This window comes from Haemaphysalis longicornis, unplaced genomic scaffold, assembly GCF_048455015.1.
Source record: "Haemaphysalis longicornis isolate Haplotype H1 unplaced genomic scaffold, Haemaphysalis longicornis Haplotype H1 scaffold_17, whole genome shotgun sequence".
NCBI lineage: Eukaryota > Metazoa > Arthropoda > Arachnida > Ixodida > Ixodidae > Haemaphysalis > Haemaphysalis longicornis.
The window spans coordinates 7,946,419-8,512,638 of record NW_027526276.1 but is presented as its reverse complement, the minus strand read 5'-3'; the positions used below and the strand labels follow the sequence as shown (position 1 = coordinate 8,512,638).

Below are 566,220 nucleotides of genomic sequence, written 5' to 3'. Positions count from 1 at the left end.
TTTTGAGGCTTGAGCAGGTTGCTTGCGAACTAAGAGCTTTGTGGGGAATTATTCGCAAAATGATGGGGTATGCGCGGTCTGCGGAAAAGAACATAGTGTTAGAATGTGTTAGAATGCGAGGGTACCCATCCAAATCTACATGAGGGAAATATTCGGCTTCCAGAAGCCCTAGGATTTAAGGGTAGCACAGAGGAAGTTAACTTCAAGGCTGTCGAGGCGACGAAAAGAAGACTAGAATGCTGGTGGACGAAATGCAGAGTGGGGAATATTGCCTAGGTCAGCTACCGCCTGTAAGAAGAAAAGAAAAAAGTATTTTGTGCCTAATACAATTCTTGTGCCGGCCCTAAGCAGCGCTAGTATTAAACCAAGAGCATAAAACATGGGTATATTAGTCCTTTGTGGTAAGATGACACGTCATAACCCCGCTACCAAAGGGACAGTAATAGCAATCATCATCATCAACAACAACACCTGTTGGCACATCATCCGCCCATAGCGGCTCCGTTGTTAGAATCGCCTCCTGTTTTTTTCTTCAATATTGACCGGATTCCGTGGAGATTTTTAAATAAAAACAATATCAGGATTGTTCAACTCAGACAAAGGTGAACTATGATGGCTGGAATAGTATTACGGGCCACTGGATTTATTTCAGGACAGAAAAAAAAAACACCCGTGGCAAAGCGCCTATTTCTCACGTGCCTGTCCCAAACACGCGGGTTAAAATGCCATCGGAGTGTACATGTTCTTTGATTTCCTCCTTTCGTCTGTGGCTGTTTTCTTGACAAGGCAATCAGAACAACAACGAAGTTTTTTAACTGAACGGTGCAGTTAATGCTTCACCCTAAAAACAGACAAGTTGTATATCAAAAAAAGCTAATCTTCCAAGGCTGCTGCGGTGGTATCTGTGCTAGATTTAGTTCATGAACAGGATGAACAGGATTCAGTTCAGCTTGCCTTCACCCGTTCTGTACCCTTGTCGTTATTTCATCCTTCTGACCTGTCTTGCCTTGGCTTCGAATACCTAAAAACACCGCAGAAAGACACAATTATTGTGAACTGGCACTGGTACTTGTAGTACAGTCAAACGAAATGGTGCAACCGCTGCCCTAGCGGGAGAGTGCTCGAAGCAACCAATGCGTGATTTTGCCAACACGCTAGCCACCCACGCACATTAACGCACGACGTAACACCTACATGAACCAATACTAAGATTCCTAATGCCCTGGTGGAACACGCGCTGGTCCCCAGAGTATAAGGGACACGAAACGATATAACGCATCCTTGTGTAACTAGCCGAAGAGGTCCCTAGGTTTCATGGGCTTCTAGCCGCCATACGACCATGAAGGACCATGGACACTCCCCTCGTCCCGTTCCCTCCCCAACGTCGCCAAAAATAAAGTTTCTTCATCTCAATCAGGTCTCATTCCCCTGCTTGCGGCAATCCCTACCCCTTTCCGGGGGATTACAATCCCAGGAACAAGTAACGACAAGAGTTGGGCGAGTGGGCTTTGCGTGGGACAATGGTGCTATCGCAAATAATGCTTCGGAAACTGAAAGTAGTTCGCAGCTCCCGCGTCTTCTATCTCCAGGCGCGGACCACACTTCGGTCGTTTTCAAGCGATCTCGGTCTGTTAAGCGCATCTTCAAGTTACACTACCAGCTCGGCTCGTGACGCCATCGGCCACTTTATTCTAATGTCGCCCGGCACAGTAACTTTGTGGGGTTTAACGCACCGACGCAACGCTGGCGATGAGGCGCGCCGTAGTGGAGGGCCCCGGATTAATTTTGACCACCGTGGATCTTTAACGTGCGCCGAAATCTCGTACACACCGGCGTTTTTGCTTTTCGCCTTCATCAGAAAAGCGGCCGCCACGGCTGGGAATCGAACCCGCGACCTCGTGCTCCGCAGCGCAACGCCTTAGCCACTGAGCCACCGCGGCGGGTGGCACAGTAACTTAGGTATTATAACCGGCTGCCGTTTATAATGCGGGTAACTTTTGTTCATCCAACATTTGTATGCCTTATCCTCTCGAACACATTTCTATCTATAAAAGTGGGATCGCAAACATACGCGGAGTCCATCTCAGGTAAAAACGGTTTGAACAGTGGCAACAAGTTGACGACCCTTATCTTGATTTTTCTACCGTATAACGTTTGCGGTCGTGACAGCGTTCGTAGAGCACTGGTCGAGCGCGTTCGCAGACACTAACCTTCGTACCCATTTTGGTGTAAGGGGCAAAAGGCTTTGTGCCAACGCAGCCACTGGAAACCACTAAAAGTTCACATTGTATCTAACCTGCGGTGACATGCAGGTTTATAGCTGCATATTGTTTCTCAAATCTGCGTGTCCCCTATTCATAAATTGGTTCGCCCTTCTGACCTCTTTACTTTTGTTCAATCGAATGCCTTTGAAAGGGCTCGCACATGATCATTTTCTGGTTTCGTGATATTAAGAAATCCCTAGGGTCAGGTTTTCCTTGTACTATGGAAAACAAGAATGAAGATTGAAAGAAAAAGAAAAAAAAACTGGGGTTGATTCCTCTGTCATAGGAATCGGTAAAACACGAAAGTAAAATGGGCAGCGAAATATGTAGTTCAGCATGATTGGCAAGTTGGCGGCTGTTTTGTGGGTGTGCTTGGCGAGCCACGTCCTGCTGGCAGGTCGCTTCGGCGAAGGTGTACTGGCGTCATTTCAGTGACGGATATGACATCAGTGAAATCTTGGGGTATCGCGGCATAAAACACTTTCGGGTTAAAATATAGAACCCGAAAACAAACAACCCTATGTTTAACGTACTCTTTAGTACAAAAGGTTGCTTCCCTGCAAGAAGACCCTGCGTGCAGGGGTGCACGCTTTACAGGCCGCTTGCTTCGTTGTACTCGGGTCACTTCCGTGACGGATAGGACGTCACAGATCTTTGTCTACCCGGGCATAAAACACTTTCGTGTTAAAAACTGAGACAGCCGCGAGTTGTTCGCTTTATCTCTAAGAATCGTAGCCGGCAGCGTTTGAGGGGCCTGTCCTGCAAACAGAGAAAGGCAGGTGAAGAGCCCATCTTTCTCTGTTAGATTTTCCGTTTCCTGTTTGTTGGAAGAACCTCTCCGAGTGTATCCCTTGCAGAAGCCAGAGCAAGCTTTGGACCAAACCGCGGAAACGATCAGGCGAACCGAGATAGTGCAGGAAGCCACAGGGCAGAATTTATTATTAACGGGTGTCAGGGAGGTTTGCAAAGGCCGAGAGAGATACGTCCCCTCTACCGGAAAGGCGTTCTCCCTTTGTCCGCCGTCCGCTATATGTCACATTTTCCTGAGACGGTAGGAGTGTTCGATACGTACTAAACACAAAAGCCCTGCCATAATTTCATGAAAGGATGACCCACTACGCCGATGCCTACAAGAAGTAAAAGAAACGTCCTCAAAGGCGTGATCATGTGGAGGCCGAAATGAACACGTCCATTTTCAAGAGGTTAGAGATGATCAGAGAGTGCGCGTAAGACTTTAGGCCTTCTAACCGAGGGGGCGTTTCTCGAACTCCCTGTCACCAGCCGAGCGAGAAAGATAAGGGCAGGTTTCCGAAGTCTTTGAGAAATGTCGAGTTGCTTCGAGAGAAGTTCTACAAATGTAGCAGCCATTCATGTCTGTACGTATCGGTTGTAGCCCACGACCATCGGAACAGTTCTTATGACACTGGGGGAGAAAAAAATACAGGTACAACCGTTATGAGGAGAAAGTAGTAAAGTGCATGAATTACGACACGAAACTTCCGCGTGTACGAGCGAGCAGACCAGGAACCGATAAATAACGTCGAGGGTTGTGCCTTCCCAGAATGTAACACGCCCCGTCTACAAATGGAGCGGGAGTGGTTGTACACAAATTTTTATTAATATGTAGAGGACACAACGCGTGGCCACTGCCCCGCCGCTGACGTCATTTTGATGCAATAACGTCGGATTTTGGATCTCTACCATGGCGTCTTCACGCCATGGTAAAGCGGAATTTCCAGTCCGCGACGTGGCTAAGGCGCAATTTTCAAGTTTCTATGCCTAAGCCACATCTTCAAGCCCCAGTGAGTTTTGTCAGTCGTTTTTGACAGCGAAGCAGTTGGTTGAACAAATCGTTAGTGTATGCTGTCCGCAGTTAAAAAGAACCAGAAAATGCCGAGCGTTCGTGTGTCCGCGCCTCGCGACCACAGCCCAGCGTCCCCAGCGCACGTTTGTCAAGCCAACCATACCCACTTAGGAAGATTGGCCGAGATTGCCCAAAACAAACAAACAAACAAACAAACAAACAAACAAGAAAACTGTGATTGATTCCTCTGTCATAGGAATAAGTAAAACACGAACGTGAAATCTGCAGCAAAATCTGCAGCTGAGTGTGATTTGCGGATCGGCGGCCGTTTTGTGGGTGTTGCTTGGCGAGCGACGTCCTTCCGGTGGGTCGCTTCGGCAAAGGTGTACTGGCGTAATTTCCGTGACGGATATGACGTCAGTGAAATCTTGGGGTATCGCGGCATAAAAAAAAAATCGTGTTAAAATATAAAACCGGGAAACGAACAACCCTAATTATAACGTACTCTTTAGTGCGAAAGGTTGCTTCCCCGCAAGAAGACCCTGTGTGCAGTTGTGCATCCTTTACAGGCCGCTTGCTTCGTATTACTATCGTCACTTGCGCGACGGATATGACGTCAGCGACATCTTCGTGTATCCGTGAATAAAACACTTTTGTGTTAAAAAAATCCAGCGTTCGCAGTAGTCCTGGTAACACTTGCTCTGAACAAAAAAGACACGCCACAGCGTACGCCCTTTCAAGATGATGTCAAATAATGATCGCTTCAAAAAAATGATGGAAGCTCAGTCCTATAGCAACAAAGGTTTAGTAAACGTGCTTACGGCGAAGAACAAGTAAATCCGCTGCAATCGTGGGTCCAAATCTTCGTGATGATCATGAACGTTGCGTTCAGCTTCGGCGTTCAAGTATTACGCGTTAGTGACAGCTTCCTCTATTTTTCTTCCGCGCTTTCCCGGGGCCATTAACGTAGCGTGTAGTTTCTACGCTGTGAAGCCCCACAACAAAGTGTCTAATTGAAGCCATACAGAGAAGTAAATAAGGCTCGCCACGCTGATTCTTAATAGCAACCACCGCATTGGCTCAGTGGCTAAGGCGTTGCGCTGCTGAGCACGAGGTCTCGGGTTCGATTCCCGGCCGCCGTGGCCGCTTTTCTGACAGAGGCGAAAAGCAAAAGAACTCCCGTGTGTAGGAGATTTCGGCGTGCGCTAAAGATCCCCAGGTGGTCAAAATTAATACGGAACCCTCCCCTACGGCGCGCCTCATCGCATGCGTTGCGTCGGCGCGTTAAACCCCACAATCAATTCTTACTAGCAATGCGTTAAGCGCACTCCTCTACCTGACAACTCAGCATTGACCGTTTTATATTACTATGGCACAACCAGCATGCCTTTACCGATTTACCTAAGGTTTCCGTTGGAAAAATGGCAGCGTCTCCACTCCGTGGATGATGGCGCGGGTGTTGACTCCTAATGACATCCAAGTTGCGCCCCGAGTGACATCCGATTTGCTCCCCGACCGTCATTCGATTTGAGCCGTGAGTTGTATCTTCATTATTCCCTAAATAAAACGGCAATTCATGGCACAAATCTTATTTCGGTTGATTTTCGCTTGATGGTGGTGTGCGCCCGGGTGGACGCGGACGGACATTGGGAGGTCCTAAGGTACTCCGCACCATTGCAGGCGAGAGAGTAAGCCGTTTGATTCTCGGGTACTAACTCACGGTCGTAGCCCAATCGGTCAGACGACTGACACTAACTCTGTGTGGTCTACCAGACACAGGCTCGAGTCCTGTCAGTGCCTGTGTGATTATGTGCGATTGTAACTGCTATGCGCACGGACGCGGACGTACATTGTGTGGTCCTAAGGTACTCTGCACCTAATAACTGACCTTTCTCGAGTTTGTAACAAAGCAGCAAACGTAGCACTAGCCTTGATAATGCCAACATGATTTTAATTTGCGAGAACGGCGGCAACAAAGAACTGCGTAGTTACCTTCCTACCCTCTTACTCTCGCCTAAATGGAGGTTGCGCAGTAACAAAAGAGTTACCTGCGAAAGTGACGCGATGGAGGCAAAAAACAAAACTGTCCGTGTGTCGAGATTTTGGCGCACGTTAAATATCCCCTGCAGGCGGTGGAAATTAAATCGGAACCCTCCACTACGGCTCGCCTCGTCGCCTGTTTAGCGTTGGCGCGTTAAACACGATATTCGATCGATCAATCAATCAATCAATCAATCAATCAATCAATCAATCAATCAATCAATCAATCAATCAATTAATCAATCAATCAATCAATCAATCAATCAATCAATCAATCAATCAATCAATCAAACAAACAATCAATCAATCAAACAAACAATTAGTAAATCAATCAATAAATCAATTTATCTATCTATCTATCTATCTATCTATCTATCTATCTATCTATCTATCTATCTATCTATCTATCTATCTATCTATCTATCTATCTATCTATCTATCTATCTATCTATCTATCTATCTATCTATCTATCATTCAATCTATAAATAATTCAATCAATCAATCAATCAATCAATCAATCAATCAATCAATCAAAAGTGACGCCTTGCCTTGGGTTTCGAGAACCAAGATGACCGAATGGATTTTGGGAAAACCGCAGAAAATAAAAAATAGATTCAATTCACGTAGTGAATGAGGTCGGGGAGCATTTTGCGTATTATAATACAAGCCCTTGTGTTGCATTCATATTGCCACGGCGCAACAATTGATGAAGGCCAGTAGGACAGAGGAAAAGTCGGTGTATTTAGGGAAACTTGTGCCTGATGCCTGGTAGTAGTCGCACCAAGAACTCGCGCTCACGAAGGGGCACGTCCTCGTCTTCCTCGCGGCTTAGGCGGTGATAATCATGCTTGTGATCTTCATGATGAGGATGAGGCTGATGGTGACACGCCATAACGGCGCACACTGGTTCCGGACGAGGGGCGTGGCCAACAGAGAACGCTGCGTCGCCGCCGTTTGCGGTCCCTCGCTTATCACACACGCAACAATATACAGTAGAATCTCGATAAACGCAAGTCGCTTAAAAGGAATTGCCGCTTAAACGGAATAGTAGTCTGTAAGTAAGTTGGTTTTGTATTCAGATAACGTAAAAAAACTCTCGTTAACCGGAACTGAAATTGCCGCGTTACCGTGTAAACGGAACCAGAAATGGAACTTCTTGTGACACCCATTGGCATGAGAGCCACCTTTTTACGGTTCCGGATGTTTCTTTTAGTTTTTTTTCTTCGTCCATGTTTTATTAGCCTCGTTGGCCTCGTAAGCCTCGTCTCGTTAGTGATCAGGCGTGTTAGCGCAACGAATGCAACTTAGCAGTTCTTGTTCCATTCATTCGGTCTCTATTCAAGACGCCGAGTTCACAGGGCTCAGCTCCTGTCGCCTGGTGCTTTCAGCTACTCACCTTCTAGTGCTTAGAGTCCCACGGAATTGTGTTAAGTCAATGTACGCAAATACATTTGCACTTTCACACATCTATCTCAGTAAACAGAAGTCCTGTTAAACGGAACTAATTTTTTCGGCCCCTTGAATATCTGTTTATCGAGAGTCTACTGCATTCAGAAAAGCCCATTGGTTCAGTGGGAACAGGTGCAGTGATTAAATCATTGAGAGAACAGCGTGCAGGGGATCCGTAAATTGGGTCATCCTTTGCTTCAGCAGCGCAACGTATACGTGAACAAACGAAGAAGACGTCACGGGTTAACATCTCTCTGAAAGAGAGATAGCACTCATCCTGACCAGCTGAGTTATGGAGCGTTTCCAATGTTTTTCCGCTGTTCGCGTTCTTATTACTAGTAATATTATTTTTTTCACCTGTTCACATGCGCCACGCACTGAGTATATGTGCAGTCACTGAAAAATGGAACGCCAACTCGAAAATAGGAACCCCAACACACAAATAGCGCGATTTCGTTATGTACAAGTGAAATTGCCGCGTGGCTTTATTACGAGAACAAAGATTCAAAATATGTTTTTCCAAATAAACCCCTACCGAGCCACTGTTTTATCTCCGCTATCCATATATTTTACGTGGTCTGGCTCATATTTCTGTATTCTCATTTCATTTGGTCGTTCTGTAGTTCTTTTTTTAAAAAAGAGATCACTGCAGAGTTGAAGTGTCATCTCCTTTTTTTGTGTGTGTGCTTGTCGAAGTTGTGCAGTTGAACCGAGTATATATTCGTGCAAACTCGCCGAACGCACCATAATCATGATCCGTAAATACGCCTCCTTGACGACATGTAAAAGCCAGGTGAGGAGAACCTGATCACTTGAAGGCAATGTGGTGCGTGGGTCGTGACCGGTCGGGTAAAGCATGATTTTAACAGCGATGCTGTTTAAAGGAACCCTGCAGAACTTGACAGTGACTATTCGGAATGTATTTTAGGGTAAAGTCTATCGTCCCAGCAATGTCCTCCCGCATTAACTATAAAAATTTGTTCAGTATCACCGAAGCTACGGGAGATGAAACATCGCGTATAATTATTCCCTCTAAACTCGACCGGGGACTACGCGACGAAACCTGCGCGCTCGTCTGGGTGCAACACAAAAGCAGGCATTGATGCCTGCTCGCAAGCGCGCTCAGGCTAGGGGGGCATTTTTGAAGCGATAAATATTTATTGTGGAGTGATCAGGTTGAAAGGGAAGCATTGGGGCCGTCACTAAAACGCCGTGCGCACTCAAAACAAAACAAAGAAACATCCCCCTCGCGAGGGGCACAATCAAATGCAGAGCATTTCCGGGGGCGCACGACGTTAGTAGTTTGCGTACACGTTAATGTTTTTGCACTTGTGGCAACTGCTGACGAGAGAGCGCTCGTCAGCAGTAATTTGAATGAGTCAACGATATAGGGCGCGTTCGTAGCGTCCCATTCTGTGTCGGCTTTGTGGCGCAGTGGGTAGAGCACCATGTACATTGCGTTCCGCCCGCAGGTTCGAGGGATCGAAACCGGGCGCCGGATATTATTTTTTTCTATATAGTAGGGAGGGGTGCGGTGCGGACTACGGACGTCAACGCGGGTGACATCGTGAGTTACTGAAATGTTCTGCATTTAATATACGAAATGCACGGCCATGATAGCTATTCATAAAAAAGTGGGACGTCCGCTATGACGGAGGAAGTCAGACGACGAGACAAAATCTCGCGGACATTATTTATGCATGTCTCGAGGGGACATGTACAATTAGCAGATGTAAACATTGAACCATTGATCCTATAGGGATTAGCGCGGGACATCGTCTTGTTAAATTATTAAAAAGAGAACGAGGAAACGATACCTCAGGAACTGAACTCCGAACGTAGTAGTAGAGCAATTCATATATGCGAATAAGCGCAAAAAGTACCTCCTTCAGCGTTACATTGATCCTCCCCCTGAGAAAGGGTCGATCATGGTGTTGTAAAGAAGATCTATCCTAGAAAGAGTGGATCAATATGAATACATATATAGTAAAAGTACATAATGAATACATGAATGCATAAATAGGCTCCTCGTGCGCGAGTGCATATGTGCGCGTGCGCGTGCGTACGTGTGTGTGTGTGTGTGTGTGTGTGTGTGTGTGTGTGTGTGTGTGTGTCTGTGTGTGTGATGTAGTATCTGTAAGCGTATAGTTATAACTTTCATAACCTTAATCTTAATGGTTCATTGTTATAACACGGGACGAAACTGAACGTGATTGGTTCAGGTTGCACCCTGCACTACATTTAATTCGATTCTTGCTTTGAAATTCGCAATAAAACTAAACCAAAATAGCCTTACAAACATTCTTTTTTTCAAATTGAAATTCAAATTCAGATTATTTTGCATTTTACGCATAGACAAAAATAACAAACTACGATATTGTGTTTATCCCAAACTATGCATGTCGTTGTTCCATTCATGCAATAATGCTTGTTCATCCATTATTTTTGTATATTGGAAGGTAATATGTCACACCTGCTAATGGAGTAAAAATTCCGTACAACATTTTACGTGGTTCTAAATTTCTTGTGATCGCACTGCAATACTAGGTAATTTATGCCGACATCGAAGGCTGTTAGTTTCTAGCGCGAAAAAGACTGAAGCCTAAACGACATGGTTAGTTGATGTAGTAAATAAGTTTCCTGTCCGTTTTGCTTGTTTTTCATTGGTGCAAGTTAGTTCTTAAAAAGTGAAGGCGATTCCGAATGAGCAGCGGAATTTCCATGTCATTGTAACTTAGTAACGATGGTCGGAGTAGCTTTGTTGGGTCTATATATGCACTTATTGGCATACTGGAAACCGCAGGGACTGTCTTGGATAATGTCAAATCGGTGCGCTTGCGCCGCTTGCTGCTCCCATGGGCCTGATCGGGGGACATGTCAAGCCAACGATTTTCCTCACAAAATTTGTAAACAACCCTCTTTCCGGTAGCGACGCATATGCATTGAAGTGCTCGAATACAGTCGCCGTGTTAGTGTCCGCGCGAGTAGCAAAGGTTGCAAGCACTGACTACGTTCACAGGGTTAGTCCCATCGGAATTATTACATGAAGGCTCTTAAGTGTTTTGGTTGCGGAGGCATTACTTTCCAATCGAAAGCTTAATACACATTGCTTCCTCCCCGAGTATGGCTCCATCTTCTTGTCGCTTGACACCATTGCTTCGCGATACGCTTCCGTCTTACGCTTTGGACTGACTTTCATCTGTACCGTACGCGTTTCGCCGCTACTTGCTGCATTTTGTCAATGCCCGCACGATGGATCCCTTCGCACTTCAACTTGGCCTAGGGAGTTTTGATGTCAGGAAATCGAACATTGCATGAAAATCTAGCCTAACACGGCCCCGCTGTAAATCTCTCCGCAAAACAGCGGCACCAGAATATAACGGGACGAGACACCTTAAAGATAGCCGTAATTGTGCTTTAAACTAATACATAATCTACCAAATCCGCTTTTCCATTCATATGAATCTGTAAATTGCCACAGCGGTGTGTTGAAAGTAACGCTTCTTTGTCGTCATCGCTCTCGCAAAGCCAAGGGTGCTGGCACAGAGAGGGAACAGCGCGAATAACGCGATATGTGAACTGGCGAGAAAGGGAAGCGGAAGTCAAGGCCAGTCGGGAGTCCAGATTTGGCAGCTTCCTGTTGGCGCTTCCGTTCTACTTCCGGTAGAATCGGTAGCGTCAAATTCTAAGCCTGCCTAAATGGACGCCGGGCGACACACCAGACGACGTGAGGCGTCGTTCGCCGACTATCTCTAACGCGTGTTCGGGCCACACAGCCAGGGTTTCAAAGGCAACTTCATTTTAACGTACTCGTTATTTGAAATCCGGTTATCATCGGAAAGGCGAGCTTGTTGCAGTGCTCATTTTATTTCCAGAGTGAGTCCCCACCTCTCACTGCTACAATGTCGACTTTGCTTGGACACCGCTGTCTTGATTGTCATTTGATTTGTCCTATGATTCAGACTGACAAATCATTTTTGTGCGCACTCACAATCTGAACGTTTGCATTAGTAAGGCTCAGTAATTTTGAAGCCAAGCTCAGTGCAACGAAACATTCATTGGGATTCGTTTTGTTTACATTGTGCTAACAGCGCGTGGCTACGCCCTGTTATCCAAGGTTTCAAGCGGAATGCTGGCTTGCTACTTCTGTGATATGATGCGCCGGGCAGCCTTGTCTGATGGGGGAAGGGTGTCACCTTGACTTCACTAACCTGACTGTTCTTGTTTCAGCGACAATGTTTGCGGCCTATAGAGTGGTTCTTGAAAAGAGAGCGTGCGGAATTCATAGAGCCCAAAAACGGCGCCATTCCATTCGCCGACGCACGACTTCAACGTTGGTGTCTCTGTTTGGGTGATTGCGGAGCACAGTACGCTCCGATAACAACCAGGCGTGGTTCTTGGCTACGTGGCAATCTCTTTGTAAAAACTGCACTGACGATTACTATACTCTCTAATGCGAAATTTGTGCGCAAGGCGAACTGCAGTCTTCTCTGTTCCGGCGCGTATCTGGTGCGTCTCGGGAGGTGATCACGTGATCACCGAACGCACGGCGGCGCGCGCTACTGTGCTGTTATCCAGCAGCGCGTCGCAATCGTTCTTGAACCTCCCCCGCAAATATCACGTGGTTCGGATGGGCAACGCACGGAGTAGTAGCGGCTGTCGAAAGTGTGAAAAGGAGGCAGTGAGGGAGATGGCGCCAGAGCAGCGCCCTCCTACTCACACTTTCGCAAGGGGCTCTGACGAGCGTCTCGTGCGAACTCACCATACTTCCCACCCCCGGACCGTTTCGCCACATTTCCCTCCGCCGTTTTCCTCCTGCCATCGCTCCGTTACGACCAAGGACGTTAAAAAAAAAAGCAATTTTTTTTAACCTCCTTGGTTACGACGCTGTCGCTGTTACCAAAGCCCAGTAGGCGCTGCCGGAGTGCTGGTGCTATAACAAATACCTTCTCCTAAATTATGAGTTGCATCTACTTGAAAAGCGCATGTTAGTCCCCGGTTTTAATTGTGCTGTTAGGCAGCGGAGTCTTTGACGTATACCCCGCCTTGCTTGTGCACCGTCGCGTCCGTGTCGTCCACGTTTAGCCAGTCAGGACCCTCGGCAATAAAACACTTACGAAACGGGCACAACTCTGAATTTATCCCTGGTAGACCTCTTGCGTAATATTTCCGGTGCCACTTTTGGGTCGCAAGCTTTCACAGTGACGCTGTGTCACGCTGGTCTGTGGCGGAAAATGCGTGCGTCTATCGGGTCGCGTCGACAAAGAATCGCGTGCGTTCGCTCCAAGGAACTAGTATAAAATACTCTGAAGCTCTCAGTCTCATGCACGTATCGCGAATTGAAATCACACAACAATTGGCCCCTAACACGGCTCCATCATTACGTCCGCTTTCACTTGTCGTAATTATGACCTGTATAGTGAACTCGGAAAACGTCGTTTGCGCAGGTGGTGTTAGATTTGACACCGCTCTAAAGTGTTACCTGCGTGCGACATTGATAATGGCATTTCTTGCATTGCCATGACCTTGTGACTGTCAAGTATTCGTTTTTTTATTCATAATTGTTGCTGCGTGCTGCTGCCCACTTCAATGCTTGATGAACGCTGTGACACGTTTTATAGAATGTCCATTTTTTATTTCGCTTTCCATCATGCTTTCCTGTTTTCTCTTTTTTTTTAGTTTTTTTTTGCCCTCGGTGCTGTTGTCGTTTGATGTTGTACAATGCTCTTTGCTGCAAGCTTTTAAAAGATGCCCCTGTTGATTTTTATTTTTGCATATTACGAGATTCATGACTCCGTTTCTGCGCTGAACACTTTTTATGTATCTGCTACAACAATGCCCTCTGGGCGAGTGTAGTAAGCTAAATAAATAACTAAATAAATAAATAAAAAACTTGTAAGCGTTGCGGAATCCCCGTCTGCTGCCACTAAATGCATTGCAGTCTACAATGGGAGTATGGTTAAAGAAAACAGCTGAAAGTGTTCCTTTATGGCAGGTATTGTAAAACGTAGTACACTGGAATTAATTGCAGTTATGTGTGCGTGTCCTTCTTTGATCGATAAAGTAAGCCACCATGCCTAACTCAGCCTATTTATCCACCAATACAGCTTCGCCAGCATTCCATGTTTATAGTATAGAGGGAGACCACTAAATTTATTTAAGGATGCTGTTATTTCCTAGCCTCTTTCTGTACAATTTCAGGTCATAGGGAGCATACCGTTCCAAATATGTAAGCTATAGGCCAACAACTTTTCAAAGTCCAAGGTCGGTCACACGGATCGATCGTGTTATCTTTGTTTTGCCCAAAGAATACCTTCGGCACTTTTAGGGGTAAAACACACATAACAAAGGATAAGAGTGTTAGCTAACTAGACAGGTGCTGAGTGGGGTTTACCAAAAACAACATGCACACACACTTTGTCTTCGCTAACTGGCTGTGAGAAAAAGAGGCCACAGTGTTGCACATCAGGATCTGCTTCATTCGCTGCAAATGACGTCGAATGAGGATGGCAGTGCGTGCTACGTAACACCCAATCTCCCCCCATCATACCCATCACGCTTTTTAATCCCACACTTCTGTCGTCCTCCTTCTCTCTGCGCCTCTACTCCTACATTCATTTTACTAACCGCTATACAACACTGCCCTCGCCGCCATCAATCAATCAATCAATCAATCAATCAATCAATCAATCAATCAATCAATCAATCAATCAATCAATCAATCAATCAATCAATCAATCAATCAATCAATCAATCAATCAATCAATCAATCAACCTTTATTCGGCATCACAGGTGTTGCAGATGTCCAGGCACACACAAAAAGCCTCACGGGAGTGAGCTTGAGGAGGGCCTGTGGCCCTTCGTTGGTTGTTTGATTGCAGTCAAGCAGACAAGGGTGCTTAGCAGCAGGAGTACGCTGCCGACTGGACAGGATGTCGCGGAAGAAGCCCTTCAAGCTGGACTGGGAAACAAAAATTAAAAACATCACATGAAGAGCCCTTTAACACAGGAACACAAAACACTAGCTCTTATGTGACAAACATTTCCGTTCTACGCGATTTATAGACGCAGGCTGTATTTGGAAACGGAGCCATAAGCAGCTTCGGTGTCAAATCACTTGTATAAACTCCCGAGACAGAACTGTAAGATGGTGTGGAAGCAATCTTTATAGGAGCTCATCTCCGCACTACGTATGCTTGGCTTGACGCCCTTGGTCCTAGAGGGTCTTTTATTAAATAAAGGGCTTCTAGTAATAAAATGCCTTGAAGCCTGATATTAAATACAGCATTGGGTCATGAGCACGTAGGAGCGCATCATGGCACGCGTTACGGACGGACGTACCGACGGACAGGCAGACAGACAAAGGACTTCTGGGGGCAGTTGACAAAGAATGCTTGCACATTAAGCCGCAGTGTGCGATGTTCGCACAAAACGCTGAACGTACCACCGTTACTGTTAAAAGAAGGTGACAAAAGAAAAATGTGTAGAAGAGAGCGCAAGGAGTTTCCAAGAGCACCCCACCGGCGAAGACCAATCCCTCTTTTACACGTGATGCCCCAAAAGAAACTTTCTGGAAGAAAAGCCTGCGGCTGAGAATTATTAGCAGGCCAACCAGCCTCTCCAAACTTTTTTTTTTTTCTGAAGGAGAACCCTTATGCGCAAAGCTGACATCCGCGCTTTGAGATGGCATACTTTTGGGGGATACCGCGGGCAGCTCGACAGCACTGACAAATTGGGTTGTCCGGTGCAACTTAGGCAAAAACGGGGAGAACGCGCGCTTGTTAATACGCTCAAGTGTCTCGTGCATACTCGACATACTCCGGCAAGTTTCGGTGCAATCCCTACGTCGGGTTATGTTTAGCGGCTGGCAGCGTTCCTCTCTTGGTCGACGGCCGCAATGCTCCATTGCTTAGCAGCTCTTTCCAGACCGGCGGTAAGCTACTGGCTCGGAGCAAGAAGAAGAGAGGAAGGGATACGAGGCTTCCTAGCGTGGCCAGGTAATGTCACAAGCGCTCGTATTAGGTTCTAAGCAAGCGGCATCTGCCGCGGTGAAGAAACTGCGCGGCCGCCGCGAGCGGCATCTCACTCACCATCCACGGAATGAATTGCGGCCGCTATCATTTCGCCCGCTAGCGCCTCTCCTTCGCTGTCGTAGCTACGAAGCTTTGCAGTCCGCTTTGGTTTTCATTGTGACATTATCTTGTCGCTCGCAGGCGCTTGCCGCAATGAAACGAGAGTATTACCAAAACAGTTATAAAAGAGGCTTGAAAACCAGTATATTACAGCCCAATTTTATTAAAAGCGCGAAACGTTGCCTTTCTTGCCCATTTGTAAGTGATTTTGCAGAGAGGTTTGTGTTTCTAAGTTCAGATTGGAAAACTTCGGTGAACATCAGCTGATATCACAATTATAAAAAAAGGCAATCTCCAAGTTTGTAATTGCTGCATTCGCGAGGGAATCGTGTGAAAGTTTTTCCGAGTAATCATAGATAGTGTGGTCAAAAGCCTTGATGGAATTGGATTCGGAAGACCATGTGGATCATACTTGAGGGATTACAGAAACAGATAATCATGCTTCGGTGGCGCAGGGTTTAACTGCGCCGAAAAAGATGGTTTACTTAAAACATTGTGACGAAGTTTCCAAACTGCGGGGGATGTCGCACATGTTAACAGCGCCGTTGTAACTCTCCATAAAATGTTTGTCATGTAACGCGGCAACTGTTTAATGGCCGCTGCTGAGCACGAGGTCGCGGGTTCGATTCCCGGCCGCGGCGGCCGCTTTTCTGATGGAGGCGAAAAGCAAAAACGCCCGTGTGTGCGAGATTTCGGCGCACGATAAAGATCCCCAGGTGGTCAAAATTAATCCGGAGCCCTCCACTACGGCGCGCCTCATCGCCTACGTTGCGTCGGCGCGTTAAACCCTACAATCAATCAATCAACTGTTTAATAGCACCAGACTATGTCCGGCGCACGTTGTCTTACATTTACCCCCCATTACAGAAACTCGTTTCTTATAGCACCGTGTTAGGATACTAGCGTTTACAGTGAAGCTGTTAATGTCTCGGTTAATCTCTCGGTTAATATCCGTCAGCACAATCGTGTACAAAACGGATTCTTCTCGTCGCAAGAGCTGATGTTTGCGTTGCTTCTAAGGGGCCTCAAAGAGTGTCGTTTTGACCGCTGTTTTTCTCGTCAATACCGGAGGGCTTTCAAGGGCTTCTAGTCCGACGTTTAAAACGGTAGCCTCCTCGTTTAGGCATGCGCACATCACCGGTTGAACCCTTGTCAGTGCACGGGTTGAGGGCGAAGATTGGGGGGACATGCACGCGCAGCCAGGCTTCACGCTCTCAACGATGACATGGCCGTTTGGCTGGTGTCAATTTCAAACGTGGATGTATCACGGTCCGATGTGAAATGGCGGCTGTCCTCCGAGGTCCACGGTTTGGGTTGGTGTGTTACACAGGCAGTAAGATGCCTACGACGGGGGGAGGAAAACGGACAGCCTCGTGTTTTCCCGCTAGAAAAAAAAAAAAGCTCGAGTTCATCTACGTTTTGTATGCTCAAAAGTATGCTCAATCCCGAAGTACAAAAGACATTGTTTTGTTTCGCGCACTCCTTGATATGCACCCAGCTTCGGTGCTAATCCTTCTTCACACAGTGAAATAAGAGGAGGAAGAATGAACGCTTGTTTTATAAACTTAAACCAGATGGTTCGCCGCATTAGTCTAGGTAGCCGCGCGCTTTCGATGATCGCAGGAACCGCTATAACAGGTTTCGCTGGGCTTGAAAGAAGAGCACTAAATTTTGAAAGAACAAAATCTCTTACGAATCACATTAGTATTGCATTAAAGAAGTGAAATTTCCAATCCAAATCAGATCACCCTAGCTCCTGCTGCTCATCATTTTGCATTCGCTATGTCTGAAAACGACTGGAAACGCAGTAAAATACCAACCAGAGACATGCAGCCCCGAGGACGTGCTGCTGGGGTACTAGCAAACAGGTGCTAAACGTTGCAACTTATGGACCCTCCTTCGCGGTGTATTGGTTTTGAATTACATTATTGTCCAATGATCTCCATATAGGGCCAGCTTCGGCGAAATGTTTTGTTTAAGAGCAACCACCCAACTGAGTTTTATCTTGGAAGTCGTCCTTGAACACATCACAATTTTCATTTTTACATCTCTCGCCATCACAACATGTATTATACTTTCGCTGCGTCCATGTAGGCAATGGCCGATAGGTGGCAGCGGAGTTGTGGAGCCGGGAAAGCGATTCTCGTATACCTTTTCGTTAAGCCCTGGCGCCCTCAAAATAGGCATTGTCCCCGACCTGGACTAGCGGATTTGGAGGAATGAGCGGATGAAGGCCATGATGCACAAATTAAATCGTGCGCTTTCTGCAAGCATTCAGAACGTCTGTTCGTTGTTCAGAAATGGTCTACATCCACATGCAGTAGAAAACCCATTTCATGACTGTTATGATGTTTAATAACAGTCACTGAAGTTGCGGCACTCTGCTTATAAACAAAACATTCAGTGCTCTTCCCCCGGGCGTTCCTCCATAGACGGAATGGTGGACTTGTTAAGCGAGAAAAAAGCAGCGGACGCCTTTCAGCAGCCCTCTTCCTTGACGTTAAGGGCGCCTATGTCAATGTCGGTCATGAGGCCATTCTAGACGCCCTTGAGCAGTTCGGACTTGGTAGGCGAGTTTACCCATGGGTAGATAGCTTCTTGTCCGTAAGATCTTTCTTTGTCATGACGGAGTACGTACGGCTCAGCATCACAGCACTTCATTCAACGTGGTGTTCCTCAAGGTTAGGTGCGAAGCCCAACGCTTTTCAACCTAGCTATCATCAAACTTGTGCCAGCTGTCCCCGAACGGGTCTGTGTCTCCATTTATACGGATGGCATTTGCTTCCGGACTTCGAGGGTCAACCCACCACAGCCACGGGCACGACTTCAAAAGGCGGCCAACGTAACCCCATCTAACACAGAAAGGCAAGGTCTGAGCACCTCGGGGGAGAAGTGCGCGGTTGATGCATCATTTACCCGCAGGCCCACTTCCCCGCATTTACCCGCAGGCCGATTCCACAGGCATCGCAAATTCCTATGTGTCATTATTGACCAGGACATGGAGGGCACATGGGCCTGCCATAAAAAAACTTACCACCGTTGCCCACATATTCAGATTTCTTGCTGGATAGTAGTGGGCGACATCAGCAAGAGGAATGCCACAGCTGTACTGTGCACTTTTTTAAGAGTGTTGCGTTACATCCTGCCAGAAATTTCCAACACTTGCTGCAATAACTTTGGGGTTAGACAGAGCATCCAAGCGCAGGCTTTGCGTACGTTCCTTAGCTTGCCGCAATGTGCATCAATATTGGGTACCATTTGCATTGCTCAAGAACACCCAGTAGCAATATGTGGCTACTGAGACACCACGCCTGTACATCCGTCTCTTCATGAGTCTGTCATCTCACCACCTGGCGCAGCTTCCTGAGAATCGACAACGATCTGCGTTTTCAGCCATTATCACAGCGCACAGGGCTTAAATACAGTCGAGGTACGCTCCTGCTGTTACACGTCCACCCCGTTTTGGTGCCTGCCCCAAAGTGAGATCCGTATCATCGTTCCAGAAATGCATTGAAAGAAAAGCCTACGTGCTCCCATTGGGCCTTCAACAGCTTACGGGGCTATTAGTGCATGAACGTTAGAGCGACCGGAAACATATACATGCGAGTGGTTCAGTAATGCCATCCACATCGGCAGGTACGGTAGTAGTACCAGAAGATTTAACCACAACTCAATTCCGTGGGGCCATGCCACGAGCTCGACAGCTACAGAACTTTCAGCCATTCGTGAGGATCTTCATCACGTTATTAGAGCTACTCCTGAAAAGTGGGCCATCTTCTCTGCCTCTAAGGCTGCCTTACAAAGCTAACGCGAAGCCCTGCGCTACTGCCCCATCCACCAACTGGTGACAGAGATTAGAGAGAAATTCTATAAAGCCATCACAGACGGCCGTGAAATAATATTTCAGTGGCTTCCAGGTGACTGCGTAATCATCGGCAACGTATTGGTGGGCGAAGTTGCTCGTACAGCTCACGAGAATTAAGGAAGGAAGGAAGGAATACATTTTTTCGTCCATCGGGATCAGGTATTGGGGGTTAAGGAGGCCCACAGGGCCGCCGCGACCACCAGGGCCCGGGAGGTGGTCAGGACTTGGCCTGATTCCCCCTGGTCAGGCAACATCTGCTCCCACAGGTGAGGGGAGGGAACGGGGGGGTACGGGTCTGCGGGGCATTCGCAGAGGGAATGGTAGCGAGTGTCGAGTGCCCCACAGCCTGGACAGGTAGGGTCAGTAAAGAGGTGTGGATGAAAAGCTTCCTAGCTAATCAGCTGAGTGAAAGTTGAGAGAACTACAGTTTCATTCCAGCGGGCAAACACGTGGCTGTCCGTTTCCCTCCCGCGGAGTAGGGATGTTACCGCCTGGCCTTATCAACCCAACCGCTCGACCACGGAGGACAGCAATTAGGTTGCATCTGGCCGTACGACCTCCACGTTGAAATATTTCGAAAGCAAACAGTCATGTCATCGGTGAGCACCTGAAGCCAGGCTGCTCGATCATGCCCCCTTGCACACCCCCTCCCCCACCCGTGCATACGTAAAGGGGCAACCGGTGATGCGCGCGCACTTAGACGTGATAAACACCAGCCGAAATGTCGCTCTGTAAAGCGTTCCAGCCGAAAAGAGGAAAAGTCGGCCAGAAAGTTACTCCACGAGCCCTTGAAGAAGAATACACAAAGCCCAGGGCCCATCAAGCGGCCGTGCCCTAGCTGTTGAGTGCGAAAAATTTCACTTCTACAAAGATTTTTTCATGCAGACGATATGCGAAGCTGAGGCATATTCAGCGTCGTTATTGAAATAAAATTGGATAAACGCTCTTTTATATTAAAGCGTTCTGCTGTGGTCGTAACAGTGCCCTTTAGCCAACTATTGAGTCATTTCACGAATGGACCCTCCGCAGCTGCGGTAACATTATTTGTACCGTGACACAGAAGGTTGACAGCGTGTCTCGCGTTATAGCAAATCGGGCAATGTTACGCGCTGGGCTCATTCTCTTTCGAGCAATATACCAACAACATCAATTGAGAAATGTGACTTCAGTGATACCAAATCTTTCCATAACCGTGTGGAGTAATCGTCAACCGATACGTATAAAAAAATTTCACAACCGCTCACATAATAAAATGTACAGGTGCCGTCAGAAGTAATTGGAGCACGGGAGCTGTGGCGGAGCCGCATAGGAGCGCCGTGTAGTGGCACCACAGGTAAACGAAAGCGGCGCGGAACACGCATGCGTGCTTTGAAACGGCGATAGCCCATATATACTTCTCAACTCACTTCTTTTAACGTGGCTTCGAGCAAATTATTCGCAGCATAATGGTCTCAGCGATGGCGCTGATAGCATACCCACCTAAAATATTAGAAAATAAAAATTGTCACTTCAGATCTCTGCGATTGCGACGCTTCTCCAGCGGCTCGCGTGTGCTGTAAGTGTGTGAGCGACGCTGCCAGGTACCGCCTCTACTACCCGCGCCATCGCTCAAACCAGTATGCTACGAATAATTTGAAGCCGCGGTAAAAGAAGTGGGTTGAAAAGTATAGATGGGCCATCTCCGTCGGCAGGCGCGCATACGTGTTCTGCTCCTTTCGTTTGCCGCCGGTGCAGCTACACGGCGCTCCTATGCGGTTCGGCCACAGCTCCCGTGCTCCAATTACTTCTGACGGCACCTGTACGCCCTTCGAACGTGGATGTGCAACGCAGCTGTTGTAAGCCACTTCACATGCAGATTGGGGAGGCTATGAAATGTTACTCGTTGCCCCGGCTACCTTGTGGCTTGCACTGGGCTTTTCTGGCGACAATTGCTGGGTCCTGACGCATGCGTTTGGCGTCTTGGGCGAGACCTGCTGAGAAGAGAGAGAAAAAGTAAAGGAAAGGCAGGAATGTTAACCAGGCTACGGCCTAGTATGCTATCCTGCACGGGGGAAAGGGGAACAATGAGGAAAAAGAGGAAAATAGAAAAAGAAGGGGAAAGGTACGGACAGAGCGTGGAGTGGTATGCCCAGCGGTAGGACACTATAGACATTGTCTAAAGTTCAGACAGTTCGTAGAGAGTAGTCTTGCGCTACAGTCTTTTGTGCAATTCCGTCGTTTTGAGGAAACGAGCGCTTTTGTCGCCTTGTCCGCAGACGACGGAGAAGGCCAGTGGCCCAGGATTGTCTCCTCAGAGAACGGGCGCCGAGAGTCTAACTGTCGTAGAGTCGCAGAGAGCTGGCTGCGTTCGGTTGAAAACCGTGGACAAACGCTGAGGACATGTCGTATGGTCTCTGGTGTTTCACAGACTTCGCACACCTCACTGGCTGCCATTCCAATCAAATAGGAGTAAGCATTTGTGAATGCGACTCCAAGCCAGAGGCGACAAAGAATGGTTGCATTAGATCGTGGGAGGCCTAATGGGAGGGGGCGCTGAAGATGGGGGTCCAGGGCATGGATACGAGCGCTCGTGAACTCTTGGTTGCTCCATTTCCATAGCGTGGCCTCCCGAGCAAGTTTTCGGAGAGTCCTAGCGGCGTCCTTCCTGAATAACGGAATAGATATGGTCTGCGTTTTTTGGTGTGCCAAGCGTGCGGCAGCGTCCGCACTTTCGTTTCCGACAATGCCACAATGACTGAATCCTGCCTAGACTGACGCATGCGCTAACCTTCAAATGGCGTCAACCCCCCTCCCCATTCTAGAGCAGCTGCAAACCTTGTCTTTACCAGAAAACAAGGGGGGGGGGGGGTCCCATTTTCACCGGCGCCTGATCATCCATCATGCAGTTTAGATGCTTGTTTTGTGATTTTCTTTATTTAAACGAACACTGAGCTCTATGCTGCACTATTTATTAGCCTGCCGCATGCGCTCGGCGTCTTGGGCGAGAACTACTACCGGGTCCTGCCTAAGTTCTTTTGTTTACGACTTTAAATTTACGACCAACGAGAGGCTCGCAGCTTCGCTTTAAACGAAAATGAACGGTGAGGTTTTGGTCTCCACAAGGCTGCTTTCATTACCTACCTCTGTCTCCGCAACTATTTTTGCGTCTCTGCATGTCTCGAATCATTTATCGCGTCTACGGCAGGGCGTCCTTCTGCGCTAACTATGCGCCTATTTTTTTGCGAAACCTTTGCACTCTTCATCGGCGGTCAGGCGTAACGTCTGCACGCATGACGACGTTCACTTCTTCTGGGGCCTTACAGGAGCGTTTCATATAAACTGTATAGAAAGAATTCTAGCCCGACGCAACCAGATAATATTCGACAACCAATGCTGGGTCACTATAGAGCCGTTACACCTTTTATAACTTGTGCCCTCACGTAACCAAACTGAGTTGGCTCTGGTGCATCGATACTAATTCCTAATGGACATTTAGTTCTAATGAAATTAGTTTTGTTGCCAATAACAGCATCAAAGTCAATACGTAGCCTGTATACCAAGTTTAAGTCGCAAAGCATTTCTTTTATCTATCAAACTGGAAAGCCTAAGGAAAGGCATTAAAATGGCACAAAATCTTACCCTGGCTTTGCGTTTGGGTGTGTGAGGGTCACACCATAAATGCTGCTCTTGCAGAGGCAGGCAGGCGAATACACCACCGTATTATGACATATGCGGTTAATTTGCAAATATAATATTACAGCTGTGAATCAAGCTTCTCATGATGGGAAACTTCATATTGTCGGAGCACAATGCCTTGATGCTTCAACCGCATGGTGCAATTATTACTCACATCTTTGTAATGGCCTCGTTCATGGTGTTCTGTAACTCCGAAGAACACACACGAATGGTTCCTGCACTTCATAGAACACGCTTTCGCGTTCGCTTGCTTTTGGGACTGGTAAAGCGTAAAACGCGGTATGTGCCTTCTATTGCTTAAGGTAGGGGTACTTTTATGAACAAATAGAGCTTCATGACAGTACCCGGTGGAATACTGCAGAGAAGCACATGTGAAAGAAAGCATGTCACCTTCACCAAAAGAATCGTCAGGTCGCATGAAAAGATCTCGCAATAGGATTAATGTTTCAATTACGGCCAGTAGACTGCTTAAAACAGTTATAATTCCTACTTCCTCCCACCAAACGTAAAAGCAGCTAACTAATATCACCACCTCCATAACCGCCAGCATCGTCATCACAAGTACAATATCAATCTACTTCCCAATGTATACCCGGCGTCAAATGTTTCCGGGGCGCGATTTCGAAAAATCGATGCCATGCTGTCTGATGGCTCAGCTCTTAATTTGCCTTCCTAAGCGAGGAATCACACATCAGAGGGTGATCACTTTACGCATAGCAGCAGGTTAGCAACCAGGCCGCAGATAAATTGACTTCGATTTTCAAAATCGCGCCCGGGAAACCTTTGACGCCGTGCGTACACTTATTGGTGGGTACTCTGTTTGCGGGCTTTTGTTTGTGCTAGCGACACGCGCATTGCACCTGAATAGGGTTAGTGGACTTTGAGAGTACAGTTCAACCTCGCCATGACGAACACTGATATAGCGAATTATCGGCTATAGCGACCTAAATACAGACTTTGGTTACTCACGCTTCATTTCAATGACACTAATCATGTACAGCTTTCCCGCTCATGGCAGTCTTTTCAACAGCGATTATCGTGTAGGTATTTAGCGTAATTGAAAGTTATTTTGCGCGGCTAATATTGGGCGAGAGAACTTGCTTTACGCACAGTTTCAAGTCTTGTACGTTTTGCGGCTAGGTTCCTGAGCCATGGAAACTATCCCATACAAATGCACGGGGAGTAAGATTTGACAGCGAATTGCATATAAAATATTCAGAATCCTGGAAAGGTGTTTTAGCGTTTTCATCTCCACGTTGACGTCTTGCTTTGTGGCAAATATCACTTTCCTGAAGTGGTTTCCCTAGGTTCCTGAGAGGTCGCAATTTTGAGCGAGAAAGCTGGGTATGTCTCTTATAACGAAGGGGAAACCGTGAGAGCCGCGTGATATCGGATATAGCGAAGAAATATCTGACCAGGAGGCTGAGAAGCTAATTGGAAAAACACCCCGTAGTCCAAAACTTCAGAAGTATAAAGGCCATTTTGTTCGTGGACACTTTGTAAACCTTCATCCTGCTCAGTGCTGTGAGTATCCGCCAGACGAAGGTCACATCCTTCATCAAAAAAATAAGGACGTAATCCTGTTTTGTCGAGTGAACTCTGCTGTGTTGTAATTTCACGTACTCATGTTCCGGTTCATTGAACTTAAAATGCCACAAAGAGAAAGGTAAGAGTTACCTTAATCGACCAGATTTAGGGGAAACCACAAAGGTGGAGTAAGTTTCTGTGAAGGAAAATTTGACATCCACCTCAATGCAGCCATACGGCTACAAAGAAAAGCTATACAGCTTTCTCAGAAACTCCGAAGTTTCTAAGAAAGCTGTATAATTGATTGACTGTAGGGTTTAACGCGCCGGCGCAACGCAGGCGATGAGGAGCGCCGTAGTGGAGGGCTCCGGATTAATTTAAACCACCTGGGGATCTTTAACGTGCACCGAAATCTCGGACACCGAAAGCTGTATTGGCTGCGAGCGGGACCACAGGCGGCGCTCCGAACCGAGCCTCCGTGACTTCGGCTTACTTTTTTGTAAACTGCTTCACTCGGGCTCGCCCCTCCTGCTGTTTCTTGGCGCTCGGTTGACGTCCGCGCTGGATTTCACGTGTGCGTAACTCTTTATCATAATAATAAACTTAAAATCGCATATACTAGCTCAAGGCTTGAGTTAAGTATAGTTTTGGATACCACTATGGAAGAAACATTGCCGGCGTCACCCCATCCCTTGCGAAGCCGGTCCTGTACGGACCCCGAAAAGTCAGAGCTAGGCGTCAGCTTCTGTATTAAGCAATCTTTCGAGCAAAGGGATCTTTCGAGTAAAGGGCACAGCCACCTGCTAGTAACTGACAACAGCGAGAATAGAAGACCAAAACAATTTCCGGGCATTCAAGGCCGTCGGCTTTGGCAGAAGTCATTACGATTCCCGGTAATCGTATGTAAGGTAAAACAGTTTTTGCTACCTTGGGGAACGCTCGAAAGTATTGTATCACATCACTTGACGTTGTCATGGCATGGATGTATGCCGGGATTCACTATGGGCAGCAAAAACTGCAGGTTCAGTTCCAAATCACCCACGGCGTGTATATGCGGGGGCTGGCTTTATACCAGGCTTCCAAACAGTATGGAGGTTTGCTGAGCAAAACGAGTCAGGTCAATGGTAAAAGTACAGTAACACTATGTCTGTTCACATCTGGAGGGGTATTTCTACGCGTATCCAACAGCCATATCTTCCCAATATTCAGATATGCGTTACTGGAAAACTTCACTCAAGAGGCGGAGGAGAGGGAGGATGAGGAGAAAACTTTAATAACAGTAAAACTGACCTGATTAGTAGGCCGCGTCTTCAGTCCAGGAAAAGAGAGTAAGAGTCATTTTCTTCAGTTAACAGAACGCCATCCCGAGTAGAGCGGGATTTGTTTTTTACGCCTTGAAGAGTTGCAAAACAATAAAGAGCTGCATGCTTGGACATCTTCATCGGTTTTGATTCTTGTATATATGCACCTATAGTTTTTATTGCGTTCGTTAGCGACTTTATCAAGCCTTCAACATCGTAATCATGCCGTAACTGTCCGGGTTTAGAGTCAATTCGTTATGATAGCAATACCCACCGCGGTAGCCCAGTGGCTAAAGGGTTGCGCTGCTGAGCCTAAGAACTCTGTTCGATCCCACGCGATTGGGGTCAGACGAAGGCGAAAATTGTGTGTCGAGATAGAAATTCGGAGCACGAAATCCACCTTCGAGTACTCTGAACAACGTTGCCTGAGGCGGATCGCGGTGGAGTAGCGCAAACCTTCTCATTGTATTTGCATTTGAATAAACAATGCACGCTGCGGATATGCACCTTCTGGCACGCAGCCATAAGGAAAGCCAATTTGTGAAGAAGATAATGTATGCCATACAGCCTGAACAAAATATCCACACGATCTTTTTTAGCCTCCCAAACATCTCCAAACCTACTATTAAGACGCTTGTGACGGCGCAGAAACGTTCACGCGATGCACAGAGAAAAAAAAAACCATTCATCTGATACAAGTCAACAACGATAGAAATAGAAGACAGCCGCTTTATTTCCTGCTTCGCGATGTGGGTGTAGGGGCCCACTGCTTGTTAACAACGTAGCGTTAGACTGTTGGGTCTTCTTAAGAGCATCTCAAAAATACTGTATGGAAGCCTGAGAAATGTGAATACTTATTGAGGAGTTCTGAGCGCTGAACCGCGCGAATAAGACAGAAAGGACAGGGGACACACGATCTCCTGACCGATGCTCTGAGAAAAGTTGTTCTCTCTCCCCTTATGTGTTGCAAACTTGTGGGAGATGCAGCTTCAAATCATTCAGATGCGTCAGAAGCTGGCGAAAAAACTATATTACTGTAAATACGCTTTTTAGTGCACTGAAGCATCCAAGCGGTCGATTTGTAGCACAGGCACTGCTGCCCCTCACAAGCGGAGTGTAGCAGACGACAACGGCGCGTGTCCCTAAGCCGACGTCAGAACCACGGGGCGCCACTCGAACATCTCACCGCCAATAGCTTTCCTTTGCAGCCGTATGGCTGCATTGAGGTGGATGTCAAATTTTCCTTAAGAGTTACCTTGTGTATAGTGGGTTCGAAGACTCAAAAAATGCATTTTTGTATCAAGCATTTTTGCGGGAGTCAGATTGTGAATTTGTTATAGCCGATTTTTACCTCGTCTGTACTGTTATAACGATTATCTGTTATAACTAACTAATCTGCGGTCCCGATACTTCTTCATTATAACGAGGTTCGACTCTATCGGGAAGTGTCTATCAGCTTGTTATGTCTCCGTTCGCCGGTTTCGCTTTAAAAATTCCCAACGTTAGTTGCAAGAATTTGCTAAAAAACTTACCACATGCAATAATGAAATGTACCCACCGCGGTAGCGCAGTGGCTAAGGCGTTGATCTGCTGAGCCCAAGGTCGCGGTTTGATACCACGCGATTGGGCTCAGACGAAGAAGGAAATCTTCTGTCGAGATTTCGGCCCACAAAAATAGATCGCCAGTTGATCTGAAGAAATTCGGAGCCCTCCTCTACGATGTCAGGTGTCATGACAGTTGTCAACAGGAAACAGGGCCACAGAAATGAAACTACATAACGCAGCTGTCCTCAAATTCAGGGCAATAGTAAGGGCCATTGTCTCGCAAGCGGCATGTCGCCAGTTCATTCATGACACGCTCAACTAAACTAAGGCACAGATAATATGGTGCTATAGTAGTTAGGAAGCATTTGTTGGCCATAGGGCAGCAGGCCCTTCTGTAAAAAAAAAAAAAAAAGATGGAGCAAGCTCGCACTAACGCCTAAGTCTTGATGGTAAAAAGGTGCATGCAACCTTAACGACCTTCACGGCGTCTTTAGGTCCACGATCGCAGCCGATTTGCTTCTTCGCTGCCGCAACGAAATTTACACCAACATGGTTGCTATAAGTGTGAGCTTCCTCTATTTCTTAGAAGTGGTAACCATTGGACATCACCTTGGAGGGGTACGCGCCTTTACGTTACGAGCAAGTGTGGCCACAATTACGGCGAATATGCTCAAGTTTGGATTGGATTTGATTGGATTGGATTTGGATTGTGTTGGATTGGATTTGACTGGAACAAATTAAATTGTGTCGGATTGTATTGGATTGGAAGCACCTTAGGACCACGCTTTGTGCGTGCCTTGGCGTACGTGTACAGTGTTGCGCATGCGCGAGCAGCATTCAATCGAATTGGATTGGATTGGATTGGATTTGATTTGGATTACATTGAATCGGATTGGCGGACGATTACGCCCATCACACACCAATACACAACTTGCGTCCCAGTGCTTCGCACCCTCGGAATCGTTCACGGCGTAGGGTTGGTGTGATTTTTTTGCCCAATCTCTCAAGTTTGGCTTTACAAACGTGCGCCGGGGACGCTGGGCGGTCGCCGGGAGGGACGCACACACGAGCGCTCGGCGTTTTCTTGGTTTATTTTACTGCCGGGTGATCGCCGCGAGGCACGCGGACACGTGCGCGCGCTCACGTGTGCTCGGCATTTTCTAGTATTTTTAACGGTGGACGCGAAACTAACGATTTGCTGAACAGCTTCGCTGTTGGAAAAGGTAGGCCAGAGAATGTCCCTGCTACGTTATCGCTCAATTGGAGATCAAAATATATCAAAAAATGCTATTGATGAAACTAACCATTGCTATGAGCGCATTGCCATGAGTGCACTCCGGGATCGTGTCCGCTTCCTTGGGATCAGCAGCACAATCTTCAAGCATAGCCACGCACAAACTTAACCGAAGCTAGAGTAAGCTAGATGCCCGTCAGCTTCGCTGTTTTCCCAGTCTTCGCACCGCAAGCTGCCTTAATTGTTTTCTGTAGAGGGCCTTCTGAAAAGCCGTAAACAGTAACTGGTGGATTTGGAGGTCCAGTGGCCTAATGTTCAGTATGGCGTAACGGCTATGGCGGTGCACAAACGGTTTCTACAGTCCTCCAGGTGTGTCCCCAAAGATAAAACTTCCTGATATTAGCCAATGCTTCAACCTACTGAAATTGTGGACTCGGTTTGAGCACCATACCGCTTTTAATTGCCAAGCTGCATGAAGGAACCCTGTATGAAAAATTTACCGCGCATCTTCTCGCTTGACTGCAAATGTCGTCTTCTGCTGCCCCGACACGTAAATAAATGCGTCTCTTCTCTCCCCCTCACGCTCTTCGGCTTCTATATCGCGCCTACCACCATAAACACGGTAGGCGTTTACTCACGTCAATTCAATTTTCCCGCGTACTGTCTATTAGAACCTTTCGTTACTGTTGGTCTTGGAATGCCGCCACAAGGTCTAGGCTCAGGGGGGAAATTCTTTGTGTATGTTTATGTCAAAATATTCTTTTCAACGCGTTATTTTAGATTGCTCTCTGGAAATCGAGCACACGTCAATTTTTATTAAAAAAAAAAAAAAACTTCGAGTGCCGCTTACACATTGAGCAGTCGTGGTGGCTCAGTGGCTGAGGTGGTGTGCGGATGAGCCCAGGGGCGCGGGTTCGATCCCGACAGCGGTGCTTTGTTTCTGATGTACGTGAAATGCAAAACGCCCGTGTGTCAAGGTTTAGGCGCGCGTTAAAGATCCCCGAGTGATCCTAGTTAATCCGGAGCTCTCCACTACGCCGCGACTTATAGCCCAGTTGTAGCTTGGGTGCGTTAAACCCAACAATCAATCAACCAGTTGTCCAATAATGTTTTGCTTCAAACGTACCTAACGAATCTTTTTTGCTCAACAATGTTAACAAGTGCGAACTATTGTACCAGATGAAAGTATTTAGGAAAGATTATGCCTTTATAAACTTCTTGATCAAGAACTGTGTTAAATTTTGGCCGGGCAGCTGAATCGGGGCGACAGACAGACAGACAGACAGACATACCAAAATTTTGGTTTTAAATAGTACAAGGAATACTATCGTCTATAAAAGCACGTCCCACTGGAGGCGTACTCTGGGCTCCAGGAGCCCAGAGTGCGAGCTTTTTCTCGGACATAATTTTCTGCTTGCGCACGCTTTCTTCAGTTCGTCGCTTCTTCCCGGGAGTTTCGGTTTTACTCCCTGTTCGCTTCCTCTCTGAGTCCAACGTGTTCCACCGCGCAGGCAGCAAGGCCAACCTCATTCTCACTGCTACTGTATTAGCGGCCGAAGAACGTCACAATAAAACCAAGATCGGGCCTCGCAGTGGAGAGAAACTAGCGAGCAAACGTAATAACCTAGTTCCAAGGAAGTCACGCTCCGTTGGCCACGTTCACTCTGCGCCGAGGAACCAACTTTCCATTTCCAGAACCACGACTTGCTTCTAGTCTCCCTCCTCTTTCTCTCTCTCTCTCTCTCTCTCTCTCTCTCTCTCTCTCTCTCTCTCTCTCTCTCTCTCTCTCTACACACGCACACTCGCTGTCCGGACGTGCGAGTGCGAATTTGGTCGTTCTGCGCTATCAAATATTCGCTGCTGAGTCGGGTAGAATTCTGTTTGCCGCCGCGACGGTACAATTCTCCACTTGGAGTGCTTTCTATTTGCACCGCCCTTCTTCTGACGTCTCGCTTTTCTTGGAGAAAAGAAAGGGAGGAAAATAGAAGAGAGGGAAGGAAAAAAAGCACGCCCCGTGTTTGCCTGCACCTTCGCTTCGCCCTGTTGACTTCAAGATATGGAACTTTGGCAACGCAACTGCTCTCACGGATTACGCCGAATGTTCTTTTTTTTTTGTTTTGTTTTTCGTGGCGTTACTTCTTTCATGTCCCTTTTGCTTTACGCTGCAGTGTCGAGGACGAAGTGGGTGTTGGAGCGCTTTGTGTTCTATCGGTGCCGGCGGCTAAGAACAGCTCGACATGTACTGAGCCGAGATGAAAATAATCTTAACCTGGAGTCGGGGCGAAATAATGTCGAACGCAGACTGCGCGCTGACATTTGTACCTTGGTGAAGGAGCAACGCGTGGGAAGAGCGGGGCACCGCCGGGAGAGATTGGGCGGGGAAACCACGCATGGAAGTGGCTCTCGTGGGTGACGTCTGTGGGTTTTTTTCCCCTCCGATTTCTCTATATTGAGGGCGAACAGCGTGTGACTCAAAAGAGGAGAACGTTCAGGAGGGAACATTATATGTTTTGCGTTATCAGCCAGAAATTGTTAAATTGCGTTTGTACGTTTGGAGGATGTCTGGTATTAGGGTCTTGTTACGCAAACACCCTCACAGGGCCATGCTGATTGCGACGAAAGTATGGCCAGGCAGGTACGGTTGAAAACAGGTAAGGTTGAACGTGAGGTTGAGGAGGCTGTGTAACCGTCATCGAGGAACGCGGATATAAATAAAACTGCTGAAGCAGCACTCAATAAATTTGTTGCGGTATACCTACATTCCTTAGCTCCACAGAATTTTGATTGATTGATTGATTGATTGATTGATTGATTGATTGATTGATTGATTGATTGATTGATTGATTGATTGATTGATTGATTGATTGATCGATTCATTGATTGTAAATCGACCGATCGATTGCGCTCATTCTGAAGATTGTCCAGCAAATTCGGGTAATGACACCCCTGCATGAAAAAATGTGTGTAGTGCAACTAAAACACCACGTTAACTTGGCCACGTGTGGTTCAACTGTACAACGCGTAGAATGTAATGGGTGTGCAAGCTCATTCATTAAACAAGCGTTCATTCCATTTAAAGGCGTTTGTTTTCAACGCCAGCCGGCACTAGAAGCCAAAGGAAAGTTCCATCCAGTTTTCTGCGTGGGCTCGCATGTTAAACGGCACCAGGAAATACAATAATACCACAAATTAATATAAATCACCAAAATTTCTGCTGTTGAATTTTGAAGCATGATTATAGGACATCTGTTTACAATTCGGGGACTTGAGACGGGCATCCAAAATGGCTATACCTATTTATAAATATCGAGGCTATGCGTACGAACTGAGCTATTCGCCCCTAAAAGCCGTCCTCCAGGAGAGATTCGCTTTCCACGTTATGCTATGCCCCTAAGGGTGAAGTGCATAAGGCTACAAGAATATCATTCAATTTCAGGGAAACGTACGATACATGGGTCCTTATGAGCAACTCAGGCCCCATACTTGTAGTAATAATTGCTACAGCCTTCGCAAAAAAACAAAAAAAACCACATGGGATGGATCATACCTTACGAAACTTAGGTAAATTTCATGCGGATTAAATACAGACACGTTACCATTAAAGAAACGTTGATGTAAATAACACAAGAGCCTAAATGAGAAGCCGCAAATATGTACAGGGGAGCATCCAATGGGCGAAGGGTCCGACGCATACATCGCCTACCGGCCTACTGCATGCATATAAGAGCACGCAACCACCTGACCCTGAGTCGTTGGAATTTGCGCAGTGCGGCCTTGGACGGTGCTTTCTACAGCTGACCATGGCTGTCATAGGCCCTGTAATAATGACCGGTGCACTACAACGAAAAAAAACTTGTACTGTTCAATGCCACAAACGTAAGGAAAGGGCAGACCTAGCACATGTCATATGGGCTTTCCCACAGGCGGCTACACCCGCGCGCAGAATCACTCAGGCGGAGCAAAGGGAGACCGCGTTGCTCGGCTCCGACCCAGCGGATCAAGTCTGGGCCATCCAGCTGGATGAGGACGCTGGTAGAGCCCAAGGGCCCTTGGCCGAAGCCTAGGATCACCAGCTTCTCCCAATAAAGTTCTCTCTCCCCCCCTCTCTCTCTCTGTTGACTCGGAAGTGGGGGGGTTTGTTAGCGAACGAGCAGCGTATACCGTAAAGTTCCCAAAGAACGCCAGCCCAAAGCACAGTGATATCAAGTAAAAAATACGAGATGGGTGAACTTTTGGGTCAGGAGCGAAAACGTAAAAATACGTGGCCACACAGCCAACCAAAACTGCGGTCATATCGAGAAAAAATACAAAATTGGCGAACTTTTAAGTCAAATGCGGAAGGCATCAACACTTCAACACACGAATCAACAACACATCAACACACCAACGCAGACAGCATCAACACATAAATAGATGATTCGCGTTTATTTTGTCCACTTATTGGTGCTATCGCCATCGCTTTTAGGTGGTTGGCGATCGTTGGGGTCTTTAGGCAAATTGAATATTTTATCCCTAAAGGGGGGTGGGTGGTGTTTCGGAGGAAGGCGTTCTCTCGAACATTGCGGTAGTTGGAAAATTAATGGCTGATGAGTTTTGTAGCTTGCGCTACACTGGCCGAGGTGGAGCAGTATCATGTGGACCTTGAAGGACCGTGCTGCGCAAGCGCTACGAGCATTGGATTGGATTGGACTGGATTGGATTAAATCGGGTTGAATTGGATTGGAGTACGGGTGTGTAGAGAATTGGGTTGGCACATTCGCCGGTTTTCGCATTCAAGAAGAGTGACGTCATAGCCGCGGTAGACGCCCCGGTGCCTGAGCATGCCCAGCTGTGCCCCTCCGTTGCGCAGTAGTCAAGTCTGGCGATGCGCCAGAGCCGCTTGAGAGCCGTTTCACGTGGCTCCTGTAGAGTCGTGTTGCGCATACGCGGGGAGCAGTGACTGGACCGGACTTGACTGAACTGGATTGAATTGGATTGGATTGCTGAACCTTAGCTCCCGCTACGTATATCCTGGCACAGCCGAGCTGAGCTACTGCTAACTTTTTGTTCCTCCGCGTGCCCCGCGCCCTTCTGTGGCAAGAGTAAGCCGGCTGTAGCGCATCAAACAGATTTCTGGTGTCGGAACAAATGAGAGCGCGCCGTCTTAACAACTGAACAGTCTGGATCAATTGTAAATATTATTGGCTTTCGACCTCCTGGCTCATACCCTAAAAGGAGACTTGTTTTCTCACCCAGCCCTCTTGCAAGAAGAATTCGCACTTTTAATGGGGCGCTACAACACTTCCGATAAACGATTTCCCTGTTTCCTTCGCGTCTGGAAGCATTCACAAAGATATATGAACAGCACGGAACGGCACAGCGTTATACGCTCGTCGCAGCAGAACTATGCGCCTTCCGTTCCTGCTTTGTTTTGTGGCTTTTTTTAAGTGCCTAATGCGTTTATTGCTGCAACAGAAAGGAAGAAGGCGAGAGGCGCTACATTGCTGCTATGACGTAATTCGAGCGCTCAGAGAACGGCAAGACTCGGGAAAGAGAGATGGACCTTTTGAACAAGTTTTCATGTTACCGACGGACATTGAGCAGCCATTTTTTACTAATTGTGATCCTGTGTTCTAAGTACTCGATGTGTTTGTTGACTACGTTCTGCCCGCATTTAGGACTTAGAAAAAAAATTGAGAAAAGTGTTGCAGGGTCCCTTTAAACATCATCTCTCTCTCTCTCTCTTTTTCTCTGCTCAGCAGACAAAGTCGGGGCCCGGTGCCGCTCCCTTGCGTCCTCCTCTCCCGCCAAGCGTCCACCACGAAGCCCCCCAGGTCTTCGGCCCAGCGCAGCGCTTCTTGGAAAAGTGCCTGCTGCTGCTTCCGCCGAGACCCGCCGAACCCCAACGACACCGGGTGAGCTACGCGCCGCTGGCCTGGTCCTTAGCTCCAACGCGCGCTTACCCACTCTCCGCTGTTTTTGGAAGGACGATTAAGTGGTGTGCGCAAAAATTAGCAGTGGCTTAGCCCGGCTATGCCAGGATATACGTAGCGTGAGCTAAGGTTCAGCTGGTTGTTCTTAGGTTTCCTGGTTGTCTAGGATTAGCTGATTATCATGCTTACTGCTGCTAAAACAATTTGCAATCCAACCCAATCCAGTCCAATCCAGTCGCAGCGGCGGCGCCGGCTCCAGCGCGCCAGCTGTGCGCCGTGAGACGGCACTGCTCCTTGAGCATGTGGAGCACGGCTCTCCAGGAGCCGCGCGAAACTGTTCAACCTCGGCCAGTGTAGCTCACGCTACAATAACCACCGGCACTGCCATATTTCAGGAATTGGAAGCAGTGGCGACATCGTTGCAAGAAAAAATAATTTCTTCGAGGCCACATAGGATTCAACAGCACCGCGAGTGGTTGGACACCCCGGCTCGCAGGCTTCGTCAGATGGAGAATGCACAGCGTATAATACGCGGAAAATGAAACGCGAACCCGAAAACATGAATCGGAACACGCAAATAGCGCCATGTATTTCCCTTGAAGTCAAAATGACGCGCGAGTTAATTGCAACAGCAAAGTTGGGAGTGTGGCTTTCTGAATATACCAATAGCGCGCCATTATTAGACCTCAACGAGCAGTATGTTTTCAATTTCCCAGGTTGTGATTCATATTTTCGTGTTTCCGTTTCATGTGCCGCGTATTGTACATTTGTTGTCCTCGTTATGCACAGCGACGTATCGATGCTCCCGCGATCAGTTTTAAAATAATCCCGACTGTACACCGAACGTCGGCGGCGACATCGCAGTTGCCGTCGACGAGTCGGACACTAACTTCAACAACGCCTGCACCCTGCTGTTTCTGCACACCGCGTCGGAAAAAGAAAGCAGGCTTAAAGGGGCACTGACACCAAAATTTTGCATCTTGTTTTTTTTGTTGCGGTGAGTAGCTAGTGACCTACTTATAACCTGTAGACACCTCATTTGCTTCAGCGTGCGACGGTTGTTTAATTAGAGGCATTTTCAATGCGGCCAGTCGCAGTTTCGGTTTCAGCGAGTGCCGCGAAACGATGGATTTTGTGGATTTTGTGTGAACAAAGCTGACCACGTGACCGTCGGAGGGATATCACAGAGCAGAGCCGCCGTAGCACTGTCGAATCCGCATCGACGGCAGTTTCTGCGAATGCCCCCACGTACTGATCTCGTGAGGCGCTTAATTAAAAAGCGACCGTGGATGTGACGCAGGCGCTGCGAGTGCAAATGCTACCGCGGCTAAAGAACGACGCGCGACGCTCGAGACGGTGGGTGGCAAGACGCGCGCTAGGAGCAGCCGGCCGGTCTGCCTACAGGTCCGCCTACAGATGTGTTCGGCTTAGCACTGCGGCGGATATTCGAGTGCCGCTCTCGTAAGCGGTGCAGATGACAGTTTTTAATGCAACCCGCCATCGCATCATTAACTCCTTTCTCATGTAAGCCACCGTGGTCGGGACTTGGGGACAATTTCGTGCAGCGGTAACAAGCTATCACTCGAGCTACCTGCGCCGGCCTGGGCCACTTCGCGGCCGTGGCCGCCGCCTGCACAGCGACCGTGCGGCTAGCTCAGTGGGCTTTTCGTGCCTCCGGCGCGTCGTTTTCGCATCCAATGGTAATAAACAGTAATAGAAACAGAGTGCCTGGAATCGCTGTAGAACTTTGGTCGCGGCCAGCTGCCCGATGAGCTGACGAAATCACGGCGCCTCCGCCGTCAACGATCGGGTCGTTCGTTCTCGAGAGCAGAAGCTCCGCCCTCCGGCCCTCCGATTCGAGCGGCGAGCCGGGCGAGCCGGCGAAAAACGCCGGCAGTGAGGAAGCGGCAAACACAAACTGGTGACGTGTTTAGATTTTGTTTATTTACACCATATCATCGGGATGTCGATTGCGCGTGGTCCTCTGCTGGCTGCTCGGTTGCGTTTCGCACACTTTAAAATTGATTTTAAATATGTTCTAGGCTGTATTCGCCGCTGATATTTTGCAGATGATGTATATGTGTTCCCTCCAATCTATCCCCGAAGTTATTTCGCCTTCAAAATTTTGTGTTAGTGCCCCTTTAACCCTTTGATTCCCAGTGTTACTCAGTAGCAACAACTCAAACAACATTTTTTTTTCTCCCGCACTTTACGGTTTTTTTGAATATTTACCACCATCTGTTGACAGACAAAATATTCCGGATCTTCAATAAATAAAGAAGAGACAGCAGCACGTTCTTTCATTTGCAAAAAAATATTGTTTACGCTTGTCAACTTGCATCTAGCCTGGGTGGCTCATGGGGCTAGCGACAGGTCAGCAGAATTGTGCAATTGCGTTGTTATTACAAATGATAGCAACACAAGCTTTACGTTATTCTCTTCACTACAACCATAAATCATGCTCATGAAGGTAGCGTTCTCGTTCAAGTGATATATGGGTAGCCAGTACCCAGTGTTGCCCAGTGTCCGTCCTAATGAACGAAAAATTTTTTCTGACTTCATATTTGGTATGTCGGAAGTTCTTCTAGATCATAAAAAAACTTCTCACACACTTAGGCAAAATAATAATGTTTTGGGCATCAAAGGCTTAATCATGTTGATAAAGGTTCGTCGATGACAAAGTGCCCGAGGCACTCTTCTATCCTGCGCACGAAGTTGCGAGCGCCGATAGCGCACGCATCAACAACAGCGTTCGCCCCGCGCTTCCGTCTCCTTTGGAGCAATCGATCGCCCTGTTCATTTATGTATCGCGTTGTTTGCTGCGAAGGCGTGTGGACCAACACCTCTCTGGTATTTTATTACAGCAGGCTAAGTTCATATCGCCCTTATAGGAAACGTCAAGCGTGCATGCGCGCGTTCATCGTTTACCTGACATTGTTTACGTCCTGGAAACCAAACTCGTGTGTATACTTTGCCTGCTCTTCCTTGGGGGATCAGCACAGGACATATTCGCTCGCGCTACCATTTTAGTATTCTAATTCTGATTTTAACGAGATTCAGGTCGCACATGGCGTTGCGTACAAGCAGATCCATGTAGCAACACCGACAACGGCTACCGTGCAAGAGCAGTACGTGTGTCGGCGAGTTTGGTTCTCATTTCGCACATGCGCAAACACGCATTGCGCATGCAGCGCCAAAATTAGTTGCAACGCGACTGTACTTCTCTTGTAATACGAAATCCCTCGTCTTCCAACCTTCGAAGGAACCCTGCAACACATTTTTCAGCTTTCTTTTCGGAATCTGAAATGCTTGCCGGACGTTGTCAAGCACCACAGCCAGAACTTTAATTACGAGGTAGCAACGTACCTCAGCCAGAAATTACTGCTCTATGCCCTTAAAGGGGCCCTGCAGCACTTACCATCCACTACTTAGAAATGTATGTTGGGGTAATGGGTAAACGCATGTCCCAGCAATCTCCTCCAGCAAGAATTATGAAAATCCGTTCACTACCACCGAAACTACGCGCGATTAGAAATCGCGTATGATTGTTACCTCTCACCCTACCGCGGGCAGCGCGACGAAAGATGCGACTCTCTCCCGGAGAAGGGGGCGGCTCGAGGTGTGCTCTTCGGCGGCCTTCGATATATCACGTGCTGGGGAGTTTTCTCCTCTCCACAATGTGGAGGGGTCTGTTTCCGGTGTGCGTGTGCTGTGCGCGGGATCCTGCGTCTGTCAGTTTGTGTGTGCTTATTTGTGTTTGTAGTGGCTGTATGAGTTTTTGTGCCTTCGCTTCATTACCTTTCGCACCTCTCGTGTTCATGTTGAGAAGCAAGCCAAGATCGCTGCCAGGCTGACTTCTCCTCATCATTAAACGCATTCCTCCTCCTCCTCCTTCTCCAGGCATGGCTGGCGCTCGCAAGCGCGAGCTCAGGCTGCTATGGCGTTTTTGAAGCCATAATCGTTTGTTGTCGAGTGGTGTCGTTGAAAGGGTAGTATTTAGTTCGTCATTCAAATTTCGCGCGCACTCAAAGCACAAAAGAAACGCCAAAACTGCGCGTACAGGTTCAGGCATAGAAGAGGTGGATACACAGCGGTAACAACGGCGGATCGTCACAGGAAATGCGAGAAATAGGCCGCAAAGTTGTCCAGCGGCAGCCGATACGGCAGCCATGGCCTCAATGACGTCGTTTAGGCCATGCCAGGGGTGCATAATGAGGAAAATTGAAGAAACCACGGTTGGTTTTTCCGCGTCTTTCACAGTGATTTGCGCGCTCACCGCTTCACATACACGTGTAATATTTGGCTAAGGCATTCCTGGCAGTGTAATCTCAACGTCGCACAGTTCTACTAGCGCTGCTCAAAGAGTGTTGGAGGGTCCCTTTTGAGACAACTTAAAAACTTGCTTGCAAGATTTTTCTCTCTTTCCCCCTCCTGGCATTCTTCAAGCGCTCAAAGTAGGTCATTACAGCAATGCAGGATCTATTGGCCGGCTTTGTTTCAGTTCCAGCAATAAATTCTTTCGACAGCAACTTCAGAAAAAATGCCACAAAAGCAAAGCAGAAACAGAATACGGGTCTGCTGCGACGAGCAAATCACGTAGTGCGGCTTCGTGCTGGCGATAACTATAGCTTTTACAGTGGTTCCTGACGCGAAGGAAAGGGTGCAGGAGTTTATCAAAAGTGTCAGAGAGTCCCTTTCCAAAACGGCTTTGTGTCAAACATCAGTGCTTTTTGCCTGTGTAGGCACGTTGCGCTGATGTTTGTCCCACAACCAGCAGCGCTTTTTGTCGTATCCTGGCGATTCAGCGCACCATTTCTATTGTGAAAGATGCCATGCTTAGCATAATGGTGATGATTTTGATTGTGGCGTTTACCGCGCCGACGCTACACAGGCGGTGAGGCGCGCCGTTGTGGAGGGCTCCGTGTTAATTTTGACCCACCTATCTCTGTACGACAGAAAGTGCTCCAGGTGGACGCGGTGGTAGATGTTCCTGGTGGGGCATACGAATCCAGTTACCGTTGCCTAGATAAGGACTTCTCGTGGAGGCGAGCTACAGCAATAAGACAGTGGCCGTGGTACGGAATACTGGAATGAAAGGATCTGTAGTGGTCCTAACCCCTCCAATGGGAGCCACAGGGCATCCCCCAGGCCGTACCTAAGCGGTGGATGCATGTTCCTTTGTGTATGCAACTGCTGAACTTTCTTGCTGACGCTGGTTACGCAGTACTCTCTAGTGCTGCTCTACTGCATGAAGCCGCCCGCTTTTTTTCCCTGTTTGGTTTCTCTTTCTTCTTTTATCTATATGTCAACTCGAGCCTGAAGCTTTCGATCGCTTTGATTCCGTGCGGCAAAACGGCGCAATGAAGAAAACTCTCGAGGCTCCCAAGCGTCACATAGCACGAAGCGTTCCACAGCACGCGTTTTAAATTGTCCTAAGCGAAAGGTGGCCGTGCACATCAGTGCGGCGCAGATGATGTAATGGAGCGGAAGTGCACAGCCAAGCGAGCGAACAGATAGGAAGCGAAATCCGCTGTTACCATCAACTCTCCAAAACATCGCAGCGCAAACGAGCCACGAGCCACCGAAGTTCGGAGCCATTCGAAAGCGTATGGCGGGAGCTAATCGCGGAACAAACAATGGCGAGTTGCCAACCGACGAAGCCCTTCAAGAACCCAGGGCTGAAGCAAACCGTCTCTGGCGTTCTATGGACATTGATGGGAGTAATTTCTGCGATACCTTTTATTCAATGGAATTCAACTTTGCTGTTTTAGCTCTGCTCGGGCGCCATCTAATGGGGTAGCGCGGTTCAATCACAGGTTTCTTTGGATGTCTCATAAACGCACTACTCTGCCACGCCCATCAAAGTAGACATTTTGTAGGCAAAACAGCGCAAAAAAAGACAAAGAGGCACCCGACAAGGGCCGAGCAGTACTTGTCGTGTGTCTCTCTGTCATTGTCTTTTTTTTGTGCTGTTTTGCCTAGATTGTGTACCAGCACGCCCAGTTTTTCACGTTAGACATTTTGTGAAGGCGCAAAGTTTGCACAGAGCATATTTGCTCTGGGGAACTAAACCTGCCTAACTAAACCTGCGCGCGCAATATTTCAGCTACGTCTTCTTCAATTTTAAGCGAAAGCATTATTAGCGGGAATGATGGCGTCCTTTCATATAACTAATGCATTTCCCCCTAGGCCGGTCGGGTGACCGAAAAGCTCTGATAAGATCTCTGGACGCATGCATCGTGCATGAAACTGGGCTTTCATTGTGTCGAAACGGCTACTTCAAAATCGCGAGAAAGGAGTGGTTCTACATGTAACAATGCATGCATCCATCATGAAGAAGGAGTACAATGGTATGCATTTATCACTTAAAGCACGTATTGGTATACATCTAGCTCGTTCCTAGATGAGTTTACTTAGTGCGCGAAAAATCGTCGCAAGGTTCGTTATTCGTTTGCGACATGCGTGGTTGAAGGTTTGACGATCGATTGATTCATTTTCAGCGAAGCTTGGATGCACTTTTAGCGAAGATTTTGGAGCACGTTTGACGCAGTTGTCATGGTAGAAAGCTTCCGCGCTTCTCTCGAGTTTATTTGAGAAGTAATGGCTCAGCTTTTTCACGGGAAACTCGCGAAGAAAATTTCTTTGCGTTTCTTTCATTTATTTCTCTTGAGTAGACGTTCTGTGCGCTCGAGCGAGCACAGCTTCGGAGCCGAAAGCATTGCGCTTCCCATTCTTAGGTTCCCATCAATGACCTCGGCACTGCCTCCCACAGAGCGCCTCCTTTATTGAGTTGGTGTGCTGGCTACTGGGCGACCTACCGAAAAAATACATGAGCCCTCTCTGGGCAATATCTCCCCAGTACTTCTCCATAACACACCCCCTTATCTCGAACACTCCACGGCGTTTGTAGAGTGTTTCTAACCCGAGGAACCCTTATCTCTCATTCCTAGCATAGTTACACGGACAGGTGTACAAACATAGAGTGGGTCAGGGGAGTCGAGTGGCCACGGACGTCATTAATTGACGTCATAGTATTATCGCACAGGAGTTTTTGTGTGGTTTGGGGAAGGAGGGGACATACTGTGGAGCCCGCCATGAATGTGCGCTCTTGGTCCAAAGCTTTTCTGATTCACCAGACAATTTCCCGTTTAGAATATTTAGTCTAGATGCATTGGGATTGCGGTGCGTCTCAGTAAGTTTCGGGCTTTATTTAGCTAACTGCGTTCATATCTGTTTTTTGTTTAACTAGATAGAATATTCAGTTTAGATGCCTTATGACTCCGGGGCACCTTAGTGATTTTATGCCTTACTTCGGCATAGTTTTCGACAGAGGCCTTTCTTGGAGCACTCATGTTAACGTTCTAAAAAAGAGGCTCTCTGCAGTGGTGCATGCGCTTAAACTCATCGCCGGCAAGACGTGGGGAACACCACTGAAGTCGATGTTACAGCTCTACAGCGCGCTGTTCTTGGGCTGTCTGCGATACAGTGCCACTGTCCTTTCTGGAGCGTGTCGCACAACTACTCGGTCACTTCAGGGTATACAAGCTCAGGCCCTGCGAACCTGTCGGCCTAACACGATGTACGTCCACAGCAGCGACCATTGCCCTGGCTCGAAATCACCCTTTGGCAATCTTTGTGGACGCTGAAATACTCAGGACACATATCAGGCACCTAGCCCGTCTACCTGATCATCACCTCGCGGGAATACCAGCGACCCGTCCCCGGGCGTCGTTCGCAAGGGTAGTAGCTGCCCACAACACCAGCGTTCCATCGAACTACACGCCGGCGATCAGACCGCTCGTTCCGCTGTGGTGTGTGATGCAGCCCCGAGTGTGCCTATATATCCCAGGAGTGACAAAAAAACGTGATCTTCCAATTCCGGCCCTGCAACAGCTCGCTTTGACGTACATGCACGAGACATACAGTGACCGAACCCATGTATACACTGATGGCTCGGTAACATCGTCGGGTTCTGCCGGAGCGGTTGTTATACCACGACTGTCACTGTGCAGCAAATTCAAGATAGCCAATCTTACGACATCCACGGCTACAGAACTTACGGCCATCCGTAGCGCTCTTCACACCATCGAGCAAAGTTCGTGCCGCAGATGGGCTATCTTCTGTGATTCGAAGCCTGCACTTCAGTCCCTCCAGTCAGCGCTGTGCCGGGTACCTCACGAACAGCTCCTGACAGAAATAATACTGGTATACGACCGTGCTGCCCAGGCGGGTCATGATGTCACCCTACAGTGGCTTCCTAGCCACTGCGGCATTGTCGGCAACGAAAGTGCGGACGCTGCCGCCCGGCTGACGCATCAAACAGCGACAACTGTACTCATCCCATTGTCTAGGATGGACGCAGCTAGGGCCCTCCGCATTCTTGCCCGGGAAACAGCTATCTCTCAATGGTCTCCAGAAGATTTCACATGTGCACGCATTCGTGCATTTGACCCGCACCTGCAACGTCCCCTTCCACTAGGCCTCCCACGGTCTGACGCAACTCTTCTTTTCCGTCTCTGGCTGGGGGTGGCATTCACAAATGCTTACTCGTACTTAATAGGAATGGCAGCAAGGGCGGAGTGCGAAACGTGCGGCACATCAGAGACAATACGCCACGTTTTATGCCAGTGCCCACGCTACTCGCCTGCAAGGAAGAAGCTGTCATCAGCAGCGAGGAACTTAGACTCTCGGCGGCCATTTTCGGATAAGAAGAGTCTGTGCCACTGGCCTTCTCAGTCATCCGCTTGGAAGGCGACTAAGGAACTATTACGTTTTCTACGGGCGACGAACTTGAACACTATGCTATAGACTGATAGCCTCCAGTGCCAATCACTGTCAGTGCCTCAGTGCTTGGCATACTTGTCTGGTCCAACTTTTCCTCCTCTCCCTTTTTTGCCCATTTCCCCTTTCCCACGTGCAGGATAGCAAACTAGGCTCTAGCCAGGTTAACTTTCCTGCCTTTCTTCTACATTCTTCCTTCCTTACTAACTGCGGGTGCATTTGATTCTTGATTTTGATTGTAGGGTTTAACGCGCCGACGCAACGCAGGCGATGAGGCGCGCCGTAGTGCAGGGCTCCGGATTAATTTTGACCACCTGGGGATCTTTAACGTGCGCCGAGATCTCGAACACACGGGCGTTTTTGCTTTTCGCCTCCATCAGAAAAGCGGCCGCCGCGGCCGGGAATCAAACCCGCGACCACCTCGTGCTTAGCAGCGCAACGCTTTAGCCACTGAGCAACCCGGCGGGTTGCATTTGATTCTACCAAACGCTCAAGCAGGAACGCAAGCGATGTTCCACCAACTCGTGTTGAAAATGACCGTCCTTAGCTGTGGTCATAACTCGGTCCTTTACGACACATAAGGCATCTGGCTGGCAATTCCAATGTGAAAACATTAAGTACCACATTGAGCAAAAAGCCTCTATCCCGCGGTTGTAACAGTTACAGAGAACGTAAACCCACGGTACTATAGCAGACTAAGCAAAGAGAATAATAGTAAAGTGATTGCAGTGAAATGAATATTAATTCGGTGTATTTTAGTTTGAATAAAAATTAAACCGAGGGCACCTGAAATGTGGGTCGGGCCCGCATCCCCAACACCACTTCGCAATGAGGTATCCTTAGCCTATACTCTGCTATAACGATTTTGATGTTCTACCGCCTAAACTTATTCCTCTCTAGTCCTTAAACATGTAGTATACAACGTAAACGTATAGTGCTTTCAATGGCAGTATCCAACACCAACCAGACCTTTTCGGGGCGAAGGGTACGGTCGACTTCCTTGGAAGCGTTGTATAGTACAGTTCACCCCGATTTACTTCTGAACTCGCCCGTATAAGGAGGAGTAGGAGGAGAAAAGCGAAAGGAAAGGCCGAGAGGTTATCCAGGCTTAGAGCTCGGATTGCTACTCGGCACTGGGGAAAGGGTGTTTAGGGGATAAAAGAGATGGCAGGCGAAAAGGGGGGATAGGAGCGGGGTCGCGCAAACACTTTAGTCCCTTCGTGGGCACTAGAGTCTCTCAGCTAAACCTGTGTCCTTCATAAAACGCAGAAGGGCTTTTGTTGCCTTCTGCGAAGTCGATTGTAGGGGTCTTTGCCCTAGAATGGGCTTCACACGCTTCCCAATTGTGAAATCAGCGTAACCGCCCTTGGTTAAAACGAAATTGATGAATGACGGATCTTTCACAGCAAACCTTCCGGCGTACAAGATATTGCTAAATGTAATGCGATCTTTAATGCGAGAGATGTATTTGTTTTTAATTTGCACGACACCTGATGTTCCCTGCGTTTGACTGTGGTTCGCGCGGACAGCTGTTAACACAGTTCACCTATGACCATATTTGCAAGTATCTCTTATGCCCGTTTATTATTACATGTTGTGGGAATCGTGGAGAACCGCGACCTGCGATCCGGAGCCAGCGCGCGCTTCGGGAGAGACGCTGGTGCGCTGAAACTGGTCCGGCGCTCCGCTGGTTCGTCGGCGTCCCCCGAGAGATGGCGCCACCGATGTGTGCGGGGATAGGCGCGCGGGCGCGGGCGGCGCGAACGTGCGCGCACGGGAGTCGAGGAGAGTCTCGTCGGAGACCCGGTCGGGGCGAGATCGGCGGAACGCGGCGGTGATGGATACATGCATCTCAGGTGGGAGCTTTGTTTGTCGCGCGCCGTGAGTGCCTACCTCCCGTTCGCGGTCACGACCCGGACGGCGTGATTCGTGAACGCCGTCGAGCCTTGTGCTCGCATGCTTTGGGATTCCCCAAATAAACGGCTGTGCTTCGGCACTACTGTCTACTGTGTTCTCGTATCGGCGAACCTCGCTGGGCTGCCGTAGGCATGGGAGCCCGCGTGGTTGACACGCCGGGAGCTAGCGTGGGGGCCTACCCCAGAGAGCTGGCAAGGCCCCCGAGGAACCCCACGTATATCCCACATGGCGCCCGAACGTGGGTCTCGTATTCAGACGAATTCTAGGTTGCTAGCTCCCCGAGAAATGCGTTGCTGCAGTCGTAGCCCGCTACCCTTTGTCCGGAAGACTTCGGACGAAACGCCTCGCGCCAGTCGGTTGCAGGCAGACAGTTATGACGCCCGATACAGCCGTGACGGCAAATGCGTAAACCTTCCTACACGCACCAGGCGGTGAGTCAGTAGGATACCTCCGAGCACCGCAGTCGCGGCCCGCTTGCGAGACGGGAGGTGCGTAGGCCTTGTTCCAACATGGCGGCGGGTCGCCTTCCTCGTAGCGCCGTCCCCGCGCAGTCGCGCCGGCGGCGCCGGTTGAAGTTTCCCCCAGGCGCGGCGGACACTACCGAGCGAGGGTGCGGTGTTTGGGAGTTCGCAAGCCGCACGATGAGCCCGCCGCTACTGCGCTTCGAGTCCGAGGCGGAGTGTTTGCCGATTTGACGCCTGACAAAGAGCGAGGGGATCGCTGAAGAATCAGTCTCCTCTCGCTGCGGGGGGAAGCGGGAGCAATGGGACCGTTGTCTCCGCGCTTCCGGAGTGCGTGCGTCTCGATGCCGTGAAGTCTCCGCTTGAGATTGCGTTTAGGCAGTAAGAGCTTCGCGCGGCTCGGCAGTGGGCTCGTTGGTCGCGAGAGATCGCCAGTCTTAGTAAGAGACGGACTCTCAGGCGACCTATACCGGTGATGTGCGCCCGAAGCCGCTGGTATTGCGGTTGGCGCTGGCTCTACGGCAGCTTGTATTGCTGCGAGTGAGTTGCAGGAGCCCGCCTGCTTGATGCTGACGCTGGTTTGCCGACCAACCCACCAGGCCGAAATAGCTCGGACGGGCGTTTCGATGCCGACAACCCGTAATAGACAGGCGAGCTGCCTCCAGGCGGGGGTGGCTGCTGGAGCACAGTTGCCGGACTCGTGATTCCGCGAGCAAGCGAACGTGCAAGGGGGCACCCTCGGGCATCTTTGTTACCCTATTTGGCGAGATCGTCGATAAGGTTTCCGGCCAGTCAGAGGAGATTGCGGAGTCCCGCTGCTCCCCACGTCAAGTTTGGGAATCGTTTAAACTGGACGGTGAGAGCGAGACCTGCAAACGGATACAACCGGGAGCCACGCCAGTCACCACTGCCACGGACAGCGAGGGTGGCCTGCTGGACCACCGGCGGGGCCGAGCGCGGTTCGTGGAGCTACCTCCAGTTGCTGCTCCGGCCTGCCGGGCGGCAGCCAACCGTTCGGGAGGACCTGCGGCTGAAGCGGCCACGGAACCCAGGAGGCGGCGGTATCTGGCGCCTACGCGAGCGGCGCGAGCCTTCGGGCAGCCGCAGCGGGCGCGGCCGTTCCTGTTGCCGCCTCGAGCTGGGAGTGGGGGTCGCATCATGGCGCGACCCCGGCGTTCGTCGGCTGCGGCTGCAGCTACCTCCGGGCCTGCCAAAATGCTGTGCTGCCCAACCGCGAGAGACTTGGAACCATTGCAATGTGTTTGCGGGTTTGTGAGGCGAGCATCGCGACGGCGGCATCGTGTGGCGAACTTTGGTGTGGAGTGGCGTTCGGTGGCTGTTTTGCTGACTTGAGACGTGACGAGTGTGGTGCACCGTGGCGTCACTCGAGCTCAAGTGGCGTCCAGTTTTAGGGGGGAGGAGAGTGGGAATCGTGGAGAACCGCGACCTGCGATCCCGAGCCAGCGCGCGCTTCGGGAGAGACGCTTGTGCGCTGAAACCGGTCCGGCGCTGCGTTGTTTCGTCGGCGTCCCCCGAGAGATGGCACCACCGTGGTACGGGCATAGGCGCACGGGAGTCGGGACTCGGGAGAGTCTCGTCGGAGACCCGGTCGGGGCGAGATCGACGGAACGCGGCGGTGATGGATACTTGTGTCTCAGGTGGGAGCTTTGTTTGTCGCGCGCCGTGAGTGCCTGCCTCCCGTTCGCGGTCACGACCCGGACGGCGTGATTCGTGAACGCCGTCGAGCCTTGTGCTCGCATGCTTTGGGATTCCCCAAATAAACGGCTGTGCTTCGGCACTACTGTCTACTGTGTTCTCGTATCGGCGAACCTCGCTGGGCTGCCGTAGCCATGGGAGCCAGCGTGGTTGACACGCCGGGAGCTAGCGTGGGGGCCTACCCCAGAGAGCTGGCAAGGCCCCCGAGGAACCCCTCACATATATCCCACAATGTTAACTGTCTAAACATAATTTTGGTAACGCCGGAGCATGCATCCATCACAGTTGTGCAATAAGTGAGACGGAAGCTGTAAATAGCCAGTTCACGAGGGTTTTCGACACTACGGAAGCCTCTTCGTTGAAAAAACTCAAACTCCACACACAAAAAAGAAAAACACCACAAAATAACCGCAAGCAACAGTTCACAGAAGCATGCTGTCATAGGTTTTATGACAGCAGGAGTGCTTGCCTTCCCACCACATGCTTACTCCGAAAACAGAAAACGCACCATTGCAAGCGAAACAACAGAATACTTAGCGAAAGCAGGGTCTTGTACTTATGTGTCCTTTTATTGCACATCATCTATCTGTGCCTGTAGCCATTACGGCGACTTTAGAGAAGAAAAATGTGACTTCATGGCACAAGTACGTACCTCGCACGAACGTGAGGTTCCGTTCGTTATCCGTTTGTGTTCGAGCTTTCCAGTGTGCCATCCACCACGACCACCCTTTTTAACACGAAAGTGTTTTATTCCCGAAGACACCAAGATTTCGGTGACGTCATATGCGTCCCGGAAGTGACTCCATTACAACGACGCAAGCGGCCTGTAAAGGGCGCACCCCTGCATACAGGGTCTTCTTGCGGGGAAACAACCTGTAGTATTAAAGAGTACGTTATAACTAGGGCTGTTCGTTTTCTGGTTTCATAATATTATGTTTTATGCCGGAATGCACCAAGATTTCACTGATGTCATATCCGTCACCGAAATGACGAAAGTACATCTTTGCCGATGCGACGCGCCAGCAGGACGTCGCTCGCCAAGCACACCCACAAGACAGCCGCCGACCTGAAAATCATGATCAGCTGCAGATTTCGCTGCACATTTTACTTTTGTTCCCGCCGCGGTGCCTCAGTGGCTAAGGCGTTGCGCTGCTAAGCACGAGGTCGCGGGTTCGATTTTCGGCCGCGGCGGCCCCTTTTCTGATGGAGGCGAAAAGGAAAAATGCCCGTGTGTACGAGATTTCGGTGCACGTTAAAAACCCCAAGGTGGTCAAAAATTAATCCGGACCTCTCTACTACAGCGCGCCTCATCGCCTGGGTTGCACCAGCTCGTTAAACCGTACAATCAAATAAAAATCATTTCACTTTCGTGTTTTACCGATTACTGTGACAGTGCAATGAACCGCAGTTTTTTTTTAACTGGCTTCGTGCAACCCTGCTGAGACAGCGAACCTAATGTCGATTTGTTAGGCCCCACACACTTGAAACCCCAGCCATGCTTGTCCCGTCCCAACTTGGCGTCCCGGGCTTCTGTTGCCAGCCTCTTTTGGCGTGGTTGCCCGACTTCCAGCACTATCATACGACCGCCGAATTCAGAAAATACATCTTTCTAGACCTGTATCATCCAGACTGTCAACCCGACACCCTACTTAGAGAGAGAGAGAGAGAAAGAAAGAGAGAGAGAGGGGGGGAGAGAGGGAGAGAGAGAGAGGGGGGAAGGGAGAGAGAGAGGGGAGAGAGGGAGAGATGATGAAACATTAATTGAGCTGCAAAGTCAGGACTGAATCCTCCCTTCAGGAAGCCAGGTGTCGACCGCGCCATCGTATATAGCCCGGGCTACAAGGAGTGCTTGGTCCTCCAGGCGACCGCTAGTCAACAGTATCTACCACTACTCACTGCATGTTCTATAACTGCAGGATACTCACTGAGCATCCTGCTAACCAATCTTGCCTGATCCGACGGTCTCTGTAAAATTAAGCGCAAACTTTCTACATCTGACGGCGCAAAACGCCATGCGAGGTGTATTAATTGTACTTATTTCCTTGGGAAAATATGTGGAAATCACGGTTTCTCAGCCCACCCATTCTGCATACGGAAACAAAGTGTTTGAAAAGATAAACGCTTTCCCGCCTTTCGGTGTGCCGCTATCGGCAATCAAAACATCACACCCCTTCCGCCTTCCCCACCACTTATGCATCCCAGATTCAAAACACAAGATGGTACTGAGAAATGGAAAGCGCCATACACAATGCTTTAACAGCTTCCGACGCCTGATTGTGGTGATGGCGCTTCCAGAGCCCGTGCAACACTGACACACGCAATTCCAGGAAACGAGAGGTCTGCCTCATACGGTTTCATAATAATATATACTAGAGGTATGGTCCCTAGAAATATGTCACATATTCTAGGGACCTTACTAGAGGCAAACCTTGCTCTTCAATTACGGGCCGTCGTGGGCGCCGCCCTTGACCCCAGCGGCTTCCTCGCATACTTGGCTTGGTTAGCCGCATGGCTTTTTGTTTGTCTCGAAGTCAAATTTAACCAAGAAGCTACCGTTTTTTTTTAAGCCTCTAAATATTCACTGCCAGATCTCAAGTTTTTCTTGGGCTTTATTTTTACAATAACAAAACAAATTTGAACCATTAACAATATTATTGTTGCTTTTTTGCAGTCAGAGGCAACTTTTCAGCCTGTTCATGAGCCACGCCAAGGACAAGTGGAACGTGCCTCCCCGGTACATGACAGAACGCTCGCTGAAGCGAGGCTCTGCCTAAATGGTGGCGCCAGATTTCCCTCTAGTATATATTAGTATGAAACTCTATGGTCTGTCTTTCGAAAAAGATGGTGAAGCATCGGGCGCTACCAGTAGAACACTACCAGTACTTCAGTATAAAATGTACGGTGTAAAAGAAAAGAACAAAATACAGGAAGCAATGTAAGAGGCACTTGAACCGGTTACCCTCCCTAAGCCCCGACCTCTCGAGATAACCGACGCCGATAACAGCACGCCTGAGGACGCTTTGGCGTGCTGCCGGGACCCACTTCTTTTGAGTGGCTGGCAGCAGCTTTGACGTTCTTTGCGACTTTGCTGCCTTTGATGACATGAAAAAGAGAAAACTTCTCCCCAAAAGTATAGTTTTTCTACACATAAACAGCAAGTAAAAGCGGCTCCAAGTGGTTCAGCTCTGATAACGGGCATCCGAATCTGGAGTGATCCTTCTTGCCCGCTTCCCTTGTCTGCGAGGTTTTAGCTCAAAAAGGGCACCCCCGCAAAGTTCGCTACGGGGAGAAGGCATACGCGCACCGCCGTCAGATTCAAAAGGCTTATATCGGGGCGTCGTTGGCGGTGCAGGGCTTATTTAGCGGATTTCTGTGGCAGCGCCCTCGTTTGTATGGGCGGAGATTATGTCGGGCTTTGCACGGCAGCGACTCCCCTGGTGTAGCAGCGGTTGCCGTCGGCAGGCAGAGTTAACGGCTCGCTTGCCGCCCAGCCCTGGGGCGAAAAGTACCGCCGTGTTTAGGATTAGCGCGCTTGTGATGGAGGCTGGCGCAATTTCTTCGTGGGCCCCCGAGGAACACTGGGGAGCCATATTGGGCGTTTTGCTGGCGTGTTTTCTGTATAACGTCCAAACCTGTGGGTGTAAAACCCCTGCTGCTTACTTCCATAGCCCTTTTCTTCCATCTGGTGTCTTTCCTGTAAAGGTACACGCTATGCGACATGTCGTTACTAGATAGGTACATGGTTCTAGGCGTCCATAGTATATGGGAAACAAGAATGGCTGTGCATCATTTCATTAAGGGTGTTGTGCAGCTGCGGGGTGTGTGTCGCACTCGGGTGGAACCACCTGGGTGGTTGCCAGTTCTCGTTGAGTTCGGTTCTCTAAAAAAATAATATAAACGCGTTGGTTGCAAAATCACTGATGTGTTATTTTGCTGTTTTTAGCACCTAATTGGTATCTAAGCATTCAATGGACAAAAACAGCGCTTCCTCCAGGCCCCCAGCCCCGCCTACTGGTTAGCTTACAACACTTCATCAGGTCATTTGAGTAACTGCTGAGTGGAGCCCCTCTTCCGAAATTCTTCCCCTGAAATATGCTAGACCAACTGGCCCAACATTGAACCTTGTTCGGCCTAGCTTTGAGCCGTGGGTTTCGAATCAAAGGGCCTGGGTTCGAGCCTCAGCAACGCTAAAATCTATTTGCAGACCAGTGATTTTTTCATAACTATAAAATGTACTGCTAATAAAAGTATACGCATTCATGTAATAATAAGTGCGGTTTGGTACCTTTTAGGTCGGTTTAGTCGGTTATGAATGACAGCCTACCATTGTCCCTTAAGAAGAAAGTGTATGATAGCTGCATATTACCGGTACTCACCTGCGGGGCAGAAAGTTGGAGGCTCACAAAAAGGGTTCAACTTAGGTTGAGGACGACTAAGCGAGCAATGGAAAGAAAGATGATGCGTGTAACATTAAGGAACAAGAAGAGATGTGAGTAGGTCAGGGAAAAAACGCATGTTAAGGACATATTAGTCGAAATTAAGAAGAAGAAATGTGCATGGGCAGGGCATGTATTGCGAAGGCAACGTAACCGTTGGTCATTAAGAGTAGCAGAGTGGATCCCTAGAGAAGGCAGGCGTGGCAGGGGGCAGCAGGAAGTTATATGGGCAGATGAGATCAAGAAGTTTGCGAGGATAAATTGGTCGCAGTTAGCACAGGACCGGAATAATTAGAGATCTATGGAAGAGGCCTTTGCCCTGCAATGGTCGTAGTCAGGCTGCTGCTGCTGCTGATGATGATGATTATGATGACGAGGATAGTTTTGGTGATGATGATGCAGTTGAGGAGGTGATCGGTTTAGGTTCAGGGCGCACCGGCTTTGTACCAAAAGTGCCGCCCTTGTACCTCATGCATGCGTTATATCAGCTGATGTTCGTTTTGATGCGCTTGGAAGTCACTTGCCTGATGTGCTTCGATGGCTGCTTTAAATCCTCAACTCTTTCGTAACGTTTGAGGCTTCTTGATTATGTGCGCAACTCAAATCACGCTTACCGTTGTACCTTTTGTCGCGTACTAGTTACTGCTCACTGTTAGAGTACTACAAGTACATTCCATAGGTTCGCACGAGTTGAACGTTGTATGACCAGTTTTTGGCTGCACGCCTCATGGGTTATGTTCCCATTCAAATTTTTTTCAACTTTCCTTAAAATCTGAAATAATTTAGAACGTGCCCAACGAGCGCGACCATCCACGGTGTAGCCAAGGCAAATATCCCCGCTCTACGTACACCTGACAGCTTCTACACTCACTCAAAAAAATTCCCCGCATTTCCCCGAGGGGAAGAATGTGAAAGTGCGAATGCACGAGTTGAATTTGCGCGGTTCGGTAATGTTCGCGAAAGAGAGATCACACACACACACACAACTACAAAGAAAGAAAGATGCATTTATTCACAGACACCTATTTGTGTTGTCGTTGTACTTGATTGCTAGAGCGGATCTCAGCTTTGAAATTTCGTGTCAGTACTCCTTTAAGCGGGTGCATTAGCCCTTCTCACGCCCGATTCTTGGCCAATCCCCCACGTGGGTATGTGCCATGTCAGCGGCCAGGCAGCGCGCGCCCATCTCCCCCCGTTGCCAAGGAAGACGAGGAGATTCCTGGCCAATCCCCCACGTGGGTATGTGCCATGTCAGCGGCCAGGCTGCCCGTTCGCACGAGCGCGGACATCGCCGGTGGACGCAGGTTCAGGGTCGCTTAAGAAGTGCATTCGCACTTAAAAGATTTTTCTCTGGTCCTCAATGTAAGCATTGTTGGCGGGATTGAGTGGCGTCACTCTAGCGATATCACGTCTATTGACCAACTTTCTTTCAGTTGCCGCAGCAAACTCATTCTATAGCTAATTGAAAGAACCTTGGTAAAAACTACGCAGAGACTACGAGGCGTGTCTGCTTCGATAAGCAAGTCACACAGTGCCGCCCTGGGCTGGCGAGATAGTTTTCGGAGTGCTTCTAGGCGTGAATAGAGAGGACAATAGTTTATCGGTGGTATTGCAGGAGACCTTTAAATCAAAGATAGGGGATAGAATGTCCGGCTGAGTTAGAAACTGAACCTTGTAACCGTCACCCATTTTTAAAAGCGTTCGCGTGGTTAGAGTAAAACGTCTGTTTAACTGCTAAATCCAGCGTCACCAAGAACCGTGTATTCAAGAACACAAACGTGCTATTCTACCGAAAGCGCCGTCAACAAGCACTATACCTGGCATTTTTTTAAAACCGTTGGTGTCTAATGAAATAGACGACATATTTACGACACCAGGGAGCTTAACCTCTTTAAACATACTTCGGCGCGAGCTAGTCGGTTTATATATACTATAAGCAAGTTAAGTGACGCGATCTGACAAGAGGAACGAGGGCTCCCTCGTACTTTTTACGCTGCTTACTGAAAGTAATTTCAATCCACGAGATTTAAAATTTCTGACTGTGTTTGCTTTACGTCCGATTCGCTGACACTTCGTTCGCATTTGAAGCCTCTAAGTGAATGACCCTTTTTTTTTGCTGCCTCCGTGTTTTGCTTTTTAACCCTCCATCCAGTGAAACTAACGCTTTCCGGCCAGCAAGATTGTTCTGCATGCATAATATGCGCGAGAACCATGTATGCGCTCTTATAACACGCATAGTTTGCCTGGCCAGTGGCCCGAAATGCAATGAGAATGCAATAAGGTCACACAAGCGAGGGCAACGTTCCTTCGTCGCTCGCAGCTAATTGGTTGCAAGGCGTCGGTCCACAGAACGACTGGAGCGGCAGAAAACAATACCTCCCGCGCATGCGCGCAATACCTTTGCCCCGGCAGAATGTGCTACCAATAGGCCCCGCCTGCGACCAGTCCTCTACGAGGGACGCGTCCTGCTTCTGGAAAGTTCTGGAGTGTAAGGTTTAAAGAAAAGGTGAATTCAAACGCCATAGCCATCAGTAAAAGAAGGTTAAGAAAAAGATAGGGGGCCCGGGGTTACAGAGGAAATAATAGATGTACAGCGTTTGTCCAACCTTTCTAGGCCATGCCGAAAGTTTCAGGGGCAAAAACAATTCGAATTCAAAGTCGAACGTTTAACTGTCTGCAAATTATTTCATGACAGTATTAAAGAAAGGTATTTTTCCAGCTTTCTGGCGAAATACGCTTCAGCCTTGCTTAACAGGCATGCTTGAATTTGGCCAATGCCCTTTTGGCATGGCGTAGAAAATTTTGACAAAGACGGTGCATACAAATAATAACCGAAGCTACTGTAAATGCACGACGAAATATAAGAATTTTTCAAAACAAACAAGGCGAAGTGAGGTGTACACCAAGACCCCGTTACGGTAGGAGAATCCAGTAAACATCATCATAATCATCTTCTTAGCGCCGGCATATTGCTTTTATCTTTCGCGTGGTTCCCGTAAATGCAGAAATAGTGTAGAAGCAACAAAAAAAAACCAACAACGGAACCGAAAAGAGTAATTCAGCCCTTGACCTTGGGCGAGGAGACTTCGTTCCAGTATAAGAAAGTGATGCCATCGATTGCAAGATACTGCACTTTGCGCCGCATTGAACAAAATAAGATTGGCTCTAGAATCGAAGAAAGGAAGGACGGTGCGGAAAATGTTTATTCGCGAGCTTTCTCCTTTTTTTCTTGCCGCCGAAGGCTCCACGAGGAAAATATCATTACGGGTTCACACTTCAGGACGAACTTTCCTAGACGCGGTAAGATGGCCAGGGTAAAAACGATGTGACGTTGACCGAACTGCGCCAAAGTGGGACCGACGCGCGCCACTTTTGCGCTCTGAAGGGCTTAGAACAGAAAATATGGGATACACTACGGGCCATAAACACCGCAATAAAAAAAGGTAACGTATCGGCACTGCCGCCTTTGATCGACAACCCTCTTGACAATACCGCGGACGTTGTACGTGATTGAAAACGTTCGAGTCTCTGTAATTAGATCACGACACTGATGTCAACGGTCGCGCTGAGTTCACGGCGAAAACATCCTCCCTCCATCCACGTGTTCCGCACTATCTGTGGGGCAGCGCACTAGTGCGTGTATTTAAATTAAATGAAGGATTGGTGATTAAACTGGATTATGGGACACATTGGTGTGGATGACATTTTAGTTCAATTTGAGCGAATAAAATACGCATGAGTGGGTGAAATCATGCGCATGAGGGCCACGGATGGGTCATCCGCTTAGTAGAGTTGCTAAAAATAGCCCATAAACGCAATAGTGGTAAAGCAAGGATTCAATTGGCATATTCATGGGAGGTGATGATTGGTGATAGGAGGAAGAATATAGGTGTGACATTAAGGGACAAGAAGAGAGCGGAGTGGGTCAGGGAACAAACAAGTGTTAAGGACATATTAGTAGAAATTAAGAAGATGAATTTGGCGTGGGCAGGGCATGTAATGCAAAGGCAAGATAACTGCGCTGTGCGTGAGACTGTCGATCACTTGCTGTGTGTCTGCCCTCGATTCGCTGCTGCGCGGAAAACTGCAGCCAGCTCCCTTTTCGTGTACGCCATCCAGGCAGTCTGTAACTTTGCCATTTTCTTGGGCCCTGGGCCAATGCTGCTGACAGTACCTTAGGTACAAAAGTTCTACTCCAGTTCCTACAAGACACTGAACTAGACAAATTTCTCTAGATAGCAGACAGAGCAAGTGTGTCGTGATATCTACTCTTTCGCACTGTGGCGTTCATCTCTTTACTTTGCTTGTGTTGGTGTCACTGTCGTTCATCTATTTATTTTTCTTAGGTTGGTGTTACTCTTTTTTTTCGTGTCGTTTACTTTTCGTTTTGTTTCAGTGTTTACATCAACGATTCTCTTTTCAATTGTATTTATATGTCCGGACTCTGCTGGCAGATATCTCTTGTTTTAACTTTCCTTTTTTTTTCAAGGCTTCCTGTTTGTCTTGTTCCTGCTGTAACCCTAATGTCTAATATTCACCACTCATCAACGTAGTCCCCCACCATCTGGTGTAGTGAGCCTTGTCCCTAGCAGAGCTGGCCTCACCAGTTTACATTAAGAAGCCTTCTCTCTCTCTCTCTCTGTTGGTGACTAAAGGCAACAGAGTGGATCCCTGGAGAAGGCAAGCGTGGCAGGAAGCGGCAGATGAGAACAAGAAGGTTTGCGGGGGCAAATCGGTCGCAGTTAGCACACGACTGAGATAATTGTAGATCTATAGGAAGGACGTCTGCCCTGCAGTAGGCGTCGGAGGTCTCGGTGGGTGAAGGCCTCGATGGAGGAATGAACTGCGGAAATTCTTAGGTCAAAGGTTGGACTAAGCTAGCACTCCATAGCCATGGGTGGAGAGCTTTGGAAGGGGACTTTGTTTTGCAGTTTACACAACCAGGCCTATGATGAAAATGATGATGATGACGATGATGATGATGATGATGGTGATGATAAACTCGCGCAAAAAAGTAGCGTGAAAGCGACATCGTCATCGCAGTAGTTCTGCGCGAGTGGATCTCGCCTTACTAAATCAGAAAGCTCGTGGGACTGACGAGATTCTGATGTGGTATGCACATACCTACTGTTCTGGCCAAATGAAGCTCGATAACAAAAATACGAACCAGAACTCGCAAATTCCGCAGTAACATTGCAAGCCAGAGAAGTTGTTTGAGATATTGAAGAAAATGCAAACGCAAATAAATGCAGAAAAAAATAATCAAGTATGATGTTCTTCTGTAGCGATCGGATAACTATCGATCAAGTGACTCCAAAATTAATTCAGTGTTGTTTTTTCGATATCGACTCACCGCTGTTTTAAACTGCCCCGCTCATATAGAAGAAATCACATGAAAAGCGGTACAGAAATATTGGCTCCAATCTACGCTGTGAAGGTGGTTGGGAAGCAAAGCTGTAAACGACACCCACAACAATTGCCCATTGCGACGTCACCTGAATTCACACACGTGGCTCTACAAAGAGTGAAACCAGAGATTCTACCTGCTGTTACCTGGAAATAGCAGGGGCGGCGTCCCGAACGCAGAAGCGTCGGCCACGGCCGGGCTCGAGAGGCGGACGCTTGCGCTGTAGCCCGGACGTGCGTCGGAAGAAAGAAAACGGCGAGGAGTGTCTTTCGAAGGGCGAAACAGCAGAACCTAGCCATACCGATGTTCTAGCTCGGGCCTACATCACCGCGCGACACAAGCGCGGACACCAAAACGATTCGGCATGTGAGCTTAGTGATTCCCATTTTTGCCGATTTAATCTAGTTAGTTTCGCAAGTTTGAGAATTGCGAGAAAGATGAGGGAACTCCTATAATCGCTATTTATCAGAACCAGTTGCTCCTTTCTACTTTTGTAATACCTGTTAAAACACAACTTAATAGGTCTTCACCAGTTTTGAAAACGGAGTCCCATTCGTGGCAAGCAGTGCGCAAAAGATTGTGTTTGTTTAGCCGCCAGGTGCCTGCATGTGGTCTCTACATTTTTATTTCGTATCCTGCAAAGCAATCTTTAACGTATCTTTGCCGTACGACCAGCTAATTCCGTCGTGTCCGGGTTACCCAGAAGGGGCTGTAGGAGAAGTTAATCAGGCCGTGCGAAGAAAGCGCGCAATGGACGCGAATCTGCGCCTAAACAGGCCCAAAACAACCGTAGCTAGAGCAGACGACAAATCCGGGTTGCGACAAATCCCCGCGCCCTCACGCCTGCCGGCGTGAGGGCGCGGGGAACGCTGGGTAAATTCGCCGTGCCATATACACTGCGCTCCATGATTGAAAACCGCCCTTCCCTCCGCAGCCATGTTCGGAGTTTCTTGTCCTACGCGCCACGAAAGAACCGTTGGCTTGTAGAGGTAGAAAGCCTTGATTTAAAAACTTTGATTACTCAAGCGTCACCTTCATCTTACTAATCCTGAAACGAATCTTCATGCGTACAATTCTCTGATTCGGCAAAGAATACGCAAGGAATATGGCAGCTCCATCAATTCATTATTGTCGCGATGATACCGGGACAATCGCCTTCTTGTGGCATGTACCACCTTTTGTAAACGTTATTAACCTTGTACACTGTTTCTTTTGGGGGTACGCACCATGTGCGACGGACATTCTTATAGAAAAACACGACGGCATTAAGTCGTTAAAGCTCCAGCTTCGGCGCTCACGTGTCGGAATCTATCTGCCATCTTCGGGTGCCGCCTTCCAAACTCCCGTCTTCCTGGTCTCTTCAATGATGCGCTTCGCCTAATAAATCGGTTCCGAAAACCTTTCATCGGTCTACGGTATACGCCTCCGCTTATCATGAGGTAGCACTACTGCTATCACGATTCAATCAGTGCGAAACAGATACGATCGTTTTATTATTCCGTCCAATCCCCCGCGGCGATGCCTCAGAGAGAGAGAAACATCTTTAGTGGGAAAGTGAGGTTAGCCAGGCTGGGCGCCCGACGTGCAACACCAGATGGGGGTGAAGGTGTGATTGAAATATATGAGAACTTTCACTTACACATGAATATTCAAAGACACATATGCACACAAAAAGCGCACACCCAATCACGCGATATAGTCATTTGTATGAGAGTTCATAGCTCACTCACAAGTCCAGTTTTCCGGAGGAACGTTAAGAGCACTTTTGCTGCGCGACTTGCCATGCCGGTTGTAAGCCAGGACCCAAGGAGGTGATTCGAAGAGATCTGGGCGGACGCGGGCAGGCCCAGAGAAAGCTTTGCCGTGGTACGCTCAAGTTCGTGCGTCTGGCGTTGCGCTGCTGAGAAGAAAGATGCGGGTTCGACTCCAAGCTGTGGTGGCTGGTATTCGGCGGGAAGCGAAAAGCGAAATGCCCGTGTCAAGATTTCGGCGGGTGTTAAATGTCCCCAGACGGTAAAAAATATTCCGGAGTCGCCGATTAAGGCGCGCCACATAGCCAGCTGTATGCCTCTTAAGGGTTCCCCAGACGGTAAAAATTATTCCGGAGTCGCCAATTAAGGCGCACCACATAGCACAGTTGTATGCCTCTTGCGCGTTAAACCTTCCAGCCATGACTTTTTTTTATTTCTAGAGAAAATTGCCTTTCGGCGTGTTTTCGTACAGCGTTGGATCTCAGAAAAACAGAAATTGAAAAAATTACGCTAATGCTGCGAGTAATAATTAATTAACAGGCACGATAAATAATCTACAAGACACACGTTCAAAACCTCAAGTTCCGGTGATTTCTTTTCGTTGTACTGTTATGCTGAGTTTTGCGAAACGCAGGAATCAAGAAATGGCTCAAAAGCTGCCCTGTTAAAAATCGAAGGTTGGCGCTGCTTACTCCAGTTGGCCTTGCGCCATTGAAATCTAACTATCATCATCACATAGAATTGCAGGCAATATGAAATTTAGTGGGGTGTAGTGGTAGGCCCCTAAAATAAGGAAGAGGGTCCTGAGGTTCGCGCAGAAGTCTCATAGCGGGAATCCGCGGTGAGATAAAATATATGGCATACGTGAGGGTGAGTACCCTGTCGGAAAACCCCGCGTTTTCTAGCATTAGGAGAGCGATGGAATACGCCGGAAAGAACGGAATACACTGGAAAACGCCGAGCCGGACGACAGTAAGGCGGGGACCGCATTTTCCAGCGTTAAGGCGAAACCACATGCAACGTTTTGATCGCACCTTGCGGCCGCCAGCGGCGCTTGGCGCCGACGCGGAACGGGCGTTGGAGAGTGCGAGCAACCACAAGAGACGCGCGAAGAGCGCTTCTCCGATCCAAGTTGCCAGACTTACTTTGGTAAAGGCAGCATCGTTCTGTTTAAGTCATCCCTAATAAACTGAAGGATAATCAAAACTTCAACAAACAAAACACGTTAAATTGATGTTCTATTAAATGAAGTGCTAAAGAGCCGTCAAATAAAGAGCCGCCATTTTGCGTGCGGAGGGGGACCGGAAATTGAGGATAGCAACATCCGACGCAGACGCCGAAAACGGACCGAAAATCTGGGATGCGCAGACACCGGCGCTCCGAGCGCGCTGCTGTGTATTTTGTGGCGCTCGCTGAACGCGCGTCGCCGCGGACGGTCTCCAAACGCGACCAAAACGTCGCATGTGGTTGCGCCTTTAGGAGAGCAATGGAATACGCCGGAAAGAACGGAAGCACTGGAAAACGCCGCGCTGGAAGACATCAACGCGGGGAGGTTGCTGGAAAGCATCGAATAAAACGGGGACGTTGCCTTTGGAGACTGGGATTCAGATAGGGCGAACGGGTCAGTACGTTCTCACGGCGCCGCTGCTTGGCTGGACACAGCAATGCCTCGCGCCGGTTACGTGGTCGACTGGTTGTAATCCAGCGCCGCGATCGACGCAGGTGCTCCGAAACTTGGCGTTTGCGGCCCGTGCGGTGCCACAAAATCCCACTTTTTTAGCCTGCGCTTCGCGGAAACAATGCTCCGTACGAGGGACGATCATGTCGTTCAATTGCATTGCAAGCGTCTGTCATAATGAAAGTTTGTTGTATTGCTGCCATTAGCATTCCGGTCGTGTTTGAAAAAAAACATTTGCTACAAATTTGCAGTTAACAACGCAACTTATCGCAGACACGGTAATGTTGGAACATCTAAGCGTAGCCCGCTAACCCAGGCAGCCCAGGACTGTTCGGCCTGAAACAGGCCGGTGTTCTTTGGCCGGTGACTTTCTGTCCGGCCGTTTTCCGGCAGCCATGTTCGGCCCATGTCCAAATGTGGGCCTTTTGGCCGTATACGGCCGTACTCCCATTGCTGTCCAACGGCCAGTGTCCGTCGGCCAGTCAACCGGCTTATGGTCATACGGCCAGATTCCAGCCGTAGGGCTCCGGCCATTCCAAAGCCACCCGTGTACGGCCGAAGTACGGCCGCCGGAGGACAGCCGAGATGCGGTCTTCGGACTCCAGCCGGACTAAAGCTACCGGAAATACGGCCGTGCTACGGGCATTGGAGTTCAGCCACAGTACGTTAACTGTACTGAGGCCGGTCACTGCATGTCGCGCAAGCAGATGACTCATTCGCGCAGTGCAGAAACAGCACAAACCCAGCATTTTGGGTCCAATGCAGCCACATCAAAGTGAGCTCGCCCGCAACCACCAGCCGTCAAGCTTTCAGCGCAGCCTTGCTTAATTTCCAGCCTCAGTTGACAGCAAAATTCATTTATTAAACAGTGCTCCCAAATTGTCGTTCATTTAATTGCTGTGCCTCTTTTACTGCCGAACACAGAAAATATTCAGTTCTTTGTAGAGCTTGAATAGATGTATTGTCCAGGTCCTGATATCCTCTGTGGGGCGGCTTACCTGTAATAAACGGGGAAAGAGGAGGGGGGGTGGGGCGGCGGATGGCGCATACTTTAGTGGGTTGAATTTCAGAGAGATATATTGTGCCGCTCTTAGCCAATTTCTTTTAGGGCAATATTCCGGAACACTTTCATGCTATGACTACATAAACTATTTTTATAACAGTTGCTTGACCAATTTTGATGTATATAAAACCGGCGTTAATGCCTTTACGAAGTGTTTTGGTTCTCAACAAAACACTCAGGAGCATTTAATATAACTCCTTTACAAAAAAGTATGTCCAGTTTTCGCCCATTTTTCTTGCAAAGACGTTTTCTACTCGATCAACTTTTCTGATGATCTTGCGCAGGGCTGACCCTAAGAAGGAGCGAACAGGTACTTTCATTTTCAATCTATTTTAATGTTGTTTTCATGAGTTACGTCCACACCACTTAATAGTCCAAAAGAACTTAATTTTCTTCTAATGTCATACTACGTTCAAAAAATTCTACACGCGTTGCGAATGACGCCCTGCTTCAGGTGCCTGCAGTTGTATCCCTCTGTGTTCACGCAAGGAAATGCGTAAAATTAGAGTTACATAATTTGTTTCAAACCAATAACATAGCAATGGTAGCATGCATGCAGGAAACCTTGTATACTGCAACGAATAGGGCAATAAATATTTTATTGGTCAAGGTTGAAAGCGTAGGGTTCTCAACCCGTCGGAGGCAAACTTGCGACTCTGGAAGTTTATTTATGTATTTATTTATTTGTTTATTTATTTATTTTTATTCATTTATTTATTCATTGTTTTATTTATTTATTTATTTATTTGATGCCTGCTTGCCTTTGCATGCATTACAGAAGGGAGATACATAACACTAAGCATTAAATATGAGACAAAATAACAAAATAATTCCACAAAGCGCGCTGAAAGTCGTCAATATAAACAGTTAATGCAATCATACGTGGAAGATAATTACACTGCAGTATTGATGAAAAAATAAAATGAATCGCGCAAGGCGTCACCTTTAAAGGAAAGTTAATAATTTGCTTTAAGCTAGCGGTCCCACTTTGCGATATGTAGAATGGCGCTTGGACATACTTCTCCCTTTCTACTCCAGTTTTCGAATGATAGATATTACGAAAAAAGTTCAACCTGTGGTTTCGTCTGTGATCTTTCACGTCCTGCCATTTCAGTTTACTGTTACTTTCTCTCATGCTAAGTTGAGCGTGCCAATTACCTAATACGAATCGCACTGACATATTCTGTACGTTTTCGAGCGTGTAAACCAGCTCTTTGGTGTAGGGATCCACGAAAACACATGCGTACTCCAAGATTGAGCGCACATGAGTGAAATACGGTTGTTCTTCTCAGTTAGATGGAGGTTCACTGAAATTTCGTCTCAGAAAGCCAAAAACATATGCAGCCGTAACTTTTATGGTGTGAACCTGCCTATGTAACCTCTAACCACTCCCTAAATAAACTCCTAGGTATTTATATTCCTCGGCCGTTGTCACAGCAGCTAAATTTACGGTATACGTATTCAATTGGAATGAAGGTTTTCTTGTAAAGGTGCCGTTAACACACTGTTTAACATCCAAAAACTTTTCTGAATCAGCACACCAGGATGTTATTAAATTCGAATAAAGCTGTGCAGGTATACGGAATCACGTTCATTCGCTATAGTCCGGTAAACTACAGCGTACTTTTTAACAAAGCCATAGGGCCAATAGTAATAACAATGCAAAAACCGATTCATTCAGTTCATAGGATGAAATGTACTACGCAGAAAGGTGATATGGAACACCATCATTTGCTTTTTTGGAGTCCAAGAATATACAGTCAACCACTTTAAGCTAATCTATTGCAAGAGCGAAATCGTGCGTGAACTCAACAATCTGCGTTGAGCAAGAAAATCCTGACAAAATCCGTGTTTGCTAGGATGCTGGCGATTATGTTTAACCAAATGAGTCATATCCCAAGAGTAGCTAAGCTCACCTTCAAACATCGACGCTAAATTAACAGCTAGGCTTTGTTAGTGACAAGGCTCTGTTGTTATCGCAAATTTAAAATTTTTTTTCTAAATAGGCAGTCGTAAAATCCCATGAAGTAACATAGTGCAGGGCATGAAGTTGATCCTACCAATGCACGAGCGAGTCTCTTCTACGTTTATCACCAACAACATACTGCAACATCGCTTGTCGCAGTTTAATTGTAAGCAGAATAACCTGCGCTTTTGCTCGCACTTGCCTTTCTTTGGCGGGGAGTCCTTGACATGGTGGCGGTTTAGCTCCTGCGTGGTGGCCGCTTGCTTGACGCCCTTGAAGGCCAGTTATTTTGGTGAACCATCTCCATCTCGGATCGGACATCTCTGCCGGGACGATGTCTCCAATGGTCTCCATTTCTTGAGGGGGCGAATAGCCTCAAGCTGATGCATCGACGAAGCCGACGGCAGAGGCGTGGTAGCGGCGATGACTGGCGAGGCTTAGCTCACCCTTCGGTGTGGCACAGTCTTTTTGTAGCAATAAATGACATTTCGATGGCCTAAAAGGTTCCCTGCTAATGTCCAGTGAGTCCTTGCACCTTGCCCGTTCACCGAGAACACTCATTACTGTTTGACAAACGATGTTCGTTCATTTAAAACGTAGAATCACGGAGCGGATGAAAAACGCGTCACCGTCGTTCGGCTCCCTAACGGCTTTTTCTCCCCCCAGGAAAAAAACGGTCAGTCTCCTTCCAAACACGTCTGTGCATGAATTCTCGGCGCCCAGGCGCGTGCCGTTGTTCGGCTGTATGCCGTTTGCCGAAAAAATGACGTATAACCAGATACCTTACGTAGGCCGGTCTCCTCTTGAACACCGGTTGCCAAATATTCTGTGGCCATTCGCTTGCCGTAATTCGGCCGAGGACAGCTAATCGAATGAAAAACGTATATTCTGGGGCCATAGGTCGGCCGGTATCCTTCACAACACTGGTTGCCCGAAGAAAACGAACATTCTACCGCCGGACGCGCGGTTCACCGTTGAAACAACGAATGCACGGCAGCCGCGCTCCAGCCGGTCTCCTTTCGAACACCAACTGCCGCAAGAATACGCATATTCTGTGGCCGGTCGCTTGCCGTGCTTCGGCCGATTACCGCTTCCCGAAGAAAAAACGGATGCCCTAAGGCCGTACTTCGGCCGCTCTCCTTCTCAACAGCGGCAGCCGTAAGAGAACTGAATATCTGGCAGCCGGTTAGCTGCCGTTGTGCGTCCGGACACGGGCGGACGGAAAAATACCGAAGCGCTGGTTGCCGAATGTTGGCCGTTCAACGCATGATCAGTGGCTGCCAGAACCTGGATGCTGGCCGGATATGCCAGAAAGCGGCCATAGACGGGCCGGTCTTGGGGCACACTTTCTGTGCCGCCTGGGAACCAAACTAATGGATAAATAAAGCCCTTCACAAATTCCTGGGGTTGTTTGAGTGAATTGCAATTGCATAGGACAACCTTTGATGAAAGAATCAGGCAATAAGGGTAGCCCGTTGGCAAAGCGGACGCATGAAGGGCAAGAAAGACTTGCTTTTTGAGGACGTGGTGTAATTATTGCAGTTCACATTGTGACATGTATTTTTGGGCCTTTGAGAGCCCCATTGTCTCCATCTGCGTGCTTTTGTATTATTTTTTTTAGCGAGCAACCTATTTTAACGCGAACCATGTGTCCAATCAAGCTTAAATAGTGAAAATAAGATTTTAGAACCAGCTAACCAGTTGCCGCTACCGGTGTTAAAAGAAAAAGAAATGGCGCCAGTGAACCCATTACAATACCAAGATGTGTTAAAAAATAATAAATGTAGAAAGAAAGAAAACGCCCGCCTTCGCTCCAGCCCGGCCGTTCGGAAGAAAGTCCGGGGATGCACAGTCACTACCGAAGGCCTGTCGCGCGACAGCACTCGCGGGGCGGGGGAGCCCACAATACGAAGAATCGAGAGAGATGAGGAGCGGTCGCGGCGCGGAACAAGCTCTCGTGATCGGCCGGGGAGCAGTCCATTCCTCCCTGCTTTTCGCCTTTCGGTCAAAATTCGTAGGTAGCTGCTTGGATGAGTGGCCCGTCCACATTTCACATCGGCGCTGTGCCTAGTTGAAGTTACGAGTAACGTTTTTGTAAAAACGTGCATCTTATGTCTCCGGGAAGTGTCAGCAGCAACATGTGAAGCTACGAAAGCTGTGGTAGAAGCAAGAACAGTGGTCCGGATTCCAATCATCTCGAAGTGACGACTGCTCTAGCGACGACACACCGTGGTGCTTGGGATTATTGGCACTTTGATGCGAGTGGATACGACGACTCTCGGAGGCAGCGTGATTTGGAATACGTGCGATGTGCTTCGACAATCGACTGAAATTGCAAAGACCCGTGCATGACTTGGGCAGGTATCGTGCGCGCGTACTTTTCTTGATAGTACTGCACCACGGAGACGTGCGCTTTTCGTCACAGGATACCCTTCCAGGCCTTGCTGTACGAATGCATTGTCAATGGATCAAGGTTCACCAAGGCAAGGAATCCAGCTAAGGATTGACTTTCTATTTTAATTCTCACGTTTTGCTGTTAAAATAAAAGAGGTTCAAGAAATATGTGTTTACTTGTGTTTTAATGGCCTTAAAAATATAAGGAACGAATTTTCGAACGGTTACGGTCGATGGTCATTTAATATTTTTTTTTTATCCGGGAGAATAAATTTGCTTTTATGAACAGATTGAGCGCTACTGACGGAACGCGATGATGAAACAATGCATTCAGCAGGGCGAAAGCAGCTGAAAAGTGCCCAAATGAGGCTAGCTAAATTTTGTAGCGCTACTTAGGTTTCCCAGAAGGAAGGAATTCTGTATTTCTTGTTAACAGCCATGCGGGTTTGTAATTACACGGCTATTAAAGAAAAAAGGCCTAGCGCGAGCACCGGCCACGCTGGAGACGGCGTGGTCTCCGGCGTGTTCCTGCGTCACGTGCCAGCGCGCGCCGGATCCACGCGTTTCCGCGTTCGGCGTGTTCCAGCGCCCACGGTCTGGCGCGCTCCAGCGTTTCTGCGTCCGGCGTATTTCAGCGTTAGATAGTCCCATAATCAGGCATTCGCTGGAAGCGGAGCTCCAGCGCCGCTGGGTTTTCCGATAGGGTAGTGGATTCATCCTAACCTTTATTACTGCCCTTTGTTCACATGTGAAAATATAGTGGGATGCTAATCTAAGTAGCAATGTTGCTCAAGCAGGGTTGCGATCTTGTAAAGTCCGCGCTTTTTCTGTTCTTTTTTTACTCCTGCAATCCCGCTGAAACAAGGCTTTCTTCATTTTGCCTTCATCAGAAGACCAGCATTCGTGGCAGAGCATTAAACTCATAGATTCCTGCTTTGAAAATTCAGTTCAATTTTTATTTTCTCAATAGGGTATTGGAAATCTTCAGGGAAAAACTGTAGACTACAACTTGACTGAGTCCGGGAAGCCATTACAAGACAACAACAACGGGGCCGTACAGAAACACAAAATAACAATGCATACAATACCAGAGAAAAACACGGCTACACAACATAATCTGACATTAGTAGCTTCGAAGGCAGGTTCTTATAAACACCTATGGTATATAAACTGAGTACGTAAACACAATCTTAATGATGTAAACACTAATAGCTGCTAATAAAAAGAAAAAAAGTAACACGGAAAAAGTGTCATTAACATACTGCATTAGCCACTACACGGCTGGAGAAAGTAAAGCCATGCCACAATGCAAAATACAGCGAAAGATCGAAGGAGCTACCAAATTGTCTCGATGTTTAAGACATTCTGGCAATTCCGGCGTCCAAGGAAGGAATACCGTATTTTCGCGCGTATGACCCGCACTAAATGCGAAAATTTCTGTACCAAATTAGGGTGCGGATAATACGCAGGGTTTTTGCTTTAGTGCAGCTTCACGGCAATGCTTTTTGTGCCGTGAAGTTCCTACGCCGTAACACTGACTAAGCCTTCGATAAATCTAGCGAGAGCAGTGACACTGAGTGAATTGTGACTTTCGCCTTGCAGTCAATGTATTCTACTTGCTAAACATACGCTCTTTTTGTCTACTTAATATGTGATGCATTGCTTGAGCAGTAGCTTTGGTACAGGCTTTCCTGCATCGAATGTGCCGGTAGTACGCGAGGAATTTGTTTTAAATGCAGAGCATTTCTTAGCCTTACCTCTTCCTGCGTCGGACGGCGTCCACAGCTCCGCGTCCGCAGCAGGCGCGCCTTTCCTCCTTGCCTCTACGACGCATGCGCCTCTCCGCGCGCATGCGTCGTAGTCAGCCCGTATGCTCCGTCGCGGTCTCGGCGTAACAGGTGCGTGATAGCAGCGCGGTGGGGCGTAGAAGGGCGCGCGCTGCTTGCGCATGCGCGCTCTCCCCCACGTACTGCTCTCCCTCAACTGCGCGCGCTGCAAATATAAAGCGGCTAGCGGTCGCTCGTGCTTCAGTCACTGCGTTGCTCCTTCCTTCCTTGGTTGACGCTCGCTCCGCCCTAACGCGACTTTACTCTCCGCTCTCTACCCCAAACCAACACCAATGCAACTACGACCCAACTACCCACCCTAACGCGACTTTACGCGGCGTTAACGACCCCCAATGCTCTGCATTTACTCGTGTTCCCCTCGCGGGAAGGCGCGGGAATTTTTTCCTCTCCGGCAGGCTGAAAGTGGGGGTGCGAATTATATGCAGGGGCGAGTTATGCGTGCGAAAATACGGTACGCTTAGCTGAGGGGTTGCAGCCTCTACGCAACTCTCGACAAGACCTCGAGACATTCACTGCACGTATTGCATGCAAAGCTACCGTGACACAGAAACAAAAATAATTTCGATTCGAACAGCTGCCAAAGTCGGAAAACTCAAGCCTAAAACACACTTCGCCATGCTTCAAAATTTCCAGACAACGGGGTCGTGGTTTAATAATAGTTACGGTATACATTAGCCACGCACTGCCAAACAAACTGTATAGTAAAGTTTGGTGCGAAGCTGCCTTATACGTACACCGACATATAAGGTTCTCTTAAGTTTTGAACACAGAAGACAAACAGGCGTAGACAAAAGGCACTCATAGTTCCCGGCCCTCTGGGGCTGTAACACCGTCCACTCTCGTAAATACGGAGTCTACTTGGACCGCAAAGACTTCGAATTAACACAATTGATTTGGTTGATTTGATTGGTTATAAGGTTTAACGCGCCAACGCTACACATGCGACGAGGCGCGCCGTAGTGGTGAGCCCCGGATTATTTTAGGTGCGGAGGACCTTGCGACCGGACAATGTTCGTCCGCGTCCGTGCGCACAACATTTACAATCCCAAAAAATCCGGCAGGCACCGGCAGGATTTGAGCCTGTGTATGGTAGACCAGACAGAGTCAGTCGTCTTCCCCATTTGGCTACGACCGTGAGTCAAATGGCTTATTCCCTCGCCTGTAACGGTGCGGAACACCTAAGGACCTCCCAATGTCCGTCCCCGTCCATCCGTGCGCACACCACCATCGAGCGAAAATCAAGCCAAATTCGATTTGAGCAGTGAGTTGCAGTTTCATTTAGGGAATAGTCCAGGTGCAACTCGCGGCTCAAATCGAATGACGCTCGGAGCGCAAATCGGACGTTACTCGGGGCGCACCTTGGAGGTTCATTTCGAGTCCCCGTACTCCGCACCCTCGCCATCATCCACGGAGTGGAGATGCTGCCATTTTTGACCATCTGGGGATGTTCAAATTGCGCTGAACTCTTGAACACACGAGCGTTTGCGCTTTTCGCCTCCGTCAGAAAAGCGGCCGCCGCGGTCGGGAATCGAACCCGCGTTCTCAATTAACAGGACTTACAATTACGCAAAAAGTACACTGCCGGCGTTGTGATTAGTCTGCAACATGTCTTCCTATTTGGTTTCGTTCAGAAGCTTGACTTTTGTGGCCCATTCAAGAGTATACGGCACTGGCTGCCATGATATTTGAGACTTAAGGCTAAAGTCAGAGCAAGAAGCGTCACCACAAAAACTGCTTACACGGAGATGTGCGAAACAAAGAAGGTTGGAGACCTCGAAAGAGAGATGCATGCGCTGTGGCCAGTACCAACTGGCCTGCCACTTCATCAACTGTGAGCTCACTCAGTTGCGATTGCGCCGATATCAGCATCATCACAGCACTGTTTTTTTTTTGCTGAAAAATTTGTAATTTTCTCGAGACAAGACGGTCATCTCAACGCTTTTTGTTCAAAATAACTTTCAATTAACCCAGATCACCTACGGGTACTCACCTATGGGACAGAAACACCAAGAGGGTTAAACTTAAATTGAGGACGACTCAGCGCGCAATGGAACGGAAGATGATAGGGGTAACTTTAAGGGACAAGAAGAGAGCGGAGGGGGTCAGGGAACAAACGCGTGTTAAGGACATATTAGTAGGAATTAAGAAGAAGAAATGGACGTGGCCAGGGCATGTAATGCGAAGGCAAGATAACCGTTGGTCATTAAGGGCAGCAGAGTGGATGTTTGGCAGAGGGTGGCTGAAAGTTACATGGGCAGATGAGATCAGGAAGTTTGCGGGGATAAATTGGGTGCAGTTAGCACAGGACCGGGATAATTGGAGATTAACTGGAGAGGCCTTCGCCGTGCAGTAGGTGTAGATGGGCTGGTGATGATGATGAACCGAGATCACCAGTTTTAGCGTCATTGTCAAATATCGTTTACATTGCATTGCATCTAAAGTTACCGAGACAAGACGATAACTTCTAATTAACACAAAATTCCAATTAGGCGCCCTCGAATTATCGAGAGTAGACGGTAGTTCACTGCTATCTAGAAACTGAGTACATCTGTTGCGTACCTACTCTGGCACTGTGGTCATGTTTTTTTTACCTGAACTGGTGCAGGATAGTTCAGTGTCGTGCAGACCAGTGTCGAGTGCTACCGGGGTTTTCAAATAGTAAAAAAAATGAACATAGGCTGCACTGCTTGCACCGGTGCAAACAGTTCAGGTAAAAAAAATGCCTCCACTATCTCCATCCGCCGGGCTTGGCGACCCATCTCGTCATGCTCGCACGGCGGGAACTCTAGGACTCTTCTCTTTCCTTCCCAACCTCCTGTGTGTTGGCCCTCGGGTCACCTCCCGTGTATTACAACTGCCACCACGCTGCGTACGCCGAGAGCTCGGGGGGCTGCTTCTTGCCCGCTCATATGTGCACTGCCTGTTGACGCAGCGACGTGTCCCTCCAGGCCCTCGCAATCTCGCGAGCACACTTTCTTCTACTCCTCTTGGTCTGTAGATGCTCGCCGCTCGCCGCGCAGTGTTTGTTCGCAGGCTTGGTTCGTTCCCCTTTGTTTTCCCTCGCTCACGTTCTCGCCTACCAAGTACTGTTTTTTTTTTTCGTTTCTTTCGCCGTTGTATCTTGTCTTACGCCGGCATCTGGGTTGTCCATGTGTCTACGGCCCTAACCAATCCATCCGGTCGATGATTCTGCCTGGTAAATCAATTGATTCAACCAGCAGCCTACTCGGTCTCATGAGTTAGCACGCAAGACAGCACGCAAGGCAGGAAAAGCCGAGAAATAAGAAAGGATTTGTTCGTTGCGTGCCTCTCGTAACCTGTTTCTTGTGCTGGTTATAGCACAGTGCACCACGTACCCGTCAGGATGCCTGCTAGGGGCGGGTGGAGAAGCAAGTTGACGAATTCTTGGAACTGGAAGAAGCGCCTTATCCCAATAGAAAAAAAAATGCTAGGGTCACTGAACAGTTGTTATCAGTTCGGAATACGGAAGATATAATGTGCATTTGTACACCCTTGGGGGTTGTTACGATTGTTAGGTTGTTACCCTGTGCGCGCGTGCTGCAAGTTTTGTGTAGAGCTCCTGTGCTTTGTAAGAAATCCTGCCCCGGACAGGTTACAACCTGCTGGAGAACGCTTTCGGTGACTCAACCTCGGCGGCGGCAAAACACGAAACAATCTGTTCATCGGGTTGAGGCGTGCACCTGCGAAGCGGGCGCCGCAGCCGAGATCTCCCCTCGCCCCCCCCCCCCCCCCCCTTCCCCCTCTCCCCCTACCCTTTCTCAGACTCAACGAGCGCCGTTACTGCCGGCCACCTAGCACAGGAGTGTTTGTGCGTGTCTGTACTGTGTTCAGGCCGCGTGAAAAAGTACTTGGGGAACTGTTTGACCGTTAGCACTTAGGGGATAAATACGCCATGCCTGCGAGCGCAGAAAGCATTCTTTTGACAGCATCAGGTCGTGCTGTCGCTCTGTTTGAGCCTTGCTGTAAAGCTCACCCGGAAGGGTGACGTTCCGGTATCGTCGCTGATCAATGCTCGCTATGCAGGGGATCAGTTAAGTTTTGCCTTCGGCTGTCTGTTGTTAACACCAAGGCAGCACTTTTGGAGGCCGCTCGTCCACGGCACCACCAGCACATTGACGGAGGCGATGCACGCCGGCACGGGAACGTCTTCCCGAATGTAACACGTCCCTTCCGAGCTTTGCGCTGCGTGTAACGTTTGGAAATTTCCATTGTGCTCTCAAGGTTGTAGTGAGGCCCGCTTTTTTGCTTTATAGGTTTAGCCAACGCTCATTGCATACGTTAAGTAACGGTAAAATTGCACTTCCAACATTTTCCAGTCTCCAAAACCTAATCTGGTGCTGTGCGAAATTCACGTGGTATGGAACATTCAAACCTCCTCCAAGTGCCTCCTCCTCGTATATCTGCCCATATACGTTGGAGCCCTTTAGATCTATGATTCTGCCCTCTTAAACACACACGGCCTCCCCCGTTTTGTCGAGGGGCTAACCCGTCACACTCTTAGAAATGACCACCTACAAGATTTCCGAGGCCACAATTGCACCCTACCTTCTACTCCCACTAGACCCAAAGTCACCCTGCCTGAATAAAAGCAATCTCGCTCCCTCTAGCATTTCACACGAAATTCTAACCCTCTTCTGCAACTGCTGACTGAGAAACTCTGGTTAATTTTTTTTGTCAGTGACCAACAAATATCCCCCTTTCCTTTCGTCCGATTTTCTCTGAAAAAACGTTTCTTCCTCCTTCTCGACATGATTCACAAATGATGTTAATTCTGCCCAAATCGGTCTATACCGCGGGAAAAATTATATAAAAGCGAACTAATACATAGTAACGAACAAATATTACAGAGTTCTGGGGGCTTTGCAACCTTGGCGGAGCCTTTAGTAGTGTACATGATATAAAGAAATCACATCATCCTTGAAAAACGTGAGTTCGGTAAACAAATACGATCTTACCGTAATGGCATGTTCCATGAAAATGTTCCCTCTAAAAAGCTGATTACAGCATCTCGTTGTTCATGCCTGACTTTAGAGTGCGGATGTCGCAAGCGAAGCGGGCGTTCCCTGACGTGCCGTTAGACACGCGCCCAGTAAAAAGAGTTTCAAACACCCGTTGATTTCTCGCTCTCTCTCTGCCTTTTATGCTTGGCAGGGCTACATTTATTTTTTTTGGACGTCGAACAACGCAGCACGGGATGAAACCTTTCTTTCCTGCGCCATTCTAGGGGCGCTGTTGTAAACAAGGCTGTAAGATAAATCAGCCGCCTCGTGCAATCTTTTCAGCGAAGGCAATAAGACGTTGACTCAACTCAAAACAGAAGCAATAATTGCGGCGCATAACCCTGTTAGTCGCCGTGGACCGGCGCCGGGCAATTTCTAACCCTGCTTTCTCCGCCGGTTCAGCGTTCCTGCCCCTCACTTCCATGGTGTTTTCGCTGCCGGAGGGCACTTAAGTTCGTTGAAACAAGAAATCAGTCAGACAATACGTTGAATTAAGAGCGAACGGTAAACTTTCGTGGGAAGAGGGGAACATCATTCTCATAATATTCATGCATGTACGTGTGTGGGTTTAAATGTATGTATATTGCAGGTATGTGTATGTGTGTGCATGTATTTATCCATGTATGTATGTATGTATGTATGTATGTATGTATGTATGTATGTATGTATGTATGTATGTATGTATGTATATATGTATGTACCTATGTATGTATGTATGTATGTATGTATGTATGTATGTATGTATGTATGTATGTATGTATGTATGTATGTATGTATGTATGTATGTATTCAGGAGGTCGTGGGTTCGGATCCCACCCGGCGGGCATTTTTTCACCACTTTCTGACTCAAAAAAATTCTTCATCTGTTTCTATGACCCACCACAACCTCCCCTTTGCTGTCCGAGGTTTTCTTGACTGCCAACCCTTACTTTCTGTATGCATGTATGCATGTACTTTCGTATGTATGTGTGTTTTGTATGCATGTCTAATGGATGTCTGTGTAAGAATGTATGAATGTGTGTGTGTACGTATGTGTGTAAAATAATGTGCGTACGTATATGTGTGTATACACAGAGGGATGAACCATCGAAGATAGTGTGCAAACAAGAGGCTATGAAGAAAGGAAGGATTAGAAGGAAGGCACGAAAGTTAACCTGGCTGGAGCCTAGTTGGCTATCCCGCACGTCGGAAAAGGAAAAGAGCCAGAAAAGAAAGCCAGCCACGTGTGACACCTGTTCTGGCATTTGGGTAGGTAAAATCGTTTCCCACTCATTAGGAAGCATAAGTTTGGGATCAAGTTCGTAATGTGATATGGTATCAAAGCCATAAATGTAACATGGAGAGTAATGTGGGAAATATCCTCCCATTGTTCTGAATCTGGCACCTACCCCCCAAAATCATTAAATATTATGAAGAAGGACATGCATGTGCGATAACTGGGAACTATCGCGCCAAAGGACCGTGATTTGGGCGTGCTGGTGAGCGTTCATGATTTAAAATCAGCGCGTAAAAAACCAGGCACAAAAAAAGAGCGAGAAGAAGACAGGACAGCTCTGTCCTGTCTGCTTCTCTTTCCTTTTTGTGCTTTGTTTTTTTCCGCGCTGTCGTGTCTATTTCTCGTTCATTTTTTGTTCTTCGTTTTTTTTCCGCGGTGTGCTGTCTGCTTCTCGTTCTTTTTTGTGCTTTGTTTTTTCCGCGCTTTCCTGTGTGCTTTCCGTTCCTATTTTGTGTTTTTCCGCGCTGTCCTGTCTACTTCTCGTTCCTTTTTTTGTGGTTTGTTTTTTCCGCCTTGATTTTCAATCACCACAACTGTGAACACCGATGCGGGGATTCATTTCAAACGAGGAGAAGCCCGAGGTCACATCGAGACCGTGTTCGAGTTTTAAAATTCCAGTAACTAATCGGCGCCCTACTAGCTCCTTGAACTTAAAAATAATATATGACGACCTCAGCCAGATTCGCTCGAGCTGCGGAAGCAAGCCCCACTTCAATGAGCGGCTTCAAATGGGTCTTGCTTCTTCGCCTCAAAGTGTGCCCACCAATTCCAGCGCACATTTCTGCCTATAAAAAGCTCTCAAACACACCTCTTCAGGTACGTCTTACTCTGTAGGTATGCAACACTGACGTAAACTTCATAGTACACTTATTATGATTGAACAGCGCAAACTTAACGGGCCGAGAGGAGGGCACAGCACGAGCGGTCAAACTGGGTCCATTTCTCGTCCATTTAAGTTTGCGCTATTCATTCATAACGAATACATACCAACTGTAGTCCAGATATAGACCTTCAACATTCAGAGGACACGTAGATTCTCCTAGTGTTCGCACCCTAATGAGTGCAGGCCAGCCACTTAAGTTCGCACAACGCTTTCTATGTGCCTCGTAACAAGCTCGCACTCTCAGTGACCTCCTTGTGAACGTGCACCCCCACACGACAGCTCCGAACCAGGCAGCCGAGGCGGGCGGCAAGGGAAAGCGACCTTGCGCGGTCCAGATCAAATCTTACCCGCTACGCATCGCGAGGTGTTGAAACACACACGCCGCAAACGCGGCCGGCCGCGCCACTAATTGGCTAATCGGACCATTCCTCGAGGGCAATCACCGCCCCTCCCGGGCTAATAACGGGCACGGCCGTAATCAGCGCGCGGTACCGATTAGCGCGAAGCGAGAAAAAGAGAGAGAGAGGTGATTGTGCGTAGGATGCAACGTCCTCGACAGTCAGCGGGGAAAGGTGTCAGCCCCACATATAGGCGAGTCTGCGCTGGACGGAACGGGTTTACGCGTGGCTGGAACGAGGCAGGCACGCGCTTGAGGTTAATCTCTTTGCGAAGCAGATAAGGTTTCCCGCGTACGGAGTCATGGTGGGATACGTGATCTAGAAAGTGTAACACGGTAGGAATACGCTGCGGGGTGCCCGCGAAGAAAGCAACGCAAAGCGGTGCCGTACTGGCGCTTGAGTGAAGCTTTGCTTTGCCGCTGGTTCACCGGCTACTCTCATCTGGTGCTGCGTATACTGTGTCGGCTTTTTTGGAGCATTCTTTAGATAACGCGTGCGCAGTACGAGCGAACGATGTGAAAAAAAAGAAAACGGGAGGTGTGTTATAACGCAACTGCGTCAAGCCGAATTCATCGCTAGTCAGAGTAATGCGGGTTAGCTAACGGTAACGGTGTAATGAATTTTGCGTGGGCTGTAACGAGGCAAACAGGGCAGTCTGGTTTCTCTATGCGACCCTTTATTTGATAGATATGTGTGTGCGTGTCGTATAACGCTCCCAGTACACATAGACACATAGTCGTGTATTAAGTTCAAAGAGAGATGAATGCGCGAGAGACGGGATATATTTATATATATATATATATATATCGCGAGCAGAATTTCGTAAGAACACGTCAAAGGAAAGATGATGCAGTGTCCTTATTGGCAGTGCTATTCGGAGCTACTCGAAGGCGCTTTGTAGCACCGAATAACTAATTGTCATGTTTTGTGGTACAGGAATACAGTAATCAAAGTCTAGAAGAAACAAATTCCGTCGTTATCGGAAGCGAGAATCGCACCCACAACCTCCGCATAACGTGTGCGGTGCCCTTATTACCTTATTCGGCGCTACGAAGCACCTTCAAGTAGCCGAATAACACTGGCAATGAGGACTGCATCTTTGATAGATGTATGTATGTATGTATGTATGTATGTATGTATGTATGTATGTATGTATGTATGTATGTGTGGATGTATGTATGTATGTATGTATGTATGTATGTATGTATGTATGTATGTATGTATGTATGTATGTATGTATGTATGTATGTATGTATGTATGTATGTATGTGTGTATGTATGCATGTATGTATGCATGTATGTATGTATAGAGAGAGAGAAAGAGGGAGAGAGAGAGTCTATATGTCGTATTAACACTTTGCATCTCTCAGCCCCCTCTGACATGAAGATGCAGATTCTTCCTTTGAAAGAAACGTTGCCGAGTTTTGTATACAAGTGACTTATCCCACTTGCACGTAGAGCATCTGAACCAGAACAGAAATAAACTTCTCGAACTGATAACTGTTCGGAAATTGCATCTGTGATTGGGTGTGCCTGCGGACAGGTGTGGCATTGGCTGTCGTTGTGTTAGGTTCAGGTCTACGTGGAGAGTTCTTCCACTGGTTCGTTTACTAAGTAATATCTGAACACGATCAATCAGGTGATAGAAACGTGCGCTGAGTATACCGAACCCCTATGTATAGCCTTCATAGATTATGAGAAAGCATTTGACTCGGTCGAAACCCTAGCAGTCACTCAGGCATTACGGAGCCAGGGGGTAGATGAGCATTATGTAAGAATACTAGAGGATATCTACAATGGGTTTACAGCTACTATCATCATCCACAGGGAGAGCAGTAAAATACCTATAAGGAAGGGTGTCAGACAAGGAGACACAATCTCTCCAATGTTATTCACAGCATGCTTACAAGAAGTATTCACAACGTTGGATTGGGAAGAGGTGGGAGTAAGGGTTAATGGAGAATACCTCAGTAACCTCAGATTTGCTGATGACGTTGCCTTGCTAAGTAACTCGGGGGACGAATTGCAAAGCATGCTTTCCGCACTGGGCGAACAGAGTAGGATCGTGGGCCTGAAAATTAATATGCAGAAAACTAAAGTAATGATCAATAACCTCGGGACAGCACAGCAGTTTGAGATAGGTGGCGAGGCAGTGGAAGTGGTGAGCGAATATATCTACTTAGGCCAAGTTGTGACCCCAGATCCCAACCACGAGGTAGAGATAATTAGAAGGATCAGAATGGGGTGGGGTGCATATGGCAGACATTCTCAGATAATGAATAGCAGCCTACCATTGTCGCTGAAGAAGAAAGTGTATGACAGCTGCATCTTACCGGTACTCACCTACGGGGCAGAAACTTGGAGGCTCACTAAGAGGGTTCAACTTAAATTGAGAACGACTCAGCGGGCAATGGAGCGAAAAATGATAGGTGTAACATTAAGGGACAAGAAGAGAGCGGAGTGGGTCAGGGAGCAAACTGGTGTGTAAGACATATTAGTAGAAATTAAGAAGAAGAAATGGACGTGGGCAGGACATGTAATGCGAAGGCAAGATAACCGCTGGTCATTAAGGGTAACAGAGTGGATCCCTAGAGAAGGCAAGGGTTGCAGGGGGCGGCAGAAAGTTAGATGGGCAGATGAGATCAAGAAGTTTGCGGGGATACATTTGTCACAGTTGGCACAGGACCGAGATAATTGGAGAATAATGGGAGAGGCCTTTGCTCTGCTGTGGGCGTAGATAGACTGGTGATGATGATGATGATGATGATCTGAACACATCAAGAATGTGGCGCCAACGATGTGTGTATGCTACCTGCGGACAGGTGGGGCATTGGCTGTCGTTGTGTTATGGTTCACGTCTGCGTGGAGAGTTCTTCCACTGGTTCGTTCACTAAGTATTATCTGAACACATCAGGAATGTTGCGCCAAAGATGTGCGTATGCTATGTGGTTAGTTGCCTCAAGCTTATACGCATGCAATACCGCAGAGAACTTCGATACATGCTAAAGTCGTTCAACGCGGGAATCTGAATCGCGCCGAACCTCGTGTTCGGGTATAGGAAAGCTAAAACGGCTGCCGTCGCTGCCGCTTATAGACTGCCGCCTTTGTCCAAGTACCCTCAATCTGCACGCTCTTCCCACTCTTTCACTCTTCTTGAAACGCCCATCTGATCTTAAAAACCATTCACAATTTCAAATAGCTAGATTGTCATTCCCCACCCATTTTCAGACCTTGGAACCCGGCGTGAACTAGAAAGCTGTGACTAATTCTTCTATCATAAGAATCAGCAAAATACGAGGGAAACGTGCTTCGAAATCTGCAGCTGAGCGTGATTTGCGGGTCGGTGGCCGTCTTCTTGGTGTGCTTGGCGAGCGACTTCCTTCAGGCGGGTCGCTTCGGCAAAGGTGTACTGGCGTCAATTCCGTGACGGATATGACGTAAGTTAAATCATGGTGTATCCCGGCATAAAACACTTCTATGGTAAAATATAAAACCCGAAAACGAACAACCCTTAAGTATAACGTACTTTTCAGTGCTAAAGGTTGCATCTCCGCAAGAAGACCGTGTGTGCAGGGGTGCACCCTTTAGAGGTCGCTTGCTTCGTTGTACTGGCGTCATTTTCGTGACGGATAGGACGTCAGTCAAAGCTGTGTGTATCTAGGAATAAAACACTTTCGTGTTAAAAAGCACCTGATTGTTCCGTCTTCGATTCCCATTAAGTCGTATAAGAAACGTTCCCTCCGAGAACCCTACTGGCATTAAGCTCGGCTCTTTCCAAGGTCTTCACAAGGCGCCGAAACCTTACATCTGCTTAGGCTTCCTTAACCCCGCGCAGTTCACGCGCTCGTAGAGGTTGCAGCCATTCTTCCTGCGCTCTCCCCGCCCAAATATACTTCACCCGCATTCCAAACAGAGCGCGGGGAACGGAGAACGGCACCGGCGTCAAGCACCACTCAATTTCTTCCGCATCCGTCGACGTCGGCGAGGTCGCGCGCCGACGTAACGACCCTGCAAATTGGCAGCGCCAATATTCTCGCGAAGAGATGGAGGGGGAGCGGGAGAGAGAGAACGTTCGCGCCATTATTGGCCTAATTCCCAGCCCGGCTGCAGATACGGCTGTATAGCGCGGCCGTTCGCTCCCTCCTGCAAACCCCGTTGTTTCTCCGGGGGTCTTGCCGTCGTTGCGTGCACCGGGGCGTACAGGGCGCAAGAAATAGACGGGGCGAAAAGCGGGGAAAGGGTGGGCGATTGATCCCTCCTTGAGTATATACGGAGGGCGAGGGGCGCTCCTTTTCTTCTCGCCGGGTTGAGTCCAACACAATTTCTCGCCGGTCGCGCTCGACGAGCCGGCCCGGCTGACAGGTCGATTCATCAGGGCCGCCGGTAGTGGAGTACAGGGCGGTAACGACCGTGTCTTTCGGCTTTGTTTTGCTCCATATCGACTGCGCGTTCTTTTCTCCATCCATCTCCGTCCCTCGTTTTTCTCCTCGTTATCCTTTTTCTACTTTCTCCGCGCGGCGCGTGGCGCGATGTAGATGGCCCGGTCATTACAAACCGGAGATCCAATCGAAGGCAGTGAACACTTGCAAACGAGGTATTGTTCGGGTTGCGCACGATGCGTTCGTTGCACGGCTGGTTTCTTTGCACGGTCGGGTGTCGCGCCGAATCGTCGCGACGTTTGCATGACGCAATTGTTTGTGGCAACCCAGCCATCCAAGATAAAATGTGGCGAGGAAAATAAGGTTTAATGACGAGCTGCTAGATAAACGTCGTGTATTATTCGTTAGGTGCTGCGACCCATGCGCAGAATGACGCACATTAACTAAGCTTATTTTCAAAGCGAAGCTTGAGATCACCATGTAAAAGAAAAATATGGCGGTCCCGTGTACGCGGAAAACTTCCCCCGCACAAGCCGCACACACAGTTCAGTACAGCAAACTAAAGGAACAGGAACAAAACGTGCCACACCGTACCTGACTGGGTTCCTTACCATAAGCATTCTTCATGACGGGGAAAGAAATAAGAGATGGGTACTGATAAATTGTGCTCATTAAATCCTTGCTTTTGTTTAAGAGGCTAGGAAAAAGCTCCTGTAAACTCTGAAAGCCATAATTGGTTCGATTTTCAGCGTTTGGTGCTACTTGTTGCTTACTACTAGTTATGTAGTTACTACTTCTAAAGTCGAAAAACTGATTTTTTTATGTTGGTTCAAAGACTTCCCGACTTTTCTTTGCCCATGCACCTGCGTAAAAACACCATATAGGAGAGGAATTGGAAGGGGAGAGAGTTTTACTGGGTTCATCTCAGTCGCAGCAAAGCGCGCGCAGCGAGCTACTGCGTGAAACACAGTTCAAACGACAGCGGCGGGCAGGGGTGGCGCCAGCGCGGGTGGAGGACACTTAACGTTGGGATGGCTAATATTGGCTGCACGTTACTTCGAAATATGTAGGCCACGCGTCGTGCGTACTTCCGAGAAGCAAGCACCTTAAGATCAGCGATGACAGCGGGCATGAACGGGAACGTAAGAGAATACCACAAACGCGCAACGCATAATGATAAAAAAATTAGCAGTGGCTTAGCTCGGCTACGCCAGGATATAATTAGCCAGAGCTAAGGTACAGCAATCCAATCCAGTCCAGTCCAGTCCAGTCAAGTCCATTCACTGCTCCTCGCGCATGCGCAGCACGACTCTCCAGGAGCCAGGCCAAACGGCTATCAAGCGGCTCCGGCGCATGCAGCGTCAGACTTGGCTACTGCGGAACGGAAAGGCACAGCTGGCCACGCACCGGCGCCTATGCGCCTGCCACGGCTATGACATCCCTCCTCCGGGATGCGCAGACTGGCGAATCTGCTGACCCAATTCTATACACACCCGAACTCCAATTCGATTGGATTTCCAATCCAATCCAATCCAATCTAATAGAAATCCAATCCGATCCAAAACCTATCTGATTCAATCCAATGCTCCTCGCGCTTGCGCAGCACGGCCCTTCAATGTCCACGCAAAAGTGCTCAACCTCGGCCACTGTAGCTTTAATGAACCCTACGGAGTTACACAAGGATAAACACCGGCTGCACGTTACAGTACCGCTGGTTAACCTTCTGTACGGACTGCAGGGGCGTTTTTTTTTTTTTTTTTTTTTGGTGCAGAGCACTTTAGGCGCTCGCCTTGTCATCCTAGCTCGCTCGCTCCACCCAAGCAAAAAATTAAAGACGTTCTACTCAATGTGAAAGCTGTCGGAAGTGCAGAGCAGTGATTCGCCGTAATGGGCTGTACCGCCGTCATCCTCTTACTGCTACCACCCCAGGCAATTCAAATTTCGCGCCTCCGCAGTGTTCGCGCGCACCCTGCCTAAACTGCGCCAGCGGGAGTTCTGTTCTCTTTGGGATTTTCTTCCGCACGTGCCGGCGTTACACTGCCGCGTTTTGCGTTTACTATAGTAAAAACCAACCCAACGGGCGTCCTTAACTAAAGGAACGCGGGCGCTGCCTATACTTTTGTACCTATACTTTTCTTTGCGCTAAACAACGGGAAAATGTCTCACATGCGCCACCGTTTCACGAGTCTCGAACACTTGTAACGCTGTTGTTCGCGGCGTTACCCAGAGGCTTTGATAGCCAAGCGGATGTCCAATGTCCATTCCAGATGGCCGTATTCTGCCAGTATAATTTTGCGGTAAATAAGTTTTAATCTTCTTAGAACGCTGCCTCTTCGTGCAGGACCTCACAATCCCGGGGTTTCAGTGGGCGTCAAAAGTCGGCGCTTACGAATTTTCCGCCTACGGTCAACGCCGCCGCCGACGCCGGCGTCTTGGCCATACGAGACGCTTAACGCCACGCGTTAAAATCCGGTCAAATTCCCGTCTTGGCATTCATCGGCAATGTGGATTCCTGCGCGAGCGTAAAAGTTATTAGCGGTTGTCAGGTGTGCTCGAGGCCTCTTCGCTGGCCATCACCGTCAACATCATTATCGCAATCTCCTTACTTTACGGCAGGCACGTACCCAGAGGGGAAGCCCGCAATGCCCGCCCTGCCCCCCCCCCCCCCCCCGAAATTTTAAATGCAGAGCATTTCAGTAACTCACGATGTCACCCGCGTTGACGTCCGTAGTCCGCACCGTCCCCTCCTTATTATATACAAAAAAAAATACTATCCGGCGCCCGGTTTCAATCCCTGGACTCTGCGGGCGGAACGCAATGTACATGGTGCTCTACCCACTGCGCCACAAAGCCCACACAGTCTGGGACGCTACGAACGCGCCTTATATCGTTGACTCATTCAGATTATGCTGACGAACGCTCTCTCGTCAGCAGTTGCCACAAGTGCAACAACATTAACGTAACGCAAACTACTTAACGTCGTGCGCCCCCGGAAATGCTCTGCATTTGATCGTGCCCCTCGCGAGGGGGATGTTTCACTGCGTCTTCTCTCGGTCGCGGGACCCATGGCGCCATCTGGCGGAGGCGCGGCACAACTCGTAGCACTTTTAAAAGATGCGGCGCCAGCCAGCTGTTTTTTTTTTCTTTTGGGCCATACCCCCCCTTCCCCGCGCCACCTCTCTTCTGCCCTCGCACACTTTCTAAGGCGCCGCTATACAAATCCTGGGCTTGATAACTGTTTGAGGCGTTTTTTTTCGAAATTTGCAAAATCCACCTAAGGAGAATTTGAGGGGATAAAAAACGAAAGTTTGGAACCGGACCTAAATGCAATGCTGTCAAAACTAATAAATGACATGTTTCACATGTGAGCTAGGAGAAATCTATAGTGACAAGTAATTAAGAATTATGCGGAGAATTTGAGAAATATTAGGACGAGTTCGGGTTTGGCTCGTACTAATTTTAAACAGACAAGTTGGTGTGGCATTCTTATGAAAACTTTATTGCAATTGACTTTCAAGAATGGTACGATAGAGCTTTAAGCATGAAATGCAATAAACATGCAACAGAGCTTCGAGAACAGTGAAACTATACTTGAAGAGCCGGTGAGTCCTCTTGGCATCATTAGCAGCTATTTTGGAATGGTTATGTAGGGTACTTTTTGGGGCACGCCTGAATTGCCTTGCCATAAATTTCCAAAACGCTTCACAAGGAGCCTGCTCATATCATCTTCCGTGGCTTGCAATGGCTTGTAGGCGGCAGATACTTTGTTAGGTGCATAAATAGGAAATATGGGAGCAATAACAATAATAATAACGAGGTTTACTCCGTATGAACGAGCGGGACGAGATAAAATGATACATCTCTCAGTTTTATTTCGTTCACTTCCGCTCACGTTATCGTAGATTTGTGGCGGCAGATCATTTGCCGATCTCCTCGTTGCTCTCTGAACTCATGATACGCCAGCTCTCAAAAGCAAAAAAAAAAAAAAAAGATGCTAAAACGCACAAAACAGCCCGAACAGTCACACCAAAAGCGAAATCCCATTGAGCATATGAATTTGGCTCATTTTGATCCGTGCCACAGCAGGGTCTGGCTCATTTTCCATATGAAGTAACATGTGCGTACACGTTTGCAGGGCAGGGTCTCAACTATTTCCTTGCCACATGTTTTCTTGGAGAAAGCTGCCGGGATTTTCTTGGCAGTGCAGTTTTATCTGACTTAGTTCTGGTTTGGGGATTAGGTTCATTTAGAAAAAAAAAGACTACTCATTTGGTGGTTAACGTGGAAAAAAATCACGCCATATCCACAAAATGAATGATGATAAGTGGGGCGAATCTCGAGAGGGGGAGATCATCGGTAACCGTAACTCTCCCGTGAAAGTTCGCCCATTACATCATTAAGAAAGACGTAAGACTGTGTGCGTACATTGTACAAATCAACTTTTATTTTCGGAGTCAATGCTCCCAGGCCCACACCTGGTGAAAGACCCCGCGCCATCGAGGACTACCCCGCACCTCTACCACGATTTGTCACGTAGGATGTGACACAACGGTAAAGAAAGAACTTTTATTTAGGGCGAACTTGTGCCCGAACAGGACGAGAGGAAACGAGCAAAGGTCCTTGCGTCTCGTTCGATCTCCGAGAACGACTGCCTTCGTTCGTGGCGTGATCTCGTGCTTGATCTCCCCCTCGCAGTGCACGTGCGCTCGCGCCTCCGTTGGCGAACACAGACAAGCTCGCGCTCCCGGTGCCGAGTTTGCGCTGTCGGTTGCAGCCGGTTCTTGCGCGTGCAACGCGGCCCACTTTGCGACATCTCCGAAAGCATGCGGCGGTCACGCACCACGAGACACAAGGGATGGACAGACCCATGACTTAAGGAGCTTCGACCCTAAAAAAAAACAGGCAAGGTTTGTTTGCTCTGTTTATACGGAAGCAAGTACTACTTTACTGTGGCCTCATGCTCTGCTGCCGGCCTGCCACTTGAAATTCGCTGCACCCCCTTTACACTGTTCGCCTGCAATGGGTGCTTCGGTTCTCTCGGGCAGCCGTAACTTATCGCTTGTTTCGCCAGGGTGGCGGTTTCAGCGGCTGGGGTCGCATATGCTTTTGTGGGGAAGAAAATTTTTGTCTCTAAACATTCAACAAATCCCTCCATCCTAGCCCGCCGTGGTATCGGCGGATACTGTCACCCATGCCTGGTGTTTGTGGCTCAACCGTTTCCTTCCCTGAGCCGAACTCACAGCGCGTTTTTCACTAGTTTTCGTGGAAATGGTGCTTTTGCGTTTGTCGGTAAGAAGTCTGCTTGCCGCAGAGAAACCCGCTGTAGGGTTTCTCCAGCGAGCCTTCCAACGTCCGGCTCGCGCACGTGTGCAGAGTCTGCCGAACAAGCCAAGGCGCCACAAGGGCTTGGAACCGGATGTCGACGAGCGGAGTGGCGCGAGGGGATGCTTGACCCAATCGCCCGGCGCCTCTAACGACTGTCACGCCCGCTTATGGAAAGCTACCGTGGGAGTACAAAAGCCCTGTTCCACAGTCGGCGTGTCCGTCTGGACAAGAAGGATCGCTCAGAAAGGATGCGCAAGAACGTTACCAAGCCCGACGACGACAGGGTGACAAAGTGAAGGCGCGCATCGCCGTTGTATGGCGGCAAAAGGCACCGGTGGCATTCCTTTGGACAACTAAAGCCAGTGACAGCGGCACTATTGATTGACAGCCATTGTGGTTAATGGCTGATATGCTCAACGGCGGGCTTACGGAACCCGAGCTGAATTCCGATGAACAGACCTCTAGAACACCAGGCTGGAGCGGGGAAGGGCACGGAGTCAAGGTGGCCAATGGTCATCGAGAGAGACGGCCGTGCAGCGGGTGATCGGTGAAAATGAACCGGGCGAGACGTCTCGACGGACACCAACCAGAATTCTGGCCGAGAGACATTCAGGCTTCAAAATTGGACTGCGAACTGTTTCCTTGTATTATAGAGGTCATGAAACCCCGGGTACAATGATGAAAATACGAGGCGCATTAAACTTAGCGTAGTCTCGCGAGGTCGGAGTATCGTCAAGGTGTCGGCAAATAACAGCGACGTTACTTCACCAACGGGCCGAACGAGAGGACAGAGGAGAAGCTCATTCCCGCCTTGCATCCTGAGCTGTTGCTATGGGCAAAGACAGCAGGACAAGCCACGCTGCGACGCCAAGGAAGCGACAAGGCGCATCCCTGGAAATAACAAGGTTCTTTACAAAACTTACATTGGTAAGCGCTGACACGCTGACGCGTGTCACTCCATTTTACGTACGTATACTGCAGTCCAGTGCGTCTCGATACTACAATTTCCGAGGCCTGGATCGTTGGCACTTTGAATGGCAGACCGTTAGACGTCGAATTGTGAGGGTGTTTCAGGGTAATAACACACGGGATTATGCGTATGACATCTCCGATTCACCTAGCATTTTGTTTCCTTCCTTCATAACTAGTAGCCCCAGGTCTTGTTTGGCGAAAAATATGGAAGCGCAAAAGGTTTGCCACGGAGATCTGAACTCTCGACTGCCTTATATGCACCACTTCCGTTTCTGCCGACTTCGGTTGCCTATAACGTGGGGCATGCTCCGGAAATATGCCTTAAAATAAAGAGGGAATGTATAATTACTGTGCAGTACTCTTATTTATTCCTGTGAATATTTTAAGTACTGCTGTTCTTTTTTTTTTAATTTTGCAAACTTCACGTAGGGATCTTTAACGGCGCCGAAATCTCTAACATACGAGTGTTTTTGCTTTTCAACTCCATCAAAAAAGCGCATACACTTAATTTCATTTCTCTGTGCAGGTTTACGCGCCTATATGGTAAAACGCTGGGCGTTGACCGTGTTTGTACTTGGAATGGCTGGTACCCTCGCCCTCTCCCCTAATTTGCATAGAAAAGCCTCATTACTAAACAGCGCAACAAAAACACAGATTTAGCTGAGGTACACAGGACGAGCGCTGTGTTTTTGTTGCGCTGTTTAGTAATGATGGATAACCAACTCGTCCAATACTGCACTTTGCATAGAAAAGTTACCTTGGGTTGCCCCCCCCCCCCCCCCGAAAAAAAATATTCTTGGTACCTGCCTGCTTTCGGTACAGACTAAGATGGCGTTAGGGCTCTCCATGATGGTTCGGCATCATAACGACGTGTTTTAAAACAGTTGTGCGCTTGTATGACCGCTTGGTGGCCGCTTGATGGCTCGGTTCCTCGCGTACTGTTGGTGCACGAAGGGTGCACCTTAAGCCAGTCGCTTGTTCTACTGGCTCTTTTAGACAGACAGACAGACAGACAGACAGACAGACAGACACGTTGGAACACGCACGAGCGCACACCACAACACCCTCCCTCACTCTTAGCACTAGTTCTGGTGTCCTTCACCTCTACCGCCGCGTTGTTAAACACATTCTTGTTTAATTCAAGCAGGACAGCGCGATAAATTGGGGTTCTCTGTTCGCCCTCTGGCGACGCCACGGCTGTACTTCTGCTCATTTCTCGCCAACATTTCACCGCCCCGGGCACGATGCCTTGGCAGTTCTAGCTGCACTCGCCTATTCACGACGCGGCGCGAATAAAGAACAAAAGAACTGGGACGCAATTTACGCGCGGTGGTTTCTCGCCGCCCCTATTTCCCTCCCTTTTGTTCTTTTTGTTCTTTTTGTGGCTGCCACGCCGGCCAGACCACTCTCCTCCCGACCACTCTCCTGTGTACCCCGGGGCACTCGTGGCAGTGGCCGCTAATGAATGGTCGTTCTTCACTTTCGGTTTTTTCGCCGTGGCGCAACTTCTTTGCCGTCTTGTTTGCAGGTTGTGTGGCTTTCGCCACGCGCCTTCCGAATAGCCGCTAACGCCGCTGCCGCAGCGTGTCGCTAGCGCATAGCCGCGTTTCCAGGAGCGAAGCTTTCCCGAAGCTTTAGGGGAGGGCAAAACAAGCTAAGCTTTTTCTAAGTTCGTTACTCGCTAAATCCATCAACACAAGGTCAGCCGGTGGAGTTCACGAGTTCCGCTACGAGGCTTCGCTCAGCCTTGAAGAAAATTTGCGCGATACAGCGAATGTGGAACTTGGGAGCATGTTTTCATCTTTACTGTTTGGTTTAATAAGTTAGTTAGTTGGCGTGTTTTAGGCGATGTTACCTTTCATTTTTAATTTCCGTGTTTGAAGTTTAAATGGGATAAGAAGCACGTGTTCTTTTAAGGGCGCCGTTCGACGACGGATATTTCTCCGCTTCGTGGAGCGTTTCGGAAGGTGCTGGAAATGTCACGCGCGAAGGCTTTCTTCGCATTTCTCCGTCCTTGAAAACCACAACTACGCGCTCATTAGCGCTCGCCGCGACAGTTTCTTGATTGATTGACAAAAGCTTGATCAGGGCTAGTTGGTTGAACATACCGAATTAATTTGAGGCGCTAAATAACGGGGACCAGAAGAAACACGTAGACACAGACAAGGCGCCTTGTCTGTGTCTACGTGTTTCTTCTGGTCCCCGTTGTTTAGCGCCTCAAATTTATTCAGCTTGATTGATTGATTGATTTATTGATTGATTGATTGATTGATTGATTAATTGATTTATTGATTGATTGTGGGGTTTAACGCGCCGACGCAACGCAGGCGATGAGGCGCGCCGTAGTGGAGGGCTCCGGATTAATTTTGATCACCTGGGGATCTTTATCGGCGACAGTTTCTTGAGGTGCGGCAAAGCGAATTGGTGACTCCTTGGTATTGCGACTACACTGTTTTATAGAAGTTCAACACAACGCGTTCTACCCCCCCAACAATGAGAAATTAGTGCGAAAAGGAGGTGTCCTGCAGCAGCAGCGTGCAACATTACGACATGGCGGGCAAAGGGTTTCGTTTCAAAGTGTCCACTTTGAGCGAACCCTGGCTGTCTGAAAGCAGGCGACCCGGAGTGAGGCGGAACAAGCGAGACGGTTCGTTTATGCGCATGTCATAGATCAGAGCCCTCGCAAGTCAATATGTGTCATCATCATCATCATCATCATCATCACCAGCCTGTCTACGCCCACTGCAGGGCAAAGGCCTCTCCCATTATTCTCCAATTACCTCGGTCCTGTGCCAACTGTGACCAATTTATCCCCGCAAACTTCTTGATCTCATCTGCCCATCTAACTTTCTGCCGCCCCCTGCAGCGCTTGCCTTCTCTAGGGATCCACTCTGTTACCCTTAATGACCAGCGGTTGTCTTGCCTTCGCATTACATGCCCTGCCCAAGTCCATTTCTTCTTCTTAATTTCTACTAATATGTCTTTAACACCAGTTTGCTCCCTGACCCACTCCGCTCTCTTCTTGTCCCTTAATGTTACACCTATCATTTTCCGCTCCATTGCCCGCTGAGTCGTTCTCAATTTAAGTTGAACCCTCTTAGTGAGCCTCCAAGTTTCTGCCCCGTAGGTGAGTACCGGTAAGATGCAGCTGTCATACACTTTCTTATTCAACGACAATGGTAGGCTGCTATTCATTATCTGATAATGTCTGCCATATGCACCCCACCCCATTCTGATCCTTCTAATTATCTCTGCCTCATGGTTGGGATCTGGGGTCACAACTTGGCCTAAGTATATATATTCGCTTACCACTTCCACTGTCTCGCTATCTATCTCAAACTGCTGTGCTGTCCCGAGGTTATTGATCATTACTTTAGTTTTCTGCATATTAATTTTCAGGCCCACGGTTCTACTCTGTTCGCCCAGTGCGGAAAGCATGCTTTGCAATTCGTCCCCCGAGTTACTTAGCAAGGCAACGTCATCAGCAAATCTGAGGTTACTGAGGTATTCTCCATTAACCCTTACTCCCACCTGTTCCCAATCCAACGTTCTGAATACTTCTTGTAAGCATGCTGTGAATAACATTGGAGAGATTGTGTCTCCTTGTCTGACACCCTTCCTTATAGGTATTTTACTGCTCTCCTTGTGGAGGATGATAGTAGCTGTAGACCCATTATAGATATCCTCTAGTATTCTTACATAATGCTCATCTACCCCCTGGTTCCGTAATGCCTGAATGACTGCTAGGGTTTCGACCGAGTCAAATGCTTTCTCATAATCTATGAAGGCTATATAGGGGGGTTGAGTATACTCAGCGCACTTCTTTATCACCTGATTGATCGTGTGAATATGGTCCATTGTTGAATAACCTTTACGGAACCCTGCTTGTTCTTTAGGTTGACTGAAATCTAAGGTTGCAGAGATTCGGTTAGCGATTACCTTGGTAAATACCTTGTAGACGACTGACAGTAAGCTGATCGGCCTGTAGTTTTTCAAGTCCTTCATGTCGCCTTTCTTATGGATTAGGATGATGTTCGCGTTCTTCCAAGATTCCGGTACCATTGCGGTCATTAGGCATTGCGTATACAGGTTTGCCAGTTTTTCAAGTACAATTTCTCCGCCATCCTTCAAGAGGTCTGCTGTTATCTGATCCTCACCAGGTGCTTTGCCCCCTTTCATTTCTTTCAAAGCCTTCCTTACTTCTTCGGTCGTGACTGGTGGGATGTCTATCTCCTCTGAACTACTGTCTCGTTCGGCATTATCCTGTATGTCCCGGCTACTGTACAGATCCCTATAGAACTCCTCGGCCACTGTGACTATTTTATCCCTATTTGTGATGACATTGCCTTGCTTATCCTTAAGTGCATACATCTGATTTTTCCCTACGCCAAGACGTCTCTTTATTGCTTTCAGGCTACCTCCGTTCTTTACAGCGTATTCGATCCTCTCCATATTATACTTCCGTATGTCAGCTGTCTTGCGCTTATTGATTAACTTCGAGAGCTCTGCTAGTTCTATTCTGTCAGCTGCGGTAGAGATTCTCATGGTTTGCCGTTTCCTGATTAGATCTTTCGTCTCATGTGAAAGTTTACCAGTATCCTGTCTAGCCATAGTGCCCCAGACTTCTACTGCACACTCCGTGAGAATGCGTGTAAGGTTGTCGCTGGCTTCCTGTGTCGTAAGCTCGGCTTCCTCGTTAAGGGCGGAATATCGGTTCTGCAGCGCGATCCTGAATTCTTCTACTTTACGTCTTACTGTTTGCTCATTTATCGGCTTCTTTCGTACTAGCTTGTTGCGGTCCCTCCTCAAATCTAGCCTAATTCGAGCTCTTACCATACGGTGGTCACTACACCTTACCCTTCCGAGCACTGTAACGATTCCGGGCACTGTAATATGTGTAACGATTGCGAAATACGCGAAGTGGACATTCTCGGGATGAACCCAACCAAGAATTTCGCCTTCGGCGACACTGCTGCGAGTTCATACCTGTGTTGTGCTAAGCCCAAGGGTGCGAGTTAAAGTCGCGGGCGCGGCGGGCGCTTTTAGAATGAAGGCGAAAAGCAAAAAAAAAAAAAAGGCAGTTTCTCCACTCAGTGGATGATGACTAGGGTGCGGAGTACGGGAACTCGAAATGACCTCCAAGTTGCGCCCCGAGTGACATCCGATTTGCGCCCCGACCGTCATTCGATTTGAGCCGTGAGTTGCACCTGGATTATTCTCTTATGAAACTGCAACTCACGGCTCTGATCGAATTTCGCTTGATTTTCGCTTGATGGTTGTGTGCGCACGGATGTACGTGGATGGACATTGGGAGATCCTAAAGTACTCCGCACCGTTGCAGGCAAGGGACTAAGCCTCTCGGGTACTAACTCACGGTCGTAGCCCAATGAGTAAGACGACTGACACTAACTCTGTCTGGTCTGCCAGACACAGGCTCGAGTGCTACCGGCGCCTGTGTGTTTTTTTGGTGATGTACATGCTATGCGCACGGACGCGGACGGACAATGTGCGGTTCTAAGGTACTTCGCACCTAAAAAAAGGAGACGGAGTTCACACTAACTCCTAAGAGTTGAATGTAGCGAAGCTGTACGCAACCTACACGACCATCACGGCCGTTTAAATCCACGATTGCAGAGAATTTGCTCCTTCTTCGCTGCCGCAGCGAACTTTAGCCATCGCTGTTGCCATAAGTGTGAAGTACTTTCATTTATTTCGAAGCGATAATGATCGACATCGCCTTGGAAGGGTGTACGCTATGGCGCCCTGTGGTGTGATAGCGTGCTCGTGACAAAGCGTTATTGCGACAAAACTTGCTCGTTCCGAGAAAGTGTTGCCACGATCACGGCGAACGCTGTAATTTCATTTTGGCAGGTCTTGGCCAATCTCCCTAAGTGGGTAGGCTTGGCTTGGAGGACGTCGCAGGGGACGCTGGACTGTCATCGCGAGGCAGGCACGCACGTGTGCACGCTCGGCAATTTCTTGGTATGTTAGATGCGACGCATCTCTTGCTCAGGGGTATGTCCCTCCTGCGTCGTCGGCGTCCGCACACCACCTGCGCATGTGCAACTCTCCCCCGTTCTTCCCTCTGACAGCTAGCCACTAGCTGGCGCAACACTCTCACTCCGTCGCATTAGCATAACAACAACAGCTGCGCGCGCGCTTCGCTCCGCTCGCGTCTGTTCCGGTGCGCAAGTGCGCGCATGCGCGACTCTCCTCCGCTGTCTCCTCTCCTTCAGGCGCTGTGAATATAAAGCGGGTAGCGCGCTGCGGCGGTTCAGTCAGCGCTCGCTCTCGTTCGACTCCGCGTGACTTGGGTGTACAGTCATACCGACCCAATGGAAACGCCAATTGAACCCCCCGATGCGTCGCATCACATCAGGGTTCTCTCGCGGGAAGATGGGCGTAATTTTTTAACCGCAAGCACGAAAAATTACGATTTGCTAAACAGTTTCCCTGTGAAAAGTGCCGCAGCTTGCACAAGGGTGCGAGGCTGGAGAAGCAGCCGAGCGGGGCTCGAGCTGGCTTCACCGCATATTGACAGCGGATCCCAGGAGGGAGCCAGCAGCCGAACACCAGCAGTGGAAAGCAGTTCAAAGATGTGGCTTTGCACTCTCCCCCCGCCCCCCCCCCCCTCCAACCTCACCCTCCACCCCCCCGTCTTAAGGACTCCGCCCCAGAATTCCCGAGCTCAAGCGACCAAAAACGTCCCGTGGGTTACACAATGGCATCCGTGTCTAGGGTAGGGGGAAGGGAAGGGGGGCTGTAGCGACCGGATCCACACCGAAGATGGCCGACACCGAAGGCGGGAGCCCCTCACGCGGAGCAAGCCCAAGCTCAAGCCTGGACGACGCCTGGCGCTCTTCTAGAGGCGCACGCTCACATGCGCTAGGTATTTTTATTTTTTCTAAACCACTGCGTGAGGTTCGTGCCTGGCGCATCGCAGTGAGGCAGTTATTTCTTGGTATTTTTTTGCTATCGTCCATACACTGATCTGAAGCTTAAACAACTCTTCCTGTTAAAACGCCAATGTGTAGAAATTTTAGCGCACACGAATGATTTCCAAGTAATCAGAATTAATCCGTAACCAAGCTCCACTTCAGAAATCATCACAGCGCAGCTTTAGATTCGGTGCGTCAAAGCCCCTACTTTAAAAAAAATGCGGTCTCTCTCAGCTGTTTCATCCGTGGTATCTGTTCGAAATAATGGCGGCCCTTTTCAGATAACCCAGTTTTTACAACTCTTTCAGAAGTGTACGTTCGCTGTGAATGGCGATATCACATGCTTTTCGAGCAACATTGTGAAAAAAAAAGTAAAAGACGTAGTGCTTTTTATTTATACCCGCTCGAAGCCCACCTCTGGGCGTTCGTCATAGCTTCCGCATAAGCCTGTCATCGTGAATAGCGGAGGAGATAGAGTTTTCCCCAAAACCACTCGATTCGCTGCTGCGCAGAAAACTGCAGCCAGCTCCCTCTCTCGTGTACGCAATGCAGGCAGTCTGGAACTTCGTCATTTTCTTGAGCCCTCGACCAATACTGCTGACAGTACCTTAGGTACAAAAGTTCTACATTTCCTACGAGACACTGAACTGGACAAATTTCTCTAGATCACAGACAGAGCAAGTGTGTCTCGATATCTACTCTTTCGCACTGTGGCGTTCATCTATTTACTTTGCTTGTGTTGGTGTCACTGGCGTTCATCTATTAATTTTTCTTGGTTGGTGCTGTTACTCTTTTTTTCTCGCGTCGTTCACTTTTCATTTTGTTTCAGTGTTTACATTAGCGATTCTTTTTTCAGTTGTATTTTTTTGTCCGGACTCTGCTGGCAGCACTCTGCGGTTTTTACTTTCCTTTTTTGTTCAACGTTTCTTGTTTGTCTTCTTCCTGCTGTAACCCTAATGTATAATATTGACTACTCATCACCCCCCATCTGGTCACCCCCCATCTGGAGTAGCAAACCTTGTCCCTAGCAGGGCTGACCTCACCAGTTCACATTAAAGCGCTTCTCTCTCTCTCTCTCACACACTCTCCTGAAAATTGACCGAAACATCGCCGTCGTGTAACTCAATTGGCCATACAAGAAGACCCACGAGAATGCGCTGAAAAAAAATGCTCAACATCTGGTTGATGGAAAACTACTCCGTGAGGTGTTATGTGACGAATATCACTTATCTTTCAAGTCACCTCACGATTGAGGAATCGCAGCTAATGCGCAGTTCTTGGAGGCTGTCATGATCTGAAATTTCCCGCGTATATACCTATCCAAACAAAGGCATGTGTACACACTCCATCATGAGAATGTAACAGCCTTGAAAACGTGTTAGAGAAATGAAGTGACGTAACCGAGCGCTTGTGTACTTCGCAGCTTTTCTGAATCGTTTTTTTTTCTTCTCACTATTACCCTCTAACATGTACAAACTCGGCCAACTACAACACCTGCTTGAATTTCAAAGTCGTTCGCATTTGTGGCCAACAAGCGCCAAAACTAGTTATGCGGTCAATCAGTTTGTTGTTTTTGTTTAAAATATATACGGAATGTTGGGAGCTCTGCGCCGCGGTATGTTAAGATGTGTCCCTTTCAAAAATGTCAGTTTCGCGTCCGTTACAATCGTGATGTAGTTTCAGTACGGGGTCACCGAAGCCATCCTTCTGCATGGGGTTTTGGCAGACAATGTAACAACTAATCACAGTAACATTTCATCCCCGTACTCAATAAAGGCACAAACAGTCTTGAGATAAAGCTGTCGGTTTAGAGCGAAAAAATTAGCAGTGGCTTTTCTCGTCTATGCCATGCTCACGTAGCGTGAGCTAAGGTTCAGCTAGTTATTCTTAGCTTTCCTGGTTGTCAGGGATTAGTTTGATTACCATGCTTACTATTGTTTCAATGACACAGACACGGTATACGCATTATGTGGCGCATTTATTTATCAAGCGGCTCAGGCGAAGCGTCCCCAGTCGCCCCAGAGCTGAGCTGGTTTCACAGGCGCACGCCGGTGTTGCCGCGACGCACGAGCCATCGGCTCCACACCCGGCCACCCCTCGCTTAATCATCAAGTGGACCGGGCTGCCACGTGTGGAACGGAGATCGGCGAAGACGCTGGGCGTGTGGGGTGTGTGAGAGACGCTGGGCAGCGAGCAATGTTCTGTGCGCCGTGTAACGTCACTGCTCCTCGCGCATGCGCAGCACAGCTCTCCAGGAGCCACGCGAGACTGCTCAACCACGGCCAGTGTAGCTCGCGCTACAATATCCGCCGGTATCTCTATTACGGACATCAAGCCTCGTGATCACGGCAGCTCTCTATTGCGTCTAGATCGCAGTTATCATTACTTTTATTGAGAAAAAAGAAGACAAGTTGATATTGTGACGGGGCAGTCCCTGTTCGCGCCAAACATGCGGTGGGCGCTGCGCCGCTGATAGAAGACGACGAGAACGACAACGCTTGGCCCCGGACTCACGCTGCTGCCTAATCCAGTGCTTCCCAGCTTGTTCGTACTTATAAATAGCTTCACCTTACGCGTCTTCGCCACGTAACATCCTTGGTGGAGGTTGCGGAGTTCGAGTGACCAACTCATCCCGTACCATCGCACGGGCGTGCTCCACCAGCTTCACCCATCACGGAGCTTCGTAGTGGACGCTCGGTTCCTCGTGTCACCATGCCGAACGATGGAGCGACCGCGTCGACAACACCCCTCGTCATCGTGTCTCATCCCCGGGAGCCTGGCCTGTTTACCGGAACAGACGACGTTGATGTCGACGACTGGCTCAGCCTCTATGAGCGTGTCAGCGCTCACAACAGGTGGGACCCTACCATCATGCTGGCGAATGCCATCTTCTACCTGAAAGAGGAAAGTCCCGCGCGCAAGTGGTTTGAGACGCACGAGACCGAAATGACCAGTTGGGAGGTGTTCAAAACGAAGCTGCGAGCGGTATTCGGAAAGCCTCTTGGCCGTCAGCTTGCTGCCCGAAAGGAGCTCGCATCGCGCGCCCAGACGTCGACCGAATCTTACGTCGCCTATATCCAGGACGTCTTGGCTCTTTGCTCGAAGGCTGACAGCACCATGACGGAGACCGATAAAGTAGGCCACATACTGAAGGGCATTGCGGATGACGCATTCCACCTTCTTATGTGCAAGGACTGTGCCACAGTGGAGTCCATCATTACGGAATGTCGCCGATTCGAAGAGGCCAAAGGACGCCGTATCGCCCATAACTTCACAAGGCTTCCGCACACAGCAGCTACATCTTCATGTGAAGATGGACGTCCACCAGCCTGTATTCCACGCCTTCAAGATCCCGTTTCGCCGTCGGCAGATATAACAAAAATCGTGCGCCGAGAACTGGAGGCTATGGCCCCTACTACTGCGGTGCCATACGGGCCGGATCGGAACGAGCTCCACACCGTTTCCGCCATCCAAGCCATTGTCCGCGACGAAATAGCCAACCTGGGCCTTCACCCTGTGTGCGCGATTGGCTCTACTTTACAACGACAGTTTAGGTCTCCCGGTCCCCACATCGACCATCTTCCTCCCCGCTACCCCCGCCGGAACCCTGCTGAGTGGCGTACACCAGACGACAAACCGATTTGTTTCAGTTGCTCTGGAGTCGGCCACATTGCTCGGTACTGTCGCAACCGCAGGCCCCCGTCCTTCCGCAACGGCTACACCAACTACAGTAATCGACCATCCTTTGGCTACCCCAATGACCGGCAAAACTGCTTCTCTTCCCGCACTGACTTCAACCCGCTCAACTCTACCAGTCCCAACACCCGAATGAACCGATCGCCGTCGCCGCAACGCCGCCAGTCCCGATCACCGCAGCCTCGCCGCCCCTCCCCCATGGCCGACTACTCTCGACCCCCTCCGGAAAACTAAGTCATGCAGCTCAAGGAGGTGACGCTGCATCAACGACCCGGCCCGTAAATCCTCTACTGACTTTGCCGACTATACACAATTTACTTGAAGTCCTTGTCGATGGAGTTGTAGTACGAGCTCTTATCGACACCGGTGCCCAGATTTCCGTCATGAGTTCGAGCCTTCGCCGCCGTCTCCACAAAGTCCTTACGCCGCCAACGTCCCGTGCAGTTCGAGTCGCCGACGGCAGCACGCCTCCGGTCGTCGGAATGTGCACAGCTCGTATACGCATCGCTGACCAAGAAACAGCCGTTCTGTTTACCGTACTCGAACACTGTCCTCATGACCTCATTCTGGGCCTCGATTTTCTCTCTGAGCATTCCGCTCTCATCGACTGCTCTACTGGACTCCTCCGCCTCCAATTTCCTCTCCCTCCTTTTTCCGACGCACCCCAGCTGCGCTGTTGCAACACCGAACACGTTCGTTTGCCCCAAATGCTGTCAGCTACATCTCCTTATCCCCGTCCTCCCCTGTTGCCAACGGCGACTACGTCGTTTCACCTCTTCTGGATGTGCTTTTGTCACGCAATGTTACTATGCCGCATACTATAGTCACAATTGTTGACAACAAGACCTGTCTCCCGTTCCTCAACTTCGGTTCCTTCCCTCAAGTTTTACCGAAAGGAATGGCACTTTCATCACTGTGCCCTTTGGAAGCACATACCGCTACTACCCCGCTAGAGCCCGTGACGCCTTGTTTGGGTTCCACTGAGCAGTCATCACTCCCAGCGAATGAAGTCGCAGCGATGATCGCACCCGATCTTTCGCAAATGGACGCCGACGCTCTTCGTTCTCTCTTGACGTCCTATAAAGACATCTTCGATTTAGGCAGCCGTCCACTGAGTACGACACACGCTGTGACTCACCGCATCATCACTGGAGATGCAGCACCGGTGCGAAGACGGCCATATCGCGTATCTCATTCTGAACGCCTCGTGATCCAACAAGAGGTCGAGAAAATGCTCAGCAAGGACATCATTGAACCGTCTTCTAGTCCGTGGGTATCCCCTGTCGTTTTAGTCAAGAAGAAAGACGGCACGTGGCGTTTTTGCGTGGATTATCGGCATTTAAACAAGATCACGAGAAAAGATGTCTATCCGCTTCCGCGCATAGACGACGCCCTCGACTGCCTGCATGGTGCCAGATACTTTTCGTCGATTGACCTGAGATCTGGTTACTGGCAGATAGCCGTTGATGAGCAAGACCGCGAAAAGACTGCATTCGTGACCCCTGATGGCCTTTACCAATTCCGGGTTATGCCATTTGGTCTGTGCAATGCTCCGGCCACATTCGAGAGAATGATGGACTCCCTTTTGCGCGGTTTTAAGTGGACCACGTGCTTATGTTATCTAGACGACGTCATCATCTTCTCACCCACATTTGAGACACACCTGGAGCGCCTGTCAGATATCCTCGAAATATTTCGACGCGCTGTTCTCCAACTAAATTCCAAGAAGTGTCGCTTTGGCCACCGCCAGATAACAATTCTTGGGCACCTGGTCGACGCCTCTGGAGTTCAGCCCGACCCCGACAAAGTTCGAGCCGTCACCGATTTCCCCGTGCCGCGCTCGACTCACGATGTCCGCAGCTTTGTCGGGCTTTGCTCCTATTTTCGCCGTTTTATAGAAAATTTTGCCCACATCGCTCGTCCTCTCACGGACCTTTTGAAGAACGGTGCCACTTTTACATGGGGACCCGATCAAGCCCAAGCATTCAGCACTTTGATTTCCCTCCTAACGTCACCACCAATTTTGGGTCACTTCGACGCTTCCGCTCCCACTGAAGTGCGTACCGACGCCAGCGGCCACGGGATCGGTGCCGTATTGGCCCAATCGCAAGCCGGCCAAAACCGTGTGATTGCGTACGCCAGCCGTTTGCTGTCAAAGTCCGAGCGCAATTATTCTATTACAGAGCGCGAGTGCCTTGCTCTTGTCTGGGCCCTCGCAAAATTTCGTCCCTACTTGTACGGCAGACATTTTAAAGTCATCACAGATCACCATGCGCTGTGCTGGCTTACCAACTTGAAAGACCCCACCGGAAGGCTTGGTCGCTGGGCATTACGTCTGCAGGAGTATACGTTTTCCGTCACCTATAAGTCGGGTCGCTTGCATAAAGACGCTGACAGCCTCTCACGTCACCCTGTTGAGCCCCCTGAGGCCACCCCATCTACTGATGTCGGTTGCGTGTTCGCAATATCTGACTTTCTCCACATCGGTGACGAGCAGCGCCGTGACCCGTCGCTCCGTTCCCTCATTCAACGACTTACCTCTTCATCACCCGATTCCTCCACGCGCAACTTCACCCTACGAAATGGCGTCTTATACCGCCATAACTTCCGTGCTGACGGTCCGGACCTCCTCCTCGTTGTGCCCAGCCACCTGTGTTCGACCGTTATGTACCAGCTACACGACGTACCCACCGCAGGCCACCTAGGGATAACCAGAACTTATGATCGAGTGCGGCGTAGGTTCTTCTGGCCTGGCCTTTACCGATCTGTACGCCGCTACGTTGCCTCGTGTGACAGCTGCCAGCGTCGGAAAAAGCCTTCCACACTTCCTTCTGGAGAACTTCAACCCATCGACATTCCCCATGAGCCGTTCTTCCGGGTGGGTCTCGATTTACTTGGTCCCTTCCCACTGTCGTCAGCGGGAAACCGGTGGGTCGCCGTTGCGACAGATTACACGACGCGGTACGCCATCACCCGTGCCCTTACAACAAGCTGCGCGACAGACGTCGCTGACTTTCTTCTCTACGACGTCCTTCTGCACCACGGCGCTCCCCGCCACCTTCTAACTGACCGCGGGAAAAACTTTCTGTCCAAAGTTATCGACAACATCCTCCGCTCTTGCTCGACGAAACACAAGCTTGCCACGGCCTATCACCCGCAAACTAATGGCCTCACCGAACGCTTGAACCGGACGCTGACCGACATGCTGTCTATGTACGTGTCTTCTGACCACCGAGACTGGGACCTTGCATTACCCTTCGTAACTTTCGCGTACAACACGTCCCGCCATGACACGTCCGGTTTCTCCCCATTTTATCTGCTGTTTGGCCGTGAACCGGCTTTGCCTTTGGACTCGCTCCTTCCTGCCTGCTCCTCTGAATACGCTCGCGATGCTGTCACTCGCGCCCATCAAGCTCGTCAACTGGCTCGCGACCAGCTTCTTGCTTCGCAAGTCTCACAAAAGACACGGTACGACGAACGTCACCGCGCGGTCCACTTTCCTCCGGGATCCCTCGTCCTGCTCTGGTCCCCTGCACGTCGTGTTGGCCTGTCCGAAAAACTGCTCCAACCCTATTCTGGTCCATACAAAGTGTTGCGTCGCGTCACAGATGTGACGTATGAGGTTGCTCCTACCGTCTCTACTTGGGCCTCGTCTTCTACTGTCCCGCCTACCAGTGTTGTCCATGTCGCCCGCCTCAAGCCATATCAGCCGCCGCTGACCGATTCTCCTTAGACAGCACCGAGACGGTGCCTCTTCCGCCGGGGGTCATGTGACGGGGCAGTCCCTGTTCGCGCCAAACATGCGGTGGGCGCTGCGCCGCTGATAGAAGACGACGAGAACGACAACGCTTGGCCCCGGACTCACGCTGCTGCCTAATCCAGTGCTTCCCAGCTTGTTCGTACTTATAAATAGCTTCACCTTACGCGTCTTCGCCACGTAACAATATTCACTTCGTAGCGGTGGTTGCGGTCCTCATTTCAGGACTCCGTTGGATCTGGCCACCTGGCGAGCACTTCAAGGAAATGAAGCAGCGGATCAGATCTCTCATTTGGTCTAGGGTTGCATGATCAATCTCGAGAAATAAAACCAAGCGCCCGTGTGCCGGTGCTTGGGATCGTATATCCTTCACGGAAGTCGATGCGTTTTCTGAAATCAAGCACGCAGCCCGGACTGCGTAAATGAATTACACCGACGCGAATAATCGAGCAGCCCACGTTCACCGGCGCGTACGCTCTACGGCTCGTGTATCCACCCTTGAGAGATGTGGCCACGCCGAAGGCCTTCTTCGGCAGCGCACGTCCTCGTCCTGGAGGTCGACGCGACTGCACAATGGCAAAACAGAACGCGCGGCGCCGTTGTATTGTTGACCGGCGTACATGTATGCGCACGCCTATACAACACAGTATAGCCGGTCGCCCCGGTGTGGTGGGCAGGCATACAAACTCTGACAAGAGGGCAACCTTGGAGTGGCGTTCCCACAGTGGCCTGTCGAACGAGGCGTTCGGGGCGTGGGAGACGCGAACGAGCGGCGAGCTGCTACGGGAAACACTGAAGGTTTGAAACAAAAGAAAAGCCGTATTGTCAAACAGCGAAAAGGTTTGACGGTGCAAGGTTAACGTTTGGGCGAGTACCTTGGTTAAGAGGTTCAGCACACAGTAAGAAAAAGAAGAGCAGGGCGCTAGAACGAAGACGAAGGTAGACACAAAAGACATGTACCTTCTTCCCTCGTCTACCTACGTCTTCGTCTGTTTAGCGCCATGTTTTTCTTTTTACTACAGCAATGAACCAACTAGCTCCACAAGTTTTGTTATTTCAGCATGAAGATAATAATAGCTGTTCTGGCAGAGAGTGTAACACTTTTATTGCCCTTCGCCGTGCTTTCGTCCAAGAAAACCGTTTCGATAACGAAGTTTCTAATGCGAACAAGGTGACCGAATTTACCCCCCCAGAATGGTGTAAAAAAAGTGATCTTCGGCTCGCAAGGCACTCTTGGGCCTAGGACATCGCGAACTTACAGTCAGTTGTTGCTGTAACGATTAATATGATCTCAATGTGGGCGCGGGCGTTCGAAGTCCTCCTGTGCTGCTAAGCTCAAAGACGCGGTGGCTGGCTTTCAGGTAAATGCGGATACGAAAGCAATAACGCCCATGTGTACGAGATTTTGCTGCACGTCAAACATGCCGGGCTGGTCGAAAGTAATCAGGACACCTCCACTACGGCGTTTTTCATATGGAAGGTCTAGCGTCGGCGCGTTAAAGCCACAAAATTGTTTTTGGAGAAGCCCTGCTCTGATGGAAATTCTCGGTAGCAGGCGGCATTACGTGACTTCCACTTCTACACGAGCTTATGCTATCATACGCCGTCGAGCTTTTGTCGAGTGATCGAAATACAATGTTTCGAAACCCGGCACCATTTCAGGCACCTGAATAAGAGAGAATACCGCCAGAGTTTTGTCGCACTCGCATTTTGCGTAAAACATCTTACTCGGTGATGGCTCTAACTGTGACGTCGGCATGTGAATTCAAGTTTTACAAATCCCTTCGAAGATAAAACAGTGGTACTCCTTTGCCGACCTAATGTGTATTTGGCATGAGTAACGTATAACGAAAACACCCTACAGTAGCGTTCGTTACACGCCTTGGGGTGGGAATGTATTCGCTATCAAGAAATCTGAATGAAATTCCTTAGTTTATTAACCTCCCAAAACTCATCGAAGGGAAGACCCAGCGGAACACTGCTTGAAGAGCCAGAGGTGGGCTAAACGATTAGGCCAAATTTGTTTTTGCACTCCTTGAAACGACATCACAATCTAGCTTGTATTTGCGGTGCTACATTTTTTTAAACGTTTTCTCGTGTGGCTCGCTCTTACCTGGCTTAGAGGGTGTTAGACGTATAGTTTGTTCCTGAAGTTTCGACAAAGCTAAAACGTTCGATGCCCTTTTATTACTCCCCCGGACTGGAGTGTCACTATGATGTTGCAGTGTTGTTTGACGCTATTGTTTTTTCTGCCAACTTGAGCGTTCATTACGCCATCGTGTTTGTTCAGGCAGGGTTTAAAGGAGATAAGCGTGCCCGAAATCCTCTACCAACCACCCTGCAAACCGAACAGAGGGCCGTCACTACTGACGTCAGCAAATCTGCCAGGATGAACGGGCGGTTATAACGGTGTTTTGAAGGCACCTGTGTGGAGGACAGGGCACTTGTTAGGTGGTCTGCAAAACCCAAATATAGACAAAAGTCCCACCAAACGGCTTTTTGTGTCGTTTTGAGGCGAGAAAGAAACTGAAGAATGGTTTTCTCTCAATCATGACGCCGCTTTGGCCCGGTTCCCAGGAGAGTAAGCTAACGAAAAAGCGAAGAATTTGACAGCAACGCCTCAAGCGAAATAAGATGCGGAATAAAGAGCGTCAGGCATGATCCAAACGTACCCTGGCAGAGCTTTTAATTCCCATACACTGATTTTGTCAAAGCTCATACTTCACTCCAAAATATAAAACCTCCTATTTCTTAAAAGCCCCTTCGCTTCTATTGCCCCCTTCTTCTCGTATATTCCCTTACAAGTGCCTTTTTGGTTCCATTTTTGTTGTGTAAATTTGCTCGCCTGTGCAGTTTTACTTTGTCTTGTTTTGAAAGTATGTCGACTGTGTGCTTCGTCATATGAAGTAACACCCCAAAACAGCGTTTGATTGTACTGGCTTTCCCCCTGCTGTTCTTCGGTTTTCGTAAATCCCGTCGTTCTGCAGAGGTCATCTTGCGTTGGACTGAAAAGCACATATCTCCTCACTACATAGGGCTCTTTCGCAAAGCCCGCGTTAGCCGCTTCCCAGCGAGCATGGTGAAGCTTCCTCTTTTCGACCTCCCGCTCCCCCCAAGATTTTGTTATATTTTCCCGCAACCATATTTCAAACAACATTTGATTGAATGGATGTGGTTGCAGATGAAAGAAATCAAGCCTAGTGAGCATAGGGCCGTACAAAATATACAATGAAGACTACAAAGATCAAAAGAGAATCGTCTCAGTCCGTCGGTCCCGACGAAGTCGACTGCCTTATCTATTGTCCTTAGAAATGCCCGCGCAGTCACTATAGTGGGATGCGGTAAGTTGAGCTCGACAAAGAGATAAAAAGGAAAAGCTTTCTTCTCGGTTACATCTTCGACAGAGCGACTTTGAATGAAGTAAGCGTTCACCGTAGGCCATAAAATCACAGCATAAAGCGGGTCCAGTTTACGTGCACGACAGAATAAAAGGGAAACAAAGGTGCCTGGAGCGAGTATTGCGAGAAACCGAGAGGAGATTGAAGCTGCGGATCCGACGTTTCGCCAGCCGTATACAGTTACCCCGCAATCAAGTTGTCTCTCCTCTGTATACGTCTAGTCTGTTGCGCGGTTTTTCGAAATAGCTTACGCGCGCTTGTTGTCGAAGGAACGGACCTACCGAGGCGGTAAGACGCCGTGAAGCACACGTCGGGAGTTGGGCTGAATACCTGACTTGCGTCATTCACCCTCCATAAAATAAACGTGCGTCGTAAAGTGCGCAGTCTTCGGAAATTTGTCTGCTGCAAGACTTCATTGCCTTTGTTGCAAACGCCGTCCGATTTCTTTGTTGCACTTTTGACTGCAGCTGTCCTCGTTGCGTGTGGTGCTTTTGGTGTTCGGGAAAATAGGGCTCCAGCAGAGCTGCGCACTGTACACTGTTAAGAGCTTGACAAGTGTGGAATCATATCACAGAATGCCGCATAGTTCTGCTACCGTGGATCCCCCAATGAAGTAAATAAATAAGTCACTTTAATCCAACGATTGATCTAATTCAGCCTCGACTTGCGGTGAAGCTAAAAAGAAACATCCCATCTTTTTGTGGTCGCGGAAGTTTTGTTTAGATTGTACCGCCACATGTCATCCAGCATCGCAGTACGCCACCTTGTATGTAGTAATATTTCCGTGAAACGTTTCTGCCATGGTACGTCGTCCCGATGTTTTAAAGAACTTGTACCACAAGGACTGCACGTCGTCTCAAAGCAAGATGAAAGGTGCACTTCAGGATTACAATGAGTAAAGGCGTAGAAGAGTACACTTCATTTATTTCAAAATATGCACCTCACTCCGCCTGCCTCTCTATCTGCTTACCTGGCTACATCACTACACGGTGGCATTGACGAGAGTAGAACACAAACACACCAAGCAAAAGTATGGGGAAACAGCGCTTAATTCATCGCACAATACAACGCAAAAATTCTAAAACGTAATAGAAGTGGTCGAACTAAATCGTCATTCATGCAGTTAATGTGGCAAAACCTCCAAGCATTAAGTAAAGAATTATTCGCTCGATATACCGCTTTCAACAGTGGCGCTTCTTTCTCAATGTCTCACTTATTATTCCCATCTTCAAGTGGCCTTTTACAGACTGAAGTTCGGCAAATTGCACGCTGGAAAAAATAAGATAGACTTTTAATACGATATGGGTACGGGCTAAACTCCTGCTTTTTGCGTTTTCTTTCCTCGCAAATTTCGAGATATCCTCCGTTCCTTTGTATGGCATCCAGCTTTCTGAGCCCGAAACATGCAAAGTTACGTCAGTGATGACGCTTCTTCCGGATTTGCTCAATGTACATCAGTTGAAAAACTCCCTATAGGCCCTGTTTTCACTTGGGTGGTCTAATCCTACCGCTGCCACCGGTTATTGGGACTTGGGTGGTTTCAGCACACCCTTGACGCCAGTTGTTGCGACTCCGGGGTTTGGGAATCCATCTTGGTAGCGTGACTGGTTACCGAAGACGTTGATCAAGACACCGAAGTTTGCTGATGAAGGATAAAAAAACTTTATATACGTATTTACATGATGCGTACAAGTTTGGATGCATTGCTCGGCCGCCAACAGCAACTGTAACTGCAAGAGCATTCCCAACCCCAACAGCAATCCCAAGAGCAACACTCGGCTGCTTGCAACACGCCTTTTTGTTCAAGCAAAAGTCCCTAAAGTTCTCCTTGGGAATTCAACTCCCAAAAGTCTGGTCCAATCACAGACCTACAATCTCACGCACATCGGCGCAGCAATCGCGGGAAACCGTTCCGGTTTCTTGCCCACGCTACCAGGAGGGAGAGGAGGCGATTGTACCGCCGGTGCGAGAATACCCTTTTTTTCCAAGACTGACGCGCTCCTGGGGGCTTGACTCTCGATGCTCGCCGATTACAGATTTCATGGCCTGCGCTTCCGATGTCGTCCTTGCTGATTTCATCAGAATCGCCCAAGCGGGAACGGCTCAGGGAGTCGCGTGCCCGGCCTCGCCTGCTCGTTTCTGCTGAAGTGACTCAGAGTTGAAGGGGTGCGGTTGACGCAAGGTTGATGAACCACCGTATTCAATGCGGATTGACACGTGGCACGAGCCGATACGACAAACGCGCGAAGTAGCGCCGAGGTCCGTGCTTGGGTGTGCCGGGTCAGCAGCTGGGTCTAAAAGAAGCCCCACGTATCAAACGCCGCTCCATGGTTGAACCCCCTGTTTTAGTAGCAACACAGGGGCATGCACGGGGCATCGCTTCCGCCCGTCTATCGTGCGTGCGGCCGGTTGTTTTCTTTCGGCGTTGCGCTCTCTAGTACCACACTCGTCATGTCTAGTCGCGGAAAGGGCCTCGGGATGTGAAGCGTGCTGCGCGGTCGTTGTCTGCTGTGTTTGCAGTGTTGTGTGTTCAACCTTTTCTTTCCAGCTCGGATACACCACGCCACAGCCATCCAGTGTCAGCCGTGAGGGTTCTTTGCTTGCCAGGCACGTGTTTTAGGTAGGAGTGAATTCTCTGTGCCTTCGCGTTCGCCTTGGAAGCTCAACATGCGCGGCTTAGGCCTTTCACATTATACGCTCGCCTGCCGAAAGGGGTCACGAACGTGGAGCTGAAGAAGACCCTTGTCCTAGTGTTCTCGAGGCAGGAGCTTGGAGGCGTGCAGGATTTTGGAGTGGACAGGTTTGAAATCTTTTCGAAAAGCAAGAGTGCAGTCGAACGTTTCCTGAACAACCCTGTCGTCACTGTTCGTGACCAGGAAGTTCAGTTCGGCTATCGCGGGTCGCAGTCAAAGGTGATCAGGGTGTTGCACTGCCCAAACGACCAGCCGGACAAGGCTTTGTGCCGTGCTCAAGGGTCGTTTGGGCAGGTCCACAGCTGCTCCAGGGAAAGTGTGTCGGGTTTCCCGGGTGTCTGATCAGGTGTGCGTAGGATGCGCGTAGATATGAGCAGGGGAATTTCGAACTTGGAAGCTGTAGGCAGATTCACAGTGAAGTGTGAGTACGAGGGTGTTCGCGCGTCTGCATCCGCTGTGGCCTTCCCGGCCACTACGCGGCTGCGTGCACGACGCCCAAGTGCAAATGCTGCGATCGGTTTGGCCACGAGCAGTGTGACGAGCCCTGCACTAAGTGTGCTGGCGACCACGCTGTCTCAGAATGCAATTTTCGCTCGTTTGCGATGGTGACTGAGCAGCAACCGCGTCCCGCAGGAGCGGCGGGCATTCCAGTAGCTTCTGTGCAGTCGGATAGCTCTAGCTCCATCCAAGGTAGTGGCGCAGGGAGCATGGAGTCCGAGGGGGGCGGCGTGTGTGCCGAACCTCTAAGGGCAGTGCGGGAAGAGCAGTTGGCAGCCACCCTTCTAGAACAATCGGTACCTGCTGTTGCTGCGGCGAAGAGGAGCAAGCCGAAGAGGTGGTGGCTGAGGTGATGCAATCCGTCGAAGAGGCGCCGCAACAGGCCACGCCACAAGAGGAAGTTGCACAACCTCGTGGTAGACACGAGTGCGAACGATGGCTCAGTATCTATCTCGAAGCTCGCGAGACACCCCCACGGAAAAACGAGCCGCTGTGGACGGCAACGAGTACTCGGCGGACGAGGACAGCAGCAGCTCTAGGGAGATGTCTGCTGACTCTTCCCCCTCGGAAAGCGAGGATGCAGTTAAGAATCCAGTGAAGCCTGAGTCCAGCTCACAAATCAGTATATACATCACTTTTCCAGCGGACTAAACATGAACCAGTGGTCAAACCGATGGCTCTCGATCTGCGCCGTGCCCCGCGGAGCAGAGATGACGGATGACTGACTTAAGCAGAACCTGACAAAATGACACTGACACTCCTACGTCCAGGAGAAAAAAAGGACCGTTGCTCTAAACCATACCTCCCCTCCCCCCCAACACCCCGGAGTACCTTACCTGAGCAACGTAGTTGGATGATGATGGTTGGATGGGTTTTTCTGGCTGCTCAGGGGCGAGCACCTCCATGCGACCCCCTTCCATCTGACAACAGTAAGGCCCTTAAGGGGCAAGTTGACGAGCCTGTCATCTTTCGGCAAAAGTTTAAAGTATTACTCAAGTGCTTGCAGCTGCTTTTATTACCCAAAAGGAAAGAAAACATGAGAACACTAATAAATATTATTCCACTTATGTTTTTTTGGAAAACCAAGTTTTAGTTTTAATTTGTGTTATTAACAAAGTGCGGCAATTAAGAAAGTTATTAACAAAGTACACAAAGTGTATTTTTGGTTCCCTAGGTGCGCGCTAGTAGGCTCGCCTTTCGGCTTCAGTGAAGCAAGCCCTACATCCTTCCCTGCAGTTACTTCGCCATAAGCGCGACAAGAGAAACCCCTGCATCGCTGTCAGCCCTTCAAGGGTACTTAACTGGCATTCCTCCCCTGCGACGAGCCGGTGAGGTATTTCTCAACAAGCTCCTATCAAAAACCGCCTACACCCGGCACATAATCCGAAAATGGCTCTCACCCAGTCTGCCTCGCAAATGTACATTCTGCAATACCCTCACTTATGCAGACCTCAACCATCTCCTTCGAGACTGCTCCTTCTTCTCGCAACATCGCTCACACATCATCACATCTTTCCACGCACCAACAGGCACTCCAGAGGACTATCCTACTATGGAGAAACCGCTACTGCACAAAATAGGGCTGTTTGCCATCAGAAGTGGCCCAGCACGGGCAGTGTAGCTTCGGTCGACTCTGGTCCCTGCAAGCCGCCCCGTCCCTGTAAAAGACACTTCATTTCCCTCCCCGACTCCGCTTACTCTTCTCTAAACCAGCCTTTGGCCCTCCTTACCAATAAAGGTGCTACCACTACCACTTCAAACCAGTGCATTGATCGACCTTTTCTTTTGCAAATTGTCATTTTTAATTTTGCGCTCTTTTCTTCGTTAAAATTTTAAATTTTACGATTTCTAGTTCTAAAAGATGAAACAGAAGTCACTGATCAGAGCGAAAATTCAACAAAAAAGGCGATTAAATTCGGACTTTCGGGAAACGGGCACATTATCCCCTGAACGCTACCGATGTCTTGTCAACCCCTGCAGTGGGTATCCGCCACAAAGGAAAAATGTGAAGTCTATGTTTATGCTTTGAGAACTGTTTGCTATACCGAAAGCGAGCTTTTGAGAATCGAAACACCTGTTTCGGAGGAGCATGGCAGTATGCCAGTACCCAGCAGAGACTGTGGTCGAACCAAGCACTAAAGACGGGGCGATCTCCCCAAACGGGAAATCTGGGGAGGGGCTAAGCATGCAATGTATAGGTGTATGATGCGATTTAGATGACAAGGTTTCGATTTATGATACGGGTTCGAAGTTACAATGAAGTGTATAATGACGTTTCGATTCTGAGCGCTCAGCGTCTTAGTCCTTGGCGCCGCGAGGTTCTTACCCACGGAGATGAGACCATGGGGGGTAGACGTATACAGCTTTGCTGTTAAAGTCTCGTGTTTGAAGCACGAAGCGTTGTAGTGCGAAACGTTGGAAAACGAGTGTGTCCCGGTGTGTCCTTCTAGCACGCGTTTTAAAGACGATAGTCTTTCTTGGGCTACTTAAACCCAGAAATTTTGGTCTGTCTGTATGTCTGTCCGTCTGTCTGTCTGTCTGCGACCCGATTCAGCCACCCGGCCAAAGCAAAACAATGACTGCGCAATAGTCTTATATAGTCACAGCTAAATCTACCCGTCTATGTCCGGTGGAATGTTCATACTTGTCAACATTGTTGAAGAAGAACAAGACATTACGCAAATATGAGACAACAAATCAATACAGAAGTGATATTTGCAGTGTTCCTTTATGAAAAAATCAAACATGCTTGAATTTGCGAAATTAAATACTTCATCAACTGCAGAAAAAGAATTCACTCCGCCGTCACCTGCTGTCGCCCGCGCCACTATAGCCTCTGGGGCCATTTTAAGAAATCAACCGGCAACAGTTAGGAAAGGTTCCACTAGATAGGTTTAACGTTCTGCTTGCAACGCACGTGGAGTAGGGAAACGCGGTTCTATAAACGTTGAAGTAGGGCGCCTCGATTCACGCGCGTCTTCGCCGTACGGCAGCGTTGCATCGAGACATTCGGTTTGGAGCAGTGGAACGCGGGAAATTTAAAATGATTTAAGCAAACCTTTGGTGTCTTTACCTTGGGAGGAGCGCGACGCAAGAGGAACAACATGAGAGGTGAGCGGTAAATCGAAGGGAGGCGTTTACTTGGCAAAAGTCGATAGAGACTATCGTCTTTTGACGACATTTGCAACGAAAGGAGCAGATACGCGGCCAATTTTTTTACCCACGGAGATGAAAAGTTTTAACGCGAAGCGTTGGAAAACGACAGTCCCGGTGTGTTAGTGCCCTGACCGCATGAGACGCCGACTGACGGAGTCTCTAACGGGCTTCGCCCCTAACAAAATGCTTCCTCTGGCGGGAATTGAGCCTGCGTCCCTCGCGTTGTGAAGCCGCCGTCTATCCGACTGCTCCATTTAGACATGGTCGAAGCTCTGCCCAAAATCAGACGACATCCAAAGAATCGGTCGAGAGGAAGATTCGCGTTCAACCATCGTCGTAGTTTGACGGAGGGGTGCATGCTTTTTTTTAAGTGCAGAGCATTTCAGTAACTAACGATGTCACCCGCGTTGACGTCCGTAGTCGTAGTCCGCACCCCTCCCCTTACAATATATATAAAAAATACTATCCGGCGCCTGGTTTGGATTCCTCGACCCTGCGGGCGGAACGCAATGTACATGGTGCTCTACCCACTGCGCCACAAAACCGACACAGAATGGGAGGCTACGAACGCGCCTTATATCCTTGACTCATTCAAACTACGTCAAGAAGCTGCTGATACAACGCATTCACTACCACCAACTCCCCAAACACTAAACGTTAACGCAATACACCCACCCCCTATGCGACGCATTTACTCGAGCCCCTCTCGCGGGGAGATGGGCCCAATTTTTTTTTCATTTACTTCGCGTTTTCACACCCACAGAGCTACTTCGAGTTCGCCGAAGAGGCCACGACAGCCACAAGTGCATGCTTCAGTCCTAATTATACAGCCATTCCAATTTCCAAACACTCAGCTCCGCCCGTATACGCCATTCTACACGTACACAAGCCGATCCATCTGCATCTGATCCATCCATCCATCTGAAGCATTGATGTTGCGTCATTAAAACAACATAGACAGTTTCTTTTTATGCTGATAAACTATTTTACGAAGTTGACATTTATGAATTATCTATATCACTGCCCCACAGGTCCCGCGGACCAATTACGGGGAATGTGATGCCAGCGTGATGGCCAGCCGCCATCACCCTCGTAGCACACAGCGCTGTCCAACGGTAGTTACATATTTTACGAACAAGAAACGACAGAATGCGCAGCATCACAGGCGCGCATTATCTTCCAGCAACCTGGGCTGTGTGGAACCATGGACGCGCACTATCGGGGCTTTTCTAGCGCCAACAGCGGTATTGGGCTGCGTTAGCGTCACTTAATAAAGGCTTTTAGAGTATGGGCACTCTTTTCTCTCATTGTTATCTGCCGCCAGGGTTTTCATTGGTCGGTCGGCACCACGTGATATTCGTTTACATATGGGCGCAGCCCTTTTGTTTCTGGGCGCCTCTTCTCTCTCTCTCTCTCTCTCTCTCTGCTGCGCGGACGCTGCGCTGGAGCAGCCGGTCACCCTCTGTCCGTCACAACCAGCGGCGGTTTCGTTGGGAGAGATGGCAACACTGAAAGCCAGAAAGAAAATGGCCCCCCCGACGCTTTCGGGTGCACGAAGTGACGGTACTCTAAGCGTAGCTTATTTAGTGACGCTAGGCTGCGTGTCAAGAATTGTACGTATGCATACGCGCATCTCCCTGTGCGGGTCCTCGCTTTCGGTGGAGCAGGGGGCGGAGTATAGATGGTGACGGTAGAGAGGAGCTGTGTGGCACGTCCATCCAGTACTCCACTGTACAGAAATTAAGTACAATGCCTCAAATGTCGCGTATACCTAAAGGATGCGGAGGTCTTCAATGGTTCAGTCAGCGAAAACCCGGCATCAGCATCAACGGCGTCGGAGGAAGAGAAAGGTTCCTGAACAAAACCCACGTGAGGGCCAAACGTTCCATCGCAGCTGCATCGCATTGATGAAACATTTTAATGAATTCCTCTGTTAAACAACGTCCGGGCATGCGCAGAGCTACGTTGAAAGCAAATACACAGTGCCGCGGTGGCTGCGACCGCTCACTTTGCGCAGCAGCAACACGTCATCAAAAGTATGTAACCGAGTGCTTTCATCATCGTCATCGGCCTATATACGCCCACTGCAGGGCAAGGGCCTCTCCCATGGACCCCCAATTATCCCGGTCCTGTGCTAACCGCGACCAATTTATCCGCGCAAACTTCTTGATCTCATCTGCCCATCTAACTTTCTGCCGCCCTCTGCAACGCTTGCCTTCTTTAAAGATCCACTCTGTTGCCCTTAATGACGAACGGTTATCTTGCCTTCGCATTACATGCCCTGGCCACGTCCATTTCTTCTTCTTAATATGTCCTTAACACGCGGTTGTTCCCTGACCCTTTCCACTCTCTTCTTGTCCCTTAAAGTTACACCCATCATCTTCCGTTCCATTGCTCGCTGAGACGTCCTCAATTTAGGTGCAACCCTCTTAGTGAGCCTCCAATTTTCTGCCCCGTAGGTTGAGTACCGGTAAGAAGCAGCTGTCATACACTTTCTTCTTCGGGACAATGGTAGGCTGCCATTCATTATCTGAGAAAGCCTGCCGAATGCACTCCACCCCATTCTTATCCTTCGAATTGTCTTTGCCGCCACTCTGAATTAGTGTTTAAACAGAGCGGATAGTGTCCGCTACGCTATAGCGGCGCCGGGTAGCGGGAACCGACTGCACATGCTCGCGCGGGCACGGCGCCGCAGGCCGTCCGACCGTGGAACAAACTCGAGCACGCGTAGTCAGGTCCCGGAACCTTCCACCGGAAGCGTAGCGCACGCTACTCCCTGCGTTTATACACGGTATTAGCCCGTTGTCAGCTGCAGAACCGCAGTTGGCGCGGTGCGTACGGCACTGACGTCCTGTGGGAGTTGATCGAGACGGCACGTGAATAAAATAAGTGGGCCCCAGCCGCGGGGAACCTGATGAGTAAAATGTCACCGTTCTGCTTGACGATGTAATTCGTCACAAAAGGCGAACTAAGGGAAGAGAAAAAAATGAAGACGCAAAACCCAATGTAGCAATAAAGAAGTCAAGATATGATATCCGCAGCGGAAGCCATAATGCTTTCTCCTTAAAAGAATTCCGCAGGGCACTTAAGTGTCCTGCGGAATTATTTTTCTTGTTACATAGAATGTAGTGCGCTGACCACTTAAGATTTAAAGACAACAAGAACGATCAAACGTCACACCACATCGCATCATCATTGTCAGCGGTACGGGAGTACAGAGACGGGCGGATGGACGGACGGACAGACATACAAAAATGCCCGCGTTTAGCCAGCCGTACAAGACCAATCATCTTCAAAGAGAGTGAACAATGAAATGACATTGCCTTTCATGTAAGACGCTGTCTGTACAACTTGAACGTGATACACAGTGCAGCTTCACCACATGTAGGACGCGCTGCTTTCGTGGGCGCCATTTTCTACTATGCAAACAAAACGGCCTGGAAATCACGCCCCGGGTGGAATTCTCAGTTTTGTCGCTGTCATCTCCTTTTCAATGTCTGTATTTCCAACGAGCACTGCATGGCTGAAATCAGACGACCGAGATGTGACGCAGCCCAAACATGGCGGGGCATCGGTTTGTGTGCATGCATGTCTTGGTGTGGTTGTTGTTAAGTGCAGAGCACTTTAGGCGCTCGCCTTGTCGTCCTAGCTCCCTCGCTCTACCCAAGTATAGAGAACACCAAGGCGGCGTCCCGGGGTAACGCTGTTGTTCGCGGCGTACCCCAGAGGCTTCGGAAGCCAAGCGGTTTATACAGTCATAAGCGTTCGAAACTCATGAAACGCTGGCGCTTGTCATACATATTCCCGTTGTTTAGCGCAAAGGAAACTATCGGTACATTTGAGGAAAAGTACACGTAATCAATCGGCAGCGCCCGCGTTCCTTTAGTTAAGGACGCCCGTTGGGTTGGTTTTTACGATAGTAAACGCAATTTTTTTTTCTTCATTGCCTGGATTCGACAATTCACAACGCATCATAGACCAACAGCGTAAATGATATACAACAACAACGTGGTGATAGTAAACGCAAAAATTGCGCCCACCTCCCCGCGAGGGGAACCCTGTGTATATGCGACGCATCGTGGGGTTCACTTGGTGTTTACGTTGGATTGATTCTGAAATCGCGTGAAACGTGTCGGGAACGCGTATGATTATTATGTTTTATGATTATTATTATGTTTTATTGGCCAAGCTTGGTCAATCTCTCTAAGTGGTATGCTTGGGGCTTTGCTGTCGCAACGACCTTTACTCCATCATTGTTGCTGTAAGTGGGAGCTTCTTTTCTTTTATTGCGAGTGTTAATCATTGCCCCATCATGCGTTGTATCAGTAGCTTCTTGACGTAGTTTGAATGAGTCAAGGATATAAGGCGCGTTCGTAGCATTTGATTCTGTCTCGGTTTTGTGGCGCAGTGGGAAGAGTACCATGCACCTCGGGTTCCGCCCACATGGTCGTGGGATGGAAACCGGGCGCCGCTAACTATTATTTTTTTTATAGTGTAGGGGGAGGGGTGTTGACGAGAGAGGGGCATCAGAGAGGAGAGGGGGTGAGCGGCGGAGAGCGCAGCTCGCGCGGCGAGGAGAATGGGGGAGGGGCGGACGACAACAACGCCGACGCTGCATGGACAAGGCGAGTGAATAAGATGCAGTCGCATCTAAAATGTGGCAGTGCAACGCCGGAACGTGCGGGGAGAAACGCACAAAGAGAACAGAACTCTCTGGCGGAGGGGGCGTGCGAGCACTGCGAAGGTTGTAAATTTGAATTGCATGGGCTGGTAGCAGTAAGCAGATAGCAGCGGCAGAGCCCATTATGGCGAATCACTGCTCTGCACCTCTGACAGCCTTTCACTTTGAGTGGAACGGCTTTATTTTTTTATTTTTGATAAACTTTATTGAGGCGTTGGTCGAAGGCTTTGCAAGTGGTGCTACGTCATGATTTAAATTGATACAAAACGAGCGTTTTCGGAACGTACACGGACATCTTCCCCAGGGACGCAGCTCAGCATTCCGTCGCTGGCGTACCCACGCCGCCTTGTCCGACGCCGATTTTTACGTATACAATCCCCGCAGCCGCGCGTGCTGGAAGCAAAGAGTGACCTCGGAAAATTTTCGGCCGGCCGGAAATGCGAAGGAGTGCCTCGTAAAGAACCGCCATGGCGTGTTGGGCACAAAGGCCGCGCTTCAATCCTTTGCTCAAATGCCTCCCTTTACGGCGTGCTTGCGTGGCTCAAGAGCTGACCTCGACCACGTAGGCTTGCAGCGCACTGAGTGTTTGGGAAGCACAACTCAGTTTTTATACGCCGAACGCTTCGAGGAAACGTCCGGTTTGGAGTACGTGAGCCGCAGTGACGGACTTAGAATTAATTTAGACCACCCGCGGTGCTGTATAAGTATCCGGCAGAAATGGAAATCAAGCCCGCTGCTGTGTCTAACAGCTGTTGTATGTGTGGTCTGAGCTGTTGTAACCCATCACGGAAGAACCGCCGCCGAAGGATTTACCTAGGGAGCAGTGGCTGCTAGTGGCGCAAAAGAAAAAAAGAACGCAAACCCGCGCTCTTTTCCAAGCTCTTCGGTGGTTCAAAGGGACCCTTCCCCAGCTCGAAACCAATAAAGTAGCCCAGTGAACGAATTATGGCAGCACGTGGCCGGACGCGACCTCCAAGGACTCAGGGACCTTCCGATTGCATGTATGTACCACACAAATAACCGTGATATCGAGTATGAACAACGAAACCAGTCGTCGCCGTTATCAGCCTTACACACATATACGTTCAGCGTCTTGGTGCGCAACACAGCCCAGACCGGATGCTACCCCCCTCCGCTACTCTTCGAAATCGACGTATATCAGGCTTAAGTAAGCGCAATACACCAGTTTAACTTGGGTTCACTGGTTTGAGACTGTCCTGCGAATGCCCTGGGCTGAAATACGGGTCAGAATGCGAGCCCAAGTAGAAGATTCGTTTTCCTTGTTCTTGTGCGTGCGCGTGTTTCTATGTCTGTACGTCTTTCTATGCCTGTGTGGGCGCGATTGAGTGCCTGCGTATGCTTCTCTGAATTATTTATTTCAACCTTCGGATGACTAGCTTACACAAAAAGCAATTTGCTGCATGCGTTGCAGTTCGCTGCAGACGTGCAGACATAATGATTGAAACTGGAAACCGCAAGGCCAGTTGCCATCGCTGCCTCTCTCCGAGTTATCCAATGCTACGCTATTTCCTATAAGTGAAGGTCCATTTACCTACAGGCTCCGCGATATCTTATTGTGCCCTACAAGGTTTCCCAATATTCCTCTCTATCGTTCTCAGCGTATACAGGGCATCGTAAGGCGCCGGCTTTTGGCCGCGCACTAATTGTTAATCACGCCAAACCACACCAGTCGATCGGGTGGCTAATTTCGTATCAACGACAAACTTCAACAAACAAAGAAATCAGCAGCGCATCCTCCGGACAGGAATACCTCGTGACAGGCACTGAATGAACGTGGTGATGAAAGCGAATAGATCACAAGCACCTCCAGGCAAAGGAGATAGCTCTATAGGTCCACATGACAGAGAGGACACTGACAAAGAGCACTTCTTGTAGCCCCTCTGGCAGCCCAACAGTGGCCGGCTAAACCTCAAAAGGGAGAAATTTATCCAAGCGTGGCGTCTAAACCGACACCCTTTTGTGCGGACCTTATTCCAGGAGCGCCCGGCCACAATAGCGGTTCATTGTCCGCGCTTCTGGCAAGAGCGATGACGCGCGAACGAGCCTACGCGAGGTGTACGCGAACGAGAAACCGCACCTCGGCCCTAATTAGGTCCGACCGCACAATGCTTAAACAAAGAAAGCTGGAGAGGCTCAAACAATGCCAAACAACCTTTTTGTCTCCTCGGCGGCTTGAGTATGAGTGGACAGAAGAGGAGCGCGCGGTGAGCGGGGGAATCGTTCGTGCGTACAACTGGCCGTTCTTTCCTGTTGTCCGAAACGCAAAAACAAAGACGCGCACCGTTTTCTTCCAAGAGAAAAAGCCAAAGCCCGCTTGGCGCGTATATAACAGCTCGTGTGAAGAGCCTTGTGCATAGCGTACCGTCGAGAAAGGGAGTGACAGAGAGTAATAAGGAGCACAAAAATAAAAAAACGGGGACAAGATGGGTCCGCGAATCACTCGCAAATATAATTAAGTCCAATCCGGGCTAATTACTCGCGCTTCTGACGCCTCGGCAATCTTGAGCGGCAGACCGGTAAGCGCACCCTCCCACCCACTTTTGAAAAGACGGGAAGAAGCAAGGCGAAAAACAAAAAAGGTGAGCGAGTAAGAAGAAAAAAGGCTAACGAGGCGCATTCCTGCCGTGGTACGCCAAGGCAGCTGCTGCTTTGGTGATGGCTGACCCTGGCGTGGCGAGCTGTCCGCTGCAATCTTCTGGGCCGTCATTAGGGCTTCCATGAGACGATGGGGCACGAGAGAGGAAGAGAAAGAGATTGCAAAGAAAAGAAGACGCTCTCGATGATGCCGTGGTGTGCGAACTAGCTGCGCCTGGAGGAACCGCGGTTGAACGTCGACGCGATAGTGTCACACTGTGACCTTCTGTTGTTTCTTAAGGGCCTGCCCAATCACTCGAGCATGTCTGCAACAAGTAGGCTAGAGGGCCGAGGGCGCAGTTAAAAACGTAGTGGCGGGATTCTTTTAGCATCCTTGCTTCTCTGCCCGCCACGTACAGGCATGGATAAATGAAACGCGACCGCGAAAATATCAACCGGAACGCACTATACTTGGGTACAACTTATAAACGGCAACGACGACGACGACGACGACGACGACGATGATGATGATGATGATTCCTATTGATTTCCCCTCTGCAGCGGGGTGATCACGTGTCATCTTGCAAAAAAGGAATAACATACCCATGTTTTATATACTTTTCTTTAATACCGATGCTGCTTAGGGCACGTACAAAAAAACTTATTAAGCACAAAATACTTTTTTTCTTTTCTGTTACAGGTGGCAACTGTCCCTGGCAATATTCCCCTCTATGCGTTTCATCCACCAACATTCTAATCTTCTTTTCGTTGTCTCGACAGCCTTGAAGTTAACTCCTTGTGTGCTACCCTTAAATGCTAGGGCTTCTGGAAGCCGAATATTTCCCTCATGTAGATTTGGATGGATACCCTCGCATTCTAACACTTTGTGCCGCATAGTTTCTGTTTCTTTCCCGCAGACCACGCGTACTGCATAATTTTGTGAGTACTTCCCCACAAAGCTCTTAGTTTCTAAAGCAACCTCCTCTAGCCTCAAAAAGCAAAGTACTTCTTTGGTTTTTGAGGCTAGAGTTAGTGAAGCTAGCTGGACGTCACTGTCTTCCATGCGTAATCATGCGAACGGCAATTAAACTTCGCAGTTTTATGTCTGGGAGTTCGGATGCGCTAGAAGACTTCTGCCAAATGAAACTGCGTAGAAACACGATTGTGTCCAACTTTCTATACAAACGTCTTCTTACTGAAACCACTAAAAAGTCAAACATTCAATTTTAGTGAATTAAGCTACCGACATCAATAATTACTACCTAATTATGTGTCCCCTTGAGTGTATAACCACATTGTAGTGGTGATATTCACGCAAATCTAAGCGCCTGATTAAAAAATTACGCCCACCTCCCCTCGCGGGAACCCTGGTGTGATGCGACGCTGAAGGGGGTTCCATTGGCGTCGCATCAAGCAATCGTCGGGTACGGCAAGAGAGCAAGGGCAAGCGCAAGCGCGGACGACCGTCGACTGAGAGACCAGCCGGAGCGCGGCACTCCGCTTCTATGCGCAGTGCGCCCAAAGGAGAGGAGACCGCGGAGGAAGAGAGAGTACTGCACATGCGCACAGTGCGCAGCCGCGCGCCGCGCGACCGCAGATGTTGGGAGAGAGTGTTCGCTATCGGAAAGAGGAGAGGAGGTGAGTGGAGGAGAGACGCAGCTGTGCGGACGCGGACGACGGACGCACGCAGGACAGGGCCGCCGGCAAGAGATGCTCCTCTCAGCGTCGCATCTAAAAAAAAACCTGTCGACCTAATTGTGATAACGATACTTATGGTGAGATACGGCTGGTTCTACGTACTCGTAAGGAGAATGGGCTAGGATTACACTCCCGGTACACAGGCGGGGTCGTCACGTACACACAGACGCGCAGCTTAGTCTTGACCTAGCCACTTCTTCACAGGAGCGGCGGAAATATGTGGAATTCCCACGAAAAAAAAGATGAATATTTTGCATCTACCTCACTGTATCTCGAAGGTGCCATAGACACCGATAACAATGCTATCACAAACTGCAAACAAATAGCGAAGATAATAATGAAAACATATGAAGCAGTGGCGACCTCCAACCAGTTTCCCGCGATTTGTCTGTGATTTCACAGACTGTTTGTGTGATTGCTGGCCGCTTAGCTAAGCCACCACCATTGAACATGATTGGGCGATTGTGGTTGGCCTTCCACTGAGTTTCGCTTGATCACATCACTTGAGCGCTAACGTGCAGGTAATACACCAATAAAAATGTTTCTGCTGGCCCGGAATATTTCACTCCTGCCCAAATTAATACAATGCAGCGCGAAATTTGGAACTTATCTTCCTTGCATTTTTGCTAGTCCTTTTAAATTCCTTTTGCTAGTCCTTTAAAATTGTACAATGTTGTACTTTTGTCTTCATGCCCCTGCTTAAATTCCTGTTTAAACTTTTGTTTAAACTCATTTTTCAACTGTTTAAACTCCTGTTCAAGCTCCTGTTTAAGCCACTTCTCCCCCCCCCCCCTCTCTCTCTCCCTCTCTATGCATTTCTGTGCTTTAAGTCACCAAAATCTCACGAGCTGGAGAACTGTAAAAGTAGTTGATTGCGACGCCATGTCAATAAAAACTAGCGGGAAAAACTGTGCGGAGGGTTTTCAGCGGTAAATAATATTGCCTGGATGCGAGTAAATTAGCCATTTGTGCTCTGAAATGAGCGTGTTTTAGAAGCTGAGAAGTATAATTAGAAAAAAAAGTATGGAGCTTTCCATCTGAGGCTACAGAAAGCATGACGTAATCAAATTCCTGTAGAATGGCTTTGGATACCGAAACCTTGCAGCGATTAACGTCAAAGAGTAAATTGGCGATATTTGTTTGCTGTTTGCTAAATAAAGTATTTCGTGCTAATCTTGACAGCACGCAGACGATAAAGTTTAGTTTTCACCATACTTTGCAGAGCAGTTAAATTTATTGGTTGTCATTTTGGGCGTACGTAGCCGCGGTATTGTGCGTCATTTTACCACATGAATTTCTCATTGTTGAATCACATTAGCTAATCCTCGGCTAAGCAAAAACTTTATCTTTAATGAGCGCAAACATGTTCCTCTTTTTAATCTATTTCATTTAAGTATGCCCTTAGAAATATTGAGTAAGTTTGTCAAGAAGCTGATGTTTCAAAGATTTTGCGATCTGTCGTAGCTGACGCTTTTCCAGGAGTGGTTCTGCTAGTTTTTTTCTTGCTTCCCTGTCACAAGCACCACAATCTCACAGCGCCACTGCGGAGCGTTTTGTCAAGAAGTTGCACGTATACGCAAACAGACTGCTTTACAAGGAAAGTGGCCAAATAAGTGCGCCGAAATAAACTGACCTGGCATTGTGCGTTCTGAGACTTTATTATTATTTTGCAGCGTTTTTCCTTCCGTATTTCATAGATTTTTGCATTGAAAGATTTTGTTAGAGTTTCTTAGCAAGAAAGGAACCAAAACTCTGCCTCGCCCGAGCAAACCGCCCTTATCGCCAGCCTCCACACTCACGCCGCCATTTCTCTTTCACTCCTGCCGCCGATTGAAAGTAATGGACGCGTAGTTTTGCAGCAGTGGACGTTTGCTTGCCTCTTCTAGAGAGACAAAGGGTGATAAAGATAGACCGACTCGGCCGAAGCCTCCAGTCTCAACGGGAGGAGGCGCTGGTATGTTGGCGATGCTTCTGGGAGACGTCCTCCTAGAGAGCCCCGTGTGGCATCACGGTCATCGATCGACTCACCGAACCGTGCGCAGCGTTCATCGAAGCAGCCTCCCGTCCATCCATCTGCCTTTTTTATCATCCCTTTCTTCGCCAATCAGGATTGCTGCCCAACTGGCTTCTCCCTTTTCCCGTTGTTCCGCTAGCACCTCCGATCATGGACCTCGGTCTAGCTTTTGTTAGTTACTTTTTTCTCACAATGCCCGCGCTGCGTCTCAACACACTTACACAACACAATGACGGCCGTCACCGAGGAGCTAATGACAGCGCCGGACGGCATCCTCTTCACCGTGTACCGTTGTATTTATTTGTCTTGGTGTAGGAAACTCTCCGAGCCGAGGTTCTCCGAGACACGGGTCAAAGCCGAGACCCATGCGGTGATGGTTCGTGACGAAGAGGGTGACCAGGAGGTCCTTATTCGGAAAGGGTGCGGGGTCCGTCTCACCTTTGAGGGCCTGCACTGCCCGTTCCGTTTATTGCCTTCAGTAAAAGTGTTGTTCTATCCTCGAAGAACTGCTAACTTTTTTAACACCATTAGTAAGCGACGACGGGCAAAACATGGTTTCAAGACACCCAATTCTTCACTAAACAACATTTTTAAAAACTGGGCGTGCTTTCGAAGTGCACTTATCTAAAACATCGTAGCGATTCTTTCTTCAAGTTGACCTTCACAATACTTGTCATGTCTACAAATTAGTGGCTACGTGAGGGTATGATTCTCTGATACTTTTCTTTTTCTCCCTGTTCTTCGTTTGAAACCACACGGTCTGTGCGAAAGAGCCCGTATGTGAAAGTTTACTCCAGCTAACCTATAGCTTTCGAAAAAGCGTGTTTCCGACCACTGCAAGTAGTAAGTTTAACGCTTATCTGAGAGATATTTCATTCTAAAGGAGCACTGTCGGTCGTTATCTGGAGTACAAGTAGACAATTTGCTTCATTATGTCTAGCGCACCGATGAAGCAGTTTCTCCTCCTAGACTAGTGCCATCGAGATGACACTTACGTCTCAGAGTATACGCTACCGGCGGTTGCGAACCGTTAGCTGGAACTGCGTGCTCGAGGAAGTTTTCATTTTCTGGATCCACGGAAAATGTGAGCGCTGTGATCGCAGATTTAGCGTAACGCATCGAACGCCATCCGGAGTCGCATTCACTGTCCCCTTTGGCTTACCACCGATGTAGTCCGGTAGTTTATAGTAAGGCGAGACAGCATTTATATTGCTCGTGTTATCGTTAATAACTTCTTCTCCTTCTTCTTCTCCTTCTTTACTTCTTCTTCTTCTTCTTCTTCTTATTATTATTATATCAATATTATAAATATTCATTTTATTAAGAATTTAAACAAAGGTATATGCTGCCTCGTCTTAAAAACAACTGCGGGACTACCTCGGTGATAAGCCAAAGGGGACAGTTAAAGACGTCTCCGGACAGCGTTTCATGCTAGATATAAATCTGCGATCACAGCGCTCACAGTTTCCTTAAATCGAAGAAAGGCCCACTTCTGTGTGCCGCAGACGGCGCTCAGCGATAACTTTTCAGTTGTATCATACTTGAGTTTTAGATATTGTTGTCGGTTGAGAGACCTCCTCGCGAATGTCGCTTCGCTAAGGACCTCTGGCACGAAGCAAGGTTCACCACTCCGCTGAATCAACGCCGGATTTGGTTTCCGAAAATCTGCAATTTTCGCATCCGTTATCAATATAGTGGATAAGATAAAATTCCCGCATGCGCTTGAAAAAATCGCGTAACGCCTGCTTCCACTGGCAATTACGTTACAGAATTCAATCTAAATTGCATTTCGGCGAGAGAGGATGAAATACCAAAATGTTTCACTGAAATGTGCGTATTGAAACCACTGCGCTAAACTGCGCCCAGTCTTATTTCGATGACGGCAAGTTGACTTACTTCGCCAGTTTAATGCGAAGCATTCTTTGTGTACTAATTCCAGTGTTACAAACAAGAAGGACGCGGGTAGATTAGATATTATTGGCATGGTTGTCAAATATTTTAAGCCTGATATAGGTACGGAAGCTCGGCGAATTATTTGGAAGAAGGGTTACGTGTCTCTTCTACTAGCTTCATCTAGCGTCACCAAATGAAGGCTTTTAGAGTATCAGCACTCTTTTCTCTCATTGTTATGTGCCGCCAGGATTTTCATTGTTCATATCACGTGGCTGGCACCACGTGATATTTGTTTACATATGAGCGCAGCCATTTTGTCTCTGGGAGCCCTCTCTCTCTCTATCTCTCTGCTGCGCGGACGCTGGAGCAGCCGGTCACCCTCTGCCCGTTACAACCGGCGGCGGTTTCGTTGGGAGAGATGGCAACACTGCAAGCCAGAAACAAAATTGCCCCCAGACGCTCCCGGGTGCACGAAGTCGCGGTACTCTTAAGGTTAGCTTATTTGTGATGCTAGCTTCATCCTTCCCTGTATTGCAGCCTTTTTCCCCTTTGTAGTGCTTTAACAACTGGTGAAGCTAGAGTCCTCGCGACTCCTATCTTAGCTATGTAAAATATTGTCGCGTTTGAATAGGGGCCTTCGCGACACAGCCGCCTTCCCCGTATTGTTAAGCGTAAGAACTGTGGCGCGGTGTAAAACCGACCACCGAAGACGAAGGCGAAGAAGCGCAGGTGCTTGTGCTTTGATCACCGTATTGGACACACCTTCGATTCTCGCCTGTGCTGACCACACCATTTAGGCGTATAGCCTAACAAAGTCCCCCTTCCTGTTATAGCCAACTTGCGTCTCGGCTTCGAAGGACGCAAAATATCATCGCATTTCCTTCAGTGGAAATCCGGAAATGTCACAGGGAAACGCGGAGGTGGCTTGGCAGACGGTCAACTGATCTCGTTGCGCTCAAAAAATTGCGCGCACCCTGCAATAGGATTGGCGTGAACCAGAAATAAATCAACTGTTTCGTGATATAAACGATGAACAAAACAAAAGAGGCCAACCTGGGATTTCGAAAGGGATTTCGGTGGCCATTAAACACGATAATCGACCAGAATACCAACGCAACAATATGGCGACACTTTAACGCAATCGCAAAATGTATATATATATATATATATATATATATATATATATATATATATATATATATATATATATATATATATATATATATATATATGCCCGCCAGGTGGGATCCGAACCCACGACCTCCAGAATACCGGTCTGGTGCGATACCGGTATTCTGGAGGTCGTGGGTTCGGATCCCACCTGGCGGGCATTTTTTCTTCACTTTCTTTCTTTCTTTCCAAATTCTTAATCTGTTTCAATGATCTACCACATCCTCCCCTTTGCTTTCCGAGGTTTTCTCGACTGCCAACCCTTATTTCTGTGTTATTTTCAACGAGCCCCTCATTTCCTATATATATATATATATATATATATATAACGGTTTCCGCAACAATCATACAACCGGATGTCCTAAGGCAAATTGCAGCAGATGAATGTTTTACAACAGGTAAATAAAGCTCTAACAGCGGGAAACATTCGGCGCCGTTAAAAAGATATACCATCCCTGCCTAATTAAAGTCGAGAGAAGCGCGAAAGCTTTCTATACTCGGTTACAACTCAAACTCAAGAACGGCACCACCTCATGTAGTGTATCAAAGCGCCAGACCCGTGACGTCAGTGCGCGCGTGTTTTGAAAGGGGTTTGTAGGGGTTTGCTATGAATGCGTGATATCGTCTGCCTTGTCTCACGCAGTTTGTTTGTCGTCACTGGAGTCGTTTATAAGCATATTAAGTCCACAAAATCACGGGATCGACTCACGCCACGTTCAAAATATTCCCAGTAACGCTCTACTTGCGCCGCGCGGAGAAACATCCGGCTACGGTGATAAGGCACAGCGACAACTTCCGGTGCCGTTCTTAAGTTGTCACCGAGTGTAGCATCAAAACTGCCTCAAAAGTGCGTCAAAACCTTCGCTAAAGTGCGTCCGCCCTTCTCTGAAAGTGCGTCCAATCGATCGTCAAACGTTCAAGGATCCAGGTTGCAAACGAAGAAGAAACACATTCGACGATGTACACCGATACGATCAAGGTATAGTATTGTACTCCTTCTGCATGATCGATGCGTGGGTTGCTTTACCTATCCCTTTCACCTGACGTAGCATGTCAGGCCCTTTGCTGGACAAACCTCGTCAGTGTCATTAAACCATTCTCTCTCTCTATTACCTAGAACCGTTATTTTTTTTCACGACATTCGGATAACCATTTTGACACAATACAAGCCCAGTTTCACGCACGCGACGTGTGTCCAGATATCTTATCAGAGCTTTTTAGTCAACCAAGTGGTCTACGGAGAAATGCGTTAGTTTTTTGACAGCACGCCACCGGTCTCAGTAAGAAAGCTTTCGCTTTATAAGTGTGTATCTTTCGCATATGCTTTATTGCGGAATGTGCATCTGAAATAGGTCCCGCCGGATATCTGTCGACGGAAAGCTATCGCAGGAATACCGCCACCAGGTTTCGTAACTTATCTCCGATGTGTCGGTGAATCACGGAAACGAGAATGGCACAACAAGGTGATTATAAATAGGAATTAAAGTAAAACCGAACTGCTGCTTGCACTGCTGGATATACACACCCACGATGCAAAACATCTAGGCGCGGAATAGTTTAACAGGCGTTTTGTTCCTTATATTTTGTTTTCGTGTCGACCCACCTTACGGCGGGCACAGACCCAATTAACGAGACACGCGTAGACAATGAAGGTACCGCTCTTATAACTAGAAAGAAGTTTTATCTTTTTAATTGCGTCTAAGAGATCCATGAGAAGGGCAAGTGAAAAAAAAAAACTTCAAACGAAAGCTTAGCAAATGCTCTGGGCTCAGCAAAAGTATAACAAAATGTCTTCTTCTCGGTATAGCTCCCGCCTTAAAGAGAAAAAGTTGAGTCTCGGTAATGCCATTTCGTTAGCGGTTGACAGCCTTAGTTTTAGTTAGGCACGGAGGGAATAGACAACATTACTGCGCCCTTCGCTTTAGCTCCATTTTCACGGAGGGTTTCTCCCGGCGTTTCCCTTTAATTAATGTTAAGCGCTCTTCCAACGGCTGCTGTAATCTCTCTTCGCGACAGCCTTACGTCAGCTGAGCAGGAACGGGCGACGGAAGCCTGCTTCAAGGCCATCCCAAGGTCAATAATTAGTTTCGTTTTTTTTTGTTGTTGTTTCTTTGGTTATTCTGAATTTTATTTCTGTCTGTTGGTTTCTGACGGCGCCACAAGAAACCGACATGCTGGGAAAGCTGGGGAAGATTCGTGGTTAGCGCCGCGCCAGAGGCACTTAGAAGTATGTGGGAAAATTGGGCAAGTAGTGGATGCGCGCGTTTTTACAGACGAAAGCGTTCAGATCCACATGAAAACTCCCATCCTCCCCCACCAGTCTCACCATCCCACTTTTCTAAGTGTTAATACTATACACGGGCCTATCCCTTGCCCGAGTTTTTCCTCGTCCTCACGATTCCTTGGAAGTAGGAATGTTTTTAACATGTTATTTTACGCTAAGCAAAGCAAACCAAGCAGTGAGCAAATCATCCCTAAAATTATATCATTACGAAAACTCGTCCCACGTTAATGAATCCGATTAAAGGTTACGTAACTATCATTTCGTGCGCTGCGGATTAAGAAAAAATATGACAAGCTGACGAAAAAAATTTGGCTCCAATCCACGCTGCGAAGGTGGTTGGAAAGCAAAGCTTTAAACGACACCCACAATAATTTCCCATGCGAGTTCACTTGAATTCCCTCACATGGCTCTACAAAGAGTGAAACCAGACATTCTGCCAGCCGTTACCTGAAATTCGCGGGGGCGCCGTCCCGAACGTAGCATCAGCGTCGGCCACGTCCGAAATATAGAGCGGCCGACGCCGCTGCTGTACCCCGGTCGTGAGTCGGGAGAAAGAAAACGGAGAAGAGCGTCTTTCGAACGGTGAGACCGCGGGACCTAGCCATCCTGATGTGCTAGCTTGGGGCTACGCCACCGCGCGACACAAGCGCAGACACCGTAACAATTCGGCATGCGAGCTTAGTGGTTCCCATTTATACCGATGTAAACTAGTTAGTTCACTGTGTTTGAGAATAGCGAGAAAGCTGAGGGAACTTTTATAATCGCTACCTATCAGATCGAATTGCTACTTTCGTCTTTTTTAACACGTCTTAAAGCACAACCGAATCGCTATACACCAATTGAGAAAACGGAGTCCCATTCCTGGCAAGCAGTGCGCAAAAAGTAGCGTTTCTCTACCGGCCAGATGTCGGTATGCGGTTTGTACATTTTGTTTTCCCGCCATGCAAACCAATCCTTAACGCATGATTGCCGTACGACCGCTTAATTCTGTCGGGGGCAGGTTACCCTGGAGGTGCTGTCGAACAAATCAATCAAGCCGTGCGATGGAAGCGCGCAATCGACGCGAAGCCGTGCCAAAACAGGCCCAACACAACCGTCGCCAAAGCAGACGAGAAAGCCGTACTGCCAACCCCGCCGCCGGCGAGCAGGCACTTCCGCGCGAGGAACGCTGGGTAAATTCGCCGCGCCATCGACAGTGCGCTCCGTGAGTGAAACCCTCCGCCCCCTGATCCCCCCCGCCGCCTCCTCCGTCGCGTGGGGAGTTTGTTGTCCCGCACGCCACGAAAGAACCGCCGGCTGGTAGAGGTAGAAAGCTTTGCTTTAAAATGGCTGTAGCCCAGCCAAATCTGCATATGCGAAGCGAAAGCTTGGCTCAACCGGGTTAAGTCTTGGTTTCACTCGCTAAGCATTTGACTAAGCTTTGATTCGTCCAAAGTCTGCCGTTGATACGGTTGTGGTCCCACTTCCGGAGTTTTTTCAGCCGAATGGCTCGCCGAGTGATATTCACAAGGTTGTCAAGCGCCGCTTGCCGACGACTTCTCAATGCCTCCAGCTCCCACGCGGCGCTCAGAGAAGGCGGCCCTGCACAGTTCTCATCCATGGCCAAGCTCGCATGCACACGGCGAGTCGCGTGGTCGGGCGCGAACCGGCTTCGGAAAGCGCATGCGCCAAGTCGGAAGGAGCGGCGGCTGCAGCGAACGCGGCTATTGGCGGAACTCGGCCCGGGAGAGTCACGTGATACGTTACCAAGTCACGGCGCAGCTGCTGTCTAGAGAAGGTCACAGTTACCGCGGCGACGAAATCACTCGATGAGATTAGCAAAGCTTTCCTGTGAAAACATTTGGGACGCTACTGGGCCTAACCAGCAGCCTTTGTTGCAGAATTCATTATTAATCAATTTATTGATTGTTTTATTTATAAAGTTATTTATTTATTTATTTACTTACTTACTTACTTACTTACAATACTTTCGTGGCCAAGAGGCACTGCAGAAAAGAGGAGGGGGGTACAGAACTATGACAACCAACAATGGTAGTACATAGGTGGGATTAAGTAGTATTACTACACAATGTAACAAATGATGTTTTGTAGGGAAGTCTTGAATTGGGAATATTCTGAGATGGCAGCAGTGGAGGCGGGAAGGTGGTTCGAGTCAACGCTGGTTCTGGGATTGAAAGAATCATTATAAAGGTTAGCCCGACAAGAAGAAACACGAACTTTGTTTACATGGCCCTTGCGGGATGAAATGTATGTAGCCGGAAGCATCAGCTGTTTTTTCAGGTCAATGATGTGGAGAAATATTTGTGTGGCGAACTGGGCTAGTTCGTACGGATACACGGCAATAACAACGCAAAATAAGACGAAACGCTTGTCTGTGTCCTCCCGTTGTTTGTGTTTTGCCTGTTTTGGTGCTCTTAACACCAGAAGCCCTTGTTCAATGTCCTAGTCATGGCCTTGACATGGCCGAACGTATTCGCTACGTCACCTTCAAAACTTAGGAGTCCCAAAGTCATTATGTATGGCCTACGTGGAAACGACATTTGGAAGGCCGCGAAAGCTTCGGAACCGAACAGCGCACATAAGAGCTGTCGTACTAAAACCGCAAGCGAAAATTGTTCGCCTTCGGCAGCACAGCTTTTTACTTAGGGATTCTCAACTCGCCATGGGTCAATGACCCTAGCTGTTGCGTAGAGCAGACCCCCGGAGTGACAAAAAGAGAACCTCTATTGCCGAGACCAGACGCTCTAATCCGGTCTAACTCATCCGGACGAGACCAACCACAGCTAAAATATTTCAGACGCATCCACAAAGTTTCTATGGCCGGACTATAGTCTGCTCTTTGGGTGTCGACAGAGGAAGGGAAGTTTCGAAAACAGGAAACCTTTAACGTCAGTCACGCCTGTCTAACAAAAAAAGAAAGCGGTTAGGGCGGAAAGAAGAGCAAAGAAATTCTAATCGGGGTACGGAGGCTAGGAGCGAAGCGCGGAGCTTCAGGAACATTGCACTCCGCAGAAAGAGCTTGAGACCAAAAGAGAGCAGGATTTCTGGCCGCTGACTTAAATCCCCAGAGTGACGTGGGAGAGTTTGGATGGCGCCCCACGTAGCTAACGGCGATGGACAGCAGGACACTTCGTCTTTTCGTCTTGAGTTCTCATTGAAGCGACTCATTAATTCCTACGTTACCCGATGCTCGGCGCTGCTGCGCTATGCCTTATACTGGGGATCATGACTATGGAGATGGTATAAGGCGCATAAAGGTGCTGTATTATTCAATCTTCTAGCGATCATACTCTTTTTTGCAGGGCGTGTGCGGGGCGTGAAATGACCCTCTGCCCAAGGGTCCCATGCCTCTATTCTCATCAACGAACGTACACGTCTACCCCCGGTTCCACACTATATACAGGTATTGATTGCGGTTGAGGTACGACTAGTCGCAGCAGGACTTCCGTCAAGACTGCGAACTTTTTTTTTTGTAGTATGGCCATCAGTTCAGCTTCGGTAGTCATCCACCTTAGCAAAGTGGAATGGCTGATGAAGTTTTTTATTACCGAGACTAATTGTTTCGACGTTTTGTCGAAATTGGCGTATTGTTATTCCAACGTGGCTACCTTTCGAATATGCCAAACTTATCTTTGTTATTCTGGTCCGTTTAGAGTTCATTCAGCTTCTTTGCGCGCAATCGTAGAGGAATGACATATGGCACCTTCTGACGTGCCGATGGCTTTCCCGCTTAGGGCCTGGACTCCCCCGCATTTAAACCCCTACCTTCACACGCTGGAGCATGGGGCTCAAATGGCGGAATTAAGCTGGCCTGTACATGCAGTGAAATCTGCTTAGTTCTGAAAGATCACTAGAGGGTCTCTACTTACGCTGTTTGGTTTCCCTTTTTGACAGTACACTCTACAAATGTGTCCTTGTGAACCAAGAATAAGCAGTTGCGGCAGATGACGTCCCTTGTCGGCCCCTATCTCTAACAACATTTCATAAGTGATGTTCGCTCCCAAAGAACTCAGTGAAGGTGTAAACCAGCAGTGTTCGAACATGGGGGTCAGCCCTGGACTACAGCAAGAAAACGCACCAAACGGCGTATTGAGGGAACACGTGAAGCAATCCATGGGGCGAGGAACATATATAAGTTGATTAGTTCGGGAGCCTCTCTACTGAACTTTGCCCCCCGAACTCCGGAGGATGCATGACGCGAGTCATGGCCGTGGAAAGATATAGTAACTTTAATTCTACAAACTCTTTTCTGTCTGGACTCATAGCGTGTATGCGCTCGCCATGGTGGCTCAGGGGATAAGGCATTTCTGCTGAACCGAAGGATGCGGGTTTGATCCCGGCAGCCTTTCTTCGGGTGGAGGTTAAGAGCGAAAACTCCCGTGTGTCGAGATTTCAGCCCGCGTGAAATATTCCCAATTGGTCAAAGTTAATCCTAAGCCCCTCCAAATCCAAAACTGTGTAGCTTGGGCGTGTTTAGCACCCAACAAGTTTTGTGATAGTTCGGAAGCAAATTCAAAGTGAATGGTCACGGCTCCTCACTTCGTGAACGGCACGTGAGCACATGAACGTCACACGTATGTACAGTCGCGCTCACTATGACCTACACCGCTCATTAGTATTCAGACGATTACATCGTCAAAACAATGACTATCGGCATATACGTTAGGATAAGGCTTGATTCATTAGGACGTTGTTCTCCTAACGCGCACTTGGTCTTTAACCCCGGGTGCCAGACAAAGGTCATATAAAGCTGTGAATGCTAATGAGCGGTGTAGGTCATAGTGAGCGCGACTGTACATACATACGAGGAAAACAAACTCAGTGGGCTGAATAGAGGCGTCTCACTTTTCAGGGACTAGCTGACGCCCGTGGGGTTGGAAAGGCTATTTGTTGAAACGAGTACAAAGACCACGAACAGTGAAGACTTCGTATACAGCGTCAACGCTCAGAACGACATACCTGTTCTGAAATTATGTTCAGCCTTCTACCGAGTACAACACATGCGTTCGCTCAAGGGGCCCCTTCATCGTCACGTGTACAGGTGGTTGTCGGGGAAATTTATTTCAGGCGACGCTTAACACGGAACGTAGCTCCGGGAGTATAGACGATTCTGAGCTGACAGTGGCTACCCGCTGAGCTAGCGGCGCGCGTGGGACCTCTTCCAGGATTTGAATATCCCGCGGAGAGAACACCATAACAGGAAAGGACGTATCCTCGCCGGCGCTGCCTTTTGCTCATACTAGCTCTACGAATGAGTGCCCGAGAAGTTTCTAAGATTAATACGGGCGTGTAGCCCCTCCCCCTATCCTCCCGTTGTCTGCGACAAACAGCGCTACCGTAATTACTTCCGGGTTCCTCCACACCAGTCCCCCGTCCGGACTGACCACGAAATTGCTTTCCTTCGCTTGCCCGTTTCCCGGACACTTTCATTTTGGCAGAAGCCACTGGCTAAATGCGGACACGTCGCGCGAGTTACACGGGTGGGTGAGAGGATGCAGAAATGAGCACCTCTTGGGGAAGTGTATCGCTCACGTGTCGTGACCGATCAGTCGTCAAGAGGGTGACGTGGAACCGGCGTAGGGAGGGTAGGGGGAATTGACAGGGTCGCAAACTCTTCCAATCATAAAATAAGCCCTACTGGTAATTGCATTCCTGTCGCGACCTACGCAACAACTTTACGTGCTTTCGATGTCCGCTCTCAGCACGACGATCAGACATTTTGCGTTGTCCCCGAAGGTCCAAGCACAAAGATGCACAAAACAGTCAAATGTCACGTAGAGTTTCCCTACGACAGACAGAACTATTCTGAGTCGTTGTGTCGAGTTTCTTTTGAGCGAAGGTTATAGAGCTATGGTCTCATATGCTTCTTTCGCGTCCGCGAACTAAAGCTCCCGTGGCTGGACGATCGTGTCTTCGAAGCGCGATTCGTTTGAAAGGGCGAGACGTTGCAAAACGAACGTCCCGCTATGCGTCCCGTCTTGTGTAATACGGCCTACGATTGAGATGGTGACTGCGAAGTTGTAGAACACACCGAGATGTTCTTCTTCCTCGCGAAAAGAGCTCGGGACTTGGGCTGGGCAAAAGCACACGCCCAAAACATTTCAAGAAAGCCTTTCTCTGTCCGTGATTCCATAGAGTTTCATACTAATATATACTAGAAAGAAATACAGCGCTGCTATCGCGGGCCGTCGAAGGCGCCGCCATTACAGCTATCGACGTTCCTCGCCTACTTGGCTTGGCTAATCACACGACTTTTTTTTTGTCTCGAAGCCAAAGCCAACAAAAATGGGTAACGTCTTTTTTGTTCATATTCCATAAAGATTCTAAGTAATCCCTGCTATATATTTTTTGTGGCTCAAATTTTAAGATTTTAAAAGAAATTCGATTAATTTTCCATAGTAATACTGTTGCTTTTTTTGCAACCAGAGGCAACTTTCCAGCCTGTTCACGAGCCATGCTAAAAACAGGTGGAACGTGCCTCCCCGGTACATGACAGAGCGCTAGGTCCGAGTTCCGTGCATATTTGTTCTACGCGTGCGCAAACGCCTCAGATCATAGCGAACTGAATCATCAATGATCAGGCAAAAAGGCTGTCTGTATGTGTCTTCTTCACGAATGCAAGGAGTCCTTGCGCCGAACTTCTGCGTCTCCTGTATGTGTGGCGCTAACAAGCTTCGCTGGTGGTCCACCTTTGCAGAGTAGAATGGCTCATGTTTTTTTAACACAACATTTTTTTATGCCGGGATACACCGATATTTCACTGACGTCATATACGTCATGGAAAGAACACACCTTTGCCGAAGCGACCCTCCAGCAGGACGCCGCTCGCCAAGCACGCCCACAAGACAGCCGCCAACCCGCAATTCATGCTCAGCAGCAGATTTTGCTGCACATTTCCCTTTCGTGTTCTACCGCTTCCTATGACAGAGGAATCAACCACACTTTTTTCCCCTTTCACATTCTCGCTCACCGTTTTAACACTGACCACTCCCCCCACAAAAATCAAATTCTGCTACTGCAGTCGTTGCGGAATACTCGTCCCAGCGCCTCCAATATAGCTTCGGAGATTCGGGCCACGTTCCTTTTAGAAAATTTGATTTGGCCCTTGCTCCAGGAAAACAGTTGTCCAAGCTTGCGTACGCTCCTAAAACGTTATTGTGGGCCTCAATCTCGTTCAATATACCCTCCAGCTGAGAGGCCCCGGTCAAGGTCGGAAAGCGTTCAAGAATGTTGAGGAGTTGTTTCGGGCGGAATTTGTTTTAGCAATGTCGCGTATGTTCGTCATTACACACGCCCTACCAGCCAGAAACGTTTCTCTTTTTTCACCACACCCCTTTCCCCCCACACACACAAACATGCGCGCGGACACACAAACATACCCATACCCACACACACAATCGCACCCGCAGACACAGACATTTTATATCTCACTGGCCCAAATGACGAAGACAAAATTCACGCATTTCCACGAAGCGTATCATGACGAGTGGGTGAAGCACTAGGGATCGTTCTTACCATAAATCACCAATGAGAGTGGTTACTGCCGCTAAAAAGATTTCCAATTCAATCTAATTCAATTCAATCCTATCCAATCCAATCAAATCCAATCCAATGGTTTGCGCGCACGCGCAGCACGCCTAAACCTTACAACAAATGATGCATCTCGTCGCGAAGGAATGCAAAGAGCGCTCGGCGCTAACAGAAACATCGTGAGTGGTCCAATTAGCCTATCGCTTCCAGTGTAGTACTGAAGATTTCACATTTCCTATTTTTTTCTCTCTTCAACTCAACACTGTCCTCCTGGAATGCACATAGTCCACTAGTTTATTTTAAGCGGTTCTGTGGCCGTTAAGTTCTGGAACCCAAGGCCTCCTACGAACACCTGTGCTGGCCCTGCGCATTCAGGCTAATCCTCCCGCCGGCAAGTAATTCTTAGGTTTATTCGGAAGACTTTATGTACCGAGCTTTTTTCTTTGTTAGGTTTATGGGAACCTTTTGAGCGACGCTTGGCGGGATGCCGCGGAGGCTGCTGAAGGGAAGCTTCTCGAGACATATCGTTTCTTGCGTGCGTGTGACGCAAGTGAGAGCAAAAACAACGTCGTAGAGTGGGACCGAAAGGTATTTCCCCCCTCCCCCGCAACCCGGGAGGATAATTCATGTCAAGGGCGAAAGCAACAGATGAATAGAACGAACTTCGCAACCTTCGTGGGCTAAATTGGCCACAACGACGGAGAGAGTGAGCGGCAAGAATATATTTTGTTGGAAGCGATCGTCGGCCGGCGTTTTTGTTTGTTACAGTTTGCGCCCGCCATGGGGTGCACGCTTTGTGTATTCGGGTTTATCAGTCGCCACTGCATTCGAATAGTTCAAAATCATAACACGTATTGTATTAGACTATATTGGACTTGTCCTGTGCGAGACAAATATTTTTGAAAATTTTGAATGCACAAGTTGCTAAATATTTCAAGGCTGCCAAATTGCAAATCGTAATAGGCGCCAAGAACGAAAAATGCTCACTGAAGCTACTGTATTATAATTTTGCTTCGTATACATTGGTGCAATTCAGTTATACTCTTTTTTAAAAAGGTGATATTATCCTTTTAATGTGCCTACATCACGTGGAAGAGAGGCGATTGGGAGGTGCGTTCAGCAGGCAAGTGGGCTTCCTTGCTTGTGCAGAATCGCGCTAGGGCAATGTTTTTTTCATCATTTACAGACATTGAAGTGGCGAGCAAGCTGATATTGGTATATTAAGCGTTTGCTTAAAAGCCACTTTAGGCGAATCAAGGGGACCCCACGTAATGTGCAAAAATTAGTGCAATTAAGGTTTCTCAGCTCCTATTGTGCTTGCCGGTCCACTCTGAATAGGCCGCTGCCTGTTGCCAGTTTCGCCAGCCTATCATGCCTTGGATTCTGAAACGTAAAGACGATTGCCTACACCCAACCGAAAACAACACAGTTAGCCCGCCGCATCTTTTCCATTGTTGACACCAGGTTTAGAGGTCTTAATATTGTGTTTTTAAAAGGATAGACGTTCCCCTCCGGCATAGGTGGGGAAAACATGAAGAACTCATTGAAACCTAAACGCAATTATTTGCATTCCCACCGTTACTTACTCAAACTCACTAAAGAAGCTGCTCTGTACTCCAAATCAGTCGTACTTATTTATGATATACTCATTTGTAATTGTACTCACTTGAACTCATACTCATTAGTTCTCTCGAGTGTTCGTACTGAACCTGTACTCATCCGAACTCCATCTTCACTCACTTATACTCGAGCTCATTCTGTACTCATTTGTAGTAGTACTCAATCTCTACTCACTTGTACTCGAACTCAATCTGTATTCACTCGTACTCATCTGTATTCGCCTGCACTCAATGTATACTCACGTTTACTCTTATTCAAATGTGTTTGAACGAATGGGTTGTCGCAATCAACTATTCGCATTCTCTCGCTTCACTAGGCCTATTAACTCGACTAAGCCGGAGGCATAGATAGCTTCACGGCCGTAGCAGCTGGTTCTTCTGGTTCCATTTTCACCAATTTGTATACCTGAAACAGGCAAAAGCATTTCTGGTTGCCGATTCTGAAGACCGAGGAAGGGCACATTCAGCGTGCGCTGAGCGTGCTAGCAGCCTCCCGCGCCACTCCCTTTGAACAATTTAACGAAAAAAGTGCAGCGAAGCCACCGGTGCTTGATCTGGCCTTCACTATGGCAACCGCTTGACGAGCGGTTGCTGACAGCGGCAGCACCACGGAAAAGGGAACGGAGAGCGACGCAAATTTCCGCTTAACACCTCATTTTACCTCCATTTAAGGGGCACCACGAAATGCCTCAGACTCGTGCACCCACGTCGTGACTCGAGTGCGAAATCCAATTCACAGTTAGTACTCAAAAGTACGCCGTACGGTACTCGTGAGAATCACTCACCAGTGCATGTACTCGTGAGTGCATGTACTTGCGGGTGCATGTTCCCATGAGTATAGCGATTATATATACCAACATCCGTACTCACTTGTCATCGTGCTAAATTTGTTTCGATGTCTGTACTCACTCATCATCGTACTCACTCTGCTTTTGTTTGGGTCTGCGCTCACTCACTCGTCATCATACACACCCGTGAGTTTGAGTGCACATGAGTATAATTGATTGTATTCAGGAGTGAGTATGCCAACCTATACCCTTAAGTGTTGTTTTCCACCCCGAATCCTATAGCGGCATTCAGTCTAGCTCCATACGTTTGACTGTTTCTGCTGAAGTACTCGTGCCGTCTATTTACATGGTATACACGACTGTCAACAATCGATGCTGCTGGAGAACATTTGAAAATATACTATCACCACCAGTGGTGTGACACAAAAAGCGGAACCGCTTCATTAAGTCTGAAGCGTTAGGGTTTGAAGGGTTCCAACTTTTTTTCACAAAACGTTACCTTAAAATAAATGAAACTTGAAGGAACCCTTTCCGTAAAGCTTCTGGGATATGGTCGGAGGGGTTCACAGCTCCGATGATAAGGCGATTGCTTCCTTGTCTCTTCAGGCATTTATCCTTTCAAACGTATGCGTGTACCCCTGTGTGAAAGTAACGACGGTGACTGAGGCATTGTGCAATCAAGACGGGCTACGGACGCGTTTAGTGCCCACACGAGTCGGCTTCGTTTTCTTTGTGCGTGTATTCAAAACTTTATCCCTGGAGGCCTTTGCGGCGAACGTTTCCAGCTATCATCGGCGAAAGTCAGGTGACTCTAACAATACTCCCGTGTTTTTAAACGCTCCAAATCGTGAAGAGTGTCACGTAAGCCGCGCGTGACGTTACGTCAATACACGTACTCCCGCCCAAACGTCGCCTTTGTCTCATTTCTTATCACCATACTCAACGCTTGCATTTCTCGATAAGATAGAATTGCGGATGCGTTGTGGGAATATTCTTCCCACGGCATGTTTTCGTTCTAATCAGTTTTGGGCCGTGTTCAGAGTTTGCGTCCCGCATGGGCTGGGCAGTAATGCAGCTACAGGGAACTGTTGAGTGGGCTTGCTACAATTCTTCTTGTCAATTTCAAAAGCCTGATCCGCAACCAAAACAAACGCCTACAAGAAACAAGACTATGTCGTTGTAGCACGGCTTCAGAAAACAGATAACGATAAGCGCGCGGACCAGAAACGCTCATTAGGCAACCAATATCGCCTTTTTTATCTTTGTCCTGCGCCTTGGCGCTAATATTTGACACAAGCTGTTAACGTAATAGCACACTCACGCCTTTAAAGGCCGCTTTTTCTTCAGTAGCCTGCAACCCTTTCTTCAACATTTTTAAAACTCTTAAATGCTTGCAGAACGTAGTCACCCAACAGACCCAGTACTTAGATTAGAGGGCCGCAAGGTACCTAAACCAAACATTACTGCTCTATGCCCATCAGATAAATTGTAAACTCACTCAAAATATTTTTCTCTGTTTCCCGGTGTTGACGTTCTTCTACGGCCCGAATAACGTAAATGAGGCCATGTAGCGGCTGTTGGCCGCTTTTCCTTCAGTTGCAGAAATTAAAGCTTTTCGGTAGCAACTTTAAATATAAGCCACAAAAAGAAAGAAGAAACGGAAGGCGTTTCTGGTGCGACGAGCAAATCACGCAATGCCGCTCTGCGCCGGCGATAACTGTAGCTTTCGCAGTGTTTCCAGACGCGCAGGAAAGAGTGAAAGCGCTTATCGAAAGTGTTGCAGGGTTCCTTTAAGATCACTTCGGTATTCAGTTCTGCCTTTTACGTGTTTATCCGTAAGTTTGCTTCAACTTACAACCGAGAATATTAAATTCTGGGTTTTACACGATCCCGCTACAACCGGGCTTTGACGAACGCCGTAGTGTAGGGCCACATTTTCTAGTTTAGTTTTGATTTCTAGGAAAAGAAGGAACATCGATTATGAGCGCAGGGTTCGCGAGCCTGGCTCGCCCAACGAAATGACGCCGACACGCAAGAAACAGAAATCAGCGGTTTACTCCGGACAATAAAACCAAACGACATGAGTATAGGTATCGCAATGTAACAGAGCACTCATGCTGGCAACGTAACACTCAATACCAAACTGCCTCGACTGTGGAAAAAATAATACCGCCCTTCATTAACACTCGCGGCGATGTCCGAGTCCAAAGCTGCACCGCTCGCACTCACCACATGGGCTTGTTAATGCAAGCCGGCTCGGGGGTCGTAGTTGCAGTCTTGTACAGTGGTGATCTCGCTAAGGGTGAACACGGGAGCGCGTGGCCGCCGGTACTATCAGAGCAGCCTAGCGTGCCCAGCGCGAACGGCCACGCATGCGCAGTGCGGGCCGAGCGATATTTTGCTTTCAGCGCGCGCATCGCGTCATCGGGCGTCTGCTCCGATGACGCGTGAGAGCAGTCTTCGCACACGTGAGAGCAGTCTTTTTACAAGACGTGGCTGTTGTGCGCATGTTTCGGACAGGCATCGGCCTACGGTCAGCACGAGCTCGCCCACCTAACTCAAGGAGAAGACGTCCTGGTGGGATGGGCGTTCAGCCCTTACCCGTCGCCAACATAAGGACTTCAATTCTCCTTGGTCGCCTCCTCAGCCAATAAAGTGTTTTCTCTCTCTCTCTCTATCGGGCTGGGCACGCACCACACGTGTTTCCTGTACGCTAACTGTTTATCATACGAACACGCACAGGGCTCATAACGCATAGGGGCAGACGTCCTCATCTGTGTTCGTCGCGCACTCACTGCGCTGCCGTCACAAGGCGTAACATGCGTAGAAGCGGCGTCACTATACAGAACGCATCAAATAACATATTATATCTGATAAATATCTAAGTTTATTTCATTCCTTCAGAAACGTATTGACTGGAGCGCTGTTTGAGACCAAAATTGTGCGAGAAACTAAAGCCATATTTTCTAGTTTTCGAATGAGAATAATTTTGAGCGAGTCACCTTACAAAACTTTTAGGCATGACAGGTTCATCTTAAAAGGGGAACATGCAGCAGTCACAATCGGCCTCGCGGTATTTTTACAAACCTTGTGAGGATATTGGGAAGGCTTTGGAAACAGTCATTTCGAGTGACTTCTGTTAAAACACCCACTGCACATTATCTATGATACCGACTGAGCTAAGACTCTGCAGGACTGTGGAATTGCCTCAGCAGTAAAACTTCGTATAAATTTAAAAGTTTTACTTCAGGAAGACGAGTTCCCACAGTTTTCGGACACGATACTCCTCCTCAGAAGGTCACGCGTTCACAGCAGACAGAACTCCCATTCGAACTAATTATTATGTAATCCTTACAGAGACCCACCGCAACTACACAGTGGTCTTTGCGGTAACGCATTGTATGCTTTCCCAAAAATGTTAGCATGACAACGAGAAATAGAAAGCTTTGAATGTAAATTATGCATGACTGCAGTATGCATTATGTTCCTGAACAACCCGACAGATTCGTGCCAACTATCCCTGAACAGCTTCGCCGGGCAACGGCCCCCGTGGCGGGGTCGAACCCACGTCCTAGAAATGAGAAGAGCAAGGCCTCGCCGCTGAGCAACCGCGCGGGGTTCACACTTCTCTTATATTTCCTTGTTTTAAAGGGACCATACAGGCAAAATACAATTATGCCAGTAAATATTGTGATGTTTATTTCCCTGAAGTCCAGTGCCGATCAGGAACGCAATCGCCCGGGCTGAGTGATTCCAAACGCTTCGCTGCACAGAGCACTCACGTGACACGTGTGATGTCACTGCGCGCGCTATTCTTTTGAGCGCCTGCTAAAGGGAACCTGCCGTTCTGGCTCTGTAGCCTTGACGTAGAGCACTGAGTATTGGCGCTGGCGGCTTGGGTTCGAGCCCCAGCAAGTCGATCAGTTTCTTTTTTTTTTTCATTGCCTATTTTATTTCTACATTTCATTTTTTTCTTCTAAACTGAAATCTATGGGCCGTTTTTGTTAATAATGGTGATTTGGTATGTTTTAGGTCGCTTTAGGCTTGGGGCGCAGCCAATAACCACGTTGAAATACGGTTCTCCATCGCGCGAACAGACATGTCACGTGGGTGCTCTGTGCAGCGAAGCGTTTGGAAATACGCGCCCGGGCTCGGGTTGATTTGGCAGGAGGCTCGTAGGGCGATGGTGTTGAAGTCCTCGGAGATGGCGTTCGAATAGACGAAGTCGAGGCGTTGGTATTTTATGAAGGAAAACGAAGAGTTTATATACAACTATTTACATTGAGATTACTGGGTACATAAAAAATAAAACAAAAAAACTTCAAACTGCAGTTAGACGGTAGCTCAAAGTGCGTACAAGTCACTCGAGCTTCTCACTCTCTTCCTAACAATCCTATTCTCGGAGCGTACACAAACCGCTCGAGAAACGACGGCCGGGACTCTGTCCCCGCCGCATGACCCGTCTAGTTGTCCGGCACACAGCTGTACCCCAAACTACCGACGCGATCCTCCAGTTTACCGCTCGCAATTAAGGGGCTCACTAATCCCAACCCAGCTACAGCGGTCGAGACTCCTGGTCTCGCCGGAAACTGCCTCGCGGAGAGCTCAGACAAGAGCACTGTTCAACGACTGTGTTCGGCCTTACAACACCTCGGTATTGCTCTCTCCCGGGGACGCCCCTCTACCTTTTGTACACGCGTAAGGGGGGAGGGGGGGAGTTCACGTAGACAGCTGGCACTCAGCCATTTGCCGAATATTTTATAAGGCGCCGACATCTACGGGTCAAAAGCCTGTCCGCGGGCGAGCAAGCACACGGCGGTGAGTACACATGCCTCCGAAGGGTGGGGGTGAAAAGCTGCCGCTACCGAAAAACAGCCTTACAGTGGCGCGCGACAAAGGGATCTCGCTGAAAAGCCGCCGCAGCCGGGGGGCCGGACGAGAATAATTACCCCTTCGTTGTCCTCTACGCGCAGAATCCTGAGAACTTAGCGGAGCCGCCTGCCTTCGCAATGGGGATTATCCCCGCGGCATTCCTTCATCCAGACAAGCCTTTTCCTGAACCTCCCACAGCAAATTGACGACGGCCAAAGCGTAGGGTCGGCAGTGCTGGGCCGCTAGACCTAGCGGCGGGGATCTATCCTTTCAAACGCGAGGCCGGGGCGCCTGACCACTGACGTCACAAGTGGACCTTACAATGTCTGTATAGCCGCAAAGACTAAAATACAAACACGCTGCTGTTCCGATAACTATGAGTGTAATTTTATTGCAAACTTCAAGAAAACGCAGTGATAATTAAAAAAAAAACAGATTAGGCAATAGCGACTAATCTGCCATTTCCAGAGATTTCTGTCTCACGTCGCAGTATGGTCTTTGGACGATTGACGACCGCCTACGTAATTACCCACCGCCTGGAAACATGAGTGGGCGATAGCAGTGGGGACTCTAAATCCGCCCGATCGTATCAATTTAATTATAACGTACAATTATGCATTGATAAAAACGTTTTTAGTGCAGACTAATGTCATGTCACTGTTGCTCCTAGTACATCACTTTAGTCCAAATTTAAAGACGTCTTTTTATACATTTCTGCGATTTCCCGGTTAATAAACAGCTTTAGTGGCTGGAAGTGAGCGAGTTACGGAAAGCTAGGTCTCTCAAATTGAACAAAGGTGTATATTGTCCTCATGTCGCCTATAGCTTTAACATGACGCGAGGATACAGAGGCGCTCGGCATAGAAATTACCGGGGTTGCACTTTTCTTATGATAGGACTTTCCCCGCGCAGCCGCGTAGAATGGACAGGGCAGCCAGATGGGGCGCACGCTCAGTCGTTCAGTCCAGACGTAAAATGATCATTGCCACTGACTCTGCCGTGTCCTTCACCGCCGGGAATTGACCAAGGAGATAAATATGCCCCGCCGTAATTGTAGTCAGTGTCCATCGTCGTTGTTGTGTTCGTTGAAGCAAAGGGTTGACTAAGAGGCCTACATGTCGTAACAACAATGATCACGGTCGTCTTCGTCGCTGGTTCGCCCCACAGCAACAAAACTAATCATCGTCATTGCCGCTGCTGTTGTTTCCTTGGAAACATAAAATTAAGCAAGAAGCCTAACGCAGGCCCCGTAATTCTCGGCTTCGCTTTGTGGGCGGCGTTTGGTGCGGTGACTCAAAACCTGCAAAAACGATAGCGTAGCGATAGTCGGAAGATTGTACGTAAAACGTTAATTGAGAAAAAGGTGGGTGGCTTGGTGGTACGTGGTACCCGTGTGACCTGGTACTTGTGATGTGTGGATAGTGACGTCTAAGCTCTTACTCGTGCTTTCTTTGAGATTAATACCACCCTTTGCCTTAATATTTTAAAACGCAGTAGTCGGACCGCTCTTTTTAAATATTTTAACCAAAATATGTTTGTTTTAGAACCGTCTGCGTTCAGTTACCAGCCTTCGTCCGGTGCTCAAAGTAAAAACAACAATAGCCTGCCGGCATTTCCTTTATGAATGTTTTTTTTTCTCGAAAACACAGCTGTGGTTTAAATTAGGCCGGATAACGAGCAATGCTTGTCCAAATGTAAACTGTTATTAAATCTTAAAAAGTAACTCCTACTTTAGCCTGTGCAGTACAGTCATTCACAGCGACGGCATATATTTTGTTCGTTAAAATGTGAGTGTTTCCGGTACCGCTGGCCAGATAGTCAACATATAGTGCTCTATTTGCGCATCGTGTTCGACGATTTATTGTGCTTTTTAAGAAAACTTGTTTGATGAACGCTTAATAAATAGCGTTAGCTTAGCTGCATTACTGTGCTCATGACCTCAAATGCTACGGTACAGGAAAACCGGCATTATCAATGTTTTGCACCACAAAAAATTTTTCAGGTCGAGAACGCTGGTTTTTTCCCAAAAATAGGCCGTACGTATACGAAAATTTCGCCTTTTCATTGCTGGAAGGTTTAGATGACTCATGTCTTGAATATCTTATTCATAGTGGCGTATTCTGCGGGCACAGTGAACCGTTGCTAAGATGTAGCTGGTGGGCTTATACTCGAATCGGTTAACACTCAAGCGACTACCAACCTTATTTCTCGGTACTAATTTAGAGCAAAAATGTGTGCCAGAGAAAAAAATCTATGTTTTAGTCGGTCTTCCCGGCGGCTTTTTGTTAGTATAAATTATAAGAACAAAGTCCGGTCACCCAGGTCATGGTCCATTGAAGGAAAGGGTAAAAGTGTTTGTGGGAAACGTGTCCTCTTCCGACAAACACTTTCACTCTTTCAATAGAGGAGCCATGACCTGTTCTTCCTTCGCGTCTGGAAGCATTGTAAAAGCTATAGTTGTCTTTTAACAACTGCATTTATGTCATTGCCAATTGCTGTGGGTGGGGTATTTCATAAACTGCGCCCGAATTGGAGCCGCTCATTCTTTCCTCCTTCTCCAGAGATGGTACAGTTGGTGAAACGAGTTGCAAAGTCCCTTTTAAGGGCCTCTGCAAAACTTCCGATAAACGTTTTCACTCTTGGAAGCATTGTGAAGGCAAAAGTTATGGCCACCCCGTAGCGCCACTGCCTGATTTTCTTGTAGCAGCAGAACTATCCGCCTTCCGTTTCTGCTATGCTTTTGTGGCATTTCTTTAAAAGTGACTACCGAATGCGTTCATTGCTATAGCTCAAAGAAAGCCGGCCAATAGCCGCTATAGCGATGTAATGACGTAATTTGAGCAGCCGAAGAACGCCAAAAACGAAAAAGAGAGAAAAATCGGCCAGGGAACTTGCAAAGTTGTCACGTGGGCGCAGAACAGTAAGTAAGTATGAGCTTGGGTATTTCGGGACCCACTGTTATAAGTACACAAATTGTTAGTTGAGTACGTTCCGACAGCATATAAGATGACAAAAAAAGTTGAGAAAGTATTCTGTCCCTTTAGGTTTCCGCTTTGCTACAGGCTCAAGAAGATGTTTTTGAAAAAAAAATACGGGAAAAGCTGATTAATAACCTCGTAATAATGCGAAGTGGAAAGCCTATTTGCACATTCTATTAATGTGCTGTTGAGCTTTCTGTAGGAGTTTCAGGGCACGCCCGTCACAAATTGACCAGCTGCCTCGGCAGCACCCTCTGAAGTTGCTTCCTTCTCGCTCGCCATGGCCGTCGCGAATTACGAAACCATTTTCCAATCCTGTCTGTTTTGTTCGATTATTCTTAACTATGGTGATCCCAAAACTTCATTTTGTGTCTGTTGTTTGAAATAGGTTGGGCATAACAAGTAGAGCTATGCTTGAAAATGTGCAAAGACGTTTTATTAGAATTGTATAAGACAGTCATTTCGATCGCCCAGTTTATTATCAGTATGAAAACATGTTTGAGAAATCGCAATAGGGTAAACTGTCTAAAAAGAGGCTTGAGGCGGATTAGCTATTTTTTCTTTAATTTTTTACACATCATCATTGATGGTGAAGACCTTACGTCATCAATTGAGGTGTGAGTTCCCTGTATAAGCCTTTCCATGACTTTCTTTTATTTCGAATCAATTCTTATCGTTCTCCTATTGAAAGATTGCTTATATACAATGAAAAGGCAAGCCAACTTGATGTTGGTAACAACAATTTGCATTTGTTTAAACTTGCTTTGACTCAAGTGAACTGCTGGCATTTTTCTTTCTCCTTCTATTCATTTTTCCTCGATCCAGGCTTCATTTTTAAATTGTTTGTGTTTGCTTCAAATTTTGTGTCCATCCTGTGTACTATCATTTAAAGCCATTGGTTGCTGGTGGGCACGTCGAAATAAAGATGATGAAGATGATGATGATCGCCAGGAGCCTCCTGTTCACCCCTGGCGGTTCCTTCACCTCTCTAGGCGACTCGCATTGCACGTGCGGTAGGGGCCAGCCTGAATTATGACTATCTGCTTCTCTTCCCCGACTCGCGCTCGCTCAGAGAACGTCAAATTTTGTTGCGCCACCGATTTTCTGGGGCCCAAAAAACGGGTTCTTCAAACGTACAGATTTAAAATGTTCACGCTCAAAACAAATATCATGCCTAACTGTGCATAATATCTACGGTGCCCCCAATCCTGTATTCTAAGTACAGCAAAAAATGGCAGCATCTCCACTCCGTGGATGATGGCGAGGGTGCGGACTACGGGCACTCGAAATGACATCCAAGTTGCGCCCCGAGTGACATCCGATTTGCGCCCCGTCCGTCATTCGATTTGAGGCGTGGGTTGCACCTTGATTATTACCTAAATGAGACGGCAACCCACAGCTCAAATTGAATTTTTGTTGATTTTCGCTTGATTGGGGTGTGCGTACGGGTGGACGCAGACGGACATTGGGAGGTCTTAAGGTACTCCGCACTGTTACAGGTGAAGACGTAAGCCGTTTGATTCTCGTGTAGTAACCCACGGTTGTAGCCAAATGGGGAAGACGACTGACTCTGCCTGGTCCACCAGACACAGGCTCAAATCCTACCGGTGCCTGTGTGATTTTTTTTGCGATTGTAAATGCTATTCGCGCGGACGCGGACGGACATTATTGCGCAGTCCTTATGTACTCCGCGCGTAATATTCAGAAAACAAACCATGATTGGCAGTAGCCATCGCTTCAGGCAGCTGGTTGTACAGCTTGCTCTAGTATTGATTTTTTTTAGATGCGAAGCAACTCATGCTCGGGGCTGTGTCCCTCCCTCCCTCGTTGTCCGCCGTCTGCACTATACTGCGCACGCCCGTCTCTTCAGCCCCTTGAGCGTTTGGAGCATCTGCTACGAACGCGCCTTATGTCCTTCACTCATTCAAACTACATCAAAAAGCTACTGATACAACGAATACTCGCGAAGCTGAACGTAAACGGAAACGACGAACTGAAAACTAATGGGAACTTCAGTCGACCCCATGGCTGCTTCGCATACTACTCATGGGTTTTCCTACGGGAAGAAGGTGTAATTACTTTAAATAAGATCAACCGGCAAGAGTTCACGACACGCTTCGTTGCATGTTTTGAGACAGCACTGAGAGCACTTGCAGTGTTTTGCGGCCTCAAAACCAAAACTTAAAATGTCATGAAGTTGGCAAGACTTGTTGGCTACGCAAAAGTAAATATAAATGTTTTTTTTTCGCTCTTAAAAAAGCCTGTTTTTTTAAGCTAAATTCGTGCATATGCTTTTGCAGCACGCAATATTATTTATATGAAAAATTGTTTCACAGAAGTGTTTAATTTTGACAGGGTAATAATGTGTCTGTATAACTTTAAAATCCCATTTGAAGAACGTGTAGCTTGCTACAGTTGCTAAATTGTGCTGCTCTAAGGTACCACAAAAATAAAGGTAGATGCTCAGGACTCAGGCGAAAGCACAGTTGGCCCATCTATTGACGTGCTGTTGACAATTCTGTTTACACTTGCGGCTGCTCCCCCCACCACTTGACGAGACGCCTTGAGAGCGCGCTTGCAATCTCGTTCAGCTAGATAGAGCTATCACCCTTTTCCGAAACGTGCTGCGTCGGCACTTCTCTCAACGTTTCTCCAACCTCCTCCCACACGGTGATTTCCCGCTCCTGGCGCGCGATACGCGTGATCACACTTCCCACCTACCTCAACGTCAACTCTTTAACAGCGGAGCAGTTGTACAAGGCACAAGTTCGGTGTTGCAGGGAAAAAATGCAAAAAAAAATGTGGAGCGCTCGTGAGCGAGTGCCTTGCTTCGACGGCCCAGCACCCCGGGCACGGGCAGTGGCTTTTGCAAAACATAACGAAAGTGGGAATGAAACCGTTCTTTGTTGCAAATTTGCCACGAGTGATAATATTTCATCCTGACATGTTACATCTGCTTATTCCATTGAAATTAAGCATTTATTTTTATATTTATTTACTCAATGGGTTTCGTATGTCCTATTTTTGTTAACATTTTGCGGACAGGAACGTACGTATTCGTACATACGGTTTATGCATTGACTCATTGAATTTGAATGCGTTTAACGAAAATTCCGGGTCATCAACGCTAATACCCTGAACACCACAGTGTACGGCAGAAGGCTCACGCGGAGGCCATCTCACGACAGTAAAGTCAAGATGAGGACGCAGTCTTCACCGACGGGGTAGCATACTCCTCCTACCAGCGTTAGCCTTAGCAGTAAGCCCCGATTAAGCAGGACAGGCTATCACTGTCTCTGTCAAAACGCTCTCTCCAGCTGAAGCTGGAGAGGCGGCTATCGCCATTGCCACATCCTCTACCCAGGCTACTACTTTAGTGACGGACAGCCAACAGGCCTGCCGGCACTTCTAGGCCGGAACTGTTCACGCTGCGGTAAACAATGCTCCTCTGCCACCCATCGCAGCAACAGATCCGGAATATATGGACTCCAGCCCATCTATGAGGGAAAAGGAACGAGACGGCGCTCGACCTCGCGAAAGAAATGACACGCCGCACGAGGAGCGAAAAAAAAAACGCCGCATCGGAGAGATTTACTCCCCTCCTGACATACACCGAAATTACCCAACATCTACTACTAGACCAGCGCACCCTTCCACCACCCCACCGACACCTCTCGATCCAGCAGGCACGCCGCTACCTTGCCTTGGAAACGAACACCTTTCCCCACCCAACAAAAGTCTGCCACTACCCCAAACAAATTATGTTCCCTAACTGCCCCTTATGTGGAGAAGCCTTCACTCTTTTCCACGTGGTTGGTGGATGCCCCTACCACTCCACGCAGAATCCGTTCAACTCTCCAGTGGTCTGGAGGTGCGCCTGTCCATCTTATGCCAGTCCGAGTAGCTTCGGCTGGTGGAGCGGGCTTTAACGGCTAGCAAAGCATATGGGGTCCTGGACTACGGACTTCACGTCCTGAAGTCTCCGTGCAAATTTTGCAGCAATAAAGATGTTTATCCTCCTCCACTAACGTGAAACCTAGAGTAGGGCGAAGCATGCTTTGTATAAATATAATCTCGGAGCCTTGGCGTTTCTGTCCACGCAGATGAAACCGTTGGGGGTTGGGGTATACAGTCTTGCTGTAAACGTTTCGTGTCTTTGAAGCCTTAAGCATTCTAGTGCGATTAGTTGTAAAACGAGTGTCCCCTTGTGTTCTTTTAATACAGGTTACAATCTAGCTCCCGGCGTTGGAAAACGAGTGTCCCGGTGTGTTCTTTTTAAAAGTACTTGGTACATTCTAGGGCGAGGCGTCGGAAAACGAGTGTCCCGGTGTGTTCTGTTAGTGCGCGGCACATTCTAGCGCGAGGCGTTGGAAAACGAGTGTCCCGAAAACGGCTCGTAGAACTACGGTGTACAGAGCGTCGTCGGATGCGCCATGAAATGAGAAACAGATGCTGCGCTAGGCTCTTGTCACCTCGACTGCCCGTTTCCGGTCATTAGGGCGGCATTCGGCCGATGGGGGCGTTGGTGGCGGAAGACGCGGGGAGCGCCGTATTGTTGGCAGCAGCACGGATCACCGCCGTGTAGTGCGCTGCTGTATACACTATAGGTCATTTCCCCTTGATGAGGGAGGGGGTGGGCACTTGGTGGCCGAATTCCTTTGGTGCTCTTATCTGAAGAATTGTGAGGACGGATGTCCCACCATCATGCACGAAAATATTGTTTGCAATTAAAAACCACTCTTTGTCGAGATTTTCCCATTCCGTTGCAACTGAAGGGCGTGTTGGCAATACTACCATGGGTGCGACCTTCTCTGTTTTAATTTCTGGGCAAATCGATTTCGATAAGCTGGCATTACACTACCCGCGACTTTTAGGCACTGTAATAACCATTATCAACGCGCTGCGAAATTTCCTGTCGGCAGATCATTGGCTACGCAATGGGCGGTTGGCAGTGGCCGACTTGATTTACGAGCAATACACTGGTGAAGGCTAGACTGACATTGGCGCCGATTTAATTGCTCAGCGGTTGGCCAGAATGTATAGCTAAACCTTCGGGCGATGTATCGAAATTATCCTTACATTACGTGGAAATCAAAGCACGGGCCGTATTCGAGCTGTCGTTATGGGAACTTCTAAAGTCACTTCAGAGGTTGAGGTACTCATCATCATCCTGAACAGCCTACTCAGGCGCTCCGCAGGGTAACGGCCTCTCGCATTCCCTTCCAACAGCTCCTGTCCTGCATCGCTCGGTTAAAGTGTGGGCCACATAATGTCTGTATTTCTTCCCTCCACGGCATTAGTAGCCTTCCCTACCTCTGGGCCCGGCTCTTGGTATCCACTCTGATACTCTAATTGTCCACCTGTTGTCGGTTCGTCTCACTACGTGACAAGCCCAAGTGTATTTTTGTAGCTTGAGCTACACATGCCGACGTTGAGCAGTTTCGCGTGGCTCCTGGAGAGCCGTGCTGCGCACGCGCGAGGGGCAGTGACGTCACACGGCGCACAGAACGTTGCTCGCTCCCCAACGTCTCTTACACACCCAGCACGCACCGCGTCTTCGCCGACCTCCGTTCCGAACGTGGTGGCCCGGTCCACTAGATGATGACGCGAGGGGTAGCCGGGTGTGCAACCGATGGCTCGTGCGTCGCAGCAACACCTGTGAAACCAGCTTAGCTCGTGGGCGATTGGTGACGCCGCGCCGTCACCAATCGCCCAAGTGTATTTTTGTAGTCACCAAGCCGTCACCAAGCCCAAGTGTATTTTTGTAGCTTGAGCTACACATGCCGACGTTGAGCAGTTTCGCGTGGCTCCTGGAGAGCCGTGCTGCGCACGCGCGAGGGGCAGTGACGTCACACGGCGCACAGAACGTTGCTCGCTCCCCAACGTCTCTTACACACCCAGCACGCACCGCGTCTTCGCCGACCTCCGTTCCGAACGTGGTGGCCCGGTCCACTAGATGATGACGCGAGGGGTAGCCGGGTGTGCAACCGATGGCTCGTGCGTCGCAGCAACACCTGTGAAACCAGCTTAGCTCGTGGGCGATTGGTGACGCCACGCCGGAGCCGCTTGATAAATATACATGTGTCACATAATGCGTACACGGTGTGTGTGTGTCTCGTTGGAGCAGCAGTAAGCATGACAATCAACCTAATCCTAGACAACCAGGAAAGCTAAGAACAACAAGCTGAACCTTAGCTCAGCTATTTATATCCTGGCATACCCAAGCTAAGCCACTGCTAATTTTTTTCTTTACTTGAACTGTGACATCAACTACTCGGGTTTGTTCTCTAATCCAGGTAGCTCGTTTCTTGTCCCCGGGTGTTACTCCTAACATTATTCATTCCCTGGCTCGTTGAGCCGACCGAAGTTTGCTTTCCAGTTGTTTAGTAAGGCGACAAGTTTCAGCTCCGTATTTCATCATCGGCAGTATGCATAGGTTCTGTATTCTTCTGCAAGGTAATAGAGGTAGCTTACTTTTAATTATTTTGGAGTGCTTGTAGTTCTCCCTAGCCTATACTTATTATGCATCGGAATCCTCTCTCGTGGTTGGGGTCCGCTGTAACCTTTGTCCGAAATAGTTATATTCTTCTACTTCGCGCGCGTCGTTTCGAAAGCTGAAGAGGGCGCTTTCGGCATGCTTATCTCTTATTACATTCGATTTATTCATATTTATTTTGAGCTCCACGGCCATTCTTTGTGATTGCAGTTCCAAAAGCATGTGTTTACGGGTTCTGCAATCTCCCCAGCAATGCTATATCGTCTGCAATCCTGAAATAACTCAAGTATTCGCCGCTTATCCTTAAACGGGGTTTTCCCAGTCAAACTTTCTGAATGCCCCCTCGACGGATGTTTTGATCAATTATCAATTACGGCTAGATACCGTCTCCCTGTCTTACGGTCTTTCGGATAGAGAATTCATCGCTTTGCTTGTGAAGTGTTATCCTGCCCGTACATCCTATATATTTGTCGTCTAGAAGTCCTATGCAGGTCTCATCTATTCCGTGGTCCTCTAATACTTTTACGACGGCTGCGGTTTGTATTTAGTGAAACGCTTTCTCACAGTCTATTAATGCCATGTGAAGGGGTTTAATATGCGGATTTTTCTATCACTTGATTGACAACACGGATGTGGTCCTTGGCCCCTTTCCTAAACCCAGCCTGATCCTTGGGTTGTAAGGAAGGCAGATTGTCTCCATTGCAGTTATCTATAACTTTGGTAAAAAGCTTGTAAACAGCAGAGGGTTGGCTGAAGGGTCTATAATTCTAATGGTCCTTTGTATTTCCCTTTTCATTTCATTTCATTTCATTTCATTTATTGGTACCCTCAGGACCGGGAGGTATTACAGAGGGGAGTGGTACTTGCACATGGGGGAAAAAATACAGAAGTGCAGCAGTTGATATGCATGTTATTACAGTGGTGCGGCTCCTACTCATACAGTCTTAGCTAATAGCGTTTTTAAACAATTCATGATCTCGGATAGTTGCTATTGATGCGGGAAGGTGATTCCATTCAATGCTCGTGCGTGGTAGGAATGATGTGTAGCAGCCATTTGTTCTACATAATGGGACTCCGACCTTTTGACGATGATCTAGACGAGGTGAAATATAATCTGGTAGTGATATAAGTTCTTCATGTAATTGGGGATGGTGATATATTTTGTCGAAAAGACACAATCGAAGAATCTTACGGCGAGATGCTAAAGATGGGAGATTCAAGCTAGATTTCATTGCTGATATGCTGGCGGTGCGGTTATAGTTAGAGAGAATAAAGCGGACAGAATTATTTTGAACCATTTCGACTGAGTGTATTAGATTAGCATATACAGGATCCCAAACCGAGGACGCATATTCTAATTTGGGGCGAATCAGTGTTTTGTAGAGGGTGAGTTTTAAGGAAGAAGGAGCTTTAGCAAAGTTGCCACGTAGGTACCCCAGCATTCTGTTTGCTTTAGCAATTATGTGCTCAGTGTGGATTGCCCAGTTTAAACTGCTGGTAATATGTAAGCCTAGATATTTATAGCTAGAAACGGTATCCAATGCAAGATTATTGAGATAGTAGGTAGGAGGTGGATTAGTTGTTCTAGACACTCTCATAACTTTGCACTTGTTGACGTTGAGTTTCATTAACCATTTTTCACACCAAGTTGAGACAGCAGTAAGGTCAGTTTGTAGAGCAGTTACGTCGGCGTCGGAGGTTAATTCACGGAAGATTACACAGTCATCAGCAAATAAGTGTACATGAGAAGAAACACACGCAGGCAAGTCGTTAACATAAATAAGAAAAAGAAGAGGACCAAGCACTGACCCTTGCGGTACTCCAGACTGAACAGCGGTGTGGCGGCTATTCACCCTGTTAGCTGCGACATACTGAGAGCGATTGTTAAGAATTCAATCCAAGTTAGTAATTTCCGGTCAAGGTTTAGTTGAAGTAATTTGTGCATTAATAAACTGTGGGAAACTTTGTCGAATGCTTTAGAGAAATCTAAAAATATGCAGTCGGCCTGGGAAGAGTGGTCCAGTATAACGTTCAGTTTATGTGTAAAAGGTGTCAGTTGGGTCTCGCAGGAGTATGTGTTTCGGAAACCATGTTGTGCTAGGGTAAAAAATGAATTAGATTCGAGGAAGTCTACAAGGTTAGAAAATAAGATGTGTTCTAATATTTTGCACGGTATACTGGTAAGGGATATAGGTCGGTAATTTAGTGGGGCATGGCGGTTACCAGCTTTGAAAAATGGAGTCACCTTCCCGATCTTCCATTCAGCGGGCAGGCAACCTTGGTCGAGTGACTGTTGAAAGATCATTGTTAGTATAACCGATGAATAAACACACGTACTCTTTAAGAACTTCGGGTCAATTTGGTCACAACCAGGAGCGGAAGACGATTTTAAGGACCTAATTATCGCTTCAACACCACTAGAAACAATAAATATTGGAGGCATAACGGGATAGGGAAAGGGTTCTGCATTAGGTAAAACATCATATGCATCAACAGAAAAGTGAGAGGAAAAAACATCGTTTAGAACGTTCGCACATAATTGAGAAGGAATTTGATGTCCACTAGCGTCTTCTAGGGTGATTTCGTCGTCGGGTTTAGGGTTTATTGTGCGCCAGAATTTTTCAATATCGTTCGTTAGCATGGATGGTAACACGTTTTGTAAATAATAACTTTTGGCCGTTTTTATTGCTGCAACATAATTTTTAGACGCGAGCTTGTAGGCCTATAAATCAGAAACGTATTGGCGTTTTTCCAGGCTATAGGCAATTCCTGATTCCTCGATCACTCCGGAAGCGTTTGTCACAAGCTTGTCCACTATAACATCTCCTCCCTTCCTGAAAAGATCCACGGCTATGCCGCCGTCACCTGCAGCTTTTCCTTGTTTTATGCCCTCGAGGTTCTTCCGACTTCCTCTTTCGTAACTAGTGTGACCTACCATGATACGCTTGTACCCTCAGTAGCTTCCTCTGATCTAACGTATCTGGCGTGCAGTCGTGTGTAGAACCGTTCTGCTGCCTTAGGTGTCTCGTCTATGTTGTGTGTATCGTTACCCTGCGTGTCTTTGACTGCGGAAATTCTGTCTTTGTCAATGGCCAGCTTCCTCTCAGATGCTTTCAAACTTCCTCCTATTGCAGCGCTAGCTTCCTCGATCACTGCCATGTTATATGCACGAATTTCGTTTGTTCTACTTCTGTATCCAATTTAAACAGCTCTGCTAACTCAATTTGGTCCACCGCACTAACACCATTATGTTCTTCCGTTTCGCAAATATATCCTTTGTTTTCTTAGTCAGTTTTCCGGTTTCTTTCCTACATGCTGCTCCTCCTGCAGCTGCTGTAGATTCTGGGAATGCCGTTGTTAGGTTGTCATTTAGCCTGTCTGCACTAAACTTGTTTGTGTCATTCAGAACCGCAAATTCGTTTTGAAGAGTCATTTATACTCCTCCGTCATTGGTTTGACATGCTGCGTTTCTTACTTTTCACGAGTTTCATTTTTTTCTCTTCTGAGATTCAGGCTTACCCCGCATCCAACCATCCCATGATTGCTGATCCCAACCTTTCTCATCAACTCTACGTCCTGCACAATACCTGGGCTGTCACTAACGATGAAGCCAATTTCGTTTTTGTCGTAGAAGCGGGACAATTCCGCGTCCATTTCCTATTCTTCCGTTTGTAGAATAATGTGTCCATCAACCGCAGGTTATTTCTCTCCGCAAATACACAACAGGCAGAATACAAACTGTCGCCAACGAACCATTGACAAATGTTCACGGTGGAGATTTTTAAGGGGAAAGCCTTACATGTCGCCCCATCTGGGGACCGTTGTCGGGAACACCAATATGGCCGTCGCTCTAAATAAATAAATAAATAAATAAATAAATAAATAAATAAATAAATAAATAAATACAAACATGCATGGGGTAGTGTGGGTGCGTTGCAGCCGGGTCGCAAGCTTCAGCGACTCCACTGCCAACCAGGGCCCTGCTAAATTCTCACATGAATACGCCCGAAGCGTTCCCCGTGACAGGTGAAGCTGACAGCACATGAGTAAAAGCGGCACACGTGGTGGAGTGCTCTGACTGTAGGAACGCCGCCGCGTCAATTGGGCCACTCTGCCTGCCGTAGTACATCTCGTCAGAATACGGTGAAGCAAGAGCGAAATTGAAACATCCGAAGCAAACACAATGTAGCAGCGAAAAAGCGTGACAATCGCTACGCTGTCGCTTTAAAAATGCGCAAGCAGGCTTAAGTGCCGGAATTTTTTTTATGCGCGCGCATTATCAGGTTTTGAAAATAAGTTGTTGAAAAAAGTTTACGTTAGGCTAGCCGGCTAGCGTAATGTAGACGATCGCGCGCGTGGTGTGGGAAATTGCCGTGCCGGCGCAGGATCGGAGCAGCATGCGCCGGTAAATGGTGATAGCTAGGTAGTGGAAGCAGCTTCAAGGGTGCTGTCCATGAGGCTGGCTTAGGGGTGATGGTCGCGGCTGCAGAGGTTAACAGAAAGTTCAACAGCAGGTCAATAGGGGAGCCCCAACTAGGCTACTATGCACTCATCCTTGACAGTTCTGATCATCCGCGGTAATTGTTTAAGTTACCATTAATTCACAAAACTCTCACAATATAAGTAGCAACATTTATTCCAGCGAAATAAAAAAAACAACTGAAAACCAATTGTCCGACTTAAATTCTTTTGACTACTTCCACGGCATTTAAGTTTTTGGATAAAACAGCATGCTTTTTTGTACGAAAATAGAAAAAACAATTTTTACTTCAAACTTAGCGTAACCAGTGCATGTAACAAACTTTTGATAGTTTCAACTTTTAGTGCAAAGACCATTCCGTTTCGTCAGACAGTGCCATCTAAACTTTGTGTTGCGACTTTAGACCTTTTGCATGTGTAGATCAGGGACTCGTATTAGTATTTGTACAGGGAGTGATGATACTCGTTCTTACTGGAACGATTAGATCGCGATGTTTGAATAATGTGCGTTGCCGGCCACAGAAAATCGCAGGCACAACAATGATTTGACGTGGTCTCAGCGACCGCGATTCGAGTCCAGTCGAGTCGAGTTATGTGTGCAGGGAAAGGGGGAAAGCAGGACGAGAAGAGGGTTGGAGGAGGAGCATTGAGAACGGCTGACACAGCGCGCAAAAGAGAGGGCACTCCCCTGCTGCAAGTGCAATACGAGCCGCCTTGAAAGGTTAAGGTATTGGAGGGGGTGAACCGGAGGCTCCTGGCGGTGGCGAGAAATAGGAGCAACCTTCCAAAGGTGCTGTGAAGGTGGCTCCTCAAATTATGACTCTCGTGGCCCAACATTTCGGCGAAAGGTTCAAGAACCGATCAATAGAAAGTCGAACTAGGTCTTCCCCTTCAAATTTGTAGAAAGTTATCAGGATTTGTCGTAATTCTGAAAAAAAAAGACGCTTGCAAAAGCAAAGGCAAGTTAGGTAGGGCTTATAAGCTTGGAGAACGACCTTTTTCGGCCTAAATCTAATGTGCATTCATTTCGCAGCAATAAGAATGGTGGGGTAAACAATGGAAGTTACGAAAGCGCACGCAAACATAAAAGCCCGAGCGCGCACTGCTGTTGGTACTGGACGTACCATGCTTGTTATGGCTACAAAGCACTCGAGCTCTATGGGGTTGTCTCGCACGACAGGCTGGTTGGCGTAAGCGGCATTGTCTTACTTGACCCTGTTTCTCGAGAATACCCAACATTTCACGCAACGAATAATTCGAACTGTCACAAAAACAAGCCACACGCAAATACGGTAGGGAAATAGCTGGTGTCATTTTGAAGTATTATCACCTGTCAACGCTTTCGGATTACTTAGTTGAAAACAGTATTTGGTACTTGACTTGCCACGAGCCTTTTGACAAAAATTAATGTAATGCAGCGCAACCACGAACGGCATGTTTTTTGTCAAGTGCAGCAGCCAAGCACCCTTCCTCAAGTACACACGCACCTCAGCTCGCAAAAAACGACGTCAAAAATCTCAATGTTGCCGGAGCGGGAAGTTTTAAACTGATTCTAAAAGTGCGGTGCCTAGACTAAACAGTGGCCGCATTAGGTGTACGAGAAACAACTACAACATGTGGAAATAGGCACAATAAATCACCGACCACCAGTGATCGATTTTAAGAGGCGCGGTAACGAAAGAGTTAAATCAATTGCGCTACAGGCCTTTCAAAGAGCAGAGCGCGGTGAAGCGCGGCTCACGGAAAACAGCGTTACGGCGTCTATATGCGATCTGCTGCTACAATTAACTGCCCAGCAACGTGGCCAAGAAGAATAGGAAAATGCTTTTTTTGCGGTTTGATACCGAGTTTGCAGCCGCACCCGACTTGTGAGCGAAACTTTTCTATGAAACGACAATGGCGAGTGAAGGCTAGTTGGATAGAAAGCGACTGTGAATACAGTTTTTCTACCCTGACTCTGCAACATCCATTGCATCACTCGCACCCCCTCGCTACCTCCTCGCCACCATGTTCTTGGGTGACACAGAAACAGGGGTGTTTGGCAACTCCATGCTGTCTGTAACGCCAGTGGCCCAGCAACTACCACTGCATCGGTGATCCACTTGCGAGAAGACCCACCAATAAATACCTCTGTACCTTATTCGGGCGATAGCCAGAGCATTTTTGCCTATGCCTAGCCCGGAAAGACGCCCGCCTTCGTGAACACTTAGACCCAAAAAAAGCAAACGCATGTTAGGCAGGGCTTACAGTTTGCATAGCGAGCTAAATGCCCGTGAAACATACTGCACATTCTTTTTATGACAAAGAACGGTCGAGTAAACGGTTGAAGTTCCGAACGAACACGCAAGCGTGTGCGCCAATGCGTACGAAACTACCGCCGGCCGAACTCCACATCTCGCCGTCGCCACCGTCGTGCAGACGAATTTTAGAGTTCGAGGCTCTTAGGGGCCAACGAACCGTTCCAGCACATACAGCCGCGACCTTGCTTGGTATCTTAATCCCTTGACAGGAGGTTGGCCGTCATATCGCCAACCAGCAAAAGTAAAAACTTGCTTTGGCGCAAAGAAAACATCCCCCTCGCGAGGGGCACGATCAAATGCAGAGCCTTTCCGCGGGGGGCGCGCCTGCAAGTCGTATGGATTACGTATTGGTTGTTGTTGTAATTGTTGTCTTCCAGCGTAGACGTTGTCGATGAAGTCGATGGTGAAACGTGAAACGTGCCGTGAATCCTCTGCCGCGGCTATGACGCAACGTGGAGCGGCTATGACGCAACGTTGCGCGGCTATGACGCAACACAATCCAACACAATCCACTTTAATCCAATCCAAATCCAAACCAATCCAATCCAAGCCAAGCCAATCCAAGCCAATTCAATCGAATCCAATCCAATGCCCCTCGCGAGAGAGTGTTATAGCGCCGAAATCGCGCCACCACACGAACGCGTGATGTTGACGTCATGATCCGCCACAGATGTTCGTCACCGGAGCGTGCGCGAACGACATATGTGGTTTAAGCGCGACCCGACCGCGGCGAGAGAGCGCGATGCGAGCGCCCCCACCTGTTCTTGCGCGTGAACCGACTTGCTCAGCGCGAACCCAACCCGGCGAGAGAGGGTGTTGCGAGCGGAGAGAAGGCGAGGAGGACGCGGGGGAGAGGGCGCATCTGTGGCCGACGGTTGAATCAGTCAAGGGTATAAGGCGCCTTTGTAACGTTCCACTCTGTGTCGGCTTTGTGGCCCAGTTGGTACAGCACCATGCACTTTACGTTCCGCCCGCAGAGTAGTGGGATCGAAACCTGGCGCCGGTAAGTATTATTTTTTAAATGCGGAGCATTTCAGTAACTCACGATGTCACCCGCGTTGGCGTCCGTAGTCCGCATCGCTCCTCCTACACTATATAAAAAAATAATACTTACCGGCGCCAGGTTTCGATCCCACTACTCCGCGGGCGGAACGTAAAGTGCATGGTGCTGTACCCACTGGGCCACAAAGCCGACTTTTTTTTTTTTTTTCTTTATTGCCGTCAGGGCACAACACAACAAGTACTACACAATCAGCCCTCAGGGCTGAGAAAGGAAAGGAACATACATCAAAACCGCCGCGCTTTTAGCTGGCGGTTACGTTTTTGTGAACTTTTAGTACAGCTAGTTCGTTCATAACAGATATCACTTCGTCTTCGTATTCCAGCTTCAGAAACACTTCGCGGAGCTTACACACATGTTCAACAAAGTGGTTTCCAACAGACTTTGCATTGACATCTGCATTCCGTACCTCCATTCTACTCTTCCATATGCTGTGCAAACCCAATACAAAAAACAGGTCGTATGGTAGAACATCTGGTTTGACATCCAGGAAACGAATTTCACGTGGGGTAAGGGGAAGATCTTTTTTCACGGTACGTTGCAGGACATCCCAAAAAAAAACAGCGTCCCAACAATCTATAGGGCCACAAAGCCGACACAGAGTGGAACGTTACAAATGCGCCTTATATCCTTGACTCATTCAACCATCGGCCACAGATTCGCCCTCTCCCCCGCGTCCTCGTCGCCTTCTCTCCGCTCGCAACACCCTCTCTCGCCGGGTTGGGTTCGCGCTGAGCAAGTCGGTTCGCGCGCAAGAACAGGTGGGGGCGCTCGCATCGCGCTCTCTCGCCGCGGTCGGGTCGCGCTTAAACCACATATGTCGTTCGCGCACGCTCCGGTGACGAACATCTGTGTCGTGATCATGACGTCAACATCACGCGTTCGTGTGGTGGCGCGATTTCGGCGCTATAACACTCTCTCGCGAGGGGCATTGGATTGGATTCAATTGAATTGGCTTGGATTGGCTTGGCTTGGCTTGGATTGGATTGGATTGGTTTGGATTTGGATTGGATTGGATTGGATTAAAGTGGATTGTGTTGGATTGTGTTGCGTCATAGCCGCTCCACGTTGCGTCAAAGCCGCTCCACGTTGTGTCATAGCCGCGGCAGGGGGTTCACGGCACGTTTCACGTTTCACCATCGACTTCATCGACAATGTCTACGCTGGAAGACAACAATTACAACAACAACCAATACGTAAACCATACGACTTGCAGGCGCGCCCCCCGCGGAAAGGCTCTGCATTTGATCGTGCCCCTGGGGAGGGGGATGTTTTCTTTGTGCCATAGCAAGTTTTTTTTATATAGTGTAGGAGGAGCGATGCGGACTACGGACGCCAGCGCGGGTGACATCGTGAGTTACTGAAATGCTCTGCATTTAAAAGTCAGTGCGGACCGCAGTCCCGAGAGTTATGGTGGCGCCATCTAGGAGAGCTAACGTTAACCAAGGCGTTCCGGAGTCCGCTGCAGACAAAATACCGCACTGAAGCTCTCGTGAATACCTGTCCTTGTTCCATCGTCGCAGACGCCGCAAACAAATGATTTGGCTCGAGAATCAAAGTTGTAACCTAAATTCATTAATTCTTCCGTGAATACAGCATCGTTTGCTGCCGTAAAAGCGCTGGGGCACTATAAAACAGCAAGGCTTTCGAATAAAACAAACTTGTATTCTCTCTGCATGGCACGTTAGAAACACCCCTCCGTCTAACAACGGAGAGGGTAGAACGCGAAGCTTACGCGTGACGGATTACCATCGTCGTCTTTACACGATGGGGTGGAGGGTTTTTCTATGTAATTTTGCACGTAAATGATTCCTCTCCAGATTCAAATCGCTCCAGCATGTCGAAATGAGGCATCGGGTAGACGCCGGCTTCCTAACGCGAGGGACACAGGTTTGATCGGCCACCGCGAGCGGTTATTTCTTTCACTCAACCCGTTTTCGCGTGTCAGGAGCCATCAGTGAGAACACTAAGCCTGGCTTTAAAATGCCACAAAAGCAACGCTGAACCAGGAGACGGGTCTTCTGCGACGAGCAAATCACGCAGTGCCACTCCGTGGTGGTGATAGCTGTAGCCTTCATAATGCTTCCAGACGCCAAGGAAATGCGTGAAAGCGTTTATCCGAAATGTTGTACAGTTCCTTTAAAGGAGCCATGACGAGAAAATACAGCTTCGTTTAATTTGAAAGAACTAGGATTCAGTATCTCACTCAGCTCCATTACACCCACAAAGTGTTTTTTTTAACGAAAAAAAAGCAAGTATTTAAAAACTTTCAAATTTCGCGCCACAGTGACAATTTATGAGCAAGAATGATGTCATACGGGAAAACAATAAAACATAATTTTCAGTGCGTTAACTGCACTTCAGCATTCAAGTGATGCGGTTCAATGGAACTAGAGGCCCCATTACAGACGTCCAGTCATTTGTCGTCACGACAGGTCAGTTAGGCGGCCGCCAATCGCACAAACAAGGTTGCGTGACGTCATAGAAAAGTTGCGGGAAATTGGCTAGGGGGTCACGACTGCTTGCACGTTTTATTTAATATCTTCGTTATTTGTTCGAAGATTGCGATGATATTGGTATCATTGTTATCGGGACAAAGCAGTCTTTCTAATAAACCCAACTTTTATTTTGTCGTCATGGTTCCTTTAAGCAGTCTTGTGCCGCTGTCATCCGGGGTACTTTTACTCAAGCGAAAATTCATAAATTAAAAAAAAATACAATAACAGCAGTTCGCTTCATATATAACTTGTGGACGGAACTCGGTCAAAGATAACTTAGCTTTACTGTCAGAAACAAACCCTACATTACGATTATAATTTCATATGAAATATTTAATGGGCATTACAAGATGGACACTAGAAAACGTGTAGCATTTTCTTCAGGTTATGCCACCAGACAACGCCATGATTGTGCAATAAGTCGGTCCCGTGCCCGCAATAATTGCTTCAAATATTCTCTTTTCCTTAGAACAGTGCGAGATTGGAATAGTTTAGAATATCCATCGAGTCCCAAAACACATTGTAGCATCCTTTGCTGCTGACCTGGAATAACAGAGAAATAATTTTGCTTGAGTATTCGCTTTGTTTTTCTTTCGTGAAATGCGAGTGATGTTTCATCTACATGATTGCGTTGCGGTTTCTTATGTTTGTAAAACGCAAGTGATGGTTCGTTGCTCGCCCTCTGTGATATGGCTGCTTACTATGCGAAATGCGAGTGATTGTACTATGTTTTGCCTCATGTTATATGTTTTTTATACCCACAAGATGAAATCCCCCAATGAATTGCAGTACAAATAAATAAATAAATAAATAAATAAATAAATAAATAAATAAATAAATAAATAAATAAGTAAATAAATAAATAAATAAATAAATAAATAAATAAATAAATAAGAAATAAATAATAAAATACAAAATAAATATATTTGTTATTACTTCACCTTCATTGGCGTCACATATTGGGCAGCGATGGTTGTTTGACCGCCCAGTCATGTCACTCGAGTTTGTCCACTGTTTAGCCTGTCAATCGCCTGTGCACGGCTACCTGTATAAACCGCAAAAAGGACAGGTTCAGACTGCTATATACCATGTCCAGCGTGCCGCATATTCGAGTTTGTGGTTCATGAAGACTAGCAAGGAGGATCGTTCGTGCAAGATGTCCTCGGTACCACGCATGCATCACTTCAAACGACCGTGTTTGCGGACCTTTGGCCATCGCAGCACATGTCTTTTTCACGCGTGTGAGCAAAGCGTTCGCATGCATCATACTGAGCCTTCTCGGCCCGAGCGTAACTGGTACCGATGCTACCAAGATCGGTAGGGTACCTGCGGCCACATACACGAGCTCTGGCGGCAACGGTGGGTGAATTTTGCTGACGCCGTTGGCGCTACCAGCGAATGTCGGAGGTGGGGGCTGGATGCGTGGTTTGGAGTCCTCCAGGCGAGCTACTACCTCTCGAAACTGTTTGGCACACGCAATGAGGATGCACCGCAGAGGCTACCTATAACTACGTTAATATTTTTATATTATAATAATAATAAAGGCGTCAATGTAACCCAAACTAGGAATATCTGTTTGTCTGTCTGCATTTGTATGTATGTATGTATGTATGTATGTATGTATGTATGTATGTATGTATGCATGCATGCATGCATGTATGTATGTATGTATGTATGTATGTATGTATGTATGTATGTATGTATGTATGTATGTCTGAAAAACGGAGAAATTGCACTTCAAGCTGCAAATGCTGGTTGACGTCATAATATCTTGAAGCACAACGTTAGGCCTAAATCCTTGACCTTGGAACAAACCCGACACTCTCCGCTGTTTCTGCAACGTAGTGGTACACACGCGCACTAGGGCATTCGGCATCGTTTTGCAAGCACGGTTACATATAGCAGCAGCGCGATATCCGCCGCGGAGTGCCCGGTATACCCTCGAGCTTTCGTGCGATATTTCCTCCGATAGACGCTCCCACCTGCGGTGCGTGCTGGGACATATATAAAGCTATTATTGAAACAATCAATCAGTTACTCACAGCTTAAGCACCATAAGGGCCACCACATAAAATATATTTGTGTGTACTTGCTTGATCATGTGTGCGTGCTGTGACGCACAGCAGATCTGTTACATATCCGTTGAGTACCACATATTCCCATTTACGCCTTGTTGCGACCGGGAAGGCCGACCCGAGCCGAGCTTCGTCGCCTCCGACATACGTGTGGTAGCGTGGTGTGAAGCGAGCGGCCAACCGCTGTTGCAGCCCTGAAGAAGTCCAGAAGCCGTAGGCTAAGGTAACTGTTTACTTCATAGCGAGAGGTGCGCCGAAGCCAAAAAACAATGCCCTGACGGGCGAGGTAACAGTATAGGACTCGAGCAGAGTGAGAGCAATGATTCACTGCTCAAACAGGAATGGGCTATAGCGCTTGGAAGGCTCGTTTTTATACCCAAAATCGCCAATGGTCAGAACAAGGTTCTCTCTAGATTGTGCACACCCCACGACGTCACAGACACACACCACACTCTTTCGAGAGTTTGTGAGCAGTAGGTAGCAGCGGCGCACGCTGAGCCCGAGAGAGGGGAGAAAAGATGACTCCGCTGTGATCGCAGGCCTTCTTGTCCTTGGGGCGCGTTGAGACGTGCCTCGCCGGCAAGCGTCGACGTTTGAAACACGCCGAAAGCGAGGCGTCTGACCTAGGCTTGTCCCGACGTGAAAGCATGAGTCACCGACACGGGAGGGCGTGCTCGAAGGGCGCACGTAGTTGAGGCTTCGCCGCACAGCCGAGGAGTATTTAAAAGAAGCCCAATGGCGGGCTCAATCGTAACAGCCTTTACAAAACGCTTTATACGCGACAATGCCTGCTATTTTGGCGCAATATGTCTCTTATTTTTGTGTATCTCAAATTAAGTCTCTGAAAGCATCTCACACAGTTTTAATTAATGTTAGAAAACTCTGTGACTGTGCTTTAATTTATGTTTGCATTTGTCTCTTCGCTTTTTTACATTGACTTCTGCTTACGCGGGTCTATTCGCAAGGCTTCTACCTTTTATCTACAACGGGCTATGGTATTTGCCTTTCAGTAATTGTTTTTCAGCCTTTGTCAATCGCTGTCACTTAATTTCTAGACTCCGCCTGAACTGTAGCCGGATCGGATGTTCATTCACCTCCACTGACTCTAGAGGTTAATGAACGCTAAGTCTGTAATGTCACAGAAAGCAACTTCACAGTATATCTATCACGGTGTTTTGTTTACGCCAAGAAAGGCAGAAATTTAACTTCACCCCTTTGCGATCACGTTCACGATGCGATAAGGAGTGATCGCGTATCTTCATACTTCAGTGAAAATGTCGTCAAACGACAATCTTCTCTCCCCGCCCAATTGTCAAGCTTTTACCCTTCCGTGTCGCTTATCGCAGGATAAACATGGTGGAGGTTTCCTCAATCCAATTCACGTTTACCGTGTTCCACTGCTCCCGTGCCATCTGCTTGAACCTTCCCTTACCGTGGGACGAATCGTAATGCACCCCATGGCACCGGCCTCTGGCACGAGGACTATGTTTCTATTTCTGGGTCAAAGCAAAGTTTTCAAAGCGTATTTTGTTACTGGAACCATTTATTAAACGAGCACGGGAAACATCACTTATGCATTGATATTTTGTCTCAAATATACCAAATGCTGTCAACATTCCAAAAAATGTTGACAAGTACGAACATTGCATCCACACTTCGTAATTTGGAAATTATTTGCCTATATACGCATCCAGTTCAAGGAGTCTTCTAACTTTTGGCCTGACAGCTGAATCGAAGGATAGAGAGTCAGGCAGAGAACAAAATATTCTAATTTCAGTAGGCCAAGAAAAACTATCGTCTTTAAAAGGAAACCGTAGTCCCCGTAAGCCCTACTTCGAGGCACTCGCATGACGATTTACATCGCACATTTATAGCCTGGCTGTAGCTTGGCCCACCGAGGCCAAGTTGGCCATGCCCATAAGTCCAATGTCGGCCACTTGAAGCTGGGTCGTGTCAATGCCGAAGCTTGTTGAGACATCTTTGTGCCTATCTCGTGCATAGCTGTTCTTGTGTATGTTGTCCGACACGGCTGTAGGAACAAATGGTCGCGGAACTTATGGTACCAGAACAAATTGTCCAACTCCAAAGGAGGAAAAAAGGGTTCCGGACAAAATGGTCCCGGGCCCTTCTTCCAGGAAAACTGCCCTTTTAAACCAATCCACTTGTGTCGTCTGTTTAAACGCGATGTAAATTCCTAAAGTGCGGTATTGACACCTTTCACAAAAACTCCCGAGATCTGTTTCTTTACATGACGTTTTTGCAACAGAGCGCAGGGGCGTAGGAGGGAGCAGGGGGGAGGGGCGCAGCTTTCCCTTCCTTTCGCACTCTTTTGTGTGCACTATTAACACACCGGACCGATACTGAATAATGAAAAAACAAAAATAAGAAGGGTGTCGGTTTATTAAAGCCGAAATTTGACTAAAATCTTGGGAGGGGGCACGAGGGGGGCGCATAATATCTTTTTTTACCAGAGACACATGACACCCCAGAAAATATTGCTGGCTTCTCCACTCACAGGGCTAATAAAAATACCATATCATAGAGGCGGAGCGTAAGGTAAGTCCCTACCACCGCCGCAACCTGGCCGAAAGCAAGAGATGAGTGGAACCAACTTCGACACTTCCGCGGGCTAACTTAGTTTCCGTAACAATGGAGAGAGCGACCGCAAGAAAACATTTTGTGGGAAGAGATCGGCCGTGTTTTAGTCGTCCAGTTTCCGCCAACCATGGGGTGCATGCTTTTTCGTATTCGGGTTTATGCGTCAGTAATATATTTGAAGAGTTAAAAATCATATCATGTCTTGCATTAGGCTGGAATGGACTTATCCTTTGCGAGATGGATATTAAGTGCGAATGCACTTCTTAAGCGACCCTGAATCACGCGTCCACCGCCGTCCGTCCGTCCGCACCACATACCGACTTAGGGCGATTGGCCAGGAAGAGTTCCTAATTTCTTTAGCACATACCCACTTAGGGCGATTGGCCAAGAAGAATTCTTTCGCATCACCCGTGCATTCCCACTTCCCCATCGACGACTGCTGCTTCGCCAGGAGCGGAAGTCGGGGCGAGTACTGCGGCGTCTACCTCGTCGGTCACGTCTACGCGAACCTCGTGTCGCACGCCGTGACCACCTCGCCGGTCAGGGACGAGTCGCCGTACAGTGCCGTCTACACCGACGCGTACTCGGGCGACGGAATCGTGGTCGTCACCCTCTACCTCGCGCCAAACATCTCGCGCGACGACGTCGTCGAATACGCGGACGCGGCGATGGAGAGTGTGGCCAGGCGCGTAAAGCCCTCGGACCCGGTCGTGGTTGTTGGGGACTTTAACGTGGACGTGCGAAAGGGCGGCGAGTGGTTGATGGAATACATGCTCGCCAACCACTCCATGACGTGCCTGCCGCTAGAGGCTCCCACCACCATCAACGGCAGCTACATCGACCTGGCCTTTGCGAGGAACTGTCTGATACGCGCGGTCTTGCAACAACTCTTGACCGTACATTTCAGTGACCACAAGGCGGTCATAGTGACCGTCAACTACAACGACAACACCAACAAGTGCTGAATAAAGTATACTGTCGTTTCACTTTACTTGCGTGTGTGTGTGATCTCCTCGAACATACACTTTAATTCACCAAGATTTCCAGAGAACGACTAACGGGGTGTGTGAATCCCCACTTGATCACGCGGGGGTGTTAAATGCAACTAACGGGCGAATGCCAACACAGTTCAACATAACTCCCCCTCATAGCATCACCCGTGCATTCGCACTTCCCCATGCTCCCCTTCGGGGAAATGCGGGTGTTTTTTTTTGTGACATCCTTGAAGACGGAATTTGTCAAATATTTGGCGACAGCTAACTTCCTGGGAAACGTGGGTGCCAGGAACGAAAAATGCTGACTGAAGCTACTGTAATCTAATTTTGCATTGTCTACATTGATAAAATGTCGTTATATGTTTTTTTTAAAGGTGCTATTATCCTTTAAATGTGCCTGCAACACGTGGAAGAGAGGTGATTGCGAGGAGTGTTGAGTTGACAAGTAGCCTTCCTTGCTGGTGCACAATCCCCTTAATATTAAGGATAGTCCTACCTTATTATTGTGCTTTTAAAAAAATAGTTGTTTCCCTCAAGTCTTCTTTTCGACCCGGAATCATATAGCGTCACCCAGTTTTCCTCCTTTATCTTCGGCTCTTTTTGCCGAAATGCTCGTGTCATATCTTAACACAACATAGGCGACCGTCAATAAGCGATCCTGCTGTCGACCATTTACCGGTGTTCCGTCGTTACCACTGTTACTTTAAGGAAAGCTGAACCACTTCTTTATGTCTTACGGGTTATGGCAAGGCGTTCGAACTTTTTGAGGCAAACCGTTACCTAAAAAATTTGTGATTCGTAGGAAGCTTCTCGAAGGCAGTTGGAGGTGTTCACAGCTTTGATAATCACGTGATTGCTTCCTTTTGTCTCCAGGCATTTATCCTTTCGAGCATGTGCGTGTGCGCCTCTGTGAAAGTATCATCTTGGACTGATACATTGTTTAATCAAGTCAACCCACGCACGTGTTTAGTGTGCACACTAGTCACCTTACTTGATTTCTCCATTCAAAAAAGTACCCGACGATTACTAGACCACCTAATGCGAAATATTTGCTGAGTGCGAACTGCATTCTTCTCGGTTACGGGCGTACGGCGCATAGCTGCATCCTCTCAGGAAGTGATCGCGGTATCAGCAAATGTGCCACGGCGCACGCTACTCCTCCCGTATCTCGCAGCACGTCCCAGTCACCGTCAAGCATGTTGCTGTAATCGTGTTTGGACCTAAAACACAAATTTCACGTGGTTCTGATTATCCACAAACGAAGCAGAGTCTCGCGAAAGACTTCTCGTGGCTGCGCTATTCACTTGTCGAATGCCGCCGCGTAAGCTAAACCGGCATGAAATCTAGCACGAGCTGCGGCCCGCAGCGTGGTTATTCTTCTGCCCTTGACCTTCGAGGAAGAACGTTCGGCTGTAGGGCGGACAAATTGGCCAGCTTATAGAAAGAGAAACACAGTAGTGACTTGTGGATTTTTGTACTCGAGCTTTGGCATCAAAAACAGCCGAATCCTAGCGACATAACGTTTTTCAGAAGGAACGCCGTTCCTGCCGTTCCTTCATAAACCTAACGAGTTATCGTTACAGTTCCACCGACCCTTAACAGAACGGTTGCGTTCCTCCGTTCCTCCAAAAAGGAACTTTACACGGGGACAACTTTCTGTGGCAATGGAGACAAAGCTACGCGGGGAGGGGGGGGGGGGGGGGAGAGAGAGAACTGCTTTGTGTTACTGCGCCAGTAGTTCCCACCAGTAAACTAGTTTCGGTTTCAGTTTCGACGCGACGCATACGCATTTGCTACAGTTCGTTTCTTCGCATGAGCTGTGTGGTTAAGTGCGCTGAACCGCAATCACCAATCGTGCTTGCGGTTCACCGTGCGGTTTACCGTGCTTAAGTGGATCGAGTATTTCCTTCTTAACCGATCACAATTTGTTGCTGCTAACAACTGTAATTCTTCTCTGTGCACCGTTTCTTCTGGAGTTCCCCAGGGATCGGTTTTAGGTCTTCTCCTCTTTCTTATTTACATTAACGACCTTCCGTCTCTCGTATCTTCAAACATTCATTTATTTGCAGATGATTGTGTTATCTTTCGCAAAATTAACACTGACAGGGACACTAACCTACTTCAGTCCGGTCTTGACAAGGTAACTAACTGGTGTAATTATTGGCTTATGGAACTAAACGTATCTAAATGTAAAGTCTTCCGCATATCACGGAGTACTAACAGCCCCCCTTTGTAGTATTTGAACAACGTTTCGTTAGAGCCCGTCAATTCTTATAAATACCTTGGTGTCCACATTTCAGCTAACCCAAATTGGACGCTCCACATAGAACATATCATTATCAAAGCTAACAGCATGTTGGGTTATCTGCTCCGTAACTTCTCAAACTCCCTATCCTCATTGAAACTTTTGCTTTGTAAAACACTAATAAGGTCAAAAATCGAGTATGCTACGCCAGTATGGAACCCCTGCCGTGATAATCTAATTACTGCTCTTGAAATGGTACAAAATAACTCTGTTCGCTTCATTCACTGCAACTATAACCGTACTTCAAGCATCTAGTCCATGAAATCTATCATCGTCAGACCACTTTTCGCCTTACATTGTTTCACAAACTATACCATCATCCCACCCTACACAACCAACTCATTAATCAACCTCAATGCATTTCTCGCCAAATCGATCACGCTCACAAAGCTGGCATCGAACATAGCAGCACGCCACATTTTTCCGAATCGTTCAACTTCAGAACACCACGTGATTGGAACCGCCTTCCCCCATGGTTCGTGTCCATTAATGATAACCGTTTATTTCACAATGCGTTAGTTATTATTGTATAACCAGGATAATTTTTTTGTTACCATAGTTGATGTATTCGCATGTGCAAGTGCTTTGTTTTTGCAACCGACTCCCCTCTGTAATGCCTCTGGCCCTGAGGGTATAATAAATAAATAAATAAAATAAATAAATGAACAAATCATGCAGGCATATTGACGTCTCCTTCTCTACGTTTCATTCGATTCTAAGCAAAAAGCCAACGCTTTCACTGGAGAACTCGGACCGACATAATATATTATAGCGTGGACGATACCGTCGAACTCTGAACCGCCCAGAAACGCCGTTAATTTTGTCAGCGCTGCAGTTTTGAGGGCAGGCACTTATATTTAAACGCTTCTTTAGACGAAAACTGGGCAGCACAACGGGCACGTGTAGCGTGCTTACATAGCGCAGGCTCGCTATACCGTTAGGGCAACACGCCCACACTACGCCGCGAAGTGAAATCCCATTTGGATCGCGCTGAGTTAGGCAGGCCCCAAGAAGTTTCGGTGACCCGCAGCTCGCAAAGCCTACAGGTGAAGCTCGCGCTGCAGAACCCATGAATCCCGCGCACAATCCCCATGCCTTCCGATTCCAATATCTTTCATGAACATCATGCAGGCTTTCGGGCGTGTCTCGCTATACTACGTGGCGCAGGTTTCATACCTGAGGATAGCAGTCGTACTGCACAGGCAAGTTGCCTATTTACAGAATAAAGGCGTGTCAGCACTTGGACGGATGAAAAGTGTAACGCTGTCTAAACACCTGAACAGTTAGCGCTGGTCGTAAAGTTTAAAAACAATTGGTCACTGAACACTTTGCCAGTAATGTGGTCACTGACATCGTAAAGCACATTGCATTAGCTAACTTTGCCAAACGCCAATATATCGAGCCGTTCTCAGATTGGTGGTTAAGCCACCCCTACCAATTTTTTAAAGTGTAATCACTCGCACACTTCTTGGCTCACTTGCCGATAAAAGCACCCTCTCCAGTACTCCCGCAACTGGGCCTGTCAGCAAAATTTCAATTGGCTTCCAAACCAGGCAACAGAATTCGCGTTGGCTGCGTATAGCCGCTAACTCCTCATCAATATTCCAATTGGCTGCAACAGCCTCCTTTCTTTGTCACTTACATCAGTGTTGTGGGAGCACGGCCGGCTTTACATTAAAAATAGCTGACTGGTATTCATGGCTTTCAATTTGAGGTCGGCCTCACCTTGCTCTTACTTGTTCCCAAGCCCAACACGTTGGTTCACCAGTGATGGTCCTGCCCGTCTAATTCACCAATTTTCATTTGGCGGTGACGTGACACCCCACCATCGCTAAAGTGCTGCAAATTTTCGCAAAATTGTAGAATTTTGTGGCTATGGCCAGGATTTTCACACACAATTCCAGAACCAGCAGTAAAACTCCGACACTCACGGCTGCCACCGCCAATTGCAAACAGTTTTACATCGGTACACCGTGAGCTTTAGTCAGCAGGAATAATGTGTGCTGCATGAAAACGTGAAGGAGAAGAAAGAATGTGTATTGTTTCATTTAATTTCTTCCTGCATAATCATCAGGACAAATTGTGGGAGCCACTCTAAATAGTCACACAACCACAAACATGCACACGAACGCCAGTCACAGAAGTACACCTTTAACACCGTGGCCCCATCTTTCAAGCCCACTTGAGCACTCAAAGCCATGCAGCCACGTATTTCCAAACAAACGTTTCTGGCTCTGTTAGCAGTTATTCGCAGTCACTGAGTACGGTGTACAGTCATTTCTTCATGATAAATGTGAAAACAACATAGATGTACCAGACATTGCACCACAAACATGACAAAGTGACACTGCCCATCCTCATGGCAGTGAACATTTCTGTAAATTCCATTTTATGAGAGCGTGCCGTTACCTTTCGGGTGTTCGACCTGATATCCCAGTGCCTCGGGAAGCAAGTATTTTTACAAAAGCTAAGGCTGGTAGCAGGGAAACCCACAGCGTCTCGACAGTTGAAAGTGAGGCACTGACGATACGTTTTACTTCTTGTCATTTAACCCTGTAAATACGCATTTAAAAGAAATTATCTGAGCCGGAAATGATCGTTTACTTAAGAAATCTATCCTCTGTAGTCGAAAAGACCAACAAGACATCAGCAAGTGAGTACAAATGGTAGTATATTTTTTTCTATAGGACCGAAACAACTGCAAATGATAGCGAACTCAACAATGCATTTCTGGACGTCATCACTACCATCTCGCAGTTCTTGTGACATAATTTTTCCAGTCTTGTCATTTCATGAAAAGGTAACTGCGATTTATAAAGGCTGTTCACAACCACTTGGGTTGTAATCAAATTTTGCCATTGCATTTGTTGTGGGTGAAACAGGATACGGGACGTGCCACTCCTCACTGCTTGCTACCAGCGTTCGTCATCAGGTTCCACTTAAGGCATGACAAAGGTACAGCCAGTGCATCTTATCTGCCACCCACAACCGACAACCTGAAGACTAATTGGCATACTGACAACAAGCACTGGTATGATTGCCTGGTGCTGCACAAATCGAGCACCGTATGAGCAGCTGCCTCCTAAGTTGCGGGGCATCAGAAAAGTAAACAAAGTGTCCTGTAAGTGGTTGCACACAAGCAGCACCACATAAACCCACAGAGCGTACTTCCAAGCTTATAGCTACCAGAAAGGAAATCAAAGTACCTCGTCACTCGCCACACAACGCCAGCACCACATAACTAACAAAGCGTACTTCCAAGCTGCTGGGCATCGGACAGGTAAACAGGGGGCTCTGTAAGTTGCCACACAAACGCAGCACCACATAAACCAAAGGAGCCTACTTCCAAGCTTCCGGTCACCAGAACCGTAAACAAAGAACCTTGTCACTCGTCACACACGAACAGCACCACATAAGTCTGCGCATACCGGTTTCATCACAGTTCCTCTACACCGCTCATTTCGCTGTCACTGCAGTCACTAGAGCTGCTGGAGTCGGCACCTAGCGGAATCACGACGTTGTCGATTGTGGGGTCGATTGCACCATGCCGCTCCCAGGCCTCTTCCTCTAGACGCTCCACATGAGCGCAGTCTCGGACCCAGTTTTCGTGAGTCACGAGGGCGATGGTTTCGTTGAGTAGTCGTTCAACTTCAGCGAGTGTGAATGAAGTGTTGTTGGCAGCAATAACCCCTTAACCTGGCTCCACACCATTTCAATAGGGTTGAATTCACAGTGGTAAGGAGGAAGCAGAACAATGTCATGACCAGCAACGCTGGCCAGGGCTTCAATCCGGCATCCAAAAAACTTGTGTTTGTTCTCGTTAACCAGCTGAGGCAGCTCGGGCTTGAACTGGTTATCACACCAAGAGATGGTTTTTGCAGTCAACCAAGACTGAATGTCGGCCTTGCGCCACGACATTGAGGGCAGCTTTTAGGTCTGAACAGTGTGGTATGGACCATTGTCCATGACAATAACACTGCCTGGCTCAGTGTTGGGTAGAAGTTGTTCTGTGAACCACTTCTCAAAGCGTGGGCCATCCATTTCACAGTGGTAGTCAGTGGAAGCACCCTTTGACGCAAGGAAAATGAGACATGCCCCGTCCACAAAGCCCTTCTCACTTCCAGCATGAAGTACGATGAGCCGACCGCCTTTGCCACTTGGTGCACGAAGCCCAGTAGTTAGACCTTGCAAAAGGCGTCTTTACGGGATGACACAGTGGTGTCCTCCCACACCGTGCCCTTGGTGTGCCCAGCATTAACCCAAGTCTCGTAGAGAAAGTATATAGTCTTGCGAAAATGAAAGGAATACGTGTCAGTTTTTCTTTGGGGAGAGGGGTTAGTTAAGACAGAGAAGGCATTTATTGCTTGCATCTAACATCATTCTACTATGCAGGCAGTTATGTTTAGTTTCTGGTGGTACCGCAAAATACAAAAATAAAAAAAGTTCGCAGAACGTACACCACCCACATGGCTAAAGAAATCCAGTCAGTGAGTGCTATCCATACATTATTATGACAGGTCGATGCATACTTGTCCCTTCACTTGCTGAACGAGAATAGCAGGCATAATACGAACAAGAGGCAGGGATACAGAAAAAAGCCATGAGAAAAATAAAGTGCACGCCAGTATGCATGAAGTAACTCTCAGCACTAAAATATTTGGCTGTACGAGAACTTCCATAGTTTTTTATTGTTACATTTCAACTTTCAAATGATGTTACATACTAAATTTTTATTTTAATCGCCGGAATTTACGTTTATCTATCTGTCCGCCAAATCGAAACAGTAACCACGTACAGTTTCTGCTTTCGCCTTTTCTAAAAGGGTCCGCAGATATTTCCGCCGCCACACCATGATGTCCCCCCTTTCCAGAAGCGCAGACGTACGTTTTCGGTTCCGAAAAGCCAATCCAATGTCATTCAGAAGCCGACGCATAGTTCTGACACTCAGCTTGGGCAGCCCCATGTCGGGGTCGCTGGTCACATCGCTGAGGACCTTTCCTGCAGTTGGCGCCTCGTTGCAGATGAAGTACTGATGCACTTTCCGTCGGAGAGCAGCAATGGTGAAGCTGTCGTACCGCTGTACTCTTGTCTTTCCTGTAACTGCAGGCGGTTTCTCACTCGACAAACGAAGCCTTTTAGGCTTTGGGGACATCGAGGTGCCACGCAAAACCTCATTCTTGAGCCCTGCTAACGTACGCTCGCTTACTCCGGTAAGCTGGCTAACCGAACGAAATGCGGAAACGACGGCGAGACCTGGTTGCGTCAGTCTCACTTGGGCGTACACGTTGCAGACCACTTGCTTGGTCTGTTTTTGCAGCTTTTGGTTGTTTTTGAAAATCCTTTTTGGCGAATTAAGTGGCGGGCTATCGACGGAAGAGTACCAGCTGTCGACAAAAACGCCATTTTTTTTCTGAAGAGAACTTTCATGCCACCAGTGGTAATGTCCCCAACCAAACAAAACCAAAAACTTTAAAAAAGTAACGCTTGCTGGCGATTATATTCCGGTAATTTATTGGCATTGTCAATGCAAGGTTAAAAAAAGAAATTTATGTTTTCTAATTGCATAGGTTATGCGCATTGAATAATTTTTGTAGAACTACTTTCAACTGCGCAGCGAAATGTCGTGGTTCGGCCAACCACTTCTCCCCCCCTCCCGTAGCTTTCTCTCCATTGCCACAGAAAGTTGTCCCCGAGTATAGTTCCAGGAACGCCGTTCCGTACAACACTGCTCTCTACTAACGTGAAACATGGGGAGCGGCGAAGGATGCCGTCTGTGAGTGTATTCTTGGAACCTTGGCGTTTTTGCCCGCGGAGATGAAACCGGGGGGGGGGGGGGTGGACGTATACAGCTTTGCTGTAAAAGTCTCGTTTCTTTGAAGCACGAAGCGTTCTAGGGCGAGTGGTTGGAAAGCGAGGGCCCGGTGTATTGGTTTAGTACGCGTTACCTTCTAGTGCGAGGAGTTGGAAAACCTGTGCCCCGGTGTTTCAGTACCATGACAACATGAAGCAACGACGACGAAAGGAGACACCGACCCCCCAGGTCCTGAAGGGGTTTCATTCATCAGAAAAAAAAAACTGTAGCGCTTTCGTCCATCGCTACGGATCATTTATTGCTCGGCACGAGGTACACGTCGATATGAATGCGTACGACGATTACTCTTACTGGCAAAGTGGAAAGCGACGACAGAACGTGTAAATAAACAATCTAAAACTTGTGCAAATGCGTGGTGATGTGTTGTTCAAAGCTCATGTGGAACCAAATCCTGCAGCTTCGCTATGGTTCAAGCCTAGCGCGGGAAGGGGGAAGGGGGAACATGAATTTTGAGTTGGAACTGGCTTTCTTAGTCCAGACAACCGCGAGACAGCGCAGCAGCCTAGGAGCGAGCGATGCGGCATTCCTGGTGCTCGCACCATGAGCCGGCCAGCTCGCCTTCCCACTGCCGAGGGGATGGGGAAGGGAGGGAGTGTGGAGCGTAGGGTGATTCCCAGACAGTGGGAAGTAATTTTGTATTATGTACAGATCACTATACGTAGCTGGCTGGTCGTCGTACTCGTCCGCAGCAGTGTTCTGCACGTTTCTCTGAAACAGAAACGAAAGCTCGTTCCTCCTCGATTCTTCCCTCGATACTTCCCAACACGTCCCACTTCGGTCTTAGAAATGCGGAGTAAGTAACCTTCAGATATGGTAATAGAAAGTTACTCACATGAAGGAGGGTAATTAAATATATTGCACTAGAAGCCGTGTCGAAAGGAACAATACATAGGCCGTTAATTAATGCTGATTCAATATTACAGTTTATTTTACATACCTCACAGGCTCTTTTGCAGGGAATTGAGTAAGGGGATACAGAAGTGAAGCTTTGCAGATCATACAGCACAAATGTGCTAGTAACAAAACACAGCAGAACAAGTAATGACTACGACGTTCGCAATCGAAGTTTAGGTAGGAAGACGATAAAAAGAAAAAAAAAATTAAAGCCAACGGCGTAGTCACCCACAAAATCTACTCACAAGAATTACAAAGTATGCCGAACACAATTAGCGCAATAGAAAAACGAAACAAACAAAGATAGCCAAGTATGTAGACGCGACGGACGAATCAGTTGCGGTGGTAAGAAATACGCATAAGGGAAAGCACATGAAATAACACGGAGCCTAATCACGGGCGTAAAAAACATTTACGCTAAAAAATATAGTCAAAGACCAAATGTGACCCTATAAAGTAAAAGAAGCAACCACGAATAAATAAAAAGTAACGAGAAAACAAGAAAACATGGGCCGTGGTACAAAAAACGACAGATTCTTTGGTTCTTCAAGCAGAAAAACGTTACGTACCAGGGTGTCGAACCGGAACTGGAACCGAACCGAAAACCGGAACCGAACCCGTATTTTTGCCCGGAACCGGAACTGAACCGAACCCGTATTTTTTTCGCCATTATGGAACTGAACCCGAACCGGAACGAATCGAAGGAACCGTTCCGAACCGGTTCTGGGGCCTCAAAAATATGATTTCTAGTTTTTGATTATGGTGGTCTACCTTGTGTCTGACGGTATTTTTAACACTTGCCTGACAGCGCCACCAAATATTACGCATACTGTGTAGTCGCACAACCATTCAGTTTATCTTCCTATTATAACCCTCAATATAATGTAAAGTTGTCCGTATATGAGACTGAACAGATATATGCGGCACGTCGCATAGCAGCGACGCCATTACAGGGGGGAGTAACTGCTCGGCGTTTCGTCCTCCCGTTGCTCTCTAGATCGGCGGGGACGAACATTTACTCCGCGAATTATGCACACAGCACGCACGCTCCCACAGTTACTCCTCTTAAGGAGCAACGGTCGCTCGCGAGTACTAACAGCTCTAGTTCGTCCTTTCTTCGTCCTTTTTCGCTAAGAATGAATACTATCAGTTTCTGTTAGATACTGTTCATTTCCCCAATTTTCTTTTAGCATTACGAATAAGTTATGCTTGAACGTATATTCCAAGGCAACATATCATGGCTTATTCATCGTGGTTCCCGTGTACATGGTGTTTAATATTTTTTAAAGCTTTCAATGTGTTATTAATTCGAATGCATCCCTGCCCCCTTGTGAAGGCCTCCAAGGACATCATCAACTGCTGGAGTATTGTATACGCTGGGCTAGTTGGTGCTGTTCCCTGATGGCTAACAGAGCAAAAACTAGGCGAAGACACAGAAGGGGGGGATACAAACAAGCGGTGTTTTCACTCTCAAATTCTTATGCACTGCTCTTAAAGCCTGCTCACAAAACATACCTTTCGGTAAAACAACGAATTAGTCTTCTTCATCCGTTAAAAGCAGTTTCAGGTCATCGTTTACTATTCAATGTACCATAACGTTCCAGTTGAAGCTTATTTCGGGCCTGACTGTGGGCTGCACGACGGCATCCATTCACTCCCCGATGCGGCGCTGCTTATCACCCTCGGGAACATGGGGAGCGATGGCACGGGCCAATATGCTAACCTTTTTCACGTTTTAAAAACGGCGCTCAAAGGCAAACTTTGGGCCTAACTGCAGAAATTAGCGATGGGGTTCCGCGAGCTGCATGTCACCCAACGCGTACACTTGTCCTTGCGTTGGAGTGGATCTTTTCCTGGATGGAAGGCTATGCCGGATGATGATACAAAGCGCTTCCGTTACTTGGTCAGCGGAAACTATAGGTACTTAAAAAGCGTTGCAGTTCAACCAATTTTTAATGTGAAATTTTTTGCCTTATTGTGCGAAAATACGCGTGTGTGCGGGCGTGCTCTTGTGGTTATTTGATGGTATCAAATACGATGGCGGTCGGGCAGGCTCTCTGTTACCCAGAGAAATTGCCTGTCCTGCCAAAAGGGTGCCCGCTTGTCAGTAAATTACACCTGTCTGCCTGCCCGCCCACCAGCGAGGAGATTTCAGTGAGGATGCGTGATTTCGAGACGAGCGGCGGCCCGTCGCCAGCCACCCAGAAAGAGGTGTGGGACGCAAAGCCGCAGCACGGCGACACTCGATGGAACCAAAAAAAAAAGATGGTAGATGGACGCGTTCACTCTTTCCTTCGCGTCTGGAAGCACTGCAAAAGCTCTAGGCATCGGAGCACGGAGCGGTGCTGCCTGCTTTGCTCGTTGCAGCAGATAGGCCTTTCATTTCTGCATTGCTTTTGTGGCTTTCTTTAACAGCGGAGCTACTTAAAGGAGCCATGAAGAGAAAATACAACTTCGTTTAATTTGAAAGAACTAGGATTCAGTATCTCACTCAGCTCCATTACAGCCACAAATTATGTTTTTTAACGAAAAAAAGCAAGAAGTATTTAAAAACATTCAAATTTAGCGCCACAGTAACGTGTTATGAGCAAGAATGACGTCATACGGGCCAACAATAAAACATAATTTTCAGTGCGTTAACTGCACGTTAGCATTCAAGTGATGCGGTCAAATAGAAATAGAGGCCCCATTACACACGTCTAGTCATGTGTCGTCACGACAGGTCAGTTAGGCGGCCACCAATCGCACAAACAAGGTTCCGTGACGTCATAGAAAAGTTGCGGGAAATTGGCTAGGGGGTCGCGACTGCTTCACACGTTTTCTTTAATATCTCCGTTATTTGTTCGAAGATTGCGATGATATTGGTATCATTGTTATCGGGACTAAGCAGTCTTTCTAATAAACCCAACTTGTATTTTGTCTTCATGGCTCCTTTAAGCTTGAACCTGGTTAGGTGGCGTCCGCAAAAAAATACTAAGGACGAAACCTGCGCTGCCCGTAATTGGTGCACCACCGCAGAAAGGATTGTATAACAGTGAAGCCGGCTTTCGCGCCTGCTCGAGTGTTAGCACAAGGGGCATGTGCGTGTGCGCACCCTTTACTATATACCCTCTTAAAGGTGAGAGTATTTTTCGGGCTACTAAAACGCAAAAACAAATTGGCGCAGCTACACTAGTGGCGCAAGGCTGGAGAAATAGTGCATAGGAAGGTCGACCTAGCTTCTCCCTGTAAGTGTTGGGGACCGACCGGAACGGCCTTGTAAACACCGGGTAAACTTGGCCTCACCCCTCAGCACTTAGTCTAGCCTAGCAAGAACATCCCGAAAACTAAAATACTGAGCGGAGCCCAGCAAAACTTAGGAAAAGAGCAAGATCTGAAAAAGCGAGGATGACCCTCAGCTCCGCTGTTTCTCCAGCCTTGTGCCAGTAGTGCAAGCTGCACCATTTTGAACATCGAAGCTACTGTTGCTGGCTGTAATGTGTGCGGCGTCATAAGCAAACCCCCGGGTCATAGTTAATCCAGCCGCTTACCGCGCACGTGAGCAGGCGCCTTACGTGAAGCGCCTGGCATCGTCCAGGCTTGCGCGTGGTGCTCGGAAACAAATGCTAAGAAAGCAGTTCATGTGCGACCGCGCCTCAAGGGGGATGCACAAGACAGCTGGCACTACAGACGCATAGTTCGCGGACCCGGTTGCCATTGGTTCTAGCACGTGTTGACGCGCTCCACTTTCGAACACATGTGAAAGCGTGCGGACAAAGCGATCCTGGGCCGCCAGTCATGCGTGATGAAGACGACGATATAGATGGATTTCACGATGACTACTACTACCGCAGTGAAACACGACAACGGAACATGTAAATGAACAATTTCAAACCAACTGCTAAGTGGCGGTGTGTCCTTCAGTGCTTACATAGAAAGAAATCCTCCAGGCCTTGCGCGACCTATATAGTGCAAGCATTTGCAATTTTATTACGTGGCTATCGAATGCATTCATTGCTGCAGCTGAAGGAAAGCCGGCCAATAGCCCCTCCACTGCTGTAATGGTGTTTTTCCGGCGGTCGAAGAAAGGAAAGAGAGAAAAATCTTTTGAGAAAGTTTCCAAGTTGCCTAATAGATATAGAAAGGCAACTTTTGTCTGAGGTCTTTTGCCACCCTCTATAACCTTAGTATTGCACGTGTTTGTTGACTACGTTCCGGAAGCATTTGAGATTTCGAAAAAATTGAAAAAAGGGTTGCAGGGTCTTTTTGAATTGCAAAAATTAGAACGTTTGCGCAAAGAAACATAGAATATGAATTTGTTTTTATAACGACGTTACAATGAAACGAAAACGCAGCACTAAAAAAAATTAAACACAAATAACACTCCTGCTCTTTTTCTCCGAACCCGTTTGAACCCTCTTGAACCCTCTTGAACCAGTTCGAACCGGTTCGAACCGGAACGAAATGATGCTCCGGATCCTAACCGGAACTGAACCCGAAAGGCTTGAATCCGAACCCGAACCGAACCCGAAAAAATTCCGGTTCGACACCCTGTTACGTACATAACAAAGGTACAGGATATGGCTGAAGAGACAAAAAAATGTAGAATGAATGAAAAAATTTGAAAACAATTATTGCGAAAAAAAAATGTCTGAATGCATAGTCGCAACAAAGTACAGTCTTTTGTTTGAACTCAGCAAGAGTTGCACCTCTATGTTGGAGTAGGACAGACGAACGCGTTGTTTCGTCAACACTTCGTTGGCACTGTTGAAGAGCCGCTCCACGGAAGCGCTTGAGGGTACTGACGTGTTGTACTTAAAAAAAACCTGGTGCAGTCCCTCGAAGTACTTAATCTGCAACAATGGGTTGTCAACTGGTACCAGTAGGTACTGTGACAGCTCATCCTGTGCGTCGGCTGGAAGGGTTTGCCGCCCAAAAGAGAAGAAATCCAAGGACGCGGACGATGTGACAATATCTGCGATGTATGGCTCGGTCACCGCAGCCAGCTCTGTCTTTGTGTCGTTGGTCGCCTTGTCTCGCGTAGAACTGTCTCGGATCCATGGTAGGTTAAGCCATAGAATTAAGCAACTGGCGACAACGAGCCCTCACTTTCCTTTGATGAGCCCAAACCTGCAATCCCTGACAATTCCCGGTGACCCGGTGAAAATGCAATCCCGGTGACCCTAGAATGACCTCACAATGAGAGTAATTCCCTCGACAACAACGCACCCTCGGCCTACGTGCACTAATGCGGTAATTACCTCTGACAACATACGGTGGTTTCACAAGGTACCTGCAGCGCCACTCGGTCTTAGACATTTTTCTCCGGAAAGGAACAGTTCTATCGCCCCAGACGCATCCTGGCCTCCCCAGACAAACGAAGAAAGGTGAAAAGAATTCACTCGGCTGCGTTATTCACCAGTTGAACGCCGCGTAAGCTCAACCGGCGTGAAAGCAAGCACAAGCTGCGGCCCGCAGTGTGGTTATTACTGCGAAGCAGTGTAAGAAGGATGACCTGCAAAGCTGGACGCAGTGCGTGGAGTGCACGAAACAAAATACGTTCATCGTAATTTGCGATGGAGCATACTTCCTAGCGAATGAGCTGAATGAACCTCTGATGGATCCAAGCATTGCTCTACAGATAAGCATTGAAATGGCTGTGTCCCTCCCGCGTCGTAAGCATCTTACTGTTCGTGAAATGCCGGGTTCAGACGGTTGCCGCACTTGTCATAATAACTTTAAAGAATGACGTCATTTCACGTCTCAGCCAACCGCACTGCCTAACATGGCATTTGTTGCGTCCATAGATAGCGCGCAATATGGCTTTTGCGTCGGTAATCTGAACATTGCGTAACACACAAATACAATTCGATCTACCACCAAGGACTCCGGAAAGGTGCCATTGGGCCGTTCAACGTGCGGGGTTTATTCTCGCACCAGCACAACGGACATCTCATCCATCAGAACGGTCATGAAACCTGTAGTTGCGCGTGCATGCCCCCCTCGTCCCTCCTCGTATTCTCCACTTCAAACCTGCGCACGCATAAACCGGCAACCGGTCATGTGCGCGTGCTTAGAGGTGACAGACGCCGTCGAAATAATCCCCTGAAAGCCCTCTGAAGAAGTGATATTATATGCGACTGCATCTTATTCACTCGCCTTGTCCCTCCATACGGCGTTGTTGTCCGTCCCCACCCCTCCCCCATTCCCCTCACCGCGCGAGCTGCGCTCTCCGCCGCTCACCCCCTCTCCTCTCCGATAGCGAACACTCTCTCGCGAGGGGCATTGAATTGGCTTGGCTTGGCTTGGATTTGGATTGGATTGGATTAAAGTGGATTGTGTTGGATTGTGTTTCGTCATAGCCGCGGCAGGGGGTTCACGGCACGTTTCGCGCGATGGGAGAATCAACCTAACGGAAACAACAACAGAACCCTCTATGCGTCGCATCTACACAGGGGTTCCCGCGAGGGGAGGTGGGAAAAATTTTGGCTCACGCTGGCGTTCCACGCGGGAAATTTGCTGTTCATCCTGGAGGGATTCGTCGCTACTCCAGGAGCTGATCTTGATGCGGTAACGGCGGTGCCAGCACCTTTCCGTAGTTCTTGCACCCATTCGCGCTTGTGTTGAGGTTAGCGCTTCCATTCTTGCTCTTCTTCCTCCAAATGAACGGCATGCATCCGTCCCCTCTCCTATCAGCAAACGTCGGTCTATAGCGCGAAGAAGGCCGGTAGACTCCAAGGGGTCCTGGACTGAGGACTCCTCTCACCTGGCGGGTGCCCCTGACACCAGCACCTTGCTGTTTAATAAAAGTTTATTCCTCGTTTTCCGCCTTCACGGCATGTATGCTGTCAGCTGGAAAGAAATCAGCCTTTTTAAAAAATGGGGAATAAAATATTCATTTAAACCTTTGTCTAACCACTGGATGTAGGCAAATTGAGATATTTTCAGCGCTTTTCGTTTTTCTATTAGCGCTTCCAACTCTTTTTGTTGTCCGAAACCCTTTTACAGAAATTTAATACGCACGTTGCATTGTGTGGCTTGTAATGCTGGTTGGTGTTACAATGGTAGATTGGGGTCCCATGTAGATATTTTCTACAGCGAGTCATGATACTTGTTCTTAGTGTGAACACCCCAGATTTCTGTTTGAAGAATGCACGTGGTCGGCCACAGAAAATGGGTGTCACAACAAAATTTGACGTGGTATGAGCGAGAGCGATTCGAGTCAAGCGATCGCGAGTATGGTCGAGTGGAGATATGTGTGCAGGGAAAGAGGAAAAGCAGGGAGAGAGCATGGTTAGAAAAGGCGCTCTGAGAAAGGATGACACCGCGCGCAAAAGGGACGGCATGCCACTGCCGCACGTAAATTCGAGCCGTCTTGAGAGGTCAAGTTATTGAAGGCGGTGAACGGGAGGGTCATTGCGATGGCGAGAGCTAGGAACAATCTTCCAAGGGTGCTGTAGAGGTGGCTCATCAAGCGGTAACGGGCATGGCCCCAAATTTCTCCGGAAAGCTAAAAAATAGATCCATAATGTTCCAACCACTCTTTCCCCTTCACATTCTTATAAAGTTATCAGCATTGTCAGTAATGTTTAAAAATATTCTTCTTGAAGCTGTAGCTATGGCGAAAACATAATGGGGCTTGCAAACCTTTTTGAGCATCTTCTAGATCTTAAATGCTCGCAGAACGTAGTCAACCAACAAATCCGTCACTTAAAATAGGGATCCCAACGTACCTCAGTAAAAATGTACCACTCTATGCCCAGAAAATAACTTACAAACTTCCCCGAAAGATTTTTCCTTTTTTCTGGTATTATTATGGGGCCGCTCAAATGTCTTCATTAAAACGGTGGAGCTACCAATGAACGGCTTCGTTACAGTAGCGGCAATAAACGCATTCGGTAGCCACTTTCTTGGGGCCATGCAGACGAAAAGCAAGTTTGGTAAATCCGAAAGACTGCTTCATTACACAAATCTTCATGTGTTTCAATGACCTACCGCATTCTCCCCTTCTCTGTCTGAGCAAGGTGGAGAATGCGTGTAGATACATAAATCTCTCTCTCTCTCTCTCTCTCTCTCTCTATATATATATATATATATATATATATATATATATATATATATATATATAGATAGATAGGCCTATATATATATATAGTATAAGTAAAGAGTCGGATACACAGCAAGAACAATAACAAACAATGTTTACTTACGTAGCGGCAACGGGACTTGCCTTCATCAGAGTAAAGTTGCATGATTTTGCCAGCAAAATCATGCAACTTTACTCTGATGAAGTAAATATAAATACCCCAGAAAGTGAAGGAGAACACAGTCGCCCAGATAGCCGCATTGGTAAGGCATTTGCCATCAAATCGAAGGGTGTCGGTTCGGTCCCCACTCTGGTCGCGTGTTCTTCTTTCTTTCTTTCGTACTTATTATATTTAAAAGAATGTTAACACTTCACTAACAGTAGTAAACAAAAAAGTCTAACAACACCCCTATGCCTCCTTTGGCGTTGTAGACTGCCGACATATATATATATATATATATATATATATATATATATATATATATACAAGAAAAGATAACTTTGAGCCAGGTAGCGACCACAATTTTTGCCAACGACGTTTCACCGAGGCTTGCGTTCTTCATGGAAAACTGTTTTTGCTGAAACTTTGGCAAGAATCATGGTCGGTACCCTGTTCGAAGTTTTCGTTTCTTATGTTCTCAAGTATCTTCCAAGTTTTTTTGCTCCCTGTACACACACACACACACGCACACACGCACACACGCACACAGAGAGAGAGAGAGAGAGAGACGAGTTCCTTCAGATGCATCTGCGCGCTCCCACATTTCCACAGCGCATAACCGGTTCTTCAAACAACAAAAATATTGACCGTAGGCTGCCGGACTTGACAACTCAAGGTTTTCCATCGCCGGCGGTACGCCTACATTATACACTCCAAGTCACCCCAACGGCACAGCCCAGGGAGAAGTAAACAAACATCCAGAGTGACGTGATTGGGTGAGTTGTGTTATCCGTTTCCCCATTTGAGTAAACGAACAGAGCGCAGGCAGAGGTGCAGCGGGAACGACCTCCTTGAACGTGGATATGGGAGCCTGGGAGTATGTTTTCGTTGCATCTGCCCCAATAAAGCACCAGGCGGAATGGACTACAGACTATAAATTTCGTGGGTGTTGTTGGAGTCAACCTCGACTTCTTGTGACAACAACCGAACTTCACACGAGACTGGTGGTTGGTATAGAAGGTTTATTCAGGCCTTACTTCATTTTGTTTGATGTTTTTATTATTGTTTTTTGTGGTTGCTTGGTACAATGACGAAGAGGCACTTTTCGACTGCCATGGTACAGTAATTGAGACCGGTTGGTATGAAGCCATAAAAAAGTACCCTCAAGGTCTTAAACCACTGCCCTGGCCTCAGCTGCTGTCATTGGGAGTTTATGAACTGCGGAAAATTGGGAACTTTAAATCCCCTGAGACTCTCGCGTGTTGCTTGTGTAACGGTACAATTACGCACACTTTGTCAGACCCAGATGGATAGCAAACTACGCTGTGGCAAATACTACGCTGTGGAAAATACCATAGTGCTCTACCACAAAAACCTTGTCCCTTAAGTGCTTCATATATCTTTCCTTCACGCCACAGAAATTACATTCCTGCCACAAATTGGTTATTATCGCTCCCAGTGATTGTGTTTCTTCGGCTACGACGTATTTCAACCTCTTGCAATATTTATTTCACTCTTTTTGTCGCAGTCTACCAGTGCTGCATCTGACGAGCGCTTTAATTTTGTCCGCGCGTTCTTCCTCATGTGAGACTGCATAGCGACTGGCTCGAACAGATCACGCCTTGCTTCTACATTATGGAACGTTAGAGAACAAACTTTAGGCACGGTGGAATTTAGGCTTAATTAGGCGAAAATGCCATTGTATTCAACATCCGTACAACCAAAATAAATTACAAAACGAATTCAAAACTCGGTGTTTCAAATCTAACGCACTGCGGTGGCTCTACATCCCAGAGGGATTTTTTGCAAGCAGAGGACTTGTCGACCTAGACAGATATCTCGCGCGCACACAGTTTTTTTCGGCTATTTGTATTGGTGTCACAACTGCGACACTAGTCCGGTTGCCCTGTCCACGGGAGAGAAGCCCCGTATGCATGAGTAGCACGGGTTGAGTTGAAGAATGAGGTGAGCGTGCCTCGAGTGTCCCGAAACGTCGATGAAGAGGGAAGTGCAGCGTGGCTCTGAGGTCCCAGCCTCCGACGACAAACGAGCTGTGTGTTTTCTCGCAGTCTGCGCGGGCTCTGTCATGGCCACCGTGAAATGTACTGTAAGTACATACATCGTTTGCCTATCTCATGGTTAATGTCCTCTGTCCAGCAGCCACGTAACAGCATGAACTCCATTTCAAGAATCAAGATGAGGGGATACCACCAGATTCGGAACGGAGACGTTCGCAGGGAGAATTTATTCAGCTTCTCACGGCCCGCTGACTCAACTTGCCGGGCGAGTCAACCCAGCCGCGGTCTTTGGGTCGGACAATGGGCGAAAAAACCTTGGTTCATTCCTTTGTCATAGGAATCGGTAAAACACGAAAGTGAAATGCGCAGCGAAATCTGAAGCTGACAATGATTTTTGGGTCGGCGCTTCTCTTGTGGGCGTGCTTGGCGAGCGACGTCCTGCTGGCGGGTAGCTTCGGCAAAGGTGTACCGGGGTCATTTCCGTGAAGGATACGGCATCAGCGAAATCTTTGTGTATATGGGCATAAAACACTATCATGTTAGAATATAAAACCCCAAAACGAACAACCCTAAGTATACCGTCCTCTTTAGTTTTAAGGCTGCTTCCCCGCAATAAGACCCTGTGTGCAGAGGTACACCCTTTACAGGCCGCATGCCCCGTTGTACTGGCATCACTTCCGTGACGGATATGACGTCGGTGAAATCTTTTTGTGTCCGGGAATAAAACACTTTCGTGTTAAAAAAATACCCTTTTACATCAACCCAACTATACCTTGTGGAAGCGATGTATATGGAGCTAAAGTAGCGATTACTTTAACCCAAGGCCGTCGCACATGATACCCTCTAGCTTAGGTGACACAGTGGTCCGATTGATACCTGTACGCAAGTCATTTCGAGAATAAATGGAACGCTTCTCACCGTTACACGACGACACACTGCTTCAACTGCGGCTTGTTCTAGACACTAGGGACTGATTTCCCTGTAGTATGCAGTATAGGATGGAACTCTATAGGGATCGTGATCCGTCTGTTCTCCTCCGCATCTGCCGAATAGCGCACCTCTTTGCCCTCTGAGCGTCCACGCCCCCGCCATTTCTACCAATTTTTTTATCGCGTACAAGTCACATTCGGCCAGGCTGCACGTCAAATGACGCTGAGCATCCTCAGATAGCCATCATCTTGCACGTCAAACTTATTCACGCTTCGGTATACGGTATAAGAAGCAGGAAGAGGCAACGCTGCAGGTTGTCGCCTCGTGGCATTTCTTCTGTTACTTGAATTCATCTCGACTCGGAAGCACCTCGGGTGCGTTTGTGCCACATTTCACAAGACGATTTGCTTTGATTGATGATTGATTGTGAGGTTTAACGCGCCGACGTTACTCAAGCGATGATGCGCGTCGTAGTGGAGGGCTCCGGAGTAATTTTGACCACCTGGAGATCTGTAATGTGCGCCGGAATCTCGAACACACGGGCGTTTTCGCTTTTCGCCTCCATCAGAAAATCGGCCGCCGAGGCCGGGAATCGAACCCGCGAACTTGTGCTCAGCAGCCCAACTCCTTAGCCCCTGAGCCACCGCAGCCGGTGTTTGGTGAACAATTTCAGGCGTGCAAGGCTTAGCACACTCAATGGAAGAAGTCCCTTTGTTTGTCGCCTTCCTCGACATCATTTAGGAACTAGAGCATCCCAAACAGAATCAAACGAAGATAAATTTTATCATCTGTACCAATTATAGGCACCGAGATCCCTGCAGCTGCAGCAATCAAGGTGCTACGGTGCACCTCATTACCACAGCCTATACGGCGGTGGCGATAAAATGTGCGCCGGTAAGCATCCGCTCTCGTTAAGACCGCGCACATGCGCAGTCAGCAATAGCGTGCAGTGGAAGCGGAAACGCGCATACAGCAAAGTTATTCTAAATCTCTCTAATTTCACGGCGCGTCCTAAACTTTCCTCTTTGAGAGAAAACCGGAGCTACGCAAGGGCAAAGAATTTGGGCCCAGAAAAGCACCACGCAAGTTTCAACGCACGATGTGGGTCGGAATCCACAATTAAAGGGCTCTACAACTATCGTCTTGCAATTACAGTTACAGAAGGCCCATTCGAAGTTGTTCTTTCTGTGCGCATCGGTCGTATTTGTAAATCTGGGCTTACACTCGAGCGCTAAACCACGGATTTCAACGCCGGGCCGCGAAGGTTTTGATTAATTAGAAACATTAGTGTTAAGGTTGGCGGCCCGGAGCCGGAAGATGAGGAACCAAAGCTTGCCAGCTTTTACATTCTAAGCCTAGCATGCGCACGTGCAAGGGCGTCTGATTGGGGCGACCGTTTTCGTTTCCAGGAATGACAAATTTTCGAGGGACTCGAGGGCTGCGCGCGTGCACGCCACATCTTTCGCTCGGAGGCGGCCGGTAGCGGCTGCGGGCTTGAGAGTAAACACGGGAGCCTAAAACGCGCGTCGGTGTTTTGCCTCGGGCTTAGCCGCGTATTTGTTGCTTTAACCTACTTCGAGGCTTTCCAGGGGCTCCGGTGGGCGGTGCATGCAGGCGACCGATAGAACAACGTTTGCTTACTTTACCGTACCTTTTATTTTGTTTACGACGTTACTCTAACTCTGCATGCGTGAAGGTTCGGGCCTGGTTCCGCCTGGTTAGATTCACGTGCTTCGAAAATCTTCGGAGGTTGAAAACGCAATAGCGTTCAGAGTAATAAACGAAATTGGAAAAGGTCTCGGTGAGGATTCGTGAAGGAATGCGATGAGTATACCGGCTGGGTCGAGCAAAGAGGATTTGCAACGGGTCGTTAATTCGTTTTAAATAGGGCTATACCTAGCACTAAACAGATTATTTTCGCAGCACTCACGTACACTTGAGAGATCGTACGACGTGCTTCGTTTTTTTAGCAGGCAACAAAGCCATTTCCGAAGTAGCAACTTTAATGGTGGTGCGCTTGCGGAAGGTATATGTACTTCTTGGGGAAAACGGGTTTGCGATGTGTCAGAGCAGCTGCGTAGAACGATATTTGCGATCATTGGTTTCAAAAGTGCGCGCCACTGTTTTCATTCACACAGCCTTGAAATCTGTCTGAATGAAAACACGTTGGAGAGTGACAGACAGTTCAGAAAACAGTTTGGAAGGGGATTGTTTTAGACTTTTCGTCTACACACCTCCTTTTTAGTGGTTTCAATTAGGTACACACATACTGGCTGATTTCTAAGATTCATTCCTGTTTTCCCTACGTAATTGGTATCGGCGCGAAAAAATGTGTTTCACTCATTGGTATACATACATATCCGAACACGCTAAAGTCCTACCAATAGGTGACCTCTAATCACACCAATAATCAGCAGACAATAACCAATATTTTGCTCTAGCGACCCTCCGCAGATCCCTAATACCTGTAGGCTATGCCCGCAGGGGTTTAGTGATAAGGCTTTCAACGTTCGAGGTCACGGGTCTGATTTCGTGGAACGGACGCTGCATTTTGCAGCGGAAAGCTGTTATGGCGTCCATTTCATTAAGAAACGTACGAAGGGAAGAGCGTCCCCCTCCGAAAAGAGATACACAGATCGGTTAGTAACAGCGGAGCTGTTGTATAGCGAGACTTTTCATTTGTCTGCTGTCGGTCGTGCGTCACGCAGAAGTAGGAGCACGTTCCCAGGCCCGCCGGCGGCCTTGCAGAAAGCGGTTCCCAGAACCGCCGATAGAGAGCGCAGTGGCCTCGTAAAACCGGGTTCCTGTCCCTCCGGCTAGAGAAAGGAGACGGGAGGGCGCCTTCCGCCGCTAACGTTCAGCTACCGATTTCTCTACCCGAACCGTACACTTTTCGCTGCGACAGCGCTGCCGTTCTCCGGAGAGCGCCCGTTGACGTTCCAGCCGCAACCAGATAAACACGGCTCCGCTGTTTTTGCAGATTTCACACTGGATGGGGCTGGGTTTAACTTTTTTTTCTGAGAACTATGTTGACGGTTACATCGACTCCATCGCCTGTCCAAGAAAAGCTCTCTACTATTGCCAGCGCCTTACAGCGCATGCATGTTTGTCGGCTATCGGTGCTTCACCAGCAATGCCAGGCTTCACGCGATCTGTGTCTTCAACGTATTTTAGAGCGCAAGCACTTTGGCGGCCGGTACTGTGGTTTCGCGGCAGCGATGTTGACGGCCTCGGCGTTGTAACCGAGTGAGCAAAGACAGGAAGAAAACGGCGTAGGAAAGTGTGGCGTCAGGATGAGGGGTGGGGAAGTATGAACTGCAGGAGGGTTGCAAGCTGGGCTAGTATGACACTTTTGGATAAAACCAGCGCGAACTCAGACGAATACAAAGAAGAGCAGCTGTCCTTGTGTTGCTCTTCCATCGTCTTCGTCGGAGTTTGCGCTGGGTTTATCCAAGAGTGGGGGCAGTATGCTCAGCCCGCTCGAGACGCTCCTCGGAGCGACTGGCGTAAGTGTAAGGGGGAGGCGCCACGTGCTGCTATAGCGTCGTCCCTGTTAGTGGCGTCGTCCCCCGCCAGACGCCAGTATTCCGTGCGTGGCTCATCCTAACCACGTGGCATTAGCCCGGGATGTTCAAACACGATTTGCAATAACACGCTTGCCGTCGGCACCGACGCGCTGGGAGAAAACAGCACTGTAGCGCGCTCCACCGTGCGTTCAATTACCACGCGGTCACTTCTTCCGACGCAACAGATATGCGCTGTGACCGAGAAAACTGCACTTCGCGCTGCGGGGAAATTTCACGTAGGGAGTAGAGTAATCGTAAGTGGGTTTTTAAATTTCATGATTGCTCTCAAAACGCAGCCAGCAAGCACATCCAGTCCTTAGGTTATAGATGGGTGCAGGTGAATAGCGACGTCGTACGCCGTGGCAGGAAGTGTACGTATACCTAAAGAACTTTAGGAACGTCACGCTGGGAACGTCACGTCTGGAGCAAATAGACACCTCTTCCAGAATTCTCCCTTTGGAAGACACATCACAAGGGCTGGAGTGCGCGAGGCCTTGCTTCACGTTAACGATCCTCGCTGGCCTCAATTGATTCTTAGCTCTCCATTTCTATAAGGCATCACTCATAACGCAAGCAAAGGGTTCCAGGGTTAAATCACACACTTAATACACAATTGCGATCGATTGTAAACCGCAACTCTCAGTTGCACGCGTCTTCCATGCAGGCGACGTTAGAAGCATCATTTACAGCCGTGAACACGTTTCTATTGCGGGTTCCCCATAGTTCAAGTCCAGGCACCCTTAATACTATTAAAAAATAGGCTGAGTGTTCTGGTAGGTATATGTTGCGCCCACATTTCCCATGTTTTCGTTGTCAGCTCATTCACATTGTGGAGACGAGTCATCCTGACATCAGTGTTTTCGCCCCCGCGAGTTTCGGGTACCAGGTATTGAGTTTCAGCAAAAACAAGCACACATAACGCACGTCATTGTTCGCTGTGGTGGCGCTTTAATCAGTTCATCTTGGCGGCAAGCCACGTCAACGCGATGAAAGGGCTCACATTGACCTCCGGCCCCTCGGGAGATGCTTTCATTTTTGTGTTTAGATGATGGTACCGTATAACGCGGTCGGACTAGCCCATAGATAGACACAGATACGTCTACTACATAAACTCAGTTTAAGCGTTCTAAAAATGATGAATTTAGGTGAGAACCATCGCATTTCTGTGTTTGGAAGTCGGTTATTCGTTTTCTATGTTTAATCAATATGGATGAACAAGCGCCGGCAAAATTGATTGATTTTGATTTTGATTTCATTGTAGGGTTTAACGCACCGACGCAACGTTGGCGATGAGGCGCGCCGTAGTAGAGGGCTCCGGATTAATTTTGACCACCTTGGAATCTCTAACGTGCGGCAAAGTCTCGCGCACACGGGCGTTTTTGCTTTTAGCCTCCATCAGAAAAGCGGCCGCCGCGGCTGGGAATCGAACTCGCGACCTCGTGCTCAACAGCGCACCGCCTCAGCCACAGAGCCACCGCGGCGGGTGTCGGAAAAATTGAACAGATAAAAAAATGTGAAAAACAAAAGACACTAAATATAATAAATAAAATGTAAATTCATAGAAATACTCGAACCAAAAAGAACTTCAGAAAAAAATAAAACAGAAAAGTGTGAACTCCCGCAAACGACAGCGAAACACGAACGTAATGAAAAATACACGAGTATTTTGCTTTTACGAAAATCAAATTGCACGAAGAAAATAAAACCCCGAAAGAAAATCGGAAATGAGTTACTAAAAAGTAAACTTTTTGCTCGTACAATACCGGCTACTTAATTCACGTCATATCATTTATTTCAAGGCTCAAAAATGTACACCTACTTAAAGTCAGTTAAATCCCATCCCACTCCTTCCTGCTGCTCTATACACCGTGTGGTTATGACGTATTATGAAAGCATTGTTAAAAAATAGCTGTGGGTAAAACATGTATAAATCAGAACTTGCTGCTGGGCGAGTTGGCGTGAACTCTCCGAAATAAAATAGACGGACACAAGTAAGATGACTGGACGGGCCCTATCCCGTCAGCTTTCTTCTGCCCGTCCAGTTTTTAGCGCTTCAACCACGCCGCAAAGTGTACGAATGAGGGGATCTAGCGACAAAACTGAGCTTGTTCTGAGAGTTGTCCCCGTTGTTCCTTGATGATCAATATTGTCACTACAAAAAAGTTGGTTCCAGCTGAAAGGGGGCTTTAATAGGTTAAGACCGGCGTCTAAACAGCCAGCACCCGGACAAATGAAGAAAAATTGCGCCCACTTCCCCGCGAGGGGAACCCTGTGTAGATGCGACGCATCGTGGTGTTCACTTGGTGTTTCCGTTGGATTGATTCTGAAATCGCGTGAAACGTGTCGGGAACGCGTATGATTATTATGTTTTATGATTATTATTAAGTTTTATTGGCCAATCTTGGTCAATCTCTCTAAGTGGTATGCTTGGGGCTTCGCCGTCGCAACGACCTTTACTCCATCATTGTTGCTGTAAGTGGGAGCTTCTTTTCTTTTATTGCAAGTGTTAATCATTGCCCCATCATGCGTTGTATCAGTAGCATCTTGACGTAGTTTGAATGAGTCAAGGATATCAGGCGCGTTCGTAGCATTTGATTCTGTCTCGGTTTTGTGGCGCAGTGGGAAGAGCACCATGTACCTCGCGGTCCGCCCACAGGGTCGTGGGATCGAAACCGGGCGCCGCTAACTATTATTTTTACAATGTAGGGGGAGGGGTGTGGACGGACAACAACGCCGTATGGAGGGACAAGGCGAGTGAATGAGATGCAGTCGCATCTAAAATTCACACACATTGCGTTTCTTACTTTATACAATACAGAGAAATCTGGCGCTAGCGTCTATGCGGCTCACAACAAGGGCGTCTGTGTCGGCATAGGCCCCCATCATGTTGCACGTTTGCCTTAGCTTCGTCATTGGCATCGATCGAAACGTTGATGTGGACGTGTATTAATATACAGTGCCACAAAAACGCGAAGAATGTGTACTTGTTTAAGCAATAAAATAAATCACGCGAAGGAAATTGCAAGTAAACCGAATTCCTTTTACTGAATTGAGTCTGTCGGAACGGTTGTGCTTACTATTCTGCACACCAAGCTTGTAGTTGACAATGTAAAATTTCGGGCGCAACTCAATAAAGATTTTTATTTTGCCAATATTTAAAATAATGGTTTGAAACGCTCAGAGAGGTTTTATGCGCGTACCTATGAAAACATTCCCTTTTTCATATCAACTGTACCCCACACCGACATGAAGGCACACATCTGAAAACAACTTCGAAAACCCCTGTCAAACACACTGGAGTGAACATAAAGACAACAAATGACACGTAATAAAATTACACTTCGGTTTATTGACACACACAATTGACACACACAACAGAAACACGGAAGGTTCCTTTGCCTGGCTACGCAGAGGCCACACATATGAAACACACCTGTATCTGCTCACGGGGTCTTCAAGATCTCTGTGTAGCAGGTGCGGAGAGGCCCTATCCGTAGTTCACATACTCATTCAATGCAAGGCCCTTCTCTCCCACAACACTACCCACAACTGTACTGTACAGACTGCACATCCCATTACACCCAGCTCTTTTTCTCTCTGACGGTCCCATGTTTTCTATCGAGGGTGTTCTTTTTTAATATTTAGCAGATGTAAAATTTTTGGACCCAATCTCATACCACACATAATCACAACCTGTCCTTCTACACCAGCCATCCTCATTGTCTTTTACTGATTGCACTTTCGTTCTTTGTTGTGTGATTTTAGGGTTTAGACCTTCATCCCTCATACATAACCAATGTTTTGGCGCTCTTTGCCCCAGTTGGCCTTGGGCCATTAACATGCAACCATTCCCATCAAAAGATCCACTTTGCGGTGAACCTGCACGCAGATCGTCTGCTACAATTTTCGCGGCGGAAAACTACCTGCTCAGTTAAGATGTCCCGGTTCTGTAAACAAATGTACTGCTTCTGCAAAAAAGGACCGAGAAGCGAATTCTCTAACGAAATAACGAATTAATTCAATATTATAAAGAATTGTAAGGAATAATATCAGTAAGGAAATTTTATGCCTTTCAGACTCTTGAGAAAACTGCGGGGAGAAGAGACACAGCCTTCTCTTTCCACGAAAAAATCGCGAACTGCTTTCTTTTTGTATGCCCCCTTTTCCTTTCTTGTTCGCTATAGGTCAATGCGGGAGTACACTCCCGTATTGACCGTAATTGGGCTGTAAAGGTGGGGTTCGCCCTGTCTGTTATGTCTAACACAGCCGTGCTCGTTAATGCTTCCTTTTGCAATCTTTCTTTACGTCTAACGAATTAAAATTTCGCTTCTCTCACGAGAAGTGAATCTTAAACTAACATATCTACATTGTAGGTTTTACTTATCTTAATATGCACCGATGGTCGCACGGCAGCACTAATCCCCCTTCTCGCTTATAATCAAGCAAAGCAGTCTTAGCCTGAACTGAAGGAGCGAATTTGGAGTTTAAAGCGGAGCAAATGAAGGGAAGCGAGCTTCAGCTATTTTGGTTACCCCGTAGACATATAAATGCATAATGGAGAAAGCAAACCCAAGAAGACGCTTGAGAATCCGATAGACTTGCCAAGCCAGCAGCTGGGCTCTACCCATAACCCCGCATACCGACATGGATTCCCAGGCGATGTTTCCTTTCTAGTCCTGAAACTCCGTGTCTCCTCTTTCCATATGATCGTGGCAATATTTGACTACCGGCACGCGCCAGTGCATGTTGTCAACAATCTTTGGAGTGATAACGGCAAACGGTTTTAATCCATAGCATTATTGTATTACGCCGGGCCATCTACATGCACTAATTCCTCACGGGTTCTGAGGTAGCGGCTTTTTGCTCGTCACCTCTATATGGGGCAGTTTTAGCGCAAGCAAGGCAACGCAATTAGGATTCCCTTATATACAATTGGTAGTCTGCACAACTACTTGGCAGGGTAAAATCTCTTCCGCTATTTATTGCCTAACAAGCACTGGAACCGCCAGTTTGTTAAAAATGCCAAATCCTGCGACAGCAAAGTTTGGGGTATCAAACTGCTGTACGTTTGCTTGTGTGTATTCAATGCGAGGTCAGTCGAAAATGCACACTTGGCAAGATTAAGAAAGGTAGCTGTATCTTTTGATTGTGTTAATTTTCACCCGCTACGGTAACTAGGGAACTAAATAAAGCATTCCGCTATACCGAGCACGAGGTCCCCATATCTAAATTCCTAGCCACGGCAGCTGATCTTGTCATGGATGTCGGACGCTCAAAAACCGTAGTGCGGACGTTTGTCAGAACGTTAATGGAAAGCAGAAAGTACGAACTAATCTTCATCAGTCCAGCGTACCTCATCGGGCAGGTGCAGCTTCAGTGAGCAGAAATATTAGTAATGCGATAGCATGAAATAAACCATTAAGCGAAACAGTCGCAGTCCTAAACAGCTTAACAGGTGGCCGTCCACGCCGGTGCACCGCAGATGAAGCAAACGGAATAATGAAGCGAAAAGACCGAACGGAAAGCCAGCACAATTCACCGTTGTCGTCAATTTGGACATTACACAGCGGTAGGAACAAAGCGGTAGGAACAAGCAACTCCGCAAAGCGTATAAGAGAAATCGAAGCCATTTGAAAGGGTTACGGGGGGTCGCAAAGAAGAGAGTATCGAGCGGCTACACAACAAACCCCTTCGACAACGCGACGTGGAAGCGAGGCGCCTGAAGCCCGTTCTACACAATGCGAATTTACGTGAGAATTCGCAGCTGCGGCGCCACTCGTGCGGCAGGACGCATATCTTCGTAGCTTCGGCAGACAACGGAAATAGATTGTTTTGCCGCACCATAGGTGGCGCCGCTGCGAATTCGCACGTAAATTCGCATTGTGTAGAACGGGCTTCGGCGTTCCAATGCACATGGTTTCGCATCCACAACCAATACGAAGTGCTGAGGTGTCCACAGAATTTTCTATTTATTTTGTAGCGTGAGCTACACTGGCCGAGGTTGAGCAGTTTCGCTTGGCTACTGGAGAGCCGTGCTGTACATGCGCGGGGAACAGTGACGTCACAAGGCGCACATAACATTGCTCTCTGACCGGCGTCTCTCACACACCCCACGCGCCCAGAGTCTTCGCCGACCTCCATTCCGCACATGGCGGCCCCGCCCACTTGATGCTTATGTGAGGGGTAGGGGGTGTGGAACCGATGGCTCGTGCGTCGCCGCAACACCGGCGTGCGCCTGTGGAACCAGCTTAGCTCCGGGGCGATTGGTGACGCTGCACCGGAACCGCTTGAGAAATATATACGTGTAACATAATCCCTATAGCATTTGTGTGTAACTGAAGCAGCCGTAAGCATGATAATCAAGGTAATCCCAGAACACCAGAAAAGCTAAGAGTAACCAGCTCAACCTTAGCTCACGCTACGTATATCCTGGCATAGCCGAGCTAACCACTGCTAATTTTTTTCTTTCATAGCTGTCAGTGCACCTGTATATGTCCCCGCTGCTCACAAACTCGCTGGAACTACATCGGGAAAGCCCTTCTGGGAGGCCGTGTGACGTTCGGAAGCACGCACAATCGCTTCCGGCGGAGCGATTGTGCTCCGTGGAGCGTGCAGGCATCGAACAGGCGACAACAAAAGTGCGACCACGACCTAGTTGTGTCGCGAAACTCCCTCGCAGCCGCGTCAAACGAGAGCGACGACAAAACAGAGCGTTACCGTGCGTAGCATTTGTTCCCCCCGACTGGCGTGCAGGGACACACCTGCCACCGCCACCGAATGTGGACAACCCTGACCGACATTCCAATTTTATGCGCCCGCTCCGCCCACAGCACCACCGTCAGGAGCGCTATTCGGAGCTTCAAACCCGCCCGAGTAAAAATGGCAGTCGTTCTTTCCGCGATAGAGCTGGCGAGTGAATAATAAGCGAATATGATCAGCCAGAAATGTTAAAGGATCCCTGCCACACTTTCGATAAGCGCTTTGCCTCTTTCCCTCGCGTCTGGAACCACTGCGAAAGCTACAGTAATCGCCAGCACGGAGCGGAACTGCGTGATTTTCTCGACGCACCAGATACGCCTTCCATTTCTGCTTTGCTTTGTGCCATTTTTTTAAAGTTGCTATCGAAAGGTGGTCATTGCTGCAACTGAAGGAAAAACCGGCCAACAGCCGCTCATAGCATTAGTGACATAATTCCAGCGTTCGAAGAACGTCAAGACCGGGAAATAGAGAAAAATCTTTTGAGAGAGTTTAGAAGTTGTCTGAAGGGGATAGAGCAGTAATTTTTGGCTGAGGCACTTGGCGACCCTCGTAATCTAAGTACTGGGTGTGTTGGGTGACTACGTTCTGCAAGCATTTAGGATTTCAAGAAAAGTTGAAAAATGTGTTGCAGGGTCTCTTTAAGCAAATCTGCTTGTTGGAGAAAAAGTTGATTCGTGCTTTTCGCAAGTCGCCTTTCAAATGCCCGCATTGGTCTGATTTCAACAAAATGTCGGCTCATAAAAACTCTCAACTCGCCCAGGTTGGCAATAACTTATCGAAAGGAACGACGGGTTTAGAAACGTTTCCTTTCGCCGTAGGCTGACTTGAAAACTAGCATTGCTCACTACAGAACACATGCACCGAACCACTGGAATATACCGCAGCCGAGAACGAACTATGGCGTGAAGATGTTACGGTCCACTTTACGGCGGCTACTAAACTGCGTCATTCCTGAAAACATACAGTAAAATTTTGAAAGAAAGCCCACCCAAACTACAGAGATGTCAAGTAAGAAATACAGGTTCGGCGAACTATCGAGTCATGTGCAAAAAACTACAAAAAGCGCCCACGTCAGGTAAAAGAGCCGGACAGGTTGTGCCAGGTTTTTTTTTTTTTTTCAAAATCAAGATATCGGTCATGTTCACTACTGCGGGACGTTTTCGCGGAGAAAGCTCCCCTGGTTTTCGAAAGCGTTGAAGCCACTTCGCTGTTAGGGTGTGGGCGATCTGAGGGGTCTTTCAGTAAATGGAACATTTCACCCCTAAAAGAGGTGGGCGATGTTTCGGAGGAGGGCGTTCTCTGGGAACTTTACGGTATGTTCCAAAACTCCATGTTCCACGACTGAATTGTATCGCCACTCTTCTTCCTCGTAAGGAAGTATATTTCCCATTGAATTGGTTTGTTATTTTCGATTTTATGTCTTGTTAGCCGCTCTAATTAGGCACTTTCCTCGGCTGACCAGACGCGAAAGTCCAAACACGAAATCCAAAAGGGGCCGCGAAGATAGTATTCTAGTTTAGTTGATTATAAATGCTGTTTTGTTCCGATAACAAAGATATCAATTTTTATCACAAACCTCGGACAAACAATGGAGATAATAAAGAAGACAATAATGGTTGGCGACTCCCCAACCCCTTTTGTTACGAGGTTAGAGAATCTCGTTTGCATGATCGGCGGCCACCGACGAAAGATACCACCACGAAACATGACTGCGCAGTTGTTGTATGGCCACTGTTTCATGTTGCCACTTGAATGCTAAAGTGCAGTTAACGCGTTAATAGCTATGGTAGTAGTGCTTGCCCATATGACGTCACTCTTGCGTATAATACGTCCCTGCAATATAAAAAATGTTTTTTTAAATATTACTAGCGTTTTTGTTTTCCTGGTTAAAACAACGTCTTTCGTAGGTGGAATGCGGCTGAGTGAATTAACGAAGGCTAGTTCGCAATCTAGAAGTTTTGTTTTGTCTTCACTGCCTATTTGACGCCCCATTGTCCGACAAAGAGTTGCTATTTTTGTTGTATTTGTTGTCTGGTTCAGACAATGGCCGCCTCAGCAAAGAGTTAATAAAAAACACGTTTGAGTTTGTGTGGGATTCGAACCCGGGTCTTCAGAGGTCGAGCACAATGCTTTACCACGGCGCTATCGCGGCATCGTGCCAGCAGACGAAAAACTAAAATTAAACCACTGAGTGTCCGCGCGACAGGGGCACAAGACGGCACGAGTGTACAACAGTTGGCTGCCAGCCATGGTGTACCCAGATTCAGGGAAAGCTGTGGCTTTGAACTGCCGCCAGCCTCCTGCCTGTTGAAGCATTGCGCTGCAAACAGAAGTAGAAACGAAAGCGCAGAAAGAGCCGCAAATCCCATGCTGCACAAAAAGTCGTTGATAAGCATCGCCAGGCTTTAGCCTCCAAAGTAACGAAGCAGGCTTTAGTGCCTCTTGTGGCCCGAAGAGCCTACAGAACAGCACATCCACTAGTTCGGTCACGTTATTAGCGAGATGAAGAATCCCCAGATAAAGAAGATCCAATCGAGCCCTAATCTTCACCTAGCCGGAAGATGAAGCAAGGCGTAAGATCCAATCGAGCCTCAACATCCACCAAGACAGACAATCCAATCGAACCTGCATATCCACCGAGACGGAAAATCCACCGAGACGGAGTATCCAATGTTGGATCTCCCGTCTCTTTGGACGTTTAGGCAAGTAATCGTGGCCGAAGGGTGAACGCCCCTCCTCCTCTTTCTCTCCTCGACATTGCCGTTCCGGGAGAGAAAGAGGAAATGGACGATGCTATTAACTCAGAGACTTTCACCAAACAAAGACTACGGATAATTACTTTTGTGCCGGGAGACCTACATATGCGCCTTCAATGTGTGTGTCATCCGAATGGTCAGCGCATTTCCAATTTCACTTGAAAAAAGAACAGAATAAAGGAAAAGTTTTCTAGAATGACGACCAAGTTTTTTTTAATGCAAACAAATTTCGCGCTTTGGTTTTAATCTTTTTATGTTTATATTTTTACGTTTTCCTTTTCACGTTGTCTTTTCTTTCTTTTTTGTTGGGGAATGACATTCCCCAAATTGAAATGCTGTGTATTCCACTGTGCTGACCAATCAGAACTTGTGATATCGGATTGGTGTGAGAAGGCGAGTGCGAAGGGAAATACAGGGAATGTAGAGGGAGACACAGGGAAAGTTCCATTACGAAAGCGAAAGTAGTGCAGGAGGCAAAGCGAGATCTGGGTGGGAATGTAGCAGGAAGAGTACAAGAAGGGAGGAGTCGGAAGGGACCGGTTAAGTGTAGTGGGGGAGCGTGGGAGACTGGGGGAACATGAAGGGGAGGGACACTGTGATGAGGAAGATGAAAGGGGAAAGGGCGGATGGAGAGTGGGAGAGAGAAAATTAAATAAAGGGTGAAAACTGCAACAGATAATTTGGGATCAGGAGAGGAAGGGGAAAAGGGGAGAATATGGTAGAGGGAAGCAGAGCGGGAAGAGTAGAACGGAATTGAAGCAATGCGGAAGAAGAGCTATTTGAGGAGAATGTCAGAAGAGACAGGCCGAATGGTAAGAGGAAAGACAATTGTTGGCAGTGACGGGATGGCAAGCGGGAGAAGAAAACGGAAAGGGGAGTGCTGCGGAAGGTGAGGGGATAATGTAAACGGGTTAAAAAGAAAGGACGTAGGTTAGTAGGGAAAACAAAGTTCAGTGAATTGCAGGGTTTTGAAAACGAGTGGGAGCGGTTGAGTTTAAGCTAGGAGAATGAGCGGAGTAGTGTCGAAAGAGAGGGAAGGAGGGGAGAAAAAGTGTGGGAAAATGAGGAATGGAGGAAGGTGAGTGCGGGGGAGCGGGGAGAGACGAGGAGGCGTTAAGTGGAGAGTTGTCGCCTCTCTGTGCCATTTACAGCGAAACAAGCACATACGGCTCGTAATCTTGGCGAACTTCGCCCACTTTGCAGTATGCCTTTTTCTCTCTGGCCTCTTGCGCTGAGTCGTGCATGCGTCAACGGCAGCGTAAGCGAGAATACACAGAAAAAGAAGAAGCCGGCGCAACGGAATGCAAGGAGAAGGAGCAAGAAAACTCCCACGCCCGCGATATCAGCCCTCTTCGCTACACAAAACGCAAAGCGTTTGACGCCAAATTACAGACAGAATCCCCATCGATCATCGCCTCTTTTTTTTTTTCCCTCCTTTACCCACTTCGTTTCGAGGCATCCGAGTGCCGCTTTCGCAACGCCGTCATTCAACGAAGTGGGGGGAGCAGCAGGGCGCAGCATATACACGTGTTCGTGACGCAACGGGGACGGATCCGTCTTGGCCTGCCTGCGTTACTGGCCGACGGATCTGTTTCCGAACACCGACTGCCGTTGAAACAGGCCGCTTGTTCGGTGCGTGTATGTGTATACACATGCAGCGCTCTTTTTTCGGACTCCTTGTAGTAGTAGCAGCAGGCGTGACAGCTTGTTTTTTGTCGTCATCAATGACGCGTATTGACGCAAAGAGGACGTCACAGCTACCTCAGACCTCCCTCTATCCGCCTATGAGCAGAACTTGCAACGCAGCGCTTAAGAGCTGCAAAGCTTGCAGCGGATGCTCACTGTGACAGGAAGATCTTTGAAAAAAAAAGTCTACTTGGAACGCGACGAAAAACAGGAACTCTTCTTTTTTTCTGTCTTTCTTTCGGAAGAGGGAGCTCAAAGAATTCCACGGCAAAAATAGCGTAGGACAACAAATTAGAATGCGAAGAAAATATTGTCGAAGACACGTCAGAATCTTTTCGTGTACTGCTTGTCTGCACGTTCTCAACATAAGCATCTCCATTTTTTTTTTTGCTTTTTAAGGTCTCCGTTTCAAGAGACGGCTGCTTGTGAGCTGCATTTTTTTTGCACCTGTGCCGACACTAGAGCTTATCTGTTTTTGGCTAAGTCACATTATTGTCAAGTGATTTTTGAAACGTATGAAACAAACGTGCAGACCATGGATAATTTTTTGTTCTCTTTTGTTGGTTACGTTGGCCCCCTTTCATAGAAGGGCTACTAACAGCTTGGAATTGAAAATGCTGCATTATTAGACCGAAATGTCCACTACGCTACATTTTTCAATGTTACCCATCGCGCCGCAATGGTGTTCAGCTGCCCGCGCGAAACCTGTGCATTTCATTCTTATTGCTTCGTTTTCTCATAGCGTCGCCGCTCTGGTACAACGTGACTAGGCGAGGGGTGAAACGCTGCTTCGCCTGCGCCATACCGCCCAGAGACGAATTGGCCCTCTGCGCCTTCGCGGACCGCGTGGGTATATTAAAACACTGTGCTCCCTCAGTTTACAACAACGAAGACGCGAAATACACGATGCACGCACGCGAACACGCGCGCTGCTTTGGCTGCATTGCCGGCTCGTGGTTCGTCAGTCTCGCCGTCGACACTGCGCCGTTTGGGTCGTCTGCGCCCGCCCATCAGCCGTAGCGGAAGGCTGAACCCAATTATCCAGTAGATATAGGTAAACGGTGGGCTGCGAAATTTCATTTCATCTCGTTTATTTCATCCTTAAGGGCCTGAAGGCATTACATAATGGGGGACAAGTGACGATTGATTGATTGTAGGGTTTAACGCGCCGACGCAACGCAGGCGATGAGGCGCGCCGTAGTGGAGGGCTGGGGATTAATTTTGACCACCTGGGGATCTTCAACGTGCGCCGAAATCTCGTACACACGGGGTTTTTGCTTTTCGCCTCCATCAGAAAAGCGGCCGCCGCGGCCGGGAATCGAACCCGCGACCTCGTGCTCAGCAGCGCAACGCCTTAGCCACTGAGCCACCGCGGCGGGTGACAAGTGACGAGATTGGGTACAATGTTCAATAGAAAAAAAAAAAGAAGTGGCTTAGCTCGGCTATGCCAGGATATACGTAGCGTGAGCTAGGGTTCAGCAATCCAATACAGTTCAGTCCAGTCTAATCCAGTCCATTCCAGTCCAGTCCATTTACTGCTCCCCGCGCATTCCCATTACGGCTCTCTGGGAGCCACGCGAAACGGCTATCAAGCGGCTGCCGCGCAGCGTCAGACTTGACTACCGCGCAACGGAGGCGTACAGCTGGGCACGCGCCGGCCCCGGTGCATCTGCCGCGGCAATGACGTCACTCCTCTGGAATGCCAGACCGGCAAATGTGCAGACCCCATTTTCTACACACCCGTACTCCAATTGGATTGGATTTCCAATCCAATACAATCCAATTTAACTCAATCCAATCCACATCCAATCCAATCCAATGCTCCTCGCGCTCGCGCAGCACGGCCCTTCAGCGTCCACGTGAAACTGCTCAACCTCGGCCAGTGTAGCTTACGCTACGAAAAGCAAATAAATATACACAGGAGACAAGAACCAGAAATCACATGAACGAAACTAGAACAAAAGCATAAAAAATCGAAATCAAGGGCAAAAGTTCACGAAACACTGCCTTTGCTTTCGCGCGTGAGGACTATGTTTTAGAGTGTTACCACTAGTCGCTGTTGCTTAAAATTTTATTGAAAGACAAAATCCAGGCAGTGCATCCACGGGCCGGTAATAGTAACAAAAAAAAGTCCTCGGAACAGTTAGGTCCCCTGACTGACTTTCAAGGCGAAATTATGGCGATACTTCTGAACAGCTCTTTTACCGCTACATGTCCGTATGAGCTCCCTTTCTTGTACTCACGTGCCAGCTCGTTCACGTGTGACGCGGCCCGCGCTGTTCTGCCATTTTCAGTTTTCCAGTTCATAGTTTTCTGCATTTTGTGGAGTGGCCACGTTGGCTCCTCAAAGCACCCTCCAGCTCACCGAGCTCCAAGTGGGTATGCAACCTGATAGGCAAGTGAGGTCATGGGCGATTTAGAAGGCTGTGTGTAGGGTGGCGTCCGGCAGTACTATACGGGCTCCCCTGCAGCTTCGTCCACCGCCATTTCTTTTTTAAAAATGCCGCATCTGGCGCTAGTTCGCTCTCCCTACAGTAACGTGAAGCACCGCAACGCACCCTAACCTAACATAACCTAAGGAACGGAATGCAAGCATTTGCAACACCAAAAATTCACTCAAGCCATAAAAATTACTAGTGAAACTGAACAGGAAAACAACTAATGGAGGCAAAAGCCGGACTCGAACCAGCACCCTCTGTGTCACTAAGCTGAGATGTAACCTCTACCCCGCAAAGGAAAGATCCGTTGCGCGCCCACATAGTAGCAAATACAGTTCAACCTCGATTTAACGACGTTACCGGGACCAGCGAATTGTTTCGTTAAATCGGGAACTTCGTAAAATCGAGAGACGAGGCATTTGCTTGAAAACAACGACAAAAATGTATTGCCTCGAGAAAAAGCTCGTGATTTTCGCCAGCGCACGATTCCTGAGCAGCGGGAGCACACACGTCTCGCAGCTGGCCAGTGTAGTCAAAGCGTCCTCGGCACTCTGGTGTGCCCCAACAAACCACCTCACAAGGTCGACGGTGTTCATCACCTGGCTTGGCGTGGGCTCGGGAGCTTCGACAGTATCCTAATCGTTCGCATCTTCAGACTCTTGTTGTGCATCGGAAAAAAGATGCTCCTCGTCGTGGAGAACTTCTGTTGCGTCAGTCTGTGTCTGCGTCGGCGTTCACGAAGTCGTCGAAGTTCTGATCTGCGGCCACCTCGTCACGCCGACGAATCTCTTCCCAACAACTGGGCGATGCCTATTCCTCCTCGTGTGACGGTCTCGTGGAGGCCGACGCAGCCTCGGAAGTCGAAGTGTGGAAGCCCGCATGCCGACAATAGTTCACAACGATCGAGGGCCGGGAAGTTCTCCACGATTTTTACGGAATTGTTTGTTAAATTGAGTTTTGCGGCGACGTTTGTTGCGTCATTTCGAGTTTATAAAAGCATTAAGCTTGTGGGCGACTACAGAGGGAATCCGAAGTTGTTCTTTAAATCAGGAACTTCGTAAAACCGGGTATCGTAAAATCGAGTTTCAACTGTATTCTAACGTCCTGCGACGGCCCTCTAGCGTCGGCTGCACCGCTGAGCTGGAGCGCCGTCGGAGGGCCACGTGTTAGAAGAATATCTCAAGAAAATAGCGCGAAAATTTGTCTAACAAATTTTCTATTGCTTAGCTATGATACATGGATAAACTGTGCGCTGGTGTCATCGAAACATCGACACAATCTATCAGTTTCGCGGCACTGTAGCTCGTGAAGGTAGCTGGTGCACCATGCCTCGAAAACCACATCGAAGAGAGGTGAAACGAAGTAGGGGGCCGGCTTGATCTGTTCCACGCGGAGCGCAAACAAAAATGGCAGCATCTCCACTCCTTGGATGATGGCGAGGGCGCGTAGTGACGGGGACTCAAAATGATATCCAAGTTTGCGGCCGGGTGACATCCGATTTGCGCCCCGACCGTCATTCGATTTGAGCCGTGAGTTGCACCTTGATTATTCCCTAAATGAAACGGCTACTCACGGCCCAAATCGAATTTCGCTTGATTTTCGCTTGATGGTGGTGTGCGCACGGATGGACTCGGACGGACATTGGGAGGTCCTAAGGTACTCCCAATGAAATATGAAAAAATGAAATAGACTTCATATTATGCGATAACCCTGGCGTCGTGCAGGATGTGGAAGTGCTCGGAAGGGTACGGTGTAGTGACCACCGTATGGTAAGATCTCGAATTAGGCTAGATTTGAGGAGTGACCGCAACAAGCTAGTACGGAAGAAGCCGATAAATGAGATAACAGTAAGACGTAAAGTAGAAGAATTCAGGATCGCGCTGCAGAACCGATATTTCGCCCTTAACGAGGAAGCCGAGCTTACGACAGAGGAAGCCAGCGACAACCTTACACGCATTATCACGGAGTGTGCAGTAGAAGTCGGGGGCACTATGGCTAGACAGGATACTGGTAAACTTTCACAGGAGACGAAAGAACTAATCAGGAAACGGCAAACCATGAGAATCTCTACCGCAGCTGACAGAATAGAACTAGCCGAGCTCTCGAAGTTAATCAATAAGCGTAAGACAGCTGACATACGGAAGTATAATATGGAGAGGATCGAATACGCTGTAAAGAACGGAGGTAGCCTGAAAGCAGTGAAGAGATGTCTTGGCGTGGGGAAAAATCAGATGTATGCACTTAAGGATAAGCAAGGCAATGTCATCACAAATAGGTATAAAATAGTCACAGTGGCCGAGGAGTTCTATAGGGATCTGTGCAGTAGCCGGGACATACAGAATAATGCCGAACGAGACAGTAGTTCAGAGGAGACAGACATCCCACCAGTAACGACCGAAGAAGTAAGGAAGGCTTTGAAAGAAATGAAAGGGGGCAAAGCACCTGGTGAGGATCAGATAACAGCAGACCTCTTGAAGGATGGCGGAGAAATTGTACTTGAAAAACTGGCAAACGTGTATACGCAATGCCTAATGACCGCAATGGTACCGGAATCTTGGAAGAACGCGAACATCATTCTAATCCATAAGAAAGGCGACATCAAGGACTTGAAAAATTGCAGGCCGATCAGCTTACTGTCAGTCGTCTACAAGGTATTTACCAAGGTAATCGCTGACCGAATTTCTGCAACCTTAGATTTCAGTCAACCTAAAGAACAAGCAGGGTTCCGTAAAGGTTATTCAACAATGGACCATATTCACACAATCAATCAGGTGATAGAGAAGTGCACTGAGTATTCTGAACCCCTATATATAGCCTTCATACATTATGAGAAAGCATTTGACTCGGTGGAAACCTCAGCAGTCATTCAGGCACAACGGAACAAGGGAGTAAATGAGCATTATTTAAGAATACTAGCGAATATCTACAATGGGTCCATAGCTACCATCACCCTCAATAACGAGAGCAGTAAAATACCTACGAGGAAGGGCCTCAGACAAGGGAACAAATCCCTCTAATGTTATTCAAAGCGTGTTTACAAGAAGTATTCAATATATTGGATTGGGAACATGTGGGAGTAAGGGTTAATGGAAAATATCTCAGTAACCTCAGATTTGCTGGTGACGTTGCCTTGGTAAGTAACTCGGGGGACGAATTACAAAGCATGCTTTTTGCACTGGGCGAACAGAGTAGAACCGTGGGCCTGAAAATTAATATGCAGAAAACTAAAGTAATGATCAATAACCTCGGGACAGCACAGCAGTTTGAGATAGGTGGGGAGGCAGTGGAAGTGGTAAGCGAATATATCTACTTAGGCCAAGTTGTGACCCCAGATCCCAACCATGAGGCAGAGATAATTAGAAGGATCAGAATGGGGTGGGGTGCATATGGCAGACATTCTCAGATAATGAATAGCAGCCTACCATTGTCGCTGAAGAAGAAAGTGTATGACAGCTGCATCTTACCGGTACTCACCTACGGGGCAGAAACTTGGAGGCTCACTAAGAGGGTTCAACTTAAATTGAGAACGACTCAGCGGGCAATGGAGCGGAAAATGATAGGTGTAACATTAAGGGACAAGAAGAGAGCGGAGTGGGTCAGGAAGCGAACTGGTGTTAAAGACATTGGATTAGAAATTAAGAAGAAGAAATGGACGTGGGCAGGGCATGTAATGCGAAGGCAAGATAACCGCTGGTCATTAAGGTTAACCGAGTGGATCCCTAGAGAAGGCAAGCGTTGCAGGGGGCGGCAGAAAGTTAGATGGGCAGATGAGATCAAGAAGTTTGCTGGGATAAATTGGTCACACTTGGCACAGGACCGAGGTAATCGGAGAATAATGGGAGAGGCCTTTGCCCTGCAGTGGGCATAGATAGGCTGGTGATGATGATGATGAAGGTACTCCGCACCGTTACAGGCAAGGGAGTAAGCCGTTTGACTCTCGGGTACCAGTAAGACGAGTGACACTAACTCTGTATGGTATACCAGATATCGGCTCGAATCCTACCGGTGCATGTGTGATTTTCTGCGATTGTAAATGCTATGCGCAAGGACGCGGACGGACATTGTGCGGTCCTAAAGTACTCCGCAACTAAAAGATAAAGAAAAATGCGCACCCTTGAAAAACAGATGGAGCGCGCGCGCAGCGTCAACGTGGGAAAATTGAATTGCCTTGGACATAGTGGATTACAATATGAACAGCCTAAGGATCAAGTGGCAAAAAAGGAAGAGTGAGCTGAGAGGGTGTTAAAATGTGAGGGAAAATAGGTCAAAGGGAAAAATCTCCCACGTCCTCTCGCGGGAACCCTTGTGTAGATGCGACGCATAGGGGGTTCACGTTGCAGCGTTGGACAGCGGAGAAACGGCGCTGGAACGATGGAGCCGAGCGGCGCAGGCACCGCGTTTTATAGCGCGCATAACGGTGAGGGGACGCGCCGGCGCCAGTGCGTCTGCCGCGGCTATGACGCAAGCGGAGGAACGGCGCTGGAACGATGGAGCGGAGCGGCGCAGGCACCGCGTTTTATAGCGCGTATAAGGGTGAGGGGACACGCCGGCGCCAGTGCGTCTGCCGCGGCTATGACGCAACACAATCCAACACAATCCACTTTAATCCAATACAATCCAAATCCAATCCAAGCCAAGCCAATCCAATCCAATCCAATCCAATCCAACCAAGCCAAGTCAAACCAAGCCAAGCCAACCCAATTCAATCGAATCCAATCCAATGCCCCTCGCGAGAGAGTGTTCGCTATCGGAGAGGAGACGGGGTGAGCGGCGGAGAGCGCAGCTGGCGTGGTGAGGAGAATGGGGGAGGGGTGGACGTCGACAACGCCGGATGGATGCAGGGACAAGGCGAGTGAATGAGATGCGTTCGCATCTAAAAGAACGATCATGATGGCGCAGTACACGCCCGGGATCGAGGCCCTAGTTCTTTGGCGTGATCCCTACATCATATAGAGTGCTTAGGTGGCCACTTAAATTTTTATTTGCATAAAACGTCCGACGTTCTTACATTAGTTATTAGCTTGTTGAAGAGGCTTCTTTTTTTTTCTTTCTCCCTCTCTCTCTCTGTCTCTTGCGCATTTAAAGGCAATGCTGTGGTTCGGCTTCCCCGAAAACCATTCGATCAGCCACTCCTTCCAGTTAAATGGACATTGAAGTGATTCGTAAACATTGCGGGCTTACTAGAGCAAATTTCAGTCTGGAGTCTCTAGGTCATGTTTCGACCACTCTGGTTGCGTTTACGCAGCTTTATTCAGTAGAAATTAAATTAAAAAATGCTGTTATCCTCTCAGCACCCTATTTGCAGATTTCTATGACGTTTCGCATGACGTCACCGAAAGATGGCTTGGCTTGACTACGCTCTTGCCCGGCTCGCCGACGCTCCGACAGAATGACTTGGCCCATCGTTTAGTCGGTCACCCGCCAGCGGGTAGTCGCAATTCATTCGCTCAGTTAAAACTAAGCCACGACACAATTTACACCTAGAGGAATGTGCTTTCAGTTTGATAGTTTGTAGGCTGTATAAAGCTCTTAGTTCATGTAGCTCTACACAAACACAGACGCTACGCTTCGCTGCCTGGTACGCAAGTAGAAAACTCTAAGACCAATGTAAGGCGAGGAAGAGTCATCGAAGTTAATGTAGGTACTAAGGAAATAAAATCAACCGAACCTGTTACCATACCACGTAAAACCAGGGTGCAGGAAGCACAATTTTGATTTGATTTGATTGTAGGGTTTAACGCGCCGACGCAACGCAGGCGATGAGGCGCGCCGTAGTGGAGGGCTCCGGATTAATTTTGACCACGTGGGGATCTTTAACGTGCGCCGAAATCTCGAACACACGGGCGTTTTTGCTTTTCGCCTCCATCAGAAAAGCGGCCGCCGCGGCCTGGAATCGAACCCGCGACCCCGTTCTCAGCAGCGCAACGCCTTAGCCACTGAGCCACCGCGGCGGGTAGCACAATTTTGCGCTGGCTGGACAAGCACAGCGGTCAGCAGCAGGACCACCTACCTGTGAACGCTTTTCCGTCTAAGAAATGAAGTCGGTAGACATAAGATATTGCGGGAATTTGGGGTACGCTTACTACACGAGCGCTAGAGAAGAAATATACATATAAGTGCTTGAAAGGCTAAAACTAAATAAAAATGTAAACTGGTTATACATTATATACTTTATATTTCCAACACTGACAGAGCTGGCTCGTGGACGAGTGGTTTGGAGCGCTAGGTTTATTGTTTCGCAAGTCGCAACTTCAAATCCCCAAGACTGCATGTTTTTAGTTGATTTCTCTGTTTTTTGTCGATGTTTTCTATACTGCATTCACTATTTTTACGCAGTAACGTTCATTGCTACACGAGCGAGTTCGCGCAACGCGCGCAGTCGTTCACTTACACGCTAGCGCGTTCTAGGTGGTGTACTGTTGCCACAAGCACCGAATGCTTGCGGGCAGTGGGCATGGTCCCGAATCAGCTGATCTTTGTCCTGGTGCCAACGTGCTTTTTACGATCAGGCATGCGCCAGGCAAGCTACGAAGATGGGGGAAAGCGCATAGCATTTGAGCATCTACGGTGATGCGGAGGGCGTTCATCCACTGCGTACACCTCGGCTAGTGATTGCTACGATTTCAAGCTGTGCTGGTAGGTTTATCTGACGCATTTTACAGCCTAAAATATAGCAGAAGCGCTATGTATGCCGATTACTGAGATATCGAGAATGCCCATCCTACGATAATGCCGGATGCCAAGCATGTTGTTTCACAGAACCGAAATCAAAATTTGTTTGAATTCTAATCTTAGACATGGTCCAATCAAGTAGCACCTTTTACTGACGTCACTGATGTTAGTTGGTGCGGCCGCCGCAAACCGCGCTTCGTCGTTTTCCTTTTTTTCAGATTTTATAAAATAAATACCCCCTTATCACCCGGATAAACGATGAGAAGTGCCTTTATTTGAGCCAGTCTACGCAGTGCAAGCAAAAACAGGAGCTTGACAAATTCACTTGAGTGTTCCTTTAACAACGATATTTGAACGAATGCAATGTCGAGCATACGATTCGACTTCGAACTTCGCTCTCAGCAATGGCACTAGGCAATGCAAGCATGACGTTCTGCACAGCGTAGATCAGATTCTTGAGCCAAACGGTATGCCCGTCGCAGTCATTTGCCGATTTTTGCGTTGTTGTTGTTGGGGGATACCATTTATTTATTTATTTATTTATTTATTTATTTATTTATTTATTATGAGAGAGAGAGAGAAGAGCATTTGGGAGCATTGTGGTGAAGCTAAACTTTAAAAATATAAGCCAGAGAGTGGACGTGCTCGGTTTAATGTAGCACGCACGTGACTTTCATTAGGGGTCCGCTTTCGTAGTCCCACAAATGCTACAGGCGTTCAGAGTTTTTTTATCATCGGTGTTCTTGGCTCACAACGAGTAAAAATGGCTCCATTCAGTGATCGTACTTCCTTCGTTTCCTTCTTTTAGAAACCCCCATTTGAGCGTCAACATTCAGCTATGAATAGCGCGATAATCTGCACGGATCGCGGTTGTCGAGCCAGTCAAACTTAGCGCTGCCGAATGTGTTACTCAAGAGAAAAAAATTCACGCATCCCCACAAAGTGAATCAAGACGAGTGGACGATGCACTGGGGATCGTTCTTTCCATAAATCACCCGTGAGAGTGCTTACTGGTGCTAAAACAATTTTGAATCCAATCCAATCCAATTTAATCCAATGCGATCCAATCAATTTCAATCCAAATCTGAATACAAATCCAAATCCACTTCAATCCAATTATTCCTAATTCAATCCAATCCAATCCAAACCGAATCCAGTTCACACCAATGCTCCTCACGCATGCGCAGCACGGCCCTCCAGGAGCCACGCCTAACCGCTCTCCCCCTCCCTCTCTCTCTCTCTCCTTCTATTTTGTCCTTGTAAACTTTTGTGTTTTTTTGTTCACAGATGTTTCGCTTTACACGGTGCTGTGCCGTGAGCTCCGACGCCGGACGCCGGACAAGCCGCGGCCTTAAGGTGCATCTCCCCTAAAACAAACTGCGGCCGTCGCCCGCTCAAACCGTATACACGACTCTCGAAAGTGAAGCGGTCGCGGTTCCGCACGCCTGTGAAAGTACGAGCGTTAGCAAATCTCCGTGACGTCAATACATTCGGGGGACGACATTGGAGAAAGGCCCTCGTCGCTTGACGTCACCGCATTCTGATCCACGCTTCCTTCTCCCGCGTCACCCTTTTTTGACGTAGCGTGCCGGCGTCCGCGTGCTCGAGTGACCAGAAAATATAAAAACACCCCGTTCCTTCTGTACGAGTTCTTGCGCCAGAAGCAAACGGGGCTTCTGAGCTCTGAGCTTCACCATCACGATGAAATATAGGCATGCCTCAAGGCTTCCGGGAAGCTGTCTGTATGCCTTTACACTATTGGCCGTCTCGTACACAGTGCGGTGACGTAATTTGAATTCTAGCAAATCATGGCTTCGTACACGTTTTCTTGTTCCGGTTGACATTGACGCGCCACAGCTGGCCTCACCGCTCTCCGGGGCGGCTGCTCTGGCTAGGCGGATGGAAGGATTCCCGCTACGGGAGGCTATTTTCGGGCCGTCGGTTCGGCTCGTCCCACGCTGGGCCGGAGCTGGCGGCGAAGGCCCGGGCTCCGTTTGGTTGGCTTCGAGTATCTCGATCACGCTGGCCAAAGGGTGTCAAGGGTGGCGCGAGGCTTCGAGAGCAATTTCCGAGGAGGGAAAGGAGACTCTGAGACGCGTTTCGACGTGGTTGGAAACCCCGAGGGGTCAGGACAGCCAACCCAACTCCTGGTCGATCGATGGAGGCAGAAAGGGGATCGAAAACAATCATGTGATCACAAGATCGTAATCTACGGCGTCCCCGTATGATAATGTATCAACGGGTGTAATACGGCACTGAAGTGACACGAAACTGAGCTTTAAAACATGCGTAATTGCTTTACCAGCTTAAAGTCTGCAATGTTAGGGTCATCTGCTTCGTTACTTGTTTTGCTCTAATTCGGGAATTTTAAGAGAAAAAAAAGGCCTTCAAACCGTCGCCCACAAAACTTCCAGCACGCCGCTTTGGCCACGTGGACTTTCACGGCACGCTCGCGTGTTTTCCTGAATGTGAGCGCATTCGACCATGGTAAATGGTCCGTGGCTACAACATAAACTTGAAAATGACCGTAGTGTACACGGTACCAGTAGCAATAGTTATTTTAATGGAACAAGGAAGACCCGTGTACTAAAAGTGCACTAAAAAAGACACCGGGACACTCGTTTGCTAAGGCCTCGCGCTACTTGTTAGCAAACGTCTTAGCTTGCTGCGGCGTGTGACACGAAGTCAACTTATGGCCAGTCTGTCTCTGCAACTGCTTAAATCCCGTTCAACACAAGAGAAAGCGTCACCGCTTAACTCTTTCGTTACCACGCCTATTCAAATCGATCACCGGTGATCGATGATTTATATTGCCTATTTCGACATGTTGTAGTCATTTCTCGTGTACCTAATGCGGTCAGTGGTTAGTCTAGGCACTGCCCTTTTAGAATCAGTTTAAATTTTCCCGCTCCGGCGACATTGAGATTTTTGACGGCGTTTTTTGAGAGCTGAGGTGCCTGTGTTTTTGAGGAAGGGGGCGTGGCTGCTGCCCTTGAGAAAAAAGCATGCAGGTCGTCGCTAGGCTGCATTACCATAAAATATTTTTGTCAAAAGGCTCCCGGCAAGTCAAATACCAAATAATGCGGTCAGCTTTGTAGTCCGACAGCGTTGAGAGGTGACAATTACTTGAAAATGGCCCCAGCTATTCACTAATGAGCTTTGGTTCGGACAAAGGGCAGCTTCATTCTCCCAAAGCTTATTTCTGATGGTCCCCCGCATGTCTAGCAAGTGTGCCTGCCATTTTCAACCAGTTTCCAGAAGTTTCGGTTTCGTTTCTGCATTGCGAAATTCATATTTGGCGCTACTACGCAGTTACCCAACTACAAGCTCATTTGCCATGGCGCCTCCGTTGCCCGCTACTGCTCCTCAAACAAGCATGCCACTCGCGCTTCCACTTTATCTACGCCTTGCTTCTGCGATAAGAGCTTCCGCTGAATGTCAAACGATAACACCAAGTCGTCGGGTGTCAGTTCAGACGACGAGAACGCTTCCAATTGGCCTTGAACACCGCCAGCTGTTCACCGGCCAGTTTCGGTTTCATACGAGGGTATTTCCGGAGGTCTAGTAGTTCTTAGTAGTACTGTCTATTCTGACAAAGTCCCCAACAGCCTTCTATTTGTTTCTTTTCAAAATTGTTAGGTGGCGCTGCAATGTAGTAGGCTCGTAGTGCTGAACTCGCTTCACAGCCCGACGGCGGCTTGGTGAAAGCTTGCTGGGCATGATTCTAGCGCGTCGTACCTTATTCCTGCAAGCAGGGCTACCATAGTGATTCAGAACATTATAATAAACCGCAAATGAAAGTTCTGACTGATACGTGATCATCAGAACGTCAACAAGCATCCACCAAAGAGTTTGGTTCTCAACTCCAAGCGGATTTTTTCACATCGCTTGCTTGCCTTCAATATTGTGCCGGTCATAATCATTGACAAGGTGTTTTTACATCACGTGGAGGCTAATTTGGGCCTTTAATAATGTCAAACCACCAGATTTCTTCTAGAGAACCATCCAAAATAGCAAAATTTGAAATAGTGGTTGGGCTTCACCACATGGCATGGACACCACGCGGGCTAACATTTTCTTTTATATCTCACAAATTGTACCGCGCAATTCAATTTTTTTTTCTAGGACGAGTTTTTGAAATGTCTGCCTACAAAATGTATATTCTCAATTTTTTTCTACTACTGGTGGTTTATTGTACACAACTTACGTTTTCTTATTTTCTTCGACGCGTGGACAGAAATTTCGAATTCGATAATTTTTTTCGCAATGATTATTTAGGAAAACTTTATTAAAACTGGTGTCATTGGAAAGCGCGTGGAATAATCTGCATTTTATGTCACTGCATTGTGTGCCTAAGCAATATGTACAACGCAAAAAAATGTTTTGTTAGACCCTTAAGAATTGGCCAATTTCCCGCGGTAACGAAAGAGTTAAGCAAGCGCGTGATTTCTCCTCCCACAGGCGCTTCTACGGCACCAGATAAGGGCGCGCTGTGCGGCGATAGAGGCTTACTATCTCATAATACACTTATAAACTGCATGCTTCTTTTTCAAGCTGCATGCATGATTTTTTTTTCTTTCCCTTCAGCCACGTTCGTTCATCCTCATCGTCAGAGGAAGTTGGCTTTCCTGCAGGGCGTATTGGCGTACAACGACATCAGTGAGGACCTAAAGCTTCCCTTCAAAAATGCCACCGAAAGACGATAGTCGACTGGCGCCCGTGCCAAGTAAACGCCTCCCTTCTCTTTCCCGCTCATCTCTCATGCATACGTTCCTTTCCCGTCTCGTTCCTCTCAAGATAACTCACGAGAGGTTTGTTCAAGTCAATATAAATTTATTGCGTTCTACTGCTCTAAGTCGGGTGTCTATATGCCAGCCCTGCCGTGCGGCGGAAACGCGCGTGAATTGAGGCACCCTACTACAACAATTATAGAACCATGATGCCCTACTGCACGAGCGTTCCAAGCGGAACGTGGATCCCATCTAGTGGAACTTTTCGTTTCTATTGCCATTTATTTCTTATATGCCGCCTGGAGATGGCGCTTGAAACAGCAGGCAACGGTCTTCTGCGTTGACGTAGTATCCATTTTATATCGCAAAAACAACGCATCCATGAATTTTTCTTTGATTCCATTTTATATCGCAAAAACAAAGCATCCATGAATTTTTAAGAAAGGAACACTGCAAATATCATTTATGTATTGATTGGCTGGCTCAAATTTTGCGTAATGTCCTGTTCTTGTTCAACAATGTTGGGAAGTATGAACATTGACACCGAACTTAGATTTGGCTGTGGGTATGTCAGACTACTCCGCAGTTTCTGTTTCACTTTGGCCGAATGGCTGAATCGAGTCACAGACAGACAGACAGACAGATCAAAATTCTGCGTTTAAGTAGCCCAAGAAAGACTATCGTCTTTAAAAATACCTACAGAGAACTGAAAGAAAGAAGCCGCAACCCGTGCCTACTACTGTATAAAGGGAAACGTGACACAGTAACTGCACATACATTGACACAAAATATTCGTAAAAAGAGGTATGTGTACATAAAACTGCAATGTGGAGTACCGTTCAACTTTCTTTCTTGTTCGTTGAATGAAAATGGTTCTTTTGTAGTTCTGAGTTTTTGCTTTGGTGTTGTTTTTTTCTATTGTAACTCGAATTGTAGAGAGTTTCCTTTACGTTTGCAGATCAGTGTTGGAAGTCGTACCGAGTGATGCAATTGATGTAGACCAATTATTCGTAGTACTCTAGCCAGGTAGCCTTTCACTAAAAACTGCCACTTTTATGTAGTCTATACTGGAAATATTTCCTTGGTCATTAGAGGACTGGATGAAATTTTGATGAAGGGCAAAAGTACAAGTTGAGGTGGGATGACAGTGTGCGCGAAATGTCAGCATCATCATCCTTATTGTGTCCAGTGCAGGACGAAGACCTCTCCCAAAGATCTCCAGCCTCGTCTATCATGTGCTACCTGAGCCCACCCCTTCTCCCCAAATTTTCGTAGCGCATCTTTCCGTCGAGTCCTCGGCAGACCCCTATTGCCTTTACGGTCTGTTGGCAGTCACTGCGTTAAACGGATGGTCTCCCGGTTTTGCATCATTCACATGGCGTCACTCTCAAAGTGTTTACGTGTGAAAATAAGGGCAACGTAATGGGAATTTTGGTGGGAACCATCTGCTTCCTGGTTTGTAATTTGTGTTCGCGAATAGTTTATTGATGAAGATATGCGCCGATCAAGGAAGTGGGAAGAAAAGAAATTTTGATAACCAGCATGGCGTCGAGTTACACTGGAGACTGGGCTTTGCAACGCTGCTGAATTTCCGGGCGTCACGAATAAACTAATGTTCCATACTGCTACTCAAGAGCGGTTTAATGATTTGCGGGAGTTCATGCACACAATGAAGCCAGGAGCGAGAGTGACAGCTTTGTTTCTTTCAAAAAGCGGCACACATTTTCCACTTTAGCTGAATCCATATTGTGCACGGTGCTTCAACTACAAAGTGTGCCAAAGAAGAGGACCAGCCCAAGTGTAAGCCTCCAGGCTCCAACTTGGCCCGACTCTTATCTTGGCGCATTTTTTTTATGGTTGTGTATTTTTGGACGATACATCCTGCGATGGCGCGGACTTGCGCCTCCACGGGAACGGTGAAAAACTACCAAATGTTGCTCTGTTGAAGATATGTGTCTGTTTCGGCAGCTAGGAAAGGTATAATGTCTGTCTGCAGTTCCATTCCGTTTCAACTATTCCACAATTAAGGGCCCGAGTACGTTACGTCAAGGGGAACACAGTGTGAGGATTCTAAAAGGCAGTTTATGCAAACAATACACAAAACTCATTGACAAACATGCGCGTTGTAGCAGTTCAGTGAAGGGAATCGTGAAATGGGAATAAGAACCATGGGAAAATAAACAATTTGGCAAATATGTGCATAATTAAAACAAAATTAGAATACGGATAATGTAGATCATCAACTTCATCAAGAACCTGTTTGTGACATTGCAGGACAAAGCCCTCTCCCATGTTCATGCCGCCGTTCCTGTATTTCGATGCCCTAGTCCACCGTTCGCCCCGATATATTTTAGGTACGGATCACTTCAGGAGCCCGGCTTCTCGTCTTAGCTCGACCGGGGTGAAGGCGTCACGTACCCAAACCACGGCTCCTTAGGAAAAGCGCGAAAAACTTGGACAGAGAGAGGGCGAGCACACACGAGCGCTGACGAGCAACTGGTGAAATTTTATTAGAGTTGGCAATAAATAGAAGAAGGAAACAACGTAGTCGTACGCCAGTGCGAGAAAGAAAAGCGAGAGAAACAAAGCTTAAAAAGCGGCGTGGGCTAAAAAATTGCGCCCACCTCCCCGCGAGGTGAACCCTGTGTAGATGCGACTCATCGTGGGGTTCGCTTGGTGTTTCCGTTGGATTGATTCTGAAATCGTGTGAAACGTGTCGGGAATGCGTATGATTATTATGTTTTATGATTATTATTATGTTTTATTGGCCAATCTTGGTCAATCTCTCTAAGTGGTATGCTTGGGGCTTCGCTGTCGCAACGACCTTTACTCCATCATTGTTGCTGTAAGTGGGAGCTCTTTTCTTTTATTGCAAGTGTTAATCATTGCCCCATCATGCGTTGTATCAGTAGCTTCTTGACGTAGTTTGAATGAGTCAAGGATATAAGGCGCGTTCGTAGCGTTTGATTACGTCTCAGTTTTGTGGCACAGTAGGAAGAGCACCAAGTACCTCGCTTTTCGCCCACAGGGTCGTGGGATCGAAACCGGGCGCCGCTGACTTTAATTTTTTTTATAGTGTAGAAGGAGGGGTGTGGACGGACAACAACGCCGTATGAAGGGACAAGGCGAGTGAATGAGATGCAGTCGCATCTAAAAGGCGATAAAACACACAAACATTGTTTCCATCTGGCCAGATACGCAATCTTCCGCTCAGAGTGCCACTGAAGACGAACTCACGCATCCCTCCCCCTTAATGCTTATAACTGAGGCCTCAAAGATTTCGCGGGACCGGGCATCAGGGCACCGTTTTAAGATGCGGGCTTCGTTGAGCTTGGGGTAGCAATGTTTGCAATTCTTGCAGTGTAAGGTAAGATTGCTCCCTGTTCCTGTGCGCATGTTATATGCGTGCTCCCGATGACGGTCGTTAAAGCACCTGCCGCTCTGGCCACTATGGCCTAGTGTCACTAGATAAGGTTACAGACTATCGGCACTCTTTTCTCCTATTGTTCCGTGCCGCCGCCGTGATAATTGGTCAGTTCGCATCACGTGACATTTGTTTACGCTGCGACGGTTCATGGGCACCGCCATTTTGTTGCTTATGCGTTTTATGTCGGTCATCTGTGGTATCCTCAGCTTTTCAGCCCTGCTCTGCGGCTGCGCACGACTGCCGTCGTTCCGAACGTGATTCAAAGATAACGCGCTTCGCAGCATTTCGGCTGCAGAAGTGTGTCCGAAGATGCGTTGTTGCGGCTCCTTCGGCAGAGTTGTTTACAAATGACCTCGTCAAAGTGAGCGGTGAGGCCGCAGAAGTGGCAGTCTGGCAACACTGATAAACACCAAAATGGCCGCCGTTGCTCACTTGCGTGCCTCAGTGACGGTACTCTGTAGCTTATCTAGTGACTCTACTCTGGCCCACATAGAAAATTGCTCCAGTTGCTCGTCAGCGCTCGTGTCTGCTTGCCCTCTCTCTGTCCAAGTTTATCGCGCTGTTTCCTAAGGAGTCATGTGTACCCAACTAGCCCCAAGTCAAGCTTTAGTACCGAACCGAGGCCTCGAGAAGACAGCCGCTTCCTCTGGTCGCCATCGAGCCTGGGTCCCGCGCATTACGAGGCTTATATGTCTGTACCATTGCGATGCAGAAGCACACGTTGCTCACATACGAAGTGTGTTGAGCGATCTTTGCGCTGCATCGTTGCCACGGAGGATGCAGTCGCTAGGCCGCAAATAGGTCAAGGAGGTTAAAAAAAACATGCTGGAGTGGAAGTCACCTATACCAACCAATGGGCTCAGCTGAAGCCGCCGGCGGCCATCTTGCTCGGGGAAAGAAACCAGATGCCGATTGCTTTGCAGCAGTATTTGCCGACTTTCCCAGCGGTTTTAAATTACGTAACGGATTCTCATGCTCTAATTCAACACTGCGAGCCATTCCCGACGTCTCCGATTGATTCCTACCATAGAAATTTCGTTAAAAGTGAGATCTCCGAGTACAGGGACATTGTTTTTTTCACTTTATGGCTCGGATATGCTGCTGCCACAAAGTAAAAAATACATAAGAACTCGTTTATCTTCTGTATTCTAAACTGTTCAAATGCAGAAATTGATCGTGAAAGTTCTAAGAACAAAAAAAGGCAATAGAGTTACAACTGTAATGTGAAAAACAGCAGTCATGACCAGAAAACGCGGCATTTTCCGAAAAACAACAGGAAACACCCAGAATTATTGTGATAATAGACATCATGGAGTGACAAAAAAACCGATACAGAAAACTTTCATGAGTGTATGATATCAACCAATGCTATTACGTTCATTGCATTGCTTCCCACCCTAACACACAAATAAACTGCAAAAAAAGAACCAACAATCTTTCTGGCAAACCACACCATGAGCTTACATTGCCAGTGACATGAACTACCGAAAAAAGATCAACCAATTTGTATTTTCGGAAACAAATTGTTTATTCTTTGAAAGAAGACAGACTTATGATACCAGACGTCAATTAAACTGCTAAAACATACTATCAAATGGCAAACAAAAGACACTGACAAAGGACAGTGACTGAACATCTTTCAGAAGCATAGCAGCAAAGAAATTAAACATTGAAGGCGCATACTACGCGACACAATGCAACGAGCATGACCGCAGTTTGGAATCAACTTGCACGCGTGCAAGTTACTTGCACAATTGGGCTCCCGGGGCCGGGTTCACACTGTTTGTACAACTGTAAGCCAGACATGAACCAACCATACTTGTTTTGATCTCGTTGCATGGCGCGCACACGAATCAACAACACTTTTCGTGCACGCAAGGAACGCGCGCTGCAACAACTACGCGTCTTCTCCCCTAGCAAGATGGCGTCGCGGCGGCTTCACTTTACGGGCACCCTTTCCACTCCAGCAATTTTTTTAGCCTCCTTGAAATAGGTACACAAAAATAGAAAATAATAAAACATCAACTTTTAAAGCAATAATTACCACAAAATAATAATTGAATCGTGTGTCTCCTTTTAGGACTTCTCAGTTGCCCAACGTGAAAGCTGTCCAAGTGCGAAGCAGTGATTCGCCAGAGGTGCTGTAGCGTCCTCTCTTGGGTACTTCTTGTATCATTTCCAGGCTGACACCGAAACTAGTCGAGAGAGGGCGCCACAGCCCCTCTGGCGTATAACTGGAGTATTTTTTGGCGAGGTGATTGTACAGTGGCGTTGCGACTAAGGCCGCTGTGCAGCGCCACCCCGTTACAAAGGGGAAGCCACTAAGCATCATCATCATCATCGTCGTCGTATAACTGCTCAGCACTTCGACAGCTTTCACGTTTTGTAGAACTGCTTAATTTTTTTTATTTGGTCCCGCCGTCATGTTATTAGTATTCCTCTACCTCCAGTCTCGTCTCTCGGTAGCCGCTCTGCTGCCCTTATATACGCCATGGAGTCGAATTAGGAGTTGCATTCCAGCCAGCAGCGTATTTACTCGCCTAATAGCCGCACTGGTTTCAATAAATTTGATGAAAATTTAGAGGACCGTTCATTACGCGGGGTAAAGTTTTTTGCAAAACATTTTTGAGCACAGAAAAAGCAAGCAAATTGTGGGTCAAAATTTTTTCGAAAGACCTGATGAACATAACAAAAATAATAAACAAAAACGTCATAAAAACTCCGCACACCATCTCCAGCCGTCTGCAAAGCGATGCAAAAAGCAGTGTTTTTATGAAATATAGAACGCGCCGGAACGAGTCTGCTGCTAGGTGACAGCAGCTCGACCAATAAGTGGGTGCCACTGTCACAGTGCGGGACATCAAAACAGACATGGCTGCCGACGCAGAAACCTGAGCGTGTTCGTTTGTTTTCCTTGAGAGTACATTAAGTGTATTTAGTGAGAGTTTCTTCCTCATCAATATTGAACGCATGCTTGCCGATATCGCTAACTCACCAAGTCTGCCGCAATAACGTACCCATGTATTCTTTGAAAGAGAAGGAAACAGAAGTACACACGACCAACATCAGGTAGACTTGGCACACATACGACATATTACTGCGGTTAGTTCAGGTGCGTTCATTTCGCGGAAAATTAAAAAAAAATGGAACTTGCACCACACATTTAAGGGGCTCGATCATTACGCGAGTGCTATCATTATGCGAGTAAATACGGTAATAAAAAGTGCCCTTGTAAAAGGGCAAAATAAAATGGGTGTAGAACTCATACTAGTCGGACAAGCTGGCGCCCTCGTCATGTTACAATTGAAATTTGACAGACGGACAGAATGTGTTCGCCGCACCGACATTCACGCCCAAATACCCTCAATCCCTTTGAGACGTCTTGTTATTGGCCGCTTTGGGGTTCTTAAACAATTATCACTAAGTCAGAGGTTACCTACTGCACAGTTTCTGCGGGCGCGCCCATAGGAAATCAAGCTGAGTGTGGGCTACCTTTGCCTTTCGAACTCGCGGTCGCAGGGACGGCACCCGCTTTGCTGCGCTCGACGCTCAGCCAAACAGAGAAGGGGGCTGCGTTCTGTCAAAAGTGTTCCGGCCCACGCAGGAACGGCCGCCAGGAATCCGCGGGCTCTCTTTCTGCCTCCGTGACCGTGGCCGACATTCGAAGTGGCCCGGCTCTCCAATGTCTCTCTCTCTCTCTCTCTCTATATATATATATATATATATATATATATATATATATATATATAGAGAGAGAGAGAGAGAGAGAGAAATAAGAGTTTGCAGTCAACAATGCCTCCGAAAGCAAAGGGGAGAATGCGGTAGATCATCGAAACAGGTGAAGAATTTGGAAAGACAGATAGAAAGTTAAGAAAAAATGCCCGCCGGGCGGCATCCGAACCCACAAACTCCAGAATACGCGTCTGCAGCGATGACCACTACTCTACCGGCGGGGCTGTTTCCCCTCCACTGTCTTGGGTACCTACGTCAAGGTATTTTGTTTCCTGCCCTTGGGGGTGGTAGCCAGCGCCAGTCGGAAAGCGAGCAAATTTATTCAACCTTAATAATTTTGAATACTGCTAAAGTTTTCGATGATGTAGTGATATCAAGCATGTCATTACTAAAAGCTCAGCACTCAACTGAACCTCCTTTTTTTCTTGTGCAGTTGAGTCGCGGCACCTAACGTGCATTGCCCAGAGAGGAAAACCGCGCTCAGTTACGCTTTCTATGAGGTCCTATACTAGTGCTAAAATACTGCATCGAACCTAGGAAGTTCTGCCGTAACTGCACTCTACAGAACCGCACTGTTTAATAGGAAACGGCTGCTCTCATTCTGCGTACGGGTAAGATCATGCCTCTGGTTCTTGCTTTATGCATGTGTCGATAGCAGTTAAGACTGGCACTCTACGGAAATGCCTACTTGCTCGATGCCGTCGCGTGATGGCAGGTTTATTCAGAACTTCTGGTGCATTCCGGAATCACCTGATTATGAATGCCACCAAATTTATCAGACATGTGTTCGGACGTCCCAGGTTACCGTCGTACACGTGTGCTCATCTAAATGAACTGCGACTGGTTTAGTAGAGATATCAGAGGCTATCAGACAAAAACCACTTCCCAAATTGTTCCCCGAGGACAGCGCGCAAGCCGGTTCTCGATCAAGCGGCTTTCTTTTTGGGGCGACAGTCGGCTGTTGCTCTCGCTCCCAACCTTGCCGGATTCGTTCAAGTATGGTGATCGAATACGTTGGCAACTTCCGCTCTGGCCCGTTCATTAAGGTCTCACTGGAACGGAAGCTAGCAGACTGCGGCAAGCGTAATATCTACCATGCGTCAAGTCGGGCAATTTGGTGCATCGTAATTATTAGCGGCGATCACAGGCGGAAACAGAAAACTGTTCCTGTTCCTCTCTGCCCCTTCCGTTTCCTCTTGTCCGCGATGTTACACAGTGTAATTTCTGCTTGGCCTTTAATCATAAGGATCTAACAAAGGCGGCACCGAGTACAACATGTCAGTGTTCAATGTTTCTGTTGCAGGAGCTTGCATCAGGTATGGTTAGGGGAGGGGGCCCTCTGCGGTGTTCGGAGACGTTGGAAGTGCGGGTTTCCGGCATCCGCAAAGCGTGTTTCCGAGTTCTAAGAAAGGTAGCCATTATTTTGGAGAAAGGGCGATCGTCGTGCTGAACCCTGGGGTAAATTTGACCACTCCTTTAGCTGGTCTTTCGAACTGCTTCACTGAATGTCACTCTGCTGACATGAAAGACTTACATTTAAAAATCGGGGCCCATTCGCGCTGGTGGCGGGAAGACTGCGTAAACAAGGAAGATGCTTGGTTATTCTTGAAGACTCCGCCAAGATTTCTGCTAGTTATGTTTTAAGGCTCGGTCCCGTTGTCTGGGTAATGTCGTCGTTAGCCCCCCTCCCCCCAAGGGGCCAATGAGCACTGGGTACTCAAGGTTGCTACAATCTGTCATTTTAATTTCAGTACGAGTCATTTCTTTCGCCGTCGTCTCCGATGCCTCGACTACATGGGGTAAATCTTCGTTCAGCGCGTCTTCACCCCGGCAAACCCGACCTGGTGAAACATGTCCATTTCGAAGAAGTACCTCAATTGACTTGTGCTCTACTCTGTCTACAAACGTATCACACGAGTCGATCGCAAACTCCGTCTTCCTGCTCCAGCAAGGGCTCTTGCCGACATGAATCAAGACCACCTTGTGATCGCTGTGGTAGACTGCAAGCGGCATGCCAATGGTTTGAACGGTAGCCTAATGCAGGTTACCAAAGAGCGACGCGTTTCCAAAGCCGCGCTTGTACCAGTTTTATCTCGCCGCCGACAGGCGGCGACACGAGTGCTGCCCCAGGGCATAGAGGCGAAGCTATATACGGTAAAGCGGTGTGCTTGCGCTGAAATCATCGCTCGGTGAGGTTTCAGGCGCTCGTTCTTCGGCCGCTGGTTAGCCAGCCTAGAGAGCATCGCAGGTAATAAATACTAGGGTACGAAGAGGAACAGGAGGCGAAAATTGAGACGAACTACGCAGCGAGGATGAAGACGAGAGAAGAACGAAAATCCTATTCCGTTGGTGCGTTTGGTTTTGTGTTTGGAAAAACGCATTTTGGGTGCTGTGTGTGATAATTACACCGACTAAATGCAGTGATGCACGATAAGTTGCTACTGAAGTGCGTTGCCTAAGTGAAGCTTGTAAATTACGTTCTTCCCATTTTATCACCGCCCCCCCCCCCCTCCAGCGTGGTATTACTGAACACGGTTGACAGGTCACTGATTCAGTGACAAGTGATGGGTCATTCTGCAGTTAGCACTTGTGCGACGTGGCTGGTAGTGAGCCATACCGTTTGTGACCCACGGGAAGGCGGTTATTTTTGGTGACACAGGGTGACCCATCTAGAGGATGGATGAGTCACTAGTGATTCGTGGCTAGCCGGCTGCTGGCAGGCTAACTCGACAGTTGGTCACTAGTAGTTTGTGCTCACAGGTTAGTGGAAGGTGCCCGCCCTCTGGGTCACAGGATCCAACTTCGAGTCACGTCGCACTGGTGTAAGTATGAAGAGGTGAGGTAGAACTGGAGGGAATGGGAGAGTGCGGATAGGAAGGGCATAGGCATGACGAGGGGAGGGAAAAGGGAGGGTGAAATACAGTTTGAAGAGTGGCATATAGAGGCATATACGTAGGTCCAGTTATGACACCGGGTCCCAACCATGAGGCAGAGATAATTCGAAGGATACGAATGGGGTGGAGTGCATTCGGCAGGCGTTCTCTGATAATGAATGATAGGCTACCATTGTCCCCGAAGAAGAACGTTTATGACAGTTGCATCTTACCTGTACTCACCTACGGGGCAGAAGCTTGGAGGCTCATTAAAAGGGTCCAACCTAAATTGAGAACGACTCAGCGAGCAATGGAACGGAAGATGATCGGTGTAACATTAAGGGACAAGAAAAGAGTGGAGTTGGTCCGGGAACAAACGTTGGTTAAAGACATATTATTAGAAATTAAGAAATGGACGTGGGCAGACCACGTAATGTGAAGGCGAGATAACCATTGGTCATTAAGGGTAACAGAGTGGATCCCTAGAGAAGGCATGCCTGGCAGGGTGCGGCAGAAAGTTGGATGGGCAGATGAGATCAAGAAGTTGGTAGGGATACATTGGTTGCAGTTTGCACAGGACCGGGATAATTGGAGATTGATGGGAGAGGCCTTTGCCCTGCAGTGAGCGTAGGGGTGATGATGAGGATGATAATGTAGGAAGAATTACGGAATAGGGATCGAAAGATGGAAAAAGTACTGTTAGGTATGTAGAGGGAGAGGAGGAAAACTGGATGGGGGAGAGAAGGGAGGAATTTGGTTGGGCCTGGTAACGACTATAAAGGAATGAACAGGGAGGAACGGCGAGGAGGCGAAGAAAAGGAGGAGATAAAGGAGAGGGGAGAGTTATGGGAGGAGGGAGATGGGAGGAAGAGCGATGCACAAGAGGCAGGTGGGAGGGAGAAGACAAAGAGGGAGGGTATGACGGGAAGAGAAGGAGAAGAAGAGAGCAGAAATAGGGTCACATGGCTGGAGGGGACAAAATAGCGCATTTTTAAAGCCATTGGCTACGGAGCAAGCATCTTCGGGGCCACTTCTTCCCTCGTAAATTTGCCTTTAGGGCTCTAAATGCGGGAAATATGAAATCTAAACTCAGATTCAAGGTTGTGAAATGCTACGTTTGAGGTCGTCACCTTTAAAACTCAATAACACGCATAACAGCGAAACAAAGAGACAGTGGCAATGCAGAAACACCAGTCAACGGTACCGGACGGTGAGTGCAACCCTCGTGTACGAATATTAACGGTCTTGGCGATCTGTCCAGTACACCTAAGACGACGACGCCATATTTGTAGGTGTTTACCGATGAAAAGCAAAATCTGTAACTCAAACGTTTGCACCGTAATTTACTGACAGAAATTTATCTCGTGAAATCAGCAAAGAACTAGGTAAGTTTATTTTTACTTGAGGAGCATCCATGTTTGATTTTAATGTGCTGCTTAAAAGTTCACAACGCCCTGTATTCAGCGGATGTAAGAAATAACTGCTTTATCTCTCGGCTCGTGTTCGTTTCAAACTCACTGCTCTCCTACGAGTACACTGGGCCTGCTATCGGAGATGTGGGAAGTTGCACAGTCGTTTGACCCACGTCCACGCAGTTTCCCTCGCACTTTCTTTCTCTCCATTTTCATCGATTCCCTTTATTCTGAGCGACATGTAGCGTAGACGAGCGGCCTGAGGGGAACGCGAAAAGACAGATGGGTGGCGTTGGGGAGGAGGCGCTGTGTACACGAATGGCGATAGACGGTGGTCATTCGAAATCGATCATCGATGCCACAGCTGAAACTCCCTTTTGCGGCCGAGGGCTTACACGCGGAGCTTAACGATTCGACCGCGTATCTATGGAGGAGCCTTTTTTTTTACTTCACTCCCTCGGCAGTTGAGGTACGATTCGAGTGCCCTCTTATATGCGCCTCTCGGTATAGCGATATACTTTTTTTCGAACTCATGAGCGCTGGACACATCGATCTAGTTCCTCCACTCTTCGCGAATTCTCCCTAGCTGCGGATAAAGTACAATTCCCGAGAGGAAGCTTTCTATGACCACTGACACCTGTTTTTATATTGTAACAAAAACCTTCTCTCATTTTACCCTGCCGTATCGCTGAACACGTGTCCGTACGCTGTACAATTTCATAGCGCAACATCACTGGTAATGCTGGCGTTATATTACCTCGACAACAGTAAGGGTAGGAGCAAAGATGTGCAGCGTTCGTGGTCGTAGAGGTGCGATGAACAACAGGAGTGGAATTTGAAGAAGCTGGCGTAGCAAAAGGTTGGAGCGCCAGGATCAACGTTATCGTTTAGCTTGCCCGCCCACGCGCGAACACGCATGCAGATTGAGACTGCCCTTCTGTCTCCTGTGGGCTAACTGCTGGCACCGATTAATGGGCTCCTCCGTCCGTAGCTAACAAGAGGCTTAACATGTGGTGCGTAGGAGCCCGCAGCAGCAGTTGGCGTACACGGGTCGCATCATGTACAAGATAATGATGATTATGATGGTTGGCTGTTAATGGCGCAAGGCCAACAGGGCCAAAGAGCGCCAAAACAATGGCACAAGATGTTTGAGGTATAATAGCTAACACGTCGTGCTTTGAAAGGCGATAGTCTTCCTCGTGCTAGTTAGACGCAGAAATTTCGGTCTGTCCGTATGACGCTGAAATAACGATAGGGCTAAGCATTATCATGCAACGACGGCCAGTGTCAACCTGTACTGGTTGCTTGACGTACAGGGAGTTTAGCAACACGTTACCCAGTTCAAAAACGTGATTAAAAATGCTAACAAACAATGACGCATATTGGCACGTGCATTCTTTGCGAATGTCTCGCTGTGACGCAAGTGGTTTTCGAACAAACAATTGGAAGTGTAGCGCCGGCCTGTGCCCTGTTTCTTGTGTTTTCTTTATTTGCGCTATTAACCCGGTTTTTAAACCGTATAACACATACACACAGCAACAAGGTCTTTGAAAATGAGTTTAACGATTCTCAGCACGTCTTTAGACACAACGATAAGGTTACGAACGTTAAGGCTGAATAAAGGCCTAACAAAATCACAGCCACGGTCAAAAGCTCACGGCCGATTTACCATCTCTCGTCGGTCTGCCACGTCACTATAACTACCGACACATGTGTTTTAGCACATAACACGCGTATGATGTCTCAAACACATCTATTTTTTTACTGCCGAGAGGGAGAGAGAGAGAGAGAGAGAGAGAGAGAGAGAGAGAGAGAGAGAGAAGGAGAGGGAGGGAGGGAGGGAGGGAGGGAGGGAGGGGAGTAATTTATTGTATGAAAGAAAAACACAGAGAGGTCCGCCGTGTTTGTTTGATTGGCTAGGTTCTGACCAAAATCGCGTGCGTCGACTCGCTGTGTAGCAAAAAAAGAAAAAAGCCGCGTCGCTGCAATTTAATCTTGCGGCGAAGTCAACTCTCTTGTAAATGCTGTTTAGCTCTCACTGAAATATATGTATCTAGAAAAGCATTCTACTGAAATGAGCCACTAAGAGAGCTCTATCATTATGTTGAGTTTCCCTTATCTGTCATGATTAGTTCACAGCAAAGTTTTAAACGTCACGGAATTATAGTCTGTTTTCAGTACACGGCGACCTACGGAGGAAGTATGGTAACAGAAAACGGCTGTTACTCTCCTGTTGTCAAACCTAGGACGACGCAATTTGTATCAACATTTTAGGATAAGAAGATTCCAGCAATATACCGAGTTTCATCGACTATTTTTAATTACGTAGGTCACAGTGAAGCTGTAAATATAGTCAAATTTTCGTCTGCTGTCAATACTTGTGCTTCTACGGGAGGGAAAAGGACAGCCAATGTTTGTTCGCTAGAATAAAACTCCTGTCCATCTAAGTGGCATTTGAGCAATGATATATAAAGTATGCTCAATCGCGAATTAGAAACGACGTGTTTAATTCGTGCGTTTCTGTGACTGCGCCCCGTTCAGCTTGGCGCAGTCAAAGAGTCAAGGGAAAATATTTTTTTAATTAGCTACGGAAGACAACATACTAGATATACATAAAGCAAACATCACGATTCCCTTGAAAGGACCACGGCTCGGGAGCTTCCCTTGCATGTATGAGTCCAATTGTGTACTCACTAGCAATCAGTCGGTTCAGTTGGCGAACACAAAACCACCTGGAACGCTCCCCCGTGCACACCTGACATGAGACGGGAACTTGAGAACAGAGATTGTCTGATTACAAAGCTCAAACAGAGACAGCCGAGTACGTTGTGAGTTCAATTCGAGATCTGCTTGTTCGTTCGAGCGGAGAATACAGAGGCGGAACATTCAACGCAAAATCGCATTACTTCCTTGAAGAATTCGCACAGCTCAGCCCCACGGTATGGCGTTGTTTGCACAGGAACGTCTGAATTCATTTCAGTAGAACAACTGCCTGTATTCATCCGAAACGTGTGCCCACATAGCGGAGCGTACGTATAGCTCACAATCCAAAGCGGCGCCTGGGAGGCTGCTGTTACCGGAACGTATACGGTGGAATTGGATGCCCACGCAGAACGGACGCAAAACAAGCAGTGAGCGTTAGTGCTCGCTATTCTTCCTGTCGCATCGCCGGTACGTTCGCTTCCAACTGCGTAAACACATACCAAATGAATTCCCCGGACATCTGGCTTATAAGGTTCCGTTTCCTCTTACAATGCATTTGGACGTAAAAACTTTGTTCCGGTGGAACATCTCACTAGGACTATGTTCGCCGTTGCTCCAGTTGTCTGCTCCAGAGACAGGAAACCCCTTTTGCGCACGCAGCTTGCGTTAGTTTTCAAATTTCCGCAGGAAATTCCCGCGGGAAACCGGTTGGTCAGGTCTGGAACCACTAAATAAGGGGCACTTAAGAATAACGACACTGACGCACGGCGGCAGCCATTGAGGTGCCTGACGCCAGAGTGGCTAGCTTTATGCGCCCTATTGCGGCCGACATTGAGGGGCGGAATTATGGGCGCCACTTGGCAACCATGACCGCTGTGTTTACTTTTTGGGTATTTTGAGCCTCCACGCCGGTGCAAAAGGGTCACGCTCGGTTACGCTAGCGTAGCGTATTTAGCGGACCGAGTTTACACTACAGCCATTAAATAAGCTACGCTGTAGTAGTGGGTGTAGGTTATGCTGGGCCACAGTAGTGCTTCCGCAGCGGAAAGCGAGGCAGGCGTTTTCCACCGTCCGCCCAGTTGAAACAGCCGGCTACAGAGCAGCACAGCAGCGCTACTCTGCCTCGGGCTTAAAATCTCACTCTCAACGTGTCGTACTGTCACACTGCGCTCCGAAAATCGCGATTTACCGAAGAACGCGCGCACGCGGCCACACAGAAACACCAAAATGTCACCGCCCATGGGTCTTCCGGGTAAACAGTTGTCACGTGACGCGGTTCGACCAATGACCGCTGTCGGCGGCATACAACAATGATCTAGTGGCTCTGGTGAGCTCTATGGAGGTTGTTGCATTTTTGCCCCAGAATAGTCCCATTTTATAATGCGAAGCGCATGAGAACAGTCTTTGTGCATTGGACCTTCAGCAAAGATGACTGACGACTTTTCCGTTTTCGCCCATTTGCAGGAAGTACGAGGCTGAGCCGGCCGATTGCAGTGAGGACCAGGACGTAGGCGACACCTCCCCAATCGGGTGAGCTGTCTCTTGGTTCCGGCTATTAAAGCAAAACTCTACTACTTTCATCCGGTGATTTAGTGGAGGATGCGAAAATGACCTTTTTTTTTACCGGAGACACACCCCCGGCGACTCACCCCTCGAAGCGCATCGCGGGATTCACTGGGCCCGCTGATGGCGCCTGCCGGCGCCGACAGTGGTCGCCGCTCCGCTGCGGCCGTGGCAGCCAACCACCCCAGCAGCCTCTCATACATGCGGCGCTGTGTGGTTTCGGGTAGAGTGACTCGTCTCGCGCCCGGCGAAGGGGAACGGTGCGTTCGCCATGAATGAACGCCGCATTCACCCGGCCTCCTTCTGTGAGCGTTGCACGCAACCGAACGGCTTTGAGACGTGGTCGGCAATACAGCTTAATCAGAGGTGTAACCGAGCGAAACCAAGACTCTACACACTAAAAATTTTTACGCCCAAAAGGGTGCTTCAGCTTGTCGCCGCAGGAGCACCCTAAAAACTGAATATTTTACGCCCTTTAGGGTGCTTGGATTTTGTCGCCGCAGGAGCACCCTCTGTGAAGCACCCCAGAAGACAGGTGCCTTATAAACACCCTTTTCCGCCTAAAAGTATCCTAGGGTGCTACTTAGCACCCCAATCTGTAGGAGCATCTTCTGCAAAAGCACCCACCTAAAGGGGTACAAAACGGGTGCGTCATCCTCGGTTCACAGGTGCAGCAGGTGTGAGACCACATATTGCACAATATCACACACGATTATGGTATGAAACATTCGTGCTTTCCAAGCTCGGTTCTGTGAGACATTCCATTGAAGCTCAACATCAGCTGATAATTTCCTTGAACTTGTGTCACCGATTGTTAAAACATCAATTTAAAAAGTCAGGAGCCACATCTCAGTACAGTTATAACTTTAGAGGTAGTTGATTACCCAAAACTTCGTAAAAAACCAATTATATGTTCACTTTGCCGAACTGCAGTACACATCCTTCGAGATTCACTGCAGAGCCTAACCATGCTGTGCAGTGAAAGCAATTAGGTGTGCAACACTTCAACCACACAAAACTTCCTTGAACCTTAAAACCCTTGGCTTCTTAGTATTGCATCAAACTTCCAATCAAGGTAGCTACCTGCAATGTTTAGTGCCTTATTCTTGAGCTGAGCAGGAAGGTTCAATATCAAGGAAGACCAAATGCAAAATGTATAGTTTCCTCCGTAATGCGGCTCATAATATAGTTCCCTCCGTACTGCGGCTCATAATCTACTTATAAAAGTTGGGTACCCAAGCCATTTATTTTCGTTTGCATTATTCTTTTTGCTTTACGGAAAAATATTCATATGGTACAGCACTTGCAAGGTTTGGTGGTATTTGGAGTTTTATAAACATACCTTTAGACTAAATGACCCCACATAGCAATAACAAGAACTGCAAACATCACAGAACAATGCATACAAGTTCCCTGGTGAAGCCCATGGTTGAAATGTAATGCCATTGTTCAGAAAACATTATTTTATCATGAGGCTAGCTTGTACATGGTGCCTTGCATTATGTCCCTGCCGGTGGATGTGGGGTCATTTGTCACTGTTGCAAATGAAAAGCCAACAGCCAGGGCCCATTAGTTTTGGCTAGTATTACGAGGTGCCTCACGGTAAGCATTCTACGTCGATAGACTTTTTTAGAGTTGACTAGAACTGAAATCAGCAAAAGATTCTCTACAAAACATTCATTCTATCCGCAGCTTTAGGGTTTGCTAATTTCCATAGTTGGGTTTCTTCTGCCTTTCTTAACAACATTTTTCTTTTGATAAGAAGGTGCACAACCAAAAGCAAAAAGCTTTTGTAAACCTTTGGTAGCTATATAATTGTTACAAAATATTTTACTCTAAATATGGCAGCTTAAACTGAGAATATTTGCATTCAAAAACATTAAAATAAGTTTAAATTGATCATAAATTTTTAGCTGTTTTTACGCAAAACTGTACATGGGATATGAAGTGCACCACAAGGAGGGCTTTGGATTAGCTTTAGCAAATTTGGGACATTTAAGGTGCACTGAAATCTCTACACATGCGCTTTTTCACTTTCTGTATCCACCAGGAAAATGGCTGCCAATTTAGACAGCGATTCTAAATAGTAGTTGACGTGCATTTTAAAATAATCACAAACATTATAGCCACAAAATTAATTTTTACAGGTTGTAGACATTGCCCGTTACACCAGACATTGGACTACACTGTCAAGAGCTTTGACATCTACAATGACGTCTACAAAGCAGGCTTATACTGGTAGAATGTTTCATACCATAATTACTGTGTGTTCAGAGCTCACGTGTGAAGTATGGATACTGCTGCTTCAGCAAGAACCGAGGATGAGCACCCTTCCTGGTTCTGAAAAAAAATAACAGAGGAAATGCCTTAAGCAGGATTCTGAAACGGGGTTGAATGAAACAAGAATGAACAAGAAATTCTTCCAAAACATGTAAAGCAATGCAAACAAATATTTATTTCAACTTATTTCTACAAAAGACCACCTCATGAAGACTGGTGGTGGGGTATTGGCTCAAAAAAAAAAAGCAGAGAGCACTTATACAAATGCTACAGGGAGCCTTCGCAGCCAACAATTGTTTGAACACACCTAAACTAATCACTGTTCAACAAACTCATAAAAAATGTTTGAATGCATAAAAAACCAGTGGTAAACACAGGAAACAGTTAAAACAGAATGACGGCACAAGTTTGTCCCGTCGTTCTCTTCTGTGTCCTGGGTTTTCCTATGGTTTTTCATCCATTCAAACATGTACCAGCTAGCCCAGTCTAACGCCTTGGTATCATAAAAATATGGATAGTCAATCCTTACACAAAGTTGAAAAAAAAAGAAAGTATAAAGTAGGTGACAAAATTAAAACGACAGCAAATTGGTTGGCTTTTAATTTTAAATGATAATATAAAAAATAATGGCATGAATGAAAGTGAGCAGCACGCGAAGTACCTTGTTGCTAGCCCGACATTCCACTTTGAAGCAAAATGTCCGCTTTCAACACTACATAGGCTAAACATGCAATGAGGCATTCCTTTAGGCACACAAAATATACCATAATTGTTAAAAAAGCTACGAATTAGTTGAAAAAACCTGACCACGACAAATTGGAATTAGTTACTAGATACAGTTTCAGAAATACACAGCGACATCATATAAAAATATATGGTTCCCATACAAAGATTGATCATAACAAAAATTCAGGACATTTATCAGACTGGCATCAATGTGCAAAGCAGCTTAATGAAGGAAGACAGTCTTCACTAAAAACATGTTAATATTGGGAGCTCATGTGCTTCCCTGCAAGTTGGGTGTGTAAACCCACTGACATCTTAACTAACCCGCCTGAATCATCACTTGATAGACATTAAGGAATTTTACGAATTGGTTTATTGTAGCCAGCTGTCTAGTTTATTTCCCTATTTTTCTTGGCATTTCGTGTCTAATTCTAAATTTGGTGACTAGATAGCTTTTACTATGGTCATGCACTGGTGACAACGAATATTTGATTTTACTTTAAAAAAATTTCAGTTTTGTTTTATTGCTCACCAGCCAACGATCTGAAATATCAGAGGCGCTTAAAACGTATGTTGGCATTTCCTTCCTGCAGTGTAGTACAACTAATCATGACTTTTACCATAATTTGTTCACAAATCGTAATATGTGGAAAGTATTCAGCTTAATGAAAATGTCATTTCAGAAGCATGCACAATCAACAAGGCCTCAATGACTCTCATGACGTGGTCCACTTGTTTCTGTCACAAATAACCTGAGTGCAGACACATTCCACCGAAGACGAAGGTAACATGCCCTCTTGGGTGATGAATATTTAAAAAGCCTTACGAGTAAATTTGCTGCTGAGCACGTGAAATTGTGGCATTAAAACAAAAGATCCCTCTGCGGCATCTTTCACTTGGAGGAGCGCTTGACCATAAACTTTGAGAAGCTGGAAAATGCTCCATGAACCGCTCCAGCCAGCAGAAACGATGCAGGACACAAGTTGGTAGGCGGACCGTTGGCATCCTGCGATTGTGAAGATATTTCTGTTTAGTAGATGCTCTTCTTTTTGTACCACTGTTTATTTCACCTTTAACAAGCAGCTGAACTCCTTAACGTTCGCATAATAAAATGCTGCAATGCGGAACAGTTAGCAGGGTTGCCTCAATTTTGCTTTTCTACGAATTAACACAATGTAGGTAATCTGCACACAACTACAATCAAACTACAATTTTCACCTACTTCACTGCTAACATCAGCGTTTGACTGCTCAAGCACAAATACAGGTTAGACATGTGAGCAATCTGCTAAACGTATCCCCACAAACTGAACAATCAGGCATCAGAAATCGGCAAGGAAGGAGGTGTCACGTTTAAATGGCACTTTTTTTGTTCAAAACATAAACAACACCTGGAAGCTTGAAGCGTGAGAGGGGGTCTTTCACGCTGACAATGTCAGAACATAGCTTGCTAGTGGGCACCTGCACGATGTGCACAATGTGTTTCTTGAAAATGCGTGCGAAAGTTTGATTGATGTGTAGGACGAGAATTGCAGCACGTTTTGACACAGGCCTTGTGGACGCTTCTGCCTGCTAATGTCAATGTGGATTCTTGCTAGTCGCCCTCTTCGCCTCTTTCTGAATATAATGCTTTAGGCATTATATTCAGGACAACGACTGCATCAAAACGTGCAGCAATTACCTACGTCCCACACATCGGTGAAACTCTCGCACACATTTTCAAGACACGCAGTGCATACATTGTGCATGTGCCCACTAGCAAGCTGCGTTCTGACATTGTCAGCGTGAGAGACCCCCTCTCACGCTCCAAGCTTCCGGGTATTGTTTATTAGATTCCATGCGCTGAATGCAAATCAGTGTACATTGGCGAAACGGGCAATCTGCACAGAAGATTAATGCAGCACTGGAACGAAGTGAACAAGGGCCATGCAAAAACAAGTCCACTGGCAGAGCACCGTGAGAGGACGGGACACGTGGTCGACTGGAACAAGACAAAATTACTGACAACTGAGTGCAATCTATCTTCTCGATTACTGCTCGAGTCCCTCATTGTTCAGACGACGCCCAACATTATCAACATAATGGATGGCAATCTGCACCATATCTATGCAAACTCATTGCGCCGCGTAATGCCCAATATATAGCTTCGTTTTCCACGACACATGCTGACCGTGAACAAGCAACAAACCGTTAAATGGCTTTCTTGACTTGGTCAGTGACCTACGTTTCATCACTGCAATAATGCTTTTACCTGCCTACACGGCATTCCGTCAAACACTGGACTACACCACATGAGCCATTGGCGTTCTTAACCTGCACCAGAGTATATAACCTTTCACTACTGCTATGAGATAGACCCATAAACGCACTTCAATATGGCCTTTATATTTAGCTCTTGGAAACATTATGTATAATTTTACCTTTAAGTTGCACCTGCTACAGCGGCTGGTACTATACCAAAAACATGAAAAAAAAAAAACGGTGGTTTAACACGCCAAAGCTACACTTGGGATATGGGGAGCACTGTAGGGGAAGGCTTCGCATTAATTTTGACCATCTGGGTATTTTTGTGCGCATCGAAATCTCCAAACATGGGCGTCTTTACGTGTTGCCTCCATCTGAAAAGCGGCTACACCAAGCGGTATCTAACCGACATTTGCCTCCACAGCACACCACCCTAGCCACGGCAGTGGGTTAAACATATGAAATAAAGCGAGTTTTGGAGTGCAAATGAAAATATTAATCACACGTCTTATTTTCCCAATCGATGTACCTTTTGAAATCCACCATGCAATCCCCCCTCCCCTACCGGCCTACCAAAACACCTTTGTCTCAAGAGGTAATCAGGCTGTTGTTAATGAAGTAAGTATTTACAATCCGAGCCTTGCCACCGTTAAAGTCATGCACTTTGTTTTAGAGATAAGCGACATTAGCCATTTGCAGCACCAGGAGTTAATTGTGTTAAGATCAGATTGAAAGCATTGACGGTAGTAGTTGAAAGAAATTGTGTGATAAATTACAACATCATCTGCAAATAGACCTACATGGGAGGATATGCAACATGGAAGATAGACCAAGCAACCTGCCTGGGGGGACAACAAAGTGGCACGAGCAAAAGAAGTATATAGTTATTAGAAGTAAACTGCATTTGAGAAGAATGAAAATCTTTTGCTCAAGTGAGGACATTAGGGTGAAGTTTGAGAAGTAGTCTGTGGTGTGCAATGCGATTGAATGCTTTAGAAAAATCGAGAAAAACTACCGCAGTTTGTAAGCCTGTGTCAATGGATCAATGTAGATCGTGAACAAATCCTGAAAGTTGTGTTTCTCAAGTAACCCTTGTGAAAACCGTGGTGATACTCGAATGTGATATTGTGATTTTATAAATAATTAGCGACCTGAGAGTGGATGAAATGTTTCCTGACCTTGCATATGGTGCTTGTTAGGGAAATTTAATGGTGAAGTACCGTCTCCTGATTTAAAGACTGGTGCTACCTCGACTATCTTCCAACCATTGAGATTAGTGCCTGTCATGAGAGACTGCGAAAAAAGCGCTGTCAGAATTCTACAGACTGCGGGATGTACTTTTCGGTATAGTATGATTATTACCAGTATGATCTGAAGTAGACCAGTTTGTATTGCAAGTTTAAAACCATATCGAAAGATCCTAAATGTTTGCTTGGCTTGATTACATACGAATACTTGCTTCAAAGTCAGTTCAATTTCTCTTCTTGCCCTTTAGTCGTCAGCCCCAGATTCTCTTCAATATCTCTGCTAAGCAATGACACGCTCCATACGCACAGCACTGCTTCATGAAAATGTTTCAAATAATCAGAGGCCACAGCACTGCTAACAGGTATACATCATGGCAAGTTCCACAACATGCAATAACTAACCTGAAAATACATAATCGGTGGGTGCACCGATATGGCAGCAGTGCCTGGACCGATGTGTCGAGCAAATGCGCTGACTTCTGAACGGGTGGTCCAAGCGGCCAGATGAGGGATGAATGACCATTCCTGGCGGCAAAGCGTACGGAGCACCAACGAAAGGCCAGGCAGTACTTGGGTACAGCAGGTGCAGTGTCGGTTGGCCAAGGGAGGCCCTGGCAAAGCCTTTGAAACTGGACTGGAAGGCGGCTGACCCAGGACAGCCAGCAGCAGCACCTGCAGGTGCATAATCTGTGAGTGTGCTGACACTTGTTGAAATACAAGAAGAGCACACACAAAGCACGAATGCTTACATCAAGTAGATTTTTAATCGTTTAAAGACAGTAACCTCCAAGGCACTAATAAGAACATTCCCGGAACACCCCAAGTGAAATTTAGGTCACAGTAAGAATGTATTTATTAGACCCGCAGGTACTGTGAGTGGGGTATGCATGATATATGCAAAGCTAGCTACTGAGCTAATTTGCATGGAACGCATGCTAGCAGCTCATCTGTATCCCTTGCTTTCAATCGGAACTGGTGTGTGATAGTTGAGGCTCCTCCATTTCAATGTCTGACTTGTATCTGCACGTTCAATTCTCCAATATAAATCGAGTTGAGTGAGTGCCTACAGCTTTCTTGTTAGTCTCTGTATGGCCTGCGGTTTTGCGAAAATGAGAACTTGCGAATTGGCTCAATTTTCTGCACTAATTTAAACAATACATATGCCTCTGATATCAAGCCCCAGACTTCCCGAGAGCTACTCTGACAGAATCGGCAGGCGCCTCGTAGGCGTTGTGAAATCTCCCCCACTACCCCGAGACTATGCTAACTCCCTGCGAGGCCGCATGCGCGCATTTCACCTTCAATTTGCACGTATGTGAATTCTATACCTCTATGAACTCTCAGACGGGCGTCGTCATATTCGTGCCGGACTCGTGAAACTCGGCAACGTAAATTACCGCACTCGCTCGCTGGCGCGCGGCCCGAACTCTCTCACCGTTTCCGGCCCTTGCATACTATTTTCTCCACCTTGCACTTCGTAAATTCTCATGTTTAACTACACCTCGTGCGCCCTCATCTCTTGCCTGCTTTTCTTCCAGCACAACTCCGTCAGCACCCGGTCGACGCGTACGCTGTCGGGGCGCGTTGGCGAGCGAGTACGGCAATTTCGCTGTTGTCGAGCTTCACGAGAACAGCACACATATCGCGGCCCGAAGACCGCGAGGCGTACGGTCGCCGGTCTCGCGAGCGCAATAGCTGCGAAGCGCACTGCACGGAATTCGTGAAGGGGGGGGGGGGGGGGGAAGAGATTTCACAACACCTACGAGACGCCAGCCATGGAATCAAGTGTACGCTTTTTCACATGCACTTCCAGGGAACCTCCTGTTCATGTTATTTCTTGGTATACCGCGGGTATTCACGAGAGAGGACTAATCACATCGTTGTGCCACTCACGCGAAATTGCGACTGCGATCTGCAACCGCAAAGGCACTGTTTGAGAGACACATAAACAAACGCCCCGGTGTTAAAGAGCCTTGCGTGATGTGAAATTATTAGCAGCCGTGTACCATAGCGCGAGCATCGTAGCCAAGGTCTAGCTTCAGCGTAAATTGATGCTGACTTCTGCGGAAACGGTGGACTGGGCGCCAAACAAGTTACTAACTCACGTAGGCTCTCAGAGCAAACGAGATGGGGGTCTAGCGAATTACTGACCCATAAACACCAGAACTCGTTCCAACCAAATACAGAATAATAAAAAATGCGTACTTACCCGAGCGAAAACGATGCTTCCAACGTAAAATTCTCCTTCACTGCCGTCTTCATCTCGCGGACACACGAACACGCTTTGTTCTGATGCAATGTCATCCACTTTTGACGCGCAGTATTTTATCCGGCGATGATCGTTCTTCCGGGGTCCCCATGTTCAACACACGCGTAGGTTAGAAGGGTAGACATCACCCATAAAGCTTCTGTAACTATGATTTAAGCTTGAAATAGATAAAACGGATTAAATCACGCCACCAACCACTCGGCACAAAACGCCATGAAAAAACACACACAAAAGTGAGAGATAGTTGCCAGACTTCAAATGCAGCACCTCTATGTTTGACGAAAATTGTGTTACTACTGTAATGTTGGTAATTATCTTTCTGCTTTCAAAGTCTGAAATGTGTTTATAACTTAAATTTAAGGTTTTTAAACACAAAAAGTGAATAAACATAAAGTAGTTGACATATATACTGATATTGTAAAGAGGTTTGACGTTTGTTTTGGTTTTGTTTTCACGTCGGGCTTCTCAAGAGAGAACGTGCGAGAAAACGAGCTACTTTGGGTTTAGGAAGAGGGCGGTAAATGTCGGCGTGATAGAAAGCAAAGAACAGGTGCTTACCCTGGTCGTTAAAAAGGAGCTAATGAAACCCTCACGTAAAAAAAAAAAAAAAAAAAAAAAAAAAAAAAAAAGCACGTTCGACGAGGAATCGAACCATTGACCTACAAAACAGTAAACGGACGCGTTAACAAACAGCTATGTCGGCGGGCGGTGTTCCAGGCGCCTAAAACAACTCTTTTTTTTTTTTTTTCTTTAATACATGGAAATTTTAGAGAGAAGTCAGCCAAGACAATTGACACACAATATAAACACTAACAGACAGAAAAGGGTAAGCCCGTCAGTCTAACAAAGGTCGGCACCAATTCAAAACTCAGGCAAGCAAACGCACGCATCCAAAAGATGCAGCCACTCTGGTGGATCACTCTGCGCGACGTAAACGCTCCGTACCAACGCCGCCTGTTCCCGAAAAATGACCTTGGTCGGCCTAGGGGGTTCAGCATGCCGATCAGTCATGCGGCACTTCCACAAGCTAAACAAACCTAGGAGCACAAAAACGTCATACGGCACCCGATTAACGTCCTCAAATGGCAAGAAGCGAATGGTGTATGGGGTGATGTCAATGTCCTTTTTTAGTGTCCGTTGCAAAACGTCCCAGAAAAACACCGCGTCACGGCACAGCACAAAACAGTGGTCAATAGTTTCTGGTTGGTTGCACAAGCGGCAATTGTCTGACCAAGGGATCGACATTCCTTTGTCTCGCAGCCATGTTTTAACTGGAAGCGTTTGCGAATGAAGCTTAAAGAAAAACGTTTTAGCATTTGGCGGCACGCACATACGCTTGACACGGTCTAAAACATTATTCGTATGGTCCCGCAAGTATGGCTGGCTATAAAGAGGCACGGGGAATAGATTATGAATTAAAGTGTTCATCATAGCTGTCCTTGAAAGACTAAACAGGTACTCCAGAGAAAACCGCGCAGTAAGGAAATGAAAAGTATCTACAACTTCTTTTAGAAAACCCCATGGCGGCTTTTGGTTGACCTCACCCGTAGAAACAAGGAGAAACGGCAAATGGTAACTTATGCGCTCTTGAATTACAGTACGTAAAAATGGATGCTCCGCCGACTTGTAGAAGAAAAACCGAGACACAAGTTGGTGCACAAACAAATGCATTAACCCAACACCACCAGACCGTAAAGGAAGAAACAAATTATCTCTGCGCATTGGCTCCCATTCAGAACCCCACACGAAGGTAGCAAACACTCTGTGTAGAGCCTGGACTTTCGCCCGCGCACAGTGCAGTACCTGAAGCACATAAATAAGCTTTGCTACCAAGAAGACATTGCAGACTTGCGCACGGGCAAATACAGAAAGTTCTCGCCCCATCCATGCCTGCGAGGCACGCTTGACATGCGTGAGTGCTGAAGACCAGTGTGGTCCTGAGTTCCTTATTTGGTGCAAAGGCACGCCAAGGTACTCAAGCGGTGTGCTGTCCCAATTAATACCTGCAAATTTGGAAGGTTTGGTTCCCCACAGGCCAAGCCAAAACCCCTTAGTTTTCTCCATATTCATGACCGCTCCAGACACGTCACAAAACTCCTTAGTCAATGCAAGGGCTTCGTGAACACTACGCTTGCAACACAAAAATAGGCAATGTCATCAGCATACGCAAGAACTTTAACTTCACATGACGCTAACGAAAAACCACGTACTCTTTGACTCTTTTGTATGCTAACACAAAGAGGCTCTATGTACAGTGAAAACAGTAGCGGCGATAGAGGACAGCCCTGTCTAACAGACGATCTGATCTGAACTGGCTTCGAGAGGATGCGATTGACGACAAGTTGTGTATCGGCCACAAGGGCTATCGACCAATCTCTCTCTGCAATGTTGACTATAAAATATTCGCCAAAGTTTTATCTAACCGTCTTCAACACGTAATTTCTAGTTTAGTTGGTTCTCACCAAACGTGCGGTATTCGGAACAGAAGTATTCAAACGAATATACATATTGCTCGTTCTATATTGGAATGCTTGTCTGATTCGGTTGAACAGGTGGCCCTTATCCAAATTGACCTTGCGAAAGCATTTGATCGGGTGTCTCACGACTTTTTATTTGCACTTTTGGAAGCAGCTAATGTAGGTGATGTGCTATATAGAGGCATTCAGCTTTGCTACAAGAATTGCACTACACAACTTGTCGTCAAGCGCCTAAAACAACTCTATGCTTACGTAAGTTGTCAACGAATATTGTTGCTTGTGTCTAGTCATCGCCTCCTTTAATGATGGTCTAGTTTATGCTGCATTTTTGAAATTCTGGCTGTCCTAACGCTTGTTTCTCACGCACCGGTCTTGCAGACGAGGCCGCATTACTAGCGCTGCAAGCGATTGAGCCAAAGCTCCATTATTTGACTCAAGAAAAGCTATCGCAGTCAACCAGACCTTTTCTGCGCAAGCCACGGCAGCCACGAAATAAATGGAATGTGCCGTTAGAATTATGGCGTTGATAACGCTTGTTTGACCGGCACCGTCTTGCAGACAAGCAACGTCGCTCTAATACTACAGGCGATGTCACTCCTGGCATGTCAGGCGCATCAAACCCATCGTGTAAAACGACTGCTAACAGTGCGAAAACCTCTGAGTTTGTAACAAGTGGGGATTTGCGGTGGCGGCGACGTAATAGGTACAGCAAGCAGGTAGGCAGAACAGCAGCGTAGGGTTACAACCTTTCCCCGAAAAAAAAAACGGACCTTCCGGGGGGGGGGGGGGGTGGAGGGGGGATTGTGTTGAAAAAAGACGCCATGTTTTTTAACATGCAGTGCCATTTATTGTAGTGTTTTCTTAGAGAGAAATCAACATAACGTTTGTACTGAAAGTGATTGAGAGCTTGGTTAATCGCTCTGCATGTGCTTCACTGAAAAGTAACCGCAATTGCTGACCGCGGCGGTAGAATTTCGTTATTTTGTTCTTCCCTTAGGTCCCCCTCCATCTGAGGCAGCGCGCTCGCCCGCGTATTTTCTCTGCTCGCGTGTCTTTGCGCAGCTTGTCGACATAGGCGTGCGCAGAGTTCTCAATTTGGGGGGGCTAAGTCTTACCGCTGCGCCCCCCCCCCCCCCCCCCCCCCCCCCCCCCCCCCCCCCCAGAGCAACTCCCGACATCTTCTCACTGAAGGCCTTGCGGTGCGAACGCAGTGCAAAGAGGGATGGTTATAAAATTTTTATTTCAATGTGATGGAATTGCAACACACGCAAAATATTTCTGAGCAGAAATTTTACTTTCATGTGTTACATCGGCAAGGCATGGGGCAAATTTGGCGCCCCCTTCAGATGATTAGGGGGGGCGGCCGCCCCCCCTGCCCCCCGGGTGCGCACGCCTATGCTTGTCGACACGTATTTATCGTCTTAGTTGTTGAATTGACGCTTATAAAACGCCAAAACGGGCATAATCACGGCACAAAAGTAAAAAAACCGGCTGATGACGGCTGGTTTTAGATATGGACCGGCAACCGGCCCGCTGTTTAAAAAACCAGGAAGGTGGCAACCCTACGGCAGCGACTAGCGAAAATGATTTTACACGACCGCCCCCGTCGGCCTGCGCAAAAAAGGAAGATAGAACCCCTGCATACACGCCCTCGAAGAAAGCTGTACAGCCGATTCAGTTTGTTGTGGACGAAGAGCAACCGAGGCTGCAGCCACAAACGATTGCGCTTGCCGTGGTATGAGCCAAAGCATATCGTCCGTCTGACTGTTACTTACTGAAGGGAAAATTCAGAACACAAACGTTGACGTCTAGCGTCTATGCCAGACATAGACGCTGCTGTTTAGGCCCTAAAAACCACCTTCAGGGCGTCTGTCGGTTCTGTCTGATGGCGCGCTCGCACCGCTGATTACGAACGAAGCGTCTGTTGGCGTTGACTTATCGTGTTGGCGAGCCGGTAAACGCTATCACGGTTAAACTCCCTGTTGGAAGACTACGCTGTTGGGACGATAGAGTGCCGACAGAGCTTCTTATTGGCCCCACAAACGCCATCAAGGTTAAACTCCCTGTTGGAAGACTAGGCTATTGGAACGATAGACTGCCGACAGAACTTCGTATTGGCCCCACAGGCGTGCTGTGAGCCCAACAAGAAAGTCTTGTTGGAATTTTGCCCGGGGCATAATAATACGGGAACAAATTCTTAGGTAAATTCGATTTCGTTGAGGACACCGATGCCTCGCGTAAAAGTTTTATTTATAGGACTACAAGAGGCATTTTGTAGCCTTTCCTTCCCGTGCACCCAGACATCGAAACGAACCTTGTGATACACTCGAAGCAGTAGATTAGTGCAGAGTGGAATTTAAACATTCAGCACGTTTTGTTAAATTTACGAACAGCAATTTTAGAGCCTTTCCCCTGGTCTATGTGGAGAGTTCATATTTATTCTCTCAATGGGCGGTGAAATAGTGCAATGTGCGGTTTAAACATTCAGCCTGTTTTTGTGCAATTTTGCATGCTTGCATTCACACACCGTTCTTTTAGGCACCCTAACGATAAGGTGCCGTGGTAACACCCCGATCGAGAATAAATACTTTTTAGCACCCCTTTAACGGTCGTAGCACCCTATGAAACTGTTGATTACACCCCTGAATTTTGGCACCCTCGAGGTGGGGTGCCCGAGCAATATTTGGGTGCTTGAAAGGTGCAAAAAGGGTGCAAAATGTTCAGTACACCCTCCTTGCACCTTAAAGGGTGTAAAAATGTTAAGATTTACACCCTTAATATGTGGCACCCTCATGATTGGGTGCCGGAGCAATGTTTTAGTCCTTAAAAGGTGCAAAAAGGGTGCAAAATGTTGAGTGCACCCTTTTAGCACCTTTAAGGGTGTTAAAAAGTTTAGTGTGTACCAGACTAATCCAAGCTTTTGCTTTGCATATCCAATGTTAGCTGAGCTAAGCCGCAGCCATTCCTCGTACTTTTTTTTTCTTTCAGCTACATTCTAGCTGTGCAGACGTCGCCGCTAACATCTGGACCCTCCATGAGGCACAGGAGCTCTTTGATACCACATGCTCATTGCTACGGCCACCTTGGGCTAACCCAGAGCTCCAGGCCTCTGAGTGTAACTCTCTAAAATAAGATTACTTTTTTAATTCTGCGTTCTTTCAGGGTGGCAGGTCCATACAATATTAATATCTGAATCATAGGTGCTCGGGTAAGGTTCTGCTTACAATTTTGTCTACATGAATGAACCAGCGGTTAACAAGCATGCCTCGGCCTGTAACTGTTTAATTGATTGATTGTAGTGTTTAACGCGCCGACGCAACGCAGGCGATGAGGCGCGCCGTAGTGGAGCGCTCCGGATTAATTTCGACCACCTGGGGATCGTTAACCTGCGCCGAAATATAGTACACACGGGCGTTTTTACGTTTCGCTTCCATCAGAAAAGAGGACGCCGCGGCCGGGAATCGAGCCCGCGTCCTCCTGCTCAGCAGCTCAACGCCTTAGCCACTGAGCCACCGCGGCGGGGCTGTAACTGTTTAATAGGGGCGTACTTTTTAAATTCTGCGTTCTATCGGGGAGGGGGGGGGGTGTAACGAGGTGCCGACGACAATCGCCAGGAGAAAGAATGCATGGTGCACCGTCTACTTTTGTGGCAATGGGCGATGCTGTGCGTACGCAGCCAATTAACATCGCTGTTGTAGGATCCACTGGCCTCATTGGCTGATGCCGGGGCCTCCAAAAATCACGTTGGCTGAATTCCGGTGTAACGTTTCAGGTTCTGCATGAAATGTTCGTAACGTGAAACGAAGGTAGTTTTTTTTTTTTTTTTTTCAAGAGATAGCGGTTGAGTATATTCAAGTGATATTTGCGCTCCTTTTATTATTGCTGGCACAACCTCAGTTTTCATTCGTGACGAAAGTAAGCTAAATATGGTAAGCATCAGCGAATAAGTAAAAGTGGCAGCATCTCTACTCTGTGGATTATGGCGAGGGTGCAGAGTACGGGGAGTCGGCATGACATCCAAGGTGTGCCCCTACTTACATTTGTTGTCCGCCTCGACCGTCATTCTATTTGAGCCATGAGTTGCACCTTGATTATTCCGTAAGTGAGACTGCAACTCACGGCTCAAATCGAATTTCGCTTGACTTTCGCTTGATGGTGGTGTGCGCACGGATAGACGCGAGCGGACATTGGGAGGTCCTAAGGTACTCCGCGCCGTTACAGGCGAGGGAGTAAGCCGTTTGACTCTCGGGTACTACCTCACGGTCGTCGCCTACTGGGTAAGACGACTGACACTAACTCTGTCTAAGTCTACCAAACACAGGATCGAATCCTGCCGGTGCCTGTGTGATTCTTTGCGATTGTAAATGCTATGTACAGGGACGCAGATGTACATTGTACGGTACGTAGGTACAATATAAATATAACTAATGCAACTAATATGAATAGGTTATTTTTGATACAGAAAAAAAAATATTCGGCTTCTATGTAATGCACGTTACGATGCTCCTACTGCACCTTTCTTTAGTGAACTTTGTCTACCTAAGATTCAGGACTTGCTTAAGTACCGCTTAGCCTACACATATACTCTAGAACGCAAAAACAATACTAAGAACATTTCGCTGATAGCTAATCTTCAAATTAATTATACGCCCTATCCGACTAGACTGTCTGAACGTTCGAAAGTTCCTCGCCCACGTACAAACTACACTTTGCAGATGATTGGGTATACCCTTCCGAAGTTGTTGAATGGACTTGCATTTATTGACTTTGATATTGACTCATGTACAAAATCTATGCTGTTAAACTTGTTTGTTCGGAAAGACTATGATGTTTGGGAATAGTTCCTTTCTGTTTTTGTGCGGTTTGTTGCGTATATTTTTTTATCGCTATTGCCTTCACGTCCTTATATCCATTTATTGATGCGCTATCTATTGTAGTTTTAAAAATATTGTATTTTCCGTGCTAGTTTTGTTTGTCACCCACAAGTGGTGTGTATGTATCGCTTTTTTTGTTTGTTTCCCCCACCGCTGTTGTGTCTGTTGTTTTTGTTGTTTCTGTTCACAATGAAGGATGTAGGGCTCCGTCAAGTTGCTGAGTGCAACTTTTTACCCTATTTTCCGGCATAACGGTGTACGTTTACGGAAATAAACTTCAACTTCAACTTCAAACATACATAAAGACGACTGCAAGGTGAGCGTCGTTCGCGAATACAGTTCGCACGCAACCTGAGATGTTGCACCAGGGCGGCATACTAGAGCCACCAACGGCCGCGCAGGCGTTCTGTGGCGGGAAAGGTACGCAGTGAATGTTGCTTTCTACGCAGTTGTGAACACGCCTACACGGTCGAGGTGCCCGTAATTAAGCGGGCCGGTTGTTGCAAAATAGCTGTCGCGGGACGTGAAAGGAGACTAGGGCTGACTAGGGGCCTAAAAAAGCAACGTTCTTTATGCGTTTCAAGCGGTGGGAAACGTGTGTAAACATGTGAACCCGCAGAGGAAATTTGTAGTTGGGGTCGCACGCTTCTGAATGAAAGTCTGCAATTATTTCTTTTTAGTGGTGACCTTTAAACGTATGTAGACGATTAAAGATCAGTAGCACTTTGACCGCAAGTGGCCAGAAGCACTCTGAAAGCTAGATGACCGAAAGGCGAGGATTTGAGCTGTAAAAGCGGCCTTCGCAAATTGAGAATTTGTCTTGAGAACGCGATGCTGCACAAGACAGGTACCTTCTAGGCACCGACATAACTAGAATTTTTTTCGCGTACTCTGTTTATCGTTCTGCACATGGGTGACACAAACTGGGGCCAATAAAATACGGCAATGAACCAGGGCAACGACCAGACGTTGGTTTTCTCTTTCATCCTTCGCAGTAGTGCGCTGCCTGCAGCCCGATGCTGCCATCACCAGCCCCAACAGGTGGTTTTATTTCGACGAATTTGTTGCCTGCGCCTAATCAGATAAAGCGTATGTCCATTACTCGTACTTGTGTATGTCTTTATTGCGTGTAAATTTCACATGTTGAATGAACTAGCTCAGATATCAACCTTACTAAGTTGGGTAAAAAAAATGAAAAGACTTCTTTTGGGCCAGCCTCCTGAATTGCGCAAGAGGAGTCGCGGGAAGGGTTGAAACCATGCGACAAGATGCTCGACACTTTCTTGTGCTTTGAATGGCTCTAAAATTTCAAACCGTGAAAAACTACATAACCATTCAACACCGAATGCGGAAAAGACGCCCATTCACGATTCCAATGGAGGCGAATAAGAGCGAAAACCCCGGCGTGTTCGAGATTTAGGCGCACGTCAAAGGCCCCCACAGGGTCAAAATTAATCCGGAGCCCTGCGCTACGTGGCGCCTCATCGCTTGTGTGTCCTCGGCGCGTGAAACCCTACAGTGACCACATATATGTGTTGCAGGTTCCTGTGACCATGCATGAGTCTCGGTTTTATCGATGCTAATATTCTCCGAACAAATCTCATGGCTGCGTGGCTTTCACGCCACAGGCCTGCTTTCGTTCTGAATATAAACAGCACTTTATTTCCCGTTATATACCGTCTAGTTTCAGCCTTTCGGCATTTTTTAGTGCTTCAGCACGAGAAAAATCGTGTCTACATTTTTTTGTCACCCATTCCTTTTTTTATCTGCACAGTCGCTGCCAATACTACAACTGGTATACTTCATATTAATCACTCCCCCTGCCGCCTTTCTGTTCCGCTGGAGCTCGAGCAAAGCATTTAAACTTCGGTCCGCGATAGTCCGGCGGCATGTAGCCCCTATAGTTATGGGACTTTTTCATGTCTGTCTGCGCCAATTTATCAGCACAAACGTGAAAAATAACCGCAACATTACATTGTAGAAAAAGATGACGCCTCGACTCCATCGCGCAATCGTAATCATCATCAGTACCATGGTCCATTAAAAGGACTCATCGGAACGGGTTGGCGGCTGGTCCCTTTCTCCACATCCATCATTCGCGGAGAAGAATATTTTTGTTTTCTCTCCTCTTACTTCTACAAAAAATACTAGTGGCTTAGCACGGCTATTCTAGGATATAGTCAGCGTGAGCTAAGGCTCAGCTGGTTCTTCTTAGGTTACCTGGTTTTCTAGGATTAGCTGATTATCACGCTTATTGCTGCTAAAATGATTTCCAATTCAATCCAATCCAACAGCGGCGGTGGCTCCGGTGCGCCAGCTGTGCGCCGTGTGACGTCACTGCTCCTCGCGCATGCGCAGCGAGGAGCAGTAATTACTTAATACTTTTATTACACAGAAGGCAAATACTGTACAACGTCACAGGCCTGCCAGAGCCGCAGTGGGCGTGTAAGGCAGAGCCTTGCGGGGAAGCAGCGAAAACCCGTCCACAGCTGCGCCCCATCGACTGCGCGGATGTGGCCCAGCTTTGGCTGGAGTGCGAGCGGCAGCCCGAAATGCATCGTTACGTTATCTCGCGTTGTACGGCAGCTGCCGACACCGGTGCCAGTCTCAAGGCCGTCCTCCTATCAATCCTCGAGAAGCCCTGACTTGTTCTTCAGCTTGCGATCGACCCGCCGGACGCTATCGTCGGAGCTCGGAGGATGTGCCGTGCATCTCCTACGGCTCCACGTCGATTTGGCCGGCCATTCGTCGTGGCCCGTGGGTGATTTCGTCGGAACTGCCTCTGGCTTTAGCTTTAAGCGTGACGGGAGGATATTCGATAAGAGACCAGCGAAGGGACACGATTGCCTGGAACGGCCGGAGTCGCATCTCAACGCCATACATAGACATCGCAGATAGTTAAAGATAAATTTTGGAGTGGGTGCTGTACGTGTATACGTTTTAAAGACGATAGTCTTTCTACGGGTACTTAAACGCGGAAATGTCTGTCTGTCTGTCTGTCTGTCTGTCTGTCTGTCTGTCTGTCTGTCTGTCTGTCTGTCTGTCTGTCGATTCACGCGCCAGGCCAAACTTAAAAAATACTTGAGAGAGCCGCTTATATAGGCAAAGCATTTCGGAAGTTCTACACCTGCTTGCAATGTTCATACGCTTGAACATCGTAGAGCAAAAAAAGCATTAGGCATATTTGAGGCGAAACCTGAGTACATAAGGGATATTTACGATGTTATTTTAATGTTTGTGGAATGTAACAGCGTTGTTTGAATTCCGTTTTTACCATCTTGCGGTACAAGACTGTGTCCTTGCCAACGCGCAAAGAGGAGCGAGTTGGTCGCTATAGCAACGAAAATTTTAAACAACGTAGTAAAGAACGAGCGCTGGCCACCAACTCTGTCCAGCGTTCATGTTTAGTTAATCGCCGGTGCTGGCCCCGGGTGCTCTCTACGTTTCGCCTGGTATTTACAGCGCTGTTTGAATAGGTTTCAGCGCTCTGCGGGTCGTTGTTAGCGCAAGAAGATTGTTATCAGCGGAACGAAATATTGCGCCCGCACACACGTCCGTAAATACACACGTACACACACACGAAAGCACGAGTGGCGCGGGGTACCGAGGTTTTTTTGCACTCACCTGGTGTGGGCTCTTATTAAAGTTTTGCGGACGCTGTAAAGTTTGCCCTGTCCCGCAGAAGGGGAATGTATAAGCAGTATGTACATGGCCGCAATGCGGGTGCACTGTAACGCAAAATGAAATACTAATATGTGCATTTCCAAGAGGAAAAATATAAAAAAAACATGTCTGGTTTCTGCTGATACGGTGAACATATGGGTCTTCAAAAGCTCATCAAACCGCCGTGGCTGAGCGCCCGTGGGGGTTGAAAAGCTTCGACCGCAGTTCTTCACGTAACCCTTTATCTTTCTCCAAACGCATTTTCTCTTGTTACTTCTGCCTCTCTTCGGGACGAATAAACCATGATGAGGCGATGTATCAGCGTTTTCTCCCTCCCCGACGTCGTTTCGCGCTGCCCGGTCGATAAAAAAGTGATTACCTTGATTGCCGATGAGAGCGACTCCATCTCCCCCAATTTCTTTTCCGTCCCGTCGTCTCCCCGCGCCTTTTGAAGCCGGGCGGTGGCGTAATCGTGAAATTATGTTCTTTAACGCGGAGCGTTCGTTCGGGTAAGTAGCGGGGAAGCGTGGGCGGTGTTCGTGCCCGAAAAGGCTAATTCTCGAGCGATGCCGGCGCGGTTTTATCGAACCAGCCGTGCGTGCTGTCTTGGTACGCGTATGAACTAACCCGCACAATGGCAGCTGTGCCCAATGCTGGCGGCCGTTTACATAAGCAGCATTGAGTATCGGGGAACGGAACGGGCTTTGAAACGAACTGGGAACAAACGTGCCGGGAAAGCTTGAGAATTTTTTTTTATTCGCAACTATACTTTGATGTTTGTTTTTTATGTGGCAGCCTCTAGAGTATTGCAGGCTGCATATTAACCTTCAACGAGAGCGCACATGGGGAACAAGACGGCGGTTACAACTAGAAAGGAGGTTTTTGGAGCATGTACCTTGATTTCATCGTTGATAATTACGGGCATCGCACACATGCGCACACAGTTCACATTTTTGAAGCTGAGTGTGGGAAGCTGTACGTGCGGGTGTCTTTCGGTTTTGCAGGGAACTATGCATGCTGCCAAATTGCAGATTATTGTACTTTCTAGTGAAACGATAATGTAGTGAAAAAAGGAACGATAAAAGCGTACCTAGCCTCGATAACGTTGCCCGTCATGCGTAAGCAAGTGAATGCCTGCAGCAGATAATTTCCTCGCAAATTTCATGAACGAAGGTAGGCAGTATGATATAACGAGGCTGCCGCGAATGCGGTTGACCCGCAGAACAAATTCACCGGTGGTTACTCCCGAGAGGGAATTCCTGCTTTTGTATAATGTTAGCATTATCAGCGCAGCAATTACGGTATGACTACTACCAGACTTCTACCAGACAAATGTTTGTAAACTGGACTAGGCAGAGAGAAAGACAGAGAAATAAAGGCTCTTGAGTACTGCAAAACAGAAGGCACGACCTTGTACCTGCGAGCTTTGATACGAACATCGTTGAAAGACCAGTCTTCTTCCGCTAGCGTTTCACCTACTGCAACAACCATTGCAGGCCCAATTTTGTTTAATTTAGTCTGGAACTGGGTTCTTTTCCTCTCTGGTCGAGGGCATGGATTGAAGGCTTCTAAAATTCGCAGTAATTTCGCACGCGCTCGTACCACTCACGCGCGCCATCTTTTACCACAAAGCACATCCTCCTCTCTTGTTTGTATTCCTGTTTGCTTTGTTCTCGCGTCTCCTAGACGACGTTTATTAACTCGTGATATTTTTTTGTCATATGACAGCGCAAAAACCAATACAGCGTGTATTTCTAGTAAAAAGAGGGCTGGTGCCACAGTTTGTGTACTTGGATATATTTTGCCTCAAATTTGCCAGAGGCTTCCTCTGCTCTTACAAATGTGGGCATATGGCATCCTTTTGACTTCTTCCGAACGGTGCTGCTGATAAATACTTCGTGTTGAAGTATTTGCACACTTTCACCGTGCCGTGTAATCAAGTAAACGACAAACAAACCAATATGTACGAGTTTTATAGCCCGAGATAGAGTATCGTTTTAAATAACCCAGGTCGTGCTAACTGACTACTTTGCAAAACATGCCGCGCCAACAAGAGAAAAAGCACTAGGCATTGGCAGCAGTGACCACCACGGGAAAAAGATTTTAGAAACTAAATTTTAAAGAGCTTTCCTCAAGGCTGAACATTGTCCTCTTCCGCGAAGCTTAGTTCGTGATGTCTCTTCCGATGAGCGCGCCCAACGAAACAAAGCTTTCGTCGACGGTAAACACGTTGACCCCGGCCTTGCCCAGGGGCCAGCAGGCGTTCAGTAATAGGCCTCGTCGATTATCAGTTTCGGATCGCCCGCGGACTGCCTGAGACGCGATCCGGCGTTCGATCTTCCCATGTATTCTTAATAGGGCTTCCGTTCCGAACGCAGTCCTCCGGCTGCCCGCGGACCGCCCACGACTGGTAAATCAAGGAAGCCCAATGTTGTATCTACGCAGGCCGATATCGTTGTGCGTACTCTCAAAACCCACAGCGCAGCAGCGTTCCACCATTTCCAGGGATGACAACCAAGACGAGACAACATCCATAGCGTGCCCCGGTTTACGAATGACTATCGCAAGCACATTTAAAAAAAACGAGCGTATTTGTATTCATAGGCTTGCTGTTCGTAGGCTTTCTCCTGGTGTGCTTTCTCCTCTCCGCAAGTCTTCTAGAAGCATGCGCTGCCAGGATGTGGCCCGGGAGGATATACGGGCGAGCTGGAGGAACCTACACGTTGCCGGTCTTTTTTTCTGACTTTACGAGACGAGCGTTACAGAGGCGCTGGTAATCCTCCTCTTTTCGAGTAATCCGTGAGTATGGGGCGAAAACTGTGGACTCGAGTGGGGCGGGACAGGAGCGGGTGGAGGTCAATGGGAGAGGCCTTCGTCCTGCAGCGGACCCGAGCAGTATGATGATGATGATGATTATGGTGGTGTGGTGGTGGTGGTGGTGGTAGTGACGATGACGGTACGTTGTGATGTAGGTACGTACGCACAGGTGTTGCAGCGTAAGCTATTAACAGGAAACTCGCGCTGGTCTTGTTTCCCTCCAACCGAAACACCTCCATCCAGCACAATATCAGTTGCGTAATCGGTTGCAATAAGAACATGTAGCATGCGGCGTGAGGCGCGGGCGAGGTAGTAGGATGGCGGGCTGCTGCTTACGTAACAAATACTGCAGAAACTTGACGGTCCCGCTTGAGCTTCTATGGAAGGAAGGAACAATTTCCGCTGGGAAGTCAGGCGTTTCAAGCATGGTACTACCGGTAGTTCTTGCGATTGCGAGCGCGTTCAAGGTACGGGCACTAGGAGAGTTATAAAGAGCTTTGCGAGAGCGCTGTCTCGCCCGTGATCGAGGGAGTTACAGCGATCCTAAGCTTTGAATGCGAACTGTCAAGTTGGAATCCAAACGATGATCCCGTGAAGTTGAATGTGGCGTAGGAGAATTATTCGGGCCGAAGCCAATTAGGGTCTCAGGCTGTCTGCATCTAATGTAGTCGTCATCTCATGCCGCCGTATCATCATGTAGTCACAGTACTAACAGACTGGGACAGTCGTTTTCCAACGCCTCGCGCTAGAACCGTTCATCTCCGTCGGTAAAACGCGTACTAAAAGAACACATCGGGACACTAGTTTTCAAACGCCTCACGCTAGCACTCTTCGTGTTTCAAAGACACGAGACTTACAGCCAACTGTTTCATCTCCGTGAGCAAAAAGGCCAAGGCGCCAAGAATAATACACTTAGAAACTGCATGCTTCGCCCCTCACCTACTTTCACGTTAGTGGAGATGAGCCGGGATTTTTTCGTTGCGCTTTTAACTAAAGCTGAATGTGCCATTGCTTTCGCGGGATCGCCTTTCCCGTATTTCTTTTTGTCAGAACCCGGCATGCACATCTTATAAAAAATGAAGGAACCTCTTACTAACGCGTAAAACGGGAAGGTTGCGAGGCTGTACGCAACTTTTACGACAATCACGGATATTTATGTCCACGACTGCAGCCGCTTTACTGCTTCTTCACTGCCGCAACGACCTCTACTCCAACATTGTTACTTTGAGTGTGAGGTTCCCTCATTTTTTCGGTAGTGGTAATTATTTGGCATCACACTGGAGGGGAGTACGCTATGACGTGTCTTTCCCGTTCCGAGCAAGTGTGGCCGCGATTACGGAGAAATCTAGACGGTCTTTTTTTGTTTGCCAATCTTGGCCAATCTCGTTGAATGGCTATGCTTGACTTGAAAAACGTGTGCCGGGGGCGCTGGGCGGTCGGCGCGAGGCCCGCGCTCACGTGCGCGCGCTCGGAGATTTCTTGGTATTTGTCACTGCAGAGACGAAAAATAACGATTGCTAAACAGCTTTGCTGTTCATAAAGAGATAACAGTGACAAGGCCTGGCCCAAATATCAACCTGCCACTACACTTTCGGTCGTGCCCCGCAAACTGTGAAGCTTCTACTCTGCTTTCTACCATTCGGCACTGTCGACAATGCGCTGCTTGCCGGTTCGTCGCCCTGATTCACCGCATAAATTTATCACGACGAGCAGTCTCTACTGGTCCAGTCATGTTACACACGTGCCTCAAGCCAGAGTTTGGACATGTCGTGTTGCAAACAGCCGCCTTGAAACCACGGTGTCGTACCGAAACCGAACCAAACCGGGAACCGGAATAGAATCGTTATTTTTGCCGGGTCTGAACGCGAACCAAAACCGTTATTTGTTGAGCCCATTTAACCTGAAGACCTGAACCAAAAAATAAATAACGCTTGCCGGTTCACAGCGAAATGGTTCGACCACCCACCGTTGATAATTCAACGTCAATGTCATTCGAGTCTTTTCCCTTTCATCCAAGATTACCTCCGTAACTTCTCACAAGCACTTTTTCCTCCAAATCAATCACATTACCAACGTCCCGTAAAAAGGTGGTCCCTAGTTTTTTTCCTCTACCTAAAAAATCCTCACAGCGTCTTTATCTGTCAAACCAGCGGTCAAGACGTAAAGAACCATTCATGAACTGTATAAACCCTATACATTTCCAGGCATTGAACATAGAAAAATAAGATGGGATATAAAGTTACAAAATATTTAGTCAACCGTGTAAGTACAAAATATCCAGCTTCCTTAGGCACCCGTGGAATACCAGTTTTCAAACGGGCGTGAATAGTGTGATATTCGGACTACATCAACAGCCGTCTCATAGCGCCGATGTAAGGTCTCCACTAAAATTTGTACAGACGAAACCAACCACAAGACATCCAAATTAGCGTTGACCGTGAGAAACACCGTCGACTTATGAGTGATCTGACTTTGCAATTCCCGCCGTGTATCGACTGCGAAGAGGTCCGATATAGAGAAACGTAGCGTGGGAGCCAGGCTGGCCAACAGACAGGACTCTGCCCATGCCTTTTTTTTCCCCAAGTTTCTACATCTCCATACCACTTTTCACTGTTAAATTGGCAGCCAAGACGCAAAGAACAGTTCAAGTTGATGTGCACTGGGTAATATGAACTTGAGGCATTGAATATTTTAAAGAAGCGTTAGAAGATGCACAAAATTTTGGGAAAGCTCGTATGTACAGCAAATGCAGTCCTTCTGGGCGCCCGTTGGAGCGCGATCTTCAGCGGGCGAAACACATAGCATTTTCGTATAACTTAAAAACAGCTGTGCCGCCCGGCGGCTGCTGGTAATCGCCAGTGAAATATGCCCAAATATCCCACGAAACCAACCACGAGGCATCCCAATCAGCGTCGACCCTGAGAAGCTCGGTCGACTTATGAGTGGTCTTCACTTTCCTTGACACGGCCAGTTCTGCCGCACATCGATTTCAGAGAGTACCGATATAGAGGAGAGTAGCGTGGGAGCTATAGGCCCTTGTCTTGCACGCGCCGTAAGGGGCTGTTTCGCAACAGCGGTCGGCCAACGGAGCTACGTAGGCCGCACGCACGGTCGACTAGAGTACAGGTGCGTGCCGCTGCGATCTCGCGAGTATATTTGGAAGGTCACCGTGCGTCACCCTTTCTATATCGGGTACCAACCAACCCGGCGTGCGTGGATGTACTTGACCGTCGCGAAAGACAGGAGGGGAAAAAAAAGCTGCACTGCCGCCCACACGGCGTCACGAGGAGCTTTAAAGGCTTCCGGCCAATGATTTGCTGCGTTTCCCGACGTGATTTAGTGTCCAATCCCTGTCTTTCGTTTTGGTTGTCGCCTTCCGTCGCCCGTTCCCCTTCCGCGTCTGGCCGCGAGCGTTGGTACGTTCTTCGGGGTTGGAAAGAGAAGCCTAGGTAAAACGGCAGGCTGCGCAACTGGAATTCCTTTTTTTGTTTTGTTGGTGCAGTCCCTCAATTGTAGTAATCATTGAGCACTTTTTTATTCCTTCTACTCGCGCTATATTCGTAAATAGCCCTCCCAGCCCACCCATGGGTTAAGCATATAGATTAGCATGCCTCTGTTACTAGCCGCCGCGGCCGGTCGATGCGTTTTCGCAGCCATCCACTAGGATGCACCTGGTATCCAAGCTCATTTATCATCATCATCATCATCATCATCATCATAATCATAATCATAATCATCATAACCATCATCGTCATATCAATTAACAACATCATAATCACTACCACCATCATCATCATCATCATCATCATCATCATCCAGAGGCAATTTCTGGCCGCTGCAGGACGAAGGCCGCTCTCAAAGATGGTCAACCGGTCTTTTACCGGGCTTCCGAGTCCATTGTTTTGCCTCCCAATTTTCCTGTTTTATCACTCAATCGCTTATTCGCCCTTTCTTAACTGCGTTTGTCGTTGTTTGGAAGCCATTGCAATAATTACAAGCGGTCCACCGCCTGACCGTCACTAGCATTACCTGACCGTGCCTCTACAGTCCTCACGTTTAGTTATAGCTAAAAAATCCTCTACCAGAATCTGTTCGTATTCCATATTCTAGTTTTTTTAATAGGTTTGACCATTGGCAATATTTTATGGCTCCGTGGGCCCATAGTAAGAAACTTCAAGGGCTTTGGTATTTGCAATTTAGTCATGACCTGGTTTTCTCCCAAATAAGCGACCTCCAAAGTCCTCAATGATATCCGAAGCCCTCAAGCGGGGATCCGAGCTTGCTGTGCCATTAAGGCTCAATTGTACGACAACCTAACGTGGGGCCTAGATATAGCACGCTAGGTTTAACGTGACACTGTGAGGTCTAAGTCCAACCGGCCCTCGTACGGAGGGAAAACATTGATTGTATACTGAGTGTACTGTTAGTAGCTGCGGGCACTCTTTGCCGGCGTAAGACCTGAAAGCGAAATTTTAGGCCTAAGCTCTAACACTCAGGCTCATGCGCGCGCGCGCGCGCGAGAGAGAGAGAGAGAGAGAGAGAGAGAGAGAGAGAGAGAGAGAGAGAGAGAGAGAGAGAGAGAGAGAGAGAGAGAGAGAGAGAGAGAGAGAGAGAGAGAGAGAGAGAGAGATTCTAGGGTTTAACGCGCCGACGCAACGCAGGCGATGAGGCGCGCCGTAGTGGAGTACTCCGGATTAATTTTTACAACATGGGGATCTTTAACGGGCGCCTAAATCTCGTACACACGGGCGTTTTTGCACAACGTCGGGTAGATAGATAGATAGATAGATAGATAGATAGATAGATAGATAGATAGATAGATAGATAGATAGATAGATAGATAGATAGATAGATAGATAGATAGAGCTTTATTTCTGCACAGTATTGGTTATGGAGGCCTGATGACCGACAGACGCGGCGTGCAGGTGACCTCGGCTGCTGAGTTGCTCCTGTTACTCGCGCAAAGGCATACATTGGCACATAGTTGCCAATATTAGCGAAGGGGTATTCGGTAACACTGCATAAACGGGAAGGCACGTTGCCACACACGCTACTAGGGTTTCTGGAAGCAATCAATCAACTATCCACTAACCTACGAACGGCGCAGCCACACGGCGCTTACGCAAGACTAGACTTAGCACACAGCGTGAGAGGATTACACGTGCGACCCGCCACGGCACGTGCTGAGAACACCGACCCGGGAGCTGCAAGACCAGGCAAACACGAAGGCTAGTGTGCCCTGGGACTAATGGATACACCGGGTTCATATCGTGATCGAGAGGCCCAAAGCGGATAGAAAAGAACGGCAAGAGGCAACCGGAGCGCGAGTCCACCGAAACCGGCCTCGCCTATAGGTGGTATTATTTGAAAAGTTTAGCTGTCAATTTCTTCGCTTGGCCACACTGGAAACGGCCACAGACATGGCCGATGCGCCACGGACACGGCGCGGCTTCGGCCACTGCGCCCCCACGCCGAAGAAGAAAAAACACCGGCGTGCGTCGTCTGCTCCGTTTCAACCCGATTCTCAACGGTGGTGTCAACAGATATGTTATTAATCGCACTCGCATTGGACGCGAGAGAATACTTTGGGTTCGGTGAGGTAGAGTGTGTTAACGTGCAACACAGTCATGTTTTTGCATGGGACAAGTACCGCCATCCCGCGTAGCCCCACGTAACGACTGGCGGTGCACTCACACGGTTGCCTGCATGCGCGCCTCGCCAATGAATACAAGAAATACTCGGGTAGAAGTTAAGAACGGCAACGGAAGTTGACGCTGCGCGTCATCACCGCCGACGGATGTCACTCCGCACTGCGCACGTAGTGCGTTACTGGGAATATTTGGAACATGGCACGAGCCGTTTCCGTGATTTTCAAACCGAATATGCTTACAGACTAGTACAACGACGACAAACAAACTACGTGAGAAAAGTGCAAACGACAGCGCGCGTTCATAGCAACCTCCCTTCAAAAAGCGCGCACCTGTTGACATCCGGGTTCATCGCTTAGGTGGAGTGATACCGTACATGACCTATTGCCGATCTTTACTTGTTCCCGAGTATAGTTCCGGACCCCCAGCAGCTGGTCAAGCACATCAAAGGAGCCGGTCTATACGTACCCAGGAGACACCAGAAGAACGAGTTAGGTGGCTTGCGACTAAACTAGCCGGCAAGGCACGAGGACAGAGCCTAGAAACTGTAAAACAGCGTGAGATTCTTAAAGGAGCCATGAAGACAAAACACAAGTTTGGTTCATTCAAACGATTGCCTCGTTCGAATCACACTGACACGACTTTTAACGTAAACTTCGCTCAAATAAGCTACATAATTAGGAAAAATGGAATGGCCATGCGACCCACTAGCTCATTTTCCGCAAGAGAACCTATGATGTCATACAAGACTGCTTTGCGGTAGACGGAGGCCGGCAAAAGCAAACGCGAATTAGGCAGAGCTTGTAAGCTTGCCGAACGAGCCATTTGCGCCTAAATGTAATGCATATCCATTTTACACCAGTAAAAATGGGGCGGTAAAAAGGAAAAGTTACGAAAATACACGTAAACGTAGAAGTACCGATGCGCACTGCTGTTGGTACTGGGCGCACTATGCTTGCTTTAGCTGCACAGCAGTCCGACGCTTTGTAGTTGTTTTATACGACACTGGCCGATTGGCGTAAGCGACGTTGCCTTACGTGACCCTGTTTGTCAAGCATACCCCCCTTTTCCACGAATCGATTACTTTATACCGTAACAAAAACAAGCCAGGTGTAAATACTGTCAAAACCAAAGGAACGCCGGAGTGCTGAGTATGCTAGCGCCATCTTGGAGGTTTGACGGCAAGAGAGGCCGCAGAGCCTAATGACGCAGTGGAAGTTCTTTTGTGTACGCGCCGTTACAACTTCATTGTAGACGTCCCCAAAACACACAATTTGGCGGGGAATCAAAACTGTAACCTAAATTGGTTACTTTCTCAGTGAATACGGCATCATTTGCTGCCGCGCAAGTGCTGGGGACACTGTAAAACTCCAAATCTTTCGAATAAAACAAACTTGTATTTTGTCTTCATGGCTCCTTTAAGGGTATTTGACAACGCTTTCCAAGCGGCATTGTATTTGGCTTTTGCACGGTGGTCGGAGGTTGGCACTGGCAAACCAATCGAAGCATTGATAAGACAGTCTACGCGCTGAGGCGCCCTTTCTGAAGTCCCTTTCTGTAGTCCCCTTCCTGTAGTCCTGTTTCCTGCGCTGTTTTATAAATCAGTTATGTACCAACTGGCCTGCCTTCAAACCGTGTTGCAGTCAATCCCTTAAATGTTCTCCTTGTATCCGCAAACCCCTCTTCTTCCAGTCAAGAATCCTCGGTACCCCTCCCAGGTATGTCGTAAGCAGTCCTACGAATACATTGTCCCCGTGTCTAGCGCCCATCGTCATAGATAACTTTCAAATCCTCTTTTGAAAGATTATCGTAACCGTGCACAACTTGTATATGTCCTCAAATAGTTCTTTGCTCGTTTCCTTTATTCCCAAGTTTTTGAAAGATTCGTCTACAGGGGGGTGCCTCAAGAATCGAACACGTTTTCGTATTCCATAGAGGCCATAAAAAATGTTTGTGATATTCCGCAGTTTTAGGACAAATGCCCGATGGCTCTACATTTCAAGCGCTCGCATTGTGAGGCAGAAAAAAAATGAAGTACAAGAAAATAGAAATGCTAGCCGCGGAGCTTGCGTCGAAAAACAGAAACAGCAGAGCCGGAGAAGGATATGGGTTGGAGAGAGAGTGAGAGAGAGAGAGAGAGAGAGAGAGAGAGAGAGAGAGAGAGAGAGAGAGAGAGAGAGAGAGAACAACTTTAATGGGTATCCTGCAGTAACCCCAATCATCCCACCATCTTAGGCGGGATCTTGCGGCGACGTGGCCGGACGCCTTCTTAGCGGGGAGAGCCGCTCGCGGCGGGCTTCAGCGTACTCGGGTTAACCCTTTCTGCTTCCATCACGTCCGGTCGCTGCTTCTTGAGCGCCGCTAGGATCTGCTGGATGGCCGTGTGTTGAACGCCGTAGTCTTCGGATCTCTTTGCCTCCTCCATAAGGGGCGGGAGAACGTCTGCACTGTTGTTGTCTGCATTCGCGCACTCGGAGTCTTTCAGGATGTGGGCTGGAGAGGGATTCTGAGAAACTACTGCGACAAAGCACGCACCGGGAAAAGTTACTCGCCGCGCCTTGGGTAGGTAGGTCGCTCCCGCACGTGCATAACCAGCCGTCCGCACAGGTGAATGCGTCGACGGAGGCCCAGAGGAGACTCCTCCGATGGCGAGCGAGTAGAACAAGCTTCAGAGGGGGAGGTCCAGGGGGCCGGTCAGGTGGTGACGGACGCGGCCGCAAAGTTCCACCGAAAGATCAACAACAGATCAACAGGCCGTTAAACAAGGCTTTCGCCTTCACACATTTTCAGCTCTAAGCTTGAGTTTGATAAATTGTTGAGTAGCCTTTCCAAGGTCAAGCCCGTTCTCTCAATTGTTGAGAATGTAGGCTGTCGCTCATACAAAACACGAAGGTGTTTTATGCCTGGGTACACCAAGATCTCGCTCACGTCATATCCGTCACGGAAGTGACGTCGCCAGAAAAAGTGTCATTGCCGCTGCGGCGCCTGGATTCGAGCCCATGCATCTCGAGACCTTTTTCTCCGCGACGGGAGGTACGTGGCGCTCTACCGACTGTGCTGTATCAGCAGCGACGTGACCATCTCTACGAACGCGCCTTATGTCCTTCACTATGACTCATTCAGATGGTGCTGCCGTGTAGGAGAGGCGAAGCGAAGTAGCGCATCATGACGCTAATGAGCGCCGCCAGTTGGCGTCTCGATGCCAGCGCCTTCCTGTACGGGGGAGAGAGAGGAAAAAACTTTATTTGAGCCACATGGGGCTAGTCTGGGTGGCGGGTGACCGGCGGTGGTAACAGGCCGGTGACCATTGCAGCTCGCTGGATGATCTTAGCCTGGACCTCACGGTCCGAGCTGCACAACGCCTTCGCCCAGTGCTCTCCGTCTGTGAAAGGGGGGAATGGGTTTTGGGGGCACTGCCACATGCAGTGGTCTTGCGTATCGAGGGACCCGCAGTCGGGGCACAAAGGGGTGGGCTGCAAAGAACGGTAGGTTAGGTGAAGTCGATATCGGCAGGGGAGTGCGTGTTTGGGTGAGTCACGATAGGCGTTCCTCTTCGGTAGTGCGAGGTTATGTCGTGGAAGGTAACAAGTCAGTCGTGGGCTGATAGGGCTCCGTGGAAGGAGTCAAGGCCAGGACCAGCTCGGACGGTGAGCTCTCGAGCGGCCCTGTGTGCTGCCTCGTTCCCCCCCACACCCGTATGGGTCGGAGTCCATACCAGCTCGACTGGGGTGGTGGGAGAATTTTGAAGAAGGATTTTGAGGGCCAAAGGCGAGACCATTCCTTTGGCGAAATTTTGAACGCCCGTTTTGGAATCGGAGATTACGATGGAGGGGGTGGCCTGAGGGTGAAGCTTGCTAGGGCTACTGCCGCCTCTTCCGTGGTCGCCGGGGGATGCGCGTGGATTGAGGCAAGGCTCCGCTGTGGCACTGTTCCAATGACCGTTGTGTTTCAAGCTGCTCTTTCTGTGCATATCATTTTGGGTTTTGTTGTCCCGGAATAAACCGTTTTTTTTGTTTCTCTCTTGTCGGCGTCACTAGGTCTGGCGGGGTCATACTCGCGAACCCTGCGCACATGAAGGAGCTAGGTTCCTTTAACATACAACTGCTCCTGTGGAGGCACCTTTCATGTTCGTGCTTTACCCATTCATATGAAAGAGGGATCAACCGCAACTTTTTCTAGTTATTATTGGTACCTCGCGAACAAAGTAGTACCTTCAGTAGGGTATCGTATGATGCAGTCAATAAGAAATGCGAAGACATCCATCTGCACCGTTCATCACTGAAGAGGGCAGCATGCTTATGCTACGAAATTCCGATGCTCGCTGAAATAGAAAAATAGAAGAAGGTGGTCACCCGCCCTTCTCGGCCGCCCACAAGTAGTAGACATCTTAGAGTATGCTATTGAGTAGCTGCTACATCCCATCGCTGTTTTTTCGTGTTAATCCGGGCGCAACGCGTTCACCTTGTTTCTATTGCTCCTGCAGTCGTGTTTCACGTCGGAAGTTTAGAAAAAAAGCTCAATTTGAGTAAAACCATTAGCCAACGTTAAATAAGCAACATAACCCTGAAAAGATGGTCCAATAAAGGCGGACCGCGTATGCCTCACTGCTGAAGTGTGCAGGGTTGGGCACGCGGCATCTTTGATATGCTTCCAGTTAAGCCTTAATTTATTGTAAAGTAGATACCGCACACATCATGATATCTTTCCTGTAAAGCCTTTCCCTCCTGCATCTATATAAATCTTCATTTTATCACTGTCGCTTCAAGTTATCTTTATTATGCTTGACAGCTGAATGTAAACAGCCTCCTTCCTTTTCAAGCGTTTCGTGGCAGCATCATATCATATAGCTGCATAGTGCCATATTTTTGCCATTTAAATTAAGATTCCAATAATAATTTTACATTATTATTTGCATCACATACGATCAAGGACAACTCAACATTTATCTCTACTTGTTGGTAAACTTCGTATTAAAAAAAAACTAAACAAAAGAAGTCCTCAATGTTTGGCGCTTTGAGAACCCGCACACCGTTTGCCGTCCTTCTGTTAAGCAGATTTGACATTACCGTTAACTCAATCGTACCGGCACAGCTTCGCGCCCTATCGCGTTTGCCTAATAAGAGCACGGCTTCTTTAGAACTGTTTCGTACTTCCGATATTAAGTTACGTCTCCTCTTAGTGATACTACTGATTCCCAAATTATGAGATCACAACTGACGTATCCGGGACTATCTGCTGCTACATTTTTCGACCTTTCCCAATTTTGAAAAGCAAGTTGGTCCCCCTCATACTTACCGAACTGCCTTTCATATTGTGAGATTAGCGCTGACTCCTCCTCGCCTATCTTCTGTATTTTTCAAACTTTTCATTTTTTGAGGCAGCCACATGGTCCAAGAATGTCACTCCGACCTGGTGTGCCTTTTCCCTTGTTCAATTGCTCCCTCTTTCGACTACTACTTGTCTAACCATCTCTACGTCAAGCCTCACTCTCCCCCTTACTGCCTCTCCTCCTCATCTTGCCGAGAAAATCTTCAATTGTTCTACCATGGTTAGGAGTTAAGTGCAGCTCATTTTTCGTTCATTATTTGCCGCCTTTCGCGTTCACTTATTATTCTTCCGTTGCAGAACAAGGCGTTCGCCTTCTTGGGGATATTTCTGCAAATTTGATTAGGCAGACGGGAGGAGACGTGTCCAGCGCTTGTAGCGTCCATGTCTGGCTTCACTTGCTCGGCCGGCACAGGAGCATATACGTGGCCCGGAAAAAACATGCGCTGCCTGTGACGTGCGGAAGGATAAAGGTGCGAAGCCCTGCGCGTACTGCCAGTTTCAGCGTGTGTGCGTACTTAGCGGGGATATTTATTGTAGGAGCGCAACATGCGACGGTGCAACTCAGGATTCTTAGTAGCTAAAGAGGTGTAAACAGAGTTGTTGTGTAAACAAGCCATGTTTTAGAACAAGAAGAGCTTCGAATAATTCGCGCTAGTTACCGTCACGTCACCATCACGGCTACAAAAAAATGATCCTTGCTTGTAGTCAAGTGAGTCTTAATTGCAAGATGCAGTAACAAGAAAAGGCGGGTTTAGGACCGAGCTATGACGCTGTGGTAATCAATAGGGAGGTTGTTCGCGATATGTCGCATTGGGCTTAGTTCTTTTTTTCAGTTATAAATAATAGACAACATCGCAATACATTACGGACATCCCATTGATACTACTTTGCGATGCTTGGTATCAACTAGACCAATAAAACAAAGACCAAGTTATTACAGCTTTCAAAGTCTATTAGCCAACTGCTTTGATTATTAATGTGGTTCCTAGTTAATCCTTGTTTTTAGTTCAGGCCTAAACATTCAGTCATCCGTACCGTTACGTTTACGTCGTTGCGACTCAAAGAGGGCGTTTTATATCAACTTTGTGGAGCATTAGTATCTCATAAGTTCGATTTCATCGGTAGCTGTGGCTTTTGTCACCTGCGCTAGATTAGATGTTTCATCGAGGAAGACAACAAACCAAACCAAATTGCAGCGTGAACTCTTTTTTCCCCCGCACTATAAAAACCTGGACCCAGCTTCCCCGGGACATCATCCTAGTTGCAAGCGACAATGAAGTCCTGGTGGCTTTACGCAGTCATCTTGAATGCTAAAATTTGAACGCTTTTCTTCCTAGCGTGCATTTCTGTTTTTGCGTACTTGTTTTCTTTTCTACGTTAGTTAATGCATACGTTTCTGCATACTTGTGTTACTTTGAATGCTGGGCAGTGTTTCTTTTTATGCTACTTTTCATGCTGTCATTTGTTAATTTTTGTCTGTTATTTGTCTCACTGTTCCTTGTTATTCCTTGTATGTTTCATTTTGTTCGCTCATTTCGTGTATGAAAATAGGTTTTTACTCCCATACTGTCTGCTATTTGTTTCCCTGTTCCTTGTTATTCTTTGCATCTTTCACTTTGTTGGCGCATTTCGTGTGTGAAAAATGAGTTTTTACCTCCCTACTGTAATGCCCTCTGGGCGAAATGTAGGTATGTGAATAAATGCGAATAAATGAAAGGCAGGGTGGTTACAAGCCAGTCCACGTCTACCTAGCGTTCCGCTGATGGACGCTTAAGTACCGTCGACCTGACAAAACCCCATCCGATGTTTTGCTCGCCCAGCGACGTTTCTAAGATCGTTAAAAGTTCGACAACGGCCTATATCAACTAGGAAGAAGGTTTGGGCGTGTTGGTACATATTTTTCACAAAGAATACATATCACAGACAGAACGAAGGACAAACCAAAGACTGTACAAGCACTTGTCCCGTAACTCTTGTCCCGTCTTTGCCTTGTTCTTCTGTCTCTGTGCTGTGTTTTTTGTAACATTTCAAATACCACGAAAATAAGTCTTTCTCCCAATAGCAGTACACCGGCTTAATCGCTTGGCTGTTATTGTCTTTACGGGAATAGTCCGAGGAAAAACGGGGCGCTTTGCAGTCGTATCGAACACGAAATTCGCGTCCGTTGCGCACACACCTCACGTCGCGTGTGGGGCAAGAATTATAGCACAAGCGAACAACACAACGCGCCCCCGTTTCATGTCCCCCGTTTCTTCCCCCTGGCCTCCGTTCACTTTCTCTTCGTTACGACTCGCTGGCGCGACGGGCGCAACAAAGTCGTTAGCGTGACAAGCGCTAAGAGCTAACCTGTACACACCCATCCCATCACCTTCGTCCTTCTCCCAACTCCGACTTCGCCACACACAGAACGACAAAGAGGCCTGGGGTCGGTGTCATCGCCAGGAATGTACTCCGCCGTGTACGTCCTCTTAGTTGGGCGTATGAAAGAACTTCAATCAGGAGTTCCCCTGCCTGCTCATTGATTGAAAGAGTCGTAACATAAAGAAGGCGAAGAATTTCCGTGGCCTGTGTGCCACTTAGGACATGTGGGGTGATGGTGTCCACTTCATTGCGTGCAGCTACTGTACACCATAGGCTTTGAGCAACGTTGCGTTTTGCGCGGTTCGTGCCCGTTTCCTTGCTACCTTCGCGCGAAAGACGTGTACTCAGCGCCCTTGCGCGCCTTACGAGTGTTTACCAACACCGCGCGGATGGCGATGCGTGTGCGCGCTCGGATCGTTGGCCCCGTTTACCACAGCGGGCTTTGTCGAGCTATGCGGGTTAAGGGTGCGTGTTTCGGCTACGTCATCTGTCTGAGGAAATAGGGCCTGAGGCGTGTATTATTGGTTTAAGGTGCGAAGGGGAGTCCAGAGCTAATTTCTCGTTGTCTTTCATGAGGCGTGGTACCCCACTTCCGACGTGACAGTTCCATTAGGGAACACTGGCTTGACCCGTCATTACCTCGTATAAAGCAGATGTTATTTCCACTAATCACTCCGTATAATCGTTAGCGGCTGGTCATCTACTGGTTAGTGAGGGTGAAGGTATGATTACGACCACGACCACGATCCGTAACGTACAGTCAAAGGTTTATGGCAGTAAACACGGCAGCGCGTGCCTGTTACTAGTCACATATTGGTCCTGCGACTGGCTTGGGCACTCGCAGCTTGTACGCTTAGTGGACACACTCCCTGATAGCGCATGATGGCACGTTTGTGCTCTGCTGTAGTGACGTCACGATATCCAGGAGCGATTGCACGGAAGACCCATGCAGATCACGCGCGTTTTATTAAGCTGCGGAGAACAGCAGACGTCGTCAAAATTTTTGTTTCTCGCTGCCAAGTTGTGTGATAAGAAATTGTCTATCCTCACACACTGATGTTCCCAAATGCCATGACAGAACTGCCGCCGCAGACGATCGTCTGATTCGGCAAATTTCATTTCAGGGAGCGTGTCTCCGATACATAGGAACTGAGGGAGTGCTCTGCGCGTATGAAGCGCCACACGCTCCCTTCTTTACTGTCATAAAGCTTTAGATTGAATTTAGGAATATACAAACGTGAAATAAAACGTTTTCTCGGAGCCCGGCGTACATAATATATACGATAAAACAAGCCTCTTTGTTAACATGCATACCATTAGACTAAGCTAGAGTAGCATAAAAGAGATAATAACTGGAAATTCTGAGGTACTGAATGGACTTGACAAACCCCTAGTAGGAGCGGCTGGAAACCTTTGTATTAAGCGTTCTTCCTACATTTGAGTAAAGTGGCAAAGGTGCCTACCGGTACCACCTAAGTACAACCGGTTAGAAAAAAACAAACAAAAAAAAAGTGGACACATACGCGATGATGATGATGGTGGTGGTGATGGTGATGAAGTCACATCGTACGGAAAACACAGCTTTTGGGGTTGGCAATCCAGCCCAGGGCGTCTTGTACAGTACCGCAGCACACTATACTGTCTTGAACACTTTTTGGCCTCAGTAGGTTCGCCACAGTGCAGTGAACACCGAGTGGAATATGACTTGTGTGGAGGGATTGCGTCACGTAGCAAGGTACGAACACATTTTTATCTGCTCGAACTAAAGAGGCATGGAGCGAATTCAGTGAAGCGTACGATTTTTTAGTTCCCGTCAAGCTATATTTGGCGACCTTGGGTTTCGTTCGCCCTATTATTTCTTTGTATTCTTACAAATAATCTTCATTTATCCTATTACATTTAGTAAATAAGATAATTTTACCAGTCAGGCGTTTTTATGCAGAGAGAAAGCATTGCACGGTAGGGGGCTTTCTGGGCCTTTTTTTTGCGTTTCCCTTTGTTTCTTATTTGTGATTTCTGTTAATCGCGTGGGAACTGTAGGAACAGACCTTCACTGTTTTCTTAATTCATTTTCTCTTTTTTGCTTCAATAAAGAATCTCAATTCAAGCTATTTTATAGACGAGATGTGATAACTTCGGGAATCCCTCATTTTTTGTGCACATACAACGCATCCGACGGAATACGGGTACCTGGTGAAGAACGCTTACGCGTTAAGCCCCCTGAAGGTAGCAAAACCAGCTAAGGAAACACCACTTAGTACACAGAGGCCTTCATATCTGCGTGCTGTTTTGCCGGGTACAGCCGGCTTTTTGTCTCACGAAGACGTCGCGTCTGGTAAACGAATGCCGGCCAGTACGTTGCGTTGCGGGGCCTACCGTGTCCGTTCGTAATTTTCCCTCCATGCGTGCAATCGGTAAACCGCTCCCGGTTCATGGATGTTTTCCCGCAGGCCCGCGTCCTTGGCCCGGTCGCAGAGAACCTGCTGGGTAGGAAGCGGCATCGCGTGGGGATATAGACCGCGCTTTTATCACGAATGATGCCACTCCGACTAAAGTACGGCTTTGTTCGCTGCGCCCGCTTTCCGCCTCCCTTGAGTAGTACGGTCACTGGTGGTTTTGCGTACAGGTGCAAGCTTGCATGTTGTATCGATCGGTAGCTACACGAACTTGGGCCTGCCTGAGTGCAAAGCTTTTTCCTCGAGGTCAACTAGCGTGGCGTGCGGCACGGAATGCCCGCAGCGCAGATCGATGTATATTCTACACTACGAGAGTGTGTTTTTCTGGGCGCCGACGGAAAAAATAAAATGTCTCTAACGACCGTTTTTGTCAAAATGTGGGGCATAGGCTGACCAAACCAGACTTTGACTCCACACCGTTAATCTGATTCTTCCCAAGACGATTTAAAAACACAGGGGGCGTTTCAGTCTGCTTACGTGGTTTTGCTAACTGCGAAAGCATTATATGGCAATGAGAACTGGCGGAATGGCCGTGAGGCCCTGGCGGAAGTTGTCATCGTCACTGGCCCATGCCCTTAAAGGGACCCAGAAAAGCTTTGTGAAGGTGCAATCAAATGCATTCAGGTGGTAGAACACATAACAGAAGATTTTTGAGCCAAGTGTGAGCCCCATACGTTGTACGGATAATTTGTAAACAATTTTTGAATATCGCCTTTCTCAGCTGATGAGCGCGCCGCCACAGCGAGCCGACCGCGGCTGACGCAACGGCGATCGCGGCTGACGCAACGGTGAGGCACCCCCCTGATTCGGCCGATCGTCGGTCGCCGGCAACGTCACTGCCATTGGCTTCCGGTTGCTCTTCCTCCTTCCTGCGTGATCCCGAGGCAAAGGCGGGTCTGCAGCGATTGACGCGTGCCTAGGCGCAGGAATGTAGCTACCGGAGAACGGAAGTCGAGCGTCGCGATGTCACATGGCTATTCCCAGTGTTTCCAGCTGCTTTGAAAGAAGCAGACAGGGAGGAGGAATCGATCGGCAAGGGGAGAGAGGTGTACCTTATTGCTTCTGGCGCAGCTTATACTGAATTTAGATAAATAATTCCAATGGCATTGCATGGCTATATTGGTACTACGCGACAATAAAGGCCTTCTGTAACATTTACAAAAGGCTTTTCTGGGTCCCTTTAATAGGTATATGGGAGTTGTAGATGGGGGCGAGGGAGTTGGGAGAGTATGCTGACGTCGTGGCTCAATGGCAATAGGTGCTTCGACCGGAATCTTCAGACGGCAGCTGGCATCGCCTTTAGCCAATATTCTATCTAGGTAAAACAGCGCTTAAAACAGGAGCCAGGAAGGAACGACAGGCACGGGCGATGACAAGCATCAGTTTATTTTGCAAGGAAAGGAAGAATTCTATATACGTACGTAGGCTAGGGGATGTTCTGAGCGCTAAGGAGCGCTTCGACGCACATGAAACAAAAACTAAAAACATTAAATACGAAAAGGCGCGCGGCTTATCGCATTAGGTCGTGTTAGAGTAATGATCATACAAGGGCTCGCTCTATCTCGCCAGATGAGCAAGCATTTTGTACCAACTCGCCCAAGTTTAAACTCTCCTGCAGGGTCAATATCTCCCTTGAGCGAATGTGCTACGAGCCGGAAGACGTTTAGGAGTGCAGTGCTGGGATGCTACGAATATTGTGTAATGGTGGCGGACTAGAGAGAGAGAGACAGAGAGAGAGAGAGAGAGAGAGAGGGGGGGGAGGGGGGGTAGAAACTGTTCATGAGAACTGGTGTTTCATCAAGCCCTGGTGTTTCATCAAGCAAGCCCTGCTAGTGGGAGGGCTTGCTACGTCAGATGGGTGTTGACTACAGGGATGAGTGGTGAGTGTTGGACATTACTGGTCCAGCAGCGAGAAGCCATGCAAGAAACGTTAAAAACGAGAAACGAGGAAATGCTGCTGGTAATGTTCCGTCAGAACGTAGTCTTGAAAAGCAAATTGTTGAGGTAAACTCTGATTCAAAATACAAAGTAAAGGGTGCAAATAAGGAGAAGAACACCGACCCATGACAAATAAATACATAAACACCACAGCGCGAAAGAGTACATATTTCACGACACATTGGCTGCCTAAAACAAGCATGATACACACGTGGGTTAACAACAAGGAATCTTCTGCGGAAGACACAATACGTTCTGTTGCAAAAGATATAAGAAGAATTAGGTGTACGCTTAAAGCTTTGGTTCTTGCGGCGTCCATGTAAAGTAAGCAAGAAAAAAAATGAACCAGCAAATCCCGGCCTGCGTGACGGTGTGGAAGACCAACGGAGCTTATCAGCTAATGACGTGATGAGGAAATTGTGTTTCTCTTGAGAGTCATTCCTAAGAAAGACAAACACATAGTCGCACACCTTTTATATTTCAATCTACTCATCTTGAAAATGGCGTGTATTTATCATAACCAATAATCTAATTGCATATTCAAGTGGTGAGACGCATAAACATGTTATCGACGGCATGCTTCCAATAGCGTGCGACTTTCGCAATGACCGCGTTTTAATAGCATACTCACCAGGGCGTTCGGTTTTCAACGCCGCGTGCATGGTCTCGCTATTAGGCGCACACTACGTCACGCACTACGCCATACATTCAAGAAGACACATAGCTCGGACGCAAACGGCGATGTGCGTTTGCTTTTGTTGTTGGCTCTTTGACTCTCTGTATTCAGAGGAGAGTTTCTGCTGAGATTCCAGAGGCGGATGGGTTGCAGTTCGGCGATGAGCTTAGGGCTTGTAAGCTGTATTTGTCATATTACGCGAGCTTATATAAAACTATTTGGGGCAATTTCTTCCCTCCAAATAAGTAGGACTACAAATTATTTCAGAACAGCTGTGTTTTGAAAATGATTTACCATAATATAAGAAGAACAATAGCAGCTTATAACGCCTCCCTTTTACATCCTTATCTTAATAAACAAAAAAAACTGACAAAAGGGAACTATAGCGTTACATTTCTGCACAATGCACGCGCTCTGCTGTCCAAAGATCTCACAAGCTTTTATAAATCTTGCATAAAAGTCATATCGCAGGCACCCTGTTATTATTTCCAGTAGCTGCTAGCGATAAAAAAAATGGCACTCAGCAGTGTAATCTTAGTCCCGTTTTTTTCCTAGGTGCATACTCTCGTTCAGATCGTTGAGTGGAATCGGCAGATTAAAAAATGACACGCTTTTCTTTCAGCCCAATCACGCCACATGTGCTAGTGGAAGCACCAAGTTGCGTTAAATATGGAAGAGAGGAAAAAAACGATCTATTCTGGTCAGCACACAAAGCGGCAGTGCTGCCTGCATTTATACCATCCGCCAGTGAAAGCTAGCGCATCGCAAAGCGGGGAAGTGCTTTCATGAAATAAAAACGCTTGTGCTCTTTGTCACGCAAAATTATTCCTGGAAACTAGGTTCCCGTTTTGCTATCCTTCCGGCAGGACTTCCCAATAGACCTCAAAGAATAAGCGTAAACTATTACTAGACCATGGGCTCTGTTTACCAAAAGAAAAAGAACTTTCGGGAGGGCACATTAAAAGAAATCGCATTTGATATTGTACTGTTATTCGTGTGATATCGACGGTTAGAAAGCTAGGCTATCAGTTGGAAGTTGGGGGCGGTTGAGACGAAAGCGAGCGACACTTTTTTGTTGGCTCAGCGCAAACAAGTATTCCTGGATTTCATTTGCATATAATGCGTGTAGAAGGGTTTACCCCACCCCATAATGGAACGTCAAAGCAGTTCCCGGAAAGCGCTTACTTCGAAGCGCTGTGCAAACAGCAAAGCTACCGCTTTCGGATGCTGCTACAGAATTTAATCAGTTTTCTTTCCCGCATATTTTCCAGCCTGCTTCTCAGTATTCAAGCCTTACCGAACCCACTAGTGTCAATGTAATCAAAAGAACGCAGGGAGCTTTTCCTCCGGAAGTTTGTCAGCTACGTTGCACAACTTAAAGCTCTCTAAAAGAAAGTGTTTGTTCTTGCGTAAGTTACTGTCTACACAGGGGGTGTGCTTACACTTTTCTCCTGAAATATCTTAGCTCATTCTACAGCCCTTTTCCAGGCTCCAGGAGCTTAACTCGAATGCTTCAAAAGCAAGCTGTTGTTGAAGTCGCTATCAGGGCGCTTGAAGAGAGCGCAAAAAACTCTGGATTAACAGAACCCTGCATACGACGCAAAGGTTGACAAGACACTTTTTAAGTCCAGAATATATGTTCGTTAATCTTAGAATAACAACTCGCAAACCGCCACACCACTAAAGTGAAGGGCGGTGGCTATTCTGACTAAAGCACACAGTGGCGGCATCTCAGAGAATATCGTTCTCTTACCGCCTTATATATATCTCTTAACATGGTGCCATGCAAAGTTTAAGCACGAACCGCCTTAAGCAGCCCTCAACTGTCACCAAACACCCCGGGTGCGTGCCTGAGTAGACACAATTAGAGCGGATGTGAAAACCGCCAATTGCTTTGGCACGTTGAATGTTATTTCTTACTTTAATAATGCTTGTTTTTTATGTTTAAGTTGAGTAACTTTCTGTATTAAACTTGTCTTTTTTGTCGTGCTCGCACGTTTAATCGAGCTGTTTGGCTCTACTAAACCTGTGCATGTTACGCTTTTTTGAATTTTTTTCTGCTGATTTGTAAATTCATGCGGTAAAATTGTTAGTGAATGGTATGTGTCTATGCATGTTTTTATTTCTTTCACGATAGCGTTTTCGTTCTTTTTGGGCTCCGAAAATTGTGCTCGCTATGGTGTTCATTTTCTGCGTGATATATGGAAATAATGTATCTATTTCTTTTCTTTTCATTTGAGTTTGTGATGTGTGCGGCTCCCGACTTCGGTGCAATCTACTTTGGGACGAAGGGCCTCGTCAGGCTGTAGCATCTTGCCCTCCTCCATATGTGTGAATGTACTTTCACCCCTTAAAAACCAATAAATAAAACAAAACTCAGGTCTTACCGATCCACGAGCATACGGACCACGTGACTGGAACTCGAAGAAGATAAGATGGTGTAACTGCGAGTTATATCATTGGCGAAATCCGTTCTCAGGGAGGAAGCACGGCTCTTGAGGCCACTAAATATTCAAGTACTCCCACTTTAACCCTCTGTGGTCCTTTGTTGGGTCATGCCTGACAACGCACCGTACACGGCAACACAGCCGTGAGCTGCCGGTCTGCTGTCGGCGTACCCCTGACTTTGGTGTTAACGTTAAATTTCGCATTATTTTCACTTTTTTCTCAAGAGTGTGTAAAAAGTATCGTCCGGAATTAGTTCCCCCTTTCGAGCCTGGTGCCCTTTATTGAGGTCGTTACCCAAAATTCCCCTAGCACAGGTAGAAAAAAAAAAAACAGCTAGTTTTCTAGGAAATAGTTCGTCAAGGATGCCTTTTGCGATAGATGTTACCTTTAACCGTTTTTTTTTTTCAGCTGAGCGCTGAAAAGAGGAAGGCGCAGCAATGAAGACCAGGCTGACGTCGGGGTGACCCCAAGGACGGTAGTCCTAGTTTGAAGGCACGGGTGCAAATGAATGTTTGCACTACCAGCTTTACTTTTTGTATGTGGGCTAAGTGCTTTCTAAAATTTAAGAAAACAAGCAAACACTTTTGTTTCTGAAATTGAACTTTTAATTACTTGGTGTCCTAATCAGGTGTCATGCCTCTAAATAGCTAATTTCTTGCGCCACAAGCTCAACTTTTCGTTTGTGAGCTCATAGGCTCAAAATTTAAGAAAAACTAACATAAACAGACTTTTGCTGGAAATAAACTATTCAGGGTGAATGGGTTAGCGGATAAAGGAGAGGATCGGGGGTATGCCAAAGCGAGTAACGCCAATAGCCATGCGCGGCGCTTGTGGGATGGGAGTAAACCCACGGATCGGGCTGTGTAGACACCCACGAACCCGTTTATCTCTGTGCCCAGAGGGCCTTGTGACACCTCGATTGCGTCGAAACCGGACGAAGTATCTCACGCCAACCGACGAAAACAAAGTCGAGGAAAGAGCGCAGAAACAATCCACAGTTGACAAGTCAATAAGTATGACACGTAAGCAGACGTAAAGCACGTAAGCAGATCCGGATAATTTTTGCTTCTTGTTTACTTCTTTGTGTAGAAATGACCTTAAGCGCAATTTAATTAACTCAGTTTGACGTTTTATTGCTAAGAGCGAGATAAACGTTGCAAAGCTGGCAGTTACTGTTATTTAAAAATAATCGCGGCGGCACGCTGAATTTCACGGCTTTATTGCGAAGCTTAGGGAGCTATTTATATTTTTATTCTATGACGTATAATTTATTTCTAACGTTAAGTCACTTAGTGAAGCATTCGTACTTGCACGATATAACTTAGATAAAGAGAATTTATTAAAAACTAGTTACAGCTAGGACCCGCTGTAGTTAGCTACTACATGTGTCGAAGGGGCACAGGATATACGCAATGTGCCAGAGGAAAGGTAGTGCACATCACACAAGTTCCCAAAAAACTAGTCCACAGCACCAAAGGGTCTTTACAATAATGCCCGTGGCACGAGGTTCAGACACTATAGTTCACGCGTGGGAGTCAACATAAAAACCGCAACAGTTCACACACATAAGTTCTACTCAGTACTCATGTCTATGTCCGTACCGAGAGGCATGCTCAGCCAGGCTGCATAAACTGCGCCTTGGTCTCTAACCTACACCTCCCTTCAGCACGCAAGTGTTACACCGTATTAATAAGGCACGATACACCATGCCACGGTGTTATTGGCAACCTTGATGAAGCGAGTCGACCAACGCATTAGGAAAGGTTCTTCACCCAGCGCCACCAGCTCATGCTGCAGGTGCTCTATGGCCATCTTACGAACGCGCCACAACAGTGGATACATGGCATGCTGTGGTCGTGCCTGCAAGGCAGCTACACCTCGCTGACACCACAGAACAAAGGCACCCACACACAGCAGAAACTTTGATGAATGGATCTTTCAATTTCGTGGGGGCTCGCAGCCTCAGCTCAAACATTCTGCTGAGTAAAACCCAAAATGTGGCGGCCACATGGCACCCAAAAAAAGCATGCTCTAGCGTCTCAACACTAATGCAAAATTTCGTGCCAATTTTCGGCCAGAAAGCCCAATGTGCGTGGCTTCGAGGCTCTTGCCAGCCGCTGCTACTTTTCCATTCTCTGAAAGGTCCGAAATATTCGGAACTTTGTAGTAAACTCCGACATGAAAAAAAAAAAAATTGTAAAAAAATTTTGATAAAAAACGCTAATGCAATACGTACTAAAATTTTAAAATTTACGTGTTTTTTTTAGGTTCGTAATAAGCGAACGTTTAGTTTGTTACGTGTAAAATAAAATACTAAGTAGTTTTGCCAATGCTGTGTTGCTGTTACTTCAGGTGTTGTAAAAGAACTTGTTGCCAAATACTATTATTGTTTGTTCTGATTTGTAACCTAATTTCTCTTGCTCTGTGTATGAAGAGAACGAATACTTTTCCGCTAATATTCAAAACTTTCGTGGTCAGCACTTCGCCAACTTCGTTTACACCAGTATCGCAAAATATGAATGGCTTACGGAGACTGGGGCACGCCACTCATGTGCCAACTCGCTCCCCCCTCCCCACCACAATCTGGCAACGGTAGGGAGAATGTCGGAAGTCACTGTGATCATTACCTCAAGTGTTCACCTTTTTTGCATTCGCGAACAGAAGGCAGCCGAGCCAAGTAGGGGAGGAGCGTCGCCCGCTGCTATGGCGGCACGCAATTACAGCGACAGATTTCGCTCTAGCATATTGGATTGGATCAGGAAAACTTCATTGGGACCGGCGAATAAAGTCTTCATGACTTGGCTGGAGTCGTCACCGAAGATGTAGCCGTCGGTTGGTTCCCCCGCTCCCCGTCACCGGGTCGCCGGAGTCCCCTTGGCTGGACAGTGCCACGATGACTCACTGGACAGCCTCGAGTTATAGACTTCGATCTTCAGTCCACATCGCCTCCTCGAAGGCAGGCGGCATCCTTCTTGTGTTTGATAAGTCCGTGTATGCGAGGCAATCCCAGACGATGTGCTCAAGTTTCGAAGAACTTGTTAGGCGAGTTGGTGCATCTTGGTGAATAAACACGGGCTTTTCGCGAAAAAGACACCACACACAGGACGGACGGGACTTGCGCTCGTCCTGTCCGTCCTGTGTGTTGTGTCTTTTTCGCGCAAAGCCCGTGTTTATTCACCAAGATGTGCTCACGTCTTGCTGGTGCTTTGTGGAACACCCGAAAGGCGGCATCCGGGTATGTCTCCGGGTACATCTTGAGCTTTAGGTATGGGCTCGAGACGGTCTTTGTTTGGATTTGCCTATATACGATCACCTGAAGCGCTGGAGATTTGGTTGCAGCGCTGGCCAGGTACTCAGGAATCACGATATATATTTGCCTTTAGCATAAATTATTATGAAACTGTATGGTCCCGTGACGTCTCCAGCTGATCCGGACTGATTGCCCCAAAGGATTCTTCCTTCCCGTTTCCTCCCATCCTCTCTCTCCTAACTGCCGCTCTTGCATAAATAGAGGCTGTTTAAAAATGATCGTAATCTCGTAGTCAAAAGGATTATTAGCCGATTCACGTAGGCTCTAGCGACAGATTGTTTTCTACGTAAAATGCAGAAACTCAACCGCGCTGCGAAAATTTGCATCCATGGCACATCACCGCGATGCTGATTTACCAAGCAAGCATGCATTCTGAGGCTGGAATACGGTAGAGGCTGACTTCTTTTCTGTGTCTCCCCCCCCCCCCCCCCCCCCGAACTTTCGTTTTCACATTTAATTCACTCGACGAATTTCTCAAGAAAACATCTATTGCTTTGTCAAGATTCTACCACACACGTGATCGAGTTATCTTCAAATTTCGCCTCTTCAAAGACGCGTGTCCTCATTTGTCGGCGCCTACGTTGACCGCCCGTAGTAAAAGAACCTTGCAGAGGTGCGACGCTCAAGAGCTTGCACGCGAAGTATTCTCTGAAGTGTAACTTGGAGACTGAAGGAGTGCTCTTATGACCGCAACCTGCCGGAACATTCAGGTTTCCTGGGATGATTAATTCACAAAAACACAGGTAAAGAACGAGGTCGCAAGAGCGCTTATATTCCAATTCACTAGAACCACCTCTCACAGGGGTTCATCGTACTGCAGTTTCTAAAAAGTTATCTCTGAAATCTGCCATTGGTCCGACGTGAAAACCGAGCGCTTTGCGTGCTTCTTCCACTGCCCGTATACTCTGAAATCGCTTTGTACAGAAAGCGATAGAGCATGTGAATACACTTAGGCGCCGACTTTTGTGGCCTTGGCGCCGCTTTACCGCCCGCGTTCGTTGGACCCAGCTCAACTCTTATGAGGCTTCGCCTTTCGCGCGCTGCGCTATAGCACGCGCATTCCGAAAACTTCACCCCGAAAGAGATGAACGATACGGTCGACGCGGATCAGAGGTTGGTGCCCTTTGAATCGCGTTCCGAAGAAACCGCGTTCAGTGGCACAGAATGCGCTACGCGACATTGTCTTTGATTTGATCGAAATGTCACAGCTATTCAGCTCGAAAACTCGAATTCTCTCCTGAAAGGACGATGAATAGTGCGGGGGTAGACGCGATAAAATTGAGCAGAAATAGGAACAGCGTCACAGGTTCGCAGACAAGAACATCATGCTAGCTCGACCTGTTGTAGGAAGCCGTATTCACACTGGATGGAAACTGATTCGCCGGAGTTCACTGGAAACCGGCTCGAATACAAGTTGTAAATTATGAATGCCGCTGTCGATTCATGCCCGTATGCCAGTGGGGCGTTGCTCACTACATTATGACAGCTTACTGTTCTATGCTATGCTAGTACGATTCTATTCCCGGGGCTAGGTATTGTATGCTGTGCATTGTGAAGTATTGTGGTCAATTGTGCGCTGAGGCATGAACTCGCCGGTCCGGTTTAGGGTGACGGTGATGTGTCCGTGACACAAGCAAAAGACAAAATCCCTTCTTTTGGGCGGTTCAGGTGAATCCAACGGACCAGTCTTCAGATTTCAAAAGAGGGCAAGAAAGTAAGAGTGAACGGACGCTGACGCTTCAGCACTGTGCAGCTGGCCGAGCCCACTTTCATCAGGACTCTGCAGACTCCGCATTCTTGTTCTGGATTGAAATTTTAAGCTGGCCAGTTATATCCAGCATGCCGCAACAGCCAACTACATCCCGTTGTTTTCATTCCCAAATATCAATCACGCTTGAGAAACCTTTGGCGGCCTCCGTCGATTGCTCGTTCCGTATATTATCGGGTATCAGTTTGGAGAATTGTTAGACTTGGTCTCTAAATTCTTGTCGAATAGGCTAATATCAGTTTTAAGAAAGTTTCAGTGTAAATCAACATTTAGGCGATAAAATGTAAGACGCGACAGCGCAACATCGTCGCCTAGGCAAACTTTCGGAATACTGGCGCTTGCGTTCGCCATTCACGCTCGTCAAGCACTGAAGGTCTGCTGAGAGTAAGAATAGAAGCAATGGTTTGTGGACCCTGCAGTCCGCAGTGGTTGTTGACGGCGCACAACTGTTCCTGAGGGCGCGCAACTGTTGCTACAGTTTCAATAAACAGGTGGCAAAATCACGACCATATATCTTCCGGACCACCCTGACGTGCGAAGCGGCGCTGCTGTTCGGGTTGGTAAGCATTAGTGAGATAGGCCTATATATTGGTGTACACGAAAACATTAGCTCAATGGCGCGAGCACAGACGGGGACGGGGCGAACTTCACTGCGCAGGCGTGCTGAAATTACGTTTTGTAGCGTGAGCTACACTGCCCGAGGTTGACCTGCTTCGTGGGGCTCCTGGAGAGCCCTGCTGAGCATGCGCGAGGAGCAGTGATATCACACGGCGTACAGAACATTGCTCTCTGCCTGGCGTCTCTCACACACCCCACGCGCCCAGCGTCTTCACCGACCTGCTTTCAGCACGTGGCGGCCCGGTCCACTTGATAATCATGCGAGGGGTGGCCGGGTGTGGAACCGATGGCTCGTGCGTCGCAGCAACACCGGCGTGCGCCTGTGGAACCAGCTTAGCTCTGGGGAGATTGGTGACGCTGCGCCGGAGCCGCTTGATAAATATACGTGTGTCACGTTATGCATACACCGTGTGTGTGTCATTGAAGGAGCAGTAAGCGTGATAATCAAGCTAATCCTAGATAACTGGGAAAGCTAATAATAATCAGTTGAATCGTAGCTCACCCATATACTGGCATAGCCGAGCTAAGCCAGAGCTAATTTTTTTTACGCTTCTCCGCCGCAGTACCATTTTCGGTTAGCTTACCCGCTTGTCTCTCCCGTTTCAAACTCCAGTAGTCGCGGCACCATATATCAACTTTAGGCGAGCGCTAATTTTTGGCTGGCGCCGTCGTTGTCACTTCCAAATGGTGGTGCATACGTCTTTCTGTGGACGTTTGAATAGTACAGCTGACAAACATGCAGCTGCGGACAGCTAGCGCCCACGGAAAGTAGTTATATGATATCACTAACACTCTACTTTGACAAAGGCTAAGGGAAGAAGAAATAATCAGTCGCGGAATACTGTTTCTCAAAGAGTCGAACCCCACGCCACGCAAACACGATCCGGTCTCTTCCCCCACAATGAAGACATAAGTTTAATAATCCTATGGGAAAGAAACCAGGAAACATTCCTGCGGAGGGGAGGGCATACAGTAACCACGAAGCAAAGGGTCGTTATAACTAAGTTTATTCACACCGGAGCATTGCAAACACCTTGTACTTGCCAAGTATCCATAAAAGCTTCGCGGAGAGAGAGATAGGGGGGAGAGGGAGAGAGAGAGGGAGAAAGAGAGAATACCTTTATTGAGCGTCTAAAGTGGGTCCTGTTGCCCTTGGAAGTGGTTCCTTGTTTACTGGGACCCACATGACATCATGGCAACCAAATGGGGGAATTTTAAAGACGATAGCCTCTGTTCAGCTACTTACACCAGTAACGTGTGCCGGTACCTCGATTCAGCCACCTGGCCAAAACATAAAGTAACTGTGAAGTGAGAAGTTTATATAGGCAAAAAGTTTCTGAACCCATAAATCGGGTACCCTACTTGATAGGCCTCAACATTTTTGAGCAAAACAGAAAGCATTGTACATATTCGAGACAAAGAATCAATACAGAAACGGCACTAGGTAGTGTTATTTTGATTTAAAATAAATGTGTGGTTGATATTTGCTATAGAAATAAAGAAAATACGCGTTCAACACAAAAGAAGTCCAACGGTAACGAAAGATTCGAATAGATGACGGGCGAGCTGCGGAACGCGGTAAAATGGATCTGGCTTCAGTAAATGCCACTGTATTTAGCGCGTGAGGAGCGACATGGGATGGGGAGAACACGAGAGAAGGGCGGTGGAGAGGAGGGAGGCATTTACGTGGCAAGACAGCTTTTAGCGGGAGGCCCTGCACCCGTGATTGAGCTATAGCATGCTAGCCGTGACCGTGACTATCGTGCTACTCTACAAGTAACCAACAAATACGCCCCTGAAAACGGTGTCTACAAATTGGTGTAGCGGTCTGCCCGATTGCCCCGGACTTACCATACGTATTTAATATCAATATCACCAGTGTGAATTGGAAATTTTTAGTGCCACTGACTGAGGGAACTGTGCATTTTGTGAATAAGACCCCAGGACTGGAAACGCGTACATCGCGTGAATTGTGACCTTTTCCTTTCTCCGCTCCCTCACCATCCTCACTTCCCCGCAGGGCCTCATGGCCTCGCGTCTTTAATAAAGTGTTTCACTCACTCGTGACAGGGGTGGCAAAAGGATATCGTCTTTCGGCGATATTTACAGGAAAGTTAACCAATACACGGGCAGGTTTTTTTTTTTTTTTTTTTTTTTTGGGGGGGGGGGGGGAACAGCGGCTACTGCGCCTCATTAGTCTATTTGATCCGTGAGATAATGTCAAGGGACGTCGGAATTAAAGCACGCTCGCCCATAGCTTTGTGTTCGTGTTTCATTTTAAAACAACGTCCACGTGTTCTACCCCTGATGGATTAAGGGACATTAGGGTGAGTTGGAAGCATGTTGTAACGCCATCAACCAATTTCAGAAAGCGTCAGTTTCTGCTAACGTTGAACGCGAAACGGTCATAGGGCTTCGGAGCGAACGGCCTGCCTCCACGTGGACTGTTTCGGCCGGAGTTTAGACATTGAAAAGTGCACGAGGAAAGAACGAAGCCCCGCAAAGGATGGCTGCAGGGAGCATTGAACGCCGATTTTACGAAAGCGTAGTCAAAAAGGGCGGCCATTAAAGACCAGGCTTTAAAGAATGTCTGAACAGGTTGCCTGTCTCTGGAGGCGAACACTTTGTAGAAAAGCAAATGTCAATGACGCACATAGGAGGCCTTGCTAGCGAGCGTCCTCAGCTCCGCATTCAGCGATTCTGCTAAGTTTCAGAATTCGTGCTACGAGGGGCTGTGAATCACAGACATCCGAGAAATTTTTCACTGAGGCCTCCGTTATTTGCATTTAGGTCGTTCAGTGAAGGTCGGGTGTTAAGAAATAAAGTACAGTTTATACCCGATCTAAGGAAGTCTACGGGACCCGCGAATTGTTTCGTAAAATCGGGAACTTTGTAAAATCGGGACTATCACTTTAAAAGCAGTTAATGCCACTAATTCAATGTCTAAAAGGAGTCGCATCCCAGCAGCTAGCATTATATCGTCTAAACTGCGGCAGCCACGGCGCTCGCCTGCCGATAATTCAGCGTTGCGCGAAAGGTCCGCGTTGAAAATAATAAGCCAGGCGGGGTTTTCCCTGAAGTCGTCGGACCCCAGCATTAGCGCGAAACACAGCGCTTTCTGTTGTACTACTTCCCCTCTGAGCGGAACGTTCTTGGCTTTCATATCCTACAACCACGCAAACAGGGCTACCTCGAGCTTCTCGTACGGTGTACACGTCTTCTTGAGGTTATTGTTATTCGCACCATCCCAGGCGAAGGGGCATGCACGATGGCGTACTTTCCCTCGAAGAGTAAGAAAAGTGTGTTCGCCAGGACAACGTGGTCTGTGACCGCGGGGCTGCACAATTTTTCTTGTTAAGTGCGGTAAAAAACGACACTATATGCCTCGTTTTTTTCTTCCGACGTGGCGCAATAATCTGCGTGGCGTTGTGAAGAAACACATCTAAATTTCTCTTTTATAATTCTCTCTGTTTGTCTGAATTCGTCGTTCAATAGAGAATGGCGGGGAATGTATTTCGATCGTTCAAGTCCATAAAAGCATTGACCCGTACCGGGACTAGTCTGTGAATCAGAATTTCTTCTTTAGAGCGGGAAATTTCTAAGATTGGGTTTGGTTGGATCGAGTTTTGATTCCATATGTAAATGCTTACCGTATGTTGCAATTTTTGACGGTCGTTTTCCTGGGAATGCAGTCAGATACTATTCTACACGAGCGCGTTGAGCCTAGTGTCAGTATAATCTTACTTTCACACAAAAGTGGAACCAACGGTCAACGACGCACGCTTATGGGGGCCATGAAACAATATCCAAGTTTTGTTTAATAGAAAGACCCCTTTGTCCCGATAACAATGGTACCAACTTTATGGTGGACTCCAAGCTAATATAATCGTGATGATAACGAAAGCAAACGAAGCAGCAGCAACCCTCTTGGCACTGTACGGCATTTCTCTATGAGGTCACAGAATCTCGCCGTTGCCGTTGGCCTAACCATTTTATGTCGAATGTTGTCCGGGAGCAAAAATTTAAACAATATTTTCTTCTCTCTCAATTTGTGTTTTTTGAGGCATTTAACACCATCTGTTCACAGACAAAGGTTCCCGGACCTTCACAAATTAAGAAAAAAAACGAAAGGGAAGCACAAACTTCGGGGTGCTAAAAAAGTCTTCTTTGTGCGTGTCAATCCGCATCGAGCCCGGGGCTCAATCGGCAGTTGACCGATAAGCGAAATTGTGCATTGACGCAGTAATACAAAGGACAGCAATTCAAACTTTACGTTATGAATCATCCTGATGAATGTATCTCTCTTCTTCAACTGATATGTGGAGAGCCGGTGTCCAGTGTTTCCCAGTGCCCAGTGTTTCCCAGAGTCCGTACCAGACCGTACCCAGTGGCAGTGAACCAGATTCTTTTCTTATTTCATATTTCTGATGTCGGAAGTTGTTTTAGCAGAACAGCTCTGGCCTGTGCTAGTTGGTACATCTTCGACGGAAATCAGCTAGAATAAAGCGAACGCAAAGGAAGAGGGAGGTACACGACACACTGCTGACTAACTGAAATTTTACTGAAGGAAACAGTTATATACACACAAAAAAAACAAAAACTGTGGTTGATTCCTCTGTCATCGGAATCAATAAAACACGAAAGTGAAATGTGGAACGAAATACGCAGCTGCGCATGATTTGTGGGTCGGCGGTGGTCTTGTGTGTGTGCTTGGAGAGCGACGTCCTGTTGGCGGGTAGCTTTGCCAAAGGTGTACTGGCGTCATTTTCGTGACGGATATGTCGTCAGTAAAATCTTGGGTTATCTCGGCGTAAAACACTTTCGTGTTGAAATATAAAACCCGGAAACGAACAAACCTAAGTATAACGTACTCTTTAGTACTAAAGGTTGTTTCTCCGCAAGAAGATCTGTGTGCAAGGGTGCACCCTTTACAGACCGTTTGCTTCGTTGTACTGGCGTCACTTCCGTGACGGATATAACGTCAGCGAAATCTTCGTGTGTCCGGGAATAAAACACTTCCCTGTTAAAATTTGAAATTTATTCAGGCCGGTCAGTGATATGATTAGCGAAGATCGATGCGCAGAAACTGTTTTTCGCTTCCCGACAGGGTCACAGACGTCACACTGACGCAGCTACATCCAGCTTCGTCCATCGCTAATGCTTCTACTATATCTCGTCCGATCCTGCTTCTGTTCCTCCCGATAACCACGATTTCTTGCAAGTAGGCTCCGCAGTGGCAGTCTCGAACGTGGATAGAAAGGTGGCCGGAAGGGGTTGCTTGGAGAGAAGCAGCATGCTCTCAGGCCTTGTCGTTCAGGCAACGGCCGGTTTGTCCGATGTAGACAGACCGGCACCTCAGGAAAATTTTGTGCACCACATTTTAGGTCATAAAATGTTCTCAATATCCTGAGCAAAAAATTAGGTTCGGGCATTAAAAAGGGCTGGCTAAGAGACCTCCAGGAAACATGAATGGGCGCGTGATTGTTGTGGGACCTCTAGTTCCCTTTGGTCGCATCACTTGAATGATAATGTATATAGTTAATGGGTTGATAACTGTGTTTTTAGTGCTGGCCTATATAACGTTACTGCTGCCCGTAATACGTGACTGTAGCGCAAGTTTGAGTTTTGCTATATTTCTTGCGATTTTTGTTAAGTTATACAACTCCTTTCCCGGCTGGATCGCCGCTGAGTCAGTTACCGAAGGCTAGTACTTCCAAACTGAACAAGATTGAAATAAGTTTTTATGGCCCCTTCAACGCCACATGGCTGCGGCCAGTGGTGCAGTCATTAATTTAAAAAAATCGCTCTGAATATCATTCCTTGCCCGAAGGATACTTTCGGGTTTTATTTTTGTGTTGTTGCTCAGTTGGATGTTGTTCCTGCTGAATGTTATATACGCTCACATTCAACTCATCCGCGACTGAAAAAAAGTACACACTGCAAAGTTTCATAATTTAAACACTTGTGAAGAAAAATTATAAAATGATGCTGGATGTCGGCGCAGAGATTCGCTGTAAAAATAACGGCTCTGGCATTGGAACTACGAAATGGCTTACTGCCCACGTAGCTGTAGCATTGCACACTCATTCCTTCAAGTGTGGCTTGTCACAGTAGCAAGCCTGGCGGGATTCAGCTGTTGATAGCGTAGCCGTTCGCCGTGTGCAGTGACCAAAAGGTTGAGGTGTGTTCTTGTATTGCAATATGAGCACGTCATCGCTGTCGTTTACTGAGCATCCCTTTCAGTCGCTCGCTCACTCACTCGCTCACTTACAAAAGAAATGCGGCGCTTTCCAAGTCTAAAATCACAACAGGAATACCGCAAAACCTAAGGATTCCTGTCGTACGACAACATAACTTTGTTGTGACAAGAGAAGTCCTCTTGTAACGACAAAGCTATCTGTTGTTACGACAGAAATTTCTGTCGCAACAACAAAGTCAATTTCCTCAACGACAAACATTCCCGTAGTCACAAAAGCAGTGTCACTGTCATTTACGCTACTCTTCCCATTGGACAATAACATTCAAACCATGTGTAACTACAGATAGAGCACCAGAATCACGACAGGGCAGAAATTCGGCACGAGGGAACATAAAAATCAGGAGAGGAATGCGACACAGGAAAGAACATCAGAAGCACCACGCGACCAAAATGCGACAAGACGACAGTACGACCCGCGAAAATACGACAAACTATAGAATTTTCTTGTCGTCATTTTCGACTGGGTTACCTAATCACCTTCATTTTCCCCATCATATTCAGACAGTTCATGCCCAATTCATATAGACTTCAAGCCACTTCTATCCTGCGATGCCGAAATCTATTCTTGGACCTTTAATGTTCTTATCTAAGCCTCCGTCGATTTAATAGTGCACCCGCACTCCTAGCCCCGCATCTCGCAAGCACCACTGCTGCCGGGACAGTCCACCTGTCCGTTTTCAACATAAAATGCGTGGTGCCACTTCATTGAAAAACGTTTCCTCGCAAATCTAATCAGCTCGTTTCCTACTCATGTGCGTCACTTCTGCTAGTCAATTTTTCCATGACCCGTTGGGCCAACCAAAGTTTTCTTTCATATGCGCTGCAGTCACTGCGGCTAAAGTGTACCGCGCATAGTGGTCAGAGCAGAAATTTAATTCGGTATTGGGGGTAAAGAAGTAGCTGTAGAGGGGACTGGAACTAATGAAAAGAAGTAAAAGCGACATAAAAAATGATTTAACAAAGAAAGCAATAAGTGGGTTCGGAATTATAAGTAAAAATTACAGAATACGGTTCACGTACATCCTGTTAACTTTCTTTCAGTTTTATTTGTTTCTGTTTTTCTGCAGATCTATTGCCAAGGGGAATCGCCAATGTTGGTGCGACCCTTTCGATTGGAAAGTAATTACGAGTAGTCGTGATTTGATCATAGGCAGAGTCAGTATCCCTGACTCATTCCTCCCCCTTCCCCTTGAGTGCGCCACTTCTAGAGATTACGATAAAAGTTTTTATTAAATATATGCATGGAGGCCTGCTTATACCTCACATTCCACAGGATCTCTGGTGACGTCTTCAAGCCGCTGCCAGTTATACGCCTTGTTTTCTTCGCGCTTCGGTGGTCCTTGTTACGGTCAGTCATCCTCTGTAGAAGTCGGGGGCACGATGGCCGGACAGGATACTGGTAAACTTTCCTAGGAGACAAAAGATCTAATTCGGAAACAGCAAACCATGACAATCTCCACCCCAGCTGACGGAATAGAACTAGCGGTGCTTTCGACGTTAACCAACAAGCGTAAGACAGCTTAATCAACAAGCATAAGACAGCTGACATACGGAAGTATAATATGGAGAGGATCGAATACGCTGTAAAGAAGGAAGGTAGCCTGAAAGCAGCGAAGAGGCGTCTTGGCTTTGGGAAAAATCAGATGTATGCACTTAAAGACAAGCAGGGCAATGTCATCACAAATAGAGATAAAATAGTCACAGTAGCCGAGGTGTTCTATAGGGATCTGTACAGTACCAGGGACATCCAGGTTAACGCCATACGATAAAGTAGTTCAGAGGACATAGACATCCCACCAGTAACGACCAAAGAAGTAAGGAAGTAAGGTAACAAATGAAAGGGGGCAGAGCACCTGGGGAGGATCAGATAACAGCAGACCTCTTGAAGGATGGCAGAGAAATTGTACTTGAAAAACGGGCAAACCTGTATACACAATGCCTAATGACCGCAAGTGTACCGGACTCTTGGAATAACGCGAACATCATCCTAGTCCATAAGAAAGGTGACATGAAGGACTTGAAAAATTACAGGCCGATCAGCTTACTGTGAGTCGTCTACAAGGTACTTACCAAGGTAACCGCTAACAGAATTTCGGCAACCTTAGATTTCAATCAAGCTAAAGAACAAGCAGGGTTCCGTAAAGGCTAATCAACAATGGACCATATTCACACGATCAATGAGGTGATAGAGAAGTGCGCTGAGTATACTGAACCCTTATATATAGCCTTCATAGATTATGAGAAAGCATTCGACTCGGTCGAAACGCTAGCAGTTATTCAGGCATTACGGAACCAAGGAGTAGATGAGCATTATGTAAAAATACTAGAGAATATTTACAATGGGTCCACAGCTACCATCATCCTGCATAAGGAGATCAGTAAAATATATATAAGGAAGGGCGTCAGACAAGGAGACACAATCTCTCCAATGTTATTCACAGCATGTTTACAAGAAGTATTCAGAACTTTGGATTGGGAACAGGTGGGAGTAAGGGTTAATGGAGAATACCTCAGCAACCTCAGATTTGCTGATGACGTTGCCTTGCTAAGTAACTCGGGGGACGAATTGCAGAGCATGCTTACCGCACTGGACAAACAGAGTAGAACCGCGGGCCTGAAAATTAATACGCCGAAAAGTAAAGTAATGATTAATAACCTCGGGACAGCACGGTGGTTTGAGATAGGTGTCAAAGAAGTGGAAGTGGTAAACATATATGTCAACTTAGGCCAAGTTGTGACCCGGATCCCAACCACGAGGCAAAGATATTTAGAAGGATAAAAATGGGGTAGAATGCATACGGCAGACATTCTCAGGTAATGGATGGTAGCCTACCATTGTCCCTGAAGAAGAAAGTGTATGACAGCTGCATCTTACCGGTACTCACATATGGGGCAGAATCTTGGAGGTTCACTAAGAGGATTCAACTTAAATTAACAACTACTCAGCGGGCAATGGAGCGGAAGATGATAGGTGTAACATTAAGAGACCAGAAGAGAGCGGAGTGGGTCAGAGAACAAACGCGTGTTAAGGACAGATTAGTAGAAATTAAGAAGAAGAAATGGATGTGGGAAGGGCATGTAATGCGAAGGCAAGACAATTGTTGGTCATTAAGGATAACAGAGTGGATATGTAGAGAAGGCAAGTGTTGCGAGGGCGGCAGAAAGTTAGATGGGCAGATGATATCAAGAAGTTTGCGGGTATAAATTGGTCGCAGTTAGCACAGGACCGGGGTAATTGTAGATTGATGGGTGAGGCCTTTGCCCTGCAGTGGGCGTAGATAGGCTAGTGATGATGATGATACTCTGTACTGCGTTTTTGCAGCGTACTCTACGGCTGTGGGCGCCAGTGTAGCTTTGACTGCGGCCGCAACGCTAGCAACGCACACTTATCGCCGTACGAACGTCCGTAAAACCGTGTTGTCCAAAAGCAGAGGCTGCGCATCGTCCTCGATGCGCACTTGAAAAAGCCCTCCGAGAATGACGCAGTTTGGAGGATAGGGGGTGGAAAGCAAGAAGTAAGAAGAAGCGGAGAAGACGGCGGGTAGGGTCTGGCGGCCGACGCAGTGTCGTAAAGGAGTGGCCAGCTGTGATACATCGCGTGACGCCTCTTTAAGCGCTGCTGCCTCGTGCGTCTGCCGGCCTCGAAGTGTGGCCCGCTCTAAATATATGCTCGCCTCTCCCAACCATACACAACACGATAGGCGGGAGTCCCGGTGCGCCACAATTGTGGTTCTGGCCCCACCGGTTGGTGCTACTACTATACAGCTCTACTACGTGGGACTTCACACAGGGGCGCAGTGTCATCTGTACAAAAAATGGGAATTTATGCTGGTTTGGTACGTTTTAAAATTTGCGGAAACGGCGTAGTGGATGGGATGAGGAAGGACAACGGGAAGACCGCTGCCTATAGCAAACAAATGCTTTATTTCCTTGAACGGCTTCTAAAGAAATGTAAAATAGCGATAAGCAAAAAAAAGACGTGCCCTGTTTCCGCAAGTTTTCACCTTTGTGTCTGGTGAAAACCCGCTTCGCGCCGGTAATCTGGCTCCAAAGCCCATGTTTCTGCCAATGTCCGGGCGCTGGAGGGAATGGTGGGCTCAAGAATTTATTCTTATTTCTCTACCATTTCTAGTCTTGCTTGTGGGATACTCCGTTCGGCACTGCCTTCCAGCCTGAACAATGGCATCTTGCCTTGTAAATGTTCCTCAAATGCGACGTACCTAAAAATCGTAATGTTCAAATTATTTTAAAACCATCCTTACGTACCCCAACTGCAATGGATTCTGAAGGTTTTAAGAACGTCTGCTTCCTACAGGGGGACGGGCACTAAATTGGCCATGAATAAATTCTCACTGTTTTCACGCACACTGCTTTGCGAAGACAGCCCCGTGTCGCCATAGCGCCACCTGTTTTACAGCATCTACTTTCGCCGCGTAAAAGACAGCCGCGTCCCAGGAATTGGTTCTCTAAACTCACGCATACCATTGAATTGGCACAGGAAGAAATGTCCCCCCCCCCCTCCTATTTCCTCGCAAATAATGTTCCCGGACTCGACGTCGGAAAAGACGGCCGAGTTAAATCTCCGACAGTGCTTGTAGTTCAAAGCCGAGTCTTTCTTGGGCTACTTGAACCCGAAAAGTTGTGTTTTGTCTGTCGGTCTTGCCTACGATACTTAATGTTTTATGTTTCTTTTAAAAACTCTTGCAATAATCTGTCTGTCTGTCTGTTCCCCGAATCAGTCAGAAATGTTACAGGTAGGACTGCCCGCTTGTGGGCCGCAGAATACATGGGTCACTCTTTGCCGAACAGTAGTGACCAGTCAGTGCCCCTCTCGTGGTCACGTGACTTGATATTATTAATAATTTGCCAGTGTGTGCATCACTTGTCAAGCTGATTTATTGATTGATAAAGGACGAGATGGTATCGAGGGCAGTCGATTTCTTTGTGATCACTACAATCGTCGGCGAAAAGTTTGGCCAGACATGGAATGCTTGCCGTGATCTTTTATAAAGAAAAGAGAAAGTAGAGGGCACAGAACGGAGCCCTGTGGTACTTGTGCAGCATTGAAGTTCCTCGACAGCCTTCAGTGCTCTGTGGAATTTGCCGCTGCGCCTGTTCCGGTTACTAAAAGTGATGATGATTTTGATTATGAGGTTTAACGCGCCGACGCTACACTGGCGATGAGACACGCCTTAGTGGAGGGCTCCGGAATAATGTTGACCACCTGCGGATTTTTAACGTCCACCGAAATCTCGAACGCACGGGTGTTTTTAGCTTTTCTGCCTCCATCTGGAAAGTGGCCTCCGCGGCCGGGAATCGAACCCGAGCCCTCGTGCTCAGCATCACAACGCCATAGCCATTGAGCCACCGCAGCGGATGGAGGCCAAAGATAGCGTGAAGTAATGGGAATAGAATTTTGAATATAGAAAAAAATTTCCTTGCGCTGGACATGCATAATCACAAGCACATGCGTACAACCGTGTGTGCACAGCTAAATAATAAAAGATCGCAGTTTTTTTAATGTGGGTAAATAGATTTTTTCGAGCGAAAGCTCCCTTTTCGTGCCCAAAGAGCTCAGTGGACACGCTGCAGCCAGCGCATCCTTGTATCATTTTGTGATGGCACGCGCCTGCACAGTTTCCTGTTGTTTTCCTCTCCGAGCTTAATGAACGAGAGAATACCCGCTTTCAGTGAGCGACCGTAGGAGGCTGTAGTTTTCCTTTGGCTGTGCTTTATGGCAAGGTTAACGCTACGCGCTGTTCTCTGGATTGTAGCTGTAGTAATAAAGCTTTTCTAGCGTAAGCTACAATGGCCGAGGTTGAGCACTTTCGCGTGAACCTTAAAGGGCCGTGCTGCGCAAGCGCGAGGAGCATTGCATTGGATTGTAATTGGATTTGATTGAGTGGATTGAATTAAATTGGATTGTATTGGATTTAGATTGGAATAAATTGAATTTTATTGTATTGGATAAATCTAATCCAATTGGAGTACAGGCGTGTAGAGAATTGGGTCTGTACATTTGTTGGTCTGCGCATTCCAGTGGAGTGACGTCATAGCCACGGCAGAGGCACTGGCGCCGGCGCGTGCCAAGCTGTGTTCCTCCGTTGCGCAGTAGCCAAGTCTGACGCTGCGCCGGAGCCGCTTGCTATCCGTTTAGAGTGGCTCTTGGAGAGCCATACTGCGCATGCGCGACGAGAAGTGACTGGACAGGACTGGACTGGACTGGACTGGATTGTATTGCTGAATCTTGGCTCACGCTACGTATACCCTGGCGTAGCCGAGCTAAGCCACTGCTAATTTCGGCTTTGGAAATTGCTCGAATGGAATGCCCCATCTGCGCCTCCAATAGAAGTGGGCGCTTATAAAAACTTCGGACTTTTCCATTTGCGTGACCCCTTTGAATTTTTCACGAAGGCCACCATGGCAAAGTGGGCCGCTTCAGTATGACCGCAGAAGGAGGTGGGGCCGGTTTTCACGAGTACGAGGTGTTCTACAGTCGCATACTGCGGTCACTTGAGGGCAGCGACCTCCATTTGATATAACGGGCGTAAGGAGATAAAGCTGACCGGCATTACCATAGAGACAGCCGTCGACCCTGTCGCTTGCGAAATCTATCATTGAGATTGTTGCGATAAAAGGGATGCGACTTATGGTCGACACATTTTTGTTTCTATACTGCCTAAAATAACAACGAGAACAGTATCCATTACAGGGAAATACAATAAAACATGCGTACATAAAACGTGTGGCTATACGGGCATTGTCCTTGATGTGTTTTCTTTTGCGTGTAGAGGTACTACCGTCCAAAAACAACTATGGTATAGTGGTCGATGGTTATTCGCCTTCGTGCAAGAACCGTAAGTGCAGAATTGTGAATATAATGAGCTTGTTTGTACACTAAAAACAAAAAAGCGCGCTTTATAGAGGCAACTTGCCAGATAAAAAAAAATGTACTACGACGTCATCGATTTTTGTTTATTTATTTTATGTTTACGTACTTCGGCCGTTTAGCGGCTTTGCGGCGATTGGGTCTAATTCAGAAGTGCAAATGAAAGTGTGACACTTGAAAGATACACAAAAACAAAAACGCGCAAAAACACACAGTACACTTTATATTGCGCGCATAAAACACGCTATCTAAATGTGTGCAATACAAAAATACAAAAAGCGCATTTCTGTAGGTGCCAGCCCATATAGAGATGAAGTGGCCGCCCTTACGCAATCGAATATATACTATATATGTGGAGCATGCACAGGGGTGAACTTGTTGACGCAGGAAGAGTGCTTAACGTTGGATACGGAGTTACTCGTGATTAGACCCTTCTTGCAGTGAAGATTTGTACACGAGTCAGCAGTAATTTTTTTTTTCTGAATAAGACGCAGCTTTTCACTCCGTAAATATTATGCCAAAGCGGCGAAACATAATGCAATATTATTTTCGCACTAGACGTGTGCTATCTGCTTATTGCATCGATGGGTTATACGGAGACGCGTCTTCATGGCTTTGAAAACTTTCGAACGCTGTTCTCTCGTTCTCTTTTAATAATGGAAGAGGATTACACCGCCAAGGTAAAGTGTTCATTTATATAGCCGGGACGAATACCTTAGGAGTGGCGGAACGCGTGCGAAAGAGGACAGTAAGCGTTTGAGAGATATCTGTTATTGTAACGGCGTGTTTAATTTGCTGGTAAAGACCCTCCATTTAGGCCTCATTTTCAATTGAAGCAGGAGCAAAAGTGCTCACGAAGTGATATTGTACCGCGTCTATTGCGTCTTCGGTGCTTCTAATCACTCTCATACGTTCAGTGCATGTCCAGGCCTATCCGTGGATACCGTCCAGAGTGAACAGTAAACGCTTATTTTTTTGAAATACTCGCTTCACTTACAGCAACAACCCGCGGTATTGAGGGCGCTTACTTTGCTCGAAAAAATGTAGGATGTAGATCAATAATTATGTGACACTGTGTTTTTTTAATACTCTGAGAGACATTTCGGACGCTTATTTCGTTGACTGGTAAATTTACCTTTATAGGCAGGGCCTCAGCTCCTGCATCGTAAGAATGACGGTAGTTATTTCGATACGTTTTCCGTAAATTATAAGCGATACAAGGGATATGTAACCCAAATAGAGTTAGCCGACCAACATACAAATAAAAGGAGAAACATTACAGAGTTTTAGTATAGCATTGGCTTCCTGTGCGTACGCTAAATGTTTAATGCTTAGCGGCACGCCACTTCGGGACCGCAAGAAAAGTTCTAGCAATTGCGTCGAGATACGCTAACGCTTACTGCGCTACCTGTTACACCGAATTCGTAGCGCCTATTATGCTGTCTGCGTCACATCTTAAATGCGTTTTGAAGCAAATTACGCATGTAGTCAGACACGCCACTGAAATATTGGTCTATACAAACCTAACCAGTGCAAGCAACATCCCTTACGTTATTGTGAACGAAAAACGTGCAAATCGTGATGCGCATATCTATCACGCTCCACGGTGTGGTAAGCATGGACGCCCCTTTACACTTGCGTCGCGAAATCAGAGACAACGTCTCGAACCAAAGAAAGTGTTGGGAGCACACATTTTGTTCAACGACGAAACAATCCAGACATGTCTTGCGAACAAACATGACGCCGTGGCGTGCACTGTGAGAGCGGAGTAGCAGATTTAACACCACTTCAATCGACAGTCTCGTGAACGTCCTCTCTCCGATTTGCCGGGTGTTCAAAGAAATCATTGTATCCAGGCGCCACCCGAGAAGGATTTTAGATTTTTACGTCGTGCATACCTTATGCGCGGTTTCCTCGCGGCTAGTGAAAATAATTCCACAAAGGTTAAGCACAGTCCTCACACAGGACCGCAGCGTCGCACTCCTCGATTGTGAAGCGAACGGAACCACAACCCACGCGGAGTCGGCCGCCGTCCCAGCTCCGCCGCCCAGCTGGGGAATCAGCCAAGTCACGTCGGTTTTGCGTCCCGCGAGAGCAGCATGCGAGCTCGTCGACGTCTTGAAGACATATCAGGACGAAACTTGTGCTATAAGAGGAAAATTGCGGTCCGTGGAAGAGCAGAAGCATGGAGGGGACCTGCACTGCTGGCCGCCATATTGGCTCTCGAAACACAACGCCATACCCGGGGACAAGTTAAGAATGACAACGGAAGTTTCGGTTTCTCCGCGTGGCCAAAAAAGTGTCTTAACGCGGGTATTTCGAACTTCATATTAATCGTTTTCATGATTTCTCGCACTTAATCTGCTCATATATTTCTGCAGCGACGACAAAAATGTACGTCCGAAAACAAGAGCATTAAGCGCATACTCGTTTTAAAACGCGCGGGCGTGATGAAACATTCTTACGTCGTGTTGGCGAAGTGATACACTGCATGAGCTACTGCCGTTTTTAACAGGTATCCGAGTATAGCTTTGCAGCTTTCGCACGCTGTTTTGCTAAAATAGCGAGTTGTCTTGCTGCTTCTAAGCGAAACCAACCTTGCGTACGGCGCATGAGCACTGCGACGACGCTAAGTAACGAGCAAAGTAACTTCTTGCGTAGAACTGCGTGCGCTAAACTGTTTCTATTGTGACTGCTCCTAACGTCACCAGGGAAGGTGCTCCAAGCCTTGTGCGACGCCGCCAAATAAAAAAAAAAAGCACAATGGGCTGAAACGATAGGGGAAACGTGCGGCGAAATTACGGGTGAAGCCTCCCTGCAACATACAACCGATTACAGAACGTAAAAAACAGGAAGGCACTCCTTATCAAATTTGTACGAACTTTGTCATATACACATGAACCCGGCAATCTCTTTCTCTCCAAATCATTATGTCACCAGCCGGAACTTGACTTTATCGGCGAGATTATGATAAAGGTCTAGAGTGCAGTGCCGATACGGAAACCGTTGTGTTAGCTTGCCCGAAAGGTGACTAATTTTAAACGCAAACTGCAGCACTGTTTGTGCGGAAATTTGCGCTGCTGGTGTAGCCTCACGGGCAAGGCTAGTGCGGGCAAAACCACGTACAGGGTGTGCAATGCGAAAAGATATTAGTCTACCTGACAGGGACGCTTCGGGAGACCTCCTCCATTGTTGTTCTCTTCGCCTCTCTGTAAACTCTCTTTCGCGCTTGTGAAGAACAAAAAAAAATTAGCAGTGGCTTAGCTCGGCTATGCCAGGATATAAGTAGCGTGAGCTAAGGTTCAGCAATCCAATCAAATGTAATCCAGTCCAGTCCAGTTCAATCCAATCCAGTCCACTCCAGTCCAGTCCAGTCCAGTCCAGTCCAGTCACTGCTCCTCGCGCATGCGCAGCACGGTTCTCCAGGAGCCACGCGAAATGGCTATCAAGCGGCTCCGGCGCAGCGCCAGACTTGGCTCCAGGGCAACGGAGGCGCACAGCTGGGCAACCGCCGGCGCCAGGTGCGTCTGCCACGGCTATGACGTCACTCCTCTGGAATGCGCAAACCGGCGAATGTGCGGACCTTTTTGTCTGCACACCCGCACTAAAATTGGATTGGGTTTTCAATCCAATCCAATCCAATACAATTCAATTTAACCTAGTAATCCAATCCAATCCAGTGTTTCTTGCGCCTGCTCAGCATGCCCCTTGAGGGCCCACACGAAACTACTCAACCTCGGGCAGTGTAGCTTATGCCACAAAAGTCACAGGACACCTGAGCGCTACTTGGGAGCCGTGGTGAACGGGAAAGTATGAACGTACAGTTCAACGCCTGATACGGCGGATCATGCCGCTTTAGACACTTTGCTCCGAGATCCACCTTAACGCGTTCGATTGGCTTCGCTCTGCCACTTACGCGTTTCGCCGCTACTCGCCCCTGCCGCCGTGTAAGGACAGCGTATATGAAGGGAGTGCATTTCGATGCCTGTTCTTCAGCCCCCTTCATCTGCGGTGCCCTGGCGTGGACGGCCACATTTTGGGATTGCCGAGTTCGAGGTCACTCTGTGGAACGCCTCGTGCCCTGGATGTTTGGATGTATGAAAAACTTTATTTGGTCCCACAAATAGTGATAATTAACAACTAAGTGGGCCGTTCCCACGTCGGGACCGGAATGTCAAGGTGTGCCTCGCACTATAGAATGGTTTTGAAGGATCCGCTTGTCTGCTGCAGACGCCCACTTTTAAAGACGATAGGCTTTCTCGGACTACTTAAACGCCCAAAATTTGGTCTGTCTGTCTGTGAATCGATTCAGCAACCCGGCCAATGTGAAACAATAATACGCAAAAGTCTCATATACTCACAGCCAAATGTAAACGTTAAGTGCGGTGTTGAGGCTCATACTTCACAACATTGTTGAACAAGAACAGGACATTACGCAATTCTTGAATGCTTGGTTTTTGCGATAGCAATTGAAATACTACAGCAATTGCATAAAATCGTCGCCTGCTGTTGCCAGCGCTCCAGTACCTAATGGAGGTGTTTAAGAAATCAAACGACAACAGCAACGAAATGTTCCACTAGATAGGTTCCATGTTCCGCTTTGGACGCACGTGGAGAAGGGCAACGTTGTTCTATAAAAGACGACTCAATTCACGCGCATCTCCGCCCTACGGCAGCGCTGACATAGACAATCCAGCCTGAAACAGTGGTACGCGGTAAATTTAAATTGACTTAAGGGAACATTTACTGTGTTTACCTTGGGAGGATCGCGAGGGAATAGGAACAGCATGAGAGGTGAATGCAGCGATGGCGTAGAGGTAGAACACCCGTCTCGCGTGCAGAAGGACCGTGGTTCGAATCCCGGTGCCGGACAATTCCCACCGGATATATATATATATAAAAATCCGCGTATTGATGGAATTGCACAAAAGGGGCTTGGGGTGCGGCCTGACCCCGGCGACCATTGCCGGTAATGCACTCCCTCACCAGAGCAGGATTGGCCCCCCTGGTGTAGTAATGGCCACAACCTCCCATGAATACGCCAACTAACCCTCGGCCCTCAGTCTCCAGCGGCTGCGAAGCAACTGACCACGGCGGCGGTCAGACCTGTGACGCAGCAGAGGGTGCTAAGAATCACTGGATCCGGACAGGCCGCCAATGGAATCTGAACCTGGCAACGTTTAACGCGCGAACCTTATCTAGCGAAGCAAGTCTCGAGGTGTTGTTCGAGGAATTAAAGGGCATTAAATGGGATGTAATAGGGCTCAGCGAGGTTAGGAGGGCAGGCGAAGCCTTTACGGTGCTGAAAAATGGACACGTCCTATGTTACCGTGGTCTAGAGGACAGAAGAGAACTGGGAGTGGGATTTCTAGTCAATAAAAGCATAGCTGGCAACATAGACGAACACTATAGCATCAACGAAAGGGCAGCAGGTCTTGTAATTAGGTTAAATAAGAGGTACAAGCTCAAGGTGGTGCAGGGCTACGCGCCCACATCCAGCCACGACGACCAAGTAGTGGAACGCCTCTATGAAGATGTGGAATCGGCAATGGCTAAAGTAAAAACACAGTATACCGTAGTTATGGGGGACTTCAATGCGAAAGTAGGCAAGAATCAGGCTGGAGACAAGGCAGTTGGGAACTATGGTCTGGGCTGTAGAAATAGCAGGGGGGACCTACTAGTTGAGTTTGCAGAACGGAATAACCTACGCATAATGAATACCTTCTTCTGTAAACGGGACAGTCGGAAGTGGACCTGGAGGAGCCCGAATGGGGAGCACAAAAATGAAATAGACTTCATATTATGCGATAACCCTGGCGTCGTGCAGGATGTGGAAGTGCTCGGAAGGGTAAGGTGTAGTGACCACCGTATGTTAAGATCCCGAATTAGGCTAGATTTGAGGAGGGACCGCAACAAGCTAGTACGAAAGAAGCCGATAAATGAGCTAACAGTAAGACGTAAAGTAGAAGAATTCAGGATCGCGCTGCAGAACCGATATTCCGCTCTTAACGAGGAAGCCGAGTTTACGACGCAGGAAGCCAGCGACAACCTTACACGCATTATTACGGAGTGTGCGGTAGAAGTCGGGGGCACTATAGCTAGACAGGATACTGGTAAACTTTCACAGGAGACGAAAGATCTAACCAGGAAACGGCAAACCATGAGAATCTCCACCGCAGCTGACAGAATAGAACTAGCGGAGCTCTCCAAGCTAATCAATAAGCGTAAGACAGCTGACATACGGAAGTATAATATGGAGAGGATCGAATACGCTGTAAAGAACGGAGGTAGCCTCAAAGCAGTGAATAGACGTCTTGGCGTGGGGAAAAATCAGATGTATGCACTTAAGGATAAGCAAGGCAATGTCATCACAAATAGGGATAAAATAGTCACAGTGGCCGAGGAGTTCGATAGGGATCTGTACAGTAGCCAGGACATACAGGATAATGCCGAACGAGACAGTAGTTCACAGGAGATAGACATCCCACAAGTAACGACCGAAGAAGTAAGGAAGGCTTTGAAAGAAATGAAAGGGGGCAAAGCACCTGGTGAGGATCAGATAACAGCAGACCTCTTGAAAGATGGCGGAGAAATTGTCCTTGAAAAACTGGCAAACCTGTATACGCAATGCCTAATGACCGCAATGGTACCGGAATCTTGGAAGAACGCGAACATCATCCTAATTCATAAGAAAGGCGACATGAAGGACTTGAAAAATTACCGGCCGATCAGCTTACTGTCAGTCGTCTACAAGGTATTTACCAAGGTAATCGCTAACCGAATTTCTGCAACCTTAGATTTCAGTCAACCTAAAGAACAAGCAGGGTTCCGTAAAGGTTATTCAACAATGGACCATATTCACACGATCAATCAGGTGATAGAGAACTGCGCTGAGTATACTGAACCCCTATATATAGCCTTCATAGATTATGAGAAAGCATTTGACTCGGTCGAAACCCTAGCAGTCATTCAGGCATTACGGAACCAGGGGGTAGATGAGCATTATGTAACAATACTAGAGGATATCTACAATGGGTCTACAGCTACGATCATCCTCCATAGGGAGAGCAGTAAAATACCTATAAGAAAGGGTGTCAGACAAGGAGACACAATCTCTCCAATGCTATTTACAGCATGTTTACAAGAAGTATTCAGAACGTTGGATTGGGAACAGGTGGGTGTAAGGGTTAATGGAGAATACCTCAGTAACCTCAGATTTGCTGATGACGTTGCCTTGCTAAGTAACTCGGGGGACGAATTGCAAAGCATGCTTTCCGCACTGGGCGAACAGAGTAGAACCGTGGGACTGAAAATTAATATGCAGAAAACTAAAGTAATGATCAATAACCTCGGGACAGCACAGCGGTTTGACATAGGTGGCGATGCAGTGGAAGTGGTAAGCGAATATATCTACTTAGGCCAAGTTGTGACCCCAGATCCAAACCATGAGGCAGAGATAATTAGAAGGATCAGAATGGGGTGGGGTGCATATGGCAGACATTCTCAGATAATGAATAGCAGCCTACCATTGTCGCTGAAGAAGAAAGTGTATGACAGCTGCATCTTACCGGTACTCACCTACGGGGCAAAAACTTGGAGGCTCACTAGGAGGGTTCAACTTAAATTGAGAACAACTCAGCGGGCAATGGAGCGGAAAATGATAGGTGTAACATTAAGGGATAGGAAGAGAGCGGAGTGGGTCAGGGAGCAAACTGGTGTTAAAGACATATTAGTAGAAATTAAGAAGAAGAAATGGACGTGGGCAGGACATGTAATGCGGAGGCAAGATAACCGCTGGTCATTAAGGGTAACAGAGTGGATCCCTAGAGAAGGCAAGCGTTGCAGGGGGCGGCAGAAAGTTAGATGGGCAGATGAGATAAAGAAGTTTGCGGGGATAAATTGGTCACAGTTGGCACAGGACCGAGGCAATTGGAGAATAATGGGAGAGGCCTTTGCGCTGCAGTGGGCGTAGATAGGCTGGTGATGATGATGATGATGATGATGATGAGAGGTGAGCGGGAAAGCAAAGGGAAGCACTTACTTGGCAAATATCGGCAAAGGCTATCGTCATTTGTCGACATTTGCAATGGAAGGAGCAGATGCTCGGGCAATTTTTTTGTTCAACGGTCATTTATTGCTTCTCCAAAAATTTAAATTCACTGCCTTCTCTCATTAAAAGTTGTGTCTTGAGCCTAGTTGTTATTGTTGTATGCACTAACGCGGTCAGAGTACCAATTCTCTTGATTGTTACAGCTCGGATTAATGCGGTGCATCCTGTTTAAACATAGGCTTTTAGTCAGGCATTGTTAATATATGTTACTGCTGCATAAATGTGACACCTGAGTAAATCTTTTGGCTTTCCGGGTACCTTTAGTAGCACATACTGGCATTTGAACTGTTTTCGTAAAGAGATATTTCAATGCTTTTCTCGGACTTTTTAAAACTTCCTTGTATATACCCGCACGTGTGACGTTGTTATAAAATGCCTTACTACGCCGTAAAACATCCGCGTTAGCTTACAAGTTATTAACAATATGCAGAAGGTAAGGGATAGGAGGGATCTGAGCATCAATGGGCACGCGTTCATATTATCACCACTCCCTAAGGTATTAAAAGGAATATTTTAATCATCCTGGTTCATGGCGTGCTTCAAACGAGTAAATATATTTTTCTTCTGAGTTACACTAGCAAACTTGACGGCCCTTGCGTAGACGTGGGGACACTTGTCAGCAATATCGAGCGGGTCGGGTCGTACAATAAATTATAATGACGTACTATCATTAACGCAATGGCTATCCAGAGTATTCGGCATATTCGTGTTCAGCAATTCTGGCGCGAGTCCTAGCGTAGGCTGAACACCGAGGTGTCAAGCGTTTTAGCCCGCGCCGTAAACGCGTGTCTCGGTGTTTTTTAGCACGCGTTCTGTTAATTCTAGCGCGAGGCGTAAACGAGTATCCCGCTGTTTTACTAGCGTAACTGCAAGAGACGATGGTTACGACGACGACATGAGACGCTGACAGCCCGAGCTCCAAATGGGCTTCCCCCTAAAGGTATCATGTCTCCCTGTGGACAACCGCTGCATTGGCCCCACACTCGCTCTTGCTAACCACAAGCCTGCAACGAAGACACCAGCTCTTTCCATTCTCTAACTCCCATACAACGAAGTTAGTCGGAAGTGTTGTATTGTTCCAACTTGATCTAAGAACGCTATCAACTAGGCTGTAAAAAATTGTTACTTAAAGTTTGGGAAACTATTTCATTTTTCTACTATGAAAAGTATTTTTTTTTGCGTTAACTCTGCAATGCCGCAAATATGTACAAAATAGTTTTAGTTTGTTTGTTAGTTTTTAATGGGTTTTTATTCTGTCAAATTAAAATTTTTTTTGTAGAATTATTACATGCGTTGGTAATTACAATTTCATAATTTTGCTAATGCCTAGTGCTGTGTAATATTAGGGAGGATTCTCAGAACTATCACTGATGTGTCACCGGAAGCCGGGTTGGTCTTTCTGTTTATTTGCAGTTGAACGCTTTGTTACCCTTGCGGCCGAACCTAGAGTATTTGGACAGCCACATAGGCAGCACCCTCAGAGGCTGGTTCAGGGTGCTCGCCATCGTCAGTAGGCTCCTGTTCAACCCCACCGGTGCCTTCACCTTCCAAGGCGACTCGTACGGCACGTGCGGCACCGACGGACACGGATTAGGAAATGCTCTCTTAAAGACCTTCATTTCATGGTGCTCTCTGCGAGGTTCTTGCTCAAGACGCCTCTACCAAACCTCCTCTCATCCTGGTGCTTTTTACCCTGCTCAAAATACAAGACTCTCCCGGACCACAACGTCAAATTTTATTGCGCCACCAATTTTGTGTGGCCCGCAACTCGCGTTCGTCAAACAGACATCTATGGCGGTCACACCAAGAACGTTTATCCCGACTCATTATACAGCATAACTACTTGGGCTCCCGATCGACCATTCCACAAATAAACACTACTGCGAAAAATTCCCATGCCTATTACAAAGGTCTGACAGTAATCTGTCTGTCTGTGTGTTCCCCGAATCGAGCAGAAATTTCACTCGACTGCCCGCTTGTGGGTAGCAGACTCACTTGTAATACTAGGGTCACTTTTTGCCGAGCAGTGGTGACCAGCCAGTGCCCCTTTCCTGGTCGCGTAAGTTTCTTGATATTATTACTCATTTTTCACTCGGTGCGCCACTCGTCAAGCTGATTTAAAGATAGCTAAACCACGAGATTGTGTCGAGGACAGTGGATTTCTTGGTGAACACTACAATCATCGGCGAAAATTTTGCCCTGACAAGAAATGCTTGCCGTGATCTTTTTTTAAAGAAAAAAGAATGTGGAGTGCGCAAAACGGAGCCCTGGGGTACTTGTGTAGAATTGAAGTTTCTGGACAGCCTTTAATGCTTTGTGGCCTTTGCCGCTGCGCCTGTGGCGGTGGCTAAAAATGATGATGATTTTGATTATGAGGTTTAACGCGCCGACGCTACACAGGCGACGATGCGTCCAGTAGCGGAGGGCTCTGGAATAATTTTGACCACCCGGCGATGTTTAACGTGCGCCGAAACCTCGAACACACGGCCGTTTTCGCTTTTCGCCTCCATAAGAAAAGCCGCCGCCACGGCCTGCAATCGAACCCGCGTCCTTGTGCTCTGCATCTCAACGACATAGCCACTTAGCCACCGCGGTGGATGGAGGCTGAAAATAGCGGGATGAAGTAGTGGGAAGGGAATCTTGAATATACAAAAAAATTTCCTTTAGACAGACATGCACAATCGCAAGCGCATGCCTACAACCGTGTGTGCACAGCTAGATACTAAAAGAGCGCAGTTTTTTGAACGCGGTTAAACAGAGTTTGTTGAGCGAAAGCTCGATTTTCGTAGCGCTCAGAGAAGGCGGTGCAGCCAGCGCCTCCTTGTACCATTTTCTGATGACCGGCGACCCTCGCGGTTTCCTGTTGTTTTCCTCTCCGAGACCAGCGGTTTCCACTTTCCAGCGGTTCCCACTTTCAGTGAGCGACCGTAGGAGGCTCTAGTTTTAAATGCAAATCATCTCTTCCTCTCGGCTCCGTCGTTCGTGGTCCGTCGTCCATCCATCCGCCGGCCCTGGAAGACACCGGCAACACTGTCGCTCCAGCATCTCATGGTCGGGGCTATGTCCCTCCCTTGTAGTGGCGCCGTCCACAGCCCCACTGCGCATGCTCGGCTCATCTCGGGCCCACCCAGGAAGACACCGGTAACACTGTCGCTCCAGGAGCCATTAAAGGGTTAGACACCACCGGGCGTTCAGCAAGCCGAGCAACCGCAGTGGGGGTGTGGACGGCGCAACAACGACAAGGGAGGGACATAGCCCCGTCGCATCTAATAAAATTACACCATCTTCCCGTAGGGAAACCCTGAGTAGTATGCGAAACAGCCATGGGCTCAACGCAATTTCCCATTTCGTAGTTCCGGTAAGGGAAAAGTGTGGTAGTTACCGTGGAAACCAAACTGTAAATATAACTCTTGCAACGTACCTCAACCCTCAACCTAACGGAAACGATGACCTGAAAACTAATGGGCACTTGAGTCGACCCCATGGCTGCTTTGAATACTACTCAGGGTTCCCCTACGGGAAGATGGTGTAATCTTTCTCTTTGGCTGTGCTTTATGGTTAGCTTGACGCTACGCGCCGTTGTCTCGTTCGTAGCTGGCGTAATAGAGCTTTTGCTCTGAAATTGCTCGAATCGAAAGCCCCATCTGTGCTTCCAATGGAAGTGGCTGCGTATAAAAACTTCGGACTTTTCCATTTGCGTGACCACTTTGAAATTTGTAGGAAGGCCGCTTTGGCATACTGGGCCGCTCCAGTGTGACCGCAGAGGGCGCTGACACGAGGTGTTCTACAGGCGCATACTGCGGTCACGTGAGGCCAGCGACCTCCGTTTGATATAACCTGCGTAAGGAGATAAAGGTGCCCGGCATTACCATAGAGACAGCCGTCGACCCTGTCGCTTGCGAAATCTTTCAATGAGGTTGTTGTGATAAAAGGGATGAGAATTATGGTCGACACAATTTTTTATTTATACTGTCAAAAGTAACAACGAGAACCGTATCAATTAGAAGGGAAAAACAATAAAACATGCATATGTAAAACGTGTGGAAGCAGGGGCATTGTCCTTGGGGGTGTTTCTTTTTGTGAGTAGATAAGTTAGTGTCCGAAAGCAACTATAGTAAAGTATTCACCTTCGGGCAGAACTGATGGTGCACAGCAGTGAATTTACTAGGGTTGTGTTTACTGCAAAAAGAAAAAAACGCGCGCTATATAGACGCAATTTGCGAGATCAAGAAAATGAATTACGGCTTCATCGATTTTCAGCGGATGTATTTTTTGTTTTGTTTTTTATTTGTACATAATTATTCCTTGTACGGTTATTTGTACATAATGTACATTTGTACATTATCGTTGTACCACCTCCCACTCCTGCTTGGGCCATTCTTATGGCCTGCAGTATTTCATAAATAAAATAAAATAAATAATTCAGCCCTGTTAAGGTGTTTGGTAGGAGCGGGTGTAATACAGAGGGGCAAGTGAAGTGCGACAATTCAGAGAAAAAACAAAAACACGCAAAAGCACACGGTTCAATTCAATATAATGCGCACATAAAAGCACGTCATATAATTCTGTGCAATACAAAAAGACATATCTGTACGTGCCAGCAAATATAAAGATGAAGCGACCGCCCTTACGCAATCGAATATGCTATATATGAAACATGCGCTGAGGTGAACTTATTAACGCAAGCAAAGAGCGCTTAACGTTGGCTACAGAGTTACTCCTCATTAGACCCTTCTTGTAGGGAATCTTTGTACGCCATTCGAGGAGTAACATTTTTTCTGAATAGGACCAAACAGTTCAATCGGTAAATATAATGAAAAAGCAGCGAAACATAACGAAATATTATTTTCGCACTAGATGTTTGGTATCTGCTTGTTGCCTCGACGGGTTATATGGGGACTCCTTTGCATCACTTTGAAAACTTTCGAGCGCTGTTTTCTTGTTCTCTTTTAATAATCGAAGGGGATTACTCCGCTAAAGTAAGGGGTTCATTTTTAAAGCCGGGTCGAATATCGTAGGAGTGGCGGCGCGCGTGCGATAGAGGACAGTAAGCGTTTCAGGGATATCTGTTATTGTAACGGCGTGTTTAATTTGCTGGTAATACCCTCCATTAAGGCCTCGTCTTCAAGTGAAGCAGGAGCAAAGCTGCTCACGAAGTGATATTGTACCGCGGCTATCGCATCTTCGGTGCTTGTAAGCACTCTCATACGTTCAGTGCATACGTTCAGTGCATACGTTCAGTAAACTCAGTATAGTTTTCAATCACTCGCCTCACTTAGAGCAACACGCGGTGGTACTGAGGGCGCTTACCCTGCTCCAAAAAATCTCGGCTGTAGAGCAATAATTATGAGACACCGTGTTCTTGACTCTTTAAGAAACATTTTGGGCAATTATTTCCTCGCCTGCTAAATTTACCTTTCTGGGCCGGGCCTCAGCTGCTGCATCATAAGAATGACCGTAGTTATTACGGTACGTTTTCCGTCAATTGTAAGCAATACAAGAGATATGTAACACAATCAGGGTTAGGCGACCGGCATAGGGGTAAAATGGGAAACTTTACAGAGTTTTAGTATAGCATTTGCTGCATTTACCTACTCTAAACGTTTAATTTTAGGGGCATGCCCCGTTGGGACAGCAATAAAAGTTTTTTCACTTGCATCGCCATACGCTAACGCTTACTGCGCTACCTGTTTCGCCGAATGCGAAGCGACTATTATGCTTTCCACGTCGCGTCTTAAATGCCTTTTGAAGAAATTACTCATCTATAGTTAGACGCACAACTGAAATATTGCTCTATACTATCCTAACCAGTGCAAGCAACCTCCCCGCACGTTATCGTGAACGAAAAACGCGCAAACCGTGATACGCATATAAAGCACGCTCCACGGACTAATCAGCATCGACGCCCTTTTGCATTTGCCTCGCGGAATCGCAGACAACGCCCGGAGCCGAAAGACCGCGTTGGGCGCATACCTTTTATTGAATGGCCAAACAATCCAGACATGTCTTGCGAGCAAACATGACGCCGCAGTACGCACTGTGAGAGCGAAGTAGAAGATTCAACTTCCACGTGCAATCGACTGTCTCGTGAGTGTTGTCTCGGCGATTTTCCACGTGTGCAAAGAAATCATTGTATTCTGGCGCCACCCGAGAAGGCTTTCAGCTTTTTACGTTGTACCTATCTAATGCACCGTTCCGTCCTGGCTAGTAAAAATAGGGAGTTTTAGCAGTCCGTCTGTTCTGTCATGTACGTAGTTACCGTGTTGAGCGGGATGCGACTGTGCCTGGGTGCGCGGAAGGGCGAAGACGACGGGCGAGGACGTGCTCCCCACCGTGACGAATGCCCAAGTGCCCAGACGGGATCCGGTCAACACGACAACTACGCACAACACGGAACAAATGGAGTGCTAAAACTGTCCATTATTCCAAGTACGGTAAGAACAGTCCTCACACAGGACCGCAACGTCGCGCTCTTCCATAGTGAACCAGGCGTACCCACAACCCATCCGGCATCGGCCACCGTCCCAGCTGCGCGACCCAGCTGGGGAATCAGCCAAGTCAAGTCGGTTTTGCGTCCCACGGGAGCAGCATGCAAGATCGTCAACGTCTTGAAGAGATATGAGGACGAAACTTGGGCTATAAGGGGCAAATTACTGTCCGCGGAAGATCAGAAGCATGGAGGGGATCTGCACTGCTGGCCGTCATGTTGTCTCTCGAAACAGAACGCTATATCCGTGGACAACTTAAGAACAAGAAGGGAAGTTTCGGTTTCTCCGCGTGGCCAAAAAAGTGTCTTAATGCGGCTATTTGGAACCTCCCATGTACCGTTTTCATGACTTCTCGCAATTAATCTGCTTATAAATTTCTGCAGCAACGAGAAAAATGTACCTCGGAAAAACAAGAGCATCAAGCGCATACTCGTTTTAAAAGGCGCGGGCGAGTTGAAATCCTCTTACGTCGCGTCGCCATAGTGATACACTGCATGAGCTACTGCCATCCTTATTATGTACCCCAGTATAGCTGTGCAGCGTTCACACGCTGTTTTGATAAAATAGCACGTTCGTATTGCTGCCGCTTAGCGTAAACCAACCTTGGGTACGGCGCATGCGCGCTGCGACGACACTAACGTATGGAAAAGTAACTTTCAAATTCAAATTCAAATTCATCTTTATTTTCCAGAAAAAAAAGATTGTCTGGATGGTCGCCAGGGCTAAAAGCTGAAAACGAACAGCTTGACTGGGCCCAGGAGACCGTTTCGAGGCCGCGGCACAACAGAAACAAAATATGATAATACACAAAGTGAGTGCTGCATCAAAAATAGCATAATTACAAAAACTATCTGTATAACACTATTATACAGTAATACAGAAAGCTACTTACGCACGCTTTACAATGCAACTTACAACAATTGCAGGGATCAAAACAACAGATACAACGAGAGATTACCCTACAACAACTTACAACAGATCTAAAGAGTTTCGTTTTTAGATTAAAACAAAGATGGCTGCGTAACAAAAGCAAACAAATACAATTGACCATAGGTATTAACACCAGTTTCCGTCATACACACCTGCAAAGGCAAATCGACACAAATGCTAGTATAAAGTAATACCAGGTAACCGCACAATAAGATTCCATTTACAGCGTGCAGATAAAAAAACAGTGACCATATCATAAAATACGTTGGAGGCTAGATGATGCGTTTCTTTTCCAAAAAAAAAACAACAACAAAGAAACAACGCATTAATAAGAGAATCTCAAAGGCGAACGAGTCACAACACAATTTTACCTTTCTTTTACATAGAACTACCCGTCGCCCAAGTCGCCTGTTTCATTTATCGCGCAGCGATATCGGCAGAAACCAGACATACAAACAGAGGTAGACTAATTTTAAAGCTGTATGAAATACGACTCCAATTCCTTGCGGTTTAGGCCTAAAAGCTGAGGGAATTTGTTGAGGTAGTAAGGAATGTTATACGCTAGCGCTTGATATTTGTAAAACGTGCGAAACTGCGGGATGGCCCAAGTGTCATTACTTCTGGTATTGACAAGAATATTTCTCTGTTGTAGTGAAGCCAAGCCTGTTATCCGGTTGATCACCAAATCAGAGGAAAAAAATAACAGCTTCAATAGGCGATATTGATACATATTTTTAACATTACTAATGCGGTATAGTTGAAATAAACCTGAAGTACTGGCCTGAGGTTCCATATTTCCGATATGTCGAATAATCCTTTTTTGCAAAACTAAAAGCTTATTGAGGTTTGTATGTGTAGTTGTCGACCAGACCAATGAACAGTAGTTTAAATGTGAGCTAAATAGGGCGTTATATATGTTAATTTTTAATTTCTGGGAAAAACAGAAACGACAGCGGGATAAAACACCCGTAATTGAGGATAGTTTCTTAGACAGGTAATTTATATGAGCGTCCCAACTTAAGTGTGAGGAAAAATATACACCAAGAATTTTGAATTCGGTAACAACCTCAACTTCGTTTGAATCTAGGCGGAGGGTTCTAGTTAACATGATATTTTTATTTCTAGCTGTAAAGATAACCGCTTTAGTTTTTGAAGGATTAATTTTAAGCCTATTCATTTTCGCCCATGTGGATAGCTTTGATAAAACGTCATTACATCTCTCTATTGTATCACTAATGTCATGGCCCGAAATAAGCAGCGTGCTATCGTCAGCATAGATAATATATTTAACATCTGAATCGATATCAACAATATCATTAATGTACGAATTAAATAAAAGAGGCCCCAATATACTCCCTTGTGGTACACCATGTCTAATAGGCAGAAAGGCCGATTTAAAGTTCTGGATGTGAACATATTGCGTCCTGTTTTTTAAATACGACCTAATGAGGTCTAAACCTTTTCCGCGAATCCCGTAGCAGTTTAGCTTATCAATTAAAATACTGTGATTAATGGAGTCGAAAGCTTTGCTAAGATCGGCAAAAATCGCAACAGAGAAAAGATTTTTTTCAATGTTCTGTAATAGATATTCTTTTAAGGTAAGTAGAGCAGTTTCAGTTGATCTACCTTTCCTAAATCCAAATTGAGAGTCAGTTATGATTCCTTGTTTGTCAAAGAATTTTGTAATACGAGTGAAAATTACTTTTTCGAGTCCTTTCGAGAAGACTGGCAAAATCGATATTGGGCGGTAGTTTGTAGGCAGATTTCGGTTTCCCCCTTTGTAAATCACGGACACCCTGGACCGTTTCATTGCACTAGGGAAAGTACCAGATTCCAGAGCCAAGTTAAATATATGTGTTAGTACAGATACAATTGATGGCAGTACATACTTAATTGGTAGTATCTGCAGATTGTCTACATCTAATGCTCGTGAGTTTCGCAGTCCCGTGAAGACAGCAAGAACTTCGCACTCATCAGTCGGTTCGAGAAATATACTATTAGGAACACAACTAATTCTTTGGTCGGTCAGCTCAAGAGCATCGTGGGGAGAAGCGGCAACATTTACAAAATAAGAGTTCATATAATCGGCAAGGGCTGTGCCACTCAATTCCTGACCATTCAATAACATCGCATCCGGCAGGATATTGTTCTTTTCACGTCCCAAAACGTTGTTCATTACTTTCCATGCTGCTTCTGGACGTTGTTTGTTTATGTTCTCAAATAAATGTTCGTAATATTGAAACTTTGCTTGTCGAAGTTCTTTATTTAGTTGGTTTCGAAACTTTTTAAATTCTAGGAACTTGTCTTTCGAGCGTGTGCGCAAAAAACTCTGATAAATACGATTTTTATCTTTGATCTTTTTTAAATGTTCTCGAGTTATCCAAGGCTTTCGTGCCTTTTTTGATGATCTATATACCCTGAACGGGAAGTGCTTAGAATAGATGTGGATGAATATCTTGATGAATTCATTATAGGCGTCGTCTGCAGTTTGTTTACCTTTAACAGAAATCCACTGTTGCAAAGCTATTTCACGCCTAAAAGACTCAAGACAACCCTCGGTGACACATTGCACTGTGACTGCTGGATTTTTTTCTTTTTTTCTTGCGTATTCATTCTGGTATGTTAAAAATACGGGGCAATGGTCACTAATATCACATGAAATAGTACCAGCGCTAAGGATCTCTGTGCTAATGTTTGTTATTAATAAATCTAACGCTGTTGATGAAGAGCTTGTAATACGGGTTGAAGTGGATATTACATTTGTTAAAGCGGATGACAGCAACAGTGCATTGAAATCACGTGTGTCGGCATTTTGTTCTAATACATTCAGGTTGAAGTCACCTCCACTAATAAGACGAAAATTGTGTTTGCCAACATAATCAAGGAAATTTTCAAAGAAGTTTATGAAAGATGAGAAGTTTCCATTGGGAGGCCGGTAAAGAACTGAAATTATGTCTTTTTTACTTTGAACTGTTAACATTTCATAGTCAGCAGTGACAGTGCTGAATTCTGAGACAATGGTACAGTTTTTCCTTTTCAAAGTAAGGAGAGCGACACCGCCACCTCGACGATTTGAACGATTTAAGTAAAACTGATCATATCCATCTAACTGTATCATATTGCAGCCTTCTGAATACCACGTCTCAGATAACATTATTATGCTAAATTTAAAACGGAATTCGTTTAAGAAAAGATTGATTTCATCCTCTTTATTACATGCGGAACGGGTATTTATGTGTAGAACAGATTCAGAGAAATTATTTTCTAGTTTTATTTCAGAGGGTGTAATGAGCTCCGAGTAATTCATAAGGACTTTATCAATTGCGCGTTGTCAGTTCGACACCCTGACACTAGCGCTCAAGCCATATCGTCTGCAGTGCCGGTCCCGCTGCTGGCGACAGCAGGTTCCGGCATTGCTGGACGCGAGAAGATCTTATCGATGTCGTCTTCACAAGTTATGCGAACCATGGGGGAGTTATCAGTGCGCTTAGCGAAAATCTGTCCGTTGTTCGTCCACACCGACTTCCATTTATGTTCATGCTTCTTTTTGATTGCTAGTGCAAGCAGTCGCTTTCGCGCCGGACAAAGATGCTCATTGACATAAATGGGCGTTGCCTCACTCATGCCGATGTCGTTGTTCGTGGGACGCGCTTTTCTAGCCTTTTTTAAAACAGCGTCGCGTTTTGCCCGTGACCGAAACTGGACGACGATATTGGTCTTATCTGCATCCCGTGTAGGCACTCTGTGACAGACTTCAACGTCGGCGCCCGTAATCTGCTCCTTTATGGCATCGCCAATCTTAGCCAGAACGTGAGAAACCGATTCGTTTTCAGTCTGAATCACCCCTTGTATCTCAAGGTTGTTTTTCCTCGAGTACTGTTCCATGCTCGTTAGCCGCTTTTCTTGTTCCTTCGTCTCGTTTTCAACAGCCATACATCTAGAAAGAAGCGCTTCCTTTTCTTTCGTCAATTGCTTGTTTTTTGCAACCTCGTCGTCCAGTTTTTTCTTCAGGTCCTTCACTTCCGCGTGGGCAAACTCTACGCTCTTTGCTAGGTTAGTTTGGGTGACTTTCAATTCGCGAATTTCATTTCGCAGCTCCCTTTCCATCGATTCGCGAAACAGTTTGACTTCCTTCTGCATTTCCTCCTTCCACTTAGCCAGTTCACATTTCACATCATCCTTCAATTTAGACAAGTCCTTAGACATTTTGACAGGGATGCCAGCAACAGTGGAATGCTCGAAATGTACACTTTGGCAGTGACGACTAAGCCGAAAACAACAGAACTTCTACTGAAAGGTGATATAACCCAGGGCAACACTAACCTGTGACGAAAAATGATGCAGAACTTATTCGGTTGCACGCGTGGCCCGTCGTCGCTGCCACTTCTTGCGTATGGCTCCGTGCGCTAAACTATCTATATTGTGACTGCTCCTAACGTCACCGTGGAAGTTAATCGAAGTCTTGTGCGACTCCGCGAAATGAAAAAAAAAAAGCACAATGGCCTGAAACGTTAGGAAAACGTACGGCGATACTACGGGAGAAGCCTCACTGCAATACAAACGACGACCAAACATAAAAAAAAACAGGAAGGGACTCCTTATCTAATTTGTACGAACTTCGTCGTAAACACATGAACCCGGCAATCTCTTTTTGTCCAAATCATTATGTCACCAGCGGGAACTTGACTTTATCGGCAAGATAATGATAAACGTCTAGACTGCAGTACCCTTACGGAAGCCGCTGTGTTTGCATGCCCGAAAGGTAGCTAATTTTAAACAAAAAGTGCAGACCTGTTTGTACAAAAATTTTTGCTTCTGGTGTAGCCTTCAAGGGCAAAGCTAGTACGTGCAAAACCAGGTACAGGGCGTGCACTGCGAACAGATATTAGTGTACCTTACAAGGACGGTTCAGGAGACCTACTCCATTTTTGTTCTCTTCGCCTATCTGTAAACTTTCTCTCGCCCTTGTGGAGAACAAAAAATTAGCAGTGGCGTAGCTCGGCTATGCCAGGATATACGTAGCGTAAGCTAAGGGTCACCAATCCAATCCAATCAAATCCAATCTAGTCCAGCCGAGTCCAGTCCAGTTCAATCCAATCCAATCCAATCCAATCCAATCCAATCCAGTCCAGTCCAGTCCAGTCCAGTCCAGTCCAGTCCAGTCCAGTCCAGTCACTGCTCCTGGTGCATGCGCAGCACGGCTGTCCAGGAGCCACGCGAAACGGCTATCAAGCGGCTCCGGCGCAGCGTCAGAAATGGCTACAGCGCAACTGAACCGCACAGCTGGGCACGCGCCGGCGCCAGTGCATCTGCCGTGGCAATGACGTCACTCCTCCCGAATGCGCAGACCGGTGAATATGCTGACCTTATTCTTTACACACCCGCACTAAAATTGGATTGGGTTTCCAATCAAATCCAATACAATTCAATTCAATTTATTCCAATATTGCAATCCAATCCAGTGTTCCATGGGCATGCCCAGCACGCCACTTGAGGGTCCACGCGAACCTACTCAACCTTAGTGTAGCTTACGCCACAAAAGTCAAAGGACACCTTAGTGCTACTTGGGGGCCGGGAACGGGAAAGTATGAATGTGCAGTTCAACGCCTGATACGCCGGATCATGCCACTTCAGAAGCTTTGCATCGAGATCCACCAAAAGGCGTTCGATTTGCTTCACTCTGCCCCTACGCGTTGCGCCGCTAGTTGTCCCTGCCGCAGTGTAAGGGCAGCGTGTATGAACGGGGTGCATTTCGCTGCCTGTTCTTCAGCTCCCTTCATCTACGGTGCCCTGGCGTGGACGGCCACCTTTTGGGACTGCCGAGTTTAAGGTCACGCTGTGGAACGCCTCGTGCCATGTATGTATGGATGTATGGGAAATTTTGTTTGGTCACGCAAGTGGTGCTAATTAACCACTAAGCGGGCTGTTCCTACGTCGGGTCCGGAATGTCAATGAGTGCCTCGTGCTATAAAATGGTTTTTAAGGATCTGCTTGTCTGCTGCAGACGCCGGCTTTTAAAGACGGTAGTCTTTTTCTGACTACTTAAACGCAGAAATTTTGGTCTGTCTGTCTTGAAAGGATAAATTTATTATCAAAAAATCCTGGTATCAATGATACAACGTAACAACCAGAAACAATTAAACAAGTGTAGCCCCAGTTGCTACAAGCTAATAGAGCGCAAAAGCTGCCAGTTACAGACACTTACAGAAACACATAAACAGTTTCAAGTTGATTGTAGACAAAAGATTAACATACAAACAATTTAGAGTTGCTTACAACCAAAAGATTAACATGCGAGGAAAACAATTATACAAAAACATTCGCTTCAAGAATGCAGCAATATACAAAACAGGGTTGGTTTTATGTCACAACGGGTACTGTACCGCACTAACACTCAATTCTAACACCAAAATCAATTGTTACAACAAAAATCCCTAAGGACACAAGTCTGGAAAACTGGCATGAATAATAACCCTTTTGTTCGAAACCTCAATAAACCGGGTAGACCAATGTCGCAGAAACTCTTCCTCACCCAAAAGGGCCAACTCGCCTTCCAAAAAGGTTACGAGGTGTTGTCTGAAGAAGGAAAGCAAGGGCCACTGCATACGTAGCCTGCGAATCTGTGCTACGGCCCTGCAGCAATTACGCCATAGTATATAATCGCCAATCACTACGAATAGTTTGCCAAGGGGAGTGCCAGGGCACTGTTCTCTCAGTTGATACCGTGCAAGCCCCAAACTTGGAGCGGCACGGTGTATGATGCGCCAAAAGCAACGCGCAACAGTGCAGCTTGAGAACGTGTGAGCCGTGGATTCTGGTTGACCGCAGTTGGTACAGGAAGAGTTCTGTGTTACTCCCCAGCGAAATAATCTATCTTTTGTGGGAAGAATTCGCCACGCTTTTTGCCACTGGATGTTTTTGGCGTCCTCTGGCAGCCTACCTGAAGTCAGCCGTAACCAGGGGAAATCTGGTGGATCCACACGTCTGCCCGATCTCGCAGTAACTATTTTTTCACACAGCCTGGCAGGTTGTTCATTCACAAAATCGAGATCAGCATCCAGTGCACGAATTTCCTTAGCTAAAGTAATGGCGGCCTTGAACAGTCTTGGCGGGAAAGCTGCACTGGGGTGCAGGTTTCTGGCCATAGTTGGACAAAGAACCCGTCTAGAAGGACCGAGAAAGTATTGGATCAAAGGTCTGCCCGGAGCTTCTACGTCACTGAGAAGTGAAGAGACGACTCTAAGGGCCAACAACTGGCTCATGAGGTCGATGCAAGGGAGACCATAACCCCCAGAGCGGCGTGGGAGGCGCAGAGCATCTCTCGCTAAACACTCCGTGCTTCCATCCCAAAAGAAAGAAAAAATGTCGCGGGACACTTTGTACGTAACAGGATTGGGAGGCAGCATAATCCTGGCGACAAAAAAGAATTTAGCAAGAAAAACGCATTTAATCAGATACGACTTTTCCGAAAAAGAGAAGCTGAAAGACCTAGCCCGGGCAACATTCTTTTGAATATCCTCAACTAACTCGGGCCACATGTCTGGAGAAACACCTTCTTCGGTAAATCTGACGCCGAGAATCATCAGGTCTCGAACTATTTTTAAGTTATGAATGGGGGCGAGTGTGGCGTTTCCCAGAGGGAGGACAGCACTTTTTGTGACATTTAACTCGGCATCTGAAAGTCGAGCATAAGACTCGAAGTCCCCTAAAACAGCCGTGAGGCTATCAGTGTCCCGGATAAAAATAGTGACGTCATCTGCGTAAACAGATAATTTAACCGAGCCTTGTCCGGGCAGGGGGAGACCCCTAATTTGGGGGTTATCAACGAGTTTTCTGATGAAGGGGTCTAGACATAAGACAAACACAAGCGGCGACAAGGGGCATCCTTGTCTGACACCTCTATGAATTGCAATTTCCCCCTGTACCACACCATTAATGACCAGGTCACTGGATAAATTATCATACAATTCTCGGAGAAGCTGAACAAATTCAGAGGGAAACCCATATGCCTGAAATATGGCAAGCAAGTATGAATGATTGACCCTATCAAATGCCTGTTTTTGGTCTAAAGAGACACACAGGCCTGCAATACCAGTTTGGTGCGTAGAGGCAAGTACGTCTCGGGTTAGGCTAAGTGCCGAAAAAATATTTCTGTATGGGACCGAGCCAACCTGTTGGAGTGAGAGGAGGTCCGGCCAAAGAGCTTTAATTTTGGATACCAAAAGGGAAGTTAAAATCTTGTAGTCCGAATTCAAAACGGTTATTGGTCTGCAAGAACTCGGGAGAGAGGGGTCTTTTCCTTCTTTCAAAAGTAAGATTAGACGGCCTCTCTTAAACGAGTTTGGAAGCCGCTGATCTGCTAGGATTGAATTTATAAGTTGCACTAAGGAAGAGCCTAATTCTGCCCAGCAACGCTTGTAGAATTCCGTTGGCAAACCGTCCGGACCAGGCGCCGATCCGGTTTTCATTTTTCTTAAAATGTCGTATAGCTCGGAACAGGTTACGTCCTTCAGTATTTGGGAGTATATGCTTTGTGGAACCTGAGGTAGGGAATTTGAAGCAGAACATAGTTGTGCTACCATGTGTCTTTCATCTACCTCGAGCGAATCTCCCGCAAAGACATCAGAAAAGAAATAAAGAAACCCTGATTTTATAGCTGATGGGTCTGTGGAGACGGTGTTATCCAGGCATCGCACACACTCTATAATGTTTGGAGCTTCACGCGTCGTCAAAAATCTTTGAATTTCTAAACTACCGTTGCAAGGACCATGAATATTGTAGGAAGCGGGTGGTTGCATTGTTTCATTCAGTTGGCGTTTGTACCACTCCCTAAGGATGCCAAGATATTCGCTCATTAACGGCGTTAGTTCTTTATCATATCTAACTATCCGGATACGCTTGAGCGTATTGTTAAGCTCAGCTGTGTCACGAACCTTTTTTTTTTGGCCAACTGTTTGAGCTTGTTGCCTCCATATGGATTTTCAACTGTCCCACTGTTGTATGCTAACTTCGACCGGTAGAGAAGAAGAAATATCTGCTTTTAAGGGCAATAAAGCTACGTCATCTTGCAGTATTCTAGTATCAAGCTTCCAGTGCCGGGTGCCATCCAGTCTATGGTGACCTGTAAATAGGCACAGGAGCACTGGGTAATGGTCGGAAATGTAACCGGCCATACTAGGGAGTTGATTTACTTCAATGTTTGACACAGCCGGGATTAGGTCTAGAGTTATATAACACCTGTCTAGTCGGGACATTGAGGAACCGCGCTTCCACGTGGGAGAGAAATAATTCCCGCAATGGAGCAGCCATACATCCTCCAGGTGAAAGTCTTGCACTAGGAACCCGAGTTCACGTGCGTTCCACGTCGGTCGTCCCTGACCCGGTCCTCGTACATCACGCATACTATCAAGGACGCAGTTGAAATCTCCGCAAAGAATTGTGGGCACGCGCTCCAAAAGATAAACCCCTAGGCAACGAAAGAAGTTGTTTGTAGCTGTGACGCGTGCAGGAGCATACACGTTAATGATTTTAAAGCGGGCACCAGAAAGAGAAAATTTCAAGACTAGCAATCTTCCCTCACTATCTGTCGAACTAAAACTGTCTGTGACTCGATTCAGCCACCCGGCCAAAGTGAAACAGAAAATGCGCAATAGTCTTGTATACTAACAGCCAAATCTAAACGTCTAAGTCCGGTGTTGACGCTCATACTTCTCAACATCGTTGAACAAGAACAAGATTTTACGCAAATATGAGGCGGAAAATGATTACATCAGCAATATCTTCAGTGTCCCTTTATTAAAACATTCATGAATGCTTGGTTATTGCGATAGAAATTGAAATACTACAACAATTGCAGAAAATCGTCGCCTGCTGTTGCCAGTGGTCCAGTAGCTAATGGAGGTATTTAACAAATCAAACGACAAAAGCAACGACATTTTCCACTAGATAGGTTCAACGTTCCGCTTTGGACGGACGTGGAGAAGGGCAACGTTGTTCTATAAACAACGATTTAATTCACGCGCGTCTCCGCCGTACGGCAGCGCTGGCATCGAGGAATCCAGCCTGGAGAAGTGGAACGCGGTAAATATAAATTGACTTGAGGAAACGTTTACTGTGTTTACCTTTGGAGAGCGCGAAGGAACAGGTACAGCATTAGAGGTGAACGGGAAAGCAAAGAATGCCATTTACTTGGGAAACGTCGACAAAGAATATCCTCATTTGTCGACATGTGCAACGGAAGCAGCAGATGGTCGGGCAAGTTTTTTTGTTCAACGTTCATTTATTGCTTCTCTAAAAATTTAAATTTACTGCCTTCTCTCATTAAAAGTTGTGTCTTAAAGGAGTACTGACACGAAATTTTTATGTTACGTTTTTTTCGCTGCTATGCGTGCCTACCAGCCCACTAATTATAGAATGACAGATTAGACGGTCGAGCGCAGCGTAAACATTCATTTACGGCGTCGTTTATTCGTGCCAGTTTCGGTTTCGACTGAAAAACGCCGAGCGGCCGCCATGACAGCATGTATGACATGGCGTCACCATTCTTGCCGTATCGCTGTCTCTCTGGAAGCGCGCGCGAGCGAGCGCACGCGCGCGCCCAGACCGGCCGAGGTCTTCGCCGTCCCCACAGGCCCGGGCAGCATCACGTCAGTCCCAAAACCATGACGTGTACACACGCCCGAGCAGCGCGCGCCAACCACAGCCAGCGCGTCGGCTTCGTCACGGGAGCCCCGACGTCGGCAGTTTGGGGCACGTAGCAGATGATGTCACGTCGGCCCGCTCTAGGCTTTCTCGTGCGGGCGAAGATTAAAATGGATTTTAAATATGTTTCGCTGAACGGTTGCTGTTGAAACTTGCTGGGAGATATCTCCTGATAAAAAGGAAGCGTGTTACATAGTTATCTCAGCTTTGAAATTTCGTGTCAGTACTCCTTTAAACCTATTTTATTTTGTTGTCTACACAAACAGAGTGCCAATTTTCTTGCTTCTTACAGCTCGGATTAAGGCGCCGCATCACGTTTTAACACAGCTTTTATTCAGGCAGAGTTAATATATGTTACTGCTGCATACATTTGACACCTGAGTAAAATGTTTGGCTTTCCAGGTATCTTTTAGTAGCACATACTGGCATTTGAAATGTTTCTCGTAAAGAAATATTTCACTGCTTTTCTCTGACTTTTTAAAACTTCCTTTTATATACCCGCACGCGTAACATTGTTATCAACTGTTTTACTACGTCGTAAAACATCCGCGTCAGCTTACAAGTTATTAACCTTATGCAGCATGTAGGGGAGATGAGGGATCCGGGCATCAATGGGCACGCGTTCATATTATCACCACTCGCTAATGTATTACAAGGGACATTTTAATCATGCTGGTTCATGGCGTGCTTCAAACGAGTAAATACATTTTTCTTGTGAGCTACAATAGCAAACTTGACGTCCCTTCCGGCGACGTTGGGACACTTGTCAGCAATGTCGAGCGGGCCGGGGCGCGCAATAAATTCAGGTGATATAGCATCAATAACGCAATGGCAATCCAGAGTATTCAGCATATTCGTGTTCAGCTATTCTAGCGCGAGTTCTAGCTTATGATGAACACCGCGGTGTCCAGCATTCTAGCCCGAGGCGTAAACGAGTGTCCCGGTGTTTATTAGCACGCGTTCCGGTAATTCTAGCGCGAGGCGTAAACGACTGTGCCGGTGTCTTAGTACCGTAGCTACATGCGACGCCGACCGCCTGAGCTGCTAAGGGGCTGCGCCCGGAAAAGTATCAAGATTCGCTGTGGAAAACCGCTACATGGGCCCCCAATCGCTCTTTCTATCCAGAAGCCCGCGGCAAACACCCCAGTGTTTTACATTTTCACATATCCATACGGAGAAGTAAGGGGGGGGAGGGGGGGGGGGAGGGTGAAGGGAATTTATTAATCCTCACATAAGAAGGCGCAGCGACTACTGATAACAGCACCGCCCTAAGAAAAGAAAATTATCCAATAAGTTTGACCAACGCCATGCATACGGCAGGAGTATTGTTATGTTGCAATATTGCCTGCAGAAAATGGCTACTCAAAGTTCTGAAACACGTTTTTTTTGGTAAAATCAAAGAAAGTCTTTTTTTCTTGCTAAGTTCGCTATGCCTTGAACTTGTACAAACCAATTGTAGTTTACTTGTCAGATTTTGTTAAGGTTTTTTGTTTGTCAGATTGAATTTTTTCTGAAATGTTTACATATGTTAGTAATAACAATTTTGGAATTTTGTTAATGCCTGGTGCTCTGTAATATTGGGGCGGAGTTTCAGAACTATCAAGGATGTGTATCCGAAAGCCTAGTTGGTGTTTATGTTTATCTGGAGTTGAAGGCTCTGTTTACCCTTGCGGCCGCGCCCGAACCACTTGGAGAGCAACTTTGGCAGCACACTTGGAAGCTAGTTCCAGGCGCTCGCCATTGTCAGTAGGCTCCTGCTCAACCCCGCCGGTGCCTTCACTTTCCAAGGAGACTCGTGCTGCACGTGCGGCACCCACGGACCCGGATCAGGAGCTGCTCTCTTCCTTCCTTTCACGAAGCGCTCTGCGACGTCCTTCCTCACGACGCCTCCTCCAAACCTCCTCTCACCCTGCTGCTTCTCTTTCCCAGCACGCAATACCCGACTCTCTCGGACCACAACGTCAAATTTTATTGCGCCACCGATTTTGTGTGGCCCGCAACGCGCGTTCGTCAAACTGAGGCCTATGGCGTTCACACTAAGTACGTTTATCCCGACGCATTATACAGAATAACTACTTGGGCTCCCAATCGACCAATCCAGAATTAACTACATCCGCGAACAATTCCCATGCGTATTACATTTTAGCATTGCGCGTACTTCGCCCACGTATAGTGTCTAAAGCGCTTATTTAACTAAGGCGTTCAAACCCTGCCAAGTTGGCAGGAGAAGATGGCCGTGTAAAGTTTTCCGTACAGGTCTTTTTTTTTTTCGTTTCAAAAACGGCTGATCTCTTTTGCGCTAAATACATAGATGCCGTAGCAGCAAACTAAAGTGCTTTTGTTGGCTGGTTGGTTTTCAGTAGCCCTCTATTGCGCCGGATTAAAATTGTCTCCGTAGAAGTAATAAATCCGTTCTGAGCTTGACTGTCATTGTTCTGTTAATATGTACTTCCACAAAAAAAAAATCCCCGGCCATGTCCACTAATGTGAAACCAAGGGAGGGGCGAAGCATCCAGCGCATACGTGCATTCTTGGCGCCCTGGCGTTTTTCCCAAAGGAGATGAAACCATTGGGGGGTAAAAGTATCGAACTTTACTGTAAAAGTGTCTTGAATTTGATGCACAAAGCGTTATATCGCGCTGGGTAAACGATTGTCCCAGTGTTTTTTTAGTACGCGTTACGTTCTAGCGCGAGGCTTAAACGACTGTCCCGGTGTTTTAAGCCGTGACTACATGAGACGACGGCGAAGACGACGACATGAGACGCCGACAGCCCGAGATCTTGAGGGGCTTCGCCGCTACTAACATCCACTGAGCGCTTCACATTTTTATTCGAGAAAATTCCAGATGCGCATTACGAATAAATTAGTACAAGCTAAGCCGCAATGGGAAGATCCGGTTTTTAATCTGTAAACGAGGTCTCTTCAGTATGGAAGGTGTAAGTGGTTTTGCAAGGTACAGGAAAAGTTCGTAAATTCGACACTGGTGGTATCACGAAAAAAGCCAAATTATCCGATTGTCGAAATGTGCCATGAAGAATACAAACAAGAAACATTAACCAGCATGACATACCTTTATTTTCCCAAGAAGCTTGTAATCTTCATCAGTTTTTTCGGGCGAATTCGAGCGGTGACAATAGCTCTAATATCCGTCAGATGCTCCGTGGCACACGCGCAATGCGGACTTTGCTCACAGAAGTCCTCCAGCATGGACAACGCTTCTGCAGTTTCTTTTACCTTGCGTTTTGTTGGTGTGGGAAGATTGGTCACAATCGTTACCTTCAGACGCATTTTCGTTGTCGACAGCTGTCCGGTCCTTAATTATTTCTTCCTCCGTGGTGCCTTGTAACGGATATGTAACCGGCGAGTCGAAAAGCAGGAGGCAAGACGTCATCGCAACAGGTGTCTTCTATGGTTGCGGTTGCATCAGCCACTTCAAATGATGCCGATGACCATACGGTTGGCCTATGCGGCATTTTTGTTTTCAGCTATGCAGTACGTTTGTCAACAAACGCGCCTTCTATGCAGACATCTTTGACAAACGTCAGAACAGAATATGACAAACGTTTGTAAATTAAAAAAAAAACGTTAACGGGATTCGAACCCGGAGTAGGATGTGGGTTTTGCAGGAGCGGGACTACTACACTGCGAGATCAAGCAGTTCTCAGCGATTAAACTGAGGGCAAGAGGCACGTTTACGTAGCTTCAAACACGCGCCCTTGATGGCGCCCTGCGTCGCTTGGCTGTTGCGACTAGGAAACGCGCATACGGCTCCGGGAACGGGTTCGCTGAATTCGCGCATACAATTGAATTGACACAGCAAGAAATTGTCTCTGCCCCTATTTCCTCACAATTAATGCTCCCGGACTCGACGTCGGGAAAGACGACGGAGCTAAACCCATGAAAAAGTGCTTGTAGTTCAAAGCCGAGCCTTTCTTGGGCTTCAACCAGGAAAGCTGTGTTATGTTTGTCTGTCTAGCTGGCGATACTTAGTGGTGCGGGCCAAGGTAATATCAGTTTTTTAATAAGGTCTTACAATAATCTCTCTGTCTTTGTGTTCCCCGAATCAGGCAGAAATGTCACTTGACTGCCCGCTTATGGGTCGCAGACTCGCTTGTAATACATGGGTCCCTTTTTGCCGAGACAGTGCTGACCAGCCAGTGCCCCTCTCGTGGTCGCGTGAGATTTTTATATTAATATTTATTTTTAACTTGCTGCACCACTAAGGAAGCTGACTGCAGGTGACCGCGCGGTTTCCTGTTTTCCTCTCCGAGCCCCTCCCCTTAAATGAACGAGCGATTACCCACTTTCAGTGAGCGACCTTGGGAGGGGCTAGTTTCCCTTTGGCTGTCCTTTATGGTTACGTTGACGCTACGCGCCGTTGTTTGGTTTGTATCTGGAGTAATAAAGATTTTGCTGTGGACATATGCTCGAATCGCAAGCCCCATCTGCTCCTTCCATAGAAGTGGCTGCTTCTAAAATCTTCGGGCTTTTCCATTTGCGTGACGCCTTTGAATTTTTTTAAAGGCCGCTTTGGCATACTGGGCCGCTCCAGTGTGACTGCAGAGGGCGGTGGGGCCGGTGCTTGCGCGTACGAGGTGTTTGTTGTACAGGCGCGTAAAGTGGTCACGTGAGGGCAGCGACCTCCGTTTGATATAACGTGCGTAAGGAGATAAAGGTGCCCGGCATTACCATAGGGAGCGTCGTCGACCCTGTCGCTTGCGAAATCTTTCATTGAGGTTGTGGCCATCAAAGGGGTGCGATTATGGTCGAGACTCTTTTTTTATATATATGTATACTGCCTAAAATAACAACGAGAACTGTATCAATTAGAAGGGAAATTAATAAAACATGCGTACGTGAAACGCGTGGCTATAGGGGCATTGTCCTTGGGGGTGTTTTCTTTTGTGCGTAACGATATTAGTGGGCAAAAACAACTATAGTAAAGTGGTCGGTTGTCATTCGCCTTTGTGCAAGAACAGTAAGTGCACAATAGTGAATTTAGTAGAATTGTTTTTGCTGTACAAAAAAAGAAAGCACGCTTTATATAGAGGCATCTTGCGAGATTAAAAAAAATGTACTAAGGCTTCATCGATTTTCAGAAGATGCATTTTTTGTTTATTTTATTTTTACATACTTCATATCTTTTAATGTGTTTGGTAGGAGCATGTCTAACCCAGAGGTGCAAGTGAAAGTGCGACACTTCAGGGAAAAAACAAAGCGACGAAAAAGCACATAGTACAATTCAATATAATGCGCACATAAAAGCACGTCGTAAATTATGTGCAATACCAAAAGCGCATATCAGTAGGTGCCAGCTCATATAGAGATAAAATTGGCCGCCCTTACGCAATCGAATTCACTATATATGGGAATATGCTCAGGGGTTAACTTATTAACTAAGGCAAAGAGCGCTTTCCGGTGGCAATGGAGTTACTCCTCATTAGACCCTTCTTGTAGTGAAGATTTGTACACCAGTACAGCAGCAATTTTTTTCTGAATAAGACACAGCTGTTCAATCCGTAAATATTATGACAAACCGGCGAAGCGTTACGCAATAATATTTTCGCTATAGACATGTTCTATCTGCTTCTTGCCTCGACGGGTCATATGGGGACGGCTTTGAATGGCTTTGAAAACTTTCGGACGCTGTTTTCTCGTTCTCTCTTAATAATGGGAGGGGATTATTCCACTAAGGTAATGTGTTCATTTATATAGCCGGGACGAATATCGTAGGAGTGGCGGCGCGCGTGCGATAGAGGACAGTAAGCGTTTGAGAGAGATCTGTTATTGTAACGGCGTGTTTAATGTGCTGGTGATAACCCTCCATTTAGGCCTCGTCTTCAAGTGAAGCAGGAGCAAAACTGCTCATGAAGTGATATTATACCGCGTCTATGGCGTCTTGGGTGCTTCTAAGCACTCTCATACGTTCAGTACATGTATCCAGAGTGAACAGTAAACTCAGTATAGATTTGAATCACTGGACTCTCTTAGAGCAACACACGGTGGTATTGAGGGCACTTACCCTGCTCCAAAAAGCCTCGGCTGTAGAGCAGTAATTATGAGACACCGTGTTCTTGGCTCTTTGAGAGACATTTCGGACGCTTATTCCCTCGCCTGCTAAATTTAACTTTATAGGCAGGGCCTCAGCTGCTGCATCGTAAGAATGACCGTAGTTATTTCGGCAACTTTTCCGTAAATTTTTAGTGATACAAGTGATATGTGACACAATCACGATTAGACGACCAGCGTAGTAGAGGTAAAAGGGGAAACATTATAGAGTTTTAGTATAGCGTTTGCTGCATTTGCGTACGCTGAAAGTTTAATTTTTAGGAGCACGCACCATTGGGACCGCAAGAAAAGTTTTAGCAATTGCGGCGCGATACGCAAACGCTTACTGCGCTACCTGTTACACCGAATGCGAAGCGATTATTATGCTTTCCGAGTCGCATCTTAAATACATTTTGAAGAACATTACTCATCTATAGTTAGACGCGCAACTGAAATATTGCTCGACACTATCATAACCAGTGCAAGCAACCTCCCGCACGTTATCGTAAGCGAAAAACGTGAAAACCGTGAAACGCATGTAAAGCACGCTCCACAGTGTGACACTTTCGACACTCGTTTGCACTTGCATTGCGAAATCGCGGACCACGCCCTCAACCGAAAGCCCGCGTTGGGTGCATACCTTTTATTGAACGCGGAAACAATCCACACATGTCTTGCGAACAGATATGACGCCGCGGCATGCAGTGTTAGAGCGGTGTAGCAGATGCAACACCACGTGCAATTGACTGTCTCGTGAACGTTGTCAATGCGATTTTCCGCGTGTGCAAAGAAATCATTGTATTCTGGCGCCACCCGTGAGGGCTTTTACCTTTTTACGTTGTACGGACCTAATGCGCCGTTCCTTCGCGGCTAGTAAAAAAAGAGAGTTTTAGCGGACCGTCTGTACCGTCATGTACATACAAACTGTTTTTTTCCGGGACCCGACCGCGCCTGCGCGCGCGGAAGTGCGAGGAGGATGGGTGAGGAGGCGCATGGCACCGTTACGAATGATCAGGCAGTGCAAGGGCTGGCCCGCGGAACTAATCCCCCGACCGCGACGAATGCCCCAGTGCCCAGACCGTCTCGGTCAACACAGTAACTACGTACAACACGGAACGTACGCAGTGGTAAAACTGTCCAATAATTCCAAGCACGGTAAGCACAGTTCTCACACAGGACCGCAATGCCGCGCTCTTCGATAGTGAACCGAACGCAGCCACAATCCTTGCGGCATCGGCCACCGTTCCAACTGCGCGACCCAGCTGGAGAATCTGCCAAGTCACGGTGGTTTTGCGTATCCCGAGAGCAGCATGTGAGCTCGTCGGCGTCTTGGAGAGACATGAGGACGAAACTTGTGCTATAAGGTGCAAATTACTATCCGCGGAAGAGCAGAAGCATGGAGGGGACCTGCACTGCTGTCGGCCATGTTGTCTCTCTAAACAGAACGCTATACCCGGGGACAACATAAGAACGACAACGGAAGTTTCTCTTCCTCCGCGTGGCCAAAAAAAGTTCCTTAATGCGGGTATTCCGAACCTCACATGAGTCGTTCCCGGGATTTCTCGCCCTTAATCTGCTTATAAATTTCTGCAGCGACGACAAGAAGGTACGTGCGAAAAACAAGAACATGTTACGAATCCCGCACATACTCGTTTCAAAACGTGCGGCCGCGCCGAAATCACCGTCGGTGGAGTGATACACCGCATGAGCTACTGCCGTTCTTATCATTTACCCGAGTATAGCTCTACAGCGTTCGCACGCTGTTTTGATAAAATAGCGCGTTCTTCTTGCTGCCGCTAAACGCATAAGTAATAGCAAGTAACTTTTTGCGTAGGGCTGCGTACGCTAAACTATTCATTTTGTGGCTGCTCCTAACGTCACCGTGGAAGGAGATCGAAGTCTTGTGCAGCTCCGCGAATTGAAAAAAAAGCGCGATGGCCTGAAATGATAGGACAAACGCACGGCGAAATTATGGGCGAAGCCTCACTGCAATACAAACGACGACCTAACATAAGAAACAGGAAGGGACCCCTTATCTAATTTGTACGAACTTTGTCGTGTACACATGAACCCGGCAATCCCTTTCTCTCCAAATCATTATGTCACCAGCCGGAACGTGACAGTACGGGCGAGATAATGAAAAAGGTCTGGAGTGCTGTACCTATACGTAAGCCTTTGTGTTAGCATGCCCGAAAGGTGACTAAATTTAGACACAAACTGCAGCACTGTTTGTACGGAAATTTGCGCCGCTGCTGTAGCCCTCACGGGCAAGGCTAGTGCGGGCAAAACTAGGTACAGGGCGTGCAATTCGAACAGATATTAATGTACCTTACAAGGTCGCTTCAGGAGACTAGGTGCGGAGTACCTTACGATCTCACAATGTCCGTGCGCGTCCGTGCGCATAGCATTTACAATCGCAAAAAACCACTCATGCACCTGCAGAATTCCAGCCTGTGTCTTGTAGATCAGACAGAGTTAGTGTCAGTCGTCTTACCCCTAGGGTTACGACCACGGGCAAGTACCCGAGATTCAAACGGCTTACTCCCTTGCCTATAACTGTGCGGAGTACCTTAGGACTTCCCATTGTCCGTCCGCGTCCATCCGTGCGCACACAACATCATGCGAAAATCAAGCGAAATTCGACTTGAGCCGTTAGATGCAGTTTCTTTAGGGAATAATGAAGGTGCAACTCCCGGCTCAAATCGAATAACGGTCGGGACGCAAATCGGATTTCACTCAAGGAGCAACTTGGATGTCATTTCGAGTCCCCGTACTCCGCACCCTCGCCATCATCCACGGAGTGGGGGTACTGCCATGTTGGTTGTTCTCTTCGCCTAACTCGCTCTGGCGCTTGCGAAGAACAAAAGTCACTGGACACCAGACCGGTATTTATGGGACGGAAATGAGAAAGAATGAATGTGCAGTTCAACGCCTCACACGTCGGATCATGCCACTTCATAAGCTTTGCTCCGAGATCCACCTTAACGCGTTCGATTGGCTTCGGTCTGCCTCCTACGCGTTTCTCCGCTACTCGTTCCTGCCGCCGTGTAAGGGCAGGGTGTATGAAGGGGGTGCATTTCGATGCCTATTCTTCAGATCCCTTCATCTGCGGTAGACGGCCACCTATTGCGACTGCTGACTTTAAGGTCACGCTGTGGAACGCCTAGTGACCTGGATGTATGCATGTATGGAAAACTTTATTTGGTCCCGCAAGTAGTGATAATTAACCACTAAACGGGCCGTTCCCACGCCTGGACCGGGATGGCGAGGAGTGCCTCGTGCTATAGAATTGTTTTGAAGGATCCGGTTGTCTGCTGCACACGCCGGCTATTATAGACGATAGTCGTTATCGGGCTACTTAAATGCAGAAATGTTGGTCTTTCTATCTGTGACTCGATTCAGCCACCCGGCCAAAAAAAAAAACAAAAAATGCGCAATAGTCTTATATGCTCACAGCCAAATGTAAGCGTCTAAGTCCGGTGTTAACGCTCATACTTCTCAACATTGTTGAACAAGAGCAGGACATTACGCAAATGTAAGGCGGAAAATCACCATATCAGTGATACCTGGAGTGTCCCTATATAAAAACAATTCATGAATGCTTTAGTTTTTGCGATAGCAATTGAAATACTACATCAATTGCAGAAAATCGTCGCCTGCTGTTGCCACCACTCCAGTAGCTAATGAAGGTATTTAAGAAATCAAACGACAACAGCAACGAAACGTTCCACAAGATAGGTTCCACGTTCCGCTTCGATAACATGTGGAGAAGGGCAACGTTGTTCTATAAACGTCTTACTAAGGCGACTCAATTCACGCGCGTCTCACCCGTACGGCAGCGCTGGCATCGAGGAACCTGGCCTGGAGCAGTAGAACGCGATACATTTAAATTGACTTGAGGAAACATCTACTGTAGAAGTGACAACTGGGCGAGTTGGTAATGCATATGGGACATCTTGAAGGTAGCGCACTTAAACACGGACACTAGGGAAAGAAACGACAAACCACAGCACTGTGGTTTCTCGTTTCTTTTCCTAGTGTACGTGTTTAAGCGCGCTACCTTTAAGATGTCCCAAAAACGTTTACTGAGTTTACCTTTGGAGGAGCGCGACGCGAGAGCAACAGCATGGGAAATGAGCGGGAAAGCAAAGGGAGGCATTTACTTGCCAAATGCGAACAAAGACTATCGTCATTTGTCGACATTTAAAACACAAGAAGCAAACACGCGGGCAATTTTTTTTGTTCAACGATCATTTATTGCTACCCCTGTAATTTAAATTTACTGCCTTCTCAGATTAAAATTGTGTCTTGAGATATTTTCTATTGTTGTATGCACTAACGCAATCAGAGTACAAATTCTCTAGCTTGTTACAGCTCGGTTTAATGCGCCGCATCCCATTTTATCACAAGCGTTTAGTCAGGCAGAGTTAAAATATGTTATTGCAGTATAAATGTGTCACCTGATTAAAAATTTTGGCTCTCCAGGTTTCTTTTAGTACCACATACTGGCATTCGAACAGTTTTTTGTAAAGAGATATTTCACTGCTTTTCTCGGGCGTTTTAAAACTTTCTTGCACATGCCCGCACGTGTAACATCGTTATCAACTGTTTTACTACGACGTAAAACATCCCCTTCAGCTTACAAGTTATTAACGTTATGCATTAGGTAGGGGAAAGGAGGGAGCCGGGCAGGTATGGGTATGCGGTCATATTATCACCACTCGCTAAGGTATTACAAGGAATATTTTAATCATGCTGGCTCTGGCGTGCTTCAAACGAGTAAATATATTTTTCTTGTGAGCTACACTAGTAAACTTGACGTCTCTTGCGGTGACGTGAGGACACTTGTCAGCAATGTCGAGCGGGCCGTGTCGCACAATAAATTGTAGCGATGTACCATCAATAACGCAATGACCATCCAGAGTATTCAGCATATGCGTGTTCAGCTATTCTAGCGCGAGTTCTAGCGTATTCTGAACACCAGGGTGTGAAGCGTTTCAGCCCGGGGCGTAAACGAATGTCCCGGTGTTTTTTTTTAGCGCGCGTTCCGTTAATTCTAGCACGAGGCGTAAACGAGTGTTCCGGTGTCTTACTACCGTGACTACATGAGACGATGGTTACGACGATGGCGGGAGACGCCGAACGGCCCGAGCTCCGAAGGGGCTTCGCCCCTAAAAGTACCATGACTCGCTGTGGATAATCGCAATAATCGCGACAAGGTCCTTAGTAACCACAAGCCCGCACCAAACACGTCAGCTCTTTACAATTTCGCATACCGTTGTCAGATGGTGGAGGGTTTGGCACATGAGTGCCGCACCCCAGGGCTACAGAACCCAGCCAACCATCATCATCCAACTACGCCACTCATGGTAAGCCCCCCCCCGAAGGGGAGTATTTTTTTGTTCTGAGTGGCGGCCCTTACCCCTGGGCATAGGGGGGCGATGGTCTGCCGTCTCTTCATTTCTGTACGAAAGGGAGAAAACCGTTACTACCGTGATACTAATATGGGGTCAATCTGCAAAAAAGGAGAAGCATTAGAATGTGACAGAGATGTTTCCCCCAGCCTCCTCGAAAATTACTGCCGGTGAACACCAAGTGGAGATGAAGGCCTGGGCCCCAAGCCGCCGCTGCTCTCTTTGCAGGTGAAACCAGACCTCTTTCCGTACTTTTGCAAGTACTTCATGGAGGCCTGGTCGCCGCTCAGAGTGAGTGACAGCGCAGCGGGCCAGCCATACTTGATAGGAACATTTTACCAGGAGCAAGACGAACTGATTGATTGCTGCGCGCGGGAGTGGGTTTAGGAACCGCACTGTCTCGTATGGAATACCAGGAACATCAAATATTTGGGCTACTTTGCGTAAGAGCGCCTGTGGAATTGCGCACTCCAAAAAGATGTGCATCGTGGACTCGGCCGCCCCACAGAACAAACAAAGTGCCCTGCAGTGCGCCGGAACCAATCCCACAGGTGCACGAGTGCGTCTGGTGTAGAAAAGGAGGCTCCCGCGCGCCAAAAGCCATTGGAAAGATGCCCTGCGGGGTTCTAGAAAATCTGCCAGAATTAATTTCCATTTTGGATTCCAGTGTACGAGCATGTACTGCTTCAAGTGAGGTGGGAGGCTGGGGGACAGTATCTCTGCCAGGTCCTTCAGCGGCGACGCGAAAACGTTGATATCGGGAACCGCTTGCTGTAGGCGAAACAGGGCATTAGCTGCCCCATTATAAAACAACGAAGGAGTGCCCGCACGAACGACGTTATTACGGACGGAGCTCTGCATAAACAAACGAAGACGAGTGCTAAGAAAATAGGACGCGAGACAACTGGTAAGTGGATTACAAGGAATCACATCAATCCAAAATAATGGTACTCCCGGGAACCTACAGAAAATGGCTACTTCAAGTTTTAAATAGACATTTTTTTCGTACTATTCAAGAATAATTTTATTTTGTGCTGAGTGCGCACATGCCTAATATCTGTATAAGTGTGTTTTGTTTGGTTTTCAGATTTTGTTAAAGTTTTATTTTGTCAGAGCGAAATTTTTTTTAGTTATTCTCGTTTGTAGTTACAATTTAGCACTTTTGCTAATGCGTGGTACTATATAATATTAGTGCGGATGCTCAGAACTATCAAGGATGAGTAGGCAAAAGTCTAGTTGGTGCTTATGTTTATCTGGAGTTGAAGGCTCTGTCTACTTTTGCGGCTACACCAGAACCACTAGGAGAGCAACTGCGGCAGCACCCTCAGAAGCTAGTTCCATGGACTTGCCATTGTCAGTAGGCTCCTGTTCAACCCCGCCGGCGCCTTTACCTTCCAAGGCTACTCATACTGCACGTGCCGCCCCGACAGACGCGGATTAATTAGGCGCGGTTTTTTTTTTCCGTTCATGATGCGCTCTGCGACGTCCTTTCTCACGACGCCTCCTCCTACACTCCTCTCATCCTGCTGCTTCTTTTTCCCAGCACGCAATACTCGACTCTCTCAGACCACAACGTCATATTTGATTGTTCCACCGATAACGCGCGCTCGTCAAACATAGAGATCTAGGTCGTTCACACTAAAAACAAATATCACGACTCCTTGTAGATCATAGCTACTTGTGCCCCAATAGACCATTCCACGAACATCCACAATCCCAAACAAACCCGCATCCGTATTACATCTTAGCATTGCGCGTACTTAGCCCACGTATGGGCGTCTTAAGCGTTTATTGAAGGCGTTCAAACCCCATCAAGTTCGCCAAAGAAGATGACCGCGTAAAGTTTTCCGTAAAGGTGTTTTTAAGGCAAAGCTTTTGCTATCTTCGTCCAGCGTTTCGGCGGCGCATGCGCAAGTTCACCTTCTGACCACAGTCACTCCCCCTGCGATACCTTCTTTGAAGCGCATCACGTGCATCGTCTGGCATTCACGCTGGGCCCCATGTCGGCGCTGCGCACAAGGTCCTGTTTTCAGTCGTTCTGCTCAACTAGAGGCAGCCGCCGCGGCGGATGCGGCTGGTCAGGCAGCCGGCTAACCACGCAGCCTCCCTCGCATGCGCCTCCGGGTCGTCTCGGGCTACGTCACTCGTCTTTTCGCCTAGCGAGGAGGACCGCCGCGTTCGCCGTGAAGGAGCGTTGCAACGCTATTTCTGTGAGCGTTTCACTGTACCTAACGGCTTTGATCCGTGGTCGGCAATACAGCTACATCAACGGTTAACCAAGCGAAACCGAGACTCAACCATACAAAGCTAATCTTTTGCTTTGCATAGCCAAGTTTAGCTGAGATAAGCCACAGCCATTTTTTTTTAGTTTTAAAAACGACAGATTTCTTTCGCGCTAAATACATAGATGCCGCAGCAGCAAACAAAAACGTTTTAGTTGACTGGTTGGTTTCCAGTAGTCCTGTAATACGCCGGAGTAAAATTGTCTCAGTAGAACTATTACATGCGTTCTGAGCTACACTTTCAATGTTCTGCTAATATGTAGCACCACAAAAAAAAATCCCAGGCCATCTCCACTAACGTGAAACATTGGCAGTGGCGGAGCATGAAGTATACTCCATAAGTGTATTCGTGGCCATCTCCACTAACGTGAAACCTGGGGAGGGGCGAAGCATGAAGTGTATAAGTGTATTCTTGGCGCCTTGGCGTTTTTCCCAACGGAGATGAAACCGTTGGCGGGTAAGTGTATAGAGCTTTGCTGTAAAAGTATCTTGTCTTTGAAGCCCGAAGCGTTATAGCGCGAGGGATAAACGATTGTCCCGGTGTTTTTTAGTACGCGTTACGTTCTAGCGCGAGGCTTAAACGAGTGTCCCGGTGTTTTAGACCGTTACTATAACAGACGACAGCGACGACGACGACATGAGACGCCGACAGGCCCAGCTTCGAAGGGGCTCCTCCGCAAATAACATGCACTGAGCGCTTCATATTTTAAATGCGAATGCATTTATTAGCCGGGGGTTGTCTTGCTCTGTTGGCCGGCGTGTGAGGGCGCTCGCATCGCGGAGCTCGGCGGGAGAGAGAGCTCGCGCGCGGGGCGGGCGTGTTGCGCGGGTCTCTCTCTCCTCTCCGCGTACCCTCTCTCCACTCACTGCGCTCGGAAAATGTATATAAATGCAGCGGATTGATTGATTGTGGGGTTTAACGCGCCGACGCAACGCAGGCGATGAGGCGCGCCGTAGTGGAGGGCTCCGGATTAATTTTGACCACCTGGGGATCTTTAACGTGCGCCGAAATCTCGTACACACGGGCGTTTTTGCTTTTCGCCTCCATGAGAAAAGCGGCCGCCGCGGCCGGGAATCGAACCCGCGACCTCGTGCTCAGCAGCGCAACGCCTTAGCCATATAAATGCAGCGGAGCGCCCGTCTCTCTCCGTTACTGCTTGCCGCAGCGCACTCATCGGTGCACCCAATGCATTCGCATTTCCGCACGATCCCCTTCGGGGAGGTGGGGGGAGTTTTTATTTTTATTCAAAGAAATGCCATATACGCGTTACAAACAAATTAGTACAAGGTAAGCCGCAATCCGAAGTTCCGCTTTTTAATCTGTAGTGGATGTCCCTACAGTGCGGAAGTTGTAAGTGGTTTTGCAAGGTACAGAAAAGTTCGTAAATTTGACACCGGTGGTATCGCAAAAAAAAATTGCCGAATTAACCGATTGTCGTAATACGAATGAGGAACAAAAACGCGAAATTTGGCCATGATGACATACCTTTGTTTGCCCAAGAAGTATGTAATCTTCGACAGTTTTTTCGGGCGAATTTGAGCGGTGACAATAGCCATTATAGCCGCCAGATGCTCCGTGGCCGACGCAAAATGCGGAATTTGCTCACAGAAGTCCTCCAGCACAGACAACGCTTTTGCGGGTTCTTTTACCTTGCGTTTCAGTGGTTGGGAAAGTTGGTCACAACGGTCACCTGATACGAATCGTCGTTATCGACACATATCATGACCTAAATTATTTCTCCCTCGGTCAGATGCCCTGCAACGGCGTCACCATCATCGATGTATATGTAATCGGCGAGTCCCCCAGCAGGAGGCAGGACGTCATCGCCACAGGTGTCTTCTATGGTTGCGGTTGCATCAGCCGCTTCGGATGATGCCGATGACCATGCGCTTGGGCTTTGGGACATTTTCTTTTTTATTTCAGCTACAGAGTAGTGTTGCTCTTGACAGTGTCTTTTTTTTTTCTTTTTTCTCTTTTCATTTTTTTCATCGACTGTGCAAGCTCGCAGACTGCGATCCCAGGTAGAATCCGCTCCACAGACTCCGCTCCACTTATGATTGCAGGGGACACGCGCGCAGGTGGAATTAACCGACTTTCCCTATGAAAAGGGGTCCAATTAACGAGCTTTCATTGTATATACCATTAAGCTCAGCAGTACTTGATGACGTGGAATGCTCGGCCAATTCTGAGACCACTGCGAACGCTGACATCGAAGAAATGGCTGTCGACGATCCATGAGTATATGTTATAGCATAATCTTCGTAGTTCTTATGCGAACAATTTAAACGTAGCGCAGCCAAATATTTTTTTCTTGCCAGGGGTTTCAGCGCAAATGTCGATCGAAGGGACAGTTCTTGAAGGCAAGAGAGAAGATAAACTTCTTTTTTAAAGGAAAAAATTGTTGAGTGGTGTCCTTATTTCAGGACGCCCCACTCGCGGTGTCACCTGCGACGGCCCTTTCCAGCAACCGAAGCTGGTCGTACGGGCTGGAACTGGACAGAACGCTCTCCAACTGATTATAAGACGGACGAGGAACTCTGCCTAATTTGGGATATCTTCGAGGTCCCCCCTCGCACACCATATGGTAGAGCGCGTCAGATTAACTACAAATGTGAACAGCGCTAGTATATGCACATAAATGGACTTAAGAACTTTTTGTGCCGGACAGAGTCGAAGGTGGAGATACAAAATATGCAACTCCGTTTAGTATATAGCTGCTTGCTAACCTCGCCGGTCATCACTCTGAAATTCGCAATGCACTTTCGCACCGTCATATTGCACAGTACGGCGCAGCATGTGGAAATATTGCTTGATATATCGGACCACCGGTTGCGCTGACGTAACTACTTTTTTTTTTAGAAACACTATATCTCGAAGAACCCCCCTAACGTTTGCGCAGTTGCTCCTGTTGACTTAAGCCATCGAAACCGCTACACTTTCACTGGTGCTGTTCCATAAAAGGTTATCTTAGGTCAGCCAATGCGACGTCCCATGCGTAATCCAAAAGGCAGGAAAATAATCCGAAAATCACGAAACCAAATTTACGAAAACATGTTTTGTTTGCTGGGAGGCTATACATCCCGCCGTGTTTAACCGCTAAAGACATCGTTATCCCGGGGAAACAAAAATTACACCATCTTCCCGTAGGGGAACCCTGAGTGGTATGCAAAGCAGCCGTGGGGTCGATTCAAGTGCCCATTAGTTTTCTGTGCGTCGTTTTTTGTTAGGTTGGGGTACGTAGCTACCATTATGTTTACAGTTTGGTTTCCATGGTAACTGCCACATTTTTCACTTACCGGGAGTACGAAATCGGATATTGCGTTGAGCCCATGGCTGTTTCGCATACTACTCAGGGTTCCCCTACGGGAAGATGGTGTAATTTTATTACATGCGACGGGGCTATATCCCTCCATTGTCGTTATTGCGCCGCCCACACCCCCGCTGCGCATGCTCGGCTTGCTGAACGCCCGGTTGTGTCTTACCCTTTAATGGCTCCTGGAGCGACAGTGCTACCGCTGTCTTCCTGGGCCGGCCCGAGATGAGCCGAGCATGCGCAGTAGGGGTGTGGACGGCGGCACAACAAGGCAGGGACATAGCCCCGACCATGAGATGCTAGAGCGACAGTGTTGCCGGTGTCTTCCGGGGCCGGCGGATGGATGGACGACGGACGACTGACGATGGAGCCGAGAGCAACAGATGCTTTGCATCTAAAAGCGATTGCAAGGTTGGCTGGTCGCGAAGGAAAACTAAGACATAAAACAACACTCTCATTTGGCTTGCGTCATGTTGGAAGCGCTAGTCGTGCCTCAAAGGTTACTAATTTGGAGCGTTTTATTATGTTTATTTCCTTAAAAGCGCAGCCGACACTTTCTCCAGCGTGTCCCTGCATTTTTTCCGCGAGAGTGGTATAGAGCATCTTCAACGAGCCGCAGTTCCGTAATTAACTGTGTAAAATGTTTCAACACGCTGAGTGAAGCATCATTCGTTAAGCGGTATTCAAACCGGGGTGTAATTGAGAACGCGGTAAAGCGAATATTGTAGTGTGAGCTAGGCTGGCCGAGGTTGAGCAGTTTCGTGAGGCGGCTCCTGGAGAGCCATGCTGTGCAACCGCGGCACGTGGCGGCCCGGTCCACTTGATGATCATGTGAGGGGGGGGGGGAGGGGGTGGAAGCGGTGGCTCGTGCGTCACAGCATTATCGGCGTGCGCCTGTGGAATCAGCTTAGCTGTGGGGTGATTGGTCTCGCTGCCAAGAGGTGCTTGATAAATATACATGTGTCACATAATGCGTATACCGTGAGTGTGTCATACAAGCAGCAGTAAGCATGATAATCAAGCTAAACCTAGACAACCAGGAAAGCTATGAATAACCAGCCGAACCTTAGCTCACGATACGTATATCCTGGCATGGCCGAGCTAAGCCACTGCTAATATTTTTCGAACGCACGAAACAAGGTTGTTCTGACGACGTTGCTGAATTTTAGGTGCCCAGCCCCTTAGGGGCTGGTTCTGTTGGCGTCTCCTGTCGTCGTCGTCGTCGTCGTAATCAACGTTCCTCTGATGTAGTCACGGTACTAAAGCACTGGGAAACTCTTTTACGCCTCGCGCTAGAATGGAGCGTGTACTTAAAAAAATTAGCGTCATTCCACCCTGTGAATACGCTTGGAAAGCAAAGCTGTAAAGGGCACCCACAATGATTACCCATGCCACGTCTCTTAAATTCACTCACGTCACTCTAGAAATAGTGAAATTAGAGGGAAGTGAAATGAATTCGACAACATCCTCAATTACTTCAAAGAGATATCCTTGGTAAGGTTAAATTAATGCATGATGCATGAACGGTGGTTGGTTGAGTTCTATTGGTGTAGATCATGACTGAAAACTATTTTTTATAAAATTAAAGCTCAAACCCACTGTTGGACGATCTCACTTCTGCGTCTCTGCCATCGCGGGCGGAGGCGACGAGATCGGCGGCAGAGACGGAGGAGGAGCAGGAGGAAGAGCAAGGAAGAGGAAATACTTTAATTCAGATTTCTGAACTGCCCAGAGTGCGGCCCAGGGGAGTGGTTCCTTCTTCACTGTAGCCCATATCAAGTCCGCGCCACCTGTGCTCTGCGCACCAGCTGAAGCTGGATAAGCAGAGAGGGGCTGGACAGCAACATCTCCCATTGCTCTTGTTCGGTAGTTGACCGAAATAGAGGTGGATGCTCAGGGCTAAAGTCGTAGACCCCGACTATGTGGCAGAGTGTTCCTACTTCTGAGCAAAATTTACATTCAGCGTCGTATCGATTCGGGTGCATTAAGTAAAGACGCGTCGGGTGTGGGAAGCAGCCTGATTGTTTGAGCCGTAGGGTAGTTTGTTGTTCTATGGAAAGGTCAGGGCAAGGCGAAAGTAAGGTCTGTCTCAGAAGGTGATAACGCTGGGTTATGTCCCTGAACGAGGCAAGCGGGTGACCGCCCTCGTGCCGCTCCATATCACGGGGGGTAAAAGTACAGGCTTGGTGGGGGTATTCGTTGCCCTCCATGTAAGCGTGAGCGGGTATCCAGATGAGCTGAATGGAACCATTTTGGAAGTGGTTTTTTAGCACATGCAGTGGAGGTCGGGATATCAAACCCAACCTGTAATTCCGGTATGCTTGTTGGGAATCGGTGACTACCTTACGAACCCCTGGTTGAGTGAGAGCCATTGCGATGGCTGCCTGTTCTGCTGCCGTCATGTCTTTGGCCTTGAATGAGGCACAAGCACGAAGGTTGGATCTGGAGGTAGCCACGATGATGGCATACTGCTGCCCTAGATGTTGGGAGGAGTTTGTGTAGATAACTGCAGGATCCCCACCGAGGATGGTGTTGAGCGCTTGAGCTCGCGCTTGTCGGTGACCCTCGTCGTTTCAGGGGGTTCAAATTTCTAAGCAAAGGGAGCATCTTTAGTTCCTGCCGGCGAACGTACAGGTGTACATCAAGCGGAGTGACATTCTGTGCGGACCAGCCCAACTGGTGAAGGATGTGGCAACCCTCCACAGTTCTGCTCGTTCGGAGCTTCTGAATAAAAAGATGGCCCTTTATCAGCTCTTCCACCGTATTGTAAGCCCCGTGCTAAGCAGCCTCTCTGTGGATGCAATCATGGGATGACCGATGGCTTGCTCAAGCGCCTTTCTAATCATTATATAAAGCACCTTTATGTCCTCCTTGCCGAGAAGACAGGGGGTTGACGTAACTGATTCCCGAGAGGACAAAAGCTTGAACTAATCGAAAGGCATCGGATTCCTTGAGGCCTCGCTTCTTGGTGGCGACTCTCCTGATCATGTGTATGATTTTATTGATGCTGTGTTTTAGGCGCTTCAAGGATTCATCACTCTTGGTGCTGGCCTGAAGATGTAGGCCCTAGATCTTGATGGTGGGGCTTTTAGTGATGCCCTGACCATCAAGGAGTATTTGGAAGTGTTCCTTGAGGTGTCGTTTGGCCGGAGGGCGGACGAAAAGAAGCTGAGATTTTTATGTGAACACTGGAAACCACAGGCTTTAGCATATTTGTGTACTGGAAGTGAGATGCCATGGGTTCGTGTGAGCTTCCTTTAATCGCTTTCGCTTGGAATTCAGCGAGAATGCAGGGGTTAAATACGTAGATGTGCTTGGTGAGTGCACCACTTGTCTCCCCCGCCTCCACGTGGGCTCTTAGCTAAATCGGTAAGACGATGGGCTCTGGCTTTGTTACGCTATTAGTTCCAGGTTTGATTCCTGGCTAGGAGCTACCAGTAAATTCTTTTATTTCTTTGCGGGAGTTTTGTGTTGACACCAACGGTCGCGAAAGAACCCTTGGGGGGTAGAGGTAAAAAGCTTTGCTTTAAAAAACGCCGGTACACTCGTTTACGCTTCACGCCAAGGAGCTTCGTGCTTCAACGAAAAGAGACTTTTAGAGCGAAGCTGGACACTCACTTCTATCCCCCAACGGTTTCATCTCCGTTGGCAAAGACGCCAAGGCGCCAAGAATACACTTATGCACTGCATGCTTCGCCCCTCACCGGGTTTCACGTTAGTTGAGATGGGCCCGGATTTTTCGCGTTTTCACGAATTTTTTGAGCGTTTTGTGCGTAATGGGTCGCCTGCACTAAATCATGCCCCACCAAAGCGGTTAACTAGTTTGGCCGGAGGTCCCATATTAACGATTTCTTGCGTAATCTTCATCACTAGAATAATCTAGACTAGATAATGACCCCCTCATGGATACTGAGGCAGCAATAAAATACTGCAGCGCCATTTTTGCGCTCGTTAAAGTCGCCTGAAATTACTCTGGGAGTCACATATCTTAAAAAAAGGAAGGAAACTCACACTAACACCTAAGACTTGAGGGTAGCGAAGCTGTACGCACCTTTCTCGACCGTCGCGACGGTTTATATCCACGATAGAAGCCGATTTGCTTGTTTGTAGCTGCAAATGACTTTTACTCCATCTTTGTTGCTATAATGTCGAAAAAGCGAATCGTAGGAGCAGTACGAACGAACGGAACGGGCCTACGTAAACGGGCCTATGTATGCAAATTACCAAAGCATGTATCAAAAATCATCCTATTATCCCATTCAATGGCAGTGATATCAGCATTAACTTCCTCTTCCGACTCTCTATTGTACCACACACTATTATTTTATTGTACCTAGGCCCGTGAACCAGGTACGCTTATCTTGAGTCCCTGGCCGTACTGACATCAGGGCCAACGAGCTAGAGGACCATTTAACTAATCTCGCTGTCACAGCTCAAATTCAATTCGGAATTCGAAATCTGGCTCTATTTGCATCTTCAAGATTCATACGATATTGGCATGTAGACGCTCCTCGTTGAGACTCACTTTTATCATTTGAAGAATACCAGCAGTTAAAGTTCAGGAGCAATGCTCATTTTTGTGGTTCTCGGCAATGCGAGGTGACCTTCACCGAGCTGCGCTGCAGATATTCCAAGGCATAATTTCTATCTGTTCAGATCAGGACTTTCACCTACGGAACTGTGTGGGCGGTGCCAGCTCCCAGAAAAAATCGAGCATTTTCTTCTCGACTGCCGCCGTTTCTCAAAAGCTAAACTGCTTTTGGAGGACAATATTGAGCGTTTGTGGTTGACTTTTTCGATTCCACTTATATTATCTATTGGGGCAAAAATTTGGGGTTTGCAAAAAGGAATATAAATAACTGCATTCAAAATTTTCTTCCTGATTCACGTCGTTTGAATTGCTGAAGGGGCTAATTAATGGGTAATACGGGTTTTATTCAGAACTAATTTCCTTTTACAGCCTCGTTACGGAATTAATTTAATATTTTGAGGTCCCCACGTATTTCAACGACCGATTTAGCCCTGGCAACCCCCTTTTGTGCGTACGTGCTAAAATCTTAGAGGACATCATCATCATCATCATCAGCAGCAGCAGCAGCATCACGCGCATACTCGTTACAAAAACGTGCGGCCGCGTTGGAATCATCCTCGGCGGAATGATGCCCTATATGAGCTACTGCCGTTCTGAACCTGTAGTCGAGTATAACTGTGCAGTATCCGCACTCTGCTTAGCTAAAATAGCGCGTTCGTCTTGCTGCCGCTAAGCGCAAATCAACCTTGCGTACGGAGTAGGTACACTGTGACGGTGGTAAGTAATAGCAAAGTAACTTTTTGCGTATGGCTGCGTACGCTAAACCATTCTTATTGTGACTGCTCCCAACGTCCCCATGGAAGGTGATCCAAGTCTTTTGCGACGCCGCGAAATGAAAAGAAAAGCACAATGAGCTGAAACGATAGGGAAAACGTGCGGCGCAATTACGGGCGAAGCCTCTCTGCAACATAAAAACGACGAGAGAACAATAAAACAGCAGGAAGGAATTCCTTATCGAATTTGTATAAACTTTGTCGAACAGACATGAACCCGGTAATCTAGCTCTCTCCACATCATTATGTCCCCAGCCGGAACTCGACTTTATCGGCGAGATAATGATAAAAGTCTGGAGTGCAGCACACATACGGAAGCCATTGTGTTAGCATGCCAGAAAGATGACTATATTTAAACACAAAGCGCAGCATGGTTTCTGCGGAAATTCGGGCTGCTGCTGTTGCCTTCACGGGCAAGGATAGAGTGCAAAACCAGGCACAAGGCGTGTAATGCGAACAGATATTACTGTATCTTGCAGGGATGCTTCCGGAGACCTCCTCTATTGTTGGTCTTTTCGCCTATCTGTAAATTCTCTCTCGCGGCAGTGAAGAACAAAATTCAAAGGACACTTGCGCGCTACTTGGGGGCCGCAAATGCGAAAGCATGAATGTGCCGTTCAACGCTTGATACGCCTGATCACGTCGCCATTTTGTTTGGAGATCAACCTTAATGCTTCCGAATGGCTTCGCTCTGCCTCCTACGGGTTGCGCCCCTACTCGTTCCTGCCGCCATGTGTAAGGCGAGGGTGTATGATGGGGGTGAATTCTGCTGCCGGTTCTTCAGCGCCCTTCATCTGCGGTGCACTGGCGTAGACGGCCCCCTATTGCGACTGCCGAGTTTAAAGGAGTACTGACACGAAAATTTTATGTTCCATTTATATAGCTTTTATAGCTGCCTAATGGTCTGGCGAACCCTAAACAGCACTTTAAATACTTCAGCGTGCGATAATTAATTACATTGAACGGCCTGAAAATCGTTCGTTTCATTTTCCCTCTCTTTCAGCCCGAAAGGCGCATACGACAGAATCCCGGCATGACCTCACCGCTTTGGGCGGACGTCAGAGTACTGCGGAAGCCGGAGGGGCGTTGTTTAGACCGCGCCGCCGCAGTGGCTGAACGGGTGAGCTGCCTGAATAGGCTAGGCCTACCACTGCGATGGAAATTAGATGACCGCTTTCAATAAAACTCCTAATGGCGACCTATATTGCGATTGCGGGTCATATTATCGCTTCCTTTCCAGTGTGTGGAACTTAATTGTTGCCAACAGGGCATTTCAGTGCAGGGGTGATGCCGTTAGCTCTGGCTACGCTACGTGCACCCGTTTGCGAATGAGCCAGCGCCCAGTCATCGCTCGCGGGGGCGGGCCTGCGAAGTGACGTCACGAGTTTTTGACGTGCAGTATCCGCGTCACTTCTTTTGGCTACCACGGGGTGATATCACGCTGATGTCCATTTGCTGATTTCGTATCCGTGTGCTCTTCCGCCAGCGCGGTAAATGAGATCCAATTAAAGTATTTTCTTAGCGTGCAGGACGCTCATATTTCAGCCAGGGCATTCTGTTAAGCAGAAGAAGCGAACTGTGCGATAATATTAACGCCGAAAATAGCTGTCACTACCCCTTTAAGCTCACGTTGTGGAACTCCTCGTGCCATGGAAATATGGAAATCTTTATATGGTCCCGCAAGTAGTAATAATTAACCACGAAGCGGGCCCTTCCCACGTCGGCACCGGAAGGGGAACGAGTGCTTGTGCTATCGAATGCTTCTGATGGAGTCGTTTGCCTGAATCAGACGCCGGCGTTTTTGTTAAACGATCACTTATTTCTTCCACAAAAAGTAAATATAATTATCTACTCTCAATAAAAATTGAAGTTGTGTCATGAGCATATTTGCCATTGTTGTCTGCACTAACACGATCAGACTGCCAATTCTCTTACTTGTTACAGCTCGGATTAAGGCGCCACACCCCATATTATCATAAACTTTTAGTCAAGCACAGTTAAAATGGGCGACTGCAGTACAAGTTTCTTACCCGATTAAAATTTTGGGCTTTCGAGGTTTCTTTTAGTAACACGTAGTGTCATTTGAACTGTTACTCGTAAACGGATATCTGACTACTTTCCCTGACATTTCTAGCTTTCTGAACATATCCGTTCGTGTAACATTGTTATCACCAATTTTAGTACGCCGTAAAACCTGCGCTTAAGCTGACAAGTTATTAATGTTATGCAGAAAGAAAGGGAGACGAGGGAGCCGGGCGACAATGCGCACGCGCTCATATTATCACCACTGGCATACGTATTACAAGGAATATTTTAATAATTCTGGTTCATGGCGTGCTTCAAACGAGAAAACGTAGTTTTCTTGTGACTTACACTCGCAAATTTTAGGCCCGTTTACGCGAACTTTACGCCCCTTGGGGACACTCGTCAACACAATCGGGCGGGCCGGTTTGCGAAGTAAACTATAATGACGTACCATCAATAACGCAACGGCATTCGAGAGTATTGAGCATATTCGTGTTTAGCAATTATAGCGCGAGTTCTAGCGTATGCTGAACACCAGGGTATCCAGCGTTCTAGTCCGAGGTGTAAACGAGTGTGCCCTTGTTTTACTACCGTTACTACATGAGACGATGGTTACGACGACGACATGAGACGCTGACAGCCCGAGCCCTGAAGCGCCTTCGTGAGTAAAAGTTTCATTAGTCGTTGTGGATAATCGCTACATGGGCCCCCAAATAGCCCTGTGCAATCACGAGAACGTACAAACTACCTCTTTACATGTTAACAATGCAATAAAAAGAAATTCACCGTAATTCTGTAACTTTGGGTGGTGACTACAGTATGCCGTAGCTGACGGACAAAAATAGCTACCTAAACTTTTGGAAAATATTTTCGTTAGTACTCTAGAAAAATAATAAAAATAATTATAATAAGTGCGTAAATGCCCTAGATTTGGACAAAACAGTTTTAGTTCAGCTGCAAGTTTTTAATAAGTTTTTATTCTGCCAGGTTATAATTGCCTTCATTGAATTATTACATGTGTTAGAAGTTACAACCTCATACTATTGTAATGCGTTGTACTGTGAAATATTAAGGCGGATGCTAAGAACTATCAAGGATGTGTATCCTAATTCCTAGTTGGTCTTACTCTTGATTAGCAGTTGAGCACGCTGTTACCCTTGCGGTGTTGCTCAAACTACTTGCAGAGTCACTGCGGCAGCACCCGCAATAGCTGATTCCGTGAGCACGCCATCGCCAGTAGACCCCTGTTCGCCCTAGCCGGTGCCTTCACCTTTCAAGGCTACTCTGATTGGACTTGCGGCCCCTACGGACCCTGATTAGGACCTGCTGTGTTTCTTCCTTTCACGATGCGTTAAGCTAAGCTAATTAATTTTGAGGGGGGGGATGGAGAGGGGGAGAAAAGAGCCCGAAACTGTTTGGCGTGGGTTGCGGACACCTTATCAAATCACGATTCGCCCTGCGACGTCCTTTCTCACGACGCCTTGAATAACCCTTTTCTCACCTTCACCTTTTTTTTCCCCCAGCGCAAACGCTCGACTCTCTCGGACCACAACGTCAGATGTAATTGCGCCACTGATTTTGTGTGGCACGCAAAGCGCGTTCGTCAGATATCTATGGCATTCACACTGAGAACATTTATCCCGACTAATTATACAGCATACTATACATACTTCGGATCCCAATCGACCATTCCACGAACAATTCATGTGCGTATTACATTTTAGTATTGCGCTTAGTTGGCCCACGTCTTAGGCATTTATTTAAGGCTTTCAAACCCTGCCACGTTGGCCGAAGGAGATGGCCGCGTAAAGTTTTCCACAAAGGTGTTTTTTTTTTTAGTTTTAAAAACAGCTCATTTCTACCGCGCTAAATACATAGATGCCGTAGCAACAAACAAAATCCTTTTAGTTGGCGGGTTGGTTTTCTGTAGCTCTCTATTACGCCGGATTAAAATCGTCTCCGTAGAACTATTCATGCGTTCTGAGCTTCACATTCAATGTATATATGTAATAACACGAACGAAATCCCGGGCCATCTACACTAACGTGAAACAGGGGGAGGGGCGAAGCATGCAGTGCATACGTGTATTCTTGGCGCCCTGCCGTTTTTGCCAAACGGAGATGAAACCGTTGGGGGGCAGAGGTATAGAAATTTGCTGTAAAAGTATCCTGTTTTTGAAGCACAACGGGTTATATCGCGATGGGTGAACGATTATCCTGTGTTTTTTTTTTTAACGCGCGTTCCGTTCTAGCGCGAAGCGTAAACGAGTGTCCCGGTGTTTTACAACCGTGACGACATGACACGATGGTTACGAAGATGACATGCGACGGCTCAGCCCGAGCTCCGAAGGGTCTTCACGCCTAAGACTTTCATGACTCGTGGTGTATAAGCGCTACATGGGCACCCAATCGCCCTCTATAACCACAAGGCAGCAAAAAACACCCCAGTGCTCTACATTTTTACATTGCCATTTAGCGACGACAGTGAGACACCTTTATTGTTGAAACCTAACTTCAAATCCTAATCAAGGTGGCTGCAGAAAATGGTGATTTAAAGTTTCGGAAAACATTAGTTTTGTGCAGCTAATTAAAGAAATGGTGTTTTACTTCATTATGTGCGCACATGTGCTGATGTAACAAAAGGGGTGTTAGTTTGCTTTTTAGTTCATAATAAGGTTTTTTGTCAGATTAAAATTGTCTTTGTAGAATTATTACAAATGTTCGTAAGTACAAGTTTAAAGTTTTGCTAATGCCTGGTACTACGCATTTTTAGGGCGGATGCTCAGAACTACAAAGGATGTCTATCCCAAAGCCTGGTTCGTATTTCTGTTGATTGTCAATTGAACGCTTTGTTACCCTTGTGGCCGCGCCCACAGTACTTGAGAACCACTTTGGGAGCACCCTCGGAAGCTGGTTCCATGCCCTTGCCATGAGCAGTAGGCTCCCGTTTAGCTCCACCGGTGCCTTCACCATTAAAGGCTACTCGTACTGTACTTGCGGCTCCGACGGACCCTGATTTGAAGCTGCTGTTTTCCTTCCTTTGACAATGCGCTCTGCGACGTCCTTTCTCACGAAGCAACCTCCAAACCTCCTCTCTCATCCTGAAGCTTTTTTTTTTCAGCTCGAAATAGTCGACTGTCTCGGACCACAACGTCAAATTTTATTGCGCAACCGATTTTGTGTGGTCCGCGACGGGCGTTCGTGAAACAGAGATCTGTGGCGTTCACCCGAGAAATATTTATCCCGACTTATTATACAGCATAACTACTTGGGCTCCCAATGGACCATTGCACAAATAACCACAATCGCGAAAAAATCCCATGCGTAATACATTTTAGCATTGTGCGTACTTTGCCCACGTATGAGTTTCTTAGGCGTTGCTTTGAGGCATTCAAACCCGGCCAAGCTTGCAGGAGAAGACGGCCGCGTAAAGTCTTCCGTATAGGTGATTTTTTTGTTTTAAAAACGGCTCATTTCTTTCGCGCTAAATGCATGATACCGATGCATCAAACATAAGCGTTTTAGTTGGCCGGTTAGTTTTCAGTAGCCCTCTATAGCGCCGGAATAAAATGGTCTTGGTTGAGCTTATAAACTCGTTCTGAGCTTCACTTTCATTGTTCTGTTAATATGTAATACAACAAAAAAACAGGCCTTCTCCGCTAACGTGAAGTCGGGGTAGGGGCAAACCATGCGGTGCATACATGTATTCTTGGCGCCTTGGTGCTTTTTTTCGAATGGAGATGAAACCCTACGGGGGTAGAAGTATAGAAGTTTGCTGTAAAATTATCGTGTATTGGAAGCATAGCGCCTTATATCTCGATCGGTATACGATTGTACCGATGTTTTTTAGTACGCGTTACGTTCTATCGTGAAGCGTAACCAAGTGTCCTGGTGTTTTAGTACCGCAACTGCATGAGACGACGGCGATGACCACGACAAGAGACGCCGACAGCCCGACCTCCTAAGGGGCTTCGCCGCTAATAACATCCATTGAGCGCTTCATATTTTAGTGCAAAGCAGTATACGTCTAACCCCCCCCTCCCCCCCCCCCCCCCCCCCCCGCAGTTTTCATTCCGGTGTCATCAATATACTCGGCGCCCCTGTGGGGCTCACCTCACCACCGCTGACATGTCTTTCACAACTATTTTTCCCCTCAGCTCCACCGATGCCCCTTTGGAAAGTTGCGCAGTCGGCAGCTAACAGCAGTTATCAGATGACTGCGAAAAATAAACAGAAGCACGGATGGGTGTAATAAAATTACACCATCTTCCCGTAGGGGAACCCGGAGTAGTATGCGAAGCAGCCATGGGGTAGATTCAAGTGCCCATTAGTTTTCAGTTCGTCGTTTCCGTTAGGTTGAGGGACAAGCTACCATTATATTTACCGTTTGGTTTCCAGGGTAACTACCACACTTTTCACTTACCGGAACTACGGAATGGGACATTGCGTTGACCCCATGGCTGTTTCGCATACTACTCAGGGTTTCCCCGCGGGAAGATGGTGTAATTTTATTGGAGGGGGGTGGTGGGTGTTAGAGTGGAGAGAAATTAAAGAGAGAGAGAGAGATAGAGACGTCGTACGTGGTATGAGTTTGTCTTTATTTAAGCATTATCATCATCATTCTGAACGTAGATGACGTCGAGCTGTGGTTGGCGTTCCGCTTTGATTATGACCGCCTTATTGTCTATGAAATGTAAATTCAAGGGCTGGTGTAGTGGATGAACCCTAAAGTTGCTGAAGATGAGTACGATGGACGTTCCCCGGATGGATGTGGGCTGCTTGTAAACACGGCCCGCTCAGACTCGCTGACGTACGCCGCTGCCGATGACGATGAAACGTCGAAGGCGAGTGAAGCGTGCTGGCCTCGTGCCTGCCTAGGAAGACACCGGCAACACTTTCGCCCCGGGAGGCCTTAAAGGGGAAGCGTGCTTGTCTCGTGCCGGCCCAGGAAGACACATGCAACTCTGTCACTCCAGGAGCCATTAAAGGGTAAGACACCACCGGGCGTTCAGCAAGCCGAGCATGCGTAGTTGGGGTGTGGACGGCGCGACAACGACAAGTGAGGGACACAGCCCCGACCGTGAGATGCTGCGCATCTAAAATGCACTGACGATTGCTTTACTCCTTAATATGGAATTTGTGCGCAGCGCGCGCTGCACTCTTTTCGGTCACGGCGCATCTCTGGTGCGCCTCAGGAAGTGTTCGCGTGATCAGCGAACGCACGGCGGCGCGCGATACTTTGCTGCTACCACGCAGCGCGTCCCCGCCGCCTGCCAGGATGTTGCAAATCGTGTTCGAAGCTCTCGCGCAAATGTCACGGGGTTGAAATTAGCGTAGAATGGAACAGCGTCTGGGCAAGTTTCAAGGGAGGGCGCCCCTTGGTGGCGACGCTGGACAGATGTGTGAGGGAAAGGCAGTGCGAGAGATGACGCCGTAGCCGCACGTGTGGTACTCCAGCTCACCCTTCGCTAGACGCTTCTCTGCGTTTTCTCTCTTTAGTCGCTGCTGCGCTCGCTCACTCGGTTACGCGGACATAAACAGACACCCCTCCCGTGAAGCCCGGGAAATGGCTGCCAAAGGGATGCCACCTAAAAATACCGAAACCCGCCATCACCGTTTCCGCTCAAATTCCACTTCGCCACATAGCTGCGAATCCCTCCCGGTTGAAGAGGAACCTGCCCATTTGGAAAGCCGGTGTGAGCTCATACTTCTTGTTCAGTGTGGAAGTCCTTCCAAGCGACATTTTCGCCGGTGTCTATCACGCCTAAGTATGCGCAAGCACTGGTTTCCTGTTTAGGAGTGCACGGTTTGCGGGCGGGTAAAAGGGGGCGTGCACACACAGCTAGGCTTCATGCCACTACCGATGAAATGCCGTTTGTGCTGGTAGGCGATTTATATGTCGAAATTACATGTCTCGGGTATCCTCGCTTACCGTATGGTTCGGAAGTGGGTTGATGTTACCCAGACATCTTACCCAGACATCCTCCCCAGACCTACGAGGGGGAGGAAACGGGAAGCCACATGTTTGTACGCGAGAATCGAGCTCAAGGGCTTCCAGGTTTTGAATCGTTGAGAGACAGATGCATGCCGTTCGTTTGGAAGAAGAAGAGCAGGAACTGAAGCGTTGGCCCGAACACAAGCGCGAACGGAGGCAAAAACAACGAACAGCTCCTGGCGCAGCCATTACCGCCTTAAGTTCAGCTCTTCGAACAGCGGCGAATCCCTCAAGGATGAACAGCAATTTGCCCGCTTGGAACGCCGGCGTGAGCCAATATAACTTCTTCAGAGGGCTTTCAGGTGATATTTTCGATCGCGTCTGTCACTTCTAAGCACGCGCACATGAACGGTTGCCGGGTTATGCGTGCGCAGGTCTGTACTGAAGAATAGTTGGAGAGAGGGGGGGGGGGGGGGGGGGCGTGCGCGTGCAGCTATAGGTTTCATGCCCATACTCATGGATGGCATGTCCGTTGTGCTAGTGCGACGTTTAAACGCGGACGTTAAACGGCCCATTGGGACCTGTCCGGTGTCCATAGTGGTAGAGGGGATTGGGTTTGTGTGTTACACAAACAGTAAGATGCTTACTACGCGGAGGGGACACTGCAGCTTCATGTTTGTCTGGGAGAACAAAGCTTGGATCCTTCGGAGGTTCATTCTGGTAATTCGCTAGCAATTATGCTCTATCGCAAATTCCAAAAAAACGTGATTTGTTTCGTGCACTCGGGGACCGCGCCCTGCTTTGCAGGTCATCCTTCTTCACAGAGTGGAAGGGCACTAACTTTTTTATTCAAGAAAACGCCAGATGCGCATACAAACTAATTAGTCCAAACTAAGCCGCAATCGGAAGATCCGCTTTTTATTCTGTAATGGTGGTCTCTTCAGTGCGGAATATGTTAGTGGTGTTGCAAGGTACAGGAAGAGTTCGTTCATTCGACACCTGTCGTATCGGGAAATATTGCCAAATTATCCGATTGTCGAAATAACGAATGAGGAACAAAAACGCGAAATTTTCCCCAGCTTGGCATAACTTTATTTGCCAAAGAAGCTTCTAATCTTCGTCAGTTATTTCGGGCGAATTCGTGCGGTGACAATAGCTCTAATAGCAGCCAGATGTTCCGCGGCACACGTGCAATTAGGAATTCGTTTGAGAGATTCATTGCGAGACATTTCGAACGCTTATTCCCTCACTGGGCAAATTTACCTTTCCAGGCAGGGCCTCAGCTGCTGCATCGTAAGAATGACTGTAGTTATTTGGGTAAGGTTTCCATAAATTTTCAGCGGTACACGTGATATGTAACCTAATTATGTTTACGCTACCAGAGTAGAGGTAAAACAGGGAACATTACAGACTATTAGTACAAGATTTGTTGACTTTGCATTGGCTAAACATTTAAGGAAACTCTAAGAATTTGATTGAATTGAATTTATTTTAATTTAAGAAACATTTTAGCATAGTTTTTTGTCGGTCTTGCTTAGCTATACGCCAACGCTTACTGCGCTACCTGTTACACCGAATGGGAAGCGACCATTACGCTTGAAGCGTCACATCTTAAATGCGTTTCGAAGCAAATTAGTCATCTATAGTTATACACGCAACCGAACTATTGCTCTATACTATCCTAACCAGTGCAGGCAACTTCCCTTACGTTATCCTAAACGAAAAACGTGCAAACCGTCATAGGCATATCAAGCACGCTCCATGGGTTAAGCATCGACGACCCTTTACATTTGCGTCGCCAAATCGCAGACAGCGCCGTGAAACAAAAGACCGGGTTGGGCACATGCATTTTTACCAACGACAAAATGATCCCGACATGTCTTTGAAACAAACACTACGCCGCCGCATGCACTGTGAGAGCGAAAAACTAGAGATTCAACACCACACGCAATTGACTGTCTTGTGCACGTCGTCTCTGCGATTTGCCGGGTGCATAAAGAAACCATTGTATTCTGGCGACACCCGAGAAGGATTTTAGCTTTTTACGTTGTACATACCGAATGCGCGGTTCCCTGGCGGCTAGTGAAAATAATTCCAAACATGGTAAGCACAGTCCTCACGTAGGACCACAACGTCGCACTCCTCGACAGTGAACGGAACGCACCCACAACCCATGCGGCATCGGCCACCGTCCCAGCTTCGCGGCCCAGCTAGGGAATATGCTAAGTCACGTCGGCTTTGCGCCCCGGGAGAGCAGCATGCGCGCTCTTCAACGTCTTGAAGAGATATGAGGAACACATTTGTGATATAAGGTGCAAATTACGGTCCGCGTAAGAGCAGAAGCATAGAGGGTATACCCTTTTTGCTGGCCGCCGTGTTGTCTCTCGAAACAGAACGCTACACCCGGGGACAACTAAAGAGCGACCATGTTACTTTCTGTTTCTCCACGTGGCGCAAAAAGTTCCTTAATGCGAGTATTTTGAACGTGACACGAGTCTTTTCGTTGATTCGTCGCTCTTAATCTGCTTATAAATTTCTGCAGCGACGACAAAAAAGTACGCGCGAAAAACAAGACCATGTTACGCATCATGCGCATACTCGTTTCAAAACGCGTGGGCGTGTTGACATCTTCGTACGTCACTCCGACGGAGTGATACACTACATGAGCTACTGCCGTTGTTAACCTGTACCCGAGCATAGCTGTCCAGCGTTCACGCGCTGTTCAGATAAAATAGCGCGTTCCTCTTGCGGCCGCTAAGAGCAAACCAACCTTGCGTACGGCGCATACGCACTGCAATGAGGCTAAGTAATAGCAAAGTAACTTTTGCGTAGGGCTGCTTACGCAGAAATATTTATATTGTGGCTGCTCCTAACGTCAACGCGGAAGGTGATCCAAGTCTTGTGCGACGCCGCGAAATGAAAAATAAAATCACAAAGGCCTGAAACGATAGGGAAAACCTGCGGCGAAATTACGGGAGAAGACACACTGCAACATAAAAACGACGACAGAACAATAAAAAGACAGCAAGGTACCCCTTAACAAATTTGAACGAACTTTCTCGTATAGACATAAACCCGGAAATCTCCTTCTCTCCAAATAATTGTCACCAGCTGGACCTTGACTTTATCGGCGAGATAATGAAAAATTTGTGGAGTGCAGCACCCATACGGAAGCCGTTGTGTTAGCATGCCCGGAAGGTGACTAATTTTAAACACAAACTGCAGCACTGTTTGCGCGGAAATTTTTGCTGGTGCTGTAGCCTTAACAGGCAATGCTAGTGCGTGCAAAAGCAGAAACAGGGCGTGCAATTCGAACAGATATTATTATACCTTACAGGGTCGATTTAGGAGGCATCCTCTACTGTTGTTCTCCTCACCTATCAGAAAAGTCTCTTTCGCAATTTCGAAGAACTAAAGTCACAAGACACCTGAGCGTTACTTGGGGGTCGGAAATGCGAAAGCATGAATGTACACTTCAACGCCTGATACACCTGACCATGCCGCTTCAGACGCTTTGCTTCTAGCTCCACCTTAACGCTTTCGAATGGCTTCGCTCTGCCTTCTACGCGTTGCGCCCCTACTCGTTCCTGCCATTATAAGTAAGGGGAGGGTGTATGATGGTTCCTCAGCGCCCTTCATCTGCGGTGCACGGGCGTAGACGGCCCCCTATTGCGACTGCCGAGTTCAAAGGAGTACTGACACGAAAATTTTATGTGTCATTTATATTGCTTTTATAGGCGCCTAATGGTCTGGCGAACCCCAAACAGAACTTTAAATACTTCGGCGTGCGATAGTTAATTACATTGAACGGCCTGAAAATCGTTCGTTTCATTTTCCCGCACTTTCAGCCCTAAAGGCGCATATGACAGAATCCCGGCATGACCTCACCGCTTTGTTCGGATGTCGAAACACTGCGGAAGCCGGCGGGGGCGTTGTTTCGACCGCGCCGCCGCCGTAGCTGAATGGCTGAGCTTCCTGAATAGGCTAGGCCTACTACTGCGATGAAAATTAGATGACCGCTTTCAATAAAACTCCTGATGGCGACCTATATTGCGATTGCGGGACATATTATCGCTTCCTTTCCAGCGTGTGGAACTTATTTGTTGCCAACAGGGCATTTCAGTGCAGCGGTGATGTCGTTTGCTCTGGCTACGCTACGTGCACCCGTTTGCGAATGAGCCAGCGCCCAGTCATGGCTCGCGGGGACGGGTCTGCGAAGTGACGTCACGAGTTTTTGACGTGCAGTGTCCGCGTCACTTCTTTTGGCTACCACGGGGTGATATCACGCTGATGTCTATTAGCTGAGTGCCGCTCCGCGTGCTCTTCCGCCGGTGCGGTAAATGAGATGCAATTAAAGTATTTTTTTCGCGTCGCAGGACGCTCATATTTCAGCCAGGGCATTCTGTTAAGCAAAGGAAGTGAATTGTGCGGTAATAATAACGCCGAAAATTGCTGTCACTACACCTTTAGGCTCACGCTGTGGCACGCGTCGTGCCATGGATATCTGGAAAACTTTATTTGGTCTTGCAAGTAGTAATAATTAACCACGAAGCGGGCCGTTCCCACGTCGGCACCGGATGGGGAAGGAGTGCCTCGTGCTATGGAATGCTTCTGATGGAGCCGTTTGCCTGAAGTAGACGCCGGCGTTTTTGTTCAACGATAACCTATTTTCTCCACAAAAAATTAAAATTAATTATGCTCTCTCAATAAAAGTTGGAGTTGTGTCCTGAGCATATTTGCTATTGTTGTCTGCATTAAAACGATGAGACTACCAATTCTCTTGCTTGTTACAGCTCGGATTAATGCGCAACATCCCATATTATCATAAACGTTTAGTCAGGCAGAGTTAAAATGGGCAACTGCAGTACAAGTTTCTTACCCGACTAAGATGTTGGTCTTTCGAGGTTTCTTTTAGTAACACGTAGTGTCATTTGAACTGTTACTCGTAAACAGATATCTCACTACTTTTCCCTGACATTTTTAGCTTTCTGAACGTACCCGTTCGTGTAACATTGTTATCACCTGTTTTCCTACGAGGTAAACCAACGATTATGCTTACAAGATATTAATGTTATGCAGAATGAAGGGGAGAGGAGGGATCCGGGCGGCAATGGACAAGCGCTGGTATTATCACCCCTCGGCTACGTATTACAGTGAGCATTTTAATAATAATGGTTCATGAAGGGGTTGAAATGAGAAACATGTATATTTTTTTCTTAACTACACTCGCAAACTTGAGGTCCCTTCCGCCGACGTGGGGACACTTCTCAGGAGTATCGAGCGGGGCAGGTCGCACAATAAATTATAGTGACGTACCATGAATAACGCAATGGAAATGCAGAGTAATCAGCATGTTCGTGTTCAGCCATTTTAGCGCGAGTTCTATGCTGACCACCGCGGTATTCAGCGTTCTAGCGCCAGGCGTAAACGAGTGTCCCGGTGTTTTACTGCCCTAACTACATAAGGTGATGGTTACGACGGCGACATGAGACGCCGCCAGCCTTAGCTCCGAAGTGACTTTGCCCCTAAAAGTAGCATGAGTCGCTCTGGATAATCGCTAAATGGGCCCCCATTTGCCCTTTGTAACCACAAGCCCGCACCAAACACACCATCCCTATACCTTTTCATATTGGCATAGGAAGAAATTCACTTGAGCTTTTTTAGGGCGACCTAATGCGCATTTCCCATCATGTGGAGTGCAGAAAACGGCTACGTCAACTTTTGGAAAACGTTTTTTTTAATTGGTACTCAAGAAGAATGATTTTTTTGCAATAAGAGCGCATATACCCTGAATTTTTACAAAAATGTTTTAGTTCACTTGTAAGTTTTCATAAGTTTTTATTCTGCCAGGTTATAATTGTCTACACAAAAATATTACATGTGTTAGTAGTTACAAACTCGTACTTTACTAAAGTGTGGTACTGTGAAGTCTTAGGGAGGATGCTCAGAACTATCAAAGATGGGTACCGGAAAGCTTTGTTAGTCTTACTGTAGGTTTGCAGGTGAGCACTCTGTTACCCTTGCGGCCTCGCCAAAACTACTTGGAGAGCCAGTGCGGCAGCACCCTCGGAAGCTAGGTTCGTGCGCACGCCATCGCCTGTACACTCTTAGGCAAAAAGGACTAAAATAGGGACTAAAATACAGCCGTTAGTCTTCGCGGGCGACCGTTCATCTTCAAGGGGAGTATCTGCGGCAGAGTACGTGCCGTGTGCATAAATTCGGACTAACTGTTCGTCCCCGCCGATCTATAAGGAGTAACGGGAAGACGAAACGCATGCAGTATATAGTCTCTTTGCTGCGTCGTTAATCTCCTAATGGCGTCGTCGTTGCCCTTTCGCGCATATGTCTGCGAGCAGTTTTATATTTCCAAAACACAAGCCATTGCAGTCACTGGGTGCTTTAGATGGTGCCACGGGAGAAAATATTGATGTTAGTTATAAGAAAATCGCCTAGGGTTAGTAGAGCGGCGGGTAATGGCAAGGAGCGGCGAAGCGCGATTGCCATACACTTCTCGGCGAGGTTATGATAATACGCTGTGTTGCATACGATTCGTGCGAGGTAATAACGGCCAATGAAAGCTTTCAAGTGCCTTAACAGTAACGCAAAAATAATGACAATAGCAAAATCGGATTCCTGAGCGTAATGAATATGTATATGTCTAACAGACGAGAAAAAACGCATGTTGCTGATGACAACTGCAAAATAAAAATACTCGCTACAGGTAAGCGTCTCGAAGTTATCTTTTACACTCGGTACATAATTGCCTTGGGCACCAAAGCTATGACAATGCTGCAACTGCTGTAAAACCACCTTGCATTTCCCAATCGCAATCGTCTAGTGACGCGAATTAGAAGAATTCAGGCTAAGCAACACCAAATTCGCTTTCGCCGATGCAGGAAAATATGGCATGTTTCCTTATTCTGACACTCATACAGACGACACCTTTCACATACGTTACATAGAGCACTTACATATGTATCGAACACTAAGAAAGCACTTAGCTTGCGCTAATTTGTGCGGAAACAAATGAGTCGTCCGATCGCCTAGCTACCTATCTCAACTAGGCGACGACGAGTTCATTGTTATTTACCAGAAAAACTATGGTTGTGAGGCTCTACTTCGAATCGAACTAGCAAAGCGCTAAGCGCAAGGCGCAAAACGCGGTCACGTTCGCTTGCACAGAACTTTCGCTTGCACAGATAGAAATTCGGACACCAGTTGCAATGGATCTGTTGCGTTATGCACAGAACTACACGCTGTGCACTTGAGTATTATCTACCGCAGCTACCATCCGGCGGCGTGGTCTAGCGGGATTCTGCTTCCGGTTACGCTCGTGAGCGGCCGTAGGATGCTTGGCTCCGCTGGAGCGGTTAGTGCGACCATGACTGGTCGCGGAAACAGGCTTTTTGAACAGGACGCTGACGATTACCCAGTTTCACTGCCTACGTTACCGACAGGACGATGTGTCTTGAACACAGTTTTTATTCATGCTGACGTACGTGCTCGGCCTTATCGAGTGGAAGAATTCCGGGACATGTTGGCTCATCTGACTCTGCTCCCCGAGGTGGTTGCCTTGGGGGCGTATCAGATGAATCATGTGTGGGCCGTCACCTTCAAGGACGACGCCGGGGTTAAGAGGATGCTCTCGTGCGACGACGTCAGGGTCAAGGAGCGCCGGTGTATCGTCATCGACCCCGCAAATCAAGACGTGCGCCTCAAGATACACTGGCTCCTTCACAATGTTCCGGACGACGACGTTCGCGCGGCGTTGGCACCGTACGGCCGAGTCATTGACGTGTCCCGGGAGCGCTGGCACGTCAGGGGCGTGCAGGACAAAGGCTCGACGATGCGGTCGGTGACGCTCAGGCTGAACTCGGGCGTGAGAGCCGACGATTTGCCGCACCAGCTCCGTGTTGCAGGTGAGCAGGCGCTCGTTGTCGTACCTGGCAGGGCCCCGCAGTGCCTGCGCTGCTCTGGCACGGGGCACATGAGGCGAGACTGAAAGGCGCCGCGCTGCACACTCTGCCACCGTTTCGGGCATGAAGCGAGCGAGTGCGTGCGAACGTACGCGAAGGTGGCCGGACCGCGAGGAGACCCGGAACAGACCGAGTATATTATGGACGAGGGGGAGACAAAGGAGGTGGCAGCAGGGGGCGGCAACGACCCTGGGGTGGCAGCTGCACCGCAACAAAAGGAGAACTCTGATAAAAAAGTGGAGGCCCTGGTCGAGTTTCCCGCCTTGGCCAGTGCCGTGCAACCCGAGCAGAGCGACATCCAGACGGGTGATGCCGAAGGTGGAGGCCCGGTGAACGTCGAGGACAAGGTGCCCGGTGCAGAAAATTTCCTTCCCCTTCAGGGAGCGGACTTCTCAAATGGAGACGACGACGACCAAGCTTTGCCGAAAAGGCCACGCCAGGAGAAAGTGGGGGTGCAGGGAGGTGGGGACGGATCTGGACCTGTGAAGGTGTCTGCAATGGGGACTTCGTCGAGGCGCTCGAGCTTCAAGCCAAAGCCAAGCACGCCCTACGACAGAGGACCAGCGGCATCAAAGAGCCCGTAAGAACACGCTACTTGTCACCACTTTTCCCGGACAGCTAAGATGCCGTTGGAAAGTCTTTGTGTCACTTAAAACAAAAAAGTTCAGGTTATGCTCTAGGGATGGTCGTCGGCTCGCTGGGTTTTTCTTTTTTGGGTGTTTAGGGCAGAGGGAGGGAGGGTTTTTTTTCCGTTTTGAGTATCTTATAAGTCGACGGTTTTCTTTTTTGCGTGTGGTTGCGTGTGTGTGTGTGTGTGTGTGTGTGTGAACGCCGTAAGTTGAATATATTCTTCATTTAGGAACAAAATGTCTTCCGTCACACCCCACTTAACGTTGCGTGTTGCCACTCTCAACGTGCGTGGATTAGCCGACCGCAAGCGACAAAGTCAGCTGTACCGTATCATAAATGAGCAAGACCTTGATATAGTGGCTTTGCAAGAAACGAAAGTTGAAAGCGAAGAAAATACTGAGCGTATGGTACGTAGTTTTTGTGCACGTTATCAAGTTTGTGTAAGCCATGCAGTGGGCTTCTCAGCTGGGGGCCTCTTGTTAATTCGCCAGAGTATTGGGGCGGCGGTTCAAGCCGTCACATCCGATACGAGGGGGCGGATGGTGGTGTGTGATCTTGTTTTTGCGTCGAAAGAATGGCGGGTCATTTGCGTGTATGTGCCGATAAGGGTCGATGAACGAAAAGGGTTTTTTGAAGAGTGTCGCGCTTGGCTCGGCACAGAACGTGCTCTTATTGTGCTGGGAGATTTCAATTGTGTGTGTGCCGCTCGCGCTAAATCGAGCACCACCCCCTTTCGTGACGGAAGTACTGTAGTACTGGATGAAATTATGGCTGATTTTGGCTTGGAGGATGTGGGGAACTTAATTAGTGGCGCACATCAGGTGCAGTTTACACACTTCCAGGGTGCCAGCCATGCCCGGCTGGATAGAGCATACGTCTCGCTAGAACTTGTGCCTGAGTGCTGCCAGTACGCTGTCCTTCCTATATCCTTTAGCGATAATTGCCTTGTTTCGTTTTCACTCGGCAGGCCCGAGAAGAAAGCGTCAAAGTTTAACTGGGATTTGTGGAAGATGAATAGTAAGCTAGTACAAGAACAATTTGTAGCAGATGTAAAAGGGATGATGGAAAAAATAGATGGGAGTGAGACAAGCTTGACTTTCCAGTGGGAAATGTTCAAGCAGAACGTTAAGATAACGGCACTAGAAAGGTCTAGTGTCCTCAGAAATAATAAAATGAAAAACGAAAAGGTGATTCGTGAAAATTTAAAAAAGCTTACAGAATTGAAGTGCGAATCACCAGGGCTTTTTAAAGAGGACATTAAATCACTGAAAGCCCAGTTGGATGCCATGGAAGAAGAAAGGTATCATGGCGCATTAGTGCGAGCGAGGGCGGAGAAATTGCTTTTGGGTGAAGCCCCCACTAAGAGGGCCATCAGTTCGGAGAAACGATATGCAAACAGAAACATGATAACTGATATTGAATATAAGGGTGCGGTGTCTAAGGACCAGCAAGTAATTAAGCGCGCGTTTTTCGAGTTCTATAATAACTTGTTTGCACGTCATCCCATAGACCCGAATGTTTTTAAGGAGGATTTCATGACGTTACTGCCTGTTGTAGAAGATGAAATGAGGACATATCTTGAGGCCTCTATTTCAATCGATGAGGTAAAGCAAGCGATTTCTGAGCTAAGTCCGGGTAAAACCCCAGGCCCTGATGGTTTGTGTGGAGCCTTTTACAAGGCTTTCGTAGATGAACTCAGCCCCATTCTTTGTGCATTATATGCAGAGGCCTATGAACTTAAAACTTTGCCCCCATCCTTTTCGAAATCTCATACTGTGCTCATCCCAAAAACGGAGGACGCAAGGGAGTTGATGAGCGTAAACGCGTATAGACCCATAACTTTAACAAATGTAGACTACAAGATATTAATGAAGGTACTCGCTAAAAGACTACAGACTGTGATGAAAGACTTGGTAGGGCAACACCAAACCTGTGGAATAAAAGGTCGCTCAATTACAACCAACATCCATGTAACTCGAAGCATTTTAGAATGCTGCGATTGCATGCAGTCCGCTGTGGCCCTCCTTCAGATCGACCTGGAAAAAGCTTTTGACCAGGTCTCACATGAACTGTTGCTTGCTATTCTAGAGCACGTCAACGTTGGAAATGTTATTACTGATGGAGTGCGTATGTCGTATAAGGAGTGCACCACAAGTCTTGTTATAAACAAGGCACTCAGCACTCCAGTAAAAGTGTCACGTTCGGTACGTCAAGGGTGTCCTCTTTCGCCCTTACTTTTCTGTTTATTTATAGAGTCCTTTTGTTTGAGCATTAAGAACAGTGTCAGTATACGCGGTTTTCGGTTGCAGTTATGCGAAGTGCGCGTGCTTGCGTACGCCGATGACATCGCTCTTTTTTTTTGAAGACAGAAGCAGCATAGGGGAGGCCGTTAAGATACTTAAAAGATTCTGTTATTGTACCGGAAGCTCTGTCAACTGGAAAAAATGCTTGGGCCTGTGGCATGGTAACTGGGATGCGACACCAAGCATATACGGAGGTATAAGCTGGGAACAGACTCCTCCGAAGTATCTCGGTGTGCCACTAGAAAACTACCGCGATAGCGATCCTTACTGGCGAAGGCAGGTGACAGAGCTGCGCAATAGGACGGAAAAGTGGGAAGGGAAAGGAAAAATGCTGTCAATGTTCGCTGGCGCGACAGCGTGTAATCTGTTTTTCGCGGCTAAAGTGTGGTACGTGATGCAAGTGCTCCACTGTGCGCGAGCAAATGTGCAAAGGCTGCACCGCGTGTTTGCCGTATTTATTTGGGGGTCTACTTGGGAGCGGACGAGTCGCACGAGCTTGTTTCGACGTGTCCGCTCCGGGGGTCTGTCACTGGCACATCTTTTTCTGCGTCAAGTTGTAAACCGCCTTTTTTTTCTGCGCGAGGTGCAAGATCCTTTCTTACGCACCATTATTCAGGTACGCTTGGGCAGGGTCTTACCACAGTATGTTGTTAGTTCAACCCAACCATTAGCCGGCGGTATTCATGGGTATTTGCGTGAAGTTATCCAAGCGGCTCAATTTTTGTGCGCACGATTTTCCATGGAATACTTGTGCAATGTACAGAAGAAAAAGTTGTATAGAGATCTCCTTGATGTTTGTTTGCCAGTTCCACTGTATAGAACGTTGTACCGTGCAGGAACTGGCCAAGATGTACTGAAACGGGTCAAAGCAATGGCGGTTCCACCTGGTGTCAAATCCTTTTTCTTTAAATTGCACGCCGGTGTTTTACCTGTGAAAACGTGGATGCAGGAGAAGGGCCTATTTGTACCGTGGGGTGTGGACTGTACCCTGTGTAAGAAGCCCGAAACAATTGAACATGTGTTCCTGGATTGCTGGGACGCGGTCTTTCTTTGGGACGTGCTACAGCGTACCCTGAAAAAGGATTTCCCTCTTGATTGTCGCGGCATACGGTTCCTGTGTGTAGAAGACTGTGATGGTGTGCCTTATGATTTGTTAATGCTTTTGGGTCTTGCACGGCATATGGAGGTCTCGCATGGCTTTCCGCAACAGTGATATCGATGCCAGGCCAGCGAGGCAGTACTTCTGCGAGAACGTCAGACGGATAGTAGAAGTGTGGAAGGTCCAGCCGTGTGTACCGGACTGGATTTTGGAGGTGGAAAAAGTATTGAACATGCCGCGTTTTTAATTTGAGCTACGCTAGCGACCATAGCGTTAGCGGTTTTACCCTTGTTGTTCATGCCTTTTTGTTTTAGTTGATGTCCAAACCCGGCAATAAAGAAAAAAAAAGTGGTCTAGCGGGTAGCGCGTCGGGTTCCTTGTGTATATTTGCGGGCGTCAGGGGTTCGATTCCCGCCGGTGGTGGAGTTTTTTTCTTTTTTCTGCACTCTACGCAGTTCGTCCTTGGGGAGTATCGGAACGGATCATCCGGGTGGGGGACTAACCGTTCGTCCCCTCGCAGTTAGTCTCCAAAGGGACTAATGATTGTGGCAGAGGCCGTTAGTCCCCGAAAGGACGAACTTTTAGTCCTTTTTGCCTAAGAGTGTAGGCTCCTGTTCGCCCCCGCCGGTGCCTTCACCTTTCAAGGCTACTTGTACTGAACTTGTGGCCCCGACGGACCCTGATTAGGAGCTGCTGTTTTGCTTCCTTTCAAGACGCGCTAAGCTAAGCTAGTAGATTTTGAGGGTAGAGGGGAGAGGGGGGGAAATGGCCCGAAACTGTTTGGCGTGGCGTGCCGACACCTTACCAGATCACGATTCGCTCTGCGACGTCCTTTCTCACGACGCCTCCCCTAACCCTTTTCTCATCCTGCAGCTTTTTTTTTCCCCCAGCACAAAATAGTCGACTCTCTCGGACCACAATGTCATATTTTATTGCGCCACCGATTTTGTGTGCCCCGCAACGCGCGTTCGTCAGAGATCTGCGGCACTGACACTAAGATCTTTTATCCCGACTCATTATACAGCATAACTGTATACTTGGGCTCCCAATCGATCATTCCACGAATACCAAAGTTGCAAACAATTCACATGCGTATAATGTTTTAGCATTGCGCGTATTTTGCCCACGTCTTATGCCTTTATTTAAGGCTTTAAAACCCTACAAAGTTGGCCGAAGAAGATGGCCGCTAAAGTTTTCCACAAAGGTCTTTTTTTTTTAGTTTGAAAAACAGCTTATTTTTTCCGCGCTAAATACATAGATGCCGTTGCAGCAAAGAAAAGCCTTTTAGTTGGCCGGTTGGTTTTCTGTAGCCCTCTATTACGATGGATTAAAAATGTCTCCGTAGAACTAGTAATGCGTTCTGAGCTTCACATTCAATGTTGTGTCAATATGTAATACCACGAACGAAATCCCGGGACATTTACACTAACGTGAAACAGGGGGAGGGGCGAATCATTCAGTGCTACGTGTATTCTTGGAGGCTTGCCGTTTTTGCCAAACGGAGATGAAACCTTTGGGGGACAGAGGTATAGAAATTTGCTATAAACGTATCGTGTTTTTGAAGCACAACGCGTTATATTGCGATGGGTGAACGATTGTCCCAGTGTTTTTAAAAAAGGGCCCATCTCCCCGCGAGGGGGACTCGAGTAAATGCGTCGCATAGGGGGTGGGTGTATTGCGTTAACGTTTAGTGTTTGGGGAGTAGGTGGTAGTGAATGCGTTGTATCAGCAGCTTCTTGACGTAGTTTGAATGAGTCAAGGATATCAGGCGCGTTCGTAGCCTTCTATTCTGTGTCGGCTTTGTGGCGCAGTGGGTAGAGCACCATGTACCTTGCGTTCCGCCCGCAGGGTCGTGGGATCGAAACCAGGCGCCGGTAAGTATTATTTTTTTATATAGTGTAGGGGGATGGGTGCGGACCTGTTGTTGAGAGCTAGTAGGGTAGCGTGATGCGGGAGAGGCCGCACCTGGAACGGCTGTTGCGGACGCCGAGGCACGCCAACGCCGACAACGCCGGGTGACATCGTGAGTTATAGAAATGCTCTGCATTTAAAAAAAGCACGTTCACCGTTCTAGCGCGAGGCGTAAACGAGTGTCCTGGTGGTTTACCACCGTGACTACATGAGACGCCTACAGCACGAGCTCCGAAGTTGCTTCGCGTCTAAGAGTATCATTACCCGCTGTGTATAAACGCTACATGGACTCCCAATCACCCTTTACAACCACAACCCCGAAAAAGATCTCACCAGTACTTTACCTTTTGACATTGCTATGTGGAGATCCTATAAGCGCGAACACAGTTATGCCCTAGTATATTACTTGATCAAGCTGGCTACAGAAAATGGGCATATAAAGTTTTGGAAAATGTTTACTTTGGGCGGCTGTTATTAAAGTACCAAAGTTTTAGCGTTAATTGCGCAAATGCATAAATTTTAGAAAATAATTGTTAGTTTTTTTGTTAGTTTCAAATAAGTTGTTTTTGTTAAAAAAAATTGTTTTTTTTAATTATAATATATATATGCAATTAGAAGTTGAAGGCTTGCTAATGCTTAGTACTATGTAGTATAAGGGCGGATGCTCAGAACTACCAAGGATGTGTATCCCGAAGCCTGGTTGGTCTTTCTGTTGATTTGCAATTTAACGCTCTGTTACCCTTGCGGCCGCGCCCAACCTACTAAAGAACCACTTTGGTAGCACCCTCGGAAGCTAGTTCCTTGCGCTTGCCATTGCCCGTAGTCTCCTGTTCACTCCCGCCGGTGCCTTCACCTTTCAAGGCTACTCGTACTGTACTTGCGGCTCCGACGGACCCTGATTAGAAGCTGCTGTTCACCTTCCTTTGACAATGCGCTCGGCGACGTCCTTTCTTACGACGCCACCTTCAACCCTCCTCTCATCCTAAAGCTTTTTTTTTCAGCTCGAAATAGTCGACTCTCTCGTACCACAACGTCAAATTTTATTGCGCCACCGATTTTGTGTTGTCCGCGACGAGCGTTCGTAAAACAGAGATCTGTGGCGTTCAACCAGGGAACATGTATCCCGACTGATTATACAGCATAACCACTTAGGCTCCCAATGGACCATTGCACGAATAACCACAATCGCGAAAAAATCCCATGCGTATTACATTTTAGCATTGCGGGTACTTTGCCTACGTATGAGTGTCATAGGTGTTTATTTGAGGAGTTCAAAATCTGCCAAGTTGGCCGGAGAAGATGGCCGCATAAAGTTTTCCGTAGGTGTTTTCTTTTGTTTGTAAAACGGCTGATTTCTTTCGCGCTAAATACATAGATGCCGTAGCAGCAAACAAAAGCGTTTTAGGTGGCCGGTTGGTTTTCAGTCAGTCTCTATTACGCCGGAATAAAATTGTCTCAGTAGAACTATTATATGCGTTCTCAGCTTCACATTCAATGATCTGTTAATACGTAATACCACAAAAAAATCCCGGGACATCCCCACTAATGTGCAACCGGAGGAGGGGCGAAGCATGCAGAGCATATGAGTATTTTTGGGGCCTTGGCGTTTTTGCCAGCGGAGAGGAAACCGTTGGGGGGTCGAAGTATAGAACTTTGCTGTAAAAGTATCGTTTTTTTGAAACGCGTTATATCGCGGTGGGTAAACGATTATCCCGGTGTTTTTTAGTACGCGTTACGTTCGAGGGTGAGGCGCAAACGAGTGGCCCGTTTGCCCGAACGCGATAAGTGCGGGAATGAGTTCTCAACTACGACTTTAGCGCTGTGTAGGTAATAAGTCGTTTGCCCGAAACTGACACAAACGCTTGGTTAAGGTAGCGTTTCCGTCGGGTTTTCTGGCAACCAACTTATTTGCAGTGGCCGACTTCGACTTTTGGGCGTCTTATTCGTAAGCGGGAACTTAATCAAGCACTTATGCGCACGGGCAAACGAGTACCGTGACTGCGTGAGACGAAGGCGACGACGATGACATGCGACGCCTCTTAAAGGGGTCCTGAAATACCTTCCGCCGATGCATGGATGTACATGTACCCAAATAAAGCAATGTATTTGCAATCTGCTCCCGCAAGAATTTTGTTAAAGCGATGAGTATTAGCTGAGAAATCGTAAATCAAAAACCGCGCATTATCGTCGCTCCGTGTTTCCTCCTCCTTTCGACTTACTCTCCGCTGTTGACGGCGCGCGAGCTTTGCCTCCCATGATGCTGCGCTCCGCAGCGGTGACGTACTTCCGCTATTGCGCTGCTACTGTCCTCTGCTACGGGCAAGCTTTGTTGACACCATGAATCCCGCACTTCGCTCAAGGCTGGAAAACCGAACGAAAAATCTGGCCGCATGTGTGCGGCGGCCTGGCCTTGCCCTTTCACGGTGTTCGTTGGTGCAGTTGCTATCGGTGGCACGTGACTTTTTATCGGCGGCGAACTCGCAGCCGTACGGGGAAGATCGTGCGCTCGTTCCCTTTGATGCACCGACACTGTTTATCCAAAAAGTGCCGTATCAGATGTGGCCCCGCTGGTGCCGGGTCTTATTTTGCGGCGGTCGTAATTCCTGCCGGCGGCATGTGAAAAAGACATTTTAAATCGATACAGAACCCGTGCACAAAACCCTTCAATCATGTGACCAGTTCAGCTTGGGGCGACGCGTGGTGGAGAGCGGCAACGTTGGAAAAGCATGCTCCACCGCGGCTCTGAGCTTTCTAGCGCTGGAGCGAGCGCCACTTCTTTGAGAATCTCAAACATCGGTTGCCTTGACAACAAGGCACAAACCACTGTAGAACTCAGTTACGGTTGCGTGTTCCCGGTTCAGCTCGGGGCCCCACCTCGCGACATGTGGGCACTGCAGGCGTACCACCCACTCCCATTGGGAAGTGCGAGATGCGTTTGACATTACAGGAGGCGATGGTGTGTGTGTGTTGTGGACGTCTTTGTTTCGCGATGCAATGCGACGTTGTGCTTCTGCGGGTGGATAGTGCTTCCCATGGTCTGGGTTATCTTTCTCGAGCGACGTACGACTCAACTTCGCATGGGGTATGTGCAGTGTGCGTGGCTAAAAGCCATCTCGGCTTGTGCGCCGGAGTTAAGTGACTTGCTGTTCGTCCCCGCAAACCGCGCGCGAGGTGAGTGCCGAATTTACGACGGGCAGGAGGAGGCAACCCATCGTCTTCCAATCGCGGTTCAGACTTGCAACGCATGTTGTGACGTTGTGTTCGTTCGAAACCCATCTCTGGATTGTTTTGAAGTAGAATAAAATGTATGCGTCAAACCCGGGCATTCGGCTCAGGGCGCTCTCTGCGATTGCACGAAAGAAGTGCCACGGGGCTTCAACGCTTTCTTTACGGAACGTACTCAGGTAAGGGAATATCCATGTCGTGTTATGGCCGTGCTGCATTTAATACAAACGGTTAAACGTTTGTTTACACTTCTTTCGTTTGTCGTAAAATGTCCAAGCACTCCGGCACTCCGCCGGCAGATCAGCCGGCGAGCCGACGCTGAGCAGACGACTCATCTCTTTGCCGGAAGTGCGTGAAAAAGCCGCCCAATAGCAGGATGTCTAGCTCATGACGAACATCTGGGAATCGATGATGTAGACATGTGAAGATGGCGGCGTCCAAAAACACGAAGGAAAAGGTGAGAAAAAAACGACAAACTTTGCAACAAAAGTGTGAGCTTTCCGCTGGGCGTAAAAGAGTAATACTTGGCACAGAGGACGTTGACGACCCAATCTAACGGTTGCGCTAGTTCATTTAGTGTGCTCAAAACGCCTTTCAGGGCCCCTTTAAGGGGCTTCGCCGGTAATAACACCCACTGAGCGCTTCATTTTTTTATTCAATAAAACGCGACATGTGCATTAGAAAAAAATTAGTACAAGCTAAGCCGCAATAGGAAGATCCCCTTTTTAGTCTTTTGTGGTGGCCTCTTGAGTATGGGATGTGTAAGGGGCTTTTCAAGGTTGAGGAAAATTCACAAATTCGACACTGGCGGTATCGCGAAAAATAGCTAAATTATCTGATTGTCGAAATTTGGCATGCATAACAACATTTGGCATAAAATTGGCATGCTCCGTGGCACACGCACCATGCGGAATTCGCTCAGAAAAGTCCTAAAGCACGGACAACGGTTCTGTGATTTCTTTTACTGCGCGTTTAGATGGTCGGGGTAGTTGGTCACAATCGTCACCTTCTGACGAACCGTCGTTATCGACACCCATCATGTCCTAAATTATTTATTCCTGGGTCATCTGCCCTGCAACGCCGAAACCATCATCGATGGATATGTAATCGGCGAATCACACGGCAGGAGGCCAGACGTCATCGAAACAGGTGTCTTTTATGGTTGCGGTTTCATCAGCAGCTTCGGATGAGGCCGATGACCATGGGGTTGGCCTATGCGGCATTTATTTTTTTTTCCAGCTGTAATGTAGCGTTGCTCTTGGGAGCGTCTGTTTTTTTTGTTTTTGTTCTCTCTCATCGACTGGGCAAGCTCGCAGGCTGCGATCGTAGGTAGAATCCCCTCCACAGACTCCTCTATGTAATTGCAGGAACCACGCGCGCTGGTGAAATTAAACGACTTTCCGAATTAAAAGAGGTCCGATTGACGAGCTTTCACGGCATATAGCATAAAGCTCAGCAGCTGTTGATGACGTGGGGAGTGTGTAAGTTTGAGTGCTTGGTCGATTCTGAGAACACAGCGAACGCTGACATTGAAGGAATGGCTGTTGACGATCCATCAGTATATGTTATGGCATTATCTTCATACTTCTGATGCGAGCAAAGTAAACGCAGTGCAGACAAATATTTCTTTCCGCTTGCCAGGGGTTTCAGCGCAAATGTCGATGGAAGGGACAGTTATTGAAGGCACGAGTGAAAATAAACTTCTTTATTAACAAAAAAATGGTTGAGTGGTGTCCTTATTTCAGGACGCCCCACTCGTGGTGCCAGCTGGGACGGCCCTTTCCAGCAACCGAAGCTGGTCGTACGGGCTGGAACTGGACAGCACTCTCTCCCACTGCTCTTAAGACGGACGAGGAATAATGCCTAATTCGGGGTTTCTTTGACACCCCCTCCCCCCTACCATATGCTAGAGCGTGTCAGGTTCGCAACAAGAGTGACTTGGGCTACTATATCCCATATATGGACTTGGAAACTTTTGGCGCCAGACGCAGTCGAAGATGGATATACAAAATATGCAACTCCGTTTAGAATAAAGCTGCTTGCTTACCTCGCCGGTCATCGCTCTGAAATCCGCCATGCACTTTCGCACCGTCATTTTACACAGTAGGGCGCAGCATGTGGAAACATTGCTTGATATATCGGACCCCCGGTGGCGTTGAAGTAAGTACTTTTTTTCGAAACACTATAGCTCGAGAGCACCCCAAACGTTTGAGCAGTTGCTCCTGTTGACTTCCATCACAACCCGTGCACCTTCACTGGTGCTGTTCCATAAAAGGTTATCTGAGGTCAGCCGATGTCACGTTCTATGCGTAATCCAAACGGAAGGAAAAGGAACCGGAAATCCCGACACCAAATTTCCGAAAAGAGGCTTTTTTTGTTGGGGGAGTATACATCCCGCCGTGTTTAAACCGCTGAAGACACCATTGACCCAGGGAAACAAAAAAAATTCACAGCATATCCACGGGGTGAATGATGATGAGTGGGCGAAGCTCCTGAGGGGAAATCATCGGTAAAACCGTGACTCTTCAGTGAAAGTTCGCCCACTACATCTGTGTCCGAACGTAACGTCTGGAAAGTCTCGCTTAAACCGCGCGTCGGCACCTTGGGGCTGAGCTCGCCTGATGCGTTTTGCAGACGCCTCACGAGCTCTCACTGCATCGGGGTCTGCCTGCCGATACGCGCGCTTTCTCGCCGCTTCCCGTTCTCTGACGTTTTGGAGATCCTCTTCGCGCCGCAGCCGTGCCGCTTCGCGTACGGCAGGGTCCTCGCGCCGTTGCCGTGACGCTTGGGCCTCTCGTTCTCGAACGCTGGGATCTTGGCGGCGTCGTCGCGCAGCCAGACGACACGCTTCGGCCTCCCGCTCTCGTACGGCAGGATCTTGGCGGCGGCGTCGCGCAGCTTCACGGAGCGCTTCTGCCTCGCGGGCTCGCACATCTGCAGCCTTATCCATCGGGCGACTCCGAGCGCGCGCCAACAGGGAACGGATTTTATTACAACGCTCCCCGCCATCTAGTAAACAATCCAAGAACTAAACTAGAGGTAGCCACGCCATCTAGTAAAGAATCCAAGAACTAAACTAGAGGTGGCTACATACATATGTCGAGGATGGACAGACCCACGCCCTAAGGAGCTTCGCCCCTAAAAGCGACTGCAAGCTTGGCTGGTCGCGAATGAAAAATACGAGATAAGACAACACTGTCATTTGGCTTTCTTCGTGATGGAAACTGTAGTTGTGCCTCAAAGGTTACGCATTTGGGGCGTTATATATTATTTCTTTCCTTAAGTGCGGGGCATATACTTGCTCCAGCGTGTTACTGCATTTTTTCCGCGTGAGTGTTATGGAGCATCTTCAAAGAGCCGCAGTTCGGTTATTAGCTGCGTAAAATGCCTCAATACGCTGAGTGAAGCATCATTCATTCAGCGATATTAAAACGGGGGTGTAATTGAGAACGCGGTAAAGCGAATATTTGGAACGCACGAAACATGGTTGCTCTGAAGTGGTCGCTGAATTTTAGGTGTGAAGCCCCTTAGGGGCTGGGACTGTTGGCGTCTCCTGTCGTCGTCGTCATCGTCGTCGTCGTCGTCATCGTAATCGACGTTCGTCTGATGTAGTCACGGTACTAAAACAATGGGAAACTCGTTTACGCCTCGCGCTAGGACACAGCTTGTACTAAAAAAAAAACACCGGTAAACTCGTTTACGCTTCGCGCTAGAGAGCTTCGTGCTTCAAAGACAAGAGACTTTTAGGGCAAGGCTGTATACCTCTATCCCCCAACTGTTTCATTTCCCTTGGCGAAAACGCCAAGGCACCAATAATATACTTATGAACTGCTTGCTTCGCCCCTCGTTAGGTTTCCCGTTTGTGGAGATAGCCCGAGATTTTTCTTTGTTTCACGAATTTGTTGAACCTTTTCTACGTAATGGGTCGTCTCCACAAACTCATTCCCACCATAGCGGTTATAACTGCAGCTAATAACCATTGTGCTTAAACTAGTTTGGCCAAAAGTCCCATATTAACGAATCGTAGAAAAGTGAAATCGAATATTTTCAGTCCCTGCTGGCTAACGCCGGCATAACATGGAAAGCTTCACATGGAGCATAATGTAGGTGTTTCTACTTTTGTCTTATTGTGGCGAGAAACTTTGCGAGGTGGCAAGCCTCCTCCGAACTCTGATGGATGGCGCCTCATTCAGCTTTGCTTTTTGAGAGGCTAAGAAAGGTCCTCGACACCATTCGTTCCTTTACGCGCTTACGGGTTATCCGAAAACAATCGACGGGTTAGAGAGCACGTGTTTATCGCTCGTCGAATGAGGCTACGTTGTTTGCGCTTTAACTGGCAGCCGCCCTTTTGTGCTCTAAAAACCTCATTCGGGCGTTGGTGACGGTGAAGCTATAAAGGTCAAAATTAGTAGCTCAATCACAGCCTCTGCCCACGGGGCCTTAAATGTGCACACGTTTGTTCAGTTACCTATCGGTCACTGCAATATTTTGTACGCAAGTACGCACTACCCGCATAATGGTCACATTTCCTTGTAAGGTGATCACGACATTGCAGTCAATTTCATTGATTGTAGGGTTTAACGCGCTGACGGAGCGGAGGCGATTGCCCGCCGCGGTGGCTGAGTGGCTAAGGGATTGCGCTGCTGAGCACGAGGTCGCGGGTTCGATTCCTGGACCCGGTGGCCGCGTTTCTGTAGGAGGCGAAAAAGAAAAACGCCCGTGTGTACGAGATTCTGGCACACGTTAAAGGTCCCCAGGTGGTCAAAATTAATCGGGAGCCCTCCAGTACGGCGCTCCTCATCGCCTGCGTTGCGTCGGCGCGTTAAACCCTACAATCAATCAGCGGAGGCGATTAGGCGCGCCGTAGTGGAGGGCTCCGGATTAATTTTGACCACCTGAGGATCTTTAACGCGAGCCGGAATCTCGTACTCACGGACGTTCTTCCTTTTCGCGACACTGCAGTCAAACTTAATTGGGATCCCAGCGCAAATAGAAAACATTCTTCAAGGCGAAATATTTATATCATCCAATAAGATACTTATCAGGGACTTGTTTATTTCCGAATTATTTTTTCGTCTCTTCGCTTGCGTTTCTTCGTCGTTTGACGGCGGGATATCCTTGGACACACGCAGAATTGGTCAGAGCCTAGCCAATAACAGTTTCGCCGTAAACCACCTAGCCGCTGCAGTGACGATAACCGGATTCGCTGCCACCTATTGCGCAGTTCAATGCCTCCGCCATTGGACCACAGTGGCGGAGGGCGACGCTTTCACAAATACTTTAGTTCGATACAATGACTTCGTTAGGGACACTTGCGACAGAGCCTACACCGTGCGGGATACAGCGAAAACAGGAATGTACTTCAGGCGGCGGAGGTCCGTTGCCCCCCCCGCGGAATTCTTAATCGCGTCAGCTATAGAAACGAACTCAGAGCACAGCTTTAAATATGCTTACGGGTCGTAGTAGTTTCGCATACGCTGTGACGCGCTTGCTGAGTATGCCGCCTACAGCCATTCGTTCCGTTGACCTTTTGTTGTTATCTTAGGCCGTGTCAGTCGTTCGCGCGTGCGGCACCCCTGACGTCAATCCCCGATCAGGTTGCCGCTGCTAAGCTTTGCACTTGTTATGTTGCGTGTGGCTCCGCTGTGTCCTCCAGCAAACTTTGCATGTAGCAATAGAGTTCAACGAAACAAAAACGCAATTTTGGTTTGTTCCTCGATGCAGCTACCTGGCGACCGCGTGTGCACTTGCGGTTTTAATGTACCTCCTGATGTCGAGCGAAAAGTTTCCGTCTGCGCGCCTCTGCGCTGTGTTGATGTCGTTGTTGTTTTTGTTTATTTTGTATTTGAGGTTCGAGCTCCCAGAAATATATTGCTGATCCTTTTTTGCTATCACGCTGGCATACGAAAGTAGCTTTATTTAGACGGCGTGGTTAGAAGCAGCCTGATGAAAAAATAGAAAGACATTCCTCCGCGAGTCGTTGAGAGGTTGTGAGGCTTATGTTGTTCATTAATTATGAAGTTTAACTCGCCAACGCAATGCAGGCGATGAGGTGCGCCGTAGTGGAGGGCTTTGGATTAATTTTGACCACCTGGGGATCATAGACGTGCGCCGATATCTCGAACACGCGGGGGTTTTGGCTTTTAGGAGGCCTATGTTGTCTCGTTCGCCGATGTGCTACATAGACCCCGCAAGATAACGTTTATTTGCCCTCTAGGATACGAGTCGATGGGTATAGCCCCTCCAGTAGTTACTTCCGCGTCGGTGCCGAGCCCCAGTAGTCAATATGGGCCCAACCAACAAACGTGGGTGCTCAATGCGCAAAGAAACGTCGCATGAATGTTTTACGAGAGAACTTTCTACTGTAATGTACACTAACCAAATTTTTCAAACTTGCTGAATCGTAACGCGATGCGTCCGAGAGTGGCAACATTAAAAGGGAGCTGTGATCACCTTCCTTGCCGGTCCGCCTCGATACCTCCCTTCTGAAACGCTCCTGACTACGACATGGCACTCATGAGTTGCCATGTATCTAATTGTACATGCACTCTTCCCGGTTTGCCATCTTTTCTTCGAAGTTGATTTTTTTCGGCTTTCCTTCTCGTGTTTGCTTTCATTGACTTGCACGTGTGCTTGCGACGTTTGGTGTGTTTTGCGACCTAATTCGGCCAGTTGTCAAAGTGTTACATTTCGCCCAAAGTGTTACAAAGTGTTACATATGATTATAGCGTTATTTCCTTACCTTCCTTCCCCCCCCCCCCCCCCCCCCCGGAAACTTGACCGAGAACTTCCAAACTAAAAAAGCAGGCTCTCACATTCAAGAAATGTTTTAAAAAGTATTGTGAGATGATTTCGCAACACCAAGGACCGAAGATGGCGAAGACAAGCGCGTAAATGAAGCGTGCAAATCGTGCGTGTAAATGAACGAAGACATAGACGAAAATATGCGCCACTTGGAAACGCGTAATCATAATAAAATTGCGTGCTACTGGCCTGCTCTCACTGCACGTATGTTTCTCGGTCAAGGCAGTTCGTCACCGCCGCTCCTGGTATTAGTTTTAGTTTCACGTACGTAGAAGCTCCACGTACGTAGAACTTTCACGGGTGACGAGTGCGCATGCTCAGAACGCAAAGGGCCCACGGGAGGCTCACGGACACACGTGAGGTTCAAATTTTTACGTTGCGTTGTTCACGCTTGTTCTGTACGTGGAGTTGAGCAACGTGGCGGCGCCATGCCCTCGCACTACGCCGCCATAACAGCTTCGTCGCTGATCCCTCGGTGCGATGTCGTGTTCTGAGCTGTAGATTTCGCGCTTCATTTCCGTATTAATACCCTTACCTATAGTTTAAATCGATCAACAGCTTTTGTTTTTCAGATAAAGAGCGATTTTTGAGCGGAAAATCCTGCGGAAGTAGCGTTTGTGGTTGTCATATCAACGAGCTCGCGACATCACGAGTGGCTACACCAGTGTCTGTGTCTGTTCGTAGATGGCGCTAGGCATCCAGGCACCATTAGGGTGCCGTGATTCACGCGTCCGCCGTACAGGGTGGAGAGGCGTATACGCTGGCGCCGGCATTTTGGGTCACTCGCTCGCAGCCGAAGCAAGTCATCGTATCAAAACTGCGGTAAAATTATCGCCGCTACGCGGTTTATTGGCGAAGTTTGAATCATCTTATCTATTTCCCGTTTCTGGGTCTCGTGGGAAATGAAAAGAACAACGCGTTGAGCACGTTGACTAAATTGCGGCGGCACTGGGCCGTTCAGAAAGTGTCTCCACCCTCTACGGCAGGGCTGGCATCACGACACCCTAGGCACCATACACGCGGCTTGCGTCGCTCGTGTGTAACTACAAGAGTTTCAAACTACATGCACGTGGACTAAGCATTACTTCTCATGTTTGCATACGTGAACACTGTAGGCACGTGGAACTAAAGCTGTCTAATACTAAAGCCTGTGTAAAGCCTAAGGGGACACCCAAACCCGCGTTTGCCGTACTTGTAAATAAGTACCTTTGACGGCAAAAGGGAGGGTCATGGTACACTCCACGGGCAAAGTTACCATGGCCAGAATATCATGGACTGCGAAATCTTGACCTAAATCACATTCTTTCCAGTGGGTCATCAGCGGTGAGACCACTATGATGGGCCAGGGATGCTCGTTAACTTAGCTACGCCACAGTCTTCGTCAAATTAACAACGTGGGATGGCTAATAGGGAATCATCCAGGAGGTAGAGTTCCCCCGGAGTTGCCGTATACCATACCCCACTTCCATTCGCTGTTCCACCGATTGCGTCAAAAAATAAAAGATTTTTATCGTTTCTCGCGCTAAAAGGAGGGGGAAACGCCTCTACGATGACGCCACGATGATTTTAGGCTATTTATTTACCCCACAGATGAGTGCGGAGAAGGCCGAACCTCTATCCCCACGGAATAAAATTTATTCCATTTTTAGGTCCCTTCTTTTACACCGGCATTTCTGAAAATCTCATTACCTTAACCATCACTTGCTGAAAAGTTATTGGGTGTTGAGCAAGTTCTGTCGCGCAATATTCATCGAAGCTGAAACCTTCATTCTTTTAACTATAATTCTAACATTGCTTAAGAAGAGGTGGCTTAAGAAGTACCATACATGCGGAAGTTATTAGGCATTGCTCTATAGGCCGCAACTAATCACGAATAAGTGTTAACAAAATAGCGCAGATTTGCTCAAAGTTCTTAATAAGTTTGTTTTCGCGATTTGCACTTACATTTCCAAAGTGTCGCATTTATAAAACCTATGTGTACCAGGTTCCTTGGTACAATAATGTCCCAGATAGCTGAAGACAAACATTTCCGGGAGCCGCATGATGATTCGAAAAGATTATATATATCTGTGACAACAGAAATACTTCTATCCCATTTCTTTCATCTGTGCTTTTGACCTGTTGTTGCCAAAACTTGAACACCGAGAAACGCGAGATTACAGAGTCTGCAAACGTTGCCGCTATTTCATCACACTACCTTTCCTGTTCCAGTAACTTTCATGTTCGCATATTTGGTAAAAATAAGAAAAAAAAATGAACTTCAGCCTGTTAGCCTCCATTCCGTCACGAGAGGTTCATGTTATGCACGCAAGATGCGCACTGAAACCACACGAAAAAAAGCACTTAATACAGCACATTCTCGTAGGCAACTACTGTCCCCCCACCTCCCCCTAACTGTTGTACCGTCACAAAAAAATGCATCCATCATTTACACCATCCATCAGAGTCACCGGGGAAAAAAACGCTCAAGGATTGTTATACCCATCAATCCGGCTGCCACGAAACCCAGCCAACTCACCAAAAATAGCACACGTTTTTTTTCTCTGCCGTACACATCCTACGCCTAATCTCTAATCTGCTTTGAGTGTCGTTCCTCTAACGGGAATCCGCCTCGTTTAATCCCGGGCGTTAGGCTATTTTTACTTTTTTTTAATTCCTTGCCGCCTATATTACGTACCTAAGTCACCTAAGTAAACTTGCAGCGGTCGCAAGAACCAAATTAGAACAACAAATTGAACGACAGAAAAACAAAGAACGGGACGAGTCCTCTCCGCTAAATTTATCATCTGCACAGCTCTGATTTATTTCTCGGGGATAAAAGAATGCGGGGTAAACGAGAGGGAGTTAGGACGAATAACAGCTAGACGCCATGTTCCACTCGTCTTCTAACCTGTCCATTCTGCGCTATTTTAGCCGTTTCCCAAGTTAATGTAGCCCTTGTTGGGAAAAGTGGATTCGAAATGACAATTACCATGGACAAACAACTAGCAACAGCTGCAAAGCAGGCGCCTCGGTGAACTCAAAGCTTCCCAAAGCTGGCGCTGCTCCGTTACCAGCGAAATGTTGTACGAGTGAGAATGTAGAAAAATGCACTAGCTCCTGCTATTCATACTAGGAACATGCGAAAATCTGAGCCACTACCACAGACATTAGCGTAGGCATCAGTGACGTCACAACAGGTCGAACCAGCGTAGTAGCGGATGCACCGAGCGAACTGTCAGGAATTAATTGAAATGGCATGCCACGCCGCTGTCTAGTTTCCGAGAAGCGTAGCGTCGAAAATCCACGCAAACGCATCACAATGAGGTCGCCTTTCATCCATATAGACGTAATTCGCTAAAACAACGCGTTATCTTGCATGTTCCGGCTAAGAGAGACAAACATTCGCAAATTTTGCGTGTCTGTGCAGTCACTTTCAAGTCCGTTTTGCATTGAATGCTCCGAATATTTTCAACTACCATTGCTATACGGGACAAGCCCGACATTGTTCAGAGCTTACGTATTCAGCGGCATTAAGGAGGAGTTTGCATATCGCTGTAGTTAATTGTTGGTTTATACCGAGGTGGCAAGACACATGGAAGCGTGTGGTTTCTTACACGTATTTCGTAACCCATGAGTTTCGGCCGGAAGATTATGTGTTCCCGTCAGATCGCTTTCCCTCGCGTTCCTATGCAAGTAGCAGTTCTACAACATCTAAGTCAATTGCAACACGTTCTACCGCTGACACCTGATTTCACCTGCGCTGAGTTACACCTCGTTCAGAATCGTTTAAGAACATGGCGAAGGTTTAGTAGGTCGGCCCAACGAACAATGTAAACAAGGATGGTGTAAATAACGCTTAGAGATGTAGGAAACGACCTCCTTGTATATGGGGACAAGTTCTTTGAAGGGTCACTGGAACACTTCCGATAAGCGCTTTCACTCGTTGAAGAAGAGATCCTCTCCTAGTGTACGCGTCTTCAAGGCAGGGTTCCGTCTTTCTTCAAAGTATGTACTAACAGGCCCAGCACCAAACTCTCCTACGATAGCTTTTACTCTTTCCTTCGCGCCTGGAAGCATTGTCAAAGCTATTGGTATCAACAGCACGGAGCGGAACTGCGTGATTTGCTCGTCACTCCAGTGCTATCCCCCTTCCATTTCTGCTTTGCTTTGTGGCTTTTTTCAAAGTGGCCATCGAATGCGTCTTTTGCTGCAACAGAAAGGAAGCGGCCAATAGCCGCTACATTGCTGTAATGACGTAATTTGGGCGCTCAAACGATATCAAGCCTCCGGAAAGAGAGCGAGAATGAACGTTTAATAGAGAAGACGGTGGTGGTTGAGCCTGTCACTCAGTGGGATGGGTTCGCCTCAGTCCAGGTACCTTTTGGCCTTGGCTGCTGCCCTGGCACGGGTGACCAGAAAGGTCTGGGAGCTGGTCAGCAGGCCTTCCCACTTCTCGGGGGACGGGTTGGGATTGGGGGTGAGGGATGGGGTGTTTTGACAGGTCCACACCATGTGGTAGGCAGTATTACAAGAGGGGCGGAAGTGATAGGGTAGGGGGTACTGGCTAGGCGAATTCAAGACTGTAACTTGCGGGCACGAAAAACGAGGACTGAACGAAAAGGACACGAAAACCAGCTCTAGTCTTCGTGTCTTTTTTCGATGGTCTTCATGTCTCCGTTCAAACTCCTCCTGGTCAAACATACTCCTGGTCATCGTGCGCTGGTCTTCGTGTCTTTTTCGTTCAGTCCTCGTTTTTTGTGCGCTCACGTTACAGTCAGTAACTGTCAACAACTAGACCACCTTTCAGTTTTATGTTTAGGAGAATATAGTGGAATATGGGCGCATCGTAACAGTGTTTCTTTGCAAACGGCGCCAGATTATTGCTTCATCCTTGGTTATTTGAGGGTGAGGTTGAGGCAAGGTGACGCGAAGGTTGCGATAATGGTGGATGATGTCGTGGGAGCATAATAGAACAGCAGGAAGTGGAAGATACTGGACCATGGGTTCTGACTCTGAGGGAAGTGCCCGGTGGGAAAGGGCGCAGGTGGAGGCATGAGCCGCCTTATTTCCGTCGAGGGACGAGTGGCCAGGGGTCCAGACGATGTAGAGGTCGACGAGGGGTTTGATTGATGCTAGTATGAGTAAAGCGTGAAGTGAAATGTTTCCACGTTGAATACTACGCAGGCTTGCTGGAAATCTGAGGTAATTGTACGGTATTTGGAGCCAGTGGTAGCGGTGATGACAACGGCAGTTTATTCTGCAGGCGTTGTTGATGTGTGGAGAGTCGTGATGGAGGTTATAAGTGGGCCCCCTGAGTTGACAACCGCAAGAGCATCAGCCTGGCGTGAGGGGTAGAGGGCGGCATCGGTGTAGCGAGTATCGGGGTGAGAGTGGAATTGTGAACGCAGATGCTTAACCCGAGAGAGCCTTCTACCTTGGTAGAAATATGGTAGCCTATTGTCAGGAATTTAGGATACAGTAATGTGAGACCGGATGGATTGAAGACTGAGTCCGTTGAATGGCTTGTGAAGCAGGTGAAGTCGGGTAACCGAGGGCCTGAAGGACGTGCCCGCTGAAAAAAATCTTCTGGGCAGATTCTCTATTATATGATGGGCACAGGGAAGGAATTTTTGGATGAGGTATTTTGTTACCCCCTATTCGAAGTACTAGATGTGTTTATTGACTACGTTATGAAAGCATTTAAAAACTAGAAAAAAAGTTTACGAGAGCATGGCAGGGTCCCTTTAAGCTCGCGAGAGAGAGAGGTAAAGAGAGAGAGAGAGAGAGACAGAGAACGTATATCAAGGTCAACTGAGAACAGGGGTCCCAACAGGGTAACAAAGCAGTTAAGAGGTACAGCGGGTGCAGGGGAAGAATATGATCATGATGGAAGGGTGAAATAAGAGAGATAGGGATGAAAAATGGCATCATCTCCACTCCGTTGATGATGGCGAGGATTCGGAGTACGGGGACTCGAAATAACATCCAAGTTGCGCCCCGACCGTCACTCGATTTGAGCTGTGAATTGCACCTTGATTATCACATAAATGAAACTGCAACTCATGGCTCAAATCGAATTTTGCTTGATTTTCGCTTGATGGTGGTGTGCGCACGGATGGACGCGGACGGACATAGGGAGGGTCCTAAGGTACTCCGCACTGTTACAGGCGGGGGAGTAAGCCATTTGACTCTCGGGCACTAACTCACGGTCATAGCACAATGGGTAAGACGACTGGCACTATGTCGGGTCTAACAGACACAAGCTCGAATCCTGCCGGTACCTCTGTGATTTTTTGCAATTTTAAATGCTGTGCGCACGGAAGGACATTGTGCGGTCCTAGGATACTCCGCACATAAAACACTCTGGGACAGTACAAGGTGGGAGCGGTTACCGATATATGAGAGAGACCTGCAGATTCCTATAGTTATATAAAGGGGATGATAATGACGAAGCTATAAAACATTTAAAATTACCAGGATTTCCCACACGTTCACAAAACACGTGCTCAAAGGGGGGTCGAAGACTTGGAAAAACGAATTCAACGGCCATGCAAAATCGCTTATATTTAAGCACATTATACCATGTCAGCGCGCTAGGAAGCCTCGATAGGAATTGGCGGTTATGTAATACGGATGATCTTACACTACAAGGTATAACGAGAATGACAGTGTGCCGCCGCTTGCGCGTACATTAATTTATTTGGACAAGCGTCTTCTAATCGTGTTTGAAGTTTCTTGCAGCATTTTGGTTGAAGATGAACAAATCAATGAATTATATGTATAATTCGAATGTATATAACGTAGGGCAGGCGTAGTTCATTCCAATCGAGTAGCCGTCGCGCTGGTTCAGTGGCAAAGCCGTTGTGCTGCAGAACCGGGGGACACTGGCTTGATCCAGGCAGAGCGGGCGGTTTTCGTGATGATGGCCGAAGACAATAAGCCCATTGGTGCGATTTCGGTACTCGTTAAGATCCCTCCTTTAGTGCTAGCATGTTCATTGTGTTAAAGCTGCACGTGAACCCACAAGAAGTCGATGGTAACCATAAAATTGATTATTATGAGGAATAAACTTTATGGTTTCCGTCGAGGTGCTGGTATTAGGGCACCCGCCCGGTGGATAGGCTCCTTCGTCCGGTATGCCCTAGACCGTACTGGCCATCCGTGGCCTTTCCCCCAATCGTCGCTGGTATGAAAGGTGGGAGCAGGTCAGCAGCTCCACCCCTACTCATAGGTAGGGTTGGGGTTAGGAGTGAGGGTTGGGGATTGGTGGCACTCCCATATCACGTGGCAAATGGTGCCTCCTTGGGGGCAGAGTTTGCATGTGGCGGGTTATGGGGTGGGGTTGCATGGCATGTAGAATGGTGTTGAGTGGGTGGGGAGCTATAGGAAATTCGAAAATCAAAATGTTTGACACTGGGATAGCCAGAAGCATACCACAAACCACGGTGTGACTTCTTCACAGTAGTTTATGCAGTGGCAACGAACGAAGCGTGTTGAATTTTTACCCCTTGTGCCACCCACTATAGATACATCAAACATCTACACTTCTGCTGAATAGACAGATGAACCAGCTTCAAACAATTCTTAGCTTTCCCGGTATACACTGGTCATCGCCAAGTTTCTTCACGTTCATGTTTTTAGGGCCTGAAATGAACCGCGCACCCCGATTTTTCACTGAACCATTTAACTTGATAAAAACACATACCGTGGCACTCTCCGTCCCCTTTCGTTTCCGTTGATTGAGGGTAATAGGTCACCCTCGACTTGATACGAAGATCATCTCAGGGAATGAGAAACTTTGTGAGGTTATGTGCATACGTTGGTCGCTGTGCGAGGTTGCATCGGCAATCGCAGACGGCGACCCGTTAAAGGGAACCATAGAATCTTCCTGCCGGCATTAAGTTTACCGTTCGGAGATGCGACACCACTCAGGAAGTTTCACTTTCAGGACGGCGTTTGCGTAAATTCCACAGTCCCGTGGAAACGATTCTGCGGAAGGCTATTCAACTGCGACTCGACTGCAGAGACGGAAACGGGTTTTATCGCGGTCATTCTGTAGCCCGAGTCGCTCACCCCAACTTGACATGAGATGATCATGCTGTAATTTGCTCTGACGGAGCTTCATTACGATTACCGGGACTTCATGTAAGGGCTATAGGCAGTCGAGGGGAGTTCAGAAACGAAAAGTTTCTGTTGCAAGCGATTCTCCCGCATACGGTTCCTCACTGATGATCCTTCCTCATCGCTAACTTAAATACGCTACCACAAAGTACAGCTTCGCTTGCCATCCAACGAAGTGAGTTGAAATCTGAAGCGCGCAGAGCGGAGTGGCGGTTGAAGGTTATCGCTTCAAGTGCGCGCTAATTGGCATACACAATGCATTGCGAAAGCAATCGTGCTACCCAGTCGTGGAGGGGCTCCAGTATCACACACATATAAAACCAGCGATTGACTGTGGTAGACCAGGAGTCATGTATAACCTCTTCCAACTTTTCCGCACTGCAAGCAGCCGCTTTACCGATCGACTGCACCCTTTGGGCTGTAATTGGCATACTCGATGGGGTCATGACACCGCACGCATAAGATACAATCTAGAACACGCCCCAAACTGATCAATATTTGAACAATGAGCGAGACTGTCAGGTAGGAGATAACTTTTTTTTTGTTCAGCGGTTCTTTCTAACCGCTCCCGTCACTGACATTTACCGCAATTACGAGTGAGTGTACACTCAAGGAGTTTCGAAACGCTCGAAGCTGAGCCACGGAGTCCCACACGCGTCCGAGAGGAGAGCTCTCCGCAATGCCGCGCTTCAGTCGTCCCTCGTTAGCGTAATTAGCTCGACGGAGCCCCGTCGACTGCCGGGGCTTATCGCAAATATCGCTCGCCTCGGCCTCCCCTACCTTCGCCATCTTTCTCTCCTTTTCCCCCTCATGCCATCCTTCAGTTGCTGCATCGCTTCCTCTAAACATTCCGAACTAATGCGGTTCTGTTTGCACTGCACATGATGACGCCCACATGGTCAGCTCTCTGTCGCCACTTTTTTACGGTTTCTCGACTGCGTGTTCGGTTGACTAGAAGGTACACGAAAGCAATATTGTAAAAAAGGATGAAGCTTGGGAAGTTCGCTTATTCTTGAAAATTATCTTCGTTATTCTGCCTATCTCCTGCGCGCTAACCTTTCGTGCGTTTTAAGCGATGTCAGTGGGAAGGTTTGCGACATCGCGTGCTGTCGGCGGATGCGTTTAATGCTCCCGCTTGGTAAAAAACGGGCTAATTATACGACAATCCTCCACTGTAAATCGAATTCACATCCACTCTTTACTAACCGGGTCTCTTACAACTACTACTGCTATTTTGCACGCATAGTGGGCGGGATCATAAACGCCACTAACTAGGTTTACCATTGGCGGTATTTTGCTCCTCACACCGTGCAGTGGTATGAGCCTGGGTCGTCATTTTTCAAGCCGTGTGTGCACGTTCCTTAAGTGTTGAATGAACAGCCTCGCTGACTATATTATTTTCAAAGCGCGGGTTGACGACATCTGCTTGTTTACAGCGGCTGATCTCAGCGCGTTTTGCACAAAAATCGTCCATCTTTATGTCATCTTTGCGGTCACCTTTAGGGTCACCTTTAGTCCCCTTTAGGGGTGCCACCTTTTAAGTCACCTTCAGGGGTGGCATGTGACTTTTAGGGGGAATGTCACCTTTAGGTGTGTGTAGACGCTGTAAAAAGGGTTAACAAAATATATGTATCAGTTCATGTATTGCTTGCTTGATTGATTGATCGATTTATTTCTTTATTGCAAGCAGTCCGAGTGATGTTAGGGCGCCCTCCCGGTGAGATGTGTTCTGAGTCAACGATGCCTTGAAAGTGGCCCGCTCGTAGAACCAGTATATGTTTGGTAGAGGGGTCGGAGTTGGTCAAAAACTTTACCCTGTGCTGTGCGTAATGTTGGGGAAGGGTGGCTAGGTAGACGTTTGGGAGAATTCTACTTTGATGCGGTAGAGACATGAGAGACTCTTGTTCGGGCAAAATTTAAAAGTTGTTAGAGAAAAAAGTGACCAGTAGCGCTCCGGGCCCATGATTGTGCATCTAGACGACGATGCAAGCAGGAGGTACATAGTCGATACCTTTAAGCACAAGAACACTGGGGCGTGTAGAACAAGGACAGCGCTGTCCTGAGTTACAAGGTAGCGCTTGCCCCTGTCCTTCACGTGCTGAGTCTGAAAATGTTCGAGTTTAGATGTGTTGATTATGGAGAATCAACTAGCCCAAACCCGCACGTTGTTACGGTACATGGTATCGGGCTCGTAGCTAAAATGGGAGCACGTCGTCAAATCTTCACCGTGTCATCGTCCGCCAAGGTTCATCTCACTGGCCCCGCCACTACGGGACAATAATCGCGCAAACCATGCCTTCTGTTTTGTTTATTTGCTTCTTTTGTTTTCAGCGCCTGGCGGCGCACGACTGTCATATCTTTCTTTGAAGCAAATGGGCGCCTGTTTTCTTTCCTTACTTTTGTATGCCTAACAGGCTATCTTATTTTATGCGGAGAGTGCATCGCCCTGACGTCACTTCAATGGAATTTTTCTGTTTGCTTGTCACTTTTCTTGATGTAATTCGATGGTTCAGAAACAATAACGCGGAATCATAAATGCTCGCAAGGTCTAGGTGGCGGCATTCTTGTGGCCGATGATCGTCTATCGCGTCCCTTTTTGACTGATTTTTCGATACTTGTGTATTTTTTAAGGTTGTTTGCGGAGCACAAGTTCGCTAAAGGAGGCCTGCATCATCCTTGGGTACGTGACGATGTGAAGTCACTTTGACCATGCAGCACTGCGCCGTGAGGGCCTTGTAGAAGGGAGTCGAGAGCACACGGATATGAAAGGAGAGAGAAGTGCTTTACGGATTTCCACTCGCTACAGTGTACATTCTCACGAGTTCAGAGGTTGCTTAAGGTTCCCCTTCTTCATAACGGTCATTAGCGCGAACTTGTTTTCCGCAATAAACTGTCAAAAGAACTACGTCGAAGAAGCTGTCAGACAAGGATGGGGATAGTCGAGAGTCCGCGAAAGGATGGCCACGGATTTTGGTCTGTGCGTGTATATCTACAGATAAGTTTTCATTTCAAGCAATCAATCAGATAATGACTAGCCCCGACTAAACCAGTAGGACCTAAGTGATGGACCCTCTCCCTATCAAGCGAGATAGTGAGGCGTGGCCTGCCGCGAAATATTTGGAAATATGTGGGATGACTTAGTGAGTCCGGGCAAATAATTAAGGCGGGTAACTAAATAGCTATTTATTGTGGCTAATTGCGCTGAATATAAGGCGCAAAAAGTACGTGACAACTATTTTTGCGAAACAAAGTAAATCATGCAGCTGTCTTTTAACTCATTGCTACTGAGACTTTCGCAGTATTAGCAATAGCGTAAGACACGCTGTAAAAATTTGTCATAATCACTTTTATTTATTTATTTATTTATTTACTATTTATTTATTTCTTATTTATTTATTTATTTATTTATTTATTTATTTATTTATTTATTTATTTATTTATTTATTTATTTATTTATTTATTTATTTATTTATTTATTTATTTGTTTGTTTGTTTGTTTGTTTGTTTGTTTGTTTGTTTCGACATACTGCTGCCAAGATTAGGGCTCTATTGTATTTCTTTTCTTCTTATTCTTTTCTTCACATTCTTTTCTTTTAAGCGAGCCTGCCTAGTAATGTTACGACATGAGCTCTTGGTTTGTATTGTCATGTTGTTACTTTATTTCTATAAGTTTAACTCTGGGGCTTGTGACTATTTAAACTGTCTTTAGCTGCTTTCACTGTATTTTTTCGATGTAACTATATATCGAGGGTCCCGGTGCAGTATCAACTATGGGACCCTCGTCTGGATATACCTTCCCATGTAACCTTTCTCTTTTACTGGAGTTAATAAACTTCCTCTTCTAGCAGGAGTGGGTACAAAATAATCTGTACAATGCAGATATTGGATAATGCAATCAATGTGTTGTATCTACGCCGAGTTAAAAACAAAAACGAAAAATGGCAAATAATTACAAAAAAATTTAAAACAGCCAGATTGAACAAGCACCCACATAGTTGCAGAATTGCAATTTTCAGAAACACCATACACTATAACACAATGTGAAGACGGAGGGGAAAGGATGCGATGGGGCTGAACACTTTTATGTCTATGCGGCTGTCAGGAAAGGTTGCTGCGGTAGCGCACGAACAGTGTCATACAGAGCATTGTACCGCTCTACTGTGCGAGGAAAAGAATTGTGTTTGAATGTATTCGTTCGGGCAAATATTGGCGCAAGATTGAGATTGTGATTGCTTCGCGTCGACGGTGGCTCGTAAAACGTGAAGCAGGTATCACTGCGTGAGCGCAATGGCGAATGTAGGGCAGAATGTAAATGCTTTAACGACTCAAACCGCCTGCGTGTGGTAAGCGACGTTAGATTTAGAGACAACTTAGCAGAGGTGGGCAAAAATGTCTGTCGTAACGACGGCAGATAATTGGAATGGCTATAACAGTCCCAATGTAGCTATTACATTTCTTGATTGATTGATTGATTGTAGGGTTTAACGCCCTGACGCAATGCAGACGATGAGGCGCGCCGTAGTGGAGGGCTCCGGATTAATTTTGACCACCTGGGGATCTTTAACGTGCGCTTGCATCAGAAAAGCGCCGCCGCGTCCGGGAATCGAACCCGTGTACTTGTGCTTCGCAGCACAACGCCTTAGCCACTGAGAGAGAGAGAGAGAGAAAATTCTTTAATGAGACTGAAGAGGTCAGCCCTGCATAATGCTGGGCTTGCTACTTCAGATGGTTGGGGAACATGTGATAAGGGTTATATGCTTACATGAATAATACGAATAAGAAAAAGAAAAAAAACGAAAGAAACTTCACCAGACAGACACATGAACACACATAAAAAAAAACGTCACAGGCAGTCACAGGCTGGACTCGAGTCCAGAGTCTCTGAGGAAACGCGCAAGAGCTTTAAAACCCCGCACCGTCCTGTCTTCGCTGTTCCAGGGGCAAAAGCCACTGAGCCACCGCTGCGGGTAGTTACTACATTTCCGCACGAGTATCTGAAAATATTTTTTGAGTTATTTGTGTTGATTTCCTATCCTGCAGCCAGGCCTTCCAGAAATAGTTCCTCAAGCCTTTTCCGGAAGCCCTGCCTTGATCGATTCAAGGAGGCGGCGTCTTCCGCAAGCATCAAGGGTCTCAAGTGTTCCCCATTTATTCGTGTCCCCGCTTTTTTCCTCGTCGAGTGTCCCTGAACATAAAATTTTAGCGAGCCCTTCCGGCTCCATCGCCAGCTTATTGATAAGGGGCGTACAACTGCCAATCCTGACACAAGAGAAAAACTTGCATATAAGTCTGCTTTGCAAGGCAAGAACACCAAGACGCATGCGCGGAAGCCTCTATAACACCTAAGAGGTCCAACTAAGAAAGTCATACTTCTAGCGAACTTTAACACTAGACGAAGAAGGAAAAGACGAAACACACTCTAGACTTCAACTTGGTTTATGCCAAAGCGAACAAGACAACACGCATATATGTCCATGAACCGGAAAAAAAGTCATTATTTCATGGAAATGAAACTCCGCATTCTACGTTCATTCCTTTCCACGGAATAATGTTTTTTTTTCGAATCGTATACATATACGCGTATATTCTTGTTCCCTTTTGCAGAAACCAAGTTGAAGCCGAGCCTGTGCTTTGTCTTTTCCTTCTTCGTTCTTTGTTAAAGTTCGCTAGAAGTATGAGTTCATTAGTCAGTAACCAACTCGCCCAACTCTCCACTTCAATTGACCTAAGAGGTCCCTCTGGCTCATTTCAGCAAATTCGCCAGCTACTGCGACCCTTTACAGATGGGCTTTAGCGAGCGCCTCAAAGCCACCCTAGTAAGCTTTCGGCAAAATTTGCGTAGTATCAGGAACTGCGTTGCAAGAAATAACGGGGCCATCAAGGCAAATACAAGTTTGATTCATTCCAGAGACCAACCTTGTCAGTATAACAAAGATTCTAATTTATCCCAAACTTCAAACAAATAATCCACGTATTAAAGAAAACAGATAAGGCACCGGCGACTCCCAAGTCATTCCCAAAAAATTTCTCTGTGACGTCCCCCATGTTTTGTTTGTTTGATTGGCGGGCGCTGGCCTAGGCCACCCACTACCAAAGTGGTTGTAGTGGGGGTTTGAGTGCGGCTTGTAAGGGGCTTAACACATTAAAAGTCTCTCTCTCTCTCTCTCTCTGTCTCTCTCTCTCTCTCTCTCGCTACTACCGTTTTATTGTATCACTTGATTAATAGGAAGTCCATGAACTGATAACGTTGTTTTTATTGCGTCTCTATTGCCTCACGGTTGCCTATGTTGCGACGCTGTGGCGCGAAATTTGGAAGGTTTTTAATATTTCTTGCCTTTTTTTTATTAAAGGGACCCTGCAACACTTTTTCAACTTTTCTTGAAATCGTCAATGCTTGCAGAGCGTAGTCACCCAACACACCCAGCACTTAAAATGGGGGTCGCAAAGTACCTCAGCCAAAACGTACTGCTCTATGGCTATCAGATAACTTGGAAACTCGCTGAAAGATTTTTCTCGCTTTCCCGGTCTTGACGTTCTTCGACGGCCCAAATTACGTCACTGAGGCCATGCAGCGTCTGTTGGCCGATTTTCCTTCAGTTACAGCAATGAATGCTTTTCGATAGCAACCAATAAAATAGAGCCACAAGAACAACGGAGAAACGGAAGGCGTATCTGGTGCGACAAGCAAATCACGCAGTGCCGATCTCTACTGGCGATAAATGTATCTTTCGCAGTGCTTCGAGACGTGAGTCAAAGCGTTTATCAAAAGTGTTGCAGGGTCCCTTTAAGAAATGTCTTTCGTGACTGGAGCGAAGCTGAGTGAGTTACCAGACGCTAGTTTTTTTTAAACTTAACAAAGTTCTAGTTTGCCTTCTTGGGCCCTTTTAAGAGCCGTTACGGAAAAGAGGCAATCACACTTCCCTACGAGGCCATGCCGATACCGCGCCAGCGAGGTCCCATCTTTGACGTCGCTGGAAAAAGATACCGCGGCGGCTACTTTCAGCCTGTTCGTAGCTTCAGCCGCCGCGAATGCGCGAGGTCAGAGAAGCATGCCTTGACCTAGTGACCGCAAAGCCATATTAGTGTTCATTCAACAAGCCTTACTTTCAACCTGCAGTCGTGTCCCGCGTCGTTAATTGTTTTTATTTCAGCGTGAGCATCTGTCGCTGAAAATCACACCCCTCCAAAGGCGGTGGTTTACACATTCCTTTTTTGCCGTTTTGTGCGTGAAGTTCCCCTGGAGGCAACGTCTCAAATACAATAAAGTATCGAACGCAGCTCCCTGAAACTTCAGTAAAGAACCGCATATTGGAACATTCATGACCGTCGACTCGATCGGCTAATTAATTCCGCATTAGTTGTCGGCGCTCTCATTACCAGACAGCGCATCTATTAACGCGGACGAAGAGAAATTGCGAGAACATCAGTATTTCCGCCCCCCGGCCCTCAGCCCGGTGATTCGTTTCCACGCATATCCGGAATTCTGCGCGAATTACAGAGACAGAGAGAAAGAGAGAGAGAGAGAGAGAGAGAGAGAGAGAGAGAGAGAGAGAGAGAGAGAGAGAGAGAGAGAGAGAGAGAGAGAGAGAGAGAGAGAGAGAGAGAGAGAGAGAGAGAAAAGAAACTCCATGGCTAAATTTGGCTGGCAAGAACCGCAAGAACGCCAACAATTGTCGGATCGCAATCACGCTATAGTATGCGTCCGCTTTAGTTACCGTGGCGGGAAATGAATTGCTCGCTCCGTTGCTGATGGCCCGTCTGCGTGTGCTGTAGGACGCTTTCTGGGATCTCTCGAACGCTGAACGAGCGAAGTTTGACAAATCACTTTCCTCGTGAGAGCTCCGAAGAAGAGTGCGTGGTTTACCGGCGAGACGAGTCTAGCACAGATTTTTATTAATGATGAGAATTCGAAATGCCGCGTGGCTTGCGGTAACCGAAAGATGATTGATCGGCGTTTTCAAAATTTACTTCCAAAACTGCCTCATTGTCGCCAACCTCTCGCATTGTGGCTACGCGGCGCCCGTGCACGAAAACGGGGATAAAGCAACATGATTAACAATCATTTTATTCTTTTTTTTCTAGCATATCATGTTATGGGCTGCTAAATATGACGAGCTGTAGCAGCCTGCTGAATGGGGTTGATACCTTATAGTGCTAAAAATAAATGACGCTTACGATTATGACATATAAGAGACAAAAATAACAGAGGACAGCCGACACGGAACGCCACGCTCACAAGGTGGCCCCAAAAACGGCCTCTGAAAGCGCGTGTATGTGCTTCGTTTGTGTCTCGCATACGTCCAGGGCACGGTGTGAGGAGGATGTTAAAAATTGCGGGATTTTTAACGCGCCGAAGCTACATCTTGGCTGCGGGGCGTGCCATAGAAAGGGGCTCCAGATTAATTTTGACAACCCAGAGATCTATCGCGTGCGTGTACATCTCGACCCGCGGACGTGTTCGCTTTTTGCCTCCATCTGAAAACGGCCACCGCTAGCGGGATCGAGCCTGCGACCTTGGGTTCAGCAGAGCAACGTTTTAGCCACTGAGCCATAACTGCGGGTTATCTGGACAAATGTTAATGTTTGGTACGTTCCCATGTAATAAGTTAACTCCTTCAGGTGCTAGGGGCCGTCAAAAAGCGCATTGAGCCCTGATACTTAACTAAAATGACAGTACTGAACCCGCTCTTGTAACCACGAGCGAAGCTTAAAGGTGACTGCGAAAACTCGTTGGGTCTCGTGCCATCACGAGGGTTGACCGAAATCCGGAAATATTTGGCCAAGTAAACTCGTCACACGACCAGACACCGGTATATTTACGCTTTGTATGAGCACGAAAATTAGAAGTCTCCATCACAAGAAATTAGAAGGGGCTTAGCTCGGCTATGCCAGGATGTATACGTGGCGTGAGCTGAGGTTCAGCTGGTTATTCTTAGGTTTCCTGGTTGTCTGGGATAAGCTGATTATCATACTTACAGCGGCTAAAACGACTTACAATCCAACCGAATCCAATCTAATCCAATTTAATCCAATCGCAGTGGCGGCGGTGGCTCAGGCGCGCCAGCTGTGCGCCGTGAGACGTCACTGCTCCGCGCGCATGCGCAGCACGGCTCTCCAGGAGCCACGCGAAACTGCTCAACTTCGGACAGTGTAGCTCCCGCTACACTGGCTTAGGAAGCGGTAACTGGTTTAGGAAGCTTAGGAAGCGGCAACACAAAAGTAGACGACACCAAAAGCAGCTGTTAAGTCTCATGCAGCAGCGAGTATTCTCGTTAAAGGCAACCTATATTCCCGGGTTTAGAGAAAACGCAACATTGATACTTTGACACCGACAGGAGGCAGTTCAATTATCGTTGGCGAATTGACATGCAGGGTGTCAATCAGGTAAAGGCCACAGGATGAGAACAACGCAACGCCACCGCGTACTTGCATCAGTAGTGACCGAATTTCTAGCTTATTTTATATACGAGACTGCGTACGTGGTCTTCATTTCACGAGTTTTTTCCCTTGCTCTTTCATTTTAATTTAGCGATGAAATGTCATTCTACTTCTCTAGACAGATATACAATGCGTCATACCAGGGTTAAAATTATTGTTTCGCCATTTTCCGCGGCTAGCCATTTAGCCCCAAAATAATCTGCTTAATGTCCACCGGGTCCCCGACACGGCCAGTCGTAGTAATGTTTGATCGATGCCCGGCATCGATCTACTCCAAATACGGGATGTCTTAATTTAGATATTGTGGGCTACTTTCCTTGGCCCCGTGCCTCAAGGTCACTGCGAAAAGTCAACGTTGCAACACGCCATGTTCGACGTGGCCTTTTTTGATGGCACAAAGAAGCCACAAAAAAGGATTCTCGCACAATGTTTGTCCAGGAACAACTCGCGTAGACATGAGTGCAGGCGATGGATGGATTACACGCGAAGCAGAGGTGTATGGAGAGAGTAGAAGACTCTAAGTCTAAAAGGCCTACACGTAGTGGGCGACACGATGGCTGTGCAGAGAGATGAAGCAACATGGTGGCAAGAAAATCAGTTTGGGTCAGGACAGGAGAGGAATGAACACCGACGGTACATCATAGTGAACAGTAACGTTTTTCACGTAGTAGTGGACAGAAAACATCGGATGATGCTGTTAACAGAGCTACCTTCTGTATATCCCAGTTTGAACACGGAAGAATCATTTCAATGGACGAAAAGCAGAGAAGTCGGCCCCACCAGAATCCTCTGAGCAGCCATTCTGGGGGGTAAGGCGGTAGGGGACGAAATAAAAGGACAAATATGCAAGTTCACTTTCAGTCCCGTCAGTAGAGTCACAATTCCGCAGGCCCTTTTGTAGCTCGTGGATGTCCAGTATCAGAGTGTCGCAACAAGTCAAGTAGAAATCCAAATTCAGGGTCCTTCCGGCCTGCGATTGTGGGTAACCAGCAGAGCCGTGATGTCACTGTCGCAGTCACGATAGCTCTGTCGTCGCTTTCATCTACACAGATCGGCATACTGTAACTGCAGAAACGTTCTTGAATAAGGCTAGAATAATGCACGTATGGGCCGGTGTGTGGTTTGTTGGGTAGGATCGGCGTGTCCAATACCAAACGCGTGCAGCATTGCCAATGCGGTCGCGACACATTCGCATCAAGATCACCGACATGTGACCATAGAGGTGTTGTCATCACAACTAACCCATGTTCCGAGGACAGCCCGAAGACACATACGAACTTCTTGAGTGTCCTGAATTCGAAATCAATAAAGTCCAATTGAACGCAGCAGACGCTTTCCTTCCACCCGTGTTCTCGAAATGCATCTTTCTCTCACTGCTTCAAGTGGTTTGCTTCGTGAATTCACTTCCTCCTTGCAATTTCGAGTGGCTTCGATCTTCTCCTACGTGTTGTTCCGCTTCTCGTTCTTCTTCTCCTCTGCGGAGTACAAGCGCGTGCTATGAAAAGCGCTACGCTTCGAAGACACGTGTAGCCTCGGGAGTTTTGATGCGAGGACATCGGAAAAGCTTGGAAACCCAGCCTAATACAGTGTAGACAACCTGGGGTTCTTTAGCGTACAGTAAACCCTTGTAACAACGAAGTCTTCAGAACAACAAACCGACTTCGTTATGAGCGGGATTTCATCCAAAGTGGGTATGATTTGCTGCCCATGCACTAGGTAACTTCAAATAATGTATTTCTAATAAGGCATCTTCGTTGTAATGAGTGTTTGCAGCACGTCGAAATTTCGGGGCTCAGGCATTCAATTTTTCGCCTGCATTAGAAAAACGTCGCCCTGGCAGGAATCGAACTCGTTACCTTGACCTCTACAGCGCTGTTTTCTAAGAATGTGAACGCGAAGGTCTATTTCGACCTCCCATTGAGCTGCTGTTGAACTTTCTTTTGAACTTTATGTTGATCTCATCGGGCCGCTACCGCTCTTTCATTCGCAGCTGATTCCCCCCGTCGGGGATTACGACGAGCGGCATTTTGAGCTGCTCTAGCCTCTTCCGCCGTGGCGCAGTTCCTCGGCCTTTTCATCCCGCTATTGGGGCTGTTGCGTGTCTTCACCCAAACCGATGAGGAATGAAGCTCTGAGCTCACCCTTGCGACCTGTACAAGGCGCGTGAAGAACGTTCTAGGGTCCTCCCGCCTTTCTCAGATCCTCCTCCTCCGGCACTGCTCTTTTTTTTTCCTGGCGCGCGTTCCATGGCTCTCGCCCCTTTTTCGAGAACCCCCGGTACTGATGCACGCTTTTCTGTACCTCCCGCATCTTCATGACACACAGAAATCTAAAGTTCTTCAGGCTTGCGTGAGTGGAGCCTCTGCATGTCTCGCGTGATCCACGCAAAGGCGAGCAGGAACTGCGCCTTTGCCCTGCCTGGTCTGGCCAAATTTGTCAATGGGAAGTGCTATATAGAGGTGACGATCAAAAAATGTAGGAACAGGCGGGAAAACGTTTACTGAAGTCTATATAAAAAGTTAAAGTGGGTGGGATCTTCTGGTTTCAATAGTTCTCGGGCTACAGCCAGTGATCAGTTCCGATTGGCCTGGTATTCCTGGTCCTCAAGCCACCCACTGCTCTGAAGAATGAGCAAGCAGAGGGTGTTAGTGATTGTCACGCAAGGTGATAAATAGATCCTCCTTCCTGGGGCGTCGGAGGTACGACAGCTGTAGGGTATGTCGTAGGAAATGTGTGGATCAGGATGTTGGTATTGTAGAGGCTATAGGTTTGGAGTTGTCGCCAAACGCGCGAATCTAGGGGTCTGAGTGATGCGTGCGAAGTGGGGTGGTGTAGTCCATACTGGCGGTAATGGTATGGTGTTTAGAGGGGTACTGACACCACGTTTTGCGGTTAATATTATTATGCAATTCGCTTCCTTTACTCAGCCGAATACCAAGTTGCCTGCGCAGCGTTGTGAAACGTATATAAGGCGATCATTTCGCTTCAAGATTTTATTGTAACCAAGGCTTCCGTGTGGGAGCTGAAACAATAATTTCCTTTAAAGTGAACTGACTTGTGGTCAGCGTCCTTGTCTTTGTTCTTCAAACTGCATGCCGACCAGACGGGCTTCCGTCACATCCTTGACTTCAGCCGAATACCCTGTCGGCAATATAAACGGCTGCGAACGTTTGGAACATGCTTTAGTTTGACCTCATATATATAACGCGCCGAAGGGAAAGCACGTAGAGCGAGCGCAGCAAATGGCCATCAACCTGACATCACTCCGTGATAGGGAAAATAAGATGACGTAGCCGCGCACCTAAGGCGTGCGACAAAAACACGTGACGTTACTTCACACGCGCGGCCGGCGAGCGGCGCCTAGGCGCTTGCGGGTTTACAAACTGATGCACGTTGCCAGGGTTACCAGCATGGCCGCTCCCCAGAAAGGCACTCTTGTCAGAATCAAAGTTTCTCCCGTTGGAAATGAGACGACAATACTGCCTACAACATCAAAATGAGTGCTCGTCAGGACATTTATCAAAAAGGGTTATCAAATATCATCCGCGATGGTAGGCGTCAACTCCATCGGGAAGCCCGGCCGCTCGCTCGGCTCTGCCGGCGGGGTGGTCGGAACAACGCTTCCACCGGCCTCTTCAGTATATTGGCGTCCACACAAAACGGTGAGGTCATCGCTGGGTTCTGTCATACACGCCCTCAGGGCTGGAAGCGACGATAACCGAAACTGACCGTTTTCAGGCACTTTTGTGTAATTAATTGTCGCGCGCTCAACTATTAAAGTGCTGTTTCGGGTTAACCAAGTCATTTACTATCGGTAAAAGCCATAAAAAAAAACGTAAAAGTTGGTGCTCAGTACTCCTTTAAGTGTAGCGGTGTGGATGGAAAGGTTGTAGAACCAGGGACCCGCAGCAACAGAAGCGGAATCGATGCGTGCACTGAATAAGATGAACCCGCCTCGCTGATTCAATTTCGTGGCTACTGAGAAGAAGGTCGTGTTTTGGATTCACCGGTCACGACGGTTGGTTTTTTTTTCCGGCAGCGGCGAAAGCCAAAAACTAGCCCCAGTGCTTCGAGACTTCCGCGTACGTAGAACTTCACGTGGTTAAAAATTTATCCATACACTTTCAGCCAGCCCTCATGGTTCAGGCGCTGCTTCGACATGTAGAACCACAATTTGAATATAAGAAATTAAAAAAAAAGCATAAAAACACGGCACTGCGCATTGGTACGTGCCAAACTTCGTAACCGCACTGCGCTTCTGCTGTAATCGTGTTGCCAGAAACTCGGTACCCGTCGGCGAACTAGTGCACTTATTAACCTTTTCCCGTGAATCGTAGGCTGATGGTTGGGGTCGAGAAATGTGGGTGTCTCCAATTCCGCTTTTTGCCTCGCGCTTGGACTGCAACATTTGCTTTACAAAAGGGTGTACTGAAGGGCTTGCTTGTACATTTTAGCGCTCCAAAACAGCGGGGAAGATGGGACTAAGGGCTACGGCGCCTGTGTCATCTGTTCCTTCCTTAGTCCCGTCTTCCGTGCTGTTTTTGAACGCTAACTTGTTTTACGTCTTGTTCTTATCCTATGCTTTTTAGGGACGAATTACCTTAAAGGAGCCATGAAGACAAAATACAAGTCGGGTTTATTAGAAAGACTGCTTAGTCCCGATAACAATGATACCAATATCATCGAAATCTTCGAATAAATAACGGAGATATTAAAGAAAACGTGTGAAGCAGTCGCGACCCCCTAGCCAATTTCCCGCAACTTTTCTATGACGTCACGGAACCTTGTTTGTGCGATTGGCGGCCGCCTAACTGACCTGTCGCGACGACACATGACTGGACGTCTGTAATGGGGCCTCTTGTTCCATTTGACCGCATCACTTGAATGCTAACGTGCAGTTAACGCACTGAAAATTATGTTTTATTGTTGGCCCGTATGACGCCATTCTTGCTCATAACACGTCACTGGGGCGCAAAATTTGAAAGTTTTTAAATTTTTCTTGCTTTTTTTTCGTTAAAAAACATCTTTTGTGGCTGTAATCGAGCTGAGTGAGATACTGAATCCCAGTTCTTTCAAATTAAACGATGTTGTATTTTCTCTTCATGGATCCTTTAAGGACGAGGCTTGTCCGTCCGGCGTCCGTGCTGACGGCAGAGCACCGTGTAAATCGAAACATTTGTGAACAAAAGGTTCACGAAAGGTTAGAGAGAGAGAGAGAGAGAGAGAGAGAGAGACTCATAGCACCATGTAAATCGAAACATCTGTGAACAAAAGGTTCACAAAAACTGAACAAGAACAAAATAAAAGGTTCACAAAAGGTTAGAGAGAGAGAGAAGGAGAGAGAGATCCAATCTCGCGGATCCAATGCGCGAGAAGCATTGGATCCGTTTGAATTGGATTGGATTGGATTGGATTTAGATTGTATTTATTGGGATTGGGTAAATTCAATTGTATTTGATTGGATTGGAAAGGAAATAGTTTTAGCAACAGTAAGCACTCTCACGCGTGACTTACGGTAAGAACGATCACCAGTGCTTCGCCCACTCGTCATGATTCACTCCGTGGAGATGCGCGATTTTTTTTATGGGAGCTCGTCCGAGCAGTGACGTAAGTGTTGAGACATGCCAGGCGGAGACGGAAGTGTTCGCTCCTGCACACCAATAAGAAATGCAGCAGGGAGTGTACTACACCCTATTTACGGACACAAACGCTGGCCGCAATGACGCAGGCGACTTCCGGGGATGCCCCAACCACAATATTCTCACCCTCTTTGTTTATCTTCCAAGACTTAACGTGTCGACACTGGCCTACGGAACTAAGGCACCCTCAGCATCAATTCGTCTCCCGCCCTGGTACCATCGACCAAGTGGACAAACAACGTCCGTGTATACCGAGACCAAAATACGACCTCGTTAGTGGGTAATAGTTAGCGGCCGACGTCAGGCAAGAAGTCGCTCCCGCCTCTTCACCTATCAGGCGTTTCTTTCTGGCTCAGGGCAGCGGAACAGGAAGCTGTCTTGCATGAGTACTTAAGCGTGTGGCACAGGTCGGTCATGCAAATTAGGCGTTCCGGTCTGGGCCCGCACAGCCTCTTGCGTCACGTACTCGCACATCGACCACCGTTCTCGGCTCTTGTGCATTTAAGCAACAAAAAAGAAAAAGAAGGAAAGGCGTCTTTGAAGCGAACATTCAGCGTTACTTCAGCCGCATTTCCGCGGTGAAGACGTGGATGAATAAAGGCCTTTAAGAAATCGATCGCCGGCGGTGATGGAGTTTTGTGTTTTGCTGCGTACGTCGCACGCACACTGTTTGATCGATGGCCTGCCGCCGGATGGCCGAGCCCTTGACTATGCATGCTGAAGGTTCGGAGTATAGAGAGACGTATTAGTTTAGCTTAGGCATCGGAGCAGACATGCCGGCGGTGTTGCTTTATATTGCTGCCGGGAAATGACAAAGTTGAGAGCCCAGTCGCAAGTTTTGGGGAGCTTTAATGAGGTTATTGATTTTAGACCCGAAAGGCAGGGCTGTCCGATATGTTTGGTTTTTCGTGCGTTTGCTTAGCAAGAAATGATTTCGTAAGGCAGTAAGGGGACAAACAAGACTTCAGTATAAAGAGCAGTGCGGGGAGAAAAGGGTCGAAATTGAAGACGAGATTAATTAGGCAGCGCACCGGTATGAAGTTTGGTTGCACTTAACATGGTATTAACGATGCCTGCACGCGAAGATACTTCTAATAGCAGGCTAAGCGATGTTATATTCCAGATGCGTTGTTAGGTTTGTAATATTATGGTCGTTTACTTGGAGGGAAAAGGAGATTAGCAGATTGGCAGAAGATAATTGTCTCCTATGGTACGTAGAAACTTTACAAGGGGACACTGTCTAAATTATTACTTATGTTAATCGCGTGAAGTACTATGCTCAAATCTTTAAAAGCTTGGTGCTGCGCCATTCTTTATTGCCAGAAACTTCAAAACAGTCTGAATTGCCTATAAAAAGCTAATAAGCAATAACTCTTTCCCGCATGATTTATTTGTCACCGCACTTGGGAAACCATGCACCAAACAAACATAAATATGAACGTCCCACCTGCGTAGAATTTATATAGTAAACGCGCCATAACCTCTACTAGATTGGAAATATAAAATAGCGCCCCCATCATCGCAAAGCAGAGCACTGATTTCCGTCTCACGTAAGACATTTCAGCGCAGATGATAAATCTGCACCGTTTGTATAATCTATCCTTCACCACCTGTAGTTATTTTAGCCTGTTACTTTTTATGTCTGCATAGCAATTGCGATGAATCATGTATATATTTAGTGAACCAAATTGTCGTTGACATTTTGTACTACACGTTTAATTTACAAAATATCAAAAACAATTTGGTTCACTAAATATATACATGATTCATCGCATAGTAATCGCGATGGATCATGTATATATTTAGTGAACCAAATTATTTTTGATTATTTTGTAGTACACGTTTACTTTTACATCAATCATGCACATTTTATTTGTATCCTATAACCTGAGTCGGTGTTCGCGCAGTAATGTTTGGCAATGACCCATTACAATCAGCATTCATAAGAGCCCAGATATTTTTATACCAATGCTTTTGTGCAATGATGTGTGAAGAAAAATAATAAAATTGAAGTGGAAAAAAGGTCTAGCGCCCCTTTCTGGCAGAAACATGGTTGAAGCACCAAGCTTCCTTCAATACCAGGGTGTCGAACCGGAACCTAACCAAACCGAAATCCGGAACTGAACCGGTATTTTTGCCGGAACTCAACCCGAACCCGAACCGTTATTTTTTGAGCACGCTGAACCCGAACCGGAACTGAACGGAAAAAGAAATAACCGTTACCGGTTTATGCCGGAACGGTTCGACCCTCCGTCGTTGATACTGCAGTAACTGCACCGTCAATGCAATTCAGGCCTTTTTTTCTTCCAGGTACCATCAACCTCGTACCCGCTCGCGCACTTTCCCTTCCAGACAATTCAACATTATCACGCTCTATGTAACAACAGGGGAAATGAATGAGCACCAATGTAGCAATGGTCTGTTGCCGCTGGAAGCGCGAGCGTAGTGCAAGCTGACCAAACGAAATGTCATGATGGGCAGCTTGCAGGGGATATAAAACGCGTCTGCCTTTCGCTAGCTGCGACTTTATTGGAGAAATAAGGCTGCAGGAGTGCTCCACTGCGCAACAGCGAAAGCCCACACCCAATGTGTGCAAACGTTTTGCATCTCCTAATATGTTTAAAAGGTCCGACACCTGCAATAGTTAATACTTGACAATTGGGAGCACAGAAGCTGCTCAGTGGCTGAGCCGTTTGCTGCCGACCACAAGTTGCCTCGATCTCCCTTCCACACGACCGTTTTACTGAAGTAGATGGAAATATAGAACGTCCGTGTATCGAGATTTTGATCCACGTTTAATATCACCAGCTGGTTAAAATAAGCCTGCCAGCCTGCAACATCAGCTGCGCCTCGGAGCAGAGGGCATCAAATGCGCCAGGTTTTGAAAAAAATGTGTTTACACGGAAAACCACAAAAATGAAAAGGTGAATCACGTTGTTGTTTTGAAACATTACGCAAAAAGTACGTAAAACCGAATAAGTGACAAAAAAAGCACCAAAACGTCCATATTGCTCTTAACTTTCCTTTGCCTTGCCTTTCACAACCAAACGTGTCATCAATACAAAGGAAGTGAGTTCCATGGTCAGTTTTTGAGGACAGTACAGTGGATAAGTTCCGTTTTTTTACAGATACAGATAACAACAGATATGTCAGGGAAAACTGTTAAAGTGCACACTTAATCCCTTGCAAGAAACTGCTGCCCTCGACCTTGTTTTGGAAGCAGAAACACGTGCAGAAAGGCAGGCCGCTACTTCACACTGTCCCATTCGCCCAGCGATAATTTTTTTCTGCTTCTTCTGCAGTTTTGTATGTTTCAGATCTGCTTTTTTTCGAAGGTGCACTTGTACTGACTGCCTAACTCGCTACATTACTTCTACTGCTACTCGTTCCGGAGGAGAGTACTGCTGTGGGCGAATTAAAGAGCGTCTACCCAAAAAGTCCCATCTCATGCTTTCAAATTTAAGGCTTTCAAGGTTCGCGTGTTGGGCGGTACCATAGCGACGTTTGCGATTTCAACAAAAAAAGAAAAGAAATTGAAAATGAAATTCAACATAAAGTCTGGGCGAGAAAGTAGGTGGTAAATCGTCGTCACTTGGTTTGTTTTTCTAATATCTCGTAATTGATTAAAGTTTGCTTTTGCAATTGCACCACAGCCCTTGGGGAACAGCAGCATTTTGAATTTTTGTTTGTCTCTTGATTTGACTGTCGTTTAAAACTACTAAATGTTTTTTTTCTCCAATTTCAGTGATAAATCAACTCATCGAACCGGTTCGCGAACAGGTTCAGTACGTGCATTTGTCGAACCGGAACTAAACCGTAACGAAATGATTTCACCTGAACCAGAACTGTAACCGAACCGGTATTTTTTTTCTCAGTTCAACACACTGTCCGATACAAATGCAAAGTGCACAATCCAATCTAGCAAAGTCCAAATCACCGACAACGTTGGGACAACCCATTGTGATGCTATCATTTCGTGTCTATGAATCTGAATGTGCTGCGGGTAGCTTAGGGTGGTGGTTGGTTTGGGCTGTTCATTGGTTAATTAAGAGGGTGGCGTGACCAGCGCGCCATCTGTGCGCCTCTTAGAGAACACTTTCATCATTATTGTTTAACCGTATGACGCTAAACTGCCTTAGTCCACCACAATAGAACCCGTTATGAATCTATATACACCCCGTTGTTTGCGGAGTGTGTTATTCGTGTTTCGAAGCGTAAAGCTGGCTTTCCGGCACGGCGCTTTTTCTTATTCGACACCACCACAAGTAAGACGTCGAAAACTTAGTTTTACAGATGCCATGCAGCTTCGCGAACAGCGAACTGCATCATGACTGCATGTTTGGCCTGGCGGTGATGTGATTGCACTCTGGTGTTCGATATTACCAGCATATATTGTGCTTACATTCTTATATTTGGATGATAGTGCCACTTTCCCGCGATGACGTCAGGCTTGAAATCACGCTGAAGGGAAAAGCTATATCAAGGTGAACACAGAATGACAAGCAGTCTGTCTAATATATCCCCCTCCAAAGATTTATTTGCGGCGTAACATGATTCTTTGCGTGGTTTTTGAGGTTTCCACGCCTGCAGCATTCTCGCTAGCGGCTCACTCCGCGTTACCATGAAAACGGCACTCCCTCCGCCTCTCCGTTCTCCTCGTAACAGAACTGATGGAGCTGGTGACGTAGATGCCGACGTGACCGAGCCAAAACGTCACGTAGAGGGAGGTACATACCGCTAAAACCTGCACTGTCCAAAATTCAGAGACGGTGGCATGCTAACGGTGAAACGATCTATAGCGGCAGCTGTTTACGCAGGGCTATAATATTACCCTATCTATGCAAGACAAATATGTCATACGGTGGACCATGAAGCTGCCGATTTGAGACGAGGAACAAGTACGCAGTGTTTGGAGGAGCCGTCTGGCACATTGGAATTTTTAGGCCTCGGGCAGAAATCTCGAAATTAGTCCATCCACATCTTAATTTCAAGTCCACATCTTGATTTCAATTATATATTACCTGCTAAATCATACGTACATCGACATAGCGAGATTCCTCCAACTCACCTTATGCTGAAGTAAACAGGATCAGAAGAGCCATCAGCTTTGCTATCTATGGGCACTGCTGTTTTCGGTTCTGATCAATAAAACCACGTGCCGCGGAGCCTTACTAAAAATATATATAAAAAAGCATTGGCCTCAATGCAATACCTCACCATCCAAAGCACAATAAAATTATCCGCCCAGGCGTTTACGACTACGCTATCTTGTTTGTTGTCCCCCCTTCAGCCATTTCACTGCCAACGCGACCTCTCTTACGCACCGCATTTGAGGGTCACCGGACTTGCACCGTGCAGCAATTTCTTTGCAGAGAGCTTCGGTTACTCCGATGAAGCAGCGGCCGTATACAAGGGTCCCCTACACGCGCCCTGCCATTAGCCTGCAGCGTGGCAATATTTCATTCCGTGGCAACGCAACCTTCCGCGGGGAACACGAGGAGGGAAAACAATGTGGAGGGCATCCTTTTTCATTTGTGCGGGCTTTAGCGGAGAGATGTACGACGATGATGAGACAGAAGCGCGCACGTGTCTCCGGAAATCAATGCATGGGCGCAGCAGAGGAGAGAATAGGCGGTGGGGAAGCAGGCGTTTGGAGTGAGGGCCTGGAAGCAGCTCGATGACAGTCAATGGCCATTCAAGGCAAGCCGTATGACACGACTCCCCCCCGGCGGCGAGTGCAATGAGTGTTGTCCCCCACTTGGCGCTAAGGGGACGCTAATGATGCATGCACTACACTTAGCGCGGGGGGTAAGCGACCGATGACACACTGGTAACCGGTTATTAGAAATAAATGAGCAGGGAAGCAGTGATACGACAGCACAGACAAAGAAATCTGGCGGGTTGCTATTCAAATTGTCCACGAAGACAAAATACAAGTTTGCTTCTTTCAACAAGCCCTGCTTTGTCCCGATTAGTTTCCCTCGATTTGTCTACGATGCCCGAGAATCTTGTTTGTGCGACTGGCGGCGATCGACCAAGCCTCCGCGCCAAGAAATATGGTTGGGCGATTGTTGTGGGAATCTAGTTATTTTTCATTGTATCACATGAATTATAACGTGCGGTTAGAACAGTGGTAAAAGTGGTGACGTAGCTGCCCCATGTCATGGTACTCCTGACCATATTACGTCAGTATAGAGAGAAATTTGAAGTTATTTTTAAATATTTCCTGCGTTTTCTGTGTGGTTCGCAAGAGTATTTCGTGTGTGCGGTGAGTTACTGAATACCAGATTTCCCAAACTGAATAAAGTTGTACTCAGTTTTCGCGGCCGTTCAGTTAAAAATCGAACGGAAGTTGTGCATTCGTGTGTAAAACTTCCCCGTTTTTGTTGCCGTTTACTCATGGGCGCTTTCCTCGTATTGTCGAAATTACGCACTGACCTGTGCAGGCTTCGTGGATATAAAAAAAAGAATTAAATTATATATTAAATAATAACCGGGCAAAACGAATGTCTGATTATAAATGCACTATATAAGCCTCTTTAGAAAATGCCTCGGAGATAAAAGTGTGGTTTGGGACGTTCGCCACGATTGGAATGAGCAAACATATTACTGTTTAATATCACCGCCTGCGTGTATAACAAAAAACAAATAGTTGAAGTTTGTTGAGATGAAGTTTTTTAACATTTTCACAATGCGAAGTAACATCTCTAGAGAAACCACTTGTTACATATCTTTGTCGCGCTGTGGTACGCAACGAAGCATAAGCAACACAAGAAACTCCGCAGACCAAAGTGTCATTGATATAGCGATCAAACGTTTCTGCTGCGGCTTAGGCGGCCTATTAGCGTACATGTTTATGTAACTACGTTCGTAAAAGGTTGACCTTCCTCGTTTCTTTTCACCGTGGTACGCGTTAAACCCAATTTACTGCAGCTCGAAGTGCTTACAATGCTTCGTCCGCCCCCTTTCGGCAGACCGTAGCCATACCTTCAGCCGGCCACACTGTTGTGTCGTGTTTCCATTTAACTTTATCTGCCTTGACGGATCAAGCACACTCACCGCCTTGCCGCCATTCAGCCTATGTTCACCCCGCCGTCTGCGCCCTTCACGATGCGGTCGTTGCCCGAACCGCTTTTCATATCGCTTCGATCCTTCAACCAAACGACCCTCCCACGTGGCTTTTACCGCATGTTTCTTTTATTCGTCGTCGGGCTTACAACTTTTCTCTCTTGCAACGATAAGCAGTTGCTGTAAGCGAAGATCTTCTGGTCAACGCGGCAGTGTGGTACAGAAGGCGTCAGCACCGGTGGTCACGTATTTCTAGTATCGTCGAAGGGCAAACCACTTTTACATGCCTTGCTAAAGTAATCTTAGAGAAGCGCGAAACCTCCGCAGAATCAAATTACGTCCAAGTTCTCAACCAACCTTCAAAGACCCAAATCGCAAACAAATAACCAACCCATTCTGTGATTTTTCGTGCAATAAGTAAAACTGTCTACGAAAGATCTAAACTTATACCGATACTCGGTCTATGAAGTAAAGGCATACTATTGTACTCACAATCGGCGCGTATATTGTGTTATCTGGAACTGTTCCTTTTTCGACACTTTCAAGCAGCCGTTTGTCACAATGGAAACCTCGTTCCAAGAATGGATAACCATGCGTCCGCATGAGTTATCAGAACTTGTTTACGGGGAAATGCGTTACTTTTTTGAGAGGACGTGGTTGGTCCTGCTGGGGAAACTTTCCGTTGAATAATGTCTCCTTCTTCCCTAAATTTTCCGTGCGTTCTACTTTGACGGAATACGTAGAATGACCGTCATTCGTGCAATATCATTGTTGTTGACGACTCGCAATTATACCTTGATAAAAAGGTCTTTAATGCTATCTGTTGTACGTACTGCGGACATGGAAACGCAAAGAAAAATTTCCGCTCGAGCCAGTATGAACAGCACGCCGTACTTGTGGACAAGTACTTCGTACCACGTTGCTTCTACTGCACTGTATACTGCTTCACATAGCTCAGGGAAAAGCCTCCGAGCAGCACAAGGTGCCTTCAATGAAGATGTCTCGAGAAACAGTTTTTTTAGAGGCAGCGAAACATGGTTACCTTGGATTTGAAGGCCGCGCAGGGAGGGAGTTCACCACGCGCTTCAGTGGCGTGACTGAGTTGCTTGTCGAGCCCAGAAGGGTTTCGGACTTTCGCCAGTATTTGCCGATGACGTTACAACGGGGCCCCGATTGAAACCCTTGTGGAAACCTCGGGAGGGTGGGTGCGTGACGCGGGCACATTTTGACATCGCGTCCCCCGCTGTGGACGCGCATTGCTACGTGACCCCGTAACCTCCAGCGGCAACGCAGCTGGTCTATCTATATACAGTGGCGTGTTCGAGAGACCCGTGACTGTAACGTGACTCGGTCCGATTCAGCCCGTGGCATCACTGATTGGCTCATGGTTGTACCTAGCCTTGAACCAGCAGCCAGCTCGATAAAAAGGCCCGCTCTTGAAACCTTGAACCACAGGCCAGTAGACAGACACACTGCGCGCTTGAGTCCGTTGCCGTCGAAGATGACGTCGATAGCGGCCAATGGAAAAGCTTTGAAACCGTCTAGTGATGTGTCGTTTATCGTTTTGAAATAAGCCAGCTTTCAGGCCTCTCCCCTATCTAGGTGGTGTTGCTTCAGGCGCCTTCCCTACCAACACCTTATGCCCAAAATGTCAGGCTTTCAACCGTGCGACTCTCCAATCATATTCGTGATTACGTTTTGAATCTTCTTTCTCTACAAAGTCACGTAGTCTTCACTAGCGTAACACGAAACCAAAGAAATCGTTTTACTGGGAAACGAAGGAAAAGTTGTGAAGTCAAGGTCTTCCTCTCATGTAGAAGTCGTCGCTTCCACCGACGTCTTTCCCGCGCCTGCACCGTGCACGTTCCTCAAAGCGTTGTTTGCTGAACCCTTAGGCCCCTGTTTTCTCGGACATTACGCCGATGCCTTGCAAGCCCTTGCGCATTAAGTCGCCTTTTTTCCTCCTACCTCCCCCTCCAACGACAGCGTTCTAGTTGCGTGTGTGTGTCCCGTCTTGCGTAAGCACAGATTCTATAACGCCGTCCCGACGCGGCCATTGGTTCCTCTCCGTGCCCTATTCCCCGGCACCTATAGACAGGGCGGGAATAAATAGAAGAGCGGGAAAAAAAAGGGGGCATAAAGGTGGCGGGAATGGGACGCCGATCGGCAGGCAGGGCCATTTGCGAGCCTATTCCATTTACGAGACGGTGCAGAAAGAAAGATACGTACGAGTTGGGCTGCAATGGCTACATAACCGGCCGCTCGATCGGCTCCATTTCTCGGGGACGCTTGCTGAGCCGTTTGCGGAGGCGAATCAATAGAGCGTGCGCGAAGTATTCGAAGAAGGGTGTGCATACGTGGGACACTGAGTTTTATATACGTATACGAAGGGGGAAGGGAAGCGCATTCGAGGGTGACAAAATTACGACCGGTTTCACTTTTCTTCGGAATGCTGAAAAATGAAGGTGGAAATGTGAAAATGAAGCGAGGATCGCAGCGGAGTTCCCGGAAATAATGCTAGGAAAGGGGTAAAATACCCAGCGAGGCTGTCGGTGAATTGGATATTGATAAAGGAAGGGCATCGAATGCGATGCGATATATAAAACGATTGCGGAGCTCTTGAAGGAGATGTTCTTGTGCTGAAAGGTGTACTCTGCAAAGAAACCGTGATTTTCCGCCAAGTAAGAAGAAAATGATGAGAGTGAGAGAATGTTAAACGAGACTACTCGAGGACGCCAGGGGTTTAGAAAGTTCCAGTAAGTTTTTTGTTCTTGCTCCATCTGCACTCGCGCAGCATCGCGAAGAGAGGATGTACTTCTACGCATCGAGACGTTTTTCGGGAATTTGTCAGCAGTTCTTCCGCTGATACATGCTCGTCGGCGACTGGCCCTCTGTCCGCCATGCATCCTGCGTTGTCTGACATAAACGTACGAGGTAGTGTGCGCCTCTCCTCAAGGAAAGTGCCAATTGCGTCCCGCTCCCCTAACATTAGGAACCCAGCCCTCTTGACTGACTAATACATGTGCTAAAAAAACTCAAGCAACCTCTGCCCTCAGTGCAACAGAAGAACAGACCAAAAGTGGATACTGTCCTATACTTCCCATTCGCTACGAAGCACAGCACTTACAAAACGGCATGTTACTCTAGAAATTGAAAAATAACACCAACCACGTAAATCGCAAAACTCGAGAAGCACCACGCAGAAAAAACTTAAAGCGTTACTTTTAGCACCAAACACGTAAAAGCAGGCAGCCACGTTCATTCAGTTGTCAGAGCGAAAAAGCTACTACGCTACACCTTTCGAGCTCGTTCATCGTGCCACAATGACCTTCAGCCGCCGCCGCGCACGCTCCGCTTTTATTCATTCCTGCTTTGCTGGTTGGTGCCTTCGCTTCTGCGGTACCGCGAGACTTGGTGAGGGTGAAACGGCTCCTTCGCCTGCGCTTGACTGCTCAGTACCAGCTGGGCCGTCACTGCAGCGAAATTTCGGGAAGGACGTGACAAGGCAAGGGATTAACGGCTGCTTTGCCACCGCTTGGTCCCTCGGTCGCTCACCGCGCGATCCATCGATGGCTCGCCGTTTGGGCTGTTTGTGCATGTACTTCAGCGCAAGCGAACGGATGACTTAATCCTTCCGGCAGATATACATAGACGAGTGGGTGCTAAATCGCAAGCAAAGGCAAATTTTCACGAAACGTTTCACGCGTGAAAACTTGGTTTAGAGAAGCGTTAAACCTGATCTATTTTGCTTTCGCATTGACGAGCAGTAAAAATGTTTAGGGGTTGTCGTAGATTATTCTTCCGCCTTGCGACTCTGCTTCGCTTTACAGAGCTGTTCATGCCGTGAGGAATTACGAGTATTTCTGTTTGAGCCTGGCGCATTGCGGCTACGTAGAGTTGCTGCGGCGCCTAGAAAATACGGCGCACTACTACGGCTTCTTTTCGTTTGGTTAGTCCCACCGTCCTACTATAATCATACCCTCGTTTTAAAGGCCGCTTCCACAAAGGCAACTCTAACTAGTTGGACTTAATCCCGTACAAGATTAAGCCTCTTTCGATTACCTGAACATATCCACGGGTTCACGACGTGCATACAACAAGAGCTACTGAGAACGCAGCGTGTGGCTTACCTCTCCTGCGTGCCAGCCAACGGACTCGCACACGCGCGTACACACTGAACTTGATCCCTACTTTGTTTAGCACGTGCTTCGCAAAACAATTACGCCGCACCACGCACACCGGCATCTTAAGCGGTCGCTGATAGCTTGCACGCCCAGAACGCCATGTTTCCTGCTAAAGCACGCGTCGAAATAAGACAAAGCGCCGAACCTTAATGTCTTTCTTTAACTCGCGCAAGACGCGGAAACTGGCGGTATAGTTTGCCACGGCGCGTGTCCGGTCCCGCCCTCTGATGTTTGGGAACGGCGACAGCTAATCGAGCCTGAACTGATCGCCAGTAGGTACATCCTCGTCTTTTTCCGCGCCCAAGAAGGTGGCAATGGCACGGGGTATTTGGGCGAGGAAGTGGTCGTACGTCTCCTATGAAAGTGTTGACGGCCGTCTCACTACGAGGAAGGGGCGGAAACCCAAACTGCATCAAATACATCCCGTAGCTACGGCATAGAAAAAAAGAGAAAAGAGCTGGAGTTGAAATCGAAAGACGCGACGAAATAATGCAGCCGCTTTGAGACACGCCGTACTCCGGAATGCCACGAATTGTCTCGGGTTAACTCCATTGACCTCCAGCCTAAAATATCTACCCTACCATCCTCACGGTTTCTTTTCGCCTATGCTATTTGCGCACAGTATCTATCAAATACGATGTCCAAAAAAAAAAAAAGGACAGTGCCATTTTTTAACCCGAAATATCACTGTGATATTGTTCGGGCGCACAATTTTTTTTTTCGTAAACAAATGTAACTGTTTGCTACACCGTCAATGTCGTCAAAAGAGGACGCGTTGGCTGCACTTTTAGATGTTTGGAGCGCTCATGCTTAAATTGACTTCGTGTTCACGGATTCTTTCACGGGTTCTTTGTAAGTGCGGTTGAATCGAGTGACTGAGATAGAGAGAAAAATTTCCGTTTTAGTAGCCCAAGAAAGGATATCATCTTAAAAGAAAATGCCTAACCCATTGCACACTCCCGCAACGTATTTCCCTTGCACGCAATTGTTCTAAACACTTCAGGTCGCTTCCTTGCACATCTAGGTGCCGTATATTATTGCCCTATTTTGAAGACAACAGTCTCGCTTGGGCTACTTAAACTCCGAAATTGTGGTCTGTCTGTGGGTTTCTCGATTCAGCCAACTGGCCAAAAGTTAAATGAATTCCTGAACGAGACGTTTATATAGGCACAATATTTCCAAACTACAATAATCTGGTACCACACTTCATGCCTCTCAATATTTGTAAGCGAAAAGGAAGGCTTAGGCATTTTTTAGGCGAAACATCGATACATAACTGATACTAAGCAGTTCTCTTTTAATTAAAAATATATGTGGGCTTGCTTGTTACGACAGCAAATAAAAACTCACTCAATGTTTTCACCAACAAACTACAGAACGGGCTCCCTCCCGAGCCTTGAGGCGGCATTTGGAGCCCAGCAGTAACGAAAAGTCCAAATTAATGTAACAGGAGCAGTGAAAACACAGAAAACCGAAATTGAGCGGAACAAATCCCCCTGTTTACCGTGGGAGAAGCCAGACGGGGGGATAAAAGCACGGCAGGTGGGCGGAGGGGAAGACGCATTTACGTGACAGCGGCGGCAGAAGACTCTAGTCTTTCGACGACGTTTTCAGCAGATAGGCAGGCTACTTTCACGTAGTTGGTATGTATAAGCGCTCCCCTCCTCCTATTCGAAGTTTTGTGTATTTTTTTTTCGGAAATTTATGAAAGGTTTCTCGCCTTGCATGCGCTTCCCGAATTAATTTTGGGAGCATCCAACAAAATAAGGTAGAGAGGCCAGGCAGCCTCCACGACTCAGCCTTGAAGGATTAAGAATTCAAAGGGTCTCATATGCTGTCCCTAAGGCGACTTGAATATCCCCGTTCTTTAGCGCAAAGAAAACTGTAGGTACATTCGAGGCAAAATATGCGGAATTAACCGACAGCGCCCGCGTTGATTTAGTTAGGAACGCTCTTTGGGTTTGTGTTTACGATAGTAAGCACACAAAAAAAGTGGCAGTGCAACGCCGGTACGTGCGGGAGGAAAACCAAGCTCAAAAAGAACAGATTTTCCGCTGGTGCAGTTTCAGGCAGGGGGCGCGCGAGCACTGCGAAGGCGGGAAATTTGAATTGCATTGTATGATAGCAGTGAGCGGATAAGGGCGCTACAGCCCCTTATGGCGAATCACTGCTCCGCACCTCCGACACTTTCCACATTGAATGGGATGGCTTTACTTTTTTGTCACAGAAAATTATCCACTTTGATTAGCCGGCTAAATTAGTCGCGTAAAGTAGCTGTTTAAATATTCGCTGGTATGACTAAGGTTAAATTGCTGTGGCTCAATTAACTGTCATACTCCATACTTCCCTCTAACTCGCTGTGGGCGTTCGGAGGTTCTATGTGTCTTTGAGGCCGTATGCGTCCAATGACACGCTCTTTTCTTCACCATACGATCCTTGTGGATGCCAAGGAAATTGAAGGCAGACTGAACGATGAGACATATCAAGTTTTCTTTTGTCTTAGAAGTTGTCTGCCCGACCGCTGGCCTGTACCCTTCCCATTTCCTACCTCTCGTCTTATTTCTAAACACCGCTATCTGAACATCTAATCTAGCTTGCTCACAACGTTCAAAGTAACCAAGTACACGTGTTTTTGGTTTAAATTAAGAAATTCACCCTTCTAATTCTCGTGAGGACGATCGAAGTAAGGGCGCTTGATGCGAGTTTTAATGACGCGTTGCGGAAAATGAAAGATAAAACTCAATAACGCTGCATTCTCGCGCCTATATGTCGCACCGTCCGGTACGGGCGTCGGCCGTTTCCATAGAGACTTGGTTTAAGAGCTCCGAAAATAGAGATGCAGCCTGTAGGAAATGAAAGCCGATAATCGATAGCGACCAACAACTCGCCGACTACTATCTTCGCAAGCAGCAGCGTTGTATACGTGATTGCCAAGTCCGTTACCCGGGCAGAAAAGAACTTTATGCCGTGACATTTTTTTTCGTATCTCCATTGCTCTCGAAGGCCCCACATATACGCTATGTTGATTGTCACGGCTTCCAACGCGTCCTTTGATTAGTGGCGATTTTGTAACGCCTTATAAATGGCAGCGCCGACGTCTCGACGGCACGGCACAAACAAAAGCAATCTAACTTTGAGGGACTTGAGCAACCGGCGAAATGAAAGAGCGACCTACACGGCTGCGGCAGCAATCGAACGTTAAATGAGGTTCTGAAAGGCGTCCCGCAGGCGTCGGGATTGGAAGCAACGCACTTTACTTTTCTTTCCTTTTGCAGCGCTTGGTGTCATTTCGCAAAAAGAAACAGAAACAGCGTTGTTGTTAGCAGTTTGAAGCCTTGACGAAAGTTCCAGGAGAAAGGAGGGTGGAGGAGTGGAGGAAAGGAGAGTGGGGGAACTGGATAGGAGAAGGGGAAGTCGGGAGGAGAAGAGAAACGAATTAGACACCGCGAATATGTCACGCTAACTCGCACTGCTAATGCAGACCACACTGCATCGATTGGGAAATGACCGCTTTAAATTTGTGTTTGCGTTCAACTGTGTTTCATTACAGGGTTTTTTATTGTCGCTTGCAACGTGTTATAGAAAAACTTCGAAAAAAGCATTTCTGGTTTCATTGACTGGCTGGCTAGTGTCGGCAGCAATAGTTAGACGTACCGCACAACTCAGCAAACGATAGCGTGAGTGACAAAGAAAACAGGTACAAATAGATATGCGGGATTACGCAATTCACTTTCGGGGACAAAGAAAAGAAAATAGATTATTTATCAAACTACACCACTATCTTCCAACACAACACGCTTCATGGCCGCAGAAAAGTCGTATCTCGCGGTATAGCATTCCAGATAAGAGTACCATAAAGTTGTATTAGCTCCCGCCCGCAGACATTTTGTAGCGTGAGATACACTGCCCGACGTTGAGCAGTTCCGCGTGGCTCCTGGAGAGCCGTGCTGCGCATGCTCGAGGGGCAGTGACGTCTCACAGCGCACAGCTGGCGCGCCGAAGCCGCCGCCGCCGCCAGGATTGGATTAAATTGGATTAAATTGGGTTAAATTGGATTCGGTTGGATTGGAGTGGGTTGAATTGGATTGGATATTGTTTTAGCAGCAGTAAGCATGATAATCAGCTACTCCTAGACAAGAGGAAACCTAAGAATAACCAGCTGAACCTTAGCTAACGATACGTATATCCTGGCATAGCCGACCTAAGCCACTGGTAGTTTTTTTTAGCTACCGGTAAATTAAAGCAACTGTTGGACGCAGCTCTTGTACTGGGCGCCGGTAACTTAAAAATGCTTAGTGGCAGAGGGTCGCCATGTTTTCCTATTTCGTGTATTATATATCCTAGAGGCTGCTGCTCCCAATTTAGTTTATCTTCAGCTTGTTTCTGGGGATTTTTGCCCTTGAGCTCTGCATGTCTTTAAAGCGAAGAATAAATAGCTAGTGTTGCAGGTAATTTTTCAGGCTCCACTGGCCCTTGAAGCACGGGGCGTTGGAAAAGGAACGTACAGGCGTGCGTTTGCTGGTACCACGCGGTCACCACTCAAATCGCACGTCTCTCAAAACCCGATTTGGACCTCAAGCTGACATATCTCCCCACTTGGGTAGACTGGGCATCTTGATTAGGTTAGGTTAATAATGAGCCCCATTTGCCAGATCAAAATTTCACTCGGACCTTAAGCCTAAAGCTTATACGTCTCATCACTTTAGATGAGTTAGTAATAAGCGGCATTTTCAAGATCAGTGAATTCAAAATAAATGCGTGTACAAACGTGTCTGTCTTGGGGATGACAGCCTTGAGCGCTCAAAATAAACAAAATGTTTTTGTACCTTGCAAGTAAATTCTCTGTCACCCCATCCTCGTACGCCAAAAAACCTTCGAGGATCATCCATCTTCACAGAGTGAAATTGGTTTTTGTTTCATCTGAGGGTTATTAATCCCAAGAGAGGTCGCGGCGTTAAATTTATTTTCATTTTCAGCTTTTTTAGTACGATTTCTACCCTTGACCTGCACCTGTCTTTTTCTTCCCATCCCTCATTTCCTGCTAGACCAAACTTCGTGCACACGTCGTGCATGCGTCAGCGCGTCCTGAGTGATTCCTTGCGCTTATATATGGTGTGGACCTTTTCTGTAGAGAATAGTAGAGGTAGATTGTGCTCATGCTGTTCCCTCAGGTCTAAACTGCAGCCTCGCAAACCACCGTAGGTGATACTGATGGGAGCGAACGTTCGCACTAATTCAAGGTTTGAAAGTTGAATTCGACTTCCGTACTTGAACAGTGCTTCATGGACCTACTTCCCGTTTAGTCTTTCGCCTGTACACCTTCCAAAGTAGAGGTACTTACCAGCACGAATAAAGCGTAGAAAGGTAGATTTTTACTTGAAGTACACACCTGTTCTTCCTTCATTAATTGCATTCGTCCTTCCTTCCAAGCACTAGGGGTGCAGCGGAGGGGGAAAAAAATATCATAAAATGGCTTCATCGCTTGAATAGGCGAAAAATTTTCGAGTGAGTGCTCCAACTAAGAGCACTGGGTGAAAGGTTACGGGCTGGCTTTTACAAGGAATGGGCTCAGCTTATTTGCGTCAACAGGGAAAAGCTCTATTTCTACTGCGCCTCGTTCGATCACCTCTGTGCTCTCAGCCCCACGCACTACTCTGGACCACATCGCCTTCCCAAGTGGTCATTGGATGCTGCGTACGGAGGTGTCGCGTCTTCTACTACGCTTCCTTCGGGAGACTGGATTGGCGGATTCATGGAGAAGTGGCGATGGCCTTGGCTCATAAGGCGACGCTCGGCCGGAGCAATTTCCTGCACATCTTGCCAGGCTAACACCGCCTGATACAAAAAACAACAACCACCAACACCAGAGGTGAATTCTGAACGACAAACCCTTACCAGTGACTCAGTGGCTACGGCTTTGTTCTGCTGAGCCCAAGGTCGCTGGTTCAATACTGGCCGCCGTGGCTGCTTTTCAGATGGAGGCGAAAAGCGATAACGACCGTCTGGCGACATTTCTGAGCGCAATAAAGATCCCCAGGTGGTCCATATTAATCCAGAGCCCTCCACTACGGCGCGCCTCACAGCCGAAGTGTAGCTTCGGCTCGTTGGACCCCTAAAATTCAAAATTAAATTCGAATGTCGGCAAACAGGTGTTTTTTTGGGTTTCTCCTCAACGAAACGGATGAAGTTCGTAAAACTGCACCCGTAGATATAAGAAAACGACAAATATCGCCAAAACTGCGTTGATTTGCGCATTTATCTTTATAATCAAACGTGCAGCTTCCATCAAATTCTTTTAGCTTTGCTTTATCTTGATTTTCGCTGCGTATGAGTACCTCCTGCCCTGCCGTAAGTATGGTTTTTATAGTTGTTTTCCACCGAATTTCATCGTGAACCACACTCCTTTTTATCAGGTGTCCTCTGTTTGCGTAGCCTTAATGTACGTGGTAAACAAGGACACAAAACCTTTTTTGGCGGAGCATGCTCGCTTGCGAAAAAGTGCCAACTAATAAATATAAAACGGCGGCGCCATACCCGAACGAATATTTCAAGGCTTCTGCTGTTGTACCGCCGGTGCCCAATTGAAACAGATTTCCCTTTGCGACCGGGCGGCGATACGTCCGTATTTGCGTAGGCAGCGTGTACGTGTACGATATGGCTGTTACTCTGCGCTCGTACGAATGTATAGTGAATATATATATACAGAACGTCGGGGCCTGTGACATCATGGAGCTTTCGCGCGACCGAAATTGTTTCGGGCATTCGCTTTGACAAACAGCGTGTTTGCCTTTCAGAGCACACTCGTTGCGTTAGCGTTGAGGTCTATAGCATGTACAGAAACCCACCTATAAATCGCCAAGCCACCTTCGTCAAAATGGAATTTCTCTATTCTCGACGCGCCCAGATGGCAACCGCCCACAGCACTTGCCACTTTATAAAAAAAATTTTATTTTATACAAACGTTTTTTTGGGCAAAAGAAACCGCTTACGTAAACAACTTCGCACGCATGTACGCAAACAAGATTAGCTGGGTGCCCTATATATAGTCCCCGCATCTTCGTTTTCAAAAATAATTTGATTTTCGGTTCTAGAGATACAACCTGCACGCCGCAGTTATTTGTAGGAACGCGGAAATATGGAGGACTCCTTGAGGTTGTTAGTATCGGTTGAAATCTCGACACAAGGGAGTTTTGGTTTTTGCTTCCATCACTAAATAAATTCATCAGGGCACTTAAGTCTGCCTAAGTGCTTTCAAGGCGGAAGCCTGGTGATATTAAATTCTTTACTGATATATACACAATGTTTGCGTCTGTTTCTCCGCATTTGGTTCTTCGTCTTACTGCGCGAATTACGTCATCAAGCAGATTGCTAATACTGTAGAAGTTTCCCCAATCATACAGCGACTTAAATACCTACGAAAGTATCAAACGAAGGGAAATTCAAACAAACACCTCCATACACAACTCTAGGCTTGCTTTAACATTACAGAACACCACAGACGAACACTGCAAGAAACGCGGTTAGGTCACAGATCTCTTGCACGCATCCTCGGGACGCCCCATTATATGGCCCCCAAAGGACACCCACGATCCCAACGCACTGGAGAAAAATTCCTCGCCATCTCCACTAACGTCAAACCTGGGGAGGAGCGAAGCATGCAGTGAATAAGTGCATCCTTGCCGCCTTCGCGTTTTTGCAAACAGAGGTCAAACCGTTGGCGGGTAGAGGTAAACTGCTTTGCTGCAAAAGTCTCGTGTCTTTGAAGCACGAAGCTCTCTAGCGCGAAGCGTAAACGAATGCCCTGGTGCTCTTTAGCACGCATTACGTTCTAGCGCGAGGCATAAACGAGTTTCCCTGTGTTTTAGTGCCGTAACTACATGAGGCGACAGTTACGATGACGACGTCAGGAGACGCCAGTGGCGCCAGCCCCTAAGGGTCTTTGCCCCTAGTAGGAGGCAGCCGTGGCCAACTCCACCCTCGACTTAGCGCGAGCTGAATCGAAGAGCGAAGATCGGGGCAGCTGAAAGTGAGGCCCTAGAAAGAGGGCTCTACTCCCACTCTAACCCCCTTCCCACTTCCCCCTCACATAAATAAAGTTTACTGACTGACTGACTGGGCACGAAGAGTATAATACGCCCCAGCTTCCCTAGAATCAAGGTTCTGTGTGATAGGTAAGCGCCTGTTCTGCTGACCTGCGATCAGGTTCAGGTGTCAGGCGGCACCCACTATTCTGGAACTTTTACGCTTCCACTTCAATGCTTAGTGAAGTGGGCACATTAGCCCCTGAACCCGCCAGATTTCTGGCCACAGTGTCCCCCAAGTGGGGATGTGCTTCGAAGAAAGCAACAACTTTTGTTCCACTGCTGACAACGTGCGGAGAACGCGCAGTAGTAGTGCATTGCGCGGCTGACCCATCGGATGAAAAGTGATTTTAAAGCAAAGCCTTTTACCTCTACCTCCCAAAGCTTCGGTCACAACCGTTTGTGTCAACCGAAAACTCCCGCAAACAAATAAGTTACTGGCACCGCCAGGAATCGAACCTGCAACGAATAGACATACGGAGCGAGAGGCCGTTGTCTCACCGATTGAGGTACGAGCCCACGCCGAGACGGGAGAGACAGACAGTGCACTCACCGAGCGCATCTGCGGGTTTACCCCCTGCGTTCTCGCTGATTGCCACGGGATAGCGTCACGCGACCTCTCGCGCCGCTGTTCGCCCCGCCCACGACACGTGTAGCTGCCGTGTGCGCTTCTTAGTCACGCCCGGAATTATAAATATAAATGGAAGCTCACACCAACGCATGGCATCTCACTTCTCCTTCGTTGTTTCCGCCCATCTCTTCGCTTCCGTCGACAGTGACAGAAACGGAGGAGTGAGATCGTCATACACCGGGTTTGAGCTTATTTCAATTTTATATTAAAAAATAGGTTTCCACTCATGTGCTTCACCAGTACAAATCAACCAACCACAATTCATAAATGCTGCACTGATTTAACCTAATCGAAGAATATCTCTGGGATGTAATAACGGGGGTGGTTAAGCGCAAATTACTTATCTCTGGTTTCACTCCTTGTAGACCCACGTGTGTTATTTCAAGTGACGTCGCAGAGGTGATCGTTGTGGGTGGCGTTTACAGCTTCGCTTTCCAACCACTTTCACCGGGTGTATTTTAGCGCATTTTTTTAAACAGTGAAGCTGTTTAGCAATTCGTTGATTATGGGGTTTTACAAAACTCGGTGCAACGGTATAAAGAAAAAAAAATCACCGGCACGGGCCGGAATAGAAACTGTGTCTGATACATCAACGAAGTTAAAGTCAGTGGTCTTACCCCCTCGCCTACGACCCTGAGTTAGCACCCGAGAGTCAAACGGCTTAGTCACTCGGTTGTGACTTTGGCGAAAGGAACCATGCCACCGGCTCGACACAGAACACGTGATAGGGTGCACGTTGCACCTGAGAGCGCCTAATTTATGTGGGCGCATTCCGTTCGTTCGCTTCTTCGATTTGCTTCTTCGCCGTTTTAGCAAGAAAGATGGAGTAAAGGTCATTTCGGCAGCGAAGAAGTAAATTGTCGCAATGCGTTTGCCGAATAATGCTGCTTTACATACAGATGAAGCACATCCGAGTAGCACTTTTGCACCCTCAGGCTATAATCACAGTCTTCACCGTGTTAATCATAGAACACGTTTGGTTTTTGTTCGGCGCTGTATTAGTACCAGTGCCGTTGCCATTTAAAGCAGTCGAGGCATGACATATTTATTTGCTTCGCTTCAGACTTAAATCCTCTGACATGCCTCGATACCAGGACCTTTCCGATCTGTCAGGAACAGAGCATTACGCATTCAATATACAAATCAAGCTCCCAATATGGAACAAACAAATGCGGCCCAATTTATATATTCGCACATTCTTTAATCTATTCAGGTCATCATTAATACCGTTATCTCTTTTGGCGTTAACAATTATCTCTCATTGTAACATAGTCTGTTCCTTTCGAGGGCAGTCGCTGCTAAACTGGACAGTTTTAGGTCTTCCGCGATGCGTGCTGGTCACAGAAGAGGACATATACGTGTGCGTTACTCTTTCCTCAATAATGCTTTTGACGTTGCCATTCAGGACCAATACCCACCGTAACTTCTGGATTATGGGGTTTAGCGCGTCGAAGCTACGCCCGGGTTATGATGCAAGCCGTAGTGAAGGTATCAGGATTAATTTTGACCAGCAGGGGATGTTTAACGTGCGTCGAACCGAAAACAACCGAGCGTTTTCGCTTTTCGCCTCCATAAAAAAGCATACACCACGGCGGGGTTCAAACCCGCGTCCTTGGGCTCAGCAGCCCTACGCCTTGGTCAGTGAGCCACCACGTAAGGTACACCTTGTTCTTTACCAAATTACTATATTTTCCTCGGAAGCCTTTTTGTTTACTTTACAAAAATGGCGGCAGGCTTGCATTTAATGTGAGGCATGCAGCGGTGTACTCCAGGGTTCTGTACTCGCCCAGGTGCTATTTTTTTTGTTTAGTGCCAATACGAATGGAATTCCCGCTGCTTGAGGTACTTTTATTATATCTTGATGGCATCAGAATGTCCGAAGCTGTGCCCAATGGTTTGAAGCTGTGCTGTTGTTCTGGGAACGAACTTTGAGTATATATCCTGTAAGTTCAGGCAAAATATACTCCTGGCCACTAAACAGCAAACAGTAAGAACGATATACACAGGCAAAACTTGTAACACTATATTTTCATGCGTTAAGGTAATGTCTCCAGCGCATGTAGGATAGGCGAATGAGCTTGAAGACAATGGAAGGGCGGCAAGGGTGGGAAGGATAAGCTTTCTACGTTATTGTGTTAATCAATATGTTCTGCATCATACGCTCTTCCTGTTCTGTGCCCAATTTGGCGGACGTTGCCGGTGATTGAGGTATTTGTGAATGCAGCCAATAATTTATTTCTTCAAACGCAAATATTCGCGAGTCCGGCGTGCCAAAACACGCCAAAATAAGAAACAATGTTATGAAACGTCAGACCTTTCTACAGTACTCTGTATTCTCGGCAGTTCTGAGTTGCTGAATTTCGAAATAAAAAATGACCGTCAAATTTATAAGTAATAAAAAAAGAACATTTCGCCATAACTTTCGGTTGAAATGATATCATAAAGAAGAAAACGCGCAACCGCGCGATCACGCAGTTAAGCGCACTAATGCGGAAGATGTCAAAATACGAGACATCGCTATGATCCCTGCATTCGTCGTTGCTCTGACGCAGTTTTACCACTGTAAAAGATCGCATAAACAAATGTGTCTCGTTTGGCGTCCAGAAAATAGAAATTAGTGTCGAAGAATGTGCCAGGTGATGTTATTCTGCGTGTCTACGTCAGTGAGTGCTTTCACCCGCAGCACCGAGTTAAAAAAATAACAAAAACTGCGGAATGTATGTACGCAGCATTCAAACTCGGCAGGTATGCAGTACGTGTCTACAGTGCAGAGCGAACGACCCCAACCTGTTGGGCTCGGAAAGCATGAAGCAGTTTTCTTCGCATAGCTGGGAAGGAACTGATACCACGAACCACAATGCCTGCATGTTCTGTTGAGCCTGGGATGAAGTTTTGGTAAGAGCTATTCTCTTCAATGGTTATTGTCATGTATGTGTGCTAAAATGCGGCTCGCTCTTCTCGGTATTCTACCATCTGCTGGAAGGCCTGTTATTTCTACAGGGAATCCCATTCAGCACCATTTATCTAGGACACCCCCAACCTTCTTACGTCACTGAATAAACAGTTGTCAGTCGAAAATGACAAGTAAAATTTCTGTTGTTTGTCGTATCTTCGCCTGTCGTACTGTCGTCTTGTCGAATTCCGGTCATGTCGTGACTGATGTTCCATCGGGCCGAATTCCTGTCGTGTCGTGATCCTGATGTTCCTTCAGTAGTTGCATATGGTTCGAATTGTATTGCCTATTGTGAATAGTAGCGTAAAATGCAGTTCTGTTGTGACTATAGGGATGTTTGTCGTTGAGAAAATTGACTTTGTCGTTACGACAGAAATGTGTTTCGTAACAACAGATGGCTTTGTCGTAACAACAGGACTTCTGTTGTCACAAGAGGGTTTTTTTGTCGTACGACATGAATTCCTGTTAGGTTTTCGCGGTATTCCTGTTGTCATTTTAGACTTGGGAATTGCCTCCTGTTCTCGACTGGGCTAGTTTTATCCCGTCTCTTTGTACTGGTTGGAACTTTACTCCCTAGTACACACCCCTCCTTGAGTTCTCAGTATGAACTCACGAGTATGAACAGTGCAAGTTCTCAATTTATACTGTTTTCTCCCTCTGTTCTACTTTTTCTGGCGATTTGTTTTTTGGTGGGTTTCCAAGTAACCATTTCCGTTGACTAAGGCAAGTATCCATCGTCATCTCGACCAAGAGGGAGTGCATGCGTGGATGCAAGAACGCAGGTGTTACGCTCAATGAAAAACCAATGGGTGCAGACATAGCACAAAACGAATAAAAACAAAGTGAATTTGAGTATTTACTCCAAAGCTAATTTCGCGCGATGTGTAGATCCGGCATCTGTGCAGCCGCGCTATTTATGTACCAGTAAGGAAGAGCGGGATGTGCCTATTGTTTGGTCTGTGAACTGAACGTGTTTACAATTGAACTGAAAGAACGTGTGAACTGAACGTGTGATTCAGTAGGCAATTACCGCTCAGTTTCATTAACCAGCATCTGCTGTAAAATCACAGAACATGTCATATTTTCAAACCTAGAAAACGTTCTTGATTCATTCTCTTTTTTTCGCTCCTGTTCAACGTGGGTTTAGAAAAGGCTTTTCCTGTGAAACTCAACTTGTAACATTTACAAACGACATTCATTGTGTGCTTGTACCGGCATCTGAAGTTGATTGTATACAATTTTTAGAATTTTGCAATGCATTCGACGAAGTGTCTTACCAATTGCTTTTGGACAAATTACGTTGTCTTAACGTTGACCTTCATGTATTAATGTGGATTGAGTATTTTTGAATAATTGTTTTCAATTTGTGCATACTAACAGCCAAAACTCTTAAACAGTTCGTGTTACCTCCGGTGTTCGCCAAGTTTATGTGCTTGGCCAGTTACTCTTTCTCATTTTGTTTAATGATCTGCCTATGAATCTAACATTTCCAATAAACCTTTTTGCTGGCGATTGTGTACTATACCGTGAAATAAAAATCCCTAACGATGTTCTGTTGCTCCAGGAAGATTTTAAAGCGGCATCTATGTGGTTCTCACAGTGGCAAATGACCCTAAATTTGATTAAATGTAAAGTAATTCACTTTTCTCGTTGTGAATTCTCTTGCCGTTCTTCCTATAGTATAAACACTTTTCCTTTGCAATCACTAACGTCGTACAAATATCTTGGCGACATTATCACATAAAAATTGTCATAGGATATGCACGTCACTACTATCACGGCCAGTGCTGACTGCGTGCTTCGGTATATCAAAAGAAAATTTTCCAAAAATTCTCAATCCAATAAATTCATTTTGTATACATCACTAATCCGTAACAAACTCGAATACGCTGCTTCAGTTCTGAACCTTTTTTTTCAAAGTCGTTAATCGTTGCCCTTGAAGCTGTGAAAAACCGCACAGCCCGTTTTAATCTTTCGAACTACGGCCGGTCTTCCAGCGTAACGCTCATGAAAAACTCCCTGTCATTTCCGTCCCTTACATCGCGCAGAAAGATTTCGCGCATGTGCCTTTTCATTGAATAACTGCGCTTGATACTTCACTTAAGAGCGCTTTATTCACGCCACCGAGTTATATCTCATCCCGCATAGATCATTTGCGACAAGTTGTCGTGCCTCAATTCCGTACTGCTGCAATTCATTCATCCCTAAAACATCATCGGAGTGGAACCAACTACCATCTTCCTTGATGATTGTTGTGAGGCCGCGTGTTAAGCAGGCGGGCGTGTGGCCCACGGAGGAGGATCAACGACAAGTGACGCAATGGGTCGAGGACAACTAAAAAAACATATATTCTTCTGAGTACACACAAACACTGTGGAAAAGAACTGGCGAGCTGATCGGCAACAAAAAGCAGCACACGCGCCACGCGGACGAATGGCTATAACACTGAAGTCCGAACCAAAGTTCGCGCGGAAGGAAAAAACGAGGGGACACGCTCACGTTCTAGTATATTCGACGCGGGCTGGGATGACGTCGATGGAACGCGTGGAACCTCGGTCGAACGTCGCCTGTTCAGACGTGGTGGTCGCAGGTACAGAATGTCGATGCCCGCGCTAGTTCTTGGCCACTCTAGGCCTCGCCCCGAGTATTGGCCCGGAACATGCCTCCGGATCTCGCCAGCGGGAACAGGCACCCCGTGTTTCAGCAGAGGGACCCCGGAGCAGCTCCCGGGACGATTCTCGGAGTACGGCGCAAGCACGCTCCTGGCTTGCCCTCCAACCGCCTCCCGAGAGGAATCCTTGCGCCCGTTCCTTTAGGGCTGTCTCGTCGCTCCTCGCTGCCGGCACACTCCCCTCTCGTGCTCCGCGCTCAGCGTGGACCCGCTCGTCGTCGTCTTCTCCTCCACCGCCGGCTTGTTTCCGTCGTCTGCTTGCGCGTTGTCGCGGCCGGGGGATGCCAGTCATCACAATTGTTAGCAAAGTTGAACAGTTTAAAAAGCAACTGACTAACTTTATAGCCGCGCTCAGTTTAGAATTGTTTGCCTTGTGTTTTGTTAGAAATATTGTGTATTTTGTAAGGGTTGTTTAATGAAGTCAATTTTTGTTTGAACCAAAGCGCTACATTTTGCGTGTGCAAATCAATATGCCGTGAACTGGGCTGTATATTTGTGCCAACTTTCTTTTGCCACTATTCGCGAATGTTTCCGTGCTTTTTTGTATTTTTATTGATGTATTCGTTTTGGGCCACTCCCCTCAATAATTCCCAGTGGGCTACCAGGGTTCGTGAAATAAATAAATAAATAAATAATAATTGTGGCAGTAAATGTGCCAATTGCAGCCAGTGACCATGCCGGTGCGTTTTCGGTCTAATTTAATTGTGACGAGGGTCAAAACCGAGTGCGCAGGGCGAGGCCCATGCAGAGCCGGACTCCCAGCCTATTAGGAACGAGTCAAATAAAGACATTTTAACAAATGATTTAGCATCAGGCCTTACGTCGCCTACTAGCGTCCCCGCCTCCTACCGCTGCTCATCAACTTTTACGCAAGAGAGTTGTAAACCGGAAAACACGGGTACTTCGGGTACGAGAATGCCAATTTGCCACACCGGGTAGCTTGCTCATAAAAACGAAAAAAAAGGTTTACTTATTATACACTGCCACTCCATTTATCTATCAACACTTGTGACAGCACAGCCTCTTCTCAAAGGACCCTGCGACACTTTTCTCAACTTATCTCTCAATCTTGAAGGCTTTCACGTTGTCTTCAACAAACGCATCACTACTGGGCCGTCACGAAGTACCTAAGGCATTAATTGGCGTTCTATGCCCACAACATAACTTAGGAACTTGCTCAGAATATTTTTCTCTTCCGGTATTGGTGTTCTTCGAACGCTAGAACTTCGTCATAAGAGCTATGTAGTGGCAAATGGCCGGCTTCTTTTCATTTGCAGAAATAAACGCATTCGGTAGTCACTTTAAAAAAATCGCCACAAAAGCAAAGCAGAAACGGAATGCGCATCTGCTGCGACGAGCAAATCACTGAGTGCCGCTTTGTGCTGGTGACAACTACAGATTTCTCAGTGCTTCTACACCCGAACGAAATGAAAGCATTTATCAAAAGTGCTGCGGAGACCCTTTAAATGCCCGGTATTGTTCAATTGATTTGATACCCTGTTATATCCTGCTGTTAGTGGCCAGTACAATAATGTCGACCCAATGTCGCAATAAACAACAACAGGTGCATTTAAATCCACCGAGGACCACTGCGCTCTTTCGAAATTTACTGTATTCGTGTAGCACTCGCATTTTAAACGTGGCATGGCTGTCCTTACAAGTTTCACACAGCTTCGTATATGCGGCCACGGAGAGAGGCATTTCTTGGCACGCTGCCGAAGCGCCTCGTGAAAGCGAGACCGGGTAGCTGTCGGTGGTACATCACAAGCAACGACATTCGCACTGCCTCGGATACACACGGGGACAAGTAAAGCGGCTATGTCAACTGCTGATACAGAACCAAATTAGGTTTACTTTGAACTCTTGGAGTTGACCTCGGGGCGTCCTGATAATCGTTTTTCCTGGTTGCTTTCAGTTTAGCTGCCGTGAGAAATTCTTCGTCGGCGTGTCATGATTTTGGTTTAGAAGCAGAACTACTTAGTAAAGTATACAAACGATTTATCCTTCACTCGTGCTGGCTCCTACGGAGAAAAATCGTGGAGCGCAAAAAAAAAACACAGCAAGCAAGCAAGACACGAATGAGCTCTTTAGCGAACCGAGGACAAACCCAAAAAAGGCCTCCTTTCTGGTAGCGTCATTATGACATTCAAGCTAAGCCAACGTGAACCTACCGCTACGTATGGTGAAAGCGTTTAATCGCTTGTTCGCTCCAAGGGGAGGGGTGTGGAGAGGGGTAAAGAGCAAGCGCGCGTGTTATTAGAAAATGATACAAGGAGGCGGCGCTGGTAGAATCAAAGTTCCCTGCGCGCTCACCCGTACAACGTGAACTCTGTGGGTTTGGTCTTGTGGTGCAATCGTGTGCGCGTTTAGTCCGCGCTCTCGGCTCGAAAACCGAACTATGGCTCACAAGCTTGGTGTAACCTAATTCAAGACGTCAAATTTGTACCTAAATACTCAGTCACCTAGCCCAGTATAAAATCACAACAGGAACACTGCAAAAACCTAACAAGAATTCCTGTCGTACGACAAAAAACGTTGTTGTGACAAGAGAAGTCCCTTTGTTACGACAAAGCCATCGTTTGTTACGACACACATTTCTGTCGTAACGACAAAGTCAATTATCTCAACAACAAACATTCCTGTAGTCACAACAGAACCACCATTTAAGCTACTCTTCAGAAAGGGCAATAACATTCGAACAATGTGCAAATACTGATGGAATATCAGCATCACGGCAAGACAGGAATTCGGCCCGACGGAACGTAAAATTAGGACAGGAATACGACACACGACACAACATTGGAGCAACAGGATGACAGTATGATGCGCGAAAATAGAACAAACTACTGAAATTTTTCTTGCCATTTTCGACTGGGCCTCTGTGTTGTGGGCTAAAAAGCTTCACTGGTGGCCAGCCTTGGGAGATATTATGTGATTGCAACGAGCCCCATTAGAAGCGACAGTGACGCGAAACCACCAGTACAAAATTGCAGTATCCTAAGAAAGGTTCACCAGAGTTCGATCAACCCAAAGTCCCGCAAGAAAGGCACGAGGGCAATCCCACTTACTGGAGCGCAGTGGCTGCTTCAAGGTGATTGCTTATCTTGAAGCCATCTTGGGGTAACGAACGCGACTGAGAATTCTTTGTACTCTCGATTAGGTGAGCTTAGCCACCGCTACGACGTGTTCGGTCGATGACGCGTTGCAACATGAACGTCTGCCCCTTGCGCGCCCACTCAATCAACCGAACGAGGAGAGAGAAACATAATTGTCTAGAAAAGCCTATTTCGTGTGTTGTCATGCAGCGGTAAAGGTGCTTCTGGATTAAGACATGTCGCTGTACTTCTAGAAAAAAGTGTCAGCTCTTCAGAACATCGTCCGCAAAACGTCAGTAACCAAATATTGCAAAGTTTATGGAAGATTAATTTGTTAAAGATACTTGAAGGTCTGGTCTCTCTCCCTCGAAACGTTCAGGCTCAGCCCCATGCCCACGAGACTTGCTCGGCCTTCGTAAGCACGCAGCGCGGCGTTTTTCGTCCGTTCCTTGCGCATTGTGCCAACCGCGCCAGCCGGCTCAGTGGGCACGGTTTCTCACTTTGAAGCGCCATTGGCCGCCTGTCGCTTTCTTTGTCGTCCACCGGTATCAGCATTTTGTCGCCGTCATTCAAATCTGTTCTTTATTCTACCCTGCTCTTGCTACACACATTATTTTACAACGCCCACAAGTGGTGACGGGCGTGTTGGCAAGTGTTGAGCCGCGCTTCGACTTGACGTTTCCCTAGAAACGTCCGCAGAAGTGTGAACGCACCTCCACTGCAGCCAGGTGCTCATTCGTTCTCTATTATTATGCCGCTCTCTGCCCGCGGACCGATGGCTAAATTTTTACGTGAAGCTTATTACTCCAAGTACAAACCCAGGAAATGTTTAGTAGCGTCCCTCTGACCTTCAAGATCAGCCAAGGTCAAGCAGGCCCCTTGTGAGGTTTCGAGGCGCCGACGGATGCGCCACCGATGGCGCTGCGGGCGACGGCGGAGGCGAAATTGAAGACACTGCTTGTATCTGGGGTCCATGGACCCAGAGAAATGCTTTGAAAATCTCTTCGCTAGAGACAAATTCAGAACGGCTTCCAAATGAGGCTTCGCTTCACGCAGCTATGCAACTATGCATGGGATTCGTCGTTTTTTGCCGCAAGCCCCACCTATCGCTCACGTAGTAATACGCATACGCGTGAGAATCAAGCTGCCGTGGTCTCCACGCACAACTTCCTCGCGCGACACTTAAGACAACTGAAGGTCGAAGTAAGCGCGTTTAACGCGACGTACGCATGCAGTTGTGTGGGAGCTCGTACTAAGTGTGCTGCTCCTTAGGCAAGAAAATAGCACAGCATCGCAGAAGGTGGACCGTGATCTTGAGCGCGCATATATAGGCGACTTTTCTAGACGCCAACACACTGCCGCTTTGTGCGTCAGCACACTGAGCAACATTCGGTCAACTGCTGTGTGGCGTGTTCGCCGAAAGATTAATAAACACGCGTGACGCAGCTTTGAGAACATTCGACATTAACGATATTCACGGCGCAGTGTACGAAATCATTTGTAACAGAAAAGGAAAGCCTGTGTCGAAAGCGCATGAAGTGTTTCTGAAAAGTCGTTCAAAGAGCGTTTATTTGCGCCTTGTGGCAGAAGACGCGAGTGCTCGCGGGTTTGCCTGACGCACCGACACCGCGTTCGGTCCTGTCAACATTGCTTGATGCAGCCGCTGCTGGGCGCTTTCGAGTGCAAACCCAACTGTTCGCAGATTTGCTCCCTGTTTCCCCTAGAAATAGCACGGCAGTGCTCCATGCTGCTCTCCAGTCGTTTTTACGACATCGCCTGCTATTCTGTTCCTCGCGCTATCTGTGATCATCCCATCTTATACGATCTACATCACGTGAGCATAAAGAGCGGCTCGATTGGCTAGCCACTCACTTGCTACGCAGAAAGGTGTTCTTTCCTCCCTCCGTTCCCTTCTGACTGACTCATATTACACCTTGAGTGATTTCCAAATACGTGCCTGCCCTTCGTCGTGCTACGCGCTTTTGTAGAGTAAGCTACACTGGCCGAGGTTGAGCAGGTTCGCGTGAACCCTGAAAGGGCCCTGCTGCGCAAGCGCGAGGATCATTGGATTAGATTAAATTGGATTGTATTGGATTGAATTGGATTGGAAATCCAGTCCAATTGGAGTACGGGTGCGTAGAGAATTGGGTCTGCACATTCGCCGGTCTGCGCATTCCAGAGGAGTAACGTTATAGTCGCGGCAGACGCACTGGCCCCAGCGTGTGCCCAGCTGTGCGCCTCCGTAGCGCAGTAGCCAAGTGTGACACTCCGCCGGAGCCGCTTGATAGCCGTTTCACATGGCTCCTGTAGACACTGTACTAGACTGGACTGGACTGGACTGGACTTGACTTGACCTGACTTGACTTGACTGGACTGGACTGGACTGGACTGGACTGGACTAGACTGGACTGGACAGGACAGGACAGGACAGGATATGACAGGACAGGATTGGAGTGGATTAGATTGGATTGAATTTGATTGGACTGAACTGGTCTGGATTGGATTGGATTGGATTGCTGAACCTTAGCTCACTCGACCTATATCCTGGCATAGCCGAGTAAGCCAGTGCTAATTTCTTCCCATTGTTGACTCCGTACTTTGCTAGAAGCAGTTGGCACGCGGCGTACGAATGGAGATTGGTTTTTAAAGGCGCTATCACTTCTGTGTGGACTCAACTCGGAAACCTGTATGTCCGTCTGTAACGCTAGATTTGACACACTTTGGCCGGCTTTTCTTAGGAAAGCGCTACATAATAATGAAAATAAACGTAATGAATCCAGCTGGTTTTATATGACAATTGTTGGTTTTGAGATTCAAACCTACCAGTTTTTCCTCTGAACGCGGTCACTCTCAGCGCTACACTACCCATTTGTTATCGTGAGCGTCACGAGAAGTGCTTGTGTCTATTGCGTTTAGCAGTCTCAGCCACGCGGTGTCGCAGGTGGTGAAGTGAACGAAAGAGGCGCTCGCAGCCCAACCATGCGTACACTTGTGCCCGCTGCCATGGTCGCTGGGACGTAAAACCACGTGACGTTTCCGCAGGCTAAGGTATCGAATGTATGTCGTATACGTTCCTACCAACTGTTTATATTACATAGCGTCTTCAAAGGCAAGCACAGACAGAGTGTGGCCTGCTAGCAATATTGTTCTTGAATAGCACAGACAGGCCTACGTTGTCGTGCCTGCTGCATTTCGCCTAGTTTTTCATTGTCAATCAAGAATTAAACCCTTGCAGTAGAGATAAATGAGGCAAACTTTACAGCTGCTGCCAGTGAATGTCTTCAAACTTCTAAATGACGAAAGCACACACGTCCCCTTCGTCAGCCGGAAGCATGTGATAAAACCTGAAAGCCAATTATACAAGGCTTCCAGCGAACTCACGAATTCACGCAGAATTTGCGGTGTCGAGAATAGGGCCACATAACGCGGCGCCGTAGGTGGCGCGATAGCGCTCACGCGGCAAGAGGCGCGCGCCCGTTCGCTGGGCACTTGCGCGAGAATTTACGTCGCCAGTACACCTTCCGCGCCTTCGTCAGCAGTTCGCGCATCTGAGATTGATTTTGGTGGAGGAGAGGGGCTCGGTCGCTCACTCGGAACGCTCATGCTTTATGATTGATTGTAGGGTTTAACGCGCCGACGCAACGCAGGCGATGAGGCGCGCCGCAGTGGAGGGCTCCGGATTAACTTTGACCACCTGGGGATCCTTAACGTGCACCGAAATCTCGTACACACCGGGGGCATTTTTGCTTTTCGCCTCCATCAGAAAAGCGGCCGCCGCGGCCGGGAATCGAACCCGCGACCTCATGCTCAGCAGCGCAACGCCTTAGCCGCTGAGCCACCACGGCGGGTGGAACGCTACGCCGCCACTAGCTCGGTCGTTACTGAAAGTGTGTCGTGACGATAGCAACCATTCGCTGAAACACAAGTGATTAAAGATAAAGCATGAATAACTTCAGAACCACGAACCAGCGACATTGTATATAATATAAATGTTGTACAGTCGAACACGGATATATCGAACTCCGAGGGGATCGCGAAAGAATTCGATATATCGATATCGATAATTCGATATATAAAATACGCCTATCTGAAGATTATCTGACAACTCTGCACATCACTGAGAGTTTCCTGAAGTCGTGCAAAACGGTAGTTTACCGTTTTGACCCTCAAAGCACGGAAAATTCGAACCGCAGCGTGATGAGCACCGCACTTTATTTATCATTGAAATGTCTTTGAGCTTCGCTTGTTTTTTTCGCCTGCGTCGTAAAGTTCGCCAAATTGTCTTCAAGATTACAAACACGCAGAAATGAGAAAATCAACGCTGTACACTATGCCACAACAGAGGCGAATAACGCTGACGAAACCTCGGCTGCAGTAGGCGGTTGGGAACGTTGTCAGGCACTGAGTGCCGTTATCTTCAGTATCCGAACCGAACACCTCCCCCATCTGGAGGCGTGCAACGAAGTCGCTTTGCGCCCGACACGCTGCGGAATAGCCGGAGCGGGTTGTGCTGCATTCCATGGAGGAAAGAAAAGTTTCTTCCTCCATGCTGCATTCGCCTTTACGTCAACGTTGATGCGTGCATCGCCCTCAAAACTACTGCGAGGAATTCCGAACGCCTTTTCAACCAACATCTTTTTAGCAGCCTGCACCCGACGAATTCCCGCCTTCGTTGCTCCGAAATGAATGCCTTGAACAAAACAAACATACAACGCCGCATCGGTCCCCCTGCACGAGCCACCAAACCGCTCAATCACAGAAAAAGAGTGCCTCCGGTCAATTTCTTTTGCTCCTTTATGTCCTTTCGCTCCAACCGCTATCCGCGTTCTAGCTATCATGGAACTGCCCCTCGTGCTAGCGTGAGAACAGCTGTTGAAGGCCATCGAAGCGACATAATGCCGCGGACGCCGCCTCTGTCTCACCAAGCCAGGCAGCTCTTGCGATGAGTCAACATTATCATGAACTCCACCCCATCAGAGGAAGCAAACTTTCAGGGGCACCTTCCGCACGGAATTCGATATATCGAATTTGCCCGTGATCAGGAGTTCGATACACGCGCACAACAGCCCTATACTTTTGCATGGGATTTTCAAGGGGATGCTTGCACTGTTCGATATAGACAATAATTCGATATATCCGTGTTCGATATATCCGTGTTGAACTGTATTGACCATATTACTGGGAAGCAGTATATGGCTGACGACCCGCAGTGTTCATTCCGGTGAAGCCGCTTTACTCGGCGCCGCTCCTGTGCCCCTCCCCGCCACCACCGACCGCTCTATCACAACTGCTATTCCCCTCGCCACCACCGATGCCTATTTCCCAAGTTGGGCTATCGTCTGACAACGGCGGTACCGCCATTATCGGATCATTGCGCAGAATAAACAGAAACGCGAACGGACGTAAAGCAACCGAAGGCCGCCTCCGCCGTTGCCGCCTATAATTCTACTCACATAGTAAGTGGCAGTACCTCCAGGTTGAAGAGCCAGTTGCCTGGTTGTAACGCCGGCGTGAGCCCATAATCCCACTCCACCTTGAAAGGGTTTCCGAGCGTAATTTTTGCTGGTGTATTTCACGCCGACGTGTGCTCCCATCACTTGCTGCCGGTTTATGGGTGTACCGGTTGGGGGTGGAAGAAGTGGGGCGTGAATTCGCAGCTGCACTTCATGCCCATACCGTTGATACGGCCGTTGTGTTGTGTGTTGACGGGAGATTCAAACGTGAAGGCTGTTAGCTCAACGCGCCCTCTCAGCTGTCCTCCGTAATCGAGTGGTTTGGGTCTGGGTTGGTGTGTTACACAGACAGTAACATGCGTACGACGGGGGAGGACAAAGGACAATTACCTTTGTCTACTAGAATAAAGTTCGAGGCCTTCCAGGTTTAACTCTATGAAACGAACGCATGTCGTTCGCTTTGAGGAAGAGCGGAAATTCAAGTAGCGTCGGCCCGAATATGAGCGGAAACAGGCGCGAAAACAATGGAAAGCCTCAGCCACCGCTGTTGCCTGCTCAAGTTCCAGCACTACGAGTAGCTGCAAATGCCTCGCGGATCAACGGAACTTGCCCGCTTGGAACGATGACCGGCGCAAATATTGCTTGTTAAGCTTAAAGGGTTTTCAGAGCGGCAGTTTCGACGGTTTCTTTCACTTCTAAGCACGCGCACATAACCGGTTGCCGGCCATGAACAGTCCGTTGTGCTGGCGGGAGGTTTAAACGTGGACGTCCAACGGCCCAATGCCACCTGTCCGGTGTCCTGAGTGGTCGAGTGGATTGAGTCGGTGTGTTACACAGACAGTAGGTTGCCTACGAAGCGGGAGTGAAACAGTTAGCTGCATGTTTGTCTGTCAGACTAAAGCTCGAATCCCTCCAAGTGGAGTGGACCTCAGCGCGGACTTTGGACTGTGGGGATGTTTTGTCTGGGGACAGAGAAGGTGGGACTTTTACTTCTGATGTTTCGCGGAAGCTTGCCTAATGGACTCCTAGTTAATCTGCTAGGATGGGTGCTAAATCGCAAAAGACAAGCAAATCTGTTTTGTTTTATGCGGTCCTTGGACCGCACCCAGCTTCGCAAGTCTTCCTTCTTCACAGAGTGGAAGGGCACTAATTTTTTTTACAAGCCTCTCTTTCTCATTCAATCAGGCAAATTTCATTCGGGAGTATTGAAAGATGCACCGATATTGCTACCGGTCGCAATTCGTACACCTTTTCATTCTCATCTAATTAACATTAGTTTTCAACAAATTTCTCTTTTTCTCCGTTATTTCGCGGTTTAGACCCTCCACCATATCGAGCAAATGCTTACACATTATTTAGATAACTCGCAGAAGTGTTTCTGCGTAATTTTTATTTCGGCGGCGTGCTCAAGTACAAAGCAGTCCCCGCTGACAGCGTCTCTAATCAAAGCATGTGTTGTAAACGAAAATCTGACAATTATCCGACTACGAAAGTGGCACAAAGGGAAATATGCGAAACGCCAGACCGTCAGACTAGAGGCAATATTTTGATCCTTTCTCCTGGGGGCCGAGGTTTCCAGTTTCACATGCCGTGCCCGTCTTGCGTTTAATATATTTCTGATCTGAATTTTAGGCAATACAAATTTGTCTCCAAGTGATCCATCTTTTGGAGTTGGCGTGAAAAAGTTCCCGCCGCTGCAACCATGAAAAGCATCGTCCAATGTACGAAATCCTCATCGCTGCTTCCCGACACACTGGGACAGAAGTGAAGGTATTTTAATGGTCTGACGCATCCGAGTGAACCGTGCGAAAGAGTGTCACAATACCCTTAATTTTATTTTTCAAAGAATAATTTCGCTTTTATCGCCTTTAACTCGTGTGTTCGGCATCTCCTCTATATGTCATATCCCAAGAACACGTCACTTCGCAATCGCTTTCGGAGGATTATCAACAGAAATAAAGCACTTCGGCATTGGGAGCGACGCGTCTTCTCAAAAAAGCATGGTTGCCAGGTGGGCAATCACTTCTCCACTTCAGATTGCATCAGGATTGCGCAATCGACACCGGCAGCGTTGAGAAACTTCGCGGCTTAGGAGATGCCGACACCGACAGGCTGTACGAGATCTGCTCGCTCAGGATCCGGCTCTGCTGGAGATTTGGATTGTTGAAGCGAGAACATTGCTGCAGCACGGGGCAAGGAGAGGGGGGGTGACTTCTAGGCGAAGGTCATCTCGAGTCAAGATCACAAGACAAAAACTAGATCTCATAAATCTTTTCAAGTTCTAGACAGTGAGGAAGGTGGCGGGAGTGCTTGAGCCTTAAACATTGGAAGTTTAGAAACGAAGCGATACGTCTAAAACCATACACCGTAATTACTGCGTATTTGCTTCGATCCGTGCGTATCTAAGAGGTTGTGAAAAAAGGACGTAAGGCCCAGTACGCCTTTATTTTTATTAAAGCCCTTTATTATTCTTTTTCTCTCCAACTTTCCTGTTTAACAATTCTTGTTCAAATCCCGCACGTTCAAGACTCAAATGCACGTTGTCTCTTTGTTTTGTTTCCCTAGCGATTATTTGTAAATGGAATGCATACAGAAAGGGGATATGCGTAATGCAGACCACGATATCTGCGCAAAGTTCCCCCTCAGTACAGTGAATGCCTCAGTACCTCCAGAATACGCTCCTGGTGCGATGACCACGGCCTAGTGGTCATCACACCAGGCGCGTATTCGGGAGGTACTGAGGCATTCACTGTACTGAGGGCGAAATTTGCGCAGATTCGTGGTCTGCATTACGCATAGGCGCGTATTCTGGAGTTCGTGAGTTCGTGAGTTCGTATCCCGCCCGGCGGGAATGTTTTTCTCCACTTTCTTTCTTTCTTTCAGAAATCTGTATCTGTTTTAAGCATAATAAAATGACAGCGGTTTCAGATACGTGGCGAGGCAGAGGAAGTGGTAAGCGAATATATCTACTTAGGCCAACTTGTGACCCCGGATCCCAACCATGAGGCAGATAATTAGAAGGATAAGAATGGGGTGGAGTGCATACGGCAGACATTGTCAGATAATCAATGACAGCCTACCATTGTCCCCCAAGAAGAAAGTGTATGACAACTGCATCTTACCGGTACTCACCCACGGGGCAGAAGCTTGGAGGCTAACAAGACGGCTCAACTTAAATTCAGAATGACTCAGCGGGCAATGGAGCGGAATATGATTGGTGTAACATTAAGAGACAAGAAGAGAGCGGAGTGGGTCAGGGAACAAACGCTTGTTAATGATATATTAGTACAAATTAAGAAGAAATGGACGTGGGCAGGGCATGTAATGCTAAGGCAAGATAACCGTTGGTCATTAAGGGTAACAGAGTGGATTCCTAGAGACGGCAAGTGTTGCAGGGGGAGGCAGATGGTTAGATGGGCAGATGAGATAAAGAAGTTTGCGCGGATAAATTGGTCACAGTTAGCACAGGACCGGGGTAATTGCCGATTAGTGGGAGAGGCCTTTGCCCTGCAGTGGGCGTAGATAGCCTGGTGATGATGATGATGATGAAAATGACCTACAACACAAATTCGCCCCTTTGATTTCATTGGCTTTCTAGACTGCTTACTTACACGCTTACACTTTATATATATATATATATATATATATATATATATATATATATATATATATATATATATATATAAGTGTTCACTGAAACACCCTGTATATATATTGGGAGCAACAAAATGTCTAGGATGGTATAGAACAGAGGAAAACAAAACTTCGAAAACGGTAGAAACCCCGATTTTTGCCAAGGTTTCAGCAAAGAGGCTTGCCTTCGTCAGGGCTAAGGCAAGTCTCAGGACGAAGGCAAGGCTCTTTGCTGAAACGTTGGCCACAATATATATATAGGGAGCAATAAAACTTTGAAGATGGTAGAGAGCACAAGAAAAGAAAACTTCGAACAAGGTAGAAACCACAATTGTGGCCAACGTTTCAGCAAAGAGCCTTGCCTTCGTCCTGAGACTTGCCTTTGCGCTGCCGAAGGCAAGTCTCTGCTGAAACCTTGGCAAAAACCGGGGTTTCTACCGTTTTCGAAGTTTTGTTTTCTTCTGTTCTATACCATCCTAGACGTTTTGTTGCTCCCAATATATATACAGGGTGTTTCAGTGAACACTTTCAAAAAATCCTGAAGGTAGGCTTTTCAAGAAAAATAGGAATTCTGTTAAGGAACAAGCTATCAGGTGCGGCGGACGTCAGCACTTATGAGAAACATGCGAATTACATGGTTAATTAACTAAAGCTCTCTAATGAACTTTTTAATTAGCGAAGTTTGGTGGTTATTGCCAATGGCGAGTTTGTAGCCACGGAGACGACGATAACCGATCAGTTTTTAAAGCAAAGGAAAATACACTCTGTAGAGCCCTACAGCCCGCATAAATCAAGTATTTTTCCCCCATCAAACCGAAACACACCGCACATGGTGCGCCAGAAGTCAAGCGATACGCAACATCCGCTGATGACGTGTTGCAGTGACTGTGTCACCCAATTCAAGAAGGCGCTGGTGATTCCCCACGCTAGGCAATCAGCTGATATCAACGCTATCGCCTCCTGTATTTTTTCAATTATCAACGCCCACTTTACACAACGGCTAGCGTTATCTTTTCTTTCATTGGTAGGCGCAAGAAAGAGGCTAGCCATTGCCCGTAACACGGTTACCCGTTCCGGGAGCCCCAGTGGGCGTTGGTGACACTGTTGCTTTTCTTTTTTTTATTGTCTCGACCCCATCTGACGTGGCTACCAGACATGCAAGATGTGATATGTCACCATCCGTTCATTTTTTTTTCGTTAGGTTTATCTGCTGTTCGTTTATAATCGCTGCGTGTTAGAAAGCGCATCAGACAAAGGAAAGGTTTGTTTGCTGGGCGAGGAGGGACTTCGCGGGTGTGGCTGCATGCTGAGGCTTTCTAAAGCTAGGGAAAACTGAACTTACATTTCGAATTGGCCGCCACATTCATTAAAACACGTCACCAGCCGACGTCGCGTTCGCTCAAGACTTCCAGCGCTTGAGCGAAAAACAACGGCAGGTTTCCTCGCTCCACAGGGCTTTAAACACCGACTTTTTCGTTGTTTTAAAAACTGATATGAAATCGTCGTCTCCGGGGCTAGAAAATCACCATTGACAGTAACCACCAAACTCCGCTAATTAAGAAGAATTTAATAATCCACCTAACTAATGTGCATACCCTTGATACTATCTCGTGTCCGCCGCAGGTAGCAATCTTCTTCTGAAGCAGGTTTCTTTTTTTCTCGAAGAGCCTATTTTTAAGAATTTTTGAAAGTGTTCACTGAAACACCCTGTATGTATATATATATATATATATATATATATATATATATATATATATATATATATATATATATATATATATATATATATATAGCGAGAGAGAGAGATCGTATAAGGGTTGGCAGTCAAGAAAACCACGGAAACCAAAGGGGGGAATGCGGTAGGTCATAAAAACAGATAAAGAGTTTTTGAGTCAGAAAGAAAGTGTTGAAAAAATGCCCGCCGGGTGGAATTCGAACCCACGACCCCAAGAATACCGTTTTGGTGCGCTGACCACTACGCTACAGGCGGGCTGTTTCCCCACAAATGTCTCCGGTATTTATGTTCAGGTATTTTTTGCTTCCTGCACTTGGGGGTGGTAGGTAGCGCCACTCGGACTACTCGGGGTGAAGCGGGCCTTCTTTTTAACCCCCGGGCCGTGACTCGAGTGTCTACGACATGACGAGACTGGTCGACCAGCGTTGAACCCTCTTAAGCTACCTTTGGCACCAAGACTGCCAGAACAGAGGCCCTCGCTATGCATGTATATATATATATATATATATATCAAGGTTGCAGTCGTCATTGCCAGTGCTATTCGGCTTTTTTTTTTTTTTTTTTTTTCGAAATATATAATAGGGCCGAATGACGTGTGCTTGTCACGTTTCTTTGATTCATTGATAAATAAGCGAAAATATAAGTCGAGAAAAAATCCGCCGTTTTCCGGGAGCGGGACTCGAACCCACATCTCCGCATAACCGGTGCGGTGCGTTAACCAATTACGCTATCCCCACAGCGGCTTCTCTCTCGACTTTAAAGCGGGGGTTTATATTTACAAGAGCTCTGAGGCCGGTCAACTAGCGCCGCCCCTCGACTACCGCGGGAGACGTAGAACGTCTTCTTTCCCAGCGGCCGCCACGTAGAACGTGGTCGGAGGTCGGGGTTAGCAATTGGCATATCCGAACTGCTGGAGCCAGTGCCTCGTAATGCATGTAGCAGAACAGAGAGATACGGGACGAGGGACTCGGTAAAGATACATATCAAGGTTGCAGTCGTCATTGCCAGTGCTATTCGGCTTTTTTTTTTTTTTTTTTTTTTTTCGAAATATATAATAGGGCCGAATGACGTGTGCTTGTCACGTTTCTTTGATTCATTGATAAATAAGCGAAAATATAAGTCGAGAAAAAATCCGCCGTTTTCCGGGAGCGGGACTCGAACCCACATCTCCGCATAACCGGTGCGGTGCGTTAACCAATTACGCTATCCCCACAGCGGCTTCTCTCTCGACTTTAAAGCGGGGGTTTATATTTACAAGAGCTCTGAGGCCGGTCAACTAGCGCCGCCCCTCGACTACCGCGGGAGACGTAGAACGTCTTCTTTCCCAGCGGCCGCCACGTAGAACGTGGTCGGAGGTCGGGGTTAGCAATTGGCATATCCGAACTGCTGGAGCCAGTGCCTCGTAATGCATGTAGCAGAACAGAGAGATACGGGACGAGGGACTCGGTAAAGATACATATCAAGGTTGCAGTCGTCATTGCCAGTGCTATTCGGCTTTTTTTTTTTTTTTTTTTCGAAATATATAATAGGGCCGAATGACGTGTGCTTGTCACGTTTCTTTGATTCATTGATAAATAAGCGAAAATATAAGTCGAGAAAAAATCCGCCGTTTTCCGGGAGCGGGACTCGAACCCACATCTCCGCATAACCGGTGCGGTGCGTTAACCAATTACGCTATCCCCACAGCGGCTTCTCTCTCGACTTTAAAGCGGGGGTTTATATTTACAAGAGCTCTGAGGCCGGTCAACTAGCGCCGCCCCTCGACTACCGCGGGAGACGTAGAACGTCTTCTTTCCCAGCGGCCGCCACGTAGAACGTGGTCGGAGGTCGGGGTTAGCAATTGGCATATCCGAACTGCTGGAGCCAGTGCCTCGTAATGCATGTAGCAGAACAGAGAGATACGGGACGAGGGACTCGGTAAAGATACATATCAAGGTTGCAGTCGTCATTGCCAGTGCTATTCGGCTTTTTTTTTTTTTTTTTCGAAATATATAATAGGGCCGAATGACGTGTGCTTGTCACGTTTCTTTGATTCATTGATAAATAAGCGAAAATATAAGTCGAGAAAAAATCCGCCGTTTTCCGGGAGCGGGACTCGAACCCACATCTCCGCATAACCGGTGCGGTGCGTTAACCAATTACGCTATCCCCACAGCGGCTTCTCTCTCGACTTTAAAGCGGGGGTTTATATTTACAAGAGCTCTGAGGCCGGTCAACTAGCGCCGCCCCTCGACTACCGCGGGAGACGTAGAACGTCTTCTTTCCCAGCGGCCGCCACGTAGAACGTGGTCGGAGGTCGGGGTTAGCAATTGGCATATCCGAACTGCTGGAGCCAGTGCCTCGTAATGCATGTAGCAGAACAGAGAGATACGGGACGAGGGACTCGGTAAAGATACATATCAAGGTTGCCTCAGAGCTCTTGTAAATATAAACCCCCGCTTTAAAGTCGAGAGAGAAGCCGCTGTGGGGATAGCGTAATTGGTTAACGCACCGCACCGGTTATGCGGAGATGTGGGTTCGAGTCCCGCTCCCGGAAAACGGCGGATTTTTTCTCGACTTATATTTTCGCTTATTTATCAATGAATCAAAGAAACGTGACAAGCACACGTCATTCGGCCCTATTATATATTTCGAAAAAAAAAAAAAAAAAGCCGAATAGCACTGGCAATGACGACTGCAACCTTGATATGTATCTTTACCGAGTCCCTCGTCCCGTATCTCTCTGTTCTGCTACATGCATTACGAGGCACTGGCTCCAGCAGTTCGGATATGCCAATTGCTAACCCCGACCTCCGACCACGTTCTACGTGGCGGCCGCTGGGAAAGAAGACGTTCTACGTCTCCCGCGGTAGTCGAGGGGCGGCGCTAGTTGACCGGCCTCAGAGCTCTTGTAAATATAAACCCCCGCTTTAAAGTCGAGAGAGAAGCCGCTGTGGGGATAGCGTAATTGGTTAACGCACCGCACCGGTTATGCGGAGATGTGGGTTCGAGTCCCGCTCCCGGAAAACGGCGGATTTTTTCTCGACTTATATTTTCGCTTATTTATCAATGAATCAAAGAAACGTGACAAGCACACGTCATTCGGCCCTATTATATATTTCGAAAAAAAAAAAAAAAAAAAAAAAAAGCCGAATAGCACTGGCAATGACGACTGCAACCTTGATATGTATCTTTACCGAGTCCCTCGTCCCGTATCTCTCTGTTCTGCTACATGCATTACGAGGCACTGGCTCCAGCAGTTCGGATATGCCAATTGCTAACCCCGACCTCCGACCACGTTCTACGTGGCGGCCGCTGGGAAAGAAGACGTTCTACGTCTCCCGCGGTAGTCGAGGGGCGGCGCTAGTTGACCGGCCTCAGAGCTCTTGTAAATATAAACCCCCGCTTTAAAGTCGAGAGAGAAGCCGCTGTGGGGATAGCGTAATTGGTTAACGCACCGCACCGGTTATGCGGAGATGTGGGTTCGAGTCCCGCTCCCGGAAAACGGCGGATTTTTTCTCGACTTATATTTTCGCTTATTTATCAATGAATCAAAGAAACGTGACAAGCACACGTCATTCGGCCCTATTATATATTTCGAAAAAAAAAAAAAAAAAAAGCCGAATAGCACTGGCAATGACGACTGCAACCTTGATATGTATCTTTACCGAGTCCCTCGTCCCGTATCTCTCTGTTCTGCTACATGCATTACGAGGCACTGGCTCCAGCAGTTCGGATATGCCAATTGCTAACCCCGACCTCCGACCACGTTCTACGTGGCGGCCGCTGGGAAAGAAGACGTTCTACGTCTCCCGCGGTAGTCGAGGGGCGGCGCTAGTTGACCGGCCTCAGAGCTCTTGTAAATATAAACCCCCGCTTTAAAGTCGAGAGAGAAGCCGCTGTGGGGATAGCGTAATTGGTTAACGCACCGCACCGGTTATGCGGAGATGTGGGTTCGAGTCCCGCTCCCGGAAAACGGCGGATTTTTTCTCGACTTATATTTTCGCTTATTTATCAATGAATCAAAGAAACGTGACAAGCACACGTCATTCGGCCCTATTATATATTTCGAAAAAAAAAAAAAAAAAAAAAAAAAAAGCCGAATAGCACTGGCAATGACGACTGCAACCTTGATATGTATCTTTACCGAGTCCCTCGTCCCGTATCTCTCTGTTCTGCTACATGCATTACGAGGCACTGGCTCCAGCAGTTCGGATATGCCAATTGCTAACCCCGACCTCCGACCACGTTCTACGTGGCGGCCGCTGGGAAAGAAGACGTTCTACGTCTCCCGCGGTAGTCGAGGGGCGGCGCTAGTTGACCGGCCTCAGAGCTCTTGTAAATATAAACCCCCGCTTTAAAGTCGAGAGAGAAGCCGCTGTGGGGATAGCGTAATTGGTTAACGCACCGCACCGGTTATGCGGAGATGTGGGTTCGAGTCCCGCTCCCGGAAAACGGCGGATTTTTTCTCGACTTATATTTTCGCTTATTTATCAATGAATCAAAGAAACGTGACAAGCACACGTCATTCGGCCCTATTATATATTTCGAAAAAAAAAAAAAAAAAAAAGCCGAATAGCACTGGCAATGACGACTGCAACCTTGATATGTATCTTTACCGAGTCCCTCGTCCCGTATCTCTCTGTTCTGCTATATATATATATATATATATATATATATATATATATATATATATATATATATATATTCGTCATTGCCGCTGCCTACTAAATGTGTCACATGGTGCAAAGGCTCGGCGCCTAACCGTGGGAGAGCCTCGAAGGGATTGGAACGCGCGCTCCCGGAGGGGTCCGTCTACGAGCGCGGGGCAGGAATAGCCTCTATCGATCTCGGCCCTGTTTTCGCAGGCGCGATCAATCCTCCCTTTAGAAGGCGGTGGCCGAGCCGGGGCGTGCGCTTGACCGAGGCGCCAGACCCGCACGTTGGTCAACAAGGCTGGCTGAAGTGGGCGCTGGAGTTGACGTTTATTTTCTCTCTAATGACCATCCCGGTCGTTTTCCCCATGCCTCACCGCACCGGCATGCGAACACCGCGGCCTATACACGTGCGACCAGCATTGCGCGCCCTCTTTTTATTCCTGGCAGCTCGCCCCCGTCTAAAAACATGTCTGCTCAGTGACGGCTGCTCTGCTTTGCGCTGATCGCGAGACCGACCGCATTTGAAGTTTTAAGGGGAGAGCCTCAGATCTCTACCTTTGAAGTAGGCGCGTTACGAGTTACAGAAAGTTGTGGGGTGCAAAAAATGGGAGCGCGAGCCAGGCAAAAGCAACAACAGCGCCGTGGAGGCAAGGGCGCTGCCGCACGTGCAATGCGATCCTATAGGGGCACTTCATAAGCTACACTTCACTTACCTAGTCTCTCTCTCTCTCTCTCTCTCTCTCTCTCTCTCTCTCTCTCTCTCTCTCTCTCTCTCTCCGGACAGAGGGAGAGAGAGAGAGTGAGACAGAGACACAGATGGAAAGGCGAATGAACCGCAGGGGCGAACAGGTGCTTCATTAAATGTCTCTCTCTCTCTCTCTCTCTCTCTCTCTCTCTCTCTCATGGCGATATAACAGAGCAACAAAATGTCTAACTATATTCGCAGACAACTTGAGAATGGCAGTGATGATGATGATGATTAACAGTGGTATCCCCTTTGTAGCGGGGTGATGACGCGTCACCTTAAAAAAACTAAAAAGAAAATGTCATGCCTATGTTTTACACTTCGTGTAATACAAGCGCTGCTCTTGGGGCAGCACAAAGAAACTGTTTAGGCACAAAATACTTGTTATTTTCTGTTACAGGTGGTAGGTGTCCTAGGCAATATTGCCCTGTCTGCTTTTCGTCCACCAGTATTCTAATCTTCTTTTCGTCGCCTCGACAGCCTTGCAGTTACCTCCTCCTGTGGTACCCCTAAATCTTAGGGTTTCTGGAAGCCGAGTATTTCCCTTTAAGTTTGAATAGATGCCCTCGCAATCCAACGGAAGTTGTCCCTGTGCCTCCTCACCGCAGCCGGATGTTACTACGCGCGGCGCAAGTAGTGCCCTACTGCGAGTATTTTGAACGTGACACGAGGCGTTTCCGGATTTGTCGGAATTAATTTGCTTTTAAATTCCTGCGGCCACTGCGAAATTGCCTCGCGCGAAAAAATTGGCTCCAATCCACGCTGCACCCGAGTATAGACCCTCACCTTTTTAGAACGTTTTAAGTGCCTTCCAGAATTCCCGCAAGAACGTCTCGGTATTTGCACTTAAGTATCCTCCGAAATGCGACAGCTGTATTGTATATAATGCGGCCCATGTCGGAATACTTCAAAGGAACCAGATCAAAGGAAAACCCTCCGAGGAAATGTCGAATAAGCTAGCAACGAGACAAACTCTGCACACAATTTTTCTTCTTTCCTTTACTTCTGCTTATGATATAATTATCGGCGCACGCCTTATCATGACCACTATCCCCTTTCCGTTCGGCTGGGAAGGCCACAACATATCTTTCATCACAGTATTTCCCGCAACTGACACTTGTGTGAACAATTCCCTCCCTCACGTATCACACAACAGCAAGAACGTGTTTACTTACAGGAACATTTTCAGGTCACGTTCCTCTTGAGCATTCGTTCTGGGTTAGTCTACAATAAAAATTTTAAAGAGAAATCTTTCTTAGTGAAGCCGATGACGTCTTGTAAAAGAAAACCAACGCATTTCCCCATAGACTGGTAGGTGGAGCGCAAAGCTCTGATGAGATTTTTGAACACAAGGCGGGTGCGTGAAACTGGGGCTCTACGGTGTCACAGCGGTTACTTGAAAATTGCGAGAAAGGAACGCTTCTAGGTGAGACAATAAACGCATCGATCATGCAGAAAGAGTAGTGGTAATACGTTTTTCTGTGCCTGCCCTAAGCATAGCTAGTATTAAACCAAGAGTAAAAAACATAGGTATATGAGTCCGTTTTGGTAAGATATCACGTCATCACTCCGCTACAAAGGGGAAACCAGTAACAATCATCAATCATCATCATATCTTTATCTCATAAACCACGCAACGGTATATGTCTAGATCGTTCGTGGATGCGTTTACTTAGTGCGGGAAAAATCGTCGCATGGGTTCGTTCTTCGCTTGCAATTTGGGTCTTTGAAGGCTTCACGATCGATCGGACGTACTTTCAGAAACGGTTGGACGCACTTATAGTAAAACACTTGGTGCACTTCGGCATATTTTTGATGTAGGAAACCTTTCGCGCTGCTCTCAACGTTCTTTGGGAAGGGGTGGTAAATTTCTTGCTGCGCCCGCTTATTTGCCCTTAAATGACACTGACATTATCCCATTGTACAATATTACCAGCGTTTTTTTTATCATAATGTGATTGGGCCCCATTGTTGTATTGTAACACCTGTACTACTCATCCGAATGACAGAATAAGTAGCTGTGCGCGCCTCCATTTGTTGTTAACGAAACAAATTGCCCTCGGTCCAACTTAGTACATATATTCTTAATCACCATTTGTTCTTGTTTACTTAGAGACAATATTTAAGTAATGACAAAAAACTGCGGTTAATTTCTCCATCATAATCGGTGAAACACGAAAGTGAAATGTGCAGTGAAATCTGCAGCTTGACATGATTTGCGGGTCAGCGTCAGTATTGTGGGTGTGCGTGACGAGCGGCGTCCTGCTGGCGGGTCGCTTCGGCGCAGGTGTACTGGCGTCATTTCCGTGACGGATATGACGCCAGCGATATCTTAGTGTATCCCGGCATAAAACACTTTCGTGTGAAAATATAGAACCCAAAAACAAACAACCCCTAGTACAACGTAGTATTTAGTACTTAAGTTACTTCCCCGCTTCGTCACTTCTGTGACGGATATGACGTCAGTGAAACCTTTGTGTAGCCGCGAATAAAACACTTTCGAGTTAAAATAGAATGAACCCGCCAGAGGGGAATGCCCAGAATAAAGTGTAATTAATCCGTTATAGCGGCTGATCAAACAACACTCATCGTGGGCTAGGAAATGCCTACTTTTAAGGAACTCGGGACTATCACATTGCTGGCACTCTAGGAAGGTGCGCGTAGGGCCCACATTCGCAAATTCGCAAATTGTGGAGATACGCAGATATGCAGATTGGAGATTGTTTGCTGGCTCGTTTGGTCTAAGGATTGTCACTCTCTAAACCAGCCACTTTCTCCTTGCTTATGTGTTGGAGTGCGTGTTGGACTGTGCAATCTGGAGGATTGTATCTGTATTTTCATGCTGTCGGCGTTTTCTGTCAGTGACTTCGGTGGCTCTGGACCAGGCCTTCTTGTAAAGTCCCGCCAGAGCCACCCTGAGCTTTTTCAGAGCCACCCTCAGACAGACCCAACGCCTGCTTCAACTGCTCGTTGCTAGTGATTATTAGGGAAGGGGTCTTGGGACATTCCCATATAGAGACTTAGTAAGGCATGCCCTCCACATAGGGGGAATACTCATAAAGAGAACTCTGATAATGTGATGGAGGAGAGCTCTGATTTGATATTGACCCCGCTGGTATGCGTGGAATTCGAGGTTAGCATTCATCGCGTTGCCGTTTTGAAGCCGATTTGCACAATATGGGCCGCGTATTGTTGCGAAACAAAGATTCGTACGCATTCACAATGTTTTAAAGCGAAACCCAGGCTTTTCAAATTTCAGTAAAATATTAAGTGTCTAGCAAGTCATCATGTTTTAGTCATGTAGTGGTGATGTTGAGGCAGTAATGATTATGTCGAAGCAGGAAGCCCAAACTTCAATCCCCTTATGTCTCTCACATAGTTCGCATAATTTTGAAAGGGATACATTTGGCCAAAAATGTGGCCGAATGCAAGCTTCTGGAGATCTTTAACTCGTCGCTGTTCCTTGCCAAGCAGTTCCTTTTGAAGCTGTTCACACGTGCATCGCGTGGTGCGGTGTACAATCCTTCAGGCCGATTCAAAACTACCGCACCTGCCGCATCTAACTTATGAAACATTCAACGCAGAGGTGTAAAAAGCCAGGTTCAGTCAGTCATCTACTTTCGCGGGAAAGAGTTTCAAACAGACGCGTGCGGACGAACTGCGCCCTATGGTCACTGGCGTTGTAGCTGTAAAAAAAATACCCCGCATTTCCCCGAGGGGAAGAATGTGAAAGTGCGAATGCACGAGTTGAATTTGCGCGGTTCGGTAATGTTCGCGAAAGAGAGATCACACACACACACACACACAACTACAAAGAATGAAAGATGCATTTATTCATCTCCGCATTCAGCTCCGGTATTCAGCTCCGGGGTATTCAGCTCCGCTCCGTTGCTAGGGGAGAGGAGGCGCCCGATAATACCTCCGGAGGAGCGGCGGACGACGGCGGCGGACGATTCAGGCTCGCTTAAGAAGTGCATTCGCACTTAAAAACGCCGAGCGGCCGCCATGACAGGATGTATCACGTGACGTCACCATTCTTGCCGTATCGCTGCCTCTCTGGAAGCGCTCGCGAGCGAGCGCACGCACGCGCCCAGACCGGTCGAGGTCTTCGCCGTCCCCACAGGCCCGGGCAGCATGACGTCAGTCCCAAAACCATGACGTGTACACACGCCCGAGCAGCTCGCGCCAACCACAGCCAGCGCCTCGGCTTCGTCACGGGAGCCCCGACGTCGGCAGTTTGGGGCACGTAGCAGATGATGTCACGTCGACCCGCTCTGGGCTTTCTCGTGCGGGGGAAGATTAAAATGGATTTTAAATATGTTTCGCTGAACGGTTGCTGTTAAAACTTGCTGAGAGATATCTCCTGATAAAAAGGAAGCGTTTTACATAGTTATCTCAGCTTTGAAATTTCGTGTCAGTATTCCTTTAGGCGGGTGCATTAGCCCTTCTCACGCCCGATTCCTGGCAAATCCCCCACGTGGGTATGTGCCATGTCAGCAGGAACATCTCCCCCCGTTGCTACGGAAGACGAGGAGCGCGCGCACCCGCAGCTGTTGCTATGCGGACGACGGCGGCCGACGATTCAGGCTCGCTTAAGAAGTGCATTCGCACTTAAAACTTGGAAAGGCCACCACCATTGCGGCCCAGGCCCAATGACTAGGGTGAGGGCTGAGCTCAAAGACGAGGGCTCCTGGCAGCGGCGACCACTTTTCCGATGCAGGGGAAAGGCGAAAACGTCTGTGTCATGATGTCGGGGCTTTAAGGGGACATAAACACAAAATGCAAGTTTGTTCAGTTTCAGATAACTCGCCTTCTGCAGTGGAACTGAGTTCCACTCCATCCACGAAAGAAGTTTTCTACCCCTCTAAAAAACAAAATATTCAAAACGTTTCAAATTTCGCGCTAGAATGGCACAATATCGCAGGACCGACGTATTTGGGTCAACTTTGAAAACGCAGTCACCAGTGTGTTGACTGCACGTTAGCATCCAAGTGGGACGATCAGCGGAACTAGAGGCCCCGTTACTGTTGCCCAGTGACGTTACTTGACGTTGGCGTAGGCCGAAGGTTGCACAAACAAGATTCCGTTACGTCACAAAGAAATAGCCGGAAAGTGGCTGATGAGTCGCCGTTGCTACATGTGTTTTCTTTGATACCTGAATGATATTTTAAGTCTGCGATTAAAGTGGTGATATTGTTATAGAAAAAAATCAGTCTTGATTGTGAACCAAACGTATATACCCAGTAGATAATGACGACAGCAAGAATTTCTAAGCTGGTCGTATTTTCCCGTGTGTTATTGTCGTGTTGTCATATTCTTGTCCTGTCCTGATTCTGATGTTCTGTCGCGCGTCGTATTCCTGTCATTATTTTGACGTTCTGTCGCGCCGCATTCCTGTGTTGTTGTGATCCTGATGTTCCACAAGTAGTTGCACATGGTTTGAGTGTTGCCCGCCGCGGTGACACAATGGCTAAGGAGTTGTGCGGCTGAGCACGAGGTCGCGGGTTTGGTTCCCGGCCGCGGCGGCCGCTTGTCTGATGGAGGCGAAAAGCAAAAACACCCGTGGGTACGAGATTTCGGCGCACGTTAAAGATCCCCAGGTAGGCAAAATTAATCCGGAGCCCTCCACTACGGCGCGCCTCATCGCCTTCGTTGCGTTAGCGCTTTAAACCCTACAATCAATCAATCAATCAATCAATCAATCAATCAATCAATCAATCAATCAATCAATCAATCAATCAATCAATCAATCAATCAATCAATCAATCAATCAATCAATCAATCAAACGGTTTGAGTGTTATTGCTCATTGTGAAGAGTAGCGTAAATGGCCGTTCTGTTGTGACTAAAAAATGTTTGTCGTTGAGAAAATTGACTTTGTCGTTAACATAAATGTGTGTCGTAACAACAGGACTTCTATTGTCCCTACAAAATGTTCTGTCGTGCGGCAGGAATTCTCGTTTGGCTTTTGCGGTATTCCTGTTGTGATTTTAGACTGGGTATTCTTTTCCTGTCGTACTTCAAGATAGCCAGGTGGTCTAAGTTCATCCGTATCCCTCCCTGGCGGCCCGTATCGTAACCAAGCTGCCATTATGGCGCGTAAACCGTCACGCGAAGTGATGTACACGTTAGAAACGCCTTTAGTCACTTTTTGACAACTGCGTTTTCTTTCGTAACAAGGTGCGGACTTTGTGTTGGCATGGTGCTTGAGAGAGCACGGGCTTGGGAGGCTCACGGTGATAGACCCCAGCTATGTCAAAGCGGGAGTCACAGCCTTTCAAGCTGGTAGCGTAAGCGCAATTCAACCAAGATATCTTTTGCGTACCTTAAACAAGCCGCGGAGGAAATCTTTTCATTGTCTCCACGCCACAATGAGCCGAGCAACATCGCTTAGCTACGTAGAAACGCAAGGCGACACCGTATAAACCATGGAGCGCAGGACGGTGGAGTGGAAATGTTCCCCACGTTACGCTTCTGTATCGGCATACAATCGCAACGCAACAATTGTATCTGGCGATGGCGCTGACTATACAATTTGCCCTCTTCCTCCCAAAACTCTCCTGTCATCTCTAGCGGGAGAGGTTGCGACCTCTACCATTTCTGCGGCTTTGCGCGAGTGACCAGTTCAACTTTGCTTGCAACTGGTAATATTGCTACGCGGCGTCAAGGTAAAGATAAGACGAATATTGGACGATGGAACAGCGATGCATTTACATGGATGAACTATGTACAGGCGGTCATGACAGCTCGAGCTCAGCCCGTGCAATACAGTGCTTCATCGCCGTCGGCGTGGATCCCATGGAGCTATTGGGAGTGTCTTCGTTTTGCTCCCCGTAACAATACCGACGGAACATCGAACCCTAGGCAGCTAATAATAAATTCGCTCGCCGCAGTTGGTAAACATGCACCTTTTGACAACGCAGGCGTCATCAGTAGCGATGAATACATGTTACTTTAAATATTCATTCTTCTTTTAGTGTTTACGAATGCTGCATCACGAATGCCGCTATTCGCTTCCTTTTATTTTTTGCTCCGCGCACAGCGATAATGGTTAAACAGACCAAACTTCCCCCGCGCAAATTTTCTTGGTGCCCTAGTGATTTGTTGCGCGCTTGCGCTTGCGGTGTGGCTTTATTTCTTGCATTTACCTGTATTTCAACGCAACATATCCTACTTTTGGGAAATAGCACATTTTTGTGGGGCTCTGTTTTCTCTGCGTTTATTCCATGCTATAGCGTTATCGCGTTTTGCTTTGGTGAAATTGTGACTTCCTGCATGTGTTTTGTTTCTTTTGCTTGTTCGATTTTTGATTTTGGTGCACAGATGAAACTTGAAGACTGCAAGCAATTCTTACCTGTACAATTTATTTTGTAGCACATGCTGTTCTATGTCCGAATATATTGACAGTATGTTATTGTCAAAGGGGCGCGGTCCTTGTTAACCATCAGTGCCCTTTTGTCTGTGTTCCCTACACTGTCATTTCGATACTGGAAAATAAAAATGATTTAGATTTAAATTCAACTACACTAGAGTCTTCCGCGTCATCGAGTGTTTTTTTTCGCTCTACAGTTTCCTGTCTCCAGCAGGAACTTACGAAATACCCTGCGCACTCTCGATCAGCTTTGAGCTAGTTCCTTACCAAAGCGAGTTTCGATTTCGTATACTTCCGCCTTTTTAATGGCACTGGCAAGGCTCTCGTCGCTGCATTAAGCAAACTATAAAGGAGCTCATATCATTACAATTCCTTTTTTAAACCCTGGTGTTTGCATTAAGCGAGTATTTCAACGTCTAGAAATCTATCACGGAGGCAGCTGCTGGCGTGCGTCGCTTTGACGTCAAACGCGCGTCGAGTTCGATAGTCCGCGCGGCATTTCCCGAACACGACTCGCGCCGTAGCGTATCGTTGGCTAAGGTTCTCTCCTCGCAAAACTTAGGCAACAGAATAGATTTCACTCCGCAGTCGTCGTCTTTTTAACCCAAAAAAGGTCGCCGACAGGCCCACTGGTGCATGTTTCAGAGCTCCTAACTTTCGAGAGTAATACCGAGCCTTCCGTTCAAGTGAACTCCATCGATCAGCTCTAATTTCTCCAAATAAATATGAATCGTTTAAATTTGGCCCTGAAGGCAAAATACTAGTTTGTTTCGTATAAAGACAGGGTTTAATCTCAAGAACAATGACACCAATGCTGCCGAGAACTTTGAAAAATGTTGTTGATACCTCTGTCATAGGAATCGGTAAAACCAGAAAGTGAAATGTGCAAAGAAATCTGCAGGTGGGCATGGTTTGCGGGTCGGCGGCTGTCTTGTTGGAGCGCTTCGCGAGCGACATCCTGCTGGCGGGTCGCTTCAGCAAAGGTGTACTCGTGTCATTTCCATGACGGATAGGACGCCAGTGAAATCTTGGTGTATCCCGAAAAAAAAACACTTTTGTGTAACTATAAAATCCGAAAACGAACAACCCAAAGTAAAAAAAAAAAAGTTCCTGCGTTTTTGCAGCCGCCCCTTCACATGGAGCCGAACACGAATTCACATGGAGCCTTCCACAGCCACGATGGACGCTCAACTCGCAACCGCCTGTGGCAGGACATGCCGCCAGACTGTGGCAGGACATGCCGTGGCATGATGGCGGGGCCCCCGGCCATCATGCCGCGTTGAGCAATTGCCGGGGGTGAAACAGTCTGGCGGCATGTCCTGCCACAGGCGGTTGCGAGTTGAGCGTCCACCGGGGCTGTGGAAGGCACCATGTGAATTCGTGTTCCTTGGTGGCGCCGGGCACCTACCGGTAAAATAGGTACAAGCGACTCCCCGGCCTGGCGCTCGGCCCTTGTGTGGGACTACAACGCTTGGGAAGTTCACCCGGCTTGCACGGGAAATCGCCCCTATGGGAAGGGGCGGCTGCAAAAACGCAGGAACTTTTTTTTAGTACTCTTTAGTACTAAAGGTTGCTTCCCCGCAAGGAAACCCTGTGTGCAGGGGTGCACCCTGTACAGGCCACTTGCTCCGTTGTACTGGCGTCGTTTCCGTGACGGATATGACGTCACGGAAATCTTCGAGTATACCGGAGTAGAACACCTTAGCGTTAAAATATAATCGGGATATTGTGAGCGCGAAGCTCCGAAGCGTAGAAGATAATTTAATTCACTTCCACATTATCCCCACCATCAAACACTTCGAGGAACGCTTCGTCTACTGCGGGACTGATGATCATCATTGGTTCCTGGACCGGTGTTTGGAGAGGCTTTGTCGTAAAATAAACACCCTACCTCACCAAGTACCCTAGGCCCTTACAATATTAACGAAAACCTTAACTAGCGGCGACTACCCACGCACTTTTAAACACTTCTTTATGACGTCACAGAATCTTGTTCGCGCGATTGGCGGCCACCGACCTCAGCCACCACAAGAAAACATGACTGCAGGATTTCAGTGGTGCCTATAGTTTTGCTTATAAATCACTTCCATGCAAAATAGCCATTAATACAGTCACAACGATGTCCTCAGTTTTTGCTAATATTACGTCACTGAGGCTCATAGTATACGCCGCTGTAGCGCGAAATTTGAAGATTGTTGCATATTTCTCGCGATTTTATCTTGGTTAAAACCCATCTTTGTTGCTGGAATGGCGCTGAGTGAGTTTCTATTGAAAATTGAGCAAGGCTATATCTTGTCTTCAGGGCCCTTTTAGAGGCGAAAGCCTGACATTCTCAATTGAGAAAAAAAACCTTCGTTGTTATGTTTTTCCGGTACAGAAAATGGCCGCCACTGTATAGAGTGAATAAAAAAACTAAAGCAGTTCCCCTCAACGTGAAAGCTGTCTCAAGCGCAAACATAACCGCAGGTACAGGTGAGGCAAAATATACGTAATTAACCAGCAGCACCCGCGTTGATTTAGTTAGTAATTCTCGTTGGGTTGGTTTTTACGATAGTAAGCGCGAAAGAGTGGCGGTGCAAGAAAAAATGGCGGGCTCCAAACTGCCCAGTAACGCGCCGGCACGTGCGGGCTGAAAAGCAACCACAAAAAAAAAAAACCATTTGCGCTGTTTCAGGCAGGGGGCGCGCAAGCATTCCGAAGGCTGGAAGTTTGAAAGGCGTTGCACAAACCCCCGTTGACTTCATCAGCTGAGAAAGCGCAGTGACGAGCGTGATGGGCGGTAGCAATGAGCGGATAACGGCGCCTCAGGAAATTGTGGCGAATCACTTCTCCGCACTTCCGGCAGCTTTCACGTAGAGTGGAACGGCTTTAAATTTTTGTGTGCTTGCTTTCATCTCTGCACGTGCAGGAGTCTTACTGCGCAGTTTTGAACGCGTGTATTGCACGGCCACTTTTTTGCTTACTATCGTAAAAAGCAACCCAACGAGCGTTCTTCAATTAATGAATGCGGGGGCTGCCTGTTAATCACGCTGATTTTGCCTCAGATGTACCTAAAGTTTTCTTTGCCCTAAATAATCTGGAGATGTATGACAAGTGCCTGCGGTACACGAGTTTCGAACGGTTATGACTATATAAACCGCTTGTTTTCCGAAGCTTCTTTGTCACGCAGTTACACCGTGGGTCTCTGTTTGGGTCCGTCGTGTCGCTACTTCACCTGATTGTAGCAGTGGCGAGACATCGTGAGAGCGAACGAGCTACATCGACAAGGCGGGACCCCAAACTGCTCTGCAATTAAAACATCGCTGCAGCTTGCACTAAAGCTGCAAGGCTGGAGAAACAGCAGAGCTGGGGTTCGACCTAGCGTCTCCCCCAGTGACAGCGTATCCCACGAGAGGGGGAACAGCCGGACCCCAGCAGTCAAAGCCGTTATGCACGGGACTGTAAAGAAAAGGCCATTAAAAAAACTCCCACCTCCACTCGCGGGAACCTCTGTGTAGATGCGACGCATAGGGGGTTCCCGTTGCAGCGTTGGAAAGCGGAGGAACGGCGCTGGAACGATGAAGTGGAGCGGTGCAGGCACCGCGTTTTAAAGCGCGCATGACGGTGAGGGGACGCGCCGGCGCCAGTGCGTGTGCCGCGGCTATGACGCCACACAATCCACTTTATTCCAATCAAATCCAATCCAATCCAATCCAAGCCAAGCCAATCCAATCCAATCCAATCCAATCCAAGCCAAGCCAATCCAATCCAATCCAATGCCCCTCGCGAGAGAGTGTTCGCTATCGGAGAGGAGAGGGGGTGAGCGGCGGAGAGCGCAGCTGGCGCGGCGAGGAGAATGGGGGAGGGGTGGACGCCGACAACGCCGAATTAATGCAGGGACAAGGCGAGTGAATGAGATGCGTTCGCATCTAAAATATTTACAGTGCCGGCACAGCCGCGTAAGGTAAATACTCTTGTTGCACGTCCTCGCTTCGGTAGACCTCGACGTATTCTTCATCTGGTCCGGTGCTGGTCTCCACGTGTGGATTGTGAAGGTATGACTTGATAGATTCGTTGTCATCGTCTTCGGCGTGGTAGACCCATGACGCGCCGGTCGCTACGCGGCGACGACGCCGAAGGTGGGAGGTCCTCATATGGCGTAAGCCCACGCGCATGCCTGGACGACGCCGTGCGGTCGCCGCGAGGCACAGGCTCTCGTGAACTCGGGTTTTCTGTCTCCACCGGGCGGATTTATGTTGGCCTAAACATCTGTGCGGCTAAAATACACACTTGAGTTCCCGTGGGATTTGAGCTCGAGCCCGCACAGCCAGAATCGAATGCGTTACCACATGCGCTAACTCGCCGTCCCAAACTGAGTTAATTTTGGGCAACCATATAAACATAAAAATTTTTGGGCTCATTCTCGAGTGTTCTTACGGCTTTCAGGGCGAAAGCTCGGGATTATCAGATATTTCTTTACTTATACACTTATTTAGGGCTACATAGTATTTGTGCCTCTCCTTTTTGTTCGTCCTTTGATGTGGTTACCCCGACTGGCCGCTCTTCACGCTACAGCTTGCCCACAGTGGCAGCTCTGCTCCGCGTGCATCCGTTAGACACGCGTGCCGCCACGTGCACCTGCCGAGGCGAACGCATCATAACGTCATTTGTGTGGTGGCTGTCCTATTGGCTCTCGCTGGTAAACGTCAGGACTTATTTCTCGCATTTCCTGTGACGATTCGCCGTCGTCGACGCTGTGCACCACCCTCTTGTATGCCTGAACATTTTGAGCAGTTTTAACGTTTCTCTCCTTTTTTTTCCGTGCCCGCGGAGTTTGACAGGAGACGTAATAGTCCCTTTTCAAAGAGGCCACTCGACAACAAACATTTATTGCTTCAAAAACGCCCTACTAGCATGAGCGCGGCCTTGCGAGCAGGCAGTCATGCCTGCTTGTTTGTTGCACCAGACCGGAAACAGAACCCTCCGCGTTGCGGAGAAAAGAAGAAAACTCCCTGGCCTGTGATATATCGAAGGCTGCGGAAGGCAACGCCACGAGCCGCCCACTACGCCCACTCTCCGGGACAGAGCGCGCAGCTTTCGTCGCGTTGTCCGCGTCGAGTTCAGAGGGAACGATTTTGCACAATATCTCATCGCGCGTACTTTCTGTGATCGTGAATGAATTTTCGTAGTTCTTGCGTGAGGAGGTTGTTGGGACAATAGACTTTACCCAAAATACATTGGCAGTAGTTGATGGGAAGTGCTGCGGGGCTCCTTAAACGCTCCCTACTGCAACACAATTGCTGCGCGAGCATTTTAACAATTTAAATATCCTTAAATCACTAAATTACGCATCTAATGGTTGTTTGGGCGGCCCGATCCATATGTTCCAATCCAAATTAATCCAACCAAATGCAATCCAATCTCCTCTTTTATGCTCTTTTTGTCCGCCTTTGGCTCTTTCCTTCATTGCTCTTATATTCTCTATTCTGGCTCCTTTGTTGGGCCTACGATAACCGGACACGAATTCTGCGGCGAGTTGTCTCCCGTCGTTTCACGTTAAAATCCCTTTCATAGCCAAACACTGAAAGGAAGTTGCATGTCCGGTTGCCACTGAATTGGGATCTGAAGTAGAATCTTTGTACTCGGTTGCTTAGTATACTCAAAGAAAAGTAAGAGCGCCACCAGGTGGTATGAATGACGGCTTGCATGATTGCATCCCGCCTATCGCTCCTCTTCAGATCACACTTATGTGAAATGACTCGCACTGGAATCCCAGTAGCAGGCTTTATCGCGCGAGATTTTCAAGCTGAACCATCCGAAACACCCGCTGGTGACACCGTTTCAGTTTTCGCAATGCGCTCTCTAGGTACGGTGTCGTTTCAGTTCGTTTGGATCCCCTTCCTGGTAATCAGAACGATCAACAACAGCACGGTTACCATTAAAAATAGTCTGGACCTTTACAAGGACCTCGAATAATTCATCCGCCGTATTAAAGTCCTCTACTTGCTCCATCGTGTTCTATTATATTCACCATCAACCCCTGTTCTGTGCTGTTCTCGGCTAGCTCAGATGTTGACTGTTGCATACGCATAGCATGCCCACCGTCCCACGCTTGCGCCCTGATATGTAACACTCGTTTATTCTAGCTGAGGGCGTGGTCTTGAATATGATGTTTATGGTTCTTTTAGCGATATGGTTGTTTAAAATGAACTGTAGTCAATAGAATTCGCGGGACCGGTGCACGTTCTCGTTGAGGGAGTAAGCCAGCATATTCTGGCTGTAGATACGTATTGTACAAGCAGAACGCCGAGGTGCTGGAAGGTCTAATGCTACGCCATGGCGAGACCATCCGCCGTACCTCATTTAGCCTAACAATCAGTTGGAGCTCAGACATCAGGTATGAAAAAAAAACACACACAAACAGAGCAGCGTGCCGGTTCGTCATCGGCAGATGCAGCGCATCGGGTAACGCTGTGACGTGGGCACCTCCGTAAACACCGCATGACGTCATGCTTGACGTTGCGTCTCAACGTCTCTGACGTATAACTGCACTGAGAGATTGGCATGTTCTATGAGTTTATTGTGGTATTGAGAAAATGTCTTGGTTTAATCATACTCACTCGGCACAGATGGCTAGGCGCCAGCGTGCTTTATTGGAGCAATGGCATATTATTTTACTGACATTTCGACCCTGCTCTGTATCCTTCCTACAATAAATTCCTCGGTTTTTTTAACCATTGCCAGCTGTCAGCAACTATGCGTTTTCTACTCATAATTGGGAGCCCTGGATGTCTCGGAAAACACAGCGAGACGCTTTAAAGCGAAGCTTCATGTGGCAGGGCGAAATGAAATTCCAGCGCTACAGTTTTGCGCCGGAAACTCCCCCACCCGCCGCGGTATCTCAGTGGGTAAGGCGTTGCGCTACTGAGCACGAGGACTCAGTGGCCGCTTTTCTGATGGCGGCGAGAAGCAAAAACGCCCGTGTGTTCGAGATTTCGGCACACGTTAAAGATCCCCTGGTGGTCAAAATTAATCCGGAGCCCTGCACTACAGCGCGCCTCATCGCCCACGTTGCGTCGGCGCGTTAAACCCTACAATCAATCACATCAAACTCCCCCAGCGGAACCCTATGCGCGAAAAAATGAGGTAGGAGGGTAGTTAGATGTAAGGGAAGAGAGATTGCCTGGGTTATCTATCTCGCAGAAGAGTGCGCGAAGAACAGCTCAGGCGACAACGGCCAGCAAGGGAACAGCAGCGTCAACTTGGCCACGCACCGTCGGGGTGGATGCGTAGCGTACTGGGCATGCGCAGCTGTAACCCACAACTCTGGGGCGTACGCCCAACTAAGAGTGTCCAATCGCCAACATTACCCGCAGGTTACCTCGAAATGTGCGCGACGTCGTGAGCAGGGACGGGAACGAGCCGATGCTGTGGGCTGGGCAGGGCTGGCTTTAATTATTCATATAGGGAGTAACGCGTGCGTAAACACCCGACGACGTTACCGCTTCGCTGGTCAACCATCCGTGCGGAGTGCTTGGGCGAATTTGTTTCTTGCTTGAGGCAACTCCTGGGGTCCCTGACTATCGAAGCATTCATTCGCCGTCGAGACGGTTCAGCGTGTCCGTACAGCCTGCTCCTCGTAATTCAGCACGGCAAGATGAGCGTGCCAAAATTACAGCAGACGGCAACACAGTTATACCGTAGACGGGCCCACTCTTTACGACTACTCCACCTTTCTTCTTTCCCGTACTCCTTTGACATTATTCGCCGGTCCCGCCCGTCGCGGTGTCGTTCACCATCTCCATATCGCAACCGCACGTTGTCAACCTTAAGCCCGTATGTCATGCTCCGCAGCCCGGACAGGAAAACGTATCCGCGCAGTTTTCGAAGGGACAACGTCATTATCTCAAGAAAGTATACCATTCCTCCACCATTTGTTTTACAATTTATCTTCGCCGTCGCATTCATTTGTGTTGACGTCTTCGGGGACATTACACAACCATCGTTCCCGTGTAGACCTCCCGATTCTCTATGCGCACGCTAGGACATGCTCTTCAACGCCACGAAATGATGCAAGGAAAGCTGTAGATTTATTTTTGAACATACTACGGACCATCGGCTCTCGAACAAAAGCCAAGAGAGACGTGAAAGCTGTGATTCTCTGCTTAAAACAAGGAATGTTATTCAGCCTTTAGCAACCTTTATAACTGTGGCGCATTCGCTGCCTTTCTGGAATTTCGTGTTACATATTGTAACCTTTCCTTGTGTGCTTTCGTTCTAAAGTCGGCGCTCACGTGATCACGCAATGTTATTTTTAACAGCGGAGCTGTTTATAAGCTTGTGCTCTGTCCGTGCGGCCCGTTAACCGAAAACGCAGTTCGACGAAGTGGAGAAGGGGGAAATGCCAAGCGAAGAAGTGTGAGGGAGAGTGACGAGTAGGCAAAGAGCCCACGAGCAGGTGTCGGGCGTATGCGCTTCCAAGAAAAAACGCTTCCCGTGGTCAGAATGGAACCTGGGTCGCTTGTTGTTTTCAGACAGGCGTCTATCTGAATACGCTATCATAGCATTCGGGACACACCGCACCATTTCCTTTGTGTTCTAAGCGTGAGCGTTGGCTTCGGTCTTTGATTGAGTTCATGAAGTGGACTTTGGCACTTTTGATTTTCGACTTTAGGAGTGTGGATTGTAGCCTTTGATGTGATTCCATTTGAATGGAGAAAGCTTGTCTTTTTGACAACGTTTCTTTTACGCAAGAGCCCACCTAAGAAAAGTGAAGTTAAAGCTAGTGAACACCACCAGCTCCGCTATTTTCTCGCACCTCGCTTTTAAATGCCCTCTACAGCCATAAGCACTCTGGCTTCCCTTTTCATGATCAGAATAAGCGACCAGGAATTGTCGGTGCGCCGTGCCTTGCTTAGCTACCTCGAGAACGCAGCTTAAGGGCGAATATTACGCGGCTCCCGCATCGTGATATGAGGACGGCCGGCTTCTGTGTGATCACGCCTGGTGTAGCCTTCGTGAGGTTAGTACCATGCGCCCCGAACCTCTGGAAATAAATCTTTAGGTTATGCATCATAATCATCGTCACCAGCCTATCTACGCCCACTGCAGGGCAAAGGCCTCCCCCATTAATCTCCAATTACCCCGGTATTGTGCTAACTGCGACCAATTTATCCCCGCAAACTTCCTGATCTCATCTGCCCATCTAACTGTCTGCCGCCCCTGCAACGCTTTCCTTCTCTAGGGATCTACTCTGTTACCCTAAAGGTTAGGCATTGGATCTTTAACCTCTTCAAACAGAGAGACAGAGCTTCTTGACCGCTACTCAGGAACAGTTGTTACCAGTTCGGAAAGGGCACTGCACTTTTGCTGAGTCTCAATCTGGTAAGAACCTCGAAGTTATGTACCTGTACCAAACTAAAGAGATAATCTAGCCTAAACCTGCGCAGCAGTCTTGCCGCAAGCTGGCTTCCTGTGGCGAACCTGTCGCGAAGCCGTGTACGGCGAATGAAAATCCCCTTAGCAGCGCCGCCGTGACCTTTTAATATACTTACAACCGTCCACCGCAGGAAGTCCCCCCGAAGCCTTTGTAGGCTGCGGTGCCTCGGGCGCACGTTGAAGGCGGTGACATTCAGATCCTGTGATCAATACAGAGTGCACGGGATATCTTCGAGGGACCTGGCGTTTTCGTTGAGATCGCTTCCTAATTGTGTCTAAATGCACTGAAAGATCCTTGGGGCTCAGCTGCAGAAAGTTTGCATTTTGCACCTGGTCCAGTGGTGCAGTCGGCTCTTAAGGGGGACCGACTGACCTCATGACATCCCTATGGAACTTACTTATTCTTGACCCGCAGTCTTAAGAACCATCCGGCACCAATACGAAAAGTTTTACAAATTCATGGAAATGTTCGTTACAGCCTAGTTCACTTCGTTTAGAAATATATCACTGCTTTGCTGGGATAAAAATAAACAAGAAACGCGTTTTAGTTTATCCACTTCTTACTAGATGGCGCTAGCTGTCTGCACACAAAATGATAAGGTATGCGTGGTCTGCGGAAAAGAAACAGAAACTATGCGGCACATAGCTTTGGAATGGAGGGTATCCATCCAAATTTAGGGGGAAATATTCGGCTTCCAGAAGCCGTAGTATTTAAGGGTAGCACAGAGGCTGTTAACTTCAAGGCTACAGGAGCGACGAAAAGAAGATTAGAATGCGGGTGGACGAAAAGCAAAAAGCGGAATGTTGCCTAAGACAGCTACCACCTGCAACAGAAAAGATGAGTATATCGGTCCTAAGAAGTTTTTTGTGCCTGCCCTAAGAGCAGCGCTAGTATCAAATGAAGAGTGTAAAACATGAATATTAGTTCCTTTTTTAGTTTTTTTTTGGTAAGATGACGCGTTATCAATCCCCTACAAAGGGATACTACTATCAATTATCATCATCGGCAGCAAAAGCAAGATTTTTATTTTTATTTTTTATTCAGTACAGAAGTGATATGTTTCTAAAATAAGCAAACCAGGCCACTGTGAACATTAATATACATTGGTAAAGCTTTTCCTTTAGATGCATGATGGTGTTTAAGTCTGGGGTTCATGAAGTAGTAAGTCCCTTAGGAATATTGAGAGGTGAGTCCTTCTTAATGCTTCCTCCGCCGGTGCGCATGGATGTGTGGGCTTCGTGGACTTGATTTGAGGATTTACTCGCTGAGGCTTTTCTGCCCGTACCAATTTCCGAGCGTGGTTTGAGTATGTATTTTCCGGAGCCTGCTTTATTCTCCTCCTGCTCTCGGGAACTCCCTCCAAGCTTTCCTTGGTTATTTTGCCACATTCTTTTCAACTTTCTCTCGTCCACACTGCCTTTGCGTCTCAGTCCCTTTCCAAGCTGCCCTGTTGCTTCAATTAGCTGCACTTCAGCCCTCTTAGCTGCCTCAAGTGATACTTTCTCCTTGCTAAGACATTTCGTTGAATATGCTTGTGTCGAGGTCAGAGATTTTAAATGAATACTGAGTAATAAAAAATCGTGATGGCACTTAGAAAACACGTTTATCGAGCGCAGTTGGCTCCAGTCGTCCAGCTAGAGATGCTAGCGCCCAGCGCGACCACTACGGAACAAGCTGATAACAATGCGGAAACATTTCTTTCTATGCTAATAGCACCGAAACGTTTGCGTGAAAGGACAACAATCAGTAAAAGAGCAACTTAACTGGGCCCTTTTTCGAATGCTACTTCAACGAAATGCCAATTGATCTGATTACCAGAGTCCTGGTGCGTATTTCTGATACTCGCGCGACGTCTTGCGATGCGTGGTTAAGTTTCCGTAAAATTTTTTTGTCACATATTTCACCGGTGATTTTATTGAACCACTTTTAATGACAAAGCGCTTTAACAAACGATGTTTGGTGGAAAATGATTACGAGAAATGCTGTGACCCAGCATTCATACTTGTCTGTTATGGTTACAGTATTGCTACATGTTGATGAAAGTAAACTTGAGCGGTCGTTCCGAATCAATTATCATTGACTAGTACCCAGTAGTCGTTTATCTTACTTTTTATGGCACTATATACTTTAAACCTTCTAATGTACTACTCGCACCCATTTTAGCTTCATGTCTTGTTGTTTGGTGCGTCTGATGCAAAGCATGTCAACCAAATGTTTTACGCCCAAAGCGCCTTTTTAAACTCCACACCTGCTTTGCCCGTACGGACATGATTCGTTAATATCCGCTTGGGAGTAGCTATCGAAAGAAATTGCACAAAGTCATACTCACGATTTGTTTAAAAATAATTTCAAGCGCTTCTTAAGTATAGAGACCTGAACCTCTCAGTTCCATGTGCAATATGTCATGTTTGCTTGCCTTTCTCTTTCTCTGCTTGTTTTTTTTACTTTTACTAGCCTCTCTCTGAATGAGTTGGAACTTGCATTGAAGGCTCTGCAACACAGGAGGCTGAATCGTTACGTGTTACAAAAATTAGAACGCAAGTGTGAACTTAGTCAGAAACGAGCTACAAAAAAAAGTTATAAAAATGACAGGAAAAAAAATACCCTTTGGATTTTGATGGTAAATAAATAAATAAATAAATAAAACTTCATTAACATAACGATGGCGATTGGCCTATGTGAGGGCGTGTGGGGAGGCTGGTGTCAAATAATAAATAAATAAATAAATAAATAAATAAATATATCTGCAATCGCCATCGGGCGTATGTGATCGCCGTTTTCTGGAGGGGCCTGTACACTTCTTTATGTGGTTGTTACGTCGGCTAGTTTTTTTACCATTCGCGCCTGATTCAACATGCCACAGGCGTACACTATGCCTCGCGGGCCGAAAATTTTGCATACGGCTGGTGTAAAGCACTGATAAAAATCCACATTTTGTGGTTATCCGCCCGAAGCTCCACCTGCGCTGTGCGGTGCACCGTAGTAGAGAGCTCCGGATTAATTTTGGGCCAGCTGGGGAACTAAACGTGCCGTGAATTCCTATGTAGGCGAGCTTTTTGTTTTTCGCCTCCACCAGACGAAAGCCGCCGACACTGCAGGTCTAACCCGAGACCACGCACTCCGCGACTCGAAACTATCGAATCGCACAGAAGCTGTGAGCGGAGGGACGGTTGACGACTTGGGACGTCATTTTTCGGGAATACGTTCTGCACACTGCCACTTGCTTTCATTTCCTTCTAGCTAATTGCTTTAGATGCACACTGAAACGGTTTTAAGCATAGTCCAATCGGCTTCTCAGTTTCGCCATTGGCGTATGATGCCTCGCGCGCGGAATTTTTTTTTTTTCAATTCTTTCATTCAGTTTTTAAGGGGACTTTACTACACTGTCGATAGACTCTTTCACTCTATCCTTCGAGTCTGGAAGCGCGCGAAAGCTATCATTATCGCGAGAAGAGAGCGACACTGCGTGATTTTGTCGTCGCTGCAGATACGCCTTGCGCTTGACCTTTGCTTTTGTGGCTTTATTTTTAAAGTGGCTATCGAATGCGTCCATTGCTGACGCTGAAGAAAAACAGGCCAATAGCAGCTACTCCACTCTAATGACGTAATTTGAGCGCTCGAAGAACACTAATACTGGGAAGCAGAGCAAATTCACTTGAGCAAGTTTGTAAATTATTTGTTGTGCACAATCAGCAATTTTTGGCTGAGGAATTTCGCGACCCCCTATTCTAAGCACTAGATGTGCTTGTTAACTACAGTCTGAAATCCTTTAAGGTGTAAAAAAAGTTGAGAAAAGTGCTGCAGGGTCCCTTGAATTGCCCCCATCGTGCCAAAATGGGTGTTGTTTTTTTCTGGTATGGAAAATAGGCCCAGTTGTAAAGAGTAACAAAAAACCGTTTGTGTTCGTATGCGAACCGAACCCAGGTATCCCGAGAACAAGGCGAGTGGCACGACCCGCCAGGTGACGTCACCACATTGCCATCGGCGTGACAAGAGATAGCCCAGTGCGTCCTTCGCTGACATATCGCGGTGCTGGTGAACGTGACTGTCCGTGAGTAGAACGATGAATGCTAGCCACAAAGAACTCTGATTCTGGGAAAGTTGTAGCGCGACGTGTCCTCATTTTGCCTGTCGTAGAATGCGCGCCTAAAGGCGATGAAATGAAAGCGAAAAGGCGCAAATACGGTTGCGAGGAGGCGCTTGTCGCCGCGACTAGAAGTGAGGACGAGGAAGCGCTCGGGCGTGGCCGACGAGGATCACGCGGGGAAGAAGGAAGACGAAGAGAAACTGGAGCAGGGTGGCAAGTTGGATGAAGGAGGAAGGAGGAACGCAGCTCTCGGCGAGTTCTCTGATGGACGCGAACGCCCAGGCACGGCCGGACTCGACTCTCCTCCTACCGCGCTCCCCTCATAAAAGCAGCTCCGGCGGCGCCTTTTCGCCTGCATCAGAAAAGCAGCCGCCGTGGCCGGGAATCGAACCCGCATCCCTGTGCTACGAATAAATGCTAGTTGCATTTAGCTCTTGTCGCTGTGGTCCTCCTTCGCCCTTGCTGTAATTTTTTGCGCTTTCCACGTCTACATTAGGCAGTTTTTGCGGAGTGTGTTGCTTTTGTATTTAGGTATAGTCATACAGTATATGCTTCTTTCCGAAAATCGTATAAAGCTGGGCATAAAATAAAACTTTCTGTGTCCCGGTCCGCCTCAAGTCATGAATGTTGCAAGCGAATATGGTACATACGCCTACAACTTTTGCTCTGATCTTATTGCGCAAACAACTGTCTTGCGTATATATAGTTTATGTATATAACAGGACAAAAAAAAAATCTGGTCCATATCAGTTACACCAACTTCCCTGTTTCATGCGGAAATGCCACCGCGAAAGCTCACTGGTTATGTTGTCGACGCTCAATCTGCCTTGATTTTTTCCCTGCGCTGAGACGCGGCGACGCGGAACTTGCGGTGAGGTGGTGCTGCCCTCGTGCGGTCAGCCCCTCCAACTACGCGTAACAAAAAATCCCATGCGCCGAGCCGGTATTGTGAAGGCCGTAAGGGGAGCGCGGGAGGAAGGGGAATCGAGTCCGGCCGTGGACCAGCAGACTCAGAGCCGAACCACATCCTCCGCCTGGCATCCAAGACTCACGACTCCTATGCAGCGACAGCAAGTAAGCCCTCTTCTGGGAGCAGGGAGCATGCAGCGTCGGCAATCCGCTCGAGTGTCACAAGGAACGGGGTGTTCGGAAGTTACCGGCTGGGCGCCAACTCCCATTGTACACCAGCTTTGAGCCACACCTCCTTCATGATCTTCTAGACTGGCAAGGCCCCGAGCATTCGCAATGTAGAGCTCTTCTATGACCAACGAGCGCACGGGCAACAGCGCCGCGTCATCACTTGGAAGGACAGTGCTAACGGCAATGGCACCGGGCCAGCGCACGCTCCAGAGCTCCGAAGCCATCGACTTCACACGTGAGCGTGAACTGTTTAAGGGAAGGACTCCTTTGTAGGACAGTCACTCTTGACGTGATTAGGTTAATGTTCATTTATCTCTTTTGTTTGTTTTTTGTGATGTGAATATAGTGTCTTTGTCCGAAGCCTAGAGCCTCGTCCTTCTTCGCCGGGTCAGATTGACACCTCCTCGATCTGACAACAACCTGCATCACAACGGTATAGGTATCGCCTGGGGAAGCTACAATGCTTTCGCCTTCTAAGCACGTAAGCAGGCACTGAGGAATTCAAAAATAAAATTGCTGTCTAGAAAAACGCGTTCTTAACTGCTATTTTCCTTTAGCCACGTCTCGTGCGCGGTTCAGTGACGTTCACTTTGACTGCGCCCGCAGAAGACAGCACGACGGCATTTGGTAGACTGCGAGCACGCATAACCTATGTAAATTGTGCCAAATAAAAAATGAACTTGACTAGAACCGCGATGAAGTTTAACGGTGAAACTGTGCGCTGACATTTCATCGGCCAGCGACATCGCGAACTCATGTGACGTCATTGGCGTGAGCTGCAGCCACAAAAAGAGGGCTTTAGAAATAGACTAGCGAGAGTTCAAACTTGACTCGCTGCTCCAGATGGTGACGAAGAAAGAGCATCAGTATTTTTCAGCGGCATATTTCAGGCGTTATAAGAGGAAGCTTGACAAAGAATATTCAGCGTCATTTTTAAACATTTTTTATGCTTCCAGCCGAGATCGTCTTCACATTTGCGGGTGTTGGCCTGTGTGTCGGTGGTAATTCGCAGAAGTTAACATGAATAGCGAATTGCAAGATGCGAAAGCAGCGGATATGTGGTTATTCCGTAAAAGTTTGAGTATAAGCAGTGTCGTTATGATTTGCTCTTGCGGTAGATATTTCACGGCAAATTCGTGACGCTTACGTACTACAGCCATACGCGGATTTTTGTGTGGTTCATCCGGTGCGATTTCATTGTCGATGATTTAATGTTAACCATGAACGGGAAATGAGTGGTTATAATGTGCATCAAATACGAACTGCACGTCAGCCGAAGTTAATTATTGAGCTAAGCTTCTGCGACCCCGTACAATCCCCTTTAGGAGTATTTCTATCTTGTCATAGTTAATATTCCGGGTGCAATCTATATCATGACGTCCTACTAAGGTGTGCTGATAGTTTTTTACCTATTTTATTTTTTGTGTGTGACGCGAAGGCGTTTTCATATCACTATCATTTTGCAAGTCACAACTTTGCCATAAAACCCACCGGTAATATATCACTTAATGTAGACAACTGACCTTCTCAGCGGTGGAATAAGTATGAACACTCACGTGCTGAAAATGCAGCCATCAAGGATTACTGCTTCAAAGTCACTCCGCAAGGAAGTCACGCCAAATGGCCAAATTACCTCACAAGCTTTCGCATAGGTATTTCGGCATATTGCTCATACGCACTGTGATACGCCGCATTGTCGATGAAAATATTTATTTGCCTGTTTCTTGACCCTGTCCCTGATACTGACTGCGTCATGGAATTATTCGGGGCCCTGGAATGAGAATATTTTGAAAAAAAATCACCTCAGGCTTGCAAAAATGAATTATGTTATTTCGCTTTAACCAAATATTCCATATGGCGAGCCTTATTTGTACGCATAATGATTGAAACAAAAAGTCATTGCCGTTCCGTCCGTTTATTGGGGATGATCAGCGGCGTTGTAAAGTCATCGTCACTTAGTCACGATGTTCACAATGGCTTTGTTGACGCTATTATATACACTGATCGGCATGCTCGCAAGTGCAGACACATTCATTTATAATGGCTAACCAATGCACGTACACCGCTTTCGGGTACGTATTCTTAGACGGTTCACCTGGATTGGTGTGATAACGACAAGTCAACTGTCTCCAACATGAAATGCGTAAACCATTTCGGTTTCCGTCCAAAAACATACACCCCGAAATCAGCGGCTACAACCACAGGGGTCATGTACAGTCCGGGTACACCTAAGCACTTCTTAAGGGTTCCCAATGCGAAAGCAATGATGCCCTTTTAACGCCTGAGACCCTTCGTTTTCGCTTCGTGCTGTTGCCGCTTGACACGATTGGCTTCGCGATCCACTTACGCTTTCTTACGTGGTTCCTTTCTGTATCTTACGCAGTGCGTCATTTGCCGCACCCTCTCGCTGTTGTGGAACGTTTCACTCAATGGTAGGGTCGCGCTTCAAGGACACGCGGAGACCTGGGTGATTCGATGCGAGAAAATATAAAAATATATGGAACCTTAACTCAATACATCTCCGGTGTGATAAAAGTGGAGGGTCCCGAGGCACCCTCTAACGCCCTGATAGATAATCTGACGAAGCCACTTGGTTCCTCCGAGTCAGACTTGCTGGCAGGAGTAGCGAGAAACTTCCACAGGCTGTTTGGCACATTGGCCATTGTAAATGTTCCTGCTCTGATGGTTTGCTTGGTGCAGTGCCTCGTGGGATAGCGAAACGCCTGCATATACGTTGCAGAGTTTCGCGGGATCGATAAGTGCGCTTGTGTGGGTCTCGTGTGATGGCCTCTTCGCTAACCGCGTCTGGATCAGGAGGTAGGCCTGTATGACGAGGTTTCGCCCTTGAATGAGGCCTTTGGGATTGACTGCTGATTGAAGGAGTCCCGACGAGGATTTTCACGGTAGGCTGCCGATATGTAGGTCAGCCTTTTATTACTATTCATAGCAGCATGGCCAGGTACCCATAGTCCCTGCCTGGGCCTTCGACGAAATGTTGATTGGTAATGTCAGCCGGTGTCTTGGTGAGTGGCCAATCTAGAGGCGTCGGCTGTTGATAAGACAACGGCTAGCATTTCCACCGCGGCTCTGTGCACGCATTATTTTATGGGGACACGTTCATCATCGATTTAACAACAGTATGTTTTGGGCAGCTGTATTGTACAGAGGCATTGGGGGCACACAGGTGTATTTGTTGACTGTCTCAGGTTTATCAAAAGTAGGAGGTACAGTCTTTGTCAAAACATGTCTAAGTCATGCCAAAAGTGCACAGGCCATACAAAATTCGATGTACAAGCTTACGCCTTGAGCGAGGCTGAAACGCCTTTTGCCGGAAAGCTATAGGAAACACAACTTTTTCTTAGTGCCATCGAATCGCTGTGAATTGTTAAGGTTATTCTTTGAATTCGTTGTGGTCGGGAAGGATTAGGTACGGCCTAGAAAATTTTCACAAAGACTGTACCTCTTATCTTGCTTCTGACTGTGTGAGTTTTCTTCGCGAGAGGGGATATTTCGATAAGATCAATTCCGTGGTTTGTTAGTGCGCTGGTGGAGAAATGTTCATGGTGTGTTAGGTGAAGGGGAAGTTCGTTGAACGTGGTTTTTCCCGAAGGAGTTACTTCAGGTCGGTGCATCTGGTTGCAGCGATGAATGCCGTGTCGGTAAGCAGTTTCGTACTGCCGCTCATAGGGATACTGAGAAAGATTTGCGGAGCCTCAGTTGAGTGCCTCGGGTCAGGTCGATGCGTGATATTTCGTATCGACCTGTGATGCAATGATCGTATCCAGTAAACGTCTGCGGTGTTCTGTACTAATTTATAGCAAGACCTACTCACCTGTGCAGCAGGTATCTACCTGCCTCTTAACCCTGCAAACCTACTTAAACCAAGAAGTAAGCAGCTCAAAATGTGTGCACTAGAAAATGTGATACAAGTGAAGCAAATCCGGGGTACAATTATGTCGTCTATGAAAACTTACAGAGTAAATGTTCAGAGAGTAAATTGAAGAGTAAATTGGATATCAAATTAGAGAGTAAATTAGGAAGAAATTAGAGAGTAAATTATAGAGTAAACTAGGATTCATTCCACGCTACCATGGTGGATCACCAGCATAGCTTTTAAGCCCACGGCACAGAATTTAGGCGGGAAGTAGGAGTAACTTTTGTTTTTCTCGAGCGTAGATGGTGGTCATCCATAACCTAGTGTACTAGCTTAGCGGCTAGCCTGAGCTACGCTATGGGTGGCAGGTACCGGACCCGACCGCGCATGCGCGCGCGGGCACTGCGAGGAGGGTCGTCCCACGCCGGAACGATTGCGCATGCATGACGAGACGGGTACCGGAACGAATACACCAATGCCCAGCCGGGTGTCTGGGACATGGAGCAGTAGCAATAAAATTTGTCGTGGTTGAACGCGGTTAAACCAGGTTCTTCGAGCGGAAGCTCAGTTTTCAGGCTAGAGCGCACAGTGAACGCGCCCACTATTGCACCGCAAGACTAACTGACGCCGCTTGGCGCAGTCAGCGCAAGAGAAGCGAACGCGCAGGGAACGTGAATACAGCAAGCTCCTCCTCTACACTGAAACAAGTTAAGGACGGCAATAGCTGTACAGTAGGGAATTTTTGAAGGTGATCGCTCGGGTGGCAGAGAAACAAACCGCAGCGCCTTATTCCCGGTTGTATCAGGGTTGAATCATGCACGAGACAAGGAGGGGAACAAGGCACCGCTACCTTTGCCCCCAAAGTTATCAAAATAGCTGCTTTGAGCGTTATAAGGCCCGATGATCGATGCACCCGCGATCACCTTACCTACAAATTGATCCCGACTGTACGGTATCACTCCGCCTGAGAGACGGACCCAGATGTCAAGGGGCCCGCGCGTTTTGAATGGAGATTGCGTAGTTTGTTTGCCGTCGCCGCAGTAATTTATAAGCATATCCAGTCCAAAAAATCACGGAAACGGCTCGTGCCATGTTCAAAATATTCCAAGTAGCGCCCTACTTGCGCCGCGTGGAGTAACACTCGGTTGCTGTGATGAAGCACAGCGGCAACTTCCGTTGCCGTTCTTAATTAAGTTGTACCCGAGTATAGTATCATTCTGTGATGGCACGCGTTCATACTTGTTATTCATATCCCCCCTTCCACACCCCTCCCCTCATAACGAATGAGCGGTTAGACACTTTCACTGCGCATGCGCGCGAGGAGCGACTTGGCCTTGTCTGAGCTTCAAGGTCAGACTGACACGGTGGATAACGGGCCGTTTTCTGACGACCTGGGGTAAGCTTCGCTTAAAAGTATCACTGAACAAAATCGATACAGAGTCGTAAAGACTCCGAACAAGACCATTACAAGATCATTACCATACAAGACCATTACTTCGTAATGCAGGTAATGAAAGCTAATGTTGAAGCAGCAGAGATGGAATGCAGCAAAATTTTCTTGCAACTCCAGAATTTGTGCATAAGAGACAAGTGCTTAAACGATAACAATACTATGTTAACATAAACTTTCAAAAAGCTCAGGATAACCCATTACGAGTAGCATTTTTGTACAATGTTAGTGAAGATGGAGGGTTTGTAAACCGCACTTTAATAAACTATTTTTTTTATTATGCAAAAGTATGCTAAAGCGCACTTAATCAGGAAAGAACGAAAATGACGAAGCCGGTTAACACCAGCCAATGGTTTTAGCAAGCCTGTTCTTGGAGCTCACTTCAGGTTTTGTTTTGCGAGAAGGCGCTAGAAAAGGACATTGCATTTCCGAAATACATTTTCCATCGGACTAAGAAACAAAGCAATTCCGAACTGCTCACAAAACTTCTGGCTGGAGCTCTACGAGCCTGTTTTTATATTTCATTGCAGAAATACCAAGAACTGTGTTTTTTTAAAACACCAGTACATCAGCGCAGTTTTCTATAAAAGAATGGTAGCAAAATAACGTGAATATTAGGGTGTTTGGCTAAATTTCAAACGACCCTGATTAGAAACTCACGGAGAACAACTCAAATTTAACGGCGAAAAATCGGCTTACTACAAATGCTAGATGCCAGAACATTCGATACATGTAAAGGCTACGGGATTCGTATTCGCGCACGAGGTGCACTGCTTAATGTTCGGCACCGTGTCAGCTCATGCAGTAAATCAAAGAACAGTAGGCCATCTGGCATTTGTTCGCCGTGGCAAAATGCCAACCGAACACTCAATGGACGCGTGGGCCCTTCTTGAACTCAGAGAAGCACAGTGTGAAATATGTTTTGAGAAAAGATGGGGAATGAATCACCGTGCATGGATAGCTGAAGCTTTTAAGCATCTCTAGATGGAAATTGTAGACACGTGGCGGAGAAAAACATTTTGTCAGAAGCGGTGTAGGCGTTTCCTAGTGAGCACAGCCAAATTCCGCATGGCGCCATCTAGGGGCATTTTTGAAGCTATGTTCGCATGCTTGTGACGTTCAATTTAATCGCTCATAACCGCCTGGTTTCGTTGTGTAGTAATTCCGCTCTTGCGAAGCAAACATCCTCACCCGAATTGAAAACCCCTTTACCGGTTTTTTTTTTCGTTTTCAATGCTTTGTCACATTTGGATATTAACATTTGTTATCACGCATATAATCTATTTATGACATCTTCGTTCTTTATAAATGGGATTTCGGGTATTTTCATTGCCTTTTGATCAGCTTCAGCTGCTGCTTCTGGTACGTTATCGTAGGTTTGCCCCTTTTAAGTCGGTTTCGACTATTTCTGTTAAATATTTTTCAACACCGTGGTTTTTACCGACTGTGAGTCCGGTTTGGCTGTTAGTTGTTTCTGTTGGTATGGTTTTGCGTGCTTTAAGCACGTTTATGCTGTGATATAGCCCCCATAGCAAGCTCAGGTGACGGCTGGCTGTACTGACTACGAAACGCATTCACGCTTGTCAGACTGGTTATGAAGTATGTGAGCCCCTGCTAAGGACAAATGGACGCAAGAGTTCAAACGAGAGCCAACGCAGACGAGCACAAATGATTTAACGGAATAGAAGGCGAAATAACCAGGCTCTTACGTATGTAGCGGGCTGACAATACCATACCAAAAAACGAAATCTTCATGGTAACTGCAAGGGCACAGCATTGGTTTTTGAAACTGCGGTAGGTGATTTCAGAACGAGAGATTTGCAGAGGAGGCTACTCAAAATGATGAACGATGACGTGTTCACAGATATATGGCAACGGAGGCGCTTCGACACAATTGAATAGAAAATGGGGCACCCTTCATTCAAGCCTGTGTCACGGGAACGCCGGCGTTGTGGAAAAATGCATGTTCTAAGAAAAATTAGCATTGCTGCTGACTGCAGCACTGTGATTAGCCCCGTAGAACTTAATGATGATGTTTTGGCACCTTTTCTGTAGCTATGGGGCCGTTTTTACTAATCCCCCGAACCCCAAATTTCCCAGTATTAAGCTGCGATGACCGATGGGAGTTACCATAGTAACCGCCTACTCAGAAGCTCCGGCAGGAAGGGCACGGGATGCTGGATGTACAGGTGATTCGGCAGTGGCATGGGGGTTAGAGCTCACCCCCCTTCTATTCCGTCAAAATAAGGGGCTCATCCCCCTGGTCTTCGCATGAGTAGACAAGTTATCGCTCCGAAACCTAAGAAACAGAAGAAAAAGTGACTCGAGTGGTCCAAATCGTGAGGTTCAACAAGGCTTAGTCACATTTCCACCCCATGCGTCCCGTCTGCCAAGGGTAAGCTTTACGTATTTTCCCATTCCCCTTGTTTCTTTCCTTCCGATAACCCGTTGCTGAAAGATTGCTATAATTACTTCAATGAATTAGATTTAAGTGCCAAGCACATGTTCAGAAGAAAACGGCTTTTGACAGGACAGAGGCGCCTCTGTCCTGTCAAAATCCCGTTATTCCTGATGTTGTGCTTAGCGCGTAAACCGTATTCATTGATGGCGCACCCACTACCTCGCATCGACACATTACTTCAGTTCACTGTAATTAGAGCTCTGGCATTACTGTAATCGTATATATGCTTCCTTCCCATAATGTAAATTCATGGAGTCGATTTTATAACACCTAAAAGAGCTCGCAAGCAGAGGCGTCGTAACGGGGGGTGCAAGAGAAGCGATGGCTCCCACTGTCTATCAGAAGGTGGAGCACGACTTTCCCAGTCAAAGGGTACTTACAACTTCTGCTGAGAATGGACGGGTCCTAAAAATATAGGCTTATTTGAGGAAGGCAAAATGTTTAAGGATCACACGATATTATGTCGAAATCCTGGCTGCACAGGTTACTAGTTAGACAATATTTTTCCCCTTTATCACCATCAGCAGCCTGTCTACGCCCTCTGCAGGGCAAAGGCCTCTCCCATGGATTTACAAATATCCCGGTCCTGTGCTAACTGCGACCAATTTATCTCCGCAACCTTCTTGATCTCATCTGCCCATCTAACTTTCTGCCGCCCCCTGCCGCGTTTGCCTTCTCTAGGGATCCACTCTGCTACCCTTAATGACCAATGGTTATCTTGCCTTCGCACTACATGCCGTGCCCACGTCCATTTCTTCTTCTTAATCTCTACTAATATGTCCTTTAGACTCGTTTGTTTCCTTACCCACTCGGCTGTCTTCTTGTTCATTAATGTTACCCCTAGCATCTTCCGTTCCATTGCTCTCTGAGTGGTCCTCGATTTAAGTTCATCCCTCTTAGTAAGCCTCCAAGTTTCTGCCCCGTAGGTGAGTGCCGGTACGATGCTGCTGTCATACACTTTCTTCTTCAGGGACATTGGTAGCCTGCCATACATTATTTGATAATTGATGCCGAATGCACTCCACCCCATTCTTATCCTTCTGATTATCTGTGCCTCATGGTTGGGATCCGGGATCACAACTTCGCCTAAGTAGATATATTCGCTTACCACTTCCACTGCCTCGCCACCTATCTCAAACCGCGGTGCTGTCCCGAGGTTTTCCATCTTTTCTCAAAACATATTTCACACTGTGCTTCTGCATATTAATTTTCAAGCCCACGGCTCTACTCTGTTTGTTCAGTGCGGTAAGCATGCTTTGCAATTCGTCCCCCGATTTACTTATCAAGGCAACGTGATCCGCAAATCGGAGGTTACTGCGGTATTCTCCATTAACCCTTACTTCTACCTCTTCCCGATCCAATGCTCTCAATACTTCTTGTAAACATGCCGTGAATAACATTGTGGAGATTGTGTCTCCTTGTCTGACACCCTTCGTATAGGTATTTTACGCTCTCCTTATGGAGGACGATGGTAGTTGTGGACCAATTGTATATATCCTCTAGTATTCTTACATAATGCTCGTGTTTTGGACATTTCGGCGCACGTTGAAGATGTCCAGATGGTCACACTTAATCCTGAGGCCACTATTTTATGGCGCCCCTCACAGCCCAGGTGTACATTCGGCACGTAAAACTCGCAAATCTTGGAAAATGTTTGAAAATTTCCAAGTCTGACAATTACGGCCGCCAACTGAGGGTTAGTGACACGTGTTGGCCGCACCGCTTTCGCGTTGGAGCCTTCAAAGTTCATGCCTTGGCTGATATACTCTGTTCCCAATTTTAATAAATTTCAATGCCCAACCACCGTTGTTCAAATGCTTTTTCGTTTTATTATTTCCGGCGTCAAAGAACGCGCCGCTTAGATTAGGCGCACAACATTTTTTTAGACGGTGCGTTGGTTTCTCACATTGCTGTCATACTTCACCAGCTCATGACTAATTCACAGTGCTCTACTTTTTACCGCACTGGTGCGACTACCGATGGAACACATGCGACAGCTGGCGTAAAAAAACAACAAAAAAAAAACAAAAAATGTTTTCTGTTTCCAAGCACCGTGCTGGAAAAACATGTAAATTTTGTGTCAGCCTCATGGTCACTTTTTTCTGGAAATAAATTTTTTGGCCGTCAGTTAGAACCGTGCGTCGACCCCTATATTCCTCACCCTGAATTTTTAATGTTTCGCGCGTCAGCTCAGTTCTCTGACGCGTACGCGTGAATTATAAATTCTCCGGTGTGAGGTCGTCGTTTAGCTGTCACTTGGGGCATCAATCAATTTGAACGCTTAGAAATTCGCCATAAATTTTGCATCAGCAGAGGCTGTGGCGAAAATGTGTTGTGGTGTTTCTTTTCTTTTTCGGAATTGTTATTTTGGTTTGAACGGCAGAAGAAGCGCTCCACGCCACTGAGACCTTTGAAGGCTGTTGTATTCGCCGCATGGCAGTGAACTTGTTGAGTGGCTTTCTCAGTTCCTCGGACGAAGCGTCGGTTTTACGCGTCCAAATGCCACTTGCGAGAAGTGAAACAAAATTAACAGCCAAGAAAAAATGCGAAAAGGAGCGTCGGTAAACTTATCGATGTGTTGACTGTTAATAGACGTTTGTATGTGGCAGCAGAACCACGATGTCTGATTATTCCCAGAAAAGTTCCTAAAAATATCTATGATGCTCGGGAAATCCCACATTTTGTATTTAAACCGCAGATACGCCAGTCTGCATTTACCCCACGGCAATCATAAGCCCGATGTTTCTTTCAACAACACCGAAGCAAATTAAATAACATTCGTTGCTAGGTCAAAGCCAGACACACAGCCTACAATATACGTCTTGCGGTTGATTCGTTCCCGTTGTACAAAGCGAAGACATGCGGAAAAATAAAAAGAAAATGATCTGATGATTCAATTGTGTATCTTTGGCAAAACAGGAGTATCTCATCGCTACACTGAGAAACCGCGGACAGAAGCTTAGACGCATCCTCGGATGCCACTGCAGAAACGGGGACAGCCCGGACTGCCTTCAGTGCGGTTGTCCTGAGACTATCGAACATTCACTTAGAGCTTGTCCAAAGTACTCTAGTGAGCGAAAGAACCTTGAGGCAGCATTACTACAATTGGGCACTCGCCCTCCGTCCGAACAAAACATTTTCGGCACGTGGGCTTACAACAGGAAACAAAGCCTAGCCATTAAAGCCCAGCTTACATTTCATAGTGACTCCCATATGGATTCACCGCTCTACTTTGCGACACAATTCAACAGACTGCGAAATCATGTCATAATGGTCTTCCTTTTTTTATGGGCGATACTCATGTGCAGAAAACTCTACTGTAATCATCTCATACACCGCCCCGTTATATGTTAGACGTTTATTGGTTTCCCTGCTTGTAAATAGTTCATTTGTCGAATTAATTGTCATTCCCCATACCTTCCGTATTCATTCCTTTATTTTTTTATCCCGAGTACCCTTCCCCACTGGGAAGTAGCAGCCCCAAGATCATCTTCTCAGGCCGACCTCTTCTCCTTTTCAATTAACATTTCCTTTGTCTCTCCCTCTATATATATCTCTCTGCGCCTCACGTTACCCCTTGCAACGCCACCTGTTTAAAAGTCTTTATCGCTACCCTCGCTTCCCAATGCGAACAGTACAAAGCCGTAGTTCGGCGGCTACTCCTAGGTGGGGCGCGCGCGTCGGATGTTTGTGAAAATCGTACCTTTATCGCCGTTGTGAAAAGACGTACTGCGAAAATCGCATCTTTCCGCACAACGGCGCTATCCGGCGGACACTGCCCAACCCCGGAGCATGGAGGAAGGCTCGTAAATGAGGAAGGACAAGCGAGGCGTATGGAACTGCGTGCCATGCGAGTAAATACTAGAAGGTAATCTGACTGCCCTTGGCATGGCTCATGAACAGGCTAGAAAGATGCCTCTGGCTGCAAAGAAAGTATCGCAAATGGATAAATGAATGTTTGAAGTCGGATTAATTATCACAAAAATGAAGCCCCATGAGCTTTACTCGTGAGGAAGTATTGTGAATCATAATGCAAGACGAACAAGAAAAAAACTATTACCCGCTTCCTTGTTCAATTGGGCGGCAGCAGCGAAAAGAAGCCATGTGGCTAGCCAAGTAGGATAGGAAGCTTGCTAGCTGCTAGCAGAGTTCTTTAAGGTATATATATATATATATATATATATATATATATATATATATATATATATATATATATATATATATATATATATATATATATATATATATATATTGCAACTATGGCTGCTAGGGCGCTGCCAACGACAGCCACGCGCCAGGTTTCCTAGCAGCGCATGTACTGACGTTCCGTTGGCAACGTGACTCCCTCCACTCGAGAAAGACGCTATCTCTACGCGGTCCGTCATCTTTGTTCTCGATTTGTGATATCGTTCGTTCTGCTTAAGAATGACGCAAATCGAAGCGGAAATTTTCTCCGCATGTCCAGACTATTGTTCGAGCAATAAAAATCTGAAATATAAATTGCTTGTGTTGGGACCCTTCATTAAACTTGGCATTCCCACCATGCCTATTCCGTCCCTGAAGCGTGTATACGTGCGCAATGCTTATCGTGTACAGTGATAATTATGAATGCTCAACATCGAATGATCATATGCTTCCCTAGCGCGTGCGAATTTCCTGCGGGGCAAGACGGTTGACAAGGAAATTCCGCTGCATTTTTTATTATGCAATACAAGATCCGTTTGACTGCATATGTGACAGGACAGTTTTGGGTCGTCCCGACTTCTTATCTGGTGATGTTTTGTTATCTATTCGTCTAACAATTTCTTGCCAAGTTTGCTGAAATAAATTGCAGTTTCCAGGCAAACTGGATTAACTGCGATCGCCATGCATGTCGAGGGTCGGAACTCCACGTGGGAAAAATTACCGGCAGTTGACGTTACGAACTTAACTTTTGTGGCAGCTGTGACGCTTCGTCGGTGTGCGCTAAAAATGTAAGGGCTAATCCGCTCCAATGTAAAAGAGTCTAGCAAAAGAGCCAGTGTAAAAGAGTTTTGTACGCTAAAAATGTAAGGTCTAATCCACCCCAATGTGAAAGAATCTTGCAAAAGAGTCAGTGAAAAATCTTGTACGCTAAAAATGTAAGGTCTAATCCGCTCCAATGTAAAAGAGTCTTGCGCACAATGAAACAGTTCGCGCAAGGTTTGACACATACTTGTGTTTCAAGGATGACTTTCAGAAGGTATGCCACACTCTCGCACTCCCCAACTGAGGACACCGGGTGCGAGCCACAGTTTCAATCGATAGTATTTTTCACTGGCAACCCAGCGCAGTCGGGTCTCCCTATGCACTCACCTCTGGGGAAGCAGCGCATTGCGAACGCCCTTAGACACAGTCATCCTTTGTGTAGTTGCAGCCCGTTAGACTCGCACAGCGATTCGGCCCACATTCTCATATCGCAATCATATTTGGAACACCCAAATACCACGCATGGTTCTTTCCCTGTGCCTTCCACGTTTTGCTGGCGACGCACTTCTCAGAGCACCATGGCAGTCTTCGGCGGAAACTTGGAGCTGTGACATGCTCGAAGACGTGCTAGAAAGCGACTATGAATCCAGCGAGGCTAATTGCTCGCTTTAAGCTGTCCATACATGGGGGGTTAAGCATGAGAGGTGCCGCCAATGCCTAGTCACTAGTCGAATACATATTCGAGACGTCCCAAATCACGAAGGTGGAATAGCGGAACTTTTGCTAGGGATGTCTCAGATGGTGTCTGCCGTAAAAAAATAGCCGCCCCGGGTTGTGAACGTACGAAGGAAGTCCCCAGTACTGTTTGGAAGGTCCCCTTTATGTTACCGGCCATAATAAAGCTTAAGGTGGTAAATAGTCGCAATTTGTGATTAAATATTTGGTGACAAACATGTGAGGCGTACCAAAAAATTTGTTAACTTCTAAGCATAGAAATCAGCTGTCATAGAGAAAAGAAACTTCGATGGATGTGGAAGCGACGAATATTTTCATTAAAACTAAACATGAGTGCCTTTAACTTGCCCTAAAAAAACGTTATCCTAAATTATAAACGATGCCGTTTTTTCTGTATAGATTTACTTCCCGAACGAATAAAGCATGGAGGCGAACAGAACGCGGGAATGTTAAGAGAAGGAAGTTGGCGTAGGAACTGTTTCTAATATACCTGACTTGATTCAGCGGGAAGCGAAAGCTCTCATTAAAAAAATTCACCGCCTCAGAGCCAACGCTGACGATCTCTGACGGCCAACGTGCACTTTCATAAGGTTAAAAGGCGTACGGCACAAAGCGCAGCCCTGAGGAACACCTGCTCCGCGCCGCAGTGCCACGCTGACTGCGACCGACCGAGCGGCGGCAGAAGCGCCGACTGCGCGGGAAAATACCGTTATGTCCGCTGAGAGAGCAAGGAAAGGGAAGGAATGGAGACGCCAGCGATTGGTCGCGCGGGGCGTGCCGTCATCGATGACGACGAGCGGCGCTCCACGTGCTCTCCGGCTCGCCTCCGTGTTTCAGTCCCTCAGTCACACGCCGCCGCGCGTGCAGCCGTCGATCGCAGCACCGCCTTTGAGGTCACGCGCCCCCACTGCGAGACGACCAGACCAGCGTACGTCGTTCGGCCCTCTCCGTTCAGTCTGCCTCTTCCCAACATCTCCTAACCGTACGGCGCCGAACGGCACGAGCCAGTGGATCGTTTCGCCGGCACATTGCGCGACTTGTGAACCTCGGCAGGATTGCTGTTCTCCCATTTTCTTTAAATCTGTGGCTTGTGTGACCGGCGTTTTTGCTCCCTGCGTGCTGGCGACGACGCTGGGCGGAAGCTGAATCAACAACCTCTCCGCCGGTAGTTCTCTGTTAGTGCGACTGCCTCGGTGATCAGTGCGCGCCCCATCTTCGGATTCTGCTTCTCCCGCTCGGAGTCGATCGCTGTTGCAACGGCTGCGGTTGATTCGGACGTCTGTCACAACGTAAGTGCGTTAATACAGTCCATTATCATCTTTGCCCGTGACGTTAGCGTTGTCCTTCAGCTGGTCTGAGAAATCATCGAATAAATTTGCTCGCTCAAACGCCCCCAAAAAAGGAAATTAGCGGATGATTTGTTGAGAATACGACGTCAAATGGAGAAAAGGGCGACGTTTTTCTAAGAGCCCTAGCATTAGATTTGGTTCGCTGTGCGGACAACAAATAGGAGAAAGAAAGTTCAAATAGAACCGTTTGCGTGCTTGGAATTCCATGCAAAAAAACTGAACCAATTAATATTTCTTCCTAGTGTCCCCATACGCGGAATAATGATACCGGCATGCCCAATCTGCTCAGTACTCCTGGGAGCAGCGGCTTTTGCCGCTCTTTAATGAACTTGCATGAAGCGATCACGCAAGCCGAAAACACATGTTTAAAACGAGCTGAAACGTCAGCTTGAAGACCAGTTCCGGAATGTTGAATGCGATTGGTGCCAAGCTCGTAATATTTATTACAAAGCTGACGCAAAAAATTTGTGACGCCGTCCTTTTCTCTTTCTATGAAGAATTGAACAGACTACACACACTTTGACAAGAGTTATCCTGCTTAACAAACGCGGCAGTTTTTTTTTTTACGATTCAGCTAGGTGAAACGACTCCCGGAAGGACTTTATTCCACCAAGTTTCCAAACTGTCTCTAAGATAAACAGAAATCCGCCTGGAACTGAACACGTGTTACAGGACTAATGATCACTTCGCGATGTGACAAAATACTGTGTGCAACGAAGTTACAGCATCCAGAACGCGAAATGTTGGGGAGATATACGGGTAGTTGACACAATCAGCGGGATAGTAGTCATCACGCACAGATGGCGATGCAGTTGGAGTGGCGTTGCTGTTGTCTATTGATTTGAAAGGGAAGGGAAAGGGCGCGACGAAAGCCTATTAATGCTCGAACAACAGGATGGGCTACTGAATAAGTGTTTTGACTATTCCCCCGGAGCAAGAATGACGGAAGAAAACTCCTCAGAACGGAATCGCTTCGCGTAACCGTGGCGGAATCACGTTGACGCGGCGCTATAGACAAATGCTTTTTTGACTTTTTATCTGACTGGGGATTGGTCAAGGTTCTGTAACATTGGGATGCATTACTTTCTAAGTTATTTATTTCATATTCTACTCCATCTTATTCATCGCTGCTACAGTCGAAGACCGATTATTCGGACCCTGAACGGGCCGCGAAAATGTCCGAAAAATCGGGCGGTTCGAAAAAGCAAATGTTCGCCCAGAAAGCTTAATGTCCTCGGGCCTGAAAAAAGTCGGAATAATCAAGCGTGTCCGAAATATGAGGCGTCCGAAAAATTGATCGTCAACTGTACATACCTTTTCCCATTTCTTTCCTTTCTTTTTTTCGCCTCGCTATCTCAACTCCGTGTGAAGTAGCAGTCCCGACGTTTGGGAGGCTAACCTCTTCAGTACTCACAAAAGCTTCCTTCCTCCCTTCCTTTCTTCGTGTAGCTGTAAACACATGAACCACCAGCGAAGCTGTGGCGTACGAGTCGGTAGTTTGGAATTTTCAAGTGAGGTTTCTCGAACGAATAATTGATTTTTTAACATTTGTTAAAAATTCCCACTGGCGAAGTGACCAGCGCGCTCTATGTAGCAATGGGACCGCACGATCGCGGAAAAAAAGTTATATTTTCCGATTTACCATTCCGTATATCTAAGAGTAAATTCATCATCATCATCAGAAGCTTGTTTGTGTCCACTGCAGGACGAAAGTACCTCCCAAAGATTTCCAGCCACGCCAATCGAGTGCCAGCTGAGTCCACGTTTCCCCCAAAAATTTTCCTAGCTCACCTCGACAACGAGTTCTCCGCCGACCGAGAACTCGCCGAACAGCAGTGGGCTTGCGGTCGATTGGCAGCCAGTCTGTCAAACAGATTGTCCACCTGTTGTCCCCCATTCGCATTACATGACCAGCCCATCCCCATTTCCTTCGCTTAATTTGAACTAGAACAAACATTTTTGGGATTGTAGTCCTTTTTTAGCGCACCAACCTGTCCTTTTGCATTGCGTTTCACACCTGTTTCGCCGTATCTGGCGAGTCTCCTCTGGAATGGCTTCGGATGTGGCAGCGTCATGTTACCTGCTGCGACCGCTAATTCATGCGAATGACTGAACTGGAGGCTTCCACGGTTACGTAGCCATCTTGGCAGCCACACATCACGTGTTTTTGGATGGTTGTTGTAGCTCATGAGTTGGAGCCACTGTTACAGAAGCATATGTTTTTTGTAGCGTGAGTTACACTGGCCGAGGTTGAGCAGTTTCGCGTGGCTCTTGGAGAGCTGTGCTGCGCATGCGCGAGGAGCAGTGACGTCACACGGCGCACAGATGGCGCGCCGGAGTAGCCGCCGCCCTGACTGGACTGGACTGGGCTGGATTTAATCGGATTGGATTGATTTGGATGGGAAATCGTTTTAGCAACAGTAAGCATGATAATCAGATAATCCTAGACCACCAGTGAACCCAAGAAAAACCAGCTGAACCTTAGCTGACGCTACGTATATCCTGGTATAGCCGAGCTAATCCACTGCTCTTTTTTTTCTCTCACAAACCCACGTTTTGAGACGGTGGATGAGAATTTTCGAAGTTTTGCAGCGAGTGAAGCTGCCGTTCAATGTATATGAAACTCAGCACCGTTTCTGTTGGCATCTTCGAGGCCAAACGCACTGTTTTTGTCGTTGTTTTCTTTGGCGTTTGTTTTGTCGTTGTTTCACCATGGTTAGGAATAAAACGGTGTGTTTTTATGCTTCACGCGGTAGACAGGAGCAAGCAATCTGAAAGAGATCGGCACGAAAACGAGAGGAATCAATGTTGCGACGCATACGAACCATCTGAGTCGGCACCAAAGTGGGCATCCTCCACGGCCGTGTCGCGTATTTCGGTTTTGTCAAAGGTGCGCTGATTACCAGGCATCTCTAAACCAATTAAACAGTGTGGTTGAAGGCTGACTGGTCCCAAACTGATCTTATAGCTGCGGAGGCAACCCAATGCGTCGATGTTGATGATGCGAAACCATTGAATGGCTCATTGAGCGGAAAGCCCACGTCGTACGGCACCTGCAGCAGTCTCCTGAATTCCCATTGGCTACCATTTGTTGCATTTTGCGGGACTGAAAAAAAGACGCCTACAAAAAGGAGTCCGCTACCCGTTAGCTGCAATTTGCTCCAATGGACGTGCCTCAGAAGGAAAAAAGAAAGAGTTCGCCCACTGGATTCGGCGAATTTCCTTGGGCGCGCCTTGACAGGCGAAACACAAAAAAAAAAAAAAAAAAACGGACGCCCGGGCAAGCGCAGAGCCACGCGGGATATAGGATAGTGCCTCTGAATAAGCCGCTTTGATTTTCGCATTCGGCGCGCCCAGCTTCCAACTTCTGCCCTCTGCCGGCGGCGCCGTAGTCAACATGCGAGGCAGGGCGCTGTTCACGGTGCACAGTTCCGTATGCCATTCAGTTTGGCATTCACAGCATCGTTCAATAGGGCATTAATTCTCCCGCATTTACAACTCGTAAGAAGTCATTAGGGGTCCACGCTGTTTTTATTTCTTCTTTGGTTTAACCTAAACGAATTTCAGCGCTATTTAGTGTCGGATTTGAGAGGCTTCGAGCTATAGCCTGAATTATTCGTTCATTTGTGATGGTCACGCGCTTCGCTGTAACGCATTCATGATCTGCATGTGGGAGGTTTGACTTGGTGAATCCACAGGTTTCAAGCATAACTTCACCCTTGGCACTCTAGAAACCATTTTCAGTTCAAACGAACCGTAATTTTAGCGACAGTTATTCTGCCGGAGCAGAGCCAGTTAATAAGACGTACGCACGGTTACTCTTGACTTTCTCAGTTACCCATGTCAGTTACGGGGCTTTCACATGTGATGTGACCCTTGTTTATCATGAACATCATCATCATCATCATCACAATCATCATCACCATCAGCCTACTCAGGTTCACTGCAGGGCGAAGACCCCTTTAGCCGACCTCCAACCGCTCCTTTCCCGCGCTTCTCGACCTCGTTCTTTCACCCCAGTTTACCATGTTTCATCCCTCCATCAAGTTATTGGCCTTTCCCACCTTCTAGTTCCGTCTTTCGATGCCCACTCTGCCACCCTGATGGCCCATTAGTTGTCGTTTCGCCTAAATACATTGCCAACTTTAGCGCATTTCTTCTTTATTTTAACCCAGCGCAATTGGAACTTGGACTCATACGAGGCGTAATAGAACTCATAACAAAGGTTAGAGGTGTACTGCAAATTAATATGCTAATTAGGTTAATTTTAACTAAAACCAATCTACGCAGGAAACAGTCGAGGCAACTTGAAAATAAAAGAATGCCATGATCTGTCGGCGCGACATTGTCCTCCTATGTGTGCCTCCTGTGTAGATGGCCCGGCGATAGCCTCGATCCCTTAAATATTGTGTGCAGGCTGCGACACGAGCAGTAAAAAAAATTTGACGTTCAAATTGGTGTTGTACCCGCCAAACCAGACCAACCGGACTATTGGGAGCACCATAATGCACTGCGAAGGATTTGTTTTAGCCACTTGGGAATCTTTAATGCGCCTCGAAATCACGACACACACGCTTTTAGATGCCACTGCATCTCATTCACTCGCCTTGTCCATGCAGCGTCGGCGTTGTTGTCGTCCGCCCCTCCCCCATTCTCCTCGCCGCGCGAGCTGTGCTCTCCGCAGCTCACCCCCTCTCTTCTCCGATGCCCCTCTCTCGTCCACACCCCTCCCCCTACACTATAAAAAAGCCGCCCGCATCTTCCCACGGGGGGAACTCGAGTAAATGCGTCGCATCTACTCGAGTCAAGCAAAGCGTCACGTCAAGCGAAAGCCAAGCAAAGACGCCCTTGACTGAACTCCGAACGCGCGCTCCGCCGCTTATATACGTTGAGGGGACTGCGTAAGCCGGTCCCAGTCGACGACGTTGGTGTACTTGTAAAGCGGCGTGGACTCTAGATGTTTGAGCCAAGCGCGGATGTTGCTTCGCCGGAGAACGGCACACCGGTTATATGCGCAGCGCGCCCGAAGGAGAGGAAACCGCGGAAGAGAGAGTACTGCACATGCGCCGGCCCCAGCGCGTCTGCCGCGGCTATGACGCAACGTGCCGCGGCTATGACGCAACACAATACAACGCAATCCACTTTAATCCAATCCAAGCCAAGCCAAGCCAATCCAATCCAATCCAAGCCAATCCAATCGAATCCAATCCAATGCCCCTCGCGAGAGAGTGTTCGAATCCAATCCAATGCCCCTCGCGAGAGAGTGTTCGCTATCGCCTCGACTCGACGCGCATGCGCAGTGAGCGTGCGGACTACGGACGCCAACGCGGGTGACATCGTGAGTTACTGAAATGCTCTGCATTTAAAAAGTAATAGTTAGCGGCGCCCGGTTTCGATTTCACGACCCTGTGGGCGGAACGCGAGGTACATGGTGCTCTTCCCACTGCGCCACAACACCGAGACAGAATCAACTGCTACGAACGCGCCTTATATCTTTGACTCATTCAAACTACGTCAAGAAGATACTGATACAACGCATGATGGAGCAATAATTAACACTTGCAATAAAAGAAAAGAAGCCCCCACTTACAGCAACAATGAAGGAGTAAAGGTCGTTGCTACAGCGAATCCCCAAGCATACCACTTAGAGTGATTGACCAAGATTGGCAAATAAAACATAATAATAAGCATAAAACATAACAATCATACGCGTTCCCGACACGTTTCACGTGATTTCAGGATCAATCCAACGGAAACACCAAGTGAACCCCACGATGCGTCGCATCTACACAGGGTTCCCCACGCGGGGAGGTGGGCGCAATTTTTTTTTTCTTCGGCTCCATCGACAAATTACGTCGGTAACGGGCAATTGAAACCGTGATCGAAAAAAAAAAATTAGTGCAGATGGCACGTGCCGTGCCGATGAAGTCCCGTCGCGTGACCTTTGGCACAGTACCAAGACACGTCGGTGGTATTCCTAGCCTAGCCCCAATTCATGCCTGGTGATTGACTTTATTTATATTCCGCAAGAAGAGAAAAAATAAATATCCCTCCCTACACGCAAAAGAATAGTCAGATTGAAATTGGATCTCTTGATTACACAGCCGCGAATTCATGATTACCATACTTAAGAGCTGCTGTTCGCTAACGCAGAAAATTTCAAAGATATGAAATAGCGTATTATCGACAAATACGATTGCCCCAATACTACTTGTAGCGTCTAAAATCGTGCACACCGAACGCCGTTTTTAATCACCCCTTTTGGCTTTGATCCCGTTTTCGACTTGGTGCAAAACCGCGGGAAACGCCATATCTACCGACATAGCATACTCTCAGCAACTGCTGGGAGTATGCTGAACCGCTTCTGCTGAACCGCACGAAGAATGCGAGAACACGAAGAATGCGAGACCATTACTGCAGCCCACAAAGAGTTCACAAAGGAACCGCTGGCTTTAGCACTCAACGCGTTAGCCACTTCCTTGTGTAGCTTCCCTGCCTGCCGTTAGATGGCGCCACCACACGGCTCTCCCTCTCGAAACCTGGAGACGTTCCTTTTGACGAGAGAAACGCTAATGTTGAACTCCAGACGTATTCATCAAAAGACAAAGACGCATTCGTTGTCGAAGAAAGAGCAACATGTAATACTGTGGGCTCAGATGTGTTTCGGGCTAAAAAAAACCGATTCGAGCACGAATTAATCAAGGCCAACCTCGCAAACAGCTCTCTGCTTCATGTACAGCAGACTCACAATTAGGCGAACTTCAAGAGAACTAGAAAAAATTGTTCGCATTATCAAACATTATTTTTTGGAAAACGTTTCTTTCAACGTGTATACCACCCAAAACAAAACAAAACAAAAACAAGAGTGTTGTTCGCTTTAACGACATTTGTCATAACCGAGTTCGCCTGAAGAGGATCGAGTCTACTCCGCGTTCTGTTCGCAAGGCATTCGTTCCACGCGTGGATTAAAGGCTAACTTAACTCTCGCAGTTGTCGAAATCGGTCCCTAATGAAAGACTATTCCTATACATCGACAACAATTTTCTTTCCGTTGAACCATTGTACTCGTACCTGATGAACTTGACCTTCTTTTCCCCAGTCAACCCCAAAAATCCCGCCTGTTGGAGTATCCCTTGCTTTGGTTTACGCCGTTAATGGGCGCGGTGTTGTCATGACATGTTCACCGGCGCCACAACCACCACCACCACCATCATCATCATCATAGTCATCATCATCACTCTTCTAGTGTCAACAGTTTCATGGTGCGCACTTACAAGCACGCAGATTCCACGCATTTCATGAGCCCGACACACCACTTCCCTTTCTCACAGGAGGCGACATTGCGCAGCATAACTTAGCGCATCCTTTCAGCTCGTAACTGTCGCCGGTGGCCGCCGGTTTTCTCCGGAGTCTCTCTTTTGTCATTGTTGTTTCCCGAGCATGTCGCCGCGGCCAGAGGGCGTGGTCGATTGTACGTAGACGATAGTTCGGGCGCATTCATAATACGCCCGCCGACCGCCTGCTTACTACGTTTCCCGTGCATTGCCGTCCATACAATCCCCAGCAGCATGAGATGTGACTCGAAGGTCGTATAGGTGTAGGGCGCCGTCTAGCGGGTATGTTGCAATCACGTGCGGTTGACCGCCATTACAACGAAACTTATTTTTTCTTGTTTTTATTTGAAGCGAAGTGCCTTAGAATTTTTCTATTAGGGGCTGGGGCTGTTGCCGTCTCCTGTCGTCATTGTAATCGTCGTCTCATGTAGTCACGCTACTAAAACACCGGTAAACTTGTTAACGCCTCGCTCTCGAGCGGTTCGTAACGCGCACTAAAAAAACACCGGGACACTTGTTTACGCCCCCTGCTAGAGAGCTTCGTGCTTCATTGACAAGAGGCTTTTACCGCAAAGCTGTATACCTCTACGCCTCCCCCCCCCCCTCGCCCTCCAGTGGTTTCATTTCCGTTGGCAAGAACTCCAAGGCGCCAAGAATAAAATTATGCACTGCATGCTTCGCTCCTCCCCAGGTTTCTGGTTAGTGGAAATGACCCGGGATTTTTATTCGATGTTTTCCACGGTCACAGCTACAGTGCAGGCAGGCCAAATAGCCTCCGCTTTAATAGCTGTACGTACCGCTTATGACGAAGTCGGCTTCCTTCACGTTGACTTTTGTTATAACGACGGTTTGCTGTAATTTGCATTTGATGTCAAAGGTGAAATGACTCGTCGGCAAAGAGCTGGACTTCCAGCTGGAGTCGCCCCGTTTTGACGCAAATTACATTTGCGCAGATATAGCACGCACGACTGCGTGTCTTGAGCAGGGAAGCGACCTTTGCCTGGACCGTTACGCAGCTTTTATGCACTTTACCGTGAAAAGGTCAGCCCACTAACTACTGGTTATACAACCGCATCATTCCCGATTTCCACGAATGGCTTCATTGGCCTTTGAATGTCTCATTACGAGCCGGGACGCGTGTTAATTATGATAACAATGCACGCACACCCACCCGACGGTATGAAAAAGCGCAAGAAAGGTGTGACATACAGAGGGTATTTATGCCTCGCTTTCAACTGGCAAGCGACCATTGTGTTCTGTGAGTCGCTCTGTTTGTTTAGCGCGACCTTTGTTCGGGTTGTTTTATTCATGCGCTGTCTTTTCGCGCCACCGCCCCCCTTTCTTTATCCGGAGCACTTTGTGACCGCATGCAGTCGCGCACACCGCATCCGCCCGCAGCATTTCATGCGGCCGTTTATGCCTGTCGTCATTGCCGAAGTTACATTCGAGATAGTGAGACTAAAACAGCTCCCAAGTGTCCTTTCACTGCATAAAGGGGCTCGAATGTTGCTCCTAATGCCAACAATTCACTCTCTTCGTGTTGTTCTAAAAAATAGAGGCGGTGAACGCTTACTAAGAAACCAATGCGTAAGCAAGCCTTGCGAATGTCAGAAAATGAAATTTCGTTACATGGACGTCCACACAGCCACAGCCTTGAATTGTTCTTATAACAGACTTGATAAAGAAAAAAACGAACAAAGAATAACTTTCCCAAAAGTCACGGTCGTTTGATATAGATCTTCATAGAGGCGCCTCTAAAGTCAAATTCTGATGACAAAGTTGCGCACAAGCTCCTCGCCCCGTTGCCGTGCATTCTGTTTTATTGTAGCGCGCGGCGTGGTGTGTTACGGACGAGTTGTCTAGAGCTTTTCGGAGAAGCTGTCTTTGTTTTAAGATTACTCGTCGCAGTAAAGGTTTGCTCTTCTGCGCAGTATTTGCTGTTCTGACGAAACGGCGAACCCCGCAGAGAGTGTCATAGACGGCTTTCGCACTTCGAAATTCTCACAAATTTTTATTATCAAAGCTAAGGCCTGGGGTGTCTCACCCGACGCGAGAAGTGACCGTAGTCGTGGTCGTCGTGTCCGTCAACACCAGTGGTACTGAGAATGCCGCCGATATCAAGAGAAAGTATATTTGGTATGTGTGAGATTTGAACCTGGGTCACCAGAGCAGCAGGCGATTGCGCTAGCCGCAGCGTTAAGCCGGAACTCTGCAGTAATGGAACAAGAATTGGCCTGGTGCCTGCCCCGCGACAGGTGCACGTGTCGGCACGGGTGTAGAACAGCTGAAGGAAACTCTGATTGCGCTGAAGCTGCCTCTTGAAGCGCGGCCGCGCTGCCTGTATAATTAGCGACGAAATACGCTAATTACTCATTAGTACCAGATAATTGCTAGGCGTTCGCTGTCAAAGCACGTAAGAGCCCGGCGATGTTTTTTTTTCATCTTTTTGACAAACCGTACCTCGGGTTGCATTGCCTGTCAACAGGCGAACGCCGGCGTGATGAGCGAAGACGCTCAGTCAGCGCCGTTCCATGTTCAACCCGTCGGTGTCACGGCTAAATGTAATGTGTGTAGCAATTATTGTGAAGAACCACCTTGTTTGTTTTCTGACAAACTATGAGCAGACGGGTCCAGTCCCGCTCGATATCCTTTGCCCCACCGCCTGCCCGCCTTCTCCGGGAGCAGAAAAGGTACAGAGAGGGGACTCTACGCTCACCCGTCGCGACACACTTCAACAGGCTCCGTGCGTCACAGGCCCACGTATTTCGCCTTTTTTTTTTCCTTCTTGGTTCGCGGATCGCGTCGTCAGCGCGGACGCGCGTGAAATGTGACAGTCTGGAGGGAGACGGAGCGTAACGCTTGTCACACGCCTCCTCCGCCTCCCAACCATCCGCTGTCTCGCCAGCTCCCGTCGTCACGTGCCCCGGCTGCGCTCTTGCGGCACCTATGGCTGCGCCCCTCCCCGATTCTCGCTTTTCGCAGTCTCTATAGGGTGCCGTCCAACGCCGATACAGCTCAGAGTTGCAGCAATGGCTAAGGGCTGTTCGGCGTCATTTAAATACGCTAGATTTGCCTGGCACAGTGAGCAGCGCCCGCAGTTCTGATGCGGAGGTCTGGTGTTAGCTTCCTGCGATGACACTGGTTTTAATCTTTTAATGCAGATAATTTTATTTCTTTCTCAACCATTTCAACGTTTTCCATGTTAGTCGCACGTCTATTAGTGACAGCCTACACTTATACGCGCCCTATGGTGCCACTGCTAGGGAATTGGTACAAATATTTTGTTGCTGAATTTAGGTTCAAGTGCACCCAGGCAAGTGTATTTCAAAGCAAAATGGAGATACGAGCTAGTTGGTGAACATCTATGAGTGAAAGTGTATGCGCTCAAGTGTATTTCACTCAAAGTGTCACAGCCACCCGCGCTTGGATTTGTAGAATTCCTTGTTTTAAGCAACGGTTAATCACGAAATAAAGTAGCTCCCGGCTACATAATGGCCTGCTTCACTACAAATGTAAACTAAGGCGTTGGGTTGCTATGCGCAATAGAGGCACCACTCAGATTCTTTGCGGCTAATTTTGTGTTTCTGCCGATGCTTACATATGGTTGAGCCCTTCTGCGTGATATTTCCATTCACCTTAAAAGATCCTCAGCAGGCGTTACGTAATCCACGGACTTCCTCCACCTCAGCGGTTATGGCTAAGTGGTTTTGGCGTTGTGCTGCTGAGCCCAAAGCTGCGGTTTCGATCCCAACCGTGGTGAATGCTTTTCTGATGGCGGCGAAAAGCAAAAACGCCTTTGTGTCTAGATTTAGGCGGCCTTTAAAAGTAGCGGTGGTCAAAATTAATCGGGAACACTCCACTACGCTGCTTCCTATATCCAAAGTGTAGTTTCGGCGCGTAAGACCCCACAATCAATCGACTTCCTAGGAGCAGGTATGGCGCGAGATATCTTATTTGGACAATTTTACAATGTGACTGCTATAAGAAGATGTCGGCTGTTCTCTGTCCAAGCCGCTACGTGCGTGAAATGAGCAGGAGCCTTGCCTGTGAAGCAGCCTACACAGCAAATAGAAAACATGATTCGGGGCAGGTATAGTTACAGTTACCACCAAAGGAAACTGTGACAAACATGGCTGATATGCAAGCGTCGCCGAAAATTGAAATGAAATAGTTTGTGCCAGAGGAGGGAGAAGCCGCAAGAAAACACGGCGATAAATAACCGCGTTGAGTTCATGTAATCGTGTGCCGTCTATTTTTAGTTACCAGGCAGACATCGACCGTGACAGCTAGCCGAGTTTTAACGTTTGTTTACGAAAAGAAATGTGTGAAATCTTGTTTGTCGAAACCTACATTTTGCAATAAATCAGTTTCTAACGGCTGTCGTTTGGTTACAAGTATTACAATAAGAAAGGCTTCACTTCAAAACCCATACCACGTTCGTATATCACAACAGCAGGTGGCAATCAGAAGCCATTGCCACTTCTCTCTCTCTCTCTATCTGTATGTAAATATATATATATATATATATATATATATATATATATATATATATATATATATATATATACACACACTCACGCTTTGAATCTCTCTGGGATGTTACATACACATGACTTTAAAAAGTATCGCAGCTCCGCCGGCAACGACGTGATGCGCAGCTCAAGTTCAAAGAACAAAGCATCTTACGGAGCCGGAGAAAACCGACGTAACACCTGTGTATTGCGACATTGGTGAGTTGCGCGTGGTTCTGAAGCTCGCAATTAGGGTCTTGCAGTGAATTCGCTGGAAATCATGCATTATTAGAAACGCTGAGTTTATGTTGGGAATGCAGAGCGTAGTTATCTACCCGGTGTCCTTTATTTCGCCGTTAGGACGGAAAGGGCGCATGTGTGAGTACGCCGGACCGCAAGATAAAATAGGAAAGGCTAAACAGCGGACACTGTTTTCCTATGACGGGTACCGGTGAATGTAAACGCGTACATTTGTCGTTTGTATGGGATGTCGGCTATTGCAATATCCTTTCGCTAACCTTTGTGAACTTTATCGTGAATCAATGACTGATGATATGAATCGTGCTCGTTAAAAAGTTTCCACGCACCTGCCGTGCGATTAGCTCTATTTTATCGGGATAAAAAAAATGGTTGCGTATCCGCCAGCTTCGTCAGAAGATTATATTTTGTTGCAGGTGGCCACTATCCCAATAGGTCACCCTTTTTGCTCAATAAAAAGTTTCTTCTTCTTCCTCCGCCTCTTCCGCTTCCTCCTCCGTCTCCTTCTCCTCCTCACTTCTTTTAACCCCCTCTCCGCTCCTCTTTCCTCCAAGCTGATAATTTTCCCCTTATGGATGCACCCATAACAGATGCAAGGGATGTCTGCTCAAGTCATATATTCCCGCGTTCGCATTGCTGTCGTGCCATCTGTCAGAACCTATTCGTTCAATAGTTACTGGAACAGCTCCATGAGACATCTTTTATTATTTACTTTTATCTCGCCTGTCCTCCCAGGGTTTTATTATTTGCTGTTGCAAAAAACCACACGAAGTCTTTTTCAAATAAATAATCCCGCTGAGCATGTCTTGCCTGGATTATGCCTGACGATTTTTCTGCTAAATAATGTTGACATGCATGATGAATGCCATATTTTTTAGTAATTTTCTTGAGCGGTCTTGCCTATATATGCTTGTACATGCGTTCCTTCAACTGTTGGAGGGGCACCTTAATCAAGTGACGCGCAGACAGACCAAATTCTTCCGTTTTGGTAGCCCAGGAAATATCGTGCTCTGGCCTTTCATGCTCCACGAGGTAACACAGCAGGCTTATCCTCGTGGCGTCTCTGCACACAAGCGACAACTGCTTGTATGGCCCCTGAGCAGTTGTGGTGTGTGAATGCGAGAGCATTACCTGTCACTGAGTGCGACGCTGACACTTGCAAGCTTAGTGTTGCTGCGGAATGTTGCTGACTTTATTGCTGAATCTCGCTGCCTCTGTTGCCGCCTTGTGCTCAGCACGGCAGTGTTCCCCACTAGCTCTGCTTTTCGCCTTGTTGCAGTATCGGCAGCTAGAGATTGGGGCGGTTGAAAATAGCAAAAAAAAGTATTAGAAAGAAAACCATTTTTTTTTCGTTTATTGAAACCAGGATAATATCGAAAGAAACCAAACCTGGCTTCTGAGAGGAAATGTGCTGTGATGCGAACAATCTGCATTGAGGGGAACGCTTTCTGAGAGGAAATGTGCTCTGACGCGAACAATTTGCGGTGAGGGGAACGCTTTCTGAAATCAATGCCTTGACGTGAAATCGCGTGCTCCTGCCGAAGATGCGAACACTGACCATTGGCGGTGGACTTGCCCATCATTGGAAACGGCGACATCAAGACACCTCCGAGGCACAGGCCTCCATCCTGGCAGACCACTTGACCTTCATCGGTGGATTTGGAGACCCCATCATCGCTCCCTCCTTGCGTTTCTTCGTGAAACCGGGATTAATCTATACCTGTGACGTAGTATTTATGCCAACGGGGGTACTATCGCAATAAACACAAAAGAAAGAAGAAATCGTGTGCAAATTTTGAGAGCGGAAGCTCTGCTCGGACTTTTGTGATGCAGCATGTAACAATTATATTCCTTTCAGTTCAAACGGAAAAATCTATCGGGCACTTAATTCTCTTAAGGGATTTGAAGACCAAAGTCAGCTATTGTCGAAGACCTTTTCACTGCTGCATCGTGTTTGCCGAGCTACCACGTTCACCTGTCATGCTGCACACGTCCGCACAATTCTTGTTCCATCCTGGCACGGTACAGGGTTAGGGGTATAGTTATCACATTTGGCTGGGGCTCTTGAAGACCCGCGTTCACGTCCCATTCGAACCCAAATAAGTTTCTATGCACATTTTTTTACTTATTTTATTTTTACAGCAGGCCTAATTTGGTTCCATTCGTGTAGCCGCCAGGAACTAATGTCGCGTTTCGCGTTTAATGAGGCATCCAAGAATGTCACCGTAACAAGTATGTGGAATTTTTTATAGATTTATGCGGAATGGTATTTTTTCCTTTTTTTTTCTTATTTTCTGAAAAAAAAACATGAAATTCTTTCACGCCCCTCAAAATTTCATAAAAACTTCCATCTCTATCTGCAGCTCGCGGAGCTACCCGCGCGGCCGCTTGCTCACCCTGTCTCGTTGTCTGGGACTTCACTGCGTTGCGAAGGTCACGAACTTCGACGGCAGTGAAGGGACGCCTGCGGAAATGCTTTCGCCTGATGATGATGATAACACGCGCCTTAGAGCACCTTGCGCCACCTGGTGTATAGCCCGGGAGGCTGCGCTCCGAGTAGCCACGTAACGCGTCGAAGCCACCGGGTCATTCACCTGCGGTTTTGCTGCCCCGACTTTGCCGCACAATAAGACAAAGAATGCTCCGAACTATCAAATAGTTAAGAAAAAAAAACTCTTTAAGTTTCTCAATGGCAGTGTTTTGTTAGAATGTTCCGTTCGTGCAGACGTGAACGTCCGTACAGTCATGGACAAATCAAATGAGAACGCGAACATATCACTCGCAAAATAGACAGATAGTGGAGACAAAATAACCGCTCGCTAGGGGTACATTTGGAAATACACCTTTTCAGTCTTTGCTACCGTAATGGAGCTACGCGACAATTTTACTTGTACGAAAAGCAATCTCGCTGTATGTGTGTGTTTTGCTTCATATTTTCGTGTTCATGTTTGAGTTTTCCGCGACTGTACCTGAGAAACTCGTGTGTGCAGGCCTCTACAAATTCATTCTTTCTTTTCCGTTTCTATCCTTTTGCAGGTCCTGCGCAGTAAAGTCCTCATACGCGCACTCACTCTTTCAGTGTCGAAAATTTTAATGGCTTTTAATTTCTATGGGGCAGCACAAGTGCACGTAAGGTCTGTACTTGCATCGTCTGCCGAGGTTAAGCGTGAAGGCGCCACAGCGCGACGGCAAAATAAATATGGCCGCTCCTGTAAACCAACAACAACAAACTGCTTCATCTTGTAACGCCGAGCGGAACAACTTGGTGGCTTCCCCAGAAAAGCGCCGGGCGCTAGCAAACGGCGTTGTCAGATGCGGTACCTACACACCTGTAGGAACTGCGCGGCAACCACCCACACATAATCCGCTTTCTCTGAAAACATGAAGCTGCTTTGTACGGTACAATTTTCCGCTACCGTTCGCATTCAGGGGCCATTTCGCAGGTGTGTGCTACTCCGTAGCTTCCCGGCACACTGGTAAACTGTTTCGTGTCACGACAACGTTAAACGCATTGCATAGCGGCAAACACTGCGTCGACACACTTTACGACACCGCCGCGCCGTAAACTAACGCACAGAGGCTACCCGGCCGCTTTTGAGCGTAGCTACGTTCACCAATGGGCTGTGCCCTTGCAACGTTCGCGGGCGGTGTGGTAATTGAGGCAGCGGACGGCCGTCGTGGCCGCCGTGACCTCGCAGCCGCGTAGTATATGAGGTGTTGGCAACACGATGCGTATCTCTCGCTTAATCCGCCTGTCGTGACACTTACACGCCGCACGAACGGCTGTCGCAGGTGGCGCGAGTCTGTGCGCAACAGTTGCTAAGTGGCAGCTGCACGCACTTACAGACGTCGCTGATAGACGAAGCTCGAACGCGTTGCGCTTGCAGTGGGCTCGTTCTGACACTTCTTTGTTGCGTTTGTAGTGGCTGCGACTTCCTAAGGCGACTTCAGCTGCAGCAATATATGTATAGGCTGTTTCACAAAACGCCATGTGATCACAGGAAAAAAGTGCGCAGGTTTAGCACTTCAAAATGTAGGTTTTCATATTTGTATTCGATATTTTTACTACGAGCACAACAACGCGCAATTGAGTGATGAACATTCACCGTAAACAAGATTTTTCCAAATATGACAAATGTTTTCTTCAAACTTCTTTGCTACCGGTGTCGTATATTGTTTTTTTTTTTGCAAGCTCTCTACAATGGTGGAATTTAGAAAAAAAAATGCTTCATCGGCTGAGAGTGTGTGCGTGTATTTGCAAAAATTGTTGGAGAATGCGCAACATCGCTTATTTTCTGAATGGCGTAACAAGAGCAAAAAAAAAGCAAACATCTTTTTTTTTTAAACGCGACATAAAAAAGTCCGGGCCTCGAGATTATGTCCACAAAAAAATGGCGGCTATATAAAAAAGTGTGTTTTTTTTACGAATTGTCTGACCGACCTAACTTTGATTCAAATCCTGGAGATAAAAGGACATCTAGATAATATTTTACAAAAATTTATTGAGGAAGCATTGTCGGCCATGCAAGCATGAGCCACAATTTTTGCTGAAGAAATCCCTGATGGTCGTCTTTACAGCTGGTACGTTTGGCATGGAATGACTCAGCAATGAGTTGCAGCTTGCGAGCCGGCGGCTGAAGGTCACTTGCGACGTCACGCGATGAAGAACTTTGAAAGATGTAGGGCAGTGGCGCTTTCGGTTTAAAAGTGTCAGCCATGTGGGAGTTGAGTCGAGGAGATTAGTGCGTAGGGAACCCCTACCTAGCGTCACCAAATAGGCCACGCTTAGGAGTACCCTCACTTCGTGCAACCGGAAGCGTCCGGAGGCCATTTTGTTTCTGGCTTGCAGTGTTGCCATCTCTCCCAACGAAACTGTCTCTGGTTGTGACAGGCAGAGTGCGACCGGCTGCTGTAGCGTCCGCGCAGCAGAGATAAAGTGAGATAAAGGACAGGTGCCCAGAAACAAAATGGCTGTGCCCATATGTAAACAAATTTCAGATGGGCCGACCGACCAATGAAAATCCTGAGAAAAGAGAAAAGACTGCGGATACTCTAAAAGCGTTTACTTAGTGACGCTACCCCTACCTTTTACGCAACGGGGCGTGTTCGCTCACTGAAACTTGGGTTCAAGATCACCCTGCTGAAGCCGAGCATTGATGACGACTTTTGAAAGACACAGAGAGCGCGTCGTGTACTTCACCGGCAAATGACGAATGCCTCGCGTAATTCGATAAGCTCACCCAACGGCACCCGCAATCCACCAGACGAATAAAAGCTCGCCCCAGAGCTGTGAAAATGGGTCCACTTGAAGGGATGCGTTCTCGATAGATATCACTCTGCACTAACGCACGGTTTAATGAATACGCTGTAAAAAATACGTGTCGCAACGCAATGGAATCTGAAGCATCTTGTTATAGTCAGTGGCCGAAATCGTGGCAGTGGAGACTATAGGGGCCGTCCAAGCGGATACCGTGCGCAGAACAGTTGTCTTTAACAGCGATTTCAACTTCAACTAGTTACCAATAAAAACTGCGTCCAGAAACATTTTACCAAAAAAAGCGTGTGCACCTTTCTTTAGAGAAGGATGAATTAAACGAGGCGTTTTATCCCGTGCAACCTAAATAAAAGCCGGAGTCCAAAATCCACTCACCAAATTTCCGATATTCTAAACAGCTAATGTCCACAGCCAGCGTCCAACCCGACACAACCGAAGCCAAAAGCCAAAGTCCTGCCCTGTTCAGAGAATTTGTTTCATCATTATCATCGCTTCTCTGCTGTGTGTTTAAAGTTGGCTTTTCTGCAGTGAATTTCATTATAGCCATCGCTTTCCCGCCATGCGTTTTGCTCGGAAGCGTGTCGCCATCAGTGGGGCATACAAAGTTTCGCTTTAAAAACGTTCGGGGCAAAAGTGGCGGGTAGGAATTCAGAACATCAGAGTAGTTGCCTTCAAATCTTTTTCGGAAGAGGATGAAAAATGCTAGAAGAGATAAAGCAGTGTTATATTAAATACAGTAGTGTTGCCCTCTGTACACTGCATATACAGTGCAGCACAACTCGAAAGGACACTCGGCAGAGTTGAGGCTTCCACATTCACACCTCCTAAGAAGTGCTTATGTGTCCTCAGATGTTTTACCAGGAAACTGCAATGTTTCAGTGCTATGTGACAACACTACTAACGGTTATTAAAGTAGACCCCCGAACTTCAAAACCCTCGTGTCCTCCCATCCAGCAACCGTAGTCGAATGACACGTCATGGCCCGTCATTACACCACCGGAGGGGTTCACCACCGAACCATTTTTCCACAACGGCTTCAGCTTGATGTCACGGTTTCTCTACAAACAAAAAAATTGGCCGCGTATCTGCTTCTTTCGTTGCAAATGTCGTCAAAAGACGATAGTCTTTATTGACTTCTGCCAAGTAAATGCCTTCCTTCGCTTTCCCGATCACCTCTAATGTTGTTCCTCTTGCTTCGCGCTAATCTCAAGGTAAAGGCGCCAAAGGTTTGCTTAAATCATTTTAAATTTCGCGCGTTTCACTGCTCCAAACAGGGTGTCTCGATGCCAACGCTGCCGTACGGCGAATACGCTCGTGAATCGCGGCGCCCTTCTTCAAGGTTTATAGAACCGCGTTTCCCTACTCCAAGTGCGTTGCACGCAGAACGCGGAACCAATCTCGTGGAACCTTTCGTAACTGTTGCCGGTTGATTCGTTAAAATGCCGCAAGAAGCTATAGTGGCGCGGGCGACAGCAGGCGACGGCAAAGTGAATTTTTTTTCTGGAGTTGATGAAGTATTTAATTTCGCCAAAGTCAAGCATATACGGTTTTTAATAAAGGAACACTGCACACATCACTTCTGTATTAATTTGTTCTCTTATATTTGCGTAATGTTTTGTTCTTCTTCAACAATGTTGACAGGTATGAACATTACACTGGACTTAGACGGGTAGATTTAGCTTTGACTATATAAGACTATTGCGCCGGCATGGTTTCAGTTTAGCCGGGTGGTTGAATCGAGTCACAGACAGACAGACGGACAGACATACAGACAGACCAAAATTTCTGGGTTCAAGTAGCCGAGGAAAGACTATCGTCTTTAATAAACATACTCAAATATATATGCAATCTTTGTGGAATAGTTGGCATGGAGGCAGTATTTTTATTAGCGCTACGCCTACATGTCATTGAAGATCACCTTCACGTGTGCACTCAAGAAAACGTCTAGTCATCTTACTCTTAGGCTACCCGGCCTCGCTGTGAAGTAGAGCGAGCCAGCCGTTAAAGCAAGTCGCAAGACGGCTAAGCAAAATTTAGCAGTGGCTTAGTTCGGCTACGCCGGGATATAATTAGCGTGAGCTAAGGTTCAGCTGGTTATTCTTAGGTTTTCTGGTTGTCTAGGATTAGCTGATTGTCATGCTTACTGCTGCTAAAACGATTTACAATTGAATCCAATCTAGTCCAGTCCAGTCCAGTCCAGTCAATGTTCCTCGCGCATGCGCAGCACGGCTCTCCAGGAGCCACGCGAAACGGCTATCAAGCGGCTCCGGTGCAGCGTCAGACTTGGCTACTGCGCAACGGAGGCGCACAGCTGGGCACGCGGGGCACCAGTGCGTCTGCCGCGGCCATGACGTCACTCTTCTTGAATGCACAGACCGGCGAATGTGCAGACCCAATTCTCTACACAGACGTATTCTTACACAGAGCTTAAGCGGCGATGGAGACCAGTGGAATCCCGGAATTGGGATAGCCACCTTCTTTCCTCCCTCTTTTTTTCTTTTCTTTTGAATAAAAATATTTTCAATCAATCACGTTAGTGGGAATGTTTTTATGGTTGCGTCGTGCTTGCAGCTTATTCTCCGCTTTCGTTTGTTCGTCTATTGGCGCGATTACTTTGACAGGCCACACCTTCCCCATGATCAGACTTTTGCCTGGTTGGTTGGCTACTTTACTCATGCGCCGACTTGTTCATTTGTCAGGCGGCATGCGCCAGGCCAACCATGAAAAGGCTAACTCTTGTTTCGTTTCCCTGAGTATCGACTTAGTGGCGGCACAGTGTCCTAAGGAGAGAGGTGTATCGTTCGGGGCCGATTGGAGAGTTGGGGGGGGGAGGGAGTCACTTTAGCGATGAAAATTTCTGCTAAAGAATTCCTCTTGTAAGCAGCGCCGGTGGGGGCCGCTGCTTAGCAGTTGGTTTTTAAAGTTTTGTTTGTTAAATTATTCTGTATTTAATGGCCCAAATAGTCCCACTTCATAGTAAAAAGTTTATAAAACCCGTCAAATAAGTGATAAATGTGATTTAAAAACGTCTAGGCGGTGCGGGATGCAACAATATTTTTTCTGGGGAACGGTGGCGCGGCATACAATTTTTTCATCGCAAAAGGGAGCCGCGCTCTCCATTGGTACCCCCCCCCCCCCACGACACACCGCTACATTCTAATACACTGTATTAGTGGTAAGTCGCTTCACTCCGGCTCTGAGAGCCGGATCCTATTTCAACACAAATCCAAAGGCGTTTTTAAAGCGACAGCTATACCACGCTACATCTTTCAAGGTCATTTATCGCCTCACTTTCGCCTTCAGCCGCCCGTGCGCGAGCTGCTTCTTTCTTTCTTGATCGGCGCTTGGCCGCTGCGGTACCACGTGACTATGCGAGGGGGAAACTTCAGCTCCGGCTTAGCAGTCAGCGCGTGCGGTTCAGCGCAAGCGAACCACGGGACCAGGAGGGGTTAAATACCGCGCTGACTTAGTTTGCGAGAACAAACACATTCGAGAAACACACGATGCACGCACATGAAAGCGCTGCTTTGCCGTCGTTTGGTTCCTCGATATTACGCACTGACTTGGCTGCCCGTGCGGACACTTCTGCTCAAGCGAAAGGATAAATCCAAACTTATATGGAATATAGCTAGACGCCAGGCGGCGAATCTCGAGCAAGGCAAACTTTCACGGAACACTTGGTGCATAGTCTGCTTTCGCTCGTGACAACAGGGTGTGGAAAAGTCAAACCTGAGCCATTTTTTATACCCTGTTTACTGCGGGGGCCATTTTGGTGCGATTCGGGTTGACGCTGACGAAGGCGACGACTACGACAGTGACTTTTCACTTTTGATAAGATTTATAAGGCTTCCGACTTTAACGAACGAACGAACTTAAACGAACTTCAGAAAGGAATAGAATTGCCCGTTTGTTGTTCTTCTTTAAGATAGTTAATGGTCAAATAAACAGCACCACAGGCGAATCCTTAAACTTCCCTTCAGGTTACTCTACCAGACGTCACAAAAACACTGTGGTTCCTTTCCAGCCCAAAAATAATGTTTGAAAGTATTCCTGTCTTCCGCGCACTGCCAAAGAATGGAATTAACTTGATAGCAAAATGATTGAAAGAACCAGTGCTGAGGCATTTAAAAAAACTGATATCTTACTAGCAATGTTTGCTTTTGTTTGCATGTGAAACCTTTTTATGTTGTTTGAAGTGCATTGCTCTGTGTTATGACTTCAGTGTTGTGCTGTTGTTTTTATTGCTGCACCAACCGCTCAGCTATGGCCCCACATTGGGGCTTTCAGTATTGCTAAATAAATAAATATTAAAAAAAACGACCTTCGTGTTTGGGGTGAGTTGCACTTCGTTAGCGCATTTGACGAGAAACTGTGGCGCTTCGGAGATGGTCCCTTGCGAGGCCGGCTTTCTTTGAAGTGTGGAGACAGCGTAACAAGAAGTCCTACGATTCTCAGATTAGCCTCCAAGAAATGGATCCGGTGGAGCCGGCAAAGTCGCACTAAAAGCACCGATGTTCCGTCCGAGCCAACCGCTTCGTGAGAGGCAAAGACAAGTGGGCAGATCTAAACGCCGGATGCTGACGTTGATCGAATTTCTTCTCTTCGACGGCTTCCTTCCTCGCGTGAACATCGCGCTTCGAAGACCGCCCAATTTTCGGCGGGAAAAAAAGTCTTCATTTCGTCCTTGAGTGCCTTTCGAGTGGCCGCAAAGAGACGACTCCATCTCGCCTTCCGGAAGTGGCCGCCACTTCCCTCAGGATCCCCTGCTTGTGTCGAAGTTCTCTGGCGTGCGTTCTGACGAGCGGCCTGGAAACGATCCGTAGTTGGCTAACGGTATACCGGTTACGGGTCTCCCACTACCTTGTTGAAAAAGATCCGGCAACAAAAAGCCGCCGAAAAGAGCCTCGTAGGTGAACACTTTTTCGGAGGGTTTGTGTCGTGTAATCGCTCTTTCGCCATCTTCCCCTCCTGGTTTTTCCGTTTGCTGGCGCCGCGAGGAGTTGCGAAAGCTTTAAGTGCAACGCAATCCACGCTCGTTAGGACACGCAACAAAAGTCTCAGAGCTGGGGTTGCTTCTTTGTTTTATTACTATTATTATTGTCGTTGTTTAGCTCGGGCTATTTTCGCATTCCTAGGGCGTTCTTGAATGCATTCCACGACGATGGGTTATTTTGTCACGCTGCCTCGGTGGTGTTTCTCGGTGTAAACGCCCTGTGACGCAACTCCTGCGTGGCTTAGAGAATGTACGACCTGTGGATTATAGTTAACGGGGCTTTAGTGGCTCTGTTGTCTCCGATGGCGCAGTATTGGACGAGGCAGCACTGCGGAACTTACCGTAACTCCTTTTGTTGCAACAAAATTGCCAGTGAATCTAATCTATGCTTATGATGTCGCGAATACGAGTGCACTAGTATGGATTTGTCGACTGCGTCCCCCCATTATCGTTATCGTCCCCTTCACTTTGCGTCTCTTTTTTTTAATCTTTCCTCTACGACTGAACCACTGTCCGTGTTTGCGATTTCCGTGCAAAAGATTAGATTTATCCGGAGCGTACTGTCGTGCTCGCCTAATTGGTACTTCTGTAATTACATCCGTGCCCAGATTACCCATGAAAGCCTCAATACATGTCTCTAATGCACGTGTTTGGGTCTAATTGGGCACAACGTACTCACTTGTTCCACTTTCTCTCAGCAAGAGTAATCCACCTGTTCGTCGCGCATTCCACAGTCCTTGGGAATTCCGTCCACGTCCAAATGCACACGAGTTTCTTTTCAACTCAATTACTTAACTATTATTCTCTTTGCGTCGAGAGCCACTTTGTGTGCTTTTTCTTTCCAAAGCGGTGCCCCGGATTTTCGGCGTACCGGGTGAACTAATGAGCTCGCAAGCAAACTTCACTAACCCTAACAAATAGACAATTCGGATCGTGACTTCGAATAAGCTAGTTTAATCACGAGGTGCGCGTCACATGAAAGTTTTAAGGATTTTAGAATAAAATCACTTCGTTAAACGATAGCGCTTGCTTCGTATTGTTACGTGGCGGCGGCAGAACAGATTAGACAATCCATGGTTGGTGGTAAGGCGATCTATTTACGAAAAAATGCGATCGACGTACTATTTACACTACGCACATGGCGGCCAAGAGAGCGTCCGCGCTCGCTGCAGGCTAGTCACTCCCTCGTCGTCGTCGATAATGGACATGGATAATTTTGTAGCGTAAGCTGCAATGGCCGAGGTTGAGCAGTTTCGCTTGGACCCTGAATGGCCGTGCTGCGCAAGCGCGAGGAGCATTGGATTAAATTGAACTGTATTGGATTGGATTGGAAATCCAATCCAATTGGAGTAGGGGTGCGTAGAGAATTGGTCTGCTCATTCGCCGGTCTGCGCATTCCAAAGGAGTGACGTCATAGCCGCGGCAGACGCACTGGCGCCTGCGCGTGCCGAGCTGTTCGCCTCCGTTGTGCAGTAGCCAAGTGTGACACTCCGCCGAAGCCGCTTGATAGCCGTTTCGCGTGGCTCCAAGAGAGCCGTGCTGCGCATGCGCGAGAAGCAGTGACTGGACTGGACTGGACTGGACTGGACTTGACTGGATGTGATTGGATTGGATTGCTGAACCTTAGCTCACGCTACGTATATCCTGACATAGCCGAGTTAATCCAGTGCTAATTTTCCCCCATCGACGAATCTGTTCGGTCATTGTGACAATAATTATGAACCCATTAAAAGTTGCTAAGCGGCAAGTTTTGATGGGCAAGTTTCAGTAAAACAACGCCGCTTTCGTTTGAAAATTTTAAGGCAAGCTTTATCTCCCGCAACGGTCGTTGGTGTGGTAAAAATGCAAGCCCCCGTAGGGTAGGGACATCAGGTGTCCTAGACATGAGATAGAGATTTTGGAAAGGATGCGAAATTCCGGCACCTGACTGGGCTAGGAGAGTGGCGTTGTGAAAGCTCGCCTTCAGGTCACGAACTAATGGACGGGCGCATAAAAGGATGGTCACTGGCCCTGTCACTGCTATCGCGTATAAGCCCTAGCAGCGGTATGAGAAAATTCAAATTGGTAGTCTAGTCCGGATATCAGACCCCACGCGTTTACCGCCGTGGCGCATCATGTAACACTCACGGCACAACGGCTCATGCAACCTCCTATACAACTTACTGTATGTGGTCTACTTCCAGACGAAGTCTGGGATGTTCGCTTCCTTTAAAGTGTGTAAACTTCCGCCAAAGTTGATCCCAAGACACTCTCAGCGCTATTCCATTCAACGTTGCGTCTAGAAGGCTGTGTTCTAGCAACTCCAGAAGCCGTTTTGTGGTATCAGTTTCATCTAAGCTTTCTACTCGGTGTAGTGAATAAATCGTTGAGGCTTTGTGCCTTATTCTCTGTCTTCGTTCCATAGTTCGTTTCTAGTCTCTCTCTTCGTTCAATTTCTTTACTCCTTGCTTCTTTTTTTCCAATTTTTTTTCATTCTCCCTTGTTTCTTCCTTATTTTCCTTTCCCGCGCGTTTTGTCGCTTTCCCGGCTTTGAGTTTCTTTCAAAATTCTTACCGCGGAATCTCCTCCGGCATTCCCAATTTCTCGAAAAGAAAGAAGTCTCGACATAACGCACAGAAGCTCGGGTCTCCGAACCGCAACGCTACGAAGAAGACGCAAGTGCAGGACGGTCGGAAAGGAATTGATCGGGATCAAAGGTAGAGCCGGTCACAAGTACAGATTTCTAACCACGAAAACTACACACACAACAACACCGCGACATCAGCGGCAGCGAGCGAGCGAGCGAACGAGAAGCTCCATCACCAAATTGGAGGATGCGCGCGACGCTGGTACGACGGTGAGTTCGACGCTGCCTGAGAACTCAGCCCGCCGGTTTCATCTCGCGAACCTCGCTTGGTCGGCTTCAATCGCGGCTCGAAGAAGGAGGCAGAAGCAGCGGCGGCGGCGGCGTCTCTAGGGGCTTTATAATAGCGTGTGCGCCTACGCCGCCAGGAAGACCCCCGAAGAATCTCGGCCCGGGCTTGCGTTTCTCCTTTTTTATTACATCCGAAGGCACCGCCAGCTGTGTGTACGTATAGGCGCTGGGAAACATAAAGTGTGCCGCGAAGGAGGCAGCCCCGGCGCGGCCCCGAGATATTTCCCCCAAATTCCCCCTTGTTTCTTGTTTTTCCCTGGCCGGCACGCGAGAGGAGCCTATTTTCGACGCGAATGTATACACCGCTCGCGGTCCGATCGGGCCAATGCGAGGCGAAAAAACACTGCGGCTATGGCGCGAGGCGTGTTCTGTGCTCGTTTGCGCAGAGCCGGATGAGGCAGCGGTGGTACGCCATTGGAGGCAGCCGAGTACGATGGAAACACGGGGAACGCCGGTGACCTTCGCGCTGCTGCGTTGCGCATCGCGCTGGCGGGGGATTCAGGAGGCTGGTTTGTCCTACATGGCTTGTCTATCTTTGGATTGTTGCGACAAGCGCATGAAAAGTACCCAGCTCTAAGATATCGCTGTTCATCACGTGCTGCATGCACGCAGCCGCGTGTGACCATGGATAGGTGCGAGTATTTCGAAAGAATACACGCGTCGTTTGCCGGAGTGATTGTGCAGTACTTGCGCGGAGCTTCTTCGTCAGCATAGGACGTTCGTGTGGCATCCATCGTTCGCCAGTTTGATGCCTTTTCTCTTTTTATTTGTCTCTAGTGTTTTTTGGATGTACCATGTCCACTCCCGGCGTTTTTCTGATTTTGTTCCATTTTGTCGCTTTTATTGAGAACTGGTCCTTTCTTTTCCTTTCATTTTCCCTATCCCCATCCCCATGCATAGGGCAGTCAATCGAACCTCCTGGTTGACCTTCTTGCCTTTCTTGAACTGTTTCTTCTTTCCTTCATCATTCGCCTGGAAGTGTGTGTGTGTGTGTGGGGAGTGTTTACGAGGTAAAACTCTCCGAGTGTGGGTGGAGTGTTTTCGAGGCCGGGGTTGTATTGCGGCGAGATTTACCTTACCGAGCTGGTGGCAGAGTTTGCGATGCACTTCTGTCTAGCCTTTGCCAACTTCAGCACGCTGGCTTTATCTCACATAGCATGGAGTTGCGGCGGCGAAGCGTTCTTTTGAGGTAGACTTTCTAGCGACATATGCCAAGTGCGATCAATACCTACACGACAGCGGTGATTAGAGGGACGGAATGTGAGCCGATCTATCCAATTTAAAAAAACTACGCAAAATCTTGAACCAGTTGCATTACAACATTGTCAACACGAGAAATCATGCAAAGCAAAGCGCTAAACGTCAAGCAGCAACTTACAACAGCGCTTAACATAAGAATGTTGTAGGCTTCAGTCGCAATTACGTAGGCACACCGGAAATTTACTGAATGCACGTTCCTGGTATTCTGTTATTAAATTTCCCATTATATAAAGGCTGGTGGAGCAGGTGAACTAATTAATAGATCGCCAGATGCGCAGTTTTCGGAATCGTAACTTGTTTACCGCTCTAGACGAGACCGGTAAACAAGTCGTGTTTATGCAACAATAAACAAGGTTTCTGGATGAGCAATACGCCAACGCATTTGAAGAGCAACTTGTTTACACACACATTGTAAACAGCTGAGATGCACAACACGCCAAGAGGAGCCGTGGCGACAATCGAGAGAGCACTTCCCCAGAAGTCAAAGCACCTGTTCAATGGAGGAAAAACAGGTCTCCCGAAAAGTACGATGGAGAAACAGCGGTAAAAGGGCCTAATACATTCATATGGCTGCGCAAAACGACAACTCTGGGAAACATAAACGATACAGCATGAGTCGCGAACAAAAGAAATGAAAGAAAAATAGGGCCCCCGCAGAAGCTGAGGTCGCTGCTGTTTGACGCGATGACAACAGCTGTTGGAAGCAAGGGCGCAGCCGGTGACAGGCAATAGCGGAGTGGCTTTATAAATGTCGGCACCACGCGGACGAGGCAGCAACGCGTTTGCATTCGAGCTACTCCACTGGGACCCAGCATACAGCTTGGCTTTCCTACACCCACTATATAGGTAAGAGGAAAAGGAATTACCATGCCGTGTAGTCGTCCTGGGGACAGTGCGCGAAATGACACGTCGAAAAAAAAAACGATGACAACGTGAGTGGGAAGACGGGAGAAGAATTTGCATAGCTAATCGTTTCACGGAACATGGGGCGTTGAACGTTACTCTTTATTCAGTCATTTTTATCGGGTCGGTGCTCGGTCGTCGGCACATCAGGACCTCTGTCTTCATGCTTTCGGAATGTCGCCGACACGGTCGTGGAACAAGCAGTCATTGTGTCGGCGGGGGGCGACGGTCGAAATGTTTCCTCGTGCGCACGACGTTCAGTAGTTCAAGCACCATACCAAACAAACACCCTGCTTCGCAAGTCTATGCATCTTTGCAGTCAGAAGATGCAAGCGCTTGGAGCGCGATTACGGCACACGTTCGCAGCGACTAGCTGAGCTGGCTTTAAAGACGATAGTCTTTCTTGGGCTGCGGAAACGCAGGACTTTTGGTCTGTCTGTATGTATGTCTGTCTCTCTGTGACTCGATTCAGCCACCCGGCAAAAGTAAAATGTATATTGCGCAATAGTATTATATACTCAGAGCCAAATGTAAATGTCTAAGCCCGGTTTATATGTTCATACTTGTCAACTTCTTTAACAAAACCAAGACACTACGCAAGTATAGGACAGGAAAAAAGTACGCACGGGATCTTTACAGAGTTCTTTATTAAAAAAATCATTGATGGTTGGTTTTTCGATAGCAAATGACATTCTACATCTACTGCGGAAAACCGCCGCCTGCTGTTGCCCGCGCCACCTCCTGGCGGAAAATGAGAAAACACACGGCAAGAGCAACGAAATGTTCCACTAGCTAGAGTCCACGTTCTGCTTGGAACGCACGTGGAGCACGACAACGCGGTTTTATAAACCTTGAAGTCGGCCACCTCGATTCACGCAGCGCTGGCACCGAGGAACCCAACCTGTAGCAGTGGAGCGCGGTAAATTCAAATCGCCTTCAGCAAACATTTAGTGTGCTTACCTAATGATGAGGGCGACGGAACAGCATGAGAAGTGAGCGGAAAAGCAAAGGGGGGCATTTCTTTGGCAAATGTCTACGAAGACTATCACCTTTTGACGTCATTTGCAGCGAAAGGAGCAGATACGCAGCCATATTTTTTTGTTTTTCTTACATGTTGCACATATTCCAGAACACCTCTCCCTCTGGAATTGACTGCGCTAGAAAAGTTCTGCGAAGCCGATTTTATCACCTTCAACGCAAGTTCGAGTGCATGTTTTGTTCAAACCAGATACAACGTGTTTTTCCACCAATGTTATCGACGACAGCGGCAAATTTCACGCTTCCCTTAGGAGTAGCTGATTCGTAACGAGGTTGTTAAAGTTTTAAAATTCGCTTCCCCATTTCAAGTACGGCGGCTGCTAGAGCCCAGCTTCAGTCCGGAAGACGTGCTGTCGTGTACAAGAACCTTAAGACAGCTGTACAATGTTTGACCTTAACGACTACATTATCGCGCATGATAGCAAAACGTTATTCAATTCAGCAGAACTCCGTTTGTAAGCCAACTGCCGAAAACAAAACTCAGCCAGTGGAGGCTCTGCAAAACTTGCAAGAACTTCCGGAGCACACTAAAAGCTAGTGAGGTTTAGTGCGAACTTTCACTTTGAGTGAGTCATCCATCATAGGTGGCGTTGACCTTGCAAGCGTATTCTGGTAGGTTTGCGTGTTATACAGTACTTGGCTATAACTTAAGAACGGCAACGGATGTTACCGCTGTGCCTCGTCAGCGCAGCCGGATGTTACTCCGCGCGCCGCAAGTAGTGCGTTACTTTGAATATTGTGATCATGACACGAGCCGTTTCCGTGCTTTTTTGTACTTCACACGCTTGTAAACTACTGCAGCGACACTAAGAAAGAACTACGTGAGAGAAGGCGACAATATCACGCATTCATAGCAACCTCCTTTCAAAATTGGGCACGCTCGTTGACTGACGGGTCCGTCGCTGAGTATATTAGGCGGTGTAATACCGTACATGAGCTACTGCCATTTTTAACTTGTTCCCTAGTATAGCGTAGAACTGTCGAAAACCACCTTCCGCCTCTCCCAATCCAACAGCAGCTTCGAGCATATAACAACGCCTGACCACACGTTTGGATTTAACGCTACCTCCTCGCTGCGGGTGTTCGCAAATGGTGCGTATGATCCCCTGAAGGCGGCTTGGGCACGATCCTTGTTACCTACGCTGCCTATGGTATTGAATGTAGATTTTGTTTGCTGGGTGGTTCCCATCTTACACACGACCCACAGGTCGCCTTAAACTGTCCATTATTATTCGTACTTCCTGTGAATTTCCGATGTACCGATTTGATGCGTTCATATTGAATTGATGGATGGAGGCACCTGTAGCACTCAGAAAAGATGAAAAAGAACAGATCGGCCTCTGCTCCAGTCTGAGAAGTATCAGGACGGTGCTAAAAGCGTCAAAAAGTGTGGTTTCTGAATAATTTCTTTTGTACTCTGGTGGATGCGACACTTATTATTATATTCCAGCTGATATATTCGTTCAAGTCCGTTAGCACGTTGTCTGAAGCCATGCTGAATACGTAAGCACGCTGCAAATTGGCAACATGAATTCTTTGTGAATCCCTCCATTCACTTGCTTCACACAAGCACACGCACACACACACGCACTCACATGCCACTCACTCACTCACTCACTTGCAGACACATACACACACAGACACACGCAAGCCCGCACGCACTCACGCACATGTGCGCACGTGTGCACACTTTTGCGTGCGTGCGTGCGTGTGCGTGCACGTGTGGGCGTGTGTGTAGACAACCGAATGCGATTTCCACGTATCTACAAACTGGAATCCTCATATTCTAATTAATATTCGCCATACGCGCGCAGAAAGCTCCCATACATTCGCCAAAGACAGCCGGGCGGCGACTTCTTTGGCTGCCGTCGTACTCGGTTTTAACGACGTGGCGACGACCTGCTTGCTTCATTCGAATAGCTTTTTTTTTTTCACGCCGCACACAATTTCTGCCAAGTATTTGAATAAAGGCCGTCTGTCGCAATCCTCGACAGGACGGCCGCTCTACCCTCGGCCTTCCACTTTGAACTGCGCTCGTCTTATCGTTAACGACGTTCGATTAGGAGCGTCTCGGCAGCCGCTTCTAATCCAGCAAAGCCCGACCTGGCCCTTGTGACGGCCGCTGGAGGCTTTTATCGGCTGGCTGCCTTTGTTAAGGCCAGTCAGCCATCGTTGCGGTGTTGTTTCGCAAACAATTGCCACGCGCGGCGATTCTCCGCCCGCCTTCTTCGCTAAACTGTGTAGGGGGGGAGGTGGATGCTCTGGAAAACCCCGATAGCGCGTCCGCTGACGTCGGTGATGGATAGTGTACGAACGGACGAGTAAAGTCCCCGGGGGTGCCCGAGTGAAGTACCACCACATCCGCGATCTGTCTCCGATTTCACTGCTTTGTCTTGGGGCCAAGGGCTTCGTATTTCATCTGAACGTGTAAACTCTCACCTACCTCCTGTTCTCCTCCAGGTTTTATTGGTTTGTTTTAGTGATCTATAATTTGTTTGATTTTTCCGCGTCCGTTTTCAATACCTGCTTTAATACTAAACCTCGGATTTAGTATGCTGTTAATTATTGTCGAGCTTTTATGCATTACTCGGTAATTCAACGTTGCCTCTCCAGTTAGGGCATCGCCAATGGGATTGAGTATATCACGAAATAAATAAATAAATAAATAAATAAATAAATAAATAAATAAATAAATAAATAAATAAATAAATAAATAAATAAATAAATAAATAAATAAATAAATAAATAAATAAATAAATAAATAAATAAATAAATAAATAAATAAATAAATAAATAAATAAATAAATAAATAAATAAATAAATAAATAAATAAATAAAGAAAGAAAGTTCGCGCCACTCACGCACGGGAATATTTCAACGACGAGTGGCGTGTTTTGACGATCATGACTAAAAAAAAAATCCCAGGCCATCTATACTAACGTGAAACCTCGGGAGGGGCGCAACTTGCAGTGTATAACTGTATTCTTCGTGCCTCGGCATTTTTGCCCACCGTGATAAAGCCGTTAGGGGGGAGGGGGGGTAAAGGTATACAGCTTTGCTGTAAAAGCCTAAGTTCTCTGAAGCACCAAGCGTTCTAGCGCAAGGTGTTGGAAAACGAGTGTGCCGGCGTTTTAGTACCGTGACTACTCGAGACGACGACAGGAGACGCCGACAGACCGAGCCTCTAAGGGCCTTATCCCCTAAAAACACCCTTCTTTTAAAGGGTCGCCAAGGGGTTTGTACGTACTAGCGCGCAGTAACGAGGTCATTGTGCGACTTTACGTAATTCACATTGATGAGCGTTCGGTAGTGCGGTAACGTCTATGCAGCGATAACGCCGATCGGCCTGCAGGGCTTTTGTCCTACAGAATGCAGCAGTGGCTCTTTCATCGCCCAAGCGTGTTTAGCGCCGCAGTTGGCTCCATTGTTATTTTTTTTTCAGCGTTGCCGCAGTCATCATCATCATCATCATCACCACCAGCCTATCTACGCCCACTGCAGGGCAAAGGCCTCTCCCATTATTCTCCAATTACCTCGGTTCTGTGCCAACTGTGACCAATTTATCCCCGCAAACTTCTTGATCTCATCTGCCCATCTAACTTTCTGCCGCCCCCTGCAACGCTTGCCTTCTCTAGGGATCCACTCTGTTACCCTTAAACCTCTCTTACCTCTGTTACCTCTGTTACCTCTGTTACCTCTGTTACCTCTGTTACCCTCTGTTGCCGCAGTAGGGATAAAAAAATAAGATGCGGGTAATTTGTGAAGTATTTACCGTACCGCCACCATGGTTGGGACGCTGCTTTCGATGTACAGTAAGAATCGGCTCTACACCATGAATGAAAACTAAATACCGCGTTTGAATGGCGAGACACTGTGACGTGATGTTGCCTTTTTTTCTCATTCCACGTGGGTGAGCACCATACGCGCCGCCGTCAATGACATCGCTTGACAATGAAATTGCGCAAAGTTTAGGCAACTACGCATCAGTTGAGTTTCCGTACAAGGGAACGATGAATGGGAAAGTATAATGCATTGCTGCTGAACGTATGTATTGTAAACACGATCATCCAGCTTCAGAATCCTCGTTATGTTGTAACCGAAATTCAGACTGGCCAGCTCGAAAAGATTAGGCGTTTTAGATGGTAATACCCCTGTCACACGGGCACTTTCAATCGCGATTGAGTCGATCCGGATCGAGCTCAATCCGGATCGGGCTCCTGCTACACGGCAGTTTCAATCGCGATCGAGCTCGATCCCGCTCGAACTCAATCCTGGGGCGGTATTCTCGAGTTTTGTCCCTTTTGCGTCCCTTTCAAAAGCGTCCCTTTTGGCGAGCCTTGATTGGCTAAAAGCAAACATCCGGAAGTGACGTAACGCAAGTGCAACAAACCTACTGCCAACGCCCACTGCTTAACCGGAAGTACGTCACGATGAAAGGGACTCAAAAGGGACGTTTTCAAAAGGGACAGTTACGAGAACACCACCCCTGGTTTCTCAAGCGCGATCGAGGCTTCCAGCGCGATCGAACGAAAGCGGCGATACTCTCGTCCCCGCTCAGTAATGGCACACAATGTGAAAACTTCAACAAACGCCACAAATTGTGTCAAATAACTTGACCCAGATAAGCGTGGGGTAATATTTACATAGTTACGTATACCTACGACCGCGCGAAGTCAGCAGACGCCGGCTGCAAGTATATTGTTAGCGCCATCTGGAGGACACAATTGCAACCCGTGCAACTTCTCGATCGCTTGAAACGTGCCGTGTAGCAGCGGCAGTTCGTCCAGCGCGCTCGAAAACTCGATCGCGATTCACTTCAATCGCTATTGAAAGTGCCCGTGTGACATGGGTATATAGTGAATTTGCTAGAATATTCAAAGGCCATTACTAATCGGGATTTGAGTGGCAGCTGAGGCTGTGGCCGCTTACGAATGAGCAGAAATGAAGCACTGATACGATTTTGTCAAACGACAATTTTATTCCGTTGCTATCGATATAATCTTTCGCGGTATCGTTGGTTGTCTGCCGCACTCACGTGCGCTGAAACGTCACCCTTCGCCGTACGACGCTTCTTGATATGCCACTATCTTTTATCTGCCCATCTCCCGTTCTGTCACCCACTGGTCAGCACAATCGTGTTCCCATTTTCATTTATTTTGCTTTCACTACACAAGGGAACAGGAATTTGTTTCATGGGCTAGATAGGAGATTGATGGTGGCGCTCTGCAATGGCGCTGCCTTTTTAAAGATCCTCATGTAGTCAAAATTAATCCGGAGCCGTCGACTATATACGCCGTGCCTCATCGCCGGCGTTGCGTCGGCGCGTTAAACCCTACAATCAATCAATGCAATGACGCTGCCTAGCGCTGCCAAGGGCGTGACGTCACGTGCCATCGCGACAAGCACCTGCGTGTATCGAGAGCTATACTTTTAACAAAGGAGCTGTTGTTACTGGCCATAAGTTCTCCGTTGCAGGATAAAGTACTAACAAAATGCTGAGCGCCCGTGAGCGCGTGCCGCGCGCCAAGCGCCCAGCGGGCTCGGCTTTATGACAAAAAAGAAAAAAAAAAAACACCCGCGCTGTCGTCAAGGGCTACCGCGTATGTAACAGAAACAAAGTACCAGCGCTAATGCTAAAGTTTAAGGGACACCCTGCTTGGGAGACGTCACCGCAGCCGCCGCATTCCGTAGAAGACATTATGGATAATTGGATAGGATTGGATTGGGAAAACTTCATCGTGGCCTGCGAATAAAGTCGTATTGCTAACTCTTCATGACTTGGCCGGAGTCGTCACCGCAGATGTAAGGAGTGCGCCAATTCTTCCCGAGCGACTTGTACATCCCGCCACCGCTGCCTCGAGTCGATGACGAAGAGCTCGTGGAAGCCTACAATAGTGAGGATCACTCGGCATCCCCGATTCGCCTGGAAGTAGACGACGTCCCCTTCGATGCATATGGCGATGATCACTGGCGCTGCAACCGTCCGAATAAACAATGATACTGAAGCTTAACCATGTGTGCGGCAATGCTCACCTGCCACAACTTCGCCATGCAAGTCTTGCGCGTGAGTGCAATCTTCCCTGGGTTTTTATGTGTTGGGAAGCCACAGGGTCAACGATTGACGCTTGTGGAATATTTGTTACTTATTACTTACCCTTTTCTCAGCGCGGGAATTTAAAAACTATTCTGAACCTTCTACTACAGGGCTCGTCGAAACAAAGGCGTAGTGAAGGGTCAGATTTGGTTTTTGACAGCGATATTCATTCTGTAGGAGGCTGACCAATGCTAAAACCTAATACAGATGTGAAGACAGAATACGACGAGATAAAAGTATTGGCGTCCATTAACAATTACCCAACGACCTTTCGAACTCCACTCAAAAATCGTGATTCGGATGCCGTTCTTAAACTTTTGTAGTCATTTACGTTTAGCTGAGGTGGCAGTGAGCACGTGCAGTTGTATAGATTTCAGACTTTCGGCGTTTCGGGGAGCCCATGGAAATCTCGTCGGTTTGTTTGTTTAAGTTTGTTTGTTTGTTCGTTCGTTCGTTCGTTCGTTCGTTCGTTCGTTCGTTCGTTCGTTCGTTGGTTCGTTCGCTCGCTCGCTCACTAAGTCTGTTCGTTCGTTCGTTCGTTCGTTCGTTCGTTCGCTCGCTCGCTCGCTCGCTCACTAAGTCTGTTTAAAATCCCTCGTTTGCTGCTCCTCCAGAAAATAATGGCAAGGTTCTCCTTGTTATCCAAAGGCGGCGCGCAAAACGGTTGGGGCGCCTTTGAGTGAGTCGGGCATTTTTTAAGGTTCTTACATCGCTCTTGCTCCTCGTAGACTTTACTCCACAAGCCTACGCCGCCGAGTAGTCACCTGCGGTAGAGGACGGATTAAATGCGGGGGCTCGACGCCGGTAAACGAGTGCGCTGCGCCCAGACCCGACGAGGAGCGGATGTATAATCCGCTTTCCTCTCCTTCATCGGAGGCTGCAGAACCGCGCCGTCCGCTTTTTCTTTGTTTTCTTTTCTCTCCGGTTGTTACGGCAGGCATTCCGTTTTCGTGCGGCGGTGGGGGTGGATTAGGCCGGCGGCGTCAAGCGCGCGGCGGCCGGTCTGTGGCAAGAAAAGTGCGGTGCACCAATTCGACCAGATTACTCGTCTCGCCGATTCGGCTCGGGGCTTGCGCTGGTAAACAGCCTGCCTACCGACGTCGGCGGTCGGAACCCGAATCAGACAGTAAACCCGCGACAGTGAGGGACAGTCAGGACGTTAATGCCCCCTCGCACCGCGAAAGACCAATTGGCGTTACTATATAGTGTTTTCTCACTCACAGCGATATATATATATATATATATATAAATATATATATATATATATATATATATATATATATATATATATATATATATATATATATATATATATATATATTTATATATATATATAGTATAAACAAAAAGAGTCGGATACACAGCAAGAACAATAACAAACAATGTTTACTTACGTAGCGGCAACGGGACTTGCCTTCATCAGAGTAAAGTTACACAGCAAAATCATGTAACTTTACTCTGATGAAGGCAAGTCCCGTTGCCGCTACGTAAGTAAACATTGTTTGTTATTGTTGTTGCTGTGTAACCGACTCTTTACTTATACTATTTCTGCGCGCTTTGTGAGTTTATCTTTCTCTAGATTTATATATATATATATATATATATATATATATATATATATATATATATATATATATAACACAGAAATAAGGGTTGGCAGTCGAGAAAACCTCGGAAAGCAAAGGGGAGGATGTGGTAGATCATTGAAACAGATTAAGAATTTGGAAAGAAAGAAAGAAAGTGAAGAAAAAATGCCCGCCAGGTGGGATCCGAACCCACGTGGGTTCGGATCCCACCTGGCGGGCATTTTTTCTTCACTTTCTTTCTTTCTTTCCAAATTCTTAATCTGTTTCAATGATCTACCACATCCTCCCCTTTGCTTTCCGAGGTTTTCTCGACTGCCAACCCTTATTTCTGTGTTATTTTCAACGAGCCCCTCATTTCCTATATATATATATATATATATATATATATATATATATATATATATATATATATATATATATATATATATATATATATATATATATATATATATATATATATATATATATATATATATATATATGTATATATATATATATGTATATATATGTATATATATATATATGCAGAAATATAGGTCGGCAGTCTACAGTGCCAAAGGAGGCATAGGGGTGTGGTTGGGCTCTTTTCTTTTTTACTACGGTTAATTAAGCAAACATTTTTTTTAAATATACAGAAGAAAGAAAGAAAAACACGCGCCCAGAGTGGGGACCGAACCCACGCCTTTCGATTACATGTCGAATGCCTTACCAATTCGGCTATCTGGGCGACTGTGAGAGAGAGAAAGAGCACACAAACTTTTTGTTCCCGCGCGCACATACGCACGCAGGATGCTATACTACGAACAGAGCAGCCAGGTGTTTAGTCGCAAACCCTGAACCAGAACGCTGGAGTCCAATACACCTAGTGGGAGCTCTCTGCCTCATTTTTTACGGTGGTGTATTTGAACACGTTAATTAAAAACCAGATACCGGGTAGATGAACTGCTATAAGCATCGCCGCAGTGCTGACTTATGGAAGCTATTCTGTGCAACTTCGTTGCACTGGGATATGAATTTTCCTCCGAACTTTATAAATTTATAAGTCGCCCGATTCGTCCAATTGGGGTACTATTTATTCTGGCTCTCGTTAGCACAGTAACAGGAACCCACAACTTCAGTACTGTCACATGTTGACTGCCAACGTGGAACTGTGTTGGTAACATTGGAATTCGGCTGCTTGGTTACATATAGGGCATTTCAAACTGATTGGCGTCACTGGGTAATATGCGCGTACTTGATGTGCGGACTTCGCCGTTTGACTATGTACTCAAGCACGTCTTTGTCGTGGCCTCACGAGTCGTTCAGGATCGTCACTGTGTGATGCGTCTCTGTGCTCTTCCTCTGGCTTACCGGGCATGCATTAGCGCTTGTATATGCGCGCCGTGTTTATTTACCAATCTTTTTTTAACCTTTCCGTTCCTTGTTGTTTACGTCTATAGGGCCTTCGTGGGTCATTGCTATTGAGCCTGCCCTCATCTGCGCATTTCATTTTATTCCGACGCATTAACAATTTCTCGTCGTGCAGAGGCCGGTGTTAACGCAATTGTAAAATGTCATCAGTGATACATCTGCCTATCCTTACAGACGAGCATTACTCGTTCCAACTGTGACTCGCGGAGATAACAATACTTATATGTCATCATGAGTGTTGATAGCGAAAACAAGGTGATCTGCGTTGTTCACCTCAACAATGTAAATCAGTTACAATTTCACCGATCGCCACCGGCAGCGAAAGCAACTTTGTTACACCTGCCATGGCGGCTAAGGCGCTGTGCTGCTGAGCCCAAGGACATCGCGGGTCCGATTCCTAGATGTGTTCACCGCTTTTCTGATGGAGGCGAAAAGCGAAAACGCCCGTGTGTCAGTCTTTCGGTGCACGTCAAAGATCCCCAGGTGGTCAAAGTTAATCCGGAGCCCTCCACTACGGCTCTCCTCATGGTCCAGGTGCAGCTAAATCATCAATCAGTTTCGCTACACCTGCCCTTCAAGCCATTACCAGCGAGCGTTCAGGGCATCGCTTCCAGTAATGGAGCAGCTTTCCTGCGTGCACCGCACTTCTTTCACGACTGGCAACCGAGTACTTCGTGATTGCAATAATGCGGCAATTATTCCCGCACAGTTATTAGCGAATATGCTTCAGCGGACGCCGTGTGCTGATTTTCGGGTTTAGGAAAGGGTTCTTCGAGTGACAGACAAGCCATGAACCGTTACTCTCTGGGCAATAATGTTTGAAATCGAAGCACACGGAAAAATAATTGAGCGCCTGGGCTGGTATTTCCGCATTGTCGGCAGTAAAGATGAATCCCAGTTTTGTAGACACCACTGCAATGATAGCGCTGGTTACTCAATGCTGGTTATTCTACCAATTTCGCTGTTTGGGCCGCTCAAAAAGGCTTGCACGGAGGCGAGCTGTTCTGCTGTTTTCGACGTGGCGTGGTTTCCCAGAATCATCACTATTCGGTCGCTGCTCGTTCGTGCGTTCACGGACGGGAGGTTAAACTATACTACGCAGGCGGCGGTCGTATTCAGGCCAGCGTGATGACGTCATCGTTAGCACAGCTGCGAGCGAACAAAGCTTCCCGCGCTTGCACGCGAACGGAAACGACTTTTACTTTCGGCGCAGGTAGCAGCAGACCGGTCTTCCTTTTGATATACGTGTGTCTATACAGAGAGGAAGGGAGCAACCGAAATACTGCAACAGATGTTGTGGCGAAAACAGCTTGCGTACGGGCGTTTATGCGTAGGACATACTATATGTGTGCGGGCGCCTACGCAACAGGCAAGGCCTGCTCTGTGCGACTGGGTCGTGTGCTTTCAAAACGTTGCCATAAATAGTACGGCCCCAGCGGAGGGAAATGTGTACATATTCGAATGTGGGCACGCGCACGTCGAGATCAGCAACAAATCGCCTGCGTGCAAGCAGCTATTCAAGGCCGGCTAATCGAATTGCTTCCGGAAATTTGTAGCGTGTGCGCTCGTTATGACTAGAGCGCTCGCGATGATGTTAAAGGAAGCGCTTAGATGCGCAGTCACTTCGGTACGAAAGGGTATCGTATCAAGGGTACGAGGCCCAGCCTTTGTGGTTTAACATTTGACGGCTGCGAATTTCCATTTGGTTTTAGCAACACGGGCAAGTGATAGCAAATGCAAGGCATCCCAGGCCAGGGAGAACGGCACAGCCTAAGAGTCACACGGGGCAAAAATGCAAAAACAAAAACAAGAAAAACTTTATTTCAACAGAACGGCACGTGCAGGGAAGGGAGAAGGAGAAATGAAACGTTCAGTCATAGTTACATTTGCACGAGACGTGTATAGGACCTGGTGCCGTATATCGGCGGGTGTTTTTGCAATTTGTGGTTCCTCGGAAATGTTGACTCCAAATAGGGAATTTAGGGAAAATTAGGCTCTGCAACACCGCGCTGCACTGAGTAGGGATTTTCACAGAAGTTGCGCAAGCTTCGTTCTTACGACGTTATGACATGCTCCGGCTTAGCACTATTTGTGTCTCGCCTCCGCTCAACCGACATAACCCGTTGTTACGCAGTGAAAATGTTTTGCCCTGATTGCGCAAGAACACTGTTTTTTTTTCACGGACTTCAAGGCAATACGGGCACTTGTGACGTGCGCTTTCCAGCGCAGTTGCTTCCTGGCAAGCCAACTGAAGCAACGCCATTTTGATTTAACCCGCCGTAAATGTTATTGCTAATAAAACGGGCGCGCTCGGCACAGCGCTTTCTCGGACCCTAACGAGGAAGCAGTTTAGTCAGTGTGCTCTTTACTTCTCCGTACTGAACGTTACAGATACTCGGGATATTCGTATACACTCTCACTCTGCTTGACTCGTCAATCTTTAGCCCGACGGCAACAACTGTTACGACACGTTCCGTTGTTGTAGAGAGAAGTAAATCAACTTGGGACAAAAACAAAATAAAAAAAAACGAAAGAAACGCCTCTCAAGGGCTTGTCGAGAGCTGTCGTCGCAGAAGCAAACTACACGGCACACGCGCATTTGGCTTCTTGGCTCGCTTTCCTACAGCACGGTTTACGGAGGCTGGTTATACGACGGGGCCCATTGTTTTACGGACCGTGGGTTCCTTTTTTTACCGGCCGTCCCTCTTCCGTGCAACAATAACACGCCGCTGCTCACTGGCTCCCTACGCTTCGTTTTACAACTCCCTTCGCTGTAAACACGAGCCTTGTGCATTCGGGGGCCGAATAAACAATCCAAGCTCTTTGTTTTCTCTCTCTCCCTTTAGAGTTTCGACGCCGCCTGGAAGCCTTGCTACGGGCGGAATCAGTCGTCGTTGTCTGCTGAAGGCAGTCGTCTGTCGTCGAAGGCAATTGCCGGTGTCGACCTTTTTTCGTGTTCGTTTCTTCCAACCCCCCACTTTGAGTGCGCGGAAGAGCGCTGCGCTTGCATCATCTGAATCCCCCTCTGCTCGAGGTGAACGTTGACGTCAAGCGCAGTCAAATGACGTCCCCAGGAAGAGTCAATACTGTTCGCGCGTATCTCCCGGCCGTCCGTCCATTGTTCGTTATCGGGGCGAGCGTCGTCTGCTACTGCTTTAGTTCGGCCGCCGTTGAAGCAGGCGACAGGGTCGTCTGCTTCAGAGCGGCGCTCTCAAAAGCTTCCCGTTTTAGAAGCGGGAGCACTAATCTTCTTTATCGCTCCTTTTTTTACTGATGGAAAAGCACCCCACTCGTGAACAAGTGCGTCATTGATTCGGTGTACGCTATCTGTAACTCTTTATTGGCTGTACGCGCAAGAGCGCGTGACATACTCCGCTACAAGCGCTCTATGGAATTGCTCCGATCATCACTCCGGGCAGTGGATGGCGAGGAAGAATCAGTGCTTGTCAAAGGGACGGTGGAGGAGGCAACAAATAAGCGGTGTAGGTGGGGCATTTTAAATAGGTGGACATTTTTTGCGTAGTTAGCCGACACGTATGAGAATTCAGTGCGCTGCGTACCTGCGAGTTCACAAAAAAAAGAAATCGAAGATCCAAGGTAAGATCTCCATTTGACAGCAGTTGTCTGTCGAGCTACAAATGCTATGGTTCGCAACTGTTGTGTCTGCAAATTTCTCAAAAGCTTCTACGGTTTCATTTCTGTCCTGGTATATACAAAATCTTCGGTAAATCCTGGGAGAAAAAAAAAACGCAATAATATACATTAAACTGTAGTGAACCGCAAAGCAAAAAAAAAAAAAAGGAAAGGGTTCGCGATATCCCATATGCAAAAACCTTGCCATTGCATGGGGTAACACATTTAACAGCTGAATTGATTCTGACCCGTGAAGAATTGTAGTCGTTCGGTATTACATGCTCGTATTTGAAACAGATCACCGTTGCCTAAGTGGAGGCAATTTCGCTTAGCACGAAAATGCGATGCGTCTGTCAGGGCGGCTCAACTTGGTCCATCGAATTCCTAATTGCATTACGCTGCCCTAGCTTCGGCCACTTACGCAAAGCCTGCGAGACATTTGCGGCATCGCGCGTGGTTCCCTCGCGCCAACAGCCGAGCGCATCACTGTTAGCTTGAGTGAGTTAAATTTGCAGTTAAACAGAATAGAAAACATTATTTGTCAGGCGTTTGGTATCGCCGGTAACGCTTGGCTTTCAGGAAATTGTTGCCTGCTCGCTTGGTCCCCGAGTTTGGTAAGATTGCGAAGAACATGTATTCAGAGAAACTCCACATCAATGTTATAAAAATCAATGAAGAAACTACTGATAAGTAACACGGGGGATTTTACGAACAAGCTGGTATAACAAGTGCTAAACCGCAAATAAATTTTGCAAAAAATTTATTCAAGAAACAGCGCTAACGGGTGACCGGTTGGTAACGAGCATGCGACTTTGCGTTTGGCTTTAGTATTTCGTTTTCGTTGTTTGCTAACAGCCTGCGCCCTCTACAACGTACCTACCCATGATATGAAATGTAATCAAGATAACGGAGAGAAGCCAGTCACACAAGAGAAGGTAGCATTTGAGGGAGGAGAGAAGCACTGCCTGCGTGCTTTGCTGAGTCCCGTATCTCCGGGTTGTGTTCACGTTTATTTTTAGACAGGAAAGCCAAAACAATACAGGAGTAAGTGTAACTACAAAAACTGCTACTCCTCAGGAGATTTAACTTACCGGCCGCGTTTTCGGAAAATGCATCAGCAACCATTTCTCGAGTGCCACCGGTGGTCACGTATTCAGAAGGTATTGGGTTGCAGAAGCTCTAGAGCACAAGTCTGGACGTGGCACTTAACCTCACTGGCTCATCTCTTCGCGGTGGCCACGACATGTCGCGACCGGAAATACGAAATTGGTTATGGCGCAACTTCGGGCTGTTTCGTTCGAGAACCTTGGGGTGTCAAACAGAAGAAGGGCGCGAGCATGTCCACATTAACGTCGGGGAATCTTGAAGCGTAAGGCCGGGTTCAGACTGTTGCCGCAACTATCGTAATAACTATAAGTAATGGCGGCATTTCGCGTCTCAGCCAACCGCACTGCGTGACACGCCGTTTTTTTCCGTTCACAGCGCACGATATGGCTGTTTCGTCTGTAGTCTCAACATAGCCTAAAGCAAGACTTGGTTCATCACTCTATTTCTGAAAGTCCGGCGAAAATATCGAAGGTATCCCAACTTTAAAGTATCGAACGCACGAAGGCGATGACACGAGGGGGAATGGAGGAAGGATGAAAGTTTATACGCAACAAAACGGAAGAAGATCGTAGAGTCGTTCGCTCGCTTTGGAGAAGCCCTTAGTTCCGAACGTCCTGGGTTTGTTCAGGCAGCTGCGCCCGGGAGATAGACTGCAGCTGATCTTGCAGGTGGAAGATGGCCTTCCCACTGCTCTTGGGAAGGAGTTGCGAGAGATCGAGAGATAATGGTACCAATAAAGGAAGCAAGTTCGGGACGTTAGAGCATTCTCATCCCGTGGGTGCAGGGAGATGGGCAGAATTACCGCATTTACTCGATTATTAGCCCCCCCTTGTCTTCCAGGATGGCGATGCCGAAAGTGAAGGGGGTGCTTAGTGTCGAAAAACCTAAACAACGCCCCCCCTGGCCACTCTTTCGCACGGCCGTATCTCGACGAGATGGGTGCATGGAATAATATTTTATTTGGCAAACATTAAAAAAAATAGACACAAACACGGAATCCACCGCATACGTCTGATACTCAGCCTCCACCGCTACCATTCGAGTCCATTGGGCCTCTTTGGCCGCCGCTCTCCGTATCCTCCAGTAGGTCGTCTTCCGTTCCGTTGAAGTGGTTTGTAATCGAAAACTGGGTGAGTGACTTGGCTACAGCGTCAACTCGTTCCCGTTTACACTCGTGTGAAATACACCTTGCGACAGTTGTTTAGAAACGGGGGTTCTTAGACTGGCATGCAACCTTTTTCCTAATTTTTTTTTCCCGAAGGTAGAGGAGCGTGCTTAGAATCGCAAAAATACGGTATGTTGGGGAGAACTAGGCTGGAAAAGTCTCGCGGAGTGGAGTTCCGCGGGAAGGGGTATTTGTCTTGATTTCGTTAAACCCTGTTTCCTGATTCTTGTCAAGCTTGTTACAGAAACGTTTTTTTTCGCGTAAAACGCTCACCGCATTCGTCCCCATTTGCACGAATATGGGGTGTATGATTGGCCTGAAGAGGTGTGTATGAATGCCGGAAGTGGTGTCAGTGCTTTTTTGCGGGTATATGCGTACCGTGGACCTTATCACATGTCGCCGTACTTAACGCGAACCGCTGTATGAAATAGTAAAGAGAAAAAAAGCTAGATCCTTATCCCGTTTGCTTTTTTATTACTGTACTATTTGAGGATCTGCGTCACTTGTAGCTAACGGGACGGCAAAGTCTCCGTCGGACGTTGCGTTGCTTGTGTAACTGGCGTGCTAGTATATCTTGGGCAGTCTGTCTGTCTAGGGCAAGTGTGTGTACGCCTCGACACGTCACAGCAAAAAAATGCTTCCTGCCGTACTAATGAAGGATGCGGCAGCAGTTTAGCGAGCACTTCGATCTGTTTATGAAATAATGGGGCCGAATCATCAACGATTTGGAGCAGAGTACAGCGCTTGCAATATTCGAGCCACGCATCTTAATAATTAATTAGGGTGATCAAAGCAGCGGACGTCCTTGATGTCGATCAAAATGCCGCCCATTCCTTTGCAGAGCAAGGTCCCCTGAATACTGTGCGGCTACGATGATGATGATTGATGATTTCTATTGGTTTCCCCTTTGTATCGGGGTGATGACATGTCATCTGACCAAAAAGGACTAATATACCTATGTTTTACACTTTTGGTTCAATACTAGCGCTGCTTAGGGCAGGCACAAAAAACTTATTAGGCACAAAACACTTTTTTTTTCCTGTTACAGGTGGTAACTGTCCTAGGCAATATTCCCCTCTCTGCTTTTCGTCCACCAGCATTCTAATCTTCTTTTCGTCCCCTCGACAGCCTTGAAGTTAACTTCCTCTGTGATACCCTTAAATCCTAGGGCTTCTGACAGCCCAATATTCCCTTCATGTAGATTTGGATGGATACCCTCACATTCTAGCACGATGTGCCGCATAGTTTCTGTTTCTTTTCCGCAGACCACGCATACCCCATCATTTTCTGAATACTTCCCCACAAAACTCTTAGTTCGCAGGCAACCTGCTCTACGAACCCGTTGCGTTTGCGCCCCCTACCGGCGGGAACTCGCAATACGCGAACTCCTCACGTATCTTTTCTCACGCCTGTATAAGTTGCTCGCATATGCGGGGCTCAACAGCGGCGCACAGAAATTCCATTCCGACCGCAGCGACCGCCACCGCGCCACGATCTCCACGCGTACGCGACCTCGGCCGCGATCCAGAGGCGGCGCCTGTCTGCACCGCCGCGCTGATCGACGACGTCGGCGTCACAGCCCCGTGACGTCACGACGCAGCGCGCGAGCTGCCAGGCATATGCGCCCATTTCCGATTCGTGGCCCTCGAAGAAGTCGCCGTTATGAGAAGCGTACGTCTACTTCTTACGCCTGCTCTTGAGTCAGAGCGTTGCGAAAGCCCGTCGTTCTTTAATGCGACTGCCGTTTCGGAAGGCGGCGCCGACGGCGCTGGTGTGTAAATGGTTGCGCTACGCTGCACTGAGATTAATGTCGTGAGAGTTGCAGCCTCCCTGTGGTCCGTAGAGGTTGCTTGAGCTTCGCTAGTTATTCGCGACAGAAAAAAGTAGAACGGGCCGTGAAGTGAATGATATATATATATATATATATATATATATTTATATATATATATATTTATATATATATATATATATATATATATATATATATATATATATATATATATATATATATATATATATATATATATATATATCAGTGTGTTGAACTGAAAGAAATACCGGTTCGGTTACGGCCATGGTTCAAGCGAAATCATTGTGTTCCGTTTGAGTTCCGGTTCGATAAAATCACGTACCGAACCGGTTCGCGAACCGGTTCGATGAGTTTAGTTATCACTGAAATCAGAAAAAAACATTTCGTAGTTAAAAACGATCGTCAAATCAAACTACAAACAAAAAAATCAAAATTCTGCTCTTTTTCAAGGGCAGTGGCGCAATTGCAAAGCAAACTTTAAACAATTACGAAATATTAGAAAAAACAGATGAAGTGGCGACGATTTACCGCCTACTTTCTCGCCCAGACTTTGTGTTTTCCTAGCGACTATTCATAAAGCCATGCCTAGCCTAGCGACTATTCATAAAGCCAAGAGATATGACGGTGGGATATAAATAGATAGAGAGAGAGAGGGAGAGAGAGAGCGAGAGAGGAAGCGGGAGAGAGAGAGAGAGATAGAGATAGATAGAGAGAGAGAGAGAGAGAGAGAGAGAGAGGGAGGAATATATTGTGTATTGTCTCGCTTCAGTAAAGTGATACGTGCTGTCGAATATCGGAACCGCTTGCACAAGAGGGCGAACCAAAAATCGGCTCTGGGATGCCATTTATTGCGTCAGCGAAATCGGGCCACCGACGGACCATAATGATCCGAGACGATATTGCTTCCACGTGCCGCTGACTGTGATTGGCAAACCACTCGGCATTAAACTTTTAGGCCCCGCTCATCGTTCGGAGACCTTCGATCTTTCGAGCTGAGAGATGGTCGTTATGGGCCTCGGACCGCAACAGAGGCAGCATTCGCGCTCGATGGTTATTGTTTGCACAGTGAGGTAGATTGATGCCGTGGGTTGGTCAAAAAGGGGACGATCACGGCGTTCATGCCTTCCAAAGCGTGCGTAAAGTGTATGAGAAAGTTGTTTTAGATGATTGGTTGTACAGCTGTTTCTGTTTTTCACACAGAAGCAAAAAAGCACTCGGTGTCGAAAGAATGGAACGCAATTGCTTATACACTTTGCCGAAATAGCAAGCAACGGCGCCACATTACGACTGACCGACTGACTGCCCTGCCCCGTAACGCCCCTCCCTCTCCAGCCTCTTTACGTTCGCCCTTATCCCCTCCACGTCCACTCTTCCCTCAAGCTCCACTCTTCCTCACCCTCCTCTTCCCCCTTTTCCTCCCACCCTCTTCCTTTCTCCCGCTTCCTCCCCCTCTTCCTCCCACTTCACCCTCCCTTCGCCATTGGTGGTTCGTTGGTCACGTATCCCACGAAGAGAAATACCAAAACTGTAGCACTTAGGTTACCAAAGAAACCCTAACGGCGCCCACTAGCTAACGTGGTAGCAACGCAAAGAGTGCGCAACCTAGCGCAATCAGTATCTTTCCGCGGCGGGAGGCCAGTGTTGTGGCACGGACGCTGCATGCAAACGCTGCATGCATGTACCGCTTGCATGCACGCGATTGCAAGCGGTACGGCAAACTCAACCTGCAGTGCTTCAGGTGCGTGCTTGTGAGTGCTCGTTAATCGCTCGCCGGCGAGATTGTGGAGCAAAAATAGGCGACAACCCTGTGAGACAACAATGCCACTGGCGCAAGCGCAGAGACAAAGTTTTGTAGCAAAAACGCAGACATGAGGTCTTCCTGCAGACAGTGGCCATATTTCGCGTAGAACCGGAAAGCATGTAACGTTACGCCGTTTAAGGGCACAACCCTTTGGGTGGCCGTCTCTGGGCTGAGCCGGTTGTCCGCGTGACCGAGGCAACGATGGCCTGGACCGACGAGGGAAAGAAAAAATTAGCAGTGTCTTAGCTCGGCTATGCCAGGATATACCTAGGGCGAGTTAGGTCCAGCTGGTTATTCTTAGCTTTTCTGGTTGTCTAGGATTAGGTTGATTATGGTGTTTACTCTTGCTTTAAAGACACACACACAGTGTAGGCATCATGTGACACGTGTATATATATGAAGCGGCTAAGACGCAGCGTCACCAAACGCCCCAGAGCTAAGCTGGTTCCACAGGCGCACGCCGGTGTTGCTACGACGCACCAGTCCTCGGTTGCACACGCGGCCACCCCTCGCATGATTATCAAGTGGACTGGGCCGCCACGTTCGGAACGGAGGTCCGCGAAGACGCCTGACGCGTGGGGTGTGTGAGAGACGCCGGGCAGCGAACAACGTTCTTTGCGCCGTGTGACGTAACTGCTCATCGCGCATGTGCAGCACGGCTCTCCAGGAGCCTCGCGAAACTGCTGAATTTCGGCCAGTGTAGCTTACGCTACAAAAGCGAACGATGAAAGAAAGCAAAGGAAGCGCGTGTTGCGAAATTGAGAGGGGAGGGCGGTTCGCTGTGGCAGCACGGATAAACGCTCTCTGAAAGTGTGCGGTGAGGGAAGGGAGGGGGCAGTATGCTGTGCCCGCACGACGCGCTCGACGGCCTGACGCTTGGCTAAAACATGAGGGGGGCGTGCGCGTGACTATGATGTGCGTTCGCTTAAGACGCAGATCGGGTCCCTTACTAGTCTTTCTTTCTCTACGGACACACTTCGCGCCGCCGACGCAGAGGCTCATCACCGCTGCCGTCGAGAAAACCCACGAGTGAGTGCTGAGTCAGCGCACTAGTGCTGCGCCCAAATATCGCATTAGGGAGTATCCCCAGCCAATTTTTTAACACGAAAGTGTTGTATTCCCGGATACACCAAGATTTCGATGACGTCATATCCGTCACGGAAATGACGCCAGCAAACGAACACAGGAGCAACGCCAAAAAAAAGTTTTATTGACGCGGATGGTGCTGCCGTCTATGAGAGGTAAAGCGAAGTCGCGCATGATGATGCAAACAAGCACCGACAGTTGGCGTAAGCTACGTCGTGTTGACGCCGATGGGGAATGGCGTGAACGCCGCCTGATTTGATGCGAAGAGAAGCGCCAGCGGACAGCGGAATGCATTCGCGTGTGCACGGTTAAAGCTACAGATCATACCTCTCGCGTTCCACAAGCTGAGCTCGTGGCAACGCTATCGTCTGCCGTATTCGCCACGGAGCAGGACCGAAGTGGCCGCGCCTTTCCTGAAGCGACCCGCTAGCAGGACGTCACTGCAGATTTTGCTGCACATTTAAATTTCGGGCTTTACCGATTCCTATGATAGAGGAATTAACCCCAGTTTTTGCTTTGTACTGCGTACTGCTTCATTTGAACGGAAGAACCGCGCATTTAAGCGCGGTACACAGCAAGGCGCCGATGTTTTTGGCGATAGCCAAGTGGCGAAGCACCACAGTTCTCCAGCTTATGGTTACAACTGCAGCGCTGAGAATAATACCGCGAGTACGCAGACTTGTTATGCATGTAAAATAATCGGAACCACCCGCCGCGGTGGCTCAGTGGCTAAGGCGTTGCGCTGCTAAGCACGAGGTCGCGGGTTCAATTACCGGCCGCGGCGGCCGCTTTTCTGATGGAGGCGAAAAGCAAAAACGCCCGTGTGTACGAGATTTCGGCGCACGTTAAAGATCCCCAGGTGGTCAAAATTAATCCGGAGCCCTCCACTACGGCGCGCCTCATCGCCTGCGTTGCGTCGGCGCGTTAAACCCTACAATCAATCAATCAAAATAATTGGAGCCAGCCTTTTTAAAAATAGCAACGAAGCAATTGCGCCAGCGCATCGAAAATTCAGCAACGGGATCTCCCAAAGCAATCCGAAGCGTTCAACAATACGTCACCTCGTTGTGTAAATACTGTCCTAACGCTAGTGCCAAAAATTGTTCTGTTTTGCCTTTTTTTGTTTACCGAAGGCATAACCACTATGACTGCGCCACATCCTTTCGGTGAAGGCTGCTCTTCTTATCATTCTCACAAGTCATTCCTGGGCTTTCGGTCGCGTTACTTTCACTTGATCCCTTATCGCTTTCCGCACGCCCACCGCGATACGTAATCGAGAATCGGGGCATTTCTGTACGGTGCGTACACAGCACGCAATCTCTCCCGGCTGTTCCACGTGCGGTCCGCGCGGTTGGACCAGTCGGGGGGCGTGTTAGCGCGTCAGCGTGACCACGTGAAACAACACTCGTTGCATTACACCACAATCACGTGACACAAAGGCCACGCAAGATTTCCCATTGGTTAGTCGCAACTGCCGGCTCGTTCCCGTCACGAGGCTGCTCGACTTAGTGGTATTTGGTTAGAGCTGCCGCCCTGCGCTTAGAATCTCGTCGTGGTTGTGCATTGCGTTGGATCGCTGTCAACATGGGGCAGATGATGGCCACGATCTCTTCTAACTGCGTTCTGCGCCCGCTTGGAACCGCCAACGGCTTTCCCATGGCGTGAGTTTTTATTACCCAACGTTCGTCGAGTCCTAAAAAGAGTGACCTAAAGTTAAATCCGTGTATACCGTGAAGAATGGCAGCGAAGCTAAATTTTCACGGAAATAGAGCAAGATATGACGAGGGCTTGTCTTTGGTAAGCAGGAATGATAGAATTGCAGGTGCGGAGTTTTCTTTCTACAGCGAAGCGGATTATGGCTAAGGCCTTGCGAAGTTTTGTGGCTGTTACAGATGTGGGGCGGCAAAAATCTTTCCTTAGTTTTGATGCAAAAGTGCGAGGCGTTCTTGTTTGTGCCTGTTTTTGAAGCGGGACGCGTTCGCATGTGGGGATGCGCCTTTTCGTTAGTTTCGGCGCCTGCTTGCACTTCTCTGGAGCCACAGTAGCTTTAATTCGACACGCGACCGTGCAATATTTATTATTTTACTTCTGTCGCGTTGTCGTAATGGGGAGGCAGCGTGTAGTCTCGACGTTTGGACGCCGAGGTCGACGGGAGATTAAGAGCTGCGCGAGACGTGTAAAGACTGTCTGCTTAAAAGTTATTTCATTTAATTTCATTTATTCAACCTTAAGGACCCGAAGGCAATACATAAGGGGAGGGGGCGTACATTGAAGCTGTAAATTTCTTAGCAAACATAACAATATGAAGATGCACACTGATTACAGGAAATAAAGAAAAACAAACAAAAAGAACACGCATAACAAAACAAAAATACATGGCAGGCGATAAATAAATTCTGGAAGTACAGTTAAACAAAACTATGAACGCAAAAGGTAACTGCAGTGTTAGGACGTATCATTTGGCTTTTGCAAACTGGTTAGTTTTTCGCGAAATATTTTGCGGTCCTTGCAAGATGCATTCTCTGGCTGTGCATTCCAGAGTGTTACGGCATGGGGGAAAAATGAGCTGCTCGTCGCCGTCGTCCGGCAATTTACGGTCATCTAGGGGGGCGTATGCGGCAGGCGAGATGTTCTTATACGCTGATGTGTCTTGAATATTGGCACGTAATAAGACGAGGTGCGTGGCTTTGAACGGCTTCCGAATCATCGGTGAGCTAACCTTGTAAGTCGTGCCAAATGGATGACGCGTACGCTAGTTTTGGTCGTGCGTATGCTGTATATTGATTGATTGTTGGGCTTAACGCGCCGACGCAACGCAGGCGATGAAGCGCGCCGTAGTGGAAGGCTCCGGATTAATTTTGACCACCTGGAGATCTTTAACGTGCGCCGAAATCTCGTACACACGGGCGTTTTCGCTTTTCGCCTCCATCAGAAAAGCGGCCGCCGCGGCCGGGAATCGAACCCGCGTCCTCGTGCTCAGTAGCACAACGCCTTAACCACTGAGCCACCGCGTATGCTGTATGAGTTTCTCTGTCAGGAGAGGCAGATGGCAAGTTACGTTATAAGTAGCCTAATATGCGGGAAGCTCCACCCAGTCTCCGACACAAACCGATGCGTCTAAAGAGACCATCTACCGAGATTGGGAGAACGTCGAGGAATGGTTCGTCGGGTAAACCCAATTTTCGCCGAGATTTCGTACCTGCGTTCAAAATTCTGTCAACTCAGTTTCGCTTAGGATTCACTTTCACACAGAAGAATGACTCGTGATATTGCTTGTCAAACGGCTGGAAGAAGTCCGGTGACCGAAATAATTTGGGGGCCCGACGCCCATCGGTAATATTTTTTCTTAGAATCGCCGAATTCCAAACGTAGCCACTGTAGCTTCGCTCGGGATTGCTGGCTGGGCTCGGCTTTCTATCGCTTCTTCGCTTGCATGGCGCATTAGTAACATTATTCGGAGGAACCTAGTTTCGTGTATGCGCGAAAAGTTTGAAGCATCACGGAGCACCACTCATATCCGCACCAACTGGTGCTGTGGCTCGCCAACTTTGGTGTAAGCCGATGCAGAACGAGAATATTTTTAATTCCGATGTGCAAATGCCGCACATAACCAACTAAAAAACGGCGTCCACGACAAAAGTGTTCGATGTGGCCCAAGTGTCACCCGAGGGGCGTGAGATTACGAAGGAAAAAAAAACGCGCTGTAGCCACAACAGGAGACCGATTTCGACGATGTTTTCACCGCGTATCTAGCAAGGAAAGCTCGTCGGTGGCTGTAATTCTTTTGTTTATGCAGAATCCACGGCACCTGTATGTAAAGCGCCGATATGAACCAAATGCGTGTTGCAATAGATATGCTATCACGGCGGCTCGAGCAACAGAATCTGCTCACTTCTATGGAGAGGATGATGAAAACTACCAGAATCACGGCCCCGCACGAAATTTCGCGCATGCGCAAAGAGCCCAATGAAATCTTTCTTGTGGCGCAATCCGCCCTATTCTGCAACACTTCAACATTTTATTCAATTTCAAAAGCATTGAGAACATAGTCGACAACCCGATACAGGATAGGTGTCCGAACAATACCGCAGCCAAAAATCACAGGTATACGCCCACCAAACACCCTAAACTTTCTAAAAGAATAAATTTTATTTGCCATACCTTTCTATACTGCATGCGTTCAATTAAGAATGTCAACAACGCTGCCACCAGCGTCATCCAGCCTGACAGAAAGAACGAGATGTTTAGGTGCATAACAACTTCAAAGGAAGGAAGGTGTGTTGGCTCACCCAGGAACCAAGCTATAGCTATTTATGAAAAACGCTCTACCCTGAATGGAAAATAAGGGTGGCAAAGTTCTCCTGTTTTTCATAGGTTTTGTGTAATTTGTATCAACTCTTTTTTTATCTTCAGGCGGGACTCTGTGTTATAACTTGACATGCGGGTATTCAGTTATTAAATATTGACTTTTACCGTGTTTTTAACCACTGTGCGTGTACTTGTCCAGTCCGTGAGCGCTCTGTCTGAAAGTAACTATGGACACCAGCTTAGTACGACGCTCTCTTCTTAAGTGTTGTAGATTTGAGATGATGCCGCTATCCTTGTGATGAAGTCATGGCGGCCAAGTATCACTCTGCAGTCTATAGCGAGACATCTACATTATTTTCGGCTCTGCGGGAGGATATTGTCGTCCAGTTAAGATGCCGCCACCATTGTTACTGCGTGATTCTCTGCGCGTAAAAATTTGTAGTTTTGCAACGCTAAAATTTGGAAACTTTGTGGTCATAGTGTGCAGTCCTCAACAGAGAATACCGCAAAAAATAAAATTGGTTATTTTCTGAAACAGGCGCACATTTATTTACACCAAACCTTCAAACAAACATTGTACAGCGGCGACTTCTCTGTGTGACCCCGCCATACGACGAAGCCAAGTTGCACACAGGTTGAGAATAAACTAAGTCCATGCTCAGAAAGCGCGCTCAGCACAAAACTTTCAGCACTAATACTTATCTGCTGTTCTTTGTTTATCTCGATTGCTGCAGTGGGTCCACTGAGCCTGCGCCGAGCAAGACCATCACCACGGATCCCGTCCAAGTCCATCCCCCGGAGTCCTTCCCCCTGCCACAGATGAACATGGTGAGTGGTTTCTCTGGGTACGATCACAGCTACTGGAATGAGAGAAGCAGAATGTGGTACTGTCTTCTAGTGTGTGAACCAACAACTGAATGCTGCGCAGAGATTCAAACTGGTACATCGATAAATGGGCGTCATTAAAAAAAAAATCCCCCCACCTCCCCGAAGGGGATCGTGCGGAAATGCCAATGCATTGGGTGCACTTCGGTGTCACCGACTTCCATCGCTATCAAGGCGCCAGTCGGCAAGCAGTCACGGAGAGAGGAGCGCGCTCCCTGCATTTATATGCGCAGCGAGCGGAGAGGGGTACGCGAAGAGGAGAGAGAGACCCTCGCTAGCCCGCGCGCGAGCTCTCTCCGCCCCGAGCTCCGCGATGCGAGCGCCCTCACACGCCGAGCGCGCTCCTCCTCTCCACTCACTCTCCGCTACTCCGCCCGAGCTCCGCGATGCGGGCGCCCTCACACGCCGAGCGCGCTCCTCCTCTCCCCTTGCCCTCCGCTACTCCGCACCTGCTCCGGTTGCTAGGCGCGCGCCACAGCTGTTGCTAGGCGCACGCCGCTCAACGACGCAAGACAACCTGCGGCTAAGAAATGCATTCGCATTTAAAACATTTACTGAGCGAATCTCAAACTATAAACAAAGGTCGCCTTTGGTGGTCTATTTTGTTCAAAACCAAGATCAAGAACGGCGCTTGCCTGCTTCTTTAGAAATAAGAAAGCAAACTGCCATCGGGTGTTTTGTACAAAATACTCCTGGTGGTGCCACACTACAAGTACGGTCAATACTGCCAAGATAGCGTCAAGGTTTTCAAGAGATAAAGAAATCGTTATATTTTCTAAATAAGCAAGTTAGCGACGTTCTTGTTCTTGATGTTAAACATAATAGACCACAAAATGCGGAATTCGCGTAAAGTTTGAGCGTGACCGAAGCAGCGGTTTGCTCAGCAAAATGTTTTAGAGACGTCCATGTATCGGTGTACCACAGTGTACATTTGTGTTGTCTTTCGAAAATTAACCTGCTCGTTCTAATAGAGAAAGATAGGAGGTTCAGAATTAAATTTTACTGTCGTCTCAAGTAAAGTTACGCCGTTTTAGGGCGCAGCCCTTTGGCGGCTCTTTCTGGGGTGAGCCGATTGTCGGTGTAACCGAGTCAACGATGGCCAGGACCGACGAGTGAAACAAAAAAAATTAGCAGAGTCTTAGCTCTATTCCAGGATATACCTAGGGCGAGTTAAGGTTCACCTGGTTCTTCTTAGCTTTTCTGGTTGTCTAGGATTAGGTTGATTATCATGCTTACTGCTGCTTTACACACACACACACACAGCGTACGCACTATGTGACACATGTATATTTATCAAGCGGCTCCGGTGCAGCGTCACCAATCGCCCGGAAAGATGGGAGGTTCAGATTGAAATTTGACTGTCGTTTCTTGATGGGTTGCCCGAGCTACCCAAGCGTACTCCTTTTACGCAGGTACTCTGCATTCCTTAGTGTAACTGCTTGGACTCATTTTCATCAGCGTTTTGTGTGGGTCAGACATGCGTGCGGCATATTGGATTTGCCGTTATGGTTACTTTGATGTATTGTGCTGTACATGTATCGGATCCACATTTATATTAACAAAGAAGCATTTTCTTTAAGGTTGACTCGAGGCTACCTCTTCTAATGGTTATTTGTCAGATTGTAGTTCAGGTTCAACGCAGTGCGAGCATGTTGCATAAGCGAATGTGATGTTCAACGTCAGATATATCTACAGCGGTTATCAGTACAATCTTAGCTTCACTGCTGTCTCACTGGAAACGTTTGCTAGGTCAGTTGCGTACAATGGAAGGAACAAAATCGGCCCAAGACTGCCTTGGGGCAAACTGGTTAAGTGAAAAAGGCTTAAAATCCCACTGACATTTAAGTACTATTACGGCAATGAAGCGAGCACGTACTGTCACGTGTGAAGTCAACAAAATTTGGAACGCTGCATCCACGAGCTGTGAAACGGTGTTGAGATCCTGACAAAATGCTTGAAGTCAGTGGTGACTAAGGTGTTGTGCTGCTGAGCTTAATAACGAGGGTTAGAACCCGGCTCTAATGGCTGCGTTTCAGGGGAACGCCCGTGTGTCGAAATTTCGTCTCAGGGTAGATATTTCCAGGTGGTCAAAATTAATCGGGATCCTTCGACTACGCCGCGCCTCATATTATAGGTGTATCTTCTGCGCGTACAAACACCTAATTTTTTTCAAACACTTTGTCTTGTCACCGTTCTTTAGAGCTCAGAAAAACGTTGCCACGCTTGAAGAGATAGATATGTGCATAACAGGAAGTAGCAGTTTTTTTAATGAATACAAAGACTGGATTGCTTTTGCTAAATATGCACATTGTTCTCGAGAAAAGAAACGTGCTAGAGGCACTAAAGACAAAGCACGAGCAGTGCGTTCAGAGCGCGTTGACCATCTCCATGCTTGTGTCGCAGTTTCGATCTGCAATTACTTGGCCTAGTAAATAGACAGAGGATTTACAATTGCACTGCGCTGTTTCGTGCCCTTCCTTTGCATCAGCAGAGCGAGGGTCGTTTGGTGGCGTCCCCTGGTGGCGAGAAGAGCGTCCTCTCTCTGGGAGCCGAGAAAGGCCTGGCAAAGAGTGGACTAGTCCACACCGTAAGCATCGTGGTGGAACCCGTCGAGCCCTCCACCGAGGCCTGCATCGACGACCCATACAGTGAGTGTTCTGCAGTGGCGTATGTCTAGACGTGGCACCCTGTTGCCTCAATTAATTGCCCATCGTGTTGAGATTTTTGCGTCGCGCCACCCTGGCTCATGACGTCAGTGTAGGTAATCGCGGCATCCCCATATTCGAAATGAACGGTGATTGCAGTTTATTGTAATCTGTCGCTTGAAGCGTCTGTGTCAAAAAGCAATACTTCGGAAGTTTCATCTTCTAAGCCACCGAAGACGTGCTCTGTTTGCGTCCCCTTACAAGGTAACCTTAAGCAGATCGCGTTAGCGTTGTATTTATCTCACAGAGTGCGAAGTCAGCCCATGTCTTGAGGCTGCTTAAAAAGTATGCAATGCGTTTGTTTTACATTTTCGCATAGTGTCAAAACGCGAAATGGTCAAATGATAAGGACAAAGCAGTAATGTAGTGGGTGCCAACTTTCGCCCAGCTGCTTCGGAAACGCTGAGTTTCGTCCTTGTTTCCCGGTGTGTACAATAGGCTGTAATTTAAGAGTGGTACGTTTATTTGTCATTTTACACCGTGGAAGTATAAGCAATGAGTTTTGTAATACGTTGGACGTTTTCTGGAGTCTCGTATATGTGGTGTCAGGGTCGAAGCTTTCACTTAGGTGCACAAGCCAGCTTCCGTCACATGCCGTCATGGTTAAGTTTAAAACAAGTTACTGTTCAACTGATTATTCACTAGATGTTCGCAAAGATCCCCCTTTAAAGGAACGCAAAAAACACAATACGATCTATAAAATAGTTATCAAAGCGTAAAGCAGCCAACAATGGCAATGCAATGAACCGCATCGACTATTCTTCTATACCTCTTTAATGGTGAACTCGTTTACCCCAAAAAGACTATGCCGTTCATAAATCCTTCCTTCCAGCTCTCTATTTGAACGGAAACAATGTTAAAAAAGACGATTGCTCTGTGAACATAGCGGTTATGCGGCTCATGGTCAATACTGCGCGAAATCGACCGAGCTGTTTTGTCTTGCTATAGAACTTGATTTTTAAACGACTAAACGAAGACAGAATAAATGTCTGGAAAATGAACCCTGATTTTGTAAACCGTGATTTTTGTGCGACTGCGCAACGTATCGGGTATTATCGAGGGATGTGGCGTTTGCATCTTTACAATGGTGCTACTGTTTTTTTTTTTTTTTTCACGAACATTCCGTAACAACTTACAGCTCTCTAGTGTTCTGAGTGCAGACTGTCCTGGGAACGATCGTATGTATGCGTTGTGTGCGCGCGTACGACGCTCTTGACAAAGCCGTATTTCTCGTGCCGTTTCAACATTTTAATTCATTTTCTGCGCGTTCTTTGCAGCCTGCAAAACGCCCACACCGGCGGAGGAAGACATGGTTCGGAGCCTAATCGTAAGCTTGCCTTTCACTTTCGTCTATACTGAGCGTTTGTCGCCGTTGATACGAACATCGCCCAGCATAGGCGGGCGCAGGGTTCTTGATTAGGGGTTCTTGATCGCCCCCTTCCTTCTCCCCGGTAACTTTCGACCTCTTCCCACTGAAGGCCTAACTTTCAGAATGCAGTGCGAAAACGAGGAGTGGTTATAAATTTTGTATTTCAATAAAATGAAATTGCGACACCGACCAAATATTTCTGAGCAGAAATTTTTACTTCCATGTGCAACGCCGCAAAGAGAACAAGTCCCAGCGAGGATGTGGCATCAATTGCACAACGCGCGGCCCAAAGAAATTCCATTCTCCCCAAAGCGCAGAAACATACGACACATCTGTAAACAGCTTTTGGAAATTAACATGAGGTTTTTTTGGGCTGCTACTACCGTGAGGACACACGCGTGGTGATAACCCTACAGGACAGGTTCGATTGAGTTAAGGTGTGTGGCAAGTTTTGTGCCCCCCCCCCCTTAGGGTGATTAGGGGGAAACCATACCCCCCCCCCCCCGCAACCCCCCCCACCCTACCCCCTGTGCGCACGCCTATGCTACCCGGCATCATTCACCCTTCTTTCGCACCTGTAGCAAGTATATGCTGAAATGGCGCGACTTTCACGTGGATATAAAAAGTATAACGAGGCACGTAAAGTTTATTTTCTGGTGTGGGAATGCGTGTACATCATTTTTAGTGGAGTTGTGCGCACAATGCGCGGATAGGCATGTCGCCGTCACTGCCAACGGGAGTGGATGAATTGGCTGTGACGTTCTGGCGGCTGCAATCACTGTCGCTGTGAAATCGTCACTGCTGTCGTCCCTGCCTAAGTAATGGCCCAGTAAATAGCAAGTTCGCCTTGCGAAGGCCACGTTCTACGGTAGACGGTGCGAGTGTTTCGTAACGCCAGGTGGTTTCGTGAACGGGCTGTTGAGGTACGTGTAGTACATTAGCACGCACTGCGGTCTAAAGTGACAGCCGAGTTAGGCAGCTGCATTTTCCAGGAAAATTCAGAATGGCAGCTGCCGCATTTTTGGCGCCGAACGGTGGTCCGTTGGCCAAAGACGATAAGTAGGTTTCGTGTGAATCCCCTGTGAGGCCCGCAGGTGGCAAGGGTAAGACGTTGTGCTATGGTGATGAGGCGAGAAATAGTTCCATGCAGAGGTGGGGCGTTGGTGCTGAGAAATTTTCGCAAATGGCAAAGCCAGGAGAGCGCGCCTCATAATGAAAAGAAATCCCCAGGGCAAGTAGCCGCATGCCTAAAACAAGTCATAATGTGCCACGTTGTTGTCAAGAAGTTATTCAAGGGCTAGAAACGGATGTGCCGCGCCGCGAAGGTTTTTTTTTTCTTTGGCACGCTGTGTATAGACCCGTCACCTTCTTTTTCCTGCTCTCTCTCTATCTCTCTCTCTCTCTCTCGCTCTCTCTCTCTCTCTCTCTCTCTCTCTCTCTCTCTCTCTCTCTCTCTCTCTCTCGCGCGCGCGCGCGCTCTCGTTCTCTCTCATGGGGCTGCGCTAGTGGCCCTATAGTGGGCGCATTCGACAGACTATTAAAGACGATAATCTTCCTTGGGCTACTTAAACCCAGAAATTTTGGTCTGTCCTCATGTCTGTCGGTCTGTCTGTCCGTCTGTCTGTCTGTCACTCGATTCAGCCACCCGGCCAAAGTAAAATGCTTACTGCGCAGTAGTCTTATATACGCACAGCCAAATGTAAACGTCTACGCCCGGTTTATATGTTCATACTTGTCAACTTTGTTGAACAAGAAGAAGGCATTACGCAAATATAAGACAGGAAATTAGTACACAAGGAATATTTAGTGTTCCTTTATTAAAAATTCCTGGGTGTGTGGTTTTTCGATAGTAAATGATATTCCACATCTACTGCAGAAAACCGCCGCCTCCTGGCGGCATATGAAAAATCACGCGGCAACAGCAACGAAAGGCTCCACTAGCTAGGTTCCACGTTCTGCTTTGAACGCACGTGGAGCACGGCCACGTGGTTCTATAAACCTTGTAGTCGGCCGCCTCTATTCACGCGCTCTCCGCCGTACTGCAGCGCTGGCATCGAGGAACCCCCCTGTAGCAGTAGAACGCGGTAAATTCAAATCGCCTTGAGCAAACCTTTAGTGCGTTTACTTCGGGATGAATGCAACGGAACAGGAACAGCATGACAGTTGAGCGGGAAAGCGAATGGGGGGAATTTACTTGGCAAATGCCTACAAAGACTATCGTCTTTTGACGACATTTGCAACGAATGGAGCAGATAGATACGTGGCCATTTTTTTCGACTTTGCGGCATGTGGAAGCACATTGTTTCTGCCCGGAACGTTACTCGGCACATAAAAATGCCTAATTAATGTTTAAACAGCGAAAGGTGGTCACCGCGAAGGTGGGATCTGCGATACACCAAAAAGTGCGTAGGGCAATATTTGTCATCGTATGGTGGCATTTCTTAAACATCCCATCACGTTTGTTTTATTACGTACATTCTAGAATTGAGGGAGCTATCGAGCTTGTCGCTTCAGATCCTTTTACTGGGTCACGCCGGCCTCCTTAAAGGATAGCAAGCTGCTAAAAAAAACGCAGTGTTTCCGGTATCTGCGGCCGGCCGAAGACTAGCGGCAACCGGATCGCTCCGGTAAAGCAACGAGGAAATAAAGAAAACAAAAGGGGGGAAAGCTTCCCGACGGAGCGGAGATCTTTTGACACGTTTGATTGATGGCGGCGTCCGTGCAGCGACCGCATGACGTAACGAAACGCAAGAGCCGCACACCTTTCCCTTCTTTTTCGGGCGCTGCGGAGTTGACAGGCGTGCAGTGATGGATGCGGAAATGAGTGAGTGAAGAGCGGATATTCCGCCTGCCTGCGCTTCGCTGCTGCCCATTCGGTCGGTTTTCCGGAGAATGAAAGTGGGTAAAAGCTCAGAAAAAGGTGTGGTCGTGCGGGTATATTACCGCGGCTCTTAGCGTGTACATGGGGCGGTATTGCCTTTCCTTCAGCGCGAAAGTGGCAAGGGTTCCTTGTAGTCGACGAAACATGCGTGTATTGCTGTTCATTTTCTTGCAGGTAAAGTTTTGTGCATTATTTTATGGTTTCGTTTGTTTTGTATCTCTGCACAATTTACGAAAGTTGGTGAGAGTCGTGTTTTATTGAATGCTCGCGTTTTGTTGGATGCCTAGGTTTCACCAGAACCGTTGCGGCCGTTGGCGTCGCATAGAGCTGAAGTTTTCTGAATCATGTTTTTCTTCCCGATAACAAAATTTCGGCCAACAGCCGTACAGCGAATGAAGCAAAAAGGAAATGGTTCTACCTTATTAAGCGGCGTAGAAAGATTTTGTATTTACTTCGGGAGCATGAAGATTTCGTGAAATCAGGGAGTACAAACTGCGCAGTAAAAATTTTGAAGTATATAGTACAGTAGTGGTAGAAAGTTTCGGGACCATCTAATGCACTTGTGCGTGCGCAGTCGGATGGCCTAATTCTATTCCATTGTGTCACGGAGCGCGCACCTTCAGCGCGCTTGATTTGTTGTCTTCCGCATGCGCGCATCAGGCGCAGCTAAACTCCTGCCTGTGCATCTCTATCGGTGTCCTCTGAAGCTCTCTAGCACAGGCGACCTTCATTTCGCTCCGCGTGGACAAGCAATGCGGTTTTAGGAGTGGGGTAGAAGGGGGGAAGAAAGGGGCCCGAAACGGTCTCGCGTAGGCTGCGGACACCCACCCCACGCCAGGCTGTTTCGGCACCCCACGCCTAACCTGGTGCCTCTGCCTCGCTTCGCCGGATCTCGTATTCCCGCCTTTCCCTGGCGCTCTTTCTCCCTCTTTCCCCATATCTGCGCAAAACCTCTCCTCTCACGCTGTTGCTAATCGCGGATGCCGTGCTTATGCACGCATAAAAATCCCGTGTGCCAAACCACGAGCACAACTCCACCGTGCTCTCCTATCTGCGGAGGTGCGGCGCGTGCTGACACTACCCGTCCTGGTTTTTTTCTCCGCTCTACTGTCCTCCCTTCGCCTGTGTTCGCTTCGTTGGTTTGTGTTCAGAGCACGCACGCATTTCTTGTGGTTTTCTCTCCTAGGGTTTGGGCGCTAAAATAGGGGATCCCCGCTCTACTTAGCAAAAACCAACTGTGCTTACTCGTGAACAATGAACGCGGCTTGTATTATGGAGAGTAGCTGTGCTGAATGTTGAAAAACGCTTCGATAAATACCTTGGCAGTCAGCTTAGCTTCTAGCGTAACAAGTGAAGCAGCGGGCACATCTTTATGTTCTGGTTCCTGAGTGTTTGAATAACAAAACGGAAGCTTTATTGAACCTCGGTTTTTACAGCAACGCTCCTCATTGATGCCTTCGCCGTTATTTCGTTTGCCCGCCAGTTACGTTGTTCGATATTCGTTCAGATAACGCGTTTTCCGGGATCTTACGTCTCGTAATCGTCTGAAAAAGATGAACCAGATGCAACAGTGGGCATTTGCCAAAGAATTGAATTCTGAAGTTTATTTCATCATCCATAAAACCCTAGAAATTCAGGGAAACTGGAGCAAAGTTGCTTTTCGTGACCATGTTTCTGTCATCTCTAACCCAACTTTGTCGATTCACACTTGAGGAACCTCGTTTTCAAGGAAGTCTCGCTAGCACTTCTAGCTGAGCTGTCTATCTAAAGCCCATCACGTAATTACCAGTTTTTAAATTCTTCACAGCCCATTTTTACTTAAAGAATCTGTATTCACCGCACTAGTGTCACTACATAAGGTTTCAGAGTACCGGAATATTTTTTCCCGTTGTGTTCCGCGCCGCAGCAAGGATCATTGGCAAGTTCCCATCACGTGACATTTGTGTACACTGCAACGGTTCATGGTCGCCGCCATTTTGTTGTCTGAGTTTTAGTCAGCTCTGGTAGTCTTAGTTTGCCATCCTTGCTGTGCGCGACTGACGTCGTTCCGAACGCGAAACCTCCCTTCGAATAATATGATCTGCAGGAATGTGTATGAAAGCTGCGTCTTCGGCAGTGTTGTTTACGAACGACCCTGCCGAAGGTAGCGGCGATACCGCAGAAGCGGCAATCTGACGGCATTTACAAACACCAAAATGGCCGCCGTTCCTTACTTGCGTGTTACAGTGGCGGTGCTCTAACTGCTTATTGAGTCACTGTATCATACCATCCTTGTCTCTCTTCTCTCGCTGCAGATGAACGCTGAACTGCGCAAGGAGGAGTTCGCCAAGCTTCTCGAGGAGCACGCCCAGATCGTCATGGAGATCAACAAGGCCGAGAACAGCCTCGCGTAGCTCGTGCCAGCTACGTCACTGCCGCCCCTGTTGCAGCTTCTGCGACCTCAGGAGGCACGGCCACCATTCCGTCACCACCGTGGCCACCACTCCCGAGTACCACCACCACACGACGCCGCCTCCTCCGTTCCCGCAGATCCCAGCGGCGCCTACGCTGCAAGACAAAAGTTTTGGAGCGTGTGTTCTGGTTGTGGTGCAGCCGGCGAGGTTCACGAGAGAAAGTAGATGACGCCGCAAAGGTGTGATTGTATTCTGCGTAGAGGCAGGATCTATTTTTTTCCTTCGCGAGGGTAGTCCCTCATGCTGTCCTACCCATTTCGGGAATGTGGAGTAGTCCCGACAAAACACTGTTAGAGAAACGAGACAACGCACCGTTGGCACCGATAAGGCACCGGAATTTAAAAGCAGACTACATTGTGTCCCTGTTTAGAGGAGTTCCCTGCGGGAGGACACACAATAAATTTGGTGCTCTTTGTTGTGGATCATGGCACACACAGTATAGAATCTTGTTCTGCAACGCGGAAGTAATTTGCGCTGGCTGCTGATTCGGCTTACTGGTAAGTCTCCCAGAGCTATTGGGACATCTTCGCTGAATTTTTGTATGCTAACAGGCCAGGAAAAGCAGGGGACATCGGCTAACAAAATGCCGGGCTGTGTGCGATCACGATTTCATTTCGGGAACTCGAATGGCGTGTTTTAAATAGAATCTTCCTGCATCCATTGACCGCGGCAAACATTTGGAGATCGGTTGCTTTTATTCTGTGGATCTTAAAGGCTAGGCTTCGGAATCGAACAACATTATGCTAGCATAGTTACAATTATCGAATTACTAACACTTGTTAAGTTAGCCGCCAAGCAGTTTGAAGAGCATAAGAGTAGCCTAACATTGCACAAAGTATTAGCGACGGTTTGGTACTGTCTTCGCCGAATAATTCGACGCTTGGCGTACTCTAATACCTTCTACTATTTAATACTTTCAAGCTTCGCCTTCTGTTAAGCTTTCAAGTTATGTCTACGCGCAAATGCTGTCTGGGATTGTGGTGATACAGGTTTTTAGACCTGCGGGAAATAATTCTTCTTTTGCGGGATGTATATTTTAGTTTGCACCTTTCGTGGTTTTTGTGATTGAAAGTTGGCAGCGAGGTGTGTTTTCGTTGTGGCCGTTCGTCAAAACTTGCCTGAGTTTTTTCTTCTCGCGAGTGTTCTCGTGGCTTCACAATGAGTGGTGGGTTATTAGTGGCCTCCTACATGGCAGGTTAATTCAACATCACAAGCGGGTAAAGCTGCGCTCTGGTTTCAGTGATACTCTCCTATGGGCAGCTAGGGCGCCCGCTTCTTGCTTCGAGTTGGCGTCTTTGGACGGGCTATAGGATGTCAGGGTGCAAAAGAGATTTGTTACAATCGCCGCGCGTAATGTCTGTACTTTCCTCTCATTTGCAAGACTGTTTTCACGACTTTTTGTTACTTGTGAACGCTCCTCTGCTTAGTTGCACTGATGACTGAAAAGAACTCCTACACCACAAAACGTTCTCGGCACTGGATTAAGGAGATACGCGAAGTGTGTCGAACTTGGAGGTTGATGGGGTTCCTATTGAAAAAAAATGTATTTGAGTGGCGGGAACTCAATTGGCTCCAGTAATTTATTTATTTTGCAGAAGGTGTACTTGAACAGTATAAACGGGCTCTTTTTGTAATATAAGATATGCAGCTGTTTCAAAGATGTGACCGCATGGCCATGCGTACCGTTCTCACCGCTCTGAGCAAATAGTTTGGGCAGCTTGTGGCGGGTGTTTTCGCCTGTTATTCATGTGCACGAACTTTAGCTTTATCACAGCTGCTGCATCTTTTAACAGGCGTGTTTCCGTTGTGTATCCTCCGACGGCATAAAAGTTCGTAATTCTTCTATGCCGACCCTGCCGGTTTTCACGTCATCTGCTTCGGGAAGACTGTGGGGCCGAGAACCAAATGTTACGTTGTTTTAAAGCAGTTTCAAGGGTATTAAAAAAAACCTGTACACTGACGAGCCTTTCTGTTTCAAAAACGATCTATGTGTAATCTTCTGTTGAAGCCTGTTAACCGAATGGGAACAATTTCTCTGCGGGTTGGGGCAATAGAATTGTACTGACGTTCGTGTGAAGGCATTTCTCTCCATGGTGCGAGTTAGTTAACTATTATGGAATGATCATTCAGCCCCTACTAGAAGCGTCCGCTTAAGTTCAACACCGCTTTTTTCGCGCCCTTGATTACTGTGACATTCAATACTGAGCAAGAGTGCGTGGCGTTCGCTCGTCTCTGCGCCGTTACAAATTGTCAGCCTGCACAACGTAATGCTCAGGCATTGTATTTATTCGCTGAACTGCGACATTCGACGAATGTTCGATTCAGCGAGTTCCAATGTATGTTGTCTCCCGTGTGAAACTTCTCGTACTGTATTGTTTTTTAGTTCTCCCGGTGTGAAGAAAGTGTGTTTCGCTTTGTTCTGGTTCTTACTATGTTATGGAAAGGCTGTGGCTGTGCACCTTGGTAATTCTTAGATGCGTATGTCTGCCGTCGAATGAAATATGCGGTAGCGTTGTACATAGCCTATTAAAGTTGTGACACATTTATTGTACATTTTTTCTTCCCTACGTTTCCCAGGATGAAAAAAAAAAACAGCGTAGTTCGTCTTTTTTCATCTCGTACATGTAAATATAGTGTTGTTCTTTATATTCTAGAATTTCTTATTTTGGCGTCTTCGAAGAGAAGCGTGCTATAGTTTTACGAACGTCTGTGATGCTCTGACGAAAATGGTTGCGCATTGAGTTATTTATGATGCATACTGTGGAACATTGCGTTGGGGTTTCTTGATGTCACTTTTTTGCAGGCTGCTGGTGGACATCCTATGTCAACAGGAGCCGGAAGTGACGTCACAGCTTATTGTACGCATGCCTGCTTTGGCGCATAGCGTAGCCCATCCATCAAACCTTACGCTGTGTCAGCTGAGACAAAAAGAGGTAATGGTTAAAGCTGTGCAGAGGTTTGTAGTGTCTCTTGTTACTGTGTCATCGCTTGAGACTTTATTTGCCCTTACAAATAGCTCTTGCTGCTTGAATGTGAATGGAGGGTCGAGGTTCTGTTTCCACTGCATGTTGCGCACGGCCGAATTTTTATTCTAACGGCCAGTGTCAACTATTTCGTGGCGGTTCCTCACATTTGGGGATGTCTGACTTTTGCTTTTCCGTCAAATGTTTTGAGGAGAACACAGATGACAGTTTGAAAGACCCCGTAAACTGTAGCGGATGCGTTGCTTTCAAGTTTCAGGAGATGTTATGGGATAAAAGTAAAAAAAAAAATTCATAATTTTTTACTTCTGCCACACGAAAACATTGCGTGGCGTAGGGTGCCTTGCAGAGCATCTCGACTTGCGAAGTTGTTGAAACGAGCATCAAGAAACAGCTTTACGGGGTGTTTCATTTGGAAGTGGTGTGAGTGTGAAGTGTGCAACATGGAGTTTTGTGTGGTGTAACTTATGGCCCGTACTATTTGTTATTTAAATGAAAACTGAACCAAAGCAGAAAGTGTATGCGCGCACACAGTCCAATAGCAGCAAATGTGATGGTGTAATCCGTACAAAGCGAACCCCATTTTATGTATAGACTTTGTACGCCCCTGTTCATAGATGTCTTGTGAATCTTTATATATAAAAAATGTATTCGCACCGTCCTCCAAATTGTGTGGTCTCGTTCATTGCGTGGCTGTTGGCAACCGCATCATGGCGAGCTGCGTTTTTTAAAAGATGACTCTTTGTTGGGCTATTTAAACTCGAAGATTTTGGTCTGTGTGTGTGTTCGATTCAACCATCCGGTCGAAGGATAAAGGAATTGCGAGTGTGGTTAATATAGGCAAAACTTTTCCATATCACTGATTCTGAAAATTCACTCCGTACCTGTAAACATTGTTCGACAAAATGAAAGCATTAGGCATATTTGAGGCAAAGCGTTATTACATCAGTGGTTCGAACTGTGTTCTAAAAATATAGGGCTGCTTGATTTTTGCAATAGAAAACAAATATGTGTTAAAAACAATATGACCCACAAAAACAAAATGCGCTCACGCACGACCCCAGCCCTCGGGGTGGCATTCCAAGAAATCAAACAGTAAGAAAACGTTGCAGTAGATGTTGTGCGAGGAGCAGGGCTCGGCTAAATTAAATTGAGTTGAGCGAGCAGAAGGAAGAGGAAATAACTTTATTCAAACGCAACATTAGGCGTCCGGAATATCCCGGGCCAGGTTCCCCAACGCTACAGTGAACTAGAATAGCTTGATCCAGTGGCGCGAACGGGAGCCACTCTACAGCGTTCGGCTCAAGCAAAATGCGTCCACCGCCACCAGGGGCGCTACTGCGCCTTCTTCTAACGGTGCCGCCGTTGAGCGGGCCGTTGCTTGGGGAGCTCACCAGGTATTGCCGCTGATGTTTTTTAGTGTGGTACAGTAATTAACCTTTATGGAACAAATACGCTCACTTTTATTCTCCATGTACCTTTCTAGGAACGTTTCGTCGCTTATCAGACCCGTTTGAGCCATCGGGCAACGGCTACAAATAAACAGTTTCTAGTGAGAAACTCGATGCAAAGTTGGGCTGTGTCGTCTGCTGTCGGCGAGCAGACTATACGAGCGGATGTGCGATGCGTTGGCGGCGCGTGGTCAGACAGTCTGTCCATCTGTTTATGGCCGAGGCCTTGCACTGTCTGCGTGTTTTACGTTTCCGTGATGCTCCCCAACAGCAGCAAGAGGTATGCAATCGTCCGAAAAATAGTTATTGCGAGTGCTGTAGATCTGAGACAGGCCGAGTAGCCGCGATGCCAAAACGAAGGACCGACACCTAGGCTATTGCTTTGCTCCGGGTGGTCACAGTGGTTACCCAGGTGCTCCCAAGGCGTCTTTGTTCGCCGCTACCCTGGACGATGAACTCCGCAGAAAGTGGGAACAAGCGTAGCTGAGTTCACACGTATGAAAGACAACGGAGGCCTACCCCTCTGCGCTTCTCTACCAGTTCGTGGCTGATTTGGAAAATGCCTCCACTACGTTTTTTAGCCTTCGGGAGTTATCCTCCGACAGCATTCTTGGTATTGTGGAGGTTGTTAAGGCGAAAAAGGAGCCCCAGCTTGGCTGCCCTGACCACTGCAAAAATGTGGCAGCCGAGCTCACTGCTTTTTATTTAACAACCCGGCTTCATTTTTTCACTAAGAGCATTAACAGCAGCAACACTCGAAAGCACCAGGCTTCGAAGTACTCGAAACTGAGTCGCGCAATTAAAAACTCACAGGTGCCTTGCTTTGTTTTGAACACTTTTAATCGACATAACTTCGCTTGGCTAAGCCATTGTCGTGACTCCCGCCAAGGGAAAATGCGTTTTAATGTTTATTTTCCAAACTTTTTTGGCACTTCCAAAAAACAACAAAAAAGCTCGCCTTTCTTGTATTAGTTATCGGCCTGGCAATGCCATGCACATTCTGCAAGTGGGACTCGAAAACATTTGGGGTGCAAAATATAGGAAACAGAATAGGCCGCCTAAATGAAAAATTCCTTCACTCACGGATGCTGTACTGGACGCGTGAATGCTAGGTATAATTTGCTTCCGTAGAGGCAAATTCACAAGAAGGTTCATGCCGGGACTTTATTACAGTAAATACAAAAAAGTAAATCCTTTCGTAAAGAATGAAATATGGCAGTTGTCCGCCGGCAGCACATCGAACGCGTACGCTCGCATCGATCTTTTGCGCAGGTAGCAGACGGCACCAAACAACTCGATTTATAGCCGCTTCCCTACAGCTCAAACGGGCAGATTTGCAACAAAACGTACCTAGCGAGGTACGGGGATGCCAGACGCGAGCAGTCTTTTTTTTGGTAAAGGTTAATTACTACCCAACATCGGAACAACGACAGCCATAATCACTGCCGATCGCCTGAAGTACAGTAACTGCCGCGGCGGCGCCTCTCGAAGAGGGCGCAGTAGCGCCACCTGGCGTTTTCTACATGGAAGAGCACGCCCCTTCCTCGCCGTTCGCGCCACTAGATCATTCTAGTTCGCTGTACCCAACGCCAAATGGTCCGTGAGCTGGTCCGAGGCTAGCCAAGCAAGCCAAGTCCGCCACGTTGAAGGAGCAGGGCAGTCGCACGAAGGTTATCGTGGGAGGAGAAAGACTAGACGGGAAGAGCGTAGCGGTGGGCGAGAAAGAGAAGGGGGCATTAACGTGGCAGAAGCGGCAGAAGACTGTCGTCATATTGCTTTTTGACGACATCTCCAGCGAACTGCACAGATAAGCCGCCATTTTGTCCTTGCGGAAAACTGTATAGGAGGCCAAAGCGTCGAGTGAACACGGAACCTGGAGATAAGTGCGGCAGAGATAAACACCTTTTCCGAATAATTGTCGAAACAAAAACTGCTTTCGCATTACCTGACTGGGAAATCACTCTTCTGGCTATGAAGGAGGTTATTAAAGCGAAAGTCTTGTGTGCGTCATTGAAAAGTGACCATGAGGGACTCTGGCGTTGACACAAACGGTACAAAATCCAAGTGAGGTCATAAGCGAACCACCGCATCCCAGCCGTGTATAAGAGGCCATTATTGATTACAAAAGTTATGTAATTGAATAGTGGTTGATAGTAAGAATTGATTAGGTGAATAAAGGATAAGTTCAGATGGATGAGGATTAGTTGAGACGAATTTAGATAGGTTCAAGTGGGCTATTATAGAGGATTAGGACAGTAGGACCATTGTAAAAGAGCGTCGCTGCTGTGTCGACGGTTGGACCTGTGCACGACCTGTGAATTCAAATTATTTGTCACAACAGTACGCCAGGCGTTTGCTTATAAATTTTTTTTCAGACGGCCCAGTGGCTGAAACTGGCCATGTACAAAAGCAGTAAATAACTGTACCAAGTGCTACCAAACGCAATCTACGTAGAGGTAATTCATGCTAATTTTGTAGGCATCAGCATGCTATGTGAAGAGAATAAAACGTAAATGACATGGTCCTCACTTGTCGGAATGCCTGACTTTCGTCCGTGGTGTGTGCATCTGACGTTCCTCTTCATTGACACCTTTCTTCCCTTTACACACCCCTTGCAAGAATCGTACCTTAGGTACGCCTAAGCAAATGTTCGGCGAGCATGACCTCCTTACGGCAGTTGCCATCGTCTCTGCCCGATTCCCCTGAGTCGGTACGCGAGAATGGTGGGCCTGGTATGTTGACGCCACAGCCAATAGTATTTGGTGAATCATTCGTGAGCTTCTGAGCGGAGCTGTTATCGCCACCAATGATAACTACAGAGTGGGCCGCGAACTTCTAAAGTCAAATGTCATCTTCGGTCGTCACTGCGTATGTAATAATTCGGTGTGGGTGTGTTGACGTAACAGCCAATCAAATTTTTGGCCGCCTTGAAACCATTAGCGAAACAGCGTTGCGGATAACCTTCACATGCCTGAATGTGGTCCTCTACAATTTTCAATCCTTAGCTCGTCTATCTGCCTCCAAGAAAAGACAGGGAGATGTCATTAGAACCGCCTAGTGAAATGGGATTGTTAGATAGCAGACAATTAACGGTACGCGGACTTTCTTAGCCAGCGATAGGCCAAAGCGGCGCATGGAATGAGTTAAGGCTGACCATGATCAACTTCTGCAACCAAGCACTCCCCGGTTCACGTGTCACGAGGCATTAGTGACCTCGCGTCGCGCCGTTGTGCACCACTCGAGACATGGTCATCGTACAGGGGCATGACCGCTGAGAAGAACCGCTCGTTGAGCGCGGGAATATCAGAGACGTAAGCGAGACAGGAGGGTCCGTATATGCCTCGTGCGCTGGTATGGTGGCGCCACTAAATTTGGACCAGTGGCACCCCCTGTCGATCCGCTGCGCATCTATTGCTCGTACCACGCTTCGCCGGTCTGCGTATCCCGTGCGCACGGCCAGCATGACTGCGCGAAGCGGGCCGTGGGTGAACTGTTTTGCGGTTTCCAATAAATAGGAAGCCCTGGGAAATACTAAAGAATAAAGGCTACTTCATCTGCGAAAAAAAAACTAGGCCCCAGCAACCACGTTTTCGGCATCGACGAAGAAATTCAGACCGAAACAGGGCCGTCTGTATAAATAAATGTGCCACTGGGAGTAAACAGAAAATGTGGAATATAAATTTTAATCCGTCAAAATTTTTTGCTAAGACCCCAAAGCACAATTTATGTAATGCATGGCATTCGCGCAAATACGCATAATGGGATATCAAGGTTAACGCGTCGTAATAGAGTAACTGTACAGCATTTGTCGAGTGAAATTAGGAAGACAAAGTAAAAAAAGAAAAAAAAATGAACTTGATATATTGAGAAGTCTACCGTATTCACATAAGTCACGCGATTAATAAAACAAAGTTATAAAAAAAACCCTGAAATTTCCGAACAAGACACAAAATTATTAAAACGCACCAAACGCCAAACGCGTTGCATTTGCACAAGAGGGCATACATATTAGCGAAGTTAACACATTTTTCGTATAAAGCGTGAATGTATGTTATTTGTATAAGAAGAACTAAAAATATCAATAGAGGTAGAAATGAACTAATGAAACAAAAAGAAAACAATCCGCCCCACTAACCTGTTTATTGATTCCAAAATAACACAAACGAGGAAAAGCAAACGAAAACACGAAAAAAATCAGAAAAGTACCAAAATTAGAGCCTCAAGATTAATAGAAGCGGCGTAAGAATTCATGCACAGTAGACGTACTGCTCTCTAATTTTCTCAGTTTTTGTCGATATTTAAGGTACAGAATCCCTTGTTTCGTTTCTGTAGTTGTCGGCACACCCAAAGGGCGTTTTGTTTTTTTCGTGGAAGCTGTTGGAAAGCTGTCTGCTGCGGCTGGGGCTAGCACACGGCGACGGTGGCTGTTTACATGAGTAGCCACGAGAGCCGAGCAGAAATAGTCCACGGAGTTGTTGCGTGCGTGGGATAAGCCATCTGTGCGTCCAACGGTGGACACATAGCAGCATATAAAATGCTTATTTAAATGTTAGCACGACGAGCGCTATTGCAACTGTGGAACATCGAAATTAGTGTACACACCACCCGAGAAAGTTACCCACACCAATTCGCGATGTGAAATGCGGTTATGCTGACGTTCCTGTGTGCGAGGGCAGCCATCAAAATGTAGAGCCCACATGAGCTCCGACAGACGCTGTTGACGAAGAAATGCTGGATCCAAGCATTGAAGTGATCAAATGGCTTCTCGGAGCGCAGCCTGCACTCTTCTTAATAACATCGCGTAAAAACGAACGTAATTTATTCTTCGGCGATGTTCCAGCCTTGTTTTTGTAACTGCAGAGCCGTCCGCAAACGTAAAAGTAGGCAGAATTGCTCATTTTTCGGCCGTAAAGGCGCCGTTCTGTGATACCACGGCCGCTGGCGGCGGCTGACCTCGCGGGCCCCGAACGACCAAAATATGCCGCCGTGGCTGCCAGGAGGCGCTGCCTGTGCCGCTCAAGAAGCAGCGCACTAGCAAGTGACGAAAATAGTGGTAGGAGATTATATCAGATGATGTGGCCGAATGAACTCCGCAAGAAGAGGCGCTTGCTGGGAAAATGAGGGGTATGAAGGGAATGTTACTGCAATGCAAGGCGAAGCGCGTTCAAAACATCAAGGAAGCTCACGCCAACGCGTAGCGAAGCTGGACGTAACAGTAGCGTGTTACTTATTTTTCACATTACGGCGTTGTTTAAGCGTCTCCGCTGTACGAGCGACCACAGCTGGATGCTCGTCCTACTCCATCGCACACAGCTCTGCGCGCACGTTGCCTTCCTTTGTCGCGCGCACTTATCGCTGCGGTGGCCGCGTCCTCGCCTTCCTCCGCCAGGTTGCGGCACGCGTCCCGCGCGCTTCTCCATTTCCTCCTCGCTTATCTCTCCCCGCCATCGGACGCCGCTCCAATCCGGGCGCTTGCGCAAGGGGGTGTTGTTTGACCTCTAGCTCTCAAGGTCAAAAGTGATCGCGCCGCGAAGACTGCCCGAGGTAGCGTACTGTAGCTTTCGCTCAAAAAAGTTGCATGAAGTTACTGCTTCTACCAACAACGAGAAGCTAACGGGTAAAATGAAAAAAAAAAGCTACCGGCACTAAGTATTGTCGGAGATGGATTTCAAGGTCGTGTACAGGCGACCCACGGAATACAACTCGCAAAGTGGAAATGTTCGGACGACGCTACCGGGAAGGCAGGGGTGATGGGTGATGGGCGTGCCATTGAAGCAATATATCAAAAAGGCCGCCCTCCAAGTGCAGTGGACGCAAAATCCACTTCTCGTCAGCACGGCGCACGAAAAGCTAGTGGACCGGACTGACGGGCTTTGCCAAGCAAGATGTAAGCTAAAAAAATACGTTTGTTTCATACCTTACGCGTCTTGCGAACACAAGTATGCCAGCAGTGGTGGTTACAGACAACGAAATGATGCAGCCCAGCGGAAACACGACGGAATGTATTGCCGCACCATGATACAAAATATCCCCCGGACGGTTAGGAAACTGGTCGTAAGCTTTGCTCTATTTCAAGGGACTGCACGTACTATTAAACAATCAAGGGACTCTGCAACACTTCCGACAAATGGTTTCACTCTTTCACCCTTTCCTTTGTGTTTGGAGGCACTGTAAAAGCTATTGTTAGCGCCAGCAAGGGGCAACACTGCGTGATGTGTTCGTCGCAGCAGGTACGGGTTCCATTTCTACTCTGCTTTTCTCGCTTTATTTTTTAAAGTGGGTATTGAATGCCTTCATTGTGCAACTGAAGGAAAGCCGGCCGATAGCCGCTAAACCGCTGGATGGCGTAATTCCAGCGTTCCAAGAACGCCAAGACCGGGGAAGAGACAAAAGCCTTTTGAGCATGTTTCCAAGTTAAAGGGATACTGAAGTGATTTGTAAACATTGCGGGATTAGGAGCGCAAATTGTAGTCCGGAATTCCTAGGCCCTGTTTCGACCACTCTTAGCGTGTTTACGCAAATTTATTAGTAGAAAAATCTATTCAAAAATGTTGTCCTCCTCTCTGCACCCTCGCGCATTTTCTGTGGCGTTTTCGCGTGACTTCAGGAGGAGAGGAGCTCGCGATTGGCTGCGCTACTGCACGGCTCGCCGGCCTTCCAAGAGAGTCAGTCAGCCCAGCGTTTCGTCCGCCGGCCACCGACGGGTCGGCGCAATTCGTTCGCTCAGTTAAAACGAAGCCAGGATACGTTAGTGAATGAAAGAATGTGCCTTCATTTACTTCGTTAGTTTGTACACTGCATCAAGCTACAAGTCAAGGTCGCTTCACACAAGCGCTGCACAAGCGTACATGCGACGCTTCGCTGGCTGGTACGCCAGTAGGAAAATCTAAGGCCACTTGAAGGCGTGAGAAGTGTCAGCGAAGTCAATATAGGTACTAACGAAATAATATAAACTGATATCTTTACCGTACAGCGTAAAACTAGGGTGCAGGAAGCACTTTTTTGCGCTGGGCGAACAAGCACAGCGGTCAGCAGCATGACTACGCATCTGCGAAAGCTTTTCCGTCTAAGAAATGCAATCGCTAGACGTGAGGTATTGTGGAAGCTTGGGGAATGCTTACTGCACGAGCGCAAAACAAAAAATAGTCACCTAAACTGCTTGAAATGCTAAAACTAAATAAAAGTGTAAACTGGTTATACTATATATACGTTATAGTTACAAGGGCAGCAGGGCTCGCCCCGTGGCCGAGTGGTCAGGAGCGCTTGGAATGTTTCTTGTAAGCGTTTTGCAAGTCACGAGTTCGAATCTCCGAGGGTACATTTTTTTATAAGTTGACTTTTTCGTTTTCGGCCGATGTTTTCATTTCTGAGTTCACCTTTTTTTTGGCCGTAATGTTCACGGCTCCACGAACTAGTTCACAGAACGCGCGCAGGCTGACACTGACGCGCTAGCGAGTTCTCGTTGGCGTGCTGTTGCCATAAGCACCAACGGTTTGCGGGCAGTGGGCACAGGCCAGAATCGACAGACCCTTGGCCTGGTCCGAACATGCTTTTTACGATACGGGCATGAGTGAGGCAAGCTCCAAATATGGGGGAAAATCGCATGACATTTGAGCGTCTGCGGGGACGCGGAGGCCGTTTATCCACTGCGTATGCCTCGGCTAGTGATTGCTACGATTCGAAGCCGTTCTCGGAGGCTTATCTAATGCATATTACAGCCGACATCATGGCAGAAGCGCGGTACGACGATTACTGAGATATCGAGAATGCCCATGGAACGATGCCGTTGGATGTCAAGCATGTTGTTTTACAGAACCTAAACCGAAACCTGTTTGAATGCTAACCTTGGACATCGTCCAATCACCGTGCCACCTCCTCCCGACGTCACAGCCTTTAGTTGGTGCGGCCGCCGCAAATCGCGCATGGTGGTTTTTCTTCTTTCGCGCTTTGTAAAATAATTAGCGACTTGTCAACCGGATAAACGATGAAAAGTGTGCTAATTTGAGCCAGTCTACGCAGTGCTACAAAAACAGGAGATTGCCAAATTCACTTCAGTGTCCCTTTATGGATGGGCGCATAGCCGTAACTATTTGGTTAGGTACCTTGCGACCCCCTATTCTATGTACTGGTGTGTTTGTCGACTAGGTTCTACAGACATTAAGATTTCTAAAATAGGTCGAGAAAAGTGTTGCAAGCCCCTTTAAAGTATTGGGGCAATATCCCGATACCCTCCATACCTCAATAGAGTCCAGATTTGTAGGGCATGAGGGAGCATTGGTCAGAGATAGAACGTGTGGCCATGACCCCAAAGAACTAACCGATGCTGACCACGGATGTCATTCGGTATGCACGCAGTGCAATCAACGGCACGAAACAAGCAGTAACGAAAGAACGAGAGGACAAAAGCCTGCCTTGCCTGCTTTACATGTTTGGCAGCTGGCCAGGCACCTAACAAGTGGCATGGCTTCCTTGGCCTCCTGGGTTGATCCAGCCTGTGGCTCGATCAATACGGAAAGCCCCACGAGCTCCGTGTCATTGCTCCCGGGTGTATTGGGATGCAGTTCGCTTAGATCCACGTATAGATTTCGTTTTAAAACTTGGGGCGCAGGAAAAGTGAGGTCCAGATCGAGTTCGATAACGTGATACCCACCAGCAGCAGGCGATTGATTTTGTGATAAAATATAAAGTAATATTCTTGAAAGACGAGCTTTCGCCTTTGTTCTCTGCCGCTTCAAGTGACAGTACCGACGGGAGAGGCATCCCAGGCTGAGTTGCTCCCTTTGAGGCCCTATGGCGCAATGTGGAAATAAACGCGCATATTGAGAAAGGTACGTTGTGGAAGAAAACTCCACCCCAATGAAGGAGATCGAACATATCGCACTGGAACCAGTCAGGAAAGATAATATTCCGCAAACGAAAAAGCACTTGAATTAAGTTAAAGAGGACCCGGCTGAATTCAGCAGACTATTACGAAAGATTATGGAGAAGATTCAGCACATCCTCAGGATGCAAGAGAAAAATCAGGAAAGAACTAAGGCCATACTGAATAAAAAAGAGAAGTCCGACGAAACGTTCACCGCTCTAAAATGAGGACAATGCTCACCGGAAGGCCAAGAATCATTCAGGCGGCAAAGCTAAGATGTGGGAATTTGTTCTCGAAAGTGGCGGCGGCATGGAATGTACCACAAAGCGCCGTTTATACCACTTCAGAAACTCAAATTTAACCGTTTAACTATAGAAATTTTGTACAGAAAATTAAAAATTGACGGCAATTTAGCACATCAGAGAAACCAGACGACACTGCCCTCCAGGATGCCCAAACAGAAGGTATTAGCAATAGCGGCTTCAATAAGAAAATAGTTCATAACAGCGCAACATCTCTTTGGACATAGACTTGAGCACACCCGAAAAGAAAACTTGATGGAGCTTGCTCGCCTCGGAAAGTTAAAAATCATCACCCACAAATTTGGGGTCTTCGACTGGTTTTTCCATTGGTCATAATATGCTACATGGTGGGTGACTTAATGCACATCACGTAGCAGGGGTTATAGGACGTCGTGAAAGTGGATAATGTCCTCGATCTGACTCAAAGACATGGTGTTACGCTGTGGAACGTACTCCAGTGCCCTACTAGAATGGTAAACAGCGTGTCAAGAGACGCAAGCCCTGACCAGGATTTCAGATAGGGGATTACCCACGCTGAATGGCCGAGACTTGATGAGAGTTTTGGTAGTAACTTCTACAGTGTCCAGATAGAAATTTACCATCTGAGAACACAAATAAATGTGGGGAAAACAAGGGGCACAGACGAAATATTTCCAAGGAGAAAGTGGTCCCCAGTCAATGCACATAGACGTGTACCTTGATCAGTGGACGGGGCAAGTGGTGGGCTAACAAATTTAAAAAAAAAATGCATTACATCTGAAGACTCAGAAGAGGTCCCTCACCCTTACACAACTGTGTTGTCCAGCACAGCGCCACACAAAGTGGACAAAATGGAAGTGTAACATTAAGCTACAGACACGCATTGCCCTCAAGCACACGAGTTTTACACGAAAATACGAAGGCAAAAATGAAGCCTATAATGTCGTCGATTAGAAGGGACACCCATTATCCGATCAATCTGTAATATTTTGAGGACGCCAATGTCCCACATGGGATCTAAAATCACGACCGATCGATACGTACAGATTCTCATACTGAATTTCACAGGGACTCAAAAAGGTATTCGCAGGACGGCCAGAAAATTTTCGTTGCACAAGACCGAATTCCCGCTGTTTTCCACGCGGAATACACCTGGCTCCAAAATCCCGAAAAAGACGCCCCGTTTTCCTGGGCCAGGCTGAATGCGGCACTGATGAAGCTCGCGAAGTGCACTGCTCCAGGGTGGGAGAGGAACACAAATGCGGTACTCCGCAACATACAAACAAAGGGGCTCTTGGTAATGTAAATCCACAAGGTATTGGAGAGTAGTAAAATAACGGCTTCTTGGAAAGATGCCACTTCCACATATTTCCAAAGCCAACACGGTTATTGGTAGATGTAACCTCAGGCGAATTTATTAAAATCTTTCTTTGGCTACCTAAACGAACAAGTTTTCGGGTGTCTGTCTGTCTGTCTGTGACTCGATTCTGCGACTCGGCCAAACGAAAATCTGCGCAATTGTCTTACAAACCCGCAGTCAAATCTAAACGTCTAAGTCTGGTGTTAACGTTCATACTTGTCAACATTGTTTAACAGGAGCAAGACATTACAGAAATATAAGGCAGAGAATCAATACACAAGTGATATTTACCGTGTTCATTTATAAAAAAAATTATTGATGCTTGATTTTTTGGGAAATGAAATGCCACATCCACTGCAGAAAAAAATTCACTCTGTCGTCTGCTGTCACCCGCGCCACGATATTTTTCTGGCGGCATTTTAAGAAATCAAGCGGCAGCAGTTACGAAAGGTTCCACTTGATCGCTTCCACGTTCTGCTAGGAACGCACGTGGAGTAGGCCAACGTGAATTCTATAAACTTCGAAGTAGGGCGCCTCGGTTCATGAGTGTTTTCGTCGTACGGCAGCGCTGCCGTCGAGGCACCTGGCCTGGAGCAGTGGAACGCGGTAAATTTAAATTGACTTGAGCAAACCTTTCGCGTGTCTACCTTGGAAGGAGCGCGACGGAAGAGTAACAGCATGGAAGGTGTGCTGGAAAGCGAAGAGAGGCATTTGGCGAATGTTAACGAAAGACTATCGTCTTTTGTCGACATTTGCAACGAAAGGAGGCGATACATGGCCATTTTTTGGATTGGTGCAGGGAAAAATAATGGGGAACATGCAGGGTACTACATCACCTAAGCTCTCACATGAAGCACAACAAAATAAGGATCCCGAACATCATGTACGGTTACCAAACTTATCGACGCAAGAAATAGTGAAGCTGATAAGAGTTCATTGACGGCAGCCACACGTCACCAGAAAAAAGCCGTCTTTAGGCAAGATGTTAAAGGGCTGATTGACGATGTACCCCGCGAGGCCATTTTCGGCAATCTAGAGGACTTGCAATGAGGAGAGAGGGTCTAGAACTATGACCGAGACACCCTTTTGCCGTGTGCGGCAACCGTGGGATGCGGACAGCTACGCACTGAGGAATTCAATCCCGCCACCAAGAACAGTCATGTACACCACAGTTCCTGCTCATCTCAACCTAGCGTTCAGATATGGCGATGATAACACTAACCTCGAAGCTAAACAACACGCCTTTGTGGACGTAACTTTTCGGAGCACTAGAGAGTCAGCAAAAAACCACAAGATCCCCTTGAGTAAGCCGTAGATCGCACCGGGGCAAAGCTGAAGCTACGTGGATTCTCTGTCGCTTCAGACAATCTTATCTTCTACTACTCCCGACAAGGGGCGAACCCACGCCGGAAACATCTGACCAGAAGATAACACTTAACGGCGTTGCTATGACGAAGCTTGAGTCTCTCCAAATATTAAGCGTTACTTTAAAAAAGGACGGAACACGCGCAGGCGCATCAAAGACTTCGTAGCGTCGTCACCAAGGTAATCCGCTTGGTCGAGCCAGTGATGAGAAAAAAGCACGTATAAGAGGAACAAGATACAACCAGGTTTATACCAGCATAATTACCAGCAGAGTTTGTGGCCCGCCAATATGATAGCCCACATTTTGGGCTCAAATGTGGCAAAAGAGGAAAATGAACATACTATTCAGGCAAGCGTACTAATTGGCGATGGGTCTATCAACAAAAGATTAGCCTGAAAAGCTACAAGTAGGAAAGCATAACACACGGAACCAACGTCTGGATGCACACAAGGTAAGCCAGAGGGGACGCCTCGGGCTCACGGAAACAGATCGCGCCTCATTTCTCCGCCACAGTTACGGAACAAGCCTCAACATAGCAGCCGGTATTGCGCGGAACATGAACCTGTTAGAAATACACCGCTAAAGGTGGAAGATGAATGAATGAATGAATGAATGAATGAATGAATGAATAAAATGAATGAATGAATGAATGAATGAATGAATGAATGAATGAATGTCTTCACTTTATCTTTCCCATGAGTTAAGGATGAGGGAAGCGTGAATGACCATCCTGGTCGCCAGGACGCGCCCCACGTGACCTTCTTACGTCACGTTCCGCACGTTTTGTATTGTTGAATTGGTTGTCATGGCTACAGCCAGCCATGACTAATGCAAATGGTGGAGCCCATTAACATGGCGTGCATCCGCGCCTTTCTACAAGGTTAGATCTTGAACACGGCGCGAAAAGGGGAGAACCTTGTGCCTCGCCGCTGCCCTCTCAAGCTCCGTTGCATCATCGGTTTGCGGCAATGAGGCTACTTTGTGTTTGTTCGGCCAGTCAAATCGCTTTCGTTGCAACACCGAAGTGTGCCCCTGCCCCCTCGAAACGCTTCGAAGTCTTCGTTGCCGTGTTTTCGGTGTTACAACCCACGCTACGCTAGTAGCTTTCGTTGCAGCATCGGAGCGCGTACACCAGACGAGAGCGCAAATTATGCACAACGCAGTCTGCCGTCTTCATCTGCGCGAACGCCGAGGCCCATCGAGTACTAACACGTTGCTATCAAGCTACTTACATGTCATAGTATACTGGGCGAACGAGAGAGAGAAAACTATACTTCCCAATAGCGTTTAGTGCTTTTTGGTTGGAACGGCTTCACGTTAAGGCCAGAATGCATGGAGCGAACTTCCATGACGAAGTTCGCATGGCGGAAAATCCGCCGGGGCAGGACGCCGTATGTTCATCGGGATGACGTACACGGTGTGAAATCACAGCGTCCGCCGCCGCGCCGCCGCTGGGTTGCTCTCGTGAAACTCCGTGCCTAGAAGGAACGGCGGTGTTCAGTAAACAGGCCAAGTAAAGGAGCTTCCCGCTTGGGTTGTACGTCGTTGGACGATTATGTGTGACTCGCGGAGTTTCTTCTGCCTAAATTTGCGTTTTCGGTTTTTAAAAGCATTAAAGACAGTTATATAAAAATAAAGTCTTCTTCTTCTTAAAAGTTGCAAGAAAATGCCGAGCGCACGTGAGCGCCTGTACGTGAGTTCGTGCTTCGCGGCGACCGCCCGGAAGTTAAAAGAACAACAAAAAATTTCCCCGCATTTCCCCGAGGGGAAGAATGTGAAAGTGCGAATGCAGGAGTTGAATTTGCGCGGTTCGGTAATGTTCGCGAAAGAGAGATCACACACACACACACAAGTACAAAGAAAGAAAGATGCATTTATTCACAGACACCTATTTGTGTTGTCATTGTACTTGATTGCTAGAGCGGATCTCAGCTTTGAAATTTCGTGTCAGTACTCCTTTAAGCGGGTGCATTAGCCCTTCTCACGCCCGATTCCTGGCCAATCCCCCACGTGGGTATGTGCCATGCACAGACACCTATTTGTGTTGTCGTTGTACTTGATTGCTAGAGCGGATCTCAGCTTTGAAATTTCCTGTCAGTACTCCTTTAAGCGGGTGCATTAGGCCTTCTCACGCCCGATTCCTGGCCAATCCCCCACGTGGGTATGTGCCATGTCAGCGGCCAGGCAGTGCGCGCCCATCTCCCCCCGTTGCCAAGGAAGACGAGGAGCGCGCGCACCCGCAGCTGTTGCTATGTGGACGGACGGCGGTCACCGGAATTCAGGGTCGCTTATAAAGTGCATTCGCACTTAAAAATGACGAGTGCTCGTACGTGCGTGCCTCGCGGTGAGCGCTCAACGTCCCCGGCGCACCTTTGTCAAGCCAAGCATACCCACTTGGGAGATTGGCCATGATTGCGGTGACCCCCAAATGCCGAGCGCTCGTGTGAGCGTGCATCTTGGCGACCGCCCTACGTCCCGGGCACCCGTTTTTCAAGCACAGCAAACCCACTCAGAGAGATTGGCCAAGATTCCCTCCCCCCCTCCCATCACCCCCCCCCCCCCCAAAAAAAAAAATACTGCACATTCAGTCCCGCAAGCTTTCCCTTTGAAGTGGTGGAAAGCAGCTAGAACTTGACGAATACAGACAGAAAAGACATCCCCCTCGCGAGGGGCACGATCAAATGCACAGCATTTCCGAGGGGGTGCGCCGGCAAGTCGTATCTCTCGATCGCGGGACCCGTGTCGCCATCTTTTGGAGGCGCGGGACAACTTGTGGCGCTTTCGAAACAAACGAGAAATGAGTGGAGGATATAAGGCGCTTTCGGTGCATCGAAATCTGTGTCGGTTTCGTGGCTCGGTCGGTAGTGCGCCGGGCACCTTGCGTTCCGCCCGCGGCGTCATGGGCTCGAAACCGGGCGCCGGAAACTGTTATTTCTTCCTGGCTGCGGACTACGACAAGGCGCGCCTGCGGACTACGACAGGGCGCGCCTGCGGACTGCGACAAGACGCGCATGCGGACTACGACAAGGCGCGCATGCGGACTACGACAAGGCACGCCAACGCCGCGTGACATTGTGAGTTACTAAAATGCTATGCATTTAAAAAAATGAGCGTCCTTGGGCGAGATTCGAACCAGTGACTCCAAGAACATGGAACCGACGTTCTACGTCCACTGTGTATAAAGAAACGGCACTGTTGTGCAAAATAGAGCTAGTCAAACCCAGCTCTGAATATGTACGGCTGGCTGCTTCTAGTGTTTTGCTGTATTTCCGAGTTCCTCGCAGTAATAGCGCCTGTTCCTCACACGCCGATCTTGCAGACGGGCCCCATGTTGCTGTTAAGGCAAGTTATGTCGCCAGATCGCCTCTATTTAACCTAATAAATGCTATCGTACAAGCCTATCTCGGTGGTAGTTGGGTGGGGACCATGTTTCGCGTGCGGCTTGAGCTATCACAAAAGCGCGGGCTTCACTTTTTGCAACACCATTTTCCTGAAGCGGTCTCAGATGTACAACCCGTTTTTTTAACTCGAGTAGGCGCGGGACACGCGTACGTCTATCAAACTCTTCCAAAGCGGCCGTCTGCAGTAGCCTGTACATGCCCTAGGCTATGGAGGGGAAATCGGAAGATCTGATTGGTTCCTTCGGTTTGTCGCTCGCCGCCGCTCCGCCACCGGTGAACTTTTCCGACGCTGCTGGATCGGCGGCGGGCGACTTTTTTTCCGCCACCGAGCGTCGGGCGCGCAACGCCGGGCGTTGTTCGTCGTCTTATCATGGTATATTCGCTCCATGTATTCTGGCCTTTAGGCGTATATCGAGCAGGATTGAGTTAGTACGTGACGTGCGCACACACGTAGACCAAATTTTTCGCGGTCAGTAATCACCTTTTATGATAGCCAACTCACCCAGCTCTCCCTGATTCTAACTCGTCTTTACATAGCCGAATGGAACAACCAATATCAATAAATCTTTGGTAATGTGCACGCAGACAGAATTCAGAAATGCGCCGTGAAATTAACAGTCAGGCTAATGCAGTGTGTTAGGCTGGCACTGATCTTCTCTGCTGCAGTACGGAAAGTTGGTGTACTTGGTATTTATATTGGTGGAAAAAGCGCTCAAACCGAGACGCGTTGACTTCTTCTTTCTTCGTCCCTGTTGTTTCAGCGCTGTTTCCATCAAATAGACTTCTTGCGTCTTTTGTTTTTCGTTAGGGGTGTGGTATTTCGCACTTTTTCTTTCAAAGCGCATGCCACCGCTGCCCTGCCTTTCTGTAAACATAGACTTCGGGCAAAGGCAACACGTTGATTCGTCGGGAACTGATCAGGCAAGTGGTTGGGAAAGAAGCTTTTATTTGAGCCTTACGGACTTTGTGGAACTTGTCACTAGTTTGGAAAGTTGCCTGTGAAATACATGCGAATACCTTCTCAATACTGTAAGGCCAGGATAATTCGAATAGGAAAACATGCTCATGGTTCTTACCAGAGTATTATGTACGGATAGTCATCATGAGCTGAACGCCACGAAAACAACCCGAAGACGCGACTGCGATGGGCAGCGCTCGTATTTGTCTTTTTCCGTGCCCCTTTTTGTTGCCATTTTTTGTGTATATGGTATTAAAAGGGCACAGACGTGAATACAGTATGTATGTCAACCCTTGAAAAGTTGTCTGCCGTAAGCAACGGACGAGATATAATAGTGTTGCATACTCAATGCAGCAGAATATTAGTGATATATCATTTGGCTGCGCATTTTCATCATTAATGTCTGGCAGGTTTTACACAAACGGTCTCGAAGCTTGGGCAGAACAAGTGCAACCAGGACAGGGCACAGTTGGAGTTGCGGATCTCTGAGTGACGCGTTCAGTCGATGAACCACTGGATACCGAGACCTTTGCCATAGGTTGACAAAGAATCTTATCGTTTGAGCCTGGCCTACCGGATGGGTCAAGTGACTTCAGGGAACTGCAGCGTCTTCCCTTTCTCGCCTGCACTCCTTTTGCGGCGGCATCCGAGTTTGTGGTGCCTCGGTTGTTCCTTGCTACTCAGGCTCGAACCGCTTCGCTGCTAACACTTGTCCTTGACCTTCTGACTCAGCCTGTCTGGACCCCAAGGTGTTACTGAGTGTCTCGCGTCGGCTCGGGCTGATCCCACCTCACAAGACGGTGCCGAGCCTGAGAACCTTCACCTTCAATGTCCGCCGTTACTAACCGCATCACACGTGAGCTGTACTGCAAAGTCAGCGGTTTGTGTGTCCAGCATTAGCCAGCTCTGCAAACAATAGTAGGGTGTCCTATTTTGCGAATGTTCTTCCATTCACCGCTATTTTCGTTATCGTGTCATTGCCTAACCTACTTTTCCATGTAATTAAATGTAATTTATAGAAAAAACCAGTGTGTCGAACCGAAAAAATACCGGTTCGGTTACGGTTCTGCTTCAGGCGAAATCATTTCGTTCCGGTTCATTTCGGGTTCCACAATATCACGTACCGAACCGGTTCGCGAATCGGTTCGATAACTTGAATTATCACTGAAATTAGAATAAAAAACATTTCGTAGTTTAAAACGCGAGTCAAATCAAAGTACAAACAAAAATTCAAAATGCTGCTGTTCCCCAAGGGCAGTGGCGCATTTGCAAAGCAAACTTTACGAGATATTAGAAAAACAGGCGAAGTGGTGACGATTTAACAACTACTTTGTCACCTAGATTTTATGTTGTCCTAGCGACTATTCGTAAAGCCACCGCGAAGAGATATGACGGCGGAACATATTTTCTCCCCTTTCCTTTTTTGTTGAAAGCGCAATCGACGCTATGGAATCGCCCATCACGCTAACCTTGAAGCCTTAAATTTAGGCCTCCATACTGGCGCGTTCAAATACCAGCGCTTAATTCCAATGGCGGACATTTTTTTTATATTTGTAACAAAACAAAAAAAAATCGCGCCAATCCGCCCTTTGAATGTGGTTGGAAAGCAAAGCTGTAAACGGCATTCACAATGGTTACCCATGCGACGTCCCTTAAATTCACTCACGTCTCTCTAGAAATAGTGAAACCTGAGAGAAGTGAAATGCACTTAACCTTACCCTTTATAACTTCAAAGAGATATTCTTGGTAAGGTTAAATTAATGCATGATGCATGAACGGTTGAGTGGTTTGGGTGTAGCACGTGAGTGGAAAATCTTTTTTTATAAAATGAAATCAAGCTCAAACCCGGTGTTAGACGATCTCACTTCTCTGTCTCTACCGCCGCACACGGAGGCGGCGAGATCGGCGACAGAGACGAAGGAGGAGAAAAGGAGCAGGAGGAGGCAAGGAAGAAGAAGAAGAAGAAGAAGAAGAAGAAGGAGGAGGAGAAAGAGGAGAAGGAGGATACGGAGGAGTAGGAGAAGGATGATATACCTCTATTCAGATTTCTGAACGGCCCAGAGTGCGGCCCAGGGCAGTAGTTCCTTCTTCACTGTAGGCCAGGCGATTTTAATAAAGTCTTCACTCACTCACTCACATACAGTCGGCGCCGCCTGTCCTCTGTCAACCAGCTGAAGCTGGGTAGGCAGAGAGGGGCTGGACCGCAGTATCTCCCATTTCTCTTGTTGGGTACTGTAACGGAAACAGAGAGAGGAGGGGCTCATTGCTAGAGTCGCACACCCCGATTATGTGGCTCGGTGTTCCTCATTCTATACACTCAGCGTTGTAGCGATTCGGGTGCATTAGATGAAGACGCGTCGGGTGTGGGGAGGTGACGGATTGTATGAGCCGTAGGCTAGTTTGTTGTTCTCTAGAAAGGTCAGGATAAGGCGAAGGTAGTGCCTGTCTAAGAATGTGATAACGCTGGGTTATATCATTGAAATAGAAAAGCGGGTGACTGTCCTCGTGCAGCTGCATAGCACAGGGCTAAAAGCGCCAGCTTTTTGGTTTGCGTATTCGGTGCCCTGCATGGAAGCTTGAGCAGGTGTCCAGATGAGCTGCATTGAACCATTGGGAAGTGGTTTTTTAGCACACGCTGTGCAGGTCGGGACACCCAACCCGACTGGTAGTTCCCGTAGGGTTTCTGGGAATCGGTTACTACCTTCCGAATCCCTGCTGGAGTGACAGCGAAGGGGATGGCTGCCTCTTGTGCTGCCGTCATGTCTTGGGACTTGAGTGAGGCACACGCAAGGAGGTTGGTTCTCGATGTAGCCACGATAATGGCGTACTGCTGCCGTCGATGTTGGGAGCCGTCTGTGTAGATAACTGCATGATCCCCACCGAGGGTGGTGTTGAGCGTTTGAGCCTGTGCTTGTCGGCGACGCTCGTCGTGTGAGGGGTTCATATTTATAAGCAAAGGGAGAATCTTTAGTTCTTGTCACCAAATGTCCGGGAGTACATTGAGCGGAGGGATATTTTTTGCTGCCCAGCCAATCTGGTGAAGGATGCGGCGACCCGCTGCAGTTCTGCTCATTCGGCACTTCTGGTTATAAAGATGGTCCTCTATCAGCTCTTCCACCGTGCTGTGGAACCCCGTGCAAAGCAGCCTCTCTGTGGACGCGCTCATGGGAAGACCAATGGCCCGCTCAACCGCCTTTCTAATCATTATACAAAGCATCTTTATGGCCTCCTTGCCGAGAAGAAGACAGGGGGTTGACTAAGTGATTCTCAAAAGGACAAAAGCTTGA

At 47.6% G+C, this 566,220-nt stretch overlaps 2 protein-coding genes and 2 long non-coding RNA genes across 12 annotated transcripts in view; 3 read left to right on the top strand and 1 right to left on the bottom strand.

Moving 5' to 3' along the window:
• LOC144166414 (uncharacterized) overlaps positions 1–34,618 on the top strand; it is a 345,992-nt gene extending 311,374 nt beyond the window's left edge. The window contains exon 4 of one of the 2 annotated variants that reach the window (XR_013321673.1): positions 34,580–34,618. This is a non-coding gene — a long non-coding RNA (uncharacterized LOC144166414). Of the gene's footprint in view, positions 1–34,576 lie in introns of both variants that reach the window. The other variant, XR_013321674.1, reaches the window with a different exon arrangement.
• A 61,453-nt stretch (positions 34,619–96,071) lies between these two features.
• LOC144166437 (uncharacterized) lies at positions 96,072–231,712 on the top strand. The gene is made up of 2 exons (XM_077695959.1): positions 96,072–96,877; positions 231,643–231,712. Exons 1-2 carry the CDS (start codon positions 96,072–96,074, stop codon positions 231,710–231,712), a joined length of 876 nt encoding a protein of 291 aa, XP_077552085.1.
• LOC144166412 (uncharacterized) lies at positions 231,665–545,921 on the top strand. Of its 8 annotated transcripts, none has more exons than XM_077695941.1 (5): positions 231,665–231,708; positions 532,714–532,807; positions 535,356–535,512; positions 536,847–536,896; positions 542,114–545,921. In XM_077695941.1, exons 2-5 carry the CDS (start codon positions 532,799–532,801, stop codon positions 542,210–542,212), a joined length of 315 nt encoding a protein of 104 aa, XP_077552067.1. In that variant the 5' UTR covers positions 231,665–231,708; positions 532,714–532,798; the 3' UTR covers positions 542,213–545,921. The 8 variants fall into 8 exon arrangements, with proteins under 8 accessions (XP_077552067.1, XP_077552066.1, XP_077552065.1 ...); XM_077695940.1 differs by having other exon boundaries at positions 535,353–535,512; XM_077695939.1 differs by lacking the exon at positions 231,665–231,708 and adding an exon at positions 420,609–420,634.
• LOC144166410 (uncharacterized) lies at positions 234,174–240,484 on the bottom strand. Its single transcript, XR_013321670.1, has 3 exons — positions 240,447–240,484; positions 238,640–238,909; positions 234,174–235,753 (listed from the first exon to the last, which is right to left on the bottom strand). It is a non-coding gene; the product is annotated as an uncharacterized LOC144166410 (long non-coding RNA).
• Positions 545,922–566,220: the final 20,299 nt, after the last annotated feature.

Coding starts and splice junctions, on each gene's coding strand:
- LOC144166437 (XM_077695959.1), top strand. CDS start 96,072: ATGCCGAACGATGGAGCGACCGCGTCGACAACACCCCTCGTCATCGTG. Junction 96,878..231,642: donor AACCTGGGCCTTCACCCTGT/GTGCGCGATTGG, acceptor GCCCATTTGCAG/GAAGTACGAGGCTGAGCCGG.
- LOC144166412 (XM_077695934.1), top strand. CDS start 506,787: ATGTCGGCACCACGCGGACGAGGCAGCAACGCGTTTGCATTCGAGCTA. Junction 532,808..535,352: donor CCCTGCCACAGATGAACATG/GTGAGTGGTTTC, acceptor CCTTTGCATCAG/CAGAGCGAGGGTCGTTTGGT. Junction 536,897..542,113: donor ACATGGTTCGGAGCCTAATC/GTAAGCTTGCCT, acceptor CTCTCGCTGCAG/ATGAACGCTGAACTGCGCAA.